General features: G+C 46.0%; 1 protein-coding gene across 2 annotated transcripts; it reads left to right on the top strand.

Moving 5' to 3' along the window:
• The first annotated feature begins 104,148 nt into the window (after positions 1-104,148).
• LOC147665849 (cytochrome P450 4B1-like) lies at positions 104,149-402,218 on the top strand. 2 transcript variants are annotated; one of them, XM_086949460.1, is made up of 12 exons: positions 104,149-104,396; positions 161,454-161,598; positions 209,470-209,514; positions 239,285-239,412; positions 242,894-243,018; positions 254,035-254,186; positions 288,909-289,015; positions 298,339-298,529; positions 303,812-303,945; positions 339,234-339,298; positions 342,222-342,304; positions 401,890-402,218. In XM_086949460.1, the coding sequence occupies exons 1-12, from the start codon at positions 104,205-104,207 to the stop codon at positions 402,056-402,058; spliced, it is 1,536 nt and encodes a 511-aa protein (XP_086805586.1). In that variant the 5' UTR covers positions 104,149-104,204; the 3' UTR covers positions 402,059-402,218. The 2 variants fall into 2 exon arrangements, with proteins under 2 accessions (XP_086805586.1, XP_086805587.1); XM_086949461.1 differs by lacking the exons at positions 104,149-104,396; positions 161,454-161,598 and adding an exon at positions 192,034-192,212.
• Positions 402,219-551,755: the final 149,537 nt, after the last annotated feature.

Below are 551,755 nucleotides of genomic sequence, written 5' to 3'. Positions count from 1 at the left end.
TCATGGACTGTTCTGGGTGGTTTTTAAGGCTGACAAGACACACGAGTTGGTTTGACAAAAGGTCATAGTTGTAGGAGGAAAAAGGTGAAATGTGCGCCCTGAATGACTATAAGTAGGAAATGAGGGTAGAAAAAGATTGGAACGGACCAAGAATGTTACAACAGGTTTAGGAAAGTGGTGGAAAAGCAGAGGTCAACAGCAAAGGCGTCAGTGATGGTCCATTCCACGAGGTGCTGGAACAAGTGGTCCATATGTATCTGTGGGACCTAATCAACATGCAAATTGCAGAAAGAAGGGTGCTGTCAGCAGTATGTTGAAAGAAGATGTGTTTTTTGCATAACTCCTTTGAAAATACATTTTTGTGTGTTTTTCTATTTTTGTGCATTTTGTCCTTTTATGGATTGTTCCTGCTGGTCCTGTGTGTCAGAAGAGACACAGTAAGTTGTATTGACAGCCGATCCCCACTAAGGTGACCTGCTGTCAAAAGGAGAGTGAATGAAGTAAGAAAATAGATTTTTGTTTTATTTTAAACCTGTCAAATTAAGCAGGCCAGAATATTGGGTTTTGGGCTGCAGGTTCACTGTGCATAAAGTGCATGACATAGTGTTGTGTGTCACTGCTCATTTGCATGTGTTATTATGATGTATCTATGCTTTCTGTGCTTGGTATACAGCAAGTATACCTGATGGCTTGGCATGTGTGTTTTTATTTTTTGTATGCTTTTGTTTTTGTGTTGTTTTGACAATGCTATTTTTGATACTGGTACAAGTTCCCCTGTGTTGTGAGGGAATGGCCATGACGGTGCCCATCGCTACACAACAGTTGGTTGGACTTGTTCTGGTTACTAAATTTCACAGATATGATATTTCATGCTTTGAACATGACAGACAACACTTCAACAGTGTATGTCTATTTGGCTATAATGGTATTGAAGAAAAATAAAAGAGTTATACAGGATTAAAAGTGTGTCACCTGCAGTTAGCCATTACTGCCCCTTCCCTTAAGGGACAGGCAGCCCTTGATTAAATATTCCCTGATTGGATCCTAATGAGGAATTATAAATCTGCGGCTCTTGCTAAAGGTGACCTAAAGTTTGTGTACTGTTTTGATTTTTGTGTATCACCTATATTCGTGGTGTTGTGTCACAAGCCTGACTATCCCCTAAGTAATTATTCGTTCTTCTATAGATTTTCCTTTTGCCGCCTCTCCCATAATCAATGTCGCATTCTGCCTAGTTATGGGGGACTTTAGCTATGTCCCAGCCCCATTTCCTTTTCTGTATTCCTTTCAGCAGTCAGCCCTTTTATTATTGTTGGTGTATTGTTCAGGTCCGCACTCCCAGATTGTAGCGATGTATTAGGGACCCCCATATTATGTATAATTCCCAGGCTGGTTTTCAAGAATTATTTTTGATGCCCACTTGGATGTTTTTTATAGTTTGACAGTCAGAGTAGTGGGGGACTGGTTAACTGACCCAATAGGATCTTTTACTATAGTAGACAAGTATTCCACCTCAAACGAGAATATCTTAAGTTTATTTTTTTGAACATGATATAATTTCAATGCCTATTTTAGTTGGGTTTTTGTTCCTGCTGTTTTGATTTTCGGAGGGATCAGATGTGTACTAATCATGGAAATGCCAGAACTCTCTAGTTCTTGTCTTTTGTTTCCATATTTTGATCATTAGCCTCTATTGCATTGTGCATCTAATGCCCCATTGTTAAAGAGAGGTATCTGTATGCCTCTGACAATCTGTATCATGCGAGTTTACTTTTGAGAGGTTTTAGATAAAGAATGTAGGAACACACAGTTGCAATCATTCAGAAAACAAAATGTTTACCCTATCAGACAATGCTACTATGAAGTCCAATGTAGCTATCTACCCTTAGATGGCAGAGGATATGCTCTCACATTGTAGTTAGTGAGGACAATGAAGGGGTATCAATTGAAGAGACTAGAAATACTGCCTTTTCTTTTATATCCTATGATAATGACAGTGCATTCTAGACCAGAGTAATCCCATGGCGTATGGCCACTCCCTCGAAGATTGCAGGCCACCTGCTTGCAGTCGCATTGTTAAATACAATGAATTGTTTTGCTTTAATTTGAAGAAAACTAACAACTGTGTCACATTTCCTACATCACTAGGTTCTGCAGGATCTTCCAGAGTAAAAGGAAGAGTCATGGTACCCTGCAGAACAGTGATGAAAATGAGTCCTAAACTCCCATCAGTGACAGCTACAAATGAGGGGCGGACGTCTTGAACCTACAGTCCCAGCACCCAGGAAGTGACAAGGCTGGACAGCGATTGCCAGTGCTTCATCAATGGCATCTCCAAAGCATTGTGCTTGCTCCATCAGACGGCATTGGACATCAGAGAATAAGGAGGAGCTGGTGTCCTGTTTGTGGCAGAACGAAAGCTTCAGTGCAAAAAAGCGAAAGAGAAGGATCCCTGTTGTTGATGGCAGGGCTGGTTTGAGGCTTCAGTTTCCCACCTGTCATGTGCTAGTAACCTCTGACAGCGCTTGGTCCCCTGACCCCCTTGGCCTGAATTTTGGCCACTCCCCCTACCCCCCCCTTTCCTTTGCTCCAACAGAAGGGCGGTGCACCGGAGGATCCAAGATTGGCAAAAGGCACTACATTTGTGGTACCCATGTTGAAAGGAAAGTAGAATGAAAGAGCAGCCTGAGCGCCTTCTGACACTGCATAACAAATGTTGGAGCCTGGGAGTGTTGCTGAACGTGAAAGCCTGTTGCTCTTTACTGATTAACAGCACTTGGGTCCGCACGATATGATCTGCGCCCATGACCACCGCAGAGCATGGTAGCTGTAGTGCCTGCCGCAGAGGAGAGATATTGGTGCACTGCCTTGAGACATTGAGACTTTCGAGTGAGCTGTGAGCGTTTGCCGGGAGGGCACTCCAACAGACACTTAGAAGCACCATCGTCATGGAAAGGCATGGATCGAGAGGCCCAACGCGGAAGGAGGAAATGGAAGCAGATTTGATGGACGATAGAAGCCTATCAAAGAGGCTTAGAATGGACTTTGGGCATAGTTGCACAAGCAATTACAGTATAATACTATAGAGCAAATGTTAGATATGTTCCAAAATGGTCCAACAAGAAATTGATTTGTGTGACTGTTCTTACTGTTTGCTGACATCATTTAAGAGTAGTATCCTGTTTAGTAGAACAGTATCAGGCCTGTATTCAGACAAAGAGTATCACCATTTCACCTGAAAGCATTGTTAATACCTAAGGCCCATTTGATACCACACAAGGACTGACACAGATGGAGTAGTGATAGTCTCTATTAGCTGTAGGACCCATGGATTGCTTCCCATTCTGATTAGTAAAGGATGATCTTATTTTGCCCCTATTCAAGTTATATGTGTGTAGATTGAGAGACCTAATTATGGTAATACATATATATATATTATTAAACTCCAAGTTAAGTAATTAGGGAAATGAAGATGTCCTGGAGTACAGTGCATGCAGATCGGGAGAGGTCGAGGAAATAATGGACATTTGGTCTAGACACGATTGATTGTTGCCTTGGCATGGCAAAAGGAGCGTCTGTTGAACTGCATTTTTAGAATAACCTTTATGATTCCATTTTGTGTTGCCACGCTCTCGGCAACTTGTCTGAAAACTGTCCTCCACGTCCCCATTGAATCTTGCACAACCCCCTGCTCCTTGTGGTCGAATCAATTCCAAGAAGCCTGCCTGTGTGCCCCCCCCCCGTTGTGCCAGAGACTCAGCCACATCCTGTCCATTGTTGGTAACTCAGCCTGACACACCAGCTGCCCTGTGAACACCCCAACTGAAAGAGGAAGCACAAGGTTATGGCCTGAAACCACACCAACTGATAAGGAAGCACAAGGCTGTACACTGTGAACACAACTGATAGAGGAAGCGCAAGGCTGTACTCTGTGACCACACCAACTGATAGAGGAAGCACAAGGCTGTGTCCCATGAGCACACCACTTGAACAAGGAAGCAGGGGCTGTACAATGTGCAATCAGAGACAGATGTCCCCCGGCCATGATTGCACCACACAAGACTGACGAAGAACTAGTCAGATGAGCAACTTGTCTGAATAGGGAAGTTGTACTGTGCAAATCGGTGTGGCTAGCGCTATAAATATGTATCATGCTGTGAAGTAAGCAGCAGTCTCCGTAGAATTGTCTCTGTACCATTCTGGTAGCTCTGTTCTTAGCTCGAGCTAATAAATAACTTTCTTCCCTCCATGGCTGGTTGTCCTGATCTCTTTGGTAATGTGTGACTTGAACAAGAAAAACCCTATAGATTTAAGGTGTGCCCTGCACCATTGGCTTTGACTCTCCTAGTGGGGGGAGGGGGGTCTCCAAAAAGCTGGTTCTACACCACCAGAAAAAGAAAGTGCAATGGCAAATGGGCAACTTGCATATAAATACAGCAGAGTCATACAACTACCTGGGGGTCTGGCTGACGGAATGGGCAAACGCGAAGGCCCACTTGAAACACCAGAGTCCTAAGGCCAACATGGTGATACATCTCCTCAAGCAATTAAACCACCACCTGATCAGCCCGACTGCCGGCCCAATACTGAAATTTCTAAAAGCGAAACTTCTACCAGCAATCAGTTATGGCCACCTTGCTTTTCCCGGGTCACAGCACGCTAGCTTAAATTCAATAGAATCTAAAGCATATAAAACGGTGCTCCAAATTCCGAGGTCAGCATGGAACGCAAGGCTAAGGCTGGAATTAGGCTTGGCAAGACCCGATTTGATGTGCCAGGGGGACTTTATAAAACTTTATCTCAGGATTTTAAGGGCCCCAGCAAATTCATTAAAACACCAATTGAGATTTATCTTTGAAGAGCCACGCACGCTCTGGCACATCGCCCTGCAGAAGCAATAAAGGCAGTGAACATAGTGGAAGAGAGCATATCGAGGCCGGAAATTCCAATAATCACCTGGAAAAGAGCTATAAAAAAACAAGTGGGCAAAATTTAATCCGATCTCGATTCTAAATCCCTCAGCACAAGTCCACACCAAGACCCACTGAATAGCTCCTACATGGTAGGCAAAGCCCAGGTTTACCTAAGTGACGCTCTCACTTTATCAACCCGAAGTAAAATACTGTCCATGAGATTAATCACGCTAGGAATTGCGGATTTCAATCCGGCATGGGCCCGAAGGGGAGATGCCACAAATTGCAGACTTTGTTCATGTAAGAAGGAATCATGGCTGCACCTCTTATGCTGCTCCCGAATCTCAAGGATGATCGAAGAAGACTATTGCGCCCAATCTGTAACATCTATGGAATAAAATCCTGTAGCAACGCATCAACAATGTGCAATGTGCAAGTCTAGTACAATGACCCTAGCATGACTGGGGAAATTGATCTACGGCATCAGGCTTGCCTTACAAAAGGCAAATGAACGAAACAAAACTCTGGAGCAATGTTTTACAAACCCAAGGAACGACGGCGAGGTGGCCTTGTAAGTGCATTGACGCTTGTCCTTACTTCTAGCATCCCCTCCAGGACAGAGCCATACAGGAATGCGTATCCATGGCCAATGGACATCTGCCACAGTTGCACAATGTCACCCATCCCCATAGAACAATGTGGGCTTTCGGATTTCCATAAAGCCCTACTTCCGCAACCACAAACCCTGGGGAAGGCTGATTGTGGTGGAACTTGGGAGGGGTGGCAAACTTCTTTTATAAGAATTTTATTTGCTTCCTATGTTCTCTAAACTCTGAGAGGAAGAACCATCTTCAACACATGAGAACACAGAACGGTGGTTGGAGAGTAAGGCCCTGCCCAGCTTGACCGATGAAGGTAGAACCATCCTTAATAGTCCCTTCACTGAGGAAGAGGTTGGGAACCGTATCAAAAAAGTTAAAAAATAACAAAGCAGCGGGCCGGATGCCCTCCCCGGCGAAGTGTATAAAATTTTCCAGGAGAGTCTGGTTCCAAGGCTATGTGAGTTATTTAATTATGTTTATAGTTCGAAGGGTAGGATACCAGTATCGTGGAAGAAGTCTATTATCGTACTCATCTTAAAGCCAGGGAAGGACCCCCTTAAAGCAGACTCATACAAACACATCTCCCTGCTAAACGCTGACTATAAAATCTTCACCAGTGTTTTGGCAGGGAGACTGGCTAAATTGGTTCCACAGCTTATCAGCTCGGACCAGAAAGGTTTTGTGCCTGGAAGGTATATTCATGAGTTGAACCTGCAGTTGATCGGCAGTATAGATCTAGCGGTGGCACGGTCGGAGCCCTTGGCGGTAGCCGCATATGATGCGGCGAAGGCCTTCGACCGTGTCAACTAGGGATTCCTGTGGAATGTGCTCAATGTAATGGGTTTTGGTGAGACCTTTATCCAAACCATGCGAGGGTGTTACAAGGGTGCCTCTGCAGCAAAATTATTGAATGGTCTTTTAACACCAAGCTTCAATATAAAGAGGGGTACCAGGCAGGGGTGCCCTATTTTGCCCCTTCTGTTTGACATCTATATTGAGCCGCTGGCACAAGCATTGAGGATTGATGAGACAATTACACCTTTTAAATACAAGGATTTCAGTTGTAAGCTGACCTTATATGCTGATGATCTTTTGATTTATACCAGCAACCCAGCGGAAGTACTCCTAAGGGTGGAGACGATAATGGCTGACTTCAGTCTGCACTCGGGATATCAAAATAATAACTCAAAAACAGAAATTATGTGTTGGGGGATAGACAATTGGGAAGGTCCTCGTAGCAGCCACTTTAGATATTTGGTTTTTATTATCACTCCCGATATTAATAGCATAGTCCAAACCAATACTAAGAAACTATGTAAGGATATTAATCAGCTTTTTTTTAGATGGCAGAACCTTCCCCTCACAATCTATGGCCGAGTCAACCTGGTCAAGATGATAATTCTGCCTAAGTTAACTTATTTGTTTAACTCGATACCCCTCGTCTTCCCAGATAAAATCTCGGCGAATATTCAGGGAAAGATCGACAGTTTCATCTGGGCTAAAAAAAGTTCTAGGTTATCTTGAAAAAGCTGAAAAGAAGTTTGTTAAAGGGGGGGGCTAGCACTTCCAGATGTAAATTGGTATGCTCTATCTTTCCAGTTGAAAAATATCCGATGTCTTCTCTCGTGCCCTGATGATTCTAACTGGGGGAGGATTTTGAACATAATGGTAGCTCAAGAGGGAGGTGAGTCCGGGTTTCCATATAAATTTGGAGCAGTAAAATTCTACAAAAAGGTACGCCTCAAGGTGTTAAAATCAGCTCTTTTTGTTTGGAACAGAGTTAAAGGAAGGTGGGGCATCACATATTATTCTGATTGTGCCCCAATCTGGGAATCTCTGGGCTTGCCCTCATGTCTTATGGATAGTCTGTCCCTTCCTATTAGGAGATCAGGAATAAGTATTTGGTCATATCTAGTAACATCAGAGGGGGTCCTCCTGAGGGAGGCCCTGAGATCTAGGATAGGGGACTCCCTCTCCAGATTCAAATATATCCAACTTTGTTCCTGGTTTTCCGCCGAGAAAGAGAACATCGGCAGTAACTGGGAAATCGAGCGTGCTCTCCTATCTCCAGGGGCTAGGAAGAAGGAAGTTGGGCTCTGGTATAGGAAAATGCTGGAAGCAGAGGAATTACAGTCCTCCCCATTATACCGGGTTTGGAACTCTTCTAGGCTGGAGGCAGACTCAGCTACTCTGTATGACAACTTCCTCAAAGTACTCTATAAATATGTCAGGTCAACTTCGCTAAAAAAAATCACTTTTATACTGTAAACAGGCTTTATTATACACCGAAAAAACTAGTGAAGTTTGTAAACCCATCTCCTCTCAGTCCAAGATGCGGACTCATAAAAGCCGATGATATTCACATCTTTTATGATTGTTTGGCAGTGGGACCCTTCTGGGGTACAGTTGAGCGGGCTATTGAGAGTATTTTTAAAAGAAAATTAAGCCTGAACATAGCCAGAGTTGTGTTTGGCCTGGATGCAGATCTCATGGCTGGAATGAGGGAGACACAAGTTGCTTTATTTTTTTGTTTTATTTTGATTGCTCGAAGAGAAATCTGTAAGGTCTGGAAGGATGCCAGCCCTCCTCTATACGAAAATTGGCTTCGAGCAACACTGAGAATTGCACGTTTAAAATCACTACTAACCTACAATGTAAATATCACGGTATGGAAACCTTTTCTGGAATGGGGATCAGCAATGAGGGTGGGATAAAATATGAAAGGTCCAACAATTACACCATGCCTTGGTATAGAAAGGCAGGCCGGGCTGGCCCCAGGCGAAAGCAAGAACTCCGGCCCGAGGTGTCCAGGATAAGAATGGGCTTTGGGAGATAATTTGCACTCGTTAGTGGTGAGATGAGGACTTAACAAAAAAAATATTTAAAAAAATATATATATATATATTTATTTTTTAATGTTTGTTTATTGTACTCACGGTTTTAGCTGTAACATTGTAACATGATGACTGCTTTTACTGTAATGATTTTAATTAATTGTACAGTTAACAATAAATACAAAAAGTGTCTCAAAAGGAGAGTGCAGCAAATGAGAAGGCAGAATTGGAATTTCGTATTCAGGAGCTGTATTCTTACAAAAAGGATGAGCTCAAACAATTTTGCAAAGATTTTGGTTGTGCCATAAGAAGTCGCTCTAGGAAGGAGGAGCTGCAGGAATCCTTGAAGGCCTGGTGGGAGGCCAAAGAGACAGAGGAGACAGATGCTGAGAATGGATGGGAGAACCTTGGGTGGGATGGATTTAGGTTACAGGATCTGCCAGTGGGTAGACAGCCTCAAGGGCTGTCAGCAACCATTCCAGTAAGGGACTCTCTCTAGATGAGTTACAGGGGAAGCAGAGGATCAGAGATCATGAGCTGGAAGTCCTGATGCTCGAGGTCCAGATGGAGGAGCAGAGAATGCTTTTGGCTCATTAATTGAGAATGAAGGAGCTTGATCTGGAGCTCGAGAGGCTTGAGGCCATGAGTGTCTCAGCCCAGGAAGTGAGTTTTGCTGAGTCGGAGGTGGAGTCCAGCTCAGATGGTGGTAGCAAGATTATGGTATCTAGTGCTGAGGAAGAAGTACACAAACCTAGATATGTGGAGCCTTACTTGAGGGAGGGGGGTGACATACACCAGGGGGTGCAGGTTTATGAGATAGCTCCAGTTTGTGTGCAGTGTCCCTGAAGTAGATTGGGGAACTGACATAGAGTACCATATTCCTAGTAGTGGGAGGGACGCCCTACTGACTGTAAATGAGAGGTGCAGGGAGAGGGGATCCCCCATAGTAGAATTCCTGGTGTGTGAGTGTGGAGACCGCCCAGAAGAGTGTGGGTTGAGGACAGAGACAGTCAGACACTGTCTCGCCAATCTCTGGAGAGTGGTGTGGGGTGCCTGTGTGAGGCACTGGAGGGTGAGGCAGAGGGTAGCATGGTTAACGATTGTAGGGGGCTATGTGATTCATTTGTTGGAGAGCATATTTTAAGTCCCTGTGTTCCAGAGCTATGTCAACACCTGGTGGAGTGTGAGTTCTCTGATTCCAGGGAACTTGCTTTGGTGGCAGACCTCTTGGTGGCATTGGGGAGTGATTCCAAAAGTAGTGTCCTGGATATCTTCCGGTCCTGTGTAGTGGAAGAGGTTCAGTGTAGCCCAGCTAGGTCCCAGTGTAGTGGGAGGGGTGTAGGGGCTCACGTCCTGTCTCGGTGGAGAAGGAGTGAGTGTGGGACTGTGTGTCCCAAGGTGCCCGAAACCCAGTCTCAGGGCCTGGAGGGTTTCTATAGGGAACACCAGGTTAGGGGCCTAGGCTGTAACAGTAGACCATTTGAGACTGATCTCCTGGTGTCAGGAGGACCTGGAGGGTCTGTAAATGGAGCTCCACTGGTTCTGGTGTCTGGCGGTGACACTCCACTTGGGAGGGTGCAGAAGTCCAAAGTGAGGGGCGAGAGGGGGATGTGTTCCCCAGTGGGGGAACCATGGGGTCAGGGGCCAGCCAGAAGGGCTGAGCCTCACAGGAGTGACCATGGTGACATCACTTCTGTCCTGGGGATCTTCGCACATGGTCAAATCGACAGGGGTTGGGAGATCTGCGCCATGCAGACTGTCACACGACACAGGAGTCATGTGTTACCCTCGGGGGGATACTGTGTGAGTCCCCAAAAGTCCTGGTGTGCCAGGCAAGTGTTTTAATCACAGGGTTTAGTCCTTGGGTTGAAAGGCTAGGTACAGGATCTGCCTGACCTGGAGGGAAGGACGTCTGTAACCAGTGTCCCGACCGGTTTAGCTTCCAGGGGGATCACCCCAGTTGGGGGGGTGCAGTCCTCTGGAAGGGGGTGCAGAGGGAGGGAGTCCTCGCCTCTGACCCCGGCTCAACCTGAGGGCTTAGACCCTAGGTTAGGAGACCAGTTGCAAGACAGAGGTCCTGAACTGGTGGGAGAGTTTTGTTTTGAGTATGCCTCTACTGGGAGGAAATTGCAGGACACCAGAAGCAGGGGTAGGGAGAGGAGAGCCTCACCTATGACCTCTGGTCAGCCTGGGTGCACAGACCCTGTGCTGGAGGGCCAGTGTCAGGATGCCATACCTGACTTGGCAGGAGGGAGAGTGGAGAAAAGGTGCCAGGCACCTGGGGCTACTGCCCCCCACTTTCTGATGCCACAGAAGTTGGAGAGGCCTGACAGGCATGAGGCCTGGCTCTCATCACTGGCAGCTGGCAGTGGCCACTGTGGCTGGTTGTCTTGGTGGATTGAGTTGCCCCTGAGAGGGGGGCAAGAGTCACACCCTGTGGGTGGATTGGGCCACACCGTTGTGCTGGCCCGGTAGGTACTGTCTACCAGTGAGGACACATCTGTGAGCAAAGTAAAGTTAAGCGCTGGACAGATGGGGTCCCCAGGTGAGAAGAGGGGTCCTCATGGTTTAGTCTAGTGGGCCCTGAGAGTATAAATAGAGGGATCCAACTAGGTTCAGGAAGGCGTAGAACAGGAATAGACCCCTGCTGTTCGGGCCAGTTTCCATGTTCTATCGACCTAGGCAGGGAAGCCCATTGAGGTATCGTTTGGTCTACCCTGGCTTTAGGCTGAAAGGGGTTGTGTTGGAAGTGGCCCTTTTTTGCGGGGTTATCCCCAAACCTTTTGCTTCTTCCTCCTTTGTTTTTCCTGACCTGTGGTTGTTGGCAATAGGACTCTGGGCACTTTGCCACTTCTGATCAGTGTTAAAGTGCATATGCTCTCCCTGTAAACTATTACTGTGATTGGTTATCCATGATTGGCATATTTGTTTTACCTGTAAAGTCCCTAGTAAAGGGCACTGAGTGTGCCAGGGCTGGTAATTCAAATGCTACTAGTGGGCTTGCAGCACTGATTGTGTCACCCACATGAGTAGCCCTAAAATGGTGTATTAGGCCTGCCACCGCAGTGCCTTTGTGCAGTGAATGAAATGAATGAAATGAAAAAGGATTTATAAAGCGCATGGCTGCCCAGGAGCGTCCCAGCGCTGAGAGTGCAGTGGAAAACTGAGGGGAGGCGAGGGGGTGAAAGGAGTGAATTTTAAAATTATTATTGTGGGAAAAGATATGTCTTCAGCAGCTTACGAAACTTCATATAGTTCGGTTCAATTCACATCCGGGTTGGCAGAGAATTCCAAAGGGTTTCTGCCATGACCGAAAAACGTCGCCCTCCAGTGCGGGCCTTTTTGACTCTATGAACAGTGGCCAAGTTGCCTTGAGATGAGCGCAGGGACCTGGTAGTTTTATAGGGGTAGAGTATGTCTGTGAACTGCCATGTTGTCCTGGCCAGTGTACACACTGACCAGGCCTGACCCTTCCCTTTTCTTACACATTAGATACCCCTATGGTAGGCCCAAGGTACATCCCTGGGCAGGGTGCAGTGTATATGAAAGGTTGGACATGTACTAGTGTGGGTGACATGTCCTGATAGTGAAATACTGCCCATTTCATTTTTCACTATTCAAAGGCCATCTTGCCCATAGGATAGAATGGGGAATGTTGTGTCCCATGTGTACCTGCATATATCCCCATAGGAGCAAAATGGGAAGCTGAAGTCTGGTATCCCTGAACTCGGGATTTGATAACGCATCTTTTAGGAAAGATGGTTTTTAAATTCTGTGTTTGAAAATAGCACTTTTAGAAAGTGGCTATTTTTCTATTCAACCTTTCTGTTTGTGTATTGACTGTCTGGTTTGTGAGTGACAGGGGCTGGGGGTGGCTGCAGGAGGATGGGGGTCAGCCCTTGGTTGAATAGACCTATCTACACTTAGAGTGGTGGGAGGAGTTGCACCTGGGCCTGAATAGGACTGTGCCTGCCTTCCACAATGCCTGCTCCACCTCGTGCAGTGCGTCTAATAGCCCTGACCCACACTACCAAAGGAAGAAGACCTACCCTGGCAGAGGACACCCGTAACTGGTTCTGTAGAGTCATCATCAAGGCCGCAAAGGGATTGGTTCCTACAGGGCGAGCCTTCCAGTGACTCAGAGGCTTGGCCTGGCGGTGCCGATCTAGGTTTGTTTCCCGCTCCGTCGCATCATTGCCAAGGCCGCACTGGGATTGGTTCCCGCAGTGTGAGCCTCCCCGTGACCCGGAGGCTTGGTCTGTCAGCCCTGCGCATTGAAAGTTAAAGAAAAGAGAACGTCCCCTAACAACCGTAGGGCTTGACGGAGGAGAGCTGCGCAGGGACCGGAGGAGGAGCAGGGTGTCTTCTAACAACAAGGCTTCCCCGCTCCTCTAACGTGTACAAGACGGGGTCAGAAGCCGCACGGACTGTCCAACGGTCTCCGCTCTGCTGCAACAAAAGGTAATGCGTGCGTTGGCGCCACAGAGATGATTTACAGCTGTTGCTGGCTGCATTTCTTAGGGGCTAATTTCTGGAATCAGCACCTCCCACGCTACGGCGGAGACATTTGATACGTCCTTATCTTTGGGTGATAATTAGAGCCTGCACAAGCTCTAGAAGGGGAAAGCAGACAGCAGTGTGGGCATTCCTGAGAACATCGCCTTGCTTAACGGAGCGGGGGCACTGCTGACCAGGAGACATCTTTCTTTTCCCCATTGAAGCGTGAACTGTGTGAGCTCAAAGGTCACAAAGGTGACATGTGTTATAGGCGTGTACTGTGAGCCCAAGGGAACATTACTGGAGAAATACAGCAGCTACACTTTTTTGATCACAAGAACATTCAAGAGACCATTTCTAAAGAAAGAGATTTATGTATTTTGGAGATGTTGTTTTGATCTGGCCTAAATTAGATATAGATATTTATATTTTTATAAACAAACTGTGTGGTGTCGGTTTGTGGTGTTTCACTGGGTTACTGTGCGTGTTAGTGCAACTACTTTACACATAGCCTTGGGGATAAGCCTGTCTGCTCGTGCCAAGCTACCAAGGGGGTGAGCAGGGGTTATCATCAGTGTGTATTCCCCCTTACCCTGACTAGAGTGGCGGTTTCTGCCTGGCTTTGGTGCAAGCATCGGCCAACCAGAAAACCCATTTCTAACATCCACCATACATCAATTGCTATAAAGTAGGCAAATAAAGTCTCAAACAAAGTTTCAAACAAGAATTTCAAATCGAGTTTCAGCTAATTCTTTCCTAATTCATCATACTCATCATAAAACATAGGCTGAGATTCCAAATCATTACAAGTTCTTTTTTATGTTTATCATTATTCATAATTTCTCCATTCCATATTTTAGGGCCTGATTCACAGAACTAATTTAAAACTAAGTCCTAAACTTACTACTTTTGGTATTCACAGAAGTTAGGATTTTGTCTTAAGTTTGTCTTAAGACAGACTTAAGACAGACTTAAGTCAGTATTTTATCTTAAGTCTGTCTTAAGTCTGTCTTAAGACAAACTTAAGACAAAATCCTAACTTCTGTGAATACCAAAAGTAGTAAGTTTAGGATTTTGTATTAAGTTAGTTCTGTGAATCGGGCCCTTAGTCTTTAGCCAACATGCATCCCCATTTCATCTTCACAATTTAGGCCATTAGGGGCTAGAGTGCGGAGTCCTATTATATAGTTGGATTCTAACTGTCTGAGAGCACTTATTCGATCAACCCCTCTCCTGAGAGGTGGAACTATCCAGACAGAAGAATTTCAGTAGATAGCTATTGCTTTTATGCAAATAGCTACGCAAAGTGACTGGCAACAGGATAGTTACATTCCTTCTTAGTTAAAGCATGCATGTGCTCTAAGATCCTCTTCTTTGTCACTTCCCACATACCGTAGGTTGCACTGACACATCAGGCAGTAGACTGTGAAGTCTGAATTGCAATTAAGTAGTTTGGTGACAACTTTGGCTTGTTTACTACCGGGAATAGTATACGTTTTCACTGTTGCACTGTTCTTACACACATTACATTTTAAGCATGGGTAAGAACCTTTTACGTCATCCATGCTGATATATATATATATATATTCACTGAAAAAACTATAGGTTTCAGGCACGTTATAGTTAGAAATTAGCATTTAAAAAACCTTAGAAATTCACTGAAAAAACCATAGATTTCAGACATGTTATAGTTAGAAATTAGCACTTAAAAAACCTTAGAAATCCAATCAAAAAACCATAGGTTTCAGGAGCTTTATAGAAAGTTGGACATTTCACTTAGACAAAACAATAGAAATTCTGCCGTTATAGTTAGTTGAGCTAACGATAACTCGCGCTCCTGCAATGCACTGCTAATGACGTCACAGATTACATCATTCATTACATGGTCAGAGACATCACTGATGACATCACTGATGACAACTCAAATGACATCACTGATGACATCATCCAGTGAATGTGTGTTTCTATAAACTTTAAATATGTATCATATATATGCCTAGGTGTATTGAAGAATGAGTGGGTGTATAAGTATTTGGATGAAGTATTTATTAGGTGGGTGACTGACTTTAAGTGATTGATTACATGTGTCCTACTGAATGCACAGTTTAGTGACTGATACAGACATTCACACAGTTTAGTTTGTCAGATGGTGTGTAAGCGGTTGTATGGTTCGTGAGTAGCTAAATGAGGATCTATATGGGTTATTGATTGGTTGTCTGAGTATCTGTATTGGTGCCTGGGTGTGTGTGTGAGTGTGTGAGAGGTGTGTAAGTCTGTGCATAGATGTTTGAGTGGTTGATAAACTGTGTGTTCGGGTTCAAGAGTGCATGTGAAAAAAGCTGTATGAGTGGGGCAGTGTGTTTATGGGTGTGTAACTCAGTGAATGGATATCTCAATGGTACATGTTCAAATAACTACATATGGAAAAGGCAGCGTATGTGAGAGTGGCTGTATAGATGAGTGGTTACTTGTATCAGTGGTTGTATAAGTAAGTAATTACGTGTTTGTTTCTGTTTGAATAAGTGATCTGTTGTGTGTATAACTCTATAGGTCCGTAAATTGAAGTGTGATTATTCTTTGCATGCCTGACTAGGTGTGTGAGTAACTCCATGAATGATTGGCACTGTATGAGTGTCAGTATAGCTGTATGAATGCATATGATAGTGTTGTATTCATGAGTGACTGAATGTATGAGTAACTGTATGAGTGAATGAGTGGATTTGTGTCTAGACCTATGAATCAGTGAGTACGAATGTAGTAACTGGTATTGATGTGTGAATGGTTTTGAAAATGATAATCTATATTTCAGAGTGGATGTTTTAAAGGTTATGTTAGAGTGTGAGGAGGTGCATCAGATTTTCATGTGGATGATGTCATCAGTGATGTCATCAGTGATGTCATTTGAGATGTCATCAGTGATGTCATCAGTGATGTCACTGACCGTGTCATGAATGATGTAGTATGTGACGTCATCAGCAGCGCATTGCAGGAGCGCAAGCTCAACTAACTATAACGGCAGAACTTCTATGGTTTTGTATGAGTGAAATGTCCAACTAACTGTAACGCCCCTGAAACCTATGGCTTTTTCAGTGAATTTCCAAGGTTTTTTAGATGCTAATTCTAACTATAACATGCCTGAAACCTATGCTTTTTTCAGTGAATTTCTAAGTTTTTTAAAATGCTAATTTCTAACTATAATGTGCCTGAAACCTATGCTTTTTTCAGTGAATTTCAATGGTTTTTTAAATGCTAATTTCAGTCTATAACGTGTATGAAACTTATGTTTTTTTCAGTGAATTACAATGTTTTTTTAATACTAACTTCTAATTATAATGTTCATTTAACATATCGTTTTTTTCCGACACCCAAGAAGGACACAACATCCACTGCCACAACCCTCAGGAGCCCCCGTACCACCCCTCTCCCTACTACCACCAAGGCAGTGCAGAACAGGACAGCAAACCATCCAAAAACGGCATGGTCCATCACCCATATAATAGCTCAAATTTGGAAAATGTGGCTATTGTTTTTTCAGTAAATTTGATTTTTTTCTAACTTTACTGTTCCTGGGACCTATTTTTTGTGAATTTCAAAGGTTGTTAAAATACTAATTCCTAATTATAAAGTTAAAAGAAACAATGTTTTTCTCTGTAATTTTGAATATTTGTTTTATATTTTGTAACTTTAATATCCTAAAATTAGTTTTGGAATTTTATTATTTATTATTTAAACTATATAATGTCTTTCTGTTTTTAAAATCTTAAACAACTACATACAGTATGAAAGGAAGCCCAGCCCAGAGCCACATCTGAAGACCAACACATGTCATAGACGTACTGATCAAGCAGCTATGACACCCAAGAACACCCAAACACTCACCAGCAACCCCAGGACCTCCCCACCACAGTGGCAGTGCATAACAAGACAGCGAACTTTCCTGAAACAGCATGGCCAGAGCCACACAATAACTGAATATTCGGACAGTTGTGAACAAACTATATGTGAAGGAAGCAATTCACCTATGAATAACAATGCACCAATGCAAAGTGTAGCGGTGATGTGCTGGACACATCACGATATACAGAACACACACCTCTCCATGTGCACAAATACTACTGGTGCTTGTAGTGTTGTGGACAGTGGACCCAACCATGTTACATCAAACACTAGGGAAGATCTCAGTCATGTAGCTGTGTTGTCCCCTCCTATAAGCGTAACCGGAGTGGGCTGCTCGGACGTACGCCACTTCAGCGTTGGAGTGTGAATAAATAGGCCGGAGCTCTGGGCGTGGTTCACTTGTGTGAAGGCCAAAGCATATGCCAGGGCAGCACCCCTCACCTTGCCACGAGGCCGCCGTTGTGACTGCTGGCCTCCCCAGCCGATCACTGACTTCCGCCACACAGGCCCCCAGTAGCACAGCACTGCAGACCTATGTCTGTATAAACTACTGCCTTCGATATACAGTGCGGACAGCAAGGCTCACAATTTAGATCGAATCGCGATTGCAGATGATGCAGTCCAGTAGGCAACAGACATTGCTCAAGTCAACAACAGGTGGCTGTGGGCCCTTCCTCACCGCTGCCTCTGGCCTACACTTCGGTGAGTAGGGCTCACAATACAGATCGAGTCGCGATTGCAAATGACGCAGTCCAGTAAGCAACAGACATTTCTCAAGTCAATGCTATGTGCCTGTGGGCCCTTCCTCACCGCTGCCTCCTTCCTGCACTGGGGTGAGTAGGGCTCACAATTCAGAGTGACTCACGATTGCAGATGACGCAGTCCAGTAGGCAACAGACATTGTTACCAGTACGGCCTGAACGAACAACGCATCATCCGCAGAGAGATCCCACATTTGCAACTGTGTCCTGAGTCCTGAATGGCAGTGACCCCAAGTCCGTGGCAGCGACCATAGCACCAGACTCCCTTCTATCAGTGAGGCATATTTCCATATGCAAGGTCGGCGACACATGGTGCCCCTAATCCTGTACAACACAAGGCATCAAACGTGGTGCCACTAACCCAGTTCAACTCAAGCCGATCCCACATGTGGAACTGTGTCCTGAGTCCTGAATGGCAGTGACCCCAAGTCAGTGGCAGCGACCACAGCACCAGACTCCCTTTGATCAGTGAGGCATATTTCCATATGCAAGGCCGGTGACGAATGGTGCTACTAACCCTGTACAACACAAGGCGCGACATGTGGTGCCACTAACCCTGTTCAACACAACCTGATCCCACATGTGGAACTGTGTCCTGAGTCCTGAATGAAAGTGACCCCAACTTTGTAAGAGCGACCACAGCACCAGACTCCCTTCTATCAGTGCGGCATATTTCTATATGCAAGGCCGGCGACACGTGGTGCCACTGAACCTGAGCTAAGCAGGCAGGTGGGGTCACCAACCTATGCATGTGGCTGTGGGCCCTTGCTCACTGCTACCTCTGGTCTATACTGCAGTCAGCAGAGCTCACAATTCAGATAGAATCTCAATTGCAGATGACGCAGTCCAGTTGTCAAGAGACATTGCTCCGGTGAGCCCAGTCCGCCCCAAGCATCATCACAGGCTCATACAGTCTCAATGCTTCTTCGACAGTGTATTCTATTCATATTTCATCTTTTCATGATATGCCTACACTGCGGTCAGTAGGGCTCACAATTCAAATTAAGTCTTTATTCATTATTTACAGACTCCACTAGGCAAGTAACTATCACAGGCCTAAAACCTACATAATATCCTTTTAGTATCCTTGCTTGAAGAACTTTTTTGATATCAGTTATAGCTTTAGTACAATCACATCTTCAAGTGCAAACGAACACTCAATACAAGTCTGCACTGTGGGTAGCAGAGCCCACAATTCAAATTTTGGACACGTGGTGCCACTAACTCTGTTCAACACAAGCCGATCCCACATATGGAACTGTGTCCTGAGTCCTGAATGGCAGTGACCCCAACTTCGTGGGAGTGACCACAGCACCAGACTCCCCTCGATTAATGAGGCGTATTTGCATATGGAAGTCATCGATCTGTAAAGTATTGCCGACGGAAATATAAGTCAAAGGATACATTTTGTACAAAATGTGGATTTGGCTTTCTACGTCCTGTAATTTCGAAAGGAAGAGTGAACAGTTTTTTGTCAGTAGTGAGGCATACTATCACTCGAAAATCACCCCAAAATACTTATAATTTAAAAAGAACAGAAGAATCGAAGTACATTAATGATTACAATCCGGTGATTTTGAAGATGTGGAATGCAAATATGGACATACAATAAGTTGAAGATAACGCAATTGCTGTTGCTCGCTATGTCACGTCACATATTACCAACTCTGAGAAGACAGAATTTAAAGAAATGTGGGAGGAAATTTTGCAAGAGGGGACAATTAGCAAAAAAAAAACAGCTTCAGCTTGAAGATACTTTCACTTCGAGAAATTGGATCCTACGAATTTTAGGATCGATTGACATCTGCAAGTTTATATTCAAAGTCAAGAGGGATCATCTGGATAAGTCTTGGTCTTCCTGCAGCATGAAATCGAGTTCTGAAATCTCTACAAAAAATTGAATACTTGGCACTGAATGAACCGGAAAGTACGGATATTCTGAAAACAAATATGTTGCATAAGTTCTATTCAAATAAAAATCATATGTCTATATGAAATACTGCAACAGTATAGTTTTTCAAAAATGTCACAGAAAATATAAAGGAAAATACGCTGTAATTGGATCTGAAGGATGTTTTTTAAAGCATGACAAAGGAAATCTTAATAATCACAGGAAATTAAGTTGTTATACTTCAGATAAAAGAGAGTTTATCTATTTAGTTCTTCTGCAACTCTTAAAATTTTGGAGGAGTGAAATGGAATTACTTGGACATTCTTTCAATGCATGTAAAGAGAGCATTCAATGAACAATTTTTCCAAATAATCTCCAAATGTTGAACAAAGAGATTAATCAAGAAAGAACTATTGCAGCTGATATAGCTAGAGATAGTTCTCAAGATAGTCAAAGTTCACACAACACACAATCTTATGTTGCTTTTTATCTACAAGCTGTAAATCACGAATCAACGTTCACCCCCAGCAGAACTGAACGCGCAAAAAATCTGTGATGATGCGTGACCATCCTGACAATTAACACCCAAGTTGAATTGTGAGTTCAGCTGGACCCCGTGTAAGCAACGGCTGCGGATGTTGCTTCGGCTCGTGGTGGACCCTTTTACACACACGCCGGTGTAGAAGGTGAGCAGAGAGACTTCTTTCCACAACAATGGGCAGTCACCTGTGGGGGCGGTGGGAGTGGATATTGTGCAGCAGACTGTGCACATAAGAGCGCACAGATACCTGCAAGCAGTGGGAATAGATGGTGTGCACCACCCTTATTGCGCATTACCGAAAATAGAATTACACGTGTGCAGTTGTATGTACTCTACAATCACTAATTCTGTAATATGTGTCAGATCACTAAACTTGAGGGCTGTACTATCTCCCGGCACATGGTTGGAGACACACAAGTGGCACAAATTTGAGCTGCAAAGATTTTCTCCAGTTTCACCACTCCCTCTCCATCTCTTCCTTTCTCTCTGTCACACTTTCACTTTTTCTTTGTATCATTCTTTCTCTATCTCCTCCTCTCTCTCTCTCTTTATCTCTCTCTCTCTGCCTCTCTCCCACACTGTTTCTTTCTTTATCTCTCTCTTCCTTTCTCTCGTTGTCTTCCTCTCTGTCTCACTCTTTCTCTCTTCCTCTCCCACTCTCTCGCTCTTCCTCTCTCACTCTCTCTCTCTTCATCTCTCTCTCTCACTCTTTCTCTCTCTCTCTTCCTCTCTCTCACACTGTTTATCTCTTTATCTATCTCTCTTCCTGTCTCTCACACTGATTCTCTCGTTGTCTTCCTCTCTGTGTCACTCTTTCTCTCCTTGGCTGGCTTCCTCTCTCTCACTCTTTCTCTCTTCCTCTTATACTGATTCTCTCTTTCTCTCTTCCTTGTATCTCATTTGTTCTCTCTTTGTCTCTCTTTCTCTATCTTCCTCTCTCTCTCACTGTTTCTCTCTTCCTTGTAGCTCACTCTTTCTCTCTTCTTCTCTTTCGCTTGTTCTCTCTGTGCTCTCTCTCACACTGTTTCTCTTCCTCTCTTCCTTGTATCTTCCTCGTTCTCTCTCTCACTCTTTCCCTATCTTCCTCTCTCTCACTCTTTCTTCTTCTCCCTCTCTCTCTCTCTCACTCACTCTTTCTCTCTCTCTCTCTCTCTCTCTCTCTCTCTCTCTCTCTCTCTCTCTCTCTCTCTCTCTCTATCTCCTGCACCATCTTATCTTTCTTTGTGTCTTGCAGGCTGTGATTCCAAGAGGCTTTGTGATGTTTATGTGGACCTTCAGTATGAAATAAATAACAGACATGATGGGGTAATAATTTTTCAGAAATCGATCCTCATCTTGGTTTATTAGACCAGCACTTTTCCCGGCCAGGAGTTTTGCGAACAGATAATTTTGCGCTGCCAGGGCCACTTGTTTGTTTCTCAGCCTGTAACAGTTGCGGTCATTAAGTTGTGACATGGCTTCCTCCAGATATTGTTGTTTAGGCCAAATAACCATGTTACCCCCTTTATCCGCATTTCGGATAACTACTGTTTCATTGTCCCACAGTTTTTTAATTAGTTGGTGATATTTATTCTATTTGCGTTACATTTTCTGTTGCTTGTTTGTGACCTATAGTTTAATTTCTTGACATCTGCCGTTATTACTTCATTAAAAGTGTCTGTGGAGTCTCTTGGTAAGATTGGTATGAATTTAGATTTAGGTTTAAATTTCGTGTATAATGTAGCATTGCTGTTTATTCCTTGTTGCTCCATACTTATTTGAGTAGACTCTAGTTGTGTGTCACTGGATTCATGATTTTGCAGGGCTTGTCAATCACCAAGTAAGGTAACGTCTGAGGCTATTAATCCATTAGCAATGTTCCCCGAGGCCTCATTTGCTGTTTGTAGGATCATTTTGTTTTGTTATAATAGATGATTTTTTTTTAATTTTAGCTTTCTGATGAATTTATAAATATCAGCCCTCATTTGGGGGTAATCAAAATTAGTTTCTGGACAATATGAAAGGCCGAGTGGCAGCAGCTGCTGTTCTGCTTGATCGAGATTGATGCTGGACAAATTTACAATGGTGTTGGCCGATTGCGAGCCTGAATTTACTTTCGTCGCCAGCCCTTGTTGGCCGGTTTCTTGTTGGAGCACTTTTTGTCATTGGCACCTTCTTCGCCTATGTTCGCTATGTCTTGCATTCCGTCTCTATTTATTTTTAAGTTTGGATTCCTCGGATGCAGCGTGTGCCACCTTTCTTCTTTTAAAAGACGCAGGGGCATATTAGCAAGAACCTCGTTAAAATGATCACAGTTTTAGTGGCAGGAAACTGCCGCTAAAACGGCGACAATGGGCTTGCTAATATGCGGTATAGAATTTCAATAGAAGCCCAGGTTAGATATGCAAGACATCTAACCTGGGCTTCTATTGGAATTCTATAACGCATATTAACACATTTAACGAGGTTCTTGCTATTATGCCCCTCAATTCTTCTGCGAGTGTGTGTTTTTGTTGATGCGGGTCTCATCCTCCAGCTGCATCCCTGTATTGCTCGGTGTCCGGACTGCTTTCAACTGCAGAGCTAAGATCTGACAGTGAGGATGCTTCCTGCACTTCACGACTGGGCCCTGCTGCAGCCCCTTACTCTGTCATTGATCTTGGTTCTTTATGTGTTGCCTTTACTGCATCATATTTGCAAGCGGAAATGAATATTTGTCCATTATCATAATAATTTTTGTCCCTCCTTTTTTAAACTTGCCAGTATTTCTTCCCTAGATTTAGATATTGCCTCGCCACCTTCAATTGTCGCAATTTGCTGGTTTAGTTGATCGAATTGTTTTTGTAATTCGATTATGTCAATGTACGCATATTTGATTAAAATTTCCATTAGGTTCCTGGACGCCACCAGATTGCCCTTGGTCCACCCAGGTTCTCATAGCTTGGTGCGAGCATAATCCGGAGCCCGTGGGGAATTCTACCCACATGCAGGTATTTTGAGAAAAACATATGCGCCCACCATTTTGCTTGTTCAGCCTTTATTAGCTTTCATTAGTAGTGTTTAGCCCCTGTGGGCTTTTGCTGTCTAGCTCTAAGATATACCTGGTTTCTAATTTTCTTAGGAGTGCCTCTCTTCAAATGTTCTCAGTCATTGCCATGCATCTACCTGAAATGACGGGCCACCGGATATGTTATATATGAATTAGTTATGGGACTTAGGTGCTGGAGGATCCTCTTGTGAACCTGCAGTTTTGTGCTTCCAACGTACCACAGTCCCCAAGAGCACTTCAGCACATAGATGGCAAACTTTGTTTTACAGGTATTTGCAAGACAGGTAGTAGCGTTCCCTAAAACGAAAAACCGCACATCAATGTGAAATAGTGTATGAATATATAACCGTTACTAGCGTGAATATTAGATAAACTTGCTGTAGGTACAGCGGGGTGCTTGGCTAGCTTGGGTCACCCAATACCAAAGCAATTAGCATGAAAAACATGCACATACATGACAAAAGGAAGAAGCTAATACATCACTCCAGTTAGGTATTAGAGTTGATCACATAAGTCAATCATTGTTACAAGCATTTAGTGTTCAATAAGCCCATTAGTGAGTCCATACAGTTCTGGAACTTCTCAGAACCAAAATATAGGACATGAAGGGCATTCAACAAGATTCTTGCTGCAGAAAATGTTTCATATATTGATTTTCATTTCAGAATTAATTTCCAGCAAACAAAGCAGCCAACACGTGTTTCGTCTGTACAAGTAGGTACGGAGACTTTTCAAGGCTAAGAAAAGGTTAAATCTAACGTAGATGTTGGTATGGCCGAAAGAAGATCCACATAATATATTGTGATGAGTGTTGTTATACTATCACAAAATAACTGTTCATGGGGTAGATCTATCAATGATTAATTTTGATATAGTACTAACAATCCCAAGGACGACCCATAGGCAAACTGCTGTATTCAGATGCATAGGGTACACTGCAATTCTACCAAAGGAAATCCAAAATAACGATTTAAATGTGAGTGTGTCACATAGGGCCGGTTAGGAACACAAATTAAATACTTGAGGTGTACCTGTAGTAATTAGCTGGTGTAAATGAGGCACAAGTAATTCCAATCATAATCCGTAGGAAAAATGTTAGATTTGGATGCTTTGGGTGCACTGAAGTTCCACCACAAATAAAGTCCAAACTGATGATAAAATGTGAAGGTGTCACACAAAGTGGGCTCCAAAATGCCTAGGTAATATCTTCCTGTGGTGAAGTACAAAAAAAACTTTCAAAAACACTGTGGGCCGGACAATGATACGTCCTAAGCCCGTCCTGTTAGCACAAAACTCCTCCGACCGCACCGGACGTGTTAACGCTAGTAAGGAAGTCCAAACCAGGTTTTACAGGTAATCAAGTTGTCGATTTTAGTGGGCTTCTCGTTAAATGGCGTTGTAGGACTTGGCCCTTTTTGAAATTTTTCGCTTTTTAGTCCTTTAATTTAGGGTGCCCCCTATTGTAACAAAAGTGTATAGGCCTTGTGTAGTGGAGAAAGCCCTGTGTAATGTCAAACTAATGTTAAGGTGCAGGTGCTTCCTTCCCCTAACATGGCTGCCACTGACCCCTGCTACTGCAGCCCGGTCTTTGTGGGCGCATTCTAGTAGCCAGGAACTGGCTAGAACCCTCAGACAATGTATCTATACTAGCCTGCCAGCCTGCCCATAGCCAGAATGGTGGAACCTCCTAGAACCTCCTGGAACCTTCTGGAACAGGTGAGGTGACACCAACTGCCACTACCAACTGTCAACTGGCACTATAAAAAGGAAAGGGAGGGAAGCTTTCCTGTCAGATTGAGGGAGTACAGACCTGGGGAAGAACCTACGCAGGAGTTTTAGGCAGTGGGGCCTAGTTAGGATCCTATAATACTGGGAGTGAAAGGGCTTGGGTGTTGCCTTCCAAGTGTTGAGGAATCCTGACTGACCCCCTGATCTAGCCCAGCGGAAGGCAAACCCAGAGTCCATCTGAGGGGAACCGGCTGAGGAGATTTGATGCCAGCCATCAACTCCAACCTCCCCCTTTTTAAGGAACCAAGAGACTGATATTTACAAGGGCGCAAGAAACAGATGTGCCAAGAAAAAAACAAATCACCACAGGACTATCAAGAAATCAACCAGGTATTGGCGCTGGTGCCACTGTTGTGTGGCCTGTCCTGTTGGTCCTGCTGATCTGACTCCAACTTAAATGAACTGACTGCTGGCTAAGCGCTCTCATTCCCTCACGCTAGCACCCTGAACTGTGATCTGCCTTCACCTTAAATAAACTACTGGTGTAGCGCTATTGAAGAAACTGCCAAAGTGCTGTATTGCCCCTCAAGCGCCTATCTACTGAGCCCCTGTGAGAAGCACTGAGCCTGCTGATGTTGCCAGAGGGTGCTGTAATCCTTGAGGCTATAGGGGCCCTGAAGCACTAGAACCCTGAAGCGCTATAACTGTCTGAACTGCTGTCCGGATTGAGCGGCCTTGCTAGCCGGCTTAAAACTGAACCGAGCTGTGCGCTCCTCAGCGCTCCCCTGCTGTGCCTTGTTACCGCTGGACTAGCTGAATCGCTACTATCCCAGGAGTGGCGGTCTCACATTCTAGCATTGTGCCCCAGAGAAGCGCTAGCGCCAGAGACTGCCAGAACTGAAGGCTTTTGAGAGCGCGGTGATCTGCCCCCAAGCGTTAGACTGCCCCCCTGAGAAGTGCTGTGAAGGGAAGAAGCGCTGCGTCAAGACCCCTCACCATCGCTGCCCCGGTTGTCCACGTGTGGCTGCTGTGAGTGCTGTCATCATCCTCGCCGGTCCCCAGTGCCTGGAGAGGGCCGCCGCCACGTTGCTGTGTGTCGCGATCACCGCCGCAGCCCAGGCCAAGAAGAAGGAGTCTGAACGGCGACCCCCGATATCAGGAGAGGGCCGCCGGAATTCCTGTCCGGTCGCGCTGGGCCTGACAGGCCGTGAGGCCTGTATCCACCTCACGTGACGGAGGTGCGCCGCGTCATCGGCCGCACCCCACCCATTGCCGCGCAGCCATTGGCTGCAAGTGTCAAGGCCCTCTGCAGCCACGACCCAATTGGTTCCCGGGCCGTAGAGGCTTCGGAAGGCCCGGAACAGCCTGATCCTATCGGAGGGCCCTGAGAGAGGGCAAGGGCCCCCCCCATCAGCCGATGCAAGCCCCGAAGGGGCCGAGGGAGAATCCTCAGGCCGCGGAAGGCCTACCAGAGGACCAGAGCCCTCTCCACCGGCTGCACACCTACGCAAGGGGCCAGATAGGCCCGAAGACCAAGGTACCATCCCGGGGAGGAGGGCGGAAAGCAGGAGAAGGCCCCGAGTTCGCCACTCCCCAGGAAAAACTGTAGTTGGGCCCTGTTGGCTCTGATCAGGCCCATAAAAGCATCTGAACCCTGCCTGGACCCATTTAAGAATTAACCCCTGGTTAGGGGACTGTTATGGCCCTGGTGATTCTTGCCACTGAGAAGGGTAAATAAGTTAAGTGGCTGCTGGGCCACTAAGGTTAACCCCGGCCTGGGAGTAAAGTTAAGTGCTCATTTTGGCCTTATACCGGGTTAGTGCTGGCTAATGCAATGGTTATGTTTGATGCCAGGTTTATTCTTGATGCAATATCTCCTTGCTATAATGTTTATTCCTGATGAATTGGTTATTGATGCTACAGTGATTAATAACTTGCTTCATTTGCTTACATAATGAAATGTGGGTTTTTCATTAATGACATGTGCCTGATCTTTAAGGAAGTGTTCTACATTTAGTGAAAGATTATCCTTACCTGATGAGATGGGTAATTCTGTCCTAATGAAATGTTGTATCTATGACTAAGGGAAAGCTCACCCTTGCTTGGTGAGAAGTCAAATGGAAGCCCATTGTTAACCCCTGGGGTAAAGGATTACTGTAGCTAAGGGAATGTTATTATCACTGCCTGATTCCTCAAATGTTTATTCTGGCCAGAAGGAGTGTTAGAACCCCTGAAGAGGTGGGAGTACTTGCCTAGTGAACTGAGCCAATGTTACCGGATGAAAGGTTGATTTATAACTAAGGAAATGTATAGCCCCAATCTAGGAAATGCTCATTCCTGCTGGGGGTGATTCTCAAGAGGGTTAATCCTGCACAAGGAGATGTTTATTCTTAACGAAATATTTTCTCCCATTTAGTGCTGTACTTACTGGAAGCCTACAGTTATTTATTTACATGTTTATTGCTGTGGAGCACTCACCCTTGTTTGGTGAAAAGTGGGTAGAATGCCTGCAGAACCAAATGAGATGCAATGTCATTTGGTTCTCTCCTTAATGTATTTCTTACAGGTGCTGACAAGAAGCAAGGCCATGGTCAGGCCTGTGGTTAGCTATATTTAATATTATCTAATATTTATCTTATATTTAATATTTATTTATCTAGTCTCCATTGCCAAGTGCTGAAACATATGAATTTTGAAGAAAACTAATAAGTTATTGATATTGCAAGTTTTTGATTATCCTGACTCTGCTCTATATAAAAGTTATCTAATTTTTATACAAACTACCTAGAGTGGTATCACTCATTGCGTGCCCATCTTTACTGTCTCAGTGGATGCGTGTGCTGTATGGTCGTTTTACACATAGTTTTCGGATGCCTATCCGCTTGTGCCATGCTACCCTAGGGGAGCTGGTGACCCCAGTTCCAACAGGCGTGCAGTAGGAAGTCTTACTGATTCCAAATTTGCACGCTTTGCAGGAGGTACTTCAAGCCTTTCCGGTCTGTCAACCAGCTAGACCCTGTCTTTACTTCTGGACTGCATGTGTATGTGTGTATATATGCACGCTAAATTTCCACTCTCAAACGGAGCACTCACCGGCGGGTACGATATGCAGTGTGGGAATACCGCTCAATATGATGCTCAAATCCCGCACAGTATCACAAAATTAATCGCACTCACAGGGGGACGCCTTTGTAAACTTCTTTAATGCGAGTTGAACAGACGCGTTTCGGTGTCAAGCCTTCCTCAGTGTTCATGACACCAGGAAAATGGTACGTTAATAAAGTTTTCTGTTACAGCCATAGCGATCAAAACAAAGAAGGGACACAATCACCTTAGCAAAACATAAGCCCCATCTTGAAATGTAGGGGAAACAGACCAGAACTCTGCCACGCCACGGACCTCTTCGCCACGGACCTTACGGAGAATCCTTCCTGCTGAGCCGCTGCTGCTCGCCGGACCCGCTGCGCGGGTCCCGCTTCGCGGTCTCAGCAGTGTGGGGAAGCTTGCTTGGGGCTTGTTTGGAACCGGCAGGGCTGCGAGGGTAGAGCGGGTGGACTCGAACTCCCAGGAGTCCCCGCGCGCCCGTGACAGCTGGGCTCCTCTCCCTGCCGGCCGCGCCCCCATCGTTTGCTGATTTAATCATCCTTCAGCCCCCACACCAGCGGGAAACAGACCAGAACTCTGCCACGCCACGGACCTCTTCGCCACGGACCTTACGGAGAATCCTTCCTGCTGAGCCGCTGCTGCTCGCCGGACCCGCTGCGCGGGTCCCGCTTCGCGGTCTCAGCAGTGTGGGGAAGCTTGCTTGGGGCTTGTTTGGAACCGGCAGGGCTGCGAGGGTAGAGCGGGTGGACTCGAACTCCCAGGAGTCCCCGCGCGCCCGTGACAGCTGGGCTCCTCTCCCTGCCGGCCGCGCCCCCATCGTTTGCTGATTTAATCATCCTTCAGCCCCCACACCAGCGGGAAACAGACCAGAACTCTGCCACGCCACGGACCTCTTCGCCACGGACCTTACGGAGAATCCTTCCTGCTGAGCCGCTGCTGCTCGCCGGACCCGCTGCGCGGGTCCCGCTTCGCGGTCTCAGCAGTGTGGGGAAGCTTGCTTGGGGCTTGTTTGGAACCGGCAGGGCTGCGAGGGTAGAGCGGGTGGACTCGAACTCCCAGGAGTCCCCGCGCGCCCGTGACAGCTGGGCTCCTCTCCCTGCCGGCCGCGCCCCCATCGTTTGCTGATTTAATCATCCTTCAGCCCCCACACCAGCGGGAAACAGACCAGAACTCTGCCACGCCACGGACCTCTTCGCCACGGACCTTACGGAGAATCCTTCCTGCTGAGCCGCTGCTGCTCGCCGGACCCGCTGCGCGGGTCCCGCTTCGCGGTCTCAGCAGTGTGGGGAAGCTTGCTTGGGGCTTGTTTGGAACCGGCAGGGCTGCGAGGGTAGAGCGGGTGGACTCGAACTCCCAGGAGTCCCCGCGCGCCCGTGACAGCTGGGCTCCTCTCCCTGCCGGCCGCGCCCCCATCGTTTGCTGATTTAATCATCCTTCAGCCCCCACACCAGCGGGAAACAGACCAGAACTCTGCCACGCCACGGACCTCTTCGCCACGGACCTTACGGAGAATCCTTCCTGCTGAGCCGCTGCTGCTCGCCGGACCCGCTGCGCGGGTCCCGCTTCGCGGTCTCAGCAGTGTGGGGAAGCTTGCTTGGGGCTTGTTTGGAACCGGCAGGGCTGCGAGGGTAGAGCGGGTGGACTCGAACTCCCAGGAGTCCCCGCGCGCCCGTGACAGCTGGGCTCCTCTCCCTGCCGGCCACGCCCCCTAGGTCACCCAAGATCATTTTAAAAGGAGCCGTCTCTCCCGCTGCGCGGGAGCGCGCGGGAGGGCGCCGGGAGAAGCCCGGGACAAGGGCGGGACCGTCTGTGGCCGTCCGGGGCCGTAGGAGGCCGGGCTGGGCCTGACCATTTTCATCTGCCAGCGGAGGTCATAGTATATCATATAATGGATACGGCCACCGAAGTAGAAACCCCGGGGAAAAAACCCAGATTACGTAATGGATCCCTCGAGAATTACTTTCCCAAGAGGAGCGAGGGAGACAAGGATCTCACCTTAGCGGAGCGTAGGGCAGAGCGACGTCGCTCTGTAGAGAATATGAAACATAGACCCCTCACTGACAGTCTCCTTGAACTGAATCGGGAAGGGGACTCGATTGGCCCAAGTGAGGATAATGTAAGTCAGGATGGTATCCCCTTACTGTTTCGTGACTTTGTAGCTACTCCTTGTCTGCCTGAGGATAATATCATGATTGTTTCACCCACCCCTAGTGCCAGTCGGGTGACTGACAAATCTAAATCTAGGAAGCAGAAAGCTAACATCTGTCCCGTCGCCCAGACCCATCGCCCGCCCCCTAGTAAAAAAAGAAGGAAACATAGGGTGGGTATAGGCAAAGCAAAAACACTACACGTTGAGTTTGGTAAGGGGTTTAAGACTCAGACTTCATCTGAGACGCCCACAGTGGTTGAGCAGGAGCACACCCCACAGGTAGTTGCCACACCGGGTCCTTGTCCAGTTGTAACAATCAGACAAGACGAGGTCCCTGATAACATCGGTAGAGCTACCCCTCCTATCACATCACCTCCAATTCCGGCCGTAGCATCAGCGAACCTGGAATTTTTGTTAAGATCTCTCCTCCTACCCATTAATGAGTCTATCAAAAAGGTGGAAATTAGATTAACTATATTGGAAGCCGCCATAACTAGTATAGCTGCCCAAACTAAAAACAAGGGAAGTGTGGTGGTACAGCCGATACCCCCTCCGACCACACCGCAAAGTAAATCTAGAACTCCTCCCGCGCCTGCTCTGGCTAAGCAAACTAGTCAACCCCCGGGGGGAATGTTGCCCCCAACTCATAATATTCCGCCACCTAAACAACTTAAAACACCAGCTGCTGAGCTGGGAGCAGGGCCCTCGGGGGGAGTTGTGCCCCCAAACCATATTATATCGACACCAAAACAATCTAAAACACCAGCTATTGAGCTGGGTGCAGGGCCCTCCAAACCACCCACAAAGGCCCCATCGAGTAATAACCAAATTGTACAAGGGGACGAGGGCATAAGCAGAATGACTCAGAAAAAGATCCCACAAGTAGAGATTCCCCCAGAAGCCGTGCCCTATGTGGTGATCTTAACGGGTGTCCCGCAATTATCAGAGAACAAGAAGGAGGGATTTCCTGACCTTAAAAACAAAATTATTCATTGGTTAAGGTTGCATAGGCCGATCGCACCTAACATAGACGGGGACATAGTTCATGTTAGGCGGATCAATTGGCTGGGAAGGAGAACTAAAGATATCGAGGGTGACCTAGTGGTGGTCAATTTTAGAGACCCTCGGGCAGTCGATTACATACTAAACTGGCCACCTGGAAATGGTGAAACCTGTGTTATCCCACGATCCTTAACATATTTTTATCCCTGGACAAAAGTCACTAATTTTAAATATTCAAACAGACCTCATGGCTATAGGCCACCCCTTATCCCCCCCCACAGTAGCAACCAATTTCAGTTTGGCCATCAGCTGACTAGGGTGCCAGACCTACACCCCCCCTGGTCTATGGTCCCCCATAGACACATGCTTAACCAGGGTCCTAGTATGAACCACCTGATGCCCTTTACCCCGTTGGATACCTTCAATCGGTTCTCCCAACTATCTGGGTTGGAAGAATGTGATTGAAGGTGGGGGCGAGGGGGTGGGGGAAATGGTAAAGAACCTCTAGGGGATGAGGACTCTTGCCCTCGTTGGGGTAGCACCGCTAAAGAAGAAGGCAGTCTAGCTGTAGACCATATGGTGCCCTCCATTGTAACAATAGAGGATCCCAGACCAGCCGGGCCCGTGATGAGCACGGCTGGCTGTTCTGCAACCCTCACTATACTAACCCAGGAGGGGGGGTGCCCTCCGACCAGGGTGGTTAAGGAGAGATTGCCTAAGGTGGGTTATACTTCTTTGCCGGGAGGGAGGAGGGTAATAAACCTCCTCTCTTGGAATATTGCTGGGCTAAAGCGGAATTTAGATATCCCGGAGTGGCACACACAAATTGAGCAGTTCGACGTCTGCCTGTTCCAGGAGACATGGAGTTTTGTTCCGCTACATAAATTGGGGTATACAACCCATTGTGTGCCTGCAGTAAGCAAGGGAAGGGGTAGACCTTCGGGCGGCCTGTTAGTATGGATAAAAATAGATTTGGATTGGGTGGTCACAAGACACAGCTTGGAGTGTAATGATATACTCCACCTTTCGGTGAAAGGAGGGGAGGATGTTGGCAGGCTCGACCTTTTTAATGTTTATGCAAGAGGGACACAGGGTGATTCCCCCTCCTTGACCCTAACATCTCTGGACTTGACCCTAGCTGAATGCCCCTGCTCAGCTAAAATTCTGGTGGGGGGTGATTTTAATTGTACATTTGAACCTCTTCTTGGAGACGATCCCTTAGGGATCGAAGAGGTGGATTCAAATTGGTCCATTCCATCCCTTTCCCTGCCCCCTGTAAGGAAATGGTCGTCCAGAGCTATACAAATTAACGCACTGACAAGGGACCATAAATTAAGAGCCCTGAACGGCAGGACAATATCCGACCGCTCAGGGGCATGGACCTTCAATAGACTTTCGGGCCCGTCCAGAATTGACTACATCCTGATAGATGTTGGATCCTGGCCGGACCTGATCGACATGGAGGTCGTCCCAAGCCAGGATAGTGACCACAATCCCCTGTGTTGTAAATTCTATTGGGGATTGCGGGAGGCCAGGCGAGGGGTGGTTAACCCAAAAATAACTAAAGAAGTTATCCCCTTTAATAATAACCGTAGGTTGAAATGGGATAAGGCTAGGCTCAACGAGGGGGATATAGGAAGTATCAAAGTATTGGTTGAGGGCCTGTCTTCTACCCTAGATACATGGGTTGGTGAAAACAGGACCGCCAATCCCCAATACCCCACCCTTGACTCTGCCTATAAAAGGACAATAGACCAAGTTGGTCAATTTTTCATCTCCAAGAGGAAAGGTAATAGGGCTCCTGCTATACCCCCTACTCTCAGTAAAGTGTGGTATAATGACCTGTGTAAAAGCTCCAGGAAAAAATTAACAGAGGCTTTGCTTTCAGGGAACCCCCCATTGGTTAGAGCGGCCAGGAGGGACTACCAGAAAGCCTTATCATTGGCCAAAAAGGAGTGGGAGGAACAGCATTGGTTGGATCTTTCCAATGCTGCGAGTGGCAGGAACCCAAACCTTTTTTGGGAATTGGTCAATAGTTCAAGGCAGAGAAGATCGCAACCATTGGCTGATCATATAACCTGTCAGCAATGGTTTACACATTTTTCATCTCTTTACGGCGACTTAGATGAACCAACTAGCCCAGAGGTGATTAGCCAGGGTGCAGGGGTCCCCGCGGTTGAAAGCGATCTTATGTTCTCAACGGGTGAAGTAGTTTTGGCGATTAGACATTTAACTCCAAAAAAAGCCGCTGGGCAGGATGGGATCCCTGGGGATCTATTGTTGATGGATCCGGAGGCTTGGGCTAAACTAATTGCGATTGTTATGAATCTGATCATGAGGGGACACCAGGTTCCAGATTCTTGGAAGGGGGCCGAGGTAGTCACGGTGTTTAAGAAGGGGGCTAGAGATGACCCTGCTAACTACAGGCCCATTAGTCTGATAGATATAATTCAGAAAGTGGTCGGCAGGGTCATCATTTCAAGAGTAGGTGACTGGATAGAGGAGGCTAGTATCCTCTCCCACCTACAAGCGGGGTTCAGAAGGAGGGTAGGTACGATGGACCAGGTCTTTCGTCTGTTCGCCATATACTGGAAGGCGGTTGTAATTATGAAGGGTAGTTTGTATATGGCGTTCATTGATCTTAAAACCGCATTCGACCTGGTCCCTCGCACCAAGCTTTGGGGAACGCTAAGAGAGATGGGTTTTCCCAGTGGGCTTCTGAGCCTAATTGTTAAGCTACACGAGGGGAATTATGCTAGAGTGAGATGGGGATCCCAGGGTCAACTTACAGATAGGATTCCTGTGCGGCGAGGAGTGCGTCAGGGATGTGTTATGGCCCCGACCCTCTTCTCCCTATTCGTAAACGGAGTGGTGGACCATCTAAGGGGGGTGGAGTCGGACGCCCCATCCCTGGCGGGGGAGAGAATCCCCACACTTCTCTTCGCCGACGACACCCTATTGATTTCAAAATCCCCGGTGGGCTTGCAAAAACTCCTGGATCAGTTTAGCTCCTTCTGCACCATCAGAGGCCTAACTATCAACACATCAAAAACCAAGTTGATGGCCTTCGCACCCTCGAAGAGATTCAAAAATAATTTCGTGCTTAACAACGCCCCCATTGAACTGGTTGAGTCCTTTGATTACCTTGGCGTCCGTATTAACAGTCACATGACCTGGAAGGACCATCTGTCTAAAATGCTACTAAACCACCAAAGAGTATCCGGGGTGACGCTGAAGGAGTTACGCGAGTCAACCAGCAAACCGGTCTCCCCAGTTATGACCATTTATGAGGGTCAGATACTACCTGCAGCACTTTACGGTTCGGAGTTGTGGGGGTTTGAAGGGATTTCAGACTTGATGACATCAGAAAACAACTTTTTTAGGAAAGTGGTAGCTCTTCCCAATTCCACCCCATTGATCCCATTAAGATTAGATCTGGGCAGGAAATCAGTAAAGGATTTGGTGAGGCTCCGCCCGTTGCTATTTTGGTCCCGATTACGAAGAACTGAAGAGCTGGCAAAGTACGCAGAAGGTCTAGATGAACTACTTTTACTGGACACTTGTAAAAAAATAGCATGGTTAAATAACCTGAAGGAATTGGTTTTTACTTTAGGTCTCGGAGAGGCATGGGAGTTGCAATCACCTCCACCGAAAGATGTCATAAAAAAACTATACTGGGACTGGGTACAGAATAATGTTATGCGGTCTAGGAAATTGGGCTCTCTTACTGACCAATTTTTGTCCATTAAGTGTATGCGCAAAATGGAATCCTTTTTAGATCTAATAACCATACCACTGGATCGAGCACTGTACCTAAAATTGCGATATGGGACGCTCCCGGTATATGAGTTTACGGGTAAATGGAAGAACTCAGTTGCTAGCCCGCAGGGCTGCCCGGGTTGTGCGGCCCCTAAGGAATCGGTGGCTCACCTGTTCTTCGCTTGTCCAGCTTACAAAGGAGCACGGAAATTCTGGTTGAAACCCGTCTGTAGGGAATTAGGACTGAGGTGCCATAGCCAGGCATTACGTGTCCTTACTACAGACCCTTCATCTGCCAGTATGATCTGTGGGGTGGCTAAATTCCTAGGGAGTGCGTGGAGGACACGTTGCCGTTTGCTGAAACCTCTTACTAGAAAATCCACTAGCTAAGGACTATTTTACTGCCAGTAAATTGTAAATGTTGTGGCACTGTTTCCATTGTATCATATAATCTTTTATCTGAATTGAATTGTTTTATATTGTGTTCTTTTATGGTGAAATTTGCCGAATAAAGATTACTCAATGACTCAATGAAATGTAGTATCATGTTCATAACAAACATCCACAATGCTCAATAGCATACTTGTAGTCTTCTTGACCAGAAAATGACACATCAGAATATGCTAAGATGTCAACTTTCTTGCCGTGTATCGGCTTGTATCCCTACATATAACTTGAGTAGGGAATAACATGCCACCCCGAAAAAAATCGTAAGTACCTTCTCTTATGTATCAGTTGTATAAACCAGGTGCACAACCAGATAACATTAGGTGGTATCAAAATTAAACAGTATAGCATTTCATATCATGCAGTGTATTGGCAAATATCCCTTCCCAAAAGTTACTAGCTGTGTAATTTCAAAAGTTTGACAGTTCATTTACAGGCTTTTAAAATGTTTAGTAGCCATGGAGTGCATTCATAATGATGTTCGCAAAACTGAACCAAAATTCTTCCAAAAATTCAAAATAATAAGAATTTCAGCAGTCAAAATGCTCTAATTTAGTCCCTAAAGTAATAGTTCATATTAAATTCTATGTCAGGACCGGAGGCTTCAGATTATGCTATATCTTCCTTCGCTTTATTAACATAAAGAAACCACAGCAGCTCAGGAAAAGATATAATAAGAACACAAGATGCTTTAAACATAAAGCATTGACGTAATGTTCAACAAAAATCAACAACAACTCCCAAGAGTCTCTTTGCTTATAATAATAGTCCATAGTCCTTTGTCTCTGTCCATCGTCCCTATATAACCGGACTTCCCATCATCTTCCTCCTCTTTCTTCGCTGCTCCCGCAGCCAGATAAGGGCTTTTCTATTTTGTCTTCTTTTATTGTGATTGATTGTCTTGCGGTCTTTGGGGACTCCTTGCATGGTTTATTCCCTTTCAGAGTCCCTGGTTGCGGGAACGTTCTGTCGTTCCTACGCGACTTTATTCCCACTTGTGTGCGGTGTGTACGTAGACCGCAAGGGGGCGGCCTGTCGCCTCGCCGACCCTCCGGCGCGCCTCCGCAGTACGAGGAGCCGCGCCGTGGGGTCTGCTTGCGCAGGGGCCGACCCTCGCGTACCCCTCTGACACCTGGTGATCCGGGTCTGTACTTTCACAATTTGGACGCCCTCTGGGGTCTGTATAGCGGTTTTGACCGCGTGAATCGCCTTCGGGCGAAATCCGTGCACCTCTTTAACAGTGTGTGGCCTAGCGCGCTTGAGGGGTACGTAGACCCGGTCCCGGCGAGGAGGGTCTGCGCGCTTGGGGGTTGGTGCAGCCCACCTGCCACGTCAGCTGGCCCAAAACGTGATCGCAGCCGCTGGGCCTGCCCACATTCGAGAACTTTCTCGGTTGCCGCCCTCTTGGGTGCCCCGCATTTGCCCCTTGGTTCCGAGATGGAAGGGGAGTACGAGGTGGAGGCCTGCCCCTATCTGCAGGATGATGAGTTTTACCAAGCGGTGGACAACTCCATCTATCGTTGTGTGACGGAGGTGGTAGGGCCCATGGAGCACCGCCTTTCGGCCCGCATCGTGGAGGAGTGTGCGAAGCTGGCAGCGGCGCAGGTGCCGCCGTCCCCCGAACTCCCGGGGACGTCCGGCGGGCTGCCGCCCGCTCCGAAGAGACCCCGAGGTGAAGGGCCTTCATCGGAGGCCCAAGGCATGGATAAGGGCACTTTCGAGCGTCTTCGTGACGCCTTCCTGGCCAAGGCGACGGCGGTGCCTCCGACGCCCTTGGTGGAGCCTGGCACTTCGGGCGGCCTGTCGACGGCGCCCGCCTCCCCGATCTACGACTCTCCGGACACGGATGACGACGGGGAGTCGACCCGTTCTTGGCTCCCGGCGCCTTCAGGGAAGGAGATGCCCCGGGATGAGTCGGGCATGCTGGACCCGGACGAGATCGTCCACCCCCGATCCGCGGCCTGGGCCCCGGGGGAGACGGTGGCGAAGTTTGTCGCGGGCAGGTTGCGCACGCCCCTGGAGAAGGAGGCGAGGGGTTGCCTGCGCGGGGAATGCCCTCGGCCTACTTTGGAGGGGAAAGTGGCCATGACACCAGAATTGGACCCCAAGATGGCCACCTTCCTGGCGAAATTCATGAAGGACCCTAGGAAGGGGATCGACCGGTCCTGGCGGGCCTGCCAGGACAAGCTGTTGGATGCGGTCGGGCCCGCCACGAAGATCCTCGATATGGCGGAGGAGGCTCGAGCGAATGGCACCGCCATTTCACCGGAGGTGCTCTCCAACTGGGCCCAGAGGGTGATCGTATTCTTGGGCAACGCCAACTGTGCCCTGTCCACGGAGCGGCGGCGGTCGCTCCTTATCAAGCTGGACCCGAAGCTGGGGGACCTGGCCTCGTCGGAGGCAGGTGCCGTGGCCCAGGGTGGCCTTTTCGGTGAGCCTTTCATCCACGAGCTTGGAAAGTTCGTGAACACGTTCACGTCGCTGGACAAGGCCCAGTCCAGCATCAAGAGGGTGTTCCACCAGCGTTTTTCTGGAGGGGCCGGTCGCGGCAGGGGCCGCGCGATCAGCCGTGGTCAGCAGACCAACAACCGTGGACAAGGCTCCGGAAGAGGTCAGTACCAGACCTCGGCCAACTACACCAATTTCTACCCCACGAGGGGACAGCGCTATGGTGGCAGAGGATTCAAGAAGAACTCCGGACAAGGAAATGCCCCCGGTGAGTGTACTTTGCTTGGATCAAGTTCCGATTGGGGGGCGGCTGGCAAGCTTTTACGGGGAGTGGGAATTGCTCACGGCCGATGCTTGGGTTTTGCAAACTGTGAGAGGTTTCCATATAGAGTTTCACGACCAACCAACTCAGGTGAGGCCCCCGCGCCCAATGGTTTTCTCAGAATCCGACGCGCGATTGATAGACGGGGAGGTCTCAGACTTGCTGCGCAAGGGAGCCATCCGTCTATCAACGCGCCACCCACATGGGTTCCTCAGCAACGTCTTCTTGGTAGACAAGACGGATGGGGGCTAGAGGCCTGTGATCAATCTCAAGGGATTCAATGGGTGGTTGGTCTACCGTCACTTCAAGATGGAGGGGATCCACCTCCTTCGGGACGTGCTCCTCCCTCGGGATTGGATGGTGCGACTGGATCTCAAGGATGCCTACTTGGTCGTTCCCATCCACCCCCCTCATCGTCGTTTCCTACAATTCCTGTGGGACGGCAAGGTGTTCGAATTCACCGCCCTGCCGTTCGGTCTGCGTCAAGCTGTCGGCCTGCTTCAGAGACTGGGGTTCGTCGTCAACGGCTCCAAGTCGGTCTTGGTTCCCACTCAGCAGATCACCTTTTTAGGTTTCGTGGTGGACTCGGTACAGGCGGTCTTGAGCCTACCGGGTCGGAAGGTCGCAAAGATACGACACCTGCTTCGGCAGACGATCGCGAGGGATCGTACGTCACTGCGCCATGTCGCCAAGGTGGTGGGTCTTCTATCGTCCTCCATCCAGGCGATTTTCCCAGGCCCGCTGCACTACAGGGCTCTTCAGCGCCTGAAGGCGCAGCATTTGCGCCGTGGGATGTGTTACGACCAGTGGGTTCCCCTCACAGACGAAGTGAAGGAGGAGATGTCATGGTGGCTGTCTCACATGGAGGCATGGAATGGGCGAGCGATCTTCGGGTCGGCTCCGGACTTGATCATAGAGTCCGACGCCAGCAGGTCGGGCTGGGGCGCCCGGTGCGGGGATTTTTCCACCGGCGGCGCCTGGTCGTCAGAAGAACAACAATTGCATATCAATTGTTTGGAGCTCCTTGCGGGCTCCTTCGCGGTTCGCTGTTGGACCAAGGATTCGGTCACGGCTTGTGTCCTGCTACGGATGGACAATATTTCGGCGGTCCGATATGTGAACCACCTGGGAGGTCCTCGGTCCCGCGCTTTGGCAGATTTAGCGAAGGACTTCTGGGATTATTGCCTGTCTCGTCACATTGCGGTGACGGCAGAGTATCTGCCAGGCCAGTCCAATCAAGTGGCGGATTGGCACTCTCGACATCTCAGGGATGCCAGCCAGTGGAAACTGGATCCGGGAGTCTTCCGGTGGCTACATTCCCTTTGGGGCCCCTTCTCGGTGGACCTCTTCGCGTCCCGTCTCGACCACCAGCTGCCGCGGTTCTACAGCTGGAGGCCGGACCCTCTGGCGGAGGCCACGGACGCGTTCTTGCAGGATTGGAGTCGGGAACAACCGTTTGCGTTTCCCCCGTTCTCCATGATCATGCGAACGGCGGCTCAAATACGCCGCCAGGGTGCGGACCTGGTGTTGGTTACACCGCTGTGGAGGTCTCAAGTATGGTTTCCGGTTCTTCTGGAACTTTCCTGGGATTTTCCAATCCTACTCCCCCTGTTTCCTCTGCTCCTGACGAGCCCGGATCTGGAACCTCTCCCTCTCGTCATGCAGAACACTCTCCGCCTCGTGGCGTGGAGGCTCTCAGGAGACGCTGGACGCTCCCGGGCCTTTCGGGGTCAGCTGAGCACTTGCTCTCCAAAGCATGGGCCGATAGTACGACGAAGCGTTACAGATCCGCTTGGCTTAGGTGGATGCGTTGGTGTTTACGAAGGGATCTGGATCCCGTGGTCGCAGGCCTCGTTCCCGTGCTGAATTTCCTAGCGCATTTGGCCGACAAGGGTCTAGCGTATAGGACGATCAATGCTGTTCGATCGGCGATTTCTGCTGGCCATGATAACATCGATGGCCATCCGGTAGGGGAACATCCTTTTGTGTGCCGGCTTCTGCGAGCTGTTCGCCTCGCGCTGCCGCCAGAACCCAGGTACTCCGTCCTTTGGGACGTCAATTTGGTTTTGAATTTGTTCCTGTTGTGGCCGGCCAATTCCTATTTGTCTCTTAAAGAGCTGTCGGCGAAGTTAGCCATGTTGTTATGTCTGGTCTCTTGTAGGCGCGTCTCGGACGTGCGCGCGCTGGATGTTTCGGCACGCATTTTTTCCCCGGATGGGGTTACTTTTACGGTGGGCCGACGCACTAAGACGTCGTCGCGTTCCATTTCTTATCCAGCCTTTACTGACACTCCTAAGTTGTGTGTCGTGCAATGCCTCAAAGCTTATGAGGACCTGACCTTGGATCTGCGCCCTCCGGGCGAGCGTCAGTTGTTGATTGCCCTGCGGAAGCCACACAAAGCTGTCTCCTCCCCCACTATTGCTCGGTCGGTGCGTTGGGTCATGCAGGAAGCGGGCATCAATACTTCTCTCTTTGGAGCACACTCCGCCAGGGGATCCATGGCCTCTAAGGCGTTCTCGGTGGGTGCTCGTCTGGAGGACCTTATGCGAGCTGGGGACTGGTCCTCGGATTCCACCTTCAAGAGGTTTTATTTTAAGCCGGTGGTGGATTTAGCTCAGTTGGTGGTAAGTAAGCTTTAAACTAGCATAATCTGAAGCCTCCGGTCCTGACATAAAATCGAAATTTGCCTAGCTTACGTAACGGTAAGTTTCAATTCTATTAAGGACACGGAGGCGAGGATTATCCCACCCGGACTACGGTGGCGTCTCTACCCACCCGTATGGCAGTAAGTAAAGCGTTTTCCTTTACGTTGTCAGTACTGTGTTGTTCTCTGCATGCTCCTCGCCTTGTTGTCGCATTTCCTGGGCCACCTCGCTGATGCTGTTCCTTTTTTGGCAGGCAACGACGGTGCTAAACAGGACCAATGAGGCTTAAGCGTGATCTGCGCGAAGAAAGAGGAGGAAGATGATGGGAAGTCCGGTTATATAGGGACGATGGACAGAGACAAAGGACGATGGACTATTATTATAAGCAAAGAGACTCATGGGAGTTGTTGTTGATTTTTGTTGAACATTACGTCAATGCTTTATGTTTAAAGCATCTTGTGTTCTTATTATATCTTTTCCTGAGCTGCTGTGGTTTCTTTATGTTAATAAAGCGAAGGAAGATATAGCATAATCCTCGCCTCCGTGTCCTTAATAGAATTGAAACTTACTGTTACGTAAGCTAGGCAAATTTCGATTCAGGTCACAATTTCAGAAGACCCAAGTACCAATACAATATACGCATTTATGTATATACATATATACACACATATACATATGTACATATATCTACACACACATATATATACACACCAGCCTACACAAAAATTCTCAGGTTAAAAACTTCTATTTACCCAGATGCACTGCAAGTTACTCTCCACTGTTTAGACCCCTCGTAGATTAGACATAAGATCCATAATATATCTTGATTCTAGGCGTCGTAATTTCCTTAGCCTGTCACCACCCCTGATAGTATTGGGGATGAAGTCTAAACCAAATACTGTAATTTGCTTCTGTCGCTTTGATGGAACTCAGCAAAATGTCTCACGACAGGATAGGCAGGGTCGGCTTTGTCTATTGCTCTCAGGTGTTCTAAAATCTTGATCTTGAGCTGATGTATCGTACTGCCTATGTAGCGCAAACCACACGGGCAGACTAAACAGTAAACGGCATAAGGTGTACCTCACATTATGAATTTATTAATGGTGGAGAAGTGTGGCTCACAGGTTAGAGCAGGCAGACCCTGAAGCAGAGGTCAGACCCGGGACCAGGGTTCGATTCCCGATGCGGCAGGGTGTTGAGCTCAAATGTCCACGGACTCAATAATTCTCGCTTCGGTGCCTGACCTAATCATGGGTTCACACTCTGCAACTCTGGGCATTAAGCTTGCTTAATCTCCACAACGACCCCCGCGGCGGGATGCCTGGCTTTCACCTTGGGGATGCCCTGTAGGGGCTATCTCACAGGGAAAAACCAGGACGGGTTCCCAAGGCAAGCGCGGAGATACCCTTTTGGGGGTCGATTCTGGCGCTATATAAGAAATACAATAACAATAATAATAATAATGTCCTTAGATCTTCCTGTATGAAGTAAGATATATGACAGGACCCGTTTACTTGCCACGCAGGCTTTACATTTGCTACGTGGAAAAGCCTTTCATTTCTTTAAGAGTCCCTGCTCCAAGTGTAGCTTTCTCAAGGTGGCTCCTTACCAGCATATCTCGTAAAGAGCGTTTTTTCCTGAATGTAACCAAGTAACGTGCTGGTATGTCATCCTTGATGATAGAGTCTGTTTTCAGAATATGCCAGTTTTTACGTAGCATCTTTCTGAGATGATTGGCTTCAGAAGAGAAGGGAGTAATCATACGAAAATTACCTCCTGTTGTAGTAGCTATATTTTTAGATTTATCCAACAGGAGTTGTGCTCAGGGAATTTTTCGCACTCTTCTAAGGGTATTCTCAAGAGAATCACAGATGTAACCTCTCATCTTGAATCTACTGATACACTCCGAAGCAGCCGCCTCGAAGTCTTGATCTCTCAAGCTATTCCTCCGTAGTCTCAGAAGCTCCCTATACGGGATGCTCTGGACAAACTTAGGAGGATGGTTACCTTTGGCATACAGGATCGAATTGCCCACTGTTGGTTTGCCGAAGAGTGCAGTATGTAATGTGCCACCATCAACAAACACCCTCAGGTCCAAATAGTCCACTGCCACTGGACTAATGGTACCAGAGAAGTGTAAATTGTACTGTTTATCATTCAGAACATCGATATACCGATGAGCCGTGTTCATCGTCCCTTGCCACACGATGAACAGGTCATCAATATGCCAATGCCACTGAATTACTCTTCCACTGTCCTGCCCCTGATACAGCCTGGGCACCCACTCCTCCCACCAGCCAACAAACAAGTTTGCATAGCTGGGGGCAAAGCAGGTGCCCATAGCCGTACCCGATATTTGCCTAAAAAATTGGTCCTCAAATAAGATGTTGTTAGTAAGGCAGAACTCCACAAACTCAAGTATCATCTCGTTGTGTTGGGCAAAACGCACCTGTCGTAGCTCCAAATAATGCCTGATAGCAATCATACCAAGCTCATGTTTAATACTAGTATATAGACTAGTGATGTCTAATACCATGAGTAAGTAGCTCGAATCCCAAGAAATATCAGTAATTTTGTTCAAGAAATCTTTTGTGTCTTTGGTGTATGACTGAAGTTGGACTACAAAAGGGAACAGGTAATTGTCAACAAACATAGACATATGTTCAGTAGGACCATTCACAGAGGACACAAGGGGCCTGCCAGGTGGATCTAGACTGTTCTTGTGCAGTTTCGGAAGATGGTAGAATGTCGGGATAGTTGATTATTACTACGTAGAAACAGATGTTTATCAGTCCCCAACATGGATCTACCGTACCATTTCCACACCAAAGAGTCATATAGTTTCACACTTTAATGCATTGCAGCATCTAAAATATTTATATTTTTTTACACCCATGCTCGCAGCCGCAGGGGCCTTCGCTGACTCATCAGTGCACTGCTCTCAGGGTGAAACTAGTCAGGTACGGTGGTACGTCCAAGGCTTTGTGCTGGAGGCAGTAAAAAAAGAGGGCCGGGAGTCGGGACAAGACTGTGTGGCAGGTGGCAGCAGCAGTATTAGTAATAAATTAATTTACCTCACCATCCACGTGACGTGCACCAAGACGCACCAGAGCAGCGCGCCAGCCGACACACACACAGTCCGTCCCCCGCGTGGTGAGAGAGAGGGTGGTGCACGTCACCGTCACTGGCAGCAGAAGCGCTGCTCACGGATTGGCCACAAATGTGTCCTAGGGCCGTCATTAGTAGCGCAATCCCACGTTACAAGATTGACGGCCCTGGGGACTCACACTTACACTGTTAGTGTGTCTCGACCCGCCCGCTCCACACACGCCACTCTTCTAGGGGGCGCTGCCATCCCGACACTGTACTAGGGTGCACTCCAAGCTGCGGTGAACAAGCAGCAGGTGCGCTTGCACTGTACACAGTGCGCTCGGTGCAGCTGCCCGGATGATTTTTGCCGCCCTCCTCATTTTGCCGCCCTAGGCGGCCGCCTAGTCCTGCCTAATGGCAGAAACGGCCCTGGATCGGGACACAGGCAAAGGCGGGGTGATTGCTATAATTTTTAAATCCATCTATTTATGTAAATTTGAAGTCCTTTCTATCACAGATTGTGTAGCTGCCTTGTTCAAACTTTCTGTTTTCCCCTCAGCTGACCCTGTCTGGCATTCTAATCTATCACCCTACGGGGAACCCAGGTCCCTGGGTTTCTAATTTTTCTGAGTTCATTGCACCCTTCATTTTGAAGGCAGAAAACTTTACCCTTTTTGGTGATTTGAACCTCCACTTAAAGGATGATCAGAATAACATCTGTCGTACCTTCTTATCTGAACTGGAGGTTTTAAGTTTACGGCTATGCAACCAAGGCCCTTCTCATAGGGCGGACATCTTCTCGATCCAATTTTGTCTAATCTCAGCTATGAATGCAGTATTCCTGCGTCTCGGCTACACTGGTCCGACCATTGTTTTTTTATCTCATTTAATTTACAGTGTCCTACATCTAGGGTAGTAGCTTCTGTGACTAACTCAGGTAATTTCAGACTCTGGGATAAGCTGAACACTCTCCTGGTCACTAGCATAAATGATACCACTTTATCGGTGCTCTCATTAAATGCTTCTGTTTCGGATTGGCTAACCACAGCTATTGATCAAAACGTAGTTTCACACATCATCCTCCTGCCCCATGGTTTACGAACGACCTCAAAATCGCCAAGGCTAAGTGTAAAGCTCTAGAGAGAAGATGGAAGAGTTCATACTCTCCCACCGCAAAGATGCTTATAAAGCTGCTCTCAAAAGTTATCACTTAGACTGCAAGTGGCAGGCACCTCTTATGTTGCAAGTACAATCACTCAGGCATTAAACTGTTCACAGGACTTATTCTCTGTAGTAAAGAAGCTAGCTGGTTCTGATACCACCCCCCCCTCCATTTCTTGATGAAAGTCAATGCAATAATATCGCTGACTTCTTTATCCAGAGGGTTGAACTCATTCATAGGTCACTTTTGGCTTCTCCCTCCTTGTACAGTATGGCTTTTCCATCTGACCTGATGAATTACAGCACTTCCAATTTGACAGCCAAACTTTACTCCTGAAGTCCTTTTGATGCGACGTCCTTTCAAAACTGCTTAAATAGCATCAAGTCTGGCTCTCCACTCGACCCTTTGCCCATTAACATTCTACGCCAGCTCTCTTCAACATCTAAAGGCATTGTTATAGAACTTAGGATGATTACTTTCACAAGGGACGAGCTTCTTGCTCTGAGACATACGAACAACACTTGTTCTACGGTCTTTCCTAAGTCGCATCTGTCGAACAACAGGTGTCCGGCTTGTGGCTGGCAACCTGGCGATCGCTGCATCGCCTCTCTGGCCCCTCCCTCTCCTAGCACCAGTTGTCTATTGCTTAACACTAGATCTCTAAGCAAGCATGCGCTTGATATCTATAACCTCTTGACAGACTCTAGACCTCACTGCCTGTTCCTGACTGAAACCTGGCTGGGTGAGGGCGCGGGATCTGACATTGCCAGCGCCATCCCCCCGAGCCATGTTATCTACAGGATAGATAGAGTCAAGGGGAAGGGGGGTGGTGTTGCCCTGGTCATTGACAGGAGCATTGCTTGCTCTATTATTCCAGTGGACAACATCACAGGTTGTGAAGTTCTTACCTTCTCCCTCTCCCCTCATCAATCCTGTACTGGGCTGCTGGTCTACAGACCCCCTGGTCCTATGGGCACCTTCCTTGAAGAACTCCACTCATTGATCTCCATATTATGCCTTAGGTCTGACCATTGCCTGTTATTGGGCGATTTCAATATCCATATGGATAAGGAGGACGACCCGGACAGTATTAAGCACAACGACATCACATCTGCCTTACAGTTCCTGCCGTACCTTTGCTCCCCTACTCACTGTAAAGGACATATTTTAGATCAAATTTTCTCTACTGTCCCTATTGTCCTGACCTCTTTTGCCCCTGTTTTGTGGTCAGACCATTTTCTAGCGGACTTTGAGATCCCCCTTACTATGAGGACAGTAGCTAACGGACAATGGCGTGATGCGCTTCCTTCCAGGGCTTTTCAGCATATCTCCCCAGCCATGCTGTCCAAGGCCCTAGAAACCCACCTTTGCCTACTAACAGGATCGCTTGTAACCGATCTCGATCTTCTTCAGGACTGGCTGACGCAACAATTGGCCATCCTCGCCCCCCCATTCCGCCAAAGCCGCGTTCAGACAGATCCTCTGCCCCTTGGTTCTTCCCGGCTCTTGCCGCAAAACGACGACAATGCAAACAAGCCGAGCGGACCTGGCGCAAACTCTATGATGCCAGCGCCAAAGAAACCTATAGGGCATTGACCAGGGACTATCACCATGGGATGTATGACGTTACCAGTTTCAGTTTTCAGTTTTTAACGTCTTTATTTCGAATATTCTTCATAAAAGACAAAATATTTACGTTACCATGCATACCATTACCACGCATACCATTACAACGCGGTATTTACAACGCATACCGTTACAACGCATAGCGCTTTGAGGTGCTGGATAGTGGTAAATATAATTTTATATTCCAACTCCAGTCCCCATGGATACTAGGGAAGGTGTTGGATATAAAATTAAACTTATTCCCTATCCTATAGCGCCCCCAGCGCAATGCGTTGTAATGGTATGCGTGGTAATGCCTGCGTTGTAAGTGTAGTGCGTGGTAAAAAATTTGTGGTAAACGTTGTATACCATCACCATGACATTGCGGCTTGCAAAAAATCTTATCTGGCCTGCAGAATTGATGGCGCCTCCAATTCCTGCAAAGAAATCTTCAAGAAAGTCAAAGATTTCATCTCCGCCCCCTGGTCCACCCCCAAACTGACTCATTCTGAGTCCTGAATCTCCGAATTGGCAGACTTTTTTACCAACAAAATCAGGACTATCCAGATCTCTTTCGGGACCGCCACTCAGAACACCCCTCCGCTCTCAAGATCTCTCGACCCTCTCCAGACCCCGACCACTCCCTCTCTTTGGAACTTTCCTCCATTATCTCTCCAGTCCTCCCTTGACCTGCTCTCCAAACTAAAATCAGGCTCCCCTCTCGACCCGTGCCCTGCTAAATTCCTGGCACATATGGCCCCTACCCGTAATCATCTCATTAACCCCATTCTCAACCTCTCGCTTAACACTGGTGAAGTACCTCAAGCTTGGAAGCAGGCCCTCATTTTGCCCCTTTTGAAGAAAGCCAATCTGAACCCGGAATTACATCTCAATTATAGACCCATTTCCCTTTTGCCAGCTCTGGAGAAAGTGGCCGAAAAACATATCCATTCCACCCTGTCCCACTTTTTTAGAATCCAATGACATTTTGCACAAATCCCAATCTGGCTTCCGCTCAAATTTGAGCACTGAAACAGCTCTGCTTGAGGTCACTGAAGTGATTAGAGAAACCCTGGACAGGGGAGGAAAAGCTATGCTGGTGATGCTTGACCTATCTGCGGCCTTCGATACCGTCCCCCATGACCGCCTCGTATCCAGACTCAGGGAGATAGGTCTAAGGGGGACGGTGTTCAGATGGTTCAGGTCATTTCTCACTGGCCGCCAGCAAACGATCTGGGCTCCACCTTTTTCTGCCGCGATGCTGCCTCTGGAGGTCGGAGTGCCGCAGGGCTCAATTCTGAGCCCCTCACTCTTCAATATCTATATGACCCCTCTGGCGGCACTTGCGGAGGACTTTAGGGCTCAGATCGTGTCGTACGCTGACGATACTCAACTCCTGTTCACCTGCGACAGGGGACAGGACTTCGATGGGGCATCAATCCGGGGCTGCCTTGGGGCTGTGTTCGACTGGTTTAGTCAGCACAGCCTCAAGTGCAACTCCGATAAATCCGAGGTTCTTTTCTTCGGCTGCCCCGCTGACCCCAAATGGAAAGAGTGGTGGCCGGCAGCCATGTTCCCTCCCACTAGTAACTCAGGGGCTGCAAAAAACCAGGGCATTCAGGTCGATAACTGTCTCTCCTTTGGGGCTCAGGTGTCGGGCCTAGTCGGCAAATGCTTTGCCATCCTAAAGATGCTGAGAAAGTTCCTGCTGCTTCTATCTTTGGAACACAGGAAGATCACTGTCCAGGCCCTGATTCGTTCTAGGCTGGACTACTCTAACATCCTTAACCTTGGTCTGCCTGACTACCTCCTATCACGTCTTTAGGTGGAGCAGAACACGGTGGCCCGCGCCATCTTCGGCCTCCCCAGGAGAGCAAGGGCCAGTGAGCTTCTCAAAACTCTTCACTGGCTTCCCATGAAGAAGCGTATCACCTTTAAGGCCCTGACCATTGCATTCAAAGCTCTGCATGGTACAGGCGCCCGCTATCCAGATCCTTGCGCTCTTCAACCCAGGCCAAGGCAGTCACTCCCATGATCCGTCGTGCTCGCTGTGGTGGGCGCTCTTTTAAACACCTCTCCCCGCAGCTGTGGAATGATCTCCCTCTCTCTCTCAGATCCAGCCCCAATCTATTGGCTTTCGGGAAAGGCTTGAAGACCTTCCTTTTCCTGCAATAACATCGCCTTGCTGAGCTATGCCTCCGTCACTCGTCCATCCTTTTCCTCTCTGGACTTGTTGAGGCTCCGACAGCACCGGGACACTTCTCGGAGTAGACGTGCGCTATAGAAGCACCCCCTTTAACATTAACATTAACATTAACATTAACATTAACTTCTCAATGTCTCTATACGGGAGGCTTCGGTCCCCCCTGAGTGGAAGTGGGACATGGTCGTCCCTTTACTGAAAAAGGCCAGAGCAGATTCTTCTTTACTATTGAGTTTCAGGCCTATATCTCTGCTCCCTGTATTTTCCAAAATTTTGGAAAAACATATCTATACGCAACTGACTGAACACATAGAAAAAGTAGGTTATCTCCATCACTCTCAATCCGGGTTCAGAGCCAATTTCTCAACTGAAACTGCTCCGCTTGGGGTCACTGAGAAGTTGCGCCAACATCTTGACCTAGGGGAAACAGCGGCACTCATTCTATTAGATCTGAGTGCCGCATTCGACACCGTGTCACATAACATCTTGCTTAATGCCCTGATGTCACTTGGGCTTGATAGCATCACCTTATCTTGGTTTGCCTCATTTCTCAATGGTCGCACATTTCAGGTTGTTTATGCCAAGTCATCATCTAAGATCTGCGCATCAGCACACAGAGTCCCACAGGGGTCCATTTTAAGCCCCTTGCTGTTTAACATCTATGTTAGACCCCTGGCTAAATTCTATTTGTATGCTGATGATAAGCAGATTGGTTTTTTATTGTCACCCACCAAAGACACTACAACATCTGTCGTTCAGTGCGGCCTACGGCATGTGATAGAGTGGATTCGCCTCAATTTATTGAAGTTGAATGGGGGCAAGACGGAGGTTGTTATCCTAGGTAAGCATAAGGACCTATGGGGTCCTCACCACTGGCCTCACGAAATGGGTCCCTTTCCCTTTCCTGTCACTCATGTCCGCAATCTGGGCTTCATTATTGATGAAAATCTTTCCATGAGACAACAGGTGGCTAATGTGGCTTCCATCTGCTTTACAATCTTGAGATGGCTCCATAAGATCATCTGGACGCTCCCTGTCTCTGCCCAACGCACGGTAGTCCAGGCACTTATCACCATTCGCCTCGATTACAGCAACGTTCTTTATCTTGGTAGTTGTCAAACCGTACCGAGAAAGTTACAGGTAGTGCAGAACTCTGCTGCATACCTTCTTTGCCGAGTTCCCAGACAGGCTTCCATCTCGCCTTATCTTCTCTTCGTGACCTCCTCTGGCTACGAATTGATCAAAGAATTAAATTTAAAACTTTGTGTTACATCCTTAAAATGAAACAAGGGGTTGCACCACCGTATCTGCAAGAGCTCATCCATCCCTACATTCCTACTCGTCCCCTGCGCTTTACAGATCATGGGGACTTTGTGTTTCAGGACCCCTGGGTCAAGAGCCTGCTGCTCTCAGGATTCTGAAACAATGCACATCCTGGGACAAGGTGCCAAGCCTCCTCTGTCAGGATGGGCAGGGTCCATGAAGGCTAAGCTTCAAAGGCTTGCCATCTTTGTGAGCTTCCATAGGCTTGTTGCTGCTTTCAGGGACTGGTCCTTACCGGTCTGACCCCCACTTTGGGCCGTAAATACAAGTAAGGAAGAGAGGTGTGAGTGCCCGCCTTTGGCAACCCCACCCCTCAGGTGGGGGAGGCGAGGTGAAACACAACTCTCAGTCCCCGCCATCTTGCAGATGGGGGGCTTAGCCAACCATAGTGAGGCATATGCCTCCCTCCCACTGGAGGGTGGCATAATAGGGGGTGTACCCACCTCAAGGAAGGGACCCATTAGTCCCAACCTTTTACCTACCTGTAACACCCCTAAATCTAGTATTTAAGGGCACCTCTGAACCTTGCCTCCTCAGACAAGAAACTACAAGAAGATAAGAAGAAGAAGGGCTGAACAGCCGTGCCTAAACTAAGAAGAGGAGGTCGCCTACTGACTTGGTGTAACAACCGGATCTTCGGACCAGATAGAATCTGACTAGAACACCACTAACCCAGTCGAAACGTAACCATCTCCCTCCTCAGGACCTACTTACAAAAGGCACCTGTGTACCTACCTAAGGATGGAGAATTAGCAATATACAAGCTTAGATCTTCTACAACACCACACTCTTACCTTATAGTCTCGCGGCAACAGGGGCCCAGACTAGACCACCCTGAGGCAGTTCCGATTATCCACCATTACACACTGATAACCATCAGTACTCAAGCAAGCCAGAATCTGGTGGGTATACACACTGACCACAATCAGTGCTTTCGCAAGCCACAATCTGGTGGGTATACACACTGACCACAATCAGTGCTCTCGCTACTTACAGAAGCCACAATCCTGTGGGTATACACACTGACCTCAATCAGTGCTCTCGTTACACACCAGGTCCTCCTGGTGCTCTCGCAAGCCACAATCCGGTGGGTATAACGCCGCTACACAACGACGATCACTTTCCTATGGATACCTTCTCCATATTGGGGGAACTCTCTCTCTCTCTTCTACTGGGATAATACAATGTTATAGATTATGGGACAGATAGACGGGTCGATCCTCTACCACACAAGAATGGCCAAATTACACTCTGTAAAGGTTATTCCCCATTTCGAGTGCTCCTCTACTCCCTTGCTCAGTTACCATTTACCTGGAGGGAGTTGCATCCGTTCACATAACAGCATCTGACTAGAAGAAAGGTTAACTTTATCATAAGGAAGCAACAATTACACATTAGTTCACTAAGAACTGGGGAATCTTTATTCATTAATAACATCAACCGTATAACACTACAATATTACACATAGCCTGAAAAGCAAAAGGAAAGGTTAGAATATGTGTGCACACTAATAAGAAAGGGTCGACGTCACCTTATGAGTATGAAGTCTGGACTCAGTAGTCATCTGCGTTCCCTTCTCGTCTGTGTCTTGGCTCGTCTTGGGATCACCCCTGCAGTCACGGATACACGTCTGCACCGCTATGCTCTGTCTCCTCCGTTTTCCTCCAAGTCACTGGAACCTTCCTCTTATTCTCTGTCTCATCAGCTGTTCTCTCTATCTCTCTCTCTCTCCTCTCTCCTCTCAATCACGGACTGTCTTCACTTTGCAGCTTCGATCTTATAAATCAGTTTCTACCACTCTGGTATTCGCTCTCTCTACAAACTGCTTCACTCTATACGCTCTGATCTTAATGTCAAAGCTCGCCAGCTGCTCCAACTAAAATAACTTCAATCTTTCTAAGAGAGTATTAGCTTCTCTGTCTTTCTCTGACTTCAAAATGGCGACTGTCTGCCTTAAGATGATTAATTGCAATGATGCTAACGGCTAGCTGCCGCCTACGAACTGACTTATTCACTTCCTCAGGCTTTCGCTAATATGGAACCTTGTTCATGCATGGAAAGTTACGGCCAGTAACCTGCCGCCCACCAAATTCTTGTACCTCCCCGTACCAAGGACACGTTCTCAGCTGTCCGGCCTGATGTTATGTCTTCGATACGAAGAAAAATACAGTTCTTCGATAAGGTCCAGCATGAGCCGGTTCTCTCCAAGCAAACAACACCTCATAACTAAAACATTACATTTGACCTAAAAGCATCTCAAGCTGCCGAGGCAGAAAGAAAGATGGAGTCTCTCCCTTTCGAAGCCTACAAGGCCCGAAATAAGCATAACTCCATTAGAAATATACAAGCACGCTTACAAAAGGACAGATTAATACTAATACTAAGGAATCTATCCCTTAACATAGGTTTATAAGCCCTAGAATGAAGAAAAGGGTAGGGGATTGCATCAAACGCCTTGTAAATAGGCCTGGTCCAAGGTTCTAGTCCCCCTATTAGAATGATAGCAGACTAAAGTCACCTTCAATCACCTTCACTCAAGAAAAGGGGCAAAAACTCGGTCAGAACACTTGGACCCTGCCGTACCGGCTGTCCCCACTTCGAACCTGCAGAAGCGAAACTCCGGTGTTTTCAGCAGCCAGCACCATCAAAAACCCTGAGGACATGCCCTGCCTTCCAAAGAAAAGACTTTGTCTCTAGTGAACACCGGATTTGTTCAACCACAGACTCCAGTTCCGGCACAATCCGCAAGTCTGCACCACTCTGCCCGCGACGCCCACGGGCCAAGTTCGAGTGGCCCAACACAACGAGGAGGTCTACCCGGCAATCCTAATCTGAGAACCAGTGATCCCTGACCTGCCTCAAGCCTCCAGCCGATGCCTGCAGCCTCAGACCGGAAGGTCACCCCAGCCGCGACCAGGAGCTGGTAAGAAGATCTGACCCTCAAAGACACCCCTGCACCCGAGGCCCCATGGCCTTAGGTGGCCCAACTGATGGTGTCTAACCAACCCCTAGCATCCCAGCTTACCTATCCAAGTGGTGGTCGCACCCAGAAGACCTTCCGCATCGAGCCTGCAGGGTGTTTGCGAACTGGAGACTCCCCATTGAAAGTAACAGGGCACCCGGCAACAAACCAGTACCCTGCACCTGGCCGCCCTAGTGCTGCTGAGGGTGTACCTCTGGTGCTATCTTGAACCCCCATTTTCCCTGAGCTTTGCTCCCACAACCTTGTGGCCTGTTCGCAAGCTGCCACCATCCGGAGGCCCCCTCATCCCCTTTGGATAACATTGGGCCTCAGCACTCTGTACCATGCCACCCTAGTGCAGCTGAGGGTCTAACAAGAGTGCATCCTTGACCCTGGGGGACCCCTGAGTCTAATACCGGAAAACCAACTCCCACAACAAAGTACTTAGCTGTTAACCAATAACACTATATCCTCCCATAGGATAACATTGACTATTTTTCTATGAACATTTTTCTAAGTGTGGAGTTGGAAAATCTATAAAAGTCTCTAAAACTGTAACCAAAACACTTTTACTTACCTGTTTACAGGAAAGCTCCCAGTGCAGTATCCAGGTACTCTACACTGTGTAAGAAAAGTAATCTGTAAACTAATCTACTTGACATCCTATTGAAAAGTCAATACAAAGTATATGTACAATATTTCAAAGCATTGCATTATCTGGGATTCTACTGTAATCAAACCAAAGTATAGATACAACTGCAATTCAAACAGTAATATTACTGCAAAGTATAAGTCACTTACCTGTGCCAGGCTTGCTTGGTGCTAGAAAAATAAAATAACTAAAATAATATTTTTATACAAACAATATTGGTCTGAGTTCAGTCTTACAGTGTGTTACAATCATTTGCTGATTGAGTGTGTACAACAAATGCTTAACACTACCCTCTGATAAAACCTTACTGCTCACCCACACTACCACAAATAGAGAGTAAGGTGCTATCTACTTTTACCTCTGCCTACTTTTGGGGTTCAACTGAACTCTGTCCACACTATACCTCACTTTGGTATAGTATATTCGTAGCCAGCTTCTTTCACCAATTCATTGTGTTTTTAAGTAGAGGCATATTTAAGTGTGGTGTCCCTTAATCTGGATATTGTTTGGTGCTCATTTCAAAATGTCTGTTGTGCACACTTTTACTTCTGTTTTTCCTAATCAAAGACATCTTTACTTTCATTCTACTTTCTGGTGATCTTTTTGATTGATCTTTATATGTTGTTTTCGATTTGATCCCCTCTTGTTTTGGACAAATCATTGGCTATAACACTCATTTTTCCTCGCTCCCTCTCCCCCCTAACATCTGCCCCTCCCTCTCTCTCACCTTACTTTCAGTGGAGATACTTATATGGAGTCCCACACAGCCATATAAATATGTATAGGGCGAAATATTATGTGTACAGTAAACATTGCTTAACGAGATACAGTTGCTGTGGAGAGGTAATTTTATTTAATCTGTCTACTGCCTAAAGACATCTAGGACCAGATTTACTAAGAATTCACTCAACGCTACTTGCTGCGAATGGAGAAAGCAAAAGTGTGCCATATTTACAGATATATGGCGCATTTCTGCTGTTTCCTAGTGCTGTGACCAACACAGCCACCCTTGCGCCCTGCTGCAAGGGTGCCTGTGTTACAGACAGAATTGTTTGTGAGCAGGAAGGCATACCTTTGAGGCATTTTCCTCCTTCTATGCATACATCAGAATGCATCACGCAGAGAAAGTAGCAAGGAGAAATACAAATATTTCTCGTCATTATTCCAGGGCCTAGTAGGCATAGCATTTTGGCACTATCCCGGGTTTACTGAGCTGGTATAGCAACAAAATCCAGGGGTGGATGCATGGGAACGCCCATACTCCACCTATGTAGTGTCTATCCTAAGGTAATGTAACACAGCGCAAGCCACTACATTGCAATACATGTCATTACAAAGTTGTACAAGGCCAAGCAAATCGGCTCTTGCGTGGCTTTGTATATCTCAGTTAAGGACTTGCATTTCATTGAGATGAATTACGTCATCCAAGGAAAACCCAAGTTCTTCGTAAATCTGGACCCAATAAATGTTATGATCCAGGCAGGCCTCAGCTCACTCGAGAAATACTTTATTTGAGCTACGATGTTCAAAACCAAAGGTGAAAGGGAACGGAAAACAATTCATGAAATGCAAAGATCTAAATAAAATATAAAAAAATACAAACACTGGATTAAATTAATGAGTGACTGCTTCTGTCTGTACAAAATGAATCCCGTTTAGGTGCTTCTGCCAATATAGAGTTACCTTTCTGTGGTGGCACAAGTGGCAGGTTTGAGACTACTGAGATATTCTTCTCCAGGAGTGAATAATCATCTTACAACCCATATATGTGCCTCAGAACGTTTAATTTTAAATAGAACAACTCTTTGTTCACTCGGTCCTTCATTTCTGAGGAAAAACTGAACTGGGCGTTTGAAACATTTTGTTAAGATATCTCTGGTCAAGAGGTCAAGAACGAGCCAGTCTGCATTTTTAGTATGAAGCAGTCACCCTGGAGGGGACAATTATAATATTTTACTGTAGGAAACTGTCTCTCTGTATAGTGTACTAAAATGAAGTACACTATGTAGAGAGTCCGAGAAATACCAAAAGGCTAAACAGAGGTAAAAGTAGATAATAGTAATGGATTTCCACATTTTTGCTGCTGTCTCCACGCAGGGTTTGTTGTGCTTTTAAACTCTTCCTTGCATCCCTTCGAAACTGCTCGCGGAACCCGCTGCGCGGGTCCCGCTTCACTTGAGGCCACCTCTGAACATTACTACTGCTGGAACATTGCCTCTGGGTGCCTGGACGTGCAGGGCTGCAAGCATGTTGTGGGCGCCGGACTACAAGTCCCAGTAGCGCCTGCAACCTCCAATTGTTACCAGCTGGGACGCTCTCCCTGCAGGCTCCTCCCTGGTTCATCATCGCTGTAAAAGCCGCCTCCTCTGCTTCACCGGCGAATTTCCACATTTTTGCTGCTGTCTCCACGCAGGGTTTGTTGTGCTTTTAAACTCTTCCTTGCATCCCTTGGAAACTGCTCGCGGAACCCGCTGCGCGGGCCCCGCTTCGCTTGAGGCCACCTCTGAACATTACTACTGCTGGAACATTGCCTCTGGGTGCCTGGACGTGCAGGGCTGCGAGCGTGTTGTGGGCGCAGGACTACAAGTCCCAGGAGCGCCTACAACCCCCAATTGTTACCAGCTGGGACGCTCTCCCTGCAGGCTCCTCCCTGGTTCATCATCGCTGTAAAAGCCGCCTCCTCTGCTTCACCGGCGGATTTCCACATTTTTGCTGCTGTCTCCACGCAGGGTTTGTTGTGCTTTTAAACTCTTCCTTGCATCCCTTGGAAACTGCTCGCGGAACCCACTGCGCGGGTCCCGCTTCGCTTGAGGCCACCTCTGAACATTACTACTGCTGGAACATTGCCTCTGGGTGCCTGGAAGTGCAGGGCTGCGAGCGTCTTGTGGGCGCAGGACTACAAGTCCCAGGAGCGCCTACAACCCCCAATTGTTACCAGCTGGGATGCTCTCCCTGAAGGCTCCTCCTCTTCCTCCCTAGTTAGTATATCACCAACTGGCGAGTCCCGCTGCACGGGAGGGCGCCGGGAGAAGCCCGGGACAAGGGCGGGACCGTCTGTGGCCGTCAGGGGCCAAACGAGGCCGGGCAGGGCCACCCCACTGACATGTACTGAACTGGTATTTTATTTCTGTCATTTGTGGTAGTGTTAGTGACCTAACTTGAGGTGGTAAAAGGGTGGCTAATATGGCTTGTTCCACAAACACTCCAACCTTGCTGCCCTCTTTGAATGAGTCAGGGGCTGCTATTATGGGCCCCCTAGATACCTATTTTAAATGGCTGCCTCAGGATATTGATAGGGAAATCGCCCTGGCAGAAAGACGTGCGGGACACAGGTTGTCCATTGAGCTTCTAAAAACCCCTGTTGACAAACGTCCAAACCAAAGTTTTCCATCATTGGTCACGCCTTTATCATCCATCACGCTGCCTGTTGCACAGGAAATCCCACACCTTTCTCCCCCAATAATTGAGCCATTGGCTACTTTTCCTTTGGAAATAGTAACCTCTACTTTGCCTGCAACCCCTCCTAATGTTCCTATTAATCCATTCACTGGGCAACAGCCTACAACTCAACCCAGTGTTCTAATACATGTTGCAAAACCCAAATCCTGCTCCAAAAGGAAAAGGAGTGTAGTTACAAAGAAATGTCATGCTCTAAAGCCTCCAAAAAAATACAGGAAACTAGGGACATGTACACGACCTCGTGATATTACTGGGAATAACCTTACTGGGCCATCAATGGGAGAGGGAGAAGCTGTTCCATCAGGCTCAGATCCCATAGTAATAGCATCCCCTGGGACACCACTACCATCAGGCTCAGATCCCATAGTTATAGCATCCCCTGGGACATCACCATCTAAGCCGCAACTCTTCTTGGAGTTGGAAAAATTAATACGGTCCCTTCTGAACCCCTTTGAAGACAGACTTAAAAAGCTAGCTGATCAGCTAGACCACCTAGAGCAGGCTAGTCTAGATAATTTCTTTTCAACTACATCTTTAATTAAGTCCTGTCTTAAAACAGGCGAGAATATGATCCACCAGCAATTAGCTGAGCGAGATGGAGGTGCCCCCTCGGTTGAATTACATCCTCCCGTTGCTAGTATTGCAACTTGTCAACGGGGAAAGGGACAAAGTAGTAAGACTACTACCGAATCGCCAACCATCCTAAGCAAAAGCAATTGTGGGAAAACCAAGCCCCATAGTACGGTGGCCGAAGGTAGCAAGGAATGCTCAAAAAATATCACCCCTGTTAGTAATGTTACCCAACCCCTACCAAGTACCCTGATAACTTGCCAGGGACCTTTGGTTAGCAATGATAGAAATTCCTGTAAAAACAGTGTTGGAACAAACAAGTCCCATGTTCCACAAGTTCAAAACAGGGGTGGTTCTGTAAGTGGTGGTAACAATATTTCTGGGAAAAATAAGGCTTCCTTGGTATCAAAGAATGCTCCCCTTCCACGCCCTGTTGTCCCAGAACAAAGCCGACCAACACCCTGTGTGACAAAACCTCCAACTAGGATACCCCCAATAAATCTTACTCCGGATTCCTATCCCTATGTGGCTATTCTTACCAATGCCCCACCTCTATTGGTAGAACAAAGAGAAACCTACCAGATGTTAAAAAATAAGGTTATGCACTGGTTAAGGGTTAATAGACCATTGCCAGGGGAAGTGGATGGTTTTATTATCGGGGTAAGAAGGGTTAATTGGATAGGATGCACCCCGAACAACCTGGGGGGTGAATGTATTATAATTAACTTTCAAGATCCAAGGGTGGTAGGATTGATCACGAGGCCAGACTGGAGCACTAGCAGTGGCGGGATTGGTATTGTGGATCTTACCTTTTTCTATCCAAGACCAGTTGGCGCCCATCTTGGTGGGAATAATGAGCTAGGGAGATTTAGCTTCCCTCCACAGGTAGAGACCATCCCTCTTAACGTTCCTTTTCCACGACCAAATGTTTGTTATGATCAAGTTTATAACTCTCATGATGGGATGAATAATTGGAGGTGGGAATGTTGACGGAAACCGGGTGATTACATTGAAATTGGGGGCAACATGGCTAGGGAGGACATACTGGAGAAATCTGTGACACCAATTAGGGATGTAATAGCAAGTCCAAATGAAGTGATTATTAAAGGGAAGAATGAGAATTGGAGGGGGGACAGTAGGGTGTGCATGGAAAGTTTGGGGGGTGAAATACGACCCATATTAAAGACTGCTGTTATCCAGGGAACTGATGCTAACTGTGTAGATATTGTTGTAGACGAGGAAGGTAATTGTGAGAGTCTGGCTAACCTTCTGCCTATGCCAGTCCTCGATGTGGGAACTTGTAATGGCACTAGCCCGGGGAGGCTTTTTTCGTGGAATATCGCGGGGCTAGGTACTAGACTACTGTCACAAAATTGGATAGACTTTGTCAACGGGTTCGAAATGTGTCTATTTCAGGAGACATGGGCTTGCGACCCGATCTTCCTCCCAGGCTATTTAAACTTTTGTATTCCAGCGAGTAGAGGCCCTAGGGGTAGACCCATGGGAGGTTTAACAGTTTGGATCAAGCAAAGTCTACAAGTTAAAAATAAAAGTGCTTGACCTGGGTTGCAAGGATATACAATTGTTAAGAATATCACCAGATAAGGGGGGTGCGATAGACATATATAACATTTATGCTAGGGGCACCAATGCTGGGAATTCCCCCACCCTTGAGGTTCTATCCACCTTCCTTGAATCACAGTCCCTGGGAAATAGAGTGGTTGTGGCTGGTGATCTCAATAGGACCTTCGAACCGTTGGAAAATACGGAAAATCCGATAGGGCAAGAGGAAGACATCCAATGGGGCGTCCCGAACCTAAATCTTGCACCAGTCAAACGGTGGACAAAAGACATATTGCTATTAAATGCGCTATGTTTGGAATATGGGTTGAGGGCCCTTAATGGAAGGACAAAGAGCGATCAGGGAGGCAACTGTACATTTGACAATGGTCATAGTAAAAGTAGAATAGACTATGTCATTTGTAGCCTTAATCTATGGTATGGGATAGGTGATATGGAAATAAAGGGTAGATTAGAAAGTGATCATAATCCCCTTTGTGTCACCCACACTTGGTGGACGGCCACGCCAGACAATCTAGAGTCGCGTAGTGAAGCAGTACCTGTTATGGCCAATGATATGCGCAGAGTCAAATGGCCAAATGTGCTGGCAAATGTAGCGTCCATGGACTACATAAGTTCCGAGGTGGACACTGCAATTGCCGCCATGGAGATAGCAAATCCTGTAATACCTGGGTCCGCTTCAACAACAGCCATACACGATAAGTTCTTTTCCCTTTTAAAACCACATTTTATGAGATTGGCTAATGCAAATAGAAAAGCCCCACTTAAAATGTCTAGGCGGTTTAATAAGCAGTGCAGGTTAGCTAGATTGGAACTGGGTAGGGCAATCAGAAGTAGGGACAAGGTTTTGATTAGTGCAGCCAGGAAACACTACAATGTTAGTATTCGCCAGGCCAAGAAAAAGTGGGATGAAGAATATTGGGATGAGTTGCTAGAAGCCTCCGGGTCAAGGGACTCCAGACTTTTCTGGAAAATCGTGAAGTGGGGCCGAGGTGGCACCGCTAACAACCCAGATAACAATGTCAATGAGGCATCATGGGTTGAGTATTTTAAACCCCAGTACGCAGAGAACAGGGAGATTGTGGTCTTAGAGCCAATTCCAGTTGTATTTTGCAAGGAAAACTTGTTTTCAAACAAAGAAGTAGAATTTTTACAAGGAGGAAAGGCACCGGGTTTAGATGGGATACCCTCTGATGTATTTAAGAATGACAAGGTACGGTGGGCTAGGTATGTGACCTTGCTGGGAAACGCCCTAGCTAAAGGGGCTGTAATCCCAGAAATATGGAAGGGGGCAATATTCATACCCATCTATAAGAAAGGCGATCGGTCACTTCCGGCCAATTACAGGCCGATAAGTTTGATTGCCACTGTCCAAAAAGTGGTGGGGAAGATGGTGGTTAATAAACTTATGGACTGGGTAGAAGAGAACAATGCCCTTTCCCCTACCAGGCAGGCTTTAGACGGGCAACCAGCACGGTAGATCAAATATTTTGATTTACCATGTTGCGGTGGGGGACGGTACTCCTTGGCGAAGGCAGCCTATATGTCGCCTTTGTAGACTTGAGGGCTGCCTTTGACCTGGTCCCAAGGAGCAAGCTTTGGGCAGTTTTGAAAGGGATAGGGGTCCCACCCGAGCTGCTCACCCTAATAATGCGACTCCATGAGTGTAACTTTGCCAAAGTCCAATGGGGGAGGAACGGGGAATCTACTGTTAACTTTCCTGTCGAGCGGGGTGTACGGCAGGGATGTGCAATGGCACCCCTGCTCTTCTCCTTATTCATTAATGGTATTGTGGATAGGATCTTGGACGCAAGCGTGGATGCACCTTCGCTAGCGGGCATCAGGGTCCCGATCCTGATGTTCGCTGACGACACCCTAATTGTGTCCAAAACCCCAGCTGGACTGCCGCGTGCCCTAAATATAGTTGACACTTTTTGTAGGGATCATGGCCTTGAAGTTAATGCTGGCAAAACAAAGCTGATGGTTTTCTCCCATAGTCGCCGACCCCAACCAAGGGTATCTCTGAATAACATCGAGCTCGAGGTAGTAAATGTTTTTACCTATCTTGGGGTAGAGATATCGAGCAAGCCAGGTTGGTCACGCCACATAGAAAAGGCGGTATTGAGACACCAGCAGATTGCAGGGGCGCTTCGGGTAGAGCAAGCTAAATCAAAAACTAGGCCTATAAAACCGGTCCTCATGGTTTATGATGCCAAAGCTTTAGGGGCAGCCCTGTATGGGGCAGAAGTATGGGGTTTTGAGAGGCTCCCTTCTCTACAAATATCTGAGAATAGGTTTCTGATGGGAATTACGGGTCTCCCCCAGAGCGCGCCATTAATCCCGCTTGGCCTTGATTTAGGGAGGAGATCGGTTAGTGACCGTGCTCGATTAAGGCCTATCCTTTATTGGAGACGGCTTTGGACGACCCCAAAGATCCGACACTATGCTGATGGGTTTTTAGCCTTAATCAAATCAGACACATTTCACAAAATATCATGGTTGAAGACACTCAGGGTTGTTCTTGGTGAGCTTGGCCTCCCTAACCTTTGGGAAAATCCCTCCGGGGAAGTATTCCCAAGTAAAAATACCATCAAGGCCACCTATTGGGATCATGTAGAAGAAAGGCTCTGGAGGAGTACACAATCAGAAACAATGGGGGGTAGATTTCTGGAAATTAAAACGAGACCTGTATTAGAACAGTATTGGGACAATATTACTGTCCCGATAGACAGGAAGTTATTTTTCCAGCTAAGGTCAGGTTCTCTCCCCCTGAGGTCATTGACGGGTAGGTGGAGGAGTACTAACACCTCATGTTGCCCGGTGTGTGGTGCCCCCAACGAAAGCATAGCTCACTTCTTATTTCTGTGTGAGGCCTATGCAAACCCAAGGAGAGTATGGTTGGCTCCAGTCTGTAGAAACCTTGGGGTATCCAGTGGTGTTGAGGGGTTGAGAATTATTTGTACCTCCACTGACATGCCCATTGTACTGGGAACAGCAAAGTACTTGGGGTGGGCATGGTCCATTAGGCGGAGGGCTTTATCCCCCAATATGAATTGAAATTTTATAGTAATTTTAAATATTATTCTTGTTAAAGCTTGCACAACTGCTTAAAATGTATTTTTATGTATGAAATATGAATTTTAATTGCAATGTATTTTAAAATGTATGAATTTTAAAATGTATGTGTGTGCTTTTATGAGTTATAACTCGAATAAAGATTTTTCAACGATCAACGTAATGCTCTTTTTGTGGTAGAGTGGGCAAGCAGTTAGGCTTATCATAGGGTAGTGCTTAGCATTTGTTGTACTCACAGAGGCTATAAATGAAACACTCAAGGATAAATCCGAGACCGATTTATAAAAATGATATAGATTTTTATGTAAATTTAGAGACCGAAAACACAGTTCTAAGGTAAGTTCTTTCAGAGTTACGATTTTGCAAATTTTGGAAAATATATTACTTTTGATCGCAATTACGCACCATTGACAACCATGGAGAAATTGCAGAAAAATGCATAGAAAATCAGGCAATGTTTTCGCAAAGTTTTAGGTCGATGTCAGGACCAGGTCCAAAGTTCCCATGGGAGGAGATCATGAGCATCCCGATTTGGCTGGGAGCAGAGTGCTGAACGTCTTTGAAGGTGGTGCGCAAAGACGAAGGGAGGCACTTGAAAACACACAGTACAGGAGGACTTACAGGTAAGTCCGGTGGTTCTCCTTGGTGGGAGGAGGTTGTAAGGGCCTGGGGACCACAGGAGCACAGTGGGTTAGTCGATACCATGGCCGGTAGGGTTGGGTGCAGAGCGAAGAGGTTGTCTTGAGGTTGTGCATCTTGAGGTCCTCGCTGTCATGACAAGTCAACTTGGGGAGGTGATCTCGGAACAGCTGGTTCTTGGGTGTCTCGAGGTCCCTCAATGTGTGCTTGCTTCTGGTACTTCAGTAGTCCAGTGTTGACTATTCTTGTTTTTTGCACCGCTGGGGTCCTTTACCCCGGGTATTGGTACACCACACATCCGGTAAGTCCTGGTGTCTTTAGACTTGGAGGGGAGACTGATATGACCCTCCAGAGCTGTTGTACCTCTTCTTGCTCAGGACCTCTCTGTAACAAATAAAGGTGTAAGTAAAAAAGTGAGTGGTAAAAGATAATTAACCATGTGTTAACACAATTTTTGCACACTCCTATAGGGGACCAAGTGCAGTTTCCACATACCTTTCCACATCTGCTGCCGCAAATGATGTTTGGTGGAATCCTCCCTATGCCCCAATGCAGAATCCATTCATGAATCAGACCCAGCGGTTTCCATTTGTAGGCAACGGCCGCAGAGGACAAGGAAGACAAAGAAGACAACCGCAGGTACATTGGGAGGATGATCAGAATCAAGGAGCTTACACCAGGAGCAAATTGTCAAGGGACCAACAGGCAGGAACGAGCTCTGACAGGAGTTAGTGACCAACTACTCGGAACACATCCTGACCCAAACAGAAATGGACCAATTCAATAAGAGATTAGGCTTTGTCCCTACGACCAACCTAGACAAGTTCCACCTCCACTGCGAAATGGCGGAATTCTTTAGGAAATTAAAACTAAAGGCATTTTTTGCAAATCAACATGCAATAACTGGCACACAACATCAGGAAGAAGGCGACACTGGTTTCAGAAACAAATCTAGCTTCATACCACCGCCAAGTATGATACCATGTGGGATTTCAGTATTTGAACAGGCAGTCTTTAAGACATAGAGGCCATCCAAGAAAAAAAGCTATTTAAGAATGTTAGCAAAAAGGAGTTTGAGGCACTCTCCACACTCAAAAACAATGAAAAAATAGTGATCAAGCCAGCAGACAAAGGAGGAGGGATAGTCCTCCAGGACAAGAAGGCATATCAAAACAAATGCCTACGCCTGTTAAGGGACAGGCACAACTACCAACCCTTACATGAAGACCCCACAATCAGACTAAAAAAACTATTCAAGACCTGGCGAGCGAAGCCAAAAATAGAGGATACATCAGTAACCAAGAGGCACAATTCCTTACAACTGCCACAGAAAAAGTACCTCACTTCTACACCATCCCCAAGATACATAAACACAAAGTGCCCCCACCTGGCCGCCCAATAGTGTCTGGTATTGGTTCAGTACTTGAACCGCTGTGAAAGTTTTGTGACTTCTTTCTGCAACTAATTGTACAGGCTACCACCACCTACCTCAGAGACACTAACGTCTCTTAGGACAGATCAAAGACATTGCTTTCAACCCAAACACATCCTTCTTGGTATGTCTAGATATAGAAAGCCTATATACTAGCCTGCCACAAGATAACACCTTGATTGTACTGGAATCATCACTTAATATGGATCCCTGGAACAACATAACACCGAAATCATTCATCCTGAAATGTGCCAAGTTGGCACTGAAAGAGAATTACTTCGAATTTGAAGGCCAACTGTCCCTCCAAACGTACTGAGATCAATGGGCAGCATATTTGCCCCAAGTGTGGCAGGCTAGTATGTTTTTAACTTTGAAAAAACACATCTATTCAATCCCCACACCTATTTGACAACGTACATCCACTTCTACAAAAGATATACTGATGACGTCTTCCTTATTTGGGAAGGATCGGAAGAGTTTCTTGAAATTTCTTGACCTGGATAAATGGATGTGACCTGAACCTTAAATTCACTCATACAAGGAGTAGGAAGAACATCACATTCTTAGATCTGGACATTACTCATGCCAATGGCAAACTGGCAACTAAGACCCATTTTAAAGAGACGGCTAGGAACTCTTTACTTCACTACACAAGTTTCCATCCTAGGACACTCAGAGAAAATCTACCCTATGGGCAATATCTAAGATTGCACAGAAATTGCAGCAGTCTGCAAGAATTTAAAGACCAGGCACAGATGATATCTTCAAAGTTTAAACAACGTGGCTTCCCAGACAAGATCACTGAAAAAGGGCGCGCAATCAAAATAGAGAAAGTCTACTTGAACAAAAACCCTCAAACAGGACCAACTATCCCTCTCACCTGCGTGACAACTTACAATCCGGCATCCAACCAAGTATCTTGCATCATCCAAAAACATTGGAAGATATTTAACACTGGCAACCAACAGTGGGAGAAACCCCTATTTTCCTATCGCAAAGGGAGAAGCCTTAAGGACAGCTTGGTGCACACCATACCACAACAACCGTCCAAACAAATCAACACCATACACAATGCATGGGGACTTCCTAAAGTTACTGGACACAACCTATGTGGTGATTGCAGTGTGTGTCCCCTAACCAAGACAACAAAAATCTTGAATTTAGAACCAGGAAAAATATGGGAAATTCGACGACACACGAACTGCAATACAACTAACGCCATATACCTTATCACGTGTCCATGCGGGCTATGGTATATAGGCATGACGAGCCGGAGAGTTAAAACTTGCATCTGTGAACATAGAAACATCATCCTGTGTAAACGCAACACAACTCACATGATGAATCATTTCTTGGGAAATGGCCACACAACCAATGATATGGAATGGTTTGTGATAGAACAATTAGAGGCAACCAGCAATAATGTTCATAACCAATTCCTGGAGAAAGAGCAGTGATGGATATATCGCTTGTCCACATATATACATGGTTTGAATGACAATATACCATGGAATAGTCTGAGTAGGTAAGACGAACAATGGCAACAATGTTGTAAATGAACTTGTAAAATACACTAACATGACACACCCTCGCCCATTTAGGTTTTTACACCGAACTGACTTTGAGTTCATAAAAGTTGCACACTTTCTAGTGCATATCTAACTCCATATGTAGATATAACCAGCATGTTACATGATAAACATAATGGTTTAGTGCAAATCTATCTCTTTGAGACCACCTAGTAGTGCATCTGATATGTTTTGTACCCAGTACATTTTTTATTTTTATTATGGGCACATATCACCTTTTATCATGTTGGAGGCATCAGATGTTAATCATCTTGTAATAACACCCCCTAGGTTATAAAGCCATGGCAGCCAAATTATACTTTAATAATACCAGTGAAGAAGGTACGATTTCCATTTGTTGCACTCTCTCCAAAATCAACACACTTCAAGCTGTGTGCCAAAACCTACTACAGATGCCGAACATTGTAATGCTGGAACTCTCGCCCCCCAAGCTGTTCACATATAACGTTTTTCCTACAACAACAGTTTAGTTGCTTTCTTGACACTACAAGCGTCAAACGACCAAACGTGTGATGTAACCAGCAGGAAGTCTTCCCGCGCTGAAACTAACTTTAAATTGACACTCCGCTCCTGGCTCGGGAACACACCCTGTGTCCCTGAGGAGCATGGAGTAGGTGACATTGCGGGCGAGCACCAAAACAATGTAAGACCTACCGTTTTATTGATCTATACTACTATTATAAAGAGAGAACACAAACCTTTTGGCAAGGTAAACTCGGGAACCACAGCACCAATACACACATCCAATAAATTGTTGTAATCCTCAGGGTGTGCAGATGGACATGGGCTATAGAAAATAAAAGAAAAACATAAATTTAAAAATATAACTTTAAAAAAAAGGAGTGCCCTGAAAGTAGCGCCGGCCGCGACGCTGACGGCCACGACGTAGCGCTGGCCGCAACGTACGTGATGACGAGGAGGAGCGGCGGTGAAGTGAGGAGCTCGGGGAGGAGCGGCGGCTCAGGTAAGGCTCTGGGACACGGGACGGGGGGGAGCCGGTGCGGGAGGTTGGCCCGGAACAACTGCGGTAAGGCTCAGGGTCTTGGGGCAGCATTTCAGGCTTGCGTGCACTCCCGCCCCGGCCCCCGCCCGCCAAGACATTGTCCGGGTCACAGACAATGTCGTGGTGGGCGGGACCGGGGCGGGAGTGCACACATGCCTGAAATGCTGCCCCCAGCCCCCTTCTGCCCCAGGCAACGCTGGGGCGGGCTGCTAGTATTGTATACAGAGACGACTGACTCTAACGTGTCTCTCTACTAGTATACGCCAACAGTAACTCCACAGGATTTTGACTTTTTCCTCCCCTCTGTCTCTACCTTGCCTCTCCCCCAGAGAGTCAGCATGAACTTGCATAATTAACATAATTATAAATATAAGACTTATTCATGGGAATTCTTACTAATGGCAATCGAAAGCCCTCATGTTTAATAGATCTCTCTAGCTTTACTGATAACATAACAGGTGCCCGGCATGATTATAGACAGCTCCATTTGGCTCTTTTAAATTGCCGTTTTAAGGTAACTATCACGTAAAGTTCACTGATAGTTCACAATCCAGGCAGCACATAAATCAGCCATAGTCTGCAGGTTCAACACAGCATGCACACAAATTTGGACACAATCATGCCAGCATTGTATGCATGACGTATTTATAAATGGCAATACACGTATGCTTGGCACTGAATGTCTCTGTAAACCACAAAGATGACCACAAAATTAACCAGGCATACAATTGCATATTTTATATGTTGTTTTGTATCGTTTTGTCTAATTTCTCACCACAGGTACATGCACAACAGTGGACCAAGTTTATGGTCAGTCCACAGGCTTACATTGCACATCTTAGTGAGTGTGCAAAAAATGCGTTAACACGTGGTTAATAATATTTTACCACTCACTTTTTCAATTACACCTTTATTTGTTATAGAAAGGTCCTGAAGAAAGCTCCATTCATTTTTTTATTATAAGAGCTGAAACATGTCGACCAAGGATAAATAAGATTCAACTCATAAGTGTTAACATATTATCCACTCTGAGTGCATTTTAAGCATAGTCGGGCCGCTGGAAATAAAGTAATTATTAGTGAGTTTCCCAGAGGTATTTTTAAACCACACTGCTTCATCACTCTCAAGAAAAATTTAAAAAAACAGCTCCACTGTGTGAGAAGTTCGCCTGGCATATGCTGTCCATTATTCTAGTGGGCCCCTTGCACCAGTCCAAACGACTCTTATTGATGGTAGGTTTAAAGACAATCTATATAGAAAGCTTTCCTAGTGGTAGCTGTGGAGAGCAGCCTTCAGGCTAAGCCTTGAAGGAATTTAAAGAAGCTTGCTTTACCAGTCTATAATATCATGAATGACCAAATGAAAGGAGAACCACACCAGGTATATAAATAAAATATATGAATTTATTCTGAACACATTCCTTTAGTCACTTTATGAGACTAGAGGCAAAAGTACATCCAGTAACCCTATTTAGCACACAGTAAATTAGCACAATATACGTTGAGCCCTTGGGTCGTACCAAACCATATGTTAGGTAAGTGGTATAAGAACCACGAATGACATAGGTACAACACCTAGAGCCTTTAGAACTGCTGGGGCCACCAGGAACAACCCAAGGTAGTGACACACGGGACCCAGGGGGGACGCGTGCAGTGTCTAAACACCACCGCGAATCACCATTAACTGCGTAGTTGTAGGTGGAGCTAGTTCTACCAGTCACGTCATTTCTTTTCGGTTAACATTCGGGGGAGGAGCCCCGATAAGCACCAGTTACAATCGAGAATGTTAGGAGACGGAGTAATGTCACAATTTTGAAAACGGAAGACCGTTATGACTGAGACCGAAGTTAGGAAGGAAGAAGTATTTTGTTGTACATAATAGTTCTAAATTACGAAGATAGATTATTATTATTATTATTATTATTAAATTACACTTGTATAGCGCTATCTACCCGGAGGCCTCGTAGCGCTCATGACTTACTCTTTATTATCGCATGCGCAGGGCAGATCAGTGTGCTTTTGCATACAGGTGTGTTTTGAGGATTTTCCTAAAAGCAAGATGATTAGTGATTTCCCGAAGAGATGGGGGGAGGGCGTTCCAGAGCCTGGCCGCGTTATGTGAAAAGGAGCGACCACCCCATCGAGCCTTCTTGACTCTGACGGAGGTGGCCAGCTGAAGGGAGCCAGAACGGAGAGAACGCCCAGGCAGGTAGGGGGTGGCCAAAGTCTGCAAGATTGCGGGACCAGTGTGATGGAAGGCCTTGTGTAAAATACACATAGATTTAAATTGCACTCTCGCCGCAATAGGGAGCCAATGGAGCTCTCTTAAGGCATCCCTAGCTGACTGTCGGCGAGGAAGATTGTAGAGGAGGCGGGCCGCACTGTTTTGGGTGACTTGGAGCTTTTGGATGACAAAGGAGGGGGCTCCCAAAAAAAGAGAGTTCCCATAGTCCAGGCGCGACAATATCAGGGCCTGGACAAGAATCCTCCTGGCCTGAAAAGGGAGCAGAGGGAGCACCTTCCGCAGCATCCTCATCAACCCAAAACAGGTGGCTGCAATCTTAGTGGCTTGTACTGAAAAATTCAAGGCTGGGTCAAGCCATATCCCCAGGCTCTTTATCTGGGGCTTGGGAGTCGGGGGCTCACCCAGACATGGTGGCCAGATGGATGTAAAAACAGAGGGGGGAGAATTTCCCAACAGAATGACATCTGTTTTCTCTCCATTGAGCTTTAAACAGGAGGAATGCATCCATCTGGCGACCGCCTCTAGACAGGGACCTAAGGTGTGGGACGAACCCTCCGCGTGGTCTAAAGAGACCACCAGTTGGGTATCGTCCGCGTAGGTGACAATACGCACACCGAAGGGTTGGACTATCCTGTCTAGAGGCTCCATGTAAACATTAAACAGGGTGGGGCTCAGGGAGGAGCCCTGAGGAACCCCACACCTGAGAGAATGTTTAGATGATACTGCCTCACCCTCAAAGACCTGGAAGAACCGGTCGGTCAAGAAAGACGTCAGCCATTCCAGGGCCGCGCCCGACACGCCCATGTCCGCTAGTCGTTGCAACAACGTGACATGGTTCACCGTGTCGAACGCGGCACTCAGGTCCAGTAAAATAATGGCGACTTTCCCACCCCGGTCCAGCACAGCTCTTGCTTCTTCCGTAACCGCTAGAAGCGCAGTTTCCGTCCCATGTCGCGGACGGAACCCTGTCTGAGAGGCACGCAGGAGACTGTTTGACTCCAGATAGTTCGTTAGGATGTTGTTTACGTGCCTCTCAAGCAGTTTGCTCAACCAGGGGAGCAAGGAGATGGGACGGTAGTTTGCTAAATTACTTTGGTCGAGATTGGGCTTTTTTAGCAGCGCTCTAACCATTGCGCACTTCCATGTCGGGGGAACGGAGTTGGAGGAGATAGAGGTGTTAAGGACATCCAATATAATAGGGCGGATCATATCCATCGCCAGTTTGAGAGTGTTTGGGGGTGCTGGATCATTGGGAGAGCCAGAGGTGACTTTAACAGTCAATTTATCCAGTGCTGGGGCGTCCAAGGGAGGAATAGTGTCTAGCCTACCAGAGGCCAAGGCATCAAAGGTTGGGGGAGTAGAGGGTTCCAGCTCGTTATTAGAGTCCTCAAATGAGGAGTAGATTGTAAGAATCTTCTGAGAAAAGAAGTTAGCCAGATCATTGCAGCGGTTTTGAGCGCCCTCAATTTCGGGGCATTCAACTGGGGGGGAGACAAGAGATTTCACAATTTTAAAAATTTCCCTAGGGGCATTAGCTGCTGCTTGAATTCTGCTATCGTAGAAGGAGGTTTGAGCTACTTTTAGCTCCTGTTTGTATAGCCTAATATTGGCTCTATATTCATCCTTCTTAGTTTGGGAATAGTCCTGTCTCCAAGCTCTCTCCAGCTTGGGTTGAATGGGGTACAGCAATGTGACACTATGTGCTTCAATTACAATGTTGTAAAACATGCTAGCGAAACGCGGGGTGACCCTTGCTTTGTTTAGGTAAAAGGTGGTAGCGCTTTATATAGCGCATAGCGGGAAAATGTTAATGAGAGAATCTGAGTAATGTAATGATGTAATGTTAATAATATGGTTGGGCCATCACAATACCTAACGGTCACGTTTCTTTAAACTTTTAGTGATACCTGAAGAAGGGCTATAATATAAGCCCGAAATGCATTGGGACAAAGAAGAATCACTAAAGATTTGTTGAAAGTATGGGGCATGCGACAGCAAGAGGCTTGAGCACAGCTGCTGTGTAGAAGCATTGATACTTTTTACTATGTAACAAGTACAACTGAGGAAACAATTTGAACTATTCGCAATAAAAGGATTAAAATGAACAAATTGGTGGATTTTTGATACGCTATTTGGCACTTGCAGTGCACTCGAGTTTGAAATGCATTCGCTTCAACTTCTTTAAATTCATATTCCACGTGGTTTCAGGACAGACCACAGTCGGGTTGCACACCAAAACTTTAAATTGGAATAAACTACAAATCTTTCGCAAAACTAAGGAGTGCACTTGACTCTTCATGTTGATGTATACACAGGGACACCAAGTGTGCCCCAGCACTGTCTGAAAAGCATTCTCTGAATGCACCCAGCCAGCCTCAATACACTAAAGCCTGTCTGGGAGGTGATTACATCTCCCTGTGAAAGGAAACCTATTGTCCAGTCCTCCCCTGCCGGAGTTTCATCCAGCAGCAGGAGGTCAGACCCGTGTCTGTGGCTGCAGCATCCCTTTTGTGATGCTAGGGCTCTTTTAAACTATTACCGGTTAGGTCAGTGTGTAAATGTCTCTCCTTCTAGAAAGGTGGAATTCTACCCCCACTGTCAGGACTGGGGGTGGGGGGAGGATTCTAAAGTGTTTGACACCAAACACAACTTGTTTCCATGCTGCCATTCCAGAATTAGCATTTACCATCGAGGTTATAATGCACTTAAGAGTATATCGTTTGGCTGCATCACAGAACAGCCTCAGAGAATAGGTTTTGAAAGCTGCAGAGGGATCCTGCTCATGCATGGGCACCCTCTCACACAAAACCAAGCACTCTGCCTTCAGGATTGATAAGGCCTGCCATAGGAGTGACTGATAGGTGTAAATTTGTCAGTGATTAAAGGTAGATATAGGTATAGGTAACCTATATCTTAGTAAGGGGTGCATGCACCACCTTGCCCAGGCAGCAGTAGCAGACATGTGGTGCCATTTTGGAAGGCTTCCCAGGGGTGGCATAATACATGCTTCAGCCCCTGGTAGGCCTCGGGGGTACCTATGCCCTTAGTACCTAAGGTACCATTTACTAGGGACTCACAAGGGTAACCCAGTAACCAATCTGTAGTGTACCTAAAGTACATTCAATCATTTTAGAGAGGAAAGCAGATAGACTGGGGCCCTGAATAGCATGATCCCAGCCAAATTAAGTTAAAAACTATCAAAATAGCAGAAAAAAGTGGGGGCAACCATGCAGTCAGATTCCACCTTCCTACACACTGTAGTCAGGTATCGCAGCACAGCTGAGTAGCATTCGGCTACAAAGCTGGGAACCCGATGATAAAGCATGACACCAACTAGGTTGGTGTGTGAGGGATCTTTGTAAAAGCCCTTGTGGTGCCAGACACTACAGTATTGACCAGCCATTTCAACGTGGCCTACCGTTAAACTTTGCCACCATGACCCATATCTTTCTGTATCAAACTATGACCTTCCTCTCCAAAAATCATACAGCAACATTTTCATCCTGGATACTATGCTGAGGTCTAAAATCACATTGATAGGTATTGGATCTTGCTACATAAGGCAATCTACAAGTCTAAATATAATTAAGTTACATGGCAATTTGTAGTCATTTTATAATCACACTGAGCCCTATATCAGGAAATCCCCCATCGTGTTTTTTACAATTCACAAAAATATTAGATATAGTATACCTGCCCACCACAATGGGTCTAGTAATACCATGGCAGTAGGAATTGCATAAGGACACACCAACTATTGGCGTTCCTCCCAAACAATTGCCTTCTTGATATTTAACTTGGAAAAGGTTGAAGTGAACTTGAGGCCCATTAAAAATGGGATTACACCCCCTGCCACTGTAGTCCCAGCATAAACCAGCTAGATAACTACGATGAACAAATTCTGAGATGCACATGTAAAATTTTTCCAGAAAGCTGACAGACCTGCACAGGGAAAGTGTCCCTATTATAAATTCAGGGATGCAAATGCACATTGTCCTTAGTGGGCAGCCTTTGATGGCCACATTAGGCTTAGAAGAGTCAGGGAAGTACATGCGCAGTATCTTTAGTACAGAAACAAGGGTACGCATCCACAGTCTCCTCAGTACACGTGCAAAGCTGCATGTGCATGGAGTCCATAGAGAAACTCATGGGCTCACAGACATTGATTACCCATATACATGCATTGTGGCACAGGTTCATTGTACGAATCTATCACTTTTTGCACCCCTTCTTGATATATAATTTAAATAAACATTTTTTTTTACTGAGGACAAGAAATCTACATTCAGAGTAATGGCATCGTAAGCACATTCAGAGGCCAAAATGTGTTGATATGTGTTTTACATTGCACAAACATGCTCTGCTCTCCCTCATTGATGATCTATTAATATTCAGCCATACCTGCACACACTTTGATAGGTTGTGGGAACTTTCAGACAGATTAGTTACCCTCTCAACGGTGCTTTGCACCCACTAAAATATGGCCTTGTAACTGCTCTCTCTTCTCAAAAAACTGAAAACATTCCTTCTAGAAAGCGACTTCAGAACTGATGTTCTAGCCCTCACACTCTCACATCTGGATTAATCAATCAGGGCTTTTAAAGCATGCTACTCACCTGTGAAGGTCTCAAGGCGCCGTGGAGGTGCAGCTCCGCATCAGCTGAAAAGCCAGGTCTTGAGGCTCTTCCTAAAGTTGTGCAGAGTAGGGGAGCGTCTGATATTGACTGGGAGCTTGTTCCAGGCCTTGGCTGTAACGTAATATAAGACTCTTCCCCCTGCTCTGGTTCTGCAGATACACGGTGTTTCTGCTAGGGTGATGTTGGCGGAGCTGAGGTTTCTTTTGGGTACATGGAAAGAGACTCTATTGTTGAGGTGTTTGGGTCCGATGTTGTTGAGGGATGTGGGCATGGGTGAGTAGCTTGAAGGTTACTCTCATCTCGACAGGGAGCCAGTAGATGTCTTGCAGGTGTAGGGTCATGTGCTCATGTTGTGCGGTGCCAAGGACGAGTCTGGCCACGGTGTTCTGGATTGTCTGCAGTGGGGGTTGTGGTCTTTTACTGCTGAGGCCCCAGGGTCCGACCTACCATGTCTCCTGAGTAACTGGGTAGAGTACCACCCCTTCAGCACTTGACTCTCAGCGGTAGCATGAGTCGAGCAGTCAATGGTAATTCAAGGAGAGGTAGGTGCCAGCTATGTGAGGGCTTATAACTCGCAATAACCACAGAACCCCAATAAGGTGATTGTCCAGTCCAATACTGATGCTTAGTGTAAAAAGCAGTACTTATTATTAAACATACGTCTCAGTGCAGATACTTTTCCCTAACTGAGCTCTCGGATTCTTGCATTTACCTTGCAGACAAAAATGACCCTGATGAGGTACGATCCAAATCAGAGAGGACCTTTTCGCTTGCTGGTTCTCACTCAGACTAACTCCATATCCAGTCACGTTCCATCCAACATACGCTAGTGTCTCATCTTTCGGGATTGTCCCATAGGAACTAGCTCTTTTAATCATATCGACTATACCCTTAACTAGAGCACTATTCTTTGGATTGTCTTTCACAGAACGTAGGAGGTAGACTTCACGAGCATAGAAGAACATCGTTCTGTATGCCCACACAGATCCATTATAGCTGAATAGCAAGACCAGGTAAGGAATACCTTTACCAGTAGTATGAGGCATAAGGCCACACACCCAACAGTTAGTCGTGTTCACTATTAGCTGGTGTTGGTGCAGAAGCTGAACAAAGGAGTTATTAACGAATTCCAATCTTCTAATGGACTCATGTTCAGGCAAAGGATGAAAAGAATGTGAAGAAACAGTAGAAGAAGGTGTGGGTTGTATAGTGGGTGCAAACGTCACTTGAAAAGAGAATATAATATATCCCATCAAAAACATCATCAAGCTAAGTAGCATAAAAAGACATGATACCAAGAAACACTTTCTACTCATGAGTGTACACATTTTGCTCTTAAAGCTCATTTCTTCAACAGGTCTCTCCATCTCGAAAAACTCCATCCTCTGACATGCTGTTCGCGGCGGTTGGTTTCTTTCGCTCAAGAGTGCTTTCTGAATGTCCCAGGGAACGCCCTAGAACAAACCAGAACCGTGGACCTTGTGTCCACCGGCTGCACACCCAAGTCTTGCACCACGACCCTACAGCGGAACCCGGATGGCGATTCAAAAAACAAAAATCGGTCAAAACAGTTTCTCAGATGGGAGAGCTTAACTTCAAAAATAGCAATGAAAAGAATTTTCACTTTATTAGTCCCACGACTCTTAGTCGTAAATTATAACGGTCTGTACCAGGCAATGTCTGATCACGAAACAAAAGTTCAGGCTCAGTAGTGTCCAGTCGAACTGACGGTGGCACAGCTTCTTGCAGAAGATCGTCGCTTTCACGCTCAGAACTTGTCCCAATTAAACGTGCATCGCTAAAAGGCAGAAAACGAGGTACGGTGTCAGTTTCTGAATCAGGAATGCCCTCCTGGACCCACCGGTCATACGGCAGAGGCAAAGGAGCCCTCCTACAATGTACTCTGTGGATCCAGTTCTTTTTCCTGTGCACTCGCACTGCAGATCGCGTAGATAATAGCACCAAGTAGGGTCCGGTCCAGCGGGGCTGATCGTTCTTTGTCCGCTGAAAGTTCTTTACCAGGACCCAGGAACCAGGATCAATGGCGTGTCCTGAATCTTCAGAAGCCTGAGGCAATGTATCATGAACCTGTTGGTGTAAGACACGCAATTTAGCCGTCAAATCTTACAGATAGTCAAGCAATATGGGGTGTTCAATCTCACTGAATTTGGTCGGCCTTGGCACTGCCCATATTTTTGCCAGCGACCAAAAACGATTTCATATGGACTAAGTCCCACTCGAGAATGTACAGTCATCCTAGTTGACAGAAGTGCTAATGGCAAAGCATCAGGCCATTGAAGACCAGAGCTCGCCTGTATCTTGGCCAATTTCAACTTAAGGGTGCCATTATAACACTCAACTAAACCAGCTGATTGGGGGTGAATTGCAGCATGACATTTTTGGCGAATTCCTAAACCATCACACACTCTCTTCATCACTAGACCCACAAATTCACTCCCATTGTCACTCCAGACCATTCTCGGCAAACCATACCTAGGGAAAAACTCCTTGACAAGGGCTTTAGCGGTGGACAAGGCAGTATTGTCTTTTAGAAGATATGCTTCCACCCATCTCAAAAAGGCACAAACAACCACGAGTACGTATTTCAGGTTGTTGCATCTCTCCATGTGGATACAATCTAATTGCAAAACCTCAAACGGATACGTCGGAGGCGCAAAATGACCAGCTGGAGTTGGAGTTCCCCTACCAGGATTGTACATCAGACAAACCATACAATTCTTGACCACATTCTCTGCACACTTATTTTATTTTATTTATTTATTTATTTGGCTTATAGAGCGCGACAGATACCCAAAAAAGGGTTTCCCGGCGCTAAGCAGAATAATGAACTAGCAGAGTAGGAAAGGAATGTTAGTGGGAGGACAGGCAAGTCATTGATTAAAAAGCCAGGTCTTAATGGCTTTACGGAAGTACACATACCTGCTTTCAAGGCGCAGTGGTTGGGGAAGGGAATTCCAGAGTTTTGGGCCAAGGTGGGAGAAAGATCTGCCTCCCATCCTTGCCCGACGTATCTTGGGGACACAGAAGAGACCTTGGGTGGCAGATCTTAGGCAGCGGGCAGGCATATATGTGTGCACAAGGGTCTGGAGGTATTTAGGTGCCTTGCCCCATTTTATCCTGTGCATAAAGCTGAGAGTCTTAAATTTGACCCTGTTTTCAATTTTAAGCCAGTGGAGTGTCTTAAGGTGGCTGGACATACGGTCTCTCCTGTTGCATTTGCAGAGCAGCCTGGCTGCCGCATTCTGGACCAGTTGGAGGCGCTTTGTAGTTGCCTGAGATGCCCCTAAATAAAGGACATTTCCGTAGTCCAAGCGGGAGGTAATTAATGCATTTATCACTGTCTTTTGAGTGACGTCAGGGAGCATCCATATGATCTTTCTGAGCCATCTTAAGATTGTAAAGCAGATGGCTGAGAGGGCGTTCACTTGAGGCTCCATAGTTAGTTCTCTGTCAATAAAGATGCCCAGGTTGCGAACCTGGTGAGATGGTATTGGCAGAGGGCCCATTTCAGGTGGCCAATGTCTGGAGTTCCAGAGGTTCTGGTCGGGGCCTACTATCAGGACCTCAGTTTTACTGCCGTTAAGTTAAGTTTAGGAATTGCAGCATTTTGCCATACTGGAGCCAACAACTTACAAACCTCTTTCATACTGATATGAGCCATTCCATGCGCCATCGTAACCACTGCAAGCACGTACTCATCGGGTAACAACCATCGCTGATGTTCTGACAACTCAACACAACAACCATTCGAAGCCAATTTACCTGTACTCTCTCTCCATACACTCAGCTCTGTCTCTGTAGCTTCAGCTTGAATTGACTTCACACTTTCTATCGTATCTTCACACATACTTCTATCTGGAACCCATCTCACCGGACCTGCAACATACATTCGACTCATCACGTCCCTCGCCACATCTTTCGCAACTTCATCCGCAAACGCATTACCATGACCAACGTCATCGGTAACCTTCTTGTGTGCACTGCATTTCACAATCGCAACTTGCAATGGCAAGGTAAGTGACTCAAGAAGCTCATTCACCAACTGACCATGCTGTATCTCCGTTCCATGAGACGTGAGGAACCCACTTTCCTTCCACAGGTGACCAAAACTATGGGCCACACCAAACGCATACTGACTGTCGGTATGTACAGTCACTCTCTTTCCTTTCGACAACACACATGCTCTTCTAAGTGCAATCAACTCTGCTGCTTGAGCTGAATTATGTGGGATACGTTCAGCTTCAACAATTGTATGCAATGTCGTAACAGCATATGCCGCAGTTGTATCACCATTAGGAAGCTTGAAGTACGAACCATCCACCCATAAGGTACCATCACACGTCACAAGAGAAGCGTCCCCAAGGTCTATTCTCCCTTTCGTTTCCTCCGCTGTCCTAAGGAAACAACCATGCTGTTCAGAAACACCTGCCCCTACTGAAATCGGAAACAACGTAGCTGGATTCAACGTATTGCATCTCTTTATGTGCACATGACTCGCTAAGAGTGTCAACTCATAACCTGACAATCGAGCACTAGTTAAGTACTGTGTCTTAGTCCTGTTTAACAAGGTATCCACTGCATGTGGAACCATCACAATCAACGTATTATCCATCACCAAACCAGCAGACTGTCGGATAGAAACAGCTTCTGCTGCTGTAGCTCTCAAACACTCGGCAACGCTCTAGCTACCGGAATCAAAGTCGACGAGAAATACGCACATGGACGTTGCTTATAGCCTAACTGCTGTGTCAAAACTGACAATGCACATCCCTCTCTCTCGTGGACATAGAGTGTAAAAGGCTTACTGTAGTCGGGAGTACCCAACACAGGAGCCGAACACAACGTGTCGTGCAATTTAGAAAAACTCCTCTGGCATTCGTCAGTCCAAGGAATAGGATTTGGAGTATCCTTAACAGTAAGAGCTATCAAAGGTTTCGCAAGAAGCGAAAAATTTGAAATCCACTGTCTACAATGCGACGTAATATCCAGAAAAGCACGCACTTCTCTCTGTGTAGTTGGCTCACTCATTCTTGCAATCACTTGGATTCGTTCTGGGGTCAATCTTCTTTCCTCCTTCGATAAGAGATGACCTAAGTAGGTCACTTCTTGTCGACAATACTGTAACTTTGAAAGAGACACTTTATGATGGAAGTCATACAAATGACGTAACAACAACAAGGTAGCTTCTTTACAAATCTCCTCAGTATCAGCAGCAACTAATAAATCGTCGACATACTGAATAAGAGCAGCACCATCAGGTAAGACAATCGTATCAAGCTGTGTTTTCAAAGCCTGACTATAGATTGATGGACTCTCACAATAGCCTTGAGGAGCGCGCTTGAACTGGAAACTTCGACCTCCTACAGAGAAGCCAAAAATATCTCTACTCTCCTCGGCGATCTGGATGCTGAAGAAAGCATTCTTCAAATCAATCACCGAAAACCAAGTGGCTGAAGCTGGAATCATGGTCAGTAGGGCAGTAATATCTCGAACAACAGGAAATTGTGGGACTACAATCTAATTCACCTCGCGAAGATCGATCACAAACCTATATAGAGGGGGTTGCGAAGAATCAGTACGTTTTAGAACAGGCAAAACCGGACTATTGCACACATTACCTCTTGTTTCTTCAATCACACCTTTCTCAATCAGATCATAAATGATCGCTAGAGACGCTCTTTCACCATCACTAGAGATCCTATATTGGGGAATACGTGGCATTCGAACATTTGCTTTCAGTGTCACAACATATGGCCGTATCTCCAAAAGACCCATATCATTAGGACCAGTAGCCCAAAGAGTATCAGGAAGAGAAGACAATTCAGCCGGAAGTCGATCCTTCGACAAATACATCGGAGAGATCACTCTCTTACCTAATGTAAGTTGTACTCCTGAAGGAGAACAATGTAGTGTTGCATACAATCTTTTCAATAGATCCAATCCTAGCAAATTCTCACCACAACCTGTCGTCAAAATAAGGGGTGCTTCGAATTCACAAGGTCCAACAGAAAGAGACAAAGGACTAGACATCGGGTTTCTAACTGGGGCGCCAGAAAAACCTACTGAAACATTCGTCGAGCCAGACAAAGGTGCGCTAGGGAGTTTAGACTGCATAATAGAACTCTTTGCAGCACCAGTATCCAACAGAAAAGGCTCTGACACACCTGATGTAATCACTTCAACATAAGGTCCACTCTGATCTACTGGAACTGTAACAACTCCCTCTCTTTGTCTATGGCTGTCCTAGCCTTCGACATAGTAATCGTCTGAATCCTTAAACTTAGTACACAACTCGGGAAGCAAATTATGCACAAACTTATCAGCAAACAACCGTTGACCACCTTCCGTGCTCATGTCTTGACCACTATAGTCAATAAACGTCTCTTTAAACCTGGTGAAGAAATCAGACACACTTTCATTTTTCTTCTGCTTACACGCAGACAATTTGTCCCAATTTACTCGCATAGCAGGCATTAAAGTCTTCATGTAAGTAATGATCTTACCAGGAAGTTCTGCAACTAAAGGCTCAGGTTTAGCCCCACCAACTTGTCGACCATCAGCAGCACCAATATTATTCCATGTATCACCTAGCTCTTGCGCATGATTCGTATGACGAATCAATCCCCATAAAGGCTGTGGAACCACATTTTCAAACAACATGTCTATTTCAGCCAGATTCATAAAACATGAGTCTGCAGTTTGTGATAATTCTTTATAATACCCTTCAGGATTTTTACGGGGGTCAGGCAAAGTCTGTTTAAGAGCTAAAACTTCGGCTCGCTTCCACTGAACATGTACCCACACAAGCTGAAAATGAGCCGGCGCAGCTTCAATACCAGCATTAGCATTGGCCTGAACGGCCTCTTTCCACACCGAAGGAACCTCTCTCATCGGATATTGTCGCACTTTCCTCCTAACAGAAAGATCAGGCTCGAACAACGGCTGAGGAGGAGACTCGCTCCTAAACGAAAGCAGTGTTGCTATTGCTCTTTCAACGTCGAGACCCACAATCGTACCTCTCGCAAACTCTGACTGTACACGGAACAACTCAGACGGAGTCTGTCCCAATTCACCATCTTCCCATTCTTCACGAAGGAAAGTACACATCTTGTCAAAAACATATCTCTGCTTCGGTGCTTCCCATTGGCGGAAGACATCCATAACAGACTCTAAATCGCATCTTAAAGAATTAGTAACCCATTTACGCGCTAAATGATCCAATACTGTCCGTTCCTCGGGACCAGGTATTTGGCTACGCAACTGTTTGCGCTCTGAAACAGGGGTCATACTCGATGACCCAAAGAAAGGAGACAAGAGACTAGTAACAGTATCAGTCATTCTGTGTCGCACAGAAGGAGAAGTTGACAAAAGGAGAGGAGACAAAGCAGATCCAGAGGAAGCCATTGTAGGAGCAGTAGCAGAAGAAGTAGCAAGAACAGGAGAAAAAGGCGTAGAAATTGGAGACGGAGCAGGTAGCAAAGTCGGCGGCCCTTGAGAAGGTGGCACCGGAGGAATAGGAGCCAACTGAAGAGGAGCGGGCTGTTGTGCAATAACAGGAAGCACAGCAACCGGAGGTTGCGCAACTAAAGGTTTCAGAGGTGCTGTAGCACTCTGCACGTAAGGGGGTTGGCGAAGTCAACAAATGTGACATCAAAGGATCTTTCTCAAGTTCCTTTGTCGCATCTTGCTGAAGAGGCGGCAAAGCTGGATAACATTTATCAATCGCCATTTTACGCTGCCTGTGCAACTGCTCACTCGCTTGTTCTTCTTCGTTATCTTTAAACTGTATGGCAGCATGCATTATCGAGATACCCTTCTCTCTTTTATTTCTCTTCGCTCATTTAAGTTCTTTCTGTTTGGCTTCCTTTCGCCATAGGCGGAAAGAGTCAAACATCGCCGGCCGGGCTTTCTTTTTAAAGAGTTTAACCTCCAGATTATCTAAAATCTCTGTGTCATAACTACCATATTGGGGCCACTTTTTACACCATCCTTCCTAGTGTAGCGAATCCACACTTCATTATACCTGATGGGGCCCAAGCCATGTTTCAAATAGAGCTCATAGGTTGGAGTTCCAATCGGAGGAACCGGACACGAATCCTCCAATCGGGAATCCCTATTAAAGCCACAACAAAATATCTTTCCAAGTCTGCTAAGACCAGGCATCTTCGCTCACTAGTCTAGCTTCAAACTTCAAGGGAGTATCGAACACGATAGTCTCGCGAATGCACGAGTCCCTCGGCTTTGGAGCTTGCAAGTCCCAAATCAAAGATCCCAAGGGATACCCAAAAAAACGAAGGACTGGGAGACGCTCCACTCATACTTAACTGAGGTATCGATCACGTCACCAGAAGACCCATCTATCGTCTCACTCTACAAATCGTCTAAGGTTCCAAGACAGGCCGACAGTCAGGGCAGCATTCCTTCGTAGCCGTCGGAAAGCGGGGAACCTCGCAGCAAAGACTTTCGGACCACAACGACATACAGGGGTCGATGAAGTGGTAGGCCTTCCTCCAGAATTTTCACACGAAGCTCCTCACGATCTTCAGGCTTGGACCGGTACCTCTGAAGTCACCCCATGTTGGGCACCAAGTGAAGAACTGGGTTTTAGAACCCAATGGCGCCAGGGGCACGCCCAATGTCTTTGAGTTCACCTGTCTTAGAATACAGAGACACAGGATACTTCTCTGTGACGTCAAAGATCACATTTATTGGCTGCAACCAGGAACAGAAGTCTACGAAGCACGACACGGATGGTTCGCTAGAGACTGCACAACTTTCGCATTGTGAGACATCGTCTTTTTTTTGCCAAAAATCATGCTTCAGGCAAAAGTTCCTTATTTACAGTTGACCAATCCCATGTATACACAACAAAAGCATTGCATGATGACAAAACCCACATTTCAGTTGTCCAGCCCACCATCAATTACACTGGAAGGCCCAACATTCTTACTCGAACGGGCCGGACAAATCCATCATAAAAGACCTCAACCCAAACCATAAATCGGCCATAAAAGAAGGAACAGACACAGATGCGAAGCAAGATAGAGGGGTGTGTGCATGTACCATAAACTCAGCAATGTCCTGCTCTTTGATCTCTATCTTGACCAGCTGCCGAACAAGGAACTGGCTCAACAAGTTTAGCTTCGGGCAATGGAGTCAGTTTGCTCAGGTCACACAGAAGTCAGCTAAAGGTGTACGTGTCGCAAGGATTCGTTCGGCCGTAGTCATTGGCCTATGTGAGGGCAACCACAAAATGGCTACCGTACACAAAATGGAACCCAAAGGTTCAGAACGGAATCCCTAATTTTATGGTGAATCCATCACTCGAACATGACGAAAACACACGGACATACCACACTCGTGATTTGCGGTCCGCTGTTACCAAAATCGTCACAATACGACAACCTTTATGAAACTGGTTCAGAATCATGGAACCTCAGGAGGTGCTCTCAGGTGCTGCCTGTACAAGCGATGCAGCTTAAATTCTGGCTTTGAGCTCGCCGATTTGTAAACCGCAAGTCTTACTCTGACTTGTAGCACTTCTTCCACCTTACCCCACATGTGGACCTTCGGAGTCCAGGAGCAATGTGCTCAGCAACAAACAGCTTGCACCGCGCCCTTCCCCACTCCAGTAACACAGGTAAAAAGGTATTTTCACATTACTGATCCTACAAAACACAAAATGATTATGCTGCCACCAATGCCCTTTTATCACTTAACTTCTGGTAAGGGCAATAGCCATCTACCTTCATGAGGGTTGGTGAGCTTCTCCAGGTCTAAGCAGACCGCATTACCTTAAGACAGGCCTTGGGTTGTGGTGCACACTCTTGATTCGTGTTTGCCCATGATCAAAAATCAGTACCAGGGATCGAGATATTAATGCATCTGCAAACTCGGTGCAGGGATTTATATCCGTCACCATGCATGGGGCTTCTACGTCTGAAAAACAGAGACCTAATATGGTCATGACTTCAAAGAATGGTTCACCTCTTATATTTTGTTATTAATTAGCAGTGCAGACGCGATATACTCCTCTAAAACCTGTATCAGTATACAGCAAAAGGATTGTCAATTGATTTCATCAGAAACACATATATTTAAGCTGATCCCACATTGAAGTGCTGCATTCAGTTTGTACATTTTTGCCTACTGTGCCTAGCTTCAAACCATTAGGTCTAATTGGTCCTTGCTTCCCACCTGATGCACTATAGTCACCTTGCTGAGCGACAGGCGTATTCCCTTGGTCGTTTTCATTAGACTTTAATCTCATTAAATATGTTAGTGACCCTCCTATTTATGTTCCTTATCAGGTTCTATGTATCTGTTAGTGTTGTTTTTTCTTTAATATCTTCTGTTCCTACTTTTCATGCAGTCCTTGGGCTAAGATCCCATCAGGCATATGTTGTACTCTCTTGTTAATGGTATGACAGTTGCGTTCATAACTGTGACATGCGGCCATATTACGTTTGACACCTTTAGCAAGCATGCAAAGTACAGTTGATACCTTCAACTCACATTTAAAATACTGTAGACACCTTTAAGTGTGCACAAAGTGCTGTTGACACTGTCAGCTACTAAGAACCTTGCTGCTGATTCCTTTAGCAGTATGTACAGCTTCAGCTGTATGATGTATGCAGTTATTACCGTCAGATAGCAAGCAGAATGAGCTGGCTACTTCAGAAGTGTGCTAAGTGCCATTTATAGTTCAGTTAGAATACAACTTGCTCTTGACCTCTTCAGCGTGTGATGTAGGCACCCTTGGCATCTTGAGGTATAACAGGTAGTGTAGACACCTTCCGCAGTATGCAAAATGCCATTGTTGCCTTTAACAGTATGCAATGTATTGATGTTTTTAGTAGTACACAACATGGGGTTGACACCTTCCTCAATATACAAAGAACTGTTGATGTTTGTACTTGTACACACCATGGAGCTGACCCATTCATCAATACACAAAGTGCTGTTAATGTTTTTAGTAGTACACAACATGGGGTTGACACCTTCCTCAATATACAAAGAACTGTTGATGTTTGTACTTGTACACACCATGGAGCTGACCTATTCATCAATACACAAAGTGCTGTTAATGTTTTTAGTAGTACACAACATGGGGTTGACACCTTCCTCAATATACAAAGAACTGTTGATGTTTTCGTAGTACACAATATGGGGTTGACACCTTCATAAATACACACATTGTTGTTGATGTTTATAGTACTACACACCATGGGGTTGACATCTTCCTCATTATGCAAAGTACAGTTGATGTTTTAGTAGTACACAACATGAGGGTGATACCTTCCTCAATATACAAAGAACTGTTGATGTTTTAGTAGTACACAATATGGGGTTGACACCTTCATAAATACACACATTTTTGTTGATGTTTATAGTACTACACACCATGGGGTTGACATCTTCCCCATTATGCAAAGTACAGTTGATGTTTTAGTAGTACACAACATGAGGGTGATACCTTCCTCAATATACAAAGAGTTGGTGATGTTTTCAGTAGTATACACCATAGGTTGACACCTTCCCCACAATGCAAAGTATTGTTGATGTTTTGAGTAGTACACACCGTAAGGTTAACAACTTTATCAATACACAAAGTGCTGTTGACCAGGGCTAAATGAGCTGGGGCAGAAAAGCCATTTTTCCATGAGCCCTGCCCTTCTCAGCAACATGCACACGCCCGCTAGTCTGTCTTTAACTGGGCTGGGGCCTTACCTATGCTAACCTCCCTTATCTCCTTGCTGCACCAACAATCTTTGTATGCTTTTCTATAAAGTGCATGTTCTTCATTCACTGCAAAGAACAACTCATTATCCCTTAATTAGCGCCGAGACGCCCACGGGTATTTGCCGCGCTCTACAAATGTCAATAAATAAATAAATAAATAAATAAATACATTATGGTGCTAAATCTGCAGACCTTCAAGAGACTGGGTCGAAGGATCTGGGGAAAGTGGAATGAAAGCAGGGGGATGCTTTGCCAACCAGTGCGATCTGCTACCTCAGCTGAGGATATTGAGTGGTGACCAAACCAAAACCTGGGCTAATGCTCACAATGTGAAAATAAGCGCTGTGGCTATGCTACTAACTCAAACTTACTTGCAGATCATGGGGCGTGAGACGCTAGTATAGCACTGTATGTATCATGACGCTGGAAGAGATGGCTTAACATATTTGTTTGTAAGTGTCTATTCTTTGGTGTATTATTATAAAATAAGAAAAATATTAAAAGAAAAAAAGGGACAGGGTCGAACTCCTGATCTGTCACTTTCCACATTGTTCCAGGAGTGAAAACCTATCTCATGCTAATAGATTGTGTCACATCTGGTTAGGATTGCAGTAGAACAGAGCCCATGCTTTAAGGCAATAGAACTCAGTTTAATAAACGTCCTTGCCGCTTTTGTTGATTGAAGGCGGCGGCGGCGGGCGCCATCTTGGGTGGGGGCTGGGGCTGCGCTCTAGTCGCGCTGCCCTCCCGCCCTCCCAGACTATTTAGCCTGCTAAACTCGCGACGCTCGCTGCCTCTGAAGCTCTCCCTGGTGAGCACTAGGGCTGCGAGCTACTCGAAATTAGTTTTAAACCCATTGCTGCATTGAAAACTGTTCAACTTGATTTTAATAGCGAATTTTTAACTTGTGTTGAAATATCGAGCTGGGGGTACGATTTCTTCTTTCAGTGTAAAGGGAATTTATGTGAGGCACACTGACATCTACTCACCCTATTAATCCTCCTCTTTCGCCTCTCATTGCCGCTTATGTTGATTGAAGGCGGCGGCGGGCGCCATCTTGGGTGGGGGCTGGGGCTGCGCTCTAGTCGCACTGCCCTCCCGCCCTCCCAGACTATTTAGCCTGCTAAACTCGCGACGCTCGCTGCCTCTGAAGCTCTCCCTGGTTAGCACTAGGGCTGCGAGCTACTCGAAATTAGTTTTAAACCCATTGCTGCATTGAAAACTGTTCAACTTGATTTTAATAGCGAATTTTTAACTTGTGTTGAAATATCGAGCTGGGGGTACGATTTCTTCTTTCAGTGTAAAGGGAATTTATGTGAGGCACACTGACATCTACTCACCCTATTAATCCTCCTCTTTCGCCTCTCCTTGCCGCTTTTGTTGATTGAAGGCGGCGGCGGGCGCCATCTTGGGTGGGGGCTGGGGCTGCGCTCTAGTCGCGCTGCCCTCCCACCCTTCTCACGGCCTATAAATGAGCACCAATACCAGACGGCGCAGCGGGCTGGCGCAGCGCGCGCGCGCCGAAGCCGCGCCTAAGCCAAGCCCGTCTGCGCCCGTCAGTGACCGGAACCGGCCCAGGGCCACAACCCCTGGTTCCCGATTGCAGTATTCTTCACTCTATTTACATGAGTTGAATCCTGGTAAGATACATCCGGATTGTATTACTGTTGCTATCAGCACTGAGTTGGGCACTCCCCCTCCCCCTTGCCCAGGCTGTAGTTATCAGCTCCCCCCTTCTCGTTTACCAGACCATCTAGACCCTAACTATGTTCCACATCTTGCTTCGGACAATATTTCATTGCATGGTTGTCGAGCTGCATTAATTAACATGCGCTCACTACCTTGTCACAGTTTCCAGGTTAATGAGTTTATTCTTGCTCATGACCTGGATTTATTGTTTGCTACTGAGACCTGGGCGGATGCCGGGTCAGGCCCGGATTTCTGCAACGCTATCCCGGATGGATATAGCGTCGTCAGACACGACAGGCCTTTAGGAAGAGGTGGAGGCCTCGCAATTATTTACAAGGACACACATCGCACTACGCTCGACCCTATAAACTCTGCTAATTGTGAATCAGCTGCCTTTGCTATCAGCATTACCCCTAAGCAAGCTTTTAAGGGTATAATATTATACCGCCCTCCTGGCCCCCGTAATCTTTTTCTCTCCACTTTTTCTGACCAGAACAACAATGTCATAGGCTCAGACAAATATACCATACTGGGAGATTTTAATTTTCATTTGGAAGACCAGGATAACGCAGACACTATCCAACTTATTTCTGACCTCTCTAATTTAGGACTCCATCAATTAGTTAAGGGCAGTACTCATCAAGCTGGACATACCCTTGATGGTCTATTTACTAACGATCCTGACATCTCTGTGTTGGATATCATTCCCATCACATGGTCAGACCACAGGGCTATTATATTCCAGCTAGATAAAAAATCTGTATATCCCTTATCTTCCAGGCCCCGAAATAGGGTGGGGACCCGCGCCTGGAAAAATGCAGACATCCCTTTGATGCTAGATTCCCTAGCCTCTTCCTGTACTTGGGACGGAAATACTCCTGCACTATCAGCTTCAGACTTTCAGGATTGGATTCGCACCGCCGCTGATCTAGTGGCCCCAGAAAAATGCACGAGACCTAACAGAGCATCCCCTTCGGCTGCCTGGTATAATGAAGATCTCAGACTTCATCGCCAACGTTGTAGGAACTTAGAAAGGCGATGGAGGAAAGCCTACTGTCCTATAGCTAGGCAAACTTATAAAGATGCCCTTGCAGTTTATAAAAAGGCGATTATAACTCAAAAAACGGTTTTTTTCTCGTCGCAAATTGAGACTGCTGCTAACTCTGCCAGAGAGTTGTTCTCTGTTGTCACGACTCTGTCCACACCCCCCTCTGGCTCTGGAGTTGAGCCCTCACAGAATTTTTGCAATGAATTATCCACTTTCTTTACTTCAAAGGTGGTAGATATATATGCATCTTTTAAAGGGGAAACTGAAACTGAATACAGAGGCTGTATTGGGGAAGAAGGGCCCCACCATCATAATCATGATTCCTTTTCATGTTTCTCACTTGCCTCACACGATGATGTCACCAAACTTATTTCTCTCATCAAATCGGGCTCCCCTTTTGACCCATGTCCCCCCTCAGTGATGTCAAAACTCACAGAAGTGATCTCACGCCCCCTTATGGAGATTTGCAACCTTGCATTTCAGACAGGCCAGTTTCCCAATATATGGAAGAAGGCTGTCATAAAACCTCTTCTAAAAAAACCTTCCCTGGATCCTACGGCTGTTGCTAGTTATAGACCCATTGCGTGTCTGCCCTTTCCTGCCAAAGTATGCGAATGCCTGATGAATAGACAGCTCTCAGAGTTCGTCGAGATTCACCATCTTCTCGACGAAACGCAATTTGGTTTCAGGAAAGGGCATGGAACAGAGACCGCTCTGATAAAGGCCTCTGATGAGATCAGGGTGATCATGGATCAGGGAGGAGTGGCTGTCCTGATCCTTCTGGATTTGTCAGCGGCCTTTGACACGGTTGACCATGTCACTCTAGTCGACCGTGTCACAGCCCTGGGGATAAATGGTTTGGCCAGGGATCTTATTTCATCTTTTCTCGCAAACCGTACCCAGACGGTGAAGCTGGGAGAATTTTATTCACCTATCTCTGCTCTCCCCTGTGGAGTCCCACAAGGCTCCTCGCTAAGTCCAATGCTATTTAATATCTACGTAGCGGACTTGGCGAGGGTAATAAAGGCCTATGGGGTACGGCTTACATCTTACGCAGATGATACCCAGCTGGTCCTGGCTATCCACAAGGACGGCCTTGCTGTGGCAGCTAACTTCCAGAGAGCTATGCTTGAGGTCAGTACTTGGATGACCTCAAACTGTCTTAGGCTCAACTCGGACAAAACCGAGATTATGACCTTTGGAAAACTCTCCCCTGAATGGACTCCCAGTTGGTGGCCGGAAAAGCTTGGCCACCCACCTGTTCCAGTGGACAAAGCCAGAAATCTGGGAGTGATATTTGATAGCAAGTTGGCTTTTGACCTTCACACTAACAAGGTCATTTCGTCATCATTCTTTGTTCTGAAAAAAATAAGGAAACTACTGCCTTATCTTCCTCCCTCAGCTGGGAAGACTTTGGTCTCCACCTTAGTCTTCTCAAAAATAGATTATGGGAACGCTCTCTTTCTTCATACTCAGAAGCGTGTCATAACTAAGCTGCAATCCATTCAGAATGCGGCTGCCAGGATTCTCTTAAACATTCCTCGCCGCAAATCCACTACTCATGGCATTCGTCAGCTCCACTGGCTGAGAGTTGAGAGCCGTATAAAATTTAAGGCCCTCTGTATTGCATATAAGGCAGTACATGGCATAGGACCCAGGTTCCTGACTGAAGCCTTTCAGCTTTATGTCCCTAGAAGGCAATTAAGATCGGCTAACATCAGTCTCCTCCCTGTGCCACGTACAAGAACGGTCACTTGGGGAGACAGGCGTTTTCTTGTAGCCGTACCAAAACTTTGGAATCTTTTGCCACTGCCCCGAATCTGATGAGCTTCCGCAGGCTCTTAAAGACATGGTTGTTTAACCAGTAAGATGTTAACTGAATCTAGTAGCTCCACAGCGCCGAGACACCTCAGGGTATTTGTTGCGCTATAAAAGTTGCGTAAAATAAATAAAATAAATAAATAAATAAATAAGTAGTGTTTGTCTTGTGTGCTTTAATCAACTCTGAAATGACGAAAAAGTTTTAGTGGGGTGAAATACAATTGTGCATGTGCTGCAGAGTAAGAGAATTTGAATTGTTTTTTTTTACTATTGGCACAGGTTGAAAGGCATGTGTCAAGCTTGACTCCCCTTTGGACTTCTGTTAAAGTGTTAATGTTTTCCCAGAAAGGATTGCGTTTCAGGAATGTGTTTGTGATTTTCATTTGTGGACACAATCCTTACTTTTGGTCAATTGTGAGAAAGTGCTCTCTTTCTGATGTACTTTGACTGAGTGTGCCCTGGGATCCTGCCAATCAGGTACCCAGGGCCTATGTTCTTTCTCTAAAAACTGCATTGAAGATAAAACCCAATTGGCACTCTCTGGCCATAGGTCAGTCCCTGGTAAATGGTACCACTGGTACCCAGAGCACTGCGACCTGGAAAGGCCTCTAAGGGCTGCAGCACTTTCTTAGAGGCCCTGTACCTTAACACTCACACACTGCTTTTGCAGACTGTGGGTTTTGGTGCTGAATAAAGTGATGTGTCGACATGGCACACATCTCTGTGTGCCATACCTACAGCTCACTGCCCTGGCATAGATCAGCCACCACTCTAGCAGGGTGCACTATACCATACCAGTGAGGGTACAGGTTGTCTAAGCCAATTGTCTACATTGTCTAAGCCAATTCTTACGTAAGTACAGTATTTTCATTTTCAGAGCCTCAATTGTCGCTCCTTGGCCAAAACAAAACATCATATTTTTGATATTCTTAGCACGGAACTTCCAGACGCATTATTCTAACTGAAACCTGTCTCCATGCACGCTCCGGCCCAGATATCGCCACAGCCCTTTCACCTGGATATGTCATCATTAGGAAAGATCGGGACAGAGCTGTTTCTAGGTGTTTGGCCGCCCTAGGCGAGAATTGAAAAATGCCGCCCCCTCCTTTTTTCTACAATCACTCTCTTCCCCTTTCATCTAGGCTAGAAGAATAAATACATTAACACTCTCCCAGCATCATCACACACATGTTCACAAGTCTCACTAGGAGTGCAGAAACTAAAGCCATGGTTCTTCCTCCATCTCTGGCCTCTACCCCAAACTTGCCAATAGTTGGAACTAAGGCAAGGGCAGAGCAGTTGAGTGTAATTTCAAAAAAGTATACCCACTACCAGTGCTTAATTTGTACACAAAATAAGTGCCACGGCCGTCGCCAAGAGGCCACTGCAGCTTGCACCACACATTGCCCCTGCCAGCACTGCCGACAGCCGTCCTGCACCTCCAGTTCATCTTCAGCACCCTCCCATGCAAAGTGCTTTGCCACCGCTGCCGATTCACAATTAACACATTGCACAACGTATTGTTGGGTGGTGCATGATAAAATGCAGCCCACCTGGTCATACCTGATGTACAAGTCAAGTACACACATACTTATTTAAGAAGACCATAGGCCCACCACTCTCTGCGGAACTGTACCTCTGTTCCTAGATTACTGTATAAAATAGCGGCTGAGTGCATACTTGACACGGCCCCTAAGACCCTGTGCTTCCCATGGAAAAAAGCCTCTGTGTAAAATACTGCACGTTTGTTCAGTAGCGCTCACTGTTTTGCGGTTGCTACTGCTAGGAGACCTCTTTGTTCACCAATTCTGTGATTCACTGATACATTTTTCTTTTGCTAATAAACATTTTAAGACATCAGCTGGCATGAGTGCAGAGTTTCTTTGCCACAGGCAAAAAACATCCAAAGTATTAACTGTGTCTGAGAACTCACTTTATCATCAGGCTATGTAGAAACTAAGCCCACCAATAGCTGCGAAGCTCATTTAGGCATTAGACAACTTCTAAAATGTCAATAAAAAAACTGTTGATTAAAAAAATGTAAACAAAACACAAAGCAATAAATAACACCTCCTGGATCGGACATATATTCGAGACAACCCCACGAACGCTTGGGTCGCTTCGCCCAAATGTTTTCGTGTCTGTAACTGTGCTCAGACTCACAGTGGAAAGGGCCATTTGCTGCTCTTCGCTATTTTTAAAATCAGCTGCATTGGGGTGTACTTGGCAAAGTCAAAAGAAACTGCCACACTCCCTTGCATCAGGCACGCAGCAGTAACTGCATGCAAGGCACGCGCACTGCGCCCACTGTGCGCCAACACAGATGCTTCGACTGTTTGATCACATTTCGAAACAAAAGAGCAGGAACTGCAGAAGGAGCCACCTGTGCCCTGAGGAGACATCCCGGGCCCCCGTCTGCTCACCAGTTATTCACTCCTCTCATATCAGCGTCAACCGCAGTATTACCATAAAGCTTTGGTCTGTGTGAGCTTTGTGCCGCTCTTTATGGTTACACTATAAAATGTCAATAAAAAAACTGTTGATTAAAAAAATGTAAACAAAACACAAAGCAATAACTAACACCTCCTGGATCGGACATATATTCGAGACTACCCCACGAACGCTTGGGTCGCTTCGCCAAAATGTTTTCGTGTCTGTAACTGTGCTCAGACTCACAGTGGAAATGGCCATTTGCTGCTCTTCGCTATTTTTAAAATCAGCTGCATTGGGGTGTACTTGGCAAAGTCAAAAGAAACTGCCATTTACAAAGCAGTATGTACGAAGTTCTCAAAACAGAGGCTTTTTCAGTGATGCTTACGGGTACATTAGACAACTTCTATCTTTCATGATGACACCACTTCCTAGTTCGCAAGTCTCTGGGACGAGCTCGGAGACTCACAGGCCTCATTTACAATTACAATAACAGGCCTTAGTCACAGTGAACACATTAATGCATTGCAGCATCCAAAATATTTATATTTTTTTACACCCACGTTGGCAGTGGCAGCGGCCTTCGCTGACTCACCAGTGCACTGCTCTCGGGGTGAAACTAGTCAGGTACGGTGGTACGTCCAAGGCTTTGTGCTGGAGGCAGTAAAAAAAGAGGGCCGGGAGTCGGGACAAGACTGTGTGGCAGGTGGCAGCAGCAGTATTAGTAATAAATTAATTTACCTCACCATCCACGTGACGTCCACCAAGAGGCACCAGAGCAGCGCGCCAGCCAATACACACACAGTCCGTCCCCGGCGCGGCGAGAGAGAGGGTGGTGCACGTCACCGTCACTGGCAGCAGAAGCGCTGCTCACGGATTGGCCACAAATGTTGCCCAGGGCCGTCATTGGTAGCGCAATCCCACGCTACAAGATTGACGGCCCTGGGGACCCACACTTACACTGTTAGTGTGTCTCGACCTGCCCGCTCCACACACGCCACTCTTCTAGGGTGCGCCGCCAGCCCGACACTGTACTAGGGTGCACTCTAAGCTGCGGTGGACAAGCAGCAGGTGCGCTTGCACTGTACACAGTGCACTCAGTGCAGCTGCCGGGATGATATTTGCCGCCCTCCTCATTTTGCCACCCTAGGCGGCCGCCTAGTTCTGGCTAATGGCAGAAACGGCCCTGCACGGCGGAAACAGTTTGTTTCTTTACTGAAACCCTATCTGAGAGTCTGTAAGCAGAGCAAGAGGGTTGTGTGCATTCCTTCAGCTGCTCGGCTCGGTGAGCTGCTGCTCCTGCCTGCTAGAGCCGAGACTCACTACTCCAGAGGAGGGCGGAGCTGCTGGGGGCCCGTTCGAGCTGTCCAATCGGCAAGACCTCCGGAGGTTGCCGATCGCCAGGGGATACACGAGCTCGAGACTGAATCGGGACATTGGAGTTGTTTCACGCAGCCTGTGGAGTGTTTGGAGGTCCCTGTTCCTTTGGGACCCTGTTGCTGCTGTGTGAGCCTGTGCTGCGTGGCTGCAGAGGAGAGAGGAGCGGAGACCGGGACTGTGAGGACCAGCATTCCGTAGAAGACCCACAGCTGGTTCCTCTTCCCGGCCGTGCCGCGCCCCCTCTCAATGCCGCGCCCCTTCTCACTGCCATATAACCTCTTGCGGCCCCCGCTTCGAGGGAACAGCTCGAGACTGAATCGGGACATTGGAGTTGTTTCACGCAGCCTGTGGAGTGTTTGGAGGTCCCTGTTCCTTTGGGACCCTGTTGCTGCTGTGTGAGCCTGTGCTGCGTGGCTGCAGAGGAGAGAGGAGTGGAGACCGGGACTGCGAGGACCAGCATTCCGTAGAAGACCCACAGCTGGTTCCTCTTCCCGGCCGTGCCGCGCCCCCTCTCAGTGCCGCGCCCCTTCTCACTGCCATACAACCTCTCGCGGCCCGCGCTTCGCGGGAGCCGCTCGAGACTGAATCGGGACATTGGAGTTGTTTCACGCAGCCTGTCGAGTGTTTGGAGGTCCCTGTTCCTTTGGGACCCTGTTGTTGCTGTGTGAGCCTGTGCTGCGTGGCTGCAGAGGAGAGTGAAGCGGAGACTGGGACTGCGAGGACCAGCATTCTGTAGAAGACCCACAGCTGGTTCCTCTTCCCGGTCGTCCCGCGCCCCCTCTGAGTGCCACGCCCCCGATTTAGTATAAGTTTGACTGGCTATCGCGCATCGCGGGACGCTCGCGGGACTCAGCCCGGGGCTAAGCCCGGGCAAAGGGCGGGCCCTTGTGTGGCCGTTAGGAGGCTGTAGGAGGCTGGGCTGGGGACCTTCCCTTTCATTCCTCCTTTTTTCAATCTGCTGTATGTTCTGCTGTGGTTACATCGCTTCCCACTTTCTTTACTGTTTGTATATTGCTGACCCCGCTGCTGGACTTTCACTTGCATGTGGCATACTGTTTGGTTCACATTACTCCTTCTAATACCTACATTTTACTGCCCTGTGATGTGGCGCTGCTAACTTAGGATCTATTCTTTATTTAGTCCTATTTTCCCTTTGTTAGGGTTAATGTGAAATGTATTTTAGTCTTCCAGATATCTTCCAAGGCTTCATCTGGTTTTGGCTTAGGAGGCTTTGTCCAATAGCCACTACCATGGACTCACCTTCGTTGAGCAGCGCGGGGGGAAACAATAGCAAGGGCACCTTAGACAAATACTTTAAAAAATCCACCTCTGAGATAGGGAAAATGCACTGGCCGAACGAAGGGTGGAGCGTCGTCGCTCCATTGAAGGTATCAAAGCCAGACTTTCCTCATCATTGGTACCCCAGATTCTAACTCCTGGTATAGGTGTGGCCCCAGTAAGTGAGGATCCTCTTGCCACCCAGGGTATCCCGGTACTTCTACGGGATACCTCTCCCTCATCTCCCTCAATAGCGGCTTCAAATAGTACTCCTATCAACATCACATCACCACCATGCAACACTGGTGTAGGGCCAGAAGTATCATCAGCTACCTCGCATGCAGCTAAAATAACTGCTAGAAACAAATCAAGAAAATTGGAAGTTTCAAAAGTATATGGTCCGCCCCCAAACAAAAGACGGAGGAGGGGGGTGCTCCCCAAAAAGGTAGGATCAGCCACTCCGATTTTGGCAAGGGCAAAGAGGCGAATTTAGCTTCTGCTCCCAAACCAAAGGACTTTCTAACATCTGAAGAAATCCAAATGGCCCCCCAAGAATTACTACCACCTCCCATGTCGTCTGATCCAACAACTGGCTCAGAATCTCTGAGTGACAGACTGACGGATTCCCAGTCGTCTGCGCCCTCTCTTGACATTCTTGAGCACCTATTTAGGACTTATACTCTTCCAATCTTAGAAAGATTATTGGGGATAGAGCACCGATTGGGGCTATTGGAAATGGCAATTTCCAATAAAGTGGACCAACAAAAAGATCTTGTTAACCCAACTCCAACCCCTGCCGTTGTAGTTACATCTCTCATTACCACATCTGACAAGGTTAAAGAGTCAAATGCACCCAGTAAAATAGCCGAAATCCACAAGGGGCCAAATCCTCCAACACCACTCCCCGATTAGCCACGCATACTTCAGGCGCTATCCCGAAGGGGAGAAATAGTCCGGCTGCAAGAAGTATGCGGGCGGTAAGAGGGAGGGCGTCCCCAAATAGGGTTGAACATCGTAGGGGCCGCCAGGTTGAACTTCCTCCTGAAGCAGTTCCCTATGTGGTGGTGCTCACGGGTGTTCCTACACTTGAGGCTGACAAGCGAGAAGGACCCCTGCAGCTCAAAAATAAAACCATGCATTGGCTGACCCCGAATAGACCGCTCCCTGGTAACATCAACGGGGAGATCGTGCATGTACGCCAACTCCCATGGCTGGGGAGCCGAGAAAAAGACATCAAGGGTGATCTCATTGTGGTTAATTTTAGAGACCCTGATGCGGTTAGGCACATCCTCAGTTGGATGCCTGGGAATTTAGGTAAAACAATCATGCCCTGTGACCTCACATACTTTTATCCAAGAGCCCTAGTGGCTCCCATGTCTTGTCCCTGGCCACCCCCTGCCCTATTGAGTAATCCAGGTACCAAATTTAACAATCCATACTTGTCCTCGATGCCCAGTTCTATGGCCCCAAAGAATGTATTTGGGTGGGAAACTGTTCCCCATAGGGGCTATGGTAGTAATCCCGGGAGGCCGGTTCACATGCTTGAAACAAGGGGGATGGAACATCTGCTCCCCTTTACTCCTCTGGAAGTTAAAAATAGATTTGAAGCCTTTTCAGGCCTCAAAGATTGCGACTGACGGTTGGGTATTTTCACCAACCCACCGCTATCTCCGAGGAGTAATAGTAACAATATGAAGCTAAGTCGCTGCAAACAGACCTGTCCAACTATTAGTGTGCATGAAGGCCAGGGGAATGCGGAAGGTAACGCTGCCAATACCACCGGGGAAAATGACACGTTGCAGCCAGACAACCCAACTTCCTGCAGTGTGCGGGCCCAAGATAATATCCTACCTGATAGTGCACATGTCTATGCACAGATTTCCCGTGACCAGCCTGACACGACTTCAATATCCCTTGTCCCATTTAACCAGGATTCAACATTCTCATTTGGGTCCCCTGCTTCGCAAGTGGTTTTTGATCACGTCAAAACCGGGACATTGGGTTCCAAATCTATATCTCCACCCGGAATTTTGAAGGTTTTGTCATGGAATGTTGCAGGTATCGCCAACAAAATACATACTGATGAATAGGACTCCATAGTAACTAATAGTGATGTTTGTCTCTTCCAAGAGACTTGGGCTAGGGAATCCCTGTCCAGAATGGGATATGCAATCTTTGAAATCAAGGCAAGCTGGAGTGGTAAGGGGAGGCCCTCGGGTAGCTTGGCGGTGTGGGTAGCTAGCCACATTGGATGCACTGCGGTGAACATAGTTACGTCCTTCCAGGACATACAGTGTGTTATACTGAAGTGGCCCAATGCCCCTAAGATAGCAATCATAAATGTGTATTCCCGTCCTGTTGGTCTAACTATGGAGTCACCCACACTTGAAGACCTTTCATCTTTTTTGGGCCAGCTACCTGAAGACTGTAAGAGTGATGGGTGGAGACTTTAATTGTCACTTTGAACCACTAGAGGGGTTGAGGGAAGGGGCACTTACTGCAGAAGATAATTTTTGGGGTGTCCCGGTGTGCCAATCTCCTCACCCCGAATCTTGCCCCCCACTTGCGGTACAAATTATGTCTTTGACGCTCAATTTTGCGGTAAGGGCATGCAATGGACGAACAATCTCAGATACCCCCTCACAATGTACCTTCAACAGGAAGGACCATGAGTCGCGGCTGGACTACATCTTTGTAGATATTAGTTTGTGGCCCAGGGTCGAGGACTTTAAAGTAGTCCCACGTACGGATAGCGACCATAATGCACTTCTACTACACTTGGTGCACTCTGCAATAGTACCTGGCCCGCAGCCCGCTGAGACTAGGGAGGACCGATGTAATCTGGTACTCACCTCTAACGGGCGTAGGGTTAAATGGGAGAAACTGGCAAATTCGAAAGAAAGCACCAGGAAATTGTATGAGCTAGTACTCCCCAAGTTTGAGGATCTGGACAATTTAATAACCAAGACCTGAAGACTTTAACAAGAGTTTAGCTCTAATTCATGAAGAGTTAGTGGGTGCTCTGGGTGAGGTCCTCTACCCAGAGGTAGTGCGGTGTAAGCAAAAGACCAGAACCTCTTCCTGGTACAACCTAGCCTGTAAATAGGCTAAGACTGAATTAATAACAGCAGTAAAAGCAGGTACTGATAGGACTAGGGTGGCCGAGCTTAGGCGTGAATATAAGGGTGTAATGGCCCGGGCAAGGTCAGAATGGGACTGGGACAGATGGCAGGATCTCTCTTCTGCTCTTGAAACGAGGGACTCCAGGAGATTCTGGTCACTAGTACCAAAAGAACGAAAAGCTGCAGTAGAGCCCAATATTGCAGATTCTTTGTGTGAAGCCCACTTTGGTAAACTCTATGAAGATAGTTTTGATGGTACCAATGATGTGGCTGCTGCTTTCCTATCCCAATCTGGCGATAGATTGGAATTCAGTCTCGGGGAGGTGGCCAGTGCAATAGATAGACTGGCGCTGGGTAAAGCTTCGGGACTCGACAAACTGCCCGGTGACCTTTTTAGGTCCCACCCTGAGATCTGGGCCCCGTACCTCCATATTCTTTTCAATTCTATTGCAGGAGGCATGGAGATCCCCTGTACTTGGCTGGGGGCGGAGATAGTTCCCATTTTCAAGAAGGGCTGTCCTCTCCTCCCAGCCAATTACAGGCCGATCAGCCTTATAGACGTGCCCCAAAAACTTTTTTCCCGCCTCATACTGGACCATCTCCTGGACTGGATGGAGGATAGAGATATTCTAAGCCCCCTTCAGGCTGGCTTCAGGAAAAACACGTCCACCATGGACCAGATCTTCCGCCTCGTACTCCTCTACTGAAAATCTGTGAGGATCGAGGGGGGGGGAGGCTGTATATGGTGTTCGTGGACCTGAGGTCAGCATTCGACCTGGTCCCCCGAAAAAAACTTTGGGAGGTTTTAAATGAGATGGGAGTTCCAACTCATCTCTTAAAGGCCATAATTAGACTTCATGAAGGTAATGTTGCTCAGGTTCGATGTGGGAGGGGTGGAGTTTTGTCAAAAAGGTTCCCGGGCCTTAGGGGGTAAGGCAGGGTTGCGTGTTGGCGCCAACCCTGTTTTGCCTTTACGTTAATAACGTCTTATCCCATCTTAGTAATGTCAGGGACAATGATGCCCCATTTTTGGCGGGCAGGAGGTTGCCAGCCATCATGTTTGCTGACGATACCCTCCTGCTCCCCAAATCTCCGATGGGAATACAGCGGACCCTGGATGGATTTGGTCTCTTCTGTAGACAGTATGGTCTAGAGATCAATACAGGGAAGACCAAATTCATGATATTTAACCCCTCCCCCAAGACAAGACCAAACCCTTCATTGAGCTCCGTAAGTCTGGAGAGGGTAAAAACATTCCAGTATCTGGGGGTAACACTGCATGAGAACTTAGCTTGGGAACCTCAGATAGCAAGATCACGGATAAGGCTGTCTCAACTGTCTGGGGCAATCTTGAAGGTTACGAATACCTCTACTTTTAAACCTATTGCCCTGGCAGTTGAAATGTACAAAACACAAGCCAAAGCGGCTGCATTATATGGCAGCGAGTTGTGGGGCCATTGAGCTGGAAAAGCGCTCACGAGTGTAGAAAACAATTTTCTGAGACGCCTTTTGTCCCTTCCCCGTGGTACACCCCTTCTTCCTCTAAGATTAGACATGGGCCTCTCTCCCATAGGGCAGGATCTTGAATCAAAGCCGTTAAGATTTTGGCACAGGCTTTGGACTACCAATGAGCTTAAACACTACAGGCAAGATCTTATCAATGTAATGAACCTAAACCAATGAGACAAAATTCTGTGGTTAACCTTTGTAAAGAAAGAACTGTATCGGCTGAGTCTCCATGAGCTTTGGGAGGCCCCTGAGTTAGGTTGTCAAAAAGTTTCCGGGAAAAGACTTGTAGAAGTTCATAACGAAAGAAGTCTTGCTTCCCTTGTGCTTGCACCCCACAATGGGATTTTAACTGAACGTTTCCTGGACTCCAAAAATTCTTACTACTTTGAAAGTTTTATGGACATTATCTTCCCGATACTGGCAAGAAAGCTATTCATCCAATGGAGGCTTGGCACCTTACCCATTAAATCCTTCACGTGTAAATGGGCTAAGGGGGAAGACAAAATATGCCCCGGTTGCAGCCACTGTGATGAGGAGGACATTCATGTCCTGTTCTTCTGCCCAGCCTACGACAGACCTAGGAAACACTGGCTAGTGCCTCTGTGTAGGAACTTGGGCGTTTCGTACAGAATATTGAAAACCAACACTTCCCCTCATATAGTATTTGCAGTCGCAAAATTTTTAATGGCCATGTGGCACATCAGGAGGAAACTACTAAAAGTCTGATTACCTAAGGATGGTACTGCTAAATTAATAGTATTGCCAATGTATCTTTTGACTACCTTTTGGGAATGGTTGTCTTTTCATTCACCCTTCAAAGTATTTTTTATTTAATGTTTTATCTAATATGTATTTTTGTATGTATGTTTGTATATGTATCTTTTATGGCCTAAATGGCCGAAATAAAGAATTTTGGATTGGATTGGATTGGATTGGATTGGATACCACATATTACACCACACCGGCACGCAAGTTAATTAATAAATAGCCCAGCGCTCTGGGCGTGGTTTGGTACGTTGCTGGCCACCACAGTACCAACACGTGTGTCTGTGCGATTTATTGCTTAGGGCCTAGCACAACAGTACAGGGCCTTTGTGAGGACTGGAAGGGAGCGTTGACTTCACATAGCCAACCCAGGCCCGGTTCTAGTGGGTGGGCCGGGTGGGCCAGGCCCATCCAAACATGAGCCTGGCCCACCCAAACAGGATCCTTGGCCCTCGCACTGAGGGCCTGAAGGCAGGCGTCTTTGGAATCTAAGTGTTTCAACCCTCCCCCGTCGCGTGTGTCAGCCCGGGCCGATGGGCGCGCACACACAGACAGTTTTAGAGATGATCGCAGCAACGCCCGAGTACTTCACAAGTCTTTACAAGACCATGTATATGTTAACAAGGCTTTGTTTATTTTGTCACCCCGTCATCTCTGCATGGCGAAAGGCGACAAACCCTTTCTTTGACAAGGGTAACCTTTGGTAACCTTTGCTTACTGTCCTGCTGAGTTGATATTTATTTTTATATGCAGTGCAGGAGAAAAGAAGTTTTTGTTATTCCTATTCACCTTTCCTGACCCCTGCAGTGGCTTATCACAAAAGACTGTGACACAAACTTTGACTAATGGAGTAGGTAAGAGAATTTGTTACTATATATTTTTCTTTAAAAAATCTGCACATCAGGACACACACGTGTGTGCTTCATTTAAACAGTTTTTATCATTATCATGGCCGATGCAGGAAAACAATAAGAATACAAAATGCCCAGATAATGATGCATATGAACTGTATTTTATGTGGATAGCTCCAGGGCTTTGAGTGGGATGAAAAAACTGGGGGGGGTCTCTCAAAGGGGCGTGGCCAATGTAATTGAGGACGTGGCTTAAAAACAGTACGTTAAAAATCTGTGTTTAACAGTGTGAGGCCCGACTTTTATTTTGCTGTTTCTGTCATTGCATCCAGGTATTTGATACAAGTAACATCATACCTACAAGTCAGGACTATTGGTTTTATCAATGGTTGTTAGTTGCATAACATAAATAACAGCAACAGCTTGTATATAATTGCAAACGCTTCCACTTAAAGCACCAGTGACATCAAAACAATGTTGTTGCTCCTGAGTTTCAAAAAGAGAAGGGAAATCCAGAGAGAAAATGACTCTCTTTAAAGGATTTCCCTTCCCCCTACAACGCTCACCTGGCATGACGTCATGCTGTAACATTCCACTTGTGAGTAGTGTGAGCAGGGTACACTGATGTGCCTGCTGTCTCGAAACGGGTCTCTATCGGGCTCTATTTTGTGCCATGGCACTTTTTTTCCGGACTGCCGTGACAGCAGACTGCTGTCACTGCAGTTCGGAAAAAAACGGACTACCTGTGACTAGCGCACAAAACAGAGCCAGAAAGAGACCCGTTTCGAGGCCCCTTTAAAAAAACTGCCTGTGCTCAGACCTAGTGAGACCCGGCCCACTTAAAGCCCTGGATAGCTCAGTGGGTTACTGCCTTTGTCACAGAGATCCTTGTGTTACTTGCAGTTCAGAAGTTAGAATCCTAACATAGGACAGTAACCACTGAACTGTCATCAAAGAGCTGCATACAAACATGAATGATATAGTTAGAACTTCGCTTTTTTGGTTTTGTGATATAGTTAGAACTTCCCCAGTCTTCCCCAGTCTTTCATTATTCTAATGTTGTTAAAATGAGTATGTTTTGGCAGATATACATTTTTATCAGTAATGCTGACCCCCATGGAATACTCTTTAAATCCTAAGGTTGTGTTTCCCTAGACCAAACCCTCTTAAAATATCCCGCCCACCAGTATGGATGACATGTGATTCATACACCTTGTAATACTCATGGGCTTATGTGAAATTCCCAATAAACTGATTTACATACTTGTATGATTGATTGTATCTGTATAATGTGTGCATTGTGTAAAGTACTGACACACACTACACTGATATGAGTAGCGCTATGCGACAAATGAAATGCATATGAGAGAGGGCCTACGTAAAGATAGGGGGCACTGTTGGAGGGTGGCAGTGAGGGAATCCGAGGAGGAGGTATTGTGAGGGGCTATGGAGCGATGACGGGCACGGGTGGAGGGTGGCAGTGAGGGAATCCGAGAAAGATGTCATGGGGTGGAGGGGGGAATTAGGGAGAGATGAGGGGCACTGGTGGAGAGTGGCATTGAGGCAATCCGAGGAGGAGGTCAATATGGGGAGGGGTTATGGGGAGATGAGGGGCACTTGTGGCATGTGGCATGGCTTTGAGGGAATCCAAGTAGGAGGTCAATAGAGGGGGGCATTGGGAGATGAGGGGCACTGTTGGAAGGTGGGAGTAAAGGTATTTACGGAGAAAGAGGTTATTGGTGCAGTGCCAAAAAATACTCACATCAGCGCTGAAGCCGGCCTTTCTGTTTTTGTTTATTTAATTAGCAGTCGGGTCATAGGGGCTACTGTGGAAAATACTTTAAAGTGCGTGCTAATTATATTCACTGCTATATTCAATGTTTTAAGTTTGAAGGTGATTTTCCTAATGTTTTTACCGGGAAAAATGAAAGTGTAGCCCGATGGTGCCTGATATGGGGCTAGGACTCAAGGTCATTTGTGAGATAAGGTGCACTGGAGAGGAGAAGTGGATAATCAAGCCTGTAAGGGAGTGCGTTGCAGAGTCCGTGGTCAGGTGGAGGTAGTAATGAAGAGGGATTCTCCCTGAAGGCTCGCACAGAGGGAGCCCGAAAATGTCACTTACCTGATACTCCCACCTCAGAAACCTCCTCTTCCCATCAAAGGGACATTACATGGAAAAAACACTTTTTGAGAGTGATCACATTTAGAAAGAGATTTGGGAAAGAGTGTGTTTTACTAGGCTTTGTAAGACTAAGAAGAGGTAAAGGAGCACCCTGAAGCAGGCCTGCCTAGACATATATGCACAAAATCGAGCTCGCAGTGGACCACCCAAATGCACCCTTGGCCCACCCAAATAAAAAATCCTGGAACCGGGCCTGAGACAACCATAGATTTGTTCTTCTTATGCAGGTAGGACTGTAGTGGTATAATTACCGGTTTACCAGGGTTGGCACGTGTTAAACCAAAACTTACCCCCTAGATTTCCAAAATTTACTCTAAGGAACGTGCGATAACATTTTTGGAACTTTGAAAGGAACACAACATAATTTAAATGGTGTGCTGCTGCGAACGTGTTCTTTCGTTATTATTGTATTCTTTAGTGTTTGGACAATCCCTTTTGAAAAATCCAGCAGGTGGCGCTGTGTCTTCGCCTACAATCGTTTAAATAGCGAGAACTATAAACGACAAGCCGACATAGGTGTGACACAAGCTCGGCTCTCCACTTGGCCCTGTTCTGCAGAAGTAGCAACCCAATGGCGTCCGCACTGTACGCCCTCGGAATGTCCCTGGACGTGAGCGCGGTGCTTCAGGCCGCTGCCTTGCTGTGTGTCGCCGGGTTGTTGCTGAAAGCGGCCACGCTCTATCTTCAAAATAGGAAGCTGGCGGCAGGTTTTGCAAGTTTCCCCGGACCCCCCAAACACTGGTTCTTCGGTAACGCCAAGGAGGTAAGAATTGGGAATTTTCCAGCACTTTGACTAGTTTAGTCAGCCGGTCGAGGTGTAGTGAACAGCAGCGTGTCCACTGAAGTCACAAAGGAGGGCACAAGAAGCACTCCATTTCTAGTGGGGCCATGGACGGCCTTGGAATATCCGAGCCAGGGGCTTGGCTTGCTTCATAAGCACTAGCTGAGCTATCCACAGAGGTAATCAGGCAAAGATATCACGAAAAAATGTATAACGGCTTTCAAATTGAAAATATGCTTTTCAACATTTAAAAAATAAAATTTTCAACATGTGTCGCTGTCTCAATTATGTGCATCCAGAAATATCGCTGAAATGAGTGACATTTATTCAAATTAAATGTAACAGGATTACCCTATGCCCTAACGACATTTCCACATGTTGCCCAAAATGTATCACTTTCTCATGTCTTCTATGTAGATAGCTAATATTGTTATTAAATGTGAAGCAAGTTTATTTTATATTAACTATACCTAAGTGAGGTTTTTGTAGAGCACAGGTCGTGTCGTGAGTTACTTCAACGTTCTCTCAAACCGGGTTGTTAAGGACAATGATGAATAGTGTAATTAAGTGCTGGGGTGGGGATCACACAATTTGGAAAGGTGGGGAAGCCATGATTTGAGCGCAGGATTGCATAGTGTAGAGTTCAGTGATTTTAGGGTTAAATCTTTTTCTTCTCCTCAATGTCCCACACCAAGGCTCAGTAGTCCAAATAATGTTATTCAGTTAGTGTTGTGTTGGTCAATATAGTTCAGTAAATACGCTTTACCACGCCGTAGATGAAACCATTGCTATACACTCCTACAAACAAAAGGAATATTTCCCAGAATGAAGATCAAACACAGCGACTGAACATGTCTGCCTGAAAACATGCCACAGGAGCAAACTCTCTGGTGTCTCGGATATGTCTTTGTTTTTAGCCAGTTATTTAATTGCCGCCTTGATGACGTGTTGAGTCTCTCCTAAAACCGGTTTGGTTTTCAAGTCCGCATAACACGAAGTAATATTAACATCAAATAAATACACTGTTAGCTCCCTTGGCTTGGCAAACCGATTGATTTTAGGAGAGGCCTACACTTTGATGAGTGCAACTAAATAATTAAGAAAACAAAGAGATGGGCCCCCCCTCCCCCGAATTTGCTCCTCCGGTATGGGGCTTCAAGGAGATCTGGTTGACATGCAGCCTGGCTTCAGAGGCGGGCTGGGGGGATATTCCAGCCCCTCAGTTCCCCAGTCAATAGTCACAGACGTTGGTCATTTTTACGGCGTATTATAAGTCATGCAGCCATGTAACATACCATGCTTCTAAAATCTATACACATCTTCTCATGTATGCACAGGAGAACCATAGGCATATTCTATGTCCTTTTGGGACTACGCAAAAGTGAGAGTAGAGTGAACCACAGAGAATGTATGAGTTACAGGCGAAAACAGTAAAGGGTCTATACGTTTTGCCAGGAGTGAGATGCATGTGATCCAAGGGCATGCACTGGATACGAATATATGATGTATATCACATGCCAACACAACGCACGCCATTACAACCCGGTTGTAACAACGCAAGTGCTGTTAAAATACGTTACCATTACAACGCACCCCTTTACCACGCATATGCCTTTACCACGCATGCCATTACAACGAAAACAAAATGCGTGGTAAAGGCATAGACTTGGTAAAAGTGGTTACGGTAAGTAATGTTATGTATATATGTGTGTGTGTGTGTGTGTGTGTATGTATATATGAGGGCAGCCTTTATGTAGCATTTGTAGATCTGAGGGCTGCCTTCGACCTGGTGCCCAGGAGTATGCTGTGGGGTGTCTTGAGCAAGATAGGGGTTCCACTTGAATTGCTCACATTAATAATGCGCCTCCACGAAAGCAATTTCGCTAAAGTCCAGTGGGGGAGGAATGGGGAATCATCCATCAATTTCCCAGTCGAGCGGGGGGTACGTCAGGGTTGTGCCATGGCACCCCTGTTGTTCTCCTTGTTCATCAATGGTATAGTCGATAGGATGTTGGATGCGAGGGTTGACGCACCTTCGCTGGCGGGCATCAGGGTTCCGATCCTGATGTTCGCCGACGATACTTTAATTGTGTCCAAAACCCCGGCAGGACTCCAGCAAGCCTTGAACATATTTGATATGTTTTGCAAGGAACGGGGTCTCGAAGTCAATGTAAATAAAACTAAGCTGATGGTCTTTGGGCAAAAACGCCAAGCCCAACCCAGGGTATCTCTGAACAGTATTAGACTAGAGGTAGTAAATGTTTTTACATACCTAGGGGTGGAGATATCAAGTAAATTTGGTTGGTCAAGACATATCGAGAAGGCGGTTTTGAAACATCAGCAGATTTCAGGAGCGCTTCGAGTGGAACAAGCAAAATCTAAAACCAGGCCTATTAAACCTGTTCTCATGGTATACGATGCAAAAGCCTTGGGCGCAGCCCTTTACGGGGCTGAAGTCTGGGGCTTTGAGAGGTTCGATACGCTCCAAAGATCTGAGAACAGGTTCCTGAGAGGGATAACTAGTCTTCCCCAAAGTACCCCATTAATACCGCTTGGCCTGGATTTAGGAAGAAGATCGCTTAGTGATCGTGCCAGACTAAGGCCTATCCTCTACTGGAGACGGTTGTGGACGACCCCAGAAATTATACACTATGCTGAGGGGTTTTCTGCCTTAGTTAAATCAGACGTCTTTCATAAAATTACATGGCTAAAAAAGCTTAGGGACACCCTTGCTGTGCTTGGTCTCTCCAAACTTTGGGAAAATCCCTCTGGGGAAGTGTTCCCCAGTAAAACAATTATAAAAGCTATATATTGGGACTACATTGACCAGAAGTCTTGGAGGAGTGTGGCCTCAGAATCTATGGGGGGTAGGTTTATGGAATTCAAAATGAGGCCTGCACTAGAACAGTACTGGGACACTATAACTGTTCCGACAGATAGGAAATTATTTTTCCAGCTAAGGGCAGGCTCCCTCCCCCTGAAGTCATTGACGTCTAATTGGGGAACTAATAGTAGTTCATGTTGCCCGACATGTGGCGCCCCCAATGAAAGTATAGCACATTTTCTATTCATGTGCGAGGGCTATGTAAACCCAAGGAAATTGTGGTTGGCACCTGTTTGCAGGAACCTTGGTGTCTCAAGCGGTGTAGAGGGGCTGAGAATTATTTGTTCCTCAACCGAACTGCCTATAGTTGTAGGAACGGCAAAATACCTGGGGTGGGCTTGGTCTATAAGGCGGAGGGCTCTATCTTCGAATAGGCCTTGAACCTCGTTTCTTGCTTGTATGAATTGCACTGCTAAATCCCGAGGGAGAGAATTATGAATTTTAGCTATAATATGTTGCTAAATGCTCGTAAGGAGTTCTGACTGTACAAATTTTGTTTATGGTTAATACTGTGGTCGACTTTGCCTTTTAACTCGTATTTAGCATTTTGTATATCATGAAAAAGCTTATATTAATTTGTGGTGAATATTTTATGTGTTTATACTGTGTATTTTAAGCTGTAAATTAAGTGTTACTGTATGTTTAGAGCTTTTTAAAAGTGTAATTTTACATGTTTGTGCTTTTATGAGTGTATAACTCGAATAAAGCTTTTTCAATCATTCAATCTGTATATATTTATATATGAGTATATATATATATGTATATGTGTGTGTGTGTGTGTGTAAAAAAAAACACTCCTACTCCAACAAAGAAGAGGCACGTACTCGAGGTATGTAGGTATAGGGCTTATTTAATATTTCTCAGGTCTCCCATTACCCTGCAACAAGAGGCAGCAGGCTTTATCAATCTAATTGGTGCCATAAATTATTAGGTATATATAGCCCTCCGAACAAAAAATATAAGGATGTACACAAGGGTCTAAGGGAAGGTATGTATTGACCAACTCAACCCCATACCCCTAATCTAATACATATACAACGTAAGGGAGATAGTCAGTCTATTAAATCAGACAAAGAACCTCTTAATGCTCAGAAGAAATGCTCACCAAACTCAGATAGCTTGCCCAGCACTTGGCATGAGTGTGAATTCCATCAGCCCACCCTTTTGGCGGAGCCTCGTCATCTGGAAAACAATGGAGTAGAGTCCATGCAGCCAATGTTGCTCATAGGCTAACAATGTTGGATACTTGACCTCTTACTCCAGATTAACTCAGCCAAAGTGCTTTTCAAAGTATGCGAGTGCTGATGGTGTGCAGTGCTGTTATGAACGTGAAAATAAAAATTACTCTAAGGGCGAAAAATATGTTTATTGGAGATTGTCCGAATGTCATGGATAAAAACAACCTGATAGTATGGAACAAATTTACTATCTCACGCAATAGGTAAGGCCGACATGTTTCAGCCGCTATGGCAAAATTGCACGGCTTACTTCAGGACTTAGTAGGTGAAATATGCTACTGCATGAATAAAAAACACTATGTATGAAAATTTGATTAATTCATGTTTCAAAAGGAATGAGTACATCAGTGGTCAAAGACCACCCTACCAGAACTTGATAGCATGTATGTGAGGTAAGTATGTACTCTTCTTTCCTAAAACAAACAAAAAGAAGAAAAGTTAAACTGAAAGATGAGGAGCAAAAACATTCTGAGCAAAGAGGTCAAGTCAGATCTCAATTCTGCCAAGTAATTGACAATACCAGCCCTGTCAGTGGCTTCATTGGAAATAATGTGCTTCTGAAAAGACATTTAAAATTACTCACCCAACTTGCTGTGGGAGTATGCCTCACCTCACCCGGCATCTGCTCGGTGGTTGAGGCACGCTCTAATTGTGAGTGGAACAAGGGAACAAAGGTGATGCCATCATACAACATGGTCCCTCAGTTTCACTTTTACATCAAATACATTTTAGACCTAAATCTAACATTCCTCATCAGCCATGAATCTCTCTCATAAGGCAACAAACATTATTAATAAAAGGCCTACCACTTTTTTAGCTTAGTGTTTGAATGTTCAGATCTTATATCTGATTTAGGTCTAAAATGTATTTGATGTAAAAGTGAAACTGAGGGACCATGTTGTATGATGGCATCACCTTTGTTCCCTTGTTCCACTCACTAATCACTCCTTCTCCCCTTGTTGGGGAAAGATCCAATATTTATACTCTGGAGTCTCAGCGAACCCGCTGAGAGAGTTCACAGCGCCAAGGGAGCCACTCACAGCTGAGGTATGGTATGGCAACCCTTGCCAAAGCACTCCCTCTGCCCTTTTTGGGAAGGATCCAGTATGTAGGCCTTGGAGTCACAGAGACCCCTCTGAGAGATTCCACTGTGTATAGGGAGTTTCTCGTAACAGAGATGTGATGGCATGCGTTGTCCCAATTCATTGTAATGGCTGTTTCCCACTGGATACAGACTACTGAATAGAATCCCTATTGAGTCCAGCCAGAAAAGACATAGGAGTGGCCCAGAACTTGCACTTGTTATAAGCATTGTAAATGCTCTATAAGGTCCACTCAGGAACGACAAAGAAGCAGCTGCGTTCCACACATTAAATAAAGGCAGCCATCTTTAGCGTCTAGGAGGTTCATGATAGAGACTGCTCTTTAGAAGTACAGGCACGAAGGCTCAAGGTCATAGTCGGACATGCAAGCCAATTAAAGCACGTATCTAGACAAAACAAAACAGACATGACAAGTTTTTTACTTTTTCTTTGCACCACAAAACCTTGTAAAGGTCAAGAGCATCTAACATTTACAATGGACTAATCATATTCCAATTTTAATATTTTGCTTCCTATTAATCCTATTTTCCTGGGCCCACAGCCAAAACTAGACAAGTTCCACTCCTGGAGCAGACTAGCAGCAGGAAATGTGTCAGCTCTAATTGGTCTCCATTGGCCTTTCTCCTACTGGTCCCAGTTCCCTCTGTTAAACCTTCTCTGATTGCCTCAAAACAATTTTGGGATGCAAACCTAGTTACATGCCCACTCTCTCTGGCTGGTGATTTACTCTGAACACTTGTTATATCCCCCTGGGCTCGCCCAGTTCAAGAGATTTCCGGTCATGTGATCAATATTGTTCTCTTGTTTGTTGCTCTTGCTCATAAGCAAGTAGAAAGACTTTCCAATGTTTAACGATTTGGGGAAGAGCACCTGCCCCATCGGTTGGCACTCAGTTGTGTTACTGTACACCCCACGATATTTTGCTGAGGTGTATGTGTGCCCAGGGCTAGTGGCCGTGGTCTTGCTTCAAGGCATCAGATGAAAGAGGCGGTTTCCTCATGTTTTCACCACTTCAAAGTACTCTAAAATATTCTGTATTTCTTCCCATAACCCATGAGTGCCCTCCACGGTTTGCACAAGACTCCGTTCCAAGATATATTATGTGAATAACAGCCATAGTGCACTTACTGTAAGGGCAAATCAACAGCTCAGCAGTGGGTAAAGAACATAAGGCCAGATGTATCAAATAGTTTTACCCATTCTGTGTTTATGGGAAAATGTGTTCGTACATGTGGCCCTTAGTGTTCAGGCTTGTTGGTACACTTGACTGGTTCTTATGTCTGGTGAATTCTATACAGATTAACCAAAACAGATGATTTGGTAGAATGAACTCTGCCTGGCTCATAGTGTTTTTATCAAAAGGATCCTTGCTATGTGCATTAGTTCAGTTCGTCTGTCTTAAGTCACCAAATGTAAATAAGTACCATTGCTCCCTGCGGAGAAAAGAAGCAAAGAGAAGTGTATCCCACTTGCTCTATTGTCTTAGACTCAAGTTTTTGGGGATGTTAGGAATACAACAGAGCTTTCATTGAATCTTGTACAGCATAGGAGCAGATGAGGAAGCCAAACCTTGGCCGCCACAAATTAGAACAAACTCATATTGGCATTGCATGATATTTATCATTTAATGTGTAATAATATAATACACGTGTGTTAGGATTATCACCATAATGAGTATTATTAGAATTAATAGAATGTACACCTCAAGCATGGTGTGGCAAACATCCCTAATCAATTAGTTTAAACCTCCATATTGCCCTGTAGCATTATACTATGAGGCTGGCTTGTTGCCAAGTCCTGTGCTACCACCTGCACTCTTGCTTCAGACCAGAAGGTCTTCGGTATCTTGTTCCTTCAGGCTGCTTGCCCAGTAACATCTCATCTTCCTCATTAATTAAGGTGGTACATAAACATACTATCCAGATCATCACTATGGAGCAGGAGGGGGCACATCTCTGTCAGAACACATATTTGTCAAGTTGCAACATATAGCTGAGCACAGTGATTTCGTCTGAGGTTTGGAAGTAATAGTGCATGCTGCATTTGAAACCCAACTAATGTAGAAACTTGATGACATAGCCTCTTTAAGAGGTCCATGGGGAAGCAGGAGCTACTGGCCTCAACAGTGGGGGTTGTGGTCTTTTACTGCTGAGGCCCCAGGGTCCGACCTACTATGTCTCCTGAGTAACTGGGTCAAGTACCACCCCTTCAGCACTTGACTCTCAGCGGTAGCATGAGTCGAGCAGTCAATGGTATTTCAAGGAGAGGTAAGTGCCAGCTATGTGAGGATTTTTAACTCGCAATTACCACAGAAACCCAAAAAGGTGATTGTCCAGTCCAATACTGATGCTTAGTGTAAAAAGCAGTACTTATTATGCATTTGTCATAGTAGGTCCCCACCCTGTGGGTACTTTTGTTCCCTCCTCTCCACCTCCACACTATACTTATAGGAGTGAAGAACCGGGTTTTAGAACCTAGCGGCGCCAGGGGCACGCCCAATGTCTTCGAGTTCACCTGTCTTAGAATACAGCGACACAGGATACTTCTCGGTGACGTCAAAGATCAAATTTATTGGCTGCAACCAGGAACAGAAGTCTACGAAGCATGACACGGATGGTTCGCTAGAGACTGCACAACTTTCTCATTGCAAGACATTGTCTTTTATGCCAAAAATCATGCTTAAGGCAAACATTCCTTATTTACAGTTGACCAATCCCATGTATACACGACAAAAGCATTGCATGATGACAAAACCCACATTTCAGTTGTCCAACCCACCGTCAATTACACAGGAAGGCCCAACATTCTTGCTCGAATGGGCCGGACAAACCCATCATAAAAGACCTCAATCCAAACCATAAATAGGCCATAAAAGAAGGAACAGACACAGATGAGAAGCAAGATAGAGGGGTGTGTGCATGTACCATAAACTCAGCAATGTCCTGCTCTTTGATCTCTATCTTGCTCAGCTGCCGAACAAGGAACTGGCTCAACAAGTTTAGCTTCGGGCAATGGAGTCAGTTTGCTCAGGTCACACGGAAGTCAGCTAAAGGGGTACGTGTCCCAAGGATTCGTTCGGCCGTAGTCATCGGCCTATGTGAGGGCAACAACAAAATGGCTGCTGTATACGAAATGGAACCCAAAGGTTCAGAACGAAATCCCTAATTTTATGGTGAATCCATCATGGAACCTCAGACCCTCCATTTGCCCTTACATAGGCAATCACCTAAACTCACGTCAGTCTGAATCCAGGTCTATATTCATCAGATCATCAAGAAGTTGCTGTAGCATCATCCTATTACTTCGTACGTCTCTTAGGACAGGTCTCCTCGCACACGAGGCAGCGCAAAGGCCACATTTAGCAGGAGCACACTGTACACAAAAACAGAACAGGAAAATAATGGCTAAGACCATCCCAATGATCATCAGAATCTTCCATCCCCAGGTGGATAACACTCCCCAAAACCATCCCATTAACGACCAATCTCCTTCGTCCACATGTATAGACTCGGAGATCTTGTGCAGCTTGGAAATGGCTTGGTACACTGTCGGAGCGTTGTCTGGAATGAAAACGCAGCAGCTCGATTGAATCAATTTACATACCCCTCCTCTATCTGCAAGTATGACATCTAACGCAACTCTGTTCTGGAGAGTCATAAGACGATCCGACTGGAGCTCAGCAGTCAAGTTACTAAGGGCACCGGCAGTTTCAACTACGGTGGACTCAACCACTCTCGTCAATTGCCGTATGTTCCTGCTGTTAACCATAGGTCCCCAAAACGGCAGAAAACCCTTCAAGAAATCTCCTAATTCTTGTCCTGCAGTATCTTCCTTACTGAAGACACCTCTGACGACTCTCGTCTTGTGGTAATCTGCCGCAGCTGTATAAGTAGGAGGCAACAGGAACAAGACAAAACATGTGCCCGAGATGTGCCCGAGAAATCCGGGGGCAACCATGTGTACGCTCTATTGTAACAGACAAAATAGGTACCCTTAGCTGCTAGAAAGGGTGGGGAAGTCTGGGACGCAAAAACATACGTCTCAGTGCAGATACTCTTCCCTAACTGAGCTCTCGGATTCTTGCCATTACCTTGCAGACAAAAATGACCCTGATAGGGTACGATCCAAATCGGACAGGATCTTTTCGCTCACTGGTTCTCACTCAGACTAACTCCATATCCAGTCACGTTCCATCCAACATACGCTAGTGTCTCATCTTTCGGGATTGTCCCATAGGAACTAGCTCTTTTAATCATATCGACTATACCCTTAACTAGAGCACTATTCTTTGGATTGTCTTTCACAGAACGTCGGGGGTAAACTTCACGAGCATAGATGAACATCGTTCTGTATGCCCACACAGATCCATTATAGCTGAATGGCAAGACCAGGTAAGGAATACCTTTACCAGTAGTATGAGGCATAAGGCCACAAACCCAACAGTTAGTCGTGTTCACTATTAGCTGGTGTTGGTGCAGAAGCTGAACAAAGGAGTTATTAACGAATTCCAATCTTCTAATGGACTCATGTTCAGGCAAAGGATGAGAAGAATGCGAAGAAACAGTAGAAGAAGGTATGGGTTGTGTAGTGGGTGCAAACATCACTTGAAAAGAGAATATAATATATCCCATCAAAAACATCATCAAGCTAAGTAGCAAAAAAAGACATGATACCAAGAAACACTTTCTACTCATAATTTTACACATTTTGCTCTTAAAGCTCATTTCTTCAACAGGTCTCTCCATCTCGAAAAACTCCATCCTCTAACATGCTGTTTGTGGTGATTGGTTTCTTTCACTCCAGAGTGCTTTCTGAATGTCCCAGGAAACGCCCTAGAACAAACCAGAACCGTGGACCTTGTGTCCACTGGCTGCACACCCAAGTCTTTGCACCACGACCCTACAGCTGACCCGGGATGGCGGTTCGAAAAACAAAAATCGGTCAAAACAGTTTCTCAGATGGGGGAGCTTAACTTCAAAAATAGCAATGAAAAGAATTTTCACTTTATTAGTCCCACGACTCTTGGTCGCAAATTATAACGGCCTGTACCAGGCAATGTCTGATCACGAAACAAAAGTTCAGGCTCAGTAGTGTCCAGTCGAACTGACGGTGGCACAGCTTCTTGCAGAAGATCGTCGCTTTCACGCTCAGAACTTGTCCCAATTAAACGGTATGTTATGTTAATAGCTTTTATAAGGCGCGCAGCTGCCCCAGCCAACGTGCATCGCTAAAAGGCAGAAAACGAGGTACGGTGTCAGTTTCTGAATCAGGAATGCCCTCCTGGACCCACCGGTCGTACGGCAGAGGCAAAGGAGCCCTCTTACAATGTACTCTGTGGATCCAGTTCTTTTTCCCGTGCACTCGCACTGCAGATCGCGTAGATAATAGCACCAAGTAGGGTCCGGTCCAGCGGGGCTGATTGTTCTTTGTCCGCTGAAAGTTCTTTACCAGGAACCAGGATCAATGGCGTGTTCTGAATCTTCAGAAGCCTGAGGCAATGTATCATGAACCTGTTGATGTAAGACAAGCAATTTAGCCGTCAAATCATACAGATAGTCAAGCAATATGGGGTGTTCAATCTCACTGAATTTGGTCGGCCTTGGCACTCCCCATATGTTTGCTGGGCAACCAAAAACGATTTCATATGGACTAAGTCCCACTCGAGAATGTACAGTCATCCTAGTTGACAGAAGTGCTAATGGCAAAGCATCAGGCCATTGAAGACCAGAGCTCGCCTGTATCTCGGCCAATTTCAACTTAAGGGTGCCATTATAACACTCAACTAAACAAGCTGATTGGGGGTGAATTGCAGCATGACATTTTTGGCGAATTCCTAAACCATCACACACTCTCTTCATCACTTGACCCACAAATTCACTCCCATTGTCACTCCAGACCATTCTCGGCAAACCATACCTAGGGAAAAACTCCTTGACAAGGGCTTTAGCGGTGGACAAGGCAGTATTGTCTTTTAGGGGATATGCTTCCACCCATCCCGAAAAGGCACAAACAACCACGAGTATGTATTTCAGGTTGTTGCATCTCTCCATGTGGATAAAATCTAATTGCAAAATCTCAAACGGATACGTCAGAGGTGCAAAATGACCAGCTGGAGTTGAAGTTCCCTTACCAGGATTGTACATCAGACAAACCATACAATTCTTGACCACATTCTCTGCAAGCTTAGGAATTCCAGCATTTTGCCATACTGGAGCCAACAACTTACAAATCCCTTTCATACTGATATGAGCCATTCCATGCGCCATCGTAACCACTGCAAGCACGTACGCATCGGGTAACAACCATCGCTGATGTACTGACAACTCAACCCAACAACCATTCAAAGCCAATTTACCCGTACTCTCTCTCCATACACTCAACTCTGTCTCTGTAGCTTCAGCTTGAATTGACTTCACACTTCCTATCGTATCTTCATACATACTTCTATCTGGAACCCATCTCGCCGGACCTGCAACATACATTCGACTCATCACGTCCCTCGCCACATCTTTCGCAACTTAATCCGCAAACGCATTACCACGACCAACGTCATCGGTAACCTTCTTGTATGCACTGCATTTCAAAATCGCAACTTGCAACGGCAAGGTAAGTGACTCAAGAAGCTCATTCACCAACTGACCATGCTGTATCTTAGTTCCATGAGACGTGAGGAACCCACGTTCCTTCCACAGGCGACCAAAACTATGGGCCACACCAAACGCATACTGACTGTCGGTATGTACAGTCACTGTCTTTCCTTTCGACAATACACATGCTCTTGTAAGTGCAATCAACTGTGCTGCTTGAGCTGAATTATGTGGGATACGTGCAGCTTCAACAATCGTATGCAAAGTCGTAACAGCATATGCCGCAGTCGTATCACCATTCGGAAGCTTGAAGCACGAACCATCCACCCATAAGGTACGATCACATTTCGCAAGAGGAGTGTCCCTAAGGTCTACTCTCCCTTTTGTTTCCTCCGCTGTCCTAAGGAAACAATCATGCTGTTCAGAAACAGCTGTCTCTACTGAAATCGGCAACAACGTAGCTGGATTCAACGTATTGCATCTCTTTATGTGCACATGACTCGCTAAGAGTGTCAACTCATAACCTGACAATCGAGCACTAGTTAAGTGCTGTATCTTAGTCCTGTTTAACAAGGTATCCACTGCATGTGGAACCATCACAATCAACGTATTATCCATCACCAAACCAGCAGACTGTCGGATAGAAACAGCTGCTGCTGCTGTAGCTCTCAAACAACTCGTCAACGCTCTAGCTACCGGATCCAAAGTCGACGAGAAATACGCACATGGACGTTGCTTATCGCCGAACTGCTGTGTCAAAACTGAAAATGCACATCCCTCTCTCTCGTGGACATAGAGTGTAAAAGGCTTACTGTAGTTGGGAGTACCCAACACCGGAGCCGAACACAACGCGTCGCGCAATTCAGAAAAACTCCTCTGGCATTCGTCAGTCCAAGGAATAGGATTTGGAGTATCCTTAACAGTAAGAGCTATCAAAGTTTCGAAGAAGCGAAAAATTTGGAATCCACTGTCTACAATGTGACGTAATACCCAGGAAAGCACGCACTTCTCTCTGTGTAGTTGGCACACTCATTCTCGCAATCGCTTGGATTCGTTCTGGGGTCAATCTTCTTCCCTCCTTCGATAAGAGATGACCTAAGTAGGTCACTTCTCGTCGAAAATACTGTAACTTTGAAAGAGACACTTTATGATGGAAGTCAGACAAATGACGTAACAACAACAAGGTAGCTTCTTTACAAATCTCCTCATTATCAGCAGCAACTAACAAATCGTCGACATACTGAATAAGAGCAGCACTATCAGGTAAGACAATCATATCAAGCTGTGTTTTGAAAGCCTGACTATAGATTGATGGACTCTCACAATAGCCTTGAGGAGCGCGCTTGAACCGGAAACTTCGACCTCCTAAAGAGAAGCCCAAAATTTCTCTACTCTCCTCGGCAATCGGGATGCTGAAGAAAGAATTCTTCAAATCAATCACCAAAAACCAAGTGGCTGAAGCTGGAATCATGGTCAGTAGGGCAGTAATATCTGGAACAAGAGGAAATTGTGGGACTACAATCGTATTCACCTCGCGAAGATCGATCACGAACCTATATACAGGGGTTTGCGAAGAATCAGTACGTTTTAGAACAGGCAAAACCGGACTATTGCACACATTACCTCTTGTTTCTTCAATTACACCTTTCTCAATCAGATCATAAATGATCGCTAGTAACGCACTTTCACCATCACTAGAGATCCTATATTGGTGAATACGTGGCATTCGAACATTTGCTTTCAGTGTCACAACATATGGCGGTATCTCCAAAAGACCCACATCATTAGGACCAGTAGCCCAAAGAGTATCAGGATTGGGGAAGGTGTTCCTTTATTCTGAACGGGCGTTATTGCTAGTGTGAAACTAGGCGTGCAGCGCTAATTCTATTTTAAAAAAAATACCGCTTTTCTTATCTTTGTTATATTTTATGTTCTTAGCCCCTGATTTTAAAGAGTATTATTGCGCCCACATACCTGCATTATAATTGTGCCCCCACCGCTTGTAGAGCGGAGTAAATCGTTTCTTTCACTGCCTACTCGTGGTGCCTTGCCGCCATCTTGGGGGTGTTTGGGACCTCCAGCGTGCCACTTGCCTGAGCGCTCTAGTGCTCAGATTGGAGATCAGGTGAGCCTCTACTTAAGGCGAGCACCTTGAGCAGCCTGACCTTTGGGAAAGGTGTTCCTTTATTCTGAACGCGCGTTATTGCTAGTGTGAAACTAGGCGTGCAGCGCTAATTCTATTTTAAAAAAATACCGCTTTTCTTATCTTTGTTATATTTTATGTTCTTAGCCCCTGATTTTAAAGAGTATTATTGCGCCCACATACCTGCATTATAATTGTGCCCCCACCGCTTGTAGAGCGGAGTAAATCGTTTCTTTCACTGCCTACTCGTGGCGCCTTGCCGCCATCTTGGGGGTGTTTGGGACCTCCAGCGTGCCACTTGCCTGAGTGCTCTAGTGCTCAGATTGGAGATCAGATGAGCCTCTACTTAATGCTCACACCTCCCGCGCAGCGGTGACGCGCAGCGGAAGCGCCTGACTCGTGCCTGAGTCAAGCCAGAGTCTGCCCGTCTGCGCCCGTCAGCGCTAAGGAGGCGTGAGAGGCGGGAGATTCTGAGCAACTTTCTGCTGCCTACTCGTAATTTTTTGATTCAGGTATGTCACGTGACTTTTTGTTATCTTTTCAAGGGTCCCAAGCACTTTGTAATTGTGCTATACTTCCGCAAAGCTGGCATGGCCCTGTCTGCTGTGCCCATTGCCACATGACATTAATTCCTGACCTTCAATAGAGATACCCTCAGACGCTATTCTAGTGCGAGGTGGGTTAATTAATGCACGATCCTTAGCGAAAAATGCCCAGAACATTTATGATCTCATCACTGAATCACATCTGGACTGGCTTTTGGTCACAGAAACGTGGCTAAAGCCGTGGTGTAATCCTGCCCAAGCCATAGCCCTTCCTCATAACTTACTTATCCAGCGGTTGGACAGACATGGACAACGGGGAGGAGGTCTTGCAATTATTTATCGAAACACCTTTAAATGTTCCACTCAATAACTGACGGAAATAAACGAGGCAGAAGCATTAATATTCTCCTTGGAAATCCATGATACTTTTGTTTTCTCTGGGGTCCTTATCTATCGCCCCCCGGGCCCTCCTTCTAAGTTCCTGGACACAGTAGGCGACGCGCTGAGTGACTTAACACTCAGGTTCTCCAATTTTTCTGTACTGGGTGATCTCAACCTGCACCTTGAGTCCCCAAATGACTCTGGGGTTAGCTGTTTTATAGATACAATCGAAGTGTTGGGCCTTACTCTTGTGAACCGGGAACCCACCCACCAGGCAGGGCATTTATTAAATAGCATCTGTTCCAATTACCCCAACCTGACAGCTAAAACCCCTTGCCCTCAGGTATGGACAGACCATTTTTTAATCCCTTTTAACATAGCTGGGAGTTTGAAACCCACTATAAACCCTTCAAAGTGTAACAATAAACTTAACACTAAAACTATCCCGGATTGGAAGTCATTAGCCAGCAGACCTGACGTTATTGAGAAACTCAAAGATAGTACGCCAGTCCTGGTCGATCTCACCTCGGCAGACAATCAGACCTTTTGTGACTGGATTGTTGGAGCGGGAACTTTGCTAAAATCATCCAGAAATGAGAACCTTAAACCCAGGAAGACTAAAAAGAACGCCCCTTGGTTTTCAACAACCTTAAAGCTTGAACTAGGTGAAGTTAAAACACTGGAACGGAGGTGGCGTCAAAATTACGACACCGCTGCACATAACATCTATATCGCAGCGAGACGGAAGTATCATGCAGAAATAAAATCCGCAAAAAAAAACACACTATCTATAGGCCATATCTACGGCAGGCCAGGAACAAAAAGCAATCTTTAAGATTGTCAAGGATTTCATGAATCCTTCAGCTCTATCGCAAGAGATTCCTCATCGCAGGATCTCTGTAACGCGATATCTGATTATTTTGATAATAAAATCCTGGCTATCACAAAGACCTTTCCATCAGGAGCTACTGCAACGATGGATGTTGAAGAGATAGTGGAGACGATATCTTCCCCCTGCTTTGATGATTTCGCCCCAGTATCCCTGGAGGAAACTGCTAAAGCGATTTTAGCCAGCAAATCAGGATCCCCTTTCGATCCCTGTCCCCCTCCGGTGTTGCATCTTTTAATAGAGATGGTTAATCCAATGATCAACAGGATTATTATTTCCTCTCTAACTACGGCAAGTATCCCTAATGATTGGAAACTTGCAGCTGTTAAGCCTTTCCAAAAAAAGGCCCTTGCCGATCCTACTACCCTCTCCAACCTGCACCCGATTTCCTTGTTACCCATTCTATTTAAACTGACTGAAAAGTTTGTCAATAGTCAACTGACTAACTTTTTGGAGAAGAATAACGTTCTCCATCCTAATCAGTCAGGATTCCGGACAGAACATTCTACCGAATCAGCCTTACTCTTCACTGCAGAAACATTAAGGGCAGCAATGGATCAGGGAAAGAAGGCTGTCCTTATCCTACTTGACCTGTCGGCAGCCTTAGATACGGTCTCACATAACATCTTAGTGGACCGGTTGGCTGCCGCAGGGGTAGGAGGACAGGTTTTGGCATGGTGTAGGAACTTCCTTACCAACAGACGCCAAATAACAGTGCTAGGCCCATATCAGTCTGAGGGTAAAGACGTCAGCTCAGGGGTTCCTCAGGGCTCTAGCTTGAGCCCTGTTCTTTTTAACCTATATATGGTACCCCTGATGAAACTGATCGCGTCATTCAAGATCAGTTCTATTTCATACGCTGACGACACCCACCTGATACTGGTGTTGGATAGGGAGCGGCCAGGTGCCGAGGAAGATCTTAAGGACTGTCTTGCAGCAACTTTTAAATGGATGACGAACAACCATTTGAAGTGCAACGCCGGAAAAACCGAAATCCTACCTATAGGGAATCACAATCTTTTTTCCCCAACAGTGTGCTGGCCAGCGGATGCCGAAGTGCCCCCAATACATCCGCCCGCAATCTGGGCATCAAATTCGACAACCAACTATCTTTTAAACCCCAGGCTGTAGCAGTAGCAGGCATGTGCTTTCAGATCATAAAAGCACTAAGGAAGTTCTTTGATCTTCTTCCACTATCGGCGAGGAAAACAGTTGCAGTGGCCTTAATAAGTTCTATGCTGGACTATTGTAATGGACTATACGTTGGAGCTAACAAAACTGTTCTCCACAAATTACAAATGGTCCAAAATGCGGCAGCCCGCCTTGTACTGTGTCTGCCCCGTAAGTCATCAGCCTCAGCAGCACTAAACACTCTCCATTGGCTGCCAATAGGTAAAAGAATCTCGTTTAAACTTCTTCTAATCACTTTTAGGGCATTTCACCAACGTGGCCCAACCTATTTATGCAACGGGTTTAAAAGATATCATCCAACACGTTGTCTGAGATCTGCAAGCCAGAACTTACTTACTCCCCCTCATTTCAAGCTGGCCACAAAGGGTGGCAAATCCCTTTTTGTACTGGGAACTAAAGCCTGGAACAAACTCCCTCTTTTCTTGCGGTCATTTTCTCAAGAAGCCCCCTTCAGTAAGGCATTAAAAACTTGGATTTTCTCTTTGCCTGACGCCACTTGTTGGACCTTAGTGTAATGTTTGTGTAGAATTTAGGACACCCCTTTTCCCTTCCAACTCCTCCATCCGAGTTGTGTGAGCGCCAAGATACTCCTTGGAGTGAAAGTTGCGCGGTAGAAATGTCCCTTACATTACATTACATTACATTACATTACATTACAAGACAATTCTGCTGGAAGTCGATCCTTCGACTAATACATCGGAGAGATTACTCTCTTACCTAATGTAAGTTGTACTCCTGAAGGAGAACAATGTAGTGTCGCATACAATCTTTTCAATAGATCCAATCCCAGCAAATTCTCACCACAACCTGTCATCAAAATAAGGGGTGCTTCGAATTCACAAGGTCCAACAGAAAGAGACAAAGGACTAGAAATCAGGTTTCTAACTGGGGCGCGAGAAAAACATACTGAAACATTCGTCGAGCCAGACAAAGGTGCGCCAGGGAGTTTAGAGTGCATAATAGAACTCTTTGCAGCACCAGTATCCAACAGAAAAGACTCTGACACACCTGATGTAATCACTTCAACATAAGGTCCACTCTGATCTACTGGAACTGAAACAACTCCCTCTCCTTGTCTATGGCTGTCCTAGCAATTATTAACGTCCATATTCTCACCTTCGACATAGTAATCGTCAGCATAATACTGAGTCGTCCTGTTAGATGCACCATTCTGCTGATCAAAACAATTAATTAAATTTTGTGGAGGAAAGGAACGCACATTCTGGGGGAATACACCACGTCCCCTACCTCTAGAAGCTTGCTGAACACCTCGACCTCTCACACTAGAAACACCACTTGCGCGCTGTAACAAAACCGGACAACTATTTTTAAAATGACCCTCTTCTTTACAATATGCACACTGATTAGGGCCTACAGGAAAACACGGTTGAGAAGGCTCGAACCTTTGCGAGTTTCTCTGAAACTGCTGAGGTTGCTGATAATCACGTTGGTTACTACGAGGCGGATATGCTTGCTGCAAAAGAACCTTTGTCTTCAAATCTTTCGTTTTCTTGTCTGCTCTATCCTTCTCATCCTTATCCCTATTTTCGTAGTACTGTGCAGTAGCCAATATCTGTACTGACGAGGAAACAGCCCAAGAACTCTCTGAATCCTTCAACTTAGTACACAACTCGGGAAGCAAATTATGCACAAACTTATCAACAAACAACCGTTGACCACCTTCCGTACCCATGTCTTGACCACTATGGTCAATAAACATCTCTTCAAACCTGGTGAAGAAATCAGACACACTTTCATTTTTCTTTTGCTTACACGCAGACAATTTGTCCCAATTTACTCGCATAGCAGGCATTAAAGTCTTCATGTAAGTAATGATCTTACCAGGAAGTTCTGCAACTAAAGGCTCAGGTTTAGCACCACCAACTTGTCGACCATCCGCAGCACCAATATTATTCCATGTATCACCTAGCTCTTGCGCATGATCCGTATGACGAATGAATCCCCATAAAGGCTGTGGACCCACATTTCCAAACAACATGTCTATATCAGCCAGATTCATAACACATGAGTCTGCAGTCTGTGATAATTCCTTATAATACCCTGCAGGATTTTTACGGGGGTCAGGCAAAGTCTGTTTAAGAGCTAAAACTTCAGCTCGCTTCCACTGAACATGTACCCACACACGCTGAAAATGAGCCGGCGCAGCTTCAATACCAGCATTAGCATTGGCCTGAACAGCCTCTTTTCACACCGAAGGAACCTCTCTCATCGGATATTGTCGCACTTTCCTCCTAACAGAAAGATCAGACTCGAACAACGGCTAAGGAGGAGGCTCGCTCCTAAACGAAAGCAGTGTCGCTACTGCTCTTTCAACGTTGAGACCCACAATCGTACCTCTCGCAAACTCGGACTGTACACAGAACAACTCAGACGGAGTCTGTCCCAAATCACCATCTTCCCATTCTTCACGAAAGAAAATACACATCTTGTCAAAAACATATCTCTGCTTCGGTGCTTCCCATTGGCGGAAGACATCCATAACAGACTCTAAATCGCATCTTAAAGAATTAGTAACCCATTTACGCGCTAAATGATCCAATACTGTCCGTTCTTCAGGACCAGGTATTTGGCTACGCAACTGTTTGCGCTCTGAAACAGGGGTCATACTCGATGACCCAAAGAAAGGAGACAAGAGACTAGAAACAGTATCAGTCATTCTCTGTCACACAGAAGGAGAAGTTGACAAAAGGAGAGGAGACAAAGCAGATCGAGAGGAAGCCATTGTAGGAGCAGTAGCAGAAGAAGTAGCAAGAACAGGAGAAAAAGGCGTAGAAATTGGAGACGGAGCAGGTAGCAAAGTCGGCGGCCCTTGAGAAGGTGGCACAGGAGGAATAGGTGCCAACTGAAGAGGAGCTGGCTGTTGTGCAATAACAGGAAGCACAGCAACCGGAAGTTGCTCAACTAAAGGTTGCGGAGGTGCTGTAGCACTCTGCACGTAAGGGGGTGGCGAAGTCAACAAATGTCAACAAGTTATGATGTTATGTTATGTTATGTTAATTGGGCTCTTCTATAGCGCAACGGCTACTCCAGTCGGAGTGTCCCGGCGCTTTGATGGGTGGATGGATGATGGGTTGAACACTCATCTAGTTGCGCACTGTGCACATGGTGTTGTCCTACACCTTAATTAATTATACACTTTTTCCTTTGTATACAATTGTTAATCAGTTATTTATTATCATGAGCTGATTATCTTCAATCAATCAACTTGTATTACATTCCATAATCTTTATACACTTTTGATTACAATATTTTTACAATACATTGTTCGATATTCACTATGTTTGCACTTTATAGCCAATGAGTACATTTTACATTTTATCAATTCCTGCCCAATGCATTTCGGCACTCAATAGTGCCTTCATCAGGGGATAATCTGAAAAAATAAAAAACAAATGATGTAAGTGTACTGTGTTTAAGTATGTGCCATGGGAGTGATTACTTGTGAATAGTACCGTATCGTACCTCTCTGTGTTGTTTCTGTTATCTTTTGTTTATTCTGAAATAAAACCACGAAACCTATTGTTATTTTTAAACCATAAAAATTGCGATGTTGAATGTAAGCCATATGATCCATAACATCATGCTTACCCAATGATTTCTCGGACTTTTTGTTCTCTGGGGAAAGATATATGAAAGCCTTACAGTTAGATGTAATCATGCCTTTGTATCAAGGGATGACTAAATGTGAAGATTAAATTATAATGGATCCTACCTTGTCTTCACTGTTTTTCATATGAAGTCAACAAATGTGACATCAAAGGATCTTTCTCAAGTTCCTTCGTCGCATCTTGCTGAAGAGGCGGCAAAGCTGGATAACATTTATCAATCGCCATTTTACGCTGCCTGTGCAACTGCTCACTCGCTTGTTCTTCTTCGTTATCTTTAAACTGTATGGCAGCCTGCATTATCGAGATACCCTTCTCTCTTTTATTTCTCTTCGCTAATTTAATTTCTTTCTGTTTGGCTTCCTTTCGCCATAGGCGGAAAAAGTCAAACATCGCCGGCCGGGCTTTCTTCTTAAAGAGTTTAACCTCCAGATTATCTAAAATCTCTGTGTCATAACTACCATATTGGGGCCACTTTAGAACACCATCCTTCCTAGTGTAGCGAATCCACACTTCATTATACGTGATGGGGCCCACGCCATGTTTCAAATAGAGCTCATAGGTTGGAGTTCCAATCGGAGGAACCGGACACGAATCCTCCAATCAGGAATCCCTATTACAACCACAACAAAATATCTTTCCAAGTCTGCTAAGACCAGGCATCTTTGCTCACTAGTCTAGCTTCAAACTTCAAGGGAGTATCGAACACAATATTCTTGCGAATACACGAGTCCCTCGGCTTTGGAGCTTGCAAGTCCCAAATCAAAGATCCCAAGGGATACCCCAAAAAACTAAGGACTGGGAGATGCTCCACTCATACTTGACTGAGGTATCGATCACGTCACCAGAAGACCCGTCTATCGTCTCACTCTACAAATCGTCTAAGGGTCCAAGACAGGGCGACAGTCAGGGCAGCATTCCTTCGTAGCCGTCGGAAAGCGGGGAACCTCGCAGTAAAAGCTTTCGGACCACAACGGCATACAGGGGTCGATGAAGTGGTAGGCCTTCCTCCAGAATTTTCACACGAAGCTCCTCACGATCTTCAGGCTTGGACCGGTACCGCTGAAGTCGCCCCAGGTTGGGCGCCAAGTGAAGAACCGGGTTTTAGAACATCAGCGGCGCCAGGGGCACGCCCAATGTCTTCGAGTTCACCTGTCTTAGAATACAGAGACACGGGATACTTCTCGGTGACGTCAAAGATCAAATTTATTGGCTGCAACCAGGAACAGAAGTCTACGAAGCACGACATGGATGGTTCGCTAGAGACTGCACAACTTTCGCATTGCGAGACATCGTCTTTTATGCCAAAAATCATGCTTCGGGCAAACATTCCTTATTTACACTTGACCAATCCCATGTATACACGACAAAAGCATTGCATGATTACAAAACCTACATTTCAGCCCACCATCAATTACACGGGAAGGCCCAACATTCTTGCTCGAACGGGCCGGACAAACCCATTATAAAAGACCTCAACCTAAACCATAAATAGGCCATAAAAGAAGGAACAGACACAGATGAGAAGCACGATAGAGGGTGTGTACATGTACCATAAACTCAGCAATGTCCTGCTCTTTGATCTCTATCTTGACCAGCTGCCGAACAAGGAACTGGCTCAACAAGTTTAGCTTCGGGCAATGGAGTCAGTTTGCTCAGGTCACACATAAGTCAGCTAAAGGTGTATGTGTCCCAAGGATTCGTTCGGCCGTAGTCATCGGCCTATGTGAGGGCAACCACAAAATGGCTGCCGTACACAAAATGGAACCCAAAGGTTCAGAACGGAATCCCTAATTTTATGGTGAATCCATCACTCGAACATGACGAAAACACACGGACATACCACACTCGTCATTTGCGGTCCGCTGTTACCAAAATCGTCACAATACGACGACCTTTGAGAAACGGGTTCAGAATCATGGAACCTCAGGAGGTGCTCTCAGGTGCTGCCTGTACAAGCGATGCATCTTAAATTCTGGCTTTGAGCTCGCCGATTTGTAAACCGCAAGTCTTACTCTGACTTGTAGCACTTCTTCCACCTTACCCCACATGTGGTCCTTAGGAGTCCAGGAGCAATGTGCTCAGCAACGAACAGCTTGCACCGCGCTCTTCCCCACTTCAGTAACACAGGTAAAAAGGTATTTTCACATTACTGATCCTACAAAACACAAAATGATTATGCTGCCACCAATGCCCTTTTATCACTTAACTTCTGGTAAGGGCAATAGCCATCTACCTTCATGAGGGTTGGTGAGCTTCTCCAGGTCTAAGCAGACCTTATTACCTTAAGACAGGCCTTGGGTTTTGGTGCACTCTCTTGATTCGTGTTTGCCCATGATCAAAAATCAGTACCAGGGATCGAGATATTGATGCATCTGCAAACTCGGGGCAGGGATGTATATCTGTCACAATGCATGGGGCTTCTACGTCTGAAAAACAGAGACATAATATGGTCATTTCTTCAAAGAACGGTTCACCTCTTATATTTTGTTAGTAATTAGCAGTGCAGACGTGATATACTCCTCTAAAACCTGTATCAGTATACAGCAAAAGGATTGTCAATTGATCTCATCAGAAACACATATATTTAAGCTGATCCCACATTGAAGTGCTGAATTCAGGTTGCACATTTTTGCATACTGTGCCTAGCTTCAAACCATTAGGTCTAATTGGTCCTTGCTTCCCACATGACGCACTATTGTCACCTTGCTGAGCGACAGGCGTATTCCCTTGGTCGTTTTCATTAGACTTTAATCTCATTAAATATGTTAGTGACCCTCTTATTTATGTTCCTTATCAGGTTCTACGTATCTGTTAGTTTTGTTTTTTCTTTAATATCTTCTGTTCGTACTTTTCATGCAGTCCTTGGGCTATGATACCATCAAGCATATGTTGTACTATCTTGTTAATGGTATGACAGTTGCGTTCATAACTGTGACATGCTGCCATATTACGTTTGACACCTGAGCTAGCATACAAAGTACAGATGATACCTTCAACTCACATTTAAAATACTGTAGACACCTTTAAGTGTGCACAAAGTGCTGTTGACACTGTCAGCTACTAAGAACCTTGCTGCTGATTCCTTTAGCAGTATGTACAGCTTCAGCTGTATGATGTATGCAGTTATTACCTTCAGATAGCAAGCAGAATGAGCTGGCTACTTCAGCAGTGTGCTAAGTGCCATTTATAGTTCAGTTAGAATACAACTTGCTCTTGACCTCTTCAGCATGTGATGTTGGCACCCTTGGCATCTTGAGGTATAACAGGTAGTGTAGACACCTTCCGCAGTATGCAAAATGCCATTGTTGCCTTTAACAGTATGCAATGTATTGATGTTTTTAGTAGTACACAACATGGGGTTGACACCTTCCTCAATATACAAAGAACTGTTGATGTTTGTACTTGTACACACCATGGAGCTGACCCATTCATCAATACACAAAGTGCTGTTAATGTGTTTAGTAGTACACAACATGGGGTTGACACCTTCCTCAATATACAAAGAACTGTTGATGTTTTAGTAGTACACAATATGGGGTTGACACCTTCATAAATACACACATTGTTGTTGACGTTTATAGTACTACACACCATGGGGTTGACATCTTCCCCATTATGCAAAGTACAGTTGATTTTTTAGTAGTACACAACATGAGGGTGATACTTTCCTCAATATACAAAGAGCTGGTGATGTTTTCAGTAGTATACACCATAGGTTGACACCTTCCCCATAATGCAAAGTATTGTTGATGTTTTTAGTAGTACACACCATAAGGTTGACACCTTTATCAATACACAAAATGCTGTTGACCAGGGCTAAATGAGCTGGGGCAGAAAATACATTTTTCCATGAGCCCTGCCCTGCTAAGCAACATGCACATGCCCGCTAGTCTGTCTTTAACTGGGCTGGGGCCTTACCCCTGCTAACCTCCCTTATCTCCGTGCTGCAACAACAATCTTTGTATGCTTTTCTGTAAAGTGCATGTTCTTCATTCACTGCAAAGAACAACTCATTATTACTATGGTGCTAAATCTGCAGACCTTCAAGAGACTGGGTCGAAGGATCTGGGGAAAGTGGAATGAAAGCAAGGGGATGCTTTGCCAACCAGTGCGATCTGCTACCTCAGCTGAGGATATTGAGGGGTGACCAAACCAAAACCTGGGCTAATGCTCACAATGTGAAAATAAGCGCTGTGGCTATGCTACTAACTCAAACTTACTTGCAGATCATGGGGCTTGAGACGCTAGTATAGCACTGTATGTATCATGACGCTGGAAGAGATGGCTTAACATATTTGTTTGTAAGTGTCTATTCTTTGGTGTATTGTTATAAAATAAGAAAAATATTAAAAGAAAAAAAGGGACTGGGTCGAACTCCTGATCTGTCACTTTCCACATTGTTCCGGAAGTGAAAACCTATCTCATGCTAATAGATTGTGTCACATCTGGTTAGATTGCAGTAGAACAGAGTAATGAAGTAGTGTGGCTCACTGGTTAGAGGCGGCAGACCCGAGAGCAGAGGACGGCCCGGGACCAGGGTTCGATTCCCGGCGCAGCAGGTTTCTGGACCAGGGTCAGCGGACTCGATAATTCTCTCGCCTCAGTGCCCACTCTGATCAGCGATCACACTCGGCAACTCTGGGCATTAGCTTGCCTCATCTTCACTAACGGCCCCACCAGACCGCCGGGGATGCCTGGTCTCACCCTGGAGATACCCATTAAGGGACCATCTCTCAGGGAAGCCAGGAAGGGTTTCGCAGCGGTCGAAGCGCCTTGGGACCCTACGGGTAAGTAGTGCGCTATATAAATGCCTATACATTTACATTTACATAACAGAGCCCATGCTTTAAGGCAATAGAACTCAGTTTAATAAACGTCAAGTAGTGTTTGTCTTGTGTGCTTTAATCAACTCTGAAATGACGAAAAAGTTTTAGTGGGGTGAAATACAATTGTGCATGTGCTGCAGAGTAAGAGAATTTGATTTTTTTCTTTTAGTATTGGCACAGGTTGAAAGGCATGTGTCAAGCTTGACTCCCCTTTGGACTTCTGTTAAAGTGTTAATGTTTTCCCAGAAAGGCTTGCGTTTCAGGAATGTGTTTGTGATGTTCATTTGTGGACACAATCCTTACTTTTGGTCAATTGTGAGAAAGTGCTCTCTTTCTGATGTACTTTGACTGAGTATGCCCTGGGATCCTGCCAATCAGGTACCCAGGGCCTATGTTTTTTCTCTAAAAACTGCATTGAAGATAAAACCCAATTGGCACTCTCTGGCCATAGGTCAATTCCTGGTAAATGGTACCACTGGTACCCAGAGCACTGCGACCTGGAAAGGCCTCTAAGGGCTGCAGCACTTTCTTAGAGGCCCTGTACCTTTACACTCACACACTGCTTTTGCAGACTGTGTGTTTTGGTGCTGAATAAAGTGATGTGTCGACATGGCACACATCCCTGTGTGCCATACCTACAGCTCACTGCCCTGGCATAGATCAGCCACCACTCTAGCTGGGTGCACTATACCAGTGAGGGTACAGGTTGTCTAAGCCAATTGTCTACATTGTCTAAGCCAATTCTTACGTAAGTACAGTATTTTCATTTTCAGAGCCTCAATTGTCGCTCCTTGGCCAAAACAAAACATCATATTTTTGATATTCTTAGCACGGACCTTCCAGACACATTATTCTAACTGAAACCTGTCTCCATGCACGCTCCGGCCCAGATATCGCCACAGCCCTTCCACCTGGATATGTCATCGTTAGGAAAGATCAGGACAGAGCCGTTTCTAGGTGTTTGGCCGCCCTAGGCGAGAATTGAAAAATGCCGCCCCCTCCTTTTTTCTATCATCACTCTCTTCTCCCTTCACCCAGGCTAAAAGAATAAATACATTAACACTCTCCCAGCATCATCACACACATGTTCACAAGTCTCACTAGGAGTGCAGAAACTAAAGCCATGGTTCTTCCTCCATCTCGGGCCTCTACCCCAAACTTGCCAATAGTTTGGAACTAAGGCAAAGGCAGAGCAGTTGAGTGTAATTTTACAAAAGTATACCCACTACCAGTGCTTAATTTGTACACAAAATAAGTGCCACGGCCGTCGCCAAGAGGCCACTGCAGCTTGCACCACACATTGCCCCTGCCAGCACTGCCGACGGCCGTCCTGCACCTCCAGTTCATCTTCAGCACCCTCCCATGCAAAGTGCTTTGCCACCGCTGCCGATACACAATAAACACATTGCACAACATATTGTTGGGTGGAGCATGATAAAATGCAGTCCACCTGGTCATACCAAATGTACAAGTCAAGTACACACATACTAATTTAAGAAGACCACAGGCCCACCACTCTCTGCGGAACCGTACCTCTGTTCCTAGATTACTGTATAAAATAGCGTCTGAGCGCATACTTGACACGGCCCCTGAGACCTCGTGCTTCCCATGGAAAAAAGCCTCTGTGTAAAATACTGCACGTTTGTTCAGTAGCGCTCACTGTTTTGCGGTTGCTACTGCTAGGAGACCTCTTTGGTCACCAATTCTGTGATTCACTGATACATTTTTCTTTTGCTAATAAACATTTTAAGACTTCAGCTGGCATGAGTGCAGAGTTTCCTTGCCACAGGCAAAAAACATCCAAAGTATTAACTGTGTCTGAGAACTCATTTTATCATCAGGCTATGTAGAAACGAAGCCTACCAATAGCTGCGAAGCTCATTTAGGCATTAGACAACTTCTAAAATGTCAATAATAAACTGTTGATTAAAAAAATGTAAACAAAACACAAAGCAATAAATAACACCTCCTGGATCAGACATATATTCGAGACTGCCCCACGAACGCTTGGGTCGCTTCGCCCAAATGTTTTCGTGTCTGTAACTGTGCTCAGACTCACAGTGGAAAGGGCCATTTGCTGCTCTTCGCTATTTTTAAAATCAGCTGCATTGGGGTGTACTTGGCAAAGTCAAAAGAAACTGCCATTTACAAAGCAGTATGTACGAAGTTCTCAAAACAGAGGCTTTTTCAGTGATGCTTACGGGTACATTAGACAACTTCTATCTTTCATGATGACACCACTTCCTAGTTCGCCAGTCTCTGGGACGAGCTCGGAGACTCACAGGCCTCATTTACAATTACAATAACAGGCCTTAGTCACAGTTAACACATTAATGCATTGCAGCATCCAAAATATTTATATCTTTTTTACACCCACGTTCGCAGCGGCAGGGACCTTCACTGACTCAACAGTGCACTGCTCTCGGGGTGAAACTAGTCAGGTACGGTGGTACGTCCAAGGCTTTGTGCTGGAGGCAGTAAAAAAAGAGGCTGGGAGTCGGGACAAGACTGTGTGGCAGGTGGCAGCAGCAGTATTAGTAATACATTAATTTACCTCGCCATCCATGTGACGTCCACCAATCAATCAATCAATCAATCAAGACATTTGTAGAACGCACTACTTACCCGGAGGGTCTCAAGGCGCTTGGGGGCGGGGGGGTGCTGCTACTGCTCGAACAGCCAGGTCTTGAGCTTCTTCCTGAAGGTGAGGTGGTCTTGGGTCAGGCGCAGGTCGGTCGGGAGGGAGTTCCAGGTCTTGGCGGCCAGGTAGGAGAAGGACCTTCCTCCTGTTGTCGTTCTTCGGATGCGGGGGACGGCGGCGAGGGCGTGACTGGCTGATCGAAGATGGCGTTTGGGAGCGTAGAAGTTGATGCTGTTGTTGAGGTAGCTCGGGCCTTGATCGTGTAGGGCTTTGTGTGCGTGGGTGAGGAGACGGAAGGTGATTCTTTTGTTGACGGGGAGCCAATGCAGGTTTCTCAGATGTCCGGAGATGTGGCTGTGTCGTGGGATGTCGAGGATGAGTCTGGCTGAGGTGTTCTGAATCCGCTGGAGTCTCTTCTGGAGCTTGGCGGTGGTTCCGGCATAGAGGGCGTTGCCGTAGTCCAGTCGGCTGGTGACGAGGGCCTGGGTGACCGTCTTCCTGGTCTCGGTGGGGATCCACCGGAAGATCTTCCGTAGCATGCGCAGGATGTTGAAGCACGACGAGGAGACGGCGTTGACTTGTCTGGTCATGGAGTTGGAGGAGTCCAGGATGAAGCCCAGGTTGCGTGCGTGGTCTGTCGGTTTGGGTGCGGTGCCAGGGCGGGGGGCCACCAGGAGTCATCCCAGGCATAGGACGAGGAGCCCAGGATGAGGACTTCCATCTTGTCTGAGTTCAGTTTCAGGCGGCTGGTCGTCATCCACTCGGCTACGTTTTTCATCCCTTCGTGAAGGTTGGCTCTGGCGGTGGCGGGGTCGTTGGTCAGGGAGAGGATCAGCTGGGTGTCGTCAGCGTAGGAGATGATGTTGAGGTTGTGTTGGCGTGCGATGGCCGCGAGGGGGCTCATGTAGACGTTGAAGAGGGTGGGGCTCAGCGAGGATCCTTGAGGGACGCCGCAGATGACTTCGGTGGCCTCTGACTTGTACGGTGGTAGACGGACTCTCTGTGTTCTCCCGTCGAGGAAGGAGATGATCCATTCCAGTGCCTTCTCCTGGATTCCGACGTTGCTGAGGCGCTGCACTAGGGTGCGGTGGCAGACAGTGTCGAATGCCGCGGAGAGGTCTAGGAGGATGAGGGCCTCTGTTTCTCCGTTGTCCATCAGGGCTCGGATGTCATCGGTGGCGTCGATGAGGGCAGTCTCGGTGCTGTGCTTGGCTCGGAAGCCAGACTGTGAGTGGTCGAGGGATCCATTTGTCTCGAGGAAGGCGGCCAGCTGTTTGTTGACGGTCTTCTCGATGACTTTGGCTGGAAACGGGAGGAGCGAGATGGGGCGGTAATTCTTGAGATCGATGGGGTCTGCTGTAGGTTTCTTGAGTAGGACGCTGAGTTCGGCGTGCTTCCAGCTCTCCGGGAAGGTGGCGGTGTCGAAGGAGGTGTTGATGATGTCCCGTAGGTGGGGTGCGATGACAGCGTCGGCCTTGTTGAAGACGTGGTGAGGGCAGGGGTCGGTTGGAGATCCGGAGTAGATGGAGTTCATCATGCGGACGGTGTCTTCCGTGCTGATCGGAGTCCAGGCGCGGAGGGTGGTGGTGGGGGGCGGTGGTTCGGTCGTGGCGTGCGTCGGTTGAGTGCTGAAGCTGTTGTGTATGTCCGCGATCTTGTTGTGGAAGTAGGAGGCGAGGGAGTTGCAGAGGTCTTGCGATGGGGTGATGTCGTTGTTTCCAGCGTTGGGGTTGGAGAGCTCTTTCACGATGTTGAAGAGTTACTTGCAGTTGTGTGCGTTGTTGTCCAGCCGGTCCTTGAATGCAGTTTTCTTGGTGGCGCGGATCAGTTGGTGGTGCTTCCGGGTGGCAAGCTTGAGGGCGGTCATGTTGTCTGGTGTTGGTTCCCTTCATCAGGCTTTCTCGAGAGCTCGGCAGTTCTTCTTGGAGCTCTTGAGTTCGTCGGTGAACCATGGGGCCTTCTTGCTGCCGGGTCTGCTGGGCGGGGTCCTCAGTGGAGCGAGCTCGTCCGCGCAGTTGCTGATCCACTTTGTGAGGTTGTCGGCGGCCTGACTGGGGTTCGCTGAGCTGGCGGGAGGGTGCTGGCTCAGGGAAGCGGCGAGCTGGTCGGCTGTGATCTTGTTCCAGCTTCTTCGAGCAACCTGTTGCTGGTGGTGGTGGATCATCGTTCTGTTGAAGGTGAAGTGGACGCAGCTGTGGTCCGTCCAGTGGAGTCCGGTGGCGTGGCTGAAGGCGATGTATTTGCTGGATGAGAAGACGGCGTCGCGTGTGTGTCCAGCGAGGTGGGTGGGGGTGGACACCAGCTGCTTGAGACCGAGGTTGGCGAGGTTGTCGAGCAGAGTGGTGGTGTTTCTGTCGTTGTTGTTCTCCCGGTGGAAGTTGATGTCCCCTAGGAGGATGTAGTCAGCGGAGGGGAGGGCGTGCGGGCTGATGAAGTCGGCGTTGTCCTCGCTGAATTGTGTGCGTGGTCCCGGGGGTCGGTAGATCAGGGTGCCTCTGAGGGTGGTTTTGGGGTCCGTGTGGATCTGGAAGTGCAGGTGTTCGGCGGTTTTCAGGGTGTCATTGGTGTTGGTCTTGATGCGGATGGTGTCCCTGTAGATGATGGCGATGCCTCCTCCAGTCTGGTTGTCGCGATCTCTTTGGGTGATCTTGTAGCCCTCTGGGATGGCGATGGCGATGTTGGGTGCTGAGGAGTCGTTCATCCAGGTTTCCGTGAGGAAGGCGACGTCAGGAGCTGTGGTGTCGAGGAGGTTCCAGAGTTCGATGGCGTGTCTGTGGACGGAGCGGGTGTTGAGGAGGATGCACTTCAGGTGGTTGCTGCTGGTGTTCGGCATGGCGGGTGCTGGTGCGGGGCAGGTCCAGATGCAGGTGAACTTGCAGGCGTGGCAGCTGAAGGGTCCGTGGGTTCGTCTCGGGGTGGCTCGGTAGCATCCCGGGATTCGGCCGCCAAGAGGCACCAGAGCAGTGCGCCAGCTGACACACACACAGTCCGTCCCCCGCGCGGCGAGAGAGAGGGTGGTGCACGTCACCGTCACTGGCAGCAGAAGCGCTGCTCACGGATTGGCCACAAATGTTGCCCAGGGCCGTCATTGGTAGCGCAATCCCACGCTACAAGATTGACGGCCCTGGGGACCCACACTTACACTGTTAGTGTGTCTCGACCCGCCCGCTCAACACACGCCACTCTTCTAGGGTGCCCCGCCAGCCCGACACTGTACTAGGGTGCACTCTAAGCTGCGGTGGACAAGCAGCAGGTGCGCTTGCACTGTACACAGTGCACTCGGTGCAGCTGCCCAGGGGATTTTTGCCGCCCTCCTCATTTTGCCGCCCATTTTTCAGTCCCTGGTAAATGGTACCTGTGGTACCCAGAGCACTGCGACCTGGAAAGGCCTCTAAGGGCTGCAGCACTTTCTTAGAGGCCCTGTACCTTTACACTCACACACTGCTTTTGCAGACTGTGTGTTTTGGTGCTGAATAAAGTGATGTGTCGACATGGCACACATCCCTGTGTGCCATACCTACAGCTCACTGCCCTGGCATAGATCAGCCACCACTCTAGCTGGGTGCACTATACCAGTGAGGGTACAGGTTGTCTAAGCCAATTGTCTACATTGTCTAAGCCAATTCTTACGTAAGTACAGTATTTTCATTTTCAGAGCCTCAATTGTCGCTCCTTGGCCAAAACAAAACATCACATTTTTGATATTCTTAGCACGGAACTTCCAGACGCATTATTCTATCTGAAACCTGTCTCCATGCATGCTCCGGCCCAGATATCGCCACGACCCTTCCACCTGGATATGTCATCGTTAGGAAAGATCGGGACAGAGCCGTTTCTAGGTGTTTGGCCGCCCTAGGCGAGAATTGAAAAATGCCGCCCCCTCCTTTTTTCTACCATCACTCTCTTCCCCCTTCATCCAGGCTAAAAGAATAAATACATTAACACTCTCCCAGCATCATCACACACATGTTCACAAGTCTCACTAGGAGTGCAGAAACTAAAGCCATGGTTCTTCCTCCATCTCGGGCCTCTACTCCAAACTTGCCAATAGTTTGGAACTAAGGCAAAGGCAGAGCAGTTGAGTGTAATTTCACAAAAGTATACCCACTACCAGTGCTTAATTTGTACACAAAATAAGTGCCACGGCCGTCTCCAAGAGGCCACTGCAGCTTGCACCACACATTGCCCCTGCCAGCACTGCCGACGGCCGTCCTGCACCTCCAGTTCATCTTCAGCACCCTCCCATGCAAAGTGCTTTGCCACCGCTGCCGATACACAATAAACACATTGCACAACATATTGTTGTGTGGAGCATGATAAAATGCAGCTCACTTGGTCATACCAAATGTACAAGTCAAGTACACACGTACTAATTTAAGAAGACCACAGGCCCACCACTCTCTGCGAAGCCTACCAATAGCTGCGAAGCTCATTTAGGCATTAGACAACTTCTAAAATGTCAATAAAAAACTGTTGATTAAAAAAATGTAAACAAAACACAAAGCAATAAATAACACCTCCTGGATCAGACATATATTCGAGACTGCCCCACGAACGTTTGGGTCGCTTCGCCCAAATGTTTTCGTGTCTGTAACTGTGCTCAGACTCACAGTGGAAAGGGCTATTTTCTGGTCTTCGCTATTTTTAAAATCAGCTGCATTGGGGTGTACTTGGCAAAGTCAAAAGAAACTGCCACATCCCCTTGCATCAGGCACGCAGCAGTACCTGCCTGCAGGGCATGCGCACTGCGCCCACTGGGCGCCATCACAGATGCTTCGACTGTTTGATCACATTTCGAAACAAAAGAGCAGGAACTGCAGAAGGTGCCACCTGTGCCCTGAGGAGACATCCCGGGGCACCGTCTGCTCACCAGTTATTCACTCCTCTCATATCAGCGACAACCGCACTATTACCATAAAGCTTTGGTCTGTGTGATCTTTGTGCCGCTCTTTATAGTTACAATATAAAATGTCACTAAAAAAACTGTTGATTAAAAAAATGTAAACAAAACACAAAGCAATAAATAACACATCCTGGATCGGTCATATATTCGAGACTACCCCATGAACGCTTGGGTCGCTTCGCCCAAATGTTTTCGTGTCTGTAACTGTGCTCAGACTCACAGTGGAAAGGGCCATTTGCTGCTCTTCGCTATTTTTAAAATCAGCTGCATTGGGGTGTACTTGGCAAAGTCAAAAGAAACTGCCATTTACAAAGCAGTATGTACGAAGTTCTCAAAACAGAGGCTTTTTCAGTGATGCTTACGGGTACATTAGACAACTTCTATCTTTCATGATGACACCACTTCCTAGTTCGCCAGTCTCTGGGACGAGCTCGCAGACTCACAGGCCTCATTTACAATTACAATAACAGGCCTTAGTCACAGTTAACACATTACTGCATTGCAGCATCCAAAATATTTATATTTTTTTACACCCACGCTCACAGCGGCAGGGGCCTTCACTGACTCACCAGTGCACTGCTCTCGGGGTGAAACTAGTCAGGTACGGTGGTACGTCCAAGGCTTTGTGCTGGAGGCAGTAAAAAAAGAGGCCGGGAGTCGGGACAAGACTGTGTGGCAGGTGACAACAGCAGTATTAGTAATAAATTAATTTACCTCACCATCCACGTGACGTCCACCAAGAGGCAACAGAGCAGCGCGCCAGCTGACACACACACAGTCCATCCCCCGCACGGCGAGAGAGAGGGTGGTGCACGTCACCGTCACTGGCAGCAGAAGTGCTGCTCACGGATTGGCCACAAATGTTGCCCAGGGCCGTCATTGGTAGCGCAATCCCACGCTACAAGATTGACGGCCCTGGGGACCCACACTTACACTGTTAGTGTGTCTCGACCCACCCGCTCAACACACGCCACTCTTCTAGGGTGTGCCGCCAGCACGACACTGTACTAGGGTGCACTCTAAGCTGCGGTGGACAAGCAGCAGGTGCGCTTGCACTGTACACAGTGCACTCAGTGCAGCTGCCCAGGGGATTTTTGCCACCCTCCTCATTTTGCCGCCCTAGGTGGCCGCCTAGTCCTGCCTAATGGCAGAAACGGCCCTGGATCGGGACACAGGCAAAGGCGGGGTGATTGCTATCATTTTTAAATCTATCTATTTCTGTAAATTTGAAGTCCTTTCTATCACAGATTGTGAAGCTGCCTTGTTCAAACTTTCTGTATCCCCTCAGCTGACCCTGTCTGGCATTCTAATCTATCACCCTACGGGGAACCCAGGTCACTGGGTTTCTAATTTTTCTGAGTTCATTGCACCCTTCATTTTGAAGCCAGAAAACTTTACCCTTCTTGGTGATTTGAACCTCCACTTAAAGGATGATCAGAATAACATCTGCCGTACCTTCTTTTCTGAACTGCAGGTTTTAAGTTTACGGCTATGCAACCAAGGCCCTTCTCACAGGGCGGGACATCTTCTCGATTCACTCTATGTTATGTTATGTTATGTTAAATTGGTCTTCTATAGCGCACAGCTACTCCGATAGAGTGTCCCGGCGCTTTTATTGGCAACCAGAAATAGACAAACACAACACAGTGAAAATAAAAACACAAAAGTAAGGATAGAAACAGATCCAGCAGTAGAAAGAGAGCGCACTAACGGGCAAAGAGCCATGTTTTGAGGTCTTTCCTAAAAGTCAGTAGGTTAGATGTACTGCGTAGTGCCAAGGGCAGAGAATTCCAAAGCTGCGGTGCCCGCAGCCTGAAAGAGCGGACTCCAATGCGGGCCTCTTTTACTCGAGGAACCACAGCCAGGAACAAAGACTCAGATCTCCTAGATCGGGCCAGATGGTAAAAGGCAAGCCTCCTTTGGAGATATTTAGCTCCCGAGGCATACAGAGCCTTGTGAGCCAAGGTCGAGGCCTTAAACACTATCCGCTTCCGGATAGGCAGCCAGTGGAGTGACTGCAATAGGCCAGAGACTCTGGCTCGCCTGTGAAGGCCAAAAATGGCCCGCACTGCCGTATTCTGGACCACCTGCAGACGTTGCAGGAAATACTCCGGCAGGCCAAGATATAGTATGTTGGAGTAATCCAATCTTGAACCAATTAAGGCCTGCACCGTAGTCTTCCTATGCTCTTCAGAAAGCAGGGGGAGAAACTTCCGGAGCATCGTGAGGAGGACAAAGCAAGTTCCCGTGAGTATCCAGAACCTGGGATCTTAACGTCAGCCCGTTATCAATCTTAATTCCGAAATTCTTTGCTAACTAGGACGAGCGCGCTGGAGGGAACATATTGGCAGGCCACCATTCATTCCAGTCTAGGTCAAGTGGGCAGCCGAAGAAGAGTATTTCAGATTTATCTGAGTTGCACTTGAGGCTGTTAAGCTGGAACCATTTGAAAACAGCCCCAAGGCACTTGCGGATACTCTCTTCGTCGAAATCTTCTCCTTTCCTGCATGTAAAGAGGAGCCGGGTGTTGTCGGCATAAGATACCATCAGGGCCCCAAAGGACTCCACCAATGCCGCCAGAGGGGTCACAAAGATGTTAAAGAGAGTCAGGCTCAACACGGAGCCCTGTGGGACTCCGACTCCCAGGGGCGGCATCACGGCAGAGCTAGGAGAGGCCCAGACCGTTTGTCGACGGCCAGCCAAAAAAGATCTAAACCAGCTGAGCACCATCCCCCTCAGACCGATCTCATGAAGTCTGGCGAGGAGACCCTCATGGGGGACGGTGTCAAAAGCCGCCGACAAATCAAGCATGACAAGCATAGCTTTGCCTCCCGAATCCAACGACTCTTTAATGGCTTCGGACACCTCCAAAAGCGCCGTCTCGTGCTTAAATTGGGGTGGAAACCAGATTGAGAGGAGTGTAGCAGGTCGTGGGATTCCAAGAAGTTGGAAAGCACAATATGCACATGTTTGTCCAAGATCTTAACCAATGCAGAAAGGAGAGAGATGGGCCTATTGTTGGCCAGAGCCTCAGGGTCGAGGCCAGGCTTCTTAAGGAGGGGAATGACCATCGCCTGCTTCCAAGCCTGCGGGACCATCCCCCAACTCAAGGAAAGATTCAAAAGCGGGTTAGCCAACGGATTTACGATTGCCGCCATTTTCGCCAAAAATTGGGCCGGGCATGGGTCAAGAGGCGACCCGGATTTAAGATTGGCCATAAGTGCCAATGACGAGGATACTGAAAATGACGGAAAGTCTGCCAGGACTGGACCCGAAGGGGCCGATGGAGCTGGCCCATCCTCGAGGCTGGGAGAAACGTCGACCAGCCTCACGGGAAAGAGTCCTGGATCAGCTTTATCTTGGTAGTAAAGAAGTTGGTAAGGGCAGAAACCCATGACTCGGACGGGGCGGCCTGAGTCGAATTAGATCGTGGGGTCGTAAATTCCCTGACAATCGTAAAAATCTCCTTACAGGAATTGGATGCAGCCTCAATCCTCCTGGCAAAATAGCCTTTTTTCTCCAGGAGGATTTCCCAGTGGTAGGCTTTAACCGTTGTCCTGTAGACAAGCCTGGCATCGGAGTCATACTGTGACCGCCAAGCCCTTTCAGCTACCTTGCACCGCCTTCGAGAGTCCGACAGCGCTTCGGTGAACCAAGGGGCAGAAACCCGTTTAGATGTTGATCGGGGGGCGATCACAGGGGCTAGATCGTTCAGCCTGTCCGTCAGCCACTTCTGCAGAGACTCTAAATCCCTATCCAAATCACCCGTAAGAGGGCAGGGATGGTCCAGAGATGCCTGGGCCAGCATCTCCGGAGTCACCCGTGATACGCCCTAGATGCTAGTCCCTGCTGCCTAAGAGCAGTGCTCGATGGTATCTTTGTGCACGGTACATAGAAGTTGGCCAGCCGATGATCTGACCAGAGCACCGGCAGCAGTGCCATCACCTCTATAGGGGACGTGGAAAAGACCTGATCCAGGGTGTGGCCCTTATCATGAGTTGGTCCAGAGAGGTAGGGGACAAGGCCTAGGGGTGCCGTGATGTCCATCAATTTGATCGTGTCAGGGTCAGCTCTCATCCATATGGAAATTAAAATCCCCAGCCAGTACACAATGCTCCGCTCTCAGGACCAGCGCCGACTTTGCCGACTGGAGCTCCTCAAAGAAGGATCCGGTCGGACCAGGGGGCCTATAGACTAAGAGCCCTTTAAAGGATTGTTGAGGCGCCAATGATATAGAGAAGGCAGGGGATAATCTCAGCTATGATTGCAGTATTCCTGCGTCTCGGCTAGACTGGTCCGACCATTTTTTATTCTCATTTAATTTACAGTGTCCTACATCTAGGCTAGTAGCTTCTGTGACTAACTCAGGTAATTTCAGACTCTGGGATAAGCGGAACATGGAGTCTCTTAACACTCTCCTGGTCACTAGCATAAATGATACCACTTTATCCAAGCTCTCATTAAATGCTTCTGTTTCGGATTGGCTAACCACAGTCATTGGTACTTGTTTGCCCCTTGTGTCAAAACGTAGTTTCACACATCATCCTCCTGCCTCATGGTTTACAAACAACCTCAAAATCGCCAAGTCTAAGTGTAAAGCTCTAGAGAGAAGATGGAGGAGATCGTACTCTCCCACCCGCAAAGATGTTTATAAAGCTGCTATCAAAAGTTATCACTTAGACTGCAAAATGGCAGGCACCTCTTATGTTGTAAGTACAATCACTCAGGCATTAAACCGTTCCCGGGACTTATTCTCTGTAGTAAAGAAGCTAACTGGTTCTGATACCACCCCCCCCCCTCCATTTCTTGATGAAAGTCAATGCAATAATATCGCTGACTTCTTTATCCAGAGGGTTGAACTCATTCATAGGTCACTTTTGGCTTCTCCCTCCTTGTACAGTATGGCTTTTCCATCTGACCTGATGAATTACAGCACTTCCAATTTGACAGCCAAACTTTACTCCTGAAGTCCTTTTGATGCGACGTCCTTTCAAAACTACTTGAATAGCGTCAAGTCTGGCTCTCCACTCGACCCTTTGCCCATTAACATTCTACGCCAGCTCTCTTCAACATCTAAAGGCATTGTTATAGAACTTCTCAATGCTCTTTGCGGGAGGCTTCGGTCCCCCCTGAGTGGAAGCGGGCCATGGTCGTCCCTTTACTGAAAAAGGCCGGAGCAGATTCTTCTTTACTATTGAGTTTCAGGCCTATATCTTTGCTCCCTGTATTTTCCAAAATTTTGGGAAAACATATCTATACGCAACTGACTGAACACATAGAATAAGTAGGTTATCTCCATCACTTTCAATCCGGGTTCAGAGCCAATTTCTCAACTGGAACTGCTCTGCTTGGGGTCACTGAAAAGTTGCGCCAACATCTTGACCGAGGTGAAACAGCGGCACTCATTCTATTAGATCTGAGTGCCGCATTCGACACCGTGTCACATAACATCTTGCCTGAGGTCACTTGGGCTTGATAGCATCGCCTTATCTTGGTGGTTTGCCTCATTTCTCAATGGTCGCACATTTCAGGTCTTTTATGCCAAGTCATCATTTAAGATCTGCGCATCAGCACACGGAGTCCCACAGGGGTCCATTTTAAGCCACTTGCTGTTTAACATCTACGTTAGACCCCTGGCTAAAATCGTGGAGGTTTATCCCTCTATTCGTATGCTGATGATACGCAGATTGTTTTTTCATTGTCCACCACCAAAGATATGACAACATCTGTCGTTCAGTGCGGCCTACGGCAAGTGATAGAGTGGATTCGCCTCAATTTATTGAAGTTGAATGGGGACAAGACGGAGGTTATTATACTAGGTAAGCATAAGGACCTATGGGGTCCTCACCACTGGCCTCACGAAATGGGTCCCTTTCCCGTTCCTGTCACTCATGTCCGCAATCTGGGCTTCATTATTGATGAAAATCTTTCCGTGAGACAACAGGTGGCTAATGTGGCTACCATCTGCTTTACAATCTTGAGATGGCTCCATAGGATCATCTGGATGCTCCCTGTCTCTGCCCAACGCACGGTAGTCCAGGCACTTATCACCTTTCGCCTCGATTACGGCAACGTTCTTTATCTTGGTAGTTGTCAAACGGTAATGAGAAAGTTACAGGTAGTGCAGAACTCTGCTGCATACCTTCTTTGCCAAGTTCCCAGACAGGCTTCCACCTCACCTTATCTTATCTTCGTGACCTCCACTGGCTACGAATCGATCAAAGAATTACATTCAAAACTTTGTGTTACATCCTTAAAATCAAACAAGGGGTTGCACCATCGTATCTGCAAGAGCTCATTTATCCCTACATTCCTACTCGTCCCCTGCGCTCTACAGATCATGGGGACTTTGTGATCCCCAGATTTAAATTAACAAGAATGGGAGGTTGTTCCTTCTCTTGTAACAGCCCCAAAATCTGGAATTCTCTTCCTGTGTCTTTGAAAAATGACTCGTCTTAACTGAGCTTTCGAAGAAATCTTAAAACTTGGCTTTTTTCTAGCAGTAAATGTGCTTTGAACCTCTCTATTTCTTGCAATTTGTGTGCTAGGAGCCATGGAAACCCTTTTTGGGTATCTATCCGCATCACAAATTTAATTTATTAATAATAATAATAATAATAATAATAATACAGTAATGCCATTAAGAGTATATGGTGATGGGAGTTTGTCATTACAAATTCCACAGTATCATAATGACTTTACTAAAAACTGAGACGTTTGACATCAAACTTATCAGCACATTAAACCACACTGATGCCAGCGAGGATTTAATGAAAAAGGCACAGAGAGGGCATCTTAGAGATGCCCCCTGAAAAAACAACCTCCCACTAGTGTCCAGGCTGAGTGGCTGCTCGGAGGCTACCACCACCAGACATGTTTCAGGACTCCTGGGTCAAGAGCCTGCTGCTCTCGGGGTTCTGAAACAATGCACATCCTGGGACGAGGTGCCAAGCCTCCTCTGTCAGGATGGGCAGGGTCCATGAAGGCTAAGCTTCAAAGGCATGCCATCTTTGTGAGCTTCCCTAGGCCTGTTGCTGCTTTCAGGGACTTGTCTTAGGGCTAAAGGCCTGCATCTTATTCAGTGCATGGTTGGCATGGCACTCAGGGCTATGTGCTATGTCGACGCTTTGGATTTCTCTGCACCAAGACACACAGCCTGCCATGGTAGAATTCAAATCCTTGGTGAGGGGTCCCTGGGGTAGCACAATCAGTGCTGCAGCCCAGAAGACCATCCTCAGGATCCATGTCCTAGGTACCTGTGGTACCACGTACTAGGAACTTACAGTTGTAACTGAAGGGGTTCCAATCGTGGTAGGGTTTTGTGGAAAGAACACTGGTACTGGGAACCTGGTCAGCTGAGCCCCAATACTCTTCAGTCTAAGTTGCATTAAAATATCAGGCAACAAGTTGGGGGATACTTTAACAAAACTCCAGATCCCTGCATCAAACCTATATTGAGAAAGGTGACAATACAGGTCATCAAGCTATGATTTGTTGGTGGAAATAATCATAGTGCAGGTCAGCTATGTTATACTAGTAGATGAGGAATTATATCATTCAAAGTTTTCTTCCCCCCAATGCAGTCCAAAGCTTCATGAGGGTTGGGTACAAGCCCCGACATATGAGTATATTATACATATAATTTCAGTAAAACCTTAAGGTCTTGTCTAACACCAGATCTAAAAAAGGAAACTCATGTTTCAGTCTTCAATTTAAAGACTCACCGCAGTATCCCAATGCAGCTCCTTTCCCAGCTCCAAATTGTTTTACAATGGCATTAAAGCTTCCACCCGTCTTGTGCTGAGCAAGTTATAAGGAGAACACACCTCCCTGCTGAATACCAAAGGCGGTTGAATACACCCTTGCACTAAGAAATGTTCTATGTCAATTTTACTAGCCAAATTATTACAGTTAAACTTCTTCTGAGAAACAAAGGGGAGAGTCAGTACAGTAGAGCTAGGTCCCTAGGTAGTCCAACAACTTGGACGGTCCACATTGAAATGGCAGGTCAATACTTTAGTGTCTGGCACCACAAGGGTTTTTAATAAGAACCCTCACACACTAACCTAGTTGTTGTCATGCTTCATCATCGGGTTCCAAGCTGATTAGCCAAAGGCTACTCAGCTGTGCTGCGACACCTGACTACAGTGGAGCTGGTTTCTTTGCATTTTTCGTGAGAGTGATGAAGTGGTGTGGTTTAAAAATACCTCTGGGAATCTCACTAACAATTACTTTATTCCCAGCGGCCCAGGGTATGCTTCAAAATTATTTCGAGTGGATAATATGGTAAGACTTATAAGTTGAATCTTAATTATCCTTGGTCGTCATGTTTCAGCTCTTATAAAAAATGAATGGAGCTTTCTTCAGGACCTCTCTAAAACAAATAAAGGTGTAAGTAAAAAAGTGAGTGGTAAAAGATAATTAACCATGTGTTAACACAATTTTTGCACACTCCTATAGGGGACCAAGTGTAGTTTCCACATACCTTCCCACAGCTGCTGCCGCAAATGATGTTTGGTGGAATCCTCCCTATACCCCAATGCAGAATCCATTCATGAATCAGACCCAGCGGTTTCCATTTTTAGGCAACGGCCGCAGAGCACAAGGAAGACAAAGAAGACAACCGCAGGTACATTGGGAGGACGATCAGAATCAAGGAGCTTACACCAGGAGCAAATGGTCAAGGGACCAACAGGCAGGAACGAGCTCTGACAGGAGTTAGTGACCAACTACTCGGAACACATCCTGACCCAAACAGAAGGGGACCAATTCAACAAGAGATTAGGCATTGTCCCTACGTCAACCTAGACAAGTTCCACCTCCACTGCGTAGTGGCGGAATTCTTTAGGAAATTAAAACTAAAGGCATTCTTTGCAAATCAACATGCAATAACTGGCACACAACATCAGGAAGAAGGCGACACTGGTTTCAGAAACAAATCTAGCTTCATACCACCGCCAAGTATGATACCATGTGTGATTGCAGCATTTGAACCGGCAGTCTTTAAAGAGATAGAGACCATCCAAGAAAAAAAGCTATTTAAGAATGTTAGCAAAAAGGAATTTGAGGCACTCTCTACACTCAAAAACAATGAAAAAACAGTGATCAAGCCAGCAGACAAAGGAGGAGGGATAGTCCTCCAGGACAAGAAGGCATATCAAAACAAATGCCTACGCCTGTTAAGGGACAGGCACAACTACCAACCCTTACAGGAGGACCCCACAATCAGACTAAAAAAAACTATTCAAGACCTGGCGTGCGAAGCCAAAAATAAAGGATACATCAGTAACAAAGAGGCACAATTCCTTACAACTGGCACAGAAAAAGTACCTCACTTCTACACCATCCCCAAGATACATATAAACAAAGTGCCCCCACATGGCCGCCCAATCGTGTCTGGTATTGGTTCAGTACTTGAACCGCTGTCAAAGTTTTGTGACTTCTTTCTGCAACTAATTGTAAAGGCTACCACCACCTACCTCAGACACACTAACGATCTCTTAGGACAGATCAAAGACATTGCTTTCAACCCAAACACATCCTTCTTGGTATGTCTAGATATAGAAAGCTTATATACTAGCCTGCCACAAGATAACACCTTGATTGTACTGAAATCATCACTTAATATGGATCCCTGGGAAAACACAACACCGAAATCATTCATCCTGAAATGTGCCAAGTTGGCACTGAAAGAGAATTACTTCGAATTTGAAGGCCAACTGTCCCTCCAAACGTACTGAGATCAATGGGCAGCATATTTGAAATAAAAAGTGTGGCAGGCTTGTATGTTTTTAACTTTGAAAAAACACATCTATTCAATCCCCACACCTCTTTGACAACGTACATCCATTTCTACAAAAGATATATTGATGACGTCTTCCTTATTTGGGAAGGATCGAAAGAGTCTCTTGAAATTTCTTGACCTGGATAAATGGATGTGACCTGAACCTTAAATTCACTCATACAAGGAGTAGGAAGAACATCACATTCTTAGATCTGGACATTACTCATGCCAATGGCAAACTGGCAACTATTTTCAAAGAGACGGCTAGGAACTCTTTACTCCACTACACAAGTTTCCATCCTAGGACACTCAGAGAAAATCTACCCTATGGGCAATATCTAAGATTGCGCAGATATTGCAGCAGTCTGCAAGAATTTAAAGACCAGGCACAGATGCTATCTTCAAAGTTTAAACAACGTGGCTTCTCAGACAAGATCACTGAAAAAGGGCGCGCGATCAAAATAGAGAAAGTCTACTTGAACAAAAACCCTCAAACAGAACCAACTATCCCTCTCACCTGCGTGACAACTTACAATCCGGCATCCAACCAAGTATCTTGCATCATCCAAAAACATTGGAAGATATTTAACACTGGCAACCAACAGTGGGAGAAACCCCTATTTTCCTATCTCAAAGGGAGAAGCCTTAAGGACAGCTTGGTGCACACCATACCACAACAACCTCCAAACAAATCAACACCATACACAATGCATGGGGACTTCCTAAAGTTATTGGACACAACCTATGTGGTGATTGCAGTGTTTGTCCCCTAACCAAGACAACAAAAACCTTGAACTTAGAACCAGGAAAAATATGGGAAATTCGACGACACACGAACTGCACTACAACTAACGCCATATACCTTATCACTTGTCCATGCGGGCTACCGTATATAGGCATGACGAGCCGGAGAGTTAAAACTTGCATCTGTGAACATAGAAGCAACATCCTGTGTAAACGCAACACAACTCACATGATGAATCATTGCTTGGGAAATGGCCACACAGCCAATGATATGGAATGGTTTGGGATAGAACAATTAGAGGCAACCGGCAATAATGTTCATAACCGACTCCTGGAGAAAGAGCAGTCATGGATATATCGCTTGTCCACATATATACATGGTTTGAATGACAATATACCATGAAATAGTCTGAGTAGGTAAGGCGAACAATGGCAACAATGTTGTAAATGAACCTGTAATACACTAAAATTGACACACCCTCGCCCATCTAGGTTTTTACACCGAACTGACTTTGAGTTCATAAAAGTTGCACACTTTCTAGTGCATACCTAACTCCATATGTAGATATAACCAGCATGTTACATGAGAAACATAATGGTTAAGTGCAAATCTATCTCTTAGAGACCACCTAGTAGTGTATCTGATATGTTTTGTACACAGTACATTTTTAATTTTTATTATGGGCACATATCACCTTTTATCATGTTGGATGCATCAGATGTTAATCATCTTGTAATAACACCCCCTAGGTTATAAAGCCATGGCAGCCAAATTATACTTTATTAATACCAGTGAAGAAGGTACAATTTCCATTTGTTGCACTCTCTCCAAAATCAACACACTTCACGCTGTGTGCCAAAACCTACTATAGATGCCGAACATTGTAATGCTGGAACTCTCGTCCCCCAAGCTGTTCACGTTTAACGTTTTTCCTACAACAACAGTTTAGTTGCTTTCTTGACACTACATGCGTCAAACGACCAAACGCGTGACGTAACCAGCAGGAAGTCTTCCCGCGCTGAAACTAACTTTAAATTGGTACTCCACTCCTGGCTGCGGAACACACCGTGTGTCCCTGAGGAGCATGGAGTAGGTGACATTGCGGGCAAGCGCCAAAACAATGTAAGAACTACAGTTTTATTGATATTGTATACAGAGACGACTCTAACGCGTCACTCTACTAGTATACGCCAACAGTAACTCCACAGGATTTTGACTTTTTCCTCCCCTCTGTCTCTACCTTGCCTCTCCCCCAGAGAGTCAGCATGAACTTGCATAATTAACATAATTATAAATATAAGACTTATTCATGGGAATACTTACTAATGGCAATCGAAAGCCCTCATGTTTAATAGCTCTCACTAGCTTTACTGATAACATAACAGGTGCCCGGCATGATTATAGACAGCTCCATTTGCCTCTTTTAAATTGCTGTTTTAAGGTAACTATCACGTAAAGTTCACTGATAGTTCACAGTCCAGGCAGCGTATAAATCAGCCATAGTCTGCAGGTTCAACACAGCATGCACACAAATTTGGACACAAGCATGCCAGCATTGTATGCATGACATATTGATGAATGGCAATACACGTATGCTTGGCACTGAATGTCTCTGTACACCACAAAGATGACCACAGAATGAACCATGCATACAATTGCATATTTTATATGTTGTTTCGTATCGTTTTGTCTAATTTCTCCCCACAGGTACATGCACAACAGTGGACCAAGTTTATGGCCAGTCCACAAGCTTACAATACACATCTTAGTGAGTGTGCAAAAAATGCGTTAACACGTGGTTAATAATATTTTACCACTCACTTTTTCAATTACACCTTTATTTGTTATAGAGAGGTCCTGAAGAAAGCTCCATTCATTTTTTATAGGAGATGAAACATGTCGACCAAGGATAAATAAGATTCAACTCATAAGTCTTACCATATTATCCACTCTAAATACATTTTAAGCATAGTCGGGCCGCTGGAAATAAAGTAATTATTAGTGAGTTTCCCAGAGGTATTTTTAAACCACACTGCTTCATCACTCTCACAAAAATTTTTAAAAAACAGCTCCACTGTGTGAGAAGTTCGCCTGGCATATGCTGTCCATTATTCTAGTGGGCCCCTTGCACCATGATTGTAGGTATAAATACAATCTATATAGAAAGCTATCCTAGTGGTAGCTGTGGAGAGCAGCCTTCAGGCTAAGCCTTGAAGGAATGTAAAGAAGCTTGCTTTACCAGTCTATAATCTCATGAATGACCAAATGAAAGGAGAACCACACCAGGTATATAAATAAAATATATGAATTTATTCTAAACACCTTCCTTTAGTCACTTTATGAGACTAGAGGCAAAAGTACATTCAGTAACCCTATTTAGCACACAGTAAATTAGCACAATATACGTTGAGCCCTTGGGGCGTACCAAACCATATGTTAGGTAAGTGGTATAAGAACCACGAATGACATAGGTACAAGACCTAGAGCCTTTAGAACTGCTGGGGCCACCAGGAACCACCCAAGGTAGTGACACACGGGATCCTCGGGGGACGCATGCAGTGTCTAAACACCACCACGAATCACCATTAACTGCGTAGTTGTAGGTGGAGCTAATTTTACCAGCCACGTCAATTCTTTTCGGTTAACATTCGGGGGGAGGAGCCCCGATAAGCACCAGTTATAATCGAGAATGTTAGGAGACTGAGTAATGTCACAATTTTGAAAACAGGAGACCTTTATGACTGAGACCGAAGGTAGGAAGGAAGAAGTATTTTGTTGTACATAATAGTTCTAAATTACGAAGATAGATGAATGGGGTACAGCAATGTGACACTATGTGCTTCAATTACAATGTTGTAAAACGTGCTGTTGATTTATACCCTTGTCCTAAATCAAGTTGCACCCACGATTACCGAGGATAAAACGACATCATGAGTGATACATGAAGTTATACAAGAATTACCATCTATTCTTTTGTTACGGCAGTTTCACTGCATTTCGGGCGCCGCGGATGGACGAATAGGTCCCAGGAGGAACCAGACCGAACTACTCGTGAGTAACCCTCTAAATCCTGCAATTGGGGTAAGCACCTTCTCTCCTTACAGGTTAGAAAGCCTTGCATATCTCATTTTTATCCCCACAGGGTCTCTTTCTCTGCCAGGCGACCCATGAGGCTTTTTACTAAGAAATAACAGAGTGAGGATCTAGTACCAATACTTTCCTGTACCTCACCTTGTGATTTCGTTTTTAGCCCACCACCCCTCACTAACGGTTCAATATACCCTCACAAGCTCCATGGAGTCCCCATGAGCTCACCATAGCCGCATATAGGTCGCACACCACCTTATAAGCCGGCAAATAGTGGTTCTTTTATTTTATGCAACCCTAATATGACTCTTCCCTGTACGTCTTGTCTCTGTCCTATGTGTTCTGTGTAGAAAAGCTTGAGGGAATCCCCCTCTAACAGTTACAGCGCCTTAGCGTGCGCAACACATAGACACAAACAACTCTCACTTAATATAGTTTATTATAATTTTGCACCTTTCACATTTCTCTTTGGTCCTGAGGAAAGCCAGCTTAGAATAAAAGGCACTGGCTGAAACATGTAGACCACACTGGACGCTGGAGGTCATTGTAACTCTCCCTTAAACGTCCTCTTGCCTTTTTTAACCTGCTAACAGAGGCCCAGTTCATTAAATATTGCTAAACCCTCGGGTGCTGGGATCTCCTGGATAGCATTTTAAGTTTTCACCTTCACACCCCTTCACTGCACACTCAGCAATATACCAGCTCCGCAGTCACCTGGCGTTGAAGCACACCCGGGGCACATTCGGTGCCACTGTGGTGGGCCCGATGATGAAGCATGCCACCGACTAGGTCGGTGGGTGAGGGCTTTCAAAGGAAAACAGTGTTTTTTCCTCATTTATACTGCTGACGTACCTGAGTCACCTAAATATTTCCCTTAATATTATGGTTGGGCCATGACAATACCTAACGGTCACGTTTCTTTAAACTTTTAGTAACCCCCTGAAGAAGGGCTATAATATAAACCCAAAATGCATTGGGAGAAAGAAGAATCACTAAAGATTTGTTGAAAGTATGGGGCATGCGACAGCAAGAGGCTTGAGCACAGCTGCCGTGTAGAAGCATTGATACTTTTTACGGTCTACTATGTAACAAGTACAACTGAGGAAACAATTTGAACTATTTGCAATAAAAGGATTAAAATGAACAAATTGGTGGATTTTTGATACGCTATTTGGCACTTGCAGTGCACTCGAGTTTGAAGTGCATTCGCTTCAACTTCTTTAAAGTCATATTCCACATGGTTTCAGGACAGACCACAGTCAGGCTGCACACCAAAACTTTAAATTGGAATAAACTACAAATCTTTCGCAAAACTAAGGAGTGCACTTGCCTCTTCATGTTGATGTATACACAGGGACACCAAGTGTGCCCCAGCACTGTCTGAAAAGCATTCTCTGAATGCACCCAGCCAGCCTCAATACACTAAAGCCTGTCTGGGAGGTGGTTACATCTCCCTGTGAAAGGAAACCTATTGTCCAGTTTCCCCTGCCGGAGTTTCATCCTGCAGCAGGAGGTCAGACCCGTGTCTGTGGCTGCAGCATCCCTTTTGTGATGCTAGGGCTCTATTAAACTATTACCGGTTAGGTCAGTGTGTACATGTCTCTCCTTCTAGAAGGGGGGAATTCTACCCCTGCTGCCAGGACTGGGGCTGGGGGGAGGATTCCAAAGTGTTTGACATCAAACACAACTTGTTTCCATGCTGCCATTCCAGAATTAGCATTTACCATCGAGGACAAACTTAAGACAAAATCCTAACTTCTGTGAATACCAAAAGTAGTAAGTTTAGGATTTTGTCTTAAGTTAGTTCTGTGAATCGGGCCCTAGGAGTATTGGTAGAGTTTGGGAAATATCAAGGAGAATTGATTGACAGGCACCTACAAGAGTTTTATCTCTCATGTCATGTGACTTCCACTCATAGAATAAGTACAGTTTGTGTTACCACCTGTACTTGATCATCTATAGAGAAATAGTAATTTAAAGCAATGCATGTTTAATTTATGGTTGCATGGGATTCATGTAATCTTCTTGGTCAAAGTGTTTACATTTGAAGACAACTAGAGTGATAGTGCATGTCTGTCCTACACTAGTTTGCTCCTTTGTATTACTATATTGGACAAACTATTTATCCATTGCAGAGTCTTTGGCTGTACAGTGGTCAAATTAATGCAGCCATTTCGATAGCCATTGGTAGGCTGTAAATACAGCTTAGCGTCATCCATGTGGTTGTCGTAATGCTCTCTCATCTGTCATATCAGACAAACGTTATCAATATGCATTATTTATTGTTTATATATATAATTCTTGTTTCTATAGCGTGAACTGGGCCCAATGGATGCAGAAAAGTTCATTTACATACATTTACTTTAATAGCAGTATGTTTTGCTAAGGCTTCATGTTCTGAAAAAAACTGAACCAAAAGCTTTTACAAGGACCACAGGCAAATAGTCAGAATAGGGTGGCTAGATACAGAGATCTGTATTCACTTGGTGTATTTTTTCATTTGTTTCCGCGTGTCATTTCTCATTTCACATTTTTGAAATAATCTCAAACATGAACCTGTTGTGTGTGTATGTTCCACCGTTATGTTCACTTCAATATGTAAAAATATAAATATATTTGTTGTAGGTTTTTCCCCTTATGAAGGGACCCCACCATCCCGAAATGCATCGGGCATCAAACTAAAAATGGATGAAGAACTTCTTGTATACAATGATTTACTATAGCCATGTATTCAATTTACATGATGTGTATTACTTCAGTATGAGTATTGTTTAGTATCTCAAAGAACATGTGATATATGTTTTATGATTCTGATATGCTTCAGAGAACATACTGCTTATAAAACGTTACAGTATAAACTTGTTTACGTTCTTGATCAATTTTGTTTAATAAGAGGGTCGTAGTTTACAAACCCATTGAACAGTGCATGGTACCAGCAGGTCTTCCTGCAGATTGTTACGCATTCACAACAGTAAAGCCATGACCTGGTGTCATTCCCTTCCCAGGGTGCAAAGGGAGATGGACCACACACATATTTGGTGATTGTGTATGGGAAGGGGTTTCTCAAATGGAAAAATATTTTTCTTTTGGAGAAAAAAATTGGTATGTTCGCACAGTGGAGCTTATTCTCTCACTGAGAAGTTCTCTGTTACAGGGAACTCCACAGAGCTGGAAAATAATTATTTTCATGCTTAATCTTGGGAATTATTGTGAAACGTGGAAAATAAGAAATCCACACTCGCAAATAGGTGTAGATTTAGATTTCCTTTGAGAAGGAGGTCCAAAGTTGGCTCCTTCGCGAGGCAGTAGTGGCTGTGACACTGGAGCGGTCACCAGTCCTGATCCAGGGATCTAACAGTGTTGCGTCCTACAACTCTACAGTTCAAGGCAGACTCTTGGTCATGCCTGGTGATATTTAATTATTTGCATAAACAATTTGAATAGAAACATTGAATATTCAGCATTTTAAACGTAACGGAAAATTGTGACAGATAATATAGCATGCAGAGTACCTAAAATGTACTGCACAGTTGCTCCAGAAGATCACTGCTGATATATAAAATGGCGAACCTGTGCAGGCGGACATTTTTGTTTCAAACTTTTAGACTAGGATTCATGGAGATAGATTGAAAAGATGCAGTCCAGTTGTTTGTGAGGCCTCTTAATATCTTATGGTGCTCTCCAGAAGAATCATGCCTAGAGGTGGATGGAAATGAAGCAAGATGGCATTGTCCTCCTAATTCAGCTCCAAGAGTCTGGCATTGCTTCTGTGGTCCTCCATGCCAGGCAATGGGACCAAGAGCAGTAATAGTCACCTGGCCGACATTGCAGCAGGGTGATCTGCGTGGCCCCACATCACTCTAACTTCTTGTGCAGTCTGTGACTGCCAAACGGAGGGCAGCTTGTGCTCTACACTCACCTCTATCCACTGACCAATTCAGGTCAGCCCATCTCTGCTGCAGCAGCTGTCCTCCACACCAGGCTGGTGAGGTGGTGGCCCTGCCTGCACTAACATGAGCATTCACTGACTTGTTTCATCAGCCCCTATGGTGGCACGCACCAAGTTTGCCATGGCAAAACATGGGTCCTATTCCTCCACCTCTGTGCAGTCGACGAGTTATGTAAATATTTAATATTTTGGAGAAAGGTATTTGCGTTGGGAGTCTCGGATGCATCAGGAATGATTTGTTGAAGCTAGAGTAGGATATGAAGGGATACTGATGCCCGGCTAAATTAATTTTAAAGGCCAGCTGGGAGGAGCTTCGTCGAGGAGCGGCTACCCATCCGCTATCTTGAGTGATCTTTGAGTAAGCTAGGAGAGAGGGGGAAGGCCTCTCATTAGATAGTCAGTACTCTGCCAGATTAGAACCTTTTCACATTTTCTCCCGATCCAAAGAACAAACTACTACATGTACACAGTACTTAGGGTATATTAACATATCATGATAAATAGTGTTAAGTCATTAACCCCTCGGGGATCACCAACAGTAAAATCGAACCCCTCATCACCTCTGACATCTGCAGTCAAATTGGGCCCCATTCAAAGAACTAACTTAAGACAAAATCCTAAACTTAGTACTTTTGGTATTCACAGAAGTTAGGGTTTTGTCTTAAGACAGACTTAAGTTAGGATTCTGTCTTAAGTCTGTCTTAAGTCTGTCATGAGACAAAATCCTAACTTCTGTGAATACCAAAAGTAGTAAGGGGCAGATTTATGAAGGGCTTGCGCCACGTTTACGCCGCCGTTGCGTGACGCAACGGCACGGAAACGTGGCGCATCCCTGCGCCCTATTTACAACGTGACGCATCTAGGAGGTGCGTCACGTTGTACAGCACTGCGCCATGAGGAGGCGTTCCTGCGCAGGGGGGGCGTTCCTGCGCAGGAACGCCTCCTGAAAGTGGCTGAGTGAAATCTATGAGATTTCACTCAGTCACTTTCAGGGCAATGCTGCGTCAAAACCCTGCGCCTGCTTGAAGCAGGCGTAAGGCTTGAGGCAGCATTGAAAGAATAGGCCCCCCCAGAGCATTGCTGGAGCTGCGTCGCGCTTGCGACGCAACTCCAGCAATGCGCCGCATTTCCGGCACAGATGCGTCACGCATCTGTGCCGTTTTTGCTCCATGGTGCGCCGCATCATAAATGCGGCGCACCATGGGTGCCGTAGCAGTGGCGCACTGTGGCGCATGTTAGCTGGCGCATCCCTCGGGATGCGCCAGTTAACATAAATCTGCCCCCAAGTTTATTATTTTGTCTTAAGTTAGTTCTGTGAATCAGCCCCTGTATGTTTAACTTCATGAGTGGATACATTTAAATAGGTTGGCTTTAACATGCATGAATTCTAACAGCTGTTTACACATAAGGAAAGTACAACTCTTGCAAACAAAGTGTTAGATAATCCAATACCATAACATCATCTCCACAGTGTACGTACTGAAGCTTATTTAAGCGGAGTTGTCTAACATAAAGTATATCATATTATCATTATTATTTTGTAATAGTTATTATTATCATAGTACATGGAGTTCTGTAATTCCTGCCTGAAGGGCAGTCACTAGTTTCTTTATAATCAGTGACTTATGACTCACCCAGTCATGATTATAAAAAAAGACTTCCAAACTCGATACGTTGTTACAATTGAGTTCTGATGCCACAATGTCTGCTGCCAGCAGCCGAGGTGAAAGGCAGGCATTATTGAAGCAGATGTTTAAAGCACAATAGCAGAAACTTCTTTTTCTTTCTTCTTCTCTAATGTAAAAGCTTACAATAACAAGCAGAGAGAATATATTTATTTTTTGCTCTCCTTAGACAGGGAGAAGCCAGAATCTTTCTGCATGTTTCTACACTTTCCGAGCTACCTGCAGCTTTTTTATTTAAAGAACTGACTTGTATTAAACTGTTTCTTATATGTTTACAGAAAATATCTAGCAGGTTTTTTATTTGTTTTTTATTTTGCACTTAAGGTTTAATTTTTATTCTTCATGTTTGCAGATATGCTCTCTCTTTCATATGAAAGAGCAACGCACAAAGGTTTTAAGTGTTTTTTTTGGAAAGGTGATGGTATGACCATGTATTTTATGGGAAAACCTACCTACATGATAAGGATATTGCATGTCACCTCGTAGTTCCATAACCTTATAAAGGAACTCTGCCTTTGGCCTCATTTCTCTATTTAGTTATGAAACTTCTTGCTGACCTTCAATATAATTATAATGTACGACAAGGAGTACTTTATTCCTCATTATTGCTGTTTTGTAGTTGAATATAACACAAACTATTGTTGTTATTGTTATCCTTATTATTATTATATTTATATCCTGAACATATGTTTACCAGAAGAGGCATCTTGGTGCAGTGCATCTAGAGAGCCCGCAGTGAGAACAGCATTATGCCTGTTTACAGAACACATGCATCTTGAGATTCTGATTAAATTGGCAAAACAGCATGTTTTCAAAGGGAGGGATTTGCAATGCAGGGGACACAAAAAGCGGAAAGCCTCACCTGCACTTCAAGGGTGCTTTTTAATGGAAATTTCAGTAGAAGGGGGCTCCAGAGGACCACCGGGCTTTCATAGGCATTCAAGGGGTCAAATTAAGTGAGAGAGAGCAAGGTCCCCGGATGTGGCAGGGTACTTGGGACAGAGAAACTCGCACTGCATCTTCCACGTGTTAGGGAGCCAATGGAGGGAGCGATGAGCTAGGAAGTAGGTGTCATCGCAGTCCACACAGAAGGCTCACTGCCAGAATCTAAAGAGATGAGGTTTTGAGGCTCAATACTCCGGGAGGACAAGGAAGATGGCATTGCAGTAAAGTCAGTGTAATGGCGCACGTGCCCCATCACCGGAGACACATTTGTCTGATAGAATGAGGACTAGATGATCCTCAGCAGAAAGAAAGTCAGCATATAAGACTTTTTGAATTTTTGATAACTAGGAAGAGTCAATCAATATGCCTAATGTTCTGGTGAACAAAGCGGGCATGGGAAAACGGTCCAGCAAAAATTGTCCTTCACAAAATCATCAAAAATTCTTCATTTTTTCTGTTCCGGTTTAGAAAGTTGGACAAGATGCAGCTCTGGCTTCCCTGTAGACACACCATGTAGAAGTGGCACATTTTGGATCCAGTTTGATCATGAGCTGTTGTCGGAGTAAAGGCAAGTGTTGAAAGTAAACAAACCAGTTAACCCGGCCAGCAGTTTGACACAAAGGTAAACAGAATGGGTGATAGGTCTGAGTCTGGATGGACTCTGAAGGGCATCCACATCTCTGGTGGTGGCATGAAGACAAAGGAAAATGGCTGTGTGACAGCGATTCTTCAAAAAAGGACAAAACGAGTGGAGAGCAGGCCTTCCTGCCAGCATTGCCAAGCCAGTCATTGAGGATGGAAAGGGCAACACTGTGTTGATCTTCGCAGAAAGATAGAGCAGTTTGATGGGCACTTTCTCACCTTCATCACACCAGGTCCAAAGCTCTTCGGAAGTTGACACTAGTGCAGATTTCGTACTCTGGTGTTCACAGCATACTGGGAATCCTTATTATTTCTGAGAGATTACAGTGGCCTGGTTTTGAAAGACAACTGAAACCGTCTATGCATCATTATGTGTTTAAATGCTGTGCCGTTGCTGGACTTTCACTCTTATGTTGGTCTGGTCCAAGACATGTTCACTTTCATGTAATACTCATATCCTGGGCACCAGGGGACTCTGGCAACCTGCACGAATCCCAGTTTGAGAGCAAATAGGATATTACGGCCAGCATAAAACGACGCCAGATACCTGGCTACAGTGTAGCCAGCCCAGTACAGACACCATTCACTTTGGTACAGAGAGGGGCAGACTATACGGTGCTGAGCATTGAAAAACTGGAAAGATTACCATTAACTGTTGCTGAGAAGACAGCGACAGAATGGATAATACATGGTACAATCACTCTGCCTGTGACGATTTTCCAGTTTCAGTATTGTTTAAAACATATACTAGCGGGCGTATATGAAAGGTTGGGTAAAGAATACATCAAGACATCCTGGGATTTACCTTATACACACAAATGTTGGAGTGGGGGAAAAGAAGTGTTTCTTAGTGGTACTAATTGTGAAAACACCCTAAGTGGTTGACTCTTATGTCAGGGTATTCAATTACACGGGGCCTACGATTGTTCCTCGAACAACTTATCCTGACACCTGCAAGGTTCTCCAGCTGCAGTGATAGATCCAATTTCAAGATGGTGACTTTGCAGTCCATTATCCTGTTGGTGGGGGTCCAGGACTTACTGATGTCTATCGATCTGCAGGACGCCTATATGCATGTTTCTACATTTTGCGATAGGCAACTGCCAATTTCAGTTTGCGGTTTTGCCATTCGTGTTGAAGTCCGCTCCTCGGGTCTTCACCAAGCTTCTGCCTCCATTGGTGGCCTTGATTCACAGTCAGGGGATTTTTCTCCATCCCGACTTGGATGATTGGTTGGTTCATTCTCCCTCATTCCAGTTGGCTCTCAGTCACACAAGGGTAGTTCTGGCCGTTTTGCAGGAGCACAGCTTTCTTATCAAGGTTGGAAATCCTTCCTAAGATCGTCTCTTTATTGGGGCTCGATTTCGTACAGATTTGGGGTGGTTTCTCTGCCCGAGGTTCGGGTGGTCAAAATCCAATCTCACATTCTGTCCCTTCTGTCCGGCCCGGTCCAGGTGGCGGTTCGTTGGCTCTAGGTGCAAGGGGATCTGGCTGCCACAGTTTTTCTGGTTCCATGGACTTGGTTTCATTTGCATGCACTGATGGCTCACATTCTGGTGCATTGGTCTCCCCATTGTCTCCCCCTCTCTTCCCCGAATACGGTGTCCAACCAGATCAGGTAGGATCTGGGTTGGTGGCGGGTTCGGGGTCACCTGCTGCAGGGGGGTCTCTCTCTCCCCTCTGGCACCCTTGGTGGCCACCAAAGATGCCAGCCTCTTGGGTGGGGAGCCTGGCTGGGGGATCATTGGACCAGGGGCTTCTGGTCCCCCTCAGAGAGTGGGAGGTCATAAATTGGAGGGAGTTGGAGGCTTTCCATTTGGCTCTGAGTGCCTTCTCTCAGTTTCTTCGGGGTTGGGTTGTTCTGATCAGGATGGACAACGTCACGGCCATGGCTTATGTAAACAGGGAGGGGGGCTACCAGGTCCTCGTCTCTGTTGGTGGTGCAGTTTTTCAGTTGGGTGGAGTCCCATCTGTTAGCGCTCTCAGCAATTCATATTCAGGAGGTGTCCAATTCCCTGGTGGATGCTCTCAGCAGGGCCAGCCCGTCATCTTTGGATATCTGCCTCCATCAGGAGTTGTTTGTGGATCTGACAGTGCGCCGGGTGGTCCAGTGGTGGACCTCTTTGCGAGTGCGGGTGATGCCAAGGTGGACTGGTTTTGCTCCCCTTTCCATCCCTCCCTGGTAGTCCAGGCCAACCTTTTGGTATGGTTTCGGTCTATGTGGTATTACAGAAGGTTGGTTGGGGCGGGGCTAGATATGCTCCATGTGTTGGAGTCACGTGATGTGGGTGTCTGGTGAGGCAGGGATGCCTCAATAAGTAAGGGATAGAAGTGAGGGTGTAGGACTCAGAGTGATGCAATTACAGGTAAGTAATTGATGCTGAACTACCACACCCAGAATGTACAGCAGAATGCACTTTTCCACCTTTTCTCAGGAGAGTGTTAGTAATGTCATAATACACTACAGATGATGCTAAGCCAATGAAAAGTTGCTAGTCGCAGCTGTGCTGGCATTAGGAGTTTGTGGTCCTATTAAGGTTCGGGTTTATAGATTTAAACATTCGATCCCATGCTCACACCTAACAATAGGCTGTTTTTCATGTGATTAGTGCCAGCTGACGATTATCAACTGTAACATCAGAGAGAAGTTGGCACAGGGTCGCAATCCTAAGCCTAAACTCCCATTACACCTGATGAATGATGCCTCCAAGCAGTGGCATAATGCAAAACGATGGGCCGCCCCTGCAGAGTGTAGTAAAGGGCCCCGGAGTGGCCCCTATTTCATAGATATTCATTGGCATTGGCGATAATCCGCTACCCTTGAAGGGTTGGGGGCCCCTGAAGGGTTGAGCCAAAGAACATGGAAAGTCATAAACTGGCCTGTAGAAGCAAGCGCTTCATCCTCCAGATCACTATAAAAATGTTTTTAGCATTTAAAAAAAGTGTGTCAATAGTTGTATTTGATGAAGATGAAGTTTATACAACCTCATAACAAGAGGGAACCATACAACACAAATAAAATGTTCCAGACTGGTGCGGATGGCGTTATGATGGCTGGCATTGAAATTTGGAGTTGTGTGTTTTCTATTCTTCTTCTTTATTATTTCATGTATTCCTTTGTCTTTCTCTTTGGAAATGATTGAAAAGAATGGACCCACAAATGCATTGAGAGCTTTAGGAGACAAGATTGATGGAGATGTTAACATGGATAACTGATTTATTCTGTTCCTTCAATTCTGCAGATTAAAGAAGATGTAGCAGAACTGCCCAATTTGGTGTTCTGGACACACAACTACAATTACGGATTTCCCATGTGGGTGGGAAAGTTCTTCGCAATTTTGGTCATCAATCACCCTGAATATGCAAAAGTTGTCTTTGGCAGAGGAGGTGGGTAATCGTAGATTTACTCTTTTTTCACATTAGGAAAATCTTGGTGTTAAAAAAGACTTTGTGTTTTGTATTTGCCCTTTTTAATTGTTGGTTAATTGTTTGGATCGTGTAATCAAGGAGGGAGGTGAAAGAAGTAGCTGTGATCCATTCAGCTTCCTTAATCCGTATCAAAAAAATCAAGAGGGGAACGGATCACTTGTCCTGCGTAACCAGGGTTTTTATTTTTCGCGTAGTGTACCAATAAAAAACCCTCATTCACGTACAGAGGATGGAATTAGCGGTATATCTTGATTCTCCGCTCAACTCTGAAAGACGTGACAGCATCATCATGGGGTTAGTTCTCATGCTTCCTCCACCCGGAGGTATGCCCCTGGTTAGTGCAGTAGTGATCAGTGATACAGGGGTCAGGTTGAAAGTTGAAAAAGGTGTTTACTTTAAAAATACTCGTACAGCCAGAGAGAAAGTTTAATAGGTCTGGATTCGAGATATTGATTAAAAAGTTGATGTAGTGCGTTTTGAGATTTGATTAGGGATCTCCCGCACTTAAAGTGTCCTTAAAAAGGTCGACATGTTTCAGCCCGTGTTTTACCACTAAGGGTCAAATGGGCTTTCTTCAGGAACTCGAGTGCATTTGGTGGTGCGAGACTGTGGGTGTCTTCGTGTGTGCAAACCTTAAAAAACTTTTATAAGGAGTGGTAAGAAAAAGATATATTAATCAGTTTCATTCAAGGTCCAGCATTACCTGTGCATAGAAAAAGGGATGGTAGGGGGTAAAACGGAGAGAGAGACACAGATACGTGGGGAAGTGTTAGATATACACTTTCCAAGTTCACGCTGTCTACTGTTCAGGAAGGACAAGCAGCAATAAAATGGCAATTCTTTACAACTCAAATCAACTATTAAATCATGACAAAAAATCTCTCTAAGTTCATTCTATAATGTTTCAGAACTTATGGAGTTATATGCAGTGAGTGGGGTGTCAAGATTTGCTGTGACCATTATACATGTCTTGTATTACAAAACAGCCTGTATTAAAATACAGTGTATAGCTTATTTATGAGGGGCTGTGCACTTGGATGTGACACAACAGTGGGCGTGGCTGACCAAAGATTGAGAGGCACGTTAGTAGCTCTGTCTCAATTATAGTGTGGTCCCCATAGTGCGTGCTTATTCTTATATTGAGTGTAGCTGAGTTCTGAGTTATTAGCTACGATGTTAGTTCATAGCCAGGTATTCTGTGTATGTTCCTTAGCTCGCTGTTGTTTTGGAAAACACAGTACCAGGAATCATTATTTAAAGTGTGTAGTTAATTATGGTATCTAGTGGTGCTGCTCAAGTCGCTTGCTCTTGCAAAGCGTATTTGGTTTTGGAAACGTACAGTGTTAGGGTCAATTTGACATGTAGTGGGAATTACACATCTCGTAAGTTAGACAATTGCTACGATGTTGGTTCATACCCGGATATGGTATCTTACGTGGCGCGCTGTTATATTGGTTATCCCAGTGCACACAAACATCCTCTTACGTGTGTGGTAAATTCTGGTCATGAGTCTTGTAAGTAAGGAAGACGGCAGACACGGGGCGCTTAATACAAATGGTGTACGGGCAGCCTTTTGCAATCCTTAATGCATACCTTCTGTTAACTCAAGTGGGCATCGTCGGGCAGCCAAGGAGTCTTTTTCCTGCTAGAAAATGGACAGGGCTCAGATTTCATAATACATGCGTTAGTAGTACATTACAGTTTTAGTCGTGCTGAGTCCATTCTTTCGCTGCTAACTTTGGCTCTGTTCAAGCACTGCTTGTGCTGACTCTTCCACTGAAGACTAGGTTGGATGTTGTAGTCGTTGTTTAAATAAAGTTTCAAATGTGGGATAGTTCAAAAAATTCGAATGAATTCTAAATGTAACTCATGTGGACAATTTTCATCAATGTCAAGTGTGTGGTAAAATGACAAATAGAATATTTTTAAATATCCGTCGTAAGGTCAAACATTGTTATCATTTTTAAATGTGTATGTTGTGGTATGCCACATTATGAGACGCTTGTTGTGAACAGTAGGGTCACTTAAATGTGATCCTAAAAAGACTCATATGGGCCCTGATTGTTGTAGAAATGTCAAGGTAGTGTCTTGTGTTGCAGATTTTGCAAGCTTTGCGTTGGTACCAGTGGACATATGTTGAGTGAGATGTAATGTTGGTATTATTTGTATTCTTGCAGTTCATTGGTCAGACTTATTGTGTTGCCTGGTACCTGTGGGCATATAGGTATCTTTAACCCCTGTGGTGGTCAAATATTGTCTCTTTTTGATCTGTGTGGGACCTCCACAGTTTCCTCTGGACTTGTTCAGTAATTCAGGCTCAGCCAGGGGATGTGGTCATTTAGTCCGTGGGTATTGGTTTTGAGTCTATGCACCCATCTCTGTTCTTTCTCGAACAGTACTTTCTCTGTATTGAGTGTTTTTGTTGTTAGTGTCTCTAGTATATCCAGTGTAGATCGTCCACAGTGTGTTTAGCTTTGATGTAATGGTTGCTGATTTTCGTGGTGTTCCTTTTACATTTCACGTTGCTCCTGTGTTCGCATATTCTTAGTTTCACCTATGTAGCACATGTTACACGGACATGTAATCAAATACATTACGTGTGTCGTGTGATTTCTTATGGTCCATTTGAAATCAGGTAGGAGTTGAATGATCTTAGTGACTGTGGTTAGATCACATACGGAACATGAACCAAATGGGTAATGACCCATGACCGGGGGATGGTTCCAGTCGAAGGGCTTCTTCTCCTCACTTTTTAGGGGGTGGTCAGGTGTGTATTATCATGTCCCTGAGGTTTCTTGTTCTTTTATTAGAGAATCTCGGTTTTGGCCAGTGTAAGGAACCTGAAGTCAGGATTCTCCAATTTTTGGTAACTATCTTTTTTACATTATTGAAGGCTGTGTTGTAGGTTGTTACACAGGTTAATAAGTCCTTCTCGGGTATCTTTGGTGTTGTATTTAAAAGGCTATCTCTAGGTTGATTTCTGGCCCTCTTTTTGCATTTGTTGATGATTTTCTGTGGATAATCGTGGGTTTGGTATTTTTCACAAAGATCTTCAACTTGTCTTTATATTCCTGGGTCTTGCTGCAGTTACGTCTTAGTCGTAAAAATTGACTGTAAGGGAGATTTTCCCTTAATGGTCTGGGATGAAAACATTTGGTAGTGTGGAAAGTCAGCCCAATTTACAACCGATGCCCAGGCTGCTGGCGCAAGACGCCTCTTAGTTCCCATTCTGAATAGTTACCAAATAAAGAGACGGGCGCTGGAAGTAGGAACACAAGAACAGAGTTTTATTTCTCATGAGGAGAGCCTGTCATTTCGGACACGAAACACAGTGTCTTTCGGGAGGTGCTCTAACAAGTTCTCTGAGACATCGCCTTTTATACATCACAAACATTCCTTATTACAATAATGACATTGTGAAGCAAGGAAAAGACATCCCCGACCCCTCCCCGCTCTGGCACAATCCAACACGTGGCTACAGTAGAGGTCCTCACCCCATACAATGGGAGGGGGCTATCACTCAGCTGAGTGCTCCGCTGATTCCTTTGGAATGTGTGCGCGTGATCGATTCTCGGAAGGGTGGGGAGGTCATGATCAATAGTAGCTCTTTTAGAGAGGGGCGAGTGCATACAGTGGTGGGCAATAAACTGTATACGCAGGCGAAGGAGATGACCAGTGGTCCGTGCGGACAATCGGGCTCAGTGGAGGGGTCATCAAGGGAGGGGTATTCATGGGAAGAAGGGAGGTGATGGTCAGGCACGGGGTGTGATTCCCAGGGACAGAGTTGCACAGAGAGGGAGATCTTATGACCCGTACATGAGAGATCGGGGGCAGTCAGGTACAGCTGGGGGGGTTATGTCAGCTGAGGCGAAGGATGCTTCTTCAAGAGGAAATGGGGGGTGCGTGGGTCAAGCAGGAGGGTTACTTTTCAGAGCAGGGTTGCGCAGAGGGAGAGGGTTTTATGGTCTATGCATGTGAGAGTGGGGGGGGGGATGTTCAAATGCGCGCAGGAGGGAAGCCGGGGATTCCAATGAGCGGGCAAAAAGGCCATGGTGCCTAAAATGGCTGTCATGTACATATGGGCACGGGCTTTTACTGGCGGAATGATGCGGTCAACGTTTCACGGTATTCATGGTGCCTACAGGGAGGGGGATGGAAGAAGGCAAATGAACGCCGCTTATGTACATTGATATTGCTAATTTCCACAGTCGCCGCTTTTAACATAAGTGAGTTCATTTCCTAACTAATGGGCGTACATATAATACATGTGTGGTTGATGAGATAGCGTTTGTCAAATACCAGCGAATTGCATATAACCATGGCACAATCGACGCGGTTGGTGGAATGCAGCACATATAAATTCACAGTTGTTGGGTTACTTATACAAGCCTAGAGTTCAGCATACTACATAGTATAAATGTTCTGACTTTCTCTTCCGTGGCATCAATGTACAGCCTTTAAAAGTGACCGAAAAACATTTTGAAAGCAATACAAAGTGGTTGAGGGCGGAATTCAGTAATTTAGTCAAATTGATGGGTGTCTTCGTCACAGTGTCTTTTTAGCAGTGAGCCATCACTGGTAGGCTCTAGTCCGTTTTCTTTCATTGGCGCTGTTGAGCACCGGCGGTGGAGCTATAGGTCCAGCTCGGGTCTAACCTTACGCGTTGCAGGGTGCGGTCAGTCCTCTGCTGTTAGACCACAGTCCTGTTCCTTAACCAATTTTTTTTTTAAGGGTGCCTTATGCTCGGCACCTGTATTTCCTTTTTCCTTCTTGTGGCAAACCCCATTTCCATCTGAATGCTGTTCTTCTTGTCCGAGTCAAAAAAGTCATGTGGAAAAGAGGGGGTGTTGGATAGTCGAGGGAAGAGAGGGCGGAGTGCGGTCAGGTCTTTTCTTGGACACATCAAGGGACCAAGGGAGCAAAGGAAAACGAGCAGGCAGGCCCATCAATCGGGCCCAATAAGGGGACGAAGACTTCAGGCACACGTGGGTTAGCAGACAGAGGGCTTCAGGGCAGCCCTTCAACCTTTCATTTTCCACGTTTGAGATTGCTGTCTCGTCCCGTATCTTGTTGCTCTGCAGCTCCACCTTTGGTCGAGGTCTCATGTGTCTCAAGATCTGCAGCCAGGCTGTACGTCACGTCCGACCCTTCTCCTCCGATGATCGTGTATCTTTGAATGGGTACAAAACATGTTTTAGAGAACTGGCAGGAGAAGACATTTATGCATTTGAATTCCGCCCTCAATCCTACGCATTTGGGAGTTACGTTCATCGGTCACAGTCAGAACCCTACCACCATGAAGTACACATGTCGGCATTCCTACTGTATTTGTGCCAAGTCTATTTATCGTTCATTCCGGCTAACCCTTTCAAAAACAGGGCACGGGTGCTATCATCGAGAGAGGGGGAGGGAAAACAGGCTTTCATCGAGGAGCGACAGTTAATCAAGGTCATCAGTTATACTTCGAGGACAGCTGATATGGAGCAGGGGTCAGGGAGGGGCGTGGACGCTTTGGACATTCGCGCTTGAGTGCAGAGGGGTGGGGCAATCTGGGCATTGGGGATCAATCTGGACATTGGGGCTTGTATCTCTAATGAACTGGAAAATAGGATGCCATTGACATATAGTCCCCCTATACAAAGGCCAGATTAGGGGACATCAGCCGTCTTACCTGTCCCTTCCTTCTTAGCCAATTCAAGTTCTTTCATTTTGCAGAAAGGAGAGGTAGTTATATGGCGAGTTACAATCATTTTGGTTTCTGTCAATTTTGCTGAACACCTTCGCGTTCAATAAGTATCCAATTAGGCTGGTGCCGGCGGGGCACAATTTTACCACAAAAAGGAAGAGGCAATAGGGGGGGGGGACACTCATAGAGAGTGAGAGTCGTCCGCATTCTAAACGAGCCATTCGGTACACGTATGACATGTAGAAAGATAGAGAGAGAGAGAGAGAGAGAGAGAGAGAGAGATAGAGAGGGAGAGAGAAAGAGAGAGAGAGAGTCGTGTACGGTAATAGGTCATTTAGTGCGCTCACAACACAGAACGGCAGGGGTCAGGTAACACGGAAACGCAAACAGAGGGAAGACATAAACCCACACATTTACATACACACAAACTCAGACAAGGGAAGACAGTACATGTGTTACATACAAAAAAATCACGACAAAACATAGAACAGTTACTGGCCAAAAAGATCTCTTTCTGCATGCTGCGCATCTTTAGTATCCTATTTATCTACGTTCTGAGCTCTTTTTACCTTTTTCCTCTCGTTTGCCATCTTTGCGAGTGTTCTCGGTTACTAATACTTACACCTCGGTCAGTTGGTCAGGAGTTAACCTGGCCGGGTTACTGCTCACGGTGGGATCTTTGAATCATTTTTCCTTTTCTCCCTTTTGGCGAAAATGTTCTCCAGGCTGAGGCAAAGGAGGGCATTAATCGGAGGAACAGTCGGACAGCTTAGCTATATCGATAAGGGTGCGAGAAGGAGGTGGTACACTTTTTTTTTTAAACATTAACAACATTCCTAGTCTTCCAGACGGGCGGTGCTTAGGTAAACCTTACCCCGGAACTTTCCTTGTCCTTTCCCTATCTAGTTAAACGTCATAGTTGCATTATCTGGCGTGCTGGTTCAAGTCATAGTCTGTCATATCGTACTAACCCGTCGAGTATCTATGTCAGTCCATCCTCCCAAGTACTAGGTTCTGAGGGAGGAACAGTCATGTCTAAGTAAGGGGGGGTGTTACATCTTACAAAGCTCGTCATGTATAAGCACTGTGCTCCAATTCCCTACTTCCCCTTCCGTCGGTCGTTCGGTCATCACTCCTCCATACTTCAGCCGATGTTCCGACGTAACCTGCAGATGGGAGGAGAAAGAAGGGGGGGTGGGGGCAACATTCAAAACTCATCAGCGCGCACAAATCCGAAAATGTTTTTACTTACCACATACTCGACCTATCTCCACACGGTGCATTCTCTACCATCTCGGTGTTTAAGCCCAGAGGGACCAGTAGTTTTAGAAACATAATCATTGGTGTTCTGCGTATCCGCATGAATCGCTCGAGCGTGGTCTTTTAGATCATGTGCGAGGGTGGTGGTGGCCTTTCTTCAGTATCGCTTAAGGGCATCTAAAACGTTTTTCCTGCTGCCTGTGGCATACAACGTAACGGCTTAAGTATTGGGCTTTTTAACCTTCAACCTTAATAAAGCTGCTTACCTTTCGCTTATATCGGAGACAGTAGTAACACATTCGAAACTCATTAATGCAATCGCTACAGTTGTACTTGCTTTTTCAAAAAACCTTTAATAAAAAATGTTGGCGCACAAATACGAGCCTACAACCCAGTGGGCCGGCCACAGAGCAGACTGGAGCCGGACGTGAGGGGGACGAAGTCGGTGGCCATCCATTTCATAATATAAAGTGCAGCAAGTGCAATAACATTGTATCGAAATTCATTGGGAGTAAGCATCATAAATGTCGAAAAGTCAAACTTTCAATAACCATGGTGCGTTAAAACTTAATATCAATTCATTGTCCGAATGCTCAATTAGTACCTATTTCATATCAATTCATTGCTTTAACACATAATTGGTACCCACCTTATACCAGTTCATTGTCCCAACACATAATCAATATCCATCCTATATCACTTCCTTTTCTGAACACATTATCAATATCCATCTCATCTACTTTCATTGTCCAAAAACTACATACATATCTCAGTACATCAAGGCTTGAGCAATCAGTGTACAACAAAGAGCTGAAAGTTTCATTTGTATCGGCGCCATTTTGGGCGAGGTCAGGCAGGTCCCAGTACAGTCAGATTGTCTCTACTGACTCGTGGTTGGACCAGAACCTCTTTTGGCAGTTCAAAGAGTTTTTCACAATAGGGTAACGGACTGGCGATATGAACCATCAGTCAAAAGTGGGGAGGGAGGCAACAATCTCTCCTACCGGGTCACTCTGGTGTCCCACCGGAACTGAACACATTGGTAGTCTTGCAGGGTTTTGGGCATTTCAAAACTGAAGCTGGCGCCGACATGAGTGCGTCGACGTGTCGTGGTTCCATCGGGGGACGGGGGCGCCCGCGTGGAGGGGTCGGGGCCACCCGGCTCTTATAGAATCTTCAAGGTTGAGGAGAAGAGCACAGGATGTGCACCAGTCCTGGGCCAAAAGCCGTTTTTCGATTGGGACCCTGTTGATCGAAGCGTTGGGGCGTCGCTGGAAGCCTCCACCTGGGGAGGTGGGGGGGCTCGTTTGCGCCGCTTCCCCCTTCCAGCGACCCCACACCGCTTCTCAGCTCCAGCACTTTGGGATGGCCGTACCAGGCAATGAAGAGAGGGGGGGGGTCGGAGGCAGCAAGACATCCCCCCCCCCCGCCCCCGCGGCCTGCAGAGCACCGTTTTCTCTGGACTTTTCGTAGCGGCCAGACCAGGCGATGCGAGGGGGAGGGGGGGGTCGGTGGCATGTGCAAGACATCCCCCCCCCTCCGTTGTCAGGGCCATCATAAAAGAAAGAAGTAGTGCCGCCGGGTGCAACCCTCCAGTGTTGTTCAAGCAGGGCGCTGCCTGTCAACCCTCCAGTGTTGTCGAAGCAGGGCGCTACCTGTCAACCCTCCAGTGTTGTCGCAGAAGGGCGCTGCTGACCTCGACTCCGGTTTTGTTTTTCTGATGGCCGGAGCAGGCGATAGAGAGGGGGGGGGGTCGGTGGCAGCGGCAAGACATCCCCCCCCCCGTGGCCCGCAGGGCAGCCAAAAGATGAGAAAGGGGAGACCATTACAACTTTCGGGCCGTCCGCCCCACAGCCTCCCCTTCCGATGGCGGCCAGCCGGACCCTGCTCTGCACGTGCTGAGGCCGCGCCTTCCGGATGGGCGTAACCGCGGACCTGTTGCACTTCGGGAGCTTCCGGAATGGGGGTAGGTATCTGCTGATTTGTATCTATTTCATGTTACCGTTATTTGGGCGTGGCGGGCGGTGGGACAGACATGCTTTGGATAGCGAGGGGGCGGCGGGGCCTAGCTACCTTGTGGCTGTCTTGGCGTCAAGCTTGGCTTCTTTCGCCATTTTATATTTCTTATTACGGACTATTTCTAATGTTCCTTATTTTTAGTGAAGTCGGAAACTCATCAGTGGGCTACTGACTTAGCTCGACTTCGTTTTCCTTCCTTTTCTAGTGTGTGTTTCATGCTAAAGTTTCTGTTAACAGGATTCGGCGATCACTTCATATTTTATATGTCCTTTTACCAGGGATACCCTCCGGTTGAGCCGGATGATCTACCTCCAATAAATGGTCCGGGTGGAACTAGATTATCAATCAGTGGGGAGTGGGTAGGCATGAGGGATTACAACGGGGACAAAAGTCTGCATTACCTACCCTTTACTACTTGCAAAGACTAGACAGAATATTTCTATTCCACGTTATTTGCAAACAGAAAATACCTAAAACGAACTATTCCTTGAACAATAAATGTCCAGTCAATCAATCAATCAGTGGGGAGAAAAACAGGCATGACGGTTTACAACGGGGACAAACGTCTGCATTACCTGTCCTTCGCTCTCTGCAAAGGGAGACGGAATATTCCTATTCGTCTCTGTTTGTAGACAGGGAAGATCTCAAAGAGCAACAATCGATATAAATCGATATCAAACAATCAGTGGGGAGAAAGGTAGGCATGACGGATTACAACGGGGACAAAAGTCTGCATTACCTACCCTTCTCTATCTGCAAAGAGAGACGAACGTTCCTATTCGCCGCTGTTTGCAAACAGAGAATGTCTCGTCTCAAAAAGAGAACCAATATTTCAAGTAGCAACCAAAGCTAAATGAACCAATAAGCGAACAATATCAGTATTTAAATACCGATTCCAATACAATCAACCAATCAATCAGATGGGTAAAGCCATCCTACCAATCAGGCGTGAAAAACGCCCTACTTAATCTTACCCGGACCGGACCATGTGGACAGTTCTTCGTCTTCCCTTTCCAGCGCCCGATCGTTCTCTTACTCCATGCAGCATTCCTGTGGGCTTCCAGCCAGGACAATAGGTCACTCGAGAGAGGTCCATTCAGAATCGGTGAAGTTCATTCAATCGGCAGCCGGACGAGGGCCCTCTCAAGGCAGGTATACTCCAATTTTTAGATGTTCACCCCATCGTCTGGACCTCTCTTACTGGACCCTATGTCACTGGTGGGCCCCGCGTTGGGACGCCAATTGTGGAAAGTCAGCCCAATTTACAACCGATGCCCAGGCTGCTGGCGCAAGACGCCTCTTAGTTCCCATTCTGAATAGTTACCAAATAAAGAGACGGGCGCTGGCAGTAGGAACACAAGAACAGAGTTTTATTTCTCATGAGGAGAGCCTGTCATTTCGGACACGAAACACAGTGTCTTTCGGGAGGTGCTCTAACAAGTTCTCTGAGAAATCGCCTTTTATACATCACAAACATTCCTTATTACAATAATGACATTGTGAAGCAAGGAAAAGACATCCCCGACCCCTCCCCGCTCTGGCTCAATCCAACACGTGGCTACAGTAGAGATCCTCACCCCATACAATGGGAGCGGCCTATCACTCAGCTGAGTGCTCCGCTGATTCCTTTGGAATGTGTGCGCCTGATCGATTCTCGGAAGGGTGGGGAGGTCTTGATCAATAGTAGCTCTTTTAGAGAGGGGCGAGTGCATACAGTGGTGGGCTATAAACTGTATCCTCAAGCGAAGGAGATGACCAGTGGTCCGTGCGGACAATCGGGCTCAGTGGAGGGGTCATCAAGGGAGGGGTATTCATGGGAAGAAGGGAGGTGATGGTCAGGCACGGGGTGTGATTCCCAGGGACAGAGTCGCACAGAGAGGGAGATCTTATGACCCGTACATGAGAGAGCGGGGGCAGTCAGGTACAGCTGGGGGGGTTATGTCAGCTGAGGCGAAGGATGCTTCTTCAAGAGGAAATGGGGGGTGCGTGGGTCAAGCAGGAGGGTTACTTTTCAGAGCAGGGTTGCGCAGAGGGAGAGGGTTTTATGGTCTATGCATGTGAGAGTGGGGGAGGGGAAGTTCAAATGCGCCCAGGAGGGAAGCCGGGGATTCCAATGAGCGGGCAAAAAGGCCATGGTGCCTAAAATGGCTGTCATGTACATATGGGCACGGGCTTTTACTGGCGGAATGATGCGGTCAACGTTTCACGGTATTCATGGTGCCTACAGGGAGGGGGATGGAAGAAGGCAAATGAACGCCGCTTATGTACATTAATATTGCTAATTTCCACAGTAGGAGAGCAGACTGTTTTTCGCAGTGGGTTTGAAGAAAGTTCTTGTTTGTAAAGTGGTGCGTATATAGTTATGTCTAGAAAGTCGAGTTTCGTTTTGTCTGCTGTATATGTGAATTTCAGCCAGTCATCTCTCTTGTTCACCCATCTGCGGAACTATTTCAGGCTTTCTATATCTCACTCCCAGTTGAGGATGATGTCATCTATGTAGCGCTTCCAGAATAATATCCTGTGATGGTAAGGATTGGTGATGTTCTGTATGTGGGTTTCTTCGAAGACCTGCCACGTTTGCAGCAAATGTGCTGCCCATGGAAGTTCCATGGCATTGTTGGTATAGGGTGTTGTTATATTCGAAATAGTTCTCTGTTATTGCTAATTTGCAGCATTCCAAGACGAAATGTCTCAGGGTTTTGAAATCCCGCTGTATGTTGTAAAGCAGCGCCTCCAAAGTGTCCAAGGTCTGTTGTTGGGGAGGCTAGTGTAGAGGCTTTCTACATCTAGCCCTAAAAGTAGCATATTTTCTTTGGAGTAACTCTGATCTTTCAAAAGGTTGAACAGGTCTCTAGTGTCTTTTAGATCCGTTGGTGTTTTTTCTATCATCGGTTTTATATACTGGTCAGCGAACTGCGAGAGGGGTTCAAGGACGGAGCCTATCCCAGAGACGATTGGTATCCCTGGGGGAGGTTTGGGTTCCTTGTGGATCTTTGGGAGCGAGTAAAAATATGGCACCCTTGGTGTTTTGGTTTGCAGGAATTCAGCCTCTTTTTTGAGATCCAGTTGTTCAATTCCGCTTCGTCAACCATCAGTTTGATGGTTCTTTGGAGTCTTTGAGTCGGATATATGGTTATTCTTTTGTAAAATTTCTCATCCGTTAGTAATTCTGCGCACTGTTGGTCATATCCTTCTTTCCTCCGCCTTTATCTGCAGGCTTGATCACGATTTCTCCATCATTTCGTAATTCATTGAGAGCACGTTGTTCTGCTTTCAAAATGTCATGAAGGGTTTTCTGGTGTTATCTTTCAGATCTTCTACCTCCTTCATTACTGCCTGTTCAAAGGCTAGTATTTCGATTGGGATCTGGTTGTTCAAAGGGCAGAATTTTGATTTTTGGTGTAGCCTTGTGTCTCCATCTTGGATGTAGTCCCCCTGGTTGTTGAAGAAGGCCTTGAGTTTCAGCTTTCTGAAGAATTCAGCCATCTCACACTGTAATATGAAGATGTCCAAGTTTGGTGTTGGGACATAACCTAACCCTTTGTTTAGGACTTCTTCTTGTTCCTTTGTGAGGGTTTTATCTGTTAGGTTGATGATGAGGGTGTCGTACTTGTCGTACTTGTCCCTGGTTTGGTCCCTGTCATGCTCCTGGTGTGGACATGTCGTTCTTGGTCTGTTCAGGTTACCCCTTTCCTTCTGGTTCTCTGGTTCATCTGGCCTCTCCGTAAAAAAGGAATCCTTTGTGCGTAGTTTTGTCCCATTTGAGGTGTCATGTGGGGTCCCATTGTTGGTGGTCCTTGGAAGTACGGGTTCATCCAGCCATGAAAGTTGTTGTTAAATGGTTGAAAGGGCATCCCTTGTGGGTGGTTGCCATAGTTTGATGTATGCCACAAACCGTCTGTTTTGTCCTCGATTTCTTCTCGGTGTGTATAGTTCGTCACCGCTCCAATCGGAACCATCTGTTGATGTACCTGCGCTAGAGTTGTTGTCTGAAGCGTTGTCTCGGGCTATGAAGTCTTCTGAACTGTATGGGTGTAAACGTTCCAGTGAGAATTTTTACACGTCTTTCCCTAGTTTTTGTATTTTGTTTTGTGTGAGGTATTCTTTTGTTTCGTTCATCTCCCGGTTGATTTCCTCCAGTCTTTTTTTGCACACTGTGATGTGTACCATGTTCTTGAGTTTGGTTTCACTCACTTGTCTCTTGATGGTGAGTTCATCTGTTGTGGCTGTCTTTATGATTAACACCAGATAATCCCTTGTGCATTTCCACAAGATAGCTGACCAGTCTTTCCTGAAACGTATGTCTTGAAGAAAAATACGTGGGGCATTGGTCACCCATAGTCTTTTGGGTGCCACGTTGGCTCGGAGACGTTTGGTTATAATGATTCCATGGACTGCCGTCCTCACTTGTTCCTTTTTAATTTCTGTTAATTCATCCCAGTCGTTGGTTGGGCCAAGGTCTGGGTGAGATCTTTGTCTAATAATAGTGGGGGTCATGATAGAATTGCATCTATTTCTTCCAGCGAATAGCTTAGGCCTAGATTCTCTGCCATTTCCACACTACTGGGAGTGTCAGTAGATGGGGATCAAATGTAATGTAATGTGACCCTTGACCCTGTTCGCAGGGCCGGTCGCTCCACTCACCGCACGGCCCCCTTGTGTGTCCTGGTCTTCATCGCTGCTGCCGCGAGTTTGCCGCTGCTCCTGCTGCCCTGAGTATTTTGTGCATTCTCTGCTCTGTGCCCTGTTAATTCTGCTTGTGCCACTGTTTTTAATTACTGTCTTTTTGCCTGTGCCACTGCTTATTTTGAAAACAAAACAGGTGATGGACCGAATGTGGATCAATGTCACACATTCACCCCAGTCCAAAGATCTGGGCCCAAATCCATCATTTTTTTGCACTCCACACCACCCCGGGTTAGGCAATGGCGATATGCAAATCAGCTCTGACCCTGTGCCCCATGGGAACAGTCCAGTCCGAACTACAAAAGCCATGTCCTTCCCAGAACGAAATCAAGCATCCGAGGACCGGATCGGTTTCGAGGTAACACCTCTCATCAGCCCGGCTAGCTTGACTCCAGTGGTGTGGAGTGCCTGGGACCCACGTCTGAGCATCCCCAGCGCACTTATGGCGGAATTTGCAAACAAAACAGGTGATGGACCGAATGTGGATCAATGTCACACATTCACCCTAGTCCAAAGATCTGGGCCCAAATCCATCGTTTTTTTGCACTCCACACCACCCCGGGTTAGAGAATGGCGATATGCAAATCAGCTCTGACCCTGTGCCCCATGGGAACAGTCCAGCCCGAACTACAAAAGCCATGTCCTTCCCAGAACGGAATCAAGCATCCGAGGACCGGACCGGTTTCGAGGTAACACCTCTCATCAGCCCGGCTAGCTTGACTCCAGTGGTGTGGAGTGCCTGGGACCCACGTCTGAGCATCCCCAGCGCACTTATGGCGGAATTTGCAAACAAAACAGGTGATGGACCGAATGTGGATCAATGTCACACATTCACCCCAGTCCAAAGATCTGGGCCCAAATCCATCGTTTTTTTGCACTCCACACCACCCCGGGTTAGACATGGCGATATGGAAATCAGCTCTGACCCTGTGCCCCATGGGAACAGTCCAGTCCGAACTACAAAAGCCATGTCCTTCCCAGAACGGAATCAAGCATCCGAGGACCGGACCGGTTTTGAGATAACACCTCTCATCAGCCCGGCTAGCTTGACTCCAGTGGCGTGGAGTGCCTGGGACCAACGTCTGAGCATCCCCAGCGCACTTATGGCGGAATTTGCAAACAAAACAGGTGATGGACCGAATGTGGATCAATGTCACACATTCACCCCAGTCCAAAGACCTGGCCCCAAATCCATCGTTTTTTTGCACTCCACACCACCCCGAGTTAGACAATGGCGATATGCAAATCAGCTCTGACCCTGTGCCCCATGGAGTCAAGCTAGCCGGGCTGATGAGAGGTGTTACCTCGAAACCGGTCCGGTACTCGGATGCTTGATTCCGTTCTGGGAAGGACATGGCTTTTGTAGTTCGGACTGGACTGTTCCCATGGGGCACAGGGTCAGAGCTGATTTGCATATTTCCTATCGTCTAACCCAGGGTGGTGTGGAGTGCAAAAAAACGATGGATTTGGGCCCAGATCTTTGGACTGGGGTGAATGTGTGACATTGATCCACATTCTGTCCATCACCTGTTTTGTTTGCAATTACCGCCATAAGTGCGCTGGGGATGCTCAGACGTGGGTCCCAGGCACTCCACACCACTGGGGCCAAGCTAGCCGGGCTGATGAGAGGTGTTACCTCGAAACCGGTCCGGTCCTCGGATGCTTGATTCCGTTCTGGGAAGGACATGGCTTTTGTAGTTCGGACTGGACTGTTCCCATGGGGCACAGGGTCAGAGCTGATTTGCATATCGCCATTGTCTAACCCAGGGTGGTGTGGAGTGCAAAAAAACGATGGATTTGGGCCCAGATCTTTGGACTGAAGTGAATGTGTGACATTGATCCACATTCTGTCCATCACCTGTTTTGTTTGCAATTACCGCCATAAGTGCGCTGGGGATGCTCAGACGTGGGTCCCAGGCACTCCACACCACTGGGGTCAAGCTAGCCGGGCTGATGAGAGGTGTTACCTCGAAACCGGTCCGGTCCTCGGATGCTTGATTCCGTTCTGGGAAGGACATGGCTTTTGTAGTTCGGACTGGACTGTTCCCATGGGGCACAGGGTCAGAGCTGATTTGCATATCGTCATTGTCTAACCCAGGGTGGTGTGGAGTGCAAAAAAACGATGGATTTGGGCCCAGATCTTTGGACTGGGGTGAATGTGTGACATTGATCCACATTCTGTCCATCACCTGTTTTGTTTGCAATTACCGCCATAAGTGCGCTGGGGATGCTCAGACGTGGGTCCCAGGTACTCCACACCACTGGAGTCAAGCTAGCCGGGCTGATGAGAGGTGTTACCTCGAAACCGGTCCGGTCCTCGGATGCTTGATTCCGTTCTGGGAAGGACATGGCTTTTGTAGTTCGGACCGGACTGTTCCCATGGGGCACAGGGTCAGAGCTGATTTGCATATCGCCATTGTCTAACCCAGGGTGGTGTGGAGTGCAAACAAAACGATGGATTTGGGCCCAGATCTTTGGACTGGGGTGAATGTGTGACATTGATCCACATTCTGTCCATCACCTGTTTTGTTTGCAATTACTGCTTATTTTGAGGCTTGCCCCCTCGCCGCTCCCCCCGTGATTGTTTTCCCACTCTGTGTCCCCCCCACTCCCCGCCGCTGCTCCCCTGCGGCCCCGCCCCCTAATCTCTTCTGTACCCGATCCAGCTCCCCATTCGCTGCCCCGCTCCCAGCTTCTCCTCCCTTCCACTTGGCCATTTATGGCGGAGACCGCGCAGTAGTGAGCTGTGACCCTTGACCCTGTTCGCAGGGCCGGTCGCTCCACTCACGGCACGGCCCCCTGTGTGTGTCCTGGTCTTCACCAACGCTGCTGTGAGTTCGCCGCTGCTCCTGCTGCCCTGAATATTTTGTACATTCTCTGCTCTGTGCCCTGTTAATTCTGCTTGTGCCACTGTTTTTAATTACTGTCTTTTTGCCAGTGCCACCGCTTATTTCGAGGCTTGCCCTCTCGCAGCTCTCCCCGTGATTGTTTTCCCTCTCTGTGTCCCCCCCGCTCCCTGCCGCTGCTCCCCTGCAACCCCGCCCCCTTTTCACTTCTGTACCCGATCCCGCTCCCCATTCGCCGTCCCGCTCCCGCCTCCCAGCTGCTCCTCCCTCCCACTTCGCCATTTATGGTGGAGACCGCACGAACGCGCAGCAATCACGTGCAGCGGCCGCTCCGATTGCGTGCGGAAGGTGCGCCAAAGGCAAGCACGTCTACACCCGTCCGTGCCTGGACCGCGCCCAGGGCCAGGACCCCTGGACCTCGTCGGACCCAGACCAACCGACTGACATACAACACCACCACCCTCAACGCACTCAACACCGGACGAGCGCCCGCCTGCTATCAAGCCACCCCCAAACACACCCACAGACCCTTCACCTGTCAAGCCTGCAAATTCCCCTGCCTCAAACTCCGTCCCCCGCCCGCCAAAGCAAACAGCAACAACAACCACCTCAAGTGCATCTTCCTCAACACCCGCTCCGTTCACAAGCACGCCATCGAACTCTGGGACCTCCTCGACACAACAACAACAGACGTCGCCTTCCTCACGGAAACCTGGATGAACGCCTCCTCAGCCCCCGACATTGCCATAGCCATCCCGGACGGCTACAAAATCACCCGGAAGGACCGGGTCAACAAAACAGGAGGAGGGGTCGCCATGATCTACAGGAACACCATCAGCATCACCACCAATGCCGAAGACACCATCTCATCCGCCGAACACCTACATTTCCAGATCCACACCGACCCCCAGACCACCCTCAGAGGAACACTCATCTATAGTCCCCCGGGCCCACACACACAATTCAACGAAACCATTGCCAACGCCATCTGGCCGCACGCCCTAGCCACAGACGACATCAGAACCCTGATAGACAACGGGGAAACAGCTGCCCTCATCCTCCTGGACCTCTCAGCATCCTTCGACACAGTATGCCACCACACACTAATAGAGCGCCTCAGCAACACTGGAATCCAAGGAAAGGCCCTGGAATGGATCATCTCTTTCCTCTCCGGAAGAAACCAGAGAGTTCGCCTCCCCCCTTCTGATCCGCGGCCACTGAGATCATCTGCGGCGTTCCTCAAGGATCATCACTCAGCCCAACACTCTTCAATATCTACATGAGCCCCCTCGCCACCATCGCACCAAAACTCAACATCAACATCATCTCCTACGCCCACAACAACCAGCTGATACTATCCCTCACCAATGACCCAGCCACCGCTAAAACCAACTTCCAGGAAGGGATGAAAGAAGTAGCAGACTGTATGAAGCACAGCCGTCTCAAGCTTAACTCAGACAAGACAGAAGTCCTCATCCTCGGACAATCCCCATCTGCCTGGGATAACTCCTGGTGGCCCTCGGCGCTGGGAACCGCACCGACACCCATGGACCATGCACGCAACCTGGATTTCATCCTGGGCCCCTCCCTCACGATGACCAAACAAGTCAACGCCGTCTCATCCTCATGCTTCAACACCCTGAGAATGCTTCGAAAGATCTTCCGATGGATCCCCACAGAAACCAGAAGAACAGTCACGCAGGCCCTCGTCATCAGCCGACTGGACTACGGAAACACCGTATACGCAGGAACCACCGACAAACTCCAGACTAGGCTCCAGCGCATACAAAACACCGCCGCACAACTCATCCTCGACATCCCTCGCCACATAACCACCCACCTGAGAAACCTCCACTGGCTCCCTGTCAACAAAAGGATTACGTTCAGACTGCTCACCCACGCACACAAAGCGCTCCACAACATGGCCCAGACTACCTCAACAGCCGACTCTCGTTCTACACCCCCACCCGCCAGCTTCGCTCCACCAGCCTCGCCCTCGCCATCGTTCCACGAATTCGCAGAACCACCTCCGGAGGAAGATCATTCTCCTACCTGGCAGCGAAGACCTGGAACTCCCTCCCCACTCACCTACGACTGACCCAGAACCATCCCAGCTTCAGGAAGCACCTCAAGAACTGGCTATTCGAGCAGTAGCAGCACCAAGCCCCCCCCCCCCACCGCCTTGACACCCTCACGGGTGAGTAGTGCGCTCTATAAATGCTTTGATTGATTGATTGATGGTTAGGAATTGCTCTCATAGCTGTGCGCTGCTAAATACATATAATCAAGGAGGGGGAGAAAGAAGTGGTTGTGATCCATTCAGAGTCCTTAATCCGTATCAAAAAAATCAAGAGGGGAACGGATCACTTGTCCTGCGTAACCAGGATTTTTAATTTTTCGTGGTACCAACGCAAAGCTTGCAAAATCTGCAACACGAGAGACTGTCCACATGTAAATAAAAAGATTTAAGGCTAATTGACCATAAGACTACCCTTCGCATATAGACACTACCGTGACATTTCTACGATAATCAGGGCCCATATGAGTCTTTTTAGGATCACATTTAAGTGACCCTACTGTTCACAACGAGCATCTCGTAATGTGTCATACCACAACATACACATTTAAAAATGATAACAATGTTTGTCCTTATGACGGATATTTAAAAATATTCTATTTGTCGTTTTACTCACACTTGACATTGATGACAATTGTCCACACGAGTTACATTTAGAATTCATTAGAATTTTTCGAACTATCCCACATTTGAAACTTTATTTAAACAACGACTTCAAAATCAAACATAGTCTTTGTTCCAGCTCTATTCCCTCTTTACAAAAACATGTGACCAGGACACTAAGCGCACAACCGGGCCCCCAGTGAAAGAGTCAGCCCAAGCAGTGCTTGAACAGAGCCAAAGGTAGCAGCGAAAGAACGGACTCAGCACGAATAAAACCGTAAAGTACTACTAACGCATGTATTATAAAATATGAGCCCTGTCCATTTTCTAGCAGGAAAAAGACTCCTTGGCCGCCCGAAAATGCCCACTTGAGCTAACAGAAGGTATGCATTAAGGGTTGCACAAGGGCCCCCGTACACCTTTTATATTAAGCGCCCCTTGTCTGCCGTCTTCCTTACTTACGAGACGCATGACTCTAACACTGCACATTTTCAATAGTGAATGCTCATCCTAATAGCGATGGAGAGCACAAGCAACGTTTACAGCCTCCATATAACAGAATTTACTGCACACTTTAGAGAATGTGTGGGTGCACTGGGATAACCAATATAACAGCGTGCTATGTAAGATATCATATGCGGCTATGAACCAGCATCGTAGCATTTGTCTAACTTATGAGACGTGTAATTCCCACTACGTGTCAAATTGGCCCTAAGATTGTACGTTTCCAAAACCTAATACGCTTTGCAAGAGCAAGCGACTTGAGCAGCACCCCTAGATACCATAATTAACAACACACTTTAAATAATGATACCAGGTACTGTGTTTTCCAAAACAATAGCGAGCTAAGGAACATTCACAGAATCACCAGCTATGAACTGACATCGTAGCTAATAACTCAGAACTTGGCTACACGCAGTATAAGAATAAGCACGCACTATGGGGACCACACTATAATTGAGACAGAGCTACTAACGCGCCTCTCATTGTTTGGTCAGCCGCGCCCACTGTTGTGTCACATCCAAGTGCACAGCCCTCATAAATAAGCTATACACTGTATTTAATACAGGCTGTTTTGTAATACAACCTTTACATGTAATGTGGTGACCCTGTAACCCTCAGAACCTGAGTGGGTAATAGACAAAGTAATAATGGTTCTGTCGGACAGAAATACACACTGCTTTAGTATTTCAATGTTTCCTTTTGCAAGTCTCATTCCTAACCAGGATATCAAGACAGGTGTACTAATACATTCACAAACAAACACACTGACCACAAAGTAAAAAATGAAAGCACATTTTTTACTCAAATACTTTCACATGTGAAAACAAATGACTTCAATCACTGTCCCTAACAAATATTTAAAACATATATGGCACGAAAACTTTGTGCTAAAGCATATTACACATTAAAAACAACAAGTAAAATGTGTTACTCCATATACTTTTTGGAATCAACAACTATATATATACAATAGTCCTGTAGGTACATCAATTTAATCTTGGACCCTACAAGGTTTTGAATAGTTTGTTCACGCCAAAAACGGGGATTGCTTCGACGTTTCGACCCTTGGGGGGCGATGCGGTGTTTTCACGCATCAAGGGCATCAAGGACATATGAAAGTATTTGAGTAAAAAATTTGCTTTCATTTTTTACTTTGTGGTCAGTGTGTTTGTTTGTGAGTGTATTAGTACACCTGTCTTGATATCCTGGTTAGGAACGAGACTTGCAAAATGAAACATTGAAATACTAAAGCAGTGTGTATTTCTGTCCGACAGAACCATTATTACTTTGTCTGTTTTGTAATACAAGACATGTATAATGGTCACAGCTAATCTTGACACCCCACTCACTGCATATAACTCCATAACTTTTGAAACATCATAGAAAGAAACTTAGAGAGATTTTTGTCATGATTTAATAGTTGATTCGAGTAGCAAAGAATTGCCATTTTATTGTTGCTTTTCCTTCCTGAACAGTAGACCACGTGAACTTGGAAAGTGTATATCTAACACTTCCCCAAGTGTCTGTGTCTCTCTCTCCGTTTTCCCCACCACCACTTTTTGTATTCACAGGTACAGCTGAACCTTGATTGAAACTGATTAATATATCTTTTTCATACCACTCCTTTTTTTTAAAGGTTTGCACACACGGAGACACCCACAGTCTCTCACCACCAAATGCACTCGAGGTCCTGAAGAAAACCCACTTGACCCTTAGGGGCAAAACAGGGGCTGAAACATGTCGACCTTTTTAAGAACACTTTACGTGCGGGAGATCCCTAATCAAATCTCAATACGCACTACATCAACTTTTTAATCAATATCTCGAATCCAAACCTATTAAACTTTCTCTCTGGTTGTACGAGTATTTTTAAAGAAAAGACCTTTTTTAACTTTCAACCTGACCCCTGTAGCACTGATCGCTACTGCACTAACCAAAGGCATACCTCCGGGTGGAGGAAGCATGAAGAACTAACCCCCTGATGATGCTGACACGTCTTTAAGAGTTGGGCGGAGAATCAAGATATACCGCTAATTCCATCCTCTGTACGTGAATGAGTGTTTTTTTATTGGTACACTGCGCGAAAAATTAGAAACCCTGGTTACGCAGGACAAAATCAAGTCAATCAAGTCAAAATCAAGAGGGGAACGGATGTTCCCCTCTTGATTTTTGTAATAGTTTGGATCTCCATACATCAGGTAATGGAGAACTGCTGTCGCCATAGCATCCTGTTTTGAGGAATGGATATCATGCCATCCTCATTTACAGTGATCAGACCTTTGAAAGCCTGTATCTGAGAAGGACTTGATTGCAGATTGAACTTCTTGGTTTTTAACTGTTCACACTTCATAAATGAGTTAGGAGGGGTGGGTGGACATGGAAAAAATACTGCAGAAATACAAAAAAAGCAATCCTTGGTAAAGCCAATAAGCTGGGTTCCATGTTCAATTTTAAGCCAGACTCATTGACATTGCTTTTGCCGATTCTTGTTTTTGCTAGACAAAGGGGGCCAGTTGATCTTGTCAGCTACTTTTAAACATGTGTCCTGTAGTCATTTACTTCTTAAACAGTTGTTCATATGATATATCCTACCAAGAAAATTCATGAAAAATCACACGGGAAACAAAATCCCATGAAGCTCAATATTGTTTTTTGCACATACCCCTGTGATACTGCTGTATTGGGCTGCTCAGTTTCTGGACTTCAGTATCATCCTGTGATTCTGCTGTCTTGTGCTGTTTACTGTTCAGACACCAAGTAACAGCCTGCGATACTGCTGTCTTGTGCTGCTCTCTTTCAAGACATCGAGTAATAGCCCAAGATTCTGTACTCTTGTGCTGTTCACTGTCGGGACACCTGGTCCCAGACTGTAATGCTGCCAACTTGGCTGATGGAGCTGTACTTAGTCTTGTGCAGTAAACAACACATGGTTTTGATGAGGTAATATACATCAGGCAGAGAGGACGCATAAAGACCACAAAAGCTTATAGAGCAAAAGGCAGCTTTATTAAGGCAAGTGAGCAGTCAAAACTTCACTAATATTAAGTTAAACTATCACCCTCCATCCTTACACAACTCCCCCAAAATGAACCAACCCGATAAACAATCCAAATGTTTCTCACCATCACAGCTCATTTCATTCACTGTACACTCCTTTTCTTTGTGTCCTCATTCTGCCAACTCTCTTGCTGGTGTTACTCTCATTCCAATTACCCAGACGGAGTAACCATACAAGAATATGGCAGAACTAGGACAGATTTTTTATTCCCATGCTCCCCACCACCCACCCACCTCGGGAAACCCCCTTTCCTATCCCAGGGCGATAGTGTCCGCTCTTCGCAACCCCTTGCGTGAAGAGAGGAAGTCCAGTGCGTATTCAAAAGAAAAGTGAAAGAGAAAGCCTAACTACAAAATAAGATTGTGTTACTGCATCTATGCCATTTCATAACGGGACACAGACGCGACACTCCCAGCCTCTACTAGCCTGAACTAGAGGCTAATTTCTCCATCTGAGCCAAAAAAGAATCTACCTCTTCCGGGTTACTAATATTGTGCATCTTGGTACATCATATTATTTTCAACCTTGCAGGGAACTTCATCTGGACCTTGGCACCCTAATTTCATGAGTCATTCATCCTTGAACCCAGTTCCCATTGTCTTTGTCCGGTTCGCTTACCAATATCCAAACTTACTTGATAGCTGAAATCCCCAAATTTCACAAAACATTCCTTCAAAGCATGACCCAGCACTAGCTCTTTAACAGCGTAAGTAAAAAAATGTACCAAAATGGTTCTAGGCGTTTTCCTAGCAGGGTTTAAATTCAAAGGGTCCCTATGTACTCCTTGGATCTCTTTTTCAAGATCAATATCTGGCCTGCTCCAGCACCATCAAAGTCATAATCAGCCACCAAAACATTCAAGCAACCTACATGAAGCCGAACAATCCCTGGGTGATGCCCTACTGTTCTATCATCATCTGTTGTAATGGTCAAAGGGGCCAGCTATTGGTCCCTCCAATACTTCTTTCTTCAATGTCTCCCTTACCACCTGTGGTAATTTTTTGGCAGATTATAAATTTTTTGCAAATCTCCGTTGTCGTGTTCTTTGATAACCAAGCCTAAAACCTTCACTGAAACCATATGCTAAAAGCAGCACATCCTGTCTGTGGATAAAAAGCCAGCCATGAAAGTAGTATATCTATTTTAGTGGGCGTACGAGCATTTTTGTCAAGGCTGACTGGGAATTCCTCTCTCTCTACTGTGTGCTGCGAAGCCAGTATTTGCTTGCTTCTCAGCGCATTACAAAACTGCATGCCTCCCACCACATTTAGCGCATTCGTGTTTGAACTTGCATTAATTCCTGGGGTAGTAACCCTTGTTAAAGCTTGAACAGGCTCCTGAAATGGGTTTGACACCCTCATGTCCCAACAATTCCACTACCCATAGCTCACCTGGTTGTGACTGCTATTTTGTTCCAGATTTTTCTGGTACACCTGCACCTACTTCCACTCCTCCCCTCTTGTAAGCTTGCCATAAAGATGGCGTTGATCTTAATATATTGTGTTCCTGAAAAACATAATGCTGTGCAGACAATTACCTGGCCCCTTTCTCTTTCGCCCCCATGCTTCTCTGGTGCCCATCATCCATCTAATGTGGAATTTCCCCCTCCTCCAGTTCTTCTTCATCCCCTTTGTAATCTTATTCAATCTCATCATCCTAACTTTCATCCTCATTCTTACTACCACTCTGATGCTCCCTATCCCATACTCCAACAACAAATTCATTCCAATTAAACTTATGATATTGAACTCATACTGTGTGTTCTCCATTGTTGACAGGATGGGTGCGCCGAACCCTTCCCTCGCTTCAGACCAGTGTCCGCAGGCCGCTTCTGACCTGACCGGTATCTCTAATCTTCACTTGCACTGGTCATCCTGCATCTTTTCTTTGGAAACCTTCTGGTTGCTCAAACCTGAAGGAACTTTTGCCACTTGTTCCGTACCTATGTTAGTCGGTTGAGCATGCATTCTGTCCCTAGACTGAGTCAACAAAAACCCATTGCCCATCATTTTCCCCATAATGTTCTGTCACAAAAACTTGAGAAGTGTCCTGTTCCCCTACCTCTACCTCCATATTCCCCTGTGTCCTCATGGTGTTTTGTGTGCTGGTAAAAGAATATTTTTTTTTGGGACACCTTCCAGGTGCTCCAGCATGCCTCATTTGTTCCCATCTCATCTTGCTGACCTCCAACCTGTCTTATGTCTTTTCGAGGCTTCAAGACATGATTCTGCTGATGCTCACCAACAGTCCAGTCCACTCACTGTTTACAGGTTCAGTGCTAACCACCTCTGCAGCTAATGCAACACGCTGGCCCTTTAAGGCTAATGCTGCCTTGATACTAAGCACCTGTTCAGATACCACCTGCTGCCCCCTGATTTCACAGGCCCTCCCGAAAGGCCGCATGCGTGAGCATGCGTCACTACCTCCCTGAGCTGCTCCCCCCAGTGCACACCATCCTCTCATTCTCCGCATTTCTCCAACCCGCACGACCATGCAAATGAGCTCCTGACTCGGGCAGCATATTTGGAGGTAAACTGAAACTTTCAGAAAGAGTGTGGCTGCTACATAACATTCCAGTTCTCCTCATAGGGGCTTTATCATTTTTCATTTTCCCAGCAGCCTTCCTACCAGGGGGATACCAGGCTATACATAAAGAGGAATCTGCCCCTAAACATTGATTCGGTTGCACACATTTTAGCAAACTTTGGTGTATTGGGATACAATTTCTTGGCTACAATCACATAGTGTAGAAATATCTGGCATAATCGTTGCACCGGAAATACTTTTCTTTGATGACCTTTGCCCCTGCCTGCAGGGCCGGTCACTCCACACACCGCGCAGCTCCCTCCGTGACTGCCGGGACCCTTGACCCCCCCGCTGCTGCCTCGCACAGCTGTGTGCCTACGTCGCCGTTCTGCCAGCTCTCTGCCGGTTTGTGCCCCGTATTTGCATTCTGTTGTGTCTCACTTATTGTTAATTGTTGTGCCTTACTGTGCCTGTGCCCCTTAATTGTTGTGCCACTGTACCCTTGGTATTTTCGCGGCCCCAGTGTCCTTTTTCCGCCGCATTTTTCCCGTCCCCGCCGCTGCTCCCCTGCGGCCCGCCCCCTTGTTCCCTTGTAACCCGCCCATTGGCCACCCCGCTCCCACCTCCCAGCTGCTCCTCCCTCCCACTTGGCCATTTATGGAGGTCGCCGCGCGGTGGTGAGCTGTGTGTGACCTTTGCCCCTGCCTGCAGGGCCGGTCGCTCCACACACCGCGCAGCTCCCTCCGTGACTGCCGGGACCCTTGACCCCCCCCCGCTGCTGCCTCGCACAGCCGTGTGCCTACATCGCCGTTCTGCCAGCTCTCTGCCGGTCTGTGCCCCGTATTTGCATTCTGTTGTGTCTCACTTATTGTTAATTGTTGTGCCTTACTGTGCCTGAGCCCCTTAATTGTTTTGCCACTGTGCCCTTGGTATTTTCGCTGCCCCAGTGTCCTTTTTCCGCCGCTTTTTTCACGTCCCCGCTCCCCGCCGCTGCTCCCCTGCGGCCCCGCCCCCTTGTTCCCTTGTAACTCGCCCATTGGCCACCCCGCTCCCGCCTCCCAGCTGCTCCTCATTCCCACTTCGTCATTTATGGAGGTCGCCGCGCGGGAGCGCCGATTGTGCGCCAAAGGCGCGCCAAAGACAAGCCCGTCTGTGACTGGACCGCGCCCAGTGCCAGGACCCCTGGTCCCCGACGATTCCAGCCCACCCGCTGGACCTACTACGCAGCAACCATCTACGCACTCAACACCGGCTGAATCCCCGGCTGCCACCAAGCCACCCCAGGACGCACCCACGGACCCTTCACCTGCCAATCCTACAAGTTCTCCTGCATCCAGACCTGCACCGCATCCGCCAAGCCGAGCACCAGCAGCAACCACCTGAAGTGCAGCCTGCTCAACACCCGCTCCGTCCACGGACACGCCGTGGAACTCTGGAACCTCCTCGACACCAGATCACCAGACATCGCCTTCCTCATGGAAACCTGGATGAACGCCTCCTCAGCGCCCGACATCGCCATCGCCATCCCGGACGGATACAAGATCACCCGGAGGGACCGCGTCAACCAGACAGGAGGAGGCATTGCCATCGTTCACAAGAACACCATCCGCATCATGACCAGCTCCGACGACACCCTCACAGCCGCCGAACGCCTGCACTTCCAGATACACACCGACCCCAAGACCACCCTCAGAGGCACTCTCATCTACAGACCCCCGGGACCACGCACACAATTCAGCGAAGACATGGCCGATTTCATCAGCCCGCACGCCCTCCCCTCCGCTGACTACATCCTCCTCGGGGACCTCAACTTCCACCTGGAGAACAACAACGACTGCAACACCACCACCCTGCTGGACAACCTCGCCAACCTCGGAATCAAGCAACTGGGGACCACCCCCTCCCACTATGCCGCCCACACACTCGACCCCATCTTCTCCTCCAGCAAGGACATCGCCTTCAGCCACGCCACCGGACTCCACTGGACGGACCACAGCTACGTCCACTTCAGCTTCAGAAGGACCACGGTCCACCACCGCCCCCAACAAGTCCCCCGCAGATGCTGGAACAAGATCACAGCTTGCCACATCCCTGAGCCAGAACCCTCCCGCCAACTCAACGAACCGCAACCAAGCCGCCAACAACCTCACGAGGTGGATCAGCAACAGCGCAGACGACCTCGCCCCACTGAAGGCCTCCCCCCGTTCAGATCGAGGCCACCAAAGTCATCTGCAGGGTACCCCAAGGATCATCACTCAGCCCCACGCTGCTCAACATCTACATGAGCCCCCTTGCAGCCATCGCACACCAACACAACCTCAACATCATCTCCTACGCCGACGACACCCAGCTGATCCTCTCCCTCACCAACGACCCCGCCACCGCCAGAACCAACCTACACGAAGGGATGGACGATGTAGCCGAGTGGATGATGAACAACCGCCTGAAACTGAACTCTGATAAGACGGAAGTCCTCATCCTGGGATCTTCACCCTCCGCCTGGGACGACTCCTGGTGGCCCCCTGCCCTGGACAGCGCCCCCAAACCGACAGACCACGCACGCAAACTGGGCTTCATCCTGGACTCCTCCCTCTCCATGACCAGACAAGTCAACGCCGTCTCCTCGTCATGCTTTAACATCTTCCGCATGCTACGTAAGATCTTCTGGTGAATCCCCACCAAAACCAGGAAGACGGTCACCCAGGCCCTCGTCACCAGCTGTCTGGACTACGGAAACTCCCTCTATGCCGGAACCACAGCCAAACTTCAGAAGAGACTCCAACGCATCCAGAACGCCTTGGCATGCCTCATCCTGGACATCCCCCGACACAGCCACATCGCCGAACACCTGAGAAACCTGCACTGGCTCCCCGTCAGCAAGAGAATCACGTTCCGACTCTTCACCCACGCACACAAAGCTCTCCACAACCAAGGCCCAAGATACCTCAACGACCGCCTGACCTTCTACACTCCCACCCGCCATCTACGATCATGCCCTCGCCGCCGTCCCCCGCATCCGAAGAGTCACAACGGGAGGAAGATCCTTCTCCTACCTGGCTGCCAAGACGTGGAACTCCCTCCCCATCCACCTCCGCCTGACCCAAGACCACCTCTCCTTCAGGAAGCAACTCAAGACCTGGCTGTTCCAGCGGTAGCGGACCCCCTTCCCCCAGCGCCTTGAGACCCTACTGGTGTGTAGCGCACTATACAAATGCTTTGATTGATTGATTGATTGATTGATTTGATTATTATTATACTGTAAATATATTTATACAGTTTCTTATTTTCAGGTCCACCAACATCCCTTGTCTTTTACATTTTTGATATTTATTCTGGGCAAACATGTTAACAACATCATGAAATACGTCAGCTGCTATGTTCTAAACATCTACATGGCTTTGGAGCTGTGATGTGCCCATGATGATGGGTCGATTCTGTCCAGAGCGTGCTGTATGATTATGATGATTAGTAGCTGAGCTACGAACAGCGGTGTACAGTTTTACTGTTTGTATGTACAGAGATCTCTTGAATGTCCGATGAAAGGATAAATGTGTGTTATTGTAGATGTGTTGGTTCTGTGGGGAAAGGGCTGTCTACGGTGCATTTATTTTGGGAATTGCATGTCCGATTTGAGTTTGGACGGTGGGACTCGTCATTAAAAATCATGATACTCTCTAATGGTGCTATTGCTTTTATAAAAGAGGGCGAATGGTTCTGGGTGATTCCTTCTGAGTGTCAGTAGTACCTGTGGAAGAAAAGCACAAGGGGAGGAAACGCAATCTTCACAATCACAGATCCTCTCGGATGCAGACTCGTATGTTTAAGTGCACTCAAGAGTGTCTTCTGGTTATGCGATTTATGGTGTGCTTCTAGGAATTATGTTGCTGTGCATCATGACAGTTTATTAGTTTGGAAATTATTTGCCAATTATATGGCTTTGGTGACTTGCGCATAAGGGAGCAAGAGCTTTCCCATGCACATGCTTTATGAAAAAGACTGCAGACACATCTCTAACTATGGTGTGGCTTGGTAGTTTTAAATGGAGAGTTTGTTAGATATTTAATGAAATTCAGCTAATGACATATTGGGAGCATGCTGGGAACATGTGGTAAGACTCTGTAGAGTACCAATTTGGAGGATGTGTAATTAATCTGGATTGGGTGGAGTGTGCACAAAATAGGAAATCCCTAAACTAGTGCTGCTAATTTATTCAATTGATTATCCCCAACATGGTACAACACTTGTCCTCCTGAATTTCCCCTGCAGCTCTCTGCAGTCATGGTGCCACCACATTAAACTTGCTGTCCTCACATGAGCAGTGACAGTGGGTGACTGCGAGTAACCTTAACTGCATGCTCACGTAAGAATGCATCTTCTGATTGCTTCTTCCTTGAGCTGGTGTAGGAGAATGAAGGGATGGAGTGGAGAGGTCAGCCCAAGGCCCTACCTTCCCTGGCAGAAGACCTGTAACACCTGATCATCCAAGACATGGAGGCTCAATTTGGGAGCACAGTAGAAAGTAGGGAAAACAGAGCATGCACCAAACATATAGGACAGACGGAGGCCTCCTTCTGTAAGGAGCATTTCTGCAGGTCCCTGGCCCAACACTTTGTGCTGCTGCATTGCTCTTCCCCTTGGTTCTTGCCCATTTTTTGAGTACTTTATCCTTGCTTTTCCGCCATTTTTGCTGTTTTCTCCCCTTTTTTGTGTTCCTTCTCCTTGCTTTTCCCTCATTTTCACTGCTTTCTCCTTTCTTTTTCTCTCATTGCTGCACCCATATGCCTCCATTATTTACTGCATCCCGCCTAGCTCACCCATCGCCTCCCCCTCCTCCCAGGACCTACATAATGGAGGTCGAAGCACGAACCCATTGAGCATGTCTCAAGCCCAGCTCTCCCTGTGCTGCTGCATCACTCTTGCTCCTCTCTTCTCCTTGCTTTTCCCTCATTTCACAGCTTTCTTCTTGCTTGTTTCCCTATTTTTTGTGTGCATTCTCCTTGCTTTTCCCCCATGCTCACTGTTTCTTCTTGCTTTGCCCCTGTTTTTTTGTGCCTTCTCATTGCTTGTCTGTCATTTTCACTGCTTTCTCCTTGCTTTTTCTCCTCTTTTTTTGTGCAGCCTCCCCACGCAACTCCAGACCACCACCTCACTTACAGAACTCCGAAGGGCCCTCAATGCATTGCTGTTTGAAGGAGCCTTCTGCACCTGCTAGCGCCTTAATACCCAGGCGGTTGATTAGCCACACTTTACATGTTATGATTGATCGATCTATTTATTGCAGAACAAGTGGTTGGCATGAGCAACAGGGTAAGATTCTGGATGAAGGGAGTGCACTAAGGAATAGAACTGGGTGGATTGTCAGAACACCCTGTGCATTAGTTCAAATATTGTACTTGCTTCTGTCTTTTTGCATTGCCATTCCTCATTTATACTTTACAGCAAGTTTTAACACCATTGATGCTGATGATATTCTCCTCCTGTGCTGATAATGGTGAAATCCCATTGTACCTAATGACGAGCTGAGCTTGTCATGAGCATCCAAGGGGTTAAGGAGGGTGAATTGTCATATGAGGCCCTCAGTCAAGGCCTTCTTCTAGGTTTCATGACTGCATAGCGGATCAAGAGGAATTTATTTAATAAATCATTTGGCAAGGTTTTTGCCTGATGTTCTATACTCCGTTTAGAGCTTTACCACCTGGGATGTAGCACACTTAGAGATGAGCCTACTGTAGAATAAAAAGCCTTTTTAGGGGCTCACTGAAGCACCAATCCTTAAACCAACAAAGAAGAGATTGGCGCGGAAGCTGGAATATAAAAATAGGGTATTTAATATTCATTCATGATACATCACCCTTGGGCACTGTATGAGGTAGTACAAGGAGTACAAAAACCAGGACTTTTGGCACATTACGTTTAACTGGTATACAGGAAGTGCAGGTGGAAATACATAGGGACCAGAGCATTGGGCCACATTGAATACACAGGCATCACGAACAAAGAATTGCAATAAATATACATAAGGCAAATAACATTTCTAGCCTCAAGCTGAGAAGAGAGCCCATAACCAACCAGTCCAAGTCCATGTCCCTGAATCAGGGTGGATTTCAGTGGCTATTTTATGTAGCATAGAAATTGCTTAAAAAACAGAAGGGGCGTGGTTTGGGATGTACACAGAGCGGCTGCTCCCAATGTTTATAAATAAGGGTAGCAGGTCACGTTTCAATTCTGCCACTTTTTTATTCTGCAAAAACCACAATTGATGGACAGAATGCAGAACAATGTCATACATTCTCCCCAGTACAGAGATCTGGGCCTAAATCCATCGTTTTTTTGCACTCCACACCACCCCAGTTCAGATATGGCCATATGCAAATCAGTCTGACCCTGTACCTCATGGGAACAGTCCAGCCCGAACTGCCAAGCCATGCCTTCCCTGGACCGGAAACAAGCTTCCGAGGACCGGTTTCTGGCATTCCAGCCGTCTTCAGCCCGGCTTGCTTGAATCCAGTGGTGTGGATTGCATGGGACTCACGTCTGAGCATACCCATCCCACTCGGGTGATAAATGCAAAAACCACAATTGATGGACAGAATGCAGAACAATGTCATACATTCACCCCTGTACAGAGATCTGGGCCTAAATCCATCGTTTGTTTGCACTCTACACCACCCCAGTTCAGACATGACCATATGCAATACAGTCTGACCCTGTACCTCATGGGAACAGTCCAGTTTGAACTGCCAAGCCATGCCTTCCCTGGACCGGAAACAAGCTTCCGAGGACCGGTTTCTGGCATTCCAGCCGTCTTCAGCCCGGCTTGCTTGAATCCAGTGGTGTGGAGTGCATGGGATTCACGTCTGAGCATACCCATCCCACTCGGGTGATAAATGCAAAAACCACAATTGATGGACAGAATGCAGAACAATGTCATACATTCACCCCAGTACAGAGATCTGGGCCTTTTTTATTCTGAGCAGATTTTACCCCCTAAAGAATTAATCCTTGGGTATTAATGAATATTTATGTCGTATGCAAGTTACATAACTTTATATACTTTTAAGGTTGTCAGAGGTTTACATGTTGCCATACAAAAACAATGATTCACTACATACAATTATATATACACTTTTTACACCAAAGAACAATTGAAATACACTTATACATTTAACACTTCACATTACACTTTCTACATTACACTTTCTACAAACCATTTCTAAGTTGTATCCTGGTAACTAATTTGACACCAGACCTACACTGGTTTATTTTTATCTAATAGCGGACTGGTCTCGCAAGGGCATGCTTCTTTTTAAATGTGTTATTCTGTTGACTGTGTACACCAGTAGGTCTACACCGTTCTATTTAGTGCCCTTTGCGAGTTAAGTGTTCGTAAACATGCCGAACAAGCCAAGCCGACGCGTTTCCAAGCCCGTTTTCCTATTCGCCGGGCTTTTCTTCAGGGCTATTAACTGGGTTCCTTCTCAAAATTTGTGTACAAATATTTTCTGGTTGATTGGAACTCTTGAATGACGTTTGAATTGTTATGTGTGAATTTCCATTAGTCGTAACTGTAGCTGCTTAATGCTTTTTGTCTTCTGTTGCACAGTTGTTAAGGGAGTGGCGGATATTGGAGTTTCCACACAGGGGCTGACCGCCGGACTTTCGTTTTAAAGGCATCGCCTCATTTCACCAAGGGTTGTATTTGACCGCATTCGCTTTAGTTTCTTTTATTTCACGTTGTCTTTGCGTGCTCCCAATGATGCAGCATGCTGCTCCATGGTCGGCTAGGATCACATCGGGGACCATCCTATTTTGGAGCGCCACAATTCTCCCAATTTGTAGTTCTCCCATGATATTTTCAAGTGCCATAGCTGTCTGATTGGTTACAGCCTCCACAACACGTGTCAAGTGCCTGATTTTTCTGCTGTTTAAACCTGCACCCAAAAAGAAGAATACCCTCAAATTGAAGTGAACATATTGATGTAGTGCAGTATCAGTTTGATCCACCTCATCATGATTTATTGTCCTCTTATATCGCTTCTTAGAAATGTCTTTATGCAGTTTATAATCTTTATGGTAGGATTCAGGAGCCAAACACACAGGTGGTAACAAAAAGGACACAGCAGCTACCTGACCACCCAATAGGTAGGTGGTAATTCCCTTTACTTCCACTGATAAAATAGGTATGGTGTGATGACAAAAAGCTACTATTATTTATTCCAGTAATGTTTAGTGTTTTAGTGCAACTTTTCCCCACAGGAAGTCTACCAATACTGATCACACAGAAATCTGCTGGAGCTCTAGAAACAGCTATAAAAGGATGTCCATTTCCTTTAATTGTTTGAGTGTTTGAGAGAACATAACGTGCGGTGGAGTTTCTTCGGCGATACTCTTCCATTTCCCATACAGTCCCTTTAGCCTGTGGATCTCCTTCCTCATCAGGATAAAACACCTTATTTAGGTGAAGATTTAGTCTTCCTACATCAGCACCAGGGATGGTAGGAACTTCAGATGCCCATAACAAGGCAAACCAAGCCTGTCAAGAACCATTGTGTGAAAACGGCAGAGGAATGAAAGTTGCTCCTCCCTTTTTCTGATGAACTGGCATCATTCCACACAGTCAACAGTTGGTGACGTTCGTAGTATTATGGGTGTGGTGTAACATTTGAATAAACGTGTTATTGGGGTATGATTGTCGGTGCTTATGCTCCTAATAGTATAATAAGGGTGCTCAATGGGAACAGGAGTAGTGAAAGTCAACAAATTTCGAGCACAAGTTACTCCCTCTAATACCCATATTATCATAGCAATGATGATAACAATGGAAGTGAGTCCAACAATAAACATAGTCTTTCTACCACAAACTCTCGCAGCAGTCTATCTCTTTTATGCAGACCTTTTCACTGCGATGTTGAAAAATAAAACAGATGGAGTCCTAAGATCCTGGGCAGCCGTTAATTTCTTCACTGAGGGTTGAGACGAGTACGGCTAGGTTCCCCCCCTTTGTAGCTCTGCCTTTCACCAACCCAGGACGGCAACTTAACCAGTCTTTTTCAGCAACGGGGTCTTTGTTTTTCAGGGTCGCAGCTGATATTGCGATGCTCCAGGGATCGCATGGTCTGGAAATACTTCCTCAGGTTCTGTAGGTGATGCAGCTTGGCCTCCCTCTGTGTCCAGGATGTCACAATAATCCTCCAGCATAGCAGGTTCCACCAAGGCGGACGGCACCTTCCTACAATGTGTGGAATGTACCCAATTTTTTCGGTTGGTCACTCAGACTGCTGTTCTGGTGGCCAGTAGGATTTGCTTGGGTCCACGCCACCTGGGTTCTAGGCTGCTCAACCGCTGGAACACTTTGACCATCACATGGTCGCCGGGCCGTAGATCATGACCATCACCTTCCGACCTGTCTGGAAGACCTTCTCAGACCTGTTGATGAATAGAAGGCAAGCTGTCAGTCAACTGAGACAAGTAGTCGCTCATCAACAGATAAGGTACATCATGTACAGGGCGTGACTTAGGAATCCCCCAAATATTCATTGGCCTCCTAAATACCACCTCTTACGGTGTGAGGCCAGATCGCGTATGCGATATCGATCTGATGGAAAGCAAATCTAAGGGCAGTGCATCAGGCCATTTCAAAGAGGTGGAAGCCAGAATTTTAGCAAGTTTCAATTTCAACTTGGAGTTGTAACGTTCCACCCAACCTGCTGACTGCAGATGATAAGCTGCATGAAACTTTTGCTTAATCCTCAATCCTTTCAAGACATACTCAACAACTTGCCCAATGAAATGAGGTCCGTTGTCACTCCACAGGACTCAACTAACTCCAAATCTGGGAAAGAACTCTTTTAGGAGCACCTTTGCTGTAGTAACAGCTGTATTATCTATCATAGCGTATGCTCGATCCATTTACTAAAGGCACAGACCACCACTAAGACATTCTTCAGATTATTACAGCATTCTAGCTGGATGTAATCCATTTGCAGAACCTCAAAACGTGCAGTTGGTGTGGCAAACCCTCCGGTTGGAGTTCATGTTCCCTTTCAAGGATTATATTGGAGACAAATCAGTCAAGACTGGACTAACTTTTTAGCTGTGCAGGCAATATCTGGATGGTCCCAAACTTGCATCAGTAGCTTTGCTATTAAGGCTGAACCAACATGTGCGGTCCCATGTGCCATGTGAACCATAGGATGTAAATAGGCTGTGGGCAATCTCCAATTAGTCATGTCTTTATTCCTCCAACAGCTCTATTCATCCAATGTCCCTCCTTAGACCATTGTTTTAATTCTTCAGCAGAGGCAGATCGATGCATGCCCAGCACCTCTTGCCTGGCATTACAGCAACATTCAACCTGTGGCTTAACCATATACATAGATGTAGTGCTTCGCTGCATTGCAGTCTCACGGGCTGTGTGATCCGCAAAGGCATTGCCCTGTTCTATTTTTCAGCCACTTTCTTGTGTGCGCTACACTTAACAATCACTATTTTTCTAAGATATGTCAAAGCAGTCAAGAGGGTATGCACTAGTTCTCCATGCACTATTTGTGTTCTGTGTGATGTAAGAAAGCTACTTTCCTTCCAAAGTAGCCCATAATCGTGAACCACCCCAAAGGCATACCAGCTATCAGTATAGATATTAACAGACAAATCAGTGCTAAGTTCAGATGCTCTTGTGAGTGCTATCAGCTCAGCTGCCTGAGCTGACTTTTGTGGAATGCGAGCTGTCTCAACTACAGTCTGAAGTGTCGTAATTGCATAAGCAGCAGATGTTTTGCCATCAGGCAATTTCAAGCAAGACCCGTCAACCCACAGTTTCCCATCAACACTAGAAAGGGGCGTATCTTGTAGGTCAACAGACCCTTTGTTTGCTCTTCAGTAAGAAATATACAATCATGTGATTCTTATAACTGAGGCTGAGTAGCTGAAAATGGCAATAATGTAGCCGGGTTTAGAGTCGAACATCTTTTCAATGTGATATGAGGGGCCAAAAGTGTCAATTCGTAACCTGTCAAGCGAGCAATAGTTAAGTGTTTTGTTTTTGTTTGGTTCAGAAGGGCATCACCTGCATAGGGCACTAACACAAGCAATCTGTGAGACAAGACTATTCCCTCACTCTGACGTATGGACACAGCTGTCGCCGCTACCGCTCAAACACCCAGGCAACGCACAAGCAACTGGATCAAGGAAAGCTGAAAAATAGGCACAAGGATGCTGCTTATCACTGTTTGTCTGGGTTCAGACGAAGAGAGTTCAACCGTCCCTCTTGTTTACATAGTGTGTGAAGGTCTTAGTGTAGTCTGGAGTTCCTAATACTGTGGCTGAGCAAAAAGTTTGCCGTAACTGCTGAAAAGCCTTCTGACATTCAGTAGTCCACGGGAGGGGCATTGGGGTGTCTTTAGTCAAAAGGGCCAACAAGGGTTTAACGATGTGAGAAAAGCCAGGGATCCACTGCCTACAGAAAGAAGTACGGCCAATCAGTGCACAAACATCCTTCTGAGTACAGGGCACAGGCGTATCTAAAACAGCTTTTGAATGCAATCTGGTGTGAGTGCACATCCCTCCTTAGACAAGAGGAGACCTAAGTAGGTAACCTGCTGTCTACAATACTGCAATTTCTTTTGAGAAACCTTGTGATGAAGGGATGCAAGAAATTAAAGTAATAACCGTGTTCCTTCTTCACACCGTTCAGGGGTATCAGCTGCCAACAAGATGTCATCGACATATTGAATAAGAGCCACCCCTTTTGGTACAGAGAAAGAATCAAGATGTATTTTTAATTCCTGGCTATATGTGCTAGGACTCTCTGTATACCCCTGTTGAGCTCTACAAAATCTGAAGGATCGATTATTCAAAGTGAAGCCGAACAAGTAACGGCTGTCAGGATGAATCGGTATTGAGAATAAAGCATTCTTCAAATCGATCACACTGAATTTAGTTGCAGTAGGAGGCACCATAGTAAGAAGTGGTGTAATGTCAGAGACAACTGGGTATTGGGATACTACGATCTAATTAACTTGTCGCAGGTAAATGATAAATCTATAAACCTTTTTTAAAATGGGAAGAATAGGGCTATTACAAACATTATAGGGGACTTCTTCCACAACCCCCACTCTAATCAATTCCTTCACAATGTGTACCAATGCTTCTTCACCTTCTCAAGAGATTTTATATTGCAGTAATTGAGGCAATGAAGCACCTTCTTTTACTTGAATATGCACTGGAGGGATAACCATTTGTCCCACATCGGTATCAGATGTGGCCCACAAAGTGCTAGGTAACGATGCTAGAGCAACATCCTACTTAATTAGACAAGACCTCTCAACCATGGGATAGTTGTCATTTAAAATAACTCACACACCTTCTGGGAAAAACGTATTGTAGCACAAAAATGTTTAAGCATATCGATACCCACAATGTTATGCGGGGAGGTAGGGAAAAGCAGAAATGGACATGTTGCAGTGTCCCATCGAATCCTATTGATGTTATCATTGCGCCAGACAGGGGAGCCCTAGGAACCAATTCTTTAGACAGAGCACTACGAGTAGCTCCGGTATCGACCAGAAAGCGATCAGTAGAACCCAAGATGTTTGCATCGACATAGGGATCCCTCTGATCTACTGAGACTTCAAACGGTTCCCTACCCCATACTAAGCATTCCTATGCATAATCTGAATCCTTAGGGCCATCAGACAAATAATCAGACATTTGGTATTGGTTTCATCTGTTAAAAGTATTAAAAGAAGTAGGATTAGCTCCAGCTGGCTCATTTCTGATACGATTATCCATGCCTCCCCTATTTCCTATATTCCCTGGGCGGCTTCTCATACTGCCGCTACCTCGCTGATACTGCTGACCTCACATAAGGGGGCACAAATTTGTTCAAGGGAAAGGGGGTACACCAGGATGATAAATCGCACATCCACCTCACGTGTTACCTCTAAATGGTGGACCATAGACTTGAGCCAACATAACTTTCGTTTTCAAACTCTTAACCTTTTTATCCTACTTGCCTTTTGCTTCCAATTCTTGATGCTCATAATACTGGGCCACAGTCAAAAGGGAGACTGGGGAAGACGTAGTCCATGAACTCTCGCTGGTGTTTAGGTGACTAGCTATTTCTGGCAACATGTTAGCGACAAATTTGTAGACAAACAGATGTTTACCCGTGTCATCTGACAGTGACTGCCCCCTAAACTCATGGAATGTCTCTTCGAATCCTGTAAAGAAATCAGAAACGGATTCATCCATTTTCTGCTTAAAAGACGCTAATGTAGTTCAATCTATTTTCTTGGGTGGTATAAGAGTTTTCAGCTTAGTTACAATAGCTTTGGGAAGATCTAATATTACCTGTTGTGGTTTCTGCGCAGGCTCTCTAGCAATATCCGTTCCCTGTAAATTCACCCAAGTATTACCATAAGCTACAGTATCATCTATCTTTCAAATCGATCTCCTCATGTCAGAGGGTAAAATAAGTCAAAAGAACTTATCAATATCAGGCAATATCATCGTACAAGAATTAATTGCTCTTTCTACCTCTTCATAAAAAGCTGCGTGGATCAGTCAAAGCAGTTTTAAGATCAATAACATCTGCTCTACTCCAAGGGGTATAGGACCAATTATAAATAAAATATCCCTTTGCATCATCTGAAGTTTTATCGTCACTCGGTCCTGCACCCTTTGGAGGAACATACAAGGGCGTAGCTTCATGCATCGGTTTTATAGTGACTACAGGATTACTAGTATCTGTTTCTGTCCCTACAGTTCCTTCTTGGTATACTGGGATCTGAAGTGTTTGCTCAGCTGCTGCTTTCTCAGCTGCCTTTTTCTCCTCTAGTATCGAAATACCTCAGCGTGCAACTGAACCACTTTCCTAATTAAATCGGACACTTGTGAAGGAAGAAAGGTGCCATCATATAACTTTTTATAATCAGCATTTATATCAGCAGGTTTTAGAGTATCAGAATATTTTCTATATCTAGCTACTGTCTAACAAGTAAATGTTTCTGAAAAATATACCTGCTCTAGATCTGACTATTGCTGAATCGTTGCAAGAATCTCTGCAACTGAGTCATGCCCATAAGCTGTTTCAGGGAGGCGCATCTAAGAGTGGCCTTACGAGCAATGGTTAAAGTAGAGCAAGTTGCCCACCCGTCTAATTTATCCTTATCTTTATCGTCTGTAGACAATTGCTCGTCATCGGAAACTCCAGTCTCAGGAGCACTAGGGAATTTATATGGGGCAGGGTTCTATCTAACAAATAGAATCATCTTGTGGTTTATTAAGCATGGGATAAAAGGGGGCGCCAAATAGGGTACTGGCCATTTACCTCTAAATGACGCTCCCTTTCTTCTTTCTCTTTAATTTCCCTCATCTCTTTATTTTTTACTTCCGAGGCCTTCTGGAAGATTGTCTTGCGCTTTTCTTTTTCTGCTATAGCTTCTCTCCTCACTCTCCCATTCATCTCTTTCATCCACATTTGTACACAATCAAACATATGAAATTAATCAAAAAGAAAAGGACACTTGTAACAAATCCTAACCATTGGTTAGATGGATGGAACACCCTCAAAAAATCAATGTTGTTCGTATTAAGCAGTATATGTGTTTCATCCGCCCCACATTAGAGTTGTGGCAGTTATCATTGGATGCTCCAATAATGTGCTCTTTGCCTGCCTCATCCAGAGGCACCTCTGGTTAAGGAATGCAGTGTCCAGAGATTGAGAGGTTTCCCCCACAAAGAAAGTTTTGTGAACTAGACAAGAGGTAAATTAAAAAAGAAGAAAGTCACCCATGTGCTTTAATGTGAGGTGAAATTCTGCTTGGCTAAAAGTAGACTGATACTACAAAAAGATCAAGTTACTGGATCTAATAGTATTTATAACATTGATTTGTTGACATGTTTCAGCTCCCTTTGGCCCTACAGGGTCTGTGGAGCTTTCGCCAGGAATAACACACATTAAATGGATACTCACACGATTAGTGTAGTAATCTTAGAGTTCGCCCTTTTTGGTACTCTTTTATTTATAACTCTCCACAATCTGTATATGGAGAGCTGCCTTCTTCATCGGGGGTGTCGCTTCACTGAGTGCAAAGCCGCATGGTATGAGGTTCCTCGACTTGTGCTGACTCTGCACAATCAAACATAACCTGTCAGCTTTTTTTCTTTACCAAACACTGCTCGACATACTGAATCTTTCTAAGGTCAAACGACCCATTTAATGGCCATCGTAGATCAGGGCCCTTTTTGGTGTATCTGTTCCACAATGTACTATACATTATGGAAGAAATACTGTATTTAATGTACATAAACCTATTGGGCGTTCCCTCCAGGGGAGCTGGCTGTGTACTTTCTAAATCCATATTGGTACCACCAAGACAGCAACACATTCTGCGAAGTGCGCTAGGAGAAGGCATGTCAAAAATATTATGCAATATAATATTATAGTCAAAGCTTATCTATCCTGATAAGTATCCAAAGGTAGAGGAAAATCTCCTCATTCCCTGCCTTTATTTTCTGCAGCAAACAAACAAACAAACCAGAATCTTGGCCATTCTAATCCAAAACAAGAGTGTTGCTACAACGACCTTACCAGCCAAAGTCTCCAACCTCCACCTGCCAAGCTCTGTGTGACCTAACGGTTGTTTCAAAATACTCACGCCAAAGGAGATCTTAGTTGGGACGGCAATCACCTAGAGGTTCAGATCAGGAAAACCAGAGAAACACATCAGTCTGCAAAGACAATGGGTCTCCTCATGCAGTGTACCTCCTCAGTGGATTCCTGCCCTCTATTACGCCCGCACTCTCGGATGTCCGCGTCTCTGATGAGTCCCTTTTCGGGTGCCCTTTTGGGGAATAAAAAGGCTTTTTAGGGGATCACTGATGCATCGGTCCATAAACCAACAAAGAAGAAATAGGCACGGAAGCTGAAATATAAAAACAGGGTATTTAATATTCACTCATGAGTGGGACTACATCAATACATCACCCTCGGGCACTGTATGAGGTAGTACAAGGAGTACAGAAACTGGGGGTCTTTTATATGCATTTTTTGCTTGGTCAGCTTGAGACCAAGGGGAGGTACTGGCACATACAAGAATAGTTGTTGATTAACATGAGCATACAAATATGTCTTGGTCAGCAAAGTAGGAGGGGAGACATTTGTATTTGCATCAGTAAAAACAGCCTGACAGTTACACACTAAGACAGATGCATTCTGGCAGCTACAGGCCTTTCTGAGCATGCGCAAGGCTCCGGCTCAGTGCTGAAGGAGTTAATTATGGTCCATGACTCAAGCGAAATACAAGAGCAGGCAACAGTGAAGACGGGAGAAGCACATGGCGAGCACCTGACTGACTAAAATGGATGCCACAAACAAAATGGATTCAGCTTATGCTAACAATAGTTTCTCCAGTTTCCACACTACAATTCTCTACTGCAGAGCTAAGCCTAAAGTTAATCATACCCTTTATTTCTCATCATTCCACAGTCTTTATTCATGCTCAGGGATGTAGCTTAAGGAGCTTCAGGAGGAGGTGGGTTTTACACCCCTTAATAGATGTGTTTTCTGGAAAATAGTTGGGTACAGGTGCCTTCAGTCTGGAATGGTGAAGTGTCTGTCGGATTTCACAAGGAATGTCTAAATTAACACAGACAAAAAAGCAAAACAACATTGTGTTTTCTCTCACTTAATACCCTTACCAATTTGCTTTTGTCTCTCTTACCACTGCTCCTTTATCCCCTCTCATGTGTTCTGCTTGTCTTATAATGTAATTTGGCATTATATGCTACCATGATTGTTGGAAAAGGTCAAACTCGCACCCCCCCAATCTTACTGACTAAGCTACACCCCTGTCCATCCTTCACAGTCCTGCTTTTTTTATGATCAGCCCAGTCTATTCTATGTTCTTCGGATTTGAATTTCGCTGCTTTTATTTCTGTTGGCAGCCTGGATTTGCTATCACAATCAGCCCTGATTGCCCTTAATCTCCAAACTGATTTCTACATCACCCTCAGCCTGGATGTGTTCATCACCTTCAGACGTGAGTTCTCAGCCCTGACTTGTACTGCAAACTCATTAATTAAACCACTTTCAACTCCAATCCTTACTTCAGGGAAGAACACACTCAAATGGCAGATAATACACACAGTTGAGCTAATGTCTGTTACATAGGCATGATTCAGAAAAGGGGGTGGTGATGGACAGAGTATCTGAATTAAACAGAACACTCATACCCAGTCAATAGATCAGGGTTTGATCCATCACCGTTTTTTAGCTCACTGCATCATCCCAGCTCAGAACCTGGCTACATGCAAATTAGTCTGTCCCTGGCCCAGTGCATCATGGGAACAGGGCAGACCAAATTACCAAGCCAATTCTTTAACTGGGAAGTAAACAAGCTTCCGGGGACCGGTTTCTGGCATTACAGCCGTCTTCGGCCCGGCTTGCTTGAATCCTGATGGTGCAATGAGCAAGGGACTCACATCTGAGTATACCCTTCCACGCTTATGGTGGACAAAATGATTCAGAAAAGGGGGTGGTGATGGACAGAGTATCTGAATTAAACAGAACACTCATACCCAGTCAATAGATCAGGGCTTGATCCATCACCGTTTTTTAGCTCACTGCACCATCCCAGCTCAGAACCTGGCTACATGCAAATTAGTCTGTCCCTGGCCCAGTGCATCATGGGAACAGGGCAGACCAAACTACCAAGCCAATTCTTTAACTGGGAAGTAAACAAGCTTCCGGGGACCGGTTTCTGGCATTACAGCCGTCTTCTGCCCGGCTTGCTTGAATCCTGATGGTGCAATGAGCAAGGGACTCACATCTGAGTATACCCTTCCACGCTTATGGTGGACAAAATGATTCAGAAAAGGGGGTGGTGATGGACAGAGTATCTGAATTAAACAGAACACTCATACCCAGTCAATAGATTAGGGCTTGATCCATCACCGTTTTTTAGCTCACTGCACCATCCCAGCTCAGAACCTGGCTACATGCAAATTAGTCTGTCCCTGGCCCAGTGCATCATGGGAACAGGGCAGACCAAACTACCAAGCCAATTCTTTAACTGGGAAGTAAACAAGTTTCCGGGGACCGGTTTCTGGCATTACAGCCGTCTTCGGCCCGGCTTGCTTGAATCCTGATGGTGCAATGAGCAAGGGACTCACATCTGAGTATACCCTTCCATGCTTATGGTGGACAAAGTGATTCAGAAAAGGGGGTGGTGATGGACAGAGTATCTGAATTAAACAGAACACTCATACCCAGTCAATAGATCAGGGCTTGATCCATCACCGTTTTTTAGCTCACTGCACCATCCCAGCTCAGAACCTGGCTACATGCAAATTAGTCTGTCCCTGGCCCAGTGCATCATGGGAACAGGGCAGACCAAACTACCAAGCCAATTCTTTAACTGGGAAGTAAACAAGCTTCCGGGGACCGGTTTCTGGCGTGGTCCCCGGTAGCTTGTCTCCTTTCTGGTGAAGAATTGGCTTGGTAGTTTAGTTTGCCCTGTTCCCATGATGCACTGGGCCAGGGACAGACTGATTTGCATATAGCCAGGTTCTGAGCTGGGATGGTGCAGTGAGATAAATAACGGTGATGGATCAACCCCTGATCTTTGGACTGGGTAAGAGTGGTCTGCTTAATTCAGACACACTGTTCATCACCACCCCCTTTTCTGAATCGATTTTGGCCACTATAGGTGTGGCAGGGTATACTCAGACATGAGTCCCTTTCTCACTACACCATCAGGATTCAAGCAAGCCGGGCCGAAGACGGCTGAAATTCCAGAAACCGGTCCCCGGTAGCTTGTCTCCTTTCTGGTGAAGAATTGGCTTGGTAGTTTAGTCTGCCCTGTTCCCATGATGCACTGGGCCAGGCACAGACTGATTTGCATATAGCCAGGTTCTGAGCTGGGATGGTGCAGTGAGATAAATAACGGTGATGGATCAAGCCCTGATCTTTGGACAGGGTAAGAGTGGTCTGCTTAATTCAGACACTCTGTTCATCACCACCCCCTTTTCTGTTACATAGGCAGTCACTTGCATTCGTTCACCACATTCCCACACTCATTCGTGTTCTCACTTTTGCTTCTTTCATTTAATTTACTCTAAATCATTTTAAGCTTGTTCTTCTTTCATATTTGCTAAATGTGCCAACTCACATAAAGATTGACATATAACAACCTCACTGCGGCTTAAAAATCTTTCTCTCACTCACTGATCCTGCTCACACATACTAGACCTACACCCTTCTCACTTCTGATCACAAACATCAGTCCACCAGGACTGCATTCAAACTTCCTGTCACCCCATGTGAGGAGTAGATTGAACCCACAATGCATGTACATGCCCCCTGAAGGACGTTAATAGGCTGTATGGTCAGAGGGGATTACAGAGGGAGACTACTGCACTAAATGCAAAATCACCTTTCAGCAGATTAATCCCAGATTGGTGCTTTTCTGGACCTATCATGCTGGCAAATATGGGGCTTTAGTCATTGGAAGGCAGCTAAAACCTTTCAGTGTGTGTGCTATGGGTCTTAAGGCATGGCTACTAATTTGCTTTTAGGTAAGGCCACTAGAAACTGTGCAAGTGGCGTAAAGCTGAATGTTGCATGTGGCTTGGAGTGTGGGTTTTCATCACGCATTGAGAGATTTGATTTTAAAAACAAGGAACAGCTGTAAGCCAAGCTGCAGCACACACATACCAGGCTAAACCCTTTTTCGATGTTTAAAAGTCTACCTCTAACATTGAATGATTCACCTGTAGAAGGTGCGGTGGAGCCCACAAATCCCATTTGAGTTGTAGGCATGAAGCATGCCACTGTCCCCAGTTAACCTAAGGTCAATGACCAGCCTGTACTCAAAATCTGCAACTCTCCAGTATCCAGTTACCACTGAAAAATTGAGAAGGATGCAATGGAAAGGCCATATCTCAAAAGACTTATTTGAGCAGTGTGCCCCCTTAGTTGCTTCAAAAATATCACAGGACAGTAACCCGGTGCAAGACTGGGAATCATTTGTCACCAAGCTGTTAAATAACTGTGCCAGAAAGGATGCCAACAAGGTCAAAAGAAACAAAAATCATAATGGTTTACACAAGATATAAGAACAGCAAAAAAACAGCATGAACCACTTACAAAGATCAGTAAGGAAGCACCCAGATGACACAGCACAGCTAGAGCAATGTATACGGCTCAGACAGGGGTACAGAAAAGCCATATAGGCAGCCAAGAAGGGGTACACGGACAAGCCAATGTAAACTAATACTCCACGTTTTAAAAAGTAAGCCTCTAAGCCAATTCTGGAGGACTGTTAACAAACTAGAAAGAGGCCCATTCACTTCTAACAACACCACTATCAGTGAGTTAGCCTGTGTGCAGTATTTAGCTGCTCACTATAATATCCGAGTAAAAGAGTCTGTGATAACAATTCCATACATGACATAACTATTTCTCCATCAGCGCAGGGCATGAATGGCTCAGATGGAAAAATCTCCCATACGAGAGATCGAGAAGCTGATAATTAAAAGTGAATAAGATGGAGCTCCAGGACCTAGTGGCCTTCCCAATGCTCTCTTCAAAACAAGCTGGGAGAAATGGGCAAACTATCTAGTCCGACTGTATAATTACTGTTTTACCTCCAATCAGATTTCAAACTCTTGGCTTGATGCGTTCATTCACTCGTTCTTTAAAGGCAGAAAAAATAGCAATCCCTCAAATTACCACGTGGTCGCTTTGTTAGATAATGAGGCCAATTATTAAGTTGGGCTTCTACTCTGCCATTTGAACAGTAGGGAGGAAGACCGAAAGATAATTCCATAAACCAGACCGGCTTTCACCATGGGAAGGGCACTGTGACCAGTTTGACAGTACTAGTATTGACTATAAGAAAGATCAGAAACTCAAAATTTACTTGCCTGTTTTGTGGATTTGAAAGCCGCTTTTGATCGTGTACATAGGATACAACTCTGATCCAAACTTGCTGCTTGGGAGATCTCAAAGAAGCTGCTGGGAGCTTTTCAATAACTCTACATCCCCACATGGATTAGGATAAATAATAGAAGATGGAACGATTGTCTGCCGTAAGATCCAGGCTTTAAACAGCCATGCGTGTCAGGCCCAGCGCCGCTCAACCTCTTTCTGGAGGACCGCACAGAAGCCTTGGATCAGGCAAATGCTAATGCACCCAAACTAGAGAGTAACCGTTATAAGGTATGTTATATGCTGACAATATATTTCTTCTCAGTAGAACAAAGGTCGGCCTACAAAGGCTGTAGGTCGAAATATGTACCTACACCCTTGCACATAACCTGGACATTAACCTCGCTAACACATAGGTGTTAACGTTCAGTAAAAAAATTAAGAATGCAGGACCCTGGTATTTAAATAACTACAAACTAACTCAAGAGCAAGCTTACAAGTACCTGGGAGTGATAATTGACAAAAACAGCAGTTTTTTTATGACACAAGGAAAAAATGGAAGTGAATGCAGGGTCTCTCACTGCTGCTTGTTCTATCGCTTCAGGAGAAGATTGGAGGCACCTTGCTCCTACCCTTACTTGAGGCCATCAGAATGAATCTATAACCCACCATAGCCTATGAATGTGAAGCACTTTGTAGCTGTGAACCTGAATGGCTTGAGAAGCTAAACCTTGACACCTACAGGCAGCTTTTCCGACTACCCCGGAATGCCGCGCCTGCACAAATCAGGATGGAGTTTGGACTTGTGAGGCAGAAATATGCAAGACAAGGATATTTTGTCAAATTCTGTCACAAACTCAGAGCAGCTCAGGAAGATTCAGTAGATCAAAGGCTTCTGATTGAATTGTCTACAAACATGGACCAATACAGGGACTATGTAAGGTGCAGTATGGAGTCCTAATAAATAAATGAATTGTGGGAGCTCCCAACCGCATTTGAAGTCTTTAGGCAATATGTTAGCAAAACTACAGCTGTGCTTGCGCCATTGGAGGATAAAGAAATCTCAAAGCGTGCTCACTCATTGATAGCCATCCAGTCAATAAGACTTTAGCACATCAGGAATACTTACGCTTCACCTTTAAACCATTACAAGTTTCACGTAAAACAAAAGAAATACAGTATAAAATATTTTCATAGTTTAAAATAGGACATCATATTTTTGAACACGCGCATCTATGCTTAACCTAACCATTCTACAATAAAATGCAAACAATTTGTTGCATCACTTGTTTACATTTATTTTCCTCTAGAACAATAGTTTTGTTGTTTTCTACTCTAAAACTAGTCGCATGCAGCAATTTGAATGTGATAAGTTTACCAAAATTGTTAAACATGAACAGAAATGACAGTGAATGGGGCTTTAACATGGCAGTATAATGCCATGGCATTACCTCAAGTCAGTAGTCACTGTCAACAGATTGCACAATTCAACAATACAAATTGTTTTTACAGTTGTTCCTTAAAAAAACCTTATGAATATACACCTTTTTTTCATTATATATTTTATTTATGAAAAACGTGTACCTGTAAGCCAATTCTTACTCTCCTTGCTATTTTATATTATTTTCCTAGATCCCAAGGCTGCAATGGTGTACAATTTCTTCGTTCCTTGGATTGGTATGTATGGAAATTATTCAAAACTCCTTTCTGAAATACTGTGGCAGGAAATTGCAACATTATGCTTTGGTACATTGTACATAGCCATAGGCTATAAATTAATGGATGGATGTCTAGACATTTTGGGGAACTTTAACTAAATAATTGTGTGCTTTATTGCCGATGTGTGATTTTTAGAGTATTCTAATTTTTAAGAATGCTGTTCCATTAAACTATTACATGTGTCTCCTATGATGTGATTGGCAGCATTCTTTGGAAGATCTAATGTACTCATGTGACTTGACTTGTAAAGGGCACGCTGAGGTTTCATAGGAATTCCTATTTAAGTGATGTCCTGCAGGTAGTGATTTTCATATCAAAGGCATGATGAAAGAGAAAGTATGTAAAGGCAGGTGCTGCTGAGACTGATCCACACAGCTACTGCTGATATTTAGTACAAGTCGAGGGATATCTCAGCTCGAGGGTGTGCATTGTTTGAAGAAAAATCTCCAGTTCACTGCCGCCTACTACTTTATTTCTGCGCATTTGGGACCAGATGTATTAAACTTATTTGCAGTCGCAAACATTCAATTTCGGAGTTTACAACTGGAAAAAATGATATCCCATGTACAAGTTTTAGGAGGTGATAAAGTTTTATCAACTCCTAAAATGAGATTGCGAACTGGTACAGAATGGCAACTTGGAAGGGTATGTTGCCTATATTGCGATTCAATAACAGATTTATGCAACCATTCAAAAGTCACTTTTTCTTAACTGGGGCCCACCAAAAGAAAGGGGACCCCTTTGGACACGTTTGTGACATGGGATGCATGTTAGAGGGAAAATAGACTGCAGCTCGGAGGACGCCTGCCAACTATCATTGAAACATTTGCAAAAGTAAAACAGTTTTTGTTTTTAAAATCTACTCCATTTCATTTCAGGATGTCAGGCTGCTTTAAAAAGCAAAAAAAATTGCATTTTTTCAAAGACAATCACAGGGACGGTGGTCTGATGACCCATGCATGCCATCATCTGTGTAATTGTGGTCAATCAGAATGAGTCGCAATTTCCAACTTGCCTAATGAAAATGTATTAGATAAGTCAGACTGCGATACACTCCAAATTGGAATTATGTAAACTAACCTATTAGTATATAGGTCGGTTTGCAAAATCGAACACTGGTCACAAAAAAACTGGTTGCAAATTTGTTCCTGGTAAGGAATTCCAGAAGACTTGGATAGGTTACAGATGATAAGTTTATTCTTCTTAGATGGTTAGAAGTGTATATGTAATCAAAGCCCCACCAGGAGCATCCTCTCTGCTGCTCAGCCCAGGATCCAACTGACAGCCCACTCACAGCATACCAAACATTCCAATGACATCACATTCACACTAACATTCCACTCACACTGGCTGAACAGCAGAGGCAGAGAAACAGGGAAGATGTAAGGTAAAACCGTAGATATAACAAAATTGTGACAGTTTTTTCAACCAGTATTTTGATACACCCAGCCCTTATTTGTAGCTACAGCCTAATATTACTCATTAAGTATCCGTAGCATACCATTACCTGATGATGATGAAATGGGGCTTATTAAGCGCTCGATTGCCAGGGCGTCTTGGCGCTGGTGTTTGTACGCAAGGGCAGAGACTAAGCTAGCTCTACTAGGGTGTGAACAACAAGTTTTCAGAGCTTTCCTGCAGACTAATAGATTAGGTTGCAGTCTCAGAGCCACTGGCAGTTTATTCCACAATTTTACTGCACAGCTGGACAGGTACCTTCCCCCCATCTGGCCCTTCGAAACTTGGGGGTACATATCAGGCCAAGACCGGCCGATCAAAGGTTTCGCGAGGGGGTGTAAAGCCAGAACATTTCCTGGGTATCATCTGAACCTCCATATTGTGGCTTGTGCACCAAGCAGAGTGCCTTAAATTTGATTCTCTGCTGGACGGGGAGCCAGTGTAGTGCCCTTATTCCCTGTGACGTAGAATGGCCCTTAGGGAGGTTTAAAATTAATCGTGCCGCGGCATTCTGTAATGATTGCAGTTTTCTTATCTGGTTTTTATCAATACCAAGGAACAGCGTGTTACAGTAGTCCAATTTGTACAGAAAGAGGGGAGCCATTACCGTCTTCTGTAGTTTTGGAGGGATAAAAGGAAACATTTTACAGAGAGCCTTTACCAGAAAGAAACTGGCAGACGTTAGACGGTTAACCTGTGCCGACATATTGAGTTTGTCGTCAAAGATGACTCCAAGGTTCCTGAACTTCCTGACGAGAGGAGGACATTCCCCAGCCTCCGGCGGCCACCACGAATTGTTCCAGAGTGATATCCCATTGCTGAACTCTTTCACTTCAGTTTTTTCTCTGTTGATCTTCAAGAAACCTAGGCTCATGCAGTTCATGATGTCCTTTAGACAAGTGTGAAAACTGGCAGCTGTTATCTCAAGCCTATCCGACAGGAATATCACCAGTTGTGAGTCGTCGGCGTACGACACAAAAGTGAAACCATGTTTCCTGACAAGTCTTGGTCTGTGGCTTCACATAGACGTTGAACAACGTCGGGGACAGAGGTGATCCCTGTGGGACACCACAGGGCAAATTAAACCTGTCAGATTGTAAACCATCCCATCTCAAACTCTGTTTCCAGTCCTCTAAAAAGGAAGAAATGAGGGCCAAGGCCGAATTTTCAATTCCTACCCCCCGTAGTCGCCGCATCAACACAGTGTGACTCACGTTGTCGAATGTGGCCGACAGATCGAGGAGAACAATAGTCTCTCTGCCCCCACTGTCCACTACTCTCCGGATCCCCTCTGAAGCTGCAATCAAAGCAGACTCAGTAGAGTGTTTTGGTCGAAAACCATGTTGAGTAGGATCCAGTAGCCTATTGCTCTCTAAATAATCGGTCAGTGTCTTATTGACCGACTTTTCGAGAACCTTAGCTACAAAGGGTAGGCCCGAGATAGGACGATAGTTTTTGTACTCAGTGGGCTCTAATGTTGTCTTCTTCAGGATTGGCCTAATGCACGCAGTCTTTCAGACCGCAGGGTAAATCCCCGATACCAAAACTTGTTTAATCAGGGGGGTAAGTATCTCACTATTTTTCTTGTCAGCTAAGTGCATAATAGCAAGGGGACAAGGGTCATTAGGTGACCCAGATTTTATCGATTTAAGGAGAATCATTACATCATCTTCGGAAAGTGGTTTAAAACAAGTTAACCTAGACTGCACTGTCTCCACCACAGAGGCTCATTGCTTGTTAACTGCCAGGATATTTGATGGATTGACAAGACTGTTATATATCACTTGCACCTTATTCTGAAAGAAGGTAGCAAGCTGATTACAAAAAGCCTGGTCAGGTTTAAACGTATTAGCCTGCTGTGGTTTAGCTATAAATGTAACTGATTTAAAAAGTTCTTTGGGCAACGTTCCTGCCTCTTGAATCTTTCCGTAAAATATCCCTGTTTTGCTTCAAGAATAGCCTCCTTCTACTGTTTCAGAGCCCCTTTGTATGCATCTTTACTCTCCTTGCTATAGTCTACTCTCCAGAGGTGCTCAAACCTTCTGCGTTCCACCTTTAGCCCTTTAAATTCAGGGCCATACCAGGGTGATGCAAATTTCAGTTACAAATGGCTTCTACTGAATCTAATTGATTTCCTATTGGTTTTGAACATTTGCTGAACTTTGGGCTTATTCCAGTGAATATTAGTTTCATACCGGAAGTGGGTGTTTGTGTTGTTTTCTCTTTGTTTTTAATTTAGTTGGTAGCAGTTGTATTGCTGCCACACCATGGATACAATTTGCAGTCTAAACACTGCTCTTGTTCTGTAACTGGATCCAGTTGAAACTCTTTGTAAGTGGTGAGATAATATTTCTACCAGTGATTGGTTGCAGCTTGGCTGCATTTTCCTTTGCCTGTTCTGTTCTGATACACCATAAAGTGGACATTAGCAGAATTGGGTTGACTGGACAAGATTCTATAAGATTGTGGGAACTGGTAGCAAAACGTTTCTGTCGGGTCGCTTGATCATGCACGCCTCACACCATAGGGGTGAATGTGGCTAAATGCTGTTCTTCTATCAGAAAAACCAAAACATGTGTAGCTATTGTTGTAAGCTCCACTGATGTTTACAGTATTTTCAAGTAGGTTATCGTTTATGAGTCCAAAAGGATGAATGGCAGGCATTGTCCTGCATCACTCTGATATCGATGCGCTGTTGTCTCAGCCATAGACACAATGGTCAAAGGCCATTTACCTCCAATGGGATAAGAAGTTTTTGTTTTCCACTGTACAACAACCACTGTTAATGGACTGAGACAAGAGGAAATGCAAAGCATGTAGACAATTGAGTTAGATCTGTGGCAATTAACAATAACAACAAATCAGATATCCATAACAGCTGGCGACCACCTAGCAGTTACAAGTGATATCACAGACAATGAGAGCAAAGCTCAAAAGCCACAAGATACCCCTTGGTGGAAAAAGCCTTTTTACAGTTCTGTGTTTTATATTGCCAGACTATGATTCCCCCCTAAAAATTACTTCATAGACCGGCTTTGCTGGAAAAGAGGGGTATGAGAGACCTGCATAAAATGTATCCTCTCAAAAATATATGGTATCTGGTTATCTAATCTTCTTCTGTTGCCTTCTGATCTTAAGCAATGCACTGTAAAGGAAACATAAAATGATAACTTTATTATCATTTTATGTTTCCTTTGCGGGCAGGTGGGTGGATCTGTTCTGCTCTCGGAGCAGGGCAGGGGAGGAATGGTTTACTGACTCCTAAGTGTGCAATGACTGTTTGCTCTGCCCTCCTGGACCACCCAAACCAGCCATGCACACTTTCCCCATTCCCCTCGCAATATGCATTACAGTCTGCATGGAGAACATGCCCTGGCCCCCATTCCCTGGTTGAGCGTCGAACCAAGACATTTAAACCCAATTACAGCACTGTGAGTGGTCAATGGATCCTGGCAGTGCTTCCTGGGCCTCATTCCTACTCACCACCCCGCGTGCCAGCACCCAACACACTACCTGGCCGCCACTGCTTTTAAATCTGATACCATGCAAACATCTTGTACGTTTCTTGGGTGTTCCCTCACTCATCACGCCATGCATTTAGAAAATGCAAAGCCACAGAAGCAGATGTGTGGTTATGCCACAACATGACCCATCTTTCCGCTACTTCTCTTGATGTCTGTAGAAAAGCAACGTAAAATGGGGGGAGCCATTTTGTGCACCTTCTCCCCTGCACTTACACATTAAACACCATTCTTAGAACCCAGATGCAGGCTCTACACTTCCATACAGGGGACCTGTGGCCGTGAAGGCTCCAGTCAGTGGTACCAAGACAACAGCGTTGACTTTAAAATTCTTCTGACCTCCTTTCAAAGTAAAACATCCACCGCAGATATCTGCGTATCCTTTAACTTGACATCTATTTCTCCACCACCGTGGAGGAAAGCTTTCCTAATTGATCTCTACGTAGTTCTGAGTTCCTATATAAAGTTCAATATGATTTGATGCCGTAGAGATGAGTAACAGCATGAATAGTAAAATAGTTACAATATAGGTGCTTTATAAATTCGGGATAAATACATATTCATAATCATGTTCTTTCTCTTAACAGAATTTTGCTTAAAATATTAACATTTTGATTTATCTGTTAACACGTTTTGAAAGAAAAAACAGAAAGGTGAGATTTCTTGACCAAGGGTCTGATTAAGATGTCTGGCAGATGGGTACACACATGTGAGAGATGCCTCGCCCGCCTACTATAAACACTGTAGGATATAATGCACTTATAATAAGGTCATGTTTGTGATGCAGTACCCGTCCTCTAAACTCAAAATTGGGCACTATGCCTATGCACACTAGGTTGAAAATGGGCATGGGATCCACAGACCTAATTGTAATAAGCATTGAAACAACACGCATTGGTAAAGCAAATACATTGACCCTTTGTCAAGCTGTTGTGTGGGGTAAATTTTGTTTCATTTTTTATTACAGTCCAATACCTCGAAAAAAAAGGAAAAAATCAAACATGCTACTGTCACATGAAGCATGGCTACCATATGCTCGCAATATAAATTTTATAATAATTGTTGTAAATGAAAGATGAGGCGGCACACCAACGTCGTGTAGTTTAGGGTAGTTTAATGAGTCGCTGAGTAGAAAACCCAACCATTGTGCACAAGATCTAACGGGCAACTGTCAACCGTTAGATAGAACACAGGACATGTCACAGAGCGGAGCAGCGCGAGTACAGCGCGCGACACGCGTCATGACACCAAGCAAAAGGGTGAATATAACACATCTCCTTTTCTTAAACAGAGAGAGAAAAGGATGCAATAACAGAAATAGGTCGAAAGCTCACAGTAACCTTTTACGAAGAAAAGGTGGTACACAAGAAAAAAAAACAAAGCATCATGGAACACATTACTTGCTCTTGGAAAAGCAGAAGAAAATGAAACAAGGCATTCAACCCCACATTCTCCCTTAAACAGACAAAGTTACACATAGTCCTTCAAATAAGCAGGAACAACCCTGCAGCGAAGAGGTCTGCCAGCTCTATCAGCAACCACATCCTTAGAAGTTTGAGGTGAAGGAACAGACCTAAGCTTTCTTTGGTAAAGTGCTACCCTGCGGAGGATCCACGTTTGGCCATTTTGTAGCTTAACATAGTTGCCAACCACGGACTTTACCTGGTAGGGTCCCCTAAATTTATTGAACATCCTCTGGTTACCCCCAGGTTTAACTTTTACCAGGTCCCCTTCAGCTATTTTGGAAAGAACAGCTTTTCCCATGGAGTCACCTCCCACACCCTTTTTCTTTTCATGTAGCCAAGTGGGAATGAGTTTAGTGCCTGGCACCCTCCCCCTCATGAGCTCAAAAGGTGTTACAGACATGTTGCTATGAACAGTGGTACGGTATGCCCACAGCATTTCTTTGATCTCCTTCTGCACAGGGCGACCTGACGCTAAAGCGAGCTGCATAGTACCCTTAACAAGCCTGCTTATTCGCTCACAAAGTCCATTCCCTTGTGGGTTGTAGAGCGATGTACGCAAGTGCTTCAAACCCAGGAAAAGTCTAAACTTGCTAGTCCCACTTTTATTAAACGAGGTTGCAGGTTTCCCCCCCTTGTTTGCTTGTCTCCCTTGTATTAAAGCTATGCTCTCTGAAGCATCTGCCTGTAGGCTTGCAACCTCCTGACAACTAGTGTGTCCCAGTTGTATTCTTTTAAGTTCCTTCATACACCTGTCGCTTTCTTCAGCGACTTTGGCAATGGTAATTGCCTCAGTAAGGGTGGGGTTTTTAGCTGCCCACAACTTCTCCTGTGTCTTCTTGCTAAAACATTGCACAATTAACTGGTCGCGAATCTTCTCATCCTGTATGTTCCCAAATTGACATTTCACAGAGAGTTCCCTCAGCCTAGAAACAAATTCATCAATAGTTTCACTTTCTTTCTGAGGAGCAGTGTAAAACTTGTGCCTGCGCATTACAACATTCTCTTGTTTAGCAAACCTAGTGTAAAGTCTAAATAGAGCATCTTTATAAACGTCATCAATGTCAAGAGGCGGATTTGGCAAGTATTTAAACACCCTTTGACCCTCTTTGCCTAAAGCACCCAGTAATAAGGCTTTCTTCCTGATGGCAGAAAACTTCGTACCATCTAAGGCTATTATATAGTTCTCAAATGCCTCACACCAGTCATCCCATTCCATTGAGGGTTCACCAGGGGCACTCAGGAAAGGAACAGGCGCTTGAATGGCATTGCTCACATTCATAGTGAATACCCAGTAATGATACCCAAACCACGATAACAATAACTTAAACAGCCAAAATTTTAAACAGTCTGCAAAGTTCGCAATGTCTTATTTTAAAGTGTGTGTGTCACTGACATTTGAGTAACACACTGTAAAGAAATCGATTTATAAGTGAGTGTGTCACTGTAGACCAACGACAGTAGTCTTTGATGGCAAAACGTCTTAAAGACAGCGTGACACACAAAAGCGAACTTGCATGGAAGTGAGTGTGTCACTGCAGAAAGAATAGCGGTGGTATCTGTTTCTTTTAAACCACTTTTTCTTTGGCTGCGCGTTTCCCTTTTAAGGCACTCCGCCTTGCGAGCAGTGGGGCTCACTGGTATTGCCTTTTCTTCAAAAATAATTTCCCTTTTAAGGCCAATGGCAGCAAGGGGCGCTGTTGCCTGCGTCGACGGGTTGAGAAGCAATAGTCAACACTCCGTCGCGCTTGGAAGAAGAGAGTCTTAAGTACACTTCCCTTCACGGTGAGCGAGTTTGTAACGTACCTTCTGTCGAGGCTTACTTTCAAACCGCTTTCTCTTTTAAAACGAATCCTCCGGTCGGGTTTTCTTTCTCGCGTCGTCTTTACCGGGAGACACTTTTCCTCACGTTACCCTCCGCCTTCAGCAGTCGCCAAAATGTTGTAAATGAAAGATGAGGCGGCACACCAACGTCGTGTAGTTTAGGGTAGTTTAATGAGTCGCTGAGTAGAAAACCCAACCATTGTGCACAAGATCTAACGGGCAACTGTCAACCGTTAGATAGAACACAGGACATGTCACAGAGCGGAGCAGCGCGAGTACAGCGCGCGACACGCGTCATGACACCAAGCAAAAGGGTGAATATAACAATAATAAATAACCATTGCATATACTTTTACCAATATGGATGCTTCCTTGGCAGGCAGACGTATCCAGAAGATGTACAGATATTATTTTCAGTGTTAATGCAGATCACAGGAAAGTAAGAGTCTTATTGGCACAAAGAAAAGCTACTGTTGGTTTTGATTAATAGTAAAATAGATAAACCTTACCAGAATGACTAAACAATGGAAAGACAAAAAAACTTTTTGAAGAAAACTATGGACTCACCAACTGTCGCACTAATGTACGCATCTTTTTAGGTTGTTGTGCACATGTGAAATACTGTCACTCGCCTTGCAAGAGAACCAGTGGCTGCAGTTGGCAGACCCATTGCTCCATGCTATATGCTATGGTGGATGTAAACAAAATTTGAATGACAGATGAAGAGACCAACGTACAAAAAAGACTGAACCAAAGCCTCTCTATTTATGTACACATGTATGTATTTTTATATTGCATGAGGCTGGGGTTATACATAAAGCTGTCCCGATGAAAAACTTAACAAGCAGTGGCATAGCCAATAGGTCTCGCCTTTGGAACCTTATAAGTATTTAGTTATGCAGAACAATATCTTTGGTGCAGCAGCATCACCTGTTGCATATATAAGCACTTATAAGATCCCAAAAGCGAGACCTATTGGCTATGCCAATGCTTGTTTTATAAGGTTTTCACAGACCAATGTACAACCAATGATAGTGTAGTAAAGGTAGACCTTGACGATAGCTGGAGAACCAGAGTATCACTCCGATGCACTGAAGATTCTTGCAGAACTCCTTAGTAACACCAGGTTTAAGGTGCAAAGAGCAATGCCAGCCACCAGTACAAACAATGTTTTTTAAAAAAAAAATAAGGCTGTAACCTAGCAACTCTACTGTTTTACTTTTGTTTTGCTGGCAGCTAAAATTGGGTATTGGTAGCAAGCCTTATATAAATGCAATTACAAGTACATATGAGTGTGACACTAGTCAACATACTCACTAGGTGATTACTGTGTAGGTGCCCCCTTCGTCTCCATAACATTTATTGATGTTCGACAGTTAACACAGCAATATCATCTTGCTACTTATAATTCAAGCGTTTCTGAAGTCAGAGCATGCATAAGCGATATTATTTTCTATGCAGTCTCAAATATTTACTAATTCTTTGTGACTCTCTTCATTATACTCAACGCTGCGGTTTTTATTACTTTATTTTTGTTCAAAGTTTCCAAGAATTTGGCCACATGAAGACTGAGCAATGTTCTAAATTACGAGATACATTTTGTTTGTGGACCCTTCCTCTCTGACCACGAAGTCTCGGCCGCTTGTGTGCTACTTCAAAACAACACAGCCATTCCTTTGTAGGCAGAGCTTCAGAGCGGGTGCAAGCTTCGAAATTTCAATCCTCTATTTCTTTTTTTTTTTTGCAAAATATTTTTATTATTTTCTTTGACAGAATATTTACATACATATAACAGGTAATACACTCCGGTGATACATTCGCATACTCAGATTATATAGAGATTTTGATAGGTTGTTGGGTAGCTTTATGGTGTCCCGTTAAGTTTGCGAAGATTGTGGCTTGGTTGTGGTGGATCGCTTGGTTTCCGGCCCTGTGTTTAGTTCCGCATATAGCGTGAACATATAACAAATAACATCACATATAACATATAACATAAAAGTGTTTAGCTGCTTGTTGTGGATCGACCACCGTGCACTGTGAGTGGCGTTCTTGTGTGGCCTACCCATAGCTATTCAAGGCGGTTTGTGTGGTTTTAGGAATTTGTCTAAGGATGACCACATTTCTCTGTTGGGCTTTCTCCAGGGGGTGCTTCTGCGTGCGGTGTTGTCAGCACCTCTTAGGTATGTCACCCAGTTTAGCCACCCTTTGAAAGTGGCTTCGGTGGTATTTTTCCACTTGGCTAGCACTGTTTTTGTAGCACTAGTCAGGAGGAAGTCAAGCAAGTTTCTGTTGTGCTGTGAGGTGACATCTGTGTTTATGTGCGCTTTTACTATGGTGCTGAATTCCTGTCTCAGGGTGCAGCCTAGGACTTTGTTATTAAAGTCGAATACCTTCCCCCAGAATTTGTTGACCTTGCTGCAATAGAAGATGTGGTGGGCTAGGTCACCTTTTTCTTTCTCGCTGTTCCAGCAGTGGTCGCTTTCTGTGAGACCTAGTTTTGCTAGTCATGCTGGTGTCCAATATGCCTGATGTAGTAGCCAGAATTTTGTTTGGGCTATTACCGGAGAAATCATGTTACTGGTCGGGGACCTCCATATGGTGTGTGCGTCTTGTTCTGAGAGTTTTGAGCCTATCGGTGTTTCCCAGTAGTTTATACTTTTGGTGTTGAGCTTTGTGGAGGCTGGGTGCAGGACTTTGTACAGATGGGAGACTTGGTGACCTGTCTTGTTTAAGTTTTCCATAAATTGGAAGATTGAGAGAGTCGGCTTGCTTAGTCCTGCTTTTGTGATGGCTGATTTGATAGCCAAAAAGTTGTATAGTTCTACGTCTGGGAGGGCGTGTTTTTCCCTCAGGTTGTAGAACATGAGGGGCATACCCTTCTCTTCTAGCTGGGCCGGGTGAGAGAGGCCTAATCGTTTCCATGTTTTTATATCTAAGGGCCTGCCTCTGTATTTGATTTTGGAGTTTGCCCAGAGCGCTACCCGCATTGAGTTTTTGATGCTTGTCTCTAACTTTTGGTCTACCTTGAGAAGTGCTTGTTTCGTCAACTTGAATATCGGGTTTCCTTTAAGTGTCTGTTTGTTTGTTGTGAGGAGGGTTAGTGGGTTAGTGTTGTCAAGGATGGCTCTCTCTAGTAGTATAATAACAAAACAGATAGAAGGAGGGTCCAAGTGAAAGTTTAAAGACCACACACAGTCACGTTCCCCAAACAAATAGTGTACAACCTCAAGAGTAACTGTGGGTCTATATGTACTCCCTGCTGGACAATGTCTGAAACTCAACTCAAAAGACAGAAGATGGAAAACCAGAGTGAGATAACTATCACAGGATACCTCAAAATTTGTGAAAAGTACCCATCAGTTATCGATCGGTTCCACCCTTATCATCATCTGGGCCTCCTCACACCGAGGAGGGCAATCCTGCAACCACTTGGGATTTGTAAAGTGGATGCTCTAGTGTGTTCAAAGGTGTACGGCTGATAACCTTAGAACGATAACTGAAAAAGCAGTGCGTGTAAGTAAACAAAAGATGGTGTGAATAGCGTGAAGGAATATAAAATTGGAGAACTAGGAGAGAAAAACGTTATTAGGTACCGCCTATGTTTCCAAAATTAAAAATCAGTGCGGGGATATAGTAATCAAAACAAATAACTACTACTTAGATCTTAACGGTCGACATGTTTCTGCAGACTATGGACCCTACTAGGTGTCCTGCTGCGTTCATCAGGACCACATCTCGCTACTGCTTTACCTCAAAGGAGAAGTAGAATAAAAGTGGTACTTTACGTCTTTTCAAGTGAACAGGATGTCCCTTGACAGGTACTGGTCCTCATTACTACTAAAATGAGTTGAGAAAACAGACAGAGACAACAGACAAACATGAAAATTAAAGTCAGTACAAAATAAAGTAGGACCAACTATAGGTATACGTATTACATATCACCAATGATGTCATATTTTGTACATCTGAGGCTCTTATTCAGGCCCTTCACCCGCTTACCTTTTAGGTAGGAGGATGGCACTACGCCTCACCTGTCTGCGACTCAGGTAGGTAGAGCACCGCGCTAATAACGACAAAAAAATACACATAAACACATCAACATAACGAGTTGGTCACAACATCCTGAAAGCAGAGTATATCTAGAGATGTTACCAGGAAGATGCAGACCCTATAATGTAGACTGATGGCTGTGTGTCTATTCATTTACCCAACATCGAATCTTACTATCGAAAGGGTATCGGTAAAGTTCACAAAGGAACCTCCGTCGGTCTTAGACTGCAATGAAAGGACCCGTACTTATTCAAGGACTGGAGGATAGGTCCACTATGATAGCCCCCACCATTAGCTATATGCACATTTATTAGCACAGAGTCCCTCGATGTTTAAAAACCAAAGGCCCGCATCGAGCAGGGTCAACGGGCGGGAACTCCCTGCAAATGGCATCTTAAGGAAAGTGACAATCGGCAGGAAGACTCACCTCTCTGTCGGTACTCCGGGCGTCCCTCTGGGCTGTCTCAGGGAGGTACCGCAGCGGTGGGAGACGCCATCTTTGTATTCAATTACGGTGACGTCACTGCGCAACGCAGGCAGGAGCACATGACCACTGCGCATTCTGGGAAACATAGTGCTGGTGCTACAAAAGTTATTAAGGCTGTAATGCGTTCTCATTATATGGTGCCCCCCCACTTAAAACAAATGTATGGGCCGCAAAAACATGAAACTACTCCTCAAACAAGACATTTCATACCCAACACAGCCAGTCCATTCTCGCACTGCATATACGGAGATGTAGTTCCGAGATGTCCGTATGATACACCGTTACTAATATAGGTTGTTCTATAATGTTAGTGTCCAACCGACTGTTAGGCTAGTTATCACTCCATATAGGGGACAGTGTGTGGCGCCTTTTCGCTCAGTATTTGTCCCACAAAGCAAAATGTATGTTTTCTGATATTGCATTGCATCTATTACCATGTATGTTTTCAGATATTATATAGCATAGTCCCACCTGTAAGATGTGTAAGGTGAGTGGGCATTGCAGTTTCCCATCTATATTCGTAGCACCACTCCTGCCAAAGAAATCAAGCATCTCCCTCTGCACCTCATGTGGTATGAATGGCATTCCTCAAGAGTACGTGTGTAAATGTATGTTTTTAATCATAAGGAAATCCACGGGATGTCTTTGTTCAAACCTGTTTTATCCATATTGAGTTTGTAGACCCATTTATGTTCCTTATTAAAAAGGTATTTACTGGTATTTACAGTGTGGGCAGGGATCATATTTTGCTCGATGACTGTCCAGGTGAACTCAGTGGGTCCATGACCGACTTCCAGAAAATGGTTGGTCAGACGAGTCGCTTGCTTCCTGCATCGAATGGTGCTCTTATGTTCTGATATACGCACTCTTATTTTTCTGGTGGTCATACCCACGTATTTCAACTGGCATGGACAGGTTATCAAGTAGATGAGATTTTGGCTATTGCAATTAGTAAATTACCGCTGCTGCCAAGGACGATTACTGCCAATGTCAATACTGGTTGATTTGGAGGTTTTGGGACATGCTGCACAGTTACCACATGGGTGGTGTCCCTCAACAGCAGGCATATCCCATAAGGTACCAACAGGGCATGCTACTCTGGTCTTAGGTCTAGTATGTACCAGTCTTTCCTTCAGATTAGCGCCCCGTTTGAAGGCAAAGAGCGGAGGTGGTAACTGCTCTGAGCCTGTATTCAGGATAGTCCAATGTTTCCTTATGATCTTCTGGATGCTATTAGATTGGGTACTGAAGGTATGGACACAAGTGATTCTTTGGTTCTTCTCTTTAGGAGTAGATAATTCTAGTAGAGCCTCCCTGTTATTATTTGATGCTCTCTTTATAGATTGGCGCACAAATTTCTTTGGGTACTTCCTTGTGCAGAGCTGTTTCTCAAGTGTTTTCATTTGACGTTGAATCACTTTATACATCAATACCTCAGGACAATACCCTACAACTAATTGAGAACCTCCTCTTGGAGAGAGAGTGGAATTCCATCACTCCAGTACATTTGATCATGAAACTTGCAAATTTAGCCATGAAAGAGAATTTCTTTCGGTTTGAAGACACTGTATTCCTCCAAATATCTGGGACCAGTATGGGGAGTGTCTTTGCGCCCAGTCAAGCTAATCTATATGTTCATAAGTTTGAACAGGACCACATTTTGACACCGACCAATCCATACTACGCTTCTGTGCGTGTATGGAAAAGATATATAGATTACATTCTCGTCGTGTGGAGAGGCACTTGCGAAGAGTTACTACAATTCCATCAGTGGTTGAACTCCAGAAATAACTTTTTGCGCGTCTCTATTGAACATAGTATACAACAGCTAGCATTTCTCGACCTATTAATTACAACTACTCCGACAGGTCTGAGATTTGAGCTTTTCGGAAAACCCATGGCAAGGAATTCCTTGTTGCGGTACTATAGCTATCATCCAAAGACACTCAGGGAAATCTGCCCTATGGACAGTTTCTGTGGATCCAACGCTATTGTTCTAGAGGAGATGCCTTTCATGAACATGCGAAAACACTTGAGAAACAAGCTCTGCACAAGGAAGTACCCGAAGAAATTGGTGCGCCAATCTATGAAGAGAGCATCAAATAATAACAGGGAGGCTCTACTAGAATTATCTACTCCTAAAGAGAAGAACCAAAGAATCACTTGTGTCCATACCTTCAGTACCCAATCTAATAGCATCCAGAAGATCATAAGGAAATATTGGACTATCCTGAATACAGGCTCAGAGCAGTTACCACCTCCGCTCTTTGCCTTCAAACGGGGCGCTAATCTGAAGGATAGACTGGTACATACTAAACCTAAGACCAGAGTAGCACGCCCTGTTGATATCTTATGGGATATGCCTGCTGTTGAGGGACACCACCCATGTGGTAACTATGCAGCATGTCCCCAAACCTCCAAATCAACCAGTATTGACATTGGCAGTAATCGTCCTTGGCAGCAGCGGCAATTTACTAATTGCAATAGCCAAAATCTCATCCACTTGATAACGTGTCCATGCCAGTTGAAATAGGGTATGACCACCAGAAAAATAAGAGTGTGCATATCAGAACATAAGAGCACCATTCGATGCAGGAAGCAAGCGACTCGTCCAACCAACCATTTTCTGGAAGTCTGTCATGGACCCACTGAGTTCACCTTGACAGTCATCGAGCAACCTATGATCCCTGCCCACATTGTAGATACCAGGAAATACCTTTTTAATAAGGAACAGAAATGGGCCTACAAACTCAATACGGATAAAACAGGTTTGAACGAAGACATCCAGTGGATGTCCTTATGATTAAAGACATACATTTGCATACATACTCTTGAGGAATACCATTCAAACCACATGAGGTACAGAGGGAGATGCTTGATTTCTTTGGCAGGAGTGGTGCTACGAATGTATATGGGAAACTGCAATGCCCACTCACCTTACACATCTTACAGGTGGGACTATGCTATGTAATATCTGAAAACATACATGGTAATAGATGCAATGCAATATCAGAAAACATATATTTTGCACTGTGGGACAAATACTGAGCGAAAAGGCGCCACACACTGTCCCCTATATGGATTGATAATTAACCTAACATTCGGTTGGACACTAACATTATAGAACAACCTATATTAGTAACGGTGTATGAGGAGGACATCTCGGAACTACACCTCCGTATATGCAGTGCGAGAATGGACTCGCTGTGTAGGGTATGAAATGTCTCGTTTGATGAGTAGTTTCATGTTTTGGCGGCCCTCACATTTGTTTTAAGTGGGGGGCACCATACAATGAGAACACATTACAGCCTTAATAACTTTTGTAGCACCAGCACTACGTTTCCTAGAATGCGCAGTGGTTATGTGCCCCTGCCTGCGCTGCGCAGTGGCGTCACCGTAATTGAATACAAAGATGGCGTCTCCCACCGCCGCGGTACCTCTCCGAGACGGCCCAGAGGGACGCCCGTAGTACCGATGGAGAGGTGAGTCTTCCTGCCAATTGTCACTTTCCTTATAATGCCATTTGTAGGGAGATCCCGCCCGTTGACCCTGCTCGATGCGGGCCTTTGGTTTTTAAACATCGAGGGACTCCGTGCTAATAAATGTGCATATAGCTAATGGTGGGGGCTATCATAGTGGACCTATCCTCCTCTCCTTGAATAAGTACGGGTCCTTTCATTGCAGTCTAAGACCGACGGAGGTTCCTTTGTGAACTTTACCGATACCCTTTCGATAGTACGATTCGATGTTGGGTAAATGAATAGACACACAGCCATCATTCTACATAGATGGCAGACAAAGTGCATTCTCCCCCCACCACACTGCATGCTTTACAAGGACCCAACCCCACATCAAACTCTGGAGTCGTAGTTGATTTTCTGCAGTGTGCTGCTTGTTTATTAAAATTTAAGTTCTCCGGTCAATTACCTCATTGACCTACCAATCTCTTTATTTATTCGTACATATTCCAATACAGTATTTAAGAATAAACATGCACTTATAATACAATATATACATTCACCGCCCATTCCACTGGGCCTTTTATTTGACTTCAGGGTTGCGCCAGCAGGCCACAATCCAGATCACCTGCCCCTTAACGTTAACCCCCTTCTGGTCAACAGAGCCGCAGGTGAGGAAAGCGCCCACTTGGGCAACCAGAGGCCTCTGGGGTAGGGCTGAAAAGCCAAGGCCACCAGCAGGTCGGCCCCAACTCTCCCGCCAGCCCAGAGTCCATACTGATTTAGCAAACCTGTTCAGAGTTAACTGTCTCTAGACAAGAAGTTCCCGTGGTATTCTTGTCCGGAACCCCGCTATTGCCCTAATTGAATCCTTATTAATAGGGATGGGTGGGTGGGTGTCTTCTCTTGGAGACGTCCGACTCCTGGATGATCAGCGGACAAAGAGGGGGCCTCTAGCCTGGTCGCGGGCTTTTAAGCCTCGCGCCCTACTAACACTTCCGGGGCGTACCTCGACCTTTGTTCCCATTGGTCCTGACGCGACGCTCACTTCCGGGTCACGCAGACCGGAAGTGATCCGGCTCCGGGTCGGCCCTTTGGCTGCCACTAACGACGCCATTCCCCGATGGGGTTGGCGCCTTCCATAGATGGCAGACAAAGTGCATTCTCCCCCCACCACACTGCATGCTTTACAAGGACCCAACCCCACATCAAACTCTGGAGTCGTAGTTGATTTTCTGCAGTGTGCTGCTTGTTTATTAAAATTTAAGTTCTCCGGTCAATTACCTCATTGACCTACCAATCTCTTTATTTATTCGTACATATTCCAATACAGTATTTAAGAATAAACTTGCACTTATAATACAATATATACATTCACCGCCCATTCCACTGGGCCTTTTATTTGACTTCAGGGTTGCGCCAGCAGGCCACAATCCAGATCACCTGCCCCTTAACGTTAACCCCCTTCTGGTCAACAGAGCCGCAGGTGAGGAAAGCGCCCACTTGGGCAACCAGAGGCCTCTGGGGTAGGGCTGAAAAGCCAAGGCCACCAGCAGGTCGGCCCCAACTCTCCCGCCAGCCCAGAGTCCATACTGATTTAGCAAACCTGTTCAGAGTTAACTGTCTCTAGACAAGAAGTTCCCGTGGTATTCTTGCCCGGAACCCCGCCACAGGACGAGGAGCTTACTGGCGGACTCGACCTCCCCCCCCTGCGCTCAAGAGCTTCGGAGACGGCCCCTAGAACTGTTTCTATAAATATCTCCATACCCGCCTCCGACAGGTGGACTCCGTCCTCTGCGTATAGCTCCGGCCTTTCTGCCTGAATTAATTTATGGCGAATCGCTTTAATACTCGATTTTTGCAGGATTTCCGCCACCGATTGGTTCAGTCTTTTGACAGATCTGTTTATTGCTTTCATGGGCGCGCCCCGAGCCCACACGAGTGTCGGGATGACTTCCGACCATAGTACTATAGCTTCTGGGAAAATGTTTTTGATTGCTGCTAGGGTAGAAAACAGGGACTCCTTCACTTCTCTCCTCCCGCCTGGAATCATGTTGTTGCCTCCGCAGTGCAACACGAATACATCTGGCGAAGGCATGCCTTTTGCCAAAGCCGCTTTTACATCCCTCGGGACGTCCGCCAGGCGCTGCCCGCCTATCCCCACCCAATGATGGTCACAACCTCGCATCATGGTCACCCTGTCCATGAGTGTCTTTTCGAAGTGCGCCCCGGCCCTGCGAATGAAGGAGTGGCCACACCAACAGATGTGGGTTCTCTTAGGGGAGGTACCTAGAGTAAATATGAAGAGTAAATGTGAAGAGATACAGTCAGCCGATTCTCACAAAAGGAACGCAAGCTAAAGATACGTCAAACCAATTGCGGGCAGATATAACGTTCGTAACACGCTGATTTCCAGCGACCCAACCTCTTGATTACCTGTTCGGGTAGGCCTAAGCCAGCAGCCGTTGTCGCTGCTCCAATTCTAAACGAATGTGATGTAAAATCGGCCGGATCAACTCCGATCCGTGCCAAGGTCATTTTAACTACTCGAGTGAACTGGAACCTGGTAAGTGGTAACCCATTCTCATGAATCAAGAGTCTATCATCGGCTCCCTGGGGCCTGACTTGGAGAAATACCCTCAGCAAGTTGACCGGACAGAAGGGCTCACCCTCTACTCTACCCAGTTGTAACCAGGTACCTTTACCCAGCGGATCCGTTTTCGATCTCCGCACCCTCATCCGCAGGACACCTTTGGACTCGAGTATATCAGAGCACTTCAGACCCCCTTCCCTATCCGTTTTGGACGACGGAAGTAATTCTGAAATTCGCAGCGCCCCACAAAAGGCTAAGGTATAGGCCACCCGGAACAGTTGCGTCTCATACTGGGAGAAACAAACGAACGGCAGAGCTCCTAAGATTTTAATCAATTTTTCTACGTCTATCGGCCTCCTAGAATCTTTCTCCCCGGGTGCTAGGCGCTCCCAACCTCTCATTGCTCTCCTAACTCTCTGATCTTTTGTCGGATCCGACACCCCCCGTAGACCCGCATAAAATGCTAACGCCGACAACTGTCTTTTCATGAATGCTACCGACTTCTCTTGCTCTTTCTGCTGCACGATGAAGCCTAATACACTCTGGGGGGCAAAGATGTCCGCTACACCCACACCCCTCAGGTATGCCATATACGAATCCCATGACCTCTGATACATACTCTTAGTCCTTGGAGCCAAGGATGCAGATATCAACTCGGCGGCTGTGGGGCACCAAACTTCCATAGCTCCGCTGGGAAGGCTGACATTGACGTCTCCGCCTGGGGCCAATGCTCCCGGAACTCTGTTAACTTAAAACGAGACAATGCATCAGCCGCTTTGTTTTCTACACCTGGAACATGTTTCGCAGTGAATTGGACATTATGGCTCAGGCACTGCAAAACCAATTCTTTCAACAACCTGAGTACCCAAGTACAGGTAGCCCTCTGGCTATTAATCACCATGACTACGGACATGTTGTCCGACCAGAATACTATACTCTTGTTTGCCAGCAGATCTCCCCACAAGTGCAAAGCTACCACTATGGGGAAAAGTTCAAGGAAGGAAATGTTAGTAGTCAGGCCTCGCTCGATCCAGTCATCTGGCCAGCACTGCATACACCATTTTTGACCGAATATAGCTCCGAAACCAATACTACCTGCAGCGTCGGTGAACAGTTCAAGATCCGTATTAGAAGAACAGGCTGTTCGCCACAAGTCCCTCAAGAAACTTCTCCAAATCATAAGATCCTCTCTAACTTCAGCTGAGAGCCTCACTCTGTGGTGTTTGGCCCGCAGTCCAGACATTGCCTTCGCTATACTCCTGGAGAAGGCCCTGCCCATAGGAATGACCCGCAGAGCAAAGTTCAGTTGACCCAGAAGAACTTGTAGCTGATGTAAGGTTACCTTCCTTGCCCCCAGGCAGCCATCAATAGCGGCCCTAAAGGCATCGACCTTGACTTTTGGCAGCCTGCACACTCCTGCTGTTGTATCAATCTCTATGCCCAGGAAGGTCAAACACGTGGTCGGGCCTTCGGTTTTTTCCGCCGCCAAAGGTACTCCGAGCGCCTCAGCCAAGCGCTGGAAGCCCAGCAGGGCCTTCCTGCACGACTGGGAACCCTCGGGACCCATGAACAGAAAATCGTCCAGGTAGTGGACTACAGCATGTGAGTTGTCCGAGGCCAGAAACTGCTCAACCGCCCATTCTAGGAACCTTGCGAAAGTCTCGAAAACTGCACAGGCAATAGAACACCCCATAGGCATGCACAAATCCAAAAAGTAGTTACCGTCAAATGTGAAGCCCAAGAACCTGGTGTCGTCCGGGTGCACGGGCAGTAACCTAAAGGCTGATTCAATATCGGCTTTAGCCATTAGGGCTCCCTCCCCAAATGCCTGCAATTTCTCAATAGCCGTGTCAAATTTGGTATACTTCACCGAGCACAGATCCGGGTCTAGCTTATCGTTTACCGAGAGCCCTGGGGGACTCGATAGATTATGGATCAGACGAAATTTACCTTCCTCCTTTTTTGGAACTAGACCCAATGGGGAACAAACCAGATTATGGGTAGGTGGTTCTGTGAAAGGGCCCCCAACCCGCCCCAATGCTACCTCCTTCATGATCTTCTCTCGAGCTGCCTCCATATTTCGCAACACTGAGCTCTGATTGCGAGGTGGGACATTGGAAGGGGGGGCTGAAGACGGGATACGAAAGCCAATTGTAAAACCATGCAGTAGGAATTGAGCCTCCCCAAGATTATCGTACTTACTGAGGAGGTGTGTTAGGACATGCCGTTTAACTGGAGTTGGTAGCTTTGTCAGGGGTCTTAGTTGGCTTTCCTTTTGGGGCACTGTGGCTGGCCTGTTCTTTGGGGTTACCAGTTTTCTTAAAACACCTGATCTCGGGATGAGAGGTACCCCCGCAGTAGGAACAGCAGTGTTTGAATTTACACGCGACCCCCCTGGTACACTCATTTCTATTAAACTGCCAGCAGGCCTGTTTTTTCTCACCGACCCCTTTGTCAGTCCAAAAGGACTGGCTCTGAGTTGAGGGTACCGGGGTAGGCGTTGAAGGGGTGGAATAGAAGACTGTATGCCACAAATTAATCTCCCGCTGGTCCCATGCTATACCCGGGTGAACTGCCTTCATCTGCCTGAACATTTTATCGTATTTCAGCCACCCCTGGCCTGGAAACTCTGTTGCCGCACCATGTATCAAGGATATATAGCTCATCATTTGCGGGCCTAAAACCGGATATTTCTCAAGCATAACAGCGGCATATATTGCAAATCCCGTGATCCAATTCTTCATGGACCATTCTACCCATGATTTCTTCTGATTGTAATCTCCCTCCTTTCCGGCTTTGGGTTTTCCTGCCGCCACCCCCGCATTGATAAGGTCGAACACTTCTATGTATTCGCCCCTGAGTATCCTGTCCTCCATATCTGCTGGCACATGCCAAGTTATCCCCGCGGATGGCGATAAGGTCATTGAGGAAGAACCGAACATTAGAGGGCTGAAAGCTAATAATGGGGAACCAGCTGGTTGCCCCCCAAACCCTCCATGCATCTGGCCATTAGAGGGACCCGCAACATCAACTACGGCATTCGCCATTGAGCCCTGACTTGGACCCCCTAGATTAGAGAAAGCAGTCATCGCTAAGGGGGACCCGTGTAGGCAGGAAACATTGAGCTTACCGGGCTGCTACCTATCGCTTGACCATGCGACCCATATAATTGCATCCCTGGTAACTGAGCGACCCCCCCGGGCTGAACCCAAACTTGCGACACTCCGCTACCCGGCTGTGCCACTACTGGCGGTAACATACCGTGCGGACCGGACCCCCCCACAGAAGTGACGGGGAACCCTCCTATCTGCGTAGGCCTAGTTGCCTCATACTGCCCCTCGGCGTCATCTGGGTCGTTATCTGCGCCTAAGTTCGAATCAATTGTCTCTGGCGCCTCCTCCTCACCTGGTGATACTGGTCGTGAATCCGTCGGCCTCGACCGCTTGCCTCTTGCCGAGCTTCTGAGCTTTTCTGGGGTCTGCTTCGCTCTTTTGCCTCTCCCCCTCTCCTCCTGAGAGTTCGCATCTGCTCTAGCCCCGTCTCTCATATTCTTTAGTACCCAATCCATGCCTTTTTCTCTTGTGAACTCCAGCAGTTCCGTAAAGGCAAGGAATTCCTCATTCTTGGCTGCGGGTTGTTTACCCTTCGGTACCTTCTTCGACGGCATCCTGCACTTAAAGAAAAACGACGTTAAAACTTATCGAGAAACGCAAACGACTTTGTAGGCCCACCGCGCCGCGGATGGGCCCGGACCCAGGGAATCAGATGATCGAGCGCCAGCGCTCGCCCTCCCCCCGGACACGAGGATTTACCGCGGCAACCCCCCCCCCCTGCCAACAATATTTAAATCAAGAGAAATAAGCACGAAAGCTGTAAAGATAAAGAAATCTAGCACACACTGCAAGGCCCGCTAACCTAAACCACAAGTCGGATTAACTCTCGCTGTATACTCCAACGCTATGCTCCCACGATGTCTTCTCTTGGAGACGTCCGACTCCTGGATGATCAGCGGACAAAGAGGGGGCCTCTAGGCTGGTCGCGGGCTTTTAAGCCTCGCGCCCTACTAACACTTCCGGGGCGTACCTCGACCTTTGTTCCCATTGGTCCTGACGCGACGCTCACTTCCGGGTCACGCAGACCGGAAGTGATCCGGCTCCGGGTCGGCCCTTTGGCTGCCACTAACGACGCCATTCCCCGATGGGGTTGGCGCCTTCCATTTCAGGGTCTGTATTTTCCTGGTATCATCTCTGGAGGAAGTATAGATCAAACTTACATTTTCGCTTAAACAGGCAGAAGGATTGTAATCGTAGGGTTCTAACCTACCTGCAGACCTACATTAATGCCATCATATGATTATTTATAATCAGCATACGCCGCCAATTGCATTGGTGGCTAGATATACTCTGCTTTCAGGATGTTGTGACCTACTCGTTATGTTGATGTGTTTATGGTTTTTTTTTTGTTGTTATTAGCGCGGTGCTCTACCTACCTGAGCCGCAGCCAGGTGAGGCGAAGTGCCATCCTCCTACCTAAAAGGTAAGCGGGTGAAGGGCCTGAATAAGAGCCTCAGATGTACATGATATGACATCATTGGTGATATGTAATACGTATACCTATAGTTGGTCCTACTTTATTTTGTACTAACTTTAATTTTTATGTTGGTCTGTTGTCTCTGTCTGTTTTCTAAATTCATTTTAGTAGTAAGGAGGACCAGTATCTGTCAAGGGACATCTTGTTCACTTGAAAAGACGTAAAGTAACACTTTTATTCTACTTCTCCTTTGAGGTAAAGCAGTAGCGAGATGTGGTCCTGATGAAAGCAGCAGGACACCTAGTGGGGTCCAAAGTCTGCAGAAACATGTCGACCGTTAAGATCTAAGTAGTAGTTATTTGTTTTGATCTACTATATACCCGCACTGATTTTTAATTTTGGAAAAATAGGTGATACCTAATAAAGTTTTTCTCTCCTAGATCTCCAATTTTATAGTCCTTCACGCTATTCACACCATCTTTTGTTTACTTACACGCACTGCTTTTTCAGTTATCGTTCTAAGGTTATCAGCTGTACACCTTTAAACACACTAGGGCATCCACTTTACAAATCCCAAGTGGTTGCAGGATTGCCCTCCTCGGTGTGTGGAGGCCCAGATGATGATAAGGGCGGAACCGATCGATAACTGATCTCTCTAGTAGTAGCCAGGTTAGGGTGTATTGTTGATTTGGTAATATCCAGTGTATTCCCTGTTTGGCCATAAATGCGTACTGGAATGTTCTCATGTCCGCAAGGTTGAGGCCGCCTAGTTCCTTCCTCAGTCTCAGTTTTTGGAGGCTTATTCTTGTTTTTTCGTCTCTCCATATGAATTTATTGAGTATTTGGTCTATTTTCTTATGAAAGTCACCCGTCAGTAGTAGCGGGAGCATTCTTACTAGGTAGTTGACTATCGGGGTGATCCTCATTTTAACTGTGTCAATTCTGCCCCACCATGTGATGAACTTGGGTGACCAGCTATCCAGTAGCCCTCTTATTTTGTCTAGGGTGTTTTTCTCGTTTTGTTCGAGCATTGTTCTTAGGTTTCTCCCAAAGTTGATTCCTAGATATTTGACAGTTTTTGTTTGCCAGGCTAGCCCTGAGCTACCCAGTACTTCTTTAGTTGTGTTTACGTTCAGTGGCATGCATTTGGATTTATCTCTGTTTAGTTTGTAGCCAGAAAGGGATGCGTAGTCGTCAATTGTGTTCATGAGGGCCGGTATGGAATTGGACGGGTCTTCTGTTGTGATTAGTATCTCGTACGCGTATGCTGCTAGTTTAGCTGTGGTGTTGTTGATGGTTATGCCTGCTAGGTTCTTGTTTGCCAGACTGGCCTTTATCAGTGGTTCTAGTGCTAGTAGGAACAGCAGTGGGGATAGGGGGCAGCCTTGCCTGGTCCCTCTTTGGAGGTTGAAAGTGGGCGAGGTCGCTCCATTAAGGGTAAATGGTGCTTTTGGACTTCTGTATAGGGTCATGACTTTCCTTGTGTATTCTTCTCCCAGGTTATATGCCTGCATGCACTCCTCTTGAAAGTGCCAAGAGACTCTGTCGAATGCCTTCTCGGCATCCAGCATGATTGCTACTGCTGTGTTATCTGAGTTTGAGAGTGTTCAATGATTTGGCAGAGCAGCCTGGTGTTGTCGCTTGACATTCGGGTTTTCATGTATTCTACCTGGGTGTCCCCTATTAGTTGTGGGAGCAGTCTGTTGAGTCTGATTGATAGGATTTTCAAGTATATTTTGCAGTCTAGGTTTATGAGTGAAATTGGGCGGTAGTTTTTTGGCCATTGTGGGTCCTTACCTTCCTTGGGGATGACTATGATGTTGGCCTGTGACATTTTCTCTGTTACTTCCCCTACCCTCCCGCATTGGTTGAAGACTTCAGTTAATACTGGTGTTAGCTGGTCTAGGAAGGATTTGTAGAAAGTTGCAGTGTAGCCCTTTAGGCCCTTAATGGCTGTCTTGACCTCAGATGTTTTGATGTCCTGGCCTAGCGCTATCACTTCATCTTTCGATATCTTGGGCAGATTTAAGTTCTCAAAGTAGCTCTTGGTCCCCCTTGTATCTAGGTTGTCGTCTTTGCTGTAGAGCTTTTTATAGAATTCCATTAATGTATTTAGAATGTCTGTATGTCAGGTGTGTGTTTTACTGGCAGTGTCTGTGATTGCTGCTATGTAGTGTTGCCTTTGCTTATATTTGAGGTATGAGGCTAATGTTTTTTCTGCCTTGTTAGCTTCGCACAGGTTGATTTGTTTACATTTTTTTATCCATTGTCCAGACTGTTTGCTGAGTATTCTGTTGAACTCGTATTTGGTCTTAGTGAGTTCTGTTAGTATGTGTTGGTTTGTGGTGTCCCCTATATGTCTTGTTTCTAGTAGCTTTATTTCGTTTTCTAGCTTCGCTAGCTGTGCTTTGGCTTCTCTATCTCTTCTGGCTTTGATTTCCATTAGCACTCCCCTTATGGTTGCTTTGAGGGCCTCCCACAGGGTTTTTGGGACTACGTCTGGTGTGTCGTTGCCTTTGATGTAGTCATCGATGGCTTTCTGGACTCTGATCTTATCTTCTTGTCTGGTGATGGTACTGGTGTTGAGACGCCATCTGCGTGTTGTGTGGTTGTTGTGTCTCCCTGTGAGGTGTAGGGTAATGCAAGCATGGTCTGATATTGTTCTGGCTGTGATCTCTGTATGTTCTATTAGGTGCGTGTGGGTTCCTGAGATGAGAATGTAGTCTATTCTACTGTATGAGTTGTGTGGTTTCGAGTAGTAGGTGTAGTCTCTGGTATCAGGATGCTTTAGTCACCATTGGTCCACTAGATTAAATCTGTTGTGTAAGTACGTTAGCGCCTTGTGGGACGTTGGGGTGCGAGCTAGTCTTCTTGATTGCCTGTCTAGCGTTTGGTCCAGCGCCATGTTGAAGTCGCCCCCTAAAACCGCCATGCTGTGTGGGCTAGCAGTTTCTAATTTCTTAGCTATCCCCTCCCACAATAATGTGTCGTCGGTGTTTGGAGCATAGATGTTTATCACTAGAAGGATGTCCTCCCCTCTTTTCAGGTGTGTGATTAATAGTCTGCCCTCGTCGTCCTGCTGCACCTTCTCAATGGATATGTTTGATTTGCTATTGATCAGGGTAATGGCCCCTCCCTTTTTGCCCATGGCTGGAGAGCAGGCTACTTGCCCTATCCATCTGGCCCGTCTCAGCATGATATAGGTTCAACCATCAACAGGCAACCTGAGGGGTGGAGGTGCTTCTATTTTGTGCTGTGTCAGATGCTGGGAAGAACTGGATTCCCAGTGGATGATCTAGATAAATGCATCTCTGGGAGCCGGGTGTTGATGTAAGAGTGTAGGTTGGTCCTGGACCTGCGATTCTTTACAATGTGGACTGCAAGGCATCTATAATTGGCTTTGTGTGTGATGCACAGTGGAAGGTGTTTTATGGGACAGGACTACCAATTAGCTTCTACCGAAACATAACGCTGCCTACAGGTCTAACATGCACTGAGGGCAATGCTGCCAAAAAGAGCGGTGCTACAGGAGTCTTTCCCCCAAGAGGACAGATTGTTAGCTGAATATATGCCATGGTAAGCCACATCTCTGACATACAAGAAATACTCCAGAATACACCCTATGCCCTGATACAATTAAGAAATCGCTCGGTTCTCGATCTGGGGAGACACAAGGAGGACAAATGGGAGGAAGCCATGGCATCCCCTAGAGAGGTGCACATACGTTCAGGTTTCCGCCTTGGACTATTAAAAATCCCCTCCACTCCTATTGCTCCCCAACCTTGTTGTTTAAGATGGGTAGGGCACCTAGTGCCAACCGTAGACGAGTATGTGGCCACACTGGTACCTTTTATCACATGGTTTAGTATAGCCCAATACTGCAGGGCTTCTGGGTGGCGGTAGTTGACAGTTTGAAAGATGCGGGTCCTCCCTCACTTTGGAAGAGAAGTGGTGTCTCCTAAATGTTTGGGAGGAAACGGATTTGGGACGCATGGAATGGAAATGGTTGATGCTGGGGATGGCTCTAGCAAAAAGATATTTCGCTAAAATGTGGGGAGCTAAATAATGGCCACAGCTTGAGGACTGAAAACGCAATATAGACTGATGCATGTTCATTGAAAGAGGAAGAGGTGTGGCGCCGCGGCTAGGGCAACTTACTCCAGAATCTGGGGATCACGGTTCGATACCCGGCACCAGTGGCAGGTTAGCCCATCACCATGTGACTCTGGGCTATAGCTTGCTTAATCTTCCAGACGGCTCCCAGCCCCTAGAGACCCTTACGGGTGATTGTGCGCTTTACAAATGTGGATTATTATTATTATTATTGAAATCGTGATCAATGAAGGTCAATGTTGCCCCCCAAAATGGTTAAAATCTGGGGACAGTGGCAAGAATGAAGAGGTAATATATGCGGCATTCCAGATACTGTCGCTTTAGGTGAGCAGACAGCCTTGACAGAACAACAGGGAAGTGCTCTGGATTGCATTGGGGGGCTGGGAGGGGGAGAGACTGGAGGCTTTAAAGTGTCCATGTACATGATGTCCAGGCATTTAACAGTGTTCTATTTTGTACAGTGCTCTATTTTGTATTGTACATTTTTACTTAAACTGTAAAAAAAGATTTTTAAAAACATAAAAAATAACATTCACAATCTAAGAATGTGGAGGCAGTTCAATGTGTTGTGTGTTCTATTAACATGGATAATAATTTGTTAAAGGCTGATGCATCTGGCAAATCTTTGAAGATCCAATGGAACAGCGGGGGCTACTTACCATTGTTGCAGCAGGGGCACTGAGGCCCACTGACCCATTGAACCCTTGTACCAAGGTTCATGGCTCCATGCTACACTTCTAGGGAAGACACCTCTGTCTGAGCATTCATTTGAGTCATCGAATGAACGACTGTCGCACTCCTTTTATTACAAAAGTACCCTATTGTTGAGTTTACAAGTGAACGGTGTGCAAAATGTGCAGTGTAAAGCAAGGCACAAATTCCGAATGCTAGAGGTTTCCTGCACACACACACTCCTCTGGTGTGGCCACCTCTGCCTCGAACTCTCAAACCCACATCTTGGAGGCACGTATTCTGTTGCGGTGTCTAAAACCTGGCAGAAGCTTCCTTGGAAACTCTGCTCCAACCTGTACAATCTCTGTTTGAAAAAATCATAAAATATAGCGTTTCAACTCTGCAATGATCTGTTTCAAAGCCTCTTGTTCCATGTTGCTTCTGTTTGCTGTGCTGCTTCTCCTTTAAATGGGCTACTTTCACAACACCAAGGAGGCCACAGTGAACAGTGTCTTCTAATAAAACGAAACATGACTTAGCATCTCGAAACGCGAATCTTTCTCCTCTACCTTAGGAAAAACTCTCCTCTCCTCCTCCTACCTCCCCCCTGGTGACCAGTTATTTACCTAGACGTAAAACGACTCTCTTGCCTTCTAGATTCTGCACTTTTCAATTACTCTGAGTTTTGCTCTATGTTAATAGTGCCTATTGCAATGTGAGCTATTTTAAGTTTCATATACAGTGTTTGTACGTCACCCTAGTACTTCCTGTCACATTAAGTAAGAGACTCAGCGTTAGGGCTTTAAAGGGGCCAGCACACTCCAGGTCACTCTCACACCCGGTACAGGAAACCAATATGGAGCGTCCAGAAATACAATGGGGTTAAATACACAGGCACACCCAAAAGCCAGGGGAAGGCAGAAGCATTCAAACAACGACAGTACAATAACAGATGCACTCTCATGGAGTGCTACACCAAAAAGAAAACAAGTGCTGAAACACAAATGCGTGTGGCACTAAAAAGCGGCAACTGTGTGGACGGACGATTTCCTGTGGTGCATGCCGTTTACCTTCCGGCAGCGAGCGCGATAATTGCTAACATATGGCACTGCTGCTCGCTCCCGCAAGGGAATCACCAAACGTGCACAAGGGCTCATTGGGAACAGTGCAAAACATGCACGAGTTCCCAATAAAGCCTGGAGCGATTCCAAAAGGTCTCTAAAGCAGCGCTTGCGCCCTTCTATTGAGACCTAAAAAGGACAGGGTTCCTTGTTATCTGATATTACTTTTGCTTGTGGTACATAGTTAACGATAGAAGAAATACAATTGGTGTATTTCTCATGATGGGATTCTCCGCTTCATGCAAATATTTTATTGAGGCTTGTTGGTGGTTAAGGGAATTTATTTAATTGTGAGATTATGACACGACAATACATTAACACATGGAAAATATATTGACTTGTATTGGTAGTGTTGTGGATGAATACGCTTCTTTTAACATTTTCTGACCTGTTACAATATTCATTAAAGTACTCTCTGGTGATTGCTTTGTCCCATAGGAAGAGGATTGCTGATTTTGTCCGGGCCAAAGTGGTTTCAGCATCGAAGACTGTTGACTCCTGGCTTTCACTATGATGTTTTAAAACCTTACGTGAAATTGATCTCAGACTCAACCAAAATTATGCTGGTATGGATTTTTATGGCTTATTATGAAAACACAACTTTGTATTTATGCACACATTACAATGGGGTCCTCCGCACAAAACTTACATAGACACAGCTAAATACCTGCAGAGGAATAGGAACAACCTTCGACTATTTACTGAATTATTTTACACTGTAAAGGCATTGTAAGTGTTGTCTGTGACTAGTAAAGTACATATTTACATGTTCATTTATGCATGTTCATATATACTATAGTAAGCAAGCTTTGTTCCGCCGACTCTAAACTAAGCAAAGGATCCGTGAGTTTGGCAGACAGGACATCATCCGCTGTATGATGCATGTGCTCCATTTTACAAAGTAACCATTTGTGCAACTCAAAACTTTGCATGAAATTTGATAGCTTTCTGTTGGTATTTCTAGAATTGAGGATCCATCAAGAGGGACACACTTAAAAAAGACGAGGGGGCTCAAAAAAGGTGCAATTTGCTAATAACCATGTCATCCCCTGATGATTCCCCGTGTAGCATGTTTAATCCTTTGTAGGGTGTGGCAGGTTTTGTGCAAATGTATATAGGATGGGGCTAGAGATCGTTCAAAACATGTTTCTGCTATTTTGAAAACTCCCATTTTGCTTTGCAAGGAGATGAACCAGCCAGTGGGCTGAACCCAGAAAGTGTCTGTCTGTGATGGAGGAGTAAGGTTTCATTGAGGAATTGGGCAGAGACCCCCACCTTCTAGAAATTTCCACCACCAAAATGAGTTTTTATAAGCTAATGTAGGTTAGTCTAACCAAAGGCAGTACCGATATAATGGTTTATCAATTTGTGTTTCCTGAATCTGAAGAATTGTTCTAGGAAGCCTAAATGACTAATAGGAAGTTCAAGAGGTTAGAATACATTCTTGTATATGGAAAAGCGTTTTTCAACTCCCCCTACACCCTCCATGATTGCCTGAGTTTATAAGGCAGAATCTTTAGCTGATTGGTGGATGCTGACGTCAGACTATTGTAATGGGGGTAGTAATTAAGGATTTTTTGAGGAATAGTGTAAGCTGAAAGAGTGTTGATATGTTCTGATTTTGTGTAATGTGCTGCTATTTATTGTTAACACATATCTTGTTACCTGTGGCCTACCACTGTGCCACCCCCCACGTGGGAATAATCCACTGCTCATTGCATTCAGCCAAACCCAGCCCCAGCATGGACCAAAGCCCCTTTCCCTATAAATAAAAGGTAATAAGAGGCATTGCTTCCTTTTCTGCCCATCACTTGGCATCGAATCTTCCACTTGGTCTGGCCCTATTCTGCGTCCTTCTTCCTAATATCCCTTTCGGACTCCACTGTCTCCCCTATTGTAGTTTTATTTAATGAATTTTCTTTTAACTAGTGTTTTTTCACTTCACTATTACTTGCCTATACACTTGAGTTTCATGCACACAGTTTTTTATGCACTCATGGTTTTTAACTCAGGTTTGAGGAATGCATTGCTCATGGACTTCTAAAATACAAATGAGAAATGTTCGTGGATGTGTGTCAGAGCCTATAGGATATTAATCAAATATATTCTAAGAATATATTGTAAAATGCACTGGTCAAATTATAGTGAGTGTCAGTTGATTACATTTTGTTTGCTGGTTTGCTTTTAGTTCATAAGCTTGATTTATAGCTACTAAGTTGAGTCCCATCACTTGGTCTGCACTACTTCCCCCTCTCCACCCCTTTAAAGTTCTATTCAGGGTAGATTAAATGGATCCCTACACAAACACCCACATGTATGGGTTTCACTCTGATACTGTTGCTATCATGCGTTTGTGGAGTGCAGAATACATGAAGTTGTGGCGGTGGGAGGGTTCCTCACCCACGTCACAATTTCAAGAGGTTATGCTTCAGCTTGTGATGTACTGGGAAGGGAAACAAGGGAACCCAACTCATACGGAGCCTGGGTATAAAGTCTTCAGAAAACAACAATGGCTCCTGTGGATAAATATATATTCCTTATGATATGGTTTGGGCAGAATGGCAATGTTTGGGTGGTGTGTGGGATGTATAAGAAGGAGGCTACATACACACGTAGAGAATATCATTTTCAATTTGCATTTTTTATGTAAGTATAGAAACCTCTTGTTTTTTAAACACCATTACTTAGCACTTTAGTAGTATAGGTTCTTCTTTACTCACTTGGGACACATTCTCACATTGTTACTATTTGTATGTATTTAATGCTGATGATACTGTATACAATTTATGTATGAATACTTACATAAAAAATGCAAATTGAAAATTATATTCTCTACGTGTGTATTTAGCCTCCTTCTTATACATCCCACACACCACCCAAACATTGCCATTGTGCCTAAACCATATCATAAGGAATATACATGACAGCATGTGATGTGGCCCACAATCAAACTTGCAGCCAGGCTGTTTAAGGTTTATTTGTGTGCCATAGGGGAAGGATGGTGGGGTGGGCCATGAGATATGTTCTAACCTCAGCTGTAAGTGCGGTACCAGAAGTGAGCACTTTCAATTATGCCTCATACTTTTTATCTTGAAAATTGATCACCACAATTAGGATTTTTTTTTTAAGAGACACCTTTAGAATGACTGAAAAAATGTGTAACGCATTTGTCTAGATTTCAGTCTCTTAGCTATGCTAACCACTCACAGAACTCCTCCAGGTTTCCATCTTTCCCTTATTCTGTTCATACATGTGTTAATCGGTTATTTTGCTAGCAGTATTATATCGTTCTAGCTTCATCCTATGTTGATTTTCCTTTTCCCCTCTTCTCTGATTCTTTCTATACGTGTATACTGTGAAGTGGGCACAGCAGTTGTTTGGTAGGATGACAGGGCGTCATGAGATGCAGCCACGTTAATTAATGTATTCTTATTTACATGTAAACTCATATCCTAGTAGGGGCATTATGAACTTCTTGCTCAGCTCATTGCTTTCAATAGGACTCAGCGGCCAGGTAGGCTCTTACAGCCTTTGAATACTATACCCATTTTGTGCTGGAGCAGAGAGACCTTCAGGTTTACACAAACCACACTTAAATGCGCCCAGTAGTAAGCAACGCAGAACTCAAGAAACTGCTTGCATTCCTGTTCTGGAGGGGGAGATGCACTCCTGCTTCCTCTCCATTGCCCATCCAAGACCGGGATTCTCTTTTATTTTCATACTCATATTTACCTTATGTCTCACTGCCTAATAAAAACTCAAAACATATTGTTTCTACCACTATACAAAATTCTGCTCACTTGTTCTGCTTGATTTTCATTGACCGCTGTGCTATTCCTGTGTAGAATCATCATTTGTTATATAATGTAGGCCTATAGTTAACATGAAAAATATAATAAGATTGGAGCAGTCCGAGTAAGTGTTGCATCAAGTCATTTTGGATTTGCAGCTACCTTGTGTTTATGATCTGAAAGACTCCACTTAAAAGAAATCCTTTGCCACAGTTTATGCACTAAGTGTAAGTATTTCATATTTATTCCACTCTAGGATAAGTGGGAAAAACTCATTGATAAAAACAATTCAGTGGAAGTCTTCGAGCATGTCAGCCTGATGACCCTAGACAGCATCATGAAATGTGCCTTCAGCTATGACAGCAACTGCCAAGCAGGCAGGTGAGTTTCCTGACTTTTTCACTTTTGGGGCTAAAGTTTCTAAGGTGATTAGGTGTCTGTTTAGACCGTGATGATGGAAGACATTAGCTTTTCTCCACCAAGTTTCAGTGCCCATATCCAAAATTCAAATTCTAAGGTGGGGATGGAGGCTGCAATAGCACCAAACTGGTGGCGGGATCGGGACCATCTGCAATTGGACACCAACCAAAAGCTTTTTTCAGAATGCAGTGGCGTAACACGAATCCTGATTAGTTCATTCCTAAGGAGAGAAGATGGAAGATGATTGGTTGGAGATGGCTTATACAAGTAGGAAGGCCACAGGAGGGTGAAATGGCCAATTTTGCATGTGTGATGGGCTTGGGAGTTCCTTAAAACTCTTCGTGCTCGAAGAGAAGGAGACAGCCCTTCTGACTCCTCCATCCTAAGGCAGCCTGGCAATCCTCAGAATGAACTTTCCTCTGTGGACAAACACATCCCAACAGAATGGTAACACCATAATTCTCATTTTGCTGGTAAGCATTTGTACACCTCAGAGTAGTTAATAATCATGTTTACCTCCCTGCCTAATCCCTTTTGAATCATATGGATTCCCCAGAGCTCAGGTTTACGGAGACCGTACTGTGATGCACACCATCCACCAGCTATGACTTCCACAGACAGAACAAAGGAACCTGCATGGTGCTACTTGCAGTGCCACGCCGCTGTGTGCCACCATCCACCAATCCCCAGTATAACTTGCCTACATAGGTCTTCATAGAGATCTCATTCCTTGAATCAAGGTATTTGATTTATTTATGGGGCATTCTAAAGCATATTTTAAATTGATGACATTAGCCTAAAATTGTCATACTTTTGTAGTTTTTTCTCATTGTGTGCTTCAGTTTTCTTGTCGACTGCGAAAGAATTTTGTTCTTGGTGAGTTGTGTCCCCAGGCACATCTGATTTTTAGGTCTCGCCTATTATATCCCGCAGGGATAAATAGGCGAGTATATAGTAGGCAAAACAAAATCTCTACCAACTGCGGATTACGTCCAGTACATGTGATGCAGTTGTGTGAGACGCACCTGTGCAAGTCAAACCCATCAGACTCGCACCAGACTTCAATGGGAATCGCTCCCAAGCTGCTCCCCCGCCCCGCATCAGACTTTAAAGCATTGCGCTCCCGCCCCGCCCCCCCCACAGCAATGCCAAGAGCTTGTTCCTAATGCAGAATCTCCTTAATCACGGTTTCACGCAGCTATTTCCTTTAATACTGCACTGACTCAAGAAATGTTTTATCTCTTTTTAAACGCAGCGTTTAAATTGACTCAATACATGATCTTTAACAATGCCTGGACTTCGATAAATGTTTATGTTTTTATTAATGCACCAATTACCTGAGAGTCTCTTTCTTAAAACACCACACTGACTCGAGAGATGTCTTTTCTAAACGCAGCATCCGGCATTGCTGGTATGCAAATTCACTTTATTTCAACTGCACTAACGGGCATTTTCACGCTGCACAAACATATGAGCTCCTTTGGAATGCGGAATCCTGCCATCCTGCTTGATTAATGGATTTGCATTTTCAGATGAAAACATTAAACATGCTCGAGACGCCAGCAGAGCTCAAGCCACACTGAGAAACCACACATCCTCCTTAAGTTTTGTTTCCTCTGGGAGCCAAGTTGTTTTACACGTAACTCCTAACATACAAAAGGTTCTCTTTTTTAGAAATATATAGTATCTTAAACAGTAATGTGTTTGTTGTAAAATAGGAACGGCACTATAATGGGCGCATCTAAGTATTTCCCCCTGTTAGCAATATGTTAGGGCTTTTTGCCAATGTAAGTTTTTTTTTCTACAAAAAAACTTTATTTGTTAGTCACAGGCAACGTCAAGAAGGTTTTGTATTATTTTGCTTAAACGACATGTGTACCTTATTTTAAGTTTACACAGTACACTAGATGATTGTTTCTCTTCCTTCTCTCTTTTTTTTCTGTCACATTAGCGCAAAAGGTATATAACTTTCCATTATGTATTTTTAATGGAGATTAAAATTGCTCTCACATCTTTGGTCTCTTTGTCTCACACTCTACACTTTTATTTTACACTCGTTATTTTTGTTTCACACTTTATCTTTGGCACACACATTACCAGCCGTCAGTACACTTTCGCCAGGCATACACCACCAGTTGTCAGTACACGCTTCCACCAGGCAGACACACAACCAGCCATTAGTGCACGCTTCCATCAGGCACACATCACCATCCGTTAGTGCACACTTTCACCAGACAGACACACAACACCAACTGTCATTGCACGTTTTAACAGGCACACTCCTCCAGACGTCAGTGCACATATTCACCAAACATACACACCACCAGCTATAATTGCATGCTTCCACCAAGCACACACACCACCAGCCGTCAGTGCACGTTTCCACCAGGCATACACACCACCAGCCGTCAGTGCACACTTTCACCAGGCACACACACCAGCCGTTAGTGCACGTTTTCACTAGGCACATGCACTTCACCAACTGTCAGTGCACGTTTTAACAGGCACACTCCAGCCGTCAGTGCACACTTTCACTAGGCAAACAAACCACCAGCTATAATTGCACGCTTCCACCAGGCACACACACCACCAGTTGTCAGTGCACGCTTCCACCAGGCACACACCACCATTCATCACTGCACGCTTTCACCAGGCATACACACCACCAGTTGTCAGTACACACTTCCACTCTGCACACACACCACCTGCCATCATCACCAGTCATCAGTGCATGTTTAGACCATGCACACAAATTACTAGCCGTCAGTGCACACTTTCGACCATGCACACAAATTACTAGCCGTCAGTGCACACTTTTTGCCAGGCATACACGACCAGCTGTTAGTACACGCTTCCACCAGGCAGACACACCACCAGCCGTTAGTGCACACTTTCACCAGGCACACACACCACCAGCCGTTAGTGCACGCTTTCACCAGGCAGACACACAACGGCAGCTGTCGGTGCACGTTTTAACCAACAAACTCCTCCAACCGTCAGTGTACACTTTCACCAATCATACACACCACTAGCCATTAGTGCATGCTTCCTATGAACACATACAGCCAGCTATCATCACCAGTCAGTGCATACTTCCATCATGCACACACACCACTAGCCATTAGTGCACGCTTCCATCAGGCACACATCACCATCCGTTACTGCACTCTTTCACCAGACAGACACACAATGCCAACTGTCATTGCACGTTTTAACAGGCACACTCCTCCAGCCGTCAGTGCACATATTCACCAAACATACACTCCACCAGCTATAATTGCATGCTTCCACCAAGAACATACACCACTAGCCGTCTGTGCACGCTTCCACCAGGCATACACACCACCGGCCATCAGTGCACACTTTCACCAGGCACACACCACCAGCAGTTAGTGAACGCTTTCACTAGGCTAACGCACATCACCAACTGTTAGGGCACGTTTTAACAGGCAGACTCCAGCTGTCAGTGCACGCTTTCACTAGGTAAACACACCACCAGCTATAATTGCATGCTTCCACCAAGCACACACACCACCAGTTGTCAGTGCACGCTTCCACCAGGCACACACCACCATCTGTCACTGCACGCTTTTACAAGGCATACACACCACCAGTTGTCAGTGCACGCTTCCACTCTGCACACACACCACCTGCCATCATCACCAGTCATCAGTGCACGCTTCCACCATGCACACACATTACTAGACGTCAGTGCACGCTTCCACCAGGCAGACACAAACAGCAGTCAGTGCACGCTTTATAGGCTCACACACACAGACACACCATTAGCGTCAGGCATCCACAAGCATCAGGCATTCACAAGCTTCAGGCATCCACAAGCGTCAACAATCCAAAAGTGTCAGACATACCCAAGCGTAAGGCATCCACAAGCATCAGACATCCACAAACATCAGACATTCACAAACATCAGACATCCACAAGCATCAGGCATCCACAAGCATCCACAAGCATCAGACATCCACAGGCATCAGACATCCACAAGCATCAGGCATCAGACATCCAAAAGCATCAGACATCCACAAGCATCACTCATCAGACATCCACAAGCATCAGGCATCCAAAAAGGATCTGGCATGCACAAGCGTCAGGCATCCACAAGCGTCAGGCATCCACAAGCGTCAGGCACCCACAAGCGTCAGGCACCCACAAGCATCAGACATCCACAAACATCAGACATCAGACATCCACAAGCGTCAGGCATCCACAAGCATCAGACATCCACAGGCATCAGGCATCCACAAGCATCAGGCAACCACAAGCGTCAGGCAACCACAAGCGTCAGGCATCCACAAGCGTCAGACATCCACAAGCATCAGACATCCACAAGCATCAGACATCCACAAACATCAGACATCCACAAGCGTCAGGCATCCACAAGCGTCCCTTTCATCAGCTCTCTGCCATCCTCGTTAGCTTCAAATGTTTCTGGTTCCTCACAAGGCCCCTCCAGCTCTTGCCTTGCTACATTTTACATTGCCACAGCACCACTGAACGCGACAGCATCACTCAGCATCACTTAACGCCACAGCATCACTGAATGCCACAGCATCACTCAGCACCACTGAACGCTACAGCATCACTGAACGCTACAGCATCACTCAGCACTACTGAACGCCACAGCATCACTCTGTGCAACCATTCAACAACAACTTGTTCAAATATGTTCTCTCAATGTTTCAAGCTTTATTACAAATGTCACAAAAAGATGTTAATATTTCACTTCTGTTCTTGGATTTTCGTCACAATAAAATGCACTAAACATAATCTCCAGAACAGTTATTTACAAAAGTTTAAGCTATTGCCATAAGTTACAATAACTTCTATTTAAGTATTAATTATAAAAAAAAACAAAAGCCATTGTTATTTATAATATCAATACATCTAAGCCACGTAAATACAACACATATTGCATTACAAATGCTATAGGTGTCACGTTTGCGAAAGTTAAAACTATGGGCATTGTAAATGAAAAAGCTATTCATTTTGCTATTTTCTAAGCCAACACATAAATAAAAAAATGTGTCATTTACATTACCAATAGCTCAAACTTTCCTAATGCGAGACCTATTGCAAATATACTGTCAAAGACTGGCTTTTTATATTTGCCCCTGCACTACTATAGCTACAAATTAAGCACTATAAAAACAAATGGAACAAAGCCATTATTTAGTTGTAGTTTCAGCCAATATTGTAACAACATTTTAATTTTAATTAAAACCACATTATGTATACTTTATATGCTCACCATAACATACACTAACCAAAGGAATATAATCCATGAAGCTGAAAACATTGCGTTAAGCTGCAAAATATTTAGGCCCTTATTTATGAGGCCTTGCGTCAGTTTTGCGCCGCCGGGCCCTTATTTATGAGGCCTTGCGTCAGTTTTGCGCCGCCGGTGCGTCACTTTTTGTGACGCACCAGCGGCGTACAAAATGCGCCTTGTTGCGCCATATTTAAAAAGTGACGCATCTAGGTAGATGCGTCACTTTTTAAACCCCTGCGGAACATTATACCTGCGTCAGGTATAATGTATGCAGAAGGGGCGTTCCCCCGCAAAAAGCCTCGTAATAGTGACGTAGTGAAATCTATGAGATTTCACTGCGTCACTTTTAGGATGCTGTTGCGTCAAAATCTTGCGCCTGCCTCACAGCAGGCGCAAGACTGACGCAAGCCCTTTCACATGGGGCTTTCCCCATGTGAAAGGACGCATTGCTGGAGTTGCGTCACTTTTGTGACACACTCCAGCAATGCGTCACTTTTGCACTTACAGATGGGTCAGAAATACTCACGTATCTGTAAGTCTTTGCGACATGATGCGTCATACATTAAATATGACGCATCATTGGTGGCGCAAGGAGTGCGCAGTGAAAAGTGACGCATCGCTGTTTTCACGCAGCGATGCGTCACTTTTCATAAATGAGGCCCTTAGAACCTAGGCACTTTTTTCGCTTGCCAAAATCAGTACTACTAAAAACATTTGTAGCTACTTTTTTGAACATGTAAAGAAAGAAAAAAAGCAGTTTTGTGTTCAGAAAAAACATTATGTTTTACACTATAAGCTTTAAACAATTTAAATAAACAATTTTACATACGTTCATTTTGTAACTGGGCTAAGCTATTGTAATGTTTTTACCAGTTGGAAACGAAACCACAACAGGATACTTTAGTGCTTTAAACTGCGTCGTAAATATTGTAATCTGTTGCCTGGCAGCATCTGTGAGATGCAAATCAACTAACAGCAGGGAGCTAAGCTCCGGAAAAAAAATGGAAGTCACTGCTGAAGTAAGGGGTAAAAACATAACTCCCCCTTCGCATATGTTTAAAAGCACGGAAAATGCTATTACTTTGTAGCCGTCAAAATAAATAAAAATGTAATGTTTGCCTATATTTTACAAAGAGAACGGACCCAGGAAACTCCGTCAAAAGCCATAAAATATATCACCAAAAAAAGATTTACATTAAAACATTAGCTTTACTTAAAATACTGTTGGCCTGGCCCCTTGCCCCTATGCGTATTAGTGTCACTGCGCCTGCTGCACCACTAATGCATACATGTAAATCGTCAGTGTGAACTATGCCCATGCTGTTAATAGGATCTCTGCTAATATTACAAGTAACAATTTAATAACAGCCCCAGCAACACTAACAATACATATTAAGTCCAGTAAACTCAGCTGTCAAACAGCAAGTATTAAATGGTAATTAATCTAATAAATAGGTATATTTTAGCCTTTAAAGCACTAGTCCGGGCCATTCCTACAGTGTTAAATATTAAGGGACACCACCACATCACTCAGGGACACCACCACATCACTCAGGGACACCATCAAACCACTCAGGGACACCACCACATCACTCAGGGACACAACTACATCACTCAGGGACACCACTACATCATCACTCAGGGACACCACCACAGCACTCAGGGACACCACCACAGCACTCAGGGACACCACCACAGTACTGAGGGACACCAGCACAGCACTCAGGGACACCACCACATCACTGATGTACACCACCACATCACTCAGGGACACCACCGCATCACTCAGGGACACCATTACATCTCTCATGAACACCACCACATCACTCCAGGACACCACCACATCACTCTGGGACACCACCACATCACTGATGTACACCACCACATCACTCCGGGACACCACCACATCACTCAAGGACACCAGCACATCACTCAGGGAAACCACCACATCACTCGGGGACACCACCACATCACTCAGGGACACCACCACATCACTCTGGGACACCACCACATCACTCTGGGACACCACCACATCACTCTGGTACTCCACCACATCACTCTAATACACCACCACATCACTCAGCCCAACCACATCATCACTCAGCACCACAACAGCATCACTCAGCACCACAACAGCACTGTCCTTGCTTGCTAACAACAGCATTGCCATAGCCAATAGGACTCGCATTAGGAAAGTGTAAGCTATTGGCTTTGTAAATAACAATGCTATTAATTTATATATTTTCAAAGCCAACAGATATTTTAAAAAACTGTCATTTACAATACCAATAGCTCACACTTTCCTCATGCAAGACCTATTGCATTGCAAATGCTTGTTTTGTATTATCACCCATGCACCTTTTCAGCCCCGTCACATGCCTTTTCTCTACTCTGGCTTCCAGGCCCTGGCTGGAGCCATAAGTGCTGCCTGAATGACTATTCAGCTTCCCTGGTCACCTTATGTGCATCCTATTCCTTTCAGTTGATTTTGAACCTTTATTGAATTTGTTTGCTTCTGGTAACACTATTTAGTGGCATTCAATTATGATGTAGTGCCCCATGGGTTTCCATGCTTAGAATTTTACTTTTTAGGCTAGGTATGGTACCATGTACAGTTATAAACTTTTTACCATGAAGAGTGCATGAAGTGTGTCTGGTCATTGCTCAGTAGATAGGACTTTTCTAACATTAATGTTAGTCTCTATTGCTCATAAATTGCACCGCCTTATTTAGAGTTTGTGGGGCAAATTCTACATCAGCCACTTACAACCGTAGCCAGGGTATTGGATGAAAACCTGCGGGTGCTCATTACTCAGATAAAGTGGCTGTCTCGCCATTGGCTTAGAACTATTTCTGCAAAGATAGGAAGTCTTCTGGGATAGGGTTTTTAGGGTAAAGGGCAAATGCTGGGCGCTCAGCTATCGCAGGTATATGTCACAATTTGTTATAGGGTGGTGCAAGAGGGCGAGGGGAAAAGCCCTATAACCCCTCCACGGTAGTGTGTTGAGGTCAACACAATGAGACACAAATGCAAAATGCCCCCTGCACTCAAGGATATAGTAAACCAAAATGTGTGTCCTTGTGGACACCAAAGTAATACAGTCACAGCAGCTGGAGAAAATTGACAATGTCTTGAAAGTAAATATTGGTTTAATACTCTAATAGGCAAGCCGACACGTGTTTCGTCGCAATGGAATTTAATTTCCGCGACTCCTCAGGGCTCACGTAGTTTTTGCGCCCCCTGTAAGGTCACTAAGCCGGTGATAATTCCGACCCGGCTGGTCTCTGGACCTGGTGGATGTCGTGGCCCCAGATGTAGGACACACGTCTTAAAATTCAACAAAAAGGAAAGACTCGAATATGAGTTTTTAGTTGATCCTGTTTAAGCTTAGATTCAGCGAAGCACCGATGTCTGAAAGTCCGTTTGGTCTGTAAAAGAGGATGCACAGTCCCGCAGGTCAGTAGGTCAGTGAAGCGTCTTCGAGGAGCAAGTCCACTCCCGAAGTGTAAGAGTCCCGGTTAAGGGAGTCCATAGTGGTAAGGGAGCTGCGGGATGCGTGCTGCCGGTTGCCGTGTTCCTGGTATGAACCACTTCACTGACCTACTGACCTGCGGGACTGTGCGTCCTCTTTTACAGACCAAACAGACTTTCAGACATCGGCGCTTCACTGAATCCAAGCTTAAACAGGGTCAACTAAAAACTCATATTCAAGACTTTCCTTTTTGTTGAATTTTGAGACGTGTGTCCTACATCTGGCTGGCCCATAAGAGTATTAAATGAAGGTCTATTTCTGCAAAGATGTCAATGCTCTCCGAAACTCTATTAGAAAACTAGGGGGCTAGTATTGCCCTCCAAAGTGGAGGATAAATGTCAGTATGCACACATCTTGTCCCCGTAACATGACTGGGAGAGGGGAGGATGTTTTTCTAGATGCTGTGGATGCTAGACATATTTTCTGGAAAGCCTGTTCTTGGCTGTCTTTTGTGGAGTTACTGAGACAGGCATCGGGGCGAACCAGTCACCCTGACATTGTTAGATGTCCATCACTATGTTTGATGAGTTCAAACAGATCTTTTTAGCAGGGGTCATAAGAAGTTAAACAATGTTTCTGTGTTTTGTTTGATTGTGTTAGAAAGAATTGACATAACACTCGTATGTTATGCAGAGAAATACTGTTTTGCATTCACATTTATCAACAAGGAGCATGGAAAGTTTCATTTTGTATCCTGAATATGAAGGTTTATGAAATGTATTTGAACCTTGGAATGTTGGTAGCTCCATTGAAAACAATGGAGTGCTCTGGGCTTTTAATGACTGGTATAAGCCAGGAGTTCCAACATTCCAATGTTTCTTTGTTCACAGCTCTGGCTGTGAACAAAGGCTTCAGGGAGCCTGAGGGGATTTCAATCCCCTCTCGCTCCCTGAAGGCTTTTTTTTATTTGTTAGAACATTCTGCCCTCTAGTGGCAGAATGTTCTAATAGTCTTATAGCCCTTACCAGCTTTTAAAGTCCCTCTGCTTTGTTAAAGTCCCTCGCCTTCGGCTCGGGCCTTTAATGATGCGGCTGGCCTTTAATAACCGGTATAGCCTGCTACGGCGGACTATAAGGCTATGTTATAAAATTCTGTCAATGGAATGGCGTCTTTGTTCTGATGAATGGCATCCACAGTGAGGTTCTAAAACATAGAATTAGGTTAGGTTAGCTCTCATGAGTGTAGCCCGGGTCAATTTAGGTGAAGTGTAATACTCATAGAGCAGAACTTTACATCCAAAGAGTTTTCTGATTTCTAGAACCACCGGTGACACACAGGTCACTCCTAACCAGACCTATTCAAGTGGTCTGAGATGTTTTGAAAGTAGTCGAAACTGGGGATACTGTAATCTCCAGAACTCTGACCTCAGCAGAGATGGAGTAACTACATTAAAGTGGTCCAGGGAAAATGGGGATGGCCAGGAAGCTGTGGTGTATATTGACCTTTTCCAAGCATGTGAAAGGTACCTAAAATGTGGAACTCCGGAGATCATCACTCCCACCCACAACTGTTACTTCAGTTTTATGTACATTGATATAGTTCCATAAATGCAAGGGGGGAAATCTTCACTATTCAGGCTGAAGACCAGAATATTTCCCTGTGCTTTCTGAAAGCATAATGACTTATTTTATATGGAGCAAAACTCTGCTTTAATGACAAGGGAAATGTCGCTCTTTAGTTTTACAATCTAGTTCCAACTTTGGGTTGTAGTGGCTCTCCCCCCATAATGATCACTGGGTTTTCATTTCCTTTGGCCTGTAAGATCAATTCGTCCTTTGAGCATTTCTAACCGTAGCACCCATCTTCCTGCATCTTTATTCCTTCCCTCAAAATGTTTGCAACTACTCATGGCATCAAATGTGTACCAATATCTTTGTGTCCAGGCCTCTCATGTGAGTGACCCAGAGCAGATTGGGTTTGTGACACCTCTTGTCTCCATGCACAATGAATATCTGTGGTGTATGCCCTTCATAAAGAAGAAAGTGTAACCTTCTACTAAGTTATATGATGTCTGTGTGAGTTTTCCTGTGATGCCTTGAAACTATTTCGTTACTGCAAGACACCTGTATCATGAATGTTTGTACATTCCCATGATTTCATTTCATTTTTCTGCAAGTCAGTCTTTTGAGTTAACCTCTCCTTTCTCTCGTATTACAGTGATTCTTCCTACGCCCAAGCAGTCCATGATCTCTCATCCCTTGTGCGCCAAAGAATTTACAACTTTCCTTACCACAATGATCTTATTTACTACCTAAGCCCACAAGGCTACCGCTTTCGTAGAGCCTGTAGAATAGCCCACCTCCATACAGGTAACAGTAATGCGCGTTCTCATATTTGACATTCATATGTTTTGCCCACTGTTTTGTGATTCTGATCTTACAATTAACTGTGTTATTGACTATTGAAGATATTACTTTAAAAAAAAAACTATACCTCACTGATAATCGCACATCTTTAACTTATGTCTTGGTTGTGTACATAGATTTCTTTGCTGGTTCTTACAGTGTTCCCAAACGTTTATTTTGAAAACCTTGGAAACTCATCCGAATCCTTCTAACTTTCCCAAGCTCTGTGCATTCTTTTCAATATCTTCTTCACAAAAGGGGGCGCGCGTTAGTAATGCCTCCCTTCCCACCACCTTACAAACCCCCTTGGACTCTATACATCAGGTTTATTTTAAGTCCCACCAAAGACAATAAAACCAAATCCCTCAGCGATTTGGACTCATCCACACCTAAGCCATTCTAACCCTAGCTAACAAGCATCACCCTTGCCTCTGAGGCCATTCTAAAGACCTTCAACAATCCTGTAATAATCCCCACGCAGGATAAGCTTCTTTCCAGAATAATTATCACTTGTCAGCATCTGCTCCGTAGATGACTTTGCATGGTTTTTGAAAAAACAGGATTACAATTGGTGCACAACTTAAGCAATACAAGGAACTCTGCCAATTTATTGATATGTTGGGTCAATGCCAGGCTGTACAAAAACAACACTTGCCACCATCAGTCCTGACATCATGGTACACAGGCGAGAAGCTCTCTGCTCTTTAGTGATATGTTTGCAGCATTAAACCAAGTTGTGGACAATTTCCTGTACACAAAATCCCGAATCCAATCCAGAATCACAGAACAGAATCCAAGATTATGCGGGCACTGAAGTTATTTACTGAAATCAATAATGAATCTTCCACTAGAGAAAATAATCCTTCTTCTTGTACTCCTTAGTAGTAGCATGTAACATCTCCAAGGCCGTCCTCCCACAAAGGTTTACGTGCCGACAATAATAGTCCTCTTCAGAAAACACCTCCCATCAAGTTCTACATTGATGACAGATGATCTACTTCAAAATCACCAACCTCCTAAGCTCCTCCTCTTGATGGCAAAATGCAATATCTGAAGCAGCTTTTCCACAGTCAGCGATTTGGATGGGACTGCAGTCTTCACCATGACAGCATCTGAAATCAAAATGCAAGATCTGATTGAGTTCATACATTTAACCTGGATAGGAACTCCTTCAGCCACTAAGATGCCTACATTTTTGGTTCCAAGCGGAAAACAACACGTTTCTTCTATTCAGTAGGGAGCTGCACATATTCAATACAAGATTGCCTATATACATAGGGCCCGATTGACAGAACTAATTTAAGACAAAATCCTAAACTTACTACTTTTGGTATTCACAGAAGTTAGGATTTTTTCTTAAGACAGACTTAAGTTAGGATTCTTTCTAAAGTCTGTCTTAAGTCTGTCTTTAGACAAAATCCTAACTTCTGTGAATACCAAAAGTAGTAAGTTTAGGATTTTGTCTTTAGTTAGTTCTGTGAATCAGCCCCAGTCTGTGGCTGCCATTTTAGTTGAGATTTGCTCTCTTAAGTGCATGTAATTAAATGACTATTCAGATGCAATTGAGACAATAAAAGTGAAGGAAAACAGACCAATAGAATGTATTAAGCTACAACTAATGGGCTAATAAGTAAGAAAATGAGAACCAGGCTGTTTCACAGCCAGGCAGAAGATGCTGGGCCAGGACGCTTCAAGAAAATGACTGACGGATTATTAATCACATTTAAGCATCAGGTAGAAAATGTTACAAAGCCAGGTATTGCCTCTGCAAAAGCGAGAAGTAGTGAAGCTGGTCTGCAAACAGCTCTCTTTTAACACAGACCTTTGTGAATCAGACCTCAAACTCAAAGCAGATATATTTTTATTTGAATCCATCTGCACATTCATAGTGTCTTTGGATGTTTAGTCTGAAAACATTCTAAAGCTAACAAAAGGTGATGAAAACTGAATTAGTTAATAATACCTTGAATTGTTTGCATGTGGTGGCTACTGATCTCAGATGGAAAGGTGGTGTGATTTGATTCCAAAACAAAGGACAATACTAGTGTGTACTGCTGCCTCCACAGTAATATATGACTTCAAGGCCATTTGGATGGTTTCTTTAATCAGGCAATTGGCCAGTTCCACCTGGCTTTTGCATTGTGGGTGATATAAAGAGAATTTCACATTCTCTATGCCAGGACTCCAACAAGCGGTTCTGTTTTGTTGCCTTCTTCTATTCTTTTGCACTGACATTCAACTGAAATAAGGCTGCAGGTCTGATTCACGAAGAACAAGCCTCAATTCGGAATGCCTTAGATTGACTTTTTCTGCTAGTATTGCAGACTAGCAGAACAGTTTTTTCACACAGAATCATCACTGCAATGTGTCAAGACAGCTACTGTGCTGGAGAAGCCTCTTTAGATGGTTCTTATGGCAGCAATGTGTAATGATCTGCGTCCCGTGCTCACCTGTATATGCCTGGCTTGGAGTTGTGATTTCTTCAATGTCCCACATGTGTTTGAACCTTCCACTTCTGAGGAAGTCGATGGTGTTTGACGGGTGTGGGTGATGCTTGGTGTGAGGCTAAGTGGGTATGACACTTGAACTTGGGAAACACACAAGTTGAGTTAAAACAATCTACATGCTTTAGAATGCAAAAAGACTCTCTGAAGGTTCTCAATAGTGGCGACTATTGTAATGACGAGACAACAGCAGAAGGTGAAGGAAGGGACTAATTTTATTCAAGGCAAGACACGGAATGCCCGTTAGAGTAACGGCTTCCACTAACTGAATCTGAACGTTCTAAACGTGAGCACAGCTCGTAGGACGGGAACAGGGAAGTGACAAGACAGGGTGAGAAGTGATGGCATGTTACATCTTCTCCCGTTTAAAAAAAACAACTCTGGAATACATTGTTTTAAAATAAGCAAGGAAAACATTTTTTGCTTTCCATAAGATGAGCTAATACATTGCATAATCCTTAAATCTTATTGGCGGAACAATTATTCTCCTATCACGAATGGTATGAACAAGAACAGTATCCACACCAGGAAGAGATACTCTGGGAATATCGTCAATAGACACAGGATTAGTGTTATCCCCACATGTTCCACCCATGCACGACTCATCAGAGGACACCAGACCATCATTCTGCAATCCACTAGGCCTGCTCACCGGCTCACAGATCCTGCTTCTGGCAACCTTCGAACCATTCTACCATTGACCATTGTCAGGAAGAATGGAAGTACCCTTTGTCTTGACCACACGCCTAGGTTCACTATACTTGCTCATGTTGGCACTCTTCCTGGCATACTTCACTCTCACCACATCACCTTCCTTCACGGACATCTTTCGTACAACATTCCTTGTGTCATAATTTGTGCGCATGCGCTTCGGGTCGCTCATCCACCGGACTTCTCATCCTGCTCTCACTCTCTTTGTGGGTCTCATTTTCCCATTTTTTCGAAGCCAATGACTAATGTGGTTGCAAACGTGTGATCGCTGCCCTACCCCTGATGAGTTCATATGGGGTTCTACTAGTGGCACTGTGGGGGGGTAATACGGTATGACCACATACTAGTGTGTACTGCTGCCTCCACAGGAATATGTTTCTTCAAGGCCATTTGGATGGTTTCTTTAATCAGGCAATTGGCCAGTTCCTCCTGGCTATTGCATTATGGGTGATATAAAGAGAATTTTACATTCTCTATGCCATTTTTTTAAAGAATGAGACTAACTCAGAGGTCACAAACTGCACACTGTTGTCGGAGACAAGCTGATGAGGAAAACCTTCCCTGCAAAACAACTCCTTCAAGAAGTCAATTACCTCATGTGTGGTGGGTTGAGACACAAATTTGACTTCCACCCACTTGCTAAAATAATCAATCAACACTATGGCATAGCGTAATTCTAGACTCAAAGCATTCATGGGACCTATGAAGTCGATGCCGACTTTGATCCATGGACCTTCTGGTAGTTCAACGGAGGTCATGGGGCAATGGCGTGTTGTCAAAGTTTTGTCAGCTTCATTGCAAATTGAGCAGTGAATAACAAACACATCAACGTCACGATCCATGGAGGGCCCACAGTACCTTTCCCTCAACCTCTGTTTGGTGCCTGTCATTCCTACATGCCCTTCGTGGGCTAAAGCCACCAAGTTGCACCCCGGAGAATGGTATCATCGACAACACCAATATCATCCTTAATTTTCCAGTAGGGTCTGAGTGCTTCGTCAAGTGACCTTTCACGTGGCCAACCTTTGATCACATATTTTTTAATTGCTTCCAACACTGTGTCATCTTATATAGCTTCTAATCATTCTGATTTAGTAATGGTACCATTGGATTCATTACCTTCAAATAAGCATGCAACAAGTACATCTTCATATTCATCCATTTCGCATTCAGAATCATCCTCACATGGGGCCGTGACAAGTAATCTGCTGATATGTTCACTCGGCCGGGAATGTATTCCATCCTAACTTGATGCTCCTGCAATTTGCATGCCAACTTCGCCATTCTTGTCGAAAGCTGGCTGGCACCCTTTCCCTCAAGTATACTGACCAACGGTTTGTGGTCAGTACGGATGGTGAATTCCTAGCCCCACAGTAAACTTTTAAACTTTGTGACAGCCCAAACACAAGCCCAACAATTCACGTTCAATTACTGAGTACTTTGTCTCTGGGCCCCATAACTTCCTGGATGCAAATGCAATGATTTTCTCCCCTTTCTCAGTCATGTGGCTAAGCACATCCCCCAACCCGATTTGGCTGGCATCTGTTGTTACAGTGCTTTTCAAATTATTGTCGATTGACTGGAGAGACTGTGCTTGCTCAAGTTCCATCTTAATGGTCTTTATGCTTCCTTCACATTCTTCATCCAAAATGAATTCCGCATCCTTCTTTACCATTTTCCGAAGCGGTTCAACCCTGGCCACATAATTTTGTATGAATTTGGAATGGAATTCACACACAACCAAGAAAGATGCAAGTGCTTCCTTATTTTTGGGATTTGGTGAACAGGAAATTGCAGAAATCAAGGACGGTTTGGGTCATACGCCATTTCCATCGATGAGATGTCCCAAGTACTCAACGGTTTCTTTTAGGTATTTTCACTTATCTTTTTGTAATGTGAGACCACTGTCCTGAATCCTCTGAAAAACTTTCCTCAGGATGATCAGGTGTTCCTCTTCTGTCTTGCTGTGAATCAGAACATTGTCCTAGAACGATCTAACTCCTTCCATGCCGTTGAACAACTGGTTCATTGTACGTTGAAATACAGCTGATGCCGAACACAACCTGAAAGGCAACCTGTGGAATTGATACGCTCTTTACAGTGTGATGAACGCTATATATTTCTTTGATTCATCTTGCAATTGTATTTTATGGTAGGTGGTGCTGAAGTATAGTGTCGTAAAAATCTTTTTTTTATTCATTTTTTTATTAATTTTGATAACAGAGGTACAAAACAAGTCAGTATTTGAACAATCATACATTTCGGCGGAGATGTAAGAAGTAGCAGTCAAGATAATGTGCAGTAATTGGGGCAGTTACAAGTACGCATCCATAATCAATTATGTGAGAAAGGCGTTCTTCAGCATTCTCTTATAAAACATCTCCCTTAGGTAGCGTAAAGGTACATATCACATCGTTAACATCACAGTGTATTATCATAGCATATATACCATTCCTTGGGGGACAGTGCAGAGATGGAGCTAAAAGAGGGTTCTAAAGTGGCTAAGGACAACATGTTTCGTCGTATAAGTGCATCCCATGTGTGGAATGTATTGGACTGCTGACTAGTTGTCCCCATCGATCTACACACAGGTATGATGGCCCATCACCCCAGTTGGAGAAAGCAAATAGGAATCAGTACAGCAAATTTTGAGTGTTCAAACAGCCGGAGTCTACGGGGTGTCCGTGCCTGCATGTGGAAGTAAGTAGCATGTCAGGGTGCCCAAATACTGTCGGCCTTGAAGTTGGTGGTAGCAACTCGGCATACGTCGCCAGTTGTTCCTGACAATAAACAAGATCATTTAGCCAATCCTTAAATTTGGGCGCTCTCCCTCTGCCCCATCTGCATGCCACTCGACGTTTAGTCAGGAGGAGCGCAATCGCCGTGCATTTCCGGTGTACCGCTTGGAGCGGCTTTACATATCCCAGAAGTGCTAGTACCGGGGAGGGGGCAATCTCTATGCTGATCATGTCAGACAAGGCTGTAAAAACTTGCATCCAGTAGCCATGTACCTCCTCACATGCCCAAGCCAAATGAAGAAAATCAGCTCCGGGAGCATGACATCGATCGCACGTATCGCAAGTGGTGTCTATACATGCTTGCGGGGGTGAAGTACAACCGGTGAAGATACCTATAATGGATAATTCTAAGCCTGCTGCTCGCTGAAATGTGCTCCGTTTGTTGTGTACAAAAGTCCCATTGTCTGTCTGTCAGCTCTGTCCACAGTTCCTGGTTCCTTTTTGCCCTTGCTCCTGGGGGATCAAACTCCCGCAGCCCTTGGACGGTTTTATAGATAGTCGATACTAATTTCTTGGCTGTCCCCCCTAACAGGATTCTGTGCAGTGGCATAAAAGTGGGAGGTTCATTAGGAAAGTCAATGGTGAGCGCTTTGAGGCCCTGTTGAAGCCTAATGTATAAGAAGAAATCTAGTGGGGACTGCTGTGTATCCATGAACATTTGCTCCTGGGTTTTAAACGTACCGTCATGGTAAAGGTCCCCCCACATCCTAAGTTTAATGCGTTCCAATAGTTTATGAAAAATCGCCTCCTGTAGCAAAGGAATGGCAGGGTGGTAGACTAATGGTAGTAGGGGTGACTATAGCAATGGTGTATCTAGCATGTCACATAGCTGGGACCAAGCAATGTTCACGCTCATTACCGTTGTCGATGTCCTATCTCTGCCCTGTAGTTGGAGATACAATGCGCCCTCTATAGGAACTGGGTGCACCTGCCAATGCTCTGCTGCTGTTTGGGGCATATACCGGGGCTGGTGCACCCAATAAAATGCATAGTGTGCTTGCGCACTATAGTAGTACAGCTGAAAATCGGGCACCCCGAACCCTCCCTGTGAATATGGTCGTGTCATAACCTCCCATTTCAGTCTTGGGTTCTTCCCACCCCAAACTAGTCGAATCAATTCAGTCTTTAATCTTTGAAAAAAATTCTTTCCAGGGTAAAAAGGGATATTAAGGAATAGAAATAGCAGTTTTGGTAATATTACCTTTTTTTTTAAGGAAGGCTCTACCTGCCATAGACAGAAGCAGAGCTATCCAGCGTGTGACAATATCGACGATATGGACCATAGCTGTTCCATAATTGGCCCGCATCAGTTCCTCTCTGTCCTTAGATATGCAAATCCCCAGATATTTAAATTCATCATCTCCCCAGGGTATAGGGTAATCCATAGGGAACTTAACTGTCGCCGTTGTGAGGGGAAAGCAGCACGACTTGCTTCAATTTATTTGAACTCCAGAGAGTCTACTAAATGTTATAAATTCCCTGAGAATAGTGTTCATGTTCTGCTGGGGGTCCCTGATATATAATGTTATATCAGCTGCGTATATAGAGACTAAAATTTGTCGTAAGTTGCACTGCAGAGCCTTGTCATTAATGCGTGGTCTCAGTTTGGCCGCCAACGGCTCCACTGCAATCGCAACAAGTAGGGGCGATAGTGGGCATCCCTGTCTAGTGCCTCTTGTTATAGGTATGTCCTGTGATATTTTCCCGTTAATCACTACCTTGGCTGCAGGCGATTCGTACAGTAGCCTGATCCAGGCAAGGAATATGGGGGGGAATCCCATGCGTTCCATGACCGCAAACACATAGTCCCATTCCAGGGAATCAAATGCCTTCGTAGCATCGAGGAATATGGCCGCCATGGGTAATTCTTCAGATACGGTATTCAAGACTGTAAAAAAGGTCCTCAAATTGTACGACGTTGCCCGACCAGGCACAATGCCTGATTGGTCTGGTAGTATTAAATTCTCCATGAGGAGATTCAGGCGCGTGGCTATGAGTTTAGCTAAAATTTTAACATCAGTATTAAGCAAAGATAAGGGTCTATATGAGTCACACTGCTGTGAGGATTTCCCTGGCTTTAAGAGCGATGTTATTAAAGCCATTCTCATGGAAGGGGGGTAGGTGGCCCACCTCAAGGGCATCCTCATACACTTCGCACAGCACAGGGGCCATAAACTCAATGTACGTTTTATAAAATTCTATGGGGATGCCATCGGAACCGGTGGCCTTTCCCGATTGCATATGCATTATGGTGTCTCTCACTTCGTCTAGTTCGAATGGGGTGCTTAGAAAGCGCTGTTGTGTGTCACTTAGCCACGCCAATGACATGTCCGCTAGATAGTCAGTAAGGTCTAGTTAGGCCGTCCTGGTGGAGGCATATAATTTGGTATAGTGAGTCGTAAAGGCATTTAGGATATTTGCCGTGTCCTGATATAATTTCCCGTCCTCTCCCTCTATTTCAAGCACTACGTTCATTAGCCTTGTTATTTTCATCATTGCAGCTAGCGCTTTCCCAGGACGCTCCCCCTCTCCATAATGACGTGCCAACCAATATCTGCCCTTAAATTTTGATTCCCTGGTAGCCTCTGCGGTATATTCCGTCAGTTTTTCCCTGATTTGAGCGCGCGTGTCTACTGTGGGTTGTGATGCTAGGGACCTCTCCAACCGTTTCAAATCGTGTTCTGAATTGGCGAGTGTATTCTGTACGCTTTTTAGGACTATAGAGCCTTTTGATATGCAGATCCCTCCCAGCGTAACCTTAAAAGCCTCCCAAATCACCTTGACACTGTCTACAGACCCTTTATTGCATTGGAAAAAATCCAACACATCATCCCGGAGCTCCTCCTGAATACTTGCATCCAGCAGCATTGTGGGTTGCAGTCTCCATAGGGTTTTTAGGGGGCCCAAGTCCTCTGCAGCCAAGGTTAGCTTCACTGGGGCATGATCTGAGTAGGTTTTGGCCAGGTGTTGCACTCTAGTGATCATTGGACATAACTCCCGTGACATGAATACATAATCCAGCCGTGCCCAGGATGCGGCATACGCAGTAGTGTGTGTACCTTCCCGTATGTCTGGGTGCAGATGCCTTCAAGTGTCTGCTAACTCATATTCTTGCAATATCGCTCGCAGTTCAGTGCGTGACTTGGTAAAGTGATGTGGGGCGGATGTGATCTGTCTATCGCTGGATTGCAGGTTAGGTTAAAATCTCCTCCCCATATTAGGTGATCGGGGAATGTGACCAAGATAGCAGCCCATAAGTCCGTAAAGAAGCGGGGGTCATCAATATTCGGGCCATAGCAACATATGAAAGTTAATGAGATGTGAACTAAACGTCCCCATGTTATCCAATATCTCCCAAATGGGTCACTTTTACTGCCCATCACTTTAAACTGTACACCTTTTTTTATTATTATCGCCGCGCCTCTAGAGTAGGAAGAGTACAAGGCGAACACCCTGTGTTCCGCCCATCTACCAGCAAAGGTATTGCTGATGTTTGTGGTAGAGTGTGTTTCTTGCAGATAGGCCATGTGTATGTTGTGTCTGTCTAGATACGATAGTATTTGGCGTTTCTTACGTGGGTCCCCTAGCCCTCGCACATTCCAAGTGATAACGTTTAACTCAGTCAGCCCCATTGCAGTGTTCGGGTGTTGCTGCTAAACTGCATGTGTGTTGGGTTACCGAGAGTAAGCCTTTCTTGTCATCACATAAGTAGATTCAAAGTCTTATAACATGGAGCACACTGCACTGGCCCCATCCCAGGACTTCAACGATTGATCTCCGACCGAAGCATACATGTCGTGTAAATATAGAACATTGTACCATACAACAATCCTCCCTCCCACCCTCTCCCAACGTTTCCCTTGCATGACGGGAATCGACATCCCAACTAAATGTACTAAATAATAAAAGACCAATGATAGGACTTATCGTACAGTCAGGTACCTTGACCCTCCGTCCCCTAATCCCACCATTCTCCCACTGAAGCATCCCTAACTTGCCAGTACAATTTCCCCACCCCCCACCCTGAACCCATTAAAACAACCCCATAGAGTCTCAAAGTCACAAACAAAAATGGGGGGGAACTCCCGCGGGGGTATTACCAGAGGGAGCTACACTGTCACCTCCCGCGCCTCAAGCCCCGCTACCTGGGTGACCTCTGGGCTTGGTCTGAGGCGGGGAGGCGGGCCTGGAATACATTACCACTGACGAAGTTGCACACCACCGAAGTGGTACAGTCATCCGGTGTCCCCGACCCCGGCATAGGTCACAGGCGAAGGTCTGCATCCATCAGAGTTTTTGAGCCAGCGCACGGCCCCTATGCTGCAGAATCCAAGTACTAGGCCCCTTGGTCGACATCCAGGGCATCCTAGCGGTGTGCAGGGTTACCTCTGTCGCCATTCCGTGGCGGTCTTCTTATAGCTCGTAGATAGTCTTCCATCTGCCGGGGGTTGGTGAAATATCGCTGTCGTCCTTGGTGTGTTACTCATAGACGTGCAGGGTACAGCAGAGCGTAATCAATTTGGGCTGCACGCAGTTTCTTTTTCACCTCAATAAACTTGTGCCTCTCCTCCTGCACCATCGGTGTGAAGTCAGGATATATTGAGAAGGATAGCCCATCATATGACAAGCTCTTTCGGGTGCCCGCTGTCCTTAGGGCCACGTCTCGGTCTCGGTAGTTCAATAGACACGCAATTATGGGCCATTATGGGCCGCGGCGGGGCTCCAGGTTTGGAGCGTGGCCCAATAGATCGGTGTGCCCTCTCAACTATGAACTGTGAAGAGAAAGCTTTAGAGCCAATTGTAGCAAGCAGAAGTTTTTCAATGTAGTCCTCCATACTCCCAGTGTTGGTGGATTCTGGAATATTCGTCACATGTATGTTATTGCGCCGGCTGCGGGCTTCCAAGTCCTCGTTTTAAGCTGCAATCACTCTTAGGAGGTTGTTCATTCTTGCCAGCTGTGTCGTGTGAGTTGCTGTGATATCATCACTGTCAGAAATGCGTTGTTCTGCTTCTGCAATCCGCCCATCATGGAGGTCCAGCTTGTGGGTAATGGCGTCCATCCTGGAAGACATGCGGTCTCCCTTATCTACCACTGTAGCAAATCCCTGTCGCATCTCCAACAGTATTTGCTGCATGTCCATGTCCGGTGTTACTTGATTGCCTCTGGCTTCTTCTGCTCTGCTCAGGCCACTAGCACTCGCTGTTGTTTTCGGGCCTTTTTTCGTTGTGGTGTTAAAACTGAGCTTGGGTTGGCGGGTATCCTGTTTACCCATAATGTCGCCTCTGTCTGTGATCTCCCAGACTACTCATGCCAGCCGCCCTTCTTATCGCCGTTTCTGTTGCCCATTCAACACAATAGCGCGGTCTTCGCTATTACAGACGTCACTGTCCTATTGCACAATGCAACTTAGAGTGCTGTTGCTTTGGAGCTGATGTGTGTGGGCCCATTCCAGGGGATGTCCATGGTGTAATGCGTGCAGTTTGCGGGTCTTAAAGAGCGTAATTCCGCCGCGATTTCTATCAGCGCCAGCCAATTACAAAAGTTTTAATGTACCCCTTTAGAACAGTGCTTATGGAGTGATGTTCAGCTTGCACTGTGTCCCGGCAGGTGGCGGCGAAGAGAAGGTGCTAGTGAGGTGATCTCTATGCCCTTTGAAGTCAGCCACGGGCCTTGTTTAACCGCTGAGGGTGGGGGAATAGTCTCTTATCTCCACTGCCCTTGCATGTGCTGGCTAGACGTTTGACTCTCGAGCGGCGAGGCGGGGCTGTGTGAGTCTAGGCTGATCAACCACAAATTACAGACTGAGCTGGAGTGTGGGGTTCGTATCCGCTCCTCAGTTGTTATGTTCCGTCAGTCAGCCCGAAGTCACCCGGTCTGATGGAGACAGCGAGAGGCACTCAGGAGCAGGGCCGCCACAGGTGGGAGGCTTAAGACTCATTGCGCCCGCCTTCCGTATGTTCCATAATTGTAATGGGGGCCAAGATCTACTCACGCCTCCCGGAGACCCACACTGCTTTCCTGTTATCAGGTCCGCCTCAGCCGCGCTGTTGGTTGTACCGCAGCTGGTCGCAGGTCTGCTTCTGGTGTCGCGGCTGGGTCCGGTGCGGCCCACAACCCTCGTGATGGACCACAGGCTCTCATAGTCGCTGGCCGTCGCTATCCTCGCTCTGCTCAACTCCCGTCAGGTCTCAGCCGCAGCTTCCGGGCCTTGCCAGCGCTCGCCTCCACGACGGATCACCCTGAAATTCACGCTGAGGTCGGAGAAAGCATTAAAGTATGTCGTGCCGGGTCCCCAGCACTCTCACTCGCCAGATAAACAGGATAAACAAAGGATTTATTATCCACTACAGTGTGGCCATACTGCGTGTGTGCCCTCTAGCGATCCCCATGTCGTACAAATCTTGACCTAACGTCATTACCATTTGGTTAATCAAGGCCAGAGGTTGGCAATCAGCTACCACGTGACGGTTCAGTTCGCAAAGGTCAATGCACAAACGGATCTTTCCGTTCCTTTTCCTCGCGATAACCTTGGGTGACAACCACTCAGATGCATCGATTGGCTCAATAATACCATCCTTGCACCAATTCTCCACGATTGTCTTGACTTCGGCATTGGCAGATAAGGGTGTATGCTTTACTCTTCAGGATAATCTGATGTTCAAATTTCTTTAGGCATCCCAATCATTAATTGAACACCCCCTCAAATTATTTGAGAATGGTCTCCAAGCCGTTCTCCTTAATGCTGAATACATACGGTGGTTGACAAGGGTTAATCATCATCTTAAGTTTTTGTTGTTCCAGCCAACCCAGAATTTTCACATTGTAATCCACTACAAAGTGCCTGAGTGAAATCTACAAGATTTCACTCAGCCACTTTTCCGACGCCGCTGTGTCAAAACCTTGCGCCTGCTTGTAACAGGCGTAAGGCGTGACGCACCACGTTGGGTATGGATAGGCAACGAGCATTGCTGGAGTTACGTCGCGCTGGCGACATGATTCCAGCAATGCGCCACCCTTCCGACGGGAGATGCGTCACGCATCTGTTTATCCTAGCGCCATGATGCGGCGCATTGTAAATGTGGTACAAAAGGGGGTGGTAATGGACGGAGCATCTGAACCAATCAAACACTCACACCCAGTCAAAAGATCTGGGTTTAATCCATCACCGTTCTTTGGCCCACTCTGCCACCCCAGTTCAGACATGGCTATATGCAAATCAGTCTGACCCTGTGCCTCATGGGAACAGTCCAGCTCGAATTGCCAAGCCATGTCTTCCCTGGACCGGAAACAAGCTTCCGAGGACCGGTTTCTGGCATTACAGCCGTCTTCAGCCCGGCTTGCTTGAATCCAGTGGAAAAGTGAGCAAGGGACTCACGTCTGAGCATACCATACAAAAGCGGTACAAAAGGGGGTGGTAATGGACACTGTAAATGTGGCGCATCTGTGGTAGCACAAGGGTATACTTGCATGACGCATCTTATGAGGCACATCTTTGCTGATTTGCAGGGATGCGCCAGTCATCATAAATCTGCCCAATTGTGTTTTGTGCTGCAACCCAAAGAACACCAACTCAACGATGTCTATGACGCCACTGCCGACTCTGTGTTCTGAAGGCACCACAGAGGGCACCGCCGCAGTGCTGCACCGTTACCCTGGTCTCACCGACGACGCCTGTCGCAGTGTCACGCTCTCTCCTAAGGGCCGTGTCACGCTCTCTCCTGAGTACAGTGTCACGCTCTATCCGGAGTGCAGTGTCGCGCTCTCTCCTGAGTGCAGTGTCACGCTCTCTCCTGCGTGCAGTGTCACTCTCTCTCTCTTGAGAGCAGCGTCATGCTCTCTCCTAAGTGCAACGTCACGCTCTTTCCTAAGTGCAGCATCACGCTCTCTCCTAAGTGTAGCGTCATGCTCTCTCCTAAGTGCAGCATCAAACTCTCTCCTAAGTGCAGCGTCACGCTCTCTCCTAAGTGCAGCGTCACGCTCTATCCTAAGCTCAGCGTCACTCTCTCTTCTAAGTGCAGTGTCACACTCTCTCCTAATTGGAGGGTCACGCTCTCTCCTAAGGGCAGCGTCACTCGCTCTTCTAAGCTCAGCGTTACACACACTCTGTCCTGAGTGCAGTGTCACGCTCTCTCCGGAGTGCAGTGTCACGCTCTCCGCGGACTGCAGTGTCACGCTCTCTCCTGAGTGCAGTGTCACGCTGTCTCGTGAGTGTAGCGTCATGCTCTCTCCTAAGTGTAACGTCACGCCCCCTCTCTCGCTATCCCAGGACTCGTCAGGTTTTCTACGATATAGGACGTGATGTCTTCTGACGCGCTACGAGCCCCCCGGAGGCAAGCCTCGCACCCTGAGACAATTCTATAGAACTCTGCGCCTTAAGGCCATTTCGCCGCTCCATATCATTGGTGCCCCTTTGGTGGACCCTGCATCTTTGTCCTAGGATATCCGACCCACAACATCTTTGGGCTTATTCTATATCGTGTATCAAGCTGGTTGTCCACTTATGACGAAACGATATGAGCTAGATTTCTGCTTTCCACATCTGTGAATATACGGCCTTTGAGGCGACAGACCGTGTTTGTCTCTAGGAATGCAGTTTATGATACCATAAAAATATATGGTTTATTGAATTGAAGAAACAGCCTTGTTTGCAAGTCCACTTGTATTATTCAAAGACTGTAGTACAGGATACAATGTGATATCCCCCATTGTGGAGAAGAAATCAAAGAAAAGTCTATATTGTGTGCCCTGACGAAGGATTGGTGGAAATTCGGTCCTGTTCCGAAACACGTGTCGGCGATCTTCTCTCTTCTTTTTTTTTTTGTCGCTCTGTATATACACATATTTGTATATTGTTTGCCTGTTAACCTTTCCTTTTTGTTTAGGGAATATTGTCCTGTGTCATTGACAATAGTGTGGATGTGTGAGTGGATGTTGAATATATTTAGGTTGTTTGAAGGCTGTAATGTATATATATATTGCAATGTAAATAGACTGTATTTATGTCCATAATTCTATCCTGTTTGTGATCCTTTTTGATGATGAAAAAATTATAAATAGATATATGCTTTTGAAATAAACCGTTCTGTGTGGGACAATGCTGATATTTGAAAAGAATTGGAGTTAATACCCATTTGTATATTGCTTTCTAGGGGAGGTTTCCTGTTTTTTTAATAGTTTTTCCCTGCCTCCTTCCCCTAGCATTTTGTATTCAGGGACCCTCTTGTGTTTTTTTGACAACGTCGCGCTCTCTCCTAAGTGCAGCGTCACACTCTCTCCTAAGCTCTGCGTCACACCCTCTCCTAAGTGCAGTGTCACTCTCTCTTCTAAGGGCAATGTCACACCCTCTCCTAAGGGCCGTGTCACACTCCTAAGTGCAGTGTCATGCTCTCTCCTTCGGGCAGTGTCAGGGTCTCTCCTAACTGCAGCGTCACGCTTTCTCCTAAGTACTGCGTCATGTCTCTCCTAAGTGCAACGTCTCACTCTCTCCTAAGTGCAGCGTCTCGCTCTCTCCTAAGTGTAGCGTCTCGCTCTCTCCTAAGTGCAGCATCATGCTCTCTCCTAAGTGCAGCGTCACGTTCTCTGCTAAGCTCAGCATCACTCTCTCTCCTAAGTGCAGTGTCACGCTCTCTCCTAATTGGAGTGTCAGGCTCTCTCCTAAGGGCAGCGTCACTCTCTCTCCTAAGCGCAGCATCACGCTCTCTCCTGAGCTCAGCGTCACGCTCTCTCCTAAGTGCAGTACCATGCTCTCTCCTAAGTGCAGCATCACACTCTCTCCTAAGTGCAGCGTCACGCTCTCTCCTAAGGGCCGCGTCACACTCCTAAGTGAAGTGTCACGCTCTCTCCTTCCGGCATTGTCAAGCTCTCTCCTAAGTGCAGCGTCACGCTCTCTCCTAAGTACTGCGTCATGCTCTCTCCTACGTGCAACGTACCATTCCACCATTGACCATTGTTAAAAAGAATGGCAGTACCCTTTGTCTTGATCACACGCCTAGGTTCCATATACCTGCTCATGTTGGCACTCATCCTGGCATACTTTACTCTCACCACATCAGCTTCGTTCACGGACATCTTTCGTGCAACATTCCTTGTGTCATAATTTGTGCGCATGCCCTTCAGGCACTCATCCACCAGACTTCTCATCCTGCTCTCACTCTCTTTGTGGGTCTCATTTTCCCATTTTTTCAAAGCCAATGACTAATGTGGTTGCAAACGTTTGATCGCTGCCCTACCCCTGATGAGTTCAAATGAGGTTCTACTAGTGGCACTGTGGGGGGTAATACGGTATGACCACATACTAGTGTATAGTGTTGCCTCGACAGGAATATGTGACTTCAAGGCCATTTGGATGGTTTCTTTAATCAGGCAATTGGCCATTTCCACCTGGCCATTGCATTGTGGGTGATATAAAGAGGATTTCACATGCTCTATGCCATTTTTTTTAAAGAATGAGACTAACTCAGAGGACACAAACTGCACTCCGTTGTTGGGTACAAGCTGATGGGGAAGACCTTCCCTGCAAAACAACTCCTTCAAGTAGTCAATTACCTCATGTGTGGTCGGTTGAGACACAAATTTGAATTCCACCCACTTGTTAAAATAATCAATCAACACTATGGCATAGCGTAATTCTAGACTCAAAAATTCATGGGACCTATGAAGTCGATGCCGACTTTAATCCATGGACCTTCTGGTAGTTCAACGGAGGTCATGGGGCAATGGCGTGTTGTCAAAGTTTTGTCAGCTTCATTGCAAATTGAGCAGTGAATAACAGACACATCAACGTCACGATCCATGGAGGTCCACCTGTGCCCTTCCCTCAACCTCTGTTTGGTGCCTGTCATTCCTACATGCCCTTCGTGGGCTAAAGCCACCAACCTGCTTCTCATGCACATTGGTGATCTTAATGTTGCACCCCGGAGAACTGTGAAGGAATCTTGGAACCTAAAATATCTGGTACCAAAACAGTTCTACTAACTTGTGTAACAACATATAACCCTGTATCTAACCAGATAGCCAACATAGTTCAAAAACGCTGGTCAATACTCAATTATGGGAAACTTAACCCCTTCGATGCGTGTGATAAGGTCAGCTCGTCATGGGCGTTACCTGCGCTGTGCGTGTGACGAGTTGACCTTGTCACGCAACGCAGGATTTTTAAAATCGCAGCGCTCAGCGGGAAAACCGCTAGCGCGCATGCGGTTAATTGGGAAAAACCCTTGTTCTCCTATCGAAAAGGCAGAAGTGTAAAAGAGACTTTGGTCCATACCGTACCGCCACAACCCCAACACGAATTCAACACAATAACCAGTGCATGGGGCCTGCCGAAGATTACAGACACTATCACTGTGGAGACTTCAGTGTGTGTCATTTGACCACGACCACTAAAACACTGGGAAAGTCTGGTAGATATGCAATCACACTAACTGCAACTCCCAGAATGTGGTTTACTTAATCACTTGCCCCTGCAACCTAAGGTACGTGGGCATGACAAGCCATAAAGTTAAGACGAGAATTGTGGAAAACAGAAGTAATATCCGCTGTAAGCGCAACATTTCTCGCAATGCAAATCACTATCTGGAAACAAACCACACCCCTAATGACATGCACTGGGTGGTTATCAAACAGTTATCTCGCAATACTAATAATATTCAACAAGCCTTGCTTGACAAAGAACAAAGGTGGATATACCATTTGTCAACGCACATCACTGGGCTAAATGATAATATTCCTTGGGATTCTCTGAACCTTAGATAAAACTTATCTGTATTCCAACATTCTGACCCGTACCAGTATTTCAAAAAATCTGATCCCTTATTTCTAAAAATGTGATCCCCTTTTTGCCGTCTACTGATGCTTCCCTGTCTTTGTACCCCACTATTGAGCAGGCACATTAGAGTTCTGCTCACGTCAGTGTACACCTAACCTGACACCCCGGTCTATAAACAACACCTTTCTGTACGTAATGCCTATCCCAGATTGCCTCTGCATAACTGTTTATTAATAGGGCCATTTTCACCAATAAGATATATCTGTTTTTAACCTTACATTGCGTACTTGAAACAACTCATTTTTATGAGCCAATTTGGTTTCATATATTATTTCAAAACGCCCTTCAAGAGGCCAAAACTATGCTTTCGTTAGGGCCATTTTCGTTAAATAGAGATTTATCGATTTTTTAACACAGCCTGATTGCTTTAAACAAACAACACATATGAATTTTTCTATCAAAACGCACTGCAAGATGGCCGCTAAAATCATGCTTCCTAGTCATTCATGCCCCAGCGACCTTCCCAAAGAGCCGGGCACGCCCCCACGTGACCACAGGCACCCCCAAACGTGATGACGCGCATGCAGTACCCGGAAGCACTGGCGTCTTCATGCTCCTGTATATACAGCCCCTAAGACCGCTGTCCGCCACCAGCCTTTGCCCCGGGGACACGCATATTAGGTGATACGGCGTAAACTACAGATTTACCGAGTAAGAACTAACCAAGAGTGCGGTGGTCTTTTACCGCCACGCTCATTTCATTAACCGGTTTACTTTATTGAGAATGCCGCCACTTTTTTCTTCGGCAACTTGAAAAGACCATTCCCGCATTTTCTGTATACTTTCAGATATTTATCTGAGAGAGGCAACACAAAGTACCCCCCGCAACCTGGGAAAAAGATTACAAACCCTAATTCTTGATAAAAGTAAATATCTTGGTTGTTTGAAATAATGCATGCCTTATAAATGTCTGTAAAGTTGCTACGTGTCAACGCGTGCATGACTATTTCCTACATAAAGAATTGATTAATTATTTCATAGGAATCACATGTGTTGTCTTTTACAACAATAGGCACACATTGCTATCCACACCACAAGGTATTCATTAATGATACAGGCACCAATTATAATGTTGCGTTTTGAATGTATTTGTCATTTGTCCTTGTGCATGGTAAAGCAAGCTTTATTTGTCCATCTGACCACCCGACAAGTACTTAGACCACTTATTATTCACCGGTACTGTCGATATCCACAGCATGACTGAAAATGCACACTGGATATCACTAGCGAGCACTGGCGAAATATAGGCACAAGTACAGCCTACACTGGAGACATATATCTAATGCCAGTATTGTGCACTGTATTTTCCTTTACAGGTAACTTACAATTTCTAAGAGGACAACAAAACGGGCGGTCCTCTCTGCATGACACAAATTCCTTAGCGTGAATGTAAATATGCAATACACGTGGTAATTTTTTATCACTCACTTTATTTTCACTTTATCACATGCATTTTGAAAGGTCCTGAAGAAAGCCTGATATTTTTTCCAAGGGCTGAAACATGTCGACCACCTGATGATACATACAGCTACACATACAGCTAGATTCATCATAGTTCCGTTTTGCGAGTCCTTAATAGTGATTATTAAGGAATCGCTATTAAGGACTTGCAAAACGGGATTCATGTAGGAATCGCTAAATAAATTGCGATTCCTGCACATTCCTTATTTGCGATTAGCAAATTGCTAATCGCAAACAAGGAATAACTCCCCATTCATTCCTATGGGCCTAAAGGGCCATAGGAATGAATGGGGAGTTATTCCTTATTTGCGATTAGCAATTTGCTAATCGCAAATAAGGATGCGATTTCAAGGGTGCCAGGGGTGTCCAAAGGACACCTGTAGCACCCCTGAAATGTAATCTACATTGGTGTTGCGCACACACATGTCCAAAGGACATGTGTGTGTGTAACATGCAACTTAGAAAAATGAGTCTAAATGCATTTTTCTAAGTTTTCGCTATTTACCACGAGGTTTGACCTCGCGGTAAATAGCGGCCAAAAATAGCGAATTCGCAAATGAGTTTAAATGCATTTTTCTAAGTTTTCGCTATTTACCACGAGGTTTGACCTCGCGGTAAATAGCGGCCAAAAATAGCGAATTCGCAATTTAAAAATAGTTAATGAATTGCATTTAAGGAATCTCAATGAGAGATTCCTTAAATGCAATTCCTCGCAAATGTGTGAATTCTTTATTAGCGATTTTTGCATTTGGGATGATGAATCCCAAATGCAAAAATCGCACTCGCAAAGGGCCAGATTCTCAGAATCTGGCCCTTTGCGAGACCATTTTTCTTTGATGAATCTAGCTGATAGTGACTGTAAGAACTCATCTACTCTCCATTAATTTTAATCATACCCCAGAACTCCAAGAATAAATCAACTGGCAGTATTCTGGAGGTATTTTTAACGATAAATTCACACACTTAGTCACATCACCTCAAAAAAACCTGCTCCACTGTAATTCAGGTGTTGAAGCACAGCCAGGTGGCATTTGGCCGCCTGGCTGGAACCCAATGATGAAGCATGACACCAACCAGGTTGGTGTGTGAGGGTTTTATTAACAAACTTTAGAGGTGCTATTACTTCACATTTGTGTCAGACAATAATTTGTCCCTGGCCGTCTTCTTTTGTTTTTCAATATATTAGCTGGGACACAGACGGCTGTCTTGTTGTCCTACCTCTCCTAATTGTTTTTCAAAAGCACCCCGGAGAATGACATCATCGACAACATCAATATCATCCGTAATTTTTCAGTAGGGTCTGAGTGCTTCGTCAAGTGCCCTTTCACGTGGCCAACTTTGATCACAAATTTTTAACTGCTTCCAACACTGTGTCATCTTTTATAGCTTCTAATCATTCTGATTTAGTAATGGTACTATTGGATTCATTACCTTCAAATAATCATGCAACAAGTACATCTTCATCTTCATCCATTTCGCATTCAGAATCATCCTTACATGGGGTATGTGACAAGTAATCTGCTGATATATGTTCACTCGGCCCAGAATGTATTCCATCCTAACTTGATGCTCCTGCAACTTGCATGCCAACGTCGCCATTCTTGTCGAAGGCTGGCTGGCACCCTTTCCCTCAAGTATACTGACCAACAGTTTGTGGTCAGTACGGATGGTGAATTCCTAGCCCCACAGTAAACTTTTAAACTTTGTGGATTTAATTACTGAGTACTTTGTCTCTGGGCCCCATAACTTCCTGGATGCAAATGCGATAATGTATTCCCCGTTCTCAGTCATTTGGCTAAGCACAGCCCCAACCCGATTTGGCTGGCATCTGTTGTTACAGTGCTTTTCAACTTCTTGTCGAATGACTGGAGAGACTGTGCTTGCTCAAGTTCCATCTTAATGGCCTATATGCTTCCTTCACATTCTTCATCCCAAATGAATTCCACATCCTTCTTTACCATTTTCCCAAGCGGTTCAACCCTGGCCACATAATGTTATATGAATTTGGAATGGAATTCACACATACCCAAGAAAGATACAGGTTCTTCTGTATTTTTGGGATTTGGTGAACAGGAAATTGCAGAAATAAAGGACGGTTTGGGTCATACGCCATTTCCATTGATGAGATGTCCCAAGTACTTAACGGTTTCTTTTAGGAATTTTCACTTGTCTTTTTGCAATGTGAGACCACTGTCCTGAATCCTCTGAAAAACTTTCCTCAGGATGATCAGATGTTCCTCTTCTGTCTCGCTGTGAATCAGAACATTGTCCTGGAACGATCTAACTCCTTCCATACCGTTGAACAACTGGTTCATTGTACGTTGAAATACAGCTGATGCCGAACACACCCTGAAGGGCAACCTGTGGAATTGATGCGCTCTTTACAGTGTGATGAACGCTGTATGTTTCTTTGATTCATCTTGCAATTGTATTTTATGGTAGGTGGCGCTGAAGTCTAGTGTCGGAAAAATCTTTGCTTGACCTAACGTCATTACCATTTCGTTAATCAAAGGCACAGGTTAGCAATCAGCTACCATGTGACGGTTCAGTTCGCAAAGGTCAATGTACAAACGGATCTTTCCATTCCTTTTCCTCACGATAACCTTGGATGACAACCACTCAGATGCATTGATTGGCTCAATAATACCATCCTTGCACCAATTCTCCAGGATTGTCTTGACTTCGGCGTGGGCAGATAAGGGTGTATGCTTTACTCTTCAGGATAATCTGATGTTCAAAGTTATTTAGGCATCCCAATCATCCATTGAACACCCCCTCAAATTCCTTGAGAATAGTCTCCAAGCCGTCTTCTTGAATGCTGAATACATACAGCTGTTGACAAGGGTTAATAATAATAATAATTATAAAAACATTTATTGAGCGCATGGCTGCACAGCTGTGTATCCCCGCGCTGATTGCTGAAAAATCTCACAGAGAATCGAGTCAGAGGAAATGAGTGGCAGATTTATTGAGGGAAGAGGTGGGTTTTCAAGTTAGCTCTGAAAAGGGTTTCAGAGGGTTCCATTCTTAAATGAATCGGGAGAGCATTCCAATGTTTCACTCCTAGATAACGAAAGGAGCGGCCACCAATTTTTGCTCTGTGGACGCGGGGAGTTTGAAAAGGGACATTCCTGAGGACCTAAGGTCTCGGGTAGGGCGGTGAATGGTCATGAGGCTTCTTAAGTAGGTGGGACCCTTGTTGTGGGCTATCCTGTGGGCATAGCAGAGGCTCTTGAATTTTATTCTCTCCCTTACGGGGAGCCAGTGCAGTTTGGACAATGCTGTCTTGGCAGAAGTTCTTTTAGGAAGGCCTAATACCAATCGGGCTGCCGCATTTTGTACACATTGCAGCTGGTGAAGATGTTTTTGGTTGATGCCTAGAAGGAGGGCATTCCCATAGTCCAGGTGAGGTGTGATAAGTGCATGCACGATGGTTTTCCTGGCTTTAATAGGAATCAGGTCAATGATTTTTCTAAGAATTCTTAATGTGCCGATGCATTTGCCAATGATCTTGTTAACTTAGGATTTTCCTGATAGATCCGAGTCGATCATGATCCCAAGGTTCTTGACTTTCTCGACAGGTCGAGGGCATTCGCCAAGAGATGTGGGCCACCACGCTTGGGACCATAGAGAGGTTTTGTTCCCTATCACTAACACCTCTGTTTTGTCTCCATTTAGCCGGAGGCAATTACTGTCCATCCACACGGCAACAGCAGCCATGCACTCCGAGAAGTTGGCGGCATGCTTCTCGGTATCAGGAGTAAGCTTAAACATAAGCTGAGTGTCATTGGCGTAGCTAACAATACCAACCCCAAAGTTCTCTATGATCTGAGCCAGGGGTTCCATATAGATGTTAAACAATGTAGGGCTCAAGCTAGAGCCCTGTGGAACCCCATAGCTCACGGCCCGAGAAGATGATTTAAAGGGCGGACAATGAAGCTGGAAAGTTCTGTTGGTGAGGAAAGATTTAATCCACGCCAATGCACAGTCTTTTACTCCGATATCTGAAAGACGGGACAGCAGCGTGGCATGTAGCACAGTATCGAAAGCGGCGATTAAGTCAAGCATGACCAACGCTGCTGTTTCACCCTCGTCCACCATCTTGCGGAGATATTCCGTGGAATACAAGACAGCTGTCTCCGTGGAGTAATTTGGTCTGAAACCGGATTGAGTGGGGTGAAGAATGTTTTCTTCCTCTAAAAACGCCATTAGTTGGGTGTTAACTATTTTTTCTATTATTTTGGCGCATTGAGGCAATAGAAATATTGGCCTGAGATTTTGGAATTGGGTGATCGGAACGTTAGGTTTTTTTTTCAGGGGAATGACCTGGGTGTTTTTCCAAGCCTCCGGAACATGGCATTCTTTGAAAGAGAGGGTAATGAGTTGGCTTATTTGATCCATAAGGGTATTGTCCATGATGTCTTTGCATTTATCTAACGGACACACATCATTAGGGGAGCCAGCGTGGATGCTGTTAATTATGCTGGACAGTTTTTCTTTGTCGGGAGTGTGAAAATGGGAAAGAGTGGTTTTGTGAAGAGGGGGTATTGTCTTATCAGATGTGGGGGGAGTGGAGAAAGTGGCATGAATTTTCTCTACTTTATTGACAAAGAAGTCTGCAATTTTTTTTCTTAAGTTTTTGTTGTTCCAGCCAACCCAGAATTTTCACATTGTAATCCACTACAAAGACCCTTGTGGAGGTGTTCTTTCCCTTAAACGACAAATCCAGCTTGAAGACCCATTACAATTTTATCTTGTATCCGCCATATGCACCTGGAATAATTCTGCTAGATTCCAACTGTGTCTTGTACTTGAGACAACTGTACATGTCCTTAGACAGGAATGTAATTCTTGACCAAGTATCTACCAACATCTCAACATCTTCACCATTCACACCAACATCACACCAGCGTTGGTTTTGTGCATCTTCACTGTTGATAATGGCGACCACCAGCACCAAGTTTTCCAGTAGTTCACTCTCATCTGAGTCTACTTCAGACTTTGACTCATTTACCATGTAAATCTTTTTGGAACGCAAAGTTCTGCAAACCTTAGGAAATGTCCCATTTTTTCGCATCCTTGACAGATCCTTCCCCTCTCAGGACACTCTTTACTAGTTGCTACATGCACGTTGGATCCATAACGATAACAGTTCGGCTTTCCAACATAAGTACTGAGGTTTTTAGACCAAGTGAAATTCTTGTGTGGTCTGTTGGATGCAGACTCTTCCTCCTTCCGCACAAGATTGACGCTCACTTGTTGGTTGGCTGGTTTACTCAGCAATTTAACACCTTTGGCTGATCTTTCCATGCTTTTGATGGTAGAAACCACTTTTTCGAGGTTAGGATTCTTGTGGCATAATAACCTCTCATGTGCCTTCACGCACGTGGTACGCATCACCAACTGATCCCGTATCATCTCATCTGCATCTTTGAATGCACACGTTGTAGCTAACATTCTTAATGTTGCGACGTAAGACTCAATCACCTCACCTTGTGCTTGGTACCTGTAGTAGAAGTTATATCTCTCCATTATCACACTCCTAGTGGTATCAAAATAGTATTTCATTCTGAATTTGGCTTCCTTAAATACATCCCATTCTTCATCCCCTACCTCCTTTTCAATTGGAGTTATGTGGTCGAATAATTTTGTTACTTCTGCTCCCAAACAATTGTACATCATTGCTTTTTCTTCTTGTAGGATTATATTCAGTTCCATCAATTGCCTCCAAATGTTTCTCATAACATTTTATCCACTGTGTCCAATTTTCCGCAGGTGGCCCTGTGGACTTCTAGGAAGGTGCTGGGCATTGCCACCACATTCATTATACCAGTCATTCTGACACAGTATAAGTATGTGTTAGAAAGATGTCTTACATCTTCACAAAGAGAAGGTTAAGAAGGTGTCTGGCTCCCTCTGGGGGCCGTTTATGATAAAACAATGTGGGCAGACTGAAATGTTATTTTACTCATGTTTTGTTGCAGCCCCCAGACAAATGGTGTGAGCCTGGGTGGTTGATGGGCGTTACATAGAGGCAGAGCGAAGAGAAGGAAATCCGACTCACACGTCAAGCCTTACGCCTTGTAACAGGCATAAGGCTTGAAGCACCACGTTGGGTATGGGCAGGCAACGAGCATTGCTGAAGTTACGTCGCGCTGATGACATGATTCCAGCAATGCGCCACCCTTCCAATGGGAGATGCCTCACGCATCTGTTTATCCTAGCGCCATGATGCGCCGCATTGTAAATGTGGCGCATCTGTGGTGGCACAAGGGTATGACGCATGACGCATCTTATCAGGCACATCTCTGCTGATTTGCAGGGATGCGCCAGTCATCATAAATCTGCCCATTCGTGTTGTGTGCTCCAACCCGAAGAACACCAACTTGACGACGTCTATGACGCCACTGCCGACTCTGTGTTCTGAAGGCACCGCAGAGTGCACCGCCCAGTGTCGCACCGTAACCCTGGTCTCACCGATGAGGCCTGTTGCAGTGTCACACTCTCTCCTAAGGGCCGTGTCACGCTCTCTCCTGAGTGCAGTGTCACATTCTCTCCTGAGTGCAGTGTCACGCTCTCTCCTGAGTGCAGTGTCATGCTCACTCGTGAGTGCAGCGTCATGCTCTCTCCTAAGTGCAGTGTCACGCTCTTTTCTAAGTGCAGCATCACACTCTCTCCTAAGTGCAGCGCCACGCTCTCTCCTAAGTGCAGCATTACACTCTCTCCTAAGTGCAGCGTCATGCTCTCTCCTAAGTGCAGCGTCACGCTCTCTCCTAAGCTCAGCGTCACTCTCTCTTATAAGTACAGTGTCACGCTGTCTCCTAAATGGAGTGTAACGCTCTCTCCTGAGGGCAGCGTCACTCGCTCTCCTAAGCTCAGCATCACACTCTCTCCTAAGTGCAGTGTCACTCTCTCTCCTAAGTGCAGTGTCACGCTCTCTCCTAAGTGCAGTGTCACGCTCTCTCCTTTGGGCAGTGTCAAGCTCTCTCTCGAAGTACAGCGTCAGGCTGTCTCCTAAGTACTGCGTCATGCTCTCCCCTAAGTGCTAGATCTCGCTCTCTCCTAAGTGCAGTGTCTTGTTCTCTACTAAGGGCAGCGTCACGCTCTCTCCTAAGTGCAGCGTCACGCTCTCTCCTAAGTGCAGCATCACGCTCTCTCCTAAGCCCAGCATCATTCTCTCTCCTAAGTGCAGTGCCACGCTCTCTCCTATTTGGAGTGTCAGGCTCTCTCCTAGGGCAGCGCCACTCTCTCCTAAGCGCAGCGTCGCACTCTCTCCTAAATGCAGCATCACGCTCTCGCCTAAGTGCAGTGTCACGCTCTCTCCTAAGTGCAGTGTCACGCTTTCTCCTAAGTGCAGCGTCACGTTCTCGCCTAAGTGCAGTGTCACGCTCTCTCCTAAGTGCAGTGTCACGCTCTCTCCTAAGTGCAGTGTCACACACTCTCCTAAGGGCCATGTCACACCCTCTCCTAAGTGCAGTCTCACACTCTCACATACGGGCAGTGTTAAGCTCTCTCCTAAGTACAGTGTCATGCTGTCTCCTAAGTGCAGCGTCTCCCTCTCTCCTAAGTGCAGTGTCACGCTCTCTCCTAAGTGCACTGTCCCGGTCTCTCCTAGGGGCAGTGTTCCACTCTCTCCTAAGGGCAGTGTCCCGCTCTTTCCTAAGGGCAGCATCACGCTCTCTCCTAAGGACAGCATCACGCTCTCTCCTAAGGGCAGCGTCTTGCTCTCTACTAAGGGCAGTGCCAAACGCTCTCCTAAGGGCAGTATCACGCTCCTCATAAGTTTCCACGCTGTCTCCTAAGGGTAGTGTCATGCTCTCTCCTAAGTGCAGTGTCACGCTCTCTCCTCAGGTCAGTGTCAAGCTCTCTCCTAAGTGCAGTGTCATGCTCTCTCAAAAGTGCAGTGTCACGCTCTCTCCTAAGTGCAGTGTCACACCCTATCCTAAGGGCAGTGTCCCGCTCTTTCTGAAGCGCAGTGTCCAGCTCTCTCCTAAGAGCAGTGTCCCGCTCTCTCCTAAGGGCAGCGTCACACTCTCTGAGACTCTTTGGTGACGTTATTATTTCCACCTTTACGTCAAACTCAGCACCTTCAAGGTATAAATATGCCCACACTCGCCCAAGCAAACACACAGTGGTTTGGAGCAGTTTGACTATCTAATTGCCCGACGCGCCCTGCTGCAGCAAGTGCCGAAGGAAGCCGACCCTCCAGCAGACGCACTGAGAGAGACGCTGTCTTTTCTCCTGCCGAGAAATCCAGCTCCAGTGTTTTTACGAGCTACCCTTGCGGGTTGTTGGGAAATCAAGTCTCGAGACCGACCTTCTCCATTCTAAACTAAGGTACGGAGCTGATTAGACCCTTGGAGAAATCTTGAGCAGATTCTTGGCAAAAGAATACTACATTTATGCTACACCTCACTTACTTCCTCCCTCGTACTAAAGCTTAGGTTAGGTACACCGGGGTAGGCGTATTTTAGAAGCACCAGTTGAGTACTTTTTAGCCTCTGTTATTTATGTATCTATTTCTATATGGTTTAGGAACCATACAATGCTCTCACAGTATTATTTTATTCTATTATTTATACTGTACGCATTATATTTTACAAACTGTGTTACGATTGTAGCAGTTCATTTCTTATGCTTGAGAAAGAAGACTGTTCAATAAAACCTTTTATTGAAAACGCTGTCTTTTCTACTTTCTCTGCACCTCTAGTGAAACAAAGCATGCCCGATTGACTGAGTGAATTATCTATCTATTGTTTCCACGACTCTTAAGATAAGTTTTATCTTGGGGAAACAAAGTTGTCATGTTTATGCGGTGTTCAGAGACTAATCCCTTCTTGTGAATTCGAGAAAGTTTCTAGTGACCTCTGAGCTTACTGGCACACACAATTAAGTCTAGTATATTCGAAAGAGACCTAGTCGACCTCAGTCCTACGTCTAATCTATAGGATATGTTATTTCAAAGCGCAGAGCCTATTGGGAATACAGGAACTACACTACACTAGTACAGTGCTCTGAGTGTGCCCAGGGCTTGTAATCAAATGTTGTGGGTGGGCTTGCAGCACTGGTTGTGCCACCCACAGAAGCAGCTTGTAAAGTGTGTCTCAGGTCTGCCATTGCAGAGCCTGTGTGCAGTCTGGTACTGCCATGCTGACTGGGAACGTGCACCCACTTGCCAGTCCCTAAACCTTCCCTTTCTGCATATTAGTCACCCCGATGGTAGGCTCAAGAGTAGGGTACATTGTATGTAAAAGGTAGGACATGCCCTGGTGTGTGTGGTATGTCCTAATAGTGATTATCACTATAGGAAAAGGCTACCTTTTCCCCATTGGTTTGATTATAACATCTTATAATCCTAACTGACTCAGGGAACTAGGTAGAAATTCGAGTTTAGTATACCTGAACTCAGAATGAAAAAATTCATCTTTAAGTGAAGTTGGTTTTAACATTCTGTATTTGAAAATACCATTTTTAGAAAGTAGGTATTTTCTTTCCTAACTATTCAAGCATGCCTCTGCTAGGTTGTGTATGCCTAGTCTGGAGTTTGAGTGACTGGTGCTGGGAGATTCCAGGAGACATGGTGAGTCAGTTCAGGGCTAAATAGAGAAATCTGCATGTAGATGGGTGGTAGGAGTTACACCTGGGACCTGAATAGGGCTGTGCCTTCCCTCCACAATGCTGGCTCCACCTCCTGTGGTGCGTCTGATGTCCCTGGCCTACACTGTGAAAAGAAAGAAGGACTCTTGTCAACACAGTGCTCCAGGACTGACCAGAACTGGTTTGGACTAGGCAAAGGCCTCTCTGTCTTCAGAGAACAAAGAGAATATGTGTATAAAAAGGGGGACCCAGACCCCAGAACTTTTGATCACTTTTGCGAAACAAGAAGAAACCTTTGCTGAGGAGAGTAACCAGAGAGACTGAGGAGAGTCTGTCCCTAAGCGTGATGGATTGACCTGCAGTGATTGCCTGATTGCCAAACAGAGTAGAAAGGAATTTGTGCTACTTTCATTCAACTTGTGAAATTTCTCCAAGGGCTTGAGATAGAGCTTGCCTCCTGCTGAAGTCTCAGGGACAACAGACTTCACCCACCAGTTCCCCAAGTGTTCTGTGGAAGGGCCTGCAGTTGCGTTGGGCTGTTTGAGGGACTGCGTGTTGCAAGGAGCTGGAAGCGCGACTCACGAAGAAAATGTACGTCACCGCCGCTCCACAATGCCGAAGCACCTCGCATTGCCGGAGAAGATGATTGACGTCGCACCAGCCGCCGCCGCATAATCAGAGAAGTGTGTCACCACTGCAGCCGCTGTTATTGCATTGCTGGGAAAGCGTGTCGCCACTGCAGCTGTCGCATCGTTGCCAAAGCGTCTGGCATCGCCGGAGAAGAGGATCGACGTCACATCAGACGCCGCTGCATCACCGGATGGATGGAGAAAATCTGGCCATTGTCCCACGAGTGAGGAAAGCACGAACAGGAGGCCGACGGTTCTCACTGAATGTGTCAAACAAATGGAATGCCCTCCCTAGAGAACTTCGAATGGAACCGGATCACCTGAAATTCAGAAGAGCACTTAAAACCTTGTTGTTCCCTACCATCCCCTAACCTTGCTTCTCGCTTGAGTTCACCAGGTTCAGATTAGGATTAGCGCTGGGACGCTCCAGGGCAGCCATGCGCTCTACAAGTCCAAATCAAATCAAATCAAATCAAATCAAGTGTGACGCAGGGTCTGTTGCGGCTCAGAAGAATCGTTGAGTTGCCGCACGGCCTTCTGGCATGCACGCATCGTTTCACATCAAGAAGAAGACGCCATCTTTGTTTCATTGCCCAGGATCTTCATCGCATCACGGTGCTGCTGGTCGCATCGCCACGGAAGCGCAGTAAGAAACCAACGCACCACCTCCCCACGCCGAGAAGAACCGATGCAACCCCTACGCATCAGTAAGGAATGACGCATCACCTTCCCTGCAGCCCTTTTGTTCCTGTGTAGGAGAGCTCTCTGAAACAGATAGCCTGTCTGTGGGTGAGCCACTTATCACTTCATCAAAGCAGCCTGAATAATCCTGTTAACTCTGACCAATCCGGTAAAATCACATAAAGGCTGAATTTTGGCTTATAGACAAGAAAGCCTTATTACTTTTTTTCTGTGTGATTCAGGATACATTCAGCAATAGCATATTGTTGGATGTATCAATGCCATTCTCATAAGTCCTTGAATGATATTTAGATTTGATTCCTAGCAATAGTTATGCATTCATAAACTATTGCCATGTTATTCTATGTGGCTAGGTATCTACAAAGGGGAAACTGCAATATGCAATTTCTCCATAATCAGGGCATATCGAAACCATATTTTATAAAAGCCCTGCTTGTAGTTAAATTCACCCCCACCCCTGAAACACGTAGTGGATACATTAGGTATCCTGAATATACAAAAATAGTGTAGACCTTCACTCCACAGTGTCCTAGCACTAAAGTCGATTTTTGGAGACACTTGACTCTCTAACCCCAATCATATGTTATGTTATTCGGATTTATATAGCGCGCAGCTGTCCCAGCAAAGGGGCGTCGCGGCACTGCCAGTATCAGAATAACAGACCAGGCACCAAGACAGAGGATGCAGAAGAAGCGGAGATGCAACCAAAAACCTAGCCAGATGAGACCAAAGGCCTAGATGGGACCAAAAGCCTAACAAGAAGGGAAAAGGAAGGTTTTAATCGCTTTTCTAAATTCCATCAAGCGGTCAATACTACATATCTGAAAAGGCAGGGAATTCTGTAATCTGGCCGCCAGATAGCGAAAGGACGGACCCCCAGCGCGCAGACGTTTCACATGGGGACTGTAATCAGATGTTGTCCCGAAGAGCGCAGCTGGCGGAAGGGAGCATAAGGAGTGAGCAGATTAACTAGTAAGCTGGGTGTTGCAAGCTTCTAAATCTTAAAGGAAAGACACAGCACCTTAAATTGAATGTGTTCAGCCATGGGAAGCCAATAAAGTTTCCGGATGGCACCAGCTGAGGGGCAGGTCCGCGGTAGCCCCAGCAAGGCTCTGGCTGCAGAGTTTTAAACACGCTGCATCCGAGTTGTTTCAGCCTGATTGGCCCCTATTAGGATTGAGCTGGCGTAGTCCAATCGGGATAGAATAGCTGACTGGACAATCAGCTGGCGTGTAGAGGGGGTCAAAAAACTTCAAAAGATGCTTAAGACCACGTAGGAGGCCAAAGCAAGTGCCAGCAACTTTTTTTGTGTGGTCTTGGAAGCTGAGGGAGGAATCCATCCATACCCCCAGGTTCTTAACCACTGCCTTAGGTTTAGGGGCAGTGCCCAGGACACTTGGCCACCATTGCTCAGTCCAGGCACTCAAGTTCTTCCCTACTAACAGAACCTCTGTTTTGCTGGCATTCAACTGCAGGCAGTTAGTAGTCATCTATTCCGCAACGGCAGCCAGTCCGTCTCTGAACCTGGAAACATTCAGTGTGGAACCTTCAGTCAGGACCACCACCAGCTGCGTATCATCCACATAGGAGACCATGGTCAGGTCCCACTGCCTGGCAACTGCTGAAAGATCCTGAACGTACAGGTTCAATAATAAGGGACTTAGCGCAGAGCCCTGGGGCACCCCCTGATCGATGGAGTAAGCCTCAGAGAAAAACGGGGGGCTGACACTCGAAAAGATATGTCGGTCAAGAATGATCTAAACCATTCCACGGCCAGGCCAGCCACACCCACTTCCTCCGGCCGTTGTAATAAAATGCCATGCAAGACCATGTCAAAGGCGGCACTCAGATCAAGCAAGATCATTGCCGCCGTCTGACCGGAATCGAGAATGGTCCGCAGATGTTCAGTCACAGCCAGGAGAGCCGTTTCTGTGCTGTGACCTGGGTGAAAACCATTTTGGGATGGATCCAAGATATTATTAGAGCTCAAAAAGTGTGTTAATGTGTTATTAATATGCGTCTCTGCGATCTTAGCTACCCTGGTGAGGAGAGATATGGGCCGGAAATTTTCGAGCTTAGTCGGATCCAGCAATGGTTTCTTGAGAATGGGCTAGACCCGCGCCTGTTTCCAAGGCACCGGGACCACCGCTGTGGAGAAGGAAGAGTTAACCAACTGGCAAAGCAGGGCCAGGAAAAGAGAGAGTGACTCCCTACACTGAGCCGGTTTTAAAGGGTCGGCTGGAGAGCCAGATTTAACTTTCCCGCTCAGCCGGATAACTCGTCCTGAGGATACTGGGAATAGCTAAAAAAGAGGACAGTGGCAGAGGTCTATGCAGAGCTGTAAGAGGAGAAGGGAGCGCTTGTGGGAAGGACCGATAGATGGTATGAACTTTCCCGACAAAAAAGTAGCTAAATCCTCACACTGCTGTTCGGATGAAATAGCGGATGCCAGATTTTTCCTAACCCTGAGGTCTTTAAGGATCTTGAAAATGCATTTGGCCGGTTTAGGGCTAAAAATATTTTATAAGGGCCCTCCTTATAGTGACATGACCACTCCACCGCTGGGAAACATAGGGGAGAACCCGGGAGTATCTAAAATCCAAAATATTGTTGTTTATCACGTTTTAAGTGCCCCTACCACCAAAGTCAAGTTTGGGCACGATGTATATTCCAAAGAAGGGCTGCTTTTAAAATGACCCCAGGCTCACAACAGTGCACACATGCAAGTGCAGAAAGGACTGCAGGCCTCTAAATTGCCATTCCCTATTCTAAGCTAGGGTCAAGGTGTGATGACAAGGATATCTGTCTGTTCAGACAAGTCCACAAAATTCCGTTAGTAGTGACCTCACTTTTAAAGTCGAGTGCTTGGTAGACCCTGACGCAGAGGGCCCTGGAGAAAAAGGCTGTTTTTACATGAATACTCAAGTTTCTGGGTCATTTTTATATGTATTTCCCAATTTCAGTTGACTCTATTCCTTTCAATTCCTCACGAGTCCATGGAGAGCTTTGAAACAAGGCACTAGAGAATATAGCAAATGCAGAGTGTGTAATAAATATTTTTTAATATCCGCAATAAATTTCGTTTCAGTAAGTTTGCAGCTATATTTGTCGCATGCTATGTCAAGGAAGCTTGTTCCAGAAACACCATCCTGTGACATTCCTTCGAGTTAAGACGTACTTTTGGGTTCCTTTCCACAAAGGCTCATATTATTTTTGTTTTTCTATAAGAATGAGATGGACAGCTACATACATTTCGCCAAGCAAGTGGCCATGATGATCATCATCTGCCCCACTATGAATCTCATAACATGCCTCGATTAATGGACACAAATTTTTAAAAAATCAAATCATAATGTGAATAATGTAAGAATTCAAGCCAGGATAAGGCCCACAACTGCTCTTGCTTGAGAATAATTAGATCAAGTACATCGCTTGATAGTCCAAAAATGATAAAACTGATATAAAAATGTTTCTTCTCAAAATAATGTTTTTGAGCAGGTATCGTGATTGAGAGGTCAACAAATCAGCAAAATCTGGTAGGCAACACATCTGGAGAACGCATATGTAATTCCATCATAATGGAGGCATTGGAACAGGGCACTGGTCGCGCACAGTGCCCATTTTTTGTTGACGCCCCAAAAATCTCCTTCTCCGCAAATTTTCACTACTGCACTCCACCAGTGCTCCTCATCTCTCCATAGCTACTCTCTCACATGCATTTAATTTGTTTTATAGCTTATAGCACTACTCTTACCAGGGTAGGGAGTCAGAGCACTTTACATCACACACACAAATTAAACTGAGACAATGAATCATATGTGTGTTTTTCAGTCTATAGAAAATGTTACATAAGACAATAAGCATTACAAGGTGTAGGAGTATCAATTCACTGATACAAGTAGTCAGTATGCTTTAAGAGTTTGTTCTGGAGAAGCAGAAACTCAGGATTTGAAACGAGCCTCAGTGGTTGACTTTACTGATAAGACTGTATTTCTACATGCGAGACCGAACCAACACATGTTCCAATGCAGGGCGGTGCGACCTGTGCAGCTGCACCGGTCGCGGACCTCAGGAGCAACGGGTAAGGCACTGTGTTTAGAAATAACTTTTTTACAGATGATTTTAACATGTTAAGGATAGAAGAGATTTGTTGGTGTGTAGAATGTTGCATTAGTCCAGGGGGAGATTTTTAGTGTACATTTGTCAAGCAGATAATTTTTTATCAGCCTTCATGTAACTTGCTTGGCTGTGGCCTCTATCTGGCAATAGGATAGTCTCACTAAACCAACCCTATTTTACTGTCTTACTTCTTCCTACTCGACAATCTTGTGCATTCCATTTATGTCAAAAGTCTCATAAAACAAAAATGCTTCATTTCATGGTACTCTGTCTGCGGTTGAATGTAACCCCAGTGTTTGATTGTAAATTAAAACTAATTTGTCATTTTCATGGACAGCTAAAGTGATTCAACAGAGAAAAGATGTGCTGAAAAATGAAAAAGAATTGGAGAAAATCCAACAGAAAAGACATTTAGACTTTCTAGATATTCTTCTTTGTGCCAAGGTATGATTTCACGTATAATAATGTTTATTTTTATGCAGCTCTTTCTGTGTTTGTTCGTTGTGACACAATAGTGACAGAGACTGTGCTATGTATTATGGCCAATGTCTGATAGACATACTTAGAAGTAAGGTGGGAAGAGTCGGCTTTATGTGTAAAGTATATCACATCATGAGAAGCTTCAGCAGTTGACATAAATTAGCACCTCTGTAGGGTTGTGACTCTCCCAATTCTTTAGGTATAGGGCCATGAGAGCCCAACCAGTGGCGTCTGTTTTTTCAGACAAGTGAAAACAAATCACCAGTTTTTAATACAGGAGACATCTCATGTAACCATAAAGTGTGATGGGTAGGTTGTAGTGCTCTTCCTTGATCAGATGTCCAGGTTCTGCGAATAGGACCAGTTATTTGTCCTTTACTGATATTACCTACATCCTAGTCATTCTTTGTTTCTTTATGTACATCACCATCACTCCTCTGTTATGATGGTCTTTTCTTGTGTTAGTGATTAGGTTGTCTTAAAAGTTAAAAGTTTGAATAGCTGGTCAATAGCATGTATCTGATTGTGTCACCTAGTGCATCGCTAAAAAAAACTGTCATATTTGGACATCATTGTCATGACTTGCCAATATGTTTCACTGCCACAAGCTTTTGACAATTTTATCAGGGCCTAAGTACCAAAAGATGCTTAAAGTATCCTACAACCAGTAAAAAGAAGAGAGAAATATGGCTATCAGGGCATGTTCTAAAATTAATCCTAACTGGGACATAATATTAGTATGAGCGCACTATTGAGATTACATACCAGTGGGTTTCAGCGTAATGCTGTGTTTTTTCTGGTCAAAGTAAGGTTACCTTAGATGTTACAAGCAATCCTGTAAATGTGTCCAGTTTCTTAACACTTCAGAAAAGGGGGTGGTGATGAACAGAGTGTCTGAATTAAGCAGACCACTCTTACCCAGTCCAAAGATCAGGGCTTGATCCATCACCGTTTTTTAGCTCACTGCACCATCCGAGCTCAGAACCTGTCTATATGCAAATTAGTCTGACCCTGGCCCAGTGCATCATGGGAACAGGGCAGACCAAACTACCAAGCCAATTCTTATACTAGGAAGGAAACAAGCTTCCGGGGACCGGTTTCTGGCATTTCAGTCGTCTTCGGCCCGGCTTGCTTGAATCCTGATGGTGCAATGAGCAAGGGACTCACATCTGAGTATACCCTTCCACGCTTATGGTGGACAAAAACCATTTCAGAAAAGGGGGTGGTGATGAACAGAGTGTCTGAACTAAGCAGATCACTCTTACCCAGTCCAAAGATCAGGGCTTGATCCATCACCGTTTTTTAGCTCACTGCACCATCCCAGCTCAGAACCTGGCTATATGCAAATTAGTCTGACCCTGGCCCAGTGCATCATGGGAACAGGGTAGACCAAACTACCAAGCCAATTCTTATACTGGGAAGGAAACAAGCTTCCGGGGACCGGTTTCTGGCATTTCAGCCGTTTCTTAACACTGTCCTTATTTTGTGATAAAGTACACTGCAATTGATAGGTCAACAGAATGTATTTCTCCAAGTATATATAGTCAATTAACCGTATGGTGACTCAGCAATTTGAACCCCAAAGAACTGTTGGTGTTTTTTCTGTTTGGTAGCTATTTTCTGTTTTGCAATAAATGCTTTCAAGGTGTTTCTCAAAGTATATTTTAAATTTGATAATTTGAAATTATTCTTGTTCTTTAGTATTCCACATTTTTTATAATGATCTGCATCTGTCAATTGGCACTGTTATTCTTTCTACCTATACAAGAGAGGGTGCTTTTTTCAATATTGCTCAAATTATCCAGTGAAAAGCTTGTGAGATGACAACTTTGAAATCCTGTACTTTCCATCACTGGAGACACTTCAGTTGAAGCAGCTAAAAAGAAACTGCAGTTGTGTCCGTTTTTAGGTCTCGACTATTTTATCACGTAAGTGATAGATGTCGAGATTATAGAGTTGTAACCAGGAAAGCTAAACCAGGCGGATTGTGCCCAATGCATGTGCCTGTGCGCGCGCTTTCCATTTGGTCTCCGAGCCACCTGCCTCTCATCATTGCATCAGACCCGCCACAGCAATGCCGAGAGCTTCACTTCAAAGGCATCTGCCCCCCCTACCCCCGCCCCCTGCTTCACACTTTTCACGGCCGCCAGGCCATGTCTCGCATTTCGCATCCCCCTCCCCACAGCAATGCCAAGAGCTTGTTTGTTCTTGTCCATTATAGGAGCTATAGAGCAAGTGATTTGTCTTTTACAGCACGTTTGAAGGAGTCGACCTCTTCTAACCACTAAGCGACGGTCCGGGATTTCACTTCAACTAAACATGCCGAAACCGTGAGAATGCATTTTTTCAAAATGAAAAACATTATTTTAGTTACTTTGATTCTGAGCAAAACCTGGAAATTGTGTTAAAATCTAACAACGTATTCAGTTGAAAAACAGACACGTCTCAAATATGTTCAACAATCACTGACGCGTTTTGCACTACATGGTAATGTGGGTGCCTGACCCTGAGCGCCATACTCAAGCATGCACAGACAGGGTATGATATGTTTCCAGAGAAAGTCAAACGCTTCTGTGCAGGTTGGCATCTTTTTCGGTTGGGTTAGATAAAAAAAATATAAACATTGTAGAACTACCTCCTTCATTTTTTAGAATAAAAGGTCGTTCTAAAATCGGACTTTTTCCTTGCATTTGTTTACTTTTGCAGTATATTTTAACCACCAAAATAGTTTTCTGCTCCATGATCCGTGTGCTCTTTATTAAAAAATTCGCTCTACCACAATGACGATGCTGCCAGTAAAATACATGCTTAAATAATGAAACAAAGACAATAAATGCAGTGATAAGAAATGCGCTTTAGTGCGCTTTCGCGTTTTGTGTGTGATAATATTGCTTGATGTCCACTAATACACAAGGGCTCTACCTTTCTAATGTCCTTGGCTGCGTATATTATTATTAAAAATAAGCACTAATGCATGGGCGAGTCAGCATCCTCAAAGCATAAAGCTCCTTGAGCGCCCCTTTGTGTGTGTGTGTGTGTGTGTGTGTAATTCAATCGCTATCCTGTGGCCTCCTCGGAAGGGTGACAATATTCAGGCCGGCGGCACAGGCTCGGCAGAGGAAGAAGAGTTAGTCTGTGGTGAGGCTTGAAAAGCCAGGTACATGTCCTTCCTGCCTCAGTGCTCCATCTCTCCAGCCTCTATCGCAAGAGGAGGTGCATAGCGCTTGAGTGCTATGAGACAGGCTTCACATCGATGGGCCTCTCAGTGCCCTTTCATGGCTCTTGCCCGGCTCTCGTCTTTTTGTTGGCCAGGCCCCAGGCTGTTCATGTTCACTCATTTCACCTACATACGTCTACCCCTGTCAGTCCCTCCCTTCCCTCAGGTGCCCCCAGCGCTCCTCACACAGCTCCCCATTTCTAATCATATTTACCCTTTTAGTCCTGCTCATTCACTCTGATGGCCTCTCTCCCTTGACCTCTGCTGATGGTCCTCGCCGAGGAGGGCTGGGCCCTATCCAGTCCAGCTGCCAGGTTTGTCTGAAGCCGAAATCAGTCCCTTCTAGTTTTTGTGTGGGTTTGAATGTAACGCCTGCAGCTGATCTTGCCTGTACTGCAGGAATATGGTTATTTTATCATTTGCTGTGAATAAAAAAAAGTAACCCAATAGCAAGGTTCTAGAATTTCTTGCGTTGTTAAACCAGCAGGAGGGAATAAGCATTGTTCTGGATAAGGAAGTGGTGCATTTTTTCAGGCATATATTATATTTGTTTGTTTTTAGGCATATTTAGGTAAGCATATTTCTGCCACTGGTTTGGTCTCATAGAGGCGTAAAAGTGCAGGTGTTCTTTCTGTAGAGTTCTGGGCTGTTCATCCATTGGGGTCCAGCTGATCAAAGACAAGCCATGGCTATGGATAGCGAAGAAGGATCTTGTAGATATTCAGGGTTTTAAAATATTGGACCATGCTTACGCTGCCTCAGGGTTCTGGTTTGGTGGTGTGAATTTCATGTGATAAACATTTACCATGAAACAAATAATGCACTTTATTCATTAATCAGCCGGGGAGAGTGCTTTGATTTACAAGGAGTTGCAACACAACGGGGCTGATTCAGGCTTTTTCTCTCTCTCCCTCTCTCTCACTCTCTCCTTTCTCTCTCATCTGTTGATCATCCTCCCCCACACACAACCCCCCAAACACATCCCCACACACACACACAACCCCCCACACACAACCCCCCCACACAACCGCCCTACACAACCCCCCACACACAACCCCCACACACAACCCCCACACACAGACCCCGCACACAGACCCCACACACAGACCCCACACACAGACCCCACACATAGCTCCCACACACATATCCCACACACAGACCCCACACACACGTCCCACACACACACCACTCACCACACACACACCACACCACACACACACCACACCACACACACACAACCCCACACAACCCCCCGCCACACAAACACAGCTACACACACACACACACACACAACACCCCCACACACACAACCCCCCACACACACAACCCCCCACACTCACACACAACCCCACACACACACACACCCCACACACACACCCCACACACACACCCCACACACACACCCCCACACCCCACGCCCCCCACACACACAACCCCCCCACACACACAACCCCCCACACGCACAACCCCCCCACACACACACAATGCCCCAACACACACACAACCCTCCCACACACACACAAGCCCCCTCACACACACACAACCCCCCACACACACAACCCCCCACACACAAACAACCCCCCCACACACACAACCATCTATCTATATATCTATCGCCCTCACTCTATCGCCCTCAGTCTATCTATCTATAGCCCTCAATCTATCTATCTATCTATCTATCTATCTATCTATCTATCTATCTATCTATCTATCTATCTATCTATCTATCTATCTATCTATCTATCTATCTATCTATCTATCTATCGCCCTCACTCTATCTATCAACCTCACTCTATCGCCCTCACTCTATTTATCACCCTCACTCTATCTATCTATCTGTCGCCCTCACACTATCTATCTATCGCCCTCGCTCTATCTATCGCCCTCACTCTATCTATCTTATCGCCCTCGCTTTATCGTCCTCACTCTATCTATCGCCCTCACTCTATATGTCCATCTATCTGTCGCCCTCACTATCTGTTCATCTATCGCACTCACTCGATCTTTCAACATTACTCTATCAATCAATCGCACTCACTCTATCTATCTATCGCCCTCACTCTATTTATCTGTCGCCCTCACTCTATCTATCGCCCTCGCTCTATCTATCACCCTCACTCTATCTATCTTATCGCCCTCGCTCTATCGCCTTCACTCTATCTATCTACCGCCCTCACTCTCTGCCCATCTATGTATCGCCCTCACTATCTGTTTATCGCACTCACTCGATCTATCAACATCACTCTATCAATCGATCGCACTCACTCTATCTATCTATCGCCTTCACTCTATCTAACTATCTATCGCCCTCACTCTATCGTCCTGTATCTATTTATCGCCCTCCCTCTATCTATCTATCTGTCTATCGATTGCACTCACTCTATCTATCTATTGCATCCTCACAGCATCACTCAGCACCAACACAAAATCACTCAGGGCACCACAACATCAGTCAAGGGGACCACAACATCACTCAGGGGCACCACACCATCACGATGCGCTACCACAGCATCACTGAACGCCACAGCATCTCTCGTCGCCACCACATCACTCAGTGCCACCACAGCATCAATCTGTGCAACAATTCAACAACAACTGGTTCAAATATGTTCTCTTAATGTTTCAAGCTTTATTACAAATGTCACAAAAAGATGTTAATATTTCACTTCTGTTCTTGGATTTTCGTCACAATAAAATACCCTGAACATAATCTTCACAAAAGTTATTTACAAAAGTTAAAGCTATTGCCATTATAAATTACAATAACTTTATTTAAGTATCATTATTTTTTTTAAACAGTTATTTATAATATCAATACATCTAAGTCACGTAAATACAACACCTATTGCATTACGAATGCTATAGGTGTCACATTTGCGAAAGTTAAAACTATTGGCATTGTAAAGGACAAAGCTATTAATTTCTCTATTTTCAAAACTAACACATAAATAAAATATTTGTCATTTACAATACCAATAGCTCAAACTTTCCTAATGCAAAACCTATTGCATTGCAAATGCTTGTAGTTTATGGCACTTGACTACTACTGTTAAGCGGGTTCTCACCTGTGAACAACACCAAATTCTTTTGCTTGGGGATATGTGTCTTTTGGACCTCCTTGGTGGAGTGAACTACTTAGTGGAGTCTCACACACTAAGGGGCTCATTATGATCGTGGACGGACTTGAGTCCGTCCGCGACCATAGAGGAGGAGGGAACCTCCGCATGGCCTGCGGAGTTCCCTCCTGTCTAATTAGGATGTGACCGCCACCCTGGCGGTCACATCCTCTATTTTTACCATTGCGGCGGGTGCAGCTTCAAGCTGCACCTGCCGCAATGGCAAAAATGCATACATTGCATTTGTATGCAGAAAGCGGCAGGCACCGTGGGGTGCCTGCCGATTTCTGCATACAAATGCAGGGGGGTACCATAGATACCCCCCACCCCCTTCACCCAGGGGGCCCGCAATGGGCCCCCGCAGTGAAGTTACACATGCTTTTCCACGGCGGAAAACCCGCTGCGGAAAAGCATTTTTTAAAGCCCATCCTAATATGGCTGGCGGTGTCTAGACACCAGCAGCCATGATAGACACCAGCAGCCATGTTAGAGCTTTTCCGCCATGGTTGTAAGCCAACCGCGGCGGAAAAGCTGCGGACGGAAACCAGAACCGACCAGCCATCCTAATGTGGCGGTGGGTCTTTGGTGGGTCGGCTGCGGTTTTTCCGCATCCTCTGGGCCGGCGGTGGCTTCCGCCGGCCCGGAGGATGCGGGAAAACCGCAATCGTAATGACCCCCTTAGTGGTGTGTTAAAATAGATGTAAGCTGTAACCTTCAGTGGTGATGAAAGATAAAAATTCCTTGTTCTTGTAATTATCAAAAATAGTGGAAAGTGAAAATGTTTGTATTGGGGTTGCACAGAGTTAGACATCTGACTGGCTCAGCCTGACATCTGTGCCCAGGTTGCTCTGTCACAGATGGCACCCTGACTACAATGACTGTGGTGTTCTTTAACCTTATATTTAAACTGGGAATCCAAAAAGAAACGCCCCTTTTGTTTGTGGGCGAAGTGTACATCTGTAGTGTTTTAAATGCTTTGCACTCTGAACTTGTTATTAACATTAGATGGAAAATACAGTGACTTGTGCTTTATAATCAATTATTGAGTCTCAGATGCACACATATTTATTAAGAGTGTGGTTTACTCTATATGAGTTCAATAAAGTACTCATAGTACCTTCAGCCACCCTTAAAGTGATTCCAGCTTTGAGATGTATCACTGGGAGATTTATTCACTGACCTGCCAAGCTACCAGATCGAATGCCCCTGCAGATCTACTCCCATCCTGGAAGTATCAGATTTCTCCTGGCAGAGGAACAGGGATGTGGTGAAATTTCTGTGAACTGATTAGCAGCATCTCCCTATCAGACAACTGTAGGATGTTCCCACATGGGTCAAAGGGAGAAAAGTGTGGAATTCTCTTTCTTCCTGTTCCTCGTTCAAGGTTCCATAGAACATCGAACACTGTTTGCTTTTGTGGGGATTCTCTTTATGCCAGTTGCTGACTTGCTACCGATGGCTCAGGTGTTGAGAAATAAACCTCTATGCTGATCTTTACCTGCGTGTCGCTAATTATTAAGAACTTTAGACTGGCGACGTTTACGGAATCTGAAAATGGATCTTACCAATTCTGGGGATCTGCAGTTACAGTTAAGTAACTTATTTTCTTTCTCTATCACTTATGACAGTATGTCCTGTTTGTAAAGGTTTCTTTGATTCCTTTCACATTACAAGTAATAGAGACTTCTCCCTTATACACTATGCCACTATCACTGAAATTCATTTGCCACTAAAAAGTGGACTCTCCACTCTCTCTCAGGGGCGAATTGTCAAATTAAAGGCACATCTAAGCCACATTTCATAAAACTCCTGTATATTTCCCTCTATAGGTTAGGGTGGCAGTATTGCTAAATGTGTTTTTTTATAGCATGCATCTTCTTTTATATATTTATAGAAGTGCCGTTTTCAAACCCAAATCAGGCAGGAAACAAGAATACAAAATCAGAGCTACATTCACTTAGATGTTCTAATGGATATAATCAACTTATTAAGTGACTGACAGAGATACCACAAACATTATAACAACAATTGAAGTGGCCATAATGATGGAGCAGACCGGTTTCAAACAAACTTACGAATTGAGTATAAGGGAGAATTTTGAAGTCAACTTCTTCTTCTACAGCTATATTGGAGCAGTTGTCAATATAACTTGACAATGTACTCGAGCAATTTCTCTAAATCTTCTAGAGCAAATTGACAGAAGTTTATTCCAGCACGAAAATACCGTAATCGCGATTTACCATATGTACTTATGTATGCTGTATTCTAATCAAACACTTTGTTTTCTTTAGCTCTTAACAAATTAAGGGGTCAATTAGGATGGCGGACGGATCGCCACCGCCATGCAGGCGGTGGCGATCCGTCCGCCATTCTTGCTTGTCCGCCACCTATTTCCCCCCGCCATATTACAATTGCGGGGTGTCTAATATGGTGGCGGTGTCTTATCAGACACCGCAAGCCATAATAGCATGGGCTGAGGGGAATGCCTTTCCGTGGCGGTAATGCCGCCACAAAAAGGCATACGGTCCTTGCTTTGGGGGCCCGTTGCGGGCCCCCAGGGTGAAGGGGGAGGGGGGTGCACATGGGGGGGTATCTATGGTACCCCCCTGCATTTCAAAATACAACATGGCAGACACCGTGCGGTATCTGTCATGTTGTGCTCTGAAACCCACAACATACATTTTTTGCATTGCGGCGGGCGGTGCTTTCAGCACCGACCGCCGCAATGTAAAAAATGCGGGATGCACCCGCCACTGGGTGCATCCTAATTTGAGGCACGGGACAGAAGGTCCCGTCCTCCGACAGAATGGCGGACGGACTTTGTCTGTCCGCTATCCTAATTGACCTCTAAATGTCTCAATTTGACTTGATCGTCCAAAGGACTGGTAGCACAATGAAGCTATATAACCCTATATTAGCTTAGGATCTGCTTTCTAATATGTCTGTTTTTTTAGGATGAAAATGGACAACCACTATCTGATAAGGATCTCCAGGCTGAAGTGGACACATTCATGTTTGAAGGTCATGATACAACAGCCAGTGGGATATCATGGATGTTATACTGCATGGGTCAACACCCAGAACACCAGAGGAAATGCAGGGAAGAGATTAAGGAAATCCTGGAAAAAAAGGACACAATAGAATGGTGAGATCAGGCATCTTTCTTGCACATTGGTTTTACTCTTTTTTATTGCCTCAGCTGTTGTGCACTGATTGTTTGAACTGTGTGAGCTACCAAGCAGTAGAGAGCATACAGCTCTCTCCTCTTATTGGCTCTTTGTAATTGGAGTGATCAGAAAAGATTTCTAGTGCAATGGAAGTGGCAACTCCTATGTGTGTATACGCACAATGAATGTACAAAGGGGCGACATGTGGGCTCATAGTCTTGTGTGATTTGCCACCTAGCTTCAGTTTGTTTGAGGGAGTCCCGCAAGGATTGCGTAATCAGGCTAGCCCAGTTATCAGAATGATAGGATATGGACCTCAGAAAAAGCAATTTTCACTCAACAAATCCTTTTCGACTGTGTAAAAATGGATGACGCTACTAATTCTAGGTGGTTACTATATGTAGCGAGATCTTTCCGAGATTTGAGCTGGCCCCAGTACTATTCTAATCCTTCTCTAATTAGTGAGGTACCGAGAAAGGTTCTAAAAAAGAAATGTTTGGCTCACCTAGAGGCGCTGAGATTAACGACTGAAATGATGAAACCTTCTGTTACTCATGCCCTCCTTATACAAACAGAACCTTCAATACAACCATACCTCACTTATAATACCACGAGTTACGAACGACATCTCCTCGTAAGGTTTAGGACTAATTTATTCCATAGATTGGTCACACATCCCACAAGAAACAATTGGGCAAAAGTACTTACTCCTTGTCCATGTGATGGCCACTCGCTGCAAACAACTTCCCATATTTTATTTTTTTGTATATTTTATCATAACCTTAGGAAGAAATGGCTCGTACCTTTTCTAAGGTCTACTGGTTTTAAACAATATCGCCCTGCATTGCTGTTTTTACAACTGCTACAAGGTGAATGTTTGGTTTTCCTAGTGGCAAATTTTCTTAACTCTGTTGTTCGCCTCCGCTTAACCTTCGAGCACTTACCAGAATAAATTGCAACCCCAATTTAATAGATTCAACAAATAATGCTTAGACATTCAAGTCCAATTTGCAGGTTGCCAATCGAAGTATACTTTTTTATCTTGTAAATAATGTATTTTAAATGTATGAAAAAATGTTTAATTGATGATTTGTATTTATGAAATATGTATGTTTGTAATGTATGCTTTTATGATTTGCAACTAAAATCGAATAAAGCGATATTGAATTGAATATTGAATTGAATCAGTATGTCATGCTAGTTGATGGGAACTTCCTAACGGCTGCTGTAGCTAGCCATATGGGTATTTGTTTTACACAGTGAGGGCAGTCGAGTCACTAACCAACTCATCATCTCTGAATGATATTGGCACTCTCAAGTATCTTGTGCATATAACAGTATGATTTCCTTCACGCCCATGGAACCCTGAAGAGGGAAGTCCAAATTACCTGCTTCACATAATGGCATTCATGCACTTTGATGGCATGAGGAGCAGCCTGTCACAGTGATCGAAGTGATCATCCCATAAGAATTCTAGGCTGCCCCTGCAAACCTACTGTTGCATGAGCTTGAGTGACACGCCCAGGTAGACACCCTATGGGTCCAGTAGGCACAGATCACTAGAGATCATGCAGGATTTATTGGCTGTGTGAGGTGCCATTGGCCATGCTCGTGGTTTCAGGTGCCCAAGTGCTTCTTCTTTGAGTGCTTTCTGAATTTTTGCCTGAGCCAAACTGTCACAATCTAAGTTCCTGGTCACTGCAAGATTGGCCTTCATGGGCACTGAGTAGCAGAAACAATAGCCATTGGCTGCTGCAGAAAGGAGGCGGAAGAGAGGAGCAAGAGGAAGAGCAGCCTGACTCCAGTCACTGTGCACAGCTTCAGGCTGTAGTGAAGGTAGCAGAAGCGGGTAAAGATTTCTATATAGGGCTTAGGGCCTTCAACTCAGGGCTTTAACACTGGAGCGAGTCTTTTATGGTCGGGAGCAGCCATCTATGGTGGGCTATAGTAGATCCAGTGAAAGTGCCCACTGCAAGAAGTAAAAGTCACAGACAAATATAGTAGCAAGCAGATAAAGAATGCAATGGAAAAAAGGGAATGTGTTGTGATGCTTCTATCACATGTAAATGCCTCAAGTATATTGCTCTATATATAAATAAATATATAAATATATAATAAAAACATATTTATGCAAAAATGTAATGTATTGTGTGTGATTCAAATAGGAATTCACATCTAAGGAAAACACTCTATTTCATCTTGGGATGTGTTTGGTTAGACCTCTCTTTGAAAGTGTTTGTCTACACCACATTTCTGAAACCCATTAGAAGTTCTTTGGCGTATGAAGAAGAAGCTCAGGTTTGAAATGCATTGTTCAGAGTGGTGTCAAAAAAGTGACTGGTGACTTTTCCCTTTTTATTCCTCATACAATTCTTTGCTCCCTGATATAGATAAAACAGCAGCCAGCACACAGTAGACAGTCACTGTGTTTAATGTCCTCTTGTTATTTTGAGTGTCATTCACATTGATCAAAGGGGGGAACACTTAAGGGAGCAGTCAAAAAGATTTCCCATTTTAACTCTCTTGGAATCGCGCTGTCCATTAACTACAGGTAGAGTGGAGTTATGGTTATGAATTACAACTCATAGATCCCGGAAATTCAGCAATTATAGTTAAGACCACGCGCAATGGCCACACAAACTATAACTCACATTCCAAATACATTGTGCAATGCTTATGATCTCACACTAGTTTTATCAATAAATAACACCTAAAAGGGAAATGTAAGGAAATAACAACACATACCAAAATAAATAAATAGTCCTACCTTCATAATTGTCACTTTTAAAGTGATAATGGTAATGTGATGTGTAATTCTCCTCTGGTTTGCATGGTGGTTGTGCGCGGCATGGAGTTTTGTCCTAACCATACCTTGCAAATTATAGTGGCTTTCAATTTTAATTTGGAACCATAACTGGTCTTTAACAAGGGTAAGTGAAATTATGTGGGTTTGCGGCTGTGATGCTTTATTATGGATTTACCTCTTTCCCACATTATCCATCTTTATGCTTAATCTGCAGATTTTAATAAACAAAAAAATCCTCAGCTCAAGAAGATGCCGAGTTACTAAAAACGGCGACACACTAACCCCCATATTCATCAAAGTGCCGTTTTGCGAGTTCTTAATAGCGATTTTTAAGGAATCGCTATTAAAGACTCGCAAAACGGATGCATGTAGAAATCGCAATATTTTTTGCGATTTCTACTGCTTCCTTATTTGCGATTCGGTAATTGCTAATCGCAAATAAGGAATGGATTTCCCATTCATTCGTATGGGCCTAAAGGCCCACAGAATGAATGTGGAGACATTCCTTATTTGCGATTAACAATTAGCGAATCACAAATAAGGAAGCGATTTCAAGGGTGCCAGGGTGTCCAAAGGACACCCTGTAGCACCCCTGAAATGCAAATGTACACTGGTGTTGCGCACACACATGTCCAAAGGACATGTGTGTGTGTAACATACAACTTAGAAAAATGCACTAAAGTGCATTTTTCTAGGTTTTCGCTATTTACCACGAAGTTACACTTCGTGGTAAATAGCGGCCCCATATTGCGAATTCGCAATTTTAAAAAGGTTCGTGAATAGCATTTAAGGAATCTCTAATTGAGATTCCTTAAATGTGATTTTTCGCAATTTAGCGATTTCTATGTTTGCGCTCGCAAAGGGCCAGATTCTCAGAATTTGGCCCTTTGCGAGCCAATTTCAGCTTGATGAGTCTGGCTGATAGAGCGCTCAGTGAAAGTCCCTTTTGCAAAGTGGTTATCTTCCAGTTGCTTATTGCTGTATCTGGATGTCGAACTGATACTGCTGTATGATATCAATGCCCAGGCAGTGTTAAGAAGTGTAAAAAACAAAATAATGAAGTAATACTATCACAAAACGTGGCGTATTATGCTGAATAATTTACCTCTGCTTTCCACCAAATTTATTCCACCCTGCTGCATAATTGTATTCTCCTCTACCACACTAATGGGACATCCCAATACAGTGAATGCATTCAAAAAGAAAAACCACCCAAATGTTCAGCAGGATTCGCTCCCCCAAACCTCTGATCCCGTAATGGACATGTTGGTCCTTTCGTGTGTTCTGTATATCCTCAACAAGAGGCCTGCAATCCTCAATAGATGCCCAACAGAGGTCCATTAAGCTTGCCGCACATTCACAGTCCATGGCAATGAAACTTGCCAGGGGTTCATAAACCCTCCCATAAGATCCATCAACCCTAAGAAATTAGATTAAAGAATCATATGCAGTGGGGGGGGGGAGGGGGGGAGGGGGGGAGGGAAACTGTCTTCCCACATCACATTGGGTGCAGAGCCTGGCCTTTGTCCAAGCCCTGCAACCAACAATGACTGGGCACTGCTAGATGACACCCATGGTGCAGTGACTGTTGAATGTGGTTTAGGAACTGAATAAACACAACTGGAAAACAAGGATTTAAGTGAAGCTATGAGGTTAGCTCTCGTTGTAAGACCTAAACTTTGTTTGGAAAAAAAACTCAGAAATGCACTGAAATAAACACAGGTAAATTTAAAGTGCAGTTATGATTACGAATTAAAACAAAAAAACCTGTGAGATTTGCAAGTTATGGTTAGAATGCAGTTCATAATTTGCACAGCAACCATATCAGGCATAACTCTTACACCAGATGCAATGCTTATGATCTCACTATATTTAAACCAATAAATAACACCTAAATGCACAATGATATTAGCTAACAACACATATTTACTACCACTAAATGACACTACAATCTTTGTCATCGCTTTCATGGTGTTAAGGATAATTTGATATGTAACATCATCCTTAAGAGTATTTACAACATTTATAAGTGCTTTTCACATCAAGAGTGAGGTCATCAGCATTCCATTGGGTGTGCGGTTCATACTTTGTATGGCTTGTGTGTCAGTTAAGGATTGTAGAGGCAAACATAATTTCAGTATTTTTTTGCTTTAATATATGAATGTCTTTTTTTATTGTTGAAGATAGCAATATTATAAACTAAAACCTTTACGGATCATATTTTAAGGTTAACATAAATTGTATGAATGTATGTAGAAAACGACTTTGTAAACTTACAAAAATAGTTTGATAGACTGCAATTGCAGCCTCATTTTGTACAAGAGTGATCTATCTCTGAGCAAGGCAATGTAAGTACTGCAGTGCTTTATACACTAGTCAGTTACTCTTTAAACAACATTTTGTATACTGTAACCTGTCCTACAATGTTTACAATCACAATCCCAACCATTTCAGGGATGATCTTGGTAAGATGACTTACACCACTATGTGCATCAAGGAGTGCCTTCGCCTCTATCCACCAGTACCTGGCATCGCGCGAAGTCTATCCAAACCAATGACATTTTTTGACGGACGAACATTGCCAGAAGGTATGAATTTTAATTCAAGTAAAAGCCAGTGAAAGAATTGTAATACATTTTTTCTCATAGGAGGGCTCTACCTTAATACAAGAAAAGGATCAGTTAACATGAAAACCCACCAAACACAATTCCTATTCCAAGTTTCTTTCATTGGACATTTTATTCATATTTATAATACATTGCCTAATGTTAATTCATCTGAATTGAATTTCTTCTCTTCCAGCTACGGATAGATGTTTATGGATTATCCCTGTTTATTGGTCGAGGAGGCAATATAGAGCTTGCCCGGGGATAAAGTCTGCAGCCCCAATGGATTCCCTGTGGAATTTTATAAGACCTTTGCAGCGGTTTTAAATATTTATTCATTGGAGGTTGTTAATTTGATTTTTAAAGGGGGCTCACCCCCTTCTTCCTTTAGGCTATTTAAGATTTTTAGCTTTCTCAAAAAGGATTCATTCATCTGATGCAAATTTCTATCACCAGATTACCCTTCTAAATTCAAATTATAAAATTGTACTGAAACTGGTGGTAAACAGAATTAATAAGCTGACCCCCTATCTAATACATTAGGACGAAAGTGACTTTTTAGCTGGGCGGCAATTGAGTACTAATATTAATTATTTAATAGAGGCATTGGACACATTTACTTTTCATCAGAATTCAGCGGCGAATATATTGTTGGACACAAAAAGGCGTTCGACCTGGTGGTCTGGTAGATTCATTTTGTCATACTTGGACAACAGGATTTTCTCCCAGACTAAATAGTTTATTAAAAGTGTGTATAGAAGCTAGGTTAATTTTAAATTCTACAGAGGCTGGTCTCTTAGGGTCCAGTGAGGAACAAGGCAGGTCTGCTCACTCTCGCCAGTTCTTTTTCTTTTTTTATTGAATCCCTGGCAATAGCAGTTTGGAACAATATAATAATTAAAGCACTTTACCTTCAATGGCAAAACTGAAGGTGTACACTGAAGATAACATGCTTCTACCGTCCCCATGGAAGATAATGCAGGCGAGAGTGGTCAATATTGTCTCAGTTTTTTAAATGTTGGCATGGTAGAAGGTGAATAAAGCGAAAAGCAATATTATCTTTTGTAACTGCACAGCCAAAGAGCTTCCTCCAAAGTTTTGAAGCTGTATGTACTCTTCTCCTAAGCGCTATTTGGGAGCATACTTTACTGAGGATGTGAATGAGTTATAGTATTTGAATTATAGACCGCTATGATTAAGGTTAAATATTTGTTATCTAGATGGATGTTGCATCCTCTTACACTGCTGGGATGGGTTGCCTTAATAAAAAATAGCAGTTCTCCCTTTATTCACTTTTTTATTCACCGAAGTTCAATCTACTATCTTTTACATGGAACAAAGCCAGCCAAAGGATTATACCAAGCTCTTTATATATATGTGCATGGAGGAAGAGACGCTAACTCTCCCTTGTTTCAGGACTTGGGGCCAGATGTACAAGATTAGGAATAGCGATTTCCTAATTGCTATTATCCTGCGAGTATCAATGACGAAATCGCTATTCCTAATTAATGTAACACTTTTGAGTTTCATTAGCTATTCCTAATGGGTTGCAAATAGACCTACTTCATTCGTAATAATGAGGTATGTCGCAACTTGGAGGCAGATTTAAACCTTTACTCGTACGCCGATAAAATGCAAATTATTTTTTCCCTGTCCTCTACGAAGGAAGGTTCCTTTTCCTCCCTTCAGCTGGGGTTACGGTGGGTGTCTGCGTGGATGTGTGCCAACCTATTGAAACTAAATGGAGAAAAGACCGAGGTTGTTATTCTAGGTAAACATAAGCATCTGTGGGGTCTTCAACATTGGTCACTGGAAATGGGCATTCTTCCCTAACCTGTTTCCCAAGTTCGTAATCCTGGGTTTATTATCGATAACAACCTCTCAATGCGGCAACAGGCGGTTAGTGTCGCCACCACTTGTTTTAACATCCTAAGATGGCTGCGGAAGATCATCTGGATGCTTCCAGAATCCACCAAAAGAATTGTAGTCCAGGCACTGGTCACTTCTCGCCTGGACTACGGTAACGTTCTGTACTTAGGCGGAAGTCAGGAGGTGCTGAGGAAACTCCAGGTGGTCCAGAACTCCGCCGCTTGTCTCCTATGTCATATCCCAAGGAAATTATCCATCTCTCCCTTCCTTCGGGACCTACATTGGTTCCGCATTGACAGTCGCATTACATTTAAGGCACTGTGTTTGGTTTTTAAAACCAAGCAAGGGACTGCCCCAGCTTATCTTCAGGAGCTTGTCCTTCCATATGTCCCTTCCCGGTCTTTACGCTCAGCCACCCAAGGCAACCTCGTAACACCCAGCTGTAGGCTTACCAGAATGGGAGGTCGCTCCTTCTCATTTCTCGGCCCTAGATTATGGAATTCCCTTCCTAGTTTTATGAAACATGAACCTCTCTACCTTAAGTTTAGGCGAGATCTTAAGACCTGGCTTTTCTCTCAGTGACCAGCCTGCCGTCCACTCAGTCTGCAGTAGTAGACATGTCTGCGCCGGGAAACCCTGTCTAGGGTAGCAGTGCGCGTTATAAATTCAATTAATAAATAAATAAACTTGCAACCTACTATGATTTCTCCCATCACAGAGATGGGGTCCTGCTGTGATTACTTTACAATAATACAATTTTTTTTAATGCATCGAGTTTTCCTTAAAGGAAAATGGGATGTGTTTAAAAGGGAAAAAATAAAACGTTTGAGTTTCAGTATTTTAAGAGCAGGCAGTAGCCTGCGAGGCCACTGCCTGCTCTTAATAAATATTTTTTTATCATTCTCAAATGAAAATTGGTCCCAAAGGTGCCCTTTTCATTTGCTAATGGGTTACCAACACTTTTCAAAGTGCATTAAAGTAATACTGTTTTGCAACCAGAATTCAGTTGTAAAAAAGTAGTACATATTATACCGCTTTGGTTTTTGGAAGGGGCGACCGAAACATGCCCCTGTCAAATACCGAATTGCAAATGCAAACAAGTTACCAAATCGCTTTTTGCATTTTTTTTACATCCGAAAAATCATTTTAACAGTTGCAGACAGCCCAATTCTGTGAATCAGGCTTTTTGCAACCAGAAAACTACTTTGAAAATCTGGCCCATGTTATTTTGCACATTTTACACAGTATATGCACAGGTTTAATAAAACGTGTAGTTTATATAGCTACCACCAGAAACAAATTAGTTCATAAAGTGCTGGAAGAAAATCAAGTTAGAGACCTTCCAACACTTATTAAAGTTCTCCAAAAAGGCCAATATAAGATATTACTAGGGCTCCTCAAGAAAACAGCACAGTTTTTGGCAATTACCTATGTGAATTCAGAAGCTCTATTGAGTCAACTAGAATTAGATGGGAGGTGCCACTACGGATCCAACAATAGTGGCTGGAAGGGGAAGGAATGGATTTCTGAAACTGGAAGATTTCCTACAGAATGATAGATGGAAACCTGGCGTGAGAGAGAGCTACTGATAACCTATGAGAAAGTATGGCTGTAGTGGTTCTATTGACCTTGCTCAAGGTGTTACGAAATATCGATCCCAAAGTTCTGTCAAACAAGAAGGAGCTTGTGGTAAATTTAGTGGAAAATTCTAGCATCAGGAAACTAGCTTTACGTAGGCGATCTTTAATGTCCTAAGAGAAAGTAGATATGTATGAGCAAGTTTTGATGAAATGAATTAGGGAAGAGAATGTGACAATATCTAAGGATGTATGGTCAACTATTAATGAGTTTAACTTTTTAACCATGAGAGGGGCAATTACCGCAAAATGTAGTACTATGTAAAACGGCTGATGTATAGGACTCCCCAGTTTTTGCGTAAATGAAATCAAAATTGCTTGATCCAGTGTTTTAGGTGTGAAATGATAAATAGCAGAGAAGAGTCCCACCTAGTATGGGTCTGCTGCAATCTCTGCAATTTTTGGGACAATAATTACACATTTCTTGTAAATCCGCTTGGGATCCAAATACCACAAAACCATGTGCTGGCTCTTGTGTGTGTATGCCTGATACACCTATAAAAGTTCAGAAGCTAGTATTTACTGCTGTACTGGTGGCTCCATCACTGATTTTGCAGAGATGGAAGTTGAGTTGTATCTTGTTTTGTGGACTGAAGGGAGAAAATTAATATGGTCAGGGAAAGCGAAAGGATGTTTGCTGTTATGTCTGGCAATTTGAAGTCATTTGGCAATATTTAGGGACTTTAAATGGTAAATGAGGGCTCAAGAGGGTTGATACACTGCTTGGGGTGAATATGTCTTTTTTCTTTTTTACTTCTTTTTATTGACCTTTCTGCTCATACATACATTATCAATAGCATCATTACAAACATTCAGTGGTACAGTGTGGTCACTACAGCACTCGCGATATTCCTGACACATCAACTCTATGTATATTGTATCAGAGCAGAACATTATCTTGGTCAAAGTACCAGAGGTAGATCAGCTCCTTTCATTTCAAGTTACGGTTTCCCATTTCCAAAGCACATATACATCCCATCATTACAATGGTTCACCTTGCAGTTTTGATAGCATACCCTCTATTAACAGTTAGTAGACATAGTCCTCATCCGGTGTCCCTTCCCTGCTCAATTTCAGTTACAACATGTATACCTCCGACTTGTTAGCGCAGAGGAGTGGCTCTGCTCACCTGCTCTGGGTCCTGCGAATGCTCCAGTAAGTAACATGTCAGGGGAGCCCAGATGTCCCTGGGTCGAGAAGCGCTCGGCAGCAGTTCAGCATATATAGGAACACGCTCTTGGCAAGTCACTAAGTCGGCTATCGAATCCTTAAATTTGGGTGCCCGTTCCCTCCTACAGTGGCAGGCCACCCATCTCTTAGCCATTAGTAGTGGAAGGGCTACATATTTGCGATGCACCGCCTGTAGGGGTTTAACATAGTCCAGTAGAGCCATCAATGGGGTGGGTTCCACATGTGTATTTATCAATAATGTCAAAGCATCAAAGACTTGCACCCAATAGTCATTCATCCCCGAACATTCCCATGCCAGATGCAAAAATTCTGCTCCAGAGGCATGATATCTATCGCACCTGTCCGAGTCCCTTAGTTGGTACTTGTGTAGCCTGACTGGAGTGTAGTACATTCTGTGCAGGAATTTATAGTGTATGATGTGGAGCCTCCTACTGGCCGACACCCTTTCCATCTGCAAACAACAATATTCCCAGTGGTCACCCGTTACCTCATACCCTAGTTCCTCACACCATCTGGCACTGGATACTGTAGCCGGCAGTTCTCTCTGCATGTGAACTGCCCTGTAAATCAAGGAGACAAGGCGCTTAGCCGTCACATTCTGCAGCATCATTTGCAGCGGCACTAAAGTCTGCGGTTCAGCTGGGAAGTCGGGGGTAAGAAACTATATCCCCTGCCTAAGGCGAGTGTACAGAAATAAGTCAAGTGGGTGTGCTGTATTCCCTGTAATACTTGCTCTGCAGTGTGAAAGCGGCCGTTCTGATACAAATCCCCCCAAGTGCGAATGTGGGTGCGCTCTCTAAATTTACGAAATATTGTTTCTTGAAAAAGGGGCATGTTCGGATGATAAGTGAGAGGCAATAATTGAGAGTATAGAAAGGTGGCATTCAGCATGCGTACAATACATTGCCATGCTGCAATCGTACATGTGATGGTGGTAGGCATCCTGTCCCTGGAACTAGTCACTTTGTACAGTGCGCCATCAATAGGAATGTGGTGTGCCAGCCAATGCTCCACCGCAACCTGTGGCATATACCTCGGCTGTGCCATCCAGAACCATGCATAGTCAGCCTGCGCACTAATATAATGAAGTTCAAAATTTGGTATCCCAAACCCCCCTTGTGAATACGCCCGTATAAGTACGTTCCCTTGCAGTCCCGGCTGCTTACCTCCCCACACTAGGCTCGTCAGCTTCGACCTTAGGGTCTTAAAGAAGAAAGCCCCCGGGAAATACAGAATATTTAAAAAAAGGTAGAGTAACTGGGGGAGTACCACCATTTTAATTAGTGATGCTCTTCCCGCCATTGATAGAGGTAATGCAATCCAGCAGGTCACATATTCCACTATGCCGGTTATCCCAGTGCCTTAGTTTAACCTCATAAGTTCCTCTCTATCCCTGGTGACCCGGATTCCCAAATAACGTAGTTCCCATCACACAATTCTAATGGATAATCCAGCGAGAAGCGAGTTGTAGCAGTTGTCAGTGGAAAAATACTCGATTTCCCCCAGTTGATCTGGATCCCCGACAATTTCCCCAAAACTATAAATTCTCTAAGGATCGGGTTCAAATTCGGCTGTGGATCTCGAATGTACAGGGTGATATCATCAGCATATAATGATATAAGTATTTACCGCATATTACAACGCAGTGCCTTTTCCTTGTGATGCTGCCTCAGTTTTGCTGCCAATGGTTCTACTGAGATGGTGAACAGCAGGGGGAGAGCGGGCACCCCTGCCGGGTACCCCTGGTAATTTGGAACGTCTGAGACATGCACCCGTTAATAAGCACTTTAGCAACCGGTGCCTGATACAATAGCCTGATCCACGAGAGAAAGAGGGCAGGGAACCCCATTTGTGACATCACCTCAAATATATAGTCCCAGTCAATTGAATCAAAAGCCTTAGTGACATCTAAAAACACTGCGGCTAGGGGTAGATAGGGCGAGACATTGTTCAGTATGGCAAAGAGTGTTCTCAAGTTGTGGGATGTAACCCTCCCGGGGACAAAACTAGATTGGTCAGGCAGGATCAAATTTTCCATCAGTAGGCTCAATCGGTTTGCGATTACCTTAGCTAGAATCTTGACATCACAATTGAGGAGAGACAGTGGCCTATATGAGTCACAGTGTTGAGGCGTCTTTCCTGGCTTGAGTAGTGAAATTATAAGCGCCTCCCGCATGGACGCGGGGAGAACTCCCATCTCGAGTGACTCTTCATACATTTCCCGAAGAATGGGGGCCTTCAGATCTAATATGTTTTGTAGAATTTTACTGGAATTCCATCCGTCCCTGTGGCTTTCCCTGACTGCATGCCCATAATGGCCTCGCGAACTTCATCCAATTCAAATGGTGCACATAAAAAGGTATGTTGCACGTCGCTCAGCCGGCCCAGCATTACGTCCCCCAGATAACTGTCTAGATCCAAGTCGTCTCTGCGTTGTGTGGTGTAGAGTCGAGTGTAATGTTGTGTGAAGGCACTTAAAATGTTAGCCGTGTCACGATCTACCATCCGATCTAGATCTTCAATTTCTTTTACATAGCCCGAGTAGAGAGACTGCCTGACGATTTGTGCTAAGGCCCTGCCTGGTCTCTCCCCCTCTCCGTAAGTTCTGGCCACCCAATATTGTCCTCTAAATCGAGTTTCCCTCTGCTCTGTGTCTATATAGTGTTTCCCGAAACTGAATTTGAGTGGAAGTATTCAGGCCTACCAGTGCTTTAAGCTTGACCTCTAGTTTGTGTAGTGTGTTAGTGATATCTTTGCGCACTGCTGCCCCCTTTGATATGCAAAAACCGCGTAGGGTGACCTTGAATGCCTCCCAGATAGTTTCTACTGTATCCACCGTTCCTTTGTTGCGTAAAAAAAAATCCTGCACCTCCTCCCTCAGTTCTTCCTGAAAGGCAGTATCTAATAGACTAGGGGCATAAAGTCGCCAGACCTTGCTTGGTGCATCAGATTCAGCACAAGAGGGGGCAAGTGCTACGGGGGCGTGATTCGAGTACATCCTGGCTAAGTGTTGCACGCGGGTTATTGCAGGTCCCAGTCCTCGGGACGGAAGCCAATAGTCTAATCTCGCCCACGATGCTGGTTGCACCGTATAGTCTGTTTCCTGCCATACCTGTGGGTGCATATCTTGCCAAGCATCTATCACCTGGTATGTGGTTATAGTGTCCTGTACTACCTCGGGCGCTTTGTTGTGATGATCCAGGGTTATACGTTACATTAAACTCGCCACCCTATATGATGTGACTGGATCCCACTTCAAATATCTTGGCCCACAGCGAGGTGTAGAAATCCGGATCATCGACATTAGGCCCGTAACAACAGGCTAAGGTGATAGAGACTGTTCCCAGCCTCCCCCATGCCAGACAATAGCGACCCTAGGTGGAATGGCACTCGTTTTTTTATAAGTATTGCTGTTCCCCTCGCATAGGAGGAATATGAGGAGAAGATTCTATGATCGCCCACTTGCTAGCAAAGCTGTTTCATTTCTGGGAGGTGAAGTGCGTCTCTTGTAGCATTGCAATGTGCGCCCGATGCCTGTCCAGGTATGCCAAGATTTGTCTCCTCTTTCTGGGGTCCCTCAATCCCCTAACGTTTCATGTTATAACATTCAGTGCCTCTACCTCTGCGTCAGCCATATTCTCTACTTTCTGTCATCTTTTTGCCTGTGATCCATTGAGTGCTGTATTTCCCATGCACCCTAGCACATAATGCTATCTGAATTCGCTCCGGATGCTCTAACATTAACTTGGAAGTCAGACCAACAGTTACATTGATAGCACAATCCTGATGTGTAAACATTATACAATGTACGAACATATCCCCCCTGCCACCCCCCTCCCACTGAAGCAGCCCCAACTTGCCAGTATCAGTCTCCCCCCCCAACCCCTAGCACCAACCCAAACAAAAACAAAAACAGCCCTACAATTCCTACTAATATCATGCAGTGGACAGTCCCGGGGGAATACCCATTGGGGGGCATTTCTAGGTGGCAACACAGAAACCCGTCTCCCACTGAGCCCTCCGGAGATGGAACAACGGGGCTCTGAGTGGGTCAAGGGTGCCCGGTGTATAATAGGTATAGCTCAATGAGCCCATCCACCCTCACGCCATTCGGTCCTTGGGGTCTAACCTACCCCCCACCCAACTTCACTTTCAAAGCCATTTTGTAATCAAGTAGTGACAGTGAGGACGTGTTTCACTGCGAGTCGTCTTCGGCTCCCGTCAATGCAGATTGTTGTGACACCGCCATGGCTTCTTCAGGTCGATTTGTACGTTTTACATGTTTGAGGAATTCCTCCTCTTGTTGCGGTTTGATAAAGAATCTTTGTTTGCCCTGATGCGTTATCCTGAGTCGCGCCGGGTACAGTAGTGCATAATCGATTTGTGCCTTCCTCAATTTATTTTTAACATCCAAAAACTTACACCTCTCTTCCTGTACTATAGCCCTTAAATCCGGGTAAATGGAGAATGTGTTTCCGTCATATGACAGGGTTGGCTTGCTTCTTGCTGCGCGCAAGGCCACATCTTGGTCCCTATAATCCAAAAGTCCCACTATTATGGGCCGCATGTTGGTACCTGGGGGCGGCCACGGTCCAAGTCATCTATGGGCCCGTTCTACAATAAACTGGTTCAAGAAGGATTTCTTTTTTCCTGTGTTCATGGATTCCGGGATTCCAATCAAGCGTATGTCATTGTGCCTACTGCGCGCTTCCAAGTCTTCTTTCTTGGCGGCTATGACTTTTAGTAGTTTATCCATGTGGGCCAGCTGCATAGTGTGTCTTGACGCTGCGTCCTTCGAGTCTGAAATGCGCCTTTCGGTTTCCTTTATTCTTTCTTCGTGTCCCTCCAATTTGTGCGCTATAGCATCCATACATGCTGACATGCGATCAATCTTATCCACTATGGTGGCAAAGCCTTGTCTGACCTCTTGCAATATACTCTGCACGTCGGTAGTTGGTGTTGCAGGTCGACCTGGGCCTCCCCCCCTCCATCCAGTCCGCGATCATCCTGCATGTTGCGTGCATTACGTTTTGCTTAGAAATTCAGTTTCAGGTATCTCGTGTCCGACTTCCCCATGTTGACACACTGGTGGGGAAGACTGCCAATCAGAGTCTTGCACGCACACACCTCAACTCTTAGTAGTTTGGGTCAGTCTGTCTTGTGGCATGCAACTAACACTTCCATATCTTTGTAGGGGGCAATAATTTATACAAAGCCCTGCCTCCATTAGCACCTGGTCACAGTCTAAGATACGCTAGGAGAAAAAAGAAAACAAAAGGGGGGGCACCACCGGCGCCTTCAAATCAGACCTCTCAGGTTTATTGAAAGGCAGCCACAGGTTGCCGCTCCCAGTCACTCTAAGCACCACAAACCCAAGGGAAGGCAGCACAGCAATGATGTTGCAAGCATGAAGAGCGTATGTTGCCTAGTAGATCCCCTGCAGTACACACGTTGACTAGTGGAGGCACCAGTTCTAAACTGCATCCTGCAATTGTAGGGGAATAGCTCTCTGGCGACCCAAGTAGCGTATGCCTCCAGGACCGCCGAGTTTTCTTCCCGCCCTTCCTCTGCATAAAATGGCGCCTGCACAACCTCTGTTAGATAATGGCACCAAGGGTAGAGTCTTATCCGGCCTCAGTTCCCAGTATCCGAACCCCCTCCTCACCTCAGTCGGGATCTCAAATGGCAGCCGCTCTCCGCATCGTCACCTTCAGATTGCAATCGGGCCGCACGGGTACAGTCCCACAGGTCTCCGCAGTCGCCTCGCAATCAAGCGTGCCACAGCGCCCTGCCTTCCCTTCAGCGGGCCATCGATGCAGCTCCACACACACACAGCAGCGAGGAATGCTCTCTCCTGCCCCGCAAATCACCAGCGCCACAGCTGCTCACTCAATTTCGCCTCGTTCACCAACTATGCCTCCGCGCCGCTGCAACAATACTGTCTACCTCTTGCCAATGGATCTCGATGTCTGCCCCCACCGAGCGCTGCTGCGACTCAGTTTCCATGCAGTGTCCAGGGATGCTGCTCCTGCCTTCACCGTTCGAGTCACCACATCGGGCCTGGATGTCCCCAGTGCAGCCTTGGTCTCTGTTAGTTCCTGCACCCACACATGCTTTGCACTCAAGCTCGCACCGCACTTCACCCAAATCTTCTGCGTGCCAGGTTAAGGGCAGGGCAAGTCCAATCCTCTCCAAAATTTCGGCGAGCCAGTCAGGGGTGTAGCTCTTTCAGCCAGCCATTTTTCAGACCCTTGATGGGTCAGTAAGCAGGATAAATGCCAGGATAAAAGCACCGGGCTGCAGGAGCCTCACACTAGTGCGGCCATCTTGCTAGTGCGCCACCTAGTGCCTCCGTGAATATGTCTGCTAAGGGTCAAAAGTTGAATTTCTTTATTTTTTTCTTACGGCATCTTATGTATGGATAGATTTATATATTTACATTTCTTTAAATGTATGCTCTGTGTAGATGTTTGCTTTGCCTAATATGATGGCATACACTGTACCTCCAAAAAAATCATTTTCTGCTGCTCCAAGTACAGACCATAAGGTTATTCAAACTGCAATACGAAACAAATAGCAAATACATTTTACTGGATATACTATTGTAGAAGGCTTTAAGCCCAGGCTGACACCCAGCCCGGGGTAAAGTGCCACTTTTCACAAAATAGTCAAGAACTCCAATTTACTATTCTAGCTCCATTCCTCAAATATTTTGGAGAAGTTCAATATTCCCACGTATTGTAAAAAATGCTTGAAAAGTTGTAATTTTGGGGATTGACTGATTTATTTAGCAGCAGAAATCTGCCAGAGTAGTTGTAAGGAGCAGGAGAGTGGACAAATCTGAATATATATATGAGGATGTGTGAAATAATATTTTTTTAACCCTATTGTAAAGGAAGTCCAGTCATGTAATGTTACGCACTTTAGCTCACATAACTCTGGTGAGTTCACTACATGACTGGTGTGCTGCTGAGGCTTATATGGAAGAAAGTCATAGTCTGTTGGTGCACGGGTATATTTGTTAGGGATTGTTAGAAAGTAGGTTTCTGTTTGGCAGAGGCATGCACCCTGTCCAAGCAGGAATCTTAGACAGTGTAAGTCACAAACACAGCAAAAATTAACCCGTGCCCCCCCATTGGTAGCTTGGCATAGAGCAGGGAAGCTTAACTTAAAGAGGCAATATGTAAAGTATTTGTGCAACACATCAAACAGCAGCACAATTAAATCACACAAAAAACACACAAGTTTAGAAAAATAGATAATTATATTCTGAACAAAACAACAAAAATCCAATAAGTAGAAGTCAAGATATGAATTTACAAATATTAAATGTCAAAATAGTGCTTAGTAGCAAATAGCGCTTAAGGGGGTAAAATGGTTGCACTGGACTGGGACAAAGTCAAGAGCTCAGAATACCGGCAATGGAATGAAGGTCAGCTACAGGACCCATGTAGTCCGCCGAGCGAAATTACCTTCATCCTTGTCGCAGCACAAAATGCTGGATGCAGTCGAGCGATGGGCCGTTAATCCCCACACAGTTGAGAGGTTTCTGCAATGCTCCTGCCCAATCCCTGCAGCAGCGTTAATGCTTCGATCCTGATCTCGCAATAGGCAATACATAGGTTCTAATAGGTGCAGCTACGCCGAGGTGCAGATTCTTGGCAGGATCAGCACTTTAAACTCTCTTACAAGGGCCCTGTTCTAGATTGGCACCAGTTGACAGAGCAAGACTTGCAGCAAGCAAAATCAGGTGCTCGGTTGAAGAAAAGAGGTGAAGACTTTGAATGAATGAAGATAAATTTGTAGAGTGCAACTAAAGCCAAAGGCATCAAGGCGCTTAAGATGGTAAACTGTTTGTTCAGAAGAGGAGTGGGAGCAGGTTATTGGTAAGCTTCCTGAAAGAGCCAGGTCTTAAGTGCTTTGCGAAAAAGGACATGAGAAGCGAGCCCCTTGAGGTCATCAGGGAGGTTGTTCCATTGTCAGGGTATCGAGAGCTCTGAAGGCCCTTCCACCCCATCTGGCCTTGGAGACTCGAGGAACAGCGAGCAGATTTTTGTTGCAGGAGCGAAGTGCTCTGCCCGGGACATAAGGAGACACAAGTGACTGAATGTCTTCTGGCCCAGTGCCATTCAAGGACAGTGCGTAAGGCAGAGGGCCTTAAAGTTTATCCTAGCCTGCATGGGGAGCCAATGCAGGTTCTTCCTGATGGCCGAACCCGAAGAGTGTTTCGGGGCATCCATGACAAACCTGGCCACTGCTTTTTGCACAATCTGAAGGCGTTGGACCAGGCCGATGTTAATGCCTAGATAAAGTGCATTGCAGTAGTCCAGCCTGGAGGCTATAAGAGCCACTGCGACCTGTTTACGGGCTTCAAAGGAGAGGTAGTGGGTGATTTTTCCTAAAATCCACAAAGCACAACAGCAGGTGGAGACTGTCCTGCTAACCTGTTTCTCAAGGGAAAGAGTGGTGTCCAGGATAACACCCAAATTACGGGCGGAGGAAGAGGGCGTGGGGCAGATGCCAAGGGCAGGGGGCCACCAGTCCATTGACCGGGTCTCATGTTTGGCTCTAAAGATGAGGACCTCGTTTTTTTCCCCATTCAATTTAAGGAAGTTCTTGACCATCCAGTCAGCGACCGCCTCCATACAATTTTTAAAGTTAAGAGCTGTAATATCCACAGATTGTGTTATGGAGACCATGATCTGTGTGTCGTCGGCATAGGAAAGAACTTCTAGGCCAAAGGACCTTACAAGCCTGGCGAGTGGGGCCACATAAATGTTAAAAAGCGTAGGGCTCAGAGAGGAGACCTGGGGCATCCCACACTTCACAGGCTTGATTGGTGAGATGAAGTCGCCAAGCTTTACCCTTTGCTGCCGTTGGTCAAGGAAGGATGTAAGGAGGCTGAGTGCGGGGCCATCTACACCCATCCTGCTAAGGCGGCTAGCAAGTATAGATGGAGAAAGGGTATTAAAAGCCGCTGTTAAGTCAAGCAGCACCAGTAGAGTCGTTTGGCCACAATCAACCTTGGCCCGAATGCTGTCGAAAACAACAGTGAGTGCTGACTCGGTGCTGTGTGCCCTTCGGAAGACATGCTGAGTAGGGTCTAAAGAACTGGAACTGTCAAGGAAGGCACTCAAGTGGTGGTTCAGGTGTGCCTCCAGGAGCTTAGCGGGGCAGGGAGAAGGGAGATGGGCCGAACGTTTTTTAAAGTCCCCGGGTCCAGTGTGGGCTTTTTCAGAAGGGGTTTGGCAATGGCCGTTTTTCACGTCGAGGGATAAACCCCTTCAGAAATAGCTAAATTCATGACCTCCACGAGAGGGGGCATAAGTACCTGCCTGCATTCTTTCAAGATTTTTACATGACAGGGATCAAGCGGGGATCCAGACTTAAGCCTGTCCAAGAGCACACTAAGGTGGTCGGGGGTAAGAGGGGGAAAATGGGTGAGCCGAGTGGAGAGCTCGGTAGATTGATTTTCCAGAGTTACGGCAGATGAGGGAGGGATCAAGGGGTTGAGATTGAGGTTGAGGGTTTCCAAATCAGTGTAAATATCCAAGATTTTTGTGTGGAAATAGGTGGAAATCCGATTGCATAGATCTTGGGAGGCTATTATGGGGTCGGGAGCCTGAAGGAGGGATAAAGTGTTGACTATATTGAACAGGTCTCTATGAGAAGTAAGTGAGCCAGTTAGTTTAGTAAAGTGCACCTTCTTTTCAGCCAGCACTGCCGCTTTATAGCCCTTGAGGATGGTTTTATGTTTATCCTTCTCTATGGGGTCCAAATGTGATCTCCATAGTCTTTCTTGCCTCCTACAGCCCTGCCTAAGGGTCCTAAGGGAGTCCGAGAACCAGGGGGCCGAAGGTCGCATCCTGGCTGAATAGTGTTGGCGAGCCGGGGCGAGAGAATCGACGGCCTCCGCTAAGGTGTTAGAGAGCTCGAGAGCCGCAACTTCGGCATCTTTTATAGGCAGGGTCGTGCGTTTGGATAGAAAGGAAGTAAGGGTCTCATTACTTATCTTCCTAAAATTCCTCCTCAAACAAGGAGCCTTCACTTAAATGTTATGTCTGTCCTTTTTTACCCCATACAGGTACAACTCAAGAGGAAACACCTCTTGCACATATAAGCACCGTAGCGTGTGCTTTACGCACAGGGCACTGACAAACTCATACTAACCCCTGTAACGCCCTACACATATAAGGTCCTGACGAAAGCCAGTAGAAAAAAAGGCCTGGCTGAAACTAGTTGACCGCACAGGACGTCAGAGGCCATAAGCCTACCGTGCACGTCCGATGGCCTTTGTATTTATTGACTGCCTGGGGCCCAACATTAAAACAGTCTTTGGGACACCCAGGACAGTATTTTAAACCTCACTCAAAGCACACTCACAGCACCCTCACGAACCAAAAAACCCGCTCCGCAGTAATCTGGCATCGAAGCACACCTGAGGTACACTCGGTACCTCGGGTGGGGCCCGATGATGAAGCATGCCACCAACTAGGTTGGTGGGTGAGGGCCTTCATAAAACCTAAATGGTTTTCCTCCACCCGCAGACATACAAACAATTCAAACCAGAGCTAGAAAGGAAATTTATGCCACGGTCCCATCAGTCACTGGAACGGCTGAAATGTTGACGAGGGACAAGTCTCTTTTCAGACTATGCGACAAAGAATGGGGTACCAACATCCCATCTACCAGCTCCATAACAGAATGTTCTGGGAGGTAGTGGCCATTGACCATCAGGAAAAAGACAGTCACAAATTCAATCCACATAAAGACAAAAGGAGAGTATGATCCAGACATATATCCAAGGCGGGACTAAATAATGCATTTTGACCAGGAAATAAAAACACAAATCCATGCTAGAGGCAGGTGTAAAACAGAAAAATTGTCTGCAGAAAAATCATCTTAATACATATAGTACACAGAGGTACTCAGTTGAATACCTGGGAGCTGTGATTCAACAGTAGGACTGAAAAATCAAATTGGGACGGATTTTCCAATGATGGATCCACATAAATAACATCCACTGTAGAAGGCGCCAAAGTATAAACAGTTATCCTTTCTGTCGGAATGTCGGCAGAGGACTCGGCATTCTGGGAAGAATCCTCATTGGTGGTACTCAGGGGCTGCAAAGGAAAATCCTGAAGAAGTGTATGGGGTATCAACCACATGGTGTAGTTTGACATGTTCAATTGAGACAAATTGTCTGTCCTTAGAACTAGGAAGTGGTGGTAGGAATACAGTTGTTGTAACTTGTTAGCCAAGGACCAGAACAGTAGTATAGTTCCAATTCTTTTTTAATCACCACCTTTTCTCGAACACCAGCCGGAAACAGTAAGTTATACGTCTGTGGAAGGAAAGGCAGGCAAAGAGGTGCTGGATAGAGTGTCACAGAACTTTTGTTGGTCCTGTAAGAAAGCACAATGGTTATTTATGTCAAAGGTTGCTGTTGTCTGGACCGTCAAGGTCGGGAACATCCATGTTGATGCCAAAAAGCACTTTGTACAGGATCCGCCCACCAGGAGATCTCTTAGGGAGGTTAATTAGAGCTGGTTGAACCCCATAGAGATGGTTCAACCAACCACAACCAGTGCCTAATACTGTTGCTGTCAAGGACTGCTATAAATCCCCGTTCATTCTTTCCACAACAGAATTGCCCTCAGGCCCATATGGAGAAGCATAATGCACCTGTGCCACAAGGGATGTAATTGAATCACGTTACACTTTAGAAGCGAAAGCCAAACCCTAGTCTTGTTAGAACCACAGCATCCATAAGTACCGATTTAGACTTGCAAGTCTTTAAGAACAGTTTGAGCATCAGCCGAACACTTTAGCCAAACCCAGAGGAATCTAGAGCAAGAATCAACTACAGTCAAGACAAACTTGAACGAAGTATCCAAAATTAGTGGACCACAAGTAAATACAGCCAAAAGGCTTGTTAGAAATTAAAGGTTTTTTTTAGTAGGATGAGCCACAGTGGAACTTTTAATTTGTTGACAGATATCACAGCACAGGACATATTTTATGGCCTATTCCATTAACCTTTCCACCAGTAGCGCTGCCATAGCAACTAAATTGTGGTCACCACTCCCGTATCCGCAAAATCAACACCTTTATGTGCGGCTACAGTTAAGGCAAGTCAGAGGTCTTTGTTGGGAATCTTCTATGTTGGCAATCTATCGATCGCCAACTCCGGAAAATGTTACAGAAAGAACATTCTGGTCATTTAAATTATGAGCATTTTAAAGGAAAACCTCTAGGTAAAGGGGTACTGAATTTGAATGCATTCACGGCAGCCAAGATATTCCGACACGCTGATGACTCAGTGCATGTATTACATAAGCATGTCACAACCTATTTTGAAGATTAGCCACCTTAACTCAAAGCAGTTTGTGCTTAATTGTGTTACGTTTTAAATCCCTGAAATAATTTTGTCACCAAAAATTAAATGTATCTTTTTCCGAGAAGACAGGGGAAGCAAAATGGCGGCCGCTTGAGGTCGTAGGAGCGGGCTTGCCAATTCGGCACCCTGAAGCAGATTTTTGATTGAATAGGGAGACGGCACCTACCTGTTTGATGCTATTCCATGCTGGGACCTTCGGCATTGATGCGGACACTCGTCTAACATTTGACGGCTGTTCGGGTGTAGAAATAGAAAACTTTTAAGGGGTTCACTGATACACCTGGTCCTTAAACCAACAAAGAAGAAATTGGCACGGAAGCTGTAATATCAAAAATTCATATCTATTAACCTCACATGAAGGAGACTACGGCACACAGTACCCTCAGACCGCTGTATGAGACAGTCTAAGGAGTACAGAGAACAGGGGCTCTTTATATATGCATTTGTTGCATAGTCAGCATAAAACCAAGGGGAGCTCCTGGCACATACAAACATAGTTATTGACTAATATGGGTATACAAAATGTGCTTGCTTAACAAAGTGGGAGGGGAGACATTTCTCCTTACATCAGTAAGAATAGCCTGACAGTTCTACACTAGGAGCAGGTGCATTCTACCATCTAGGCCTTTGTGAGCATGTGCAAGGCTCTAGAAGAGGGGGAAAGCTCATGGCGAGCACATGGCTAACTAAAATTTCTATACAAAAAACAGAAGAGGGACCCTGAAACCTAAACAGGATAAAGAGGAGGGGAACAACCCACCAGGGCAAAGTAAGTACCAAACAACATGAAAAGGGGAGTCGCCAATTATAAAAAGGACAGGAAAGTTCCAAATATGAGTCAAACCGCCCACAGAACAGCTGAATATTTTTCAAATTTTTATTTTTATTTTTATTCACATGAAGATATATCACATTTAATTAGTAAATCACAATCCAAAATTCATTTAGTCATCTTATATATAAAATATATAAAAATATTGTTTTGTTCGAGTTTGAATGTTTGAACTGTTTGGGAATGAGTCAGTGGTTGATTGAATGAATGAGTGAATTGTGCAAGATATTTTATTGTTTTTTTTGTCCCTTGGCTGATGTTCTGCTTCTTTATGTATGTTAACTAGACAAAATTACATTTTATATATAAGATGACTAAATGAATTTTGGATTGTGATTTACTAATTAAATGTGAAATATCTTCATGTGAATAAAAATACAAATTTGAAAAATATTCAGCTGTTCTGTGGGCGGTTTGACTCATATTTGGAACTTTCCTGTCCTTTTTATGATTGGGGACTCTCCTTTTCATGTTGTTTGGTACTAACTAAAATTTCTGCCAAGTACAAAATGGCTTTTAGCTCAGGCTAACAGCGATTCCTGCAATCTTTAACAGGTGGACGGGCGGCGACAGGAGCACAGGGCAGCACTGAAGCTGCTGGTGGATCAAGTCCTCACCTCTGTTGGGTGTCGGCACTGTTGGCAGAGAGTAACCACGCGTATGGCCCCTAAAGTTGCCAGCACAGCAAGCGGAAGGTCTGGTGTACCCCTGATCACGGACCCTGTTGGCAAGGGGAAACGAGGTGGCCAGCGAATACTGCAGACAACAACGCCAGCACCGGAGAAGGAAAGGGAGCTGGTTCTAGAAAGGAGAAGAGGCGGGACTTCATCCGGACGGCGTGTGCAGGGGGGCTCAGTGCTGGAAATGCTGTGCGCTCCCAGTGGAAAGCACAGTCACAGCCACAGGCGCTGCTGAGGCCAAGAAGAGGGGTCTCCCTCATGGATCAGGTCATGACTTAGTGGCTGCTGGAGAGGATAGTTTCCATACTCATCCGGCTGAAGAATCACCTGCTGGGAGCCAGACTTTAAGTACTGAGCCACAAAATGAAAAAGTGAATGTATCAGAGCTTGTAAAAACTGACCAACTGAGGCATAGTGGGCTATCCCTAAGTCAAGATGGGGATAAAGGAGAAAAATAGGTGATAAGCGAAGGGGAGATAGGAGGAGCTACAACGGGTATCAGGTCCATAGCATCAGTGACAGTTGTGCAAGTGGACCCTATAGAGCAGCCCCAAATCCAGGGGCAAGAGATACAGCCTGTAGGTACTGAGGCTGAGATAGACCCCAATGATTGTTTTTGTTCTCTTTCTGATGGCCTGGAGTGGTTGGTTGATGACTCAGGATGGTCAATTATATCTAGCGAAAATGAAAGTGACCCAGAGAAAGCAGGAGACTCTTTTCATGCCCGCCCGTCGGGCTGGGTGTAAGAAAATGGGGCATCATCTACAAAGGGCAGCAAGCTGAAATGGGACTATTCACCAACTGAATCAATTAACACTGCCCAAAATGTAGTACCCCAGGACATTCCCTGGCTCACAAGCCCCAACACTGGAAACTGTTTTGCAGACTATCATACTGCACAGTGAAGAGACACGGGCAGACGCCCGTAAAGCCCAGAGCACGGCACGGAAAGTCCAGGGTGCAGTAAGAAAGCTAACAAAGACTTGTAATACTATAGGTGAACGTCTTACGGAGCTCAAAACCAGAGTTAGTAATGATGAGACGGAGGTCACCTAAAAGCTTACACAATCTAAGGAACAAGAGAAACGGCTCACTGATATCCAATAGAAATTGGAGGACAGTGAGCATCGCCAACAGCGTAATAACCGGAGGGTCTTGGGAGTCCCTGAAGGGAAGGAGGGATCACACATTTGGACCTATGTGCTGGATCTCTTTCTGCAAGTATTTTTGGAACTTTCAGACTGGAATTGGCAGCAGGAGGTCCAGCGAGTACATAGGACACCCTATACCCTGAGAGATTCAGCTAGGGAAGGGTCAAGACCAAGAGCCATATTGATATTTTTCAGAAACTTTCTCTTGAGACAGCCAGTGTTTGAAAGAGCTAGGCCAGAAGCCAGAAGAATTGTCAGCAATGTTTCTCTTTTCTTCAGACCAGACTTCTGTCACGTCACTGTCGAGAGACGGTGGCGACTACGTCAGTTGATTAAACCCTTTCAGTATAAAGGCGCAAATGCTTTTTTGAATAATCCTGCCTCCCTGAAAGTAGTTTGGCAAGGCTCAACAAATTTTTCTTTACATCTGAAATCAAGGCTAAAGAGTTTCTTGCTTGATTGAAGCCATAGCACCCTAACTGACTGGTAAGGGTGAATAGTAGACGGGGGCGGATGACACTGGGATAGCTTTTGTATATATATTTGTTGACATGTTGGTATTCTGATTTTGAGCTTTCAGGAAAACAGCTATCTTTTTCTAATATCCTCTTCCTGCTGCCTTTTTCTTCTTTTTTTTCTTTCTTTTTCTTTTCCTAATTTTTATCTCTTCTGGCAGAGTCGTCCCCTATAAAGATATTGTGATGTTTATGGAAATTCATGGTGCTGGCACACCGCTCTCCATCTTCCGACAGACCGATGTGCGGTCTGGGTTCTTCCCGAAGAAGGGAGAGAGGTAGGGAGGGGGAGGTATGGGGAGGGAGGGTGGGCCAGGGGGGGCAGGGGAGAGGGGTCAAGGGGCACTTGGTGGTGGAGACAAAACAGGGTAAAAAAACTCTAACTAGCAAAACTCTTAAACAGGATTGTAAAATGTTAAGAAATAAAATATGATAGAATTTAGAATAAATTGTTACTACTTGGGTCAAAAGGAGGGAGGGTTTAAAGAAGGACGACTTATTAGCGGAAATGGGTAAGATGACCATTTGTTAATATAGGGGTTAAGGGATAGGAATAAGCGGAATCGGACTATGGAAATGTTAAGATCAAATAATTCAGATATTGTTGCTCTTCAAGAGACACATATATCATGGGAAAAAGAGGGGTTTCATTGCGAGAAAAGGCTACTCTCTAATGGTCTGTTCTACGCAAACTTCTAATATTAGAGGGGTGGCCATCTTAGCCAAGAATTAATAGGACCAGCTAGGCAGACATTAGATGATACAGGAGGGAGATGGGCCTTGGTAGAGCTAGAGATTGGAATAAAAATATTAGCGGTGTATGGCTCAAATCAAGATGAGCCTAAGATAATCGAAGATCTGGAAATGGAGTTGGAAGCATGGCCTACCCCTCTAATTATGTGTCAGGACCTTAATATACATTTAGGCGTAGGTGGTTCAATGCCTAGCAGGTATCAAGGACGGAACCCTAAAGTTCATAGAGCATTAACATCATTATTTGACAGCCATGGGCTAATAGACGTATGGGAATGCAAATTTCCCTCTGATCCTGGATATACATATTTCTCCCATCCTCACCAGAAATACATCAGGCTGGATTACTTTTTTATTTCAAAGCAGACCTTGGGAGGGGCAGACATAGAAATGTTGCCAAAACTAAGTCGGACCATTATCCCTTAAATTTAGGGTTAAGACTGCAGCAGATATATATGCAGCAATCACAATGGACGTTCAACCAGAAATTATTGGTGGATAATATGAATAGATTTTAGTGCCTTGCGCAATATGGTTTGGGATGCGTTTAAGGCAGGAGTAAGGGGGGAGATGGTAGGCTTCGTCTATAATAAAAAAAACAGCAACAAGAGAAGAAGATTAAGCAATTACTCGCTAAGCTCCGGGATTTAGCGAGAGAGCACCTAGGTAAGATAGTGCGGGGATTGAAGCAGATACAATTAAGCTAGACATCACTCTGATTAAAGCTGAGATAGGGGCATACTACTCTCAAAAGATAGCAGGAGGATATCAGACTCATAGGGCGGAGAGTTATGAATATGGGGAAACAGTGGGAAAAGTCCTTGCTTTAAAGACAAGACAAAAAAAAATCCTCAATAAAAAGCGGGGGAACCTAATATACAGATCCGGGGGATGTAGATGATGTTTTCCATAAGTGTTACCAAGATCTCTACACTGAAGAGAAACAGGGCCCCCATGAAAATGTATTTGGGAGGACCAGCAAAGAGTACAGGAGGCTAGTGAGGGGGGATCGAGAGAAATAGGCTAGAGTTCGAATTCATATTGGAGGAGATACAAATAGCGATACAGCAACTGGCCTCAGGTAAGGCAGCCGGCGATGATGAGATTCCATTAGAATTTTATTAAATCTTTTTAGAAGAGCTAGCCCCTCTTCTCTGTGATCTGTCTCTGGGGATACAATATTCTCGAATCCACCAGATTCTTTGAAGGGTACCAATATTGTTATTTTCCATAAGAAGGATAAACCACAGGATAAGCCTACCCCCTACAGGCCCATACCTCTAATTGATGCGTATGCAAAAATCTATTCCAAAATCTTGGCGAATTGCCTCCAGATGGTCATAGCCAGTCTTGTGTCACCCTGGCAACACGGCTCTGTACCGGGTAGAGATACAACTGACCATGTAAGATGAGCTGTGGCCTTGTTCGATATTGCCCGGGAAACTAATGACAATCTGCTTATGATTCTCCTAGACTCAGAAAAGGCATTCGACAGGGTGGCATGGGAGTACTTATGGGGAATTCCGGCAGTCAAAGGATTTGGCCCTCGGGTAATCACTGCAATTAAAGCAATGTATAGTGCTCCAAATGCGAAGCTACAGTTGATGGGTATAGAATCAGACATTTTAAGGGTCTCAAGGGGAACAAGGCAGGGATGTCCTTGTTCCCCAAACCTATTTGCCCTATATATCGACCGGTTCTTTCAAGCGCTAATTGAGAATAAGGCAATTATACCTGTGACACCCCAGCGGTTCAACACTAAAGTATTAGCTTATGTGAATGACATCGCGGTACTAACACCTGACACCGAAGGAGGAATGAAGGAAATAGAAACCATGGCTACTATATTTGGTAAGGAGTTGGGGTATCTACTGAACAAATCGAAGACCCAGATAGTGTGTACTGAAAATGTTATCCATCAGGGCAGCTGGAGTGTACCTAAGGGTACCTATCTCGAGGGTCAGGGTTAGCCTGGATATGGATCAGATTGCCCAAATTAATTTTAGCACACTGATTAATAAAATGGCTATTGACCTCAGGCAGATGAGTTCTCTTCACCTAACTATTATGTGAAGAGTTAATGTCCTTAAAATGGTGATGCTACCCAAGATAATGTATCTGTTCAAGGCGCTCCCGGTAGAAATCGAAGGTTCTATACTTAAAACTCTAGACTCTATATTCAGTAATTGTATCTGGCGATATGGCCAGGTTAGGAGATCCCTAAAGTTTCTTGTCTTGACACAAGCGCGGGGAGGATGGCTTTCCCTAATCTTGTCTTTTATCATTGGGCAGCATTACTACAAACTAGGAATATACTCTTCTTTGACAATGACGGCAGAGCTATTGGGGCACCGGCCGAGGGTCTCCTAACAATCTATGAGTTGGCATTAGTGGAAAGGACAAGAGCACTGCTGCTTTGCCAGGTGGAACCCAGTTACAATAAAAAAGTTCGATTTTGTATCATTATGAATGCATGGAAAGTCTGGGGTAAAATCCAAAAACATATGAACATTGAGAAATGTACAAAGTATACACCCATTTGGAGATCATCATTATGTCCCCCCGGGTTTTATGATAGTATAGGGAAACAATGAGAGCAAATCAGCTTAAGGACAGTAGGCGATATTCAATCAAAAGGCCAATTATAGTTGTTTGCTGAGCTACAAAGAGAGTATGGAATCTCGGACAGACATTATTTTAAATACCTACAAATAAAGTTTTTTTTTTGTAAATGAAAACAGGCAATTCCAAGCGCCAAAATCCCATTGTTTGAGACTATGGGGAGACCACTGTGTAAAATTAAACATCTGCATGATATAATGATGGAGCAAGTTCCAGATGATATCGAAAAAACAGAAACCAAATAGGCCAGCAGATTAGAAAATGACAATTTTTATATTGATATTACGGCTGGCAAAGAAAAGCTCTTATCAGCAAATTTAAAGGTGCAACACTATAAAACAATCTACAACTTATACTTTCCCCAGCCAAATTATTTAAATGGGGGACAAGGGAGGATGCCAAATGTCCTAGATGTGGGGTTGGACCAGCAGAGGAGATCCACATGTTTTATGTTTGTCCACAGCTTGATCTGCTAAAAACAGAACTGGTAAAGTTCTGGGAGAGGATTTTTGGCAAAACAGTGGTATTAACCCCATCGCTCATGATGGTGGGATTTGATAGCTGTGCCGGGCTAGATCAAGTTCAAATTAGTATCATATTTATCTAAGTTACTATAATTAGGCTACTTATTGTAACTGGATGGGAGGATCCAATGCCTCCATGCTTCCATCAGTATCTGGCCCGCATATAGCCGTATATAAACTTGAACAGTCCCTATCACCCCCCTAGGAATCTTCGTTCAAGCCTCGCATTCCTTGCCACTCCGAGGATAATGCGAAGAACCAGATAGGATGGGCTCTCTTTTACCCTGAATGCTTTGAACCTCTGGAATTCCCTCCCCCCCACCCTGCGGAAGGAAACAAATCTGTTGGCCTTCCGCAAGCTCCTTAAAACCCATCTCTTCAAGGCTTTGCTCTAACATGGTTGTTCCTCTGCTGCACGGTCCAGAAGCGCTAGGAGGCCTTAGGGTAGCTACGCGCTATAGAAATTGAAATTGATTAAATAAATAATTCATTCATTCATTCATATGCCTTTAAGGGGCTCCAGGCTAAAAAATGGGGCATGAAATTATGAGCTCCAATTGCGAAGTGGTTAACGGGGGTTGGGTAATGTATATAGTATATGTAATGTACATACACCATATAGACTAAGTCGGTGTGACTGCTGTGATTTACCATCTCTCCCCTCCCTTTATTGGTTTGATTTTTATTTTCTCCCCTCTTTTCTGCAATGAACTATGTATATATTTTGGAAAGTGCCATCTACCTTGGAAATTATATATATAAGCTATATCAGCTTGGATTATATGATAATAATTGATATTGTATAAGGAATGAAAATGTTTTGAATATGGTTACATGTATAATATCTCTGAATCAATAGAAAATAATGTAAGTTATCATTAAATGACGGTACACAGTAAAATGAATCACACACAACAAGTGTGGAGAATTCTGGATTAGTATTTTCAAGTGCAAGAATAAAGTCCTTCAATTCAGCCAAGTGCGCAGTATGCAAGTTGATTGTAGGTGAAAAACACCATTTAACATAATACCAATGACAATGGCACATGTAGCAGAATACTGCTGCGCTGAGCCTAAAGCAAGTTGAGCTGAACTGTCAGTGCAAATTGTACATTTGTACTGATCAAGAGGCAGAAAAGTAGATGGCAAGGGATAAACGAACTAATACAGTAAAAATTATTGTGTTTGCAAAGAAGGGTCTAAGACAAAGTCTACATCAACAGCTGTTAACAAAGTAGCTGATGGTATCCATAGGCTGGAGGGCTTTAGCGTTAGCAACGCTGGCCTTGGTGACAGCCTCTAAGACTCACAAAGTAGTAACAACAGTAATGCGTTCCCTTGAGCAAGTTGTATTTTTTTGAGAATAGCTATCTGAACGCAGTCAAAAAAAATCTGTGGAATCAAAATGCAGTTCTGCTTTGGAATATAAATGTGATTTATATGCTATAGGCACTATTTCACCTTTGCTTAAAGGTGATGTATGTAAATCCAATTGCAACCGGTAAAATTCAGATGACATGGTTTGTAGTATTAACACGTGTATGTTAGTGATGTGTTTCAAGTAAATCAGATTGTAATGATCTGAGTGTAGCTGTGTGTTCTGATGTCCAGCATGCAGTAGAAAAGTCAGGGCATATTAATCATGAAGAGGTTTAATGCGTTGTTCATAATCAGGAATGTATGTTCTGCTAAAATTAAAAAATCCTAGCAGGCACTTCAATTCTTTTTGCGTGTTTGGAGGTTGCAATTGTGTGCACTGCTCAAAAAAATAAGGGGCAAGACTCTTTCCCTCATGCTTCAGTTTACATCCCAGGAAAAGGACACTTAGAAAATTAATATTACATTTTTTTTATTAAACTTGTAACCAAGTTCAGTGAATCCTAATATTATGTGATCTACTCTGGCTAAATAAAGATTTACTTCATCATCTGTCAATTAGATATTGTCTACATCAGAAAGAGCATCAGGGTTATTGTCATGAAGAATTTACACAATATGTGCTGCAAATGCACATGGGCTATTCTTATAGCCCATAGGAAGTCATGCATGGCACATCTGAAAACCCAGGGCACTAAAAGCAGACCAATCTCTGCTCTCATGAGCCAAATTGTGACTGAAGAAACCGTTGTTAATGTCCAAAGTATTTTTTGTATTTTTCACGGACTAAAGTGATAATGAGTGCTGTACTGTGTGTGTTTTACCCTGCAAATGCATGTGTATAACTGTTCAAATAGCTATGATTCACCGGCATTTGGGTAACTTGAGAGCACCCGCTTGTGTTGACTGGTTTAAATCCAGACATGCAAAGGCCAGATTACCTAGCAGGCCTGGTTGCACATCTTTGAATGGTTCAGGGCAGGCACAAAGGCTGCAAAGCACTAGCTTTACCCACACTTGCTCAAATGTGACCCACTCTTGATATTGTGAGCTATTGTGTCTTCTTCTGTGATATGTACAACAGTGATGCACCTGAAAATGTTGTACACTGCAATGGCCTATCTGTACGGGGTATGTACAGAGATGTGGTGCTCTCTGTACATGGATTAGTAGAGTTGTAGTTCCCCTGAGCTGTGCTGATTCCCAACATTTTTATAGAGCACTGTAATGCCCCTGTACTGTTGAGTAGGACTGTGGTGCACCCGACTTCAGGATACCCATCTTTTGCTGCCCAACTCTTGATGTCCACTGCGGGGTTCTTAATTCATGTCAATAATTACAAACACAAGGAGATGATGGACGGAGCGCTAAAACTTTTCAGACACTCACCCCGTCACAGATCTTTGTTGCATGCATCATCGTTCTTTAGCTCACTTCGCCACCTCAGTTCAGACCCAGCTATATGTAAATCAGTCTTGACCCTGTTGCTCATTGTGTTTATTATTACAAACATCCCATATTCAAAATGTGTGGGCTTCATAACCTCCCATATCTGCATTCTAAGCACAGGGAACTAAAAGCTCCCGATTTTTTTTTTAAATCAAACGAGAGAGCAAGGGATATTGTCACTCGGAAGTGAAAAGAGATACCTCCTATTCCCCTGATAGGAATATTTATGTAAACAAAAGAAGGAGTATCCCCTACGTCAGGTTTTTTTTAGAAAAACTTACGGAGGGTGAGTTGTTTGGCAAAAAAAGGAAAAAATCAACCTTTTTGTTAGGAAACCCCTCACTCACCACCTAGTGGTGACTTGCTTCATCATCGGGGTCCACCCTGGTGACCTAGCGTCACCAGGATGTGCTTCGACACCTGTGTTACAGTGGAGCAGGTTGTGACTGTATGTGCAAAAAAAGGTGTTAAAAATTGTCCTGGTTTAACTTAAAATCAATTTTATTATAAAGTAATCAAACCAAGTTAGTTTGCGGGAGAAATAAACGGCCATTCACCTACTCCTATCCGACTAGCCGAGCAGAGGAGGATAGGAGTAGGTGAATGGCCGTTTATTTCTCCCGCAAACTAACTTGGTTTGGCGGTTAGAAGAACCTACCCCCTGCCCGTTGAAGTAATCTAGAGGCTTATAACAAGTCTCTTTCCCTTTTTTGCAACCAGACGGCTCTTTTTATTTTTAAAGAGCACATCTACCACTGGTCATTTTTCCAGTTGGTTTACAGGGGATCAGGATAGGGTGTACCTTTTAGGGGGCACACACCTCCCATCCACCTGTTTTTGGTCCTGAAGAATACCGGGCTACTGCCCTGATGGTAGAAACATGTCGACCAAGCCACTCAGACACATATAGAGATACCTTGGCCGTAACTCACCAAGCAGTATCTCGCCAGTGATTTTTAACATTGTTCTGATTACTTTATAATAAAATTGATTTTAAGTTAAACCAGGACAATTTTTAACACCTTTTTTTGCACATACAGTCACAACCTGCTCCACTGTAACACAGGTGTCGAAGCACATCCTGGTGACGCTAGGTCACCAGGGTGGACCCCGATGATGAAGCAAGTCACCACTAGGTGGTGAGTGAGGGGTTTCCTAACAAAAAGGTTGATTTTTTCCTTTTTTTGCCAAACAACTCACCCTCCGTAAGTTTTTCTAAAAAAAACCTGACGTAGGGGATACTCCTTCTTTTGTTTACATAACTAAAAGCTCCCCACTGCCTTCAAGACTTTCTGGACCACACCACCGAACTCCACTGGACTGACCCCCGCTGCATCCATTTCACCATCAAGAAACCAACCACGTACCACTGCACCCAACAGCTCCCTCGCCGCTGCTGGAGCAAAGTCCTCGAAGACCAGCTGATCACCACCCTCGCCCAGAACCCACCCACCGACCCCACCAACCCAGACACCGCAGCCCGCAACCTCAGACAGTGGATCAACGACTGCACCAACACCCTTGCCCCACTCAAGAAATCCTCCAACAGCCACGCCAGCAAGAGAGCCACCTTGTTCACCGACGAGCTCTAGACCTCCAACCGCACATGCCGGAAACTGGAGAAGAAATGGCTCCACAAACGCACACCGGACAACAACGCAGCCCACAAGGACGCCACCCGCAGACATCACCACCTAATCAGATTAGCCAACAGATCCTCCTTCAAAGACCTCCTGGATAACAACGCACATGACAGCAAAGAGCTATTCAGCATTGTAAAAGAACTCTCCAACCCCAGCGCCAATGACATCCCACCCTCACAAGAACTGTGCGACTCCCTGGCCATCTTCTTCCACCGCAAGATCGCTGACACCCACGACAGCTTCAACACCATGACAGCCCTGACTACGCCAGACTCCACCTCCCCTGCGAACACCACCAGTGCCAACCGCCCAACCTCCTGGTCCTACGTCAACGACGACGAGACACTCAAGGTCATGAACTACATCCACTCAAGATCTCCCTCAGACCCGTGCCCACACCACGTATTCAGAAAAGCAGACGCAGCCATCACACCCCAACTAGGGAAGATCATCAACATCTCCTTTGAAACAGCAACATTCCCGGAAAGCTGGAAGCAAGCCGAAATTAACGCCCTCCTCAGGAAGCCCAAGGCGGACCCAAAGGCCCATCTCCCTGCTCCCGTTCCCGGCGAAGGTCATCAAGAAAATCATCAACATGCAATTGGCCTGCCACCTCGAAGACAACAACATCTTGGACCTGTCCCAGTCCGGATTCAGACGAAATCACAGCACCGAGACAGCCCTCATCGCCGCCACAGACGACAGCAGGCGCCAACTAACAATGGCGAAACATCAGCCCTCATCCTCCTGGACTTGTCAGCCGCCTTCGACACAGTCTGCCATCACACTCTAAAGACACGCCTCCAAGAAGCCGGAATCCAAGATAAGGCCCTTGACTGGACCACGTCCTTCCTCTCCTGCAGAACCCAGAGCATCTGCCTCCCACCCTTCTGATCTGAAGCCACCAAATTCATCTGTGGCGTCCCCCAGGGCTCATCCCTCAGCCCGACTCTGTTCAACGTCTACATGGCCCCCCTCGCACAAGTGGCCCCCATCACAACCTCAACATCATCTCCTAAGCCGACGTCACCCAGCTCATCCTCTCCCTCACCAAGGACCCACACACGGCCAAAACAAACCTCCACAAGGGAATGAAGGCCCTCGCCGACTGGATGAGGAGCAGCCGTATGAAACTGAACTCGGACAAGATGGAGGTCCTCATCCTTGGACCCACCAACTCAGCCTGGGATGACTCCTGGTGGTCGACCACACTGGGAACAGCACCGACACCCACCGACCATGCACGCAACCTAGGATTCATCCTCGACTCTTCCCTCTCCATGTCTAAGCAGGTCAACGCGTCTCCTCCTCCTGCTACAACACGCTCCTCAGGATCTACAAGTGGATCCCGACCGAAACAAGAAGAACAGTGACACAGGCCCTCGTCAGCAGCAGACTGGACGACGGCAACACACTCTATGCAGGAATCCCAGCCAAACACCTTCGTTGACTACAACGCATCCAAAACGCCTCTGCCCGACTGATCGTCAACGTCCCCCGAGGCAGCCACAGCACCCCCTACCTGAGAGACCTACACTGGCTCCCCGTCAACAAGAGGAACACCTTCAAGCTCCTCACCCACGCACACAAAGCACTCCACAACGCCGGACCAGCCTACCTGAACATCAGACTCAGCTTCTACACCCCCACCCGCCAGCTTCGCTCCGGCAGCCTCGCACTTGCCGCTGTCCCCCGCATCCAACGAATGACCTCCGGTGGCAGATCCTTCTCCTACCTCGCCGCCAAGATCTGGAACACCCTCCCTACCCACCTACGGCAGACCCAAGACCTACTCACCTTCAGAAGACTCCTCAAGACCTGGCTCTTCGAGCAGTAGCGGCATCCTTCTCCCCTCAGTGCCTTGAGACCCTCACGGGTGAGTAGTGCGCTTTACAAGTACTCTGATTGATTGATTGATGATCAATGATATGTACTGGTCAATTATTACTTATCCCCAAGAAGACTGAGGTTAGGGTGAATGCTGCAAGCTCAGTTCGATGGTCCAAAGACCTGCTACCAGTAACTCTCCAAAAAGGGCCTGATCTACTTCCTTTTGTGATCAATTTAGTAGTTTGGATGATCACAGCTGACCTATAGATGTAGATTGAGAAGGTAGATCAGGCAGCAGTTTCCACTTGAAGACATTCACTTGGATTGGAGCTGGCTCTCATCCTGTCTTCAATAGACTAACATTGTGTAATCTTTGTAGGAGAGTAGGGTCTGCAATCCTATGATCACCCAGATTTTTTGCTTTTGTCTCACTGGTTTACGACTTTCTCTGGCTGTGGGCCTGCCAATCAGACCCACAGCCTGGCTGTTCTCTTTCTAAATTACGATATGTACCTTAGGTGCATTTACCAATTGGTACTGGGCCACCTTATCAGACCCTGTAACTCAGGGCATAGGTGTACCCAGGGCCGCCAGGGGCTGCAGCATGTATTATGCCACCCCTGGCTGGCCTCCTAAATTTGACACAACTGGCTGCATGACAGCTGGGGCGAAGTCGTGTAATCACCCTTTGCTTTAGATATAGTAGCTCTATATCTAACCATACAATGGACACCCGAGTTCCTATCAGTAACTCCTATGGCAGGCCTTGACAATCCTGAAGGCAGAGTGCATGGGCTCGTGTGAACTGTGTTCTGGCCCGAGCCGAGCCGGTTGCAGCTTGCGGAGAAAAGACCCAATGGCTGTTCCAGGATAACGCGTACCACATCGGTAACTTCGGTGTCGCGTTATCAAGACATGTCGAGTAAGGTGTCATACGAATCGGGGTGCTGCCCTCTCACCAACCCTGGCGACGAGGTTAGCATTCCGCCCTTCTAGAGGGACACGACATGTACGTAACTGTGAACCCCGGTTAAAGTTAACGAAAGCCTCAGCTCCACAAAATGGGTGCTGCCACCACAGACACGAGTCTGACCTCCTGCTGCTGGGAGTCCTTCCAGCGAGGAGCGCTTGGACAAAGGGTTTCCTGTCGAGGGCGGTGTTCGCACCGTCCCAGACAGGGTTTGTGTATTCTGGGTAGGTAGGGCTTTTGCGAGAAGGTGACTGCGGAGTGGCACCCCGGTGCTCACTACGCATCTGCCGGTTAGAACCAGTTCCAGGGGCGACAGCCCTGGCCTGGGGAAAGTCCGGCAGGGGAGAGGGGTGTAACTACCCCCCTTCCTGGTCCCACCCTTAGGGCAGGACCTAGTCATGTACCCACCCCTTTCTTTAGGATAAAGACCGGAGCGGGGACCCTTCCAAATTAGATCATCTTTGAATCAAGAATACTTTCTACGAAAGGACTTCAAGACTCTTCTCAAGATTTCTCCCTTGTGGCTAAGGAGTAGTCACCCTGCATCAGCGGGCACCATCTAAGAACTCTGCGGGTTGCTGTAAGTCCTTCCTCAAGGAATCCGACGGCCCAGCTCGACGAGAACCGGCTTCCCTGGCACCTCTGACCTCTACCCACGTCATCAGCTCAGCTGTGATCTGTGGGTGCGACGAGACCTCGAGGGACCGGCCATCATCAGAACCTGCACGCTCTTAAAACCAGCACGACCATCGAGGTAACTCTCTGGTGAGTGCTCTGGGGTCCGAGAAGCCCCGACCCTGAGCCGCTCCAGCTCCGAAGTGCAGTCTCCCAGCATCTCCACGATCTGCGTGGGGCCCTTCTGCTCGCTGCTCAGCACGTTGTCTGGTCACTAGCCGCTGGCTTGTGTCCTTCTGTGACGACATCCGAGAACCATCACCGCCGGTCTGGTTGCTCCAGACTGGCCCTTGCTTCCATCTTTTCGAGAAGCACCCCGGACCCTCCTGGTCCACTCAAGACGCCATCTTAGGCCCACCACGTGGCCCTGAGATTTGCCGAGGCTTGTTGCCCCATCCTGGGCCCAGTGACGCCGACAGCATCATCCTTCGTGGGACAGCTCGCACCTCCACCGTGGTCGCCGACAACGCCTCCTGGTCCGTGAGACTGCAGAGCCTAGCGTCGCCCACTCACCTGGTCGAGGTGACGGCCAACCGGTGCCTTCCTGGTACCCTCTGACTACTGGCTAGTAGTACGAACTTGGTCCCCTCTGCTTTCAGGTTTCATCAATCTCCGATCCAGGCTTGGATCCCTACGAACTATTCAGCACTGGTCGCCGGCCAGCAACTCCTTTTCTTCCGGCTCCTGGCTCGTCAGCGAAGACCCCGACGCCTGTAAGACTTGTGCAGCCGCAGCCCTCGTGGCTAGGTAACTCGGCATTTCGGTGCCTGCATAGCCTCCTTACTCTAGGGTCCCGAGTCCCTCGCTTCCGACTTGCCTTAACCTTTCCGTGTCCTCGGACACTTGTTTAAACGTGCACTTGAAGTATTTGCTAAAGAGATTTGGTTTGTGCTTAGTACCCTGTCCTCATAACGAGTACAGGGCTGTTGTGATTCTTAATAAATATACTGTTTATTTTCATAACACTTGTGTGGTGTCCTTTCACTGGGTGTTCAAGGGGTACATGTGTGGTAAACAGCTGGCTTAACGCGCCCTCTCGAGTCTTTAGCCTTAGACTGCTCGTATCCACGCTACTAGGATAGCTGGTCTATAGGTTGACTTACAACCAAACACCATAAGGGTCGCTGGAACGATACATAGCGGTCGCTAGAATAGCGAACGTTGCATATCGGGCCAACTTCTCACAATCTTATCCAGTTTATACCCAGACTTTAATGGTAGCAGAATGCAATATCATGAATTGCTTTGCATCTGAAAAAGAGAGACCATACATCTCCTACCATGGTGGCACTGTCTCTCTGTTAAGAAACACATTCTTTTTAAGTCTCTATGTACTTCACAGGGCACTTTAAATTCTTTACAGAAGCCCCAAACTTTATATGCAGGCGTATCATGACTGGGTGTTCGAATGCAAAAGATTGAGTGTGTTACTTGTAAGGCTGTACATAAGTTTGAAGATAAAATGTGGCAGGTGGACCATTTGGGTCCAGGATGCAGAACCTTAAAATGATCTCCCCTTGAGTTTAGGAACTGGCGTTGGTCACTTAGTTTTGTAAAGATAACTTGAAAACTCTGTGTCTAAGCTTGTGGTTTAGGCAGGTTTTGGTTATAAGAAAGCATATCTCTGTTGTTGAGTTCAACCGCAAGAAGCCCCATGAGAGCAAATGGAACATCAGCAAGCAGCAGAGGGACGAAAACCAAAATCATATGAAAGAGAGAGGTGAATGAATGAATGAATTCGTACTTGTATAGCGCACTTATACCCTGAGGTGTCTTGGCGCTGTACGCATACCGCTGTGGAACCCTTCCTTGCTTTTCCCTGTGAGATGCCCACTCCTGGGCACCCCCAAGGTGAAGCCAGGCATCCCAGCGCTGTTGGGGCTGTTGTGGAGATTAAGCAAGCTATTGCCCAGAGTTGCGGAGTGTGACGCATGATTAGAATAGGCACCAAGGCGAGAATTATCAGGTCCAAGGAAATTGAGCCCAAGACCCGCAGAGGCGGGAATTGAACCCTGGTCCCGGGCCAGACCTCTGCATCAGGGTCTGCCGCTCTAACCATTGAGCCACACTTCTTTACAAGGAGTTTTTGACCAGACAGGAGAAACCAGTGCTTATTTTTAACTGGTGGGAGCACAGGCACTTATTTTCCCTGAGATTACTTTTACTGAGAGTAAGAGATGAAAAAATGGAGTAAGAGAAAGCCATCAAAAACGTAATAAAGTGAAAAAGCAAGAACCTGCAAGAATGAGATAAAAAACTTGCAAGAATGAGATAAAGGGACAGGGAGTGTCTGATAGTGGATGGAAGAGGGCTGGGGTATGTTCAAGACTACACAGCCGTTGTGGGACTCTTCGATGTGGATGGTCGCATGGCCCACTGCGTCTAAGCAATGAGCGAGGCCCAGTTATGTAAACAGTGCAGGACTGTTAATCCGTGCAGTCTTTTGCAGCACCAAGGGCAACTGGACAGGGTACAGAGGCATTGGGGCATGGGGAGGCTGCAGAGATGGGCAGGTGCGTGTGATCATGCATGATTACTTGAACTGGTCCTTTGCATATCTGATTGACTCAGCCAATGGGGGAGGGAGTCAGCTGCCCATGGCAGTCTCTATTTCTTTGGGTTCACTTGTTGAAGCAATGAGTATGAGTGACTGCCTCCACCTGCCATGGTTCTAGTACTAGATTGTATCAAATCAATGACTGCTTGCCACACTTTGCAAAACTTCATTAAAAAATGTCCCATGTCTAAAATATGAGTGACAGCGCTTATCACTGGCATACATTAAGCACCACCCAAATTGCAGTGTGAATCTAGTACAATATTTTAGCGCAAACCTGATTGACTTGCCTTAAAGAATACTAGAGTGCTTACACATTATATGATTGCTTTCAATCCCCCACCACCTGGTAGTTATATCCAACTAGATCGCCTGCCCAAACTTAAAGTAGAATTGTTGATCCAAGCAATTGCATATCCTCATCTAAAATTAACTTGTGTGAAGAGAGCTCACCCATGTTTGTGGTCTGTGTTGTTGAGTCCTGAGTGTTGCCATTTGCTAGAATACAAAACTGCCAATTCCTAAACTAGAAAATGTAATTATGCTCAATAGTTAGGTTCAAATTGTAAGTATTTTTCTTTTGTTTTATTTGCAGGATTTATTGCATTTGTAAGCATTTATAGCATCCACAGAAACCCCGCCGTCTGGAAAGACCCAGAGGTACAGTAATCCAATTGATATAATAAGGATCTCATGTATTGTTTTCTTTACATGTGAATATTATCACTGTTGCTCAGACATTTGCTTTCAGGTACTAGTTTGATGAAAAGTGGTGGTGTATCTCTCTTTTTGGGTGTTTGTGGATGTTTTGGTATGAAAACATAAAGATACTCGCAAAGACACAGGTTAGAAATGTAAAGGCAAACATCTGTTTATTTCTCAAAGGGAAATATGCACGTTGATAAGGCAAAGAAACATGTTAACTTTATCTTTGCTGTTGACCCTGTACAGTGGTGCTGCCTTCTGTTTATGTTTGTGCGATACAAAAACCACCCACACACAAAGGAGAGCAACTTGTCCTCTTGAATTAGAAATCACCAAAGTGATTAAACCTCCGCTGAACCATGAATCCTTATTGGCTGTTTACTGTAAGCCCCAGAGTAATGTATGGGAACTAGCACAGCTTAGTAGGCAGCAAGACGCATACCCCAAGCCCCATTCCCAGATGTCACCAAATGTCCATGTCCCAATCTCCAGTCCCTAAATTCAGTGTCTCAAGTCATGTTCCCCTAAATATGCTACTTAGTTCCACGTCCCTGTGTACCATGTTTATTGTCCATGGCTGCAAGCACGCCATTGTGTCTGCTATACAAGTGTAAACCTTATAATAAGACAGGTCCATGACTGTGTATCTCGAGCCTGACCTCTCTACGTCCCACAGAATACATCATATTTCCAAGTCCATACAAACTAGCCCAATGCCCCATGCACTGTGTCTTGAGTTCTTTGTTGCAAATCCCTTGGAATTCTAGTTAGCCTCTCATATGTCCCTACCCTCACCTGCAGGGTCCCATGCACAAACTCACATTCACAAGTCATAATTACAGATCCCTTTCCTACATTTTTTCTAACAAATATCTTTAGGTAGTTTGGTAGGGAGTGTGCTCTACACAAAAAGATGCCCACATTGTGAACCCACTCTTTAAATGTCCCTTACCAACTCTTCTGTTTCAAGCACCATACACCAAGTGATCCTTACAATCGATCCTCACAGTGGAATATATGACGTTACATTGCATGCAATTACAATGCATGCTTTTACAATGCAGTCTTTACATTGCAACTACCAGATGCCATTACAATGCATTTTTTAAAACTACCATTTCATCGCTTTCCATTACAACGCAGACCATTACAATGCATAATACTTTTAGAGCAACAGTACGGTACGTGCTGGATAATGTAGGGGTAAAAATTACTATTCCCACTCCAATGAATGCAACACTAGGGTAAGTGTTGGATAGTGTAGGGGTAAACATTTCTATTCCCACTCCAGTGAGTGCAACAGTAGGGAAAGTGTTGGATAGTGTAGGGTTAAAAATTACTATTCCCATGTGCCCCAAAACCCATGCCCATCCTAATACTACATAAATATCCATTACTTACCTTATAATGCGTTGTAATTGCAGGTGTTTTAAAGGCAGTTGCGTTGAAACAGTTGCGTTGTAAAGGTAGGACATTGTAATGACTGTGTTGTAATGGATGTTTCCGTCACAGTGCTATGTCCAAAGTCTGATATCCTAAGCTTTCCACCCACGTACTGTGCACCAAATGTATTTTTACAGAGCCCTGCAATTGTCTGGCTGCATTACTTGACTCATGGTAATTCTGGAGAAATTATGAATGTACTCTGATATCAGAGTAGGCAACCTAGATACCCCTTTATTTGCCACAAAGATTCTGGAGTAGTCATAGAAGTACCTTTATATCAAAGGAGGCCACATAGGTAACCATTGTCTTGCTACAGTGATTCTTAGAGGTACACTGATATCATAGGACACCCCCACGTCCCCTCCATTCACCTGTTCATTACTTTGACTAATAGAAAATAAACACACACTCTTCTTTAGAATCCTATTGCCCCCTTTATTCCTTTTCTGAGTACCCCTTTCTACAAAGAATTTCTGAAAAGCAAAGAGTGACTAAAAAATCTCTCAGTAGTGGGAGCGAAATGGATCTCTGGTGCACCTGGTGGTTTCTCAATACATTCCTTCCAGAGTTTCTTTTCTCTGTAAACGAACCCATGGATACTATAAGGCATGATTAGCAGGCCCCCGTGTTGCCACATGAGCTATATTACTTGCCCCTGCTGCCTTAGACACTGGAGTGCACTTTGATGGTACTTATTACACCAGAGCATCAGCAACGGGGAACATCCTTTACGAATCGGATGTTGCCCCGCGCTACCATTACGACGCGTCTCTTACAACGCAAGTCGTAACCACGACTTGCCCTGGAGAGCGCACAAGGACAAGAAATAGTTAATTTACTATTCCAACACCTTCCCTACTATCCCTGGGGACTGGTGTTGGAATAGTAAATTAAACTATTCCTAAGTCCGCACCCTACAGCGCAAGTCGTGGTAACGACTTGCGTTGTAAAACACTCGTTGTAACGGTACGCGTGGTAATAGCCCGCGTCGTACCGTCATACATCCATCAGCAACTCATCCAGTCTTAATACAAGACATGAGCTCTGCTTCCAAATCCATCCTTGGACCTTCTCTCCATCACTGTCTGAAATTCAGCTGATAAAAAAAGTAAAGAGAAGCAAAAGCAGACACAGACATGTAGGGCAAGAAGGAGACATCCATAGTTTGTGAAGCCCTTTTTTAGGCTGTAATCATGCTAATAAGATACAATGCATCTTCAGAAGACATTTGAAACACAGTGATAAAGTTTATCACATGGCATGCCCTTGATTTCCGGAATAAACGTTTTAGTTACTGCATATCCTAGTGTTATCTTATGATACCTATGCTATGTTATCTCATACTCTTTCATCATTTTTTAGTAGCAATTATCTCCTTTCTCTAAGTGCTTCCATCCCTTTTACCTTTGGTTTCCAATATATTGTTTTTCAGGTGTTTGACCCCTTGCGGTTCTCTCCTGAGAACTCCTCTGATCGACTCTCTCATGCGTTTGTGCCGTTTGCTACTGGACCAAGGTATAGTACCCCTTTTAAAAGACGTGTGGTGTCCTTTACTTTGGAAATATTTATTTGTTTAAGGTAACCCTACCTTAAAAAAAGTTTACCTCTCTTACCATTTGGCTTCAGGATCCAGCTGCCTACTTGCCTTCTGTTCCTTATGTCACCTTAAAATCAGTAATTTGCACCCTGGCTTGTGTTATACATTCAGCAGATACTAGACTGTAACATGCAGGCATCACAGGAGCAAGGGGCTGTGTGTGCACCCAGAGTCTGCACTAGAACCACAGTGGCAAGGAAGTCACTCTGCAATAGATGAACTCTGAGAATGAAGACAGAGGAGGATAAAACAGATGCCCCTACACAGGGAAACTGCTTCCTGTCTGGGAGTAAGGATTGGCATCACACTGGCATCTATATTTGAGGTTTTATATGTATATTTGACAGAACATCAGATCAGCATCAGTCTAAACTCCAAATAATACCTAGTGGGAGTCAGATAAGAAGCCTTCCTCTTTAAGTTGCTTTGAGTGGTTGGCTCAGATGCATGTGAACCAAGAGAAAGAACTGTACCTGTTAGAAATGTGGTCTCTAGTTGGCAGTGGTATGCACCCTATCTCAGCAGGGACCCTCTTTCTAGTCAGGATGAGTAAGTTACACACCTAAGATACCCCTTGCTCACCCCCTGGTAGCTTGGCACAAAACAGTTAGGCTTATCCCAGATGTAAAGAATTTGTGCACACACATACAGGAATACAGTGAAAACACTACAAAAGGACTCCACGCTGATTTAGAAAAATAGCCACTATTAATCCGATTAAAACAAAACCAAAGCATCATTACTCCAACATACACAAGTCGTTTGTGGGCAAGATTGCTCAGTTCCTTACTGCGGTGCAGTGTCAATGATGAAAAAGGCTCTCAGAGACGATGCATCCATGATGTGTCGAAAGTCAAGTCCCGCTGCATCGATTCCACAGCATTGAAGTAGGCGCTGCATCTGAGCGGACTGGGGTAATGAGGTGCAAGAGACTCACGCAGTGGCTTTTCTTCGGGGGTGCTGTGACAGAAAGCTTGGGTCTGTGTTGTAAGCCGCAGGTGTTGCATCCAGCAGGGACCACACTCTGGTGCAGGCAGCAGCGATGCATCGAGTTTTGCAGAAATGCACTGGTCCAGAAAGGACGCTTGGAATCAATGCTATCACCAGAACTTCCTTCCAAGGGCACAGGAACCGGATTTGGCACCACTTGGCAAGTCAGGGCTATCAGCAGAAGAGCTCATTTACTGGCAGATTAAGTATTTAATGTCACTGAGACTCCCAACAGGAGAAAACACAAGGAAATTATGTACTTAGCGTTTAAACTTTTCAGACACTCACCCTCAGTAACAGATCTGGGTTGAATCCATCATCGTTCTTTAGCTCACTTTGCCACCTCAGTTCAGACCCAGCTATATGCGGATCAGTCTAGACCCTGTGCCTCATGGGAACAGTCCAGATCGAACTGCCAAGCCATGTCTTCCCTGAACCGGAACAAGCAACTCGGGACCGGTTTTGGGGAGCACCTCTCATCAGCCAGGCTAACTTGAATCCAGTGTCAAAGTGAGCAAGGGACCCACATCTGGGCATACCCTGCCAACTTAGGGCGAACAAAAAATCACAAGGAAATGATGGAGGGAACGCTGAAACTTTTCAGACACTCACCCCTAGTCACAGATCTGGGTTGAATCCATCACCGTTCTTTAGCTCACTTTGCTGGCTCAGTTCAGACCCAGCTATATGCAAATCAGGCTTGACCCTGTGCCTCATGTGAACAGTCCAGTCTGAACTGCCAAGCTAGGTCTTCCCTGATCCAGAAACAAGCATCCTGGGACATAAATAAAAGGCATTGTCATTTACAATACCAATAGCTTAAACTCTCGTAAATGCGAGACCTATTGCATTGCAAATGCTTGTTTTAACTGGTCCTTGCATAAGAACTTTACCCAAAGTACACACTTGAATCCAAGTGCAAGGCACTGCTGATCGGAGTAAACAAATAACAAAGTCCTATTATACGGGGGTGGGGGATTATGTGCACGCCCTCAGATCAGACCCTTAGAGAAAGGCGTCATTGTTTTTGGTCATGTATCTGATTGAGTGATGTCAAAGTGCACAGAAGTGGTGTTTTCAGGGAGCGCCTGCAGCATTTTTTTTTCACCAAATCACACCACCGCTTCTGTTGACATATGACCCATTCATACTGTACTAGAATGGGTTAAAGCTGACAAGAAGGCATGGGCAAATGTCATGTGTGGCACATTCATCAATCCTGAGCTTTGAGCCCACAGTACTTTGCATTCTGGGATTTAAAGTTTTTTTTTATTCTGCATTGGGAAAGCCAATAATTCTCACCTTTGGGTCTTTTAGTCATATTGTACAGCATCTACGGCGCCATGCAGCATGGGCTCTATGATGTGGCTGTCGCATCATTTTGTAGGCTTACGCACTATGCATGCGTGTGCCTACAAGATGGCTCAAGTCAACAAAAAGAAGTGGTTCCTGTGGACAGTTAACACTAGATATTACAATATATATATCCGCACAGTCACAGTAAAGTGGGGGCACATAAGTGTCGGAGAAAAAAGGACATGTAACACAGAGTGTGTAGAGAACCAACGTATTTTATATATAAAAATATAGATTTGTTATAGATTTTCAGTGTAGAGTGTCCAAAGTGAACAAAGTGAAACCTATGAGTATCGATTGTGACTTTTTGTGACATATGAACAAGGGGCCTTATTTATGAAGGCCTTGCGTCAGTTTTGCAACGCCGGTGCATCACTTTTTGTGACGCACCAGCGGTGTAAAAAATGCGCCTTGTTGCGCCATATTTAAAAAGTGACGCATCTAGGTAGATGCGTCACTTTTTAAACCCCTGCGCAACATTATACCTGCGTCAGGTATAATGTATGCAGAGGGGGCGTTCCCCCGCAAAAAGCCTCGTAATAGTGACGCAGTGAAATATATGAGATTTCACTGCGTCACTTTTAGGACGCTGTTGCGTCAAAATCTTGCGCCTGACTCACAGCAGGCGTAAGACTGACACAAGCCCTTTCACATGGGGCTTTCCCCATGTGAAAGGACGCATTGCTGGAGTTGCGTCACTTTTGTGACACACTCCAGCAATGCGTCACTTTTGCGCTTACAGATACGTCAGAAATACTGACGTATCTGTAACTCCTTGTGACATGATGCGTCATACATTAAATATGACGCATCAGGAATGTCGTAAGGAGTGCGCAGTGAAAAGTGAAGCATCGCTGTTTTCACGCAGCGATGCGTCACTTTTCATAAATGAGGCCCTTTGTTCCAATGTTGTTACAGAAATGACCATTCAATGGATACACAATAAATGTATTCTAGTATAACAGTAGGGACTGAGGATTGGTTTGCTTCAAGTTATCGACGGCGTTTCAACCCAACTAACAATGTGTGGTCTCATCAGGACCGATCAATGTAGGGACACCTGAAAGATGATAATCAATGTATCAATGGAAAGCAGCGTAAGTGAAGGACAAAATCTACCTGAATTTCTGTAAGCAAAATGTTGTCATACCTGTGGATGACTGACAGTGTGGTGAGCACCTGTGTGAGTGAGGGGCAGTAAAGGGTACCCACATATGGCCCAGCCGGGCACTGTGTGGACAAAAAGTTAAAGGATTATTTACATTGGGAATGTATATCACAGGAGTATACCAAGTAGTAACATAAGGGCGTATGTCACTTAGCCTATGGAGGGGTAGGGTATTGGCAATTAATGATATTCGACGTAGTGAGGGTTTAATTTCTATCTCCAGAAGACGGTGTCTGAAATAGTATCATAACACCATATTAGAGACATTGTAAGAAGATGCTGTGGTCAAGAAAGGGTTAAGGACTTAGAGGCTCTCTTACCGCGTGAATAGGCAAGGCCAAGGATTATTGGGGAGCCTTGGATTTACTACGGTATATCCTACAATAAATAACGCAAGGTAATCATAAGTATTTGTGCCAGATTCCAACTTTTGTTAGGAAGAATGCCTGCGCGCACTTTCACATCTCTTACCAGTATGGAATAGTTAATCCAATGCGAGATGCAGAATCAATTATAACCAGGAGAACTACTCTCCGCTCGTCGTTTATGGTCCACCTGCGCGCACTGCTGGCCACTGGAGGCGCATGCGGGCAGACCTTGCTAGAGGATAATATTCCTGTCTTTCAGGAATATGTCTTGAGGGCGAAATGTACAGTGTTACACTTCTGAGGGTAATGTATCGCATATCTGAAAAGAGTCTTGGTGTGTAAGGAGAGAACAGAAAATAAATTATAATAAACAAAAGCCGAAATGAAATACCGGTGTGTGGTGCCAGCCCAGGACCCAGATGTTTTTCATGTTGATTGGGCACAATTCGTGGCTCGTCTAAGAGGATTAAACTCAACCCCAAATCAGTGAGGGGAAATCATGGTGCTAATTAAAAACATATAGGAAAATCTATGAAAATCGCATGTTGATACATACCAGATCTATTTTCTAGGACTAGGTATTGGTGGAATAGTCAGTGCTGGCGGAATGAACTAGCTGCTTGCGAAATAAATGCATGTAAATACCTAACGTAGCAAGTTCCTATTGTCATCCTTGTCTTAAATTCTGCAGTATTATGGTAAAATGAATGCTCATTCACAGATAGAATCGTGTATCGGCACAGGATTTTCGCAATGTATTCTTATTTCATAACAAATCTATTTTCTATGTCTATTGATGCAATAGTCACAGGTGGTGGAAATCTTCCAGCTGTTTGTGAAGTGAAGGCATGTAATTGACACATACTTATTGTCATCCTAGTTAACACAAAAAAGATTCTGCAATGTCATCACAATGATATAGCATAATTAATAAACATACTCACTCTGTCTCTCAGCGCCAGGAAGCCTCGGCGTCAGTGCGCTCTACAAATGGCACCTAAGATAAGATAAGATAAGAATCTCATTATGGCACACGATATTCCTAATTTATCGTACAATGTCGAATTCTAATAGATACAAAATGCACAATTACATAGGAATCGTAAGAACATAAAACAGAAGAGTCATGTAAGACATTGGTACTATGATATACACAGTCTTTTCGCAAATCTGGTGTTGGGACCTTGAGGTTGAATGTTAGCCCGGTGTACCCCAGTCTGATGTGTTGTAGAAATCAAAAATCCACTTCTCAGGGGTTCCACTGAAACTTAGTCCTTTTAAACTCACAAAGAACTTGACACAGAAGCTGGAATATAAAAGTAAATCTTTATTAACCTCAAATGAGTGAGACTACGTCACACATAAGCCTTAGCACTGAATGAGGCAGTCTGTTAGAATGGTCTTACTTCACGTGTTATATACTCTTTATCATTCCCCAGGCATGTAAGGGAGTTGTACCAATTACATTCCTGAATAAATGGAAAATCTGGAGGGTCAGCAGGTGAGTAGCCTTTGGGGTTTTAGCAGGATATCGGCAAAACATTATAATTACATAGTTCACAAAGGTTGATCTGATTTAGATGGCACTGCAGGGCATGGCATGATTACATGTACAGTATCCCAACCCAAAAGTTAATCATTAAAAATGTCCCAAATTCAACCTTCAAAAGCCGGACAAACCTATAATTGAAAGCATAACCCATGTAATGAAGAAACATAAAAAGAAACAGTAACAGATGATGAACAAGATAAGGCATGTGCAAGGAAACTAAAAGTTAACGATGTCCTGAACATTGATTGGCAATCTCAGACAAAGATCGATCAGGGAAATTGGCTTTGCGAGGTCAGTTTCAGGTGAAGAGGTCAGTTTCCTACAGTTCATTTCAGAGTCAAAAAGAAAGCTTAGTTAATGTATACATGAACTAAGAAGGCCAGGCCACTTTATTCGCCAGGCTACCTTCACAGGCCTACGTGAGGGCAACACAAAATGGTGGTACAGAACAAAATGGAGTCAGACTCGAGAATTACAGAACCTCAGACCCTCCTTTTGCCATTACATAGGCAATAACCTAAGACTCACGTTAATATGAATCTAGGTCTATATAGATATTCATTTTAGGTCGTCAAGGTGTTGCTGTAACATCATCTTATTATTCTCTACTTATCTCGGGACAGGTCTCCGAACACACATAGTAGCACAAAGACTCACTTCTGGTGGACCATTTTTGGATGCTAGAGGCGGAGCCACTTCCTCTTCCATGGCAATTCAGTCAAAAGAGAACTTAATTAACATTTACTTTACACAATTGCAATGGAATCGCTTGTACAACTGTGCCCAAAGTCCGTTCAAAGCCTCTCTGGCAGGCTTCTATCGTCCATCAAATCTGCTTCCATTGTCTTCTTCCGCATTGGGCCTCTCGATTCAGGCCTCTTCATGAAAATAGTACTGCTTAGTTGGAGTGCCCTCCTGGCAAACACTCACAGCTCACTCGAAAGTCTCAATGTCTCAAGACAGTTCACCAGTGTCTCTCCTCTGCGGCAGACACTACAAATATTGTGCTCTTCATTGGTCATGGCCACAGATCATCTCATGCAGACCCGGGTCTACATTCTCACGCTCCAACACTCATTATTCAGTGTCAGAGGACGCTGAGGCTGCTCTTTCATGGGCACCATAATGTAGTGCCTTTTGTCAATCTTGGATCCTCTGGTGCACTGCCCTTCCATTGGAGCAAAGAAAAGGGGGGGTGTGTGACCAAAACTCAGGCCAAGGGGTTCAAGGGACTGCACACTGTCAGAGGTTACCAGCACATGACAGGTAGAAAACTCAAGGCTCAAATGAACCCTGCCATGAACAGCTCCTCCTTCTTTTCTGATGTTCAACGCCTTCTGATGAAGCAAGCACGATGCTTTGGAGATACCATTGATGGCGCGCTGGCAATCGCTGTCCAGCCTTGCTACTTTCTGGGTGCTGGGACTGTAGGGCCAAGTCGTCTGCCATTCATCTGTAGCTGTCACTGATGGGAATTAGGCTTAAATCAGTGTTCTGCAGGTCATGACTCGATCCCACAGAACCTAGTGACGTAGGAAATGTGACACAGTTGTTAGTTTCCTTCAATTCAGTACAAAAACAGTTCATTGTATTTAACAAGGGGACTGCAAGTAGGTGGCCTCCAATCTTCAAAGAAGTGGCCATACGCCATGGGACTATTGTGATCCAAAATGCACTGTCATTCTCATAGAATACAAAGACAAAGGCAGTAGGCAAAACAGTGCCTCTAGCCTCTTCAATTGGGTTTCCATATGAGAGCATATCCACTACCATCTAAGGGTAGATAACTACATGGGAATTCTATATAAATAGATGTCATCATACATGGTGACATTATCTAATGGGGTAAACATTTTTTCTCAATGATTAAGTCTAAGTGTTCCTAAATTCCTTATCTAGAACACCTCAAAAGAGAAATCACATAATACAGATTATCAGGGACATATAGATCCTCCCTTTTAATAATTGTGCATCAGGCGCACTATGCAATACAAACGCTAATGATCAAAATGTGGAAACAAAAAGACAAGAACTAGAGAGTTCTGGTATTTCCATTATTAAAACTCATCTGGTCCATCAAAAATTAAAGCAACAGAAAAAAGGAACTGAAAACCAAACTAGAATAGGCATTGAATTTGTCATATTCAAAAAATAAACGTAAGGTATCTCCTATTGAGGTGGAAAACTTGTCTTACTATAATATTAAGTCAGTTAACCAGTCTATCACTACCCTGACAGTCAGACTGGAAAACATTGAAGTAGGCGTAAAGAAAATTCTTGAAAACCAGTCTGGTCATACCAAAGGGAATTATACATAATATGGGGTTCCCTGATACATCACTGCAGTCTGGAAGTGTGAACCTGAACAATACACCAATTATAATAAATGGGCTGACTGGTGAAAGGAATACGGAAAAAGGAAATGGGAGTAGGACAGAGCTAAAATCCCCAATGACTAGGCACAATGCAACATCAGTCAAGGGGAGAAGCGGCAAAATAAAAATCTATAGGAAGAGCAAGAAATTACTCGGGTGATAGTCAAGTTTGTGACATAATACCAAGAGTATGGGTGATACACAAAAATCAAAATAGTTCCCAAATTTTAACTCTACCGCTGGCCGCTACACCATATACGGTAATCTCAGCTAATGTTCCAGTTCCTTCTTCAAGGAAAAATGAAAAGTTTAGGTCACCTTTAGCAAGTTAGCAAGAGCCACAAAAAATTATAGTTGTTCCTTAATGTCCAATCAGGAAACATTTGATCAAGGGCTGCCTGTCCCTAAGGGAAAGGGCAGTCATAGCTAACTTCAGGTGACACACTTTGATCCTGTATATCTCTTTTTATTTTTCTTCAATACCATTATAGCCAAATAGACATGCACTGGTGAAGTGTTGTCTGTCTTGTTTACAGCATGAAAATATCATATCTGTGAAATTTAGTATCAGAGCAAATCCACCCAACTGTTGTGCAGCGATATGCATCGTCATGAAGATCCCTTTACAACACGGGGGAACTTGTAATAGTATCAAAAGCAGCAACATAAAACAAAAACATGCATAAGATAAAAAACACACACATGTCAAGCCATCAGATATACGTGCTGTATATCAAGCACAAAAAGCATAGTCAAATTAAAATAGCACATGTAAATAAGCGGTGACATACAACACCATTGCATGCACTTTATGCACTGTGAACCTGCAGCCCAAAACCCAATATTCTGGCCTGCTTAATTTGTCAGGCTTAAAATCGAAATTACACCAAAGTTACTTTCTTTTACTTTCCTCACCCTCCTTTTGACAGCAGATCACCAGTTAGTGGAGATCGGCTGTCAAATACAACTTACTGTGTCGCTTCTGAAACACAGGACCAGTAGGAACAATTCATAAAAGGATAAAATGCAAAAACATGAAAAATGCACGAACATTTCTTTTTTCAAAGGAGTCATACAAAAATGTATCTTGTTTCAACATACTGCTAACCCCCACCTTACTGACCTCAAGGTCAAAATCTGCCTCTCCTCAGCCCTCTCTCTCTTCACCCTGAAGCTGTCAAAGACAAAAAGCCTTCCTAACTCTTTCTAACTTGCAACAACCAACCCTATCTAAAACCACATACCATATATATTATTAGCTTTTAGGGGCCTCAATCCACTCCTATTCCCAGACTCAAAAACATCTACTGTGAATAATTCACAGAACACAACAACACAACATACCAGCTTTAGAACAAATGCTTGTTACCACTCTATGCAATGGTACTCATTTCATCAACCTTAAATGGATGAACGTCTCAGTAGGTCCAGCTAGAGTAAGAACCTTCAACCCTGATATTAAACAAAAACCTCTGCACCGGGCACATTGGCTCACTGAGCTATGAAAAGCAACCTCAAATGGTAACAACCTGCAAGTTTGTATTAGACACAAATGTATGCATTTACTGAAGCCTGAGACACTTTAAAGCTATTGTAAATGGCAAGAATGCTGTTTAAATAGTCTATTTAACTCAATATCGATTTTGATATCTGGGGGCACTTAAAAATAAAGATCCTATAGTTGCATTGCATAGTAATCATCCTCAGAATGTTCTTTACAGATTGCAGAGATTGGACATTAGACATATCTCATGTATTTCCTTAGAAAAATGAGTTTTTACGGCTGCGCCAAGTGAAATTCCACATACAAATGTCCTCATTATGCAGTAAAACACAACTTAAATTAAATGTGAATGATAGGAGGTCATAGTAAGAGTATTAAGCTTTATAAATATTAAAAAACGAAGTTAGAAGCACTTATTTTTAATAATTATTTTTGATAATTAATCATTATTTTAAGATATATTTAAGATATACAGGAGAAAACCCCACCAGGAGCAGGATGGTTGTCGATCAGCCCACTCATTCCAACTGTCACTCTTCCAGTCCACCAGGCATACCAACATTCCACACTGTCATCATGCACTCTAAGATTCCATACACACACACACATGCAAACTAGCTAAGCTGCTGTAAATGTAGTCACAACATATCCTGTTTCCTTATGGAGACAAAGAGAACAAATAAATAAATAAATAGTTACAACGAAATATAAAGAAAGGAGCAGAAAGCCAAAGATTAAGACAAGCAGAAAAAGTACAGAGTAGAATACGTAAGTGAATGGATGCTAACAGGATGCTACCAAGAAAACGTAGCAAGACACACCACCCTTTCCCTAGGGAACATCATAAAAATATAGAGAAAGTTAGAGAGTAATAATAAATTAACGTGTGCAGATATGAACTAAACACACCATAAACGGGTACAGGTGAGTACAAAGTAATGAAGACACAAAGTTTACATAGGTAGGGTGAAAACAGCGAAAAGGATGTGCGCACAACCCACACTGCAGACTAGTGCAAGAGTATAGAGACCAGCTCTAAATACAACCACCCTACAACAAAAAACAACCATATAAACTTAGAGCATCAGCAATACCAAGATGGTCTTAAAGAGAAACATAAGCAACTCACACAAATTTTGTACCACATAAAACACACAATTAAAGTGTGAATAACAAAAAATAAACGTTGCATGAATAATTATAAATACTACAGTCTTACAGAAATGCTGTATAAATCAATATAAGTTAACGATGTCCTGAACATTGATTGGCAATCTCAGACAAAGATCGATCAGGGAAATTTGCTTTGCGAGGTCAGTTTCAGGTGAAGAAGTCAGTTTCATACACTTCATTTCAGAGTCAAAAAGAAACCTTAGTTAATGTACACATGAACTAAGAAGGCCAGGCCACTTTATTCGCCAGGCTACCTTGACAGGCCTACGTGAGGGCAACACAAAATGGTGGCACAGAACAAAATGGAGTCATTACAGATCCTCAGCGTGCTTAGGACCACATGATATATCCAGACATCAATATGAACTCATAATGTCCGCTTAGTGATATGTGGGGATTGAGATCAGTATAGTGGGACTTCAGTTAGCCAATGTGGATGCAAACCCACACCATTCTTCACTTGTATTGAGTCCCTGATCAATTGACTTTGTTCGCTCTATCCACTGGTATTCTTTGCAGTATGTGGGTAAGGTCACCACCTCTTTCAAGTAGAAATGTTCTTTCCACTATTTGCTATCTTAGGGGCCCATTCACAGAACTAACTTAAGACAAAATCCTAAACGTACTGCTTTTGGTATTCACAGAAGTTAGGATTTTGTCCTAAGTTTGTCTTAAGACAAACTTAAGACAGACTTAAGAAAAACTTAAGACAAAATCCTAACTTAAGTCTGTCTTAAGTCTGTCATAAGTTTGTCTTAAGACAAACTTAAGCCAAAATCCTAACTTCTGTGAACACCAAAAGTAGTAAGTTTAGGATTTTGTCTTAAGTTAGTTCTGTGAATCGGGCCCTTTGATCCTCTGCAGTGTGTTTTTTTCATTGTTTTGAGCTACCAGAGGGGCATTGTGAATGCAGCACCTTATTCTGCTTCTGTGTTGACTTATCCGTATTTTGATAGGTTGACTGGTTTGTCCTATGTAGTTTAAATGGCTGGGGCTCCATTTGCAATATATTACATTCTGTGTATTGCAATTGGTAAAAAAATTCAGAAAGTGTTTGATGTTCCCGTGTTCAAAGGTGTTAGTTTCAAAAGTGAGTGCAGAGTGTATAACACTGGAGTATGAGGACTCTGTGTTAAGATATTCAAATTATTTTTTAGTGATATGTCCTAGTTCTTAGCCTCTGTGGTCAGCTTGAGAATTTCAGTGTTGATGTTAGATAGTGAGTTGGAGGGCAAAGCTTTATAATGTTTTTCATCTGAGATTTGTTTGTTAATCTCGGCATCATATTCTTTCCGATCTTGATTTACGATAGCCATCTGCTAAGCAATGAAATTTCTGTAAATTTTGCATTGTTCACTATCAGTGCGCTAAAAAATTGAGAGATAACAAAGCAAGTACAGAGTCAACTGATGTCTGTAATGACTAGCTGCCCCACTGTCCCCGCTGTCAACACTTGTTTCCCTATCCACCTGTCCTGATGAAGATCCGCCTCTGACGCACATTAAGCCACGCTTCTACCTAGGGTCGAAACGTCGACGTTGCAGTCACAGTAGTCCATGCAGTTTCCTTGGCACCAATACAAAGTTATACTTTGGTCGTGTATTCATGCATTAAGGAATGGACAGAAAAATGCAACTGTTATTTAGATTGCTTTATATATTCGACATTTGTATATGATTCTTAGGTCCGTCGGTGCACTTTATGTATTCTTTTAAGTAGAACTTTTTCTCAGTAATTGTTATGCGACTACTTCCTAGTGTTTTGTCTAAAACACTCCATTTCAAAATTGCTGGGTAGGGTAGGAAGGTTCCACTCTTGTAGGTGTGTGCACACTTCACATAACATTCAAGTCTTTTCAATTTGTTCTCTTTAATGATTAGTTCTAGTCTTTTTTCATGAGGAATGATATTTATTTCATATTTCCTTTCATTTTATTCTCTAGTTTTGCTGATTTTAGTCATCAGTTTCATTTTGCCATCGTATTTCCACATATACCCAATGCATTTCGGGTCTTAAGAGAGACCCTTCCTCAGGGGTTTGAAAAATGGAAAGAAAAGGGAACTTGAGCTAGCCTCATTTATACCTCCATTTTACTTTATGACATATTTAACATTATGCTTAGGGATAACAATAAAGCTGCCGGTACATTGTGATCGTGTAACTTAACCAATTACTATAATAATTACACATTTCTATATGGCCAAGAGTAATCTGTGGTGCATTTTATACAGACAAAGAATGTGCAAGCGCTCTTACGGTGTGACACGCGTGACCCAAGAAGCTGATGTCCGAGTGCCTCACAACACGGCTCAAGGCACCTCACCAGAGGAGTGGAAGAAGTTAGGATGTCCATGGACCGAGCTTTCCTCTACTTGTGCTGCAGCCTGTTGTTCATGTTCCCGTGTACGTCGATGCAGCCTCCTGGCTTGATGTGGATTGGGGAAGCTGGCTGAGCGGCCAGGCTCTCAACCAAAGGGTGGCATCCTGGATCATACGTGGGCATCACGGCACCCTGAGGAAAAGACGGACGAAGCGGACCAGCATGCACCCAGCTGCCATGAGACAGACAATGCAGTCCAAGGAAACGTGTGGCCGGCTGAGGAGGTGATGGCTTCTGAGCCTTTCACCTGTAGCACAACCTTAGCCGGAACTGGGAAGGCCAAGGCTGAGGGGGCCAGAGGCGTGAGACACTACCCCCAGCTAACAGTGGAATAGGGACGAAGTAATCCCCAGCTCCCCATGCAGCGTAGCGACGAGATCCAGGCTGCACCCAGTGGGAACCTGGGTCCAGTAGGTCAGAGATCGACGATGAGCTGTTCGACAGGGCGATCGAGGCAGAACAGGGAGCCAGAAAGGCTACCTGGATGCATCGGAAGCCAGAACGGCAGTGGTCACGAGAACTCGATCTCTACTCTCTCCTTAGGCATGGGGATAGAGAACACGGACCCGACCGACAAGCCCCCGCCCAAGGGGCAAAGAGGCGAACGAAGAATTGGAAGTGTCCCGCCATCTCAACCAGGACGATGTAAGGAGCAGGCGACGGACACCCCAGATCCAATAACGGCAGCATCAGGACAGGCCCCGCGAATGCACCCGGAGCAAGAACGGCAGTGCCCAGGGGGAGCAGCCATCCAGGAGCAAGGCACCTCGACCCGAGCCGCTGGAAAGGCATGAAGGTGCCCTCGTTCCGGTGATGCCGGGGCAAGTTCGCGCTCATACGGGTAAGCAGTAACTTTGAATGATGAATAAGTAGCTGGGTGGCGCGAGGCCAAAGGTTGGTGCAAGACAGTATGTCATAGGTGCAAGCGCAAGAGCAGTGCCGCAATCAATAAAATGTTAGATGGCGGCTTCGGGCGGGGGGAGCTATGTTTCTGCGAAGGTAAGCACTGATGTATCCGGTTACTGCAGAAGGGGGGCTTGGGGGAGGGAGCCGACCGCCGGGAGGTCTCCTCCCCCGGGCGGTTTGGGAGGGCTGCGAGGGGTTCTTTCCAGAAGTTGCCAGAATGTTCTAGTTTTGGGCTGGTCTAGTAGGACCAGCCAGCCCAAGTATAAATTGCCCATTTCCCGCCTACCCGCCACCATTTTAGGTTTGGTGACCTGGTGGCTAGGAGGGCTTTTAGCTTTTTTGTGAGAGAGTGTCTTGTGTGGCTGTGAGACTCTTTTTCAGTCTTTAGTGGTTGTGCTTATTGCTTAGAGCTTAGATATAATGGAAGATGCACGAGTCATTGAGGCGTTGCGTCTGTTGGCGGATGCCGGCCGTTTGGATTTGCTCGCAGGAGGTGGGCAGGCTAGGCCCCAACGCCAGGCTTCAGCTGGTGTGGTGGCCGCGGTGATGGCATGTTCGTCGCCGAAGAAGAGACGCTTGAGTCAGGTAAGGGAGAGGGGCCGTTCCCGGTCTAGGAAGCCGGCCTCTCAAAGGATGGTTCGAGGGGAGCCCGGTACGGCGGATGCGCCAGAAACTCAAGGGGCTTTGAGTGTGGGGGGGGGTGAGTCTTCCCTAGCTCCGGCTCCTCAGTTGGGAGTTGTTTCTGGGGCGGGGGGATTTCCGGTTATGGTGAGTCAGGTGCAGGCGTCAGGGAAGAGGGGTAGGGGTGGTCGGGGCGGAAGCAAGAAACGCTCTGCTTCGGACCCGCTGGTTGAGCGGCGGGGGCAGTCTTCGGACGGGGCCCCTGTGCGCGGTGGGCGTAGGGGATCGGTTGAATTTGTGTTGCAAGATACGGAGCGGGAACAGGTGGATCATGGTGCCCATGACGCCATGTTGGTCGTTGACGAAACTCAGTTTGTACCTGAGACTGCTCAGCGGATGTTGTTAACCCCTTCAAGACAGCTTTCTTACGATGTTCAATCAGGGGAGGGTCGTGATGTTAATGTGGTCAGGCCTCGGGCTGGTTTGTCTTCTGGTTTCCTTCCGATGGGTGGTCAGGAGGTTGTTGGTCGGGATGCTGATGCGGGTGTGGGTGATGTTGGGGGTAATGTAGGGAGCCCGTTACTGTTTTCGACGCCGGGCTCGTCGGCGGGTGAAGTTGTATCTGTGGGAGGTGGCTCTAGAGGCGAGGGCGAATGGGCCCAAATGGGCGAAGGAGGTTCGTTTTGTATCGCGAATACGGCTTTTGAAGATCCGCGCTCGGGGAGTTTTGGTGGTGGTGTTTCTCTGGGCCATGATGATGGTGGATCTTTTCACGCTGGTTTGCAGGTTCGTCAGCCAGCTTTTGGTTTGGGTTCTGCGGCATTTGGCGCTTCAGTTATGGGTTCGGGAAGGTTCCATGCTCCCGGGGCATTGAGTGCGGGGGGTGTAGGCTTCCAGGGCACGTTGTTGGGTCCGGATAAGGGCTTCGGCCAGGTGAGTGGCGGGCCAGCGCAAGGGCCCAGGAGTACAGCTCCTCGCTTGTCTGGGGCTTCTGGGGGGGTCCTTATTTTATGTGTGGTTCCCCTGGGTGGGAGCATTTTGGCGCAGCGGGGCTGGCGCAGCGTAGTTTCCAGACGGAGGTTTCAGGCCAGGAGTCACTAGCGAGGGCCTATCGGCAATCTTCTTCTACGGCATTGGCACGTGATAATTTGGATCACAGTGGAGACGAGGAGGTTGTAGGTGGATCCCCGGTGCGGGAGGTGCCGTTAAGGTCGGATGTACGTGGTCGTTCTTTGGAGCGGGGTCGGAGAATGGATGTTGGTTCAAATTGGAGGGGGAATGTGTCTGGTTGGATTGTGGATGGTAGGAATCCTAGCACACCAGTCCAAACTTTTTCTTTGCAGGAAGAGGTTAGGTGCGGAGTTCCAGACTTGGCAGGGCGTGGTCCAGTCCCATTTCGCCAAGGGGAAGTGAGGAGAGTGCCTAGCGCGGCCCTCTCTGTTCCACCGAGGGATCCCGCCGCGGCCAGCACACGAGGGTCTGGCGTGACCCCGCTGGCCCCAACGAGTAGCAGGTATAGGTGGCAGGCCTTGCCGGCGGCTATGGAGCTGCAGAGTCAACGCGCAGGGAGGTACAGGCGTGTACAGTCTGCTCCCCCTCCTGGAGTTTCAAAATCATTTAAATGCACAGTTGTTGAGACCGGGTTGGGTAAGACCCGTGGTGATTTGTTGCATACCAGTGTCGATTCAGTGGTGTTGGACTACGATGAAGAGAGTCCTGAAGAAGGTGAATTGCGGGATCCTGAAGGGGGGGTGCCCTCTCATGCTTCTCGTAGTGTTTTACAGGCTCCAGTGGTCCAGAGTCAAGTGCAAGGGAGAAGAGAGCACGGCCCATCGTGTAGGGCGCCTCGCCGACCGGATGCATTGACCTCGGCGCCACGGGCGGAGCCATGGAGAGTGGTCTCTCTGTTGCCAGGTGAGCAATCAGCCACACAGGCCAAACCTATTATGGTGTCTGTGGGTACAGGTGGTGAAACCGATGTGGTTATTGGTGATGGCAGTCTGGTCAAAGGACGTTACGTAAGAGACACTGCAGTTGGTACCGATGATGTGGTAGAATTAACGAATAAAGTGGAAAGTGGTGTTATGGCTGGTGCTTCCAGCAATGTTAAAGAGCCAGTGGCCAGTAAGGAGTTAAAAATCAAAAAGTTGCCTTACATGGGTGTTACGAAACCTTTAGGTGCTCATTTGATGTTAAGTACCAAGGAACGTATTTGGAATGGTGAGTATGTAGAACTCCTTAAGCTACTGCACCGGGAAGTCCGGTCTAAGGAAGGGTCTAAGGAGGAGGAGTTTGAGCTGGCTAAACGCCCTAAAGTGCCTTTGAATATTGAAAACTGGACAGCTGCGTTTTTGATTTATGCTAGTGTATATTGCGAGAAGTTCCCTGAGCGCAGCGTGTCCCTTTTTAAATACATGGGCGTCATTCGCAAGGCGCAGATCACCGGGGGTGGTTTTGCCTGGTCTCAATATGATGAGGAATTTAGGGCCAGATTGGCTTGGGATCCCGAGGCTAAGTGGGGGGAGCTAGATTTGGATTTATGGTAAGCATGGGCGAATTTTGCGAATCTCGCGTTCGCGAATTTTGCGGATTTGCGAACTCGCAATCCGCAAAATCCGCGAATTCTCGCGAATTTGCGGATTTTTTTTTTTGTGTTTGCGCGGGTTTCTGCCAGTTCGCGAGGGTTTTGTACACTTTCGCAAATTGCGAACTTACCTGTCGGGTCGCAAGTTTCGCGAACTTGTTGTTTCTACGTGTCCAGCCTGTTTGGGACACTCTTCTTCATCACTGCCACTCTCTGTCACCACTGCCACTCTCTGACTACTCATGCCACCCTCTGGCCCACCCATGCCACCCTCTGTTTCATCACAGCACCCTCTGGTTGTCCAGTCAGTGTACATTATTGTGGCAACGCAAGCACACCTTCCCTGCCTCAAGTGACCTGAATTAATTTGGGGCTGATTAATGTGTCACAGAATATTTTTTTAGCTGGCACCTGCTTCCTTAGTGCTTCCTGATTAGTGATCTTTCGCACTTGCTAAGTGCTTTCATTGTTGCAAAATTAGTTACAACACCTGCCCTGCCCCAACTGACAATAATGAATTAGGGGCTGATTAATGGATTTGAACTGCCAGCCTGGCTCCTGCTTGTCTCCCTTAGCTGTAATTCAGGACCTTTGTGGCATATGTGTAACTATTCTGAGGTTCAGAGCAGGGTCACATAATAGTTGCAACTGGCAACTGAACTCTGGAGGGGCCCCTCAGGAAGCACTACAGGAAATGGCTACTAATGATGAGCCTGAACTTTTGAACCTGGTAAGTAGTTTCAGTTTTGCTAAGATCGTATTTCTGCAATTTTGCACTTATTCGCGGGGCGCGAAGTTGTACTGGGAAGCCGCGAACTCACGCGAACAGTGCGAGCAGTGCGAGCAAAATCCGCTGCTCGCGGATTTGCGGATTTTGCAGGACATTCGCGAATCTCGCGGATTGCGAATTTACCGAAAATCCGCAAAATCCGCGAGCGAAACGGATTTTCCGCCCATGCTTAATTTATGGCAACATACAATGGGGTCAGCGTCAGGGGGGAAAACCATTTTTACGGCCAGTGGTTTCCCGTTAGTTTACCGGCCCTTTCAGGGGAAGCCCACCCGGGGAGGGGTGGGGGCAACTACAACCACGCAATCAGGGTCTGGTTTCTGTTGGGAATTTAACAGGGGCTCCTGTTCCAGAGAGTATTGTAAATTTAAACATGAATGCTCTGGTTGTGGAAGGAAACACCCGTTGTCCAAATGCTGGGACAACCAGCCATCGGGGAGCCAACAGGGTAAGCAAACAGGTTCAGGTAATTCCAGTACGCCCTCACAGTTTTCAAGGGGAAGGGGATCCAGAGGTGCTAAGGGTGCTGGGTCCAAGGGCTCGTACACCAGTTAAGTTTGAGAGGCTGCGCATTGCTTTACACGGTTACGAAGATGAGTCAGCAAAATTAAAACTGTTGGAGGGTTTTCAGTTTGGTTTCCGGCTAGGTTACCTAGGCTCTCGGGAAAGGAGGTGGTCTGCCAATTTAAAATCGGCTTCGGAACATGCCACAGTGGTACAAGACAAACTTAATAAAGAGGTACATGAAGGAAGGATGGCTGGCCCATTCCATGATTGCCCGATCCTTAATTTGATTGTTTCACCGGTGGGAGTGGTCCCGAAGAAAGAGCCGGGACAGTTTAGACTTATTCAACACTTGTCGTGGCCTGAAGGGTCGTCGGTGAATGATTTGATTGACCCAGAGGCAGTGTCGGTATCTTACTCTTCGGTTGACGTGGCCATGTCACTTGTTGTGACCGCGGGCGCAGCCGCTGAGATGGCCAAGGGTGATATCAAGTCTGCTTTCCGGCTGTTGCCTGTCCACCCGGACGATTGGTGCCTTTTAGGTATACAATTCACAGGTAAATGGTACGTGGACAAGGCTCTGCCGATGGGCTGCTCCATATCATGTGCTCTGTTTGAGTATTTTAGTACTTTTCTGCAATGGTATTTTTCCCATCAGTCCGGTCATTCACTGGTAACACACTACCTTGATGACTTTTTCTTTGTCGGATCCCCGGGCTCCGCGGAGTGCAAGAAGGCTCTGGACACATTCCAAGGGCTCATGGAGGATCTGGGAGTTCCTTTGGCTCCCGTAAAAACAATGGGCCCTGCCACTGTCCTCTCATTTTTGGGTATTGAAATAGATTCTGTACTTATGTCTGCTCGCTTGCCCGAGGACAAAAGGGTCAACATGGTGGAACTGCTAGAGGTAATGTTGGCAAAAAGGAAAGTGCTGGTGAAAGAGATTCAAGTGCTTTTGGGCCATTTGAATTTTGCTTGCAGAGTGGTGAGAGCGGGCAGAACTTTTTGTAGAAGACTGGGCAGGGCTTTGGCAGGTCATCACTTGCCCCACCATCGTGTTCGTCTGTCTGCTGGTGTTAAGGAGGATTTGAGAATGTGGAAGTTTTTCCTGAATTCCTTCAATGGTGTCCCCTTGGTCAGAGATGTTGACTTTCAGTGGGATGTGCAAATGTTTTCGGATGCTGCCGGCAGTGATGGTTTTGGGCTCTTTTGGAATGGCAAATGGTGTGCGGAACGTTGGCCTGATGAATGGTTGAATGGTGGTCGCAGCATCACTTTTTTGGAATTGTTCCCTTTATTGGTCGCTTTGACCCTGTGGGGGGAGGAATTGGCACACAAGAAAGTGCTGTTTCGTGTGGATAACATGGCTGTTGTAGAGATAGTGAACCGACAGTCTACCAGGGACGAACAGGTGGTAAAACTTATGAGATTTTTCGTTCTGGGTTGTTTGAAACACGACATTCATTTTCGTGCCTTACACATTCCTGGCGTGGACAATGACATTGCGGATGCTCTGTCTCGTTCACAGTGGGGGAGATTCCGTGGACTGGCGAGGGACGCAGACAGATCCCCGACTCCGATGCCGATTCATCTGTGGCACGTCGGCGAGGTCGGGTCGTACAATTGGTGGTAGGTTCTTTGTCTGTGTGTACGCGTTCTGCATATTCCCTGGCCTGGAGGGAATTCCTGGAATCTGGTGCTGTCAGAAGGGAGGATCTGTCGCGTCGGTCGTACGATGTGGTCAATTTTTTATTGGACCTCATGGATAAGGGTCTAACCAAAGTAACCATTGCTGGGAAACTAGCGGGGATTGCTTTCATGGGGAAGTTGTTGTGGGATTATACTCCGTCAGCGGGGGAAATTGGCAGGAGGATGCTTGAGGGTTGGGCCAGGGAGCAAGGGCACGCTGGTAGATCCAGGGCTCCCCTATCTTGGCAAGTTCTTGCCAGACTAATCACAGTTCTGCCTTTGGTTTGTTCGGATGATTTTGAGGCATGTGTGTTCTCTATGCTCATGGCGTTCATGTTTTTTGGAGCTTTCAGGGTCTCGGAGTTGTTGGGGTCGAAATATAAGTGTGGATTGTTTTGGAAGGACGTTTTTTGTTATGATGAGGGAGTACATGTCTGGTTGGCCAGCTCCAAAACTGATCAGACGGGTAAGGGAAAAGGTGTGTGGTTACAGGCGCGTGCTCCAAAGCTTACTTGCCCTTTACTGCTGGCGCCGCGCTGGCGTTCATTATGGGGGGTGGTGATGAGGTTCTTGTTTTCCAACATATCAATGGCACCCCTGTAACAACTTATCAGTTACGAATGGTTTTGCGCAAAGCTCTGCAGCACATTGGTCTCGATAGCAATCTCTATGGGACTCACTCTTTTCGAATAGGTGCAGCCACTGAGGCCTTTAACAGAGGCTGGACTGAGAGGGATATTATGCGATTGGGGCGTTGGTCTTCCAATTGTTTCCAGCGTTATGTGAGGAGCTCGGCGGAGGAGGCGCATGCGTCGTCCTCCTTCACATGATTTCTAATTTTCTTTTCTTTTTCAGGATCCGTTGTTGTGCCTCGCTCCTCGGTGGTAACGGTCTGGATAGTGGGGCATTCCTTCGTGAAGTGGGCCAGAGTCCAGGCAGCACGAAGTTACTTTGGAGAACTACTTGGTTTTAATGATCGAATGTTTAATGTTATTTGGAAGGGTAAAGGTGGGATGCTCTGGAGCGAGTTAATCCCTTGTTTGAACAACAACATGGTGGGCGGTTTATGCCCGGATATTTTAGTTATTCATTTGGGAGAAAATGATCTCTGTGCTACAAAAGGTGTGGTTTTGCTGCGAGCTATGAAACGAGATTTAGGCCTCATCAAGGATCTTTGGGCTGGGTGTCATGTTTTTTGGACGGAGTTGATACCGCGCAGGATATGGAGAGGAGCTGTGAACCCCAGGGCTGTTGACCGGGCCAGGAAGAAAGTGAATTCAGAGGTGTCTCGTTGCTGTAGGAGCCTTGGTTCCAGCAGGATCTCACACAGGGACATTAAGTTTGAGTCAGTTGAGTTTTTTAGGGATGATGGGGTTCATTTGTCCCGTGTGGGCATGGATCTTTACTTGTTGGAGCTTCGCGAGGTGTTAGCGCGGGCATTGGCTATGCAGCGTTGATTTTCTCATTTCTTTTTCGCTTCGCGTGTTTGGGGGGGGCAGAAAGGGAGGCGTGGAGTGTCTCCCCCGCCTACCTTTCTGGGTGGCGGTGTTTTTGTGTATCAGTACGGTTTTAGGCAGATTGTTGGTTGAGTATTCGATCGAGTATTTCTTTGACAGGTGCTGGGGTATGTTGGTCATGGTTTGACCGTTCAGTTTTGTGAGGGGGGTATCTGCAGGAGTGCAGGGTCAGGCAGGGTCTTTGGCTATGGAGGACATGACCGTTGTTATTTCATTTGTGGTTTGACGAATAAAGTTTTAATGTTGACGTATGTTTGATCAATGACGAAATGTTTTATTGATGACGTAATGTTTTATTGATGACGTAATGTTATAATGCTGTTATAATGTTTATTGATGTATTGTTGGGAGGGCCCAAATATTTTAGGGGTGGGGGTTGGGGGCCTGAGTTTGCAGTTATTTATTTATTTAGTGAGGTTTAGTTTTGTAAGGCGTTGCCAAGGTTTGTATTTGTAATGTGCACCTGTTTCCTAATAAAGCGGCCTTTTACACACACAAACAATTTTGGTCTACTTTTCTCCCACCCCTCGCCCTCCCTCCCAAGGGGGGCTTGGGGGAGGGAGCCGACCGCCGGGAGGTCTCCTCCACCGGGCGGTTTGGGAGGGTTGCGAGGGGTTCTTTCCAGAAGTTGCCAGAATGTTCTAGTTTTGGGCTGGTCTAGTAGGACCAGCCAGCTCAAGTATAAATTGCCCATTTCCCGCCTACCCGCCACCATTTTAGGTTTGGTGACCTGGTGGCTAGGAGGGCTTTTAGCTTTTTTGTCCCACCCTCCCTCCCGTTTTTCTTTAGCTTTTTCCTCCACTCTCTCCCCCGTGTTTTCCCCATTTTTGGGTTTTTTGTCACATTTTTCTTTCAAAAGGCTGTTTTGTGGGTTACCAGTGTGCAGGGTTTTTTTCTTGTAATTGTATTTGTCGCTAGGAACGGGTGCTGTGCGGTGTTTTTGTGTATCAGTACGGTTTTAGGCAGATTGTTGGTTGAGTATTCGATCGAGTATTTCTTTGACAGGTGCTGGGGTATGTTGGTCATGGTTTGACCGTTCAGTTTTGTGAGGGGGGTATCTGCAGGAGTGCAGGGTCAGGCAGGGTCTATGGCTATGGAGGACATGACCGTTGTTATTTCATTTGTGGTTTGACGAATAAAGTTCTAATGATGACGTATGTTTGATCAATGACGAAATGTTTTATTGATGACGTAATGTTTTATTGATGACGTAATGTTATAATGCTGTTATAATGTTTATTGATGTATTGTTGGGAGGGCCCAAATATTTTAGGGGTGGGGGTTGGGGGCCTGAGTTTGCAGTTATTTATTTATTTAGTGAGGTTTAGTTTTGTAAGGCGTTGCCAAGGTTTGTATTTGTAATGTGAACCTGTTTCCTAATAAAGCGGCCTTTTACACACACAAACAATTTTGGTCTACTTTTCTCCCACCCCTCGCCCTCCCTCCCAATGAATCAAGTGCGCACATTAGATCCCTTACTAATTAAACTCTTGCGAGCGCGGCCGGGTGCAAGGATGAGCGATACGGAAGCAAACATGGCTTGAGTGAGGGAACGCTGTGGGGGGCTCTACAGGGCACGAGCTCTGATGCGGGGAAGACTGACCCCGTCTTTCAAATTCTTCAGAGGCTAGTGAAATAGGTAACAGCACACACTTGAATGGCATGAGTATCGCAGGAAGCGATTTGTGAAAGGTATGTATGAATCATACATCGCAATGTTATTTCTCGAAGGCAGGTCCCGGCGGTCATCGCTGGTTCCGTTTGCAAGTGTAGTAGGGTTGCTTCAAGGTTAGGGAGCCCAGGTGTTCATATCCCAATTTCTCTGTTGGTTTGCCTGCTCCTGCTTCTGTGACCGTGATTGCACTCACGTCATGCAGCAGTGAGGGGGCAGCGTACAATGGGGGATGCGTATAACTACAGGAATAACATAGCCAGAGACGGCCCAGGCTAAGCCCAGAGGATACGACACAGCTGAGGGAGTACAGGCACTTAGCTCGTATTATGCCTAATCAAGGCAAATTACACGTGGGTGCACCTTGCTTGTCCTCGAGGAAATCCGAGGACCGGCGTGGTCTATGTACCAGGATGAAAGGTGGATTTGCCCGCAGGTCTGGGAGTATAGCTGCAGTCGCAGGTGGGGGACTTCGTGGAGGGGCGCCTAGTAGTCTTTATAGCATGACCCGGTAGTCTTACAATTCCTGCAATCATCCTGCTACCTAGCTCGGAAGCTTGGGCCATGCTCACGTGGTGGCTGTGCATTGCTGAGGATTATCTAGCCGGCATAGCCTTACACGGAAGGGATACAGGTTGCTGCCAATGGGGTGTGCCTGGCACAAACAGGATGTTGTTAAGGGATCCAGCTAAGAGCAGGCCGACACTTTCAGGGAACGAGAGTACCCATAGACAGGTAGCACAAGGAAAAGCTACGGGCAGGGTGCCTACAGGCACCGAGTAGAGTAGTTTACTAACTCCTACAGCCGATGGCCATGCCACCATGGAGGTGCCTGACCTCGTGGACTTTTTGCGGGGTCGGGACTGGGATGGAGACCTCCTCTTAATACCAAGCTCTGGGGAGACCGTCTCTTAGTGCCAAGCGCCGTGAGCACACAACGAGCTCCTGAGATCTTCGCATTGTCAGTGCTTCTTCACAGATTGCCGGATTGGGGAAAACAGGGGCCGATCAGTTGCTAAAACAAAATGATGGATGGTGTGGCATAACAACTCCACGCTGAGCAAACTGTAGCGTAAATAAATAAGTTGGATTGAAAAGTGTCCTGCGGATCTGCTGTCTGGGCAGTAGCTGCCCGTTATCAGCGCCAATGCTAGTTTATTTTGTGATTAAGAGCCAGGCTGCTGCATTCCCACCCTCCAGCAATTTTTAGGAAACAATTGAAAGGCAAGAAAACTCCCAACGTGCTGGCAAAAGCGGAGTCTTATGTAGTAGGAGTTTTGACTTGGGGGAAGTTCTGGGTTTTAGGCATAGTAAGAAGTGCAGAGGGTTAATGTGCCTGCTGCAAAGAACGTGGACCATGCAGATCACAAAGCGAAGGCAAGATCAACATGTCAGTGGGTTACCATTTTTGTCAGAGACTTCTTTTTTGGTAATAGCAGTATACAGTGAGCTAGGAAATGGCAAAGAACTTGCAACAAAAAGAAAATAATTTTGTTTCAAAAACATCAGGCAGCTCTGCATTCCGGATAGAATGGGAAGAAAGAGAAGGCATATAGACAACAGGACCCCCTAGCGTTAACTGCCTTCATCATACTTATCTCTTTTTGGCTAACCCAAGCGAAGAAAGTGCAGTCAGTATGTTTAACGTAATATAAGATAGATCTCGGACGGGGCTGAAGTGTGCCCGGTTTTAATAAAAATAAAATTTCAGCTAGGGCTGAAGGGTGCCAGAGTCCGTAGGGGGATACTAGCTCACACTCTCAACCGATTAAATGCAAGAGGAACACAGTTGGTATAAAGCCAAGAGCCTTGGCAGGTATTTAAGGTCAATACAATCAGTACCAGAGAGTGAGGGTAACAATAAGCATCTGTTATTCAGCGCAAATAAATCCCGGGGGAACATGAGCTTTACAAATAGGACAGTTAGGTTTCCTGCCACCCCGGTGGGGCCAACCCGTGATTCCATCCTTCCACGTAAGAAATAAGTACAGTTGATGAGTGGGGTGGCATGTAGGGAACAATGTCCTATGTGGAAAAACCACAATGAAATGCGCAATTAATTTGGTATATTGGATACTAGAAGAAGCAAATGCAATTTCAAAAGTGTAAAACTAAAAATAATACATATATATTCGTACTATATTACAATGGAGTAGGCGTCTACAAAGTTTAAGCAAATGTTCTCCCAATGCAACCTTTACTGAAGGGGAATGATTGCTGTATCTCAATAGAACAGGTCTCAGGCAGCTTGCTGGTAGTGTCCTGGTCCCCGGGGACAGGGGTAAGAGTGCGAGCTGGGGTGGCCTCAACATTAGATGTAATTGCACCCATTACACATGCTCAGATGTGCAGGAGAGAAGATAAAGTGAGATCTTAATGGCAGTATCAGGGACGCGGGTAACCATAAATGTTATTCATCACCAAGGTTCCCCTGTGTGCGTACATGAAGTTATCTGGTAAGGTATGTGGCATCACGCCTCAATAAGCAGTATCTTACTGTCTCCCAATTTTTGATTTCATATATATAATAAATAATAATAATTACATATTTGTATAGCGCATGACTACCCAGAGGCATCTCGGCGCTTGTACGAATACCGCTAATGAAGGACTGGGTTTTTCTAAGACCCAGCGGTGCCAGGGATAACACCTAAAACTTTCGTGGGTAACCTGTTCCGGCGTACAAATGACAGAGACACGGGACACTTCCTTCGGCGTCAAAGATTCGAGGTTTATTACTGCAGGGAACACAGAAGTCACAGGAAGTACAACGTGTGCAGGTTCGAGGAGTCTGCTTCCAATTGTATCTGTGGATCGCTCTTCTTATACAGTTTTTGGGCATAGGATAACATGGTGCACAAAGGATTACAACCTGGTTCCCATTGTAAAGATCATAAGGGGTCGCTTTCATGTATTCAGGGCCCGGAACATAATTACAGTAGCATTTGGCAGTTCCCAACTGTAAAAGTACATCTTCCCACCATTAGTACATTCCGTTTGGCTGTAAACGAATCGAGGAAGAGACAGAAACAGGTGCAGAGGAAGACGAGAACAGTGAACAAATCGAAAAGGGTGTAAAAGGGGTGGTATCAGGAAACACGAGTTGCAGGCATCAAAGGGGACGTGCCTAATGAATGCACAACTGAGACAATAGACCGGCACGGCAAGATGAGCCTCGAGCGGGGCCATCTGCCTTACAGTGTCATCCCCCTCATCATAAAGACACCTTCAGAGGAACACGTGTCTTCCGCAAGAGTTTGGGAATCCCAGGGTCGCGAAGCGGACAGCGTCTGTTCGCTGGCTACTTGAGGGCAAGAAACAAAATGGATGCCGTATCTAAGATGGAACCCGTGGGTTCAGATGAAAAAACCCACGAAACAAACGAACGGTTTAGGCTAGCACAGCGAAAACGCGTACACCCACTAAACTCGTCATTTGCGGTTCATAGATACCAGACTCGACCATATTCGTGCGAGTCGAAAACACCACTTACAATTGTCACGGAACCTCAGACGCTCCTTTTGCCCTCATGTAGGCAAGCACTAGTCGGAATCAAAATCGATCTCGATATTCATCAGACCATCTAGATGCTGCTGCAACATAATTCTATCCATCAGAGTTCCTTTGGTAACAGGCGGCCGCCTTATACACGTCGTAGCACAGAGGCCACATAAGGCAGGACCACACTGCACACAAAGACAACATGTGAACAGGAATGCTACAACAACCCCAATGATCATCAGAATTTTCCAACCCCAAGTCGACATTAGGCCCCAAAACCACCCGAGAAGCGTCCAATCCCCTACGTCCACGTGTATGGACTCAGAGATCTTATGCAACTTCCAGATGGCTTGATAGACAGTCGGAGCGTTGTCTGGAATGAATATACAACAACTCGAATGGATCACCTTACATACTCCACCTCGATCTGCTAAGACGACGTCTAAAACCATACGATTTTGTAACGTCATAAGCCTATCCGCCTGAAGCTCTGCTGTGATATTACCAAGGGCACTGGCAGTGATGTTAGCTGTCGATTCCACCACTCGAGTCAACTGTCTCAGGTTCCTACTATTGATCATAGGCCCCCAAAACGGCAAGAAACCCTTGAAAAAGTCTCCTGCCTCTTGACCGGCAGTGTCCTCTTTGCTAATCACGCCCCTCACAACTCTGGTCTTGTGATAATCGGAGGCGACTGTAAAAGTCGGTGGCAACAAGTTTGCGATATAACAGGTGCCCGCGAAGTCAAGGGGCAACCATGTATAAGCACGGTCGTAACAGACAAAGTACGTACCCTTGGCAGTCAGGAGAACAGGGGAAGAGAGCATTGGTAAAATATACGTCTCAAAGCAAGCACTTTCCCCAAGGTGAGCTCTCGGGCTTCGGCCACGGCCTTTTAGACAGAAATTACCAAGGTGGGGTACGATCCATATTGGAGATGAGCTTTTAAGCTGTCTTTCGCCCACGAGCGCACTATACTCAACCTCACTGAGATCCCTATAGGCTCGCACCTCTTTCTCTGGGATGAGCGACGGCTCATAGATATCCCTATCTAAATCAGCAATCGCTATTGCCAAAGGCTTATGGTACGGACCGGGACCAAAGTGTGGAGAACGTGGCTCTCGATTGGGGTAAGAATCTAGTGCGCTTCGAAACATTGTTTGGAATGCTCGAGCTGAACCCTGGGAACTATAAGGAAGGATCAAGTACGGAATTCCCTTATCGGTGGTATGTGGAATTAACCCACACACCCAACAATTGGTAGTGTTCATCACCAACTGATGCTGATGAAGGAGCTGAACGAAGGAGTTGTTCATGAATTCCGCACGTCTGACCTGCTCGTGTTGGGGTAAGATGTGGAAGGAATGAGGAGAGACAGTGGAGGTAAGTTTAGGTTCAGAAGAAGGGGTAGGTGAGGCAGAAGGCAACAATGACTGTATCATGTAATACACCCCACCCACCAATAACGAAGAAACAGCTAGGAATAAGAGGAACACCTGACACCGTATCACACTCGTCCTACTGGATCGTCTCAGTAAAAAGGGAATAACCGGACCTGCCCATGAGTGGTTGGTTTCCTTCCTTAAGAACAGGAGATTTCAAGTGCTTTGCCCACCATGTAAATCCAGTATAAGATGTCTCAGACAAGGGGTTCCACAGGGCTCGATCTTGAGCCCCACGTTATTCAATCTGTACATGGAACCCCTCGCCAAACTGGTGGAGTCATATGGTGTTGCAATAGTCTCCTATGCAGACGACACACAACTGATGATCAACCTGTCCCGTGATCCAGTTGTGGATGCAGAGAATTTCTCGGCCTGCTTGGTGGCACTTGATGGTTGGATGAAGCAGAATTATCTCCGCCTCAATGGCAATAAGACGGAAGTTCTTATTGTAGGTCCATGTCCTTCCATCTGGACTTCCGCGTGGTGGCCCATAGAACTGGGCTCAGTCCCGGCCCCGGTAGACACAGTCAAAAACCTTGGCTTTCTTCTTGACTCTAATCTAGCCTACACTAATCATGTTGGTAAGGTTGCCGGTAAATGCTATGGCCTCTTGAAGATCCTGAGGAAAATCCTGGACCTACTGCCCCCTAGCTCCAGAAAAACTATGGTACATGCCTTGGTCACCTCCCATTTAGACCATGGGAACTCCCTCCTATGTGGACTCAGTAAAAAAGGCCTAACACAGCTACAACGCGTCCAGAACGCAGCTGCTAGGCTGGTCCTAAACCTCCCTAGGAGAGCCTCGGGAAAGCATGCATTACGTTCCCTGCATTGGCTCCCAATAAAGGAACAAATTAAATTTAAAACCATGTGCATCACCCACCGTATAGCTCACAAAAAAGCACCTCCATATCTTCAGGACTTGCTTCCAATCTACCGTCCCTCACGCCCTCTGAGATCGATGGGTAGCATGCTATTAGTGGCTCCACGGATACACAGAGCAAGGATGGGAGGACGCTCCTTTAGACACCTTGCCAGTAAAGACTGGAATGACCTTCCCATCGAATTGAGGATGGAGCCGTCTGAAACCAGGTTCAGACAGAGGCTGAAAACCCATCTCTTCCCCAAGACTTAATCTGCATAGTCTCCCTGGTCCCTAGAGCTCATCCTCTGTGAACTAAGCTTAAGAGATGATGGTGGGAGTGTCAGCGCGGGGGCGCACTGTTCTCTGTGCAACCAGGCGCTTAACAAATGCCATAAACTAAACTAAACTGAAACATGAAGCATTTTGTACGTGCAATTCTACGCAATTCGAATCTTTGGGCCTGAGCCTTTTCCAATTCCGACAGCTTCGAGAAAGCCATCCTCTAAAACCGTCCGCAACGTTCTTGACGCACTTCGTTCTGTGTAGCAGTAGTCAATCCCCAGGAGTTCCTAGGAATCGACGGTCTCTGACCTAGTGTCAAGACCTACTAACCAGAAGGAAGTACCCGCGCAGCCCTACGGTCCACCCGGATGTAAGGTATTTTTTAATCAACAATATATATACAAAATCTCCTAGCTGTGGAAACAAAACACATACATGGAAAAAAACTCAAAATTTACAAAATCACAATTATGCAAGTGTGTTCAGACTGGATAGTGGCAATGGGGTAACGTGGATGTCAGGGGAGAAAGCAAAGATATTTTTTTATTAGTCTCTGGTATTGGAGCGAAGAAAATATCGGCTTCTCCCAGGACGAGTCTGTTCGTCAAACAATTGGTCCGATGATGACACAGAGTTCTGTTGACCAGTCAATTGTTCAGATCTTGAGTTCTGTGATGACAAATGCTCAACAATATCGTTCTGATGCACTGAGGTATCTCCGACAGGCTGAGCGTCGCTGAATGGTACAAAGTTCGGTACGGTCTCAACTTCAGACGAGGCGATGCCCTTTCTTACCCACGAGTCAGCTGGTAAAGGTATATGTACCTTTTTGGTATGGGTGGCGTGCACCCAATTCTTACGCCCCTCCAAACGAACAGCAGTCCTCGTGGCAAGGAGCACCTGGTAGGGTCCGGTGAAACGAGGCTCAAGGTTGCGCTTTCGGCCAAAATTCCTCGTCACCACCCAGTCTCCGGGCTGGAGCTGGTGGCCTGGACCCTCCGTCTGCGTCGGCAGTGCTTCAAAGACCTGTTGGTGAATTAACCTCAGTTTAGCAGTCAGATCATGAAGATAATCGATCAACATTGGGTACTCAAGATCAGAGAAGACACTGGGTCTAGGGACCCCCCAAACATTGGCAGGGCGGCCGAACACAAACTCATAGGGGCTGAGCCCTACTCGGGAGTGTACAGTCGCCCTGGTTGACAGAAGAGCTAAGGGCAAAGCGTCAGGCCACGAGAGACCAGTCGTAGCCTGAATCTTCGCTAGTTTCAATTTAAGGGTGCCATTATACCCTTCAACCAAACCTGCTGACTGGGGATGATTGGCGCTGTGGAACTTTTGTGTAATTCCAAGGCCCTTGGACACATTCTTCATCACACTCCCTACAAACTCACTTCCGTTATCAGACCATGCAACCCGTGGCATTCCATACCGAGGGAAGTATTCCTTCAGTAGGATTTTTGAAGTGGACAGAGCAGTGTTGTCTTTAAGAGGGTAGGCTTCAATCCATCGGGAGAATGCGCAAACCACAACTAAAACGTACTTCAAGTTATTGCATCCCTCCATATAGATGAAGTCTAGCTGAATCACCTAAAAGGGACATGAAGGGGGAGCAAAATGGCCAGGGGGTGTAGGAGTTCCCTTACCAGGATTGTACATCATACATATCATACAATTCTTAACCAATCTCTCAGCACACTTAGCAATACCATCATTCTTCCATACAGGGGACAACAACTTGCAGATACCTTTCGCACTAATATGTGCCAAGCCGTGTGCCATCGTCACAACAGCTAGCACATACGCATCCGGCAACATCCACCTCTTATTCTCCGACAAATCAATCCAGCAGCCATTCGCATCCAGCTTTCCCGTACTCTCTTTCCACTTCGTTTTTTCAGTCTCGGTGGCCTCATTCTGAATCGCTTCCACACTCTCGATAGTGTCCTCACACATACCAGTTTCTACAGGCCACCTTACCGAACTCGTCACATACATTGTAGTGCTAAGGTTCCTGGCAGTCTCCTTAGCAACTTCATCAGCGAACGCATTGCTACGACCAACATCATCCGTCACCTTACGGTGTGCACTACATTTAATAATCGCCACCTGCTCGGGCAATGTAAGTGCATCCAAAAGATCATTCACAAGCTGTCCATGCTGAATCTTTGTACCATGTGACGTCATGAAACCTCTCTCTCTCAACAATCGTCCGAAACTGTGAGCAACACCAAACGCATACTGGCTGTCCGTAAACACATTCACCCGTTTCCCTTTCGACAACAGGCACGCTCTAGTCAAGGCAATCAGCTCTGCCGCCTGTGCAGAATTCTGATTCAATCTCGCAGTCTCCACAACCGTACTCAACGTCACCACAGCATACGCGGTCGTCACATCACCATTCGGCAACTTAAAACACGACCCATCCACATACAAGGTACCATCGGGGTTTTCCAATGGAGTATTTTTCAAGTCAACACGACCTTTTGTTTCCTCCTCAGTTCGTAAGTAGCAGTCATGAGGTGCTACCTCGTCTGATTCCATACTGATTGGCAACAAAGTCGCCGGGTTCAGGACATTACAACGTTTTATTTGAATGTGACTTGCCAAAAGCGTCAGCTCATGCCCAGACAACCTTGCACTCGTCAGGTGTTGGGTTTTCGTACGATTCAAGAGAGTGTCTACTGCATGCGGAACCATCACCGTAAGCATATTATCCATGACCAATCCTGCAGATTGTCGGATGGACACCGCAGCTGCCGCTGTTGCTCTCAAACAACTCGGCAATGCTCTAGCTACTGGGTCCAAGGTCGAGGAAAAATATGCACATGGACGCTGCTTACCACCAAATTGTTGCGTTAAGACGCTCAACGCACAACCTTCCCTCTCGTGAACGTATAGTGTAAACGGCTTACTGTAGTCAGGGGTACCTAACACAGGGGCCGAACACAACGCGTCACGTATTTCAGAAAAACTTTTCTGGCATTCTTCCGTCCATGGTAAAGGAGTTGGAACATCCTTGCACGTAAGAGCCACCAATGGTTTCGCTAGCAATGAAAAATTTGGAATCCATTGCCTGCAGTATGACGTGATACCTAAAAAGGCACGCACATCTCTCTGAGTTGTTGGCACAGTCATTCGAGCAATTGCTGCAATTCTCTCTGGGGTCAACCTTCTTCCACTTACAATTGTCACGGGACCTCACTAAGAAACCCTTCCTGGTCTTTCCCTGTGAAGTGCCCACTCCTGGGCACCCCCAAGGTGAAGCTAGGCATTCTAGCGTTGTTGGGGCCGTTGTGGAGATTAAGCAAGCAAGCTATTGCCCAGAGTTGCAGAGTGGCACTCATGATTAGAATAGGCACCGAGGCAAGAAATATCAGGTCAGAGGAAATTGAGCCCAAGACCCACCATGTATGACCCATGGCGAGAGGAGACAGTGCCGTAAGACTCCGAACAGGATACAAGCATGCCACGACATGATGACGAGGACGTAGCGGAGCACACCATGGCGTTTGGGGGAAGATTGCCATCAGACTTTACCAGACGTCAGCCTCCCGGAGACACAGCTAGTGATGGGTTCCTAGCGTTTGAGTGGAACAACAGCATGGGCAGGCCCACAGAAGGAGCAACGGAGGCACAAAGAGACGACACTGCTTAGGGGAAGCCACACGAAGACTGAAGCCTCTCTGGCAGCGTGGCAGAAACAAAAGGTGTATTGGTTTGGTTATGGAAACACACCAACAGCGAGGTGTGTAGAAGGAGGACCACTCACGCTGGGATGCCTCACGGCTGGGTGAGTACGCCTGACAAAAATCGAGGTAGCTAACGGAGAGGGTACTCGCAGCCCAGCCCCCGTCAGGCGGCAGGGCGCAGGAGAGACTAGCAAGGCAGCGAGTAGTGGCCTGACTCCGGGAAAAGGCTACCACCCACACACAAAGGGGCGTGGAAAACAACAAAGAACAATCTACAAGCTGTCATGGTGATTTACGACCCTTGGATATGGAAATGAGCAAACGACAAACCAGTGATTTATGGCCAGCCGATGATTCATGGCTGAGGATTTATGATGCCCATGCAGAATGATTTATGACAACAGAATGATGATAGATTTGTGACAGAATGATTTATGACATCCCGATGATTTATGACCATGATTTATGACAATGATTTATGATGGTCCGGCAGAGCGATTTATGGCAACAAAACTATGACAGAATGATTTATGATACCCGATGATTTATGACCCATGATTTATGATGTCCAAATGACACTGACTGATAACGAATTGTGACAATGTATGATAATGATTTATGACTCCGGCACGAGAAGGTGTCCAGGGGAGTTGTACAAATATTACGTATGTAATGAGTAATAAAACTGCGGCCAACAACCACCACAAAAACAATGACTGTTGGCTGTGTGTAGTAATACAGATACACAGGTATGGTAGGGTTCCTGGAATGGGCACAGTACGACTGTTATTGCAGAGGCCAGCCCCGAAGGTGGCCTCGAGGGCCGGCGCCATAACGGCTGCCTGAGCCCCTAAGGAACGGATCCGGTTTGCGCCGTCAGCGGCACCAGGAATCGCCGTGCGGCGAAAAGCGCCCGAGGCCCTCTCCTCCCCCTCCCCAAGAACAAAGGGAAGAAGAAAAGGGGGAGGGGGATATAAGGCAACGCTCCCCCTTAGCACCTCACCTTTTACATCAAGGAGCTGGGGAGCGACAACAACAATTTTTTAGTCCCACCCACCCACACCTACAACAGCAGTGTCGCAATGCTGGCAGGGACGAAAAAGAACTAAGGGCCCGATTCACAGAATGTACTTAAGACTCAATCCTAAACTTACTACTATTTTGGTATTCACAGAATTCACTTACTACTTTTGGCATTCACAGAATGAACTTACTACTTTTGGTATTCACAGAAGTTAGGATTTTATCTTAAGTTTGTCTTAAGACAAACAAGACAGACTTAAGACAGACTTAAAACAGACTTAAGACAAAATCCTAACTTCTGTGAATACCAAAAATAGTAAGTTCATTCTGTGAATGCCAAAAGTAGTAAGTGCATTCTGTGAATACCAAAATAGGAGTAATTTTAGGATTGAGTCTTAAGTTCATTCTGTGAATCGGGCCCTAAGGGTGGAACGAGTAGCGATGGAGACACACCGGGAGTAAGGCCACCCACTTTTGGATGCCTCACGGCTGAGTGAAGTGGTCTAACTAAAGGGGTAGCAAACAGAGACGGCACTTGCAACCCAGCCCCCGCCGGTCGGCAGGGCACAAAAGAGTCCAACATGGTAGCAAGCTGAGGCCTAACTCCGGGAAGAGCCTACCCCCATGCAGAGAGCACAAGGGGAGCGCTAATCCAACCCAACAGGGCGGAAACAAAAGGTGTATTGGTTTGGTTATGGAAACACACTGACTGGGCGGTGTGTAGAAGGAGGGCCACTCACGCTTGGATGCCTCACTGCTGTGTGAATACACCTGACAAAAATTGGGGTCTCTAACGGAGACGGCCGTCGCAGCCCAGCCCCCGCCAGGCGGCAGGGTGCCAGAGAGACTAGCAAGGTAGCGAGTTGTGGCCTTGCTCTGGGAAAAGCTACCCCCCACACGCAGAGGGCAGAGGAAAACAACAAAGAACAATGTACAAGTGTCAGAGTGATTTACGACCCTAGGATATGCAAATGAGCAAAAGACAAACCAGTGATTTATGGCCAGCCAATGATTTATGGCTGATGATTTATGATGCCCATGCAGAATGATTTATGACAACAGAATAATGACAGATTTGTGACAGAAGGATTTATGACATCCCGATGATTTATGACCATGATTTATGACAATGATTTATGATGCTCTGGCGGAGCGATGTATGACAACAAAACGATGACATAATGATTTATGATACCCGATGATTTATAACCCATGATTTATGATGTCCAAATTACACTGACTACTAACAAATTGTGACAATGTATGATATTGGTTTATGACCCCTGCCCGAGAAGGTGTCCAGGGGAGTTGTACAAATATGACGTTTGTAATGAGTAAAAAAACTGCGGCCAACAGCCACCACAAAAACAATGACAGTTGGCTGTGTATAGTAATACAGATACACAGGTATGGTAGGGTTCCGGGAATGGACACAGCGCGGCTGTTATGCTGGACGCTCTCTTTTTGAAGTGTTTGCGTGTTTAAAACCGAGATTTATTCAAGTTTGTAGAAACCAATAACCGAGTAAACAATTCCAATGCTTTTCAGAACTTCCAATTTTAGCAGGAAACAGCCAGGAAACTGACAAAAGTGAACGGCCTCTTGCTGAAACTTGGAGTGATATGTCTATTGTCATAGTTTGAATTTGTATAGCGCTTCATACCGACTTTAGCCAACTCTACGTGCTGTAAATAACTGATGTCAATATTACTTAATATATGGAATTGAAATTACTGGGCTCAAAAAGAGAGAAGGGCGAGTCTTGCCGGTATTCGAACTCCTGATTTTCAGATCACTGCGTTTGTTCTCGGCAGTCGTTCAAATCAGTGAGCCCTCCTGCCTAGTCAACCATTCAAATTCTTCTACACAAACTGATTATCTGGTCTTTCGTAGAGTACCGGGGCAAGGTAGAAGGTGGCTCTTTTCCAAATCTACCAGCCTTTGGAAGGTATCAGCCTGTCAGGAAGCCATCAAATTTGACAACAGACTAGTTAGCCCTAGGTGAAAAGATGAATTTATCAGAAATATCCATTACGGACAATGTACTCCAAATTTGCGATACTCTCCCCAGGAAGCGGGCGGGCGGGAGGTAATGCAGACACATTTGTGCAGTGTGGCAATGTGCAAATCTAAGGCAGACGTACCTCACTACAGGCAGTTCACTGGACACCTCTGTGCACAAAACCAGCGCCTACGGACCGATGATGACGTGCAAGTAATGGCACACATATTGGTTGGATGTGGTGCACTGTCAGACTGCGCACTCATTGTCCGGATGGCACAGGGTGGAACCAACTCCACGTGCATTGTCAGTATAGCACGGAGTAAAACTGACTGCGTGTGCATTGTCGGAATGGCACGGGGTGGAACCAACTGCACGTGCATTGTCAGTATGACACTGAGTGCAACTGACTGCACATGCATTGCCAGTATGGCAGTGAGTGAAAGTGACTGCCCCTACATTGTCAGAATAGCCCCGGGATTGAACTGGCTGCACCTCGATTGTCAGGCTGGCACAGGTGGAAGAAACCAAATGCATGCACATTGTTAGTATGGCACTGGGATGGAACAGATGGCACATGGATTGCCAGGATGGCACAGGGTGGAACCAACTGCACGTGCATTGTCAGTATGGCACGGAGAGAAACTGACTGCATGTGCATTGTTAGTATGGCATTGGGGTGCAACTGACTGCACGATCATTGTCAGGATGGAATCGACTGCACGTGCATTGTCAGGATGTCCCAGGTGTAAAGTTGGAAGGTAGGGGCCTAACACGTGGCAATTAGCTATGACAATGGAGGACACAGACTCGTATTACCAGTTAGCCGGAAAGACCCTGAGCGGTCTTACGCATCTTTATTTATACCCCGGCGCGAGCCCGCCCCGGGATTGTGCGTGCGTGCGTGCGTGGGGGAAAGATACAATGTAGTGGAGAGCCCGAGTGGCTCTCTACAACCCTCCTTTGTTTTAGTTCTTTCAGCTCCCAGACACTCGGACCACAGTTCAAGGAAATGTCCATGCAAAGTCTCTTAGCCGTTGGCTGGGCATCGGATTGGGCCTCAGGCTGTAGCGATGATTCCGGGTCCCTGATGGTTCGACAACCCCAGCCGGGGTTGTCCTTGGATCGGCGCTCGCCTCTACTGCCCTTGGTTGACTCGGCTCGATGCCGAGGCCGGGTGACCTTGGCCTCGGTTGAATCTCCCCTCGTGACGGTCCTGGCAGAGAACTCGGGGACCTGGGATAGTCTGAATCTTCTAGCACCAGCTCCTCCGCTTCCCTTTCTTCCGCCCGCTGGTGTCCAGCGGCTGCTTCAGTTGCCTTCCTGAAGCATGAGATGTTTCGTGTCACGGTCTGTCCGTTTCTCTTTGCAGTGACCATTGTCCCTTGAATCTTGTCCACTCTCCACACTTCGGGTTCAAATGGCGTTCGAAACTTCCATCCGAGATGGCGATCCTTGACGACCACTGCATCCCCTTCTTTGATGTCTGGTTCTTTGGCACGGCGATGCAGGCCTGCTTTGGCGTTGGTGGCCCGCCTCCGTGCCTGGGTAGCCTCAGCGCCCCTCTCTTCCGGCATCCACGTGCTCGCCGTGGGTATGCTGTCTCTGGGAGCCCGCTTGAACAGCACGTGAGCCGGGGCGCACTTGGTCGTCGAGTGCGGTGTCTGTCGGTATGCCCCTAGAAACTGGTCCAGGGCCATCTCCAGGTCTTCACCATTGTCCACCGCTATCCGAAGGGCTCTATTTATCGTTCGCATCAGTCTCTCCACTTCTCCGTTGGCTTGAGGCCACAGCGGGGTGATCTTTCTGTGTTTGATTCGGAGGGCCTCCAGATACGACTGGAACTCTCTCCCTTGAAAGGGGGGTCCGTTGTCGGACTTGATTTCCTCGGGGAGCCCCATCGTGGCGAACACGCGGTTTAGTATCTTCTTGACTTGTGGGAATGCTGTGGATGCGATGACTTCCACGATTGGGAACTTCGAGAAGGAATCCACCAGCACCAACATGTGCCTTCCGTCCGGGAAGCTGCCGAAGTCGATACTTAGTTGAGTCCAGGGAGCCCGAGGCGCATCTTCCGTGATTACAGGTGCTGGAATGGGTTCGCCCCCGGTGATCATGCAGGCGTGGCAGGATCGTATCATCGCTTCCACTTGGCTGTCCATCGCTGGAAACCACACCTTGCTCCTTAGGCGCGCTTTCGTTTTAGCCATGCCTTGGTGTCCCACGTGGGCTAGGCTTAACGCTCGTTGTTGGAGGCTTTCTGGCATGACAATGAGGTGCCCTCGCAGGATCACTCCTTCCTCTCCCACACTGAGTTCGCTGCGTATGTGCCACAGCTGCTGTCTAGCATGGCTTACTTCTGGTCGGAGGCTAGCGGCACCATCGAGGAAGCGGGCCCAGCGGTTTTCCTCGAGGGCTCGGCGGACTTTCGTGAGAGTCTCATCTTCTGCAGTGGCTTCTCCGATCTCTTTGAGCGACATGTTCTCTGGACACGCGGCCTGCGTGACCATGTGCACAATCTCTTCCTCTTCCTCCCCGTCCTCGGTGAGTGGCTGCTGTGAGGTGACGTCCAGGTGCCGTGACAGGTAGTCAGCGGGGTTGTGAGCCCCGGGCCGGAACACAACCTTGAATCGGTAGCCCTGCAGCTGGACAGCCCACCGTTCGATCCGTGGGGGAGCCAACCGTGAGGTCCCGGCAAAGAGGGGCAGGAGAGGCTTGTGGTCCGTGACCACCGTGAATTCCTGTCCACAGAGGTAGAGATGGAAATGCTGGCATGCCCACTTGATGGCCAGGGCCTCCCTCTCTATCTGTGCGTACCTGGTCTCCGTGTCCGTCAGTGCCTTGCTGGCATAGGCGACTGGTCTCCACTCTTCCGGCCCATACTCTTGCAAGAGAACGGCTCCTAGTCCCACGGGACTGGCGTCCACAATCAGTTCGGTCCTACTCCTTGGCTGGAAGTAGGCCATAGTGGTGTTGTCCAGAAGACCAGCCTTGACGTTCTGGAACGCTGTATTTGCGGCTGCAGTCCAGTCCCATTTCTGATCAGCTCGGGTGAGGGCCCGGAGAGGTTCCGTGATGGCAGCCAGGTTTGGGATGAACCGGCCGCAGTACGTGGCCATGCCCAAGAAACTGCGCACTTCAGTTGGGTTTCGAGGTGTGCTGGCAGCCTTGATCGCCTCCGCTTTCTTTGGGTCCACTTTGAGGCCTTTACTGGTGAATGTGTATCCAAAGAAGTCCACCGATTCTTGGTAGAAGGCACATTTGGCTCGGTGCAAGGTCAGCCCGCTGTCAGCAAGCCTCTGTAGGGTCGCTCTCAGGTTAGCGTGGTGTTCTTCGAGGGTCGAGGAATACACAAGAATATCATCGCTGAGGTTAATTACTCCTGTCAGACCTGACAGCACCTCGCGAATGGCGTTTTGAAAAACCTCGGCCGCAGATGAGACGCCGAAGCTGAGCCGGGTGTAGCGACGCAGCCCTACGTGCGTCGAAAAGGTGGTGATGTATCTGCTGGCCGGCTCCAACTCCAGCTGGTGGTAACCTGAGTTGAGGTCCAGCTTCGAAAACCACTTCGCCCCGTTGAGGTCCGCTATGATATCATCCATGGTGGGGGTGATATGCCTCTCGCGCTTGACAGCTGTGTTCGGAAGTCTCATGTCCACGCATAAGCGAATGGCTCCTGGCTGCTTTGGTTTGGGGGCGACGACCAATGGGGAGACCCAGGGTGTCGGTCCTGACACTTTCTCGATTACCCCCAGATCTTCGAGCTTCCGCAGCTCCTCTTCTACTTGTGGCCGGAGATTGAAAGGTACCTGCATGTGCCTGAGTGCGACGGGTTTGACTGTCGTGTCTATATGTAGTTTGAACCTCCATCCCTTGAGTTTGCCTAGGCCCTTGAACAGCTCGGGGAAGTCCTTTAGCATGAAGTCCGCGTGTGCCTGGTGCACCTGGTTGGCAAAGAATACCAGGCCGAGATCTTCCGCCGTGTGGCAGCTCAGGAGGGTGTCAAAAGGACTAACCTGAACTCCTATGGTCTGTGGGGGCGATCAAACGAGGGCCTTCAGAAGATAAGTTCCCAACTCCCAATTGCCCCTGCACCCAGATTCCTCTGAGCCCAGGAACGAAAGGGAAAGGGGAAGTGGATAACAAACAAGAGAGGCTGCCACACCCTGGTGTCGTCTAGGTTTGGTGGAGTTGAGGACACCTGCAAAAGTAACCACAAATTAATACGTCCCTTCAAGGAGTGGAATTCGCCATTCACAATACGCAGTTCAAGCAACTTTACTCTTCTGAGATATTTCTGTTTCGAGCTGTACCTGATAAGAGTGTGGATTGAGCTGCTCTCCTTGGATAACTCAGATGACATTGGAGAACGACGTCTTGCTCTGCAGATGCCAAGACATACTTGGTGTGTGTGTGTGGATAGGGGTATAACCTATATGCGCATATATTATAACCCCTAAACCCTTCTCCAACTGGATACAGTTCAAGGATGAAGTGGATACACCTGATGGATATGAGAAATCCCAACTGGAGGTCCGCAAGAACAATTCCTAATGTCTCTGAGGGTAATAGTTGACGCTCAAGTGAATAGAACAAACAAAGTCTCATATGACTCTTAGCACCAGAGTTCAAAGGTACGCTCACATGTAGAGTTCAAGTATTGGCCGCTGACGAAGAAGCTGAAGGAACTGAACTGGAACACTTACTGACGAGAACTGACTCAGCAACCAGTTCCAACAAGTCTCTAATTCCAAATAAGCAATATCTGTTTGATGTACTTGACGAACTTGGTCGAGGAAAACCAAAGCTGAAGGATCTTCCGCTAGGAGCTGTCCGTAGCGGCTTACCTCACAACTGCTGAGGCGAAGGGTCAAAGCAAGACAAAAGCTGTGACTCCGGAATGACCCGAAACAGGTTGCGAGGAGCTGTCCAAATCGAATCCTCTTCGGAATGACAAAGTTCAAAAGAACGACAACCAGAACGAGAATCTGAGGAGACTCTCCGGAATGCTGCCGCTCGCTTCAGTATGACGGTTGAAGTGCGCAGTACTCAGGGATGGAGCGCACAAAATGGCCGCTCGAATTGTGAAAGACTAGAACGCTAACCTTGCGCTAAAGCGGCACAGCGCTGCCTTGACCTGCCGGGTATACCGTTCTTGCCTCAATGAATTTCTGCAACCACAGGAACGGTAATACCACGGAAATTCTTTGAGTCTTATTCCTGGCAGTGGAGCACAGCGGGTTGACACCAGGTGGGCTTGACAGTACCCCCCACCAAAACCCCCCTTCCAGGTTTCAAAGGGAACATCTTGTGGAAAGCTGTCACTAATCTGGGAGCATGCACGTTATCACTAGGCTCCCAAGATCTCTCCTCAGGACCATAACCTTTCCAATCTACTAAGTAGAACAACTTTCCCCTCTTAATCTTAGAATCAAGGATTCTTTTGACCTCAAACTCTTCTGAAGACTGAATCGAAATTGGTGCTGGAGGGGTTTCCCGCCTTAGTTGGGGCGGACTTTTCTTGACCAAAGAAACATGAAAAGTGGGATGGATTTTCATCGAGCTGGGGAGGGAGACTCTAACACTGACAGGGTTTATCATCTTGACCACCGGGAAAGGGCCAACAAACCTCGGTTGGAACTTCTTAGTCCCCCCAAGCCTCATGTGTTTAGTAGAGATCCAGACCAACTCTCCCGCTTTAAACTGAGGACTGTCCCTTCTTTTACGATCTGCTGACTTTTTATAATTAGCTTTGGCTTTAGAAAGATTAGCAAAGGCCATCTGATAAGCTTGTTGTAAGTTTGATAGTACCTCTTGGGCCGCTGGGACCTCAACATCAGCTTTTCCTACTCTCATGTTTGGATGCCTACCGGAGTTCAAAAAGAACGGGGAGAAACCTGTGGCTGAATGGACGGAATTATTGTACGCAAATTCCGCAGTACTGAGTAAGGAGGGCCAGTCGCCTTCCCGATCCATAAGGTACAAACGGAGGTATTGCTCCAAATCTTGGTTCACCCGCTCAGTCTGTCCATCCGTTTCCGGATGGAAACTGGTGGACAGGCGAGAATCCACCCCCATTCCTTTTAGAAAAGATCTCCAAAAACGGGACACAAATTGAGGACCACGGTCCGAGATCACCACCTTGGGAATCCCATGTAACCTGACTACATGTTGGACAAACAACTCGGCTAGTTGAGGAGCTGTTGGTAGGGATTTTAACGGAATGAAGTGACTCATCTTGGAAAACTGATCTACCACCACCCAAATAGTTGTGCTACCTTGACTGGAGGGGAGATCGACAATAAAATCCATGGAGATGGTATGCCAGGGGGAAGGGGCCACAGGGATGGGTTGGAGCAGGCCTTGTGGGAGTTGTCTCATGACTTTGCCTTTGACACATTGCTCACAAGTGGCTATGAACTGTCTTACCTGAGCTTCCATGCCAGGCCAAATGAATTCTCTCTTGATCAACTCCGAGGTCTTAGCTACTCCCTTGTGGCCGGCTAACAGATGGTCATGAAATTGCTTAATTATCCGGACTCGAAGATCTTCACTGGGAACAAACATCTTCCCTGACTGGTAAGGCTTCCCTTCTTTGACTTCACGATCAGGACCTTCATTCACCCAATCTTCAAACTTCTGCTGTGAAAATTCCACCCGAATCTTGTTTTCCAGGTCGTCTTCAACGGAGGTGGCCACAATCTTCTCGGTGGGAATAACAAAACCTTTTTCCTGATGCTCAGCTTCACTTCCAAATTCCAACCGAGACAAGGCGTCTGCTTTAGCATTTGCTGCTCCAGGCTTATAGGTTAGGACAAAGTCATAGTCTGCAAAGAATAGAGACCACCTTAGTTGTCGAGGAGTCAAAGTTCGAGCTGACTTCAAAAACTGGAGATTTCTGTGGTCTGTGAATACAGTAATGGGATGCTTGGCTCCCAGAAGATAATGTCGCCAAACCTGGAAGGTATCCTTCACTGCTAATAACTCTTTATCAGCAATCGAATAGTTAGTCTCAGCAGGGGTGAGTTTTCGTGAATGATAAGCAACTGGATGGAGCTGACCCGTGTTCTTGTGTCGCTGTGATAAAATTCCTCCAATGGCCAGATTCGAGGCATCTGCCTCCACGAAGAATGGAACATTTAAATCAGGATGCTGAAGGATCGGTGCGGTGGTGAATGCCTCCTTCAAAGATTGAAAGGCCTCTTCCGTCGCTGAATTCCACACAAATTTTTCGTTTTTCCGTAACAATTTAGTGATGGGGCTCACCTTGCTGGAAAAATCATGGATGAACCGTCTGTAGAAATTTGCAAATCCAAGGAAACTTTGTATCTCTTTGACGGATCGAGGAGCTGGCCAACCCTTGATGGCTTGCAATTTGGTGTCATCCATGAACACTCCTTCAGGAGACAGAATGAATCCCAGAAATTCTACCTTGGATGAGTGGAAGACACACTTCTCAAGTTTCACAAACAACTGATTTTCGAGTAATCGGTTCAGAATGGCTCGCACATGGTTGACATGTTCTTCTCGACTGTTTGAAAAAATCAAAATGTCGTCAATGTACACGACTGCGAAGCGATCCAAATATTCCCGAAGGATATCATTTACAAAATGTTGGAACGCAGCCGGAGCATTACAGAGCCCAAAAGGCATCACTTGGTATTCAAATAGGCCCAGCCGGGTGCGGAATGCCGTCTTCCATTCTTCTCCTTCTGCCATGCGAACCAAATGGTAAGCTCCCCTGAGATCGAGCTTTGTATAAATACATGCTTCCTTGACCTGGTCCAAGAGCTCCGAAATGAGGGGCAAAGGATAGCGATTCTTTTTAGTGACCAAATTGAGTGCTCTATAGTCAATGCAGGTCCGCAGAGATCCATCCTTCTTAGGAATAAAAAAGAGCGGAGACGACACTGGGGACTGGGATGGCCGTATAAATCCATTGGCTAAATGTTGCTCTATGTATTCCTTGAGGTGTTCGTTCTCAGGTTCTGAAAGGGCATAAATGCGACTGCACGGAAGTGCTGCTCCAGGCTCCAATTCTATGCGACAGTCGTAAACACGATGAGGAGGTAACTTCTGTGCCTCCTGTTCATTGAACACCTCCTTCAAGTCTAGATATTCTTCCGGAATCTCAGGTATCTCCAAAGAGCAAATAGTTTGGACTTGACCCGCCAGACTAGAGGACAGGGACTGCTGAAGTTCCCCCGGAGAGGATGCCTTACAGTGTTCTTGACAATATTCCGATGACATCTCCAATGTGCGCTTGGCCCAATCGATCTTGGGATTATGTTCAGTGAGCCAAGGCAGACCAAGAATTAGCTGAAACTGCGGAGCATCAATTAAATTAAATCGCACCAAACTCCGATGGCTCCCTGGACCGAATATGGTAATGGTCTCTGTGTCTGCTACGATGGGTCCCGAAGACAGGTTAGTTCCGTCAACTGCTCGCACCAACTCAGGCTTTAATTTCTTCTCAAATCGAATTCCCAAAGATTTAGCAAATTGAATATCGCAAAAATTCCCAGTGGCTCCAGAATCAATCATAATTGAGACGTGATGGTGAACATCTTCTCCAAACTGAATCCTACTGGACAGTATGAGATGAGGTGCTGCACATTGTAAGGTGTTTGCCAAAGACTGCGATTTTGGGGCCGACTCTTGTGTCGCTTCCACCAGGGCAACCCCGTCTACTGGTGGAGCCGATCTTTTACCGTCGTAGACTTCTTCAGTCTCTTAGGGCATTCACGAACAAAATGGCCCGGCAGACCACAATACATACACAGTTTTCCTGCTCGACGCTTCTCTCGTTCTTCCATACTGAGAGGGCCCCGTACTGAGCCGATTTGCATTGGTTCCTCCGCCTGGGTGCCTTCATGACTCTTACTGACCTCGGTTCGAGCTCGATCCAACCTTGGCGGGGCTGACCTGAAATCCTTGCGTCTCTCACTCCGCCTCTCAGACTGGCGCTGATCGATGTGTAAGACTAAGTCGATCAACTCCGACAAATCCGTTGGTCTCTTAGGAATTTGAGCTAGACCATCCTTGAGCTCATCTTTAAGTCCTCTGTAAAAAATAGCGGCTCTCTTGGCCGCGGGCCAGCTGGTCTCCACAATGAGTTGATTAAATTGTGCTATGTAAGCAACTAACTCCTTATTGCCCTGCCTGAGATCCAACAATTCGTTGTCGGTGGCCTGTGAAATGGTTCTCCTATCGAAAATGCGTAAAAATTCTGCTTTGAAATCTTCAAACTTGTAGAGTACCGGATCATTTGCTGATACCAAAGGTAGAGACCACGCTGCTGCATCTCCACTCAGATAAGACAGAACAAAAGCCACTTTGGACTGATCTTCCTTAAACAAAATGGGTTTGCACAAAAAATGCAACGAGCATTGTGTCAGAAAAATTTGGGCCTTATGTGGATCCCCTTGAAACCTCTCTGGAGGAGCTAATGGAATAGTGGGTGACATGGCATGTACCACTTGGGTTGTTAACTCTGAGGAAGATGAGGAAGAAGCAAAACTCTGAAACTTCGATCTTTCAAAACTGGGATTGGTATTAGTAGCTAACTCGTCTAATCTTTGCCGTAAATAACTAGTCTCCTGATTGGATTTCTTAATCTCCTCCTGAGTGTCGCTCAACTGTTTTTGCATTCCCTCTAGCACTGAGGTCAAAGCCTTCATATCCCAACCCTCAGTCATCTCGCCCAGACAGAAGGCACAACGTGTCTATTGGCACTTCAATCTGTCAAGAGGACTAACCTGAACTCCTATGGTCTGTGGGGGCGATCAAACGAGGGCCTTCAGAAGATAAGTTCCCAACTCCCAATTGCCCCTGCACCCAGATTCCTCTGAACCCAGGAACGAAAGGGAAAGGGGAAGTGGATAACAAACAAGAGAGGCTGCCACACCCTGGTGTCGTCTAGGTTTGGTGGAGTTGAGGACACCTGCAAAAGTAACCACAAATTAATACGTCCCTTCAAGGAGTGGAATTCGCCATTCACAATACGCAGTTCAAGCAACTTTACTCTTCTGAGATATTTCTGTTTCGAGCTGTACCTGATAAGAGTGTGGATTGAGCTGCTCTCCTTGGATAACTCAGATGACATTGGAGAACAACGTCTTGCTCTGCAGATGCCAAGACATACTTGGTGTGTGTGTGTGGATAGGGGTATAACCTATATGCGCATATATTATAACCCCTAAACCCTTCTCCAACTGGATACAGTTCAAGGATGAAGTGGATACACCTGATGGATATGAGAAATCCCAACTGGAGGTCCGCAAGAACAATTCCTAATGTCTCTGAGGGTAATAGTTGACGCTCAAGTGAATAGAACAAACAAAGTCTCATATGACTCTTAGCACCAGAGTTCAAAGGTACGCTCACATGTAGAGTTCAAGTATTGGCCGCTGACGAAGAAGCTGAAGGAACTGAACTGGAACACTTACTGACGAGAACTGACTCAGCAACCAGTTCCGACAAGTCTCTAATTCCAAATAAGCAATATCTGTTTGATGTACTTGACGAACTTGGTCGAGGAAAACCAAAGCTGAAGGATCTTCCGCTAGGAGCTGTCCGTAGCGGCTTACCTCACAACTGCTGAGGCGAAGGGTCAAAGCAAGACAAAAGCTGCGACTCCGGAATGACCCGAAACAGGTTGCGAGGAGCTGTCCAAATCGAATCCTCTTCGGAATGACAAAGTTCAAAAGAACGACAACCAGAACGAGAATCTGAGGAGACTCTCCGGAATGCTGCCGCTCGCTTCAGTATGACGGTTGAAGTGCGCAGTACTCAGGGATGGAGCGCACAAAATGGCCGCTCGAATTGTGAAAGACTAGAACGCTAACCTTGCGCTAAAGCGGCACAGCGCTGCCTTGACCTGCCGGGTATACCGTTCTTGCCTCAATGAATTTCTGCAACCACAGGAACGGTAATACCACGGAAATTCTTTGAGTCTTATTCCTGGCAGTGGAGCACAGCGGGTTGACACCAGGGCGGGCTTGACAGAGGGTGCCCTTCTTGCCCTCCGTGATGTGGAACTTGGTCTCCGTAGAGCATTCCCCATTGACTACGGTGGTTTGGATCACCCCTCGAAGAGGTAGCGGTTCCGTCCCTCCATAGGTGTATATTCTTGCCATAGATGGTGCCAGTATCGGTTTCGGGGACATCTTTTCATATTGATCCGAGTCCATGACGTTGACGGACGCTCCGGTGTCTATCAGCGAGTTGACGCTCGTCCCGTCAACGGTAATGGAGCACATGGGTGGCGGCCTTCTTTTCGTAGATGCTCGGCTGACATAGGAGACGACGTACACCTCGTCATCTTCATCGTCCTCGTACCTGGGCCGTCTGTCTTGTGCCTCGGTGTCCGGTGGAGGTCGCTCCTGATCAAGTGATAGCTGTTGGATTCGCTGTGTCACCGCTCGGGCATGTGGGCCTGCTGATCTGAACTTTCCTCTCCGGCAGACAGCGGCAAAATGTTTTAGGCGCCCGCACTTGAGGCACGTCTTGCCTTTGGCGCCGCACGTGGCGGTGGCAGGATGATCTTCGCCGCAGTATCCGCAGCGGTTGCTTCGTGGTGGGCCCTGTCTCTGCCTTACTGGCGGAAATCACCTGTAAATTGCGTCGACCCGCTCTTCTTTGATGGTCGGGGTTCTCGCCGTTGTCGGGGCGATGACCGGGGTGCGCAACGCCACCTCCATCTCCTCGGCCCTGGCGTCGGACAGTTCATGTGATCTGGCCAGGATGAGTATCTCGTCAAGTGATATTCCTGGTTGCCTGAAGATTAGTTTCCTCAGCAGCTTCGACTTGCATCCGACTATGATTTGATCCCTGATTTCTTCTCGGGGGTCGGTGAACGGGCACGTGCTCGCAAGTCGATGGAGTCGGGCATAGTACATGTCAACAGATTCTGACTCAGTTTGCCAGGCGCGCTTGAACTTGAACTTTTCAAAGTCATTGTTAAGCTGTGGGTCGAAATGGGCGTTGAGGGCTGCGACGGCGGCCTCGTAGTCATGCTCGGGTCCGGTATTGGGGAGCGATTCGAACAGGTCGTAGATTTCTTGACCTCCGTATAGGATGAGGAGTGACCTCTTCACTGTCCCATCCGTTTCTCTGGTGCCCTTGAAGTATAGATTGAGGCGCCCGACCCACGCTCTCCACCGGAGCGCAGCTGTCGCTGGGTCTGAAGTTTCGCTGAAAGGCGGGATGGGCACTGCGCCGGCATGCAGGTGGGCAGGAAGTGCAGGTGCAGGGGGTCCTGCTGGGGCCTGGGTTCCCACTTGGGCTTGGGCCTGTGCGGGGACTGCAGGCACTGCTGGCGGCGGCTGGACCGCTGGTGGTGGGGGCTGAACAGCCCCGTCTTGGGCCGCACCTGTCGCGTTCTGGCTCATGGCGAGGGTCTATGCGAGGAGTGCCGGTGCTGTTCCGGAGTTGTGGTGGTGTTGGGTATGCCACGTGATGGAGCGCTGTGAGGACTGGCCCAGGGGGGGGGGGGGGCGAGATGCAGGCGGAGCGCCTGGGGCTCCAGGTGTGGGCAGGCTGGTGGCTAACTTTACTAAGGCTGGTTTGTGCCTGTGTGCAGTTCTTTCCCCTATGGTCTTTCAGTTGTTTTTTCAACTTGGCTGGTTTGTGCCAGTGTGCAGTTCTTTCAGTTTTTTTTTTTTCAACTTGGGTGGCCGGAGACACGTGGATGCGCCGCTCAGGCGTGAGCAGGACGGACTTCTGCAGATTCAGAATTGCCTTGGCTTAGGCTTGATGATGGCGCGTGCAGCGCAGGCAGGTGCAGCGCGAGCAAGGCTGGGCTCGGAGCCTCGCGAGCACACGCGGTAGAGGCGTCGCTCGAGTGCCGGCTCCAGAAGGGGGGGGTCCGCTGTAGGCCGTGGCCACGTGGTGCAGCTGCGGGGCCTCGTAGACTGTCGGCGCACCTCCTCCACGCCAGCCGGCGAATCGAGGAAGCGCGGGGAGCGCGCAGGCGGGCAGAATGAACACTCACCCGCAGGATGACACCGCTGTGCACCGGCTCCGCGAGTCCCGCCAGCTGAAGGCGCTCCCTCACTGGAGACGCGTGGGCGGGTCTCGGGCGGAGGAGGAACCGGCACGACGGAGTGGGTGGGCACCGCAGCAGGAGACCGGCAACACGGCGTGCAGGAGACAGCAGGCACGCGTGGGGAACAACCGGCCTCGTCGCCAGTGTAAAGTTGGAAGGTAGGGGCCTAACACGTGGCAATTAGCTATGACAATGGAGGACACAGACTCGTATTACCAGTTAGCCGGAAAGACCCCGAGTGGTCTTCCGCATCTTTATTTATACCCCGGCGCGAGCCCGCCCCGGGGTTGTGCGTGCGTGCGTGGGGGAAAGATACAATGTAGTGGAGAGCCCGAGTGGCTCTCTACACCAGGGTGGAACCAACTGCATGTGTATTGTCAGTATGGCACAGAGTGAAACTGGCTGCATGTGCATTGTCAGGATGTCACAGAGTGGAACCAACTGCATGTGGAGCGTCAGGATGGCACTGGGGTGCAATTGCCTGCACATATGTTGTGTTGCTATCAGCATGGTGCACTTGCCTGCACGTATGTTCTCATGCTAGCAGCATTGTGCAATTGCCTGCCCATATGTTCTCATCCTGGCAGCCTGGTGCAATCGACGGCAAGTATACTGACAGAGAGTCAACATGGTGTAATTGGCTGCAACTGCATTGGCGAGCTGAACTGCACATGTATTACTTACCAGGATAGTAATAAGATGCACTTGGCAGCACACATATTGTCAGGGGCGTGAGCTGGGTGCAGTTGGCTGAACGTGTGTTGCCTGGGCGGCACCATAGTAATAGTGTCTAAATATACATGATGCCATCAGGGAGATATTGACTGCACATATATACTGTCAGGATGGCATCAGGGTACAGTTGCATGCACGTATATGAACAGATTGGCATCAAGAAAATATTGACTGAACATACATTATCAGGATGGTATAAGGACGCTATTGACTGCATACACAGTGCCAGCCTGGCACCGCGGAGATATTCACAGCACATACATTGACTGTAAGAGTTACCCTCAGGAGTGTACAAGCCACTGCTCTGCGCTGCACTGCACTGCACTGCTTGCATTTCCCCATTCAGCTGCTGCTTTGCTCTGCGTGCAGTTCTGTGCCAGGTACTGGCTCTGTACACACTTTCCAGTGGAATAGAGGGAACAATTTGCACATTGGGCGCGGATTTTCTCACTACTGCGGCCCCTGCACCCCAGCAGGTGGAAGGCCCACTACACCCTAATATAGTCAGTCTTTTACTAGCCAACCCATGGCAACGAGGCCCTTGATCCTGGCCTGAAGTAGGGCCCCTGCCGGCACCCTTACTAAATGCTTTCAAGTTCTGTGGATCTCTGTGATGTCGTATCATGCACGAGAACCACGTCGCTACTTTGAAATATGAATGTTTTTATTTATAATGCGTGGCTCTGATGCCATCCTAAAGGAAGTCCAGAACGACAGCGGAGGAATATCCGCCTAAAAAGACAGTGCCCTTGCGATGTCAAGCCTAAGATAAGAAGGCACTTTAACAAGCATTTGCAATGCAATAGGTCTCGCATTTGTGAGAGTTTAAGCTATTGACATTGTAAATGACAATGCCTTTTATTTATCAGTTTTGCTAATTAACACATAAATAAAAGGCATTTTCATTTACAATGCCAATAGCTCAAACTCTTGTAAATGCGGGACCTATTCAAAGAAGTGACCGCCATTGCCCAGACTGCTCGGAAAGTTAAAAGTCGCATGGTGAGCTGATTGTTGCAGGAAAGCATGTTGTGCCTGCCATAGGAGAAACTCGTTAAAGAAAATACTGTGTAACAACCAAAATAAAAGGGCCAGTCCTCACGGGAGGTTACAAATGAAGACAAGGTGGTATAAAGGACGGACTAACAAGCCTTTTAAGAAATCAGAAGCAAGTATTTACGAAGGACAATGACAAAAGCCAATGACAAATGTCGGCAGAGAGTGGGCGGTGCTTTTATTCCATACACTAATACAGCATGCCATAGAGCAGCGTTTGCGATACCCAGACTCAACCTAAAAACAACCCTTAACCTCTTGACTGCAAAAGCTTTCACCCTTGGTGCTAAACCTTTTTTGGATGTTTGGGTTACTTTGTACTTTAACATTTTGTCAACTTTTTTCCCCAAAAAAGGTATACATGTGAAATTTGTGCCCTTTTTTTCTCTCAACATCTCGGGGATTCTAAAGGTACCCACCCAGCCTTTTTTGTTTAATCCCATAGAGGGAACTGAGTAAATGACCTAAATATAACCACATTTTACTTTTTATAAAAAAAATGGGAAATGTGCTGTGCAAGAAAGCCTTTATTTTCTTTCTAATAATGGCATCAACGTAATGTTTGTTGTGCTAGGGTCACCATCTTACCAGCCTTTAGGAGCAAACAGTTGTACATACTATATTGCCCCTTCTGGGGTAGGATATGACTTGAAGCCAGGGTAAACTGCCCCTATCCTTTTGTATGTTTTTGCGCCATGTTAAAATCCCTGGTTGGCTATACGGCCCACTCAAGGCAAACCGCTCACTGGCTATAAAAGTGCTGAGCAGCCCTAGATCTCTGATGGAGGTATCTCAACCCCGATAAGATATTTTAAAATGCAACCTCTTTGTGCCCATTTAAGTAAGCTACAACTGATGTACTGGTATGCATGATGCCAGCAGATTTGTTTTAAAAATAAATGTAAAAGTTGACTGTCACACTCAAGTTCCGCCCCCTTTCCTATGCCCCATTGTATCGGTTCCCAGAGTAAATGCCTGCCAAAGAAGCACTGGTGGGGAGTTGTTGTGGGATGACTGGGGGCACCGGAGCTCAGTCCCTGTCACAATCTATTTTAACTGCTGCTGTCGCCACAGTCCTTCAAATTCAATCCTTCCATAGGTGTACTTCACCCGTGATACCATTTCCGGCCTCTGCTTTGGGCGTTGTGTGTGTGTGGCATGTCGTGACATCACAATATCGTTTCCCTGTCTAGCTTCAATTCTCCTTGGCGCATATCACACACCTCCGCTCTCACCAGTCGACGTATGTCAGTGGCAATGAACCTCTGCTGACTTCTGAGCAGTCATTCTCTATCCCCCTGCAGTCTTTAGAGGGGCCTGCTCTGAACCTGTGGTCAGAAGCGCCTGCACCATGGCCAGTAGTAGGCGTGCAGCGGAAGGGTTCCTCCCGGAGTCCTTCCTGATTCAGAGACCCTACTAAAAGCATAATTCCAGTAAGCTGTACATCTCTCGTCACAGTCAAAGTCACATCTCCCGCTAGATTCATGAGGAGAATTGCTCCATGGGCTAGGGTGTAGGCTACCCTGCACCTTAACGGGAATTACTGTTGGTGTGCTGGCTCTCAGCACCTACCTGTCCTGACGCCTGCCCCCGACCTCCGGAACAGCGACCCCCCATTTTGGTCTGACCATTTGCCTTCTGTGACAAAGTCCTCATAATGCACCCTCCAGCTCAACTTGCTGGTGTCGGACTCTAAGTTAATGAGACACATACCTATGCACACTCTAGTTATTAACCCCTTCCATGCTCATGATGAACCCCAGCCGTCATGCACTATGGTGCTCGTGTGCTGATGATGGCTGGGGTTCGTCACGGCCCACCCCTGTTCGTGCTGTTTACAGCACACCAGGGGAATCGCGGCCGCATCGAAGGGGTTAAACAGTAATGTCAGTGTAGACATATGAGACAATGGACAAAAAGACTTTCATAATCAGACAAGTCAAAATAATTTGTGTTCTTGGAATTGGTCGTTTTGGAAAAGGTGTCTTCAATGTTCAACAGAACCAGCTGACACGAGTTTCGGCGCATAAGTAGGACCCTCCTCGGCACACGGAACGAGGAAGGAGTGACAGATGCACCCATCTGTCCACACAAGGCGTTCTTCAGAAGGATCACCACTTGTTCCTTCATTGCCCAATTTATTGTGAAAACAGCATTTGTGAACTCTCATAAAAAATCCTTGATTGCCCATTCAGCGCTACTGGAGTGTCCTTCATATTCGAATCCACCCACTTTTTCCAGCACCTCGGATTCAAGTGGCACAGAGAATCTCGACCTACCACCACCGATATCAACAGTCTCTCGCAACAACACTTCTTTTCTTCTGAGCCCTGAGGAGTCGCGGGAAGACTGTCCCTTATGCGACGAAACACGTGTCGGCTGGTTCTGTTGAACATTAAAGACACCTTTTCCAAAACGACCAATTCCAAGAACACAAATTATTTTAACTTGTTTGATTATGAAAGGCTTTTTGTCCATTGCCTCATATGTCTACACTGACATTACTGTTTAATAACTAGAGTGTGCTTGGGTGTTTGTCTTGTACTGTACGCAGAGGCAGCCTAGGCTGTCACTACATTGGGGGGCTATAGGGCTTATCCCCTCTACCTTTTTGCACCTCACATCCTACTAGTACTCATATATCATTTCTTGCCCTAATACTTAGCTGTGTGCCCTTTTCTCAAACGTGACTAAAACCCTTCTCCTAGACCCGTAGGACTCTAACTAAATAGCTGGGACCTGGTAAACAAAAACTTCTATTCCAGACCTCCAAGATGAAACCTCCCAAAACAATTCTTCCTTTGTATTTCCTTTAGATGCTAAGCCTTGTAATGCTGAGGAGTTTTCAGCATGGCCTGAATGGATGTTGACAGTAAAGCTAAAGTCCTGGCCAGACATCAAAGAGAAAATGTGTCCATCTTTTACATTAATCAAATCTTTTCTTTCATCACCTTGATTTTGGAATAGGGGAGAAAAAAGAGATACCTTCACCGTGTCTGTATCAATGTTCTGGAACAAAATAATCTGCGAAGGTATGAGCATTGAGTTCTTGTGACTGATAACCATGCCTAATTGCTTTAAGAGTGACATTGCCACTGTAAGATGGCTTTATTGAGTGGATCAACACAGTGATAACATAATGTTTCTAGCATTTAAGGGGAACTCTTCAAAACTCAAGAAACTGACAATGTTGACCTTGACAATCCAATCAAGTAATATGAAAGCCATGTTGAAAACAACCTCTTGAGGAGCTACTTTAGGAATTAATATTATATCAGTTTCAAGGAACCAGGAGAAGATTCATTTAGGACACTTCACAAATGAACAATGGAGACACCATTTATATAAATTCACATGTTTTTAGTAAGTGATTTCATGAAGTCTGTTTTCTCCGATGTTAACTTCTAGCTATTGAGCTTCGACCCATCACTGCTCTTTCTTGTTTTTTTAAAACCTCTTTTATTGCCAGTTTTGTAAACAAAATATGACAACATTTCACTGACCTCGCACTGAAGCTGCTACATCCTTTAATAACCCAGGCAATTAAGCATGGGCGGAAAATCCATTCCGCTCGCGGATTTTGCGGATTTTCGGTAAATTCGCGATCTGCGAATGCTCGCGAATTTACCGAAAATCCGCAAATTCGCACGCAGCAGATTTATTTTTCATGGTAATACAATTTTGCAGCGTGCGGCGTAAGTTCGCAATTGCGAACATGTAGGTGCGGCGGGCAGCAACAATCTCGCACTCGCAAAATTACAAAATTTGCAATTCTGCACAAGAAATCCGCTAGCAAGCAGCATAGACCTTCTGAAAATGATGATTTTTATCAAAATAACTCTTCAGGTTGACATTTGCCTGCCCTTTTTTGGATTTGAGGCCTTTTGACTTTCTTTGGATCACTTTTGGATTAGAAATCAACTTTCACAAGTAAGTTTGTTTGGGGCATTATATTTGCTGTTCTGCAGAAAAACGAGTTTTGCTAAACTGAAAGCACTCAGCAGGTGCAAAAGTTCAAATTCATCATTAGTAACCATTCCCTGTAGTGCTTCCTGACTGGGGCCCCTCCAGAGTTCAGTTGCTAGTTACTACAATTGTATGACCCTGCTCTGACCCTCACAGCCGGATCATAGAATAGCTACAAAGTAGGCCACAAAGGTCCTGGAAAAAAAATTGCACTGCAACAGAAAGCAAATTACAGATAAGGAAGCAGGCACCAGACTGGAATTTTAAAACAGTGACACATTAATAAATCAACCCCAAATTAATTCATGTCAGTTGAAGCAGGGCAGGTGTGCTTGCTTTTTCCCCCCATAATCTACAGTGATGATGATGAACTAGAGGGTGGCAGTGATGTACCAGAGGGTGGCATGGGTGAATCAGAGGGTGGCAGTGGTGAAACAGAGGGTGCTGTGAACCTGTGATGATGAACCAGACGTAGAAACAACAAAGTCGCGACCGTTGTGAGCCGACAAGTAAGTTCGCAATTGCGAACTGGTACAAAATCCTCGCGAACTGGCAGAAACCCTTGCGAACACTATAAAATCCGCAAATTCGCGAGACTTCGCCGATTGCGAGTTCGCAAATACGCAAATTCGCGAACGCCAGATTTGCAAAATTCTCCCATGCTTACAGGCAATACAATGCCTACTCCGACTGCCCCAAAGTGTCCCATCATTCGTCTGCCCCATTCCTAACAGCATCTTCAAAAATGCCCCCTGCCTGTGTCTAGAAGTTTCATGTGGGTCCTTTTCCATGCTTGGAATCCCACATGTGCCAGATTTTACCTGATTTCTTTGGCAAGCCTCTCCCTTTGTATATCACTTTTTCGGTCAACATATGCCAGTCTGTCTGTTTTTTCCAGTCCATAATGTATAGAAGCTTCCATGCACCCCTGCTCTTTCTTGATGATTTCCTTCTACTCCTGATCTTTTTAGCAATCTCTTAAGTCCGTACATCGACCTTGCTGTGCAATTCATGCGACCATCTATGAAGAGTACGTTTTTCTATATTGCTTATGCACTGTTGGTTCGGGCTGGACTGTTCCCATAAGGCACAGGGTCAGACTGATTTGCATATGGCCATGTCTGAACTGGGGTGGTGGGGTGAGCTAAAGAATGATGATGGATTAAACCCAGATCAGTTGACTGGGGGTGAGTGTTTGATTTGCTCCAATGCTCCGTCCATCATCCCCTTTGGTATCGCTTTGTTCGCCCGAAGTTGGCAGGGTATGCCCACACGTGGGTCCCTTGCTCACTTTGCCACTGGATTCGAGCTAGCCTTGCTGATGACGGTTGATTCGCCAGAAACCGGTCCCAGGATGCTTGTCTCCAGTCCGACGAAGACATGGCTTGGCAGGTCGGGCTGGACTGTTCCCATGAGGCACAGAGTCAGACTGATTTACATATGGCCATTTCTGTACTTGGGTAGTGGAGTGAGCTAAAGAATGATGGTGGATTAAACCCAGATCAGTGGACTGGGGGTGAGTGTTTGATTTGCTCCAATGCTCCGTCCATCATCCCCTTTGGTATCGCTTTTTTCGCCCGAAGTTGGCAGGGTATGCCCAGACTTGGGTCCCTTGCTCTCTTTGGCACTGGATTCAAGCTAGCCTGGCTGATGACGGCGGATTAGGCAGAAACTAGTCCCAGGATGCTTGTTTCCCGTACAGGGAACACATGGCCTGGTAGTTCGGGCTGGACTGTTCCCATGAGGCACATGGTCAGACTGATTTGCGTATGGCCATGTCTGAACTGGGGTGGTGGAGTGAGCTAAAGAATGATGATGGATTAAACCCAGATCAGTTGACTGGGGTTGAGTGTTTGATTTGCTCCAATGCTCCGTCTATCATCCCTTTGGTATCGCTTTGTTCACCCTAAGTTGGCAGGATATGCCCAGACGTGGGACCCTTATTCACTTTGTCACAAGATTCAAGCTGGCGTGGCTGATGACGGCTGATTAGCCAGAAACCGGTCCCAGGATGCTTGTTTCTGGTCCAGGGAAGACATGGCTTGGTAGTTCGGGCTGGACTGTTCCCATGAGGCACAGGGTCAGACTAATTTGCATATGGCCATGTCAGAACTGGGGTGGTGGAGTGAGCTAAAGAATGATGATGGATTAAACCCAGATCAGTTGACTGGGGATGAGTGTTTGATTTGCTCCAACGCTCCGTCCATCATCCCCTTTGGTATTGCTTAGTGCCTGCAAGCACCAATCATATCTGTAAGTTTCCTCAAACATACTGCACCCACCCACCTTTGGTACATTACAATTACAGCATTCATGTTCTGTGGAATATGATTTCAGTTATACATAGAGCATGTATCCCTACAGCCTCTTTTACGAGTGGGTTAGGACAGGTCATATCCGTCGATACATATACTGAGATGTACCGATTTTTGCACAAAATGCAAAAACTTCAAATAGCTGCTATTTATCACACCTGTTAAATTCCAATCTCCTGCGTGTCAGTATTTAAAGGGTGTGACAAATACTGCCTGTTCTACAAGGAACTCAAGGTCTAAAACTATTACATATTCCAAAATATTTTCAAGGGATATGTATAGAAAATACATGAGTGGTATAAGGTCTGCTGAGTTGTATTCACACAGAAATATATAAACTTGTGCTTATGAAATAAATGCTTGGATTTTGTCTAATTAAGGTAGAAGCTGCTGCGCTTCTCCTTCCCCGATTCTCTGTGTTTGGTGTGTATGTGTGTGGACCCCATTTTATATGTGTAGTAAAGTGTCTATCGTTTCACTGAGCCTTTGCACCATCTAAAAGGTAACCATTGGCAAGCAAAAAGTGAAAGAACCTTCCCACTGATCTTATTACCAAAATGATGTTGTCCTTATTGTTTTTATAATTATTAATTTCTTTGAAAAATTATAGGTTCATCTTTAAGATGGTGGCACTGCCGAGGCTTCTATACCAACTCCAAAACTTCCCACCCCCATTGGCATGGAGTGGTTCCGCCAGGTTAACTCTGTGCTGGGCCGCTTCCTGTGGGATGGTGGTGCAGCCAGGGTGGCCTTGAAGACGTGCTTTCTGTCCACATACTGTGGTGGCTTGGCCACCTCAGACCTCCTCTCCTATTACCAAGCGTCTCACCTACTTGTCCTCAATGAATGGTGGTATGGAGACAGGGGTGATCCGGCCTATGCCCTGGAACGACTGCTCATGGGAGATCGCACGCTTCACACTATTCTTTATTCGGCTCGCATACGCCGTGGATTGCCGTCGGTCGCCAATGTGGTGTTTGCGGTGTGGCGGCAATCCCTGCGCCGCATGGGTTGGTGGGGCAAATTAACAGCTGAAACGCCGCTGTGGCACAATGGCCTGCTTCCGGAACTGGCGGCCCTAGCTGGGTTTGAGGGCTGGGAGGCTATTGGAGTTACACAACTGGGCCAGGTCATGTCCGGCACCACCCTCAAGTCCTTCGAGGAGCTCCGCGCGGAGTTCCAGATGCCTCAGTCCCAGTTCTTCCGCTACCTCCAGCTGCGGCATGCCCTCGCCCCGAGCATTGCCGGCCTCGACTCCCTGCCGGAGTTCAGCCCGATTGAGGCAAAAGTGTTTATGGGAGACTTGGGAGACAAGAAAGTCTCTAGGATTTATCAGACACTCGTTATCCACTGCTCCTCCACTCTCCGCTCCCTTCGGGAGGCGTGGGAGGTGGACGTGGGCGCCCTTGATGAGGACGATTGGAGGGAGGCGCTGGAATCCCCGCGCGGCACCGCCGTTGCGGTTCGGCTCCGCCTGATCCAATTCAAATACTTGCACCGTGCTTATTATACGCGTGAGCGTCTGTGGAAGGCTGGCTTGATTGCGTCACCGGAATGCCTGCGCTGTGGGGAAGTGCCTGGCTCCCTGATGCATACGGTGTGGTCGTGTGGTCGCCTGACTGGATTCTGGAGGGGCGTGTGGAGTTGCCTGGCTGAGGTCCTGGGTTGGGATCTTCCTCGTACCCACCGGCTGGGCCTGCTGCATATTATGGAAGGGGTTGGGGCAACATATATAAGCGTCACCTGTTACTCCTGGGGCTGGTTGTGGCCAAACGAGACCTGGCTCGGGCATGGAAATCTGTGAGGCCCCCCCCCCTGTCTGCATGGAAGGCTGGGCTAGATTATTTCATGGGCCTGGAAAAGCCGGTCTTTGAGGCACGGGGCTGCCCGCGCAAACATTTCAAGATCAGGAAGCGGTGGGCCGACTACCGTGGCCTGTCCTTGGACCCCCCGGCGGAGCAGGAGGAGGACATTTGATCACAGTGACACTTCTGGCCTGAAGCGGCAAAGCCCTGGTTGCGTTCTAACTGCTTATTCTTTGTGCATTTCCTTTTTTTTTGTTGCTCTTTTGTACACGTGTGGTGGGGGGAGTGTTGGGTACGGGGGGGGTGTAGTTGGCGGTTAGAGTAGGCTGCTGGGGCATTTCTAAAACTGAGCTTATTTGGCATTTGCTTCATCCTTTACTGTCTATGTCATCTTTACATTGATACTGTTGTGGTGATCTTGGTGTGTGGAGATACCACATTCTTGATACTCCTATGCTCAATAAACTTGGTTTTGGAAAAATTATAGGTTATAGGATAGGCTGCTGAAACAAAATGTTTTCACAGTATGCCACAATTCTTTTTTCAACTTGTGTGCGAACTCTATAGTAAATATTTTGCTTGATTAAAACGATAATGCTGTTGTATTTTAATTTCCTAGGAATTGCATTGGACAGAACTTTGCCATGAACGAGATGAAAGTCGCTCTTGCCTTGACGCTGCTCCGGTTTGAAATTCTGCCTGATGAATCCAAACCCCCCATTATGATATCTCAAGTAATCCTCCGGCCTAAGAATGGCATCCATGTTTTCTTGAAGAAAATTGACTGAAGATTTGGCACCAGCCGTCAGCACTGTTACCTCTTCAGTTGCTTGAAAGTCAGCACTGTTACCTCTGCAATTGCTTGAAAGTCAGCGCTGTTACATCTTCAATTTCTTGAAAGTCTTTTGATCAATATTATTGAATAAAATGCGAGATTGTTTATTCATCCTATGTAGTTTTGGAACATTTTCTACATCATTGTTGCAGAGACACACACAGCCAGCCCTTCTTTATGTTGGATCAGTATGTTCATTCTTCTGCCTCAATGATAGCATGATATGACAATATGAGCAGGAGACTATTTGGAACTTCAGAATCAGGCATTTTCTTTTAAAAGACTTTTCTGCTTAATATGGGGAGTTAACGCGTTGCCTTGGAGGTTTTTCAAGGCTTGTCCCCTTCACACAGGCAACACAATATTGAAATACTGCTTTAGTGACTTTAGCAAGAAAAACAAACTTTGCACAGGCCCCTTTCAACAGACAAACATCAGGTGCAAACCCAGGCACCATGCCCAACCCGCTGCAGGTGTTGAACCACCACAGTACAGGGCCACAGCTCAGAGCCATAAGGGTTGGCTGCTAAGCCTGACCTTTAGCTAGCCTGCTGCAGCTCTACATTTTGCTTTGCTGTGCAAAGTAGATGTTGGTCGTTGGCCGTGTCTGAACCAGCAGCAGATGACCAACCCTCACAGCATCATGCCCCTGCAGGCTGTGTGTGTTTTTTTTAGGGTTTGGGGATTCTTTCTTTGGATTTGTAAAATCTGCAGTAGCTTGTGGACCTTTGTTTGACCTTTTGTGAGAGCTCTGTACATCCACAGACAAGGCAAAGAAAGGAAACTCGCTTCCTGTGATTGAATTCCTCTCAGGAATCTGAATACTGCGGCCTTAAGATAGGTGATCTTGAGGAGAATAACACGTCACACATCTGCATACCTTTTCTTAAATCACTTTGTTTGAGCGACTAGTCAACTAAATATCTGAAAGAAAATATTTTTTAGATGGCTGGGCCTGATTCTTCTAAGGAAATGATATCACTTGATTTCCTGCCATCCATCTGTACAGGAAGTGACATCACTGGTTTCCCGCTAAAACTGTCTTTAAAAACAGAAGCCAAGCAAGAGGATTAGTTTCCATTTGCACAGCTCCTCTCCCAGGACCTACATAATGGCTGCCTCAGCACTTGGACCACTCCCGGTGCCAAGAAACGTGGACCTCTAACCTTTGATTTATTTATTAAACCGTTCGATTAATTAAAATCATTACAGTAAAAAAATAAAAAAATAAAATTAAATTAGAGCCCCACCCACCCTTTCCTCCCCCCTTCCCGGTGCCTCCTGTGAAAAGCAATGCTGCTGGGTTCCAGGCAGAGCACTTAAAGTGGCAAGTAGGCTCTTCTTTGCCCCTTGGCGTTTGAGGGAAGCCATTAGTTGACGCGTTTATCAACTCTGGTTTTGAGAGCTTGAGGACAAACCTTTTTTTTGTTCTGTAGCACTTAGAGCTTGGCCAATTTGAAAAATAAATGTTGCCACTCTTGCAAGATGGTGTGTTTTTGTTTCCGAGAAGCACCAATCTGAAGCATCCTTGCATGTTCTGATACCTTGGGCTCTTACTATGGGACAAAGAAGCCTCTGTCATTCATTGATGAGTTTCGGACAGCAACACAATAAATGGAGCAAAGATTCCCGCTGGTAGTTACATAGGCGACATGAAATTGCTTTATCTGATCGTGCCCATGCTGGATTAAAATCCCAGATTGTGAGGACAGTTAGTATCATGAACAGAATTTTCTTGCAGGCCTGGGCCCCTAGTGCTTCCGTTAGGTTTGGTTGGACTTTCCCCAGGATGTAAGATTCGTCCAATGCCTTCGTATAGTTATTAATTCGTAGTGCAGTTAGATCATTTTCATAAGAAACGGAGCGTACCTGCCGTCTCATGGTGTTTAACCATGCCTTATGCAGAATTTCTGTTAGAGGAAGACCATTTCGATCAATGTTTAGTGTCTCTATCGCTTTGTCCAGCTTGGTGTGCCAGGGGGAGTCCTCTTTGAAGATTGTTACCAAATGATGTTTTAGGGTGTTATGGGATGCTTTAAAGACTCCGATGTAGAACTTTATTAATTCTCCCCGGAGGGCCAGTTCCGGTCTGGCAAGCCCTAGTTTCAGCCGTAATCTCGTATTTCTAGCATTCCTGGGTGCTTGCAGCACGATCTTGTGGGCTTTGACATGCGCAGCAGCTATGAGTTTGTCTAGAGCTCCTGGAAATGCCAGATGACCGTAGTTGATAGCTGGAATTAGTTTTGCCCTGAGGACCTTTAGCATGGGTTCGGCTGTGGGGCGGGTCAAGCATTGGCTCAATTGTTTTATTGAAAAAATTACTCTGTTGATTTTCGCAGTTAGATGTTTTGTGTGAGCTGCCGATGTTGCCCTCTCATTTAGCCAAACTCCGAGATAGTTGTAGGCTAAGGCGGTCCCAATTTGCTGGTCTCCGATCTTCCAGACCGCTTGTTTCTTGTGCGGGTATCTTCCAAATATCATTATCTTTGTTTTACCTTGATTAACTGTCAGGTGATTTTCCTTGTTGCACTTACCCAGCTCTTTAAGGGCTCTTTGGAGACCTCTAACCTCCCACTGATACCATCATGTAACACTCCACGCCTTTAACTCCAGCTGCTGCTGCACATGCTTCTGCCTCACCACACCACGCATCACGGAGGGAGAATTCTCCTGTGCTTCCTGCAAGTTTTCATGCACTTAACCACAACCAACAGTCACAGTCCTACAACTATCCATACAACACTCTACACAAGCATGCGTGCTCCTCATCCACCGCTCACTCACCAAACAGGGCTTAGAGATCTTGTTCATGCTGCATGACAGTGCCCCAGACATTCTTTTCCTCTTGGAAACCTGGCTGAACCCTGCATCAGTGACTGACATTGCCACAGCCATCTCCCCCAGCTATAAGATTGCAAGACAGACTTCTGAAGACGAAGCCGGGATTGCCATCATCCACAAAAACACCATCACCTGCACCACATCCTTGGAAGCATAATCCTCCAAAATGGAACACCTTTCATTTAAGGTCTGTGTCAAAGCCAACTTCATCCTAAGCAGCACTCATCTTAAGACCACCAGGACCAGGCACCAACTTCACCGACACCATCATGGACTTTGCTGCACCACTTGCCCTTAATGCTAGTAATTACATCCTATTCAGAGACCTGAACTTCCACCAGGAAGACCACATTGTCCCAAACTCAAGGGCACTCATTGCAGACCTAAGAAGCAAGGGACTCCTCCAACGATTAAAGAACCTATCGGACACCTCTTGGGCCCTATTTCTACCGACTTCTACAAAATTCGAGTCAACAAGCCCATACTAGTCCCCTAGACAGACCATCCCATTGTCAAGTGCAGCATTCTTGTCCCGTCCAGTGCACATGCACCAGCACCATACCAGCTCACCAAAACTGGCACCATATCACTGACAAGGGATGGAGACCCGCTCGCAATACCTACCGACCGAACACAGCAACAGCATCCCAAAAGCCTTAAGAATTTCAACAGTTGGATCACCACCTGCACCGACTCCCTGGCCTCCTTTAAACACTGCAATACAAGATCCAGATTCCAGTCCAGTTTGTACACAAAGAAACTCAGCCTAATGAATAGCCACTGCAAACAACTGGAGCATAAATGGAGAATGAGCCAAGACAATGCAGATAGGATCATGCTCAGTCGCCCTAAGACACTAACAGCAAATGATCCAGGCCACCAAATTCACCACTCCAGCGGACTGCATCAATGTCAACCCCAACAGAAGCAAAGAAATCTTCACTGATTGTGAAAGATTTCACCTTGCCTTTGGCCGCCTCCATTTCATTCACCCTCTCGCTTGACCTCTGTAACAATCTCTCTTAAATATTCAGCAGCAAAATCACCAGCATTTACAGAAGCTTCAGCCCACAACCAGACCTGACAGATCTCGCTAAAAGCCAACCAATCATATCCAAAGCACTAATGCTAACCACATGGCCTATCATCACCCCAGTAGAAACTGCCACCCGGAACACAATCCACTCAGGGACTCCATCAGACCCTTACCCACCAGAGGACTCCAACCCATCAGCCCCATGTTCCCTCCTATTCTAAATGCCTCCACCTTTTCTGTGACCTTCCGAGTGCTTGGAAACGTGCAAACGGCCTCCCATTGCTGAACAAACCCTCTACCGGACCCTTCAGTGCTCGACAGCTACATACCGATCTCCCTGCTGCCATGCCTGCTCAAGATTGTAGAGAAAATTATCAACAGACACCTCATCAAATACTGGTTTCAGATCCAACCACTGTTGTGTAGTTCTATATAACCTATACAGGATCTGCGCATTTGAATAACATAAACTGTGGGATTGGTGGCAGACTGATTCCGTGTGCCTCTCTGTATCAGCTTGCTCACAGTACCACTAGAATCTCCTCCTATTGGGGAGAGAATAGTTCTTGGCAACCTCAGAACATGATAACCCTGATCCCTCAGAATCGTGGAAACAATATACTACCTTTCGCTCAGTCACTCGTGCTCACTTAGTTTGTCTCAGAGATACATAGAATAGCCATACTGGGCGTTTGTCAATAAGAATGTATTGAACAGTTATTATTCTAGTGTAGAATAGATGAGCTGCAACAACCATTAGACAGTAGCAGAGATATATGATTAGAAGTACTATGAAAGTAAAAGGATGGTACGGTTCTACCATTTTGCTGTAATCCTGAATATATACAAGTACATAGAATACATGATAAAAGTGCGTACTCCTACAATGCCTCCCTAACTAGATGTACCTAAATGTACCTAGGATCTGTGTAGGTGTTATGCCAAGAATTCCATCCCTTTAGTATCTAATCAACCCCATTACCTGAGAATGAGAGAATATGCGATGCCGTCCTGGTCTTGAGTTGGACACCCCTCGAGGGACGTTAGACCAATGCGAGTTAGAGGGTCTACATGCAAGAACGTCAGAGTATCTGGTCAGTGTGTCAGCCGGGAAGTCTCGGTCTCCTCTGTCCTTCTAAGCAAGATGTGATGTATATATACCCATAGGTCTCCCCAAGGGTCCTACCTTGCTGTGTTACTGTGTCAGCCTAAAGGATGACATCAGGCCTAAACTTTATACAGAGGTATTATACAGGAGATGGTAGTCTTGCTGAGCTTCCAAGAAACCTCATGCAAAATGTGTGAGATTAAAACTAGAGAATAACCCGCGTTCTGAATGCAGTGTTGTATCTAGCTAAAAGGTCAGTCCCTAAGAACCGTTATGTATGTAATGTAGGGAAGAATATAGGTGAAAGGTTGCAATGTTACCTGCGCCTATATAGGGTAGCTATATGGAATATAACACCTACTCTACTTCTGACTGGACAACATATGTAACTTATTACTGTACTACTAGCCTAACTAGATATAGGTATGCTCAAATTTCATAACATTTGTTTTGATAAAATGTCTAAAACTTTCTAAAAAACATAAAAATGTTAAAAGAAAATTGTTTTCAAGGCATGGCTCCAAAGTGTCTGTAGTTATAGTCCAAACCACTATAAGCATTAGAAAGCCATGTATGGCCAAAAAATTAAAGGAATGTAAATTTTGTTTTGTGAGTTCCCAAATTGAGCTTCTTTTTTATAAAAGGCGAATTTTCTTCCAGCACGCGACGAATGAGTCAAATGTTTGTGTCCTGGCTCGTAGATGCAACATTTTCGTTGTTTGCTTCCGCAGTAGATGGCCTTTGTAATACCTCGCAGAGTACGTCAATTGAGCACAGATGATATTTCACGCTGTCTGCAGCCTGTGCTGGGGCAAGCTTTGCATAGTCCAAAGCCTGGGTGTCAGAGGAGGAGCCTGTGTCCATACCAATAGGTGCAGTTACTACCTGTGGTGGCTCATGGAATGCCGCCATCAACATTGGAATACACTGAGGACGCTGCAGAACATGGGCCGTTATTGGGTCCAGTAGAGCATTCACGTCCGGTTGTGCACTGATGAGAGGGTCAAACAAAGATCTAACATGCATTCTTCTCCACAAAACAGGCATTGGAGGACAGGTAAGATGCAGTCCATCCAGACTGGTTGAAAGTATAAGAACCAAGATGCACTTAGTTCTCTTAGGCGAGGCGTGCCTTGATGTTGTACCATGCGTTCCCAGTATTAATCCTCCTTCAGTGCTTTTTCCATCTCCGTGGTGACTGGGATGTCCATTGCGCAGTAGAAAGATAACAATCAGGATACCTGCTATTAGAAACAGCTGAAGTCCTTTAAAGATGTTTCCGAACACGGAATGAATGAAGTTCGATATAACTCCAAGTACCGTCTGAAATGTGCTTAGAAGTCCAGAACCTATGGTATTGAATAGGTGGATGCTGCCTGTCGTATCTGACATGTTAAAGATACAACTTACCATTCCTGCAAAATGGAAAGGGCAGTTTGTATCGATAAGCGCCTGTATTTCTGCTGAATACCTTGTGATCTGGAGATCAAGAGTCTCTCGTGCGGAGGTTAAGGGCACAGACTTCTGTAAAATCATGGCTTTCATTCTGCCTAGAGTATCAAACTGTATTAAAGAAACATTCAGTGAAGGCCATAACGGTGCCTCCCTGACTGTATGTGTCGGTGGAAACAAAACTTGCATACAAGTAACCCTGAAGCTCACTGTTACTAGATATGCGATGCCCAGGAGCATTCCGCAGCAGCCTTGACTGTTCAGCATCAAGTAACTCCCATTTGAAAGTAGCCTGAATGCTGTAGTAATCACTGCAGCTGGGGCACCCCTCAAATGACAGGACAAGTTTGCTACAGAATCATTACAAGCCCTGTGCAGCATTAGATCCTGACATATGAGTGATCCACTTAAAGAGGTCCCACAGTTTGTACCGCTCAGAAACACTTCTCGATTCCCAATCCGGCATCAAAGTCTGTATGGTTGTTCCCATGATTCATTGATGTATTCCTTACCCATTTTTTCATTTCTGCCTGCCTGCTTTTGGTAAAGGCAATACTGAAACTGAAAAGTAATGAAAGGAAGAATTATGTGGCCATGGATTAGCCATTCTGTGGACTGTGATTCTGCCACTGTAAATGATAATCTATTCAGTTTTTTGATGCGTAGCAGTGTATATTTTGCTCCCCTTTGTGCCATTTCTATCTGTTTATCTGTTACATTGTATTCAGAAAACAGAGACGTGCGGTTTATAAAATGCCAAAGCACATAGCCTGCACGTGAAGATTGCAGCGTCTAGCTTAACAACTTAATAGAACGTAATTGAGATTATCCGTGTTGTAATATGGCCAAATCTTGTTCTAGTATATCTATCACAGAAGATACAATGTTGTCTAAAGAATATATCCTGGAGGTCAATGTAGTTAACCCATTGTCTACCACTGGTAGAGATTTTTCTAGATTCATGCGGTCTATCTCACGTAGTCTCCCTGCAGCCTCTTGTTGGGATATTGTCCATATTTCATTGTAGACAGCATACATGAAACATTTTTGTCGTGGCTTCCTGGTACCTAGTAACAAATCCCTAAGATTCACATCCTGTGACAGTAAGGATAAGTGTTGTTACACCTGTGTGAGTGTTGAGGTTTTTTAGCTAATCAAGGCACAACTTCCAAACACTGTAGGATGTCACTATCCCTGGATGTTCTCTCTACATAACGCGGATCTGGCCTATGGATAGGGAACGCTTTGGTTTTACAAATGAATCTTACTTGACAACTATTGGTGTCTGTGGGCCAAATTAAACATTTCTTCCAATAGGAGTCTGATTTATTGTACTGTATGATGACATCTACTGTAATCTCTTTTTGTGATGTTTCGTTGCCCTCGTGTGTGATGGAGGCGGCATCCGAGGTGTGTTTAAGTCCTTGGTTTTGGCTAGTCCAAGGCAAGACATTTGTTGCACTGTCTCATTCAAAAACATGATTTATTGAGGTATAATGCATGCTCTAAGCAAAGCTTTCGTTCCCTGAACTTACCATTCTCTAGTACCCCAGACTGATTTTAAGTCTATGGTGTCTTTCCATAAGTCGTAACCTTGTTCAGACAACTGACCAGATCCCTAACTTTTGGGATCCAGACAGGTCTTGCCGTGACTGATTTGACTTCCCCAGTGGCGTTCTGCTTCAGGTGGACATTGCTTTGTTGTGTCCTGGATTCATTTAGATCCTGTAAAACAGCCAAACGATCATGGATGTCGAATGGCTTTTCATCCGCACCTGCACCTTCACAATCAAGATCAGGTACCCACATTCTTGTCCTAAATAGGACCTCCTATGGAGTAATCCCACCTAGAGAACTTCTTGGCATGTTGTTCAAAGCCCGCTACACTCCATAGAGATGTTTTACCCAGCTCTCACCCATACCCAATACTCTAGGCATAGAAACTGACCTCCTTGCTGCCAAAGATGACACCAGCATGACCCTTACAGAGGAGACAATGATGTCATCATCGTCCTGGAACTCTCTACAGCATTTAACAAATTCTCTTTTCCCATCTTCAGCCAACGTCTACATTATAACGGAATACATGCACATGCACATGCACTCCAATGGATCTGCTCCTTCTTTACAGGAAGAACCCAGTCAGCAGGACATCGTACTCCTTGAACACCCACAACCTCATCTGCAAAGTTCCACAAGGATCCTCCCTGAGCCTGACCCTCTTCAAAGCATACATGATCCCTCAAGCCAGAATTATCCCCTGTCACGATCTCAATGTCCTCTCCTACGCCAAAGATACACAACTCATTCTCTCCCTTACAGCCAAGACACTGAGGGGCTCATTATGATGGCGGACGGAGGCACCTCTGCGGTGCTGGCGAAAAATGTCATTTTCCGCAAGCCAGCAGCGATCCTCACTCCGGCCATATTACAATGGGCAAATATAGTACATTTCCTGTTAGCGGCGATGCGACGTGAACGCCCAAAAAATGCACCCGCCACCACGGCGGTGGGAGCCAATAGAGACCCAACGTCCTGCGGAATGACGTCCCTACCACCGTACAAATAAGGATGCCCCAAACAGCCCGTCACACCGCAGTGGAGAAACCACCCAACCGGAGACGGCGGAAGCACGACAACGGAGCGTGAAACCAGATTTTCGGTGCCCTCCAACTAGTCCCGACCGCAATGGATTCAGCTTTACACGCCTTTCCGGTGCTGTACCTGAACCACTACAAGCAAGTAATGCACCGTCACGGACAACAGCACAGGTATGCAATCACACAACTCCACACACAACCACAACACACAACTCATGGGCTGTTCTATGGTTCCTGTCCACACCAGACAGTCTGGTGGGGACAGGAACACACGTCAAACAGGGATCAGCCACACATCTGTCTCACATTACTTGACATGTGTATGTCATCAGCACAACACACATGGCTCATTGACACACTCCATGACTGTCAAACACAAATTGGATCCTTCACACATAGCCTTCCTCCACCCACCTCACACTTGCACCTCTCAACACCAGTGTTAAACACGCAGAATTATGCAAATATTGTCCTGTGAGTACACTGACAATCACACTCCCTGGGGTGCATCCACAAACAACACACACACACTCAGGGATTTAAGAACAAATGCCGGCACAAAAACAATAGCCAAACACAAACCTCACAAACAACATACACAGAAGTCCAATAAGCCCACATTTGGCCAGCCAAACAGTGGAAAGGCCATGGGACCCCAGACAGAACAGGAGTACACAACATTGTCACTCAGGACCAATGCACAGACACCATACATACCTCAACACAAAAAAGAAGTGCATCATCTCAAAATAATCATGGGCACACACTAGGATCAATGGGACAATACGCTAACACAGGCAGACAAACCACACAACCCATCAAGTCATAGTGTACCACATGCATGCACATGCACAATCCTGACAAGTGAAAGGTCAATAATAGGAGGGCAAACTACCCATCTGCACTCAAAACAGCTCAGGAACAAGAATCCACCTTGCTGCATGTGACAGACACACACGTAATGCACACTACACTTGCAACACACATCTGAATGTATCACAATGAGCAAACAACTCACACACAATGTAATGCAAATAGAACATCCCACACAGAGCATCTGTCAGCTGAAAGAGCCAACACTGCCCAAACACTGCATACATCCACAAGAAAAACACAACAGATGCACATGCCAATCCATCACATTGCAAACTCAGCTGGAAATCAGTGGATGCACACCAGGCAAGTACAAGGCAACATACATTGACACAATGCATGCATAACAAGCAGTGTGTGCACACCAACCAAAATCAGTAGCACACACATCCCAGTGCCACACCATTTACTCCCACAGCACAAATCAGCACAGCTCACAGACATCACACTCAGGAATGGTAGCAGTACCTCAGCAAACACACGTACAGCTAAACTACCACCCACAGATGCACAACTCAGGGACACCCAGGTGCAAACAAGCCGAACAGACGACTGTGCAGCACAAACAGTTGCAGTGCACATGTGAAACCATGACTGCAAACCAGTACAAGAAAATCGCACATAACTAATTGGGAAACTGTCATGAGTGGCACATTGGTCCTGTGCACAGATCAGCACCACAAAGGACAGTGTAACAAATGAATTGGTGTGGAGGCACACACACTGGCAACCTAAGGGGATAGGTGACATGAGAGTGAACGGGTGTGTACGTCAGTAGTGGACAGGTCAGGAGTGAACAATACACAAATACATGGAGGATTAACTCACAATGGGTAGGCATCAGAAGCAAAGCTACGGGATGGTATAACTCCGCATCCCACATACCATACTGGAGCCAAAAATGGCTTGTGACAGCAATGCATGAGAAAACATCCACGTCAGTGTGGATAAGCAGGTCTGCACAGTAAGCACAAACAGTTACAAGACCCATGGCTGATCAACAAAACACAACACAGACTTGGCTGTCACACACTCTGCATACTCACAACTGTCAGTATCAGCAAGTGGGTGATCCGCAGGAGTGCAAGGACCCACCAACACACTGCACAGTGCACACAATCACAAGCACAGGGCTGACAAATCAAATCAAACAAACAGGCACTCAGCTCCTGGGTGACACATGTGTGCAGTTGCCTTTGCAGGGGCATACACCCATCAACACTACCGACCAAGTCACCCCCTTTACACTGCAGACTATATGGCCACTCAAGTGCACACATTCAAATGTACCCTGTGACTAGGAAGACAGGCCATCACAAGATTACCATACACCAACCAACACTGCTGTTCACACATTAAGAACGATCACACAGACATGATTGTCCCTGGCCAGCCTGCCTGCAATCCTGTGGATAGAATCCCCCTCTGTGCTGGCAGTGCATCCAAACATGACGTGTACAATTTAGCAAACCTGACCATAGAATAATTAGGGTAACAGTAGGTCATCACAGACAACTATCATTGCACCCCCAAGCCTCAGAGTCAAGAAGTACTGAAGTGCCTGTCACCTCTGCTAAACTCTGAAAAAGTGAAACAATCCATTGGCAATGTTAAAGTGGCATACAGAGCATGTGTCACATTAAACCATACACATACAGAAAACCATTTATTTAGCAAGGACACTGATAAAGCAGACAACAGGAGTAATTGTCTTTATTACATATAACACAAATAGGCATCAAAAGTTGACAAGAGCAAGGCCAGTGGCCAGTCTACAGTTCAAAGTAGGCACATGTGTGCATGAGAACCTGCTGAGGGAATGGGCATCCAAAATGATGAACAGAAAGGCCATTGGTCAGTACAAAGTGCAAAGTAGGTACATGAGAACCTGCACAGGGAATGGGCAAGCACAGTAACAAACAGCAAGGCAAGTGGGAAGTCCAAAGTTCAATGTAGGCACATGTGTGCATGAGAACCTGCACAGGGAATGGGCAAACACAGGAATGAACAGCAAGGCCAGTGGCCAGTCCACAGTTCAAAGTAGGCACATGTGTGAATGACAACCTGCACAGGGAATGGGTGAGACTGTATACTGCCATGGTCAGCAACACAGCTAGGGGGATAACGATAGGCAGTCCAGGCATTGCTGTGGGAGAGACAGGTGTGTGAGGGGGACTTTAACTGAGACTTGGCTGTCAGTCAGACTGGGAGGTGGCTGAGTGTCGGGCCAGTTGGAGGACTGGACCTGGGAGGGAGAGGACCAGCTGAGGTAGAGTCATCAGTGGCTTTGGGAGCCGGAGCTGCTTGGACTGGGTGGTGTTGTGGCTCGTGGAGGTAGAGACGTGCAGCTGTGAGACACAGTGTGGGAGGGAGAATGTGGAGGGGTGCCTTTCCACTTTTTTGGGACTCGATAGCAAATTAGTGTCTTGGGTGGAGATAGAAGTAGGTTGGGCACAACAGACTTACTCTCCACCACAGGTGCATCAGGAGCAGGTAGTGGCTCTCCCTCGGGGTATCTGCTGGTTCGGGTGGTACGCCTGGCCTGGCCTTGCCTTTTCCCTTCCATCCCCTGTTGACCAGGTGGGCGCTGGATGATGTGTGGTGGAAGAGGAGGCAGATTTCCCACTCCCTGTGCCCGCCAACATAGGCACCACTGGGGTCAGATGACATTGAGGTTGGTGTCTCTGGCTGTGATTCTCAAGCACACTCCTGTCCCCCTCTGAGGCGCTGGTCACATCAGTGTCAGTGTGCTCATGTGTAGCAGTCGTGCCTGATGCCTCACCACTGGTGTCCGTACCATGTCCTTCTGTGACCTTGGTAGATGCTGCCGGACACAGAGACGTAGGTTCAGTTTAGTGCCATTCACACAAACATCATATGCAAGCAAAGCACAAAACAAGATGATGATAGCCCCATGTTGCACACCACCCTGTGCAGTCACTTTGTACAAGCTTAATTCCAAAGTAAAAAATTACATGGTATCATGCAAACTTGGCATAATTGCCCCATGTGATGTCTACACCGCCAAATAGCTTGCCCTTACTTCCATGTAACCTGGCATACAGATCCCTCTCAGCATACCAAGGTCCCTGTGGGTGAAAAAGATGTACCTCTCAACATGTTGTCACAGTCACATATGGAGTCACCATAAGGCGACAACACAGATACAGACTCCAAAATATCAGTTTGCAATGGCCATGAGCTCATGCCATCCACTATGTCCTACTTTGGGGCACGACTACAGTTTCACATTGGTGTCAGATGTGTAGTCTCACAATTCAGGATGCAATGTCAAGGGCCATTACATCAATGACACGAGAAAGTTCATTTAGCGAAAATGCATGACAGCTGCACCCAAAACACAGGCCACTTACAAGCCATTGCATCACACTAGCAACATCGCAGAGTTCAGTACTGGCTCAGGCTTGGAATACATGCAGTCACTCACAACCAAAGTCACCCTTCCCAGAATACTCACCCACAGCTTGCTGCTGATGGTCATTCAAACGTGCATCCAGCTCTGGCTGTGTCACTGCCAAAATGCGTGCCATTAGTGGTGTCATGCTCCGGTGCGCCAACCTGCCAGTCCGAAGGAGCAGCCCCAGAGTCATCTCTGCCATATTTTTGCTCAGATGGCAGGTGTCATCCCACCTCTTGTGACAGTGAGTGTGTCATCAGTTGGAGACATCCAGAGCCCGTATCTTCCGTGCAATGGCCCTCCATACGACCTTACTCTGGTGGACTTTGAGCTGCAGGCATAGGAGACAAGAGGAGGAAAATTCAGTGACACTGGGTTATGTACCACTATCTCTCAGTACAGGAGCATGCACAAAGTCAGCACAACTTCACACATACATTTAGCAGAGACAATACAGTATGACACGTAGTACATAAGCATGGGATAATCATACCAAAATGCTTGCAGGTATGAGGATGGCCACAGTACCTGGCCATCTCATACACATGCACAATGCCAGCACAGTAAGCAATATGAAGGAGGCCCACATCTGCTATCCAGTTTGTGAGTGAGAAAGACATACATTACATTGTGAATGATGTGGTGGGGCAGACTCACTGTGTCCAACACTGCACACCCCTCAATGTCCTTGCCCTGTGAATGGCTCACTGTGTCATGGAGGTCACATTTAGGGACATAATCTTACAGTCTCACCCCCTCTGTTTTGTGCAATCCACAGGCTTGAGATAGCTCTTTTTTGGATAGGGTACCAGACAACCCATATGTCTCACTCTGTCCATTCAGTGATGGGTCCTTGTCAAACTGGGCAGTGACTGTGCAGGCTAGGGGGTCTCACACTGAGGTTAAACGTGTGGCATCAGAAATGTCACATACAGGTACAATATGAGAGGGCAAACAGTGCCTACACATGAGAGTCAGAACACATGATGAATACAATGGAAGGATGATGTTACCTAAGTACAGCAATCTGATGTGTCATATGTGAATTATTCACCAAGAGTGTCACCCCCAGGCATTTCACTCTTGTGCATAATGCTTACATATCCATGGTGACAATATAGAGTCAAACACACTTCCATCAGTACACTCTGGAGGCAAAGTCTATCTCACTTCACAAAAGAGCCTGTGAACAACCTCATGACTCAAAGATCCATTAGCACAGGCAAAGTCTGTCCTGACTCCCACTTTCCATACTGGCAGTGTCACTGTATGACTGCAAAAAGACTGCATGTCCCTCCCATCTTGAAATGCAGACTGGGGAATGTGTGAAATAGGCTACAAACCCCATTTCCCTGAAGTCAGCATGCTAGGCAGTGTATCACACAAACCCATACTCTCAGGCACATACTCGAGCAGATCAACTTCATGTGTGCACTTCCTGCACTCTCACTTCCACAATGAAACACTTACCATGACATCTGGAGCACGTTATAGCCTCCCATACTGTGTGAGCACCTCGTCCACCAGGACCTCCAGCTCCTCTGTGGTGAAGGGACAGGCCCTGATTGTCTCAATCCTCACCATCACTGGGTCCATGAGACAGGAGCAGTAGCAGTTAGTGGTGAGGTCTGTCAGGCGGCAGTGTCTGAGTCCAGGAGACAGGAGCAGCAGTAGTTGGTGGTAAGGACTGTCAGGCAGCACTGTCTGGGTCCAGGAGACAGGAGCAGCAGCAGTTGGTGGTGAGGAGTGTCAGGCAGCAATGTCTGGGTCCAGGAGACAGGAGCAGCAGCAGTTGGTGGTGAGGAGTGTCAGGCAGCAGTGTCTGGGTCCGGGAGACAGGAGCAGCAGCAGTTGGTGGTGAAGAGTGTAAGGCAGCAGTGTCTGGAAACGGTGGAAATATGAGGCTCTCTCTAACACATATATTGCCCCCTGGGGTAGTTTCAGAGGTTCTAAGCTGCTGCAATTGGTGTTCCAGGTCCGCTTTTTTCAAATGCACAATGCGGAACAATGCAGAGCACGCCTACCGTGATTTTCAAAATTGCATTCGGCTACCGCAATTGCAATTCCCATTGGCTGTAAGGGCTTGGGCATTGGCGGTGACACACCGCAGAGGCCAGGTGGTCGCTACCGCGATATAGCTGCGATCCATTGGTGCCAATGACAGTGATTTGGTTGGTAGAGCATGCCAACAACCATTTACCAATGTGTATATCGCTACCGCAATTGCGGGTCCCATTGGCTTGAATGGCATGGGCATTGGCGATGACACACCACAGGGGCCAGGCGGTCGCTACCACGATATGGCTGCCATCCATTGGTGCCAATGACCATGATTTGGTTGGCAGAACATGCCAACCGCCATTTGCCAATGTGCATATCACTACCACGGTTGCGGGTCCCATTGGCTTGAACGACATGGTCATTGGCGGTGACACACCACAGGGGCCAGGCGGTCGCTACCACGATATGGCTGCTATCCATTGGTGCCAATGACCGAGATTTGGTTGGCGGAGCATGCCAACTGCCATTTCCCAATGGCTTGAAGGGCAAGGACATTGGCGGTGAAACACCACAGGGGCGTGGCTGTCGCTAATGTGATAAGGCTGCTATCCATTGGTGCCTATGACCGTGATTTGGGTGGTGGAGCAGGTTAACAGCACCTATTGACACATCATGCTGTGTCAATGGCAATGGCCAATCTCAACAGTGTACAGTAGACCCCTGATTCATACCACAAGATAGTGCACACAATCCCAGTGTAACATTTACCCCACTGCTAACTACACATGCCATGTTGGTGCACATGATTGCAAACATTGGCATATACTTCCTCACATGTGACTTGTGATTTTGTTGTGCATATACACAGATAAGTTTTATGATGGACTCTCCAATATGTACACATGTCAATGTGTGATCTGGCTAAGCAACACACAGTGATGAATGTCTGACTACACAATGTGCATATTTCACTCTGTAGTTTGCTTTGCTCGGGTACATACTTGTTCTTAATGCACAGACTGAGCTCAATGTGTAGTTGATGTGTGCCCTGTTCGACTTAGGCAAGAAGGTGTGGCAGGTACAGCAGCTAGGTAGGAGCCAGCAGTGTTGCTGTTTCACAGATATGCTGTATGAACTACTCTCAGCGCTGGTTACGCAAGATGTGGACATGTACCTTTGGGCATTCGAATAGTCGAATTTTGTTTTGTAGGTACTCACTGTGTAAAAAGTGGACAAGTGTACGACTAGTGCATCTGAAGGTGTTCCTACATGTAAGTTGTGCTGTAAGCTGAACTGTGATGCCAGTTATTGTTGGAGTTTTGTCAGTCAAAACATAAGATGTTGGACACATCTCATGGTGGTTTGCAATGACATGTGTCCCCTTTCATCTCACCTAGGAGGTGACCAAATGTGCATTGTCCCTTCACAGTGCTGTTGGACATGGAGGATGAGGACGTCATATGGAAATTCCGTCTGGATCGACCCACCCTACAAGACCTATGTGCTCTGTTGGGGCCCCACCTGCGGCCTCACATAACGTAACCACTGTTTCCACACCAACGTCTAAGGTGATGGCTGCCCTGCATTTTCTTGCTACTGGATCGATCTAGTACACTGTGTCAGCGCATGTGGGATGTCGCAACCTTTGTTCAGCATGGTGCTACCTGATGTCCTGTCCGCTATGATGACCTACAAGGACAGATACATCAATTACCCCAGGAGGCATTCAATTGGCGGCTGTGAAGGGTGATTTTTATGCCCTTGGGCACATCCCTAATGTTGTTGGTGCCATTGACAGCACACATGTTTGCCTGGTTCCACCACAGGCATGTGAGCACATCTACAGGAATAGGAAACATTTCCATTCCATCAATGTGCAAGTGGTGTGCCAGGCATATATGATAATCTCACATGTCTGTGCCAAATTTACAGGCTCTGCCCATGACTCGTACATCTTGAGTAACAGCATTGTGCCACATCTGATGGCAAATCTGCTTCCGGAGTGTGCATTGATTGTGGGTGAGTAGGCAGAGTCAAGTAGTGTGCTGCATGTGTGACATGCTGTCCTTTGCCACAGTTATATCACAAAATCGGTATGTGTATCTCACACCTAGGTGACTCTGCATATCCCAACCGGTCTTGGTGGCTAAGCCCACTGTGAAATCCCAGGACCCCGGGTGAAGTCCTCTACAATGATGCCCATGGGAGGACATGTCCTGTGGTGGAGCGTACTTTTGGTCTCCTAAAGTCATTATTTTGCTGCCTGGACAAGACCGGAGGTGAACTGATGTACTTGACCAAAAAGGTGTGTCAGATTGTAGTTGCATGCTGCATGCTCCACAACCTGACCTTGTGCATGGAGATCCCTGGATGCTGATGAGCAGCCGAGGGCCCGACTATAAACCCACACATGTCCAGTGACGAGAATAGTAGAGAGGAGGAAGGTGTTGACGTGCGTCAACAGCTCATCCACCGCTACTTCCCTTGAAAGTGAGTGAAAACGTACAACGAGGCCAGTGTCTGCTGATGTTGCTGTTGGTGAAAAGGCCTAGGTGAGCTTTGTGACTGCTGCCTGTTGTTGCCTCTGTGCTGGATGCTACTGTTTCTGGGACAGGGTAGTTATGCACAGATACAGGATGTCTATGTCGATACTGTTGCTCATTGTAATGTGTGCAGATCCCAATCTGCACACATTACAATGAGCAACTGTACTGACTAGTGTTCTGTATTGGCTGTGATGCCATCGCGTGACAAGTGAATATTGTTTTCATGTGTTTTCCTAGGTCCCTTCAGCCTCTCATTGCCTACAAACAATCTGTGCTCCTGGTACATTGTAATCATGGTCTACATTGTATATCCTGTGATGCACATGGAGCAGACACGAAAACATAGGTGTGTAAGGAGTGTTTATTTGCAATGGGTATGTGTGACAGGGAAGTTAATATTTACAAAAAGGTGAATAGGCAATCAATGAGTTGTCAGTGATGGAAGATGAGACAATCGAGTAGTCACCGCAGACGCATGCCATTAACATGGCAGTGTGGAAAAGGACAGTCAATAAAGTCAATGCAATAGTGAAGAGGGGTGTAATCATGTCTGGCTCCATGACTGTCGATTGGCTGGTGTTTTGCCACAGGATCCTCCCTGGGAATTCTTTGGACGCCCGCTTCATCGTTTGGCAGGGGGAGCCTTTGCTATGGGCTCAGTTGGGTCTGAGGACTCCCCCTCTCTCTGTGGCCGCAGGGGAGTTGGAAGAACTGTAATCTGTGGGCCACTGGAGGGATGTAGAGCATTTGTTTGGGCCACAGACCTGTCTCTCAGAACCGCCACAAGCTGGCCCAAGAGGTCCACGATTTGGCCCATGCAGGTGTCCATGGACTTCAGCAGCAGACAGAGCTCACTGGAATATTCAAGAGCCTGGCCAGTGTGTCCCTGGGCTTGTTCATAGGCCCCAAGGACTCTGGCGATGTTGGCCAGGGCTTCGGTCCCAGTGTCCGGCTGTGTTTGACTCCCAGTTGCCCTCCCACGTGCCATGCTGTCACGGACCTGTGGAGTCACCACTCTATGTACCCGCATACTCTCCCTGCCCTCCTCAGTTGGTGGGGTGGGTGGTCATCCTCTGAGGCAGGGAGAGTATTGCAGGCAGCACTGGTGGTGGTGGAGGCCACACAGGTCGTTGCAGCAGGGGTCAGCGTAGTTGCTGTTGCTGATGTGGTGGGGGTGGGACAGTGGGGTCCTGGGACCTGTTATGCCCTGGCATGCCTGATGGCCCGGATTCTTGCTCCACATCCTCAAAATCTAGGGAGTCATCATCATAGAGTCCATGTTCCAGGGGTGGAGACTGGCTCTGCAGGTTGATGGCTTCATGCTTTTTGAGAGGAATGGTGGGAGGCATGCACTGTCTACTTACCTGTTCTGTTGTCACATTTGGGTGGAATGTCTGACACATCTCTCTAGGTGTGTGGTGGAGTGCTACACCCTGCTCAGGGATGGGACAAGGGGTCCTGGTGGGAGTTGTAGTGCAGGCCTCCCACCTACAAACACCTATGCTTGGGAAGATGGCTACCTACCTGTAAGGTGAAGGTGAACAATACAATTGCCCCCACATGTTTCTGGGTGGGGGAGAGTGCTCCATCTTTCTGAGCTGTGGAACAAGGGGGCCTGGTGGGAGTTATAGTGCAGGCCTCCCTCCCCCAAACACTCCTCCATGTGAAGATGGATACCTACGTGCTAGGTAAAGTTGAACAATGCAATGGCTGCCACATGCTTCTGGGTGTGGTGGAGTGCTACATCCTGCTCAGGGTTGAGACAAGGGGGGCTCGTGGGAGTTATAGTGCAGGCCTCCCACCCTCAAACACCTCTCCCTGGGAAGATGGCTACCAAAGTTTGGTTGTTGCAATACAATGGCTGCCTCATGCTTCTGGGTGGAGGGAGTGCTCCATCTTGCTGACCTGTGGAACAAGGGGGTCTGGTAAGAGTTGTACTGCAGGCCTCCCACCTCTAAACACCCCTCCCTGTGAAGATGGCTACCTACCTGTTAGGTAAGGTTGAACAATACAATGGCTGTCACATGCATCTGGTTGTGGTCGAGTGCTACATCCTGCTACACAAGTGTTTGGGGGGAGGGTTGTGGTTAAATAAAACTTTTTTTTAAAGCCCTGCATTAGTTGTGCCCATAAGTATGCAGGCTAGTGGAACAGGTGTGAACACTAAGTAGTTGGTATAAGTAAAAAACCCTTGTGAAGATGAACGTGAGAATTATTCAGAAATTCTAATGTGGCAAAATTAGTACTATAGTGAGTTTTCAACAGAAGGGTGAAGAAAGATTAGGTGTTCTCTATATTAGATCGAATGGTATTAATTCCGAAATCTCATCTATTTACCCAGTTGCCAGCAAAATAGCACCTTATCTCTGCTGTTTAGCCAGCCATAAACTAAATAGTAGAGATGATGTACAATTTAACCCTCGGCTAGATAAACTGTGTGAAAGAGGTCTTTATTTAGCCGGCGATAAAGAGAAAAAGGACTCCAGGCAATAGTAGTGTGATGCACTTAGACACTCCGTGGGCGGATAGCCAGGAGTTTTGGATTTTAAAGCTTGTTCATACATTTTAAAATTGCACTTTGTATTTCGTGTTTGCTTTCTGTACTTTTAAATCACATTTCCTGCACTGTACGCTAATCATTGGGGAATTGAGCTGTTTGTTGGTCTCTAGATATGGAATAGTTGTTACTGACACTCACCAATTCAGGATTAGCCTTCTAAACTTCTAAGCGACACCGCCGAGTAGGCGCGGTAAACCCCACATCATTACGAGCTGCTGACACACCCCACGCCCACCTTGAGGCGGGGCGGCGGTGCACAGTCAGCTGACGCGATCGGCGTCTGTATAAAAGCATACGGAGATGCCTCCGCGCAGCGGACGCGGGCAGCCGGCGCACCTTGGGCGCGCCGAAGGTGCGCCTAAGGTAAGCCCGTCTGCGCCCGTCCGCGACAGGCCGGGACACGAGGCCGGAACCTCTATTCCATCTGAGTTAGGCTCAGTGCAGGCTAATAGACTGGTTTATTCTGCCGCATCGCTCAGACATATTGGGAGGACTAGGGCCAGCACACAGGACGCGGCTCTAAACTGGCGCTCCAAGTTTCCGGCATATCTAGAGGGCCCAGTGGCCTGTAGAACATGCTTGTTTCAGAGTGATCCTTCATTCAAACCTCCCAGACCAGATTGCCTTTGGAACTCCCAGGCGAGTGTAGAACACCCTACTTACTTGTTGTGTAATGTAAGGTCTCTAATAAAACATTAGTTTGAAATTTGGGATATGATTAATTCGGAATCGCCTGAAATCATTTTTATGACAGAAACCTGGCTAAAACCCGCTAATCATCCAGCGATAAACATTGCCATCCCAGCTGACTATAAGTTCATTCACTTGGATAGAGCAGGAAAGGTGGGTGGTGGAATAGCCATTGCCTGTAAAACCCCACATAAACAACTCGTGGCTGAACTCCATATCAGAGGAGGAGTTGGAAATTGGTGTTTTTAAAGTAACCTTCTCTGCTTCCGAGAGCTGGTTAGGAGCCTTAGTGTATCGGCCGCCTGGCCCCAAAACTAATTTTTCCGATAGGTTAGTCGACCTGATATCTACGAATGCTCTGGCAACCAACAAATTCCTAATCTTAATAGACTTTAACTTTCATGGTGAACTGACTGCCACGGAGGAGGTGAACAAACTCCTTTCGGACATGGAACAGATTGGGCTAGTACAAAGAATCCGAAGCCCTACCCACATAGGGGGACAGACTTTAGATTTAATTTTCACTAACATCACCTCCTTAGAGTATGAGCCACCGTTGCCCCTCACATGGACCGACCACTCCCTGATCACGTTTTCCTCCTCACGGGCCTCACAGGGCACTAACAGCCGGGCTATTGTTAGCCGTAATACGGCTCTGAGACCAATGAACAAACTCACCCTACAAGCCTTTGAGGCGGTCTTCCAACCCATTTTCCAGTCAGAGGAACAGGGGGTAGAGTCAATGTTGTCAGGATTTAATGAAGGGGTAAGGAAGGCATTGGACTCTATTATCCCTAGTAAACCTAAAGCCTGTCCAAACCGAAAGAGGCCGTCAGCCAAATGGTTTTCATCTGAACTAAGCCAGGAAAAGTCGTCCTGCAGAAAATTGGAGAGACAATGGAGACGACTAAAAACTCCCCAATCCAGACAAATTTATAAAACAGCCTTGACGACTTACCACCAAAACCTCAAGGCGGCACGTTGCATGTTTATTGCCAATCAAATAGAGGGCTCAAAAAATAGTGCCAAAGCACTATTTGATATTGTAAAAGGCTTCGTTGAACCAGAGGTATGCAAGCAAGCGGTAATTGAATCCAAAGACCTATGTAATTCACTGGCTGATTTCTTCCAGGAGAAGATTGAGAAAATTTATACCACGTTTCCTCAAACGAATCAGGCAATCTCACCTTGTCTGATCGACCCCCCACCCCCACTAGAGCAAGTACTGTGTGCTTGTTGGAAAATTTCGATCCCATCTCCCTAGCGGATACGGAAAGGGCCTTGGTATCAGCAAAATCAGGCTCTCCTGCAGACCCCTGCCCCCCTAAGATCATGGCATTACTGGCCCACGCTTTAGCCCCGTGGGTACAAAACATTTTTAATTGCTCTATCTCAGAAGGAGCCATTCCCCTATCATGGAAAGAAGCCTTTGTCCGTCCGATATTAAAAAAACCTACAGCAGATCCTATGGATCTGGCTAATTACCGTTCGATATCTTTGCTTCCTTTGCTAGGTAAGATACTTGAAGCCCAAATCAACAAGCAGCTAAATTATTACTTAGAGACCAATAGTATTCTGGACCCCTCACAGTTTGGCTTTCGGCATGGATATAGTACAGAGACGGCCCTCCTTGCAGTGACCAATTCACTGAGAACAACGGTGGACAAGGGCGGATCAGCTATTCTGATCTTACTCAACCTCTCCGCCGCCTTTGATACCATCTCTCACAGTAGGCTTGCGGAGAGGCTCAGATCCTTTGGTATCTGTGGTCTAGCCCTTAAATGGCTCCAACACTTCACTTCACTCCAACAGTCACCATGGGCCCCTACCAAGCAGGAAAAACATCACTAGGCAAAGGCGTTCCCCAGGGCTCCTGCCTTAGCCCCACCCTGTTTAATATCTATATGGCCCCTTTGGCGAAGGCAGTGGAAGCTCTGTGGTTCGAGGTCATCTCCTATTCTGATGACACTCAGCTGCTATTTAACATCGGGCCAAACCCGGAAGCAGATAGACTTCGTTTTGTATCAGGAATTATTACAATCTCTAACTGGATGACCGACAATCGTCTCCAGTTTAATCCGGGAAAAACTGAAGTTATGCTCCTAGGGAAAGCCGCAGCTGTTTGGTCGCAGGATTGGTGGACACTGCAACTTGGCCAGCCTCCAACACCTAAACAGTGTGTGAACAATTTGGGTATTAAACTAAATCACACCTTATCCATGCTAGACCATGTGGCCTCAGTCTCAGGATCCTGTTACTATAGGCTCAGGATGTTAAGGAAAATTCTAACTTTTGTTCCAACTGAATATCGCCAAACCTTGACACAAGCCTTAGTCTTAAGCCGTTTGGACTATGGAAATGCTCTACTGGCAGAAGTTGGAGTGACTTCCCTAAAAAAGCTCCAGGTTGTTCAAAATAAGGCAGCCAGGATGGTCCTGAACATGCCATCAGGTTCACTGTCCCGTCCCTTGTTGAGAAAGCTACATTGGCTTCCTATTAAACAGAGGGCTTTTTTAAAATCTGTTGCCTGACTTATCGTGCTCTCCAGGGACTGGGTCCCTTGTACCTGCAAAGGAAATTAAAAAAGTATACCCCGAACCGTTCTTTGAGATCCTGTTCACTGCAGCTTCTCCAAGTGCCCCGCATCAGGTTGCAAAGAACTGGGGGCATGGCCTTTTCCTTTTTGGCCCCCAAGTATTGGAACAGCCTCCCTGCTCATTTACGAGGCATTCCGTCCTATTTAACCTTTAGGAAAATGTTAAAAGCCTTCCTATACTAGGTCCCTCTTTCCCTGGGTTGGTCCCTTTATTGGAGTACTCTGAGTGAAGCGCCGAGATGCCTCCAGGTGAGTCGAGCGCTATATAAGAGTACCTGACATGACATGACATCACTATCTTGGAATGAAGATGTAACGTGTGAAGCATTTGAAAGAAAGTGCATATACAAATTTACAATAGTTGGTAAAAAGGTAAGTGCATGAATAAAGCAAAGCTGTTTACAGATCAAAAAATGTAAAATCATTTTTGAATAAAAACATTTTTTCATTTTAATATATAAATAAGACATGTAGAAATGGATGTGGCACACAGATATTTTTTGCTTCAGTCACAGAGTATTTGACTATCAGCAAAGAATACTCAGCATTGTTTTAAAGCATGTTTGCAATAAAGCAATGCTTTATTTACTCATGATATGCATTGTTATTTTTAGTGTTCATGATGTTCCTATTGATAATTTGTTAAGGCTGGGCTCTCTTTGGGCTTCATATTGGAGACTTTAGGGTTTTTTAAGGGGGAATGTCCTTCCTTAGTATTTCAAATCTGGCAGCACATTAGCAGTCAGGCAGCACCAAACATGGAATACAGACAGGTGGTATTGGGGTCACAGAAGGAGGGACATAAACAGGAGGTAATTGGTGTTTGGGGTCCTAGTGCTTTCAGTAAATCAATCAATACATTTATAGAGCGCGCTACTCACCCACGAGGGTCTCAAGGCGCTGAAGGGAGAGGGGGGGGGGGGGGGGCGCTACTGCTCGAATAGCCAGGTCTTGAGGTGTTTCCTGAAGGTGAGATGGTCCTGGGTCAGTCGTAGGTGTGCGGGGAGGGAGTTCCATGTCTTGGCGGCCAGGTAGGAGAACGATCTTCCTCCGGTGGTGGCTCTACAGATCCGTGGGACTGTTGCAAGGGCGTGGCTGGCGTAGCGATCTGGCGGATAGGAGTGTAGAACGAGAGGAGGTTGTTGAGGTATTCGGGGCCCATGTCGTGGAGCGCTTTGTGTGCGTGGGTGAGGATCCTGAATGTGATCCTCTTGTTAACGGGGAGCCAGTGCAGGTTTCTCGGGTGAGCAGATATGTGGCTGTGGCGTGGGATGTCGAGGATGAGTCGCGCTGTGGCGTTCTGTATGCGCTGAAGTCGTTTCTGAAATTTGGCTGTGGTTCCTGCGTAAAGGGTGTTCCCTTAGTCCAGTTGGCTGGTGACGAGGGCCTGGGTGATCGTCTTTCTGGTTTCTGTGGGGATGCACCGGAAGATCTTTCAGATCATGCACAGGGTGTTGAAGCAAGAGGATGAGATGGCGTTGACTTGTTTGGTCATCATGAGGTAGGAGTCCAGGATGAATCCCAGGTTGTGTGCGTGGTCCATGGGTGACAGTGCAGTGCCCAGTGCTGTGGGCCACCAGGAGTCGTCCCAGGCGGATGGGGATTGTCCGAGGATGAGGACCCCGTTTTGTCTGAGTTCAGTTTCAGCCGACTGAGCTTCATCCATTCCGCGACAGACTTTATTCCTTCCTGGAGGTTGGTTTTGGCGGTGGGTGGGTCTTTGGTGAGGGAGAGTATCAGCTGGGTGTTGTCGGCGGAGGAGATGATGTTGAGGTTGTGTTTGCGTGCGATAGTGGCGAGGGGGCTCATGTAGATATTAAAGAGGGTTGGGCTGAGCGAGGATCCTTGGGGTCCGCCGCAGATGATCTTGGTGGCCGTGGAGCGGAACGGAGGGAGGCGGACTCTTGGGTTCTGTTGGAGAGGAACGAGGTGAACAAGTCCAGCGCTTTTCCTTGGATCCCAGTGTTGTAGAGGCGGGTTATTAGGGTGCGGAGGTATACGGTGTCAAAGGTGGCTGAGAGGTCTAGGAGTATGAGGACGGTTGTCTCCCCGTTGTCGGTGATGCGATGAGGGCTGTCTCAGTGCTGTGGTTGGCTCAAAATCCAGATTGGACAGTCAGCTGTTTATTGACGGTCTTCTCGAGCGTGCAGCATGATTTTGTTGAGTCTTTGAGGGTGTCGGTGAACCATGTAGTTTTCTGTTGCTGGTCTTGCCTGGGGGGTTCTTCAGCGGAGCAAGGTTGTCGGCACAGTTGGTGATCCACTGTGCAAGATTGTGAGCTGCATCGTTGGTGTCAGAGGTGTCGGCTGGTGCGTTCTGGCTCAGTGATGTTGTAAGCTGGTCTGTGGTGACTTTGCTCCAGCATCGGCGGGGGATCTGTAGTGTGCGGTGGTGTGTTGTAGTCTTCTTGTAGGTGAAATGGATGCAGCTGTGGTCGCTCCAGTGTAGTCCGGTGGAGTGGCTGAAGGAGACGTGGTTGCTGGCGGAGAAGATGGGGTCCAGCGTGTGGCCGGCGTAGTGGGTGAGGGTGTTCACCAGTTGCTTAAGTCTGAGGTTGGCGTTGTTGTTCTCCAGGTGGAAGTTCAGGTCCCTTAGGAGAATGTATTCTGGTGATGTTAGTGCGTGTGGGCTGACGAAGTCTGCAATGGTTTTGCTGAATTGTGTGCGTGGGCCCAGGGGTCTGTAGACGAGGGTTCCTCTGAGTGTGATTTTGGGGTCAGTGCGGATCTGGAAGTGTAGGTGTTCAGCGGTGGAGAGTGTGTCTTCGGCGTTGGTCGTGACGCTGATGGTATTCCTGTGGACGATGACAATTCCTCCTCCGGTTTGGTTGACGCGGTCCTTCCGGGTGATCTTGTAGCCATCCGGGATGGCTATGGTGATGTTGGGGGCCGAGGAGGCGTTCATCCAGGTTTCCGTGAGGAAGGCGACGTCCGGTGCTGTTGTGTCGCAGAGGTCCCAGAGTTCGGTGGCGTGTTTGTGGATGGAGCGGGTGTTGAGGAGGATGCATTTGAGGTTGTTGTTGTTGTTGTTGCTGGAGTCGAGGGGCGGGGTGTAGGTTGGGAGGCAGGTGAATTTGCAGGCTTGGCAGGTGAAGGGTCCGTGGGTTCGCTTCGGGGTGGCTCGGTAGCAGGCGCGTGGTCGTCCGGTGTTGAGTGCGTTGAGGGTGGTGATGTCGTATCTCAGTCGGGTGTCCTGGTTCCGGCGAGGGCCAGGGGTTCTGCCGCTGGGCGCGGTCCAGGTGCAGACGGGCGCAGACGTGCTTGCCTTTGGCGCGCATTCGCGTACCAGCGGCGAGGCCGCTGCGCGGCCTCCATAAAAGGGGCTGTGGGAGGGAGGAGCAGCTGGGAGGCGGGAGCGGGGCGGGCGAATGGGACAGCGGGGGGCGAGGCCGCAGGGACGCAGCGACAGGAGGGACACAGAAAGCAAAACGGGGGTAGGGGGGCACAGAGGGCACAACATTGGGGGTAACAGAACAAAAGAGAGCGAGCAAAACAAGTGTGGACAGGGAAAAAAGAGATCAGAGGGGCAAAGGACTCACGCAGGAGTCCCAGGCAGCAGCGAGAGCAAGGCGGCAAAGACAGCATGGGCAGGCGTCACAGGAGTACCGTGTGGCGGGTGGGGGGGCGACCTGCCTGAGGGCAGGGTCAAAGGTCGCTTTGGGGAACTTACAGGAGGTAAACTGGCTTCAGTGGAAAGGCCAAAATGGAAGCAGGGGACAGGTAAGGAATGAAGCTGGGTAATTCACAGGAGGAGCTCATCCCTGCAGCCTGTGAATAAACACAATTTTTCATCCTATTCACCCAGCAGAGTAGGTTTAGGGCATTGATGCTTATTCGTCACATCTCTTAATTGGACACTTCAGCCACACTGATTTTAGTCACCTGCACAATGCAACGTGGGAATGGTAGTTTTGATTTTTCAGATTTTAAGCATTGGAAGGTCCTGTCTCTACTGGGCCCTCATTTCTGGAAGCGAAAACAAAATATTAAAATCTGTCTGACTGGCTTGGAGGCTGCACCTGACTAAAGTAACTGTGGATGGGTGCTGGTGAAGGATGTCATCGAGGAGGAGGATGAAAAGTAGGAGGATAAGGGGAAAGAGGTGAATCACGAGGAAGGCGAGGTCCAATGGGACCAGGACCACAAGATCGAGGATTGTGAGACTCGTGGGGGATATTAAAGCAGGGTGACATAAACTAGATGAACTAGGGTCACCCACAACATAGGGTCTAGGAGGACCGGTGCCAGAGGGATGGAGAAGACCAAACCCAATAAACATTACTAGTAAGACCATGATAGAATGGCCCATGGTCAGATGGAGAAGAACATGGTAGAATAGGCAAGCCAGGAGTACCAGTAGATGGAGAATAGGTTAGGCAGTACTGCCTAGTACCACGCATCATGAGTGAAATTAATGCATTTTAGTGTGGTGGTCTGCATCACCCCACTAAAATGAATTAGTCACCCATTATTAGCACCTTTGCACCACCTACACTTTGTGAGGCAGAAGCTGGATGTCAGTGACAGTCTAGAGGCGCTGCATAAAGAGCAGCACACGAGAGCTGTGCACACTACTACAGTGATTCGTCGTACTTCCTCTGTGCTCTCTGTGCTTCAAGAGTTAATTAATTTGGCAGATTGAACATAATTATTTAAGTAGGCTGCAGCCTGCAACTGCTACTCTCACATCGGGCCGGCATGCCGTGGACTATGCTCAGCTAACAGTCGTTGATTACCTGAGACCTGGCTGTGCCTGCTTCCGTGGTGGTACCATGTGGCCTCAATGTTACATTCTAAATTGGCCAATGCCTTTACATGAATCCACACCCCACTGGTGCATTGTCACTGCCTGTTAAAACAAAATAAATAATATTGATGAACAAAAAGTGTTATTTATGAGAGGCTGTTTACAGGCCACTTCATAATTAGTTGGAGTTCTTGAGGGAGCCAGTATTCCAAAGGTGTTAGAGTTCTTTATTTTTAAATCATGCCTACAATTTCCATTATTGCTCAGGTTTGTAAAAGAATGTTTTTTCTCCATACTAGATGTCAGTGGCCCAAAATGCAACAGCAAGCAGTTTATGATAAGGGAGTTATGGCAGCTTTGCTGATGGCCATACGCAAGGGCAGGGGCTGCCCTACGCAATGGCAGAGGTGTGTCATCCCACTGGCTCAGAGCCAGCAGCAAAAAAATAAAATGATATTACAATATTGTTTTATTTTTAAGCCGCTGGCTCTGCCATTGTGTACAGTGAGGGGCAGCGACAGGGCTGAGGCATGGGAGGGGGAGGAGGAGTGATAGGTGCACTCCCTAAGTGCTCATGTGTGTTTGGCCAGCCATCTTGGACCAATCATAACTCACATGTGCACGCAAGTTTCTCCAGCCCGGATGGAGAAACCCCACAGACTCCCTCGTCTGAGCAAGGCGTCTTTCTAGCCTGCTCAGGTAAATCAAACAGCTGCAGCAGCATGGGGATTGCACAGGGTGTCTGTGACATAGTCACAGTGTGTCTGCTGGGACAAGGAAGTCCCAGCACTGAGGCGGAAGCAGGAGGCGGCCGGCAGCAGTTAAGCATAACGTTTTATTTTTAATATTATTTTAAACACTCCCCCACGCCCACTCCTGCGCTCCCCCGCACTCCCTCTCCTGCCCCTCCTCTTTTTAGGTCTCGCTGAATCAATGCGTAAGCATTGTTTGGAGAGATTGTAGTAGGCTTCGGAAAAGTCTCCCTAAACTGCGGATCCGGTACAGTTCATGTGAGCCAGGCGCGTGCACATTAAAACACCATTGGCCTCTGCATCAGACTTCAAAGGAATGTGCTCCCACGCCCCCGCTTCAGACTTCAAAGGAATGCACCCCCCGCTTCAGACTTCAAAGGAATGCGCTCCCCCCGCCACGCAATGCCGAGAGCTTGTTGGCCTCGCTGTTTCTTTTTAGGTGCTCCGAGGCCACCCTTGTGCAATGTAACGCTATGTGAAATTAAATGTAGATATTAACCTGTTGCTAATGTCTGCCCGTGCCTCCTTCAGTCACTCCACCTTTTCTCTGCCTCCTTCTCACGAAAGCCAGTGAAGCCCCCAAAGTGACCACCTCTCACGTGTCTCTCCCTGGTGCGCAACACGCACCTCACTGGGCATATAACAATACTTTTCCCCAACAGTATCCTCTCTTTCTCTCCTTCAGGTTTACTGTTCCTTTCCTCGCTAATTATCCTCCCTCCCCGCCTCCACCTTTATTCCCTGTTCTTTCCCTTCTCTCTCACACCCCGTATCCCTTTCTCACCTGCACTGCTTTTATTCCCCCCTCTCTCTGACGTTTTCTCTCTTTTGTCTGTCTTGGTCAGACCCTCTTTCTCATTGTTTCTTTATCCCTTTCACTCGCTGGCACCCCTCTGCTATACTCATCTTCCCTCATTCACTCCTCCACCCCTGCCTCCGCCTTTCTAGTTTTTTTCTTTTCGAAGCCAGTGATTGTAATGAAAAATAAAAATATGTAAGCATTGCCTCAGCATGCCAAAGCCACACCTATTGGCTTTGCCAGTGATTGTTTTCCTAAGTAGCTAGTGGGTTTTTGATTACACAAAGGGCTTGGGTTACACCAGTGTTGTGTCTTTTCCAGAGAAGGCTGAGAAAATATTGACTGAAAAAAAAAACGATGTGCAAAATATAGACTCCAAAAGGCAGCCTGCCAAAGTCCTGAATTTTACATAAATATGCTACAATTTTTTTTACTTGCTTTCAAGCGCTTGTCCGCAAACATGCTGTGACTGGAGTCAGAACTGAGTCCTAATTCACACGAGAATAGGCTTTGGCTGGATTTGGAAATAAATACAGGTTGGATTTTTTTGTAGGGAGTTATTTAAGGCTGATATATTAAATTATCTATAATTTGGAGCCTACTTTCTTTAAAAATATGTTCTTATGGTCTACGCTTCCACATTGGATTTTTTCCTAGTACTTCACCCCTCCCCCTTATCTCTCATCCTCCTTGTTTCAGGCGGATCGGATACAGTGCATGTGCGCCGGGCGCGCGCACAATTTGTCCGCCTGCTGATCACTTTTGCGGCCGCTTTGATGTTCTCAGTGAGTCTCGTTGCCACTGAGAACATCAAAGTGGCCGCGAAAGTGATCACCATTTGCCTCACTTTACTGCTTTGCTCGTTGTTAAATGTATGGTTACAGGTTAGAATCCTGGCGGTCCGCTCAGAATTTCCTCCAAGGTCGATGACCTGGGTCCCTCTGAGTTAATAATGTTAATAATGCTGTGTTATCAGCTCCAAGAAGTAGCGGACGTGCACTTTAAATGCTGTATAAGTGAGCACGAGTGAATTAGCTGCTCTCTCGCCAGGACATGCAGTGTCTGTTTACATTTAATGATGAGCCGTTTGAGACAACTCTAAGCCTGTAGACCGTGTTTTTAACTCAGTACTTTGCGCTCTTGTACCCATACAGACGTAAAACATGCTGCAAAAAAATGTATGTATTCTAAAGCAAGCTTATTTGCTTATTGTTACTTTGTCTCTTGCGTCTGACACCTTCAGCCCCGACCTGTGTTTTTTTCAGTCCTGGGCACCCCCCTAGGTCCTGTTCCATACTCAAATAACTGCTGTGTACTTTGTGAGATACAACCAAGGTCATGTTTCTATTCTAATTGATAGTAACTGCTTAAAAACACAAGCAGCGCTCTCTCCTCCTAAAATAGACACTTGTGAGCTGTCTCCGGTAACAGTCGTTCCTGATAAATTCAGCTGTGAGCAGCTCAAGAAGTCAGATATTTACCACTAACTTATTAAAGCTAAGTGGGGCTAATCTTGTTAATGGTGTCTGGGAGGTCAGATAGAGTGGGGAAACATCCTGGCACCAAAGGAATGTAGCATGAAACTTTCATTTTCAGCGGGGTTCATATTCATTTGCTCTGCGCAGTGCCTTCTAGCACAGATCTATTGCAGAGCCTGTCACTCAGCGGCATAGCCTAGACACTTGGCTGCCCGAGGGGTCCCTCCCTGCGGTGGCCGCATTGAAGAGCCGGGGATGATGGCCATTGCCACCCCGAGACGTAGGTGGGGGTGGCAATGGCCAGTTAATACAGGCAGGTTTGAACTGATTGCAACAAACATTGCACCATTTAAGCATTCGTTCTTTGATACAACACTCATCATCGAAGCATTAAAGCTAAGCCTGTGAAAAATGAAGACAGGAAAGACCCACGTGACTCAATGCAAGATACCCACACTGTAGAGTTGCAGCCAAGCAGGAAACGACCAGCATTGCATCTTTGATTGATTCAAATAATTGAAACAGCAGCAAGCAGTACATGTTGCACATTTATAATTATTACCCATCATGCATCTGACAAATCTACATAACTTTTTCTACACAATTAGCACTCCTGCTCAAGTGTGTGTTTGTCAGGGTTTGGGCTAATCAGTCCTGGGGTGAAAACATGTAAGGGGATCTTTTCCCAGATGGCCACGAAATATCCCACACCGAAGATGCTTGCTTTGCTGCAGCAACCTCTAGGGATCACTTTGTACTGCGATGAGCGCACAGTGCCCTGCGTGCTCCAATACCATCCTACCCAGTGCCCCCAACCACCTTCGAGTTCACCCCACTAACCACACTGATCGATGATCCAGACAGGGGCATCTCATTTTTAGGTCGTAGTTTTAGGTCTCGCTTAAAGCATTGCTTTAGCAATGCTTGTTGGTGAGATATTATGTAGGAGCTTTCAAAAATGCACCCAAAGGCTTTCCTAGGCGGATTGCCTACAGTGCATGTGTGAGGGCGCGGGCACATCTCAGACTATTTGGCAGCCTGTGAGCCCGCACTCATGCTGGTTTACACTTCAAAGGACTCCGCTCCCCCGCCCCCCTCCGCGCAATCAGAGCCAGCTGCTTTTGACACGAGGCATATTTGTAATATCAATACATCTAAGTCATGTAAATACAAAACATGTTGCATTATAAATGCATTTGCAATGCAATAGGTCTCGCATTAGGAAAGTTTGAGCTATTGGTATTGTAAATGACAAATTTTGTATTTATGTGTTGGTTTTGAAAATAGCTGAAGTAATAGCTTTGTCATTTACAATTCCAATAGTTTTAACTTTCGCAAATGTGACACCTATAGCATTTGTAATGCAATACGTGTTGTATTTACGTGACTCAGGGCCATATGTATCAAGCCTTTTTTGATTCGCAAAGGCCGAAATTCGCCGAATTTCGACCTTTGCGAATCGCAAAAGGCTATTTTGCATAAATTGATATGTATCAATAAATCGCATCTTAAGGAATCTCAAATACTTGCGATTCCTTATTTTGCTATAGCATTTAAGGAATCACAATTTTGCGATTCCTTAAATGCTATGTATGAAGCATTTTACTGTAGCAAATTTAGCTTAAGAAATCGCAATTTACCTCCAACTTTCAGTTGGTGGTAAATTGCGATTTCTTTTCAAAATACACTAATTGGCATTTTTGAATGTGGCATGTGACGCTCATACATGCCCGTAGGGCATGTATGTGCGCCATATGCACACACATGCTGATTTCAGGGGTGCAGCAGGGTGTCCTTGAGACACCCCTGCACCCTTGAAATCAATCTCATTTTGCGAATAGCAAATTGCGAATCGTAAAATGAAATGCATTTCACAATCATTCCTATGGGCCTCCTGGCCCATAGGAATGAATGGGAAATAATTCCTTATTTGCGAATTCGCAACTTGCGAATTCGCAAATAAGGAAGATTAAGGAATCGCAAAAAAAGCGATTTTTTTCATACATACCATTATGCGATTTCTAAATAGCGATTCCTTAAATTCGCTATTTAGAATTCGCAAAACAGAACTATGATACATATGGCCCTTAGATGTATTGATATTACAAATAACAATGGCTTTTTCTTTTTTTTTTATAATTAATACTTAAATAAAAGTTATTTTAATTTATAATGGCAATAGCTTAAACTTTTGTAAATAACATTTGTGAATATTATGTTCAGTGTATTTTATTTTGACGAAAATCCAAGAACAGGAGTCAAATATTAACATGTTTTTGTGCCCTTTGTAATAAAGTTTGAAACATTGAGAGAACATATTTCAACCAGTTGTTGTTGAATGGTTGTACATCTTGATGCTGTGGTGCGCTGAGTGATGTTGTATTGGCGACGAGTGATGCTGTGGCGTTTAGTGATGCTGTGGTAGCGCATAGTGATGTGGTGGTGCCCCTGAGTGATGCTGTGGTGACGTTGAGCGATGTTGTGTTGGTGCGATAGATAGATAGAGTGAGGGCGATAGATAGATAGATAGAGGGAGGGTGATAGATAGATAGAGTGAGGGCAATAGATCGATAGATAAATAGAGTTAGGGCGATAGATAGGTAGATAGATAGATAGATAGATAGATAGATAGATAGATAGATAGATAGATAGATAGATAGATAGATAGATAGATAGATAGATAGATAGATAGATAGATAGATAGATAGATAGATAGATAGATAGATAGATAGATAGACAGAGTAAGGGCGATCGATAGATAGATATAGTGATGGTGATAGATAGAGTGAGTGCGATAGATAGACAGATAGAGTGAGGTTGATAGATGGACAGATAGATAGAGTGAGGGTGATAGATAGAAAGAGTGAGGGCGATAGATAGATACAGTGAGGGCGATAGATAGATAGGTATATAGAGTGATGGCGATAGATAGATAGAGGGAGGGTGATAGATAGATAGAGTGAGGGCAATAGATTGATAGATAAATAGAGTGAGGGTGATAGATAGATAGACAGAGTGAGGGCGATCGATAGATAGATATAGTGATGGTGATAGATAGAGTGAGTGCGATAGATAGACAGATAGAGTGAGGTTGATAGACGGACAGATAGATAGAGTGAGGGCGATAGATAGATAGAGTGAGGGCGATAGATAGATAGATAGATAGATAGATAGATAGACAGACAGACAAGACAGGCTGGATGGCGAACAACCGACTCCAACTTAATGCCTCTAAGACCGAGGTTATTATTTTTGGTAAGGAAAGTGGGCTCTGGGGAGATCAATGGTGGCCATCTGAATTGGGCCCTGTTCCCACCCCCGTTGCCGGAGTAAGAAATCTTGGGGTGTGGCTCGATGACAAACTCTCTTTCACCTCCCACACTAAACGTGTAGCTGGTACATGTTTTGGTGCCCTGCAGTGCCTTCGACCCATTTTTAAGTTTTTTGATGCGGATACCAGACAGATCATAGTCCAAGCTCTGGTTCTTACCAGATTGGACTATGCCAGCTCTCTGTTTCTGGGTGTGAATCAGGCAGAGTTAGCTCGCCTTCAGAGGGTGCAAAATGCGGCGGCCAGGATGCTGGTCGGCCTCCCGAAGTTTGTCTCTGCCCGTCGTACTATCCAAGACCTCCACTGGTTGCCTGTGGGGCAAAGAATTAAGTTTAAAGCTCTTTGCTTAACTTTTAAAATTCTTAAGTCTGCCTCCCCTCCTATCCTATCGCAGACAATCCATCACTATGTCCCTTCCAGAGCCCTTCGATCCTCAGGCTTAAATCTTGCCATTGTGCCACGCTTTAAAAGAGCTAGAGTGGGTGGACGTTCTTTTTCAGTGTTGGCGGCAGCTCTCTGGAATTCTTTACCTGCTACTCTCCGCTCTATCCCTGATCTGCTCCCTTTTAGGAAGGCACTAAAAACCTTTTTATTCTCCACAGTTTAGTTTCACCAGTTCTTGGTTTTATTTCTGTTGTGTTGTGTTTTACCATCTCCGGAAAGCGCCGGGACGCCACTTGGCTGCGGCATCTGTGCGCTATACAAAATAAAATCACATAACATAACATAACAGACAGATAGATAGATAGATAGATAGCTAGATAGATAGATAGATAGATAGATAGATAGATAGATAGATAGATAGATAGATAGATAGATAGATAGATAGATAGATAGATAGATAGATAGATAGATAGATAGATAGATAGATAGATAGATAGATAGATAGATAGATAAAGAGTGAGGGTGATAGATCGATAGATAGAGTGAGGGCGATAGATAGATTGAGTGAGGGTGATAGCTAGATAGAGTGAGGGTGATAGACAGATAGATAGATAGATAGATAGATAGATAGATAGATAGATAGATAGATAGATAGATAGATAGATAGATAGATAGATAGATAGATAGATAGATAGATAGATAGATAGATAGATAGATAGATAGATAGATAGATAGATAGATATAGTGAGGGCGATAGATAGATAGAGTGAGGGCGATAGATAGATAGAGTGAGGGCGATAGATAGTTAGATAGATAGAGACTCTGCGACGGATAGACAGATAGTAAGGGCAATAGATAGATAGAGTGAGGGCGATAGATAGATAGATAGATAGATAGATAGATAGATAGATAGATAGATAGATAGATAGATAGATAGATAGATAGATAGATAGATAGATAGATAGATGGATAGATGGATAGATAGATAGATAGATAGATAGATAGATAGATAGATAGATAGATAGATAGATAGATAGATAGATAGATAGATAGATAGATAGATAGATAGATAGATAGATAGATAGATAGATAGATAGATAGATAGATAGATAGATAGATAGATAGATAGATAGATAGATAGAGTGAGGGCGATAGATAGTTAGATAGATAGAGTGAGGCCGATAGATAGATTGATAGATAGATATAGAATGAGGGTGATATATAGATAGATAGAGTGAGGGCAATAGATAGCTAGATAGAGTCAGGGCGATCTATAGATAGAGTGAGGGCAATAGATAGATAGAGTGATGGCGATAGATAGATAGAGTGAGGGCGATAGACAGATAGATAGATAGAGTGAGGGCGATAGATAGATAGAGTGAGGGTGATAGATAGATAGAGTGAGGGCGATAGATAGTTAGATAGAATGGGCCCGATTCACAGAACTAACTTAAGACAAAATCCTAAACTTACTACCATTTTGATATTCACAGAAGGCACTTACTCATTTTGGTATTCACAGAAGGCACTTACTCATTTCGGTATTCACAGAAGTTAGGAGTCCTAACTTTAGGACTCCTAAATGCTTTCTGTGAATACCGAAAGTCTTACAATTAGGATTTTTCTCAGTTTAGTTGTGGTAAAGTTGAGAAAAATCCTAATTTTAAGACTCAGTATTCACTGAAGGCATTTAGGAGTCCTAAAGTTAGGAGTCCTAACTTTACTACTACCAAATTCAGAAAAATACAAATTTTAAGACTTTTGGTCTTCACAGAGGGCATTTAGGAGTCCTAATGTTAGGAGTCCTATCTTTACTACTACTAAACTGAGAAAAATCCTAATTTTAAGACTTTCGGTATTCACAGAAGGCATTTAGGTGTCCTGATAGATAGATAGATAGATAGATAGATAGATAGATAGATAGATAGATAGATGGATGGATGGATGGATGGATGGATGGATGGATGGATGGATGGATGGATGGATGGATGGATGGATGGATGGATGGATGGATGGATGGATGGATGGATGGATGGATGGATGGATGGATGGATGGATGGATGGATGGATAGATAGATAGATAGATAGATAGATAGATAGATAGATAGATAGATAGATAGATAGATAGATAGATAGATAGATAGATAGAGTGATAGATAGATATAGAATGAGGGTGATATATAGATAGATAGAGTGAGGGCAATAGATAGATAGATAGAATCAGTCCTATTCAGGCCCAGGTGCAAATCCTCCCACCACTCCAAGTGTAGATAGGTCTATTCAGCCCAGGGCTGACCCCCCAGCCTCCTGCAGCCACCCCCAGCCCCTGTCACTCACAAACCAGACAATCAATACACAAACAGGTTGAGGCACACAGAAAGGTTGAATAGAAAAATAGCAACTTTCTAAAAGTGCTGTTTTCAAACACAGAATTTAAAAACCATCTTTCCTAAAACATGCGTTATCAAATTCTGAGTTCAGGGATACCAGACTTCAGCTCCCATCTTGCTCCTATGGAGAGATATGCAAATATTCATGGGACACAGCATTCCCCATTCTATTCTATGGGCAAGATGGCCGTTCATAGTGAAAAACGAAATTGGCAGTATTTCACTATCAGGACATGTCACCCACACTAGTACATGTCCTACCTTTCACATACACTGCACCCTGCCCAGGGGGGTACCTTGGGCCTACCTTAGATGTAAATGTAAATGTATAGGCATTTATATAGCGCACTACTTACCCGGAGGGTCCCAAGGCGCTTCGACCGCTGCGAAACCCTTCCTGGCTTCCTTGAGAGATGGTCCCTTAATGGGTATCTTCAGGGTGAGACCAGGCATCCCCAGCGGTCTGGTGGGGCCGTTAGTGAAGATGAGGCAAGCTAATGCCCAGAGTTGCCGAGTGTGATCGCTGATCAGAGTGGGCACCGAGGCGAGAGAATTATCGAGTCCGCTGACCCTGGTCCAGAAACCTGCCGCACCGGGAATCGAACCCTGGTCCCGGGCCGTCCTCTGCTCTAGTGGGCACCGAGGCGAGAGAATTATCGAGTCCGCTGACCCTGGTCCAGAAACCTGCCGCACCGGGAATCGAACCCTGGTCCCGGGCCGTCCTCTGCTCTCGGGTCTGCCGCCTCTAACCAGTTAGCCACACTACTTCACACATTGGACACCCTTAGGGGTGTCCAATGTGTAAGAAAAGGAAAGGGTCAGGCCCGGTCAGTGTGTACACTGGCCAGGACAAGATGGCAGTTCACAGACTGCGCACAGGCACTGCGGTGGCAGGCCTGAGACACCATTTTAGGGCTACTCATGTGGGTGGCACAATCAGCGCTAAAAGCACACTAGTAGCATTTGAATTACCAGCCCTGGCACACTCGGTGCCCTTTACTAGGGACTTTACAGGTAAAACAAATATGCCAATCATGGATAACCAATCACAGTAATAATTTACAGGGAGAGCATATGCACTTTAGCACTGATCAGCAGTGGTAAAGTGCCCAGAGTCCTATTGCCAACAACCACAGATCAGGAAAAACAATGGAGGAAGAAGCAAAAAGTTTGGGGATAACCCTGCCAAAAGGGCCATTTCCAACACTGGACTTAGGAGGATTGATAGTTAAAATGAGTACCACCAAGATGTACATTGAAATCGCTTAACACAAAGAAATTGCACTGAATAAATATCCCCTACACCTCATGAACTGATATTTTGTAATATACTTTTGAATAATAACTGAGTGTTTTTAATGAGCGCCAAAATCCCACATAGAAAAGATCGACGGACAGATATTGAAATTCAGGGCTAGATGTTGTAAAATGTTAAAAGATTTTAAATCATCCACATTAGAATGAATTTTCAGAATAACATATGATCACATGATTATTCAAGATATAAGGAATATCTTTTGTATATTCTGTATATTTTATTATGTCAGGATAAACAGTTTATTGCACTTTCGTTCAGTCCAAAATGGCTGCTGTGAGAACTGTGGGGATTGAGGGAGAATCTATTGGGAAGTCCTCTTTCTATCTCAACCAGCAATGAAATGGTGGGATATGACATGTATATAATCACGATAAACATTTTATACATTGACATTGACAAAGGCCAATAAAGCCGAAATGCGTTTGACTACCGATGGGAGCAGAATAAAGTAATTTGAATATCTTGGAGAGTGTGCGGCGCCACGCTTTGTTCTACTTTGCGTTTGGAGAAATATATATATATATATATATATATATATATATATATATATATATATATATATATATATATTACAGATGAAAACTCCTCATAGCCCCGCATTCATCAATCAAAGATTGTTACTTCAGCGGGACAGAAACGCAGGAGGCACAGGGTGGTAAGTTTCAGTCATCTTCTTTTACTTAGTGTATTTTTCCATATGGTGCAGCTGAACAAGTGATAACAATAGGAAAAAAGGAGACTCTAGCAAACTTACACAATAACCTTGGGCCATATGTATCATCATCACCATTTGCGATTTCTAAATAGCGATTTTTAAGGAATCGCTATTTAGAAATCGCAAAATGGTATGTATGTAGAAAATCGCTATTTTTTAGCGATTTCCAATTATTCCTTATTTGCGAATTCGCACTTTGGGAATTCGCAAATAAGGAATAATTTCCCATTCATTTCTATGGGCCAGGAGGCCCATAGAAATGACTGTGAAATATTTCTCAATTTGCGAATTCGCAATTTCTAATCGCAATTTGAGAATTTTTTCAAGGGTGCAGGGGTGTCTCAAGGACACCCTGCTGCACCCCTGAAAATTACATGTATGTGCATATGGCGCACATACATGCCCAATGGGCATGTGTGTGCGTCATATGCCACCCTCACAAATGCCACCCTCACAACTACAAGTTGGTGGTAATTTGCGATTTCTAAACCTGAATTCGCAATTTTGAAAAGCTTCATACATAGCATTTAAGGAATTGCAAAATTTTGATTCCTTAAATGCTTAAGCAAAATAAGGAATCGCAATTTTTTCCGATTCCTTATTTTGCTAATTTTACATACATTTCAAAATCGGAAAAAAGGCCGTTTACGATTCGCTAAGGCCGAAATTCTGCGAATTTCGGCCTTAACGAATCGCAAAAGGCTTGATACATATGGCCCCATATGCCCTTTCTTTTTTAAGGTGTAGGATAACACACTAGCGACCTTCTGTATTTTGTCAAAGATTCATGACCACATAGTTAAAACATGGATCAATATTTTATTTTATATATTTTTTCATAAATAGTTTTATCATTTTTTATTCCATTTTTATCCAAAATATATAGCTTGTTCTATATTCAAATTCATTTACACATTACATAAATTCACATATACAACACATATAAAGAAAAATCCGAGATTTTCGGTCGATGTATAGTTGAGGTAGGCAAAGCGGTGGAATAGAACTACGCGCGTTTCGGCCAGTTGCCTTCATCAGGTGCCCGTCATTCGCAAAATACAAAACACAACACTACACAAAAAGATTGCCAAAGCAGCTTTTAATTTATCTTTACTTTAAATATTTTCAAACAGACTTCTCTCAGATCGCGTCGCACATAGTATGACGCTAAACTTTTACTTAAAATTAAATCACGCGTAGATGTAGTTGTTTTGGTCTACAAATTTTTGGACTCTCAGTCCTAGGGATATCGCAGGTATATACAATCAAAGTAGAGACTCAGGGAAGGATCCTTAATGTGACTGAAGCATGTTTTATATACTCAAGCCGATCGTATCTTTTGTCAGATTGCCTTCTATTTACGGAGCCACCACCATCACAGCATGCGTAAGTTTTCTTTTATTTTAAGAGCAAATTAGCAAGCCCTCCCATATTCTTATATGTAACGCTTCACTGTTTGAATGGGGGTCTTTTGTTCTCACCTCACACATCTAATTCTTTAAGTGGGTCTGCCACTAGTGGGGGTCCTCTTCTGTGATCCTTGGGTACTCCGGAATATGATGGAAAAAACAGCTGAACAAGTGACCAGGGCCGGACTGGCCGCTGCGGGCACCGGGCAATCCCCCGGTGCACCACAGGGGTGGGGGCTGGCTTTGGGCCCATGGGGGCCGTTTTTGTTACAGGGCCGGTTATGCAGCCTAGCTGGAAAATCGGCCCGGTAACAAAATCAGCGGAAAACCTGCCCCGGCAAAGAGCTCGGTTGCACCCCCAACCTCCCCCCAGGGGGGCCGGCCGTGCACTTTGCCGGGCCAGTTGTGGTTCCCAGTTCGGCCCTGCAAGTGACCTACGTGTTTTGGTGTGAGCCTTCGACAGGGTCATGGAGTTCCTTAAACCAGAGTGTCAATTTAAAGGAGCAAATCACCAATTTTAGGAGTCACTGGAACATTTTTCTGATATTCATGATTACGAACCTTAATGTCCTTGTTCATTCACTTTTTGGAAAAAATCTTTTGGGACAGTGTTTTTACAGAATGTTTTCTAAAGCTGTACCTTTGGAGAGTATTATTTTACCAAGGCACATTTCTGTAGTCAAATTTTCAATTTTTTTCCGGAATCTATATTAGCAACTTTGTATACTACAAGTTATAATCTCTTTCGGTTTCTCCTTCTTCAAAATTCTTAAGTAACAATAAAGTACTAGTAACATCTTCTTATTCCTTTTATCAAACGAGGAAACCCAGAAAGCTTGTTTTGCAAAAAAAATACTGGTCAAGTGCCTTTCATAGTCCTAATTCTTGCAGCTTTGTTGCCTTTATTCCTTAATACAAAACACACACCATAAATATTCATTTTTATCCCATAAGAAAGTGCAAGTGCAATAAAAACAGATCCTTTAAAGTGAAATGAGGGAAGATGAGGGGAAAAAGTGTTCAGAGGGGGTAAAACGTGGGATTTGGAAAGGAGAGATGGTGGGAGCTTTTATTCTGAAAGTGCCAATGCCCAATTCGTAACATAATCCCTCAATCTGCTATTCTGAGAATAATGTTTCCCTCCAGTTCAGAACCACAAGACAAAACATCTGAGATTACATGCATGCAAAGTATATTGAGAAAGATTTCATTATTTCAATATTTAACGTTCCAACATATTTTATAGAGGAACGCGTTACCTCATTTCAATAAAGTGCACACATTTTGCATTTCCCATACAAAGAGATCAATATAAAGTGCAAGACCTTATCAAAGTCCATAAATTAGAAATACATACAGTACATCCAGTATCTTTCATCTTCCAAATATATAAGGAATTGCTTTTTTAAGGAAAGTGAAAAATCCCATGGCCCGATTCACAGAATGAATTTAAGACTCAATCCTAAACTTACTACTATTTTGGTATTCACAGAATGCATTTACTACTTTTGGTATTTACAGAAGTTAGGATTTTGTCTTAAGTTTGTCTTAAGACAAACTTAAGACAGACTTAAGACAAACTTAAGGCAGACTTAAGACAGACTTAAGACAGGCTTAAGACAAAATCCTAACTTAAGCCTGTCTTAAGTCTGTGAATATCAAAAGTAGTAAGTTCATTCTGTGAATACCAAAAGTAGTAAGTGTATTCTGTGAATGCCAAAAGTAGTAAGTGTATTCTGTGAATACCAAAATAGTAATGTATTATTTTCAAAGTTCAAAACATTAGTACATGATCTCCATTATTATTTGATTTGCAGTTAGGACAGGAGAAGGATTGAGACATTTCCGAATGTAAACCCCCTCTGCGATTTGGGAAGGCCTTTCCGAATCATAAAAGTTGTTTACTAAATTGTAAAATGTAATTTTGCTGCCACACAGTAATTTTGCGCATCGGAAAGTTCACCACCACAAAATGCGTTAGTAGATCAGACCCATTTGCTCTTTTTAGTAAAATGGCATGTGGCTGGTACATTTTAATGTGGAATTGGACTGCCATCTACTGGATACAAGGCAAATTGCTACATGGCCTCATAGCCCTGGATTTTGGAGTTTTAAAATGAACATCTTTTGGGTTACTTTATACTGATAGTACATAGTGTGATACTTGCGTGGCATTTTTTTATTGTCGCAGAAAAGACCTTTGACATTTTACAGCATTGGTGAATCCATTCATAATATTGATCCTTCGAACAAGAAGTTAATGCTTGTTCCTCAAGACTGTGGATTTCTTAGTGCAGGCTTGCATTTAGTAACATAATATTTGATGCTGTCAACGAGTTGGGCTTACTATCAACAGTAAACTCTGGGGTTAGTCATCCCGGCAGTAAAGTCCGTTGCTGCTGATGGTTTCTTCATGGATGATTTTCATTGGCGGCTGATGTGGAGGCTTCGCAACGCATTCTGATTTCCGGGTCAACAGTCTAGTTCCGTGCATCTTCATCACATTTTGCACATTGCCCACAACACACTGTTGAAAGATTCAGGCCTACGTGCAGCCTTTAGGTTCTAATCCAAAGTTGCTCGTTAGTTGTGTAATGATGTTAGTTCACCCCCAAACAAGGACACATTGCTGCTGAGTGCTTCCAACAGGTTCGTTTATTTGCAACTAGATAAGCCCTTTCACAAGAGCGCCGAGCGTTACACAGGACAGGCTCCACTCGCTTCTGCCTGCAGTCGCCGTTCACGCGCTTCCCTTCTCTGCTCGCCCATGCGCAAGTGTTCCGCTCTCGCTCCGGCGCACCGCCATCACGCAGGAGCGCCGGGAGCTAGAGCGCAACACTACATATCTCCTCTTTTCCAATAACACAGTGAAAGTTATAAGTCCCAAAGTTCAACAGTCATTTACTTCAAAGTCTTTAAATCGAGTGGGTTGGACCACTATCCTCCCAGCACAGGTGCGTCTTACCGGAGTAGATTCTTCACGGGTACTTTCACGTGCGGGGCTCCTCACCATTCTCTGTGTCCCTGTATCACTCTCGGTGGGAGTGATTTTTCTTTTTGTCGCAGATTCCTCTACACTCACTTTCTCGCACTCTTCTTTCTTTGCTTGCACTTGTCCTTCCTCTTGACTTTCCCCTCCTGCGATCATCTCTTCTGTCCCACTGGCTTGTCTCAGGTCGCCTAGGTCATTCTCTTGGTTTGCAGGCCATTGCACAATCTTGTTGATTTTTGCCATGCCGTCTTGGGACCACACTTTTCCATCACTGAGTAATGCGGCTCTTCCATACACCTCCTCCACTTGCAGGGGTATGCTGTACTTGCTTTCTTTTTTCCTTCTGAGTGTGGCAAGCTTGATTCTCACCCATTCCCCTCTCTCTAGATCTGTGTCTTTGACATTACGCCTCCTATTGTAATGATCGGTGTACACCTTCTGGGCCTTCTCCAGGTTGTGTTGAACAACGGCTGGTGACCATTTACTTGTAATCGTCTTCTCTCTCCAGACGACGTTGTCTCTCGTAAAGGGGAGTCTACCCCTCAAAATCTGGAAGGGGCTGTAGCCGATCGAGGCCGGGGTGATTCTGTAGGCTCACAGCATGCTCTGTATCTCCACCTCCCAGTCTTTACCTTGCATTATTGCGGCCTGTATGGATCCCATCAGGACACGGTTGAACCTTTCTACTTGTCCGTTGCTCGCGGGATGGTACACTAAGGTGTGTTTGGACTTAATCCCATTTCTCTCCATATACCTGGACCATTTTTCCAAAGTAAATTGCGGCCCATTGTCACTTAGGATTGTCCTTGGTATCCCTTCACGCAGAAACACTGAGGTGAGAAACTTCAACACCGCTTCGGAGTCCATGACTTCTTGAACATCTACCTCTGGCCACTTGGAGTATTTATCCACCACGACACATAGGTACTTTGCTGTTCCTCTGGTGTCTAACACTGGTCCTAAGATGTCCACCGCAATGTCTTCCCATGGGTTGCGGGGTTGCTCAAACGTACCTAAAGCCGGTCTCAGGGGTTTCAAAATCTTGTCCACTCCCTGGCACTGGTCACATTCCCTCTATGTCTCTCTATTTGAATGTCCATACTGGGCCACGAGTACATTTGTTTCACACGTAGTTTTGTCTTCACGATGCCAAGATGGCCCTCGTGTAGCTGGCTCAGCAGTAGTGGGATTAAGGTCGTGGGGGGAACCACTTTGTCGCTGCGGTACATGAAGATTCCTGAGTCACTCATTGACAATTCCTCCCGCACTTCATAGAATTTCTTCAGGGTTTCTTTCAGCCTTTTCTTCTCTGGCCAACCTGCGATCAGATAGTGCTTGACTTCTTTTATCTCACCGTCATCCTCATAGGCTTGGGCCCACTCCTGCCTGCTGATTGTTCTTTCCGAGTCTTCCATCGCAGCTACCATTTCGTCCCCTCCTGGTGAGACTTCAGGTGCATCTTCCATGGCAGAGGCCCGACTAAGGTATTCTGCTACCTTATTGCGTGTCCCTGGTAAGTACTCCACTTCATAAGTGTATTACAATAATTTGAGGGTCATCTTTGCTAGGCGTGGTGTTGCTGTATCATGCCCGCTTGAGGTGAGCACCTTTACCAGTGGTTTGTGGTCAGTTTGCAGTTTGAAGCGGGTGCCCCACAGGAACTGCCGGAATTTTCCCATGGCCCATGTCTCAGCTAGCATCTCTTTTTCGATGAGGCTGAATTTCTGCTCTGTGGGTGACAACGCCCGGGAGGCGAAGCTAAGGGTTTCCACTGTATTGTCCTCTCGCTCCTGCGCCAGTACAGCTCCTAAGCCTCTTTCACTGGCGTCGGTTGTCAGGATTGTGCGACCTGAGGGATCTTATCCATGTAGTGGCACCGCCTGACTTATGTTGATTTTCAATTCCTCAAACTCGCCTTGGGCTTCATCATCCCATTGGAACGCCGTCTTATCTCTTATGAGTTGTCTGAGCCTGTGAGTTTTTGTGGCAAAATGTCTGAAAAATGTACTATAATACTCAGCCATTCCCAGGAATGATCTCACTTCATCCTTGTTGACTGGAGCTTTGGCTTCACAAATTGCTTTCACGTTTTGCCTTTTTGGGGTGATTCCATGACTCCTTATCTCATGCCCGAGATAGGTGACTGCTGACATGCCCAGCCTGCACTTCTCCCACACAGCGGTTAGGCCCTTCTCTTGTTACACCATTAACACTTTGGCCAGTTTCTTATTGTGGTCTTCTCGGTTTGCCCCCATTATCAGGATGTCGTCCTGAAAGTTATGGACGCCTTCCACATATTTGAACAGGCAGTGCATACGTTTTTGGAAAACAGCCGCCGCTGACGCCAATCCGAAGGGCATGCGGCGATACTGGTAACACCCGAACTGTGTGATGAAGGAGGTGAGCCTCCTGCTCGCTGGGTGCAAGTCTATTTGATGGTATGCGGAGGTGAGGTCAATGGTGGAAAACCATGTCACCCCTCTCGTTTTGGCCAACATCTCTTCGATCCTCGGTAATGGGAACTTCTCGACTATAAGGCATTTGTTGAGTTCGTGTAGGTCCACACACAGACACACTTTGCCGTTGGGTTTTCTGGCCACCACCAGGGGGGCCAACCATTCCGAGCTGTCGATTGGTTCAATTATTCCTTACTCCTCTAGTCTCTGTAGTTCTTGTTGGACGGCATCCTTAACCGCAATGGGTATGTTTCTGACTTTGTGGGATACCGGACTCGCATTTTCCTCGAGAAGTATCTTGTGTACAAATTTCTCGAGTTTGCCAACTGTGCCTCCGAATACTCTGGGGAAGTCTTGCTTCAATTTCTCCAGTTCTGGCTAACAGCCATCATCCGTCAGTTGCACTTGTTCCTTGCCACCTGGGTCTAATTTGATTCCAAGGTCTCCCTGGTCTCTCCATCCCAGCACCGAGGGTCCTCGCTCCGCCACGTATAGTTTGCATACTGCCGATCTCCCTCTGAATTCAAACTTTAGGTTTCGGTACCCTACCATGGGAATTAGGTTGTTGGTGTACGATATCGGTCGTATGTCAGGTGGATCTTATTTCGTTCCAAGACTGGGTCTGAACTCTTCTTCCCATACCGATCTCTGTACAATGGAGTATGGTGATCCAGAGTCAATTGCTATTCGGATTTTCACTCCTCCAATTAGCATTTCCGCTCGTGGTTTGTCTGAGCGTTTGCCCGTTACCTCTAATACTTGTTCTTCGACACATAGAACCATGTCATCGTCCTCCTGATCTTTCTCTGCTGGGTCTCCTGATGGGGATTGCGCAATGTACTTCACCCTTGACTTCTTCCCTTTCTTGCGACACACTTTCTCATAATGTCCGATCAGGCCGCAGAACGTGCACTTGGCGCGGAATGCTGGGCATCGCTTGTCCTGGGCTGTGTGTGCTGTGCTGCCACACCTGTAGCATGCAAATCTGTTGGCCATGGACTGTTTTCCTGACTGTCCAGGTTTTCCTGACCATTTGGACACATTTCTCCCGTCCTCTGCTGCTCCTCTCTGCCTGTTTGGGGACTCGGCTTCGTCAATTTTGTTGACCATCAGCCTTTGGGCAGTCTCCATTTGTGCCACTTCGGCGCAACGTTTTGAGAGTTCAGCTTTCTTTACCATTGCGATCACCTCTTCAACAGCCTGATTCATGCAGGCAATAGCGCTCGCAAAAGGGCCAGATTCTGAGAATCTGGCCCTTTGCGAGTGCGATTTTTGCATTTGGTATTCATGATACCAAATGCAAAAATCGCTATTTAAGAAGTCGCAAATATGCGAGGAATAGCATTTAAGGAATCTCTATTAGAGATTCCTCAAATGCTATTCATGACACATCCTGAAATTGCGATTTAGCACTTTTGGGGCCGCTATTTACCGAGAGGTCAGACCTGTCGGTAAATAGCAGAAACTCAGAAAAATGCTTTTAAAAGCATTTTTCTAAGTTGCATGTTGCACACACACATGTCCTTTGGACATGTGTGTGCGCAACACCTGTCCAAATGTGCATTTTAGGGGTGCTACAGGGCGTCCTTTGGACACCCCTGGCACCCTTTCAGTCGCTATCTCATTTGCGAGTAGCAAATTGCTACTCGCAAATAAGGGATACTCCCCATTCATTCCTATGGGCCTCTTGGCCCATAGGAATGAATGGGGAGTATTTGCGAGTAGCAAATTGCTACTCGCAAATAAAGAACATGTAGGAATCGCTATTTTATTAGCAATTCCTACATGAATGCCGTTTTGCGTGTCCTCAATAGCGAGTCGCTATGACTCGCTTTTAGGGACACGCATAACGGATTGTACATGAATCAGGCTGTTAGTGTTGCTTCTCCATGTGCCCACAATTTATCCTGTACTGATCTGTTGGTGGTGTGCATTATGATTTGATCTTTGATGAAACATCTTGGAGTTGTCCATATTTACACGTGATCGCAGTCGTCTCAGTGCTGCAACAAAATCCACTATGGATTCTCCTTCTTCTTGCTTCCTTTGTTGGAAGTTGAACCGATCAATGGAGACACACACATTGATGTGAGTGATTGTCTAAGTCCTCCAAGGCATGCTTGAAGATGTCGTCGTCCGCTGCTTGCCTCGTCGCGGGTACAATATTTGCGAACACCCTTATTACTTCAAGACCCAAATTGTGTAACAGTAACCGTTTTTTTCTGGCGCTAGAGAACGCTTCCCCTTTTTCATCTTCTAAGGCTTCTACATAGTTTTTGAAGTATTCCCTCCAATCCTCCCATTTCATCTGGGGTTCACCTGGTCTGGGTAGGAATGGAATGGGTGCCGTGAGGGATGTCGCCTGGTTACTCATCTTGGGAACTACCCTCGGTCCTTCACCTTGGTTCTCGGGGCTGCCTGGTGCACTGCTGTTTTCTCCTTGGTCCGAACCTTCCCCCTGGCTTTTGGGGCAGCCGGGTGCGCTGGTATTTCTGTCCTGTAACCTGCTGGGGAGTTGTTTTTTTTCATTTCCCGTGCCACTATCTTTTTTCTCTGCCAGGGCCTCAGTGGGGTATCGTCACTGCCCTACTGTGCTGCTCCTGGCGCGCTTTGTGGTGGGCCCTGGGGCACGTGGCACCGTTGGTTGGGACGTGTGCACTACTGCCGTGCTCTTTCGTGAATGGCATGCTTCCTCCCTGTCGCTTGCTCTCTTTTCTAGTGCCCCAATGATTTCTGACCTTGGCGCATAGCTGGTGTCGCCGTCGCAGAAGTTTTCGTTGTTTTTTTTTTCTCGGGGTGAGGTTGGTGGGGAATCCCACTCCTCGTCGCCACTGTAATGATATTAGTTCACCCCCAAACAAGGACACAGTGCTGCTGAGTGCTTCCAACAGGTTCGTTTATTTGCAATTAGATAAGCCCTTTCACAAGAGCGCCGAGCGTCTACACAGGACAGGCTCTGGTCGCTTCTGCCTGCAATCGCCGTTCGTGCGCTTTCCTTCTCTGCTCGCTCATGCGCAAGTGTTCCGCTCTCGCTCCGGCTCACCGCGTCATCACGCAGGAGCGCTGGGAGCTAGAGAGCAACACTACAAGTTGCCTGTCTAGGTTTGCAGTTATTCTCTCAGGGTATGTATCCTGTCTGGCAGCTTGCTTTTGTATTTTTCAGGAATATCTTCTTAGCTCTTTTTCATCTTACATTTAAATAGTGTCTCAGAGGTGGTAATTTTGATGTGGCTCTGATGGGAAGGCTGTTTCTCGGTTTCTGGCATGTTATTTTTATTTGCAGACCAATTTGTTTGTCATCTTGTTTACTTGTTTTTTTAGAGTTGCAAGCTTTAAATACTCGCTGTTGCTTTTTCGGGATTTTATCTAGAAATGTGTTGCTTATCTTTATCTATGTTATTCAATAATGCACCTATTACTTTGCAGTAATCTTCATTACTCGGAGTATCCTTACTTATACCAGTGGTTAATACATGATGCGAGTTCCCCTCCAAATGAGCCCATGTAACCTAGCTAAATGTAAAAAGATACCCCCAACATATGCCCCTCCCCCCCCATCCGGTCAGGTTTCTGTCCACCAATAGAGCACATAAGAACGAGGAGATGAGAAGCTTCCTCTTTAGAAGAATTGGCAGGAAAAGAAGGTAGGAATCTTAATTTATTGGTTTCGATGAAAAACAGGCACCACAAAAGACACAGGGGCAGATTTACAATTACTGGCGCATCCCTGCATATTGGCAGCAATGCGCCAGTAATTGTGCACCGCAGCTCCGCCACCCTTGATGCACCGCAATTACAATGCGGCGCACCATGGGGTCAAAATGGCACAGATGAGTCACGCATCTGTGCCTTAAAAGCGGCGCATTGCTGGAGTTGCGACGCAGCTCCAGCAATGATCAGGGGGGCCCAATGTGCACAATGCTGTGTCAATCCTTATGCCTGCTTCAATCAGGCGCAGGGTTTTGACGCAGCATGGGCCCAAAAGTGACTGAGTGAAATCTTGTAGATTTCACTCAGCCACTTTTGGGAGGCGTTCTTGCGCCGGAACGCCTCCCCCTGCGATGGTACGCCTCTTCTGGCGCAGGGTTTTACAACGTGACGCATCTGGGAGATAAGTCACGTTGTTAATACCCCGCACCATGGCGCATCTTTTGCGCTGCCGCTTCGTCACAAAAGTGATGCAACAGCAGCGTAAAAGCAACGCAAGGGGCTTGTAAATCTGCCCCCAAAGCCTTGTACCAGGCATAACACAAACCTATTAGGAAAAACTCTTAAGTAAGGGGCCGGACAGAAGAAAAGCCATGTTCAGGCAGTCTACAAGCAGACGTAATGGGCAACAAACAAAACACCTTGAGGGTGAAGAATCTGAGGACTACCTGAGCCGATGACTTATGGAGAGGCTGTTGAAAAGCCCTAAGAATCACAGACAGGTCCAAAGGAGGCTGACAAAGAGAAAAACTCCCAGAACTTGACTACTTAGAACCTCCATGGTGAAGCACTCGCTAAAAGGCCTTGCTCCACTACTGAAGAAGTAGGGAAGAACGGATAAAACCTAAATTAAAACCATCTTGCAGGAACTGTATCGGAATAGTTGAATATCCGGAGAATTCTGACGAAGTATATTTTTCGCAAATCCAAATTTGCGAAAAATATACTTGGGGCTTGCCCCATGTGAAAGGACACATTGCTGGATTTGCGTCACTTTTGTGACACACTCCAGCAATGCATCACTTTTGCGCAATACAGACACGTCAGAAATACTGACTTATCTGTAACTCCATACAGTAAATATGACGCATCAATCATGTCGCAAGGAGGCCGCACTGAGAAGTGTCAGTCAGTCAAAACACTTTATTCGATTAGTTAAAATCATAAAAGACAACAGTTCATACATACAGAAATTTGAGCATTTCATATATTTACAATCTCAGTGCTAACCCATAGAAAACAAAGTAAAATAATTCATTTAAAAATCAGTCAGGTTTATGCATTAATCGTCAAATGTTTCATTTTAATTCTTATTGCTGCCACTAAAAAACTAGCCAAATAAAAAATGTTGCGGGTACTGCCTAGCATCTGGAGATAAATAAGAGCAGACCTGACTTGAATGAAGCCAGCTTCTCGAAGAATCGGTAGCAGATATTTTTTCCTTATTTCTGAATAAAACCCACAAAACATAATAAAATGCATTGTATCCTGAGATGAAAATTTATCACAATTGCAGGGGGGGCAGCAATCTGGATTCCCCCATGTTTGATAAGTCCCCAGGGAATAATGTATCTGATTAAATCTAAATTTTGTCAATAAAACTCTATGGTAGGGTTTCGTCACAATTTTTAGATATGGCTCCAGTGAGGGGGAAATCAATAACATATTATGGGATCTTACTGTAGGTTTTAGTAATTCCTGCTCCTCACAAACCAATTTAATCATATCTCCAAAGTGCAAATTAATCCAGTTTATATCCTCTTTCCTGATACAAGATGGAGTTAAATAAAGCTCTGGGCGACCTAACCGTTCAAATGTTGTTCTCAGGTATTCCAACCAGGGTACCCTTTTAGCATGATCCAGTGATGCAACATCGCTCAAGATAGCATGGTTCAGAGTTAATTCTTGGTTAAGCCAAGTTTTAACCCAGAAAATTAGTGGGGCCATTTTCAATTTATCTGTGACATAATCCAGGCCTACCTCTGAGTGTATTGAAAAAGTGGGGGTAGACTGAGGGACTGTCAAAAGGTGTCTCAGGAACCAATTTTCCGCTAATTGTATCTTGTCCTGAGATACATAGCCCCATAAAGAGGAACCATAAGTGGCGATTGGAATGCATTTTGTATTGTAAACCTTAAAAAGGGCCTCCATGGGACGTGCCCCCAACCGTTTTGAAAAGCCCATAAGAGCTGATGTAGACCTTGCCATGGAAATGCTCTTGACCTTAATTTGAGGGCCCCACGTACCCAAAGAGAACCCCTAAATAAGAAAATACGGGAACCCTAGTGACCACCTCTCCCTTGCAATGGAAAACTTTGGATTTAAGTTTATTTTGGTGTTTACCAACTACCATGGAGTGAGATTTATTTGTGTTGATCTTCAGGTCCAATCGATCCATAAAAACACCAAATAAATCCAACAGTTTCTGTAAACCCACCCCAGTGCGAACCAATAAAACAGTTTCATCCACGTATAGGAGAACCGGTATTGTTACGTCTCCTACACGCGGTGCATTCACCCCCGGTACATCTAAGTAGTTACCCAAACCATTAATATAAATGGTAAAAAGGAGAGGGGCCAGAATGCAATCCTGCCTGACTCCCCTCTCTGATCTAAAGTGGCTCGTGCTCCTGCCCTCTTTAGTAACCCTGACTGAGGCAAAAAGCTCCTGGTGAAGGGACGCCATGAAGCTAACAAGCGGGGGGTCGATGCCGATCTCCAAGAGCATCGACCACAGTTTGAACCTATTCACCAGGTCGAAGGCCGAGGAGAGGTCCATAAAAGACATAAATAAGGACCCATCCTTCGCCACTGTGTATTTAGCAATTAAAAGATGAAGGTTCGAACACTGATCCAGGTTACCTCTCTTTTCTCTAAACGCATATTGTAGATTAGACAAAACTCCACAACGATCTATGTTTTCCCTTAATTTGTACAGTAAGACTCTGCCCAGAATTTTGACCGCAGAGTCTAACAGGGAGATAGGTCTGTAACAAGAGGGGTCCCCTCGCTGCCCCTTTTTAAAAATCGGTACAATATTAGAGGTAGCCCACGTGGTGGGTAAAGTTTTGGCACTAGAGGCATTAAAAACGTTTGTTAAAATCTTGGCCCAAAGTTTAGGAGAGTGGCGATAAAGATCAGCAGGGACTCCATCCGGGCCCGGAGCCTTGTTTTTTGAGGTCTCCAGTATCGCTCTCTCTACTTCAACAGAGTTAAAAGGTAAAGGCAAGGACTCAGTTACCACTAGTGGGTCAGTCAGGGAACCAGATCCTGAATCGCCATAAACCTCTTAAAGTGGTGAAGCCATTTGTCATCGGGGATAACACAATCCAAGATAGTGTTCTCTGAGTCAGAAAAAAATGGATGATTTATCGTTACGCAAAACTGTCCACTGTCGCGCAAGACTTCAGTTGACAGTAACTTTTCCCATGCTGCCTTTTTTATTTCATTTTTTTGTCTAGCGATTGTTTGTTTATATACCCTCCTTAGGTCGGCAACATGCGCCTTGTTTCTTGGGGTGACCTTCAAAGCTTGAAGCAAAGTCCTATGAGCCCTAGAACAGCTAGAATCAAACCATCTACATTGAAAGCTGCCACCATGATGTAATTTTACTGGTCAATTCTTCAGAAATCTGAGAACATATTATCTCGAAGGCACCAACGGTTTCTTGGTTAGCTGCGTTGCAATCCATGCAAGTCGCCATGATACCCTTGATCTTAGGAAACAAATCCTCAAGAAAAGTTTCTGGGACTACCTTTGCCCACTTTAGCCTACGTCCTTGATCTTTGGGAAGTGTTGCGAGCCCCAACTGGAAAGGACAGTTCTTTATGCCCTTTAAATCACCCGGTCGCAGCTCAAGCAGCACCGGGTTATGGTCACTAAATATTGATACAATTACTTTGTAGGTCACCACCCTATGTAGGATTCCCGTTGATATAAATATACAATCTATCACTGTGCCAGGGTCGGTGCCCTTATAAGTAGCAGCCCTTACCTCCCCCTTGATGCAACTTGATTCAAATATATTAAAATTGGCCAACAACTCTTCGAGTGCTTCACCTTGCAGTGTGTGCTCAAAGTGTGGCACCACAGAGCCAGGCGGACCCTCCTGCACCCCTGCTTAACATATGTCACTGCAGGGGTGTATGTTAAAATCACCCATTAAAATAAACTCGAAAACAGTGTTTTGATTATGACCATAATTACACAAAAGATTTTCCGGGGAGGCAATATGTTGAGACCCATCGTCTCTCTCCCAGGAATTATAGAAATTAATTAAAATAATTTTACAAGTAGATGAAATTACCCATTCCACTATTAAAAGATTTGGCGAGCCAGCATCCATCAGTTTTAAGGTCCCCATGAGTTTTAGGGAAAAAAGGGAGATAAGACCCCCCTTCGCTCTGCCTGCAGTACTTGGGATGGCTGGGACAACAAAACTAGTAAAACCATCCATCAAAAAGCTAACAGACGGGTCCCATGATTCCTGTATGGCAATTATGTCATGGCTGGCGATGAAGTCCACCCAGGCAATATCAGCCCTCTTTGCTCTAGTGCCGGCCACCTTCCAACTAATGATTTTACATCCAGATGCGTCATCAGGGTTAGAGAGATTAGACAAGACAGGCTGAGTCGGGACTGACTGTCAATCATTTTCTTCCATGTCCGATATGGGGGCAAAACGATTACTCAGAACCAGCCCCATACCCTCTGGTACTTTGCAAGCCATAAGAGCGTGGGAAGCCGCTGAGCCACCTTGACCCCCCCATCAATGACGATAGACAATGACTCTGAAGAGACCTTGCGTTATCAGGGTCCACCTTCCAAGCCCTCTTTTTCATGACCAAGCTATGGGCCCCATTTGATTTGTCCAGGGGTGGGTAGAAAAAACCCAAGGGGACTGGTCTCATCCCCGATTGGGCTATCTCCGAGCCATCCCAAAACAGCCTATCTGCCAGATCGGGGCTGTTAAAATTAACTATGACACAGTCCCCCTCTACTTTCTTCTGACAATTCCCAATCCAACCCACCATTCTGGCCATAATGACCCTGGTTGAGATGTCCAACCCTCCACTGCAGGAATCAGCACGCAAAGCTCTGGCCTTATTCATCAGATCAATGACTGATTCTGCCTCCCCCACTCGGAGTGGATCAACTCCAATAAAAATAACAACCAAGGGAGCAGCATCCGGTGGGAGGTCCAAGTTCACTGAGCATCCCCTTGCCTGAATGGTGGGTACTGGGTACGGTGGCACTAGATGACTAGCTAAGGGCCCAGCATTAGGGCAAGAAGAGCCAAGACTTACTATGCCTGGGTGTCTATCCCAGGCTTGACCAATATCACAAGCCACCACATCATTAAAGGGCGTAGGAACCACTGGCACAACATCAGCTTTAACTCTATTACGAGAGGAATTCATGCCCGACCTGAGCAAATTCTGTGCAGGAATGTGTTCATTTACAAATTGATCAATGAGAGCACATTTTTTTTAGTAAACCAGCAAGACAGGTGTTTAAAGTCTCCACAAAATCTTTAGCTATGCCCACTAACAAAGGCTCAATATGTGCGTTAAATATAGCCTCTAACTGATCGCCAAGGTTATCACTAGTCACAGTAGCAGTGTTCAGTAAAGTGTCTTGTTTTTTGGTCCTCTTAATGTTCTTCTTAGGTCCCTTGCCTGTAGCCCCAGTGTGCTGTGCCAGTGACGGAGATCAAGTTTTACCAAGCAGTGGGAGTTCAGTAGATGCAATAACACTCGTCGGATTAATCACCACCCCTTCCGGCTCATGAGGAAGACTAGGCACTTGTGCAGTTTCAGTGTCATGTGTACTGTTTGTAGCGAGTGGGAGCACCAGTCCAAGCTCTCGCTCTGCATTGGCTATTTCCTTGGTGAGAGCCCCCACTGCGGACGATAGATATGAGATGATATATTTCGAACGTCTAGGTACCTTGCCCTTCTTTCCCCCCTCCTCAGCATTAGTTTGTTGCTTGCGCTTACCCATTTGCAGATGTAAGGGGGGGTGGGCCGGCCCGGCCTCCTTCATCCTCTGACGGCCCGCCCTTTGCCCGGGCTTAGCCCGGCACCGCCCGGGCGCGTCCCACGAAGGGGCATTGCCGAGCCATAGTTATAGGGCTGGAGGGAGGGGCTGTATCAGTGCTCGCTGGTCCCTGCTGCCTCCTGTGACGGTCAGTTCCGTGTCTCTATTTGCCAAGACAGGAGAACTCGAAGACTTTGGGCGTGTCCCTGGCGCCGCTGGGTTCTAAAAACCCGGGGGCATATTACCAACAACTAGCGATAATTATCGCTATGTTGGCTTAGCGGCAATATTTTTATCGCCGAGCAGCGGCGATTTTTAACGCTTAGGAACCTTGCTTTTATCAAGGTTTATCTCCTAAGCGATAAAAATCGGCCGAAATGCATGAATATCGCTGAAAAGTCAGCGATATTCATGCATTACCGAGCAAATGCTCTTAGCCATGTTATCCACCTACCATTGGATAACATGGCTAAGAACTGCTCAGGGGCAGGGGTTAGCTTTTGGAGATATTCGCGCTTAGCGCGAATATCTCCAAAAGTTGGTAATAGGAGATAGCGATGTTAGCGACTGTTTCCAGTCACTAACATCTTGGCGTACCCACTTTGCATGTTATTAGTGATAAATTTCACTGACATGCAAAGTGGGGCCCAAGATGGTCGCTATCTCCTACTAGCTGTCGCTAACTGGTGTTAGCGACAGCTAGGTAATAGGGAGATAATTTTATCTCCGCTTTCTTGGCTTTTAAAGCCAAAAAAGCGGAGATAAACCCCCTTGATAATATGCCCCCCGGTTCTTCAAGGTTTCCCTAGGTGCTGGCTGAGCTAGGGCCCAAAATCTACAGCAAGCCACGTTGCAAAAAAAAGGATCAGTTTTCACTAGAAAAATGTGATGTGTCCACGTTGTGTTTTAGGCCATTTCCTGTCGTGGGCACTAGGCCTACCCACACAAGTAAGGTACCATTTTTATCAGCAGACTTGCTGGGTGTGTGGAAGTTTGTGGCTCCCTTCAGATTCCAGAACTTTCCATCACAGAAATGTGAGTAAATTTTATTTTTTTTACAAACTTTGAGATCTGCTAGGGATTCTGGGTAACAGAACCTCTTGAGAGCCACACAAGTCACCCTATCCTGGATTCCCTTGGGTATCTAGTTTTCAAAAATGTACCTTTTCCTAGGGTTCCCTAGGTGCTGCCTGAGCTAGGGCCCAAAATACAAGGCTAGGTACATTGCAAAAACGGTTTCATATTTCACTGGGAAAATGTGATGTGTCCACGTTGTGTTTTAGGCTGTATCCTGTTGCAGGCCCTAGGTCTACCCACACAAGTGAGGTACCATTTTTATCAGAATTTTTTGGTGAAATGCTGGGTGGGTAGAAGTTTGTGACTACCCACAGATGCCAGAACTTTCCATCACACAAATGAGAGGAAAATGGGTTTTTTTTAACAACGTTTAAGGTTTGCAAGGGATTCTGGGTAACAGAACCTACTGAGAGCCACACAAGTCATTCCTTCCTGGATTCCCCGGGTGTCTAGTTTTCAAACATGAACAGGTTTGCTAGGTTTCCCTACTGACTGAGCTATGGCCCAAAATCCACAGCTAGGCACATTGCAAAAAAGGATCACTTCTCCCTGGAAAAACGTGATGTGTCCACGTTGCATTTTGGATTACAGACACTAGGTCTACCCACACAAGGGAGGTATCAATTATATAAGGAGTCTTAGGGGGAACACATAATAGTAGAACAAGTGTCATTACCATTTGCCTTTCTATGCATTTCTGCCTTCCAAATGTAAGACGGTGTGTAAAATAGAAGTCATTTTGAACAATACCCTCTTATTCACATATATATGGGTACCCACAAATCGAGAGATGCACAAATAACCACAAATAACCACAGCTTCTAAACTCCATACCTTGTTCCCATTTCAGGTTTAGATTGGTTTCCTTGATACATTTTTTCTGCTCTTTATATTTTACCAAATGAATTTCTGTATACCCAGTACACAATGAAAAACCAATGCACGGTTTTCCTGTTCCTGAAAGCTATGAAGACAGTGATTTTAACCCCACAAACCCTTTGTTGATGCAAGGAAAAAACCTGATGCTTTCTTCTGCAGTACTTTTTACCCATAGTGCCTCAGAATCCAAAATTGTTGCCGTATTTTGCCTAATTTCTCGGTCCCCTCAAGGAGAATCCAAAAACCCTGTGTACCTTTTGAAATTATGTGGACAAAACGTTATGGGGTCCTAAGCTCGAACTACCCCAAAAGGGGGAAATGCCTGGCAGTAAAGGGGTTAAAAACTAAGAAAAAGGTCAGTAGCCCCCATCGTTCCTGGAAGGCGGTCACTCCTACCTCCTTTTTAGAGTTTTTCACTGCAGCTACTCTGTCATCCTTTACGGACATTAATACCACTTTGAATGCCTCTCATAAATCTCTAACAGGTACTTGTAATAAAATAGCCTCCTTTAAGAAACCCTTCTATCTAACAGGCACTCTGGTATTCTAATGATTTGTGAGAGGAAAAAATGAAATATAAAAGCCTAGATTGGCGCTTGATGTCTGCTAAATCTTCTGTGGATAAAGCAGGGTTATACTCCATAATTATCATAATAAGATCAGAGCAGCTTGGAAAATGTACACTACTTCTTACTTGACTCTGCAAAGGGTCTTTGCAAAATGTTAAACAGCTCATGAGGTTGGTACTCCCTATCCAAATAGTTCTCCCTCCTACTAGAAATGGAGGTCCCTGCTGAATGTCCAGAGGCATTGGATTCTGCAGGGGAGGATCTAGACCTCATTGGTCTTCTCTGCACCCTCCCAGGAGGATCAAAGGGGGCATCCTCTAAGCCACCTTTGTTCTACTTTGGGAGGTCTGAATTGTCCACGTGGGAGTCATCAGGCTCCAACTGATCAGGGTGAAATTCTAAGTCAAAGGGGTTCTCTCCTCCTGGCATATTCTCATGCCCTGCCCTACCACTCTTTCCTGCTCATCTGACCCAGTGGTTTGACTGAGGTCATTTAACAGTAACACCTCTAAGAGGAGTTGACTGTTGGCTCCTTTACCTGTCTTCAACTTTCTAGCGCCACACAGTGCTTTCATTTCTTGGATCAAAAGTTCACTGTATCTATTAGTCAGAGAGCCACTGGCACCTCCTTTGGAAGACATACTAATTGTGGTGAGATGTTGTACCTACCTAACCTAGTGTAAACTAAACTCTCTGAGATGCAGACCACGATGCACACAAGCGGTGTGGCTGAAGACTCAGGCCACAGGAGGTGCTCAAGGTTGGGAGTACTTGGATTGCGAAGATATTATTGGAAGGAAGCCAACAAGCCTTTGCAACTGCAAGTTGGACGGGGTGCACAGTGGTTCAGTTATTGCAACCCCCACAAGGGATACTGGGCTCAAACTTGGTGAGAGGGTAGAGCAGGCCTCAGGAGTTGTGGAAATCTACCACTTCTGTTGCAGAGCCCACATAATATAGAGGAGCTCAGGATTTGCAGACTGGTCGACTTAGTTGCGGTGCCTGTAAATGCAGGGGAGTGACTCCTTCACTCCAAGGGAGATTTCTTCAAGTGTCCTTAATGCTTCACAGGACTTGGAAGGATCCTGTATCATGTACAGGCACAGATGATGCAGCGGATTGGAAGGGAGACAAAGTCAGGCCCAAACAAAGTCCAGTGAAGTCCTGAGTGCCCAGACGGTAGAAGTGCAGTAGTGCCTGATTTGAATCTTATCCCACGTCAAAGCTAGGGACCTTCACCCAGGTAAGCCGTTAAGCACCCTAGAGAAAGGGCTGGGAAGATTCAGGGGACCCTCCTAGGGGAGGGTCTGGACAGGGTTGAGGTTACTCCCATGTCCTTTGTCTAGTTTTGCACCAGAGCAGAGAGCCAACGGCTCCCAGAACTGGTTTGAACTGGACTATTTACAGGGACACCAAATGTGCCCCTCATGTGGACTTTCTGATGCTGGCATCCGCACCCACCCGGTCCCAATACACTAAATCCTGGCAAGGAGGTGGTCACACCTCACTGTGATAGGATGCCTATTGTTCTGCCTTCCCCTGCTCGAGCTTGGCTCAGCAGCAGGAGGGCAGAAATGTGTCTTTGGTTGGCAGCAACCATTTTGTGCAGTCCGGGTCTAGAATGTTGGCACTGGGAACACTGAGAGCCTAACAGAGCTCTCTACCAGTGCTTGGAATCATAGCTACCACACCGTTCCCAAACATGATAGGATTTGTCTATCTTGGGTGGCATAATACATGCTTCAGCCCATGGGAGACCTCTGAGGTACCTATGCCTGGGTACCTTTGTACCATATACTGGGGACTTATAAGGGTACCCCAGTATCTAATCTGGGATGGGCTTAAGTACTGAACATAACAATTTAGGTAGAAAGCAGATAGACTGGGGTCCTGCTTAGTAGGATCCCAGTCAGACTAGTCAAACACAGAATCACATCAAGCAAAAAGTGGTGGTAGCCATATAAGTAGATCCTACTTTCCTACAGCAACTAAACAAAGTAATTTGCATTATTAACAGGATGTATAGGACAAACATCCTAACCATGGCAAATTATGTATCTAGCTAAATCTACCCTAACTGTGTGAGCACAGGGATATTTTTGCGATCTCTGGGATTGGCCTAAGATGTCATACCTGGTGTATGCAGTTAGGTGGTCCGTATCATGAGTGTAACTTAGTTTGCACAAGCCTGCATGTCAAGTACTGTGGGCATACAAGAACATTCCTCTCTGTTGGAATCCTCCTCTGTAGCCCCAAAGGGGATGGGGCACCGTTTATATGATAAAATTACTGAGTTGGAAGAAGCAGCTGTGTAACCGTGTTGTGTCTAACATTAGGAGATTTTGCTGAATGAGCAGGGAAAATGAGTATACTATGTTTTTATATATGTGGAGCAATTTTGAGCAATATATGCAAACTAAAACCTAGGAAGAGTTCCCGAGTATCAAGCAACTTGTTCAGCATATTCCCAAAACAATGTCATGAAAGCAAGCGTATTACATGTGGCCATGCAGATCAGAGTCAAGAAACACCGAACTAAGGTAGAACCAAAGTGGGCCCAAAAAGGAACTCAATACACCCTCTCAATGGTGGTGAAAGGAACTCAGCTAATAACAAAATAATAAAAAATCACAACCAAATACAACGCCATGCTATTATTTAAAAAATATATATATATATAGTCATATTAAACAAAACTGAGTTAAAAATATGTAAAAAGGGGTACCAAATTAACATGTATCAGAGGCACCCAAAATCTCATCAACAAGGTCAATGTTTAGAATGGATTCATCACCCGCAGATGATGACTCTTCAGTGGTCCTATTCAAAAGCTCCAAAGAACAGATATGATCCTCTTTATCGGCAGATCCTGAGGAAGTGTTCTCTTGTCCTGCATCTGTGTTGTTAGAGCTAAAGTTTGAAAGTCCAGGAGCCAAAGCATCCATCTACCAAGAAGGGTGCAGCTCAAAACATGCCATCTAAAGGAGCTTCAAGTTCTTGGGACACCTCTGAAAAAGGGTTCTTATTGGACTCATCAACAGGTCCAAGTCCAAAGGAGCAATAAATTACATTGCGAACACCTAAATTGAGTGCCCACTTGAAGGGACACCACAGACAATTAACACAGGTTGCACGCAGGTAAACCAGGTGGAACTGAAAGACAATGACCAGCCAGTGTTTAGTTCCTGGAGCAAGGGAGCTCCAAACAATTGCATCATCCATTTATGGTACAACTGGACTGGTGGTAATTCCATGACCAGTGGCTTCAAAATGGAACAGCCATTGTGGGCCAGCTAAAATAGAACCAAAATGCAGCAAATGTGGAATAACACTAAGGGTATGCCGCAGAACACACTCAAAAAGAGAGAATTTATGAAGGCCAGTATAACTCCAAAAAGTTTCTTGAAGGTACTGACAAATCCAGTCCTGATTGCTTTGAAAAAGTGTGCTATACTGGCTGTATTAAAAGCATAAAATGCAATGCACACACTCACCAAAATACTGTGGGAGGTTTGTACTTAGAAGCAACTCCATTTCTCTGGAAGTCCTTGCAACCTGCAATTCTTAAAGGTTTCTCTGGCAGATGTGAGTGCCACATCCTTTTGAAACAATAATGCTTTGAGTCTTCTTAGATTTTTGAGATCAACCTTCAAAGTTGGAATGGAACGCCACAAGGAAATATCAGAAATCTCCTGTGTTAGAGGGAAAAGTACAATATTACATCAAGTCACTATCTGAGAGATATAAGGGATGCACAGAACACCGCCTCTCATCCAACAATAATCTTGGTAATTTAACATCAAATAACTACCATTACAATAATACCAGTACAATAATGACGGAGAGAATTGAAGGGGGTGATATTTCTTTTTTAAAAACATGCCAGATTTGCTACAGAAGTATTACATGCTCCATGAATTGTCATATGTTTACAAACAAGTGAGTGGCCGTTGTAAGAGTCAGGTTCAGGTTTCAAGTCTTTATTTCGATTTTTGACAAATCAAAAAAGACACATTATAATACATTAATAAAACAAACAATAAGTTTAAAAAACTTTTGCAAAGAAAGGGATGCAAAACGTTAGTGGGCAAAGACTGTGTACATCTGAAACAAGCCATCTAAACCCTACAATAATAACCTTAAATAAGTTGGTTTTGGAGGAGTTAAGAAAAAGTATTAAACATCTAGGAAGAGAAACCTGATTTAAAAACATGATGTTTTAGTAATACATTTCGAGTCATGTCGATCAATAGGAAACCATTTCATGCTTAAAGTGCAAAAGGTGCAGATAATAGAAAACAGATATTTTAAGCAATAAACAGGATATGTCACTTTATGAAGCACTATGTGCGGGCTCTGGCAACTTTGACATATGTTTTAACCTTATAAGCCAGGCCCAACCCAAATATTTAGCTAGACTCACTACAAAGACCTCAGAGGTATTAGTCTGTAGCGCCCAGATGGCTTCGGCAGATTTTCTAAATGGTAAGCGCTGGAACAGTGGTTTTAACCATTTCTTTCGCGGCACTGAATAACTGGGGCAAGCAAAAAGAAAATGACCCTCTGATTCTTTCTGTCCCAGGCAGCCTTTACAGAAATTCGATACCCCTGTAGACCATTTGTTTACAAAAGTATTCAAAGGCAAAGCACCCACTCTAAACTGATGGTACAGTTTCTTGTCCAGCGGTTTGGTTATAACATCCCAATAGGGCTCACGGGACAGGTCTAGCTTGAATGTTAGAAACCTGCCCGTGAGACTGATATTGCTGGAAAGTGAGACTCGATTTAGACGAACCGAAGCCCAATACAAGGTTTTAAACTCCTGTTTAGAGGGGAAAGCATTGGATAAAGGGGATATCCAAAGCTGTTCTAAGCCCATGTCAATGAGAATGGTTTTTACAGCTTGGAGCCATGGGATTTTTCCAGATCCACTGATTGACCTGACTTCTGCTAGTTCTTTTGCGAATAGAGACAGGTCAGGGGAGGTCCATATTCGCCTCCAAAGGGCCACCAACCTAAATCTAGCCATCTCGTTGATCGGAGGGCACCCCAAATCCAGGCAAAGGGGGATTGATGGAGTCGACTGTGGTAAGCCTACTAGGTTCTGTAGGAACTTGCATTGGGTTTTAAAGAGGTTAAGGAGATCCAAATAGCCCCAAAGATCTGCGCCATATAGGATAGCAGTAGTAATTTTGGCGTCATAGATCTTGAGAGCTGGGAGAACCCGCTTGGTGGTGGATCTCTTTTGCTCTTTTATGAGACAGCCCGTTAACCGTGCAAGCTTGAGATGTTGAGTGTTAATTTGATCTTTCCATCTCAAGCGGCTGTCAAGGGTGACCCCCAGGTAGGTCATGGTCTCGACTTGCTCTAGATTAACTCCATTCAACCTCGCGGAGCTCCGGACAGGATTGTTTCTAGAAAAAACCATGAACTTTGATTTCCCCACATTCACCGCAAGGTTATTAATGGCACAAAACTCCTCAAAGCGGTCCAAAGCCCGCTGCAGCCCGCTGGGTGTTCTAGAGAGGAGTAAGGTGTCATCGGCGAAGATGAGCAGTGGGAATCTCGTCCCAGCCAACATTGGGGCATCAGTGGGGGTGTCCATAAAAAATTTCACCACTTGGTTGATGAATAAGAGGAAGAGTGTTGGTGCCAGGACACACCCCTGACGGACACCTCTGGTTATGGGAAATGTTTCCGTCACTTGTCCCTGGCCTCCCCACCTCACCCTCGCATAATTATCCTCATGGAATTTAATTATGAGGTCAAGTAGTTCTGGTGGACAACCTAAGTTTTCCATCACTCCCCACAGTTTGTCCCTTGGCACTAGATCGAAGGCGGATTTTAGGTCAATGAATGCAGCAAAAATGGTACCGCCGCCAAGCAAGACCACTTTCCAATAGATCAGGCAGAGTCTAAACACCTGATCTATGGTGCTTATTCCTGATCTAAAGCCCACCTGCATGGGAGATAATATGTCCTCTGATTCAATCCAGCCCTGAACCCGTCCCAAGACCATACGTGCGATGATTTTTTGTATGGAATCAATGAGACTGATAGGGCGGTAATTCCCTGGCTTGGACCTATCGCCTTTTTTAAATATTGGAATTATCTCCGATCCCTTCCATGATTTTGGGATCGTGGCTCCTTTAGCTAATGAGTTAGCGATCATGGTTATGTAAAGAAGCCACAAGGCTGGATTAGATTTAAATAAGTCCGCTGGTATGAGATTCATGCCCGGAGCTTTCCCTCGCAGGGTCAAGCCCAAGGCCAGTTCGGCATCTGATACTGAGAAAATGAGTTTCTCCCCGTGGGTGTGTAACGGGGGTGTCCTGCCCGAGGATTCTAAGGCTTTGGAGTTATCGGCTCTGAATTGGGCAGAATAGAATGTTACCCACTCATCTAGGGGTACATGGTTAGCCGGGGTACTCGAGTCCGGATCCTTCCCCCACTTGACTAGATCCCAAAACTTTTTCTGATTGTTTGAGGTGGAGGCATCCAAGAGATCTGACCAAAACCTGTCCTCCCACTCCCGTTTAGATTCCCACTGGGTTTTTCTATAATGGAGCCTAGCCGCTTTGACTGCGACCATGTCCCGAGATTTAATAGTTTTAATAAGATCAGAATGGGCCTCCCTACATTTTTTGTTATACCATTTCTGGGGAAGGGAATTAGCTTTGGTGGAAACACTCCGGCAAGGGAGGGAAAGTAGGGACTTTAGATGGTCAAAGCAACTAATGTGGAGATTAATACCATTGTTTGCCAAGCCCGGACTTCCCCCCAGCAAATCAATTTTTAACATGTCATTGTACACATTATTGGCCATTGTGTTAACATTGTCCCATAAGGATTCATCCTCCATAATCCGGGACCATTTCATCCTCCTCCTGTCATTGGTTAACAAAACGTCCCCTGTTTGTGAGGTGGTGGGCTCCTCTAGTCTCTTTAAATCTGGCAGTTTCAATGATAATAACAGCGGATTATGGTCACTTTCTGGGCGCTGTATTACTACCATGTCTACTAGTGAGGACCAATATTCCAGTTTTAACAAGACGTAGTCAATGCGGCTCCGCCTTAGGCCATTATCGAAAGTGCAATTGGCTTCTTTATCCGAACTTGTGCGGCCATTACAAGCTCGGAATCCCCTGTTTAGGCAAAGTGCCATCCAGTTCACTGCCGCCTCGGTTGCTTTAGCCATTTTATCAACTATTAGATCAGGAATGTCCCAAACAGCATCCTCAGCCGAGCTCCAACTGTCCCCCATATCAAACAATGGCTCTATGGTGCAATTTAAGTCTCCAGCTAAGATGGTGACATTCCCACTGCCCATTTCAACAAGTTTGTGGTCGATAACGTTCAGCAACGGCGGGCTACGGCCACCAGGCATGCCTCTGGCATATATGTTGAAGATGTACAGATCCCGTTGATTAGCCTTACTCAGTTTGATTGAAAGAAGATCCGGGTGCTGAACAGGTAGCTCTGTTGGATAAAGACCCAATGACTGCTTCACCCAATCATTAAGCCACCTGAGGCACGCCCTTTGCCCCCTTTAATCGCAGGTTTAAAGAAATTAGCATAGCCCAACTTAAAGACTGGTTCAGTTGCCCAGGTTTCTTGGAGCAAATAATGTCATATTTATCCACAAATTCCAGCCAATCTGCAGAGGACAAGCGGGCCTTAATTCCTGCGATATTCCAAGATAAGATTTTCAGGCTGTCAGAGATTGGAACCACAGGGGGAGGTTGCAAAGGTGAAACTAAAATAGGTGCCTGGTTATGCCCCCTATCCTTCTTGTTCTCCGTGAGCTTGGCATTATCCATGGAATCAACACTTATCATAGCCTCTTGATCATCTCTGGGTGCAGGTAGATTAGACGCCCTAGTCTCTAGGCCTCCCCCAACTGCATCTAAGTTATCAATTGGATGCGGGGTCTCCATGCTACGCCCTATTGGCTCGTGACCAGCTACTTTAGCAGGGGAAGACTCACTAGGTATTGTGTGAAGTCAATCTATGGCCTCAAGGTCGGAGAGGGGGCCAAAGTGGTTAAAGAGGAATGGGCGTTGGCGGTCAAGAGGGGTTAATGCCAAGGGGTGTCTTATAGCTGGGGCCTGACGGAGGGTGGGATATGGTTGGATGGGTCTTTGCATATGAGGGTAAAAGTACGATAGGCCCAAAGTTTGTACATCCCGCTGTCTAGCAAATCTGGCTTCTCTTTGGATGGTATCTACCACCCATGGGTCCTTAAACGAGATCAAGATGCAATCTCCCTCCAGATCCTTGGTCCCATGTCCCACCCAGTCCACTCTTCTTACAAATAATATCTTAGTAGGAGAGGAGGGGGGTAAAGGTCGGTTTTTATTTAACCAGAAGATTACTTTGTTACGGAGATCCCCATATGACTCCTTACTGCCAGGTTTTAGTGGGGCAACACCTGTCAAGACTATTGTGTGTTGAGTTGCTTCGACCGGTAGATCCGCGCGAGGGGTGGTAAATCTTCTGTGACTCCCCTCCCTATGGTTGGTGTTAGTGCGTTGGCCAGTAGTATCTCTATGTGGACGGGGGGGGGCAGGGTTTATTTTAACTTGTTGGGGTGGCCCCGTACTTTGTTGCCCACAGGAGTTGTGTTTGTCCATAACCGTTGTCTTAGATGCCTGTGTTGAAGTACTCGTGGCTGGTTTAGAGGATGTGGCTTTTTGCTTCTCCCCCCCTGTGAGCGTATTGGTATTTGGCCTTGATGTTTTGTTATGGGCTGAGTTGCTCATTGCCAAATTATTACTGACTAAGTTTTTTGGGGCTGTTTGTGTTTTGCTAACTCCTATATGACTAGTGCTGGATAGTTTTTGTAGCATAGCATGGTTTGAGTTGATTATGGCCTCCATGCTGTCAATTTTTGAGGTCATTAGCCTTGCCCGCTCCAAAACAGGTAGTAATAAAGTTTTGAACATGGCCTCCATTTTTACTAACAGTATTTCGTCGCTGTTAAGGCACATAGGGCAGGTTTTTGAAGAGCCCAATGTAGTGAGGGAAGGGCACAACATATTAGAAAACACAGAGGAATTTTGTGTGTCAGAAGGATGCTCAGAGCCCTGGCTCCCTTTATCTGAGACATCATTTATTTTTGGGATCTTTCGTTCTCTCCCCCCCGACAGTCTAGAATCTTGCTTTCTCTTTTTGTTATTAAAGTCAGTATTTATGTTTGGAGAATCAGCGGTGGCAGCAGTGTTAGAGACATTAAGGGGAAGGTATCCAGATATCTGGCTAGGTTCGAGCCCCCCGCTAGTCTGTAAATCGTCCCCCTGGCTAGCTTGTGAGTCATCTGTACTGTACCCATCTTCCTCCAGGATAGGGACAGTTGGACTCACCCCCATGCTTTCTAGATGGACGATGGCGTCCGTGGAAGAGGTTTGGACACAGTTAAAAGCGGCATGTGGTACAGGGCTGGTAATGGTGGCTAGTCCCCCCAGCGATGAGCGCTTTCCGCTGATAAGGTCAAGCGATAGTCTTTTTTCGACCATGGCAATTTCCTTCTCCAATATCCCCGTGGCCCGTGTGATGAAGGCGTCAAGGGGGCCTGATACGACTCCCTTGGTGGTGTGGATTTGGACTGTTCGTTCTTTACCTGACCTTGTGGGCATTATAAGATGTAGGTGGGATGAAAGATCTCACAGTTACTTTTAATCCGTCCTTGCAAAACCAAAAGGCAAAGGTTAGTATGGTGAGGGCCGCCGCCTACCTTAGGTACCTCCAAACGGCCAAGGGGGGTGGGCCCGGGCCGGACTCTGCCGTACTCGAACGGCCTCAAACGGCCCGCTCTTTGCCCGGTCTTCGCCCCGGTCGCTCCCGCGCAGCGGATGTTCCCAACTATGAAATAGGGCAGGGCAGGGGGCGTTGCCGGCAGGGAGAGCGACCACAGGTGTAGCACGCAGGGACTCCTGGTCAATGGAGCCCTGCTAGGCTGCTCGCAGCCCCGCCGGTGACCAAAGATGTTGCTGGCTATAGGGCTCCCCCTCTGGGAGTCTCTGTGCGCAGCGGGACCCGAGCAGCGTGTCCGGCAAGTCGTTGCAGGTCACAGGTTAATCCAATGTCTGGCAAGTCGCGTGAGCCTCCTTCAGTGCTCCGTGAACCGATGATCCGTTTGAGGTTGTAAGAGTCACATCTATTCCCTGTAAGGAATACCACTCTGTCTTCTCTTTCACATCAATGATCAAAATGAAGTGACCACAACTTGTGAATAAAGCTCCCTCCCAAAAGTTCATATTGACCTACCCAGAAATGTTTCATACAAGATGTAAACCGGAATGTTGAAATTGGCAAAGATATTATGCCATGTATTCTCCACACTACTCAAGTGTTTCAGCTACTGTGAAAGGCACTTGTTCTATCTTCTTGATGTGTAACATTGTGTATGTGGTAACTTTTTTGCCATGAGTTGCTGTTTACATGTCAGGTTAAAAGGCAAGTATAGTTATGTAGAGTTAAAATAACACCATGACCCTCTGTCAGATTTTAATACCTGAAGAGTGCAACTAAACAGCATAATATATCTAAGCTGACTTTGCCCATCATATAATGAAGACATGTCATTTTGCTTAATATCAATTACAGGTAAGGCTACCTGTTTCCCGTTTATACTGATTTTGACAGATAAATACAGACAGAAAACATTTATTTTCTTGTCTGTATTTATTTTTAAATGTGGGTAAAAACGGAAAGTGGGTTGCTTTTCGAGTACTTCTAAATATTGTCTGCCATGGCTGCCAGGCCAATAGCTGTGAGAATTGATAGGTGAGGAAGTTAAAAAAGAAAGGAATTTTAGTATAGAGGCTTTAACACCAGTAAATATGCACAAAGTTGATACTGAAATGTGCATATGTTCATATAAGTGCAATGATTTATCTTCTTTGAGTGTTCATATCACTTAAACACTTAAATCTGGCAGACATTCAAGCATGAATACATATTTATTGTTTAAATAAACGTGGAAATATACTAATTTCAGCTTCATTTTTCAACAAAACCCAAAATAAATATAGATAAATACAGATAAAATTATCAAAAAATAAACATGGATGAATACAGACGGAAATGTTAAAAAAAACTACCTTAAAACCAGGAGCCCTAATTACAGACAACACAGTCATTATCGGGAAATGGGACCTCCCGCCATAAGGGTGGGGTCCCGTAGAGGGAATTAGGATGCGCCCGCCACAGTGGCAGGTGCATCCTGCATTCCTGTTATTGTGGCGGGCGGTGCACTCAGCACAGCCCCCCACAATGCCAGGAAGGCATGTTGTGCACTTCTATGCACAACATGACAGGCACCCCCCATGTGCACCCCCACCCCCAGAGTCCCTGGGGGCTCACAACGGGCCCCCAATGTCTAACACCACATGCCTGCATAGCAATTTGGATGGCAGTGTCTAACAGACACCGCCACCATATTAAACCTTTTTACGCCCGACCAACTCGTTGACTGGACGGAAAAGCTGCGGACGGTCTTTCCGTCCACAGCGGTCCCCGCCATAGTAATATGGCGGGGGGATTTGGGTGGTGGGCGGGGTAGGATCACGGGTGGATCGCCACCGCCATTCGGGTGGTGGCGATCCGCCCGTGATCCTAATGGGCCCCAATGTTATTCAAACTGTAAATGTGAGTAGACAATATATTAATGCTATTATCAACAACAGCAAATACTTTTTGCTAAGTATCTTGCTCAATTTGTCTTAAACGTGCAGCAACTGACATAAATTATTCCTTTAGAACGGAAAGACTTAGGACCCAACAAAATGTTTTAGAAGTCAATGTTATCTGGCAGGAGGGAGAGATGCTGTTTTATTACAGAAAGTGTGACATTTTCCAACACTGTTAGCAAAGTTTCCCTATCAAATAGGTGGTGATTATTCCTGAGTGTTGAGACTGGAAATAATTAGGGTCTGGTCTGCTTGCCTTAAAAGCTGAAGTGGAATTCAAAAAACAAGCACAACAGCTATTTGTGTCAACTGACCACAATAAGCACACGTTTGGACCTGAAAGTTTTGAGGATGAATGTATCATTCTGCACTGTACTATTGAGCTATTCCTTGCTGTAAATTATCAAATGTTGGCAATTGTCTAATTGAGCATGTCTATAATTTTAGCACGTCCCAGATATGTAGGGGCATATTTACCAACCCCTATTGCCACCACAATGTCACTTTCCACGATGTTGTGGTGGCGATAGGAGCTTCACTTTATTTACAAGGCAGTGTTAAGCCACTTAACGTGGCATAACGCTGCCTTGTAAATAAGGCACCCTTTTATGCTATAGTTAATATGAAAGGGGAGGGCAATGGGTTTTGATGTGGGCATTTCAGGGCCATGCCCATTTATTTTGATGCTGTCCCATATTTCGAAGGGTGACGTAAATATGGGGCAGCACCAAAATCAAGACCAGGGAAACCTGGTCTTAATAGGGCGCAACGAGGAGAAATGTTTAATATCTCCTAGTGTTTGATGTTTCTATGTGTGCTGCATTGTGCAGCACACTAAAGACCATTGATTGTTTATGTGCAAGAACGTGTCCTTTCCTGCACATAAACAATTATTAAAAAATGACTTTTTGCAGCACACATAGAAGTTACAAAATGCCATTTAAAGATTGTTTATGTGCAGGAAGGGACACATAAACAATCTTCCCTCAACATAGGCACCCTTGCACTATTGTGCATGGGTGCATGATTTGGTGCTAGGCCCCTAAAATTAGCGCCAGAGAAGGGGGAAACTGAGGGCTGCACCATATTCTTGTCAATTTAGTGCAGCCCTGTGTTTCTAAAGTGACGTAGCTTGTTGTGAACCTTCTTGGCTTAACAACACACTTTGCCACTTTCCAGTAAATATGCCACATAGTCGGTTGAACTGTGTCATTTAGAAAAATATTTTGCGTCAGAATCAAGCACACTCTAAATATGGTGTGTTTCCTGAACATACCAATGTGTTTGTATCCCAAATTAATTTAATTTCAATGGTGCCTTCCTAATACTCATAGCCTTGCAAGGCTAATTGTGTGACAAACAAAACTGTATGTATTAGCTTAGTTTGCATTAGCATATATTTATTTGGTGGTGTGGCGACAAGATTAAAATGAAAGGATTTTTGGTCTGATGAATCACGGCCAGAAAAAAATGGAAACATATCCATATATTTTTGTTAACTCTCTTCTGGGGGGTTGGGCATTGTTACCATTGTGTGCAATTAAAACGTATGTGTTGAACACTAGCTCTGTGTAAATAATTATGTGCATTAAGATGATAACAGAACATTTCCCCATAATTAGCAGAATTAAGGTACAGATCTTCATTTTCAAAGACAGGTTAATATTCCAGTTCTGAGAGCATGGAGTTAACAGTTTTGGCATCCCAGTTATCAAAATGTAACCCAGGCATAATAGCATCACCCATTGCAACCTTAAATATATAAGGAATCTGTAGAATTTCTGTAGGACCAAATATATGATAGGAACCATATCCCAAATAATTCCATCAATTACTGGGACAGCTAAAATGTTAACAATGAATATGTCTCTTCTCACTTTATGGGAGGAGGAGTGAGGCATTAGCACCTCATCCACCAGTTATTTGACAGAGCACTCTGGAAGTTAATGTCCCTTTAATAACAAAAACAAAACAGTCACAAATCCAATCCAAAGAAATAGAAAAACCAAGGGAAGTGTCATCCAAACATATATCCAAGGAGTGACCTGGTAAGTGAGTTTCAGCTATGAAAGGAAAACACTGACCTGTGTAGGCGTGGTTTCTTGAATGGTTTGAGTGCCAAAAGAGTCTGATGAATAATCATCTAGTACTCCAAAATAACCAAAAGCACTATGTTGAATAACAGGAGACACAGGAGTAGAAAGAGAGAGTGTAGACACCTCGAAAGGCAGATAGTTATAAACAACTTCATCTGTAGAAAACGAAGTAGCAAGTGCAGCACTCAGTAAACTAGAATCAGGAATCAACTGTTGTTTATGCACTGCCCCCTCCCCCAAGCCTGGGAGTAAAAAGCTTTGATGCTGCTCACAAGCTGAAGAGGAAATTCCTGTTTGGTAGCGAGAGCCCTACTGTTTGAAATCGGTCACATGGTGTAATTGTACTTGATCAATAGAGAAAAAATTATTGTCTTAACAGCCAGCAAGCTGTGGCAATATCAAGGTTCTTGTACCTTAAACATCAGGAACTGGCACTGGTGCATGGTATGACTGGCTAAATTCCTTCTGCAGTGCCATCTTTTCACAAACGCTATCCCCAACTTGTGGAATGCAGCTGGAAGGTGCTGGCTGCTCCTTAATTCCAGTAGAGGCAGATGTCTTTAACTGAGTCAGTCATAATCACTTTATTCAGTTAATTAAAACCATGAAAGCATGCTTAAAAGAATCCATTGATAAAACAGAGTAATACATGATCAGAAAGCAAAATCAATCAACCATAATATATGGTCCAAGTTACAACCTGTACATAGTTAAAATATTTAATAGAAGAATACATTTGCAGAACGTACCCGACATAGCCACAGCCATGGCACCCGACATAGCTATAGCCATCCCGGACGGCTACAAGATCACCCGCAGGGACAGAAACAACAACGAACCAGGAGGAGGAATCGGCATCATCGACAGGAACACCATCAGAATTTCGACCAACACCGAAGACTCCCTCGGCACGGCTGAACACCTACACTTCCAGATCCACGCCGACCACAACACCACCCTCAGAGGAACCCTGGTCTACAGAGTGCTGGGCCCCCGACCACAGTTCAGTAACTGTATCACTGACCTCATCAGCATGCGCACCCTCACCTCCACAGACTACATCCTCCTCGGAGACCTAAACTTCTACCTCGAGAACACCAACGACAACAACTACACAAACCTGATCGACAACCTCACCAACCTCGTACTCAAACAGCTCATCACAACTCCCACCCACTCCACCGGACACACGCTCGACCCCATCTTCTCCGCCAGCAAACACATCACCTTCAGCCACACCACCGAACTCGACTGGACCGACCACCACTGCATCCGCTTCTCCTTCGAGAAACACACACCGCACAGCCAACCGCAATAAAACCCACACCGCACACCACAGCTGAAACAAAGTCACCGAAGACCAACTCATCACCACCCTCGCCCGAGACCCTTGATCCAAACCCACGGTCACTGGCACACCGACACCAAAGCCATCTGGTTCAACGCCAACCTCCAGACTTCCAAGCAAGCCTGCCGAAGACTCCAGAAGCAGTGGCGCCAAGACCAGAAACCAGACAACCATGCAGCCCTCAAGGACGGCAGACACAAGCACCATCAACTCATCCGATCCGCAAAAAGGACCTTCTTAAAAGAACATATTGACTACAACGCACACAACAGCAAACAGTTCTTCAGCATCGTGAAAGAACTCCTCTCCAAACTCCAGCTCCATCAACATCCTTCCGTCGCAAGAACTCTGCAACTCCCTGGCCAACTCTCTTCCACCGCAAGATCGCAGACATCCACAACAGCTTCGAAACCCAGACACCGAGGACAGTCGCCGACACCCCCGACTCAATGTCCTCCAAACACACTGACCTCCTGCTCTCCTGGAACAACAACAACGACGAAGACACCATCAAAATCATGAACACCATCCACTCCGGCGCACCCTCCAAACCCTGCCACCCCCCCACTTCATCTTCAACAAAGCAAGCACCATCATCGCACCCCAACTCGGGAAGATCATCAACAGCTCCTTTGAAACTGCCACATTCCCGGAGAGCTGGAAACACGCCGAAATCAACGCCCTACTCAAAAAGCCCAAAGCGGACCCTAAGGACCTCAAGAACTTTCGACCCAACTCCCTGCTCCCGTTCCAGGCACAAATCATTGAGAAGACCGCAAATCAACAACCTCTTCACTTGCTGGAGGAAAGCAACATCCAAGACTCCTCGCAATCTGGTTTCCGCAGCAACCACAGCACCGAAACCGCACTCATCACCGCCACTGACGACATCAGGACCCTGCTGGACAACGGCGAAACAGCGGCCCTCATCCTTCTAGACCTCTTAGCCGCCTTGGACACCGTCTGCCACCACACCCTGCGCACACGCCTCCACAATGCAGGGATCCGTGACAAAACCCTGAACTGATTCACCTCCTTCCTCACCGGCAGAACCCAGAGAGTCTGCCTCCCCCCATTCAGATCCGAAGCCACCACGCAGCCTACCCCAAGGATCATCCCTGAGCCCGACCCTCTCAACATCTTTTTGGCACAGCTCGCCAACGTCGTCCTCAACATCATCTCATACGCCAACAAAACCCAGCTGACCCTCTCCCTCACCAAGCACCCTGCCACCACCAAATTTAACCTTCACGAGGGAATGAAGCCCGTCGCAGAGTGGATAAAGACCAGCCGTCTGAAACTGAACTCTGACAAAACAGAGATCCTCATCCTTGGCTCTTCCCCCTGCGCATGGGACGACTCCTGGTGACCGACCATGTTGGGAGCGGCCCCTACACCCACCAACCATGCATGAAACCTGGGGTTCATCCTGGACTCAACACTCTCTATGACCCGGCAAGTCAACACTGTTTCCTCCACCTGCTTCAACACCCTATGCATCGTCTGCAAGATCTACAGATGGATCCCCACGGAAACCAGAAGGACGGTCACCCAAGCCCTCGTCAGCAGCAGGCTGGACTACGGCAACGCCCTCTATGCGGGAACCACAGCCAAACTCCAGAAACGACTCCAACGCATACAAAACGCCTCTGCACGCCTCATTTTCAAATCCCTTGCCACAGCCACATCACCGCCCACCTGAGAGACCTGCACTGGCTCCTGATCAACAAGAGGATCACCATCAAGCTCCTCACCCACAGGCACAAAGCTCTCCCCAGCACCAGACCAGCCTACCTCAATGAATGACTCACCTTCTACACCCCAAACCGCCAGCTTCGCTGCGCCGACCTCGCCCTCGCCACCATCCCACGCATCCGCCGAACGACCACCGGTGGCAGGTCATTCTCCCACCTCACCACCAAGATATGGAACACCCTCCCCATCAACCTGGGACAGACCCAGGACCTGCTGACCTTTAGGAGACTCCTCAAGACCTGGCTGTTCAGACAGTAGCTGCGTCACCTCCCCCCCACCCAGCGCTTTGAGACCCTCACAGGTGAGTAGCACGCTCTACAAATGACTGATTGATTGATTGATTAGAAATGCTATATTCAAGTTATTAAAGTTGAAATTGTAGCATGTCCAGCAAATCTCAAAATTATGTGATCTACCCTGGCTAAATGTACGTTTAAGTCATCGTCCTTAAGGTAGATATCATCTATGTAGGACAATGCGTCTGGATCAATATCATGTAGAATTGACACAATGTGTGCAGCAAACATTGCTGGACTGTTCTTATATCTCAAGGGGAGTTGGCAAAATGACTTTGACAGTCTAGCGCCGAGAAAGTAGTCAAATCCTGCTTTCAGGTGCTGGCAGAAAAAAATTGGAAAGACTCCAAGTTGATTTGTATGATTGTTTAACTGTCTATAGTTCAAGACTATAGGGTATGAGTGGTATGGCTTATGCACTGAAAAAAGAGGATTAATCTCTGAGGTAACACATGCTGAACTTACTCCTTCGTATTATAATTGTGAGAGTATTTCTCTAACAGGTGCTTTAGCATCCTGTTTAATTTGGTATTGGGTGTGCATTTGCAATCTGGACCATATGGGTGTGACATGATAAGAGGAGTACTTATTCCAGCCAACAAGATTGCTGTATAGTGCTGAGGCTTGTGCGAGGGTCCATTGTGTTGCATAGGCTTGTTTGAACTCATCAGGGACAAGCATAAAAAATTATGGTAATAGCACATCCTCACCTTATAGGGATGTTTTTACAAACTCTAGAAGCCAATTGACCTCTGCCAAGAGAATGTCATATAATGTAAAGGTTTCCCAGAATGTTACCCCTATGATGCGCTGTATGTCACCCTCAATTTGTATACCTAAATTATATAATCAGTCTGAAGAAACGAGGCTCCAGTCTGGGGTTTCAACTTCAATGTGAAACAGAATTGCAATAATCAGGTGGCAGCTCTCTCCGCTAGGTTCGGTCCTCTTGTCTTCAGCTTCGGGCGAGCCACAGCAAACACGACCAGGAAGAGATGGTTCACACAAGCTAAGGGGTGCTTCTTGCAGCAGTAGGAACCTTTGCTGTGGGACGAGTCTTGCCTGCGCCAGGGACTGCGATGACCAGCAGCCCATTTTACTCACACCTGCGTCCTCTTACCGGATTGCTCCCGCCCTCGAAAACTGCTCGCGGCCCGCAGCAGTAGGAACCTTTGCTGTGGGACGAGTCTTGGCTGCGCCAGGGACTGCGAGGACCAGCAGCCCATTTTACTGACACCTGCATCCTCTTCCCGGATTGCTCCCGCCCTCTGCCTGCACTTGAAAATTGCTCGCGGCCCCCGCTTCGTGGGGGCCGCTCGCAGCAGTAGGAACCTTTGCTGTGGGACGAGTCTTGCCTGCGCCAGGGACTACGTGGAGAAGTGTGGCTCAGTGGTTAGAGGCGGCAGACCCGGAAGCTGGGATCGACCGTGGACCAGGGTTCGATTCCCCGCCTCAGCGGGTCTCGGGCTCAAAATTCCACGGCCTCGATAATTCTCGCTCCGGTGCCTACTCGACTCACGGGGTCTCACTCTGCATCTCTGGGCAATAGCTTGCTTAATCTCCACTACGGCCCCTCGCGGCGGGATGCCTGGCTTTCACCCTGTGGACACCCTGCCGGGGCCTCTCACAGGGGAATACCAGGACGGGTTCCCTAAGCAAGCGCCAGGATGCCCTTTGGGTGACAGGTTGAGCTATATAAGTACACCTACATTTACATTTACATTTTACGAGGACCAGCAGCCCATTTTACTCACACCTGCGTCCTCTTCCCGGATTGCTCCCACCCTCTGCCTGCAGGAATTTATTTGTCCACTTTTTCCGCTACGCGGAACTCGCGCCGTCGCGGGCGCGGGCTAAAACGGGCCAAGTGTGACTGTGGGCCCGTTTTAGCCCGTTCTAGACCGAGAGAGACCGGACCGGGCCATCCCTCTTTCGTTTGCTGTAGCACACACCCCCATTGCCTGGGCTTGTTGTAAGTTTTCTGTGGGTGAAAATTTCTATAAGTAGCATGGCAGCTCGCGAAATGAGGAACAAAACTTCGGCTGCTAGAGGTCAACTAACAGGAACTCTGGACAACTTCATAATTAGAGCCAACTCAGTTACTGATCAGGGGATAACTCTTATGGAGTGTCGGGTGTCGCAAGATCTTGCCATGGCTAAACGTTCTTCAGTGGGCCATTTCATCACCGCCCGTACACCAGAGCACGATAGTCACGCCAACATAACTTTTGTCACAGTAACTGTACACACCCCACCCTCTTCTCAGGAGTATGAGCATAATACACCAATTGCCTGCTCACAAACACCGGAGGCCTTAATGATTGATGATGCTCTAATTCCGGTTAGCTCTACTGAGAAATGAAGCACCTGGATTCTCCGGAAGAGACATGTGGGCACAAAACCAAAGAGAAAGCGTGTCGCCGCGACTGCTAGTGGCAGTAGGAAGTCGAAACTTGCAAAAGGGTCAGGTGATAGTGACATAACATCTACAAACAAGGGGTGTAATGCTCTGACTGATTTGTCCAGCCACGGTCCTCTGCCATTAACTTTATTGAGCCCAGGGTCAACTGTCGCAGATGTGGCTCAGCTTACCGGCGGTACAATGATGATAGAGGAAGACCTGCTTATAAAACTGGGTGCCTTATTGAGATCTTCACTTGGACCGATAGAAGAGAGACTCGGGCGAATCTAGTACCAGCTCTCCCAGCTTGAACTAGTCACATGGGGTACTGTGGCCAGTACAAAGTCAAATGGTTCACGGCTGGGCAATGTCCAAATGAATTCTGTGCTTGATGGGACTGTAATACATAATCCCCCTCTTCCTGCTGTGTTATCAACCTCAGATGCCACTAAAGCTTCAATTCCTAATACTGTAGATGCCCTGCCTGTACTATCTAATAACCCGAGAAGGAACATTACAGTAACCACAGTAAAACCAAAGGAGAACGGGCAAATCCTACCTGTGGCAGCACTTCAGGGGGACCCTAGAAGTGATTTACCGCCTGAAACTAGTCCATATTTGGTAGTATTGAAAGGGATTCCTGAAATAAGTGATCCAGCTCAGAAATCATTTTTGTCCCTAAAAAACAAAGTGATCCGCTGGCTTAACATTAATAGACCACTACCCTCTCATATTACTAGTGAAATATTGATGGTACGCAGGCTCTCTTGGGTGGGTCATAGCCCCAAAACCACTACAGGTGACTGTGTGCTGGTAAATTTTAGAGATCCCCGTACTGTGGAGCATATTTGTAACTGGAGCTATAATAGCACCGGGAATAACTATTCAATCCCTCCCTTTGTCATTATCCTCCTAATGAATTATCAGATCGTGGAGGTGAATGGTCCTTGGTAACGCACGGTGGTGGGGGAAAGGCTGGAGAAGGGTCAGCATTGGCGACCAACCGCTCAGAGTCATTTACTCACCCACAACAGGTTTAGCAGCTTGGAAATGGTGAATTGACTACAGCATAGTAAGCTGGATACCTTGTGCTTTACCCAACACATGAGCTTTGCAAAATCGGATGGAGTTTTGGAGTCGATTAATAGCAGACCATTTAGTACGGCCACAGATCCTCATATTCACATCCAGGTGCCTAACACGGTAATGGGCATTGAGGTACTGGGGAGTACAGTGCTGCCACATATAGCTCTGTCCCCCGATCCAGTCATTTGGGAAGGAGTGCCTGTGGGTAGTGATGTCATCGCAAACAATGCTATTGCAATGAAGTCGATGACAATACTATCGTGGAATGTGGCAGGTCTAACGCATAAACTAAATTGCACAGAATGGTGGTCCCTGGTGGATCAATACGATATCTGTCTCTTCCAAGAGACTTGGGCCAAGGATGAACATCTCAGAGTGGGATTTGCCACATACCATGGACCTGCTAGGTGGGGAGGGAAAGAACGACCATCAGGTGGACTTCCCATCTGGGTCGCTCTTCATCTGGGTTGTATGGCGGAGAACTCGGTCACATATTCTGAAGACATTCAGTGTATAGTTCTCAAATGGCCACATTCTTTCACACTAGCCATTGTGAATGTATACTCACACCCCGTTAGTTTGGCTTCCGAGTCGACCACTATTGACGACTTATCCCATTTCCTGAGTACACTGTCCAGTGATTGCCACCTTTTGGTGGCTGGAGATGTGAACTATCATTATGAGCCTATCTTGGGAAAGAGTGAGGGGGCCCTCATGGGTGAGGATGATTATTGGGCTATTCCACCTTGCCAATCCCCACGTCCCAAGATATGGTCTCCCTTGGAGATCCAGATCACGGCCCTTACCTTAAACAATTCTTTAAGGGCCTGTAACAGGCGTACACTGTCCGATACTCCATCGATCTGTACTTTCAACAAGAGGGGCCAAGAATCTCGTCTTGACTACATCATGGTTGAAACAAGGATGTGGTCTAAGGTCATTGATTTTAGGGTAATCCCTGGGGCTGACAGTGATCACAATGCATTAACCCTGGAAATGGTCTTTCCGGGGCCGATGGATATTCCACCCCCAGATAGGAATGACCCGGGTGATGGGTTGACCCTTTTAAACAATAGACGTAGGGTAAAATGGGGTAAAATTCTACAATCTCGAGATGAACTAGGTAAATTATATAATATAGTCCTTCCTCGATTATTGGAGGTTGAGGCTCTAGTTACCCAAGCCTCAATCTCAGATTTCAACGGAACACTACGGCCCATCCACTCGGATTTGGTCTTTTGTCTAGCAGAGGTTTTTAATCCCCACGTTCCCATGAGGAGAAAAAGAACACCAGTTTCATCCTGGTACAACTCAGCCTGTAGAAAGGCTAAGTCCGAGCTGATAGTGGCAGTTAAGTCTGGGAGTAATAAATCCAAAATCTGTGAACTGAGATTGTACTTTAAAGAGGTAATGGGCAACGCAAAAAAAATTAGGATTTGGACAGGTGGTCCAACTTAACCACAGCTTTGGAATCAAGGGATCCACGCAGATTTTGGTCATTAGTTAGCATAGGCTCGGGGGAACCAAAATCAGCAATAGAACCTAATATTGATCCATCAGTGTGGGAAGCACATTTTAAAGCTCTATATTCAGAAGACCCGGTGTGTCGGCACCCGTAGTTTTAAACGATCAGCTAGAGGCCTTAGAGTTCACTTTGGGGAGGAGTCTCATGCGATAGGCAAACTTACAGTGGGAAAGGCTCCTGGGACTTGATAAACTCCCGGGGGGCCTTTTCAGGCATTAGCCAGGGATTTGGGGCCCCTACCTGCTCATCGTTTTTAATGCAATCCTGAGAGGCATGGAGGTACCCTGTACTTGGCTGGGAGAGGAGATAGTCCCGATCTACAAGAGGGGTTCTCCCCTGCTCCCAGCCAATTGCAGACCCATCAGCCTCATTGACGTTCCGCCAAAAATCCTTGCGCGGCTCCTTCTGGATCGCCTGTTGGCATGGATGGAGGAACACAAAGTTCTAAGTCCTTTTCAAGCGGGGTTCAGGAGGAACACGTCCACCATGGACCAGATCTTTCACCTAATACTATTGTACTGGAAAACGGCAAAGATAGAGGGTGGCAGCCTCTACATGGTGTTCGTGGACCTCCGGTCCGCGTTTGATTTAGTGCCACGGGGTGAACTCTGGGGGGTTCTCCAGGAACTAGGCGTTTCGCCGCAAATCTTGCATGTGTTGATGAGGTTACACAAGGGGAATTTTGCTCATGTTAGATGCGGTAGGAATGGGATGTTGTCACCAAGGTTCCCAGTTGGCAGAGGTGTGAGACAGGGCTGTGTCCTGGCACCGACCCTGTTTTGCCTCTATGTTAATGGGGTAATTTCACACTTGGATAATGTCCCCAATAACGATGCGCCTAGGTTGGCAGGCAGGAGGGTTCCGGCGATTATGTTCGCTGATGACACACTCCTGCTTTCCAAGTCTCCCATGGGAAATCAACACATACTGAATGGCTTTGGGGATTTCTGTCGAAGCCGTGGTCTTCAGATAAATGCAAATAAAACAAAATTTATGATATTTAATCCTCCGGCATCCACCCGTCCAAGTCTGACCCTGGGTAGTATGAGGTTGGAAAGGGTCACGACTTTTCAGTATCTTGGGGTCACACTTCATGAAAATCTCTCTTGGGGACCCCAACACGTTAAATCTCAACTGAAATTGTCACAGCTGGCTGGTGGTATTCTCAAAGTCACCAATACATCGACATATAAGCCAGTGAGCCCAGCCCTGGAGATTTATAAGACCCAAGCAAGGGTTGCAGCTCTCTATGGTGGGGAGCTGTGGGGGCATTTTTGTGGGTCAGCAACTGCTAAATAGAAAATACATTTATTAGGCAGTTGCTGACACTCCCTCAAAGTACTCCGCTCGTCCCCTTAAGGCTAGATTTGGGACTAGGACCAATAGAAGATGAGTTAGCACTAAAACCCCTTAGGTTTTGGTGTAGGTTATGGTCAACGAATAATCTGCTATATTATAGGCAAGAGCTTAAGCAGATACTAAGCTATAATAGCTCAGGAAAAATTCCCTGGCTGGCATTTATAAAACAAGAATTTCTAAGATTAAGTCTACCTGCTTTGTGGGATAACCCGGAAAGCGGCTGTTGCGAGGTTTCGCGTAAGTCACTTACTCGGATTTTTAAAGATACAAAATTGAATTCTGTTATCTGCGCCTCTAATGCTGGTACTTTGACTAATTCTTTTTTAGCTTTATACAATTCTTACTCTTTTGAGAATTTTATGGATGTTGTGTTCCCGATTTTAGCTAGGAAACTTTTCATACAATGGAGATACAGCATTTTAGCAACTGGTCAGCCTCTACTAACAAGTCATGCCCAGGATGTAGCTGTGACGTAGAGGACGAACTTCATGTTCTCTTCTTCTGTCCAGCTTACATCAAATCCAGGAAGCATTGGCTGGTTCCACTTTGTAGAAACCTAGGTTTCAAACATTGTTTATTTGCTTTTAGAATTCTTAAGACTGACACATCAAGTTCTATTGTATTTGCACTTTCCAAGTATTTGTTAGCCATGTGGTTCAAGCGGCGTCAATTAATTGATATTGAATGTTAAGGACTAAATACTTTGAATTCATTTTTAAAGCAAAGAGGTTTAATATGTTTCCATGGATTTCATTCTGCCAATGTAAATGAACTCTCTTCATAATCTCTTTTATCATGTTTTTATTCTGTACTCTTTTATGGCCAGAATGGCCGAAATAAAGAATTTTTTAATTGAATTGAATTGCAATAATCCCCAGCTGCCGCAAGCTAATAGCCCGGAAAGCATACATCATCGTACTGCCGACCATCCACTTTTAACTTATGATCCTCTAACCTCCTGGCCAGACATCAATCCAGAAGCACTTGTTGAGATTTCAGGTAAAGTGAAATCGGGCCCACTTCCCATTTCAATACTCAAATTGCTGGACACTCTGCAGCTTTCTACAATTTGTAAAGCCCTCAATCTCTCGATAAGTAGTGCAACTGTCCCGACAAGCTGGAAACATGCCATGGTGACTCCCCTTTAGAAAAAACCTACTGCTGATCCTAAATTTCTTTCTAACTTCCGTCCGATTTCTCTGCTGCCAGCCTTCTAAAAATTTTTGGAGAGGCATATTCATTTCTACCTTGCCCAATTCGTTGCGGCCAATGATCTACTTCACCCTTCCCAAACTGGTTTCCGCCCGGGGTTCTCCACTGAAACAACTCTGCTGGATGTTACAGAAAACCTCCAGCATCTTTTGGATAGAGGAGATACAGCTGCGCTGGTTCTGCTTGATATCAGCGCAGCTTTTGACTCCATCTCTCACACCATACTCATAAAATCCCTTGCTTCTATGGGCATCGGTGGCCTGGCTCTGGATTGGCTGACATCTTTTCTCGCTTACCTGACCTTCCAAATTTTCTCCAATACTGCCACTTCTAACATCCCTTATTGAGTTCCCCAGGGCTCGATTCTTAGTCCCCTTCTATTTATTCTATATGTCACGCCTCTAGCCCACATTGCAGAAAAAGAAGGTCTTAATCTATCAACATATATGCTGATGATTCCCAGATTGTCTTTTCCCTGTCTCATTCGGATCAAGCTTCCACCTCCCTCCTCCAGTCAGGCCTAAAGAAAATATCTAACTGGATGAATCAAAACTTGCTTAAATTGAATGGATGAAAAACTGAAGTCTTAGTTCTCGGTCAAAAACAAGACCTCTGGAACTCTAAGCATTGGCCATTAGAGATAGGTGCCCTCCCTCTTCCCTCTGAACACGTGCGCAACCTGGGGGTTACCATCGACAATGGCCTAACTATGCAGTGTCAAGTAAACAAGGTGACAGCCACCTGTTTTACCATTCTGCGTTGGTTGAAAAAATTATCTGGATGCTGCCGCCTGACACCCAGAAGTCCGTTGTCAATGCCTTGATAACCTCTCGGTTGGATTATGGCAATGTCCTTTACTTAGGGGCTACTAAGGCAGTCACAAGACGTCTCCAACTTGTTCAAAATGCCGCTGCGAGACTGCTATGCAAAAGCCGCATAACTGACCACATTACGGGGCACCTCCGTGATCTACACTGAATGAGAGTGGAGAGCCGGGTTAAATTCAAAACCTTGAGTTAACACGCATAAAATAAAGTGGGGGACTGCCCCCCGATACCTTCAATCCCTGGTTCACACCTATACTCCCGCACGCTGCCTCCGATCTCCATCCCAAGGCTTTTTTAGCGTGCCTTAGTATAGACTCGCTAGAATGGGTGGTAGGTCCTTTTCTTTTTTAGGCCCAAAACTTTGGAACTCTCTCCCTTCTAACTACCGTACAGAGATCAGTTATTCCCGATTTAGCAGAGCTATCAAGACCTGGCTGTTTAATCAATAAATCTCCAGTACGTAGGAACTTTTCGAGTCATTTGCTTACTGTCTTTTCAGCACCGGGAAACCCATTGGGTAGCTGTCGCGCTCTATAAGCTCAACAAATAAATAAATAAATATATATCAGTTGCTGTCACCACCAGAAACTCCTGGAGATTCTAGTGCACTATAGTGATCTCTGGCTCGTATTCAAGGAGAGACAACACTCATCTTCTATTCAGGAGGAGAGTTCTCTGTGTTTTCAGCATATGTAATGGTAAAACTCGCTACTTCCTTTTTCCGAAGTTGGGTTTAGATTGCAGAAGTTTTTCTTCCTTCTTTATCTTCATGCCAGATGAGTATTGTGAGTCCTTTTTCAGTTTCACATACTCATTCTGTCTGCGTTCAGAATGCCCTCCTCTCTCATATCATTTATTCGATGAGTCCTGAAAGGAATGAGAAGGAGGAGTACAGAGCTGTTTCTAGGTGTTTGGCCGCCCTAGGCGAGAATTGAAAAATGCCGCCCCCTCCTTTTTTCTACCATCACTCTCTTCCCCCTTCATCCAGGCTAGAAGAATAAATACATTAACACTCTCCCAGCATCATCACACACATGTTCACAAGTCTCACTAGGAGTGCAGAAACTAAAGCCATGGTTCTTCCTCCATCTCGGGCCTCTACTCCAAACTTGCTAATAGTTTGGAACTAAGGCAAGGGCAGAGCAGTTGAGTGTAATTTCACAAAAGTATACCCACTACCAGTGCTTAATTTGTACACAAAATAAGTGCCACGGCCGTCGCCAAGAGGCCACTGCAGCTTGCACCACACATTGCCCCTGCCAGCACTGCCGACGGCCGATGGCCGTCCTGCACCTCCAGTTCATCTTCAGCACCCTCCCATGCAAAGTGCTTTGCCACCGCTGCCGATACACAATTAACACATTGCACAACATATTGTTGGGTGGTGTGAAACATGAGCCCATTTTGCTATCGATGGCCAGGCTGCTGGCGCAAGACGCCTCTTAGTTTCCATTCTGAATAATTACCAAATAAAGAGACGGGCGCTGGAGGCAGGAATCAAGAACAGAGTTTATTTCTCATGAGGAGAGCCTGTCATTTCGGACACGAAACATGGTGTCTTTCAGGAGGTGCTCTAACAAGTGAGCTGAGACTCCGTCTTTTATACTTTACAAAACACTTGGTATTACAATCACGATGTTGTGAGACAAAGAAAAGACATCCCCATAATCCTCGTGTCAATCCTACCCCATATGCGTTCACAATAGGGACCCTTGACCTGCTGATAAGGGGGGAGGGCAATCACGCAGCTGAGTGTTCTGTCAACTGTTTGGATGTGTGCGCCTGATCATAGCCCAGGGGATGGGATGGCCAGGATCAACAGTGGGTCCTTTGAAGAGGAGTGACTTCATACAATAAGGGCAGTAAATGGTATCTCCTGGCTTAGGCGATGGCCTCGGACATGTGTGATCAGCCGGACTCGGGGGAAGGGGGTCACAAAAGGAGTGGTATTCATGCCGCGTGGACAATCGAGCGCGGAGGGAAGGCTTGTCAACAGAGGGGCATTCATGGAAGGAAAGGAGGTGTTGGTCAGGCGCGGCCATGACTCTCAAGGACAGGGTCTTGCGGAAGAAGGTTTATGACTTGCCCGTGTGAGGAGAAGGGAGGGGGAGCCAGGGTGGACACAAGGGCAGAGTCGCATAGAGAGAGGGATCTTATGACCCGTACCTTAGAGAGCGGGGGCAGTCGGGTGCAGCTGGGGAGGGCTATGTCCGCTAAGGCGAAGGATGCCTCTTCAAGAGGGAATGGGGGGGGTTTGCGTGGGTCAAGCAAAAGGGCTGCCTTTCAGGGCAGGGTCGCGCAAAGGGAGAGGGTTTCATGGTTTATGCTTGTCGGAGTGAGAGAGAGAGAGAGAGCGAGAGAGAGAGAGAGAGAGAGGGAGAGAGGGGTTTCGAATACACGCAGAAGGGAAGCCGGTGATTCTAATCTTAGGCGGGCAAAAGGCCAGGGTGCCTAAAATGGCTGTCATGTACACATGGGTACAGGCCTTTACTGGCAGTGGGATGTAGTTAATGCTTTACGGTATTCATGGTACGCGCAGGGAGAGGAGTGGGAAAAGGGAAATGAACTTTGCTTATGTACATCAATATTTCTAATTTTCTACAGTCGCCCCTTTTTACATAGCAAAAGTTCATTTTCGTAATCGATGATGGTACATATAAACAGGCACAGTCGCAGAATTAGCATTGTCAATATTAGCATATGGCATATAATCATGGACAGTTGATGTGTTTGGCAGAATGCAGCACATAGGAGATTGCATTTGTCAAGTTCCTATCGTTTCAAAGCACTACATAGCATAAATGTTTCTGACTTAAAAATGTGACCAATGAACATTTTGTCCAAGTAGTTGAGGGTGGAATTCAGTTCAATACACAAGATCCCCTCGTCACAGTGTCTTTTTAGTAGTGAGCCATCACTGGTAGGCTCTAGTCCGTGTACTTTCGTTGGCGCTGTTGAGCACCGGCGGAGGAGCTATAGGTCCAGCTCGGTTCTATCCTTACGCGTTGCAGGGTGCGGTCAGTCCTCTGCTGTTAGACCACAGTCCTGTTCCCTAAACAATCCGTTTGGCGGCGCCTTATGCTCGGCACCTATATTCCTGCGGCGCACCCCTTTTCCACCTGGATGCTGTTCTTCCTTTCGACAAGAAGTCACGTGGAAAAGAGGGTGTGTGGTTTCGATAGTCGATGGGAGTGAGAGGGCGGAGTGGGGGCAGATTTTCCTGGGACACGCCAAAGGGACCAAGGGAGCAAATGATAACAATCAAGCAAGCCCATCAACCGGGCTTGAAGAGGGGGGGACGGAAGCTCCAGGCACGTGTGGGTAGGCAGACAAAAAGGCTTCAGGACAGCCCTTCATCCTTTTCGTTTTGCCACATTGGAGAGTGCTGTCTCGTCCCGTATTCTTGTCGTGCTGGGGCTCCACCTTTGGTCGATGTCGCATGTGTCCCATGATCTGCGACCAGGCTGTGTGTCACGTCCGACCCTTCTCCTCCGGTGATCGTATATCTTTGAAATAGGTACAAAACAAGTTTTTAGAGAACTGGCAGAAGAAGACATCTATGCATGTGAATTCCTCCCTCAATCCTACGCATTTGGGAGATACGCTCATCGGTCACAGTCAGAGGTCTATTACCAAGCAGTGCATATGTCGGCATTCCTCTTGAGTTCATGCCAACTTTATTCATCGTCCTATTTATAACTCAAGTGAGGATAAATAAGATTCCCATCAACTGTGCATTTCATCATATTCAACATTTCGGAGCATTTCCCTTCAAGGCTGACTAACCTTTTCAAACAGGGCGGGGGTGCCATCATCGAGAGTCAGGTAAAACATGGTTTTCTCGAGGGATGACAGTTACTCATGGTCATCATGTTTATATCCGGGACAGCAGCTGGGGTCTATCAAATGGGGCGGGGATGCTTCGGGCGCTCGCGCTTGGGTGCAAAAGGGGGGTGGGACAATCTGGGCATTGGGGGACAATCTAGACGTTGGCGTTCGTCTCTGAGGAACAGAAATAAGGTGCCATTGACATACAGTTCCCCTATAAATGGCCAGATTGGGGGACTTTAGTCGTCTTACCTGTCCTTTCCTTCTCAGCCAATTCGAGTTCATTCATTTTGCAGAAAGGAGAGGTAGTAATATGGCGAGATACAATCATTTTAGTTTCGGTCAATTTTGCTGAACACCTTCGCGTTCAATAAGTATCCAATCAGACTGGTGCCGGTGGGGCACAATTTCACCACAAAGAGGGAGAGAAAATAGGGAGACTCTCATAGAGAGTGAGAGTCGTCCGCAATCTAAACGAGCCATTCGGTACACGTATGACATGTAGAGAGAGAGGGAGAGAGAGAGGGAGAGAGAGATAGAGAGAGAGACGTGTACGAAAATAGGTCATTTAGTGCGCTCACAACACAGAACAGCAGAGGTCAGGTAACACGCAAATACAGACAGAGGGAAGACATAAATCCGTACATCACATACACACAAACTCAGACAAGGAAGACAGCACATGTATTACATATATATAAGACATTCACGACAAAACAGAAAACAATTGTTAGCCAACAAGATCTGTTTTATATCCTACGTATCTTTACTATCCTATTTATCTACGTGCTTAGCTCTTTTTACCCTTCCCTCCTTTTCTTTCTCACCTGTTATCTCTGTGAGTGTTCTCAATTGCCAATACTTACACCTCGGTTAGTCGATCAGAAATTAACCTGGTCGCGCTATTTACCCATGGTTGGATCTTAAACCATTTTCAGTTTCTTCCTTTGGTGGGAAGTTCTTCAGGCTGGGGCAGCGGCAAGCATTGATCGGGAGAACAGTCGGACAGCTTGGTTATATCTATAGGAGTGTGAGAAAGGGGGGCAGTGCATTTTGAACATCAGCAACATTTCTAACTTCCCAGACGGGTGGTGCCTGGGTACCCTTACCTCAGGACTTTCCCATGTCCTTTCCCTATCTAATTAAACGTCATAATCGCGTTATCTAGCGTGCTAATGTCGAGTCAATTTCGCCATTACAGTACCCGTCAAGTTTCTTATGTCAGTCCATCCTCCCAGCCGTTACGTTCTAAGGAGGAACAGTCATGTTTAAGTCTACGTCTTTTAAAAATTTGTTAGCATAAGTACTATGCTCAGATCCCCTTTTTCTCCTTTGTCGGTCGCTCGATCGTTGCTTTTCCATACTTCAGTCGACGTTCCAACGGGACCTGCAGAAGGGAGGAGAAGAAGGGGGGTGGGGGCAACATTCAAAACACATCAGCGCGCATAAATCCGAAAATGTTTTTACCTACCACATACTCGACCTATCTCCCTGTGGTGCATTCTCTACCATCTCGGCATTTAAGCCCAGAAGGACCAGCAGTGTCAGAATCACACGATCATGGTCCTTTAGGTCATGTGCAAGGGTGGCGATCAGGCGGTATTTCTGTGGTATCGCTCAAGGGCGTCTAAAAACACTTTTCCGGCTGTCGGTGATACATAGTGTAGCTGCTAAATATCGGGCCTTTTTAACCTTCAGCTTTCATCATACTCATTCTTCGCTCATAGTAGCAAAACATCCAAAACTCATTAATGCAACCGCTACAACTATGCTCTCTTTTTCAAAATACTTTTAATAAAAAGTGTTGGTGTATAAATACAGGCCTACAACCCAGTGGACCGGCCACGGAGCAGATTGAAACTGTACATAAGAAAAGCGAAGTTGGTGGCAGTTCATGGCATAAAGTGCAGCAGTGCAATAAAAATCGTATGAAACTTCCCTACAGAGCAAGCATGATGCATGTCGAGAATTCAGTTTTTCAATTGATTCATTAATTCATTATCCAAATGCTCATTCGCTGTCTAAATTACACCAATTCATTTTCCAAATCATAATTAGTACCCACCCTAAATCAGTTCTTTGTCCAACCACATGATCAATATCTGTATTGCTGTCTTCTCTAAGCACATAATCACTATCCATCTTATCAACTTTCATTGTCCAAAAAATGCACACGTATCTCAGAGCATCAAGATTCGAGCAATCCGGGTGAACAGGGAGTTTGAAAGCTTTGTTTCGTGTATCGGCGCCATTTTGGGCGAGGTCAGGCAGGTTCCAGCATAGTCAGAATGTCTCCAATGACTCGTGGTTGGACCAGAACCTTCCGTTGGTTAGTTCAAAAAGTTTTTGTGCAATGTGGTAACAGTCTAACAACATGGACCATTAGTCAAAGAGTGGGGAGGGCGGCAACAATTTTCCTACCGGGTCACTCTGGTGTTCCACCGGAACTGAACAAGTCTGTACCTTGGCTGTGTTTTAGCCATTTCCAAACTGAGGCTGGCGCCGGCAGGAGTGCACCGATGTCGCGGTTCTCAGTGAGGGGGGCGAGGGCGCCCATGCGGAGGGATCGGGGTGCCCCCCGGCTCTCATAGAATCTTCAAAGTTGAGGAGAGAAGGCATGGGGCGTGTGCCCGTCCTGGGCAAAAGACCGCTTTTCGATGTTGACCCTCTTTAAGTAAGAGCATTGGGGTGTCGCTGGAAGCCTCCACCTGGAGGGAGGTGGGGGAGGCTCGTTCGCGCCGCCTCCCCCTTCCAGCGACCCCGCGCCGTTCTCCGGCTCCAGGATTCGGTAAGGCCGTGTCAGGCGATGAAGATGGGGGGGGGGGCGGTGGCTGAGGCAAGACATCCCCCCCCTTTTTGACATGTGGCGGGACTACCTGTAATTGTCCAGGCGCTGACATGTGGCGGGACTACCTACAATTGTCCAGGCGTCGACATGTGGCGGGACTATCTGCAACTGTCAGGCGTTGGGTGTATTTGCAGCCATTATAGCTCAAAGAAATGCCGCCATCCTTGCCTCGGCTTCGGCCTTCTCTGCGGACCGGATCAGGCGAGAGTGGGAGGGGGGGGGTGGTCGGAGGCTGAGGCAAGACAGCCCCCCCCCCCGTGGCCTGCAGGGCAGCAGAAGAGGAGAGAAGGAGAGGCCCTTATGATTCTTTGGGCCGTCTGCCCAACAGCATCTCCTTCTGACCGCGGCCAGGCGAGCCCCGCATGCCTCGAGGCCTTGCCTTCCGGATGGGCGTAACCGGGGACCTGTTGCACTTCGGGAGCTTCCGGAATGGGGGTAGGTACCTATTGAATTGTTTCTATTTCATGTGACCGTTATTTGGGCGTGGTGGGCAATGAGGCAGACATGTTTGGAGCAGGAATAGGCAGTGAAGCCTAGCTACCTCGTGGCTGTCTTGCTGTCAAATCTTCGCAATTTTATATTTCTTATTACGGACTTTTTCTAATGTTTCTTATTTTTAGTGAAGTCAAGAGCTCATCAGGGGGTTACCGACTTAGCCTGATTTCTTTTTATTTTTCCTTCTCTTCCTTAGCGTGTTTCGACCTAGAGCTTTCTGTTAGTAGGGAACGGTGATCACTTCATATTTTTATGTGTCCTTTTCACTAGGGGGTACTTCTGGACGGACCAGACGAGTTCCCTCCAATAAATGGTCCGGGGTGGAACGAGATTATCGATCAAAAGGGGAACATATATTCCTTCATTAGGGTATCATCCTGGACAGACCAAGCGATGTACTTCCACTTACTAGGGTAGCCTCCTGGACGGACCAGATGGTCTACTTCCACTAAATGGCCCATGAGCGGGGAGCATATGTCCTCCATAAGCGTAGTCTCCTGGGCGGACCATGCGAGCTACCCCCCAAATAACCAATCAGTGGGGAGTGGGTAGGACTGACGAATTCACAAAGGGGCATAACCTACCATTTACTACTTGCAAAGACTAGATAGAATATTTCTACTCCATGTTGTTTGCAGGCAGAAAATACCTCAAACGAAACAATTCCTGGAACAACAATGTCCAGGCAACCAATCAATCAGTGGGGAGAAAAACAGGCATGACGGATTACAACGGGGACAAATGTCTGCATTACCTGCCCTTCGCTATCCAAAAAGGAAGACAGAATATTTCTACTCTTCTCAGTTTGTAGACAGGGAAGATCTCAAAGAGCAACAATCGAGTATTAATCGATTTTCAAACAATCAGTGGGGAGAAAAGTAGGCATGACGGATTACAACGGGGACAAAAGTCTGCATTACCTACCCTTCTCTATCTGCAAAGAGGGACGAACGTTCCTATTCGCCGCTGTTTGCACACAGAGAATGTCTCGTTCTCAAGAAGAGAACCAATATTTCAAGTAGCATCCAAAGCTAAATGAACCAATACCAACAATATCAGTATACAAATACCGATTCCAATACAATCAATCAATCAATCAGATGGATAAAACCATCCTACCAATCAGGCGCAAAAACGCCCTACGTAATCTTACCCGGACCGGACCATACGGACAGTTCTTCGTCTTCCTCCTCCAGCGCCCGATTGTTCTCTTTCTCCATGCAGCATTCCTGTGGGATTCCAGTCAGGACAATAGGTCACTCGAGAGAGGTCCGTTCAGAATTGGTGAAGTTCTTTCGATCGGCAGCCGGGCGAGGGCCCTCTCAAGGCAGGTATACTCCGATCATTTAGATGTTCACTCTTCGTCTGGATCTCTCTTACCGGACCTTATGTCACTGATGGGCCCCACATTGGGCGCCAATTGTGAAACATGAGCCCATTTTGCTATCGATGGCCAGGCTGCTGGCGCAAGACGCCTCTTAGTTTCCATTTTGAATAATTACCAAATAAAGAGACGGGCGCTGGAGGCAGGAATCAAGAACAGAGTTTATTTCTCATGAGGAGAGCCTGTCATTTTGGACACGAAACACGGTGTCTTTCAGGAGGTGCTCTAACAAGTGAGCTGAGACTCCGTCTTTTATACTTTACAAAACACTTGGTATTACAATCACGATGTTGTGAGACAAAGAAAAGACATCCCCATAATCCTCGTGTCAATCCTACCCCATATGCGTTCACAATAGGGACCCTTGACCTGCTGATAAGGGGGGAGGGCAATCACGCAGCTGAGTGTTCTGTCAACTGTTTGGATGTGTGCGCCTGATCATAGCCCAGGGGATGGGATGGCCAGGATCAACAGTGGGTCCTTTGAGGAGGAGTGACTTCATACAATAAGGGCAGTAAATGGTATCTCCTGGCTTAGGCGATGGCCTCGGACATGTGTGATCAGCCGGACTCGGGGGAAGGGGGTCAGTAAGGAGTGGTATTCATGCCGCGTGGACAATCGAGCGCGGAGGGAAGGCTTGTCAACAGAGGGGCATTCATGGAAGGAAAGGAGGTGTTGGTCAGGCGCGGCCATGACTCTCAAGGACAGGGTCTTGCGGAAGAAGGTTTATGACTTGCCCGTGTGAGGAGAAGGGAGGGGGAGCCAGGGTGGACACAAGGGCAGAGTCGCATAGAGAGAGGGATCTTATGACCCGTACCTTAGAGAGCGGGGGCAGTCAGGTGCAGCTGGGGAGGGCTATGTCCGCTAAGGCGAAGGATGCCTCTTCAAGAGGGAATGGGGGGGTTTGCGTGGGTCAAGCAAAAGGGCTGCCTTTCAGGGCAGGGTCGCGCAAAGGGAGAGGGTTTCATGGTTTATGCTTGTGGGAGTGAGAGAGAGAGAGAGAGAGAGAGAGAAAGAGAGAGAGAGAGGGAGAGAGGGGTTTCGAATACACGCAGAAGGGAAGCCGGTGATTCTAATCTTAGGCGGGCAAAAGGCCAGGGTGCCTAAAATGGCTGTCATGTACACATGGGTACAGGCCTTTACTGGCAGTGGGATGTAGTTAATGCTTTACGGTATTCATGGTACGCGCAGGGAGAGGAGTGGGAAAAGGGAAATGAACGTTGCTTATGTACATCAATATTTCTAATTTTCTACAGTGGAGCATGATAAAATGCAGCCCACCTGGTCATACCTGATGTACAAGTCAAGTACACACATACTAATTTAAGAAGACCACAGGCCCACCACTCTCTGCGGAACCGTACCTCTGTTCCTATATTACTGTATAAAATAGCGGCTGAGCGCATACTTGACACGGCCTCTGAGACCTCGTGCTTCCCATGGAAAAAAGCCTCTGTGTAAAATACTGCACGTTTGTTCAGTAGCGCTCACTTTTTGCGGTTGCTGCTGCTAGGAGACCTCTTTGTTCACCAATTCTGTGATTCACTGATACATTTTTCCTTTGCTAATAACCATTTTAAGACATCAGCTGGCATGAGTGCAGAGTTACCTTGCCACAGGCAAAAAACATCCAAAGTATTAACTGTGTCTGAGAACTCACTTTATCATCAGGCTATGTAGAAACGAAGCCTACCATTAGCTGCGAAGCTCATTTAGGAATTAGACAACTTCTAAAATGTCAACAAAAAAACTGTTGATTAAAAAATGTAAACAAAACACAAAGCAATAAATAACACCTCCTGGATCAGACATATATTCGAGACTGCCCCACGAACGCTTGGGTCGCTTCGCCCACATGTTTTCGTGTCTGTAACTGTGCTCAGACTCACAGTGGAAAGGGCCATTTTCTGCTCTTCGCTATTTTTAAAATCAGCTGCATTGGGGTGTACTTGGCAAAGTCAAAAGAAACTGCCACACTCCCTTGCATCAGGCATGCAGCAGTAACTGCATGCAGAGCACGCGCGCTGCGCCCACCGTGCGCCAACACAGATGCTTCGACTGTTTGATCACATTTCAAAACAAAAGAGCAGGAACTGCAGAAGGTGCCACCTGTGCCCTGAGGAGACATCCCGGGGCCCCGTCTGCTCACCAGTTATTCACTCCTCTCATATCAGCGACAACCGCAGTATTACCATAAAGCTTTGGTCTGTGTGAGCTTTGTGCCGCTCTTTATGGTTACACTATAAAATGTCAATAAAAAAACTGTTGATTAAAAAAATTTAAACAAAACACAAAGCAATAAATAACACCTCCTGGATCGGACATATATTCGAGACTACCCCACGAACGCTTGGGTCGCTTCGCCCAAATGTTTTCGTGTCTGTAACTGTGCTCAGACTCACAGTGGAAAGGGCCATTTGCTGCTCTTTGCTATTTTTAAAATTAGCTGCATTGGGGTGTACTTGGCAAAGTCAAAAGAAACTGCCATTTACAAAGCAGTATATACAAAGTTCTCAAAACAGAGGCTTTTTCCGTGATTAGACAACTTCTATCTTTCATGATGACCCCACTTCCTAGTTCGCCAGTCTCTGGGACGAGATCGGAGATTCACAGGCCTCATTTACAATGCGCCCTCTGTGCGCCAACACAGATGCTTCGACTGTTTGATCACATTTCGAAACAAAAGAGCGGGAACTGCAGAAGGTGCCACCTGTGCCCTGAGGAGACATCCCGGGGCCCCGTCTGCTCACCAGTTATTCACTCCTCTCATATCAGCGTCAACCGCAGTATTACCATAAAGCTTTGGTCTGTGTGAGCTTTGTGCCGCTCTTTATGGTTACACTATAAAATTTCAATAAAAAAACTGTGTATTAAAAAAATGTAAACAAAACACAATAAATAACACCTCCTGGATCGGACATATATTCGAGACTGCCCCACGAACGCTTGGGTCGCTTCGCCCAAATGTTTTTGTGTCTGTAACTGTGCTCAGACTCACAGTGGAAAGGGCCATTTGCTGCTCTTTGCTATTTTTAAAATCAGCTGCATTGGGGTGTACTTGGCAAAGTCAAAAGAAACTGCCATTTACAAAGCAGTATGTACGAAGTTCTCAAAACAGAGGCTTTTTCAGTGATGCTTACGGGTACATTAGAAAACTTCTATCTTTCATGATGACACCACTTCCTAGTTCGCCAGTCTCTGGGACGAGCTCGGAGACTCACAGGCCTCATTTACAATTACAATAACAGGCCTTAGTCACAGTGAAAACATTAATGCATTGCAGCATCCAAAATATTTATATTTTTTTACACCCACGTTCGCAGCGGCCTTCGCTGACTCACCAGTGCACTGCTCTCGGGGTGAAACTAGTCAGGTACGGTGGTACGTCCAAGGCTTTGTGCTGGAGGCAGTAAAAAAAGAGGGCCGGGAGTCGGGACAAGACTGAGTGGCAGGTGGCAGCAGCAGTATTAGTAATAAATTAATTTACCTCACCATCCACGTGACGTCCACCAAGAGGCACCAGAGCAGCATGCCAGCCGACACACACACAGTCTGTCCCCCGCACGGCGAGAGAGAGGGTGGTGCACGTCACCGTCACTGGCAGCAGAAGCGCTGCTCACGGATTGGCCACAAATGTTGCCCAGGGCCGTCATTGGTAGCGCAATCCCACGCTACAAGATTGACGGCCCTGGGGACCCACACTTACACTGTTAGTGTGTCTCGACCCGCCCGCTCGACACACGCCACTCTTCTAGGGTGCGCCGCCAGCCCGACACTGTACTAGGGTGCACTCTAAGCTGCGGTGGACAAGCAGCAGGTGCGCTTGCACTGTACACAGTGCACTCGGTGCAGCTGCCCGGATGATTTTTGCCGCCCTCCTCATTTTGCCACCCTAGGCGGCCGCCTAGTCCTGCCTAATGGCAGAAACGGCCCTGGAGGAGTATCAGAATACTGATACCTATCAGGTTGTTTCAATTGTGTGTGATCATGCAAATTATAGCATCTGTCATAGTGCTCCAGTTGCAGAGAACCTCCTCGAGAGCTAGCTTTCTCTTTATGTTTGGGTTGGTCCCAGCTTCTCTTAGCAAACTATGCATTCTGCTTGGCATTCTCCTTGTTCGAAGAAGGTTTGCCAAGTTGTGGTTTAATTGATCTGGCCCCAATTTATTTTGTCAAATAGAGGTATATAACACAGCAAAAATTATAGGTAGCTCATTTTCCTGGTCAACTGGTGCAACATGTGTGAGCAATTGACGTATAACCAAAGCTGCTGCCTCATTCTTAATGTTGGCTACAATCATTGCAGATACTGTGGCAAAGTTGCCCATTAATTTCATCCACAAATCCAGGGCAGTACTGCCCAATGTTCATTTTGAATTTATTTCAACACCTCCTGAAAGACTGCCATAGATGGAGAACCACGTGTTATAGTATAGACTGCAGCAAAGACTGTGCCCCAAGTGGCGCAGTCACCTACGTGAGGAACATTGCAAAGGGTAAGCTCATAGTTAATATTCTATGTTTGACATGTGGCCCGTAAGCGGAAACACAGCTGCAAGTTGATTAATCCACTGAGATATCAAAAAAACGAATTTCTTCATGTTTGGAGGGGGTTTTACCCATAACAGAATGGAAAGGGGCGACCACTCGGTCCCCCCGAACGTATGGCGGAGTGCCTCGATCCCCCCGGGAAGCCATTTTTGGGCGGGAGGCGCGTCTCGGCTGGTATGCCCGAAGCGGCGTAGCCGGGGCGCGCCTTTTCCCGCCCTAGAGTGGGCTGGCCTAGACACCGACGTAGCCAGCCCCGCCCTAGGGGCAGGCAGGGGCGGGTTCTCGCCCGCCCTGAAGACGGATAAAAAGAGACGCAAGACCAGAAGACGTCCTCTTGTTCTTGTGCTCCGAAGCTGCACCTCCTCGCTACCCGTGAGCTCGGGACAGAACGAAGAGCCAATTTTGAGCGTTTTGATCTTTTTCTTTGTCTTCTAGATACTTCGTCGGAGAAATGCCAAAGAAAGTCGCAAAGAGAATGACGACCGACCAGATGGTGCGGGCCCTTTGCAAAGAGGTGTCCGACATAAAGAAACGGTTGGCGAAACGGGACGGGGAGGAGGGTTCGGGCCCTGCGCCGGCTGGAGGGAGACCTAAGAGGCCGAGAAGGGTTCCAGCCGGTGGAGACGTCCCGGTCCCCTCTGTACCGCTCGAGGCGCCGACCCCAGTACCAATGGAGGGGAATCCAATCCCCGTTGTCGTCACCCCGACATCCAAAGAAGACATGCCCCCCGAGCTGGCAGCACAGCTAGCAGCTTGGTTGGGGGATAGTAGTGATGGCGCCACGGCTGCCGAGGCACAGGCGCTGATAAAAGGGCTTCGTGAGAAGAGAGATGCAGCTAAAGTGACTGCGCCGTTGGCGGGAATAGACAAGCCGCAAGCGGCCGAAGCTGCGTCCGGTGCAGGTAAGCGGCCATTGCCGATTGCAAGGGACGAGTCAGCACCCTCTCGTAGAGAGAGATTGGGACAACATGTGCCTTTAGCTATAAAAGAAAAGATCTGGGCTGGGGAGTACGTGAATATTTTCTCCTTGCTTGTTGATCATTATGAGGTGGAGCATGTTAAGAGTCAGAAGGACCTAATGCATCCGAGTGTTTGGCGCGCAAAAATGGCCGCCTTTAAGGTAAATGAGAATATTGGCAACTGGGGCAATGCGTGGGGTATTTTTACATCGATTTTGGGGGAACGTAGGCCCGAGTTGCTTTCTGAATTTCCCATTTATCAATCACGAATTATGGGTTACTCGACAGCGTATCAAGGTAACCATTGGTTTTGTTATGACAATCTGTTCAGGAAAGAAAAGGAACATAACAAGGGTTTGACTTGGGATTGTTACGATTCTGTAACATGGGATAAAATGAAAGAATCAGGAATGTTAAAGATGCCATTGGTTGGGAGCAATGTTGTAGATTACTCCCGCCAAAATGTGGGGACGCCCTTTCGACCAAGTACGAGCACCGACGATCAGTCGAGGCCCGCAGGCAATACAGGGAGGAAGGGTTTCTGCTTTAATTTCAACAAAGGGAAATGTACCAGACCTCCGGGATCGTGTAAATTCAAACATGAGTGTAGTACGTGTGGGTCGTCCCATCCTGAGTCATCGTGCAGAGCCAGAACGGGTGAGAATGGGGGTAAGGGAGGCGCCAAACAGGTCTAAACTAGTCCGAGGGGCGCCTTTACCAACCCCGATTGATACCTTGGCAATGATTCCCTGGCTCAGTGAATACCCGGATCGTACTTCTGCTGGGGTGCTGCGGAACGGTTTTTCACATGGTTTCCGCATCCCGGTAGGGGACTTTCATGGTGTAGGGATTTGCAAAAATCAACTTTCTGTTTTACAACATACATCTGTGGTGCAAGAAAAAATTCAGAAAGAGGTTAGCCGGGGACGGGTCGCTGGCCCGTTTAGTGTACTCCCGGTACCGGATTTTGTTTGTTCTCCGTTAGGGGTGGTCCCCAAGAAGGACCCAGGTGAGTTTCGTTTGATCCATAATTTGTCTGCTCCACACGGCCTTTCGGTGAACGACGCAATTGATCCAGAAGTTTGTTCGGTGCGATACGCATCGTTTGATGAGGCAGTAGCCATCTTGAATCGCCTGGGGCCCGGGACGTTGATGGCGAAATCAGATATCGAGTCAGCGTTCCGGTTGCTCCCGGTACACCCAGACGATCAGCGTCTTTTGGGATTCGGGTTCCAGGGGTCATTTTACATGGATAGGTGTATGCCAATGGGATGCTCTATATCATGTGCTTATTTTGAGCAATTCAGTACTTTCCTGCAATGGGTGTTCACGAAGAAAACGGGTTTCCGAAATGTAATGCACTACCTTGACGACTTTTTGTTCCTTGGTCCCGCCGGAAATCCCGAATGTGCTCAGGCCTTAGCTGAATTCTGTGTGTTGATGGGTCATTTTGGCGTGCCATTGGCACCGGGTAAAACTATGGGTCCCACGACTTGCCTCGAGTTTTTGGGGATCGAGTTGGACTCAAGGGAGGGGTGTTTCCGTTTACCAGCTAGCAAAGTGTTAAAATTCAGGGCAGCCCTCCAAGTATGTTTGAATGCATCTAAGGTTACACTGCATCAGTTGCAACAATTAGTGGGAAAGTTGAACTTTGCCTTGAGGGTGATCCCAATGGCTCGCCCTTTTTCCCGCTCAATTGCCCAAGCGATGGTTGGCCTAAAGGAGGGTCATCATCGCACGAGGTTATCGGCTGAGGTCCGCCAGGACATGCGGATTTGGTTAGCATTTTTGGCGGACTTCAATGGCCGAGTCGTCTGGAACAAGCCAGCCGTGTCCTCAGAAGAGCTTGGGCTATGGACAGATTCAGCAGGAAGCATAGGCTTTGGCGCCATCTTCGGCACAAAGTGGTCTGCTCAAAGGTGGCCCCTATGGTGGCACGAGAAGGGGCTAACGAGTAATATTGCTTTCCTCGAACTATTTCCCATTCTGGTGGCCCTGAGAACCTGGCCAGAAGGGTTCAGAGATCATTCTGTCGTGTTCTGGTCCGACAATATGACCGTGGTAGAATGCATCAATAGTCAGGCAGCCCATTGTAAATTGATTTTGAGGCTGCTCAAAGAAATTGTCCTACTGTGTATGCAACTGAACGTGGTATTCAGAGCAAAACATGTCCCAGGGGTGATGAATCAGGCTGCTGATGCACTGTCTCGTTTTCACATGCAGGCTTTCTCGGGTTTCCTTCCTTCAGCGGACCCGGAGCCGGCACCCTTCCCCGAAGCTCTCTGGTCTCTCGGTGCCCCGAACTTCGTCACCTCGTGGGAGAGAGTCTAGCACCCAGGACAAGGAAGGCATATGAAGGGGCGTTCCAGGCCTATTTAGCCTTTTTGGGGGCAGAGAGAGGGGGACTTTGGGGTCAGGAAGAGTGGGTTGTACTTTTTCTGATGTCCTTACGTAGGGCTGGGAAATCGGTGGCTACGGCCCAAAGGCATCGTGCCGCCATTTCTTTTGTTGCCAGGGCCCATGGCATCCTGGACCCAACAGCGTCTTTTACAGTACAGAAAGCGCTGCGTGGGTGGCAACGCCTAGAGGGTCGCAGAGTAGACGTAAGACGACCGATAGGTTTAGACAGGTTGTCCCAGTTACTGGCCACACTCCCTAACACATGCTCGTCCCCTTTCGAGACCTGTTTGTTCCGGACTGCATTTACGCTGGCATTTCACGGGGCTATGAGAGTTAGTGAGCTAGTTGCAAGGAACAAACAGGATGTGACGGGGGGCTTGTGCAGGGAACATGTTCAGATCAGGGGTGATGCGATGATTGTCTCCTTTCTCAGGTCCAAGACTGACCAAGATGGGAGAGGGGACTGCACGATCATTCGCAGGAACCCCGAGTCATCCATGTGTCCGGTACAGTGCTTAGAAGATTACCTAGCACGAAGGGTGGCATCATGGGGGGGGACATTGTTGAGGCATGCAGACGCCACCCCGCTGACGAGGTTTCAGTTTCAGCGGGTGCTTGCAATGGCCATTGCCGCAGCGGGCTTGGACCCGGGCGAATTTGGGACCCATTCCTTTCGAATAGGGGCTGCCACTGAAGCTACAGCCAGGGGTCTTAATGTAGAACAAGTGAAACGTGTGGGGCGCTGGTCCTCCAATTGTTATAAGAGGTATGTGCGATTGCACATGTTGTGAAGCTGTAATCATGTACTCACGCTTCTTGTCTTTTGTTTGTTTTCAGTTGCGCAAGCCTACGCGGCAGGGCGGACTGTGCAGTCGACCCAACACCAGGCCAGCGGTCGCACGTCACCGGCTGTGAGGAAGGAGGTGTGGGTCGTGGGCCACTCATACGTGAGACGGGCCGCAGACGTATTCAAAGCAGGTGACATGATTGACGTACCTGGGGAATACGGGTACAGAGTGTCCTTCTACGGAAGGGGCGGTCTCTGTATTGACCAGTTTCAGGAATTTTTTGAGGGTTTGTTAGAGCGGATGAGGTCACCGCCGTCCATAGTCATAGTGCATTTGGGGGGCAATGATTTGGTCACCACCGGTAGACGACTTCTCCTGGAGGCTATGCTTTCCACAGTAAGTTGGTTAGCGAGGAGAGTTCCGGGGTGCATAATTGCGTGGTCTCACATGATCCCACGAAAAGTGTGGCGGGGGGCTATCTCGATCCCTGCTTTGAATCATTCTGTTAGAAAATTGAATAACAAAGTGAGTAGGTTGTTCCGTTCCAAGACATTGCATTCGATCTCGCATAGTTGTATTAATGATGACAGTATGTACCTGGGGGATGGTGTGCATTTGTCGAGGGTGGGGAATGAGTTACTCATAGGTGACTTCTTAGCTTGGTTAAAATCGTTAAAACATGACCTTTAGGTAGGAGTTTTGTGGGGGGTCCGGATAGCCGGTCAACTATCCGGACCTGTGGCGGTAAGGTCATGATCGGTGAGCACTAATTGGTAGATCCCTATGAGTGGGCGTCACCCAACACGGATGGGAGCGCTCGGGAGAGGTGGCCATTGGCCCCTCAATGGGGAGGCGGTCCCGTCTAAGGGCGGGTCGCCGGAAGTAAAGGAAAGGCGGTCAAGGCCCCTTCCTTTGTAGGAGGGGTTACAGCCCCCTCCTGGGGGAATTTCCCGGGGCCAGTGTCATCTGCGACGGCAGATGCGGTAAGTTGTGTGGGGTGGGGGGAGGTCCACGATACCTTCTAGATACCACACACAAGTCTTCGAACGACCTTTAAATGGCGTCGAGTCTTAAGTGCCCCCGTCAAGTCAAGGGAAATTGTTAGTAGTTGCACTTGAGGTAAGCCTCTGTGCTGTCGCCCCTCCCAAGTGGGAGGGGTAAGTCTGGTTAGGGATCTTGACACCGGTTATGACCTTGCTGTTGGCCCTTAAACGTTAGGATGTACAATTTCAGTGTTTCTAGAGAATGTTTTTGTAGGATGCTAGTTCGGCTAGGAGAACCTCTGTATTAGAGAATATGTTAAGGTTAGCCAAACATCGCAATGTGATAATGAAATTGTACATAACATGAAACGTTTAATGTTTTAATTTTTTGTTTTAATAAATACGGCCGGGAGGGTCACTCCCTCCCACATCCAAAAAACTTTAAGAACTGTTTCCGGTTTCCCTCCTTTTGGGGATTGTGTTGAGAGGGGGTGGCGGGTATCTCAGCCATATGGAAAGGGGCGACCACTCGGTCCCCCCGAACGTATGGCGGAGTGCCTCGATCCCCCCGGGAAGCCATTTTTGGGCGGGAGGCGCGTCTCGGCTGGTATGCCCGAAGCGGCGTAGCCGGGGCGCGCCTTTTCCCGCCCTAGAGTGGGCTGGCCTAGACACCGACGTAGCCAGCCCCGCCCTAGGGGCAGCCAGGGGCGGGTTCTCGCCCGCCCTGAAGACGGATAAAAAGAGACGCAAGACCAGAAGACGTCCTCTTGTTCTTGTGCTCCGAAGCTGCACCTCCTCGCTACCCGTGAGCTCGGGACAGAACGAAGAGCCAATTTTGACCCACCCACCAGCCCCTGAGGACAGCAAGTCGTTGTGCAATAAAGTGAATTTTTATAAGTATGTTTTTCCGTTTCGTTTACAGGCTGTGAAAGTATCAGTTTGTTGTTGATCATAATAAAGTATGGTGAATATCGTGTAAGTTGTTACGATTAAAATGATTTGATGTAGTGTTGCATTTTAAGCATATTCTTGCGGTCGTAGCGACCAATGTTTTCTTAGGTTTGAGTAAGAATTGTCGTATTTATTTTTTGGTAGGCGGTAAGGTCATGATCGGTGAGCACTAATTGGTAGATCCCTATGAGTGGGCGTCACCCAACACGGATGGGAGCGCTCGGGAGAGGTGGCCATTGGCCCCTCAATGGGGAGGCGGTCCCGTCTAAGGGCGGGTCGCCGGAAGTAAAGGAAAGGCGGTCAAGGCCCCTTCCTTTGTAGGAGGGGTTACAGCCCCCTCCTGGGGGAATTTCCCGGGGCCAGTGTCATCTGCGACGGCAGATGCGGTAAGTTGTGTGGGGTGGGGGGAGGTCCACGATACCTTCTAGATACCACACACAAGTCTTCGAACGACCTTTAAATGGCGTCGAGTCTTAAGTGCCCCCGTCAAGTCAAGGGAAATTGTTAGTAGTTGCACTTGAGGTAAGCCTCTGTGCTGTCGCCCCTCCCAAGTGGGAGGGGTAAGTCTGGTTAGGGATCTTGACACCGGTTATGACCTTGCTGTTGGCCCTTAAACGTTAGGATGTACAATTTCAGTGTTTCTAGAGAATGTTTTTGTAGGATGCTAGTTCGGCTAGGAGAACCTCTGTATTAGAGAATATGTTAAGGTTAGCCAAACATCGCAATGTGATAATGAAATTGTACATAACATGAAACGTTTAATGTTTTAATTTTTTGTTTTAATAAATACGGCCGGGAGGGTCACTCCCTCCCACATCCAAAAAACTTTAAGAACTGTTTCCGGTTTCCCTCCTTTTGGGGATTGTGTTGAGAGGGGGTGGCGGGTATCTCAGCCATATTATTAATAACAGGACTAATTGTAGGGACAGCAGGCAACTGTAGTTGCCCTGCTGCTGCCCATGCAGAAACAGCCATCATGGTGCATGAAACATATTGAGTTAATCATCTATATAGTCTCACAAGACCATTGTATAATGGCCGTAGGTCATTAGAATTGAGATTTTGTATATTACGGAATGGTGTATAACTAGCTAGTTCTAGCCATGTTGCCACTTCATTACTAAATGGTCAAGTGCATACAGGTTTTAGCACATGTATTAGGGAGCCTTAGAACCAAAAAATGATGTTACAGAAATGATAGGAATTCCCAACTGCTGATGTGCTCTGTATTGAGTTGGTGGTACAAAGTCAGTGTATTTATAAAATGTCTGTGTATTAGCATCCACAGCCAGAAAATTTACCTAAGAGTAAAAAAGCTCCATCACTTTGGCAGACCTTATTTTAACCCAAATGACCTGCAAAGGGGATGGCGTTACTTAAGGTGAGGATGAATTATCTGTACTTTTGGGGGACCACCAACCTCATGGTGGGTGCCTCCTTGACATCTCTGCCTCAGTATATAGAACAGTAAACAAAAACAAAAGCCGGGCAGCTAGCGTTTTTCAATAATGCGCAACCTAGTATAAACAATTGCTAGGCTGGACAACCATTTGTGTTGAATCACTTTTTAGTGTTTTATAAAAGATTGTGAGAAAAGTTTTTTGAGCATCAAAAGATACACCACAACATTTACAAAAGTTCACAAATACATTGAATACACCAAAGAAAACAAGTCAAATCAAATATTCAAAACACAAACAATTGTGGTAAACAGTAAACATAAACAACTGTACAATGCCTCAAATTAGTCAGTCATTGAGGCACCAATCCTGAATATAAATTGAACAAGTGGACTAACAAAATGGAATACTAGCCTACTTGTTTCAACCACCACAGAATACACAGTAAATTTATCACACGGTGCTGTAAATAGGAAAAACACATGAACTAAACAGCAGTGTAGAAATGTGTGAATTGTATTCCTATTACGCCCTAGTTATTTGGTATCTTGGTGGTACTGGACGTCGACGCGTTTCGAACCCAGTGGCTATTAACGGGTTCTCCTCAGGACATGGACTGGGGGGTCGTTGTCACTTCTTTGCGGGGGCTCGGGTCACTCCCTCAATGATGTAAATGCTTGGAAATGATGAGGGTGCAGGCGCACCTAAATTATACGATGTGCTAGTTAGAACGCCTTCGTCTGTAGGCTCGTAAGTCCTCGCTGTGCGCGTTAGAAGGCGGCAGCCGCCGCGCTAGTTAGACAATTCTATGAAGATGAAGGAAGCACTGCAGACCGGCACCCAAACGATTCTGAGACACAAGCGTTTAGGAATACAATTCACACATTTCTACACTGCTGTTTAGTTCATGTGTTTTTCCTATTTACAGCACCGTGTGATAAATTTACTGTGTATTCTGTGGTGGTTGAAACAAGTAGGCTAGTATTCCATTTTGTTAGTCCACTTGTTCAATTTATATTCAGGATTGGTGCCTCAATGACTGACTAATTTGAGGCATTGTACAGTTGTCCATGTTTACTGTTTACCACAATTGTTTGTGTTTTGAATATTTGGTTTGACTTGTTTTCTTTGGTGTATTCAATGTATTTGTGAACTTTTGTAAATGTTGTGTTGTATCTTTTGATGCTCAAAAAACTTTTCTCACAATCTTTTATAAAACACTAAAAAGTGATTCAACACAAATGGTTGTCCAGCCTAGCAATTGTTTATACTAGGTTGCGCATTATTTAAAAACGCTAGCTGCCCGGCTTTTGTTTTTGTTTACTGTATAAGAGTGGTCCAGGCCGGTCAGGGACAGGACCCAAGCCTTCCCCAGTTTTCCTTCAGTATATAGAACTTCATCCTCCCAGTAAACTCTGCGGAATCTACTCTTGCTTGGAGGGAATCTTCCTCAAGCTCTCAAGGGACCGACACTCTCTACCAGACAAAACTCCTCTCTGGAAGGTCCACCAGCTCCTATCAATTCTGCCATATCTTATAAACCTTGCAGGATGGAATTCCTTCCTCAGAGGTCAGATCCTCCCCAGATCATCCCCCTCAGGGTCATATGTTGCTGCACCTCTGGAGTACCAGCAGCTGGCATACCAGACCCATTGCCCTTCCCCTTGGATGCTTGGCCCATTGTTCCAGGGTCCAAGTGTCCAGCATTTACCTTCTGGATAGTCTGTGACCTTTGTACAGTACATACCCACTCAGGGAGATCCAGCACCATTGCATGGACCATTCTCTCCACCCCTGACACATCAGATGATTCAAGATACTTTCTCAGTAGATACTCTACTGGGAGTGCAGGAGACACAACTATCCTCTTATGGCCTGTCACAACATCTCATTCTGTACCTCTCTGAGTCCCAACCTTAGCTCCATTGATCTTAGGCCTCTGCCTGTACCTCTGCATGCTGGGAGACAAGGTGGCCAGTGTCAAAATGTCCACCCTACCCAAGCATACTAAGATTGCCTCTGCCAAACCCTTCCCCAACTCTGGGACAATCTCTAGCCCCACACCTAGATGGACAATCCCCTGGGACTTCGTATCAGTGGGTGGGCTTCCTTGTGCAGACAGCCTCTACTTTCTTGTGTTCTGGCTGATAACAGTTATAACCCTTTCTCACCATTGATGGGTCAAAGAATCTACTCTGTATTTTCTGATACCCACTCCCCTTAAAGTTGGATTGGCTCGGGCCTCCCTCCTTGCACAGGTTTTTGTGGGTCTGAAGAGGACTCTTTATGTTTTTGACCTTCTTTCCACTGGCCTTTCTCCTGGGGTTACCTGTCCTGCCTTCTTCTGATCATCCCCCTGGTGTTGTTTAGAAACCCAGATTCTCAAACACTCATCAGCAAGCTCTCCCAGCTCTCTGGGGCTAGTCAGCTTAGAGTCCACTAGGTACTCGTGTAACTTCCCTTGTACACAATGGGGCATATTTACAAGGAAATTTCGGAGAACGGAGTTGTGGAAAATTGTGCTGTGCCATGCTCCACCATTTCCAAAATGCAGGGATACGGCATATTTACAACAATACGGTGCACCCCTGTGTTTTCCATAGCACTGGCACTAAAAATAGCTCCCTAGCACCAAAACAGAAACACTTGTGCCATAGTGCAAGGGTGCTTGCATTGCAGGGAATGATTGTTTATGTGCAGGAAGGTGTCCGTACGTGCACATTATCAATCAATAGTGGTGATTTGCTTGTTCTGTGTGTGCTACTTTCTACAACCATTATTTAATTATTGTTTATGAGCAGGAAGGGACACCCTCATGCACATAAACAATCATTATAGGTGTTTTGCTCTTTTTTGTATGCTGCAAAATGCAACACACATAGAAAAAGCAAAAACAAGAAGAAATAAAAATATTTCTCCACGTTGCGCCATTCTAAGGCCTGCTGTTGCATGGTGTTAGTTTTTGCTGCTGTCTCAGATTTACAGATCTTTGTAAACCAGGTCTAGTGTAAAGAAATGTGTGCTGCGGTGAAACACCTACAGCAACAACCATTGCAAGACCCTTTCATGCAGATACCTGTGCGGGAATGGGTACCATGTTCACAAAGCAGTGTTATGCCACAAAATGTCACTTATCTCCACTTTGTACATATGTTGCAGGGCATTGCGCCCCTGGAATGGCAGTAACATTTATGTTCTGGTGGTACAATTGTCTTGTAAACATGCCCCAATGAGTCAAGATGTGCTCTTTCAGGAATATATTGTACAGCCTCATAAGTACTCACCTGGTTACCACTAATCCAGCCTTTTAGTGCCTTCACTGAGATGCTTACACAGTCGACCCGGGATTGTGTATTATTTTTCTGGGTGTCCCTGAACTTCACCCTGTGCTGCTTTGATGTCAGACCAAATTTCCTGACTATAAGTTTCCTCATGTGGGGGTAAGATTTGGCCACATACACCCATAGGGTCAGGCATATCCTTCCGAGCTACTGGGATCAGTTCCCACAAGAGTGAACCCCAGTACTTGGAATGAACCCCCCTCATCTCAAGTGCCCTTTCAAATACAGGCAGACATTTGTCAATATCGCCCCCCTCTACATACATGGAACTATGCCATCTAGAAGCCTGTGAGCAAACCCACCAACCCTGGACATCTCAGCATTGTCTTCCACCATTTGTTCTTGCTTTCGCCTCCTCCCAATTCTCCCTTTCTAGTTCTAATTTCTTCTCTTCCAGAGCTGTGGAAGCTAACTGAGTCTGCAGCTCCTGTCTTCTATGGGCTCTATCTGGGTCCTCTGTGGGGAAGCCTACACTCCAGTCATTAGCTTGAACTATAAACCTGGTACTAGAAGAAATGGATGAGGTGTCAAATGCCTCCCCCTGGACATTGTCAGGGGGTCATTATCCCCCTCCCTTCACTTTCTGGAGCTGTCTGTATCCAGGCCTTGAAGGACCCAGCAGTTCTGCCTTTCTGATTGTGTTGCCTTGGGTAGCCTCCTGGTTCAACACTGAACCCTAAGCTTAGCCACTGTGAGTTTGTCTAAGTTAGCCATATCTACCTCCATGGTAACCCTAGTTTTGGGTCACAAAATATGTACACATCAGAAATAGAACATATTTAGAAAAAATCACAAATATGGATCAAAAATCACTTTATCCAAATTTCAGAAATTCAAAAATCTAAAGTTTTGTTCTGTAAATTTAGAGAATTTACTGCATAGGTAATTCAAACACAGAAACATATTCTTACAGCTGATCACCAAATGTTGAAAAGTGGTCTATTAGTTGTGATAAATAGAGGCCTACTACTAGCAATAAGACACAAACACAACAAAAGCTTCAGTAAAGATCTCAGCAAATTATTCTCTTGCTCAATCCTTGGTAGCTGGCAACAAGCAGGCAGGCAAAACGCAGGCAGGTTTAACTTAGGAGACAGGTGTGTAAAGCATTTAAAATCAACAATAAATTAAATAAGTAAGTAACAATACACAATAGAAATCCAACACCAATTAAAAATATAGGCTACATTTGTATCAAACAATAAACACCAAAAATGACAAAAATCCAATGTAGGGAACCAGTGATATGATTTTTAAAGATTAAAACTAAAACTTGCGCTTAGAAGCAAATAGCGCTGAAAGGGTTAAAAAAGGTTGCCCTGTACCAGGACAAAGTGCAGAGTTCAGGCCACCTTTTACACTTCCTTCCAGAAGTCTTTATTGATGCAGAAAAGTGGTCTACGGCACCAGCCAAGAGTTCAGATGCTCTGGTTTGCCTCTTGGGGTCTATGACTACAGCTCCCACAATGCACCTCATCAACTTATGGAACTTATTACTCCTTAGTCCCTGTGAAGCCAGTCAAAGTCTTTAGAGCTGTAGTTCTAGATTGTGCAGCTGGTGCAGTTATTCTTCTCTTTGTTGTTTCACGCAGTAGATCTTGATTGTCATGCAGCTCTCCATATTTATTCAGTGTTTCTGGGCAACAAGCAGATGGGATGCAGAGTGCCACCCTCAGGTATAAACACTTCCTCTTCACCTGAAGAGTTAAATATGACTAAGGCAACCCACTGGAATGGCAAAGATTCCCTAATACTCCACTTCCAGCTGCTTCAATAATCTAATTCCAGGGGCTCCTGGGTGTCTCAGTGTGCAGGATGTGGGGATGAGCTTGTGCAGTCCCAAAGTGTCATTGTCCCTTTGAGACCAGTTTGCCCATTCCACAACCATCTTGCCTTTTGCTTCTACTGCTGCAGTTCTCAGCACACAGGAAACCCTTTGTCTCTCTAGCAGGCCACTTCATACCTCATTAGGACCACTTCGCTCAGCCAAACAGAGGATGGCCAATCAGGAGAGGGCAGCTGGAAGCCTGGATTTTGGCTTACAGAAAATAAAATGCTATAACTTATTTTCTGAAATAGTTATTATAAATATGACAATGGCAGGTTGTTAGATTTATCATAACTAGCATGCCGGGTCCTTGAATTACATTTTTAGCTTGCTCCTGTCAATATTTATACTTAATTAAAAACAGAATTAGCAGATAGATTTTTTCTCCTCAGGGCTTATAAAACATATTTTATAGTGTCTCTTTTAATAGTTGCAAGGTACTCTACCCATGAGGCACCTGGTGGATACCTTAGGGGTGACTTACATGTAAATAATAAGTTGGTTTGAGACTTTATTTCCAAAGTCAAATTTGCATTTAAATATAGGGTAAAATCAGCCTGATAAGCAGGGCTGCCTTTAAAATGACAGCTGGCAACACAGTAGTGCACACTTAAGTGCATTACATCTATTGGGCGCTTTTAAACCTACATACACTATTATATACAAGGGGCTTACACCCAGTCTTTTAGTACCAATTGTATTAAACCTAATTACTAATATGCCTTATAATCAGAGCACTGGCCCTGGGTCTGGTAAGCAGAGTGCAGGGCACAGTTAGAGTCAGTTACCACCAGTATAAAGCAAAAAATGGGGGTGATTAGGGGGAAAAGGAGGACTTTCTTACACACAGGATGTTGAGCTGATGCAGAGACTCAAACCGGGGGTCAAGGTTTATCAAGGGCTCGCTTCCTCATTGTGTCGGGCAAGGCAATGCAGACCCTTAAGTCAGATTTACTATGCAACGTAGAGCCACCTTTAGTGGCTCTGCATGGCACAGTAAATTTGGAGCAAATCAAGGTAACGTAAGTCCCTGCCTTGCATTACTCTGCATTGGCAAGACGTTCCAGCGGTGTAGAATGGGTATTCCCTTACACCCACCAACTGTTTTGGGGCATTCCGAGATTAACCAAAACTAGTAAACCGGGAATGTCAAAATGGTACGCCTTCCTAACAGAGGTGTAACGAGGAGAAATAGATTTATTTCTTCTCGTTTTTGATGTAACAAGGAGAAATAGGTGTATTTCTCCTCATCTGTAAGTCTTTCTATGTGTGCTGCACTCTGTAGCACAAATAGAAAGAGGAAAACGCCTCAGAGCATTGATGTTGTGCAGGAAGGTGTCCATTCTTGCACAGGAACAATCCTACCTGTAATGCAGGCATACTTGCACCATGGCACAAGGGTGGCTGTGTTGAGATCAGCATAGAGAGAGGAGTAATGCATCACATGTAAGTAATTATGGCACAATCCTGCTCTCCCTATTTGACACATCGCAGTAGAACAAGTTGTCTTGCTGAGTTGCACTGCACTAAATGTTGATACATCTGGCCCCAGATTCCCCAGTGCCAACGTCGGTAGCTCTGGCCGTAATTCCACATCCTCTCCCGATTAAAACGAGGTTTGTGTGTTCAGATGAGGTCAGCTGAAATGATTTGTCGAATAGCTCAGTGGATTAATGCGCGGCTGGAGAGAAATGTCAGGTTGTGCTGACCACATGTTGAAATCTTGGCTTTGATGTCTGTCATGTTTCTGAAGTTGATTAAATAAGCTCCTTTGTGTAGGGCTACATCAATTACGTGTTTTAATTGCACCACGTTTGAAATACCGTGTAAAAATGGTTTCTTTGAAATTAATAAATACTGCGACCTTCGTGTTTAAAGAAAGGATACATGGCCCTAGAAGCAGGTCACATTCTGCAGCCATATGACAGGTCACATTCCAGGCACTGCACATAAGAGTAAGAATTACATTATACAAATGCAAGTCGCATAACATTATGCGTTAGTATCACTTTCTTACCTTTTTGAGTCAAACTGGCTTTTTAAAATAAGTTTTGCTAAAACATGAAGCTGTAACTCTCTACAGTACCTGTAGATGGCAGTGCGACATGTAGAATAGCAGATGACTTGATCCTCAATGTCAGACATTACCGCAGTTAACACAAAATATGAGCAAGTAGGAGATATAAACACTCGCTCAAAGAGAAGGCCTTTTAGACCCTAGAAAGAGCAAGTGAGTCATTAACAGTGTTCAGTGAAAGCTAGGAGTGGATGAACTTGATGAAGAAAGATCTTGGGGCCTATTATCAAGACAGACGATAACATTATCGCCGTTTTAGCAGCAGAAAGCTGCCGCTAAAACGGCGATAATGGGCTTGATAGTATGCTCTATGGAATTCCAATTGAAGCCCATGTTAGACGTCCTTCACATTTAACATGGGCTTCAATTGAAATTCCATGGAGCATATTATCAAGCCCAATATCGCCGTTTCTACCGCTAAAACTGAGATAATGTTATCGCCTGTCTTGATAATATGCCCCCTTGTTATTCTTCAGCGTCTCCTTTTCATTGATGACTCAGGAGAATCATGAACTAAAAGCTACGTGTGCGTTTGGGAACTCTGCCGCCTTGAGGTTTTGTTTACAATGTTGGATTGGATCTGTGGTTGAATGTGATCTGAGAGTGACAAAATCTTCAGCTGGAGTTCACTTGAGGCTTCGTCTCACAGTGCTTCTTGACAAGCTTAAAAAATTCCGACAACTGGAAATGATTTGCCCTTTGCTTTGCCATAGTGTCGACACTTCTGCACCGTAGGGACAAGCGTTTTTTTTTTATTATTGTCGCAAAGTCTAGGAATACAGACACATTCCTTACTACAAGCAGATACTCGATTAATCAACTTTTACTTCACTAAGTGGTAGGTAAAAACAAATCTCCTGCCTCCCTATCCACTATTCCTACTCTTATGCCCTTGGGGAACATCATGGAGCAAGTAGCAGTGTGCGTGTAAACTCCACATTTTCTCAAATTTTTAAATCGAGCCTTGGCGGTGCATGCACTACTCTGCGGGGCATGCTGTATTGGAGTATGAAGCTCCGCCCACCCTCCGCTCATATTTTTCATTGGCTTGTGTCATTGTCTTTTGTAAATGCTGGCTTCTGATTTGCTAATAGGCTTGTTGGTCTCTCCTAAATACCGCCTTGTCTTCATTTGTAACCTCCAGTGAGGACTGGCCCTTTTACTTCTGTTGTTACACAGTATGTCTTATTTTGTCTGTAAGCACTATTTTCTTTAATGAGTTTCTGCTACTGCAGGCACAACTTGCTTTCCTGTAACATTCAGCTGGCCGTGGACGCTTCACTTTCCATGCAGCCTGGAACAATGGCGGCCGCTTCTTTGAAATGAAATAGGTCTCACATTTACAAGAGTTTGAGCAATTGACATTGTAAATGGCAATCTGGCAGATGCATCAAAGTTATGTTTTGCGAGTCCTTAATAGCGAATTTTAAGGAATCGCTATTAAAGACTTGCAAAACGGGATGCATGTAGGAATCGCAATGTTATTAGCGATTCCTACAGATTCCTTATTTGCGATTCGGTAATAGCTAATCGCTAATAAGGAATGGCATTCCCATTCATTCCTATGGACATGTGCACAAATGTTACACACACACACATGCCCTAAGGGCATGTGTGTGCGCAACATGTAACTTTGAAAAATGCACAAAAGTGCATTTTTCAAAGTTTTAGCAAATTACCACGAAGTTCAACTTCATGGTAATTTGCTCCCCCTATTAGCGAAATCGCTACTATTTTGGGTTTCATGCATTGCATTTAAGGAATCTCATTTTGGGATTCCTTAAATGCAAGAGCAATTTAAGGAATCGCTATTTAGAGATTCCTTAAATAGCGATTTCTGCATTTGGGATGATGCATCCCAAATGCAAAAATACCGGGAGCAAACGGCCAGATTCTGAGAATCTGCCCGTTTGCTCCCGGTATTTTCTTTGATGCATCTGCCTGAATGTCTTTTGTTTCTGTTTTGGTTTTTAAAACATAATTAAAAGGCATTGTCATTAACAATGCCAATAGCATAAACTCTCACAAATGCAAGACCTATTGCATTGTGAATGCTTGTTTCACCTACCTAAGAGTTTTACCTAGCTACTCATAGTTTTCACAAACAGGCACAGACTTGCAAGCCATCTCGCTTTGCAACTTCACACTCTCCTAACCATGATCATAAATTGTAGGAATGAGGGCAATTAATATGATTTCCTGTTCCTCAAATAGGATTTAAGCAACAAAAATGCTGTAGAGATATCTAATTGTGCTATACCAAAAACAATTGTGATGAAAAAAAATCACATGTCTACAATATATTCTATGTTGCATGATGCACACAAACACACTTGTGGAGAACAGGATACTGTAAAGGTCTTTCTAGTGTCCTTCTTGATTGCCTGAGGAAAGAGTGATTACTCGCAATTCTCACAGTGCCACCTACAGAGAAGGGGGATTTGGGTGGCTGTCAACCAATCGGAGGTGCAGCGGGGCACAGATGGTGCAGCCCAAGTAGCTGCAATTTTGTGTTTGACCTTTGTTTATAGTCCAAGATAGCCCAAGGGATGAATAGTTTTCTGCTGGGCTCCCTGTCACCATTTTAGGTTCAGGTGACCTAGTGGCTGATGACAAGGAGCAAGTAGGCGATTTTCTGGTTGTAAGGAGTTCTGCATAATGGTATAGTAGTGTAGTTTGAGAGGACTCACCAATCATTGTTAATGGTGTCCCCTCAGATTTAAAGGTTGCGGGGGCAATGCAGTTGTTGAAAGAGGCAGTGGTAACATGCTCGCAACCGTGCAAGTGGAGGTCATTGCCGGCATCATCCCTAGTGAAGGTGAGTGTGAGGGGCCACTGCATGTCCAAGAGAGCGGCCCCTCGTGGTGTGGGAAAAAGGAGAACAAATGCGGCTGATGCGGCCAGCTTGATACGCCCTAGCCCGCTTTGGAAGTTTTTCTGGAGCGGGGCTTGGGCGGGGGAGAGGAGCGTCACATCAAGGGGGCCAAGCTAGTGATGTGGCACCCATTTGACCAGCGTGGCCTGCACTCCCCATCTAATGAGGACTGCGGAACCTGCAGCCAATTGTGTGTTTACGGGGCCGTAGCTTAAGAGGTGGTTGATGTCAAATGAGCCGCTCGAGTTTGTCAAGCACAAGGACGGGGAGGCCCAGCCAGGATGCGAGAGGAATTAGCAGCGCTTCTCCCGGCTGGGGACTTGCACTGGAGGAGAGGTGGGAGCAAACATGGTGGCGGGGATGGCTGGGCCTTGGGGGATTTTAATGAGGAACCCTGGGAGGGGGAAAAGGGGTAGATTTAATACAGGCCCACATGAGGGGGATTACTGGGTAGAGGGGTAGTTCATTTTTGCGGTCCCCAGTGCCTGGCAGGGAGAGAGTTAGGGGCCAGCAAGAAACAGCCATATGGAGAACTGGTGGGGCTAGCATGGAGTGACCGAGGGGAGGGGGGCAGGGACATGGTGGCACAGCTGGATAAATACCTGGGAAGGGGAACTTGCAGGGGGTATTTCAGGGGTTGCAGTGGAAAGGGGACGCAGAACGATTTTGGGGGTTGGTGGCGAGAGGTACACTCTGAATGCGTTTTTACGCCCCTCAGGGCTACCCAGTCAGTGGGGTGGGAAACGGGCAGTTAGCGTCTCCGTGTCAGCTATAGTGGCTGCTATGCTGGACTGGAATGGGGAGGAGGATGAAGGGACTGGGGATGGCCTTGAAGAAAGAGTTTTGGAGATTGACGGCCAGCACAGTCAGGGGAGGTGAGAGGGGGATTGGGAGCTGGGACAGGATATGTAAACGGTGGCAGGTTATTCTGGGTGATCTGGGAGCCTAGGGGTACAGTGGGGCCACAGTGGAAAGTGCAAGGGCACAGCACACCCTCCGACCGCAAGGTCTCGAATGGCCTCCAGCTTTCGAAGCATGACAGACAGGCGTGTAGTGAAAGTGGAGCGGCATGGTGGGGTTATTTCACCCCCTCTGAGCACCAAACTCGTTGGCCTACACTCCCAGACCAGTAGCGGTTTACAGGCAGGAGGTGGGTGCGGACCCCAGTTGGGGTGATGTGGTGGACCAGCTAGGGGCCCCGGTGTTGGACTTTGACGTTGAAAGCCTGGAAGAAGGGAAGGTGAGGGATGAAGAGTCAGGAAGTGATGCAAAGGGGGTGCAACTAAAATCATGTCTAGTGAGCTACAGGCAAACAAAGAGCGGCTGAGTAGGATGGTGAAGGCGCAAAGGACCCAGGCGAGATGGCAAGCAGCAGTATGGGCACCATCCTTGGAGCCAGGTAAGGCCATTGTAGTAGGTCCAGTAATGGTATCTGAAGGTGTGGATGTGGGGGCTAAGGGTGCAGCGGCGTAAAGTAACTTATGTCACAGATGTGGGTGTGGGAAAGGAGGAAAACAGGAAGGCTTACAGGTAGAAAAAAGTGGGGTGCAGGAAGGGAGTGGGTAGCAGCGAAGGGTAAGGTAGTGGGGGCACAAGAAAAGGAAGAAAAGAAGGAAGGGCTTTAGAGTAAGGAACTAAAAATTAGGTAGTTACCGTACATGGGGTCACCAAGCTGCTGGGATCCCATGCAATGCTGGCCACAATGCAGCGTATATGGAAAGGGGAGTAGGTGGAAATGCTAACATTCTTGTATAGGGTTAAAAGGAGGAGGAATGCAAGCGAGTGAAATGGCCAAAAGTATTCCTGACGATCAAAAATGGGACTGGGGCATTCCAAACCAAAAAAAAACCTTTATTTCGGTAAAAATTTACCATAAAAGACAATTTATAAAAACAATTCATTTAAAAATTTTGTACAGCATTTATAAAATTCATAGAAACATGACTGGAAAAAAAGTCATTGTATACAAAGAACCGGTCTGCGCTCAGGTCTGTAATTTAAGACACTTCCTTCTGATAGACCAGAGAGCGCCAAGGTACTTAGCCATAGCGAACACGATGTGGTCTGAGAGATCAGTTTTTAAAACTCTAAAGGCGGCCAGACACCTCTTAAATCCAAGATTCCTGCATAGGGGCACAATCCAGTACCTTCGGATCTCCCGATAAGCTGGGCAGAAAAAAAGAATGTGGATCTCACTTTCCTCCGTTAATCTGCAAGCTGGACAGGCACTACTTGGATCATGACACCATTTGGATGTGAAAGTTCTGATGGGGAGAGATCCATGTCTCCACTGTAGGTATAACTTTCTCAATAAGGTGGGGTAAATTTTGTCCAGAGTTTGTTCCATGTTATAGTTCGCCTTGTGGGACAAAAAAGAAGCTGTTAAGGTCCCAAGATGATGGTGGCTAAGTATCAGGGAAAGTTTACTTTCACGATATCTCCTGGCTAAGTCTGGGGCATTCTTAATTTATACCAGCGTCTACTGAGAAAAATATCTGGAGTGCTGGGTTGCCATATTCAAGTACATGGATGTCATTAGGAAAGCCCAACTCACGGGGGAGGTTATGCAGGGGCCAGTACAATGTGGAATTTCGCGCGCGATTGAAACAGGATCCTGAGGCAAACTGGGGGGAGTTAGATTCAGACCTGTGGCAGCACACCATGGGGACAGCAAAGCTGGGTGAAACCATCTTTACAGCAAGTGGTCTGCCAATAGTATACCGCCCCTTTCAATGACGTCCCACCCAAGGGGGGTGGGTTTCACCGCAAAAACTGAGATGGGGTGTTCCTGCTGGGAATTTAATAAAGGGATGTGCACTCGGGAATATTAAAAATGTCACCGCGACAGCTTCAAGTGTGTGGGTAGGCATCCACTTACCAATTGTTTTGGGGCTGGAGAGGGCCATCAGGGACAGGGTTTAAGTCAATGGCAGCAGCATGTGGGCAGATAGGGACCACACCGGCAGCAGCAGTTTTCTGGCAACTGGGGAGGCTCGGGCCCAGGGATCTGGTTCAAAAGGCTCCTACTCTGGTTAAGTTCGATACATTGGAGTACTGGCTGGGGTCATACAGGTGCGGAAAAGAAGTAAAGATCCTAAGGGAAGGGTTCAGATGGGGTTTTTGCTTGGGTTATAGGGCACGTGGGTGCGGCAGTGGGTGGATAACTTGAGGTTGGCAAAATGGCACAAGTGGGCTGTCCAAGTCAAATTGAAGAAAGAAATGTCAGAGAGCTGGAGGGAGGAGTCCATTTCAGGATTGGTCGTTGGAGGAGTTGATTGTCTCTCAAATCGAGGTGGTGCCGAAAAAGGAGCCCAGTCAGTTTTGCCTGATTCAGCACTTGTCCTGGCCTGAAGGGGGGTCAGTGAATGATTTTATTGCAGTAGAGGTGGCTTCTGTATCATATTCTTCCGTTGATATGACCTTGTCACTGGCCTAGAGCACTAATGGCAAAATACGACGTGAAGTCAGTTTTTCAGCTGATTTCGGTGCATCCCAATGACTTTCAGCTATTGGGTATACATGTTGAAGGATGCTGGTACGTGGATAAGGCTTTACCCATGGGTTGCTCCATATTGTGCACCCTTTTTGAATACTTCCGCTCCTTTTTGCAGTTTACATGGCAGAAGGGTCATCAGGTGGTAACCCATTACTTGGATGATTTATTTTGTTTAAGGGGTCTTGGCTCTGCAGACCCTGGAGCATTTCTTTCATGGAATTGTTTCCCTTAGTCATAGCAGTAACCTTGTGGGGAGCAGAGTTGGCACATAAAAAGGTGCTATTCAGGGTTGATAACATGTCTGCAGTGGAGGTGGTGAACACAAGATAACAATGGGGGGAGGTAGAGTATAGAGACAGGATTCTCACTCCACGGGGACTGGTAATTAAACAAGAAGATTCCTACTCAGAGTGCACACCTCAGAGATGGGGGACACTCAGTGTTGTGAAAAATACCCCTCACACACCAACAGGCCCCTTGGTGTCATGCTTCATCATTGGGGTCTTCGCATCCCGCTAGAGGGATGCGGCGTGCTGCGACCAGCGACTACGCGGGAGCACTGTAGAGGTTGACTATGTGTGGTGTGTGTTAAGTGCAAATGATGGGGTATTAGAAAGTGTGAGTGAAGGGTGTGGTGAGGATTAAAAAGTACCTGGCTAGTGGGTTCTTTGAAAAAACTTTATTGAACAGGCAGTCAGCCAGGGATGTGCAGGTTCTGAAATTGAAGTGCTTTGTCTTGTTCACAGTGGGGGAGATTCTATGGGTTGGCCAGGGAGGCCGACCGAGACCCGACGCCCATGCCATAGAGGTTCTGGTTGGTAGGCAAAACAGGATGATACAACTGGTGGTGGGATCTCTCGCGGAGTCCACATGGAGAGCTTAAGGTCAGGAATGGATGGATTTCTCAGCTTCTGGGTCACATCACAGGGAGGATGGTTGGTTGTGGGCAGAGGATGTGATTCCGTTTATACTGGATTTGATTGACAATGGACTGTCTCGGATCACAATCACAGGCAAACTAGCAGGTGTGACTTTCGTTGGCAAATTGTTGTAGGGTTATGCACCTTCAGTGGACTGTTGAGGTGCAGAATGCAGGAAGGATGGGTGAGATAACTTAGAAGTGGGAGCGGATAGGTAGACTGATAACTTGGAAGTTACTCTGCAGAGTTTTGAGGCAGTTGCCTCAAGTCTGCAGCGAGGAATCAGAATGTTGCTTGTTCTAGGTCATCACATCATGGATGTTTGTCTGCGCTTTCCAGGTGTCGGAATTGTTGGAAAGCAGGGGACAGGAAGGGATGCTGTGGGAGGATGCTTCTTAGAGGACTGGAGAGATACTGTGCATTCTGCCCTTTCCCTGTGATACAGGGCAGCGAAGCAAGTTAACTGCTTTGCCCTGTCGCCAATTCAAGTAAATAAGCCCTTGGGGTGCCAAAGAGCCTTAATGGCTGTGCAACATCTACCAATAGAGGAAGAACAACAGAGTGCTCTGAGGATCTCCCACCCTAAAGAACTCAAGACCTAAGATGAAGAAGAAAAAGAAGATTGTCTAATCTCTTATGCCAAGCAGGGCAAGAGGGGCAGGCAACATCAACCCAAGTGCATAGTAAAAGTTGTAGGCATACCAATACCCACCCTCATTGACACTAGGGCATTGGTCAATATAATGCATGTTAAGCAGTACATGGCCCTAGAACTGAATTCACCATTCGCCCCAATGATAAAATATAATCAATGCGTTTTGAGGGCAGCCACCACGAACCCTGGCAGGCAAGAATGAGACAGTTGAGACATTGAGAATTGAGCTCTACATCACCAAGGAACTCTCTTCGGCTGCAACACATCAGAAGACCTAAAGACTCATAGGACTGTGGTGTCCAAAGGCATGACTATTCAGCTCAATATCAATAAGACAATCCAGCACTCAGACATAGGTGGGTGACTTTACACATCCTACCCCTAATGGAGCAGGAATGCTGACTCAAAAAGGTAGGAGTGAAGGTGTCAGGTCCCATGCTATGAAGCGAAAGCAGCCAGGGCTGTCTGGCTATGCATAGACTTGAGGCTCCCCAACAAGTCTATACAATGGGAAAGACACTGGATGCCTACTATGAATGACATTGTTGCAGACTTTTATTTATATTCCTTTATTGGAATTTCTTCAAATACAAAAACGGATCAGGGCAGGGAAGCCCCTTCACTGGTAGGCAAAAAGTCAACAGCTGCAAAATAGTCCTGTGCTTTGCCCTCAGATTTACAAATCGCTAAACAGTGGGGGCAGTCACTCATCACAAGGTAGACAATCCGCATTGACCCTGATCCACTCCAGTTGGGTGTCATTGTTGCAACCCAACCCAACAATAGAGGAAACACACATATAAACAAAGAAGAAAAGGGAAGAAAGACAAAAAACACAGAACCGTGTTGAAAAAACTTGGCAAGTATAAACAGCTATCCTTAATCATTCATGCACCAAATTTGGAAGAGAGGGTGGACATAAAAAAAGAAAACTTCTCAAGTAAGTGGAACAGCGACAGGTCAGTGTCATCTAATGGTTGCACATATAATAATAATAATAATAAAGAAGTTTGTAGAGCGCTATGGGTGCGCCATCCCGGCGTGTCCCAGCGCTGTAGGACAGTGGGGCCAAAAAAGACATAAGAGCTAACCAGCAGCAGATACCAGAACCCAACTAGCATGTAAACAAGTGAGTTTTTAACAGACACGAAACTTCTTTTCTGTTTGCTCAAGACACAGGTTAAGTGGATGTTTATTCCAACTTATGGCAGCAATCACTCTAAAAGAGCGACCTCCCATTTTTGCCCTCTTAAATCGATGGGTCACCAAAGTGCCCATTCCACAGGACCTCAGTGCTTGCACTGGCTCATATCTGGTGATCAAGTCAGCCAGATATGGGGGAGCCTTCTGCCACAAGAACCGATGACAAGTCAAGAGGGCTTTAAACAGTATTCTTTTTTTAACAGGCAGCCAGTGGAGGGCCGCCAGAGCTGCACAGGATGCCGCTCTTCTGGGGAGTCTGAGCACAAGCCGCGCTGCCGCATTTTGTAGTACCTGAAGCCGCCCTATGCTTTTACAGGATGCTCCCAGAAAGAAGACATTCCCGTAATCAATCCGGGAGGTGATCAAGGCCTGGGTCATCGTGCGTCTTGCCTCCAGGGGGAGCAGATCCAGGGTTTTACTTAAGATCTTGAGTACCCCAAAACACTTTCCGACCACCCGCTTAATATGCGACTTATAGGAAAGTGTAGGGTCTACCCAGATCCCTAGATTCTTGGCTTCGACGCACGGAATAGGTGCTACCCCCAGACACTTAGGCCACCGATCGCCAGCCCATTTCCGTTTAACACCACCTACCACCAGTACCTCCGTTTTTTAACCATTCAGCTTCAGGCAATGATTATCCATCCATACAGCTAATGCCTGCATACAAGCTCTAAAGTTGTCTGCTCCGCCTGACGGTACTTGGGAAAGGGTGATCAGCAGTTGAGTATCGTCGCAGCAGTTGAGTATCATTGAGTATCGTCTCTACGCCAAACGATTGCACTACTTATGCTAAGGGGGCCATGTACAAATTAAATAGGGTGGGACTCAGGGCCGAGCCCTGAGGCACCCCCTGATCCAGTGCTATTTCAGCCGATTGAAAAGAGCCTCTCTGGACCTGGAAGCTTCTGCTGGTCAGGAAGGATTTCAGCCAGCCCAGCGCCCGACCAACCACACCACCTTTGTTCAGACACTGTAGCAAGGTGATGTGTGCTACAGTGTCGAACGCTGCACTAAGGTCAAGCATGATCAGTGCCATGGTGTGCCCTGCATCTGCGCCCTGCCTCAGGGTCTCTGTAGCCCGCAATAAGGCAGTTTCGGTTGAATATCCTGCCCGAAACCCTGATTGGGAAGGGTGTAGGAGTTTAGCCTCCTCCAGGTAAGCCATCAGTTGTATGTTAGCTATCTTTTCTGCTATTTTAGCAGTGTATGGCAGCAAGGAAATCAGTCTCAGGTTGTCGAGCACTGAATGACTGATATTATTGGCCTTCTTCCTGATCAGCAGAACTATTGCCTTCTTCCAGCTAAGCGGAAGAGTCTGGGAGCTAAAGGAGACTTCAAGGACATGTCTCAAATAGGGCTCTAAAACCTCTAGACTTTCACCCACCACCCTAGAGGGGGCTGGGTCTCTTGGGGATCCCGACTTAACACTGTGACATATCCTACAAAGCTCCTTCGATGTGGGTACTGTAAAGCACTCTAATGTCCGATCAGAGTGCCTAGCCTCCCTCGTTTCAACAAAAGTCTCACCCCTTGCCGGGCAACTGGAGAAGGATCTGTATATGTTTCTAACCTTGCTAGCAAATAATTCTGCCACTCTATTACATTCCATGATAGAGTCAGACTCCAGGGCATTGGAGCTGGAAACCACAGAGATCTCTTTATAGATCTTAAAAAGTTATCTTGCGGAGCATTCCGCCTCACTAATTCTAGTTTTATAGTGTGAGGCCTTTGCTTCCCTCACCTTAATCTGATAGCCTCTCTGGGCAACCCTATACTCATTTTTCTTCTGGGTAGAAAAGTCCCTGCGCCAGCTCCTTTCAAGCTTCTTACATTCAGACCTAAGGGCCTGCAAGTCTGTCGTATACCAAGGGGCCGACTTTCTAACTCTATTCCCTTGCTTACCGGTGTACAGCGGTGCCACCGTATTCAGGGCTATTAGGATACGATCTTCTAGATATTTATTAGAGCTTTCACTATCTGTTCCTCCCGGCATCCCCCCTTCACGTAACATCTCATTAAATGTGGACCGTGAAAAATTCTTCCACTTCCGGTAGGGATAGCCGGTTTCACCCCCCCCCCCCCTCAACAAGTCTTCTAACCCAGCGATACCGATTTCAAACGAAACCAGAGAATGGTCCGTCCAGGGAACCGGGCGTGTGGCTTTCGTTGTTATACACTCCCAACTGGCAAACACCGGATCCAGTAAATGACTGTGCGTGTGGGTGGGGGTAAGATTTTTCAATTCTAATTGGATGTCCTGTAGGTCTTGCTTAATCTCCACAGCCTCTTTAAGTTGGACATCCTCAAAATGAATGTTCAGGTCTCCTAATAACATATTCTTACTACGCCTAAGCGCCATGTGTGCCACACAACCTTGCAGACTCTGCCTAAAGTTACCAACACTCCCTGGAGGTCTATAAAGAAGAATGCCAGATATATGACCCTGGGGGCCGATTTGTGGCCCAAAACTACCGGCCTCACACTTCTCAATCGCCAGAGGTTCAAGGGAGCACACAAGGAGGGCTTTCGTAATTATTGCAATTCCCCAACCTTTCCCTGTAGGTCTATCCACTCTAGTCACACTATAGCCAGGAGGTAATGCTTCAATAACCTCTGGGTCTGAGTCCGCACCCAGCCAGGTTTCTGTCAGGAAGAGTATGTCCATCTTCTCTTCCAAGAGAAGATCCCAAATCTGCAAGCCGTGTTTAGGCAGTGATCTGCAGTTCAGTAGACCCCCCTGATAGCTTCTTACTCCTGATTTACACACCAGTTCTCTCCTAGCTTTAAATGAACAATGGGGACATTTGCTGAATGAGGTAACCTCTAAAGTATGCCTACAGCAATCCGCTACCACGGAACGTAGTCCCCATAGTTCATGTCTATCATCGCTTTCAGGGGCCAGAGGAATTTGGCCAGGGAGTGTGGCCCTGTGCCCTGAACGCCCGCGGACGGGCGCAGACGGGCTTAACTTTGGCCCAACTTCGGCGTGAAGTCGGCGCTCCCGCTGCGCTCGTCCGCTGCGCTCGTCCGCTGCGCTTCCTCCAACCAACACACATTTAGACAGGGGGTAGTGGCTGCTAGAGCGCTGACCTGCCTGTCTGCGGTGAGCCCAGAAGTGGTGGGCTCCTCCTCACCCTCCGCAAGCAAACGCCCATGATGAGCGATGAGATATGGTTATATGTTAGCATTTTATAGAGCGCATGTTTACTCCTATTAGGAGTGTCCCCACGCTTAATGGTTTGTTTTGTGTGAGACACCATGAGTACCATTGCCCTGGACTGAGAACTCCAAGCCCCAAACTGCATTGCTGAGAGGAGGATGGGCTGTTAAGCACCAAAGGCCATCATGCTGCATGGGACACATGCAGGCCGTGTCTGGGTGGAGCCTGGGCCAAGGGCGGGCCCATCCTGTGCCTTCATGCGACTGAAGCAGCCAGGTCAGGTCACTACCCTTGGTCCTGCAGTAAGTGCCCCTGCTACCCTGGGGGAAAACATTACGCCATTGCTCTCAAAAGTACTTTTGTTTTATATCCTTCATTTGAAAGACCCACCTCAGTTTGTCTTCTTGCATGACATTGCACCATCCTGCCCTGCATTGGTCCTTGAATAATTACCTGGATGGGGTACACCCCCTCCATGAATATCTTCTGCAGTGCTGTGAGAAAAGACCCCCGTACCGATTCTATCTTGGTGACCCTGTAGCATTATCTTAGCTCTCAGTATTGTGGGTGTCGTAAAGATTGTTATATTATTATGGGTAAAATGAATGCTCAGGACGGGGACTCTGGGAATTTGAGTGCCAAACTGATGTATTCTTTGGGAACTGGTAATAGTGTCATGGATAGGATAGCTACCTTGCTACCTGAATGCCAAGAAATAATTGCTAAACCCTAACCTTCTCCTATCCCCAGTGCCTCAACTCTAACAATTTTAAACGACTCGAGGCTTTACCTACCCCCCTGCCAAAAGGAAAGCTGCCAAGCGCGTCCTACAATGCTTAGTAAATCTCGCCAGAGCACTCAAACTGGTACTGGCCCTACCAGTCCAGGAGGCAGCAATGAGAGGAACCATTATACTTCTGAGCAGTCACCAGGCCCCTTGGTGGTTGAATAGCTTGAGTGTCACAATACGTATGCTGTTCTATGTGTAGCTACCAATAGAGCAGAAGGGAAAAGTGTTGCCATTTTGGATGTTGCCACCGAGGAAGATCCATTCCTGCTCCAAAATTTAAGGGGAATAATCGACGGCCTTAAGAATGAGGTAGCGGCCCTGAAAAAAAGTGTTCTAAGGATAGGGTAGGCGAAGGCCAGGAAGAGAGTACTCCTCACCATTCCAACGTGGTAGTAGACAGATGTAACCAGGAGGGGCGGCGATCGCCCCTGTGACCCGGAGAGTGTCTGTAAACTGTGACCCCCCCCCTCTTGTCTCCGCAGGTGCCAGAATCCACGAGCTGGAACCACAGGGAAGACCAGTACAGCTGTGATGAGGAAGATATGGAACATGGTCCCTTTAACTGGCCCCGACCAGGTAACGAGGAGGAGGAGTCCGCGATCACCATAAAAGACGCCCAGCTGTCGGACCAGGGGTGTCTTTTCACCGGAGGAGTGGTCAGAGAGGAGTGGAGTGGAGGTGCGGTGTGGAGCAGAGGAATCGAGCAGAGGAGAGTAGCAGAGTGGAGCGGAGGAGAAGCGTGGAGCGGAGGAGAGGCGTGGAACGGAGGAGAGGAGTGGACTGAAGCAGCCGAAGGCAGCGTCTCCAGGGAAGCGAAAGTGGTAAGGAGAGGACGGAGCCACTTGAGGAGACGACAACAGCGGAGGCGAAGAAGTATCCGAGGGCAGCTGCGTTTCCGGAGCGGCAGCGGGGCCAGGATTCTCACCGGGAGAGGAGGAGAAGCCGGGAAGAAGATGCATCGGATTCCTACGGAAACCTGCGGGAGCTTCAGAACCAGGAGGACAACGGACCCACGCATCGCCCAGCCACTCCCCAGGAGGGGCGTGGCTAACAGAGGTGCATGAAAGGGTTGCGGGGTGGTTACGGCCCCAGCGGAGGGGAGAACCCTAGAATCCCTTAGTGTAAAATCCCCATGCACGTCCCTCACGTACCAGACCGAAGTAAACGCACTGAGTGTTCCCTCACACCCTTTCCTAAAACGTAACAGTTGTGCAGTACCTAGAACTGATACCTCCTCTGTTTCTGTCTTCCCCCTCGGCGGAACCTGGGCCAAGACGGATCCCGAAGTTAAAGGACGGCGGAGCCCGACCCGGCGCAGGGAGGAGGGGGTCATCAGCAAAAGCCGGAAGGAAAGAAGCCGTTCTCCCCGCCGCCTAACAACCCGGCAGACCTGTACAGACAGACTGTTTAAATCAATAAAGCCAAGTTTGAACCCTACCAAGACTCGTCTATTGCCTATCCCCATCCAACCCGTCACAACAGATGAAAGGGGTCTCTGCATGAAAATGGCCAGCAGGTTGTTCCCATTCAATGTCCAGCAGTGCATGTACGTCAGCCAAATATAGGCAATAGACACTGGGCGCACCCTGTCCCAGTCCTGCCCCCCCAATGTTTTCTCCCTACTCTCCCCATGGCCTAGTCTGGGGGAGGGACAGACAGACCCCAGTCTCTCATAGAGCTCTACAGGGCAGAGGCTTGGGAGAAGGGACTGAAAAAAGAAAGGTGAAAATAGATGAAGGAGAATTCCATAACACAATACCTGACATACTTCCCACTAGGGGGGAGGGTGGATCAAAATGGGTTCTATAGTAAAAACCACGCTCAGAAAAAGGAAGCTGCAATTTTCCTCATTCAGGTACCTAAGTTAGCCAATGCTGCAAGGGCAGATCAGGATTCAACCAAACATAATGTTGTGTTCTGCTTTAGGGAGACAAGATATTGCTATTCTATCCTAAGCAACTATATTGCCCAAGATGAAAGGATAACTACTTCCTGTAAATCCACGATATGGTGAAAGTATGCCTTGTCCATTAGAGATATGGTAGATGGCCCAATGGCCATAGACTCCCATGCAGTCCCTATGTCACACACACATTATGATCAAGTATTGTGTAACCCTGGCCAACCCTCCCTTGAATAGGAATGTCACTTGTACAGGGGGGAGATGTGGTAAGCGGGACTGTTGAACATTGAGATTAGCTTCAGGTAAAGGGGACTGGTAGCTATGAGGGGGGATGCATTGTCAGATGGGACATCTTTGTGTGAAATATCACGGCTAAGGACCTGCTTGTATTAACAGCTACCCAAGAAAATGGCTGTGGGGGAATAAGGTGGGAGGTCCAATTTAGCAGTAGAGTCACCCTGGAGGCCCCCTGTAGTGTGACTCTGAACCTGTGCTGAAAACCCAATGTCACTCGTACAAATCAGATTCAAGCTAAAATCCTGGTATGGACTGTAGCAGGTATTCCTAGGATGCTCTCTGAGGAAGAATGGGGCAAATTCATAGATTCTCACGATTTATGTCTGTTTGAGGAAATATGGAGCATGACTCCTTTACACAGGAGTGGGTTCACTACCTGTTGTTTAAATGTGGTCAAGAAAGGTAAAGGAAGGCCGTCTGGAGATTTAACAATTTGGGTTAAAATTACAATCCAGTGCAAAATTAAAACTGGCCCTGTTGATTTGCTGGACATTTTGTCAATTGGCCGGGCCTTACCTTCTGGTTTGATAATATGAGTGTACAATGTGTACAAACAAGTGGGACTTAGTAAGGGGGAGACTTGTAGTGTGGCCTTGACTCCTCCCTCTCAGGGTATACAGGCAGCAATCCACTATGGGTGGTAGGAGATCTCAAATACACATTTGAGCCTTTTGCAGCGGCTCCCTTAGATTTGACTCTAGAGAGCGATAGAAACTGGAAAATCCCCCAGATAGAGCTACCAACTGTAACTGTAACAGTATGATTTGAGAGCTACCAATGGAACGACCAACTCCGACTGGGAAGACAACATCACTTATAATAGACTTGGACACTAAAGTTGCTGTGATTATTGTCTGGTAGATTGTAGGCTCAGGCCTGCTGTACAGGATATGAAAGTGGTCAGAAGAATAGACAGTGACCACAATGCTTTGCGTCTATCTATACCCGATACTGAAGCGATGGAAGTTGCTTACAGTGGTATCAGGGGCGTGGGTGCACTGTCACAAGCTAATAATCTAAGGACTACAAGATGGGACTGGGTGGAAAAAAACCTTGTAGTCCTCATAACTATCAAGAATAAAGTATGAAAGGAAGTGGATTTACCGTCCTCTCTTTCCCAAGAAACAAGAATCGAGATAATGAAAACTACACATAATGCATTATACTCACAGATTAGGGATATCCTGGGCAAAGCTAAACAGACACGTGGGGAGGAAAATGCACAAAGCTGCGGTGTGGTATAATCCCGAATGTAGAAAGGTGAAGGGCGAGCTCCTAGTTGCAGCCTAATCTAATTCACTGCAGGACCTGGCGAGGTGCAGGGCTAGGTACAGACTGACACTTTACCAAGTCAAGAGGCAGTGCGAGAGCTCTCTGTGGTCCTCCCTCCATTAAGCCCTGGTTTGAAAAGATGATAGGCTTTTTGGAAGAAAGCAGCAGTATGTCTAAATGGCTCCAAGACCCCTCTGGAATTTTCTGTCCAACTCCATGAGTGGGTGAACTTTGGTGGATTGTATTCATGTAGAAGTAGTGATGAAGAGGAAGATATTATCTTGTTGGAAAAGGCCGTATTTTGTAAGGCAGAGCTCCAGGTCCGAATAGGAACCCAAATGACCTATATAGTGATCCAATGCCATCCTTTTGGACATGGAGATTCCTGCTTCTTGGAAACTGGCAGAGGTCATACCAATTTTTAAGAAGGGGAACAGGGCCAACTCTGGAAGCTATAGGCCTTTTAGTCTAAAAGATTCTTTGCAGAAAATATTTTGTAACCAAATATTGGTGAACCTTCAGGAATAGATCACAGAAGGAAATATCCTGTCTGATTTTCAGGTGGAGTTCTGCGCCAACATCAGTACCTTGGATCAGGCCTTTTGTTTTATTGCACCTATTGAAAAGAAGTGATAGTAAATGGGGGCAAATTGTTTGTAGCGTTCGTGGATTTGTGAACATCCTTTGATTTGGTGTCAAGAGGCAAACTTAAAGGTGTTTTACCGGATATCCTGAGGAGAATACATGCAAACAATATGGCCCAGGTCAGGTGGGGTGAGGAGGGACAACTAACTGAGCCCTCTAAGATTAAGCCAGTAGACAGACAGGGCTGCTTCTTAGCCCCAACTCTGTTTTCACTATTCATCAACAAGGTTGTGAGATATCTAGACAGAGATAGGTGCCATGACCCTAACGTTGAGGGGAGAAGGGCTCTGGCTTTCTCTTCACCGACAACACCTTATTGTTACCAATATCTCACCACCTACGAAGCGCATGCTTGTTGGAGAGAATCTTATCTAGTTAGTCTATACCTTTGAGTATCTAGGTTTAAGGCTCACCCCAAATTTGCAATGGGCTCCACCCCTCGAGAAAGCACATTTAACACTCATTTAGTAAACTTCAAAAATAACAAAGATCCACAGAAGGACAGCGTAAATAAAAAAGTGGAGACTTATGGATCTCATCTTATACCCATGTGCTCGTTAAATCCCTTTGTTGCATTCCCTTAGGGTACTCTTGAGGAAACTGGGGCTAGAACAGACCTGTAGATATTGACCAAGACTCTAGAGGCAGTGTTAAAGAAAGGTGCAGAGACAGAATATCGACAGAAAAATATTGAATTGCAAGAATATCAACTCAAGAAAATCGATGGTGCAAAATATCGAGGTACGTTCTTGTCATTAAAAATATCGATTTTATTGTTATATTGAAATATCGAATTTGTAAACATCGATCGCAAAAATAACTAATGTTTCTATTTTTTTTAGTAATTTTATAATGTTTAACATATTTCGTTACGTTTAAATAATTGTATTTTTTTGTTTTAAAACAATTTCTAGGAGCGGGATGTTGGGTTGATAGGGGATAAGGGTGGGCAGTAATTTAAAAACATTGTGGGGAAAATAAAAAATTGTTTCAATTTTTATTACATTTTAGGAGCAGGATATTGAGTTTATATGGGTAGGGACAAATTTAAGAATGTTGGTTAATAAAAATGTATTTAAATTAAGAGATTAAGAAATATATCACTAATAATAAAAATTTAGAAATTAAAAATTAAACATTTGCTAACAATGCAAACATTTTTGGGTGCAATTTTTTGAATGTTAATTGTGTGAAAAAATGTCACTAATGTTTCTAAAATGTTAACACTATTTAAAAAATGTATTGATAGTTATTTATTCAATATTTTATATTAGAACTACAATTTTGTTTTCTAATATTTTTTAGTGTAAAATGAGTTTACAAAGGGTTTAATATTGAATTGTAAAATGAGTATGTTTATGTGTAATTTATAGTGTAGTGTTAAATATGTATTTTTGTTGTAACCAATTCTTTTTCACATTTTTCTTTTTTTAAATATTTTAAAATTTATTTTCATTAAGTTGTATTTTTAAATATATTTCTTCTAAAATATAGTGAATAATTTAAATAATTCTATTTAAAATTTGTGTTAAGCATTTTTAGTTAGTTAAAAATATAAATTTTGTAATTTAAAAAGTGTATTACATTTTATTTAAAAAAAATAAATCAACTGTAATACATTTTTGGGAGTTAGAAAAATGAAAATATGGGGGTGTTTATTCAGTACTTTCCTTTAGTTTAGTTGGATTTGGAGTTGGAATAGTAAATTATTATGATTTACTATCCAGCACTTTTGCTGAGTTTTGTTGGATTTGGAGTTGGAATAGTAAATTATTATGGTTTACTATCCAGCACCAGCACTTTCCCTGAGTTTACTTAGATTTGGAGTTGGAATAGTAAAATATTACAGTTTACTATCCAGTAATTTCCCTGAGTTTAGTAGGATTTGGAGTTGAAATAATTAATATTATGGTTTACTATCCAGCACTTTCCAAAACTGAATTTACTTGGATTTGGATTTGGAATAGTGAATTATTTTGATTTAATATCCAGCCCTTTTCCTGAGGTTGCCTGGATTTGGAGTTGTAATAGTAATTTTTTATGGTTTACTATCTAGCACTTTCTCTGAGTTTATTTGGATTTGGAGTTGGAATAGAAAATACTTTTGATTGATTATCCAGTACTTTCCCTGAGTTAGCTTGTATTTGGAGTTGGAATAGTAAATTATTATGGTTTACTATCCAGCACTTTTATTGAGTTTAGTTGGATTTGGAGTTGGAATAGTAAATTACTTTGATTTATTATCCAGCACTTTCCCTGAGTTTACTTGGATTTGGAATTAGAATAGTAAATGATTACGGTTTACTATCCAGCACTTTCCGTGAGTTTATTCGGATTTGGAGTTGGAATAGTAAAATATTATTGTTTTTTTATCCAGCAGTGTATCTGAGTATAGTTATTTTTGTAGTTCGGATAGTAATTTTTTTGGGGGGTAATATTCAGCTTTTACTCAGAAGTTTATTTTGAAGCTATTAATAGTAATTATGTATTATTTAGTATATATAATATTTTGTACAGTTTATATGTATATTGAGATAAGTAAATAGATGTATGTTAGTTTTTATTGGCAACATTTTTTTATGCAAACACATGTATATTTGTATTCACAATTACATTCTTTCATTTGCTTTTTTTATAAAATGTATTTTAGTATTAAAAACAGAAAACCAGAAATTCTGATAGTATTCATATTTTATTGTAAAGTATTATATATTTGTAACTAGGGGTGGTGCGGAATTTGCATAGTTCCTATACGCAAAATCCCACGAAATCACAAGAAATCTCCACAAGCAGGCGGAATTTCAAGTGCTCCAGGTGATTTCTTGGTGCGCCCGCTGTAATCTATGCAGGGTCTCAGGGGCAGACGAGCATCGTGCCAGAATGAATCCTGCCCTGCATATTTATCTAAAAGATGCCACCGTTTTGTGCAATTCGTCTACTCAGCTGGAGTACTTTCTACTGGCTAATCAGTAAGTGCTACCTCGTTGGGTAAATGTATAGCACTTTTCCTACACGACAGCTGCCTAAAGGGCCAGTGACCATGTCTGTCTGTAACTTTGCCACCATGCCGAAAGGCGGCGGGGTCCCTTAAGTGAGCTGTCCTTCATAGTGGGGAAAGGGCGGGAAGACTTTGCATACCACTAGTGCATGCTGGGCTGGGTCATACAGGCAGGCCTTCTATGTGAGTCCACATGCCTCTTGTTTATAAAGGGTCAGAGAGAGGTCAGATCAGCAAATGAGATGAGGAGAAAGAAAGAACCTCCTGGTCACAAGAACTACACAGGGATTGCGCTCGAGAAACTCCTGGATGAAGTTCTCCATCAAGGATCACAGCTCATTTCTTACGGTAGATATGGGGAGAAAGCACACCTGCCCAGCCTTGACAGTGCTCACAAACTTTCTGGGCTGATTAATGCGTTACTGAATTTGAGCTGCAACTCGGGCACCTGCTTTCTGTTTTGTGACAGGAGCATTGTGCCAGAATGAATCCTGTCCTGCCTGCATATTTATCCAAGAAGATGCCACTGTTTTGTGCAACACCTCTACTCAACGGGAGTACAACTGACTAATCAGTAAGTGCTACCACGTTGGGTAAATGTATAATGCCTTTCCTACACTAGAGCTGCGGGCCAGAAGAGTTGTCTCCAGTGACCCTGTGTGTCTGTAACTTTGCCACCGCCCCCAAAAGGCACTTTAGTCCCTCGTGTGAGCTGTCCATCATAGTGAGGAAATGGCGGGAAGACTCTTTGCATGCCACTAGTGTATGTGGGTCGGGGCCAAACAGGCAGGGCTTCTATGCAAGTTCATATGCCTCTTGTTTAAGAGTCCGAGAGCGATCAGAGCAGCAGATGAGATGAGGAGAAAAAACCTCCAGGTCACAAGAACTACACAGGGAATGAGCTCAAGAAAGTCACGGATGAAGTCCTCCACTAAGGATCACAGCTCATTTTTTACGGTAGATGTGGGGCAAAAGCACACCTGCCCAGTCTCAACAGTGCTCACAAACTTTTTGGGCTGACTTATGCGTTACTCGGGCACCTGCTTAATTTATATCTGTTTTGTGACAGTCAGGAGCATTGTGCCAGAATGAATCCTGCCCTGCCTGCATATTTTTCACCGTTTTGTGCAATACCTCTACTACTCAATCAATCAATCAATGACACTTATAGAGCGCGCTACATACCCGTAGGGTCTCAAGGTGCTTGGGGGAGGGGGGGTGCCGCTACTGCTCGAACAGCCAGGTCTTCAGCTTCTTCCTGAAGGAGAGGTGGTCTTGGGTCAGGCGCAGGTCGGTCGGGAGGGAGTTCCAGGTCTTGGCGGCCAGGTAGGAGAAGGACCTTCCTCCTGTAGTTGCTCTTCGGATGCGGGGGACAGCGGCGAGGGCGTGGTTGGCTGATCGGAGGTGGCGTTTGGGAGCGTAGAAGTTGATCCGGCTGTTGAGGTAGCTCGGGCCTTGGTCGTGTAGGGCTTTGTGTGCGTGGGTGAGGAGGCGGAAGGTGATTCTTTTGTTGACGGGGAGCCAGTGAAGGTCTCTCAGATGTCCGGAGATGTGGCTGGTTCGTGGGATGTCGAGGATGAGTCTGGCTGAGGCGTTCTGGATCCGCTGGAGTCTCTTCTGGAGCTTGGCGGTGGTACCGGCGTAGAGGGCGTTGCCGTAGTCCAGTCGGCTAGTGACGAGGGCCTGGGTGACGGTCTTCCTGGTCTCGGTGGGGATCCACCAGAAGATCTTCCGAAGCATGCGCAGGATGTTGAAGCACGACGAGGAGACGGCGTTGACTTGCCTGGTCATGGAGAGGGAGGAGTCCAGGATGAAGCCCAGGTTGCGTGCATGGTCTGTCGGTTTGGGTGCGGTGCCCAGGGCGGGAGGCCACCAGGAGTCGTCCCAGGCGGAGGGTGAAGAGCCCAGGATGAGGACCTCCGTCTTGTCAGAGTTCAGTTTCAGGCGGCTGGTCGTCATCCACTCGGCTACCTCTTTCATCCCTTCGTGCAGGTTGGCTCTGGCGGTGGCGGGGTCGTTGGTCAGGGAGAGGATCAGCTGGGTGTCGTCGGCTTAGGAGATTATGTTGAGGTTGTGTTGGCGTGCGATGGCCGCGAGGGGGCTCATGTAGACGTTGAAGAGGGTGGGGCTCAGAGAGGATCCTTGAGGGACGCCGCAGATGACTTCGGAGGCCTCTGACTTGTACGGTGGTAGGCGGACTCTCTGTGTTCTTCCGTCGAGGAAGGAGATGATCGATTCCAGCGCCTTGTCCTGGATTCCGACGTTGCTGAGGCGCTGTACTAGGGTGCGGTGGCAGACAGTGTTGAATGCCGCGGAGAGGTCTAGGAGGATGAGGGCCGCTGTTTCTCCGTTGTCCATCAGGGCTCGGATGTCATCGGTGGCGGCGATGAGGGCGGTCTAGGTGCTGTGATTGGCTCGGAAGCCGGACTGTGAGGGGTCGAGGGATCCATTCGTCTCGAGGAAGGCGGCCATCTGCTTGTTGACGGTCTTCTCGATGACTTTGGCTGGAAACGGGAGGAGCGAGATGGGGCGGTAGTTCTTGAGTTCGGTGGGGTCCGCTGTTGGTTTCTTGAGTAGAGCGCTGAGTTCGGCGTGCTTCCAGCTCTCAGGGAAGGTGGCGGTGTCGAAGGATGTGTTGATGATGTCTCGCAGGTGGGGTGCGATGACAGCGTCGGCCTTGTTGAAGACGTGGTGAGGGCAGGGGTCGGTCGGTGATCCGGAGTGGATGGAGTTCATCGTGCGGATGGTGTCTTCGGTGCTGATCGGGGTCCAGGCGTGGAGGGTGGTGGTGGGGGGTGGGTGTTCGGTCATGGTGTGCGTTGGTTGGTTGTTGAAGCTGTTGTGTATGTCCGCGATCTTGTTGTGGAAGTAAGAAGCGAGGGAGTCGCAGAGGTCTTGCGATGGGGTGATGTCGTTGTTTCCTGCGCTGGGGTTGGATAGCTCTTTCACGATGTTGAAGAGTTCCTTGCTGTTGTGTGCGTTGTTGTCCAGCCGGTCCTTGAATGCAGTTTTCTTGGCGGCGCGGATCAGCTGGTGGTGCTTCCGAGTGGCCAGTTTGAGGGTGGTCCTGTTGTCCGGTGTAGGTTCCCTTCTCCAGACTTTCTCGATGGCTCGGCAGTTCTTCTTGGAGCTCTTGAGTTCGTCGGTGAACCACGGGGCTTTCTTGCTGCCGGGTCCTCAGCGGGGCGAGCTCGTCCGCGCAGATGCTGATCCACTTCGTGAGGTTGTCGGCGGCCTGGCTGGGGTTCGCTGAGCTGGCAGGAGGGTGCTGGCTCAGGGAGGTGGCGAGCTGGTCTGCTGTGATCTTGTTCCAGCTTATGCGGGCGGCCTGTTGCTGGTGGTGGTGGGTTGTCGTTCTCTTGAAGGTGAAGTGGACGCAGCTGTGGTCCGTCCATTGAAGCTCTGTGGCGTGGCTGAAGTCGATGTCTGTGCTGGAGGAGAAGACTGCGTCGAGTGTGTGTCCGGCGAGGTGGGTGGGGGTGGACACAAGCTGCTTGAGTCCAAGATTGGAGAGGTTGTCGAGCAGGGTGCTGGTGTTGCGGTCGTTGTTGTTCTCCAGGTGGAAGTTGAGGTCCCCAGGAGGATGTAGTCAGCGGAGGGGAGGGCATGCGGGCAGACGAAGTCGGCGATGTCCTCGCTGAATTGTGTGCGTGGTCCCGGAGGTCGGTAGATCAGGGTGCCTCTGAGGGTGGTGTTCGGGTTGGTGTGGATCTGGAAATGCAGGTGTTCGGCGCTGGTCAGGGTGTTGTCGGTGCTGGTCGTGAGACGGATGGTGTTCCTGTGGATGATGGCGATGCCTCCTCCCATCTGGTTGGCGTTGCGGTCCCTCCGGACGATCTTGTAGCCCTCTGGGATGGCGATGGCGATGTCGGGGGCTGAAGAGGCGTTCATCCAGGTCTCCGTGAGGAAGGCAACGTCAGGGGCTGTGGCGTCTAGGAGGTTCCAGAGTTCGATGGCGTGTCTGTGGACGGAGCGGGTGTTGAGCAGGATGCACTTGAGGTGGGTGCTGCTGGTGTTCGACTTGGCGGGTGCTGGTGCGAGGCAGGTCCGGATGCAGGTGAACTTGCAGGCGTGGCAGCTGAAAGGTCCGTGGGTGCGTCGTGGTGTGGCTTGGTGGCATTCTGGGAGTCGGCCGGTGTTGAGTGCGATGAGGGTGGCGGCGGAGTACGTCAGGCGGGTAGGTCGGGGTCTTCGTGGGCCAGGGGTCCTGGCGCTGGTCGCGATCCGGTCGCGGACGGGCGCAGACGGGCTTACCTTTGGCGCGCCTTCGGCGCACAATCGGCGCGCCCGCTGCGCGTGACCGCTGCGCGTTCGCACGGTCGCCATATAAGGCGAAGTGCGCGGGTGGGCGGGGCAGCTGGGAGGCGGGAGCGGCGAGGGATACAGAAGGCAAAAGGGGCGGGGCTTAGCGGCGGTGGCGGGAAGCGGGGAGGGAGAGCGGAGGTCGGCGAGGTAGGCGGGCAGACAGGAAGGAGAGAGCAAAAACACGGGCACAATTACAAAGAGAGACAGGCAAAAAGGAGAAAGCACAAAGTCAAGGGAAATAATTTAAACAAACACTAAGAGCAACCGGCAGGCAGGCACGGACCGCGCCTCTCGGAGGAGGGGGCGCGGTCAGCGGCAGCGCGACAGGCAGCGAGGCAGCTAGGCAGGGCAGAGGGGCACACGCAGCAGCTGGTGGCCGTGCGGCACGGGGGTGTCCCACAAGTGGGTCACACTCACCTGCGTCGCACGGTCGCCATATAAGGCCAAGTGCGCGGGTGGGCGGGGCAGCTGGGAGGCAGGAGCGGGGAGGGATACAGAAGGCAAAAGGGGCGGGGCTTAGCGGCGGTGGCGGGAAGCGGGGAGGGAGAGCGGAGGTCGGCGAGGTAGGCGGGCAGACAGGAAGGAGAGAGCAAAAACACGGGCACAATTACAAAGAGAGACAGGCAAAAAGGAGAAAGCACAAAGTCAAGGGAAATAATTTAAACAAACACTAAGAGCAACCGGCAGGCAGGCACGGACCGCGCCTCTCGGAGGAGGGGGCGCGGTCAGCGGCAGCGCGACAGGCAGCGAGGCAGCTAGGCAGGGCAGAGGGGCACACGCAGCAGCTGGTGGCCGTGCGGCGCGGGCGTGTCCCCCTCATTCCATTCCACCGCGGATCGCAGGATTTTCGGCCCAAATTTCGCAAATTTCGCAAGCGGAACAGAATTTGTCGCCCACCCTTATTGAAACATTCATTTTTCATGTATAAATGTTAAATAGATTATATATTCATACTTATAAATTTCTTTTTTGCAGTTTTGAAAAACAGTCATTTTTTTGGTAGCATAGTCATGTAATAGTAAAGTAAAATATTTGAAGTTCTTTCATTATAAGCAGTTTCATTTGTATTGTTTATTTTTTTGTACACAAAAGAAAACATTTTTATACATTTTGTTTACATTTTTAATACATTTTATATAATTTTATGATTTTTGACACATTTTATTATATGTATTTGAAAAGGTTATATTTTCTATATTTTATTATTTAGTATATTCAATATTATTTTTAATATAATAATATTTAATACGTTAAATAATTTACAATATTTTTTACAGAAATATTTTGTGCCACATATATAATTTTATTTATCACATTTTTATATTTGTTATACATAAACAGTGAATGAAACAAACATATATTTTAATATACACTAAATATATTTTCGCTTTATTGGATAATATAACAGTTAACGTATATTTTACAATTTTTAAAATATTTTTTAGAGAATTGGAAAAAACAATGCAAAAAAATAAAGTTATACATAAAATGTTTCTCATTTCTTTCAATATACTTCATTGTTGTCTAAGGGGAGTTAGGGGCTCATTATGATGGTGGAAGGACCGCCATTACCGGGCCAGCGGTGGCGGTCCTTCCGCCATCATACAGAAAATTCCCACCCCCAAATTAGGATGGCGGTGGGAATCCCAATGTTTTCGCGGCGGAAGAAAAGTCTTTTCCTCCTGCCTTGCAGATCCCAGAAGCAGGGCAACATTTCACCGGTGCCGTGCAGGCACCGCCTTAGGGATTACGGTATCCCTTTCCACCTGTCTTATGCGGCAGATATCCTGCCACAAAAAGACAGGCAGAGACTGGCTTTCGGGGCCCGTTGAGGGTACCCCCCTGCATTTCTCTTTACTGCAATTATTTATCAGTTCTTTTTTAAAAATAAATATATATATTATTTCATATCATTTTGTGCTCCATTGTACATTTTATGACATAATTCTATTTATTAATTTAAAAAGGAGAAATTTGTTGTTTATGTGTTTTAGAGTTGTAAGATTTTTATGATGTTTAGTATTTTGTTTAGTTTAAAGTATTGATTTAGCAATCATATCTAGGTATTCTAGACCTTCGGTGTTATATAATCTAGTCTTAAGTTGCAGGTTTAGTTTGCTTTAGTTTGTTTACTTAGTTTAGGGACGATTTTACTTAGGGATTGCTCTACTCTGAGTATTTGGTAGCTCTGTTCCTTTTTAATTGATTCAATGACTTTGTGACATGTTGGTTGTCCCCTTCCTATTGTGGCTTGGAAGGCATTATGCCATCCTTCCACCGCGTTGTTGGTTTTGGCTTTTTGAGCTACGGAGTGTACACGATCCAACACGGAATCTGACATTTTGGTTGTCTGCGGTGCCCTGACCTATGTAACCTTACCTTTTAGGTGCCTTCAAAGTAGTCTAGGACGGGAGTTAATTTACTTTCATTAGATTGATAGAAAGGACTTTCTATAAGTTGGTTATAGTGATGTGCTACTTCAATTGTTGGGACATAGGCCAGGGCAATTAACTTTTTTATTTGATAGGTAAAGTTGCTTCTTGTGGAATAATCTATGCTCAGAGTAGATTTTTGTAGGTGCCTCCATATACTCTGATTGAAGTGGTAATAGCAACTTTGTATTACATTGTGTGGGTATAATTTTAAGATGGTTGAATCATTGTCTGCTCAAAGTCAATGATTATTCTTTGGGAACAGTAATTTTCTGTGAATTGTTTTACTATTGTTAGGGGCTCTATATAAGTAGTGTTCTGCTTATTAGGCAGTAATGCATATATGAAGGGGATATCTGTATCCTCTTCTTCGCCGTGAATGGCATACAGCAGGTAGGATGGCTTAAGTCAAACTTTAAATGTACTATCCAACATCCACGTTTCACAGTTCTTACATTTTTGTAAATTTGTATTTGTTGCAAAGATGAGCATTCTTTTTTCATGACCTTCATAGTCATGAAGAAGGAATTTTTCCTCTTTGTGGATGATGGTATTTTCAGGTAGTATTTGTATTTCTCTACAAGTTTGGGGGATAGGTGGAGTTTGAGCTGTAGCTCTTTTAAGTCTTGCTATTAGTCTTTTTAAAGTGGGGATGGACGGTAAGTGTCCTATGACATTTTCTGGAAAAAAATGTTGGTGCTTGTTTGTTTCAAACGTATGCTTACTTCCCTTATTGTCTCTAGGGCATCTCTTAATTCAACTTCAGTTTAAGCATGGGCGGAAAATCCGTTTCGCTCGCGGATTTTGCGGATTTTCGGTAAATTCGCAATCCGCGAGATTCGCGAATCTCCCGCAAAATCCGCAAATCCGCGAGCAGCGGATTTTATGGCTTGCTCGCACTGTTCGCGTGAGTTCGCGGCTTCCCAGTACAACTTCGCGCCCCGTGAATAAGTGCTAAATTGCAGAAATACGATCTTAGCAAAACTGAAACTACTTACCAGGTTCAAAAGTTCAGGCTCATCATTAATAGCCATTTCCTGTAGTGCTTTCTGAGGGGCCCCTCCAGAGTTCAGTTGCCAGTTGCAACTATTATGTGACCTTGCTCTGAACCTCAGAATAGTTACACATATGCCACAAAGGTCCTGAATTACAGCTAAGGGAGACAAGCAGGAGCCAGGCTGGAAGTTCAAATCCATTAATCAGCCCCTAATTCATTATTGTCAGTTGGGGCAGGGCAGGTGTTGTAACTAATTTTGCAACAATGAAAGCACTTAGCAAGTGCAAAAGATCACTAATCAGGAAGCACTAAGGAAGCAGGTGCCAGCTAAAAAAATATTCTGTGACACATTAATCAGCCCCAAATTAATTCAGGTCACTTGAGGCAGGGAAGGTGTGCTTTGCTTTGCCACAATAATGTACACTGACTGGACAACCAGAGGGTGCTGCGATGAAACAGAGGGTGGCATGGGTGGGCCAGAGGGTGGCATGAGTAGTCAGAGAGTGGCAGTGGTGACAGAGAGTGGCAGTGATGAAGAAGAGTGTCCCAAACAGGCTGGACACGTAGAAACAACAAGTTCGCAAAACTTGCGACCCGACAGGTAAGTTCGCGTTTGCGAAATTGTACAAAACCCTCGCGAACTGGCAGAAACCCGCGCGAACACAAAAAAAAATCCGCAAATTCGCGAGAATTCGCGGATTTTGCGGGTTGCAAGTTCGCAAATCCGCAAAATTCGCGAACGCGAGATTCGCAAAATTCGCCCATGCTTACTTCAGTTACATTGGGACGATGGTTGTGTTCTCTAACATTGACTACATTAGTTTCTACTGTAGGGGCTCTACCGTAACAAGCACTAGAGTAATATTTGCTACATTTCTACGTTTCCATTGGGTTTTATTTTGAATAACGTTTTATTGTATATAAGGGTAGCCATGTAGCAAAGCAGCAGTTTCCTCTTTTGTGATGTAATGAATTTTGCTTCTTCTGCCTTTTTTTGTATATCTGTGAAAATATATATATATATGTTTAATGATTATGACATTTTGAATAATAAACATGTTAGTATAATTAATATCATAGAAAATATACTTACATTAGTGATCCTTTACTTTTCTTGATAGTATGTTTTGATGGTCGATGTTTATTCACTGTTATATTTTCTGTTGGTATGAAGCAAAATGTATATGCTATTAAAATGTTACATATATTTTTTATTTAATTTATCGTTTTGTATTTAGTAGTGAAACAATAAATACTTACTAATTGTAGTTGATTAACTTAATTTCATTGATGTTGTTTGTTGGTGCAGTTTGTAGAAGCGGTGAAGAGAAAAGTATTTATGAGTAAAAATTGCTTTTTTTTTAAATTTATTGTTTATTAGTTTGTTCTATTTTTTTTTTTTTTTTTAATTTTTGAAAACCTTTATTTGAAATCAGAACCCACAGCTATTCAGCCTAACATCCCGGAGGCAAGGCAGCAAAAAATGGAGGAGGTCATTAGTGTTCAACAGTAAAAACATAATCATCAAAGGTTAATTTTATGATAGAGAAACAACAACTGGCGCCCGTGGGCGCGAAAGTGGCAGTAAGTAAAACGTGACGCTGGGTGTCGGGGCTGGGTAGGGAATAAGGCAGGAATACTATCAAAAAAGGAAGAATACAGGATGGGATGGAGGGAGGTGGGGGAGGGCATCAGGAGAAAGAATCACTTCGAAGCTCAGTTGGCGTCACATGTCAGGGAAATTCAGCATCTTGTTGGTCAATTGGTTCAGGTGGTTGGCACACCCCCCCCCCTATATTCATTCCATGATCCCCAGACTTTCGTCCAATTCCGCGGCCTCCCCCTGGCTACATAGACTGTCTTTTCCCTAAACATACACCAGTCCATGTTGGCCTTCCACTGCACCAGTAGAGGGGCCGCAATCGCACCCCACCGCTGGGCTATGTCCCTCTTCGCCACCATGTTCCCAAGGGTGACCCACCTAGTCTGCGCAACATTATGGTCGGACGGTTCCCAGACATTTAGGAGGCATCGACGGGCCTCCGCATGGGAAGCCACGCCAGTAACCTCCGCCATCACGCGGTGGATCCTCCTCCAATAGGAGGCGATCACCGGGCAATCCCAGAGGATATGTAGGAAGGTGGCAGGAGCCCCACAACCCCTGCGGCAAAGGCCGTCAGAGGAGAAACCCATGCGCATCAATCGGGGCCCAGTCACGTACACCCGGTGGAGGATCTTAAACTGCACAAGGCGAAGACGGGAAGAGATGGCAACCTCCTTAGGAGAGGAAACCGCACTCTGCCAATCCTCGTCGTCCAGCTCAAGGCCATCCGCCACCCACTGATCTCTCAGGCCAAGGAGGAGGTCTGTGCGTACATTTATCAGCTTCTTGTACGAAAGGGAAATCGCACTGTCTGGCACATGCCCATCCAGGATCCTATCCTCCAGCGGGGAACTTTCGGGAATGACGCCATCCGGCGGGGTGGCCGAAATCAGCGCATGTCTCAACTGTGCATGGCGGAAGAACTCCGTTGCGCCCAGCTGGTACTCAGCCTGTAACTGGGGGAAGGTCTTAATCAAACCCCTAGAAATCATGTCCTCAACCCTGCTGATGCCAATGAGGTCCCACTTGTCAAAACCTTTGGTGTGCCACAGCCTACCCAGGATGTCGGAGTCAAAGAGGGGAGTGAACCTCGTGAGCCTGCCCTGCCACCCCTGCGCCTTGGTAACCGCTTTCCAAATGCGAACCGCCGTGCGAGTGGGGCCCGTCAGTTTGCGGTCAAAGGACTTGGAGTATAGGGCACGGTAATAATTCCCGCCGCCCATCAACCATCTATCCATGGCGTATCCAGGGTTCTCCACTGGGCCGTAAAACCCATGGTTCAGGGCAGCGAGCTGCGACGACCAATAGTACCTGCGCACGTCGGGGAGGGCTATGCCCCCATCATACCAAGGGAGCGTGAGTTTGTGGAGGGCCACACGAGGGCGACCCTCCCAGAGAAGAATACGAAGCAGGCCTTCGATGTCGCGGAAGTAGCGGGCCGGGACAGGGTCTTGCGTATTTTGTAGTGCATAGAGGAATCTGGGAAGAGCCATCATCTTAAAAAGGGCGGCGCGGCCTAGGAGGGAGAGTGGCAGGTGGCGCCAGCTTTCGACGTCACGTCGCAACCGCTGAAGAGGAGGGAGCAGATTGTTATCATACCGGAGCTTGGCATTACCGGATCTGTAAATACCCAGATATTTAAAGCCGCGCGAAGCAATCTGGATACCGCAGCCCCCCGGGAGGCGCGGGGTATCCCCTTTGAGGACATAGAGGGACGACTTGGCCCAGTTAATAACCAGGCCAGAGTATCGCCCAAAAAGTCTGATGACATCGCAGGCCACAATGAGGGAGCTACCCGGTGAAGACATGTACAGCAGTATGTCATCAGCGTAGAGAGAGACCCTGTCCTCAAAGCCGGGGGCCCATTCAATACCTCTCAAGTCGGGATGGGAACGCAGCTGCGCCGCAAGGGGTTCGAGAGCCAGGGCAAACAACAGGGGGGACAAGGGGCAACCCTGTCTGGTGCCACGGCGCAAAGGGAAGGGCGCCGACAGGCGACCATTGACCGTCACATTGGCCATCGGGTCCGCATAGAGGAGTTTCACCCAACCAATGAAGATCGGGCCGAATCCGAGTTTAGCCAGAACCGCCCATAAGTAAGGCCATTCTAGCGAGTCAAAGGCCATGGTGGCATCCAGGGACGCCAACACCGCTGGGTCTTTGAGAGTGTGGGCCCGGGCCATAACCCCATGGAGGCGGCGCAAGTTCAGGGCAGTGTTACGGTGGGGAATGAATCCAGATTGATCGGGGTGTACGAGGTCACTAATAACGCCAATCAACCGATTAGCCAGGAGTTTGGCAAGGACCTTGGGTTCCACATTAAGGAGGGAAATGGGACGGTAAGAGCGACAAACGTCCCGTGGTTTACCTTCCTTGTGGATAACCACGATGGTAGCCAGTCGTTGGTCCAGGGGAAGGGAGCCTCTCTCAAAGGATTCGAGGAACATCTTGCGGAGATGCGGGGAAACCGCATCCGATCGGATTTTATATAGTTCCACTGGTATACCGCTGGGCCCAGAGGCCTTGCCTGAATTAAGGGAGCGGATCGCAAGGTCGATCTCGTCCGCGGTAATGTCCCTATCCAGGTCCTCCCTTTCTTCCTCGGAGAGACTGGGCAGGTCGATATCAGCGAGAAAGGCCGTAATATCCGCCTCCGAGAACTCCGAGGCAGACTCATAGACTCCACGGAAGTAGTCCGCGAAAGAGTCAACAATGGCGCTGGGATCCGTAAGGATCGTACCGTCGTCTCCAAGGAGCTCCGGCACCACTCGGCTGGCCATCTCCCTCCTGTCGAGCCAAGCCAACAGTTTCCCGGCCTTATCGCCCACATCATAGATGCGGCCTTGCTGTTCTTTGGCGAGAACAAGAGCGGCATTAGTGGCCAAGTCGTGGTACTCCGCGTGTTTCAGCGAGAGATTGTGGAGGGCCAGGGGGTCCGGATCGGAGCGCAGCTGGGCCTCGAGGTGTAGCACCTCCTGCTCAATGGCCAGCATAGCCGAGTCCCTATCACGGCGGGTGGCCGCGATGAGTGCCTGGGCCTCACCACGGAGCACCGTCTTAAAAGCTTCCCACAGTGTAACGGCCGACTCCACCGAGCCCACATTTTCGGTGAAATAGAGGTCAATAGATTTGGCCAAAAGGGTGCGGGTCTTAAAATCACGAAAGTACCAAGGATTGACCGCTGCCGGGCGTTCCGACAGAGTCACGCCAAAGTCGAAGGAGACCCATAACGGGGAATGATCGGAAATGCCTCGGGCAAGGAAACGGGCCTCCGACACAGCTAGTGCATCCGAAGCCAGCGTAAGGACATAGTCAATCCGCGAAAGACTCCTGTGCGCACCCGACAGGAAAGAGAATTGACGAAGCGTGGGGTGCAAAAGCCGCCACGTGTCCACCAGCCCAGTAGATTCAAGGAAAGACGGCAACCACATCTGTGGTCCACGTAGGTCGCGAGGCGGTTGGCGATCGAGGAGACCAGAGCAAACCGCATTAAAGTCACCCCCCACAATCAGACGACCAGCCGGCATAGACAAAATGGCACCACCAAGGTCCTGAAAAGTACCAGACTGAAGCCCTGGGGGGACGTACACAGACAACAACGTGAGGGAACGCCCTTCCCATCTCCCGGATACGGCGGCGTACCTCCCCCTATCATCTATCAAGGTGGTCCCTATCTCTAAGGGAAGGGATGCGCGCACAAGAATACCCGCCCCCCTGGAGCCGGAAGAGAACCCCGAATGAGCCACCATTTTATAACCTTTGCGATTTAGGGCTTTACAGGCATTGCCCACCAAGTGCGTCTCCTGAAGAAGTACAACATCCGGCATATGCCGTTTAACCAGTTGAATAACCACCCCTCTCTTGATACGATCACCCAGCCCGTTAACATTCCAACTAAGAATTTTCAACACCCTACCCCTCATCCCTCCACCACCCGCCCCACCCACCACCCAAAGACACCAGCATCAGAAAAAGTCCAGGATCACCATTGTCTATGTGCCACAAAAAAGAGAAAAAGAGAAACACAAAACAAACCAAAACTGTACCCAACCAACCCCCCACCCTGCACCCCTGCGTAAGACTAAAAAGCCCTCCCAACCTGCAGTGTGCCTGTCGCCCCATTAACTACTCTACCGAAGACCCAGAGGAGGAAGGAATCCCCGTGGAATCGTCCCGCCACCCACCATAAAAATAAAGGAGAGAGTAATCACACCAAAACAGCAGTCCGGCGGTCATTCGAGGCAGGGGTAGCCCCGGCCCCCAGTTCATTCTTGCCGCTCCGCTCTGCCTGAGGCTCCTCCAACATCTTCCTCACGCTCTTCCCGTTCTGGTGTTACAGTGTCCAGCCACTCGCTCACATTGTCCGGGTAATCAAAGAAGTAGGCACGGCCCTTGAATTCCACACGGAGCTTCGCAGGGAATTGCATAGAGTATTTGAGACCCATGTCCCTGAGGCGTCTCTTGACTCCCGCGTAGCTCAGTCTTTGACGTTGCACCAGCCTGGTGAAATCCGGGTAAAAATGCACCTCCGCGTTCTGATATTGTAGTGGCCCGTGCGATCTGGACGCTTGGAGGATCGCATCTCGATCTCTGAAATTGAGAAGGCGCGCCACAATGGGTCGCGGCGTCGCCCCTGTTTTAGGTGGACCACCGGGCACACGATGTGCACGTTCCACCGAAAAGAAGTTGCTCAGCCCTGAGGGCGCCAGATGCGTCTTGACCAGTTCTTCCACAAAGAGGTCCGCTGCGCCATCCTCGGACCCTTCCGGAACCCCCACTATGCGGACGTTCTGCCGCCTGGCTCGCCCTTCAAAGTCCTCCAGCCTTTTCGAAAACTGATCGGCAGTCGATCTCAGATTCCGGACCTCCGTTTGTAGTTCAGAGACATCCGAGGTCAGACTAGTGGTCTTAATGTCTAGTGCTCTCACACGGTCGTTCGTCTTGCCCAAGTCGGTTCTGATTAGAGCAATATCAATGGCCATGGAGTCCACCTTGTGGGACAGAATCTTGTGCTGGTGTTGTGCGTCGGCACGGAGGCTGGTGATGGCACCCATAATGTCCACCAGGGTAGGATCCGAGCCGTCCGGCGGGGCAGTCACTGGGGTTCCCTTGGAGACAGCACCCGACGTAGGCGGTGATTTGAGATTAACATACCGCTCCATACGGTTGTTCTGCGTCTGTGGTTTGCCCCGACTACCTTTATTCGATGCCCTCTCCGGATCGCCTCTGCCCGCCATGTTGGGTCCTCAAGAACAAAGGATCAGTGGTCGCAGGTCAGGGTCCACAGCCAGGAGTCAAACAGATCAGAAAAGACAATCAGGTCGACCAGGGCAAGGCTAGAGCACCGCGTCTTCACCAAGGAGATGGCGAGCAAGGCCTTTGCAGTACGATTGAGCGAAGTGGCGAGGTGACGAAGTCCGAATGGACAATGGCACCGTTACGGAGCGGAGTTCAGCTCGACGTAACTTCGCTCAGGAGCCACCGATTTGGGACCCGATTGCAGCCCCCGCCTCAGCAGGCCGCCAGCTTTACAGTGCCACCAACGTGGACCAGGATTCTAGGCAGGATAATTGCGGTGGATCGGACGGTCCACGGAGCTCCGAGCTTACGCGGCCATCTTGGTCGCCCGCGAAGCTCCTCCCCTTCTATTTTTAGTTAATTTAGATACTTAGGGGCAGATTAGTATGGCGGGCGGACAAACCAGTGGGAAATGGGACCGCCTGCTAAGGGTACGGCAGTCCCGTACATCCCATTAGGATGCGCCCGCCACATTGGCGGGTGCATCCCGCATTTTTAACATTACGGCGGGTGGTGCTGAAAGCACAGCCCGCCGCAATGCCAAAAATGCATGCTGTGCTTTTCAATACACAATGTAAAAGGCACCACGCGGTGCCTGCCACGTTGTACATTGAAATGCAGCGGGGTACCATAGGTACCTCTCATGTGCATCCCCCATCCCCCAGAGTCCCTGGAGGCCCGCAACGGGCCCCCCAAGCAGACTCTGCATGCCTTTCCGTGGCAGCAATGCCGCCACAGAAAGGCATTTCCAAAAGCTCATTCTAATATGGCTGGTTGTGTCTTTCAGACACCACCACCATATTGAACCCTTTTCTGCCTGGTCGACATGTGGACCGGGCGGAAAAGCGGCGGAAGGATTGCCTGCCAGCTGAAATGGGTGCAGCGGGCGGTCTTTCCGTCCGCTGCTGTAACCCCCGCCATTGTAAAATGGTGGGGGGTAAATGGAGGGCGGGCGGGGGAATTATGTCAGACAGATGGCCATCGCTGGTCGGGCAGTGAGATCCACCCGACATCATAATGGACCGTTTAGTTTGATATTTTTCTTTAACGTAGATTTTGTACTTTTCCTCATAGATTTTGTTGCAGTTTTAGTGAAGTGTAAGCTGTGAAATAAAAAAGAAAATGTTATATTTTCAGTTAGATTACTTTCATAATGTACGACCACATGTATGAAGTTAAAGAATTGCGAATCCTTAATAGCGATATTTAAGGTATTGCTATTTAAGAGTTGCAATTATTAATGCATGTAAGAATCGCTAAATAAATTGCTATTTATACAAAATCTGTAATAAGGAGTAGAATCTTTTGTCATTAATTCCTAATGGGCCTAGAGGGCCATAGGAATAAATTGAAAACTTTTTGCAGTTTGATAGTACCTATTTTTCTATTGTGTTTTGAGTATATGTATCTTAAAAGTACTTTTAGCGGTCTCAAATGAGGTTATCCTGAGAATCAGCTCATTTGCTACTGGTAATAAGCTTGATGCATGTCCACATTAGTCTTTCTTTTAAAACTTTTTATAAAACAACTTAAATACTTACTATTTTTCGTTGATGAAGTGTCTTTCGTTGATGTTGTTTTGTTGAGTTTTGTGGAAGCTGTAAAAATAAATGTATTTGTTAGCTGTGTTTTGTATTTTTATTACGTTTAAAAAAAACCCTAAATAATGTACTTTCTTTTGGGTTATGTTTATATATTTACTTTGTTATATTTTTTATGATGTTGATTTAAATATTTTGCCATACTAACATCTTTGTCCTGTGTGTTGTAGGTGGATTTTTAGTGAAGTTTAATCTGTGATATTTAAAGAAAAAACATGTAATGGTTTTCGTTAATAAAAAAAAAGGCGAAGTATTTATATTTTGTTTCAAAGTTTTGTTCTTCCCTGTATTGTTGGATTTTCGAGTTAGTTGTTTATGTAGTTCTTCTTCCTTCTGTGTTCTCTCTCTTGCAAAGTATCGCTCTTCCTTCTTGTTTTGCAGAGATACGGTAAAATTGTGTTAATTAATTCATTGTTTTCATACTGTTTATTTAATTAATAAGCATTTTCTATTAGTTTTGTGTTAATTTAATTTAAACGTATTGGTTGAGATAGATTTCTGAACTTTTAGCAGTCACCTTTTAATTAGTTTAATATATATGATGTTTATTTAATGTTTTTATTTATTTTATTTATAGTTGCTATTTAAATATATTTGTAAATACATGTAATTTAAATGATGTATGTTAATTTTAGTTTATTTTCGCTTGGTTTGATATTTATTTAACATATTCTGCAGCAAGATGTAGAAACTGTAGTGCTTATAAAAATTTCAAAAACATTCACATGTTTTGTAGATGAACCTTGGTGTCTATCTTAGCTATCACTATAGTAGTTTGTCTGGTGCCTCAGTAATGTCCTATTACCTACTGGTAATCTTCATTACTACTGGTCCCATTGTCCTCGTCCCATCAGAGATAACCATTTCCTGACATAACTGGGAGTACATAACCAGGACTTACCCTGCATTATGCCTGAACTACCAAGTCACTAACAGGAAGACCGGCTGTCTGGGAGGGAGGTAGGGATGAAATGGAAGGAAAGAAGACAATGGGACCAGGAGTAAT

This window comes from Lissotriton vulgaris, unplaced genomic scaffold, assembly GCF_964263255.1.
Source record: "Lissotriton vulgaris unplaced genomic scaffold, aLisVul1.2 SCAFFOLD_1678, whole genome shotgun sequence".
NCBI lineage: Eukaryota > Metazoa > Chordata > Amphibia > Caudata > Salamandridae > Lissotriton > Lissotriton vulgaris.
The sequence above is the reverse complement of the archived record's forward strand: the minus strand, read 5'-3'. Positions and strand labels throughout refer to the sequence as shown.

Excerpts from the sequence above, each read along its gene's own strand:
- LOC147665849 (XM_086949460.1), top strand. The coding sequence starts at position 104,205 with ATGGCGTCCGCACTGTACGCCCTCGGAATGTCCCTGGACGTGAGCGCG. Across the intron at positions 243,019-254,034 it reads AGCAACTGCCAAGCAGGCAG|TGATTCTTCCTACGCCCAAG; the intron begins GTGAGTTTCCTG and ends CTCGTATTACAG. Across the intron at positions 342,305-401,889 it reads CCGTTTGCTACTGGACCAAG|GAATTGCATTGGACAGAACT; the intron begins GTATAGTACCCC and ends TTAATTTCCTAG.